General features: G+C 40.1%; 2 protein-coding genes and 1 pseudogene across 13 annotated transcripts; 1 reads left to right on the top strand and 2 right to left on the bottom strand.

The window, feature by feature from the left end:
• Nucleotides 1–105,491: 105,491 nt before the first annotated feature.
• Nucleotides 105,492–380,348, top strand: PRUNE2 (prune homolog 2 with BCH domain). 5 transcript variants are annotated; one of them, XM_057549083.1, is made up of 20 exons: nt 105,492–105,742; nt 167,191–167,295; nt 171,515–171,717; nt 173,843–174,006; nt 187,456–187,608; nt 190,118–190,212; nt 283,717–283,875; nt 286,606–293,176; nt 293,509–294,274; nt 332,388–332,467; nt 334,427–334,627; nt 342,769–342,942; nt 355,255–355,357; nt 356,008–356,139; nt 357,282–357,368; nt 361,606–361,704; nt 365,472–365,507; nt 366,056–366,094; nt 370,256–370,303; nt 376,475–380,348. In XM_057549083.1, the coding sequence occupies exons 1-20, from the start codon at nt 105,707–105,709 to the stop codon at nt 376,503–376,505; spliced, it is 9,282 nt and encodes a 3,093-aa protein (XP_057405066.1). In that variant the 5' UTR covers nt 105,492–105,706; the 3' UTR covers nt 376,506–380,348. The 5 variants fall into 5 exon arrangements, with proteins under 5 accessions (XP_057405066.1, XP_057405067.1, XP_057405068.1 ...); XM_057549084.1 differs by lacking the exon at nt 366,056–366,094; XM_057549085.1 differs by lacking the exon at nt 370,256–370,303.
• Nucleotides 118,231–119,014, bottom strand: LOC103002846 (40S ribosomal protein S4, X isoform-like; annotated as a pseudogene).
• GCNT1 (glucosaminyl (N-acetyl) transferase 1) lies at nt 330,088–558,548 on the bottom strand. 8 transcript variants are annotated; one of them, XR_009008731.1, is made up of 7 exons: nt 558,399–558,548; nt 557,454–557,573; nt 500,719–500,812; nt 477,564–477,645; nt 362,107–362,223; nt 344,449–344,518; nt 330,088–331,077 (listed from the first exon to the last, which is right to left on the bottom strand). XR_009008731.1 is itself a non-coding variant. In XM_007182288.3 (6 exons), exons 5-6 carry the CDS (start codon nt 491,174–491,176, stop codon nt 488,642–488,644), a joined length of 1,458 nt encoding a protein of 485 aa, XP_007182350.2. In that variant the 5' UTR covers nt 491,177–491,285; nt 500,719–500,812; nt 557,454–557,573; nt 557,729–557,766; nt 558,399–558,548; the 3' UTR covers nt 483,898–488,641. The 8 variants fall into 8 exon arrangements, 5 of the variants coding, with proteins under 5 accessions (XP_007182350.2, XP_007182351.2, XP_057405071.1 ...); XR_009008729.1 differs by lacking the exons at nt 330,088–331,077; nt 344,449–344,518 and adding an exon at nt 357,382–360,545; XM_007182288.3 differs by lacking the exons at nt 330,088–331,077; nt 344,449–344,518; nt 362,107–362,223; nt 477,564–477,645 and adding exons at nt 483,898–490,071; nt 491,149–491,285; nt 557,729–557,766.
• Nucleotides 558,549–559,498: the final 950 nt, after the last annotated feature.

The following is a 559,498-nucleotide window of genomic DNA, read 5'->3' as shown; positions in this document are numbered from 1 at the left end:
TGCTGAAACGGACTTTGGCATCAGACTGATGTGGTTCAATATCAAGCTCATATTGTTTAGTTGGTGACCCTGGGTGTGGTACTTAACCTTTATAGCCTCAAATTTCTTGTATGTAAAATGGGGATCATAGTAGAACCTAACATTTAAGAGTCATTTTGAGGGTTACATGAGATACTGACCCTAAATTGAATGCTTAATAAATGTTAGCCATCTGTCACTCACTTAGGTGTTTTATGGGGCAGGTCGCTGTTGTGTTTTGACTTATTGATCACTACTTTGGAAACGTGAAAAGTGCACTTGTGAAAATCTTGATCTGCATGTTTTTAAGATGACTTGGATCTATCGCGTCATACCTGACGAGTTTAGGGTGTTCTTCCTGGATTGAATCTCCTGTCTTTCTCTCATTGAACTCATCTTCCAGAGCATAACTCTGAGAAGACCACTTTTCTGCTCAGAAATTTTCAGTGGCAGCTTGGAGCTGATCTCAATCAAGTGCAAACTCCTTAGCTTTGCATTCAAAGGCCGTCCCCAATTTAGCCCTGGATTTACCTTTCCAGGTTTATCATGTTCCCTCTGCTCTCACCAAAGGAGGAGAGTTGCATGCTTTTCCCAATATATAGCTGCTTCCCTTGTCCCCCAACCAGCCTTTACTCACATCGTTCACTCTGTCTGAAATGTATCAATACATCACCCTCAACTTCTGTCTCCCCAAAGTCTACCATTTAAGGAAGCCCTCACTCAATGTTCATTCCCTCCACGAAGTCTTGTCTTTACTGCTTTGAATCATCTTACTCCTCTAAGCATCTAGAACCTGATGTTTATGCTTCAGTTATGCCACAGTCACAACCTACTTTTCTTATTAAGATGCAAGCTTTATGAAAGCAGGGATAATTTCTTACCCATATTTTTGTTTGCCCCAGTACTTAACCTAGTCAAATCAGTGCTTACCAAACTATCCGTGAAAAAGAACCAGCGTTAAAAAAAATTGCAATCTGTGGCAGAGTAGGATGTTTGTAAGATACAATAAAGATGAATTATTAGAGAAATGAAATAAAAAAGACTTACAAAATACAAGCCTAAATATATCATTATTAGTCAATAAACGTACAGTTATCCTCCTGTAGTGCTATAAATGTATCTAAATACTCAATTTCTGTTCTTTTCTCATCTGCTACTAGTAAGAATTCATGGACTCCGTGACATAATAGAAAAAAATATATTGGTTTCTTCCCCCAGTTTCTGGCACAGAGCTCCTAAAACCCTTGTAATTTTCTAAGTGATGAACACTAGGAACATCTCTTATTCTAATATTTGGTCTTTGACCCTGGTTCCTGATACAGGGCTCCTAAAACCCTTATAATTTCCTGGGTGATAGGAGTGTCTTGTTCTAATGAGATGACTCTGGGTGGACTCCTGAATAGTTCCTGGATGGGGGCTGGTTACTGGAAAGACCAAACCTTGATTAGAAGCTTGGAATCTTCGGTCCCTCCCCACTCGTCCCCTAATTCTCCAGAGAGGGGAGAAGGGCAGGAGATGGAGTTAATGACTGATCAGTCATACCTACATGATGAAGACTCCATAAAACCTCAAAAGTATGGGGATTGGGGAGCTTCCAGGCTGGTGAACACATTCACATACTGGGAGGGTGACACACCCCCAACTCAACCAGGACCTGTACTCAGGACCCTCCCTGACCTTATTCTATGTATCTCTTCATCTGGCTGTTCATCTGTATCCTTTAACATACTTTTTTAAAAAAAATTTATTTATTTATATTTATTTTTGGCTGTGTTGGGTCTTCGTTTCTGTGCGAGGGCTTTCTCCAGTTGCGGCGAGTGGGGGCCACTCTTCATCACGGTGCGCGGGCCTCTCACTGTCGCGACCTCTCTTGTTGCGGAGCACAGGCTCCAGATGCGCAGGCTCAGTAGTTGTGGCTCACGGGCTTAGTTGCTCCGCAGCATGTGGGATCTTCCCAGACCAGGGCTTGAACCCGTGTCCCCTGCATTGGCAGGCAGATTCTTAACCACTGCGCCACCAGGGAAGCCCCTTTAACATACTTTTAATAAACTGATAAATGTGTTTCCCTGAGTTCTGTGAGCTGCTCTAGCAAATTAATCAAACCAGAGGAGGGGGTTGTGAGAACCTCAGATTGATAGCTTATTGGTCATAAGCACAGGTGGTAATCTGGACTTGTAATTGGTATCTGAAGTGAGAGCAGTCTTGTAGGACTGAGCCCTTAACCTGTGGGATCTGATGCTGTCTCCAGGTAGACAGTGTCAGAACTGAGTTAAATTGTAGGACACCAGCTGGTGTTGCAGAGAATTCCTGGGTGGGGGAAAGCACCCACACATCTGGTCTCAGAAGTGTTGGGAGTGTGGTAGATGTGTGAAAGTAAAGGAGAAACACAGGAGAAAAGCTGAGTTTTTCCAACTCAGACTGGCACAGGTCCACAGACCACACATTGAGAAGCATGACTCTACAGAACTGGTCTATAAACATGGCCACTGACTAAGTAAATCCATGGAACAGAGAATGTTTTATAATGAATTTTCTCCTCTGATTTTCAATTATTGTCTCAGGTCCATTCTTTAAGAATATAGGATAATTAATTATTAATAAACTGTGATGGCATTTGCTCACTTTGGCTTAATGGTTTCTGAACAGTATATTGATACATTTAAAGAAACAAACAAACAAACCCAAATATGAGTTTCATTTTGAAAGAAAAAAATGGAGTGGGAAAATTGCTACACGCCAGAAGTTCAGGGATATTCCTCATTGAAGAAAAAATGAAAACTCACTTTGAGGCTTAGTGTTCTGCTTTAAATCATTTGACTTCAAGAAATACCTTTTAAATTGAAGAAACATACATCACACAATTTCCATGGTTAGTCAGGAATTACACTGAAAGTTCATTAAATCATGTCTAGGGAATTTAGGTGAACTCAAGGAAGTAAATTAAGTGCTGAGTTAATTAAGTTGTTAATTAGTTAATTAACTGTTATAGTTTTAAGTGATGCCATTAATAAACTGACATAAATTTCAGTTTTACTTTCCTATATTTAGAAGTTCTTCATGGAACTGTAAAAGCTAATTCTTTCCACAGAGTTTTGAACCAAATACTAACATATTTATAATAAGATTTTTATTAGTTAAGGTTGAGGGCATTTTAAAACAATTTGTCTAATTGGCTTTTTTCTTTTGCTTTTGTAAATCAGAGGATACTCTCTTCATTTCCTTTTTTCTTATATAAAATAAAATATCTAAGGGAAATAAACATGGAAGTACTCACAGTGCATAATCAGTTTGATGTATGCCACCACGTTTCTTTTTGGTATTGTTTTTAGGCATGAAGGTTTTTGAAAAGTAGTTTTCAGTTCTTTGCTGTAAAACAAACCATCCTCAAACTTGACGGCTTAAAATAATAGTAATCATTCATTTAGTCTACAGTTCTGCAAATTGGGGAGGGCTGCATGGGGACAACTCATCTGTCCTGATTTGGATGGGATGACCCATTTCTAAGATGGCTCATTCACCTGGCTGGCAAGTTGGTGCTGGCTTTTGGCTGGGAGTTCAGCCACAGATGACTCCTGGAGCCTTGGGCCCTCGTCTCAGTGTTCTTTCCACGGGGTTGCGTGGGCATAATCACAGCATGGCAGCAGGCTTCCAAGAGTGAGTTCTAAGAGGCATACATAGAAGCTGAAAGGCTTCTTAGGACCTAGCCTCAGAAATCACAGTGTCACCTCCACAGTATTATATTGGTCAAGCACGTCACCAAAGTCAGTCCAGATTCAAGGGGAAGGGAATGACTCCTTCTCTCAGTGGGAAAAGTACTGAAGATATAAAAGAATAATTCAGTTCAATAAATAATTCAGTCCTTCAGTTAAGAAGGACTTGCAAATTCACATAGTAGGCTCTGATACCGAAAAAATAGTGATTTAAAATGTTTCCTCTGTTAGGGCTACCTCACAGTGAGCCAAACATTATGAGCAATACCATGAGTAAATAATGTAGTAGAAGACACACTGGATTTAGATAGAAGATCTGGATTTCAGTTAAGGTTGTGTTGTACTATCTAAGAGATTTTAGGGAAGTTATTTAATCTTTCTAAGACTCTGTTTTCTGATATTTAAGAGTAGGATAGTAATATCTGCCCTACAAGTGTACATCCCAGAGCAACTGAGAAGTTCAAATAGGTTACTGTATAGGAAAGTGTATTTTAGATGGGAAAACAAATTATATCTGTGTGGCTGGACATTCTTACTGCCAGAATACACCCATTGAACTTTCTTTCTCGTACACATCTGTTGTTAATTAGTTTATACGGCATTTTATTTATTTGTGTACATCAGTAAACCATAAATCTTGACCTACTGTCTTCGTTGGGAATCATGACTGCATGGCCTCAGGCAATCTGCTTATACATTAGGGGATAGAATTCCTACAACCAGGAATGTAGGAGAAAGTGTATTTCCCCACTGTTGGAAGCTTGGACCTTGGGATGGGCAGAGTTGGGGAGGTATAGGCACCTTACCTAATATTGAAATTGTACCTGTGAAAGAGTAGTGCTAGGTTGATTGGGGGTCGACTGAGTTTCTGCATCCATCAGGCTATAAATCTGGGAGCATGAGCCATAGTGCAAGAGGGTGTCAGTGGTTGCTAAGTGGTTGGAATTGTTGGCGGTAACCACGGCTACAGCACAACAGGGGAAGCCAAAATGATCTCAACTGGTCCTAGTGGAGTCTTGTCATCAGTGAGCCAAGCAGTTGGGATCTGAGAGAAGCAAGCATTAGAGATGAGAGTAGAGGAAGGAATTGACTAAATCTAGCCTAAGGAATTGTGGTTGGAGATGCTTTATGAACAGGACTTTCATCAAGAGCGAAACAATCCAGTGTCTTTCTCCTGAAGTTAAAACTAAGTAGAGGGTCTGGACCAGCTACTGGGAAGGAATGGGCCTTGTGGGTTGGGGCTTGTTCAAGTGTTAACTTAGCAGAAGTAAGAAAGCCATAGACCTCCCTCTAAAATCTCTTCAGGCCTTTCTTTTACACCTTAATCAGTCTTGTACATCCCATTTCCCTTACTATGTGTGAAATCCTTTAGGGCAGGCCCACCCCTTAACAAAGCAGGGCTTATTTGATGTTTGGTGAATTGTATTTCTAGATGAGGCTAAGATACGCTGTAGCAAGTGTTTTCTTGGATACTGAAGAAGAGAGACCCTGTTGCACCCTTGTAATAAATATTGGCTTCCTTGAATAGTGGGAAAAAGAAAGTGGAGGCAAGCCATTTGGGGTAGTGAGTGAGCTACTTTTGCTGCTTGCCAAGTGGAACCAGGGCTCTCAGGTGCAACTGAGTGGCAAAAATTGGTAAGATGGGCTTGACTGAGACTTTTAAAGACACACAGGTACAGAGTTGAGTGTGCACAATATGTACTTTGTAGAAGTGGAATTCTGCTCTTGGGGGAAGCATCTATGTAAGCTTGAGGTGGCACCAGAGACTGATGTCCTAGGTAGTGTATGGGTAGAAATGAACATAGAGAGTGAATAAAACAAATATTCCACATGGTGCTTAAGATGTAGTTGTAGCAACTGAAGAGCATTTTTCTAAGGCAAAAAGATCAATAGATGCAAAACATTATACAGTAAGTTTTATTTTATTTGGTCAGTCAGGAGATAAGTTGTTTATCAAATATTCAGGTTGTTAGAATGTTCTGCTAGGATTATATTTTATGGGAAACATTGTTGATTGTCTACTCAATATCCATTCTTTCTTTCTTCTTCAATAACAGAATTCAAAATTGTTGTATCTGGCCATGTGCCTAGCTATGAAATGGCATTTTAAGGATTTGTTGCAGATAACAAGTATGCAAAGGTCACTACGTGGGGGCTTTCCGAGAGTTTTTCTGAAAGGGCAGAGTTGGCTGTGAAGCACAGCCTGTGTGCCATTCCCTCATTTCGTTTCATCCTGCCTAGAATTCTAACATGATGGTTGGAGTTGCAGCAGCCATCTTGGGACCATGAGGCAAACCTGAGGCTGGAAGTTACAAAGTATGTTATTGGAGTACAGAGAAAGAGTTCGTGTTCTGGATGACCATGGAACTACCATTCTAGTCCCAGACTATCCGCCTCTGTGAAAAAAGTCTCTCTTGTCTCAACCACTAGTATTTTTGGTTTCTGTTTGTTACAGTAGCCAAGAGAAATTCTTCCTTTAGGGTATTAAATACAATAAAATTTTCTCAACAGTATAGAGATAATTAACTTAATTTTGTATATATTTTTAGCCTCTCCTTATTCCTGAAACGATTAAAGCTAGATTATAAGGATCTTAAAATACAGGATTGCATAAACTAAAAATGTCAAAAGACACACCCCCCCCAAAAGTGGAGATATCAAAAAAGATTCTCTTTTGTCCCACTTCATTTTATAATTCACATCAGGATCTTTGGATGCCTTACAGCTATCATTATGGAAATCATATGTTGGAAATTCTGGTTAATAAGAGTCTTGTTTAGTTGAAATCCACTATGGAGACCTCAAGGTAGTATAATGGAAACTCTTCTAACTGGCCATCAGTTGTGCAACTCATCAGAGTAACTAATGCTCTCCAGTTCTCAGTAAAACATACTGACTCATGCCCCTCTGTAGCTTGCTGAGTAGCACCCTGTCCTATAATCAGTTGTGTTTCTTCTGAAATTCCTCTGTACCAATTGTACTTGTTATAGTAATTACATAATTTAATTAAATATTATATGGTTTGGTAACTGATAAAAGGGAAAGAAAATAGTTGTTTCTATGAAAACTAAGTCAAATGTTTGGAAAGACTATAAAGATGAATTTTCCATGATTTCTTTGCTTTTGGATTAGGTATGAAGAAGCCAATTGTAATTGGAGGGAAAAAAATCAGTAAAAAATTTTTAGATTGCTTTGAAAGAATCTTTAAAAAGTAGTGCATTTGAGTGTGGTGTGAAAGAAATGCCTGGGGAGCTCCAAAAACATGGACTCAGAAGAAAAAAGATAGCCCTACATCCAAAATTGGTTAATACGTATGTATTTAAGTGTTTTAATTGAAAATGAGATGTTTTAAAGGTATATATGTTTTTTAATAATTTGCCATTCTGTCAGACATTTTAAGTTCATTATTCCATTAGGATGGGTAAGAAGGCTTCTGCCACTGTGTACAGAAGTCACACTTAGTGCAGGCATCTTAAATAAAGGAATGAAAATCCAAGCAGTAATTAAATGTACCAGGTGGTAAATAAGTGGTGCTGGTATTCCTCCTACTGTGTTACCCTTTGCTGCTGGGGGCAGACATTACTAATCAATCACAGTCCTCAACTGGCTCCTTTTCAATGTTGAACACCAAGTAGCTACTACCGATCAATCAGCTGGCCCATGAAATGAAATCTTTTTGTCAACCATGGTTTAGAGTGGGATAGTGTGGTAGGTGAAAGTCATGGATTGGCATGTCACTTGAGTCTGTGTAGGTTGTAAGTGTGTCAGGAAGATGCGTGTGGGGGGGATCTGATTGGAACATCCACCATCACATGGATTACTAGGATCCCTCTGACCGATCTCCCCCTCTAAGCAGTGTCCCCTTCCTCTTCACTCCATCAGTGTTTCTTCCAGAACTGTACTTTAGATGGAGAACATGATCTTGTCAGAGAGAGGTGAAGTTCTACTGGGATGTCCCTCAGAATCACTGTGGCTCAGCCATGCCTAGGTGCTTGGTGTGATAGCTAGGCTCTGGCAGCAAAATGTCCAGATTTGATCCTGATGTCATCACTTCCTATGACTAAAGCAAGTTACTTAACTTCAATTTTCCATTTTATCAATAGTGAGTTTATAAGGATTAAAAGCAATAATGCATGGAAGGTATAAAGGACTGGTTCCTACCACATTCACACTCTCTACAGCAGGGTTTTGTAAACATGAATTCATGAACTCTTTGAAATCTTATACACATTTTTACGCTCAGGGTCCATGACTTTCATCAGATTCTCAAAGGAGTCTGGGACTAAAACAAAAATGAAACAAAACAAGAAAAACTTAAGGCTTTCTTGTTTAGAGCAATACTTACCAAACTTTAATAAGTCACCTGAAGATCTTGTTAAAATGCCAGTTCTAATTCAGTAGGTCTGGGGTGGGGCCTGAGCCTCTACATTCCTAACAAGCTCCTAGTTGTTGCTGATGCTGCTCATCCATGGATTGTACTTTGAGTAGCGAGGGTCTGAAGTGTCTACCCCTTTCTTTTCTTTTATAGTGCTGAGGGGCACTGTAACGTGGTTTATAAAGCATGATCTATGGGGTCCAGATAGCTTGGGTTTGCTTTCTGGCTTTGACCCTTACTAATTCTATCATCTCGATCAAGCTGCTGAAATTTTCTCTGCCTCGGTTTCCTCATCTGTAAAATGGGGGAAATAATACTACATCCATGGTAGAATTGATATGAGGATTAAATGAGATAAAGAGTTTATAACAAAAACAGAGCATAGTAAATGTTATTCTAAGTTTATTTATCAACTTGTGAGTACACTTTCTGTTGCTTCTGCCACATTCTTAGCTCTGTCTCAGATGACCTAGTATTGTCTGGATTTCCTCTTGCCCAAAGTAATGTCTCCCAGTTGGCTTCTTCAGAACACTAATGATATAGGGGTTAAATAAATTTGTGAAACATAATATATCCCTCTCTTGGGGAGATAGTATAGCAGAAAACACTTGTTTAGTCTAATTTTTTTTTTAATTTTATGTATTTATTTATTTATCTATGGCTGTGTTGGGTCTTCATTTCTGTGTGAGGGCTTTCTCTAGTTGCGGCAAGTGGGGGCCACTCTTCATCGCGGTGCGCGGGCCTCTCACTATCGTGAGCTCTCCCGTTGTGGAGCACAGGCTTCAGATGCACAGGCTCAGCAATTGTGGCTCACGGGCTTAGTCGCTCCACGGCATGTGGGATCTTCCCAGACCAGGGCTCGAATCCGTGTCCTCTGCATTGGCAGGCAGATTCTCAACCACTGCGCCACCCGGGAAGCCCTAGTCTAATTTTTTACAAACGACTTTGATCACAGACTTGAGAACTGTTTTTTCCATCTAACTCCTAATTCACACACGTAAGACCTGGTATCATAAGTAATAATCGTAGTGGCATGCTTATGAAGAGTGGCAGACAAAATCAGGGTCATTCTGCAGTGTATTGCACCAGAGAGGGTGGCTAATTCAGGTCCTCTGGGGTGAGGAAGAAGCTCTGAATCAGTACTATCCACCAGCTGAGTACACCCCCTAGAGCAGATGCCTCTGTGAGGGGCTGGGCACTAATGAATGCATCTATTTACTCCTGCTTTTGCCTCTGCCACATGCAGCTAGGCCCTCAGAGCACACATGAACAAGCACTGCCCAGACATGTGAAATTGGGATGAGGTAGACTTTCCCATCCAGCGTTATGTTACACTTATGCCATAATATTATTTCTCCTGTCAGCGTATTGTCTCTATTACCTAATTCTCTTCTGAGAGAACATGTGGAAACAATGATTCCTCTCTCTAACCCTGGCTTTTGGATCTAGTTTTTTGTTCTTTTAAGTAAATCAAAGCTGTGGCTAAATAATGAAGCAAGAGGATTATCTGTTGATTCATATATATATATATATTTCAATTTAAAGGTGAGTCTGAGGGAGTTCCCAAGATGGTGGAGTAGAAAGACTCTGAGCTCACCTTCTCCCATGGGCAGAGCAAAATTTCAGCTATTTACAAAACAACTACTTATGAAAAAACTGTGGGACTTCCCTGGTGGCCCAGTGGCTAAGACTCCTCACTCCCAATGCAGGGGGCCCGGGTTCGACCCCTGGTCAGGGAACTAGATCCCACATGCCTCGACTAAGAGTTTGTGTGCCACAACTAAAGACCCCGCATGCCGCAACTAAAGATCCCGCATGCTGCAGCGAAGATCCCGCATAATGCAACTAAGACCCGGTGCAGCCAAATAAATAAATAAATAAATAAATAGATGACTATTAAAGAAAAAAAGAAAAAGAAAAAACTGGAAACCACCAGAAAAGATCTTCTACAACTAAAGGTATAAAGAAGGAACTACAATGAGTTGAGTAGGAGTGGTGGAGTTGTGGTATAGTCAAGACCGACAAACAGGAGAATAATTACAGGTGCAGAGGTTCTCCCCAAGGAGTGAGGGGTCTGAGCCTTCACACTGGGCTCCCCAGCCTGGCGGTCCTGTGCCAGGAAGATGTGTCCCCCAGGACATTCGGCTTTGAAGGCCAGCAGGGCTTACATTCAGGACCCAGAAGACTGTGGGACATAGAGACTCCACTCTTAAAAGGGCTCACACAAAATCTCACACGCTTCAGGACCCAGGGCAGAAGCAGTCATTTGAAAGAAGCCTGGGTTAGACCTAACAGCTGATTTTGGAGTCTTCTGGAGATGCAGGAAGCAATGGGAGCTCACCCCTGGGGACATAGACATGGGTAGCAGTCATTTTGGGAAGCTCATTCTACCATGTGGACACCAGTGCTGGCAAGTGCCATTTTGAAATCCGCCCTCTAGCTTTTTAGCCTCAGGATCCAGCCCTGTCCATGCCCAGCCTATAGGCACCAGTACTGGGATGCCTGAGGCCAAGCAACTAACTGGGTGGGGACACAGTGCCACCCACCAGAAGACAGTCTGCCTTAAAACCCCCTGAGACCCCGGCCGACTCTGCACATGGCCCTGCCTACCAAAGGCCCAGGAACTGGCCCCAACACCAGTGTGCAGGCACTAGACCTGGGACCACCCCACCAGGGCCCTGCAGCCAGTGACCCCCAGACCCAGCTCCACTCATCAGTGGGCAGATATCAGCCCCAGAATCCCCTGGGCCTTAGCCCCTCCCACCAGAGAGCCTGCTCTAGCCTTGGGAACAGCCTCACCCACCAGCAGTTTGAGACCAGCTCTGGGATCTCTGGGCCTGCAGCTAGACCCCAGGACACAGCTCTGCCTGCCAGTGGGCCAGCATTAGCCCTGGGATTCCCTGGGGTTCCGCAGTTAGTTGCCTTGTGACACGGCCCTGCCAAACAGCGGCTGGCGGCCTCCACAAGGAAGGGCCTGGCAGCCAACTGAACTGGGGGCCAGCCACACCTACCAGACTGCCCACAGTAGTCAGCCTGCCACAACAGAAGGGCCCATGCAGCCCACATAGGGGGCACCCCAAGAGCATATAGTTCTGGTGACTAGAAGGAGTACATTGCTGGGATGCATAGGAAGTCTCCTACAGAAGACCACTTTTCCAAGGTCAGAAAATGTAACCAAGCTACCAGATACATAGAAATAAAAACAGCAAGTTAGGCAAAGTGAGGTAACAGAGGAACATGTTCCAAACAAAGGAGAAAGATGAAACCCCAGAAGAACTAAGTGAAGTGGAGATAGGCAATTTACCTGAGAAAAAGTTAATGATCATAAAGATGATCAAATAACTTGGGAGAAGAATGGATGAATAGAGCAGGGAGTTATTATAGGAGTTTTAATCAAAAAGTTAGAAAATATAAAGAATAACCAAACAGAGATGAAGAATACAGTAGCTGAAATGAAAAATATACTAGAAGAAATCAAGAGTAGACTAAACGATACAGAGGAATGGATCAGCGATCTGGAAGGCAGAGTAGCGGAAATCATTGAAGCTGAACAGAAAAAGGAAAAAAGAGAAAAAATGAGGACAATTTAACAGACTTCTAGGGCAACATCAAACATACTGATGTTCACATTATGGAGGTTCCAGAAGGAGAAGAGAGAGAAAGGGGCAGAGACTAAATTTAAAGACATAATAGCTGAAAACTTCCCTAACCTGGGATAGGAAACAGACATCCAAGTCCAGGAAGCACAGAGAGTCCTAAATAGGATCAACCCAAAGAGGAACACATTAAGACATATTGTAATTAAAATGGCAAAAATTAAATATAAGGAAAGAATATTAAAAAATAAAAAGGGAAAGCAACAGCAACAAGTTACGTACAAGGGAACTCCCATAAGACTATCAGACTATTCAACAGAAACTCTGCAGGCCAGAAGGGCATGGCACAATATATTTAAAGTGATGAACGGGAAAAACCTACAAGCAAGAGAACATTCTACGTGACAAGGCTCTCATTCAGATCTGATGGAGAGATAAAAAGTTTTACAGACAAGCAAAAACTAAAAGAGTTGAGTACACCCAAACCAACTTTACAGGAAACGTTAAAAGGACTGGTCTAAGAAAAAAAGAAAAGGCCACAATTAGAAACATGGAAATTATGAAAGGAAAAAGTTCATTGGTTAAGCAAATACAGTAAGTCCCCTACATATGAACCTTCAAGTTGTGAACTTTCAAAGATGTGAACGTGCATTCGCATGTCCAGTCACGTAAGTTAGTTCGTGTGTCTGGCGTACATTGTCACATGTGTGCATCCTCTACAAGTGGTTGTTCTTTTGTGTACTGTATAGAGTACAATAGCACAGTATCTTTATTTCAAGCCCAGGATGTCTGGAAGCAAGCATAAAAGCAGCAATTATGTAGCTGGTACTGTGCTACCCAGAAATCACTGGATTGTTTTTTTCAAAAAGGTTTATATGTGTGTGTGTGTGTGTGTGTGTGTGTATATATATATATATATATATATACACACACACACACACACACACACACACACACCTCATGGTAAACATATATCTATATATATATATATATATATATCTATATATCTATATATATATATATATATATATATACACGCACACACACACAGCTCATGGTAACCACAAGCCAAAAATCTGTAATAGATACACAAGAGAGAAAGGAATCCAAACATAACACTAAAGATAGTCATCAAATCACAATGGAAGAGAACAAAAGAACAAGAAAGGAGCAAAAAGAACTACAAAAACAAATCCAAAACAGTGAACAGAAAAGCAATATGTACTTACATATCAATAATTGCTCTAAATGTAAATGGACTAAGTGCTCCAATCGAAAGACATAGAGTGGCTGAATGGATATAAAAATAAAATCCATATATATGCTACCTACAGGAGACTCACTTCCAATCTACAGACATACAGACTACTCTGGAAAAAGAAAGCCAGAGTAGCAATACTTGTATCAGACAAAATAGACTTTAAAATAAAGACTGTTACAAGAGACAAAGAAGGACACCACATAATGATCAAGGGCTCAATCCAAGAAGAAGATATAACAATTGTTATACGCACCCAACATAGAACCACCTAAATACATAAAACAAATGTTAATACACGTAAACGGAGAAATTACAGTAACACAATAATAGTAGGGGACTTTAACACCCCGCTTACATTAATGGGCATATCATCCAGACAGAAAATCAGTAAGGAAACACTGGCCTTAAATGACACGTTAGACCAGATTGACTTAGTATATATAGAACATTCCATCCAAAAGCAGCAGAATACACATTCTTTCCAAGTGCACATGGAACATTCTCCAGGATAGATCATATGCTAGGCCACAAAACAAGCCTTGGTAAATTTAAGAAAACTGAGATCATATCAAGCATCATTTCTGACCCCAACACTATGAGACTAGAAACTAACTGCAAGAAAAAACCCTGCAAGACCCACAAACACGTGGAGGGTAAACAACATGCTCCTGAACAACTAAAGGATCACTGAAGAAATCAAAGAGAGAATCAAAATATAACTGGAGATCTGTGAAAACAAAAACACAATGATCCAAAATCTATGGAATGCAGCAAAAGCAGTTCTAAGAGGGAAGTTTATAGTGATACAAGCTTACCACAGGAAACAAGAAAAATCTCAAATAAACAACCTAACCTTACACCTAAAGAGACCAGAATAAGAACAAACAAAACCCAAAGTTAATAGAAGGAAAGGAATCATAAAGGTCAGAGCAGAAACAAAGGAAATAGAGACTAAAAAACAATAGAAATGATCAATGAAACTAGGAGCTGGTTTTTTGAAAAGACAAACAAATTTGATAAATCTTTAGCCAGACTTGTGAAGAAAAAAAGAGAGAGGACCTAAATCAATAAAATCAGAAATGAAAAAGAAGTTACAACCAACATCACAGAAATACAGAAGGTTATAAGAGATTACTATGAACAATTGTATGCCAATAAAATGGACAACCCAGAAGAAATGAACAAATCCCTAGAAGTGTACAATTGCCCCAAGACTGAACCAGTAAGAAATAGAAAATATGAACAGACAACTTACCAGTAAAGAAATTAAATTAGTAATAAAAAAAACAGCCCAACAAACAAAGTCAAGCAACAGATGGCTTCACAGTGAATTCTACCAAACGTTTATTTATTTTATTTTATTTATTTTATTTTTGGCTGTGTTGGGTCTTTGTTGCTGCAGGCGGGCTTTCTCTAGTTTTGGCGAGCAGGGGCTACTCTTCATTGCGGTGTGCGGGCTTATCATTGCGATGACTTCTCTTGTTGGGAGCATGGGCTCTAGGCATGCCGGCTTCAGTAGTTGTGGCTCGTGGGCTCTAGAGCGCAGGCTCAGTAGTTGTGGCACATGGGCTTAGTTGCTCGGCGGCATGTGGGATCTTCCCAGACCAGGGCTCGAACCTGTGTCTCCTGCATTGGCAGGCGGATTCTTAACCACTGCGCCACCAGGGAAGCCTCTACCAAAGATTTAGAGAAGAGTTAACACATATCGTTCTCAAACTATTCCAAGAAATTGCAGAGGAAGGAATTCTTTCGAACTCATTCTGTGAGGCCACTGTCACCCTGATACCAAAACCGGACAAAGATATCACAGAAAAGGAAATTACAGGCCAATATCACTGATGAATATAGATGCAAAAATTCTCAACAAAATATTAGCAATCAAATCCAGCAATACATTAAAAGGATCATACACCATGATCAAGTGGGATTTATCCGAGGAATGCAAGGATGGTTCAGTATCCACAAATCAATCACTGTGATACACCACATTAACAAACTGAAGAATAAAAAACCATATGATCATCTCAATAGATGCAGAAAATCTTTTGATAAAATTCAACATCCATTTATGATTAAAAATACTCTCCAGAAAGTGGCATAGAGGGAACATACCTCAACATAATAAAGGCCATATATGATAAAGCCATAGCCAACATCATGCTCAAGAGTAAAAGCTGAAAGCATTTCCTCTAAGATCAGGAATGAGACAAGGATGCCCACTCTCGCCACTTTTATTCAATATAGTGTTGGCGGTCCTAGCCACAGCAATCAGACAAGAAAAAGAAATAAAAGGAATCCAAATTGGAAAGGAAGAAGTAAAACTGTCATTGTTTGCAGATGACATGATACCACACATAGAAAATCCTAAAGATGCCACCAAAAACCTACTAAAGCTCATCAGTGAATTTGGTAAAGTTGCAGGATACAAAATTGGTATACAGAAATCTGCTGCATTTCTATACAGTAACAGCAAACTATCAGAAAGAGAAATTAAGGAAAATAATCTCATTTACAATCACATCAATAATAATAAAATATTTAGAATAAACTTAACCAAGGAAGTGAAAGAACTATACTCTGAAAACTATAAAACATTGGTGAATGAATTAAAAAATGATGCAAAGAAATGGAAAGATAGGGCTTCCCTGGTGGCGCAGTGGTTGAGAGTCTGCCTACCAATGCAGGGGACCCGGGTTCGAGCCCTGGTCTGGGAAGATCCCGCATGCCGTGGAGCGGCTGGGCCCGTGAGCCACAATTACTGAGCCTGCGCGTCTGGAGCCTGTGCTCCGCAACAAGAGAGGCCGCGATAGTGAGAGGCCTGCGCACTGTGATGAAGAGTGGCCCCCGCTTGCCGCAACTGGAGAAAGCCCTCTCACAGAAACGAAGACCCAACACAGCCATAAATAAATAAATAAACAAATACTTAAAAAAAAAAAAAAAGAAATGGAAAGATATCCCGTGTTCTTGGATGAGAAGAATTAATATTGTTAAAAATTGTCCATACTAGCCAAAGCAACCTACAGATTTAATGGGACCCCTATCAAAATACTCTTGACATTCTTCACAGTACTAGAACAAATAATCCTAAAATTTATATCGAACCACAAAAGACCCTGAATTGCCAAAGCTATCGAGAAAAAAGAACAAAGCTAGAGGTATCATGCTTCCTGACTTCTGACTATACTACAAAGATACAGTAATCAAAACAGTATGGTACTGGCACAAAAACAGACACATTGATCAATGGAACAGAATAGAGAGCTCAGAAATAAACCCACACAATTATGGTTAATTAATCTAAGACAAAGGAGGCAAGAATATACGATCGAGAAGAGACCACCTCTTCAATAAGTGGTGCTTGGAAAACTGGACAGCTACACGGAAAAGAATGAGATTAGGACATTTCCTCACACCATATATAAAAATAAACTCAAAATGGAGTAAAGACCTAAACGGAAGACTGGAAACAGTAAAACTCCCAGAAGAAAACATAGGCAGAACACTCTTTGACATGAGTCGTAGCAACATTTTTTGGGATTTGTCTCCTAAGGCAGAGAAAACAAGAGCAAAACTAAACAAATGGGACCTAATTAAACTTAAAAACTTTTGCACAAACCATAAATAAAATGGAAAGACAACCTACTGAATGGGAGAAAATATTTGCAAATGATATGACTGGTAAGGGGTTAATATCCAAAACAAACAAACAGCTCATACAACTTAATATTAAGCAAACAAACAACCTGATTTTAAAATGGGCAGAAGACCTGAATAGACATTTTTCTGAAGAAGTTAAACAGATTGGCAATAGGCACTTGAAAAGATACTCAGCATTGCAAATCAAAACCATAGTGAGGGGACTTCTCTGGTGGTCCAGTGGTAAAGAATCCACCTTCCAATGCAGGGGACATGGGTTCGATCCCTGGTTGGGGAACTAAGACCCCACATGCCACAGGGCAACTAAGCCTACATGCCACAACTGCTGAGCCCATGCACTCTGGAGCCCATGTGCCACAACTGGAGAGAGAAAACCCACATGCCACAACTAGAGAGAAGCCCGTGTGCCACAACTAGAGAGAAGCCCTCGTGCCACAACAAAGAGCCCACACGCTGCAATGAAAGATCCCGCAGGCCGCAACGAAGACCCAACACAGTCAAAAATAAAAATAAATAAATAAAATAAATATTTTTTAAAAGTTAAAAAAAAACAAACCATAATGAGCTACCACCTCATACCTGTTCAGAATGGCTATCTTCAAAAAGACCACAAATAGCAAATACTGGCGAGGATGTGGAGAAAAGGGAACCCTTGTACACTGTGGGAATGTAAATTCATGCAGCCACTGTGGAAAACCAGTATGGAGGTTCCTCAATAAACTAAAAATAGAACTACCATATGATCCAGCAATTTCACTCCTGGGTATATATCTGAAGACAATGAAAACATTAATTTGGAAAGATACATGCACCCCAGTGTTCATAGCAGCATTATTTACTATAGCCAAGATGTGGAAGCAACCTAAGTGTCCAATAACAGATGAATGGATAAAGAACATGTGGTATATATATACAGTATATATACACAATGGAATACTACTTAGCCATAAAAAAGAATGAAATTTTGCCATTTGCAACAACATGGATGGACCTGGAGTGTATTATGCTTAGTGAAATAAGTCAGACAGAGAAAGATGAATACTGTATGTTATCACTTATATATGAAATCTAAAAAATAAAACAAACTAGTGACTATAATAGAAACAGATTCACAGATATAGAGAACAAACTAGTGGTTACCAGTGGGGAGAGAGAAGTGGGGAAGGGCAAGACAATGGTAGAGGATTAAGAGGTACAAACTACTATGTATAAAATAAATAAGCTACAAGGATATATTGTACAGCACAGGGAATATAGCCAATATTTTATAATAACTATAAATGGAGTAAAATCTATAAAAATTTTGAATCACTAAGTTATATGCCTGAAACTAGTATAATATTGTAAATCAACTATACCTCAAAAAAAAGTGACATGAAAAAAATGGGTCCAGGTATATTCAGATTGAAAAAACAGATTAAAGTTTAGGATTTGACTAGTACAGATTATTTTTTTTCAACATCAACTTTATTGAGGTACAGTTTATATAAAAAGCACACTAATTTTAAATGCATAGTTCAGTGAGTTTTGACAAAGTGTGCCTGTGTAACCAATGCGACAGTTGAGATGCAGAACATTTCCATCACCCCAAAAGGCTTGTTTGTGGCCATTTGAAGTTTCCCTTGCCCCAGGCAATCACTGATCTGATTTCTGTCATCATAGATGTGCCTGTTCTGGAGCTATCATGCAAGTGGAATCTTATGAATAAACTATTTTATGTCTGGCTTGTTTTGCTCAATTCTCATTTGAACATCATCATTTTTGTTATGTGTATCACTAGTATCAATAGCAGAACGTTTTTTTAAAAAAACCTTTCATTTAATTCTGTCAAAATGTCAACCATTATGCAAACATTATAAACCAATAATATGTGCACATTGAGACATGTTTTTATTTTATTTTTCAACATAGGCCAACTCCTAGGTTGAGAATACCGCTATGTGCTGACATATTTGAGCAGCTCTGAGTATATTGTAATTGTGAGAGCTGTGTGGGGTAGTGGGAAGACTGTGGTCACAATGCCGGCCCTGTCACAGGCTTTGAGTTTGAGCAGGTTCCACCACCCAGTAGGGTTCTATTTCTCCATTTGTACTAGCCTTTGCTGCTTCCTGAGGCCCATTCTGGGGCTGACACGTGTTGTTTTGGGGATGGTCAATGAGCTGTGGAACCAGCAGAGGGAGCAGGAGTCAACAAAAATGACAGAGTTAGGTCAGCATCTTGAACCGGCCCCTGTGATACATGCCGCCCTCAGCACAGTGAATGCACTGTTCCAGAGCTCAGCAAGTCCTCTGGTGGACCAGTTTTTAAAATGACTTACGATTCTGGATAGATTTTTCAAACAGATTTCTCTGATTAGGTGAGATGGTAGTTTTTATAAAATTTTTAAATTATAAGATATTTTATTGCAAATGAGAGGGAGGATAAAAAAATAAGAGATCCCTGTGTGGTCTTATAAGCAAACAAAATAGATTCATATTTAAAAACTTCTGTAAATTAACCTTTAAAATACTATAATTTAATAATTATTACCCTAGAGTAGAATCGTAAAAAACATGTTGAAAGGGGCCACTTCAGAGTTTACTTTTCAGAGAAAAAAGGAACATAAAGAAAATTAGATTGAGTCATTGGAAGTGTAGTTTATAGAATTGTCAAAAATAAAATATTTTCTAACATACCATTATCTGAAAATAGAATTGGGTTTTTAAAAGCAGTTAACTGATTTCACTCTGAAGCCAGATCTGTATAATTGCAGTTAAATGGATACTTCATGCCATGAAATTCCCCTCATCTACCATGTCTGCACCTTCAGCTCACAGAATTATTTTTGTTCTTTATTCACTTTGCTTCTATAAAGATAATTGATGTTGCATGAAATATTTATAGTCTTATATTTGCTCCCCAAATTCTTCTCATCATAATATTGAACAACCTCTAACCAGAGAGGGAAATTAGGTTGGACATGGGTTGCTGGAAAACATTCTGTAGGCTTCTGAACACAACGCCCACCTCTCCTGCTACAAAGTGTTGTTTTGAGATAACTACTTTGGTGAAGAGTTTTGTCATTTTCAAACGAACTCTGTAATATGACACATGTGAATAAGAAAGTTAAATAAGTGATAACTGGCATCTTTCAGGTAAAATTAGGAGAGTACTAAAAAGGCAAAGGGGTGAGATGAGTGAAAAGAGAATGAAATGAACTGTGGAAATTAAGGAAGACCTGTGTAGGTAGAGACAGCCTGTATCTGTCTTGTGTTGGAAAACTTCCTTTCACTTGTTGAAAAGCTACCTGGTGAACCTCTATAGAAAAGGTGAATCTGATGTCATTTAACTAGCCTGTACCATAGAGAAAGAAGGAAGCATCCCAGTTATTTTTATTAGGCCAGCATAACACTGATCCAAAAACCTGACCAAGATAGCTCAAGAAAGAAAACTACAGACTGACCTCACTTATAATTGTTGATGCAAAATCCTAAGCAAAATACCAGCAAATAGATTCCAGTAGTACATTTTGGAGAAAATAAACCATGACCAAAGAAAATTATTCTAAATGTTAAGGGATGGTTCAATATTAGGAAGTCTATAAAAAATGTAATCACATTAAAATACAGAGAAGCATGTGCTGTAAAACAGGCTGGGTGGCTTTAAGACAAAACTGCAGGAGAGAGATTGGTTCAAGATGTCAGAGTAGAAGGACATGCGCTCACTCCCTCTTGCGAGAACACTGGAATCACAACTAACTGCTGAACAGTCATCGACAGGAAGACACTGGAACTCAGGAAAAAAGACACCCCACATCCAAAGACAAAGGAGAAGCTGCAATGAGATGGGAGGAGGGGTGCAATCACAATAAAATCAAGTCCCATAACTGCTGGGTGGGTGACTCACAAACTGGAGAACATGTATACCACAGAGTCCACCCACTGGAGTGAAGGTTCTGAGCCCCACGTCAGGCTTCCAAACCTGGGGGTCTGGCAATGGGAGGAGGAATTCCTAGAGAAACAGACTTTGAAGGCTAGTGGGATTTGATTGCAGGACTTCGGCAGGACTGGGGGAAACAGAGACTCCACTCTTGGAGGGCACACACAAAGTAGTGTGCACATCGGGACCCAGGGGAAGAAGTAGTGACCCCATAGTAGACTGAACCAGACCTATCTGCTAGTGTTGGAGGGTCTCCTGCACAGGTGGGGGGTGGCTGTGGCTCACCACGGGGACAAGGACACTGGCCACAGAAGTTCTGGGAAGTACTTCTTGGCCTGAGCCCTCCCAGCGTCCACCATTAGCGCCACCAAAGAGCCGGGTAGGTTCCAGTGCTGGGTTGCCTCAGGCCAAACAACCAACAGGGAGGGAACACAACCCCCCCCCCCCATCAGCAGACAAGTGGATTAAAGTTTTACTGAGCTCTGCCCACCAGAGCAACACCCAGCTCTACCCACCACCAGTCCCTCCCATCAGGAAGCTTTCACAAGCCTCTTAGATAGCCTCATCCACCAGAGGGCAGACAGCAGAAGCAAGGAGAACTACAGTTCTGCAGCCTGTGGAACGAAAACCACATTCACAGAAAGAGAGACAAAGTAAAAAGGCAGAGGACTATGTGCTAGATGAAGGAACAAGATGAAACCCCAGAAGAACAACGAAATGAAGTGGAGATAAGCAACCTTCCAGAAAAAAGAATTAAGAATAATTATAACTAAGATGATCCAGGACCTCGGAAAAATAATGGAGGCAAAGATCGAGAAGATGCAAGAAATGTTTAACAAACACCTAGAAGAATTAAAGAACAAACACCTAGAAGAATTAAAGAACAGACAAACAGATGAACAATACAATAACTGAAATGAAAACTACACTGGAAGGAATCAATAGCAGAATAACAGAGGCAGAAGAACAGATAAATTCTGGAAGACAGAATGGTGGAATTCACTGCCATGGAACAAAATAAAGAAAAAAGAATGAAAAGAAATGAAGACAGCCTAAGAGACCTCTGGGACAACAGTAAACGCAACAACATTCGCATTATAGGGGTCCCAGAAGGAGAAGAGAGAGATATTAAAGTGATGAAAGTGAATCAACTACAACCAAGATTACTCTACTTGGCAAGGATCACATTCAGATTCAATGGAGAAATTAAAACCTTTACAGACAAGCAAAAGCTAACAGAATTCAGCACCACCAAACCAGCTCTACAACAAATGCTAAAGGAACTTCTTTAAGTGGGAAACACAAGAGAAGAAAAGGAGCTACAAAAACAAACCCACAACAATTAAGAAAATGGTAATAGGAACATACATATTGATAATTACCTTAAATGTAAATGGATTAAATGCTCCAACCAAAAGACACAGGCTCCCTGAATGGATACAAAAACAAGACCCATATATATGCTGTTTACAAGAGAACCACTTGAGACCTAGGGACACATACAGACTGAAAATGAGGGGATGGAAAAAGATATTTCGTGCAAATGGAAATCAAAAGAAAGCTGGAATAGCAATACTCATATCAGACAAAATAGACTTTAAAATAAAGAATGTTACAAGAGACAAGGAAAGACACTACATAACGATCAAGGGATCAATCCAAGAAGAAGATGTAACAATTATAAATATATATATGCACCCAACATAGGAGCACCTTAATACATAAGGCAACTGCTAACAGCTATAAAAGAGGAAATCGACAGTAGCACAGTAATAGTGGGGGACTTTAACACCTCACTTACAACAATGGACAGATCATCCAAACAGAAAATTAATAAGGAAACAGAAGCTTTTTTTTTTTTTTTTTTTTTATTTATTTTATTTTTGACTGTGTTGGGTCTTCGTTTCTGTGCGAGGGCTTTCTCTAGTTGCGGTGAGCGGGGTCCACTCTTCATCGCGGTGCGCGGGCCTCTCACTATCGCGGCCTCTCTTGTTGCGGAGCACAGGCTCCAGACGCGCAAACTCAGTAATTGTGGCTCACGGGCCCAGCCGCTCCGCGGCATGTGGGATCTTCCCAGACCAGGGCTCGAACCCGTGTCCCCTGCATTGGCAAGCGGACTCTCAACCACTGCACCACCAGGGAAGCCCGGAAACAGAAGCTTTAAATGACACAATAGACCAGATAGATTTAATTGATATTTATAGGACATTCCATCCAAAAACAGCAGATTACACTTTCTTCTCAAGTGCACATGGAACATTCTCCAGGATAGATCACATCTTGGGTCACAAATCAAGCCTCAGTAAATTTAAGAAAATTGAAATCATATCAAGCATTTTTTCTGACCACAACGCTATGAGATTAGAAATGAATTACAGGGAAAAAAACATAAAAAACACAAACACATGGAGGCTAAACAATACGGTACTAAATTACCAAGAGATCACTGAAGAAATCAAAGAGGAAATCAAAAAATGCCTAGAGGCAAATGACAATGAAAACATGACGATCCAAAACCTATGGGATGCAGCAAAAGCAGTTCTAAGAAGAAAGTTTATAGCTATACAAGCCTACCTCAAGAAACAAGAAAAATCTGAACTAAACAATCTAACCTTGCACCTAAAGGAACTAGAGAAAGAAGAACAAACAAAACCCAAAGTTAGCAGAAGGAAAGAAATCATAAAGATCAGAGCAGAAATAAATGAAATAGAAACAAAGAAAACAATAGCAAACATCAATAAAACTAGAAGCTGGTTCTTTGAGAAGATAAACAAAATTGATAAACCTTTAGCCAGACTCATCAAGAAAAAGAGGGAGAGGACTCAAATCAATAAAATTAGAAATGAAAAAGAAGTTACAATGGACACTGCAGAAATACAAAGCCTCATAAGAGATTACTACAAGCAACTCTATGCCAATAGAATGGACAACCTGGAAGAAATGGACAAATTCTTAGAAGGGTATAATCTTCCAACACTGAACCAGGAAGAAATAGCAAATATGAACAGACCAATCACAACTAATGAAATTGAAACTGTGATTAAAAATCTTCCAACAAACAAAAGTCCAGGACCTGATGGCTTCACAGGTGAATTCTATCAAACATTTAGAGAAGAGCTAACACCTGTCCTTCTCAAACTCTTCCAAAAATTTGCAGAGGAAGGAACACTCCCAAACTCATTCTATGAGGCCACCATCACCCTGATACCAAAACCAGACAAAGATACTACAAAAAAAGAAAATTACAGACCAGTATCACTGATGAATATAGATGCAAAAATCCTCAACAGAATACTAGCAAACAGAATCCAACAACACATTAAAAGGATCATACACCATGATCAAGTGGGATTTATCCCAGGAATGCAAGGATTCTTCAATATACGCAAATCAATCAATGTGATACACCATATTAACAAATTGAAGAGTGAAAACCATATTATCATCTTGATAGATGCAGAAAAAGCTTTTGACAAAATTCAGCACCCATTTATGATAAAAACTCTCCAGAAAGTGGGCATAGAGGGAAGCTACCTCAACATAGTAAAGGCCATATATGACAAACCCACAGCAAGCATCATTCTCAATGGTGAAAAACTGAAAGCATTTCCTCTAAGATCAGGAACACGACAAGGATGTCCACTCTCGCCACTATTATTCAACATAGTTTTGGAAGTCCTAGCCATGGCAATCAGAGAAGAAAAAGAAATAAAAGGAATACAAATAGGAAAAGAAGAAGTAAAACTGTCACTGTTTGCAGATGACATGATACTATACATAGAGAATCCTGAAGATGCCACCAGAAAACAACTAGAGCTAATCAATGAATTTGGTAAAGTTGCAGGATACAAAATTGATGCACAGAAATCTCTTGCATTCCTATATACTAACAATGAAAGATCAGAAAGAGAAATTAAGGAAAGAATCCCATTTACCATTGCAACAAAAAGAATAAAATACCTAGGAATAAACCTACCTAAGGAGGTAAAAGACCTGTACTCAGAAAACTATAAGACCCTGATGAAAGAAATCAAAGGTGACACAGACAGATGGAGAGATATACCATGTTCTTGGATTGGAAGAATCAATATTCTGAAAATGACTCTACTACCCAAAGCAATCTACAGATTCAATGCAATCCCTATCAAATTACCAGTGGTATTTTTTACAGAACTAGAACAAAAAATCTTAAAATTTGTATGGAGACACAAAAGACCCCGAATAGCCAAAGCAGTCTTGAGGGAAAAAAACGGAGCTGGAGGAATCAGACTCCCTGACTTCAGACTATACTTCAGACTGTACAACAGAGCTACAGTAATTAAGACAATATGGTACTGCACAAAAACAGAAATATAGATCAATGGAACAGGATAGAAAGCCCAGAGATAAAACCACACACCTATGGTCCACTAATCTATGACAAAGGAGGCAAGGATATACAATGGAGAAAAGACAGCGTCTTCAATAAGTGGTGCTGGGCAAACTGGACAGCTATATGTAAAAGAATGAAATTAGAACACTCTCTAACACCATACACAAAAATAAACTCAAAATGGATTAAAGACCTAAATATAAGACTGGGCACTATAAAACTCTTAGAGGAAAACGTAGGAATAACACTCTTTGACATAAATCACAGCAAGATCCTTTTTGACCCACCTCCTAGAGAAATGGAAATAAAACCAAAAATAAACAAATGGGACCTAAGGAAACTTAAAAGCTTTTGCACAGCAAAGGAAACTACAAACAAGATGGAAAGACAACCCTCAGAATGGGATAAAATATTTGCATATGAAGCAACTGAGAAAGGATTAATCTCCAAAATTTACAAGCAGCTCATGCAGCTCAATATCAAAAAACAAACAACCCAATCCAAAAATTGGCCCAAGACCTAAATAGACATTTCTCCAAAGAAGACCTACAGATGGCCAAGAAGCATATGAAAAGCTGCTCAACATCACTAATTATTAGAGAAATGCAAATCAAAACTACAATGTGGTATCACCTCACACCGGTTAGAATGGGCATCACCAGAAGATCTACAAACAACAAATGCTGGAGAGTGTGTGGAGAAAAGGGAACCCTCTTGCACTGTTGGTGGGAATGTAAATTGATACAGCCACTATGGAGAATAATATGGAGGTTCCTTAAAAACTAAAAATAGAACTACCATATGTCCCAGCAATCCCACACCTGGGCATATACCCAGAGAAAACCATAATTCAAAAAGACAAATGTGGGCTTCCCTGGTGGCGCAGTGGTTGAGAGTCTGCCTGCCAATGCAGGGGACACGGGTTCGAGCCCTGATCTGGGAAGATCCCACATGCCGCGGAGCAACTAGGCCTGTGAGCCACAACTACTGAGCCTGTGCATCTGGAGCCTGTGCTCCGCAACAAGAGAGGCCACGATAGTGAGAGGCCCACGCACTGCGATGAAGAGTGGCCCCCACTTGCCACAACTGGAGAAAGCCCTCGTACAGAAACGAATACCCAACACAGCCATAAATAAATAAATAAATAAATAAATAAATAAGTAAGTAAATAAGTAAGTAAGTAAATAAATAAATAAATACTTTAAAAAAAAAAAAGACACATTCACCCCAATGTTCATTGCAGCACTATTTACAATAGCCAGGTCATGGAAGCAACCTAAATGCCCATCGACAGATGAATGGATAAAGAAGATGTGGTACATATATACAATGGAATATTACTCAGCCATAAATAAGAATGAAATTGGGTCATTTGTAGAGATGTGGATGGACCTAGAGACTGTCATACAGAGTGAAGTAAGTCAGAAAAAGAAAAACAAATATTGTATATTAATGCATATATGTGGAATCTAGAAAAATGGTACAGATGAACTGGTTTGCAAGGCAGAAATAGACACAGATGTAGAGAACAAACGTATGGGCACCAAGGGGGAAAGTGGTGGGTGGGGGTGGTGGTGGGATGAATTGGGCGATTGGGATTGACATGTATACACTGATGTGTACAAAATAGACAACTAATAACCTTCTGTATAAAAAATAAGTAAATTAAATTAAATTAAAAAAACAAACAAAACAAAGAAAACTGCAAGGCTGGAAAGCAGGTCAGTGGTTGCCAGGGGATGAGGCTGGGGAATGCTTGATTACAAAGGAGCAACACAAGGGAATTTTGGGTGTGAGGGGTGGCGATAGAACTATTCTGTGTCTTGATTGTGGTCGTGGATACATGCCTCTTTGCATTTGTCAATAGAAACATACATCAAAAAAAAGAATTTTATTGTATGTAAAAGCAAATATTTTTAAATTATTTATTTATTTATTTATTTATTTATTTTTGGCTGTGTTGGGTCTTCGTTTCTGTGCGACAGCTTTCTCTAGTTGCGGCAAGCGGGGGCCACTCTTCATCGCGGTGCGCGGGCCTCTCACTATCGTGGCCTCTCTTATTGCGGAGCACAGGCTCCAGTCGCGCAGGCTCAGTTGTTGTGGCTCACGGGCCTAGTTGCTCCGCGGCATGTGGGATCCTCCCAGACCAGGGCTCGAACCCGTGTCCCCTGCATTGGCAGGCAGATTCTCAACCACTGTGCCACCAGGGAAGCCGCAAATATTTTAAAATAAGTTTAAAAACTCAAAACAACAACAACAACAAAAAATCCCACTGTAACATAGCCAATAAAGTCAATGATTGATTAGGTAAGAAGGTGAAGTGACTGAAATACATCCAGTTTTTTCAACTGTAAGGTGGAGCTAATAGTAATACCTATTTCCCAGGGTTGTTATGAGATTCTTCTTCATACAACATCTGGCACGGAGTAAATTCTCAATAAATTTTCAATAACCATTATTAGTAATAAAGTGTAGCCATTAAGCACACAAACAGTGGAGCAAAATGCCCGGGTTCAAGTTCTGGTTTGCCCACTTACTAGTTGTGTGGCCTTGGGTAAGTCATTTTGCTTCTGCTCCTCTGAGTTCTCTTATTTTAAAAATGTGGGTAATGACAGTGCGTACCTCAGAGGGTCTCTGCGAGGGTGAACTGAGTTAATCACGGTGCGGTACCTGGAACAGGGCCTGGCACTGCGCCATAAAGGGAGGGGGAGAGTTGTCAAAAACGAGCGGGGTGGGAGAAATGCCAAAAGCTCCTGTGAGTTCAGAAGGGAAATGAAGTGAGCTGGTTGCATGTGTGTGTGTGTGTGTGTGTGTGTGTGTGTGTGTGTTTGTGTGTGTAGGGATGGTTGGTGTTGGTCTTGGTTTTATCTAAATGAGTTGTACACCTAAAGTGAATGGAAAAAAAGGCAGGAAAAGACAAGTCTTAAACATTTATCAGGTATGCCTTTCAAGAACAACTTCCACCTGTGGCAGAGACACTGCGTATAGGGCCTGGATGGAAACAGACCTGGATTCTCCAAAGACCAAGGGAGCTAAAACAAAGAAGGTAACTTGCTACATTAGCATGGTGTCAAAGGCAGGGTGAATTTGCATTAAAGGAGTGTGAAAGTTTCAAGGCAAAGTAGGTCATGAGAAAAGAGAGTTAAATAGAGAGACCCAGAGACTCTGTTGAATGATTTAAACCTCTTATGCAGCTGATTGAATAAAGAGGGAGGTTTCTCTGTGTTTGTATGACCATAGTCATCGTGATGGTCACTCAGGTTGACTCCAGAGGATGCGTTGCCAGTGGCCACAACAGGAGAGGGGACTGGTCAACAGGTACCGGTGACTCTGAGGTGACACCCTTTCACTTGGCGGCTGGTAGTGGTCACATGGAGCTGGGGAGCCCTCATTGGATACTTATTGCTGGCCGCATCTCTAAGGATCACATAAGTCCCAATAATATGGGGAAAAGCATAATATTTAGTGAAATGAGAAAAATTTTTATTAGTATGTAAGTGAAAAATATAGAATATAAAACTGTATATGGACCTAATTTGGTTAAACGTATGCATAGAAAAATGACTGGAATGAGACACATTAAAATGGTAAAGAATAGTTGTCTCTGGGTGAGAATTACAGATGACATATACTCTTTTATTTATATCTTATATCTTTTATATTTTCTATAATAAAAATGCTTTACTTTTGCAATTAGAAAAGAAGGAATAAATACAATTAACTTAAAAGGAAAAGAAGTTTCCTTTCCAAGTTCATAGCCCTACGTGTTGTTCAGCAACATATGGTTGTTTGCAATTTGGATGAAAAGGGCAATAAACACTTTAACTGCTGGCTACATTCTCTAACCTCTAGATAAAGCTCAGAGCTTCTCTATCTTATTTCAGATCCAAGAAAGAGGGTCTTTTATGCAGGTCAAAGACATAATGGAGTCCTCAGAAAGCCAGCACGAGCCATAGTGGTTGAAGCTTGGGTGGGAGTGATGAAGACATTCAAAGCTCCTTCTTTCTGAGATATGCTGCTTCTTTTGGACCACTTCCTGTCACTTTTCTTGCTTTTGTCTCTCTCAGCTACTGTAAAAAGATGGGATTTATATTAGTTTGCTGATGCTGCCATAATGAAGTACCATAGACTGAGTGGCTTAAAATACAGAAATTCACTTTCTCACAATTCTGGAGGCCAGAAATCTGAGATCAAGGTGTCAGTGGGGTTCGTTTCTTCTGAGGTCTCTCTTTTTTGGATTGCAGATGGCCATCTTCTCTGTCTTCACATGGTCTTCCTTCTGTGTGTGTGTGTGTGTGTGTGTGTGTGTGTGTGTGTGTGTGTGTCCTAATCTGCTCTGCTTTTAAGAACACTAGTCATATTGGACTTGGGCCTACACGAATGACCTCATTTTATCTTAATTATCTCTTTAAAGGCCCTGTCTCCCAAAACCAGTCACATTCTGAGGTACTGGGGGTTAGGACTGCTCTTATGAATGTTGGGGGGACAAAATTCAGCCAATAAAAGGGTTCAAATGTTTTCTTTCTTAGGGGACCATATCTCTGCTCAAAGAGTCAGGGAAGAATGAGTGTAAGGCTTAAGAGAAAGAAAAAAAAAGAAGCTGCTTAAATTTCCTGGATTTACAGCCCACCAGGTTAAGAAACCAGAGAGGAATCTGAGTAATCGGAACCCAAACCTGCCTTTGTCTAGAGTGTCTATTCTGGACACATAACGCTCTTAAATCTGTGACTGCACTGAGGCTGCTTAAGGATTTGAAATATTGGTTATCTCTTCTTTGGGGATGTAACTAATATAGCATTAGGTTGATAACACCAAATTATTGGATGTTTCTACAAGGAAAAGCAAATTTGAGAACAGAGATATGTTAGAATCTTATTCAATAAATGCTGGGGAATCTTATTCAATAAATCTTATTCAATAAAAGAGACGTCTGCTCTGGTCATATTACCCTTGATGGGTTGGTCAACATTGCCATTCTCTGCTAAAAATGATGAGAAGCATTCTGAGGAACTCATATGGAATTTTAAGGTAATAAAATGCAAGAGGTTCTCTCCTCTGTCCAAAGGATAAACATCCATAGAATGTACTCTGACCTCTTCCCAATCACAAAGAACCCTGCAAGTTTTACAGTATGGAACTGATGTCCTTGACCTATGGAAGAGAAAAGCTCAGGTCTATGAATTTTGCCTTTGCCCAGCCAGGAGATGGTGTCATTTTTCTAGAGAATTGAGCCAGATTTAGCTTGAACTTTCCATTCGACCTTTAATAAGCTATGTGGGCACCATGCTCACAGCATGTTTCTATAGATACTCATATATAACCAGTTTCTAGAAGATTCCAGTTAACTGCAGTTAAACAAACTGGAATCTTTAAGCTTCTCAGTTTAAGTAAAAACTTTTATTTTTTAAACATGGGGTTAATTAGAAAAAAACTTAGTATCTTCTTATAAACATATATTTTAGGAGCTCATGCTTTCTTCTCTTTCTCCTTCTCCTCCTTCACCCCCCCCATCCCTTTTATCCCCTCTCGCACTCATCTTGCTCCGACATACTAGCTGACATCATCTTTTCTTACCTTGACTTTTGAAAGACCAGCTCACCATCTTTCACTGTTATGTGTGGTGGTTGGTTTACTGAATTCAACAGTAAAATTGTATCTTTTGGGGAATGAATATTTCTAAATATGTAACTGAGTATTTATCTTTTTAACTATAACACTTTTCTTCATAATTTTTAATGAAAAATTTCAAACATTCAGAATACTTGAAAGACCAATATAATAGGCATCATATACCATACCCACCACATAGATTCAACAATTATTAACATGTTTCCATTTTTCTTAAGGTACAAATATAAATATATAGATATATATGTATATATATTTATGTGCATGGAAGTTGGTTGTGGACATTATGAAACAGCCTTAAATAGTCAGCATGTAACTTCTAAGAATAAAGACATTCTTCTACCTAACTGCTAATCACACCTAAGAAATATAATCACACCTAAGAAAACTGACAATAACAATTTCTAAGTGTTACCTAATACCTAGTCCTATTCAAATTTTCCTAGTTATTCCCCCTATATCTTTTGTAGCAAGTTTTGTTCAGTTGGATCCAATCAAGGTTCATACATTGCATTTGGTCGTTTTGTTTGTTCCGTCTCTTCTAATATAAAACCCCTCCTCCCATCCTCTTACTTCAAAGAATGATTTTTTTGAACAGACCAGGCCTACTTTTATTTAGAATGTCCCACATTTTGGATTTGTCTGATTGTTTCCCCATAGAGTTGTCCTTAAACTGCATCCATCAGAAATCAGAGGCTGAGGGAAAGGCTTATCTGCTACAAGCTTATTAGGAAATGCAGCCTCAGGGAGCAGGAGTGGGTGCATATATGGGGCATAAGGCAGCGGAAGAGGGTGAATCAATATGAAGACATATTATCAAGCTGCCCACTATCCGGTGTTAAGCACAATGATTACTTTATCTTGTGGGATCGTTTGAGGGAGCATGAAAATGACTGTTCTGTAAGATAATCTGTCTGGAGGAGAAAGAAGGAAGAACTTATTCATTGGCTTTCATATTCCACTGATGCAGTAATCACGTTCACCCCATGGAGTGTTAATCCTTCCCTCCTTACAGTTGGTGCGTGAGCAAGCCCAGAGCTGGCTGGTGGAATTTCAAACTTCTGTCTACTGGGAAGCCCTGGGATGAGAAGCTGCACTTTAAGGTGGTGCCCACCTGAAGTCTACTGGAGCCCAGCCACAGGTGGTCTCTGCAAGGATGGCTGAGGCAGAACAGAATGGCTCTGGAAACAGCTGAGGCTGAGAAGATCTGAAGTGGTGCAAGAGTAGTATCTGATGTAGTATCTTTTAACTAGTTCCTCTATCCCTGGTAATTTCTATAAACTGGAGGTCAGATCTAAAATTTTGATGAGATTCAGGTAAAACATTTTGGCCAGATAACTTCATAAGTGGGGCTTCCCTGGTGGCGCAGTGGTTGAGAATCCGCCTGCCAATACAGGGGACACGGGTTCGAGCCCTGGTCCGGGAAGATCCCACATGCTGCCAAGCAACTAAGCCCGTGTGCCACAACTACTGAGCCTGTGCTCTAGAGCCTGCAGGCCACAACTACTGAGCCTGTGTGCCACAACAACTGAAGCCCGCACGCCTAGAGCCCATGCTCCACAACAAGAGAATCCACCACAATGAGAAGCCTGTGCACTGCAACAACGAGTAGCCCCTGCTCGCTGCAACTAGAGAAAGCCCGCGAACATCAACAAAGACCCAATGCAGCCAAAAATAAATAAATTTATTAAAAAAAAAACCTTCAGAAGTGATGTTGTGTGCTTCATGTTACATCACATCAGAAGGCACAAAATGGCAGATTGTCCCACTATTAGTGATGCTAAGTCCCTTGGTTTGGTTATGACCACTAGATCTATTCAGTGTAAAGCTCTGTCTTCCCCTCTGCAATCAGTGTATATCTCTGGGGTGATATGACACTGTCCTTTCCCTAGCAATCTTTTATGGTTTTTTTTTTGATACTGAGTTGTACGAGCTGTTTATAAATTTTGGACATTAACTGCTTATCAGTCTTATCATTTACAAATGTTTTCTCACATTGGGTAGGTTGTCTTTTCATTTTGTCAATGGTTTCCTTTGCTATACAAAAGCTTTTAAGTTTATTTAGGTCCCATTTGTTTATTTTTGCTTTTATTTCTTTTGCCTTAGGAGACATATCCAAAAAAGTATTGCTATGATTTATGTCAAAGAGTGTTCTGCCTATGTTCTCTTCTAGGAGTTTTATGGTTTCAGGTCTTATATTTAGGTCTTTAACCCACTTTGAGTTTATTTTTGTATATGGTGTGAGGAAATGTTATAATCTCATTTTTCTCCACATATTATAGCTGTCCAGTTTTCCTAACACCACTTGTTGAAGAGACAGTCTTTTCTCTATTGTATATTCTTGCCTGCTTTGTCATTGATTAATTGTCCATAAATGCATGGTTTATTTCTGGGCTCTCTGTTCTGTTCCGTTGATCTATGTGTCTGTTTTTTGTGCCAGTACCATACCATTTTGATTACTGTAGCTTTGTAGCATAGTGGGCAGTCAGGGAGCATGATTCCTTCAGCTCTGTTCTTCTTTCTCAAGATTGTTTTGACTATTGATTCTTTCTTCTTCCATACAAATTTTAAAATGATTTGTTCTAGTTCTGTGAAAAATGCCATCGGTATTTTAATAGGGATTGCATTGAATCTGTCGATTGCTTTGGGTATAGTGGACATCTTAACAATATTAATTCTTCCAATCCAAGAACATGGGATATCTTTCCTTTCTTTGCATCATTTTTGAATTCATTCATCAATGTTTTATAGTTTTCAGAGTATACTTCTTTCACTTCCTTGGTTAAGTTTATTCCTAGTTATATTATTCTTTCTGATGTTATTGTGAATGGGATTGTTTCCTTAATTTCCCTTTCTGATATTTCATTGATGTGTATAGAAATGCAACAGATTTCTGTATATTAGTCTTGGATCTTGCAACTTTACTGAATTCATTTATTAGTTCTAACAGTTTTTTGGTGGAGACTTCAGGGTTTTCTATATACAGTATCATGTCATCTGCAAATAGTGACAGTTTTACTTCTTCCCTTACAATCTGGATGCCTTTTCTTTCTTTTTCTTCTCTGATTGCTGTAGCTAGGACTTCCAATCCTATGTTAAATAGAAGGGATGAAAGTGGACACCTTGCCTTGTTTCTGATTTTAGAGGAAAAGCTTTACGCTTTTCACCATTGAGTATGACGTTAGCTGTAGGTTTGTCATAAAAAGGCTTTATTATGTTGAGATATGTACCCTCTATACCGAATTTGATGAGAGTTTTCCCTAGTAATCTTTTTTTTTTTTTAATGGTATTACCCCTATTGGGACATTTATTCTTTTTTTTTTTTAACATCTTTATTGGAGTATAATTGCTTCACAATGCTGTGTTAGTTTCTGCTGCATAACAAAGTGAATCAGCCACATGCATACATATATCCCCATATCCCCCCCCACTCTTGTGCCTCCCTCCCACCCTCCCTATCCCATGCCTCTAGGTCTTTGAAAAGCACTGAGCTGATCTCTTGGTGCTATGCTGCTGCTTCCCACTAGCCATCTATTTTACATTTGGTAGTGTATATATGTCAATGCTACTCTCACTTCGCCCCAGCTTCCCCTTTCCCCACGCTGTGTCCTCAAGTCCATTCTCTATGTTTGCGTCTTTACTTTTGCCCTGCCACTAGGTTCATCAGTACCATTTTTTTTAGATTCCATATATATGCGTTAGCATACTGTATTTGTTTTTCTCTTTCGGACTTACTTCACTCTGTATGACAGACTCTAGGTCCATCCACCTCACTACAAGTAACTCAATTTCGTTTCTTTTTATGGCTGAGTAATATTCCATTGTATACATATGCTACTTCTTCCTTATCCTTTCATCTGTCAATGGACACTTAGGTTGCTTCCATGTCCTGCTATTGTAAATAGTGCCACAGTGAACATTGTGGTACATGTCGCTTTTTGAATTATGGTTTTCTCAGGGTATATGCCCAGTAATGGGATTGCTCGGTTGTATGGTCGTTCTATTTTTAGTTTTTTTAGGAATCTCCATACTGTTCTCCATAGTGACTGTATCAATTTACATTCCCACCAACAGTGCAGGAGGGTTCCCTTTTCACCACACCCTCTCCAGCATTTATTGTTTCTAGATTTTTTGATAATGGCCACTCTGACTGGTGTAAGGTGATACCTCATTGTAGCTTTGATTTGCATTTCTCTAATAATTAGTGATGTTGAGCATCTTTTCATGTGCCTCTTGGCCATCTGTATGTCTTCTTTGGAGAAATGTCTATTTAGGTCTTTCACCCATTTTTAAATTGGGTTGTTTGTTTTTTTGATATTCAGCTCCATGAGCTGTTTGTATACTTTGGAGATTAATCTTTTGTCCATTGTTTCATTTGCAAATAATTTCTCACATTCTGAGGGTTGTCTTTTCGTCTTGTTTATGGTTTCCTTTGCTATGCAAAAGCTTTTAAGTTTCATTAGGTCCCATTTGTTTATTTTTGATTTTATTTCCATTACTCTAGGAGGTGGATCAAAAAAGATCTTGCTGTGGTTTATGTCAAAGAGTGTTTTTCCTATGTTTTCCTCTAAGAGTTTTGTAGTGTCCAGTCTTACATTTAGGTCTTTAATCCATTTTGAGTTTATTTTTGTGTATGGTGTTAGGTAGTGTTCTAATTTCATTCTTTTACATGTAGCTGTCCATTTTCCCCAGCACCACTTATTGAAGAGGCTGTCTTTTCTCCATTGTATGTTCTTGCCTCCTTTGTTGTATATTAGGTGACCATATGTGCGTGGGTTTATCTCTGGGCTTTCTATCCTGTACCATTGATCTGTATTTCTGTTTTTGTGTCAGTACCATACTGTCTTGATTACTGTAGCTTTGTAGTATAGTTTGAAGTCAAGGAACCTGATTCCTCCAGCTCCATATTTCTTTCTCAAGACTGCTTTGGCTATTCGGGGTCTTTTGTGTTTCCATACAAATTGCAAATTTTTTTGTTCTAATTCTGTGAAAAATGTCATTGGTAGTTTGATAAGGATTGCATTGAATCTGTAGATTGCTTTGGTAGTATAATCAATTTTCACAATGTTGATTCTTCCAATCCAAGAGCATGGTATATCTCTCCATCTGTTTGTATCGTCTTTAATTTCTTTCATCAGTGTCTTATAGTTTTCTGAGTACAGGTCTTTTGTCTCCTTGGTAGGTTTATTCCTAGGTATCTTATTCTTTTTGTTGCAATAGTAAATGGGAGTGTTTCTTTAACTTCTCTTTCAGATATTTTGTCATTAGTATATAGGAATGCAAGAGATTTCTGTGCATTAATTTTGGATCCTGCTAGTTTACCAAATTCATTGATTAGCTCTAGTAGTTTTCTGGTGGCATCTTTAGGATTCTCTATGTATAGTATCATGTCATCTGCAAACAGTGACAGTTTTACTTCTTTTCTTATTTGTATTCATTTTATTTCTTTTTTTTCTCTGATTGCTGTGGCTAGGACTTCCAAAACTATGCTGAATAAGAGTGGTGAGAGGGCTTCCCTGGTGGCGCAGTGGTTGAGAATCTGCCTGCTAATGCAGGGGACACGGGTTCGAGCCCTGGTCTGGGAGGATCCCACATGCTGCGGAGCAGCTAGGCCCGTGAGCCACAATTACTGAGCCTGCGCGTCTGGAGCCTGTACTCTGCAACAAGAGAGGCCGCGATAAGGAGAGGCCCATGCACTGTGATGAAGAGTGGCCCCCACTTGCCACAACTAGAAAAAGCCCTCGCACAGAAACGAAGACCCAACACAGCCATAAATAAATAAATAAATAAATAAATAAATAAATAAGTAAATAAATAAAAGCAACTGTCTTTGTCTTGCAAATCTCTACAAATCAGAAATGTAAAAAAAAAAAAGAGTGGTGAGAGTGGACATCCTTGTCTTCTTCCTCATCTTAGTGGAAGTGCTTTCAGTTTTTCACCATTGAGTATGATGTTTGCTGTGGGTTTGTCATATATGGCCTTTATTATGCTGAGGTAGGTTCCCTCTATGCCCATTTTCTGGAGAGTATTTTTAATCATAAATGGGTGTTGAATTTTGTCAGAAGCTTTTTCTGCATCTACTGAGATGATCATATTGTTTTTATTCCTTAATTTGTTAATATGGTGTATCACATTGGTTGATTTGCATATATTGAAGAATCCTGCATTCCTGGGATAAATCCCACTTGATCATGGTGTATGATCCTTTTAATATGTTGTTGGATTCTGTTTGCTAGTATTTTGTTGAGGATTTTTGCATCTATGTTCATCAGTGATATTGGTCTATAAGTTTTCTTTTCTTTTTTTTAAATAAATTTGTTTATTTATTTATTTATTTTTGGCTGCATTGGGTCTTCATTGCTGTGTGTGGGCTTTCTCTAGTTGCGGCAAATGGGGGCTACTCTTCATTGCAGTGCATGATGTTCTCATTGTGGTGGCTTCTCTTGTTGCGGAGCATGGGCTCTAGGCGCGTGGGCTTCAGTAGTTGTGCCACACGGGCTCAGTAGTCATTGCTCATGGGCTCTAGAGCACAGACTCGGTAGTTGTGGTATACAGGCTTAGTTGCTTCGCAGCATGTGGGATCTTCCTGGACCAGGGCTCAAACCCCTGTCCCCTGCATTGGCAGGCAGATTCTTATCCACTGCGCTACCAGGGAAGTCCTATAATTTTCTTTTTTTGTGATATCTTTTTCTGGGTTTGGTATCAGGGTGATGGTAGCTTTGTAGAATGAATTTGGGAGTGTTCCTCCCTCTGTGGTTTTAATATCCATTGATTATACTTTTCTGAATCATTTATTTCATTGAGGGTTGCAAAATGATGATTTTAAAAATTTCATCTTTTGTTTTATATTTACTTGACATCATTCCGTAGAGAAGTTTTCCTTTATCACCTGGGACTTAATTATCATTGCTTTTATGGGGGCAGTTAAATACATAGTTTTTCCTTTTAATTTCCAATTTTCAGAGTAAGTAGTTGAAGTTGTAGTCATTTCCAATGGTGCCAAAATAGTTTTTCTTTTGCTTTTTTAAGAATATACATATACATATACCTATATATATGTATTGGCTTTCCATACATTGAATATTTAACAATTCATTATAGTTATTCTTTTTGATGCTAAAGTTTTTTCCAAATTTGACCAGTGGAAGCCCTAAAAGTTGGTTACTGTGTTTTATTGATAAGACCTCATAATACTTTTAGTGAGTGCTTCCTTACTTTCTGGCAAGACATCCCATTGTGTACTTTCCCTGCCCCAGACTTGTAATCAGACCTTTCTCAGAAAAACTCTGGTTCCTTTTATTGGGGAGTGGTATTTAGAAGCCAAAATCCAGATGCTAGGTGTGCTATTGCTACTGCAGTTTCCTTGCTTCCAGACTCTTTCAGTGGATAGAATTAGGAAATATATGTTTTAAAAATCATGAGTTTATAATAATATTTCTAATTCAAATTGAACGCTATAGATTATTTTTTACCTTCTTTGATTTTATATATGTATCTCTTCCTTTTTACACTAACAATTTTCTTTCCTAATAACACTAACAAATTTACTTATTTGCTTTACCCTACAGTACTTTAAACAATAGCACCAATATTACTACTACAAAAAATAAAGAAAAGATAAAGATTTCTTTATAGTTCTTTTGGTCTTTATAACATATCTCACTAAGATGGACAGCAGTGTACTAAGCTTAAAAATCACCTGAGAAATTTTGTCCTCTGTGTGGTTATGTTAAAAATTTGATGTATGTATTTCAGTTTGCTTCATTTTGTTTTAAATCCAACATTTAGTTTCTTTCCCTATTCAGTTAATTTTATTTTTGAATTACAGAGAATACTTACATGAGTCAAAGAAAACTGGTAAATATGTAAATTCAGAGAAGTCTTACTTCCATCTTTATCCCTTCTACCTGATTCCTCCTCTGTCCCCCATTTTTAAAAATTAGTTTCTGGTTTATTATTCCATTTTTTTTTGCAATGATAGGCAAGTATGTATTATCCTCTTGTTTTTCTTTCACAAAAAGTAGAATACTATAAACTCTGTTCCACAATTCGCTCTTTTTCATTTAATACCATCCTGAAGATAACTCCGTATTGGTATATAGAGGTCTTTCTCATTCTGTTTTCATGGTTGCATTGTTCTCCATTGTGTGGATGTTTCATAGTTGATTCATCCATTTCCTTATTGGTGGACACGTGGGTTGTTTGGAGATATTTTTAAATTTTTGATATTTTTGGATGGAAATTTTAAAACATGTGTCTCTTACTCTCCTATCTTTTTTAGAGTGATTTTTTTCTTGATGCCTCGGGTTCTGATTTGTTTTTGTTCGAAGTGCAAAGCTTCAGAGAGTAAATCTCCTATCTCTTTGGGGGATAGTTAAATGTTATTGCCCGGCTGCTCAAAGAGAAAGAGGGACCTGCGCTCTAATTGTTTCCCGTACAAATTTTTCACCACTTGCTTCTCCCCCAGTATAGCTGAGACTGCTGATTTCTGAGCCTTTCAGTGGTTTTGGATGGGGGTGGATCAGCATTTTCTCATTGGTTTCTGCTCCTTAGGCACTTGGGTTTCAGCTTTCTTCAGCTCTGCCAAGTCAATTTTGACTTCTTTATCTGCTTTCCACTTCCTGAAATGTTATTGAATTATCATTCTCTTTTCTGGTCCTTTGTCCTTTGTCTTCAACCCTTTATAGTCATTTTAGAGGACTTTTAGAAGCAAGCAAAAGTAATGCAGTTATCCAAACCTTCATATTTAACCGAAAACCTCCTCAAGCAGTTTAAATCTTCACTATTTGGTAAAAACTCTTTTGTTTTTGAAATATTTGAAGATCCCCTAAAGCTCCACCATGAATGCTAGTATATATTGTACTATAATTGCCTAATCATTACCCTGATGTTAGACACTTAGATGGATTCCAGTTTGTTATTATGGTAATGACACAATATGAGCATGTTTGTACATCAATTATCATCCACAATTATGGCTATGTTTCTATTTAAGTTGTTTAAATTTGCATTTCTTTAAGTATATATTTTCTCCCATATATGTATGAGATCTGCATTTCTTCTTTTGTGAGTTATCTATTATATACCATAATATTTACATTATTATAATTTTTATATATGTTAAATCATTGTACTTATTGCAATATTTTTCTGGTTTATTGTTTGCCTCAATTTTTTTACATTTACAGGTGCAGACACTTCTAATTTGCACAAACACCAGAATTTTTCCTTATTTCTTCTATCACTTTTAAACTTAAAAATATATTTGCCTGTAGATACTTAATAAATATTTCTGATTTTCGCAGATAAAGATGTGAGAATCATTAGTATAGAGGTCAGAGCTGGAGTTCTGAGACTGCAGCAGATCAATATGGGGAAACATGGCAAGAGAAGATTTGGGGTCAGTGAGAACTGAGGTTTGGGAAATGCCCACAGTAAGAGAGAGGAGAAAGTGGACTTGGTGAAGAACTAGGCAGAGAGGTGCCTGAGAGACCTGCGATGTGATTTAAGTACTCTGAAGAGTGTAAAGCCTTATGAAAGCCTAGGATGATCTGACCTCAGTGTTACTCTTTCTTGCCAATATGCTGAAGCCCCAGGGCCATTCCTGCAGGTGCTGTTAGGTGCATCTGAAGACAAGCATGTTGAAATGGAGAGAAAAAAGTGTTAAGTTTTCTGTGTGATGTCAGAGCATGGTACCAGGCCCTTTTGTATAATTTACCAGACTCATCTTAGCACTTACAATCACTGTCTTCTCAAGCAAAGCTAGTGCTGCAGATGAAAAATGTCAGGGAACTCCAATCCTCAACTATTCCTTTTCTCTCCGTGTTCAAGAAGAGTTATTAAGTAGCTGAATTCCAAGACTATTGTTTCTCTTTTTTTTTTTTTTTTCAATTGAAGTATAGTTAAAGATTATTTTTTCTCAAATAGAAAGTTTAGCTCCCCAGAGCAGTGGCATGTACCTTCCATTAGGAAATGTGAATAAGAGCTACAGAACTTGCCACAGTTGGTGGAGAACTATGACTTTCCAAATGGGATATTCCAACCTGGCTTCTTCCAATTCTTGGGCCCATTCTTGGTATTTTCCTCTACCTCCCACCCTTTACCACCACGACTCTAATGAGAAGAACTCTAAACCATTGTTTTGCAGTGGTAGCTCCTGGAAAAATCTTGCTGTGTTTTTAGGGGATCACTGGAATGGAAAAGTAATGCTGGATTTATGAGGTTGTAGAATTTCCCAAAAGGGCAGGGCAGATGAGGAAGGGCCCACAGGAAGCAAAAGCTGTGAATCTATCTTTGTTGAAGATGATAATCGCCCCGCCATTTATCAAGTACACTTAGTTACTTTGCAAATACTTCAGTGTAAACTGTATTCATGTAAGAGATCAGAGATCATTCAGTGTATTTAGACTTTTGGCCTAATTTTTAATAGCATCACTGCCTAGTTCTGTTAGATTCCATCGATTTCATTTATCAATAGATCAGTGAGATATTAATGGTATAGCCGATCATCTTTCAGGGGCCAAATGCAGGGTATTCCCAACAGATTACCCCTGTGATGATTCTTTGGGTGTTCTAAAGATTGCTTTTTAGTAGTAACTTGAACATTTGGGTTTTCATGGTCTTAAAAACCAATGCTGGTTAAAGTGACCCAAGCCTAAATCTTGGCTCTTGGTTTTCCATTCTAATGAGAATTACTGTGATGAAGGAGCAGTGATTTGAATAAACAAACATTTACTGAATACCAACTGTGTGCAAGAGCTAGTGATGCCATTCTTGTTGTGCTGTTTGTTTGAGTAGAACGCTATGTGTGCGCTGATGCAGGGAACAGAGGCAGGCAGGGTAGAGGAAAGCTTGGAAAGTTTTCAAGATTAATTAGCACGAAGGTGGGGCATTTGGGATATCTGGCACCAGATAGTAATCAACAGTACTAATTATACTCTCATATTAAATCAGTTATGGTGGATGAATTGGAGTCGATCAGCCAGTATGGTTAAGGATGCTGCAGCTGTTGTGAATTTCTCTTTAAAAGATGTTTACATGTTTCTATAGCTTATATATTAGTGGATTGCATTTTATTTTACAGAATTTTTCTTAGAGAAAGTGATCCCCATTTTTTCAGTTACAGTAGAAAATTGAAATATGAGCGTAAGGTGGGCTAACATAAAAATCACCTGGAATGACACATTCCCAGTCAAGTTACTACTACATAGTCAACAGTTTTTATTTCAATTTTTTGAGGGTGCTCACAGTGCTGCAAGGGACATGTGGTGATCTTGAGGCATAAGTTCTAAACTGCATCGCTTCATTATTAGGTGGGAGGAGACTCTGTAATGTGTTCTGTTCATTAGTATTTCTGTTGGGAATTTAGATGGCATTTGAGGCTGTGTAGAGCTGGCTGGTGGGATCAAGAATGGATATTTTGTTCTTTGAGCACAGGCATTCTTCAGTAACATCTTTCTGGCACGTTCAGGTGAGTGACATGTGAAGCCTGGTGTGACCTTTCTTTGATTGGGGTTTTTTTTTTTTTAATAGATTCATCAGATTATAATTGTGTTTAGCCTTTGGGCACTGAAGAGATATCTGTGCCATTTTTCAGGAAATTTAATTCAATTCAACTAAATGTGTTAAATGCACATGATAGGCATTTAATGCATTTAGTATTCAGTATTCTCACATAGCACATAAAAATGAAAGAAGTACCCCCTCTCTATTGTTTTTTTTTTTTTAAGAAAACCCCCCCCTGCGATTAAGAATGTTTGTAGTCAGTGGCTATATATAATGACATATGATGCCGCTTAAGAGGGAGAATATTCTGTCCTCTGTATTTTCTGTAAATTGGTAGTTAGATCTAGAGTCTGTCAATTCTAGAGGGTTGATCAAATTTGCGTTGAATGATTTTTGGCAAGAATACTTCCATAGGTGGTAGTACTTCCAGCATTTCCATTTGTTTCTTTTTATAGATTCCTTTTCTCTGCTGAAATCCTCCATGTGCTCCTGTGTGTTGTGCACACTGTTCACTAGATGCTTTAACATATTTATCATATTTAAAGTCCCTGCCTAGTAATTCCTCCATCTGGGTCGGTTTCCAATGATGGTTTTCTCTCTTGACCTCTCATGGGTCACATTTTCTTTCTACTTCATGTTGCTTGTAATTTTTGATTGTATACCAGCCATTTTCTTTAAAATAATAGTAGAGATTGAGATCAAGAACATTTACTCCCATAAAACAATATACCCATTCTTCTTTCAGGCAGCTAAGTAGAGAGCACTAGTTTGTAAATCAATGGGGTCTGGGCTTTGCTGCAGCTTTAGCTTGATTCAGTTCTCCACTGGCTCAGATATTTTGAAGGTAGAACTAGGACTTTTTCTTCAGTGAGGATTAGGACTGAACACTGGTGAGATTCCAGGAATCTCTTTTTACTTTATAGGTGAACTATCTGATTTTTGAGTTGTGGGAGAATTTTCTGTGCTTTATAGGTTGGCTGTCAGCTTTTTGAGTCTTTGAGGAGTTCTCTTTGTTTTTCTAGTTCTGTTCTTGCCTGGAGACATCTGCTCTGCTCCCTTGCTCACAGCCTTGGGAAGGCTGCTTCAGTATACTCAAAAAGGCTGGAGTGCCTCAGAGGCAGCTCTTTCAGTTCTTCTGCCCCACCTCCAGCCTTTGGAAAACTCTTTAGCACAACTAATCTGCTAGAACAATTAAGAAAATAAGTTTGCTTAAATAAGAGTAGTACAGAAAAAGTGTTTTGACCATTTAAATACAGAATCCCTTCAGGATTCTGAAGGTTACACACCAAGCTAGATGGGATGAAAACTCTAGTAGACATTTGTTTATGAGAAGGCTGCTCCCTTCCTTAAGAGCATCTGTTTCCCACTGGGGAATTTCTCCTCCGCTGTGAACGGGCGAATAAGTCTGACAGCTAGGGGTGCGGTGCTGGTGGAGCTCCTGCTACCTGGAAGGAAGCATCAGGAGAGAAAAACATTACTCTAATGCTGCTTTCTCCCCATTGCTTTCACTGCTCCAATTCCTCTAACTTGCCAAGCTCATTCCAGCTTCTGAGCCTTTGCCATTGCTGTTCTCCTTGCCTGGAGTGATGTTTCTCCAAATGGTCTAGAATGTAAGCACCATGAGAGCAGAGACTTCGTCTACTTTGTTCACAGCTGTCTCCCCCGTGCCCAGAATAGTGCCTAGCCTATAGTACAAACTCAAAAAATGATAGTAACTAAATGAATGAGCCTTTTTCTCCCCTCCCACAATACAAGCAACGGCAGGCAATTCACCTGGGTAACTGGCAATGGATGACTTAAGCTTGACCTATCAGGCCCTTTCTCCTGGGATTTTGACTCTTGAGCAAAGGTGTCAGAGTGATGAGTGGAAGTGAGGGACATTGGAGGTCATTCACTGTTGCACCTAGAAGGTGCCAGGAGAACGTATTGAGACTGGTCCTTATGTGTGGCTTATGGAATGAGCCTCATTACTTTACAGACTACACTTAATATTTTACCTGTACAAATACCACCTGAATATAGCTGGACTATTTAATTGCAGGAACCTTTCATCATTCTGTTTGCTTTTGGTTTTGTTTTTCTTCTTCCTGGCTTGTTACATATAGATGCCCAATCCCTACTCTTTGACATTTTGGCCAGTGTTTGTTTTTGCCAGTCACCTTTTATTCCCTCCCTTAGAAAAACTCTGTTTAACGTACATGCATTTTTTAAACAATTGGATTTTGTATTTATGACAAAATACAAAATTTTATATTGCTAGGTTGCTAGTGGCAACCCTCAATGTCTTGCAGAAATAAAAGTTGAGAATGGCTGGTGTAGAAGTCAAGATTTGGGGGTTTTCCAGTACTTGTGTTCATTGGAATAGATGGCAGTCGACCATCCTTCCAACCTAAATATTGTCTGTAGGCTGAAGAAAAAAAACATTATTCCAGAAAAACCATAAGCTAAAAACCCCGAATTGACTTTTTAGGAATATATACCACGAATATTAAACAGTTTTCTTAGTAATGCTCCCCCAGCCCAACAGACTTTTCCCCACACTTGAGGATATGGGGAAGGGGAAGGGTAAGCTGTGACAAAGTGAGAGAGTGGCATGGACATATATACACTACCAAATGTAAAATAGATAGCTAGTGGGAAGCAGCCGCATAGCACAGGGAGATCAGCTTGGGGGTTTGTGACCACCTAGAGGGGTGGGATAGGGAGGGTGGGAGGGAGGGAGACGCAAGAGGGAAGAGATATGGGGACATATGTATATGTATAACTGATTCACTTTGTTGTAAAGCAGAAACTAACACACTATTGTAAAGCAATTATACTCCAATAAAGATGTTAAAAAAAAAATCAATATGATTCACCATATTAAGAGAATAAAGGAGAAAAGCCATATGATTATTTCAAATCTGTGTGTAGCGTAATTGAGAAAATTCAATACCCCTTTCAAAAAAGTCTTTCAGCAAAACAGAAATTGGAGGAATTTCCTTTATGTGATGCAGCAAATATACAAAAAAACCTCCAGCTAATAGCATACTGAACACTTTTCCTCTAAGATCAGAACCTGGAAAGCATGCCCATTGTCTCCACCAGTATTCAATATTTTACTGGATGTCAGGTAAAATGTAAAGGTAATAAAAAGAAATAAAAGGCGTACAGTTAAAAAAAAAAGAAAATGTGCAGTACTGGTAAACACTAAACGTTTTGTTTAAATATTAAACTTTAAAGTGTCACATCAATTTTTAATGTGCAAGCTATCCTTGAAAGGCTCTGCTAGGTTGCTGTTCCCTATCAGAGAAACACATGAGGGTCATTAGCCAAGCTCTCGGGTTACAAGGAAAAGGCCTACTCCTCTGCAAACCCTCCGCAGAGCGGCTCCAAAAAGCCAATATGTGAGCAGAGGGCAGGCTGGCTCACAATCACTTAAAGCCTCCATTTCCAAAACTGCTCTAACTAGGAAGCTGCAACTCCAGGAAGTTCTTCAGTCAACAGAACTTTAGGGCTTACTTCTTGCAAAGAATTGCTGACTGGAGGAGAATCGTCTAGAACATGCCTGCACAGCAGTTTTTATTGGTGGAATTAGGGCCCCTGGGGAAGAATGTCTCTGGACTGAGAGTCACACCCTTGTCTCCCCCAAACCGTGTCATCTGATGAGTTTTTGCAATATTTGTTTTTTTTTTTTAATGTGATGATCCATTTAATTAATTAATTAATTAATTAATTAATTAATTTATGGCTGCGTTGGGTCTTCGTTTCTGTGCGAGGGCTTTCTCTAGTTGCGGCGAGCGGGGGCCACTCTTCATCACGGTGCGCGGGCCTCTCACTATCGTGGCCTCTCCTGTTGGGAGAACAAGCTCTAGACGCGCAGGCTCAGTAATTGTGGCTCACGGGCCTAGTTGCTCCGTGGCATGTGGGATCTTCCCAGACCAGGGCTCGAACCCGTGTCCCCTGCATTAGCAGGCAGACTCTCAACCACTGCGCCACCAGGGAGGCCCTGCAATATTTGAATGAGGACTTGTGTCTTGACTAACTGGGCTGTATGGTCAGTGTGGCCATAGGTGAACACTCCCTATTCTTTATCCTTCCGTGGACCATGGATTTGTAAAGAACGGGTAGCAGACAAAGGTCAGGACCACGATGCCTGACTTGGAACTGGTGGTAATGGTAGGGAGGAGGACCCATCATGAACTTTGTTTACTTCATCCATTTGTCTGTTCATCTGTTCCTTCACTTATTGAAGTGATGTATTCAGTGCCTCGAGGCCAGAAAGCCCTTCTGCTGTTCTTCAGGAATGTCAGCCAGCTAGTGTGTTTGAAACTTAGTGAGATATGGGGAGAGCGGTATGAGTTGAAGTTGGGTAGTCAGTCCATGTTGGAGTATGGAGGTATTTCTGTTGTTGGCTTGTGCGCCTATTAGAACAGCCTCAGCGCTTCAGTCGTGTCCTGAGAGTAGGTAGCTCATTTGAGCCTCAGAAAGTTCTGAAAAGCACACATGTGGTATAGTTTCAGGCCTTCGAAGGCTGTGCTTTTAATAAGACTTCGATGCCAAATCATTTGGAATATGAATGTGACAAAGGATTTGAAAGTCGGAAGTAACAGAAAATGGAATTGCTTGAAAGCTTCCTATTGGGACTTTGAGAACCAAGGATTTCCTAATGATTTGCAGCTTTGGTACAAACTGAATTATGAGTAACACAGGAAGGGAAGAAAATTTTATGCTTTGGATATTCGGCCTGGATCTTCACTAACCACGTACAAGGAAGGGATTGTGGTTGAAGATTTATGGCTCCTTTATTATGTGCATCTGTTAGTTTCATCGTCCAATAGGGTAGCCACTACCCACACGTGTCTATTTAAATTAAAATTAAATAGAAGTAAAAATCACTTCTTCAGTCACAGTAGCCACATTTCAAGTGCTCAGTAGCCACATGTGGCCGGTGGCTATTGTATTGAACAGCATGGTTAAGACCCTTTCTATTACTGCAGAGAGTTCAACTAGACAGCACTGCGGACAATAATGAGAGGTTAAGAAATGGGAGTGATATAATATTTCTATGAAATGCCCTCTCCCATTTCCCTCAGGGGTTATTCCAAATCTTCAGCTCACTCAAGCTTTGTACCTCTCCTCCTCCTCATCACTTTCAGCAGGTGGTTGTGACGCCTACTCTGTATGGAAAATAGACAACATTTAGTGGGCACTTTTTATCTTTTGGCTCTCTATCCCCACCACCTGCTTCTTTGCAGCTGCGCTTATATCCTCATCCTTTCTTAGGGAGGAAGCAAATCCCTCCGTCTGTGCACGAGAATCAATTCTTTTGTCATATATATATATATATATATATATATATATATATATATATATATATATACCTTTTTATTTTGAAATAATTACAGATTCACAGGAAGTTTGAAAAAATGTAATGTAAAGTGGGGTCCGTGTACCCTTCATCTAGTTTTCTCCCATGGTAACATCTTATATAATGGTAATAAAATAATAAAATAAAAACAAAATAAAGTAAAAACTTATCGACATTGGTACAATCCATAGAACTCATTCAAATCTCACCACTTTCACATGCACTCATTTGTATGTGTATGTGTGTGTGTATGTGCATATATATATATATATAAAACATTCAAGAAAGGTAATAATATGTTAATAATATAGTGTGTAGCCTTTTGAAACTGGCTTTTTTTCACTGAACATAATTTCTATGAAATCCATCCCAGTTTCTTGTGTCAATAGTTGTTTTGTTTGCTGAATAATATTCCATGGTGTGGAAATGCCATTTTGTTTAACCGTTTACCCATTGAAGGACATCTGTTTTTTAGTTTTTCCAGTTTTCTAGGCTATTACAAATAAAGCTGCTATAAACATTCATGGTTTTGTAATGTGGTTTTGTAACTTATGTGTAAACATAACTTTTTATTTCTCTGGGATAAATGCCCAAGTATTCAATTGCTGGGTTGAATGGTAAGTCTAAGGTAGTTTTGTTAAGAAACTGCCAAACTATTTCCCGGAGTGGCTGTACCACTTCACATTCCCACAGCAATGGATGAGTGATCCAGTTTCTCTGCATCCTGGCCAGCATTTGGTGTTACTACTATTTTTTTTTTTTTTTTGGCTTGTTTTATTTTTTTTAAAAGACACATTTTTATTTTTAAAAAAATTTTATTTATTTTTGGCTGTGTTGGGTCTTAGTTGATGCTCGCGGGCTTTCTCTAGTTGTGGCGAGCGGGGGCTACTTTTCTTTGCCATGTGCAGGCTTCTCATTGCGGTGGCTTCTCTTGTTGTGGAGCACAGGCTCTAGGCACACGGCTTCAGTAGTTGTGGCACATGGGCTCAGTAGTTGTGGCTCGCGGGCTCTAGAGCGCAGGCTCAGTAGCTGTGGCGCACAGGCTTAGTTGCTCCACGGCATGTGGGATCTTCCTGGACCAGGGCACAAACCCATGTCCCCTGCATTGGCAGGCAGATTCTTAACCACTGCGCCACCAGGGAAGTCCCACTACTATTTTTAATTTTAGCCATTTTATTAGGTGTGTGGTGATATCTTACTGTGGTCTTAATTTTCATTTCTCTTTAATTTTTGTTAACATGGTTAATGATGTTGAACAACTTTTCATGTGCTTATTTGCCATATATCCTCTTTGGTGAAGTATCTTGTCCTGTCTTTGATGAAGTATCTTGCCCAGTCTCTGTTTGGACTGTTTGTTTGTTGACTACTAAATTATGAGAGTTCTTTGTATATTCTAGATACAAGGCCTGTCTTTTCATACTCTTCACAGAGTCTTTGGTGGAGCAGAAGTTTTTAATTTTGATAAGGTCTCTCTCCTATGTATTTAACTTGTATGTTTAACCTAGCCTGCTCTATCGCACTTTTTCCCTTGGGGCAAAAACTGCATCACGGTGCATCTAACTCGAGAACCACATCTACCTTGAAGCGTGTTTCTTTTCCTGTTGTTATATCAGCTAACGATGCCACAATGTAGCACAAAACAGACACCTGAAAGTCATCCTTGACTCCTCTAATCCTTTCATTTCTACTCTAATCACCCACCCAAATCCTGTCTATTCTTACTAAACATTTCTCAAGTTCACTCTATATCATATTTTTATCCTCAGCGCTGTTGTCTTGCTTCAGATCCTTATTATTTCTTGTCAGGATCATTGCACTGAGCTGCTCATTATACTCGTGGCTTCCAGTTTTGCCTGACACAAAGCAAGAGAATTCTTGCTTCCATATTGCTACAGAATGATCTATCCAAAATGCAGCCCAATCATGTTATTCCCCTGCTCAAAAATATCCTTAAACATCCTTAAATAGCTTACCATCATCTCCAGAGTAAGTTTAAGTTTTTTAACATGATGTACATGCCTCATCTCTCACTGCTCCCTCACACCCAGGCATTAGCCCCTACCATTCTAATTTATCGCAGTTTCTTAAATGCATTGTGATTTCTTGATTCTGATGCTTTGCTCAGAGTGTTTTCCCATGCTTCTTTGCTTGAGGCTTCTGGTCTGTATTCAAGATTCAACAGAAGGGCAGCTCCTCCAAGGAGACTTCTCTGATTACCCTAACAGGTTTACCTCCTCTTTGCTCCTATAATGACTCAATCAAGACAGGGACTATATCTGTATATCTGTATTTATTCCTAGGGCTTAAAAATGTACTTGGCACATAGCTTACAAAATTATGGAAGAAGCGAATGAATCTTAGTGATTAGATCTCCTCAGTTTTGAAAGTACCTGTTTTGCCATCTTCACTAGATTGTAATCTCTTGAAGGCTAGAACTGTCTCTAGTCTCTATTCAGAGCACCTGCAGAATGCCCAGCTCATAGGAAATTCTCAATAAATATTTGTTGGATAAATCAATGAAGGGCAATGTGGTGGACTTTAAGTTAATCTTTTTCCCTTTGCTTATCCCCAGAGGCAGGCACTGAGCCTAACAGTAAAAAAGTGTGGAAAAGAATAGAGATTATTGATGGCCTAATACACTCATATGACTGAGTGAGCACTTCTGATTTAGGTATGGTTGTATCTGCCCTGAACAGCCAGAGGAAGGCAGAAGGCTACTTTTGTTCTTCATAATTTAACAAGTACGTACTGACCTTTCTGCTATTGGACAGCCACTGAGTAACAAAAAGAATCTATCCTCATCTAGCTTGAAGTCAGATCCTGTTTTGAGCTATTGTTGGTACAAAAAGAGATGTTAACCTTTTGGGTAATCCTTTCTGAAATAGAGGAGGTTCTTTGTGGTCTTATTAAAAGAACTGATTGTGATAAAATCAAATTTATCTGACTAATTTTATATTATAATCTCTTTGATGCATGACAGATTCAATGTGCAATATGTAAAAATTAGCCAGGGCTGACTTTAAGAGAACGTTTAAAAAGCAGCCCTCATTTTCCTCATTCATCCATTTCTTTTTTAAACTCTCTCACCCCTGCCCCAGAAGGGCCTCACGCCACCTTCTCACTCCCCAGGTTCCCACTGGCACACCTCAGTACGCCCCCTAAACCTAGCATCCTGGATTAAATGAGACTTGTCATGCATTCATATACCATAGGGGTGTCATCTCATGTCCTAATAAATAAGTACCCATTCGCTTTTAGTAAAGGGATTGTGGAGCATCACAGGGTGTAAGAACCAAGAAGAGGTTTCATGGTTCTTGCTATGCCCAGCCTGGGTCACAGCTGCTTTTTCTCCCATCAAAGATAATTAATTAAGAAGGACAGGCTGTCAGGGGGAACCCTGGGTCTCTTGTGATCATCGACCTTAATGATTAGTAACTTCATTCCAATCCAGCCACTTAGTCCCACTGTTACACCTTGGACCTAGTCATTGCCAGAAACGACTCCATCTGAAGTCTCAGCTTCAGATACCCTGCTCTCTGACTACCGCCTCCTGTCCTTCCAGTTTGCTTGCTCAGGTACCCAAGAGCATAATCCTTTGACAAACAGTCATTGATACCATCACTTTTCCCTCATTTTATTTCCTTCTTCTCCAGGTAGATTCCATGCTTCCAGGAATAATTGGTCCTTTGTGAATACTGTCAGATTTCCTCCCCCTTCTCTGTCTGTCATACTCACCTGACAAATCTCCAACCTTGGAAGAACCCTACCCTCTGTCTTCTCTGGGCCTCCATTTGAGCGGTTCAATGCTGTTGGACAAAGTCACATGAGCATGTGGACTGGGTTCACTGGAAATACATGATCTTAAGCTTCAAATTGGCATTAACCGAACTGTGTTTCCTTCTTCCTCATATTATTTCTTCTTTTTTTTTTTTAACATCTTTATTGGAGTATAATTGCTTTACAATGGTCAATGGTGTGTTAGTTTCTGCTTTATATCTTTTTTTCTCTTGAAACGTCCTATGACCCTTTTCCATCATCACTCTCAGCTGGTACCTCACCCTCAGACTCAAAGCCTCTTGTCCTCCCCATTCTCAAAACCCACAAACTGACCTACACTTGAACCCACCTTCATTTCGTGTCCTCACAGCAAAAGCCAATCCCTCCACTTGTCTCTGGATCTCATCCACATCATCTTCAGTTTCCCCTGTTGCCTTCTGTATTCCAGGAAGAATTGTGTTAGCAGCATTAAAACAAACAAACAAACAAACATAAACATTCCATTTCGATACAATTTTAGTTGTTAATTTTGATCTAACAGGAGAATTTTTTTGTATTGATTTTTTTCCCAGGCAACTCATTTTGACTTCTTCCCCCAAATTAATATGCCCCTTAAACAATGCCTTATTTTCTATCTTAGCAAACTTTCACTTCTCTGCCTGACTTTTAAGCATCTCCATAGTCTGGGCCTGCCTCATCCAGTCTTATTTCCAACCAGGCAACACACCAGCTCCCCTGGGTAGGCTTGTGTCCTCACCTGTCTCCTGACATACCTTTATTGGTATACCTTCCTTTCACTCAAAACACTCTCCATTTTCTGTTCAGCTATTAGGTGAGAGGAACTCCATTCAAGGTCTATCTGATCCCCCAATCCATGCTTTTTATAAAATTATTGAAATTTAAATAATACCTATTTTATATTATTAAGAATAAACAGATTATAAAATGTCTTAAAATGTCTTGCCTTTGAATTTAATTAAAATATTTTAGCTTTAAGTTACAGATATTTTCAAATGTAAAAGCTGAGGCTACTGAACACCTATGTAAACATTACCCAGCTTCAAAAATTAACATTTTTTCCATCTTATTTAATTTACTCTACCTCTATTTTTTTAAAATAAATTTATTTATTTATTTAGTTTTGGCTGCGTTGGGTCTTTGTTGCTGTGCGCGGGCTTTCTCTAGTTGCAGCGAGTGGGAGCTACTCTTCATTGTGGTGCGCGGGCTTCTCTTTGCAGTGGCTTCTCTTGTGGAGCACGGGCTCTAGGCTCATGGGCTTCAGTAGCTGTGGCACGCGGGCTCAGTAGTTGTGGTTTGTGGGCTCAGTAGTTGTGGCTCGCGGGCTCTAGAGCGCAGGCTCGGTAGTTGTGCTCACAGGCTTAGTTGCTCCATGGCATGTGGGATCTTCCCAGACCAGGGGTTGAACCCGTGTCCTGCATTGGCAGGCAGATTCTTAACCACTGCGCCACCAGGGAAGTCCTTACACTACCTCTATTTTAAAAAAAATAATTCTAGACCAAATCTCAAAATCTTATGTTTTTTTCACTCTTTCGCCTGCTTAAATATGCAGCTCTAACCAATAAGGACTTGAAAACAAAAAACAAAAACCTGATCACTGTGCTGTTATCATACCTTATAAAATTAATAGTTCTTTATTATCATCTAATACAGGGTTTCTCAACTTTGGCACTATTGAAATTTGGGGCACGATAATTCTCTGTTTTGAGGGAGGCTGTTCTGTGCATTTCAGGATGTTTAGGAGCATTTCTGGTCTCTACCAGTAGATGTTAGTAGCATTCCACCCACTGTGACAATTAAAAATGTCTGCAGACTGGGATGAAAAGTCACCCCCAGCTGAGGAACCACTGATCTAATACCAGTTTATATTTCAGTTTCCACAGTTTCTCAATGTGTCTTTATTTGAATGAGAATGCAGAGAACAGTGATCATTCCATTTGTCACTAAACTCTAGGCAAGAGTAAGGCAGATGGGAAATAGGCCCAGGAGGAGAGGACTGTAAGAGGAGAGAACAGAAATGGAGATACTAAAGTCCTGAAGGTAGAAGAGAAGATATCCCTGGTGTAATTGTAGAGTGACTGGTTGGGGAACAATGTTCTGGTGGTAAAGAGGGTTGACATTTACCAAGACAGCTGTGCTAAGTGCTCAGCAGCAGAGGGACTTGTCTACAGGCTGTACCCACGACTGTGGGTATTTGGTCAAGAGAATCAGCATTGTGCTCTGGAAGACTGGCAGCACCTGGCAGGAATGGAAGCCCTTATTCCAAACAGTAAACTGTTCTTAGATCCTAACTAGTAGTTTGTCCTGCTTGTCTCTATAGTCATCAGAAGCAGACTGAGGAAGTCAGAAAATATCCACATGTGGGAGAGAATCTCAAATTCAAAGCTGAGCCCACAGCGCAGGATCATCAAATATTTAGAGAAAACAAATGCTGTGAAAGAGGTATGATGACTCAAATGAACAGAAGAACTTACACCTGTGGAAATAAAAATCAAAAGGAAACTTTGAAAGGTACATAATTAAAATACTTACAAAGAATCAGGAGTAAATCCAAATATATCAGTAATCACTAAAACTGACTCTTGGACAGGATAAAAAGTAAAATAAAATGAAATATAGTTGTATGCTGTTAACAAAAGGCATGCCTGAAGTAAAATAACATATAAAATAACATATAAAGGGAAAATATACTAGAAAAGTACAAGCTAAAAAAAACAAATGTTGTAATAGTAATAGCAATTAAAATAGAATCCAAGACCAGAAAACAACAGATGAATCAAATAAAGATATTTAATATTGATAACATGTACAACTCACTAACACTTGATACTCTTGAAAACTTTGTTACCAAAAGTAATGATTCACACTATAGGAGCAAAAACTTTAAAATACTAGGATAAATAAATTCTAACCATTATGGGAGACTTCAGAAATTAACAGATTGTATAAACAAATAATTAAGATTTGAGGGCTTTTAGTAACATAGCTAACAAGCTATGTATATATGTATTTATATATGTATATTTCTATGTTTATAAGGTTTTGTATCCACAACACTGAAAAAAACATTTAAAAAAACTCAGATGGGGCAATCACAAATATTCACCATCCATTAGAAAAAAACAAAACAAAGCATATCTCAACATATATTCTAATCTAATAATGATTCATCAACTATGCTGGAAGTACTGGCAAGCACAGTGAGAGAAAAGATAAAATAGGCAAAAATAGACATAAAAATCAAATTGAAGGAGATTAAATTATTACTATATGGAACTGGTATGACTACTCTCCTAGAAAATCCATGAGAAAAAACTGAAATGTTTTCACAAACAATAACAGAATTCATCTAGTTGTCTGGCACAAAATTAATAAACAGATACATCTATATGTATATGGCTTGCTAGATGCCCTAATATAAGAAAACGTGGCACTTAACTATAGCAAGAAACACGAGTGATCAATATAAAACTTGAATAGGCTTATGAAGGATGTAAAAAGAAGATATGAATAAATGGAAAGGCACGCCATGCTTTTGGACAAGAGATTCAACATCATGAACATGAACATGTTATTTCTCCCTAAATTAATCTGTAAATTTAACATGATCCCCCTCCAAAAATTACTAGTAGGACTTTTATTGGAACTTGACAGTCTGACTCTAAAGACTATATGGAAAAATAAACAAGCAAGAATAGTTCTGAAAAATTCCAGAAAAGAGTAATGGAAGGTATTTGTCTTTTTTCCCCAACTTTACTAAGAAAAATTGACAAATATAATTGTATATATTTAAAGTGCACAATGAGATGATTATATATACATGTACACTGTGGAATGATTACCAAGATCAAGATAACTGACACATCCATCACCTCACATAGTTAACTCTTTGTGTGTGTGTGTGTGTGTGTGTGTGGTGAGAATGCTTAAGATCCACTCTCACTGACTTTCAAGCAGACAATACTTTATTATTAACTAAAAATGCACCATGCTGTGCATTAGAGCCTCAGAAGTTACTCTTCTTATAAATGTAAGTTTGTCCCCTTTGACTTATAAAGTTTGTCCCCATTTCCCACTTCCCAGCCCCTGGCAAGGGAGGTATTTTTCTTATCAGGCATTAAAACATACAAAAACACCAATAGGATGAGATATGGCTCTTGAATATATACAGTCTTTTAGTATATGGTAAAGATGACATTTAAAATCATTGGGAAGTTATAGAATTGCTCTTTTGATTGGCAAAGATTAAAGGTGACTGATATGCAGTGGTGGAGAAGTTGTGGAGAAATGTGTAGGTATGTAAACAAGCATGACTTTTATGGAGAGCATTTTCTTAGTATCCCTTTTAGAAATAACCACATGCCTTAACCTGATAATTCCACTTTTAGAGACAAATCCTAAATAAACACTTGCATTTGTGCACAAAAATAAATGAGGTAAAAATGAGAAAGCTCACATAAAGTGATATGTGGCATTTCAGAGACTAATTTTAATGTTAAAAAGAGAATTGTAGAATGATGTACATATTGTGATTCCACTGATACCAAAACAGTCTAACCTATATATACATGTGAGTTGGGTAGTATTGTTGTCTCAAGTTTATCAATTTACCAATAAGGAAGATGAGGCACAGAAAGGAAAATATTGGAGAAAGGGAGCTTGGAAGACCATCTGTGGAAAGAGCAATTAAGGCAGAGAAAATAATCAGTGCTAAGGCCCTTGGGTAGAAGCATGCTGTGTTGAGTTGAGGAAAAGTAAGGATATTGGTGTGGCTGGAGTGAGGTTGAGTGAAGGAGGTTAGTAAGAGATCAGAATAAAGAAGTGGCCAGATTATGTAGTGGGCAGGCCTTGGCTCTTTCTTTTAAAAGAAGTGGGGGCCAGTGGAGAGTTTTGAGCACAAAGGTGATAAGATTTGGATTATCTTTTAAAGTAATTTGCTGCCATGTTGAAAATTAATGGAAGAGGGGCAAAGATGAGAGTGGAACAACCAGTTAGGAGACTACTGCAATAATCCTGATGAGAGATGATGGTGGTTTGGACCAGCAGCAGTAGAAGTATTGAGAAGAGATCAAATTGGCAAATTGAATCGGAGAGTAGGAGAAAGAGAGAGGACCTATAATGTTTGGCCTGAGCAGCTAGAAGGATGGAATCACCATTATCTGAGATGGGGAAGGTCATTTGGTTCTTTGAGATGTTCAGTTTCAGCTTTCTTTTAGACATTGAAGTGGATATGTGGGGCCGGTGAGTGGATATGAGTCTGGAGTTCAAGGGAGAGGTTCAGGATGCAGATGCAAATCTGAGAATTGTCTGGTTATAGATGTTACTTAAAGCTGTGAGACTGGGTGAGATCACCAAGAGAGTGAGCATTGATGGAGAAGAGAACAGGCCCAAGCCGGGTCCTGTGGTGCTCCACAGGGGAAAGAAGAGGACACATCAGTGGAGACTGAGGAGCAACCAGGGAGTTAGGACAGAAACCAGGAGTGTGTGGGAGCCTGGAATTCAAGGGGAAAAACGTATGTCAGGGAGGAGGGAGCATTCAATGGGGTCGAATGGTGCCGATGGGTCAAATAGGATGAGGATTAAGAATTAACCTTAGATTTAGGAATGCTGTAGTCATTGTTGACCTTGACAAGAGCAGTTTTGGTGGTGATGTGGGGAAAGTCTCACTGGAGAGAGGATGGAAGGAGAGGAATTCGAGACAACGAATACAGGCAGTACTTCTGAGGCCATACGTTGCTGTGAAGGGAAGCAGAGATATGGGGCAGTTTCTGGGGTGGGAAGAGTAAAAGTTTTGTTATTGTTGTCATGGATGGGGTTGGGGTTGTATTTTGGTTGCTTTTAAAGATTGGCAAAACAATAGCATGCCTGTGTGCTGAAGAGAATGATCCAGGGGTGATGGGGAAGCTGATGATGTAGGAGAGAACAAAGATATTACAGCCTTGATAAGGTGAGAATGGGGGCTGGTGGAGGGTGCGTGCTTGGCTTTTGCTATGAGCATGGGCAGTCCATACGGTAACAGGAAGGCCGAGCGTATGTGCATGATGCTGGTAGGTGTATCAATTTGTGGTGATAGGAATATGTGGAAGTTCTCTGCTGATTGCTTCCATTTTCTCAGGAGAGTAGCAACGTCTTCAGCTGTGAGGGAAGATTGGGAGGAGGTATTGGAGGTTTGAGGATAAAGGAAAATGAGTGAATTCGAGTGAGCGAGTGAATGGACTAGGGAACTATAATAGGGCTTTCTAGTGATACAGTCAGAATAAACATCTATTTTATTTTATTTAAAAATTTTTTTTATATTGGAGCATAGTTGATTAATGATGTGTTAGTTTCACGTGTACAGCAAAGTGATTTAGTTATACATATATATGTATCTATTCTTTTTTTTTTTTTTTTTTGGCTGTGTTGGGTCTTCATTTCTGTGCGATGGCTTTCTCTAGTTGCGGCGAGCAGGGGCCACTCTTCATCGCAGTGCGCGTGCCTCTCACTGTCGCGGCCTCTCTTGTTGCGGAGCACAGGCTCCAGACGCGCAGGCTCAGTAGTTGTGGCTCACGGGCCCAGTCGCTCCGCGGCATGTGGGATCTTCCCAGACCAGGGCTCGAACCCGTGTCCCCTGCATTGGCAGGCAGACTCTCAACCACTGCGCCACCAGGGAAGCCCCATGCATCTATTCTTTTTCAAATTATTTTCCCATTTAGGTTATTACAGAGTATTAAGCACAGTTCCTATACAGAGAGGTCCTTGTTGGTTATCTATTTTAAATATAGCAGAGTGTACATAAACATCTACTTTAGAGAGTCAGCCTGAACCAAAATAGGTTGTCCTTTTCCTGTAGAGAAATGAAACCTATGGATTCCCTGAGTCCCTTTCTTTTGTTTTTATAAAAACAACTACCAAAGAGTAAACTGCAGTTCAGAGTTGAAAGGCATGACTATCTGGTTAAGAAGAGGATCCAAAGCACTTTAGATTTTCAGTTCTAGAGCTTAGGAAGCACAAAGTGTTCCACATGACATGACTCTTCAGACAGATTGTCCAGAGTTCTTGGAAGAAAGTTTATGAGGTGTTGACCAATCTCAAGCCACACTGCTGTGATCACAGAGTCACTGCTGCAAATGGGTAATGACAGAACAGCCCATAATTCAAACTAAAGCTGCAGTGAGGAGTCACTGGCAGGGCAAGATGAGATTAAGTGCTGTTGTGACACACTCTGTTCCTGCCTGAAGTAAACTGATGGACTGAATTACTTTAAGTAATTAAATAAAGTAAGATGTTTCTAGAGCTATCCAGATACAGCCTGTCCCTCAAGGTCCTTGGTAGCTGAATGTCCTTCTTCACGGTCTCTGTGACCTGATTTTTTTCAACAACTTTATTAGCATGTCCTTGATAATGGATAATCACTAAGACCATCAGTTGGTTTTGTCTTGTTTAAGATTGGGGTAGAGTTGTGATGAGAAGCTAAAACTGGATGTATTTTGAGACTGAGTAGCAGTTTTCAATAAACTAATGTTTCAAAGAAACAGTGGTTTCAAAGAAAGCTCAATTCCCTTGGCTCTCACAGTCAAAACCACTTTAAGTGATTAGACAGGTAAGTTTGTCATATATGTAGCTAACGTTTGAGTTTTCTGTAATTTTCTAACTATTCTTGTTAACTGACAGCTGTTTTTTTTCTGCTACATAACTTGTTGACTTGATCTCCTTTCCTTTTTCTAAGGAGTTATGTTAGTTTGGGTCTTCTGAGAAGCAGATACCATGATGGTGTTACACATGCCAAAGGTTTGTTGGGGAAAACATCTATGAGGGAAAATGAGGAAGGAGCTGGAGGAGGTTGGGAATGCTATCAGACTGCAGTGCAGGTGTGATTGCTGTGGAGAAGAGAGGGGAGGAAAAGTCTGAGACTGTGGTGCATTCTAAGAAATTTGGGTAAGCCTGATGGGGAGTCTAGAGCCAAAGTGCCCCACCAAAGGAGTTCTACCTCTCCCAGGAACAGGCCTGCCTTTGTATTCCTGTCACGTTCAATGATTGGTGCAGAGTGGCTGGTGGGAAGAGTGACCTCAGCTCCAACATGGTGATTGATGGATCTCAGGATGCAGTAGCTGGGGCTGTTGTAATTACACTACTGCATGAGTCTGCTCAGGCTGCCATACCAAGATACCACAGACTGAGTGTCTTAAACAACAGAAATTTATTTCTCATGGTTCTGGGGGCTGGGAAATCCAAGATCAAGGTACTGGCAATGTGGGTTTCATTTTGAGGACTCTTCTCTTGGCTTGCAGACCACTTTCTTCTTACTGTGTGCTCACGTGATCTTGTCTTTGTGTAGAGAGAGAGAGAGAGCTTTCTGGTGTCTCTTCTTATAAAGACACTAATCCTATTAGACCAGGACCCTACCCTTAAGGCCTCATTTAACCTTAATTACTTCCTTATAGGCCCCATCTCCAAATACATCCACACTGGGGTTAGGAGTTCAACATATGAATTTTGAGGGAACACAAGAATTCAGTCCACAATAGCTACTCGTAGTTGGAGATTCATGAGGAGCATCCTTTTTTCTTTAATTTTTATTTTATATTGGACTATAGTTGATTTACAATGTTGTGTTAGTTTCAGGTGTACAGCAAAGTGGTTCAGTTATACATATACATATATCTATTCTTTTTCAAATTATTTTCCCATTTAGGTTATTACAGAATATTGAGCAGAGTTCTCTGTGCTATACGGTAGGACCTTGTTGGTTATCTATTTTAAATATAGTAGTGTGAGCATCTTTTTAAAAAATGTTTTATTGCATCATATAACACAGAAAATTGCACAAATTTTATCATTTGCACTCTTTAATTTTTTAATGCTAAGAGAACTTTACTGAAGTGTAATCTATATACAGTAGAATGCACAAATTTTTAAGTGTCCAGCTCAAGGTTTTTGACAAGTGTATATACACTCATGTAGCCATTACCTGTGTCAAGACAGAATATGCCCATCATCCCAGAAAGTTTTTGTGTTGACCATGGTGCCCTAATAAAGACTCTGGACACCAAAGCTCAGGTGAGCTTCCCTGGTTGTAGGAAAATACTAGAGGGAAAAGTAGAGGTGGAAGGGACAGGGAGTTCCAGTAGTGGTGATGAGGGGGGTGAGGGTGACAGTTTTAATGAGGGTACTCAGGAGATGCCTCTCTGATAAGGTGGTCTCACCACTTGAAGGGGGTCTTGTAACAATTACTGTTACATATAGTTGGTGTACCGTTTAAAGCTGATTTTCAGTCATAATGAGTTTGGGAGCCTGCACCTCTTAAACATCTCACATTTTTGACGCTGATGGGTATGTGGAATTCTCAGGCACCTTACATTTAACAGTGTTGTTTTTTTACATTGCAATAAGACAACTAAAACTTCTCCCAAAGAACAGATGACAGTTCTTACGGGAAACTTTGCTGTCTTCTCTATGAATATTTAATGGATGGAAAATACATTTGTAGGCTCTATTGAGATTCTCAGAAACAGAGATTCATTTATTCATTCAATATTTTATCTGATTTATTTATTCAATAAACATTCACTGAGCACCTACTATGTTTTGTGGTTTGAACTAGCCACTGAGAAAGACATGAATAAGAAATTCCAGAATCTCACAGTCAAGAGTGGAGGAGGCAAAACTGCAAATGAATTGTTTCTACTGTGACTGGAGCAACTCATAAATGGTGGTGGGCTAGAGGAGACAGGAAGAAGGAGTCAGCACAGGGGGCATAGGGATTGTTAAATGGCTGTAAATGGCTGTACAATGTGAGAAGGGCTGTCATGGCACAGCGTATAAAGTCTTACTGGGGTTCAATGAAGGAAGAAATAATTCTCTGAGGGAGCTGGGCTAGGTTTCACACAGAGCACACATTTTCCCCTCTTATTAATTCTTTCCTTTAAAAATGCTTTAAAAGCATTTTAAAAATATTTATTTATTTATTTTTGGCTGCATTGGGTCTTTGTTGCTGCGTGCTGGTTTTCTCTAGTTGCAGCGAGCAGGGGCTATTCTTTGATGTGGTGCGTGGGCTTCTCATTGTGGTGGCTTCTCTTGTTGCAGAGCATGGGCTCTAGGTGCGTGGGCTTCAGTAGCTGTGGCACGTGGGCTCAGTAGTTGTGGCTCACGGGCTCTAGAGGGCAGGCTCAGTAGTTGTGGGGCACGGGCTTAGTTGCTCTGTGGCATGTGGGATCTTCCCAGACCAGGGATTGAACCCATGTCCCCTGCACTGGCAGGTGGATTCTTAACCACTGACTACCAGGCAAGTCCCTTTAAAAGTATTTTTAATAAAAGTTGAAAAAAATCAAATACTACCAAAGGTATTATAAATGCATATGGTAATCTCTTTCACCAGTCACACTCTAGAGGCAAACATTTTAACCATCTTAGTTACTTCGTTTTGTACTGATTTATGTAATTCTTAAGATTATGCTTATAATGATGTTTCTTGATTTATTTTCATTTTGGCATTATCTATTGATTTCCTGTTAGGATAGATGAGAATTTCACCCTCTTAAATGTCACTCCCTTTCTGTTCTCCATTCTTCAAAAGAATTTCTGGATTAAATCAACATTCAGTGCTTATATTATTATGATTATGTAAATATTATTCATGGCAGAGCCAAGTATTTTAAAATTATTATTTCTCCCTTTTTGTGTAACACTTTATTTTTCCTAGAGTTAATTGCCACTTCTAAAAACTTGCATATTTTTGTGTGCTTATCCTTACATTTCCCCTATATTTTATGTCTCTCAAAAGATTTTTTTCCCACATGCTTAAGTATATCAAGTGGTCCATGAGTTTCCCTTACTTCTTCTCAGACCTCTCCATCCTCTAAACTAGATTCGTTGCTTTTTAGTTCTCCCACCCAGCTGTCATCCTGGACACATGCTTTAGTTGTCATCCTGGGACTTTGTATTACCAGGAATCCCTGATTTCCTAGATCTTTTGTCTTCCTTGTTTTTGGTTCATTGATTCTTTTTTGGAACACATCTTTCATAAAGCCTTTAGAAAGTGTAGTGGGTTGAATTGTGTTCCCCCAAAAGATATGCTTAGTTTCTAAGTGATACCTATGAATGTGGCCTGATTTGAAAATAGGGTCTGTGCAGATGTAGCCAAGTTAAGATGAAGTCATTAAGGTGACCCCTAATCCAAAATGACTGGTGTCCTTGTAAGAAGAGAGGAGACACAGACAGATACACAAGAAGGATGCCATATGACAGTGAAGGCAGAGATTGAGATTATGCTGCCACAAACTGAGAACGCCAAGAATTATTAGCAAAAGCCTCAGTCTAGAAGTGAGGCATTGAATAGATTTTCCTTCTGAGCCCTCAAAAAGAAACCAATCTTGTTGACACCTTGATTTTTGGACTTCTAGCCTCCAGAACTGCAAGAGAATAATTTTCTGTTGTAGTGAGTCACCTAGTTTTTGGTAATTTATTATTGCAGCCCTAGAAAGAGTGTATTGAAGGTAAGTCAAATCTGGCTAGGTCTGAAAATGTCTTTATTTTACTCTCACTCTTGATGCTTTGATGTTGGCCCTGTATTAATTTTATCAGAATGTATCAAAAGAACACAACCAGGTCTTGCTGCCACCTGGCTGACAGTGATTGCAAGGTACATTCCAATTTTAAAGATTTTTGTATGTGAAAAAACTAGGTCTTATAATAACTGAAATAGGATATATTGGTTGGGTATAAAATTTTAGATTGAAACTATTTCTGTATCACAATTTTGAAGGCATTTCTCCATTAAATTCTAGTGCTGCTTCTGAGAAGGCTGATGGTCATGTAACCTGTTTTCCCCTGTTAGAAATTTGTAGAATAGGCTCCACTTTTTCAGTCTAGAGACATGTGTCTTTCAGTTGGGGGACTTTCTTTTGCTATTTCTTTAATAACTTCTTTTTTCATTTCAATTCTCTCTCCCTGTTATTCTTTTTTAAACAGTTTTTATATTTATTTGTTATCAGTAACATTGGCTTATAACATTATGTAAGTTTTATGCGTACAACATTATATTTTGACTTCTGTATACACTACAATGTGCTCATCGGCAAAAGTTTAGTTTCCATCTGTCATGATACAGTTGACTCTCTTTACCCATTTTGCCCTCCCCCCACCCCCTTCCCCTCTGGTAACCACTAATCTATTCTCAGTATCTAAGTGTTTTGTTTGTTTGGTTGGTTTATTTATTTATTTATGTTCCACATATGGATGAAATTGTATGGTATTTGCCTTTCTCCATCTGACTTATTTCACTTGGCCTAATACCCTCAAGGTCCATCCATATTGTTGCAAATGGCAAGATTTCATCTTCGTTTATGACTGAGTAGTATTTCATTCATATATGCACCACATCTTCTTTATCCATTCATTCATTGCTGTGCACTTAGGTCATTTACATATCTTGGTTATTGTAAATAGTCCTGCGATGAACATAGGGGAGCACGAGGGTTCCTTTTTTTCCCGCATCCTTGCTAACGTTTGTTATTTCTGGTCTTTTTCGTAGTAGCCATTCTAATAGGTGTGAGGTGAGATCACATTGTGGTTTTGATTTGCATTTCCCTGATGATTCGGGATGTTGAGCACCTTTTCATGTACCTGTTGGTGAACTGTATGTGTTCTTTAGAAAATATGTATTTGGACCCTTTGCCCATTTTTAAATCAGATTGGGTTTGTTTTTTTCTTTTTGCTATTGAGTTGTATGAGATATATATATATATTTCTTTCTTTTTTTTTTTTTGCCCGTGCCATGGGGCATGGGGGAATCTTAGTTCCCTGACCAGGGATCGATCCCATGCCCCTTGCAATGGAAGTGCAGAGTCTTAACCACCAGGGAAGTCCCAGTTATATATTTTGAATATTAATTACTTATCAAATATATGATTTGCAAATATTTTCTCCCATTCAGAGGTTGACTTTTCATTTGTTGATGGTTTCCTTTGCTGTGCAGAAACTTTTTAGTTTGATGTAGTTCCACTTGTTTATTTTTGCTTTTGTGCTTTTGCTTTTGGTGTCAGATTTTAAAAAATCATTGCCAAGACTGATGTCAAAGAGCTTACCTATGTTTTCTTCTAGGAGTTTCATGATTTCAGGTCTTACACTCAAGTCTTTAATCCATTTTGAGTTAGCTTTTTGTTATGGTGTAAAATAATGGTCCAGTTTCATTCTTTAGCATGTGCCTTTCTAGCTTTCTCAACACCATTTATGGAAGAGACTGTCCTTTCCCCATTGTGTATTCTTGGCTCCTTTGTCATAAATTAATTGACCATAAGTGCATGAATTTATTTCTGGGCTCTCTATTCTGTTCCATATCTATATCTATATCTATCTATATCCATCTATCTATCTATCTATCTCTATATTATCTTTTTTTATGCCAATACCATACTGTTTGGATTACTATAACTTTACAATATAGTTTAAAATCAGCTAGTGTGATGCCTCCAGCTTTGTTCTTCTTTCTCAAGATTGTTTTTGCAATTTAGGGTCTTTTGTGGTTCCATACAAATTTTAGGATTGTTTGTTCTATTTTTGTGAAAAATGCAATTTAAATTTTAATAGGGATTGCACTGACTCTGTAGATTGCCTTGGGTAGTGTGGACAGTTTAATAGTATGAGTTCTTCTAATCCATGAACATGGAATACCTTTCCATTGCTTTGTGTCTTCTTCAATTTCTTTCATCACTGTCTTATAGATTTCAGTGTACAGGTCTTTCACCTCCTTGGTTAAATTTATTCCTAGGTATTTTATTCTTTTTGATGCAATTGTAAATGGGATTGTTTTCTTAATTTCTCTTTCTGATAGTTCATTATTAGTGTTGTATAGAAATGCAACAGATTTTTGTATTTTCATGGTCTTTGAGCTATTTTACAGCTCTGTAAGTTGTGTCAAACTGATACTAACACAAATGATTCTTGTCCATAGGTATTAAAGCACTTGTGTCCAGTGGAATGCAATTGGTTATTGCCCTATGAACAGACCCGTTTTTCATCCATATCTAAATTCATTTCATCATTCCTTGTCTGCCTAGGTACATGTATTTCTTTGGAATTCTCCTTTGAACCAGTCAGAATACTTTCTTGTTCCCTCATTAATTAATTAGTTAAACATTTCACAAGTGTTCATTTTATACCTGCTTGAGAATCATGATTACACCTTTCAAAAATAATCTTTTAACAGCTTTGGAGCTCACTGAGGTGTGCACTGGAGTCACCTGATGCAGCCAACAAGGCTACATTTCCTGGAACATGCACCTCATGGGAAGCTTCAGCCCAGTATGTCTTTTCTTACCTTACAAAGGTGAATCTCAAGCAACAATACAAATTTACTTTTGTTCAATCTCCATTTCTCTAGATTTTTTCTCCCTCTCTATTAATTTTAGTTAAAAATTTTTTTTGGTTTGCAGGTGAAAAGGTATTTCCCATTAGTGACAACGATGATTGGGAATTTAGTTTTATGGTCTATTTAATGATTTCTGTAAATGGATTAATGTTTTTTTTTTATATTATTTTTTTAAAATTTTTTATTTTATTTGTTTATTTATTTATGGCTGTGTTGGGTCTTCGTTTCTGTGCGAGGGCTTTCTCTAATTGCAGCAAGTGGGGGCCACTCTTCATCGCGGTGCGCAGGCCTCTCGCTATCGCGGCCTCTCTTGTTGCGGAGCACAGGCTCCAGACGCGCAGGCTCAGTAATTGTGGCTCACGGGCCTATTTGCTCCGCAGCATGTGGGATCTTCCCAGACCAAGGCTCGAACCCGTGTCCCCTGCATTGGCAGGCAGATTCTCAACCACTGCGCCACCAGGGAAGCCCTGGATTAATGTTCTATAGAAATTTATTTTCCACTAAGTGAGAGATAGCAGAGAAACTGATTGTGAGTGATTTGTTTATATGTTTTTATGTCTGTTTTGAACTCAAATCAATTAAGAATTTTGTGGCAACCAAGAAAGAGTACAGCTCCTTGCAATATAGTGGAAACCAATCAAACAAACAAAAATCATTTCTAGGGAAACTACCTTGATTCTTCAGTCCCAGTCCATGGGTAACATCTTCACCCTAGTCCAAGGATGAATATGTGACTTGGCCCAGTCAAAACAAGCATTCCACACCCAGTGTTTGATTCAGTGATGGGCATGTGACCCAGCAAGGAAAAATAAGACTTTTGCAGGGACTCTTGTGAAACAGGCAACACATTTTCAGCTGCACTTGCACCTAAGAGAATCTCACTTTGAACTTGCTGGTAGAAAAGCACATAAGAATAGAGCCAAGAGAGAGGGAAACTGAATCCTGAGGATATCAGTTGAGCTCCTGGAACAACCCTGAGGTCTGAATACAGCCCTAGTTCCAGATTTGTCAATCACAGAGTTAATACATTCACTTTTTTTGTTTAGAACAGTTGAATTTTCTTTTCTATCATTTGCATTTAATGACTCCTCACAGTAAAAAGGAGGTTCTTCATCCCTGGCTCCTTCTATTCTAGCCCACTAAATATATATTTACTTCTCTGTGCCTCCATTTACTCTTCTGTTTAGAAGTTAAGCAGTACTTATTACTTCGAAGAGTTGTAAATATTAAATGATGTAATAAATAGAAGAGCATAAATTCGTTCAACAATGCTGAGATGAGAGAAGCATCACATAGCTTAACTTTTCAAAACTGAATTACATTAGGCTCTAAAACCCAATTTACTAGAGTGAGAAGACACCCCATATCAGGCAGTATTATGGGCAATGTTTTTTCTTTAGCAAGGTATACATTTCCATAAAATACTTAGGAAAGATCTTCTAATCTTTGGCCCATAATTGTTGCTACTGGAAGCTCTTTGTGTAAACCCATATGGTTCATTACAAGGTGAGTGGTTCTACAGCCTCTATGCCAAGGGTGTAGCCCCCAAAACTGTGATGATTGTTGTTTAGTCCCTCCAGCAAACACACCAGCTCACCCCATCAGAAATCCTGCTGCATCCTTGGGCACATCCATGAAGGACACATGCTTGTTGAGCACATCTCCATATGCCTTTCCTCGAGCTCCTGGAGCCCCTGATAACCTTGGAAAGCTCTTCCTCTTTCAACTAAGCACTATTCTCAGCCTCATCACCTTTCTCTCAGAAATGCTCAGCTAAAGACTCCTCCCAATGAGAGCCTGGATGGTGATGGATAACAGGTGTCTAGCCATTCATGAGTTTTCATAGCCCTGACATTAGGTGTAGGTGTAAGGCTTAGTATAACTCCAGAAAGCTCCATTCCTGTTGAGTTTAATGTCAGCAGAACCTCCTGAAGCACAACTCTGTACAAGGTGCATGATGGCCCCTTGGTTCATAGCATGTTGTGAGCTTTGATTGTGAACACAGGGCATTTATTTTGTGCCATTCTTTAGTGCAGGGGTTCCCAACCCTCGGGCCGCACAGCAGGAGGTGAGCATCGGGCGAGTGAGCGAAGCTTCATCTGCCACTCCCCATCGCTGGCATTACCGCCTGAACCCCCGCTCACGCTGCCTCCATGGAAATATTGTCTTGCATGAAACCGGTCCCTGGTGCCAAAAATGTTGGGGACCGTGGCTTAGCCAATTAGCTTTCCTGTTTACTTGGTCCCTCTGCTTTCCCCATGTGAAGAAGGAGAGGGGAAACACAGTGCTGGAAGCAGAGTAAGACTGGGGCATCTCTCTTGGACATTCCCCTCTCTCCACTTGGGACAGATCTGGTACTAGCTACCAGGAGCATGGAAATCCAGTTTGATTGCTTCACTCCCTATCTGTATGTGGAGATACACAAAGATATGAGAGCCAAGAATTCTTTCTATGTGACCCAAGGCCAGTCTCTAAGCTCTTTCAGGCTACAAACTCCTTTGGTAAGAAGTCCTTGAGGCTTAGATACATGAAAAAGATCACTGGCATGGGAGTCTCATCCCCTGAGTCTCTAGTCTCTAGTGCTTCCCTAGCTAATGGATGACTGAGTATCTCTGAACTTCAAGTCAGTTAAAATCAAATGCAATGATGGAAATGCAGTATTAATAAATAGATTATGAAAAGCAGAAATTAAGCTTCCAAGTCTCTAGTCTTGCTTCAGCCCCTTCAGAATCTATGCAGATGGGCACCTTACTCAGTCCTTCAACAGTTTTGTTCCAGATGACATAGATGTGGGTGAGAATGAGGAACCATTGGGCGACTTTGGTCACTCTAATCTCAGTGAGCTGAGTAAGGTTCCTAGGCAAGTCCCAGGACCCCTGTATCCTCAGCAGAAGGGTCAGGACCGAGCTGTGGTTCAATGCTGCAGGTGTCCCTGGACGAAATCTGTCATGGCTCCTTCAAGTGCATTAAGGTGACAAGGTGGTGACCCAACCCCGATGGGCAAATAGTCAGGATTAATGACACACTGTCATTCATCATGGCTTCCCAAATCAGGGCAATGCTGTATCTGCCAATATCCATGCAGTTGTTGTTTTTGTGCACAAAGATAAACCCATTTACACTTCTCCCGGGATGCTTTATTCTTTCTCCTTTTTATTCCTTTCCATCCTTTCTCACCCAAATATCCATCATGCTTCCTCTCACTTTTTGTCTCATTTATCCTCGGGCACTCTGAGGCTATACCATGAACACCCCCACTATTGGTGGACAGGTGATACTTTTGTCTTGCATGAAATCACTAAGAAGTTACCATGGAGTAACTCTCTGGGGAGGGCCTCCCCTCTGGGAAGATGCCCACCCAGCAGGGAGACCTCATAGACCAGTTTGCAGTTTGTTCCCAGACATATTAATGCCACAAATACAACATACCCTCTTATGCCTTGCACCGGCCCTCCTAGGGACCAGCAGAGCAATACCCCCAACTCGAGACATATACTCTCAGCTCTTTGTTCACTGGATACTGGCTCCCTAGAATTCCTAGAGTTCACAAAATAAACTGTTTTCAGGAAAATGTTCCTGTGCCTGAGCCGCATTGGAACTGTTGTTATGAGTGGGTGGGTGGGTGGGTAGGTGAGCTTGCCCAGGCTAGGATGCAATTTCCATGTCCATGCTTTGAGTCCAGTTTTCACCACACAGCTGGAGTGTGACTTGAGTGCCACTTGGAGAGAGGCAAAGATTTCTTGCTGAAGCTTGAAAATGGAATATCCTCCTTCCTCCCCTGCCTCTGACAAGACCTTTCATCTGCCCTCCTTACCCTCTGGCATCCTCCTGTTGGGGAAAGAAAAGGGAGAGAGAGGAGATGCTTTACCTCCTCACCTCGTTTAGGTCTGCAGTGCCCAACAGGAGATGGCCAAGGTTACTGCACACACATTCACCCACCATATTGCTCAGATGCTTGAGGCTCACTGGGGTTGAGATAGAGGGGAAGCAGGTCACCAAAGAGCACCTTTATTTGGGGCAGGAGGTGAACAAGGCCCAGAGTTGCCTCCCTGACAGCTTCCCACCTGCACACTCACAGGGCTGGAGGAGGGGGAGGGGAGGGGTGGACTGCTGCCCTTTGTGATTAATCCTGAGCTAAGAGTCATGAAGCAGTCTTCATCAATGAAGCATCAGGGTCTTGGAAACTAGTACCTGCTATTCCCCACTAAGGGATCCAGGGTCAGAGATTGCTCCCCGACTTCTGAACTCCAAACTTCTGGTTTCTATGTTGACAATTTTTTAAAAAATTGAAGTATAGTTTATTTACAATGTTGTGTTAGTTTCTGGTGTACAGCAAAGTGATTCAGTTTTATATATATTCTTTTCCATTATAGTTTATTACAAGGTACTGAATATAGTTCTCTGGGCTATACAGTAGGACCTTGTTTATCTATTTTATATATAGCAGTTTGTATCTGCTAATCCCAAACTCCTAATTTATCCCTCCCCTGACCCCTTTCCCCTTTGGTAATCATAAGTTTGTTTTTTATGTCTGTGAGTCTGTTTCTGTTTTGTAAATAAGTTCATTTGTATCATATTTTGGATTCCATATATAAGCATATATAAGTGATAACATATGATATTTGTCTTTCTCTGACTTACTTCACTTAGTATGACAATCTCTAGGTCCATCCATGTTGCTGAAAATGGCATGATTTCATTCTTTTTTATGGCTGAGTAGTATTCCATTGTGTGTGTGTGTGTGTGTGTGTGTGTGTGTATACACACCACATCTTCTTTATCCATTCATCTGTCCATGGACATTTAGGTTGCTTCCATGTCTTGGCTCTTGTAAATAGTGCTGCTATGAACGTAGAGGTGCATATATCTTTTCAAATTAGAGTTTTCTCCAGATATATGTCCAATAATGGGATTGCTAGATCACATGGTAGCTCTATCTTAAGTTTTTTAAGGAACCTCCATACTGTTTTCCACATATGTTGGCAATTTATGAAGCTACTTGTCTCTTGAACTTTCTGGAAGCTTAGTGGAGAACTCTGGCCCTGTTAGGCCTCTGTAAGCCCTCTCTCCACAGCTGTATAAAGATTAAGACAGTGAGAGAACTGAGGGAAAGACTGGCTGAGCCAGTTCCTGGGGTTGAGTCTTTACTTGATTTTTCTCACTTTGAAAAGTCCCTGCATGTTTGTATGCTAGTTTTACTCATTTTCCCCCCAATGACAGTTTTACAAAGTAATTATATATTTCAAAAATTAGGTCATCTTAGCAGATTGAAATAAAGGAACCCTGGATGGTGGTGGGTATGCAAAGCCCATCTCAACATCCATCTGTTGAGATGCCAAATCTGTGTGCCAAAGCAGCCACTCTGTCAAGCTGCCGTCTTCTTTCTTAAGACCCAAGCTCCTGGAATATCCCAAATCTCAACCTAAATAAGGCACAGAATGAGGACATCACTTGGCTATTACAAGGAGCAAATGTATGTATGAAGGTTAACTATCACTGATTATAAAAAGCATAGCTCATTCTCTTCAGAGGATGTGCTCCTGTGAGAATTAATGGAATTGCCTAAACTGTATGGAAATATTTCTTTGAGCAAAATTGTCTTCTCTAGAGGAACTGGAGGAGGGGTTTCTGGTTGACAATGAAGCACAGGTCCCCAAAGATGGAGATGGTGCCCTGAGGATCCTGGCATCCTTGGTGCATCCTGGCAGGTCCTGGATGGGAACATAGGCTCCCTGGGGGCATGGAAGGAGGATGACATGGCTTCAGTTGTTAATTCTGGGATTTAAAGATTTCCTGGAGAGCCTCCCATCAAGCCTCTTAGATAGCCTCAACCACCAGAGGGCAGACAGCAGAAGCAAGAAAAACTACAATCCTGCAGCCTGTGGACCAAAAACCACAGTTACAGAAAGATAGGCAAGATGAAAAGGCAGAGGGCTATGTACCAGATGAAGGAACAAGAGAAAACCCCAGAAAAACAACTAAATGAAGTGGAGATAGGCAACCTTCCAGAAAAAGAATTCAGAATAATGATAGTGAAGATGATCCAGGACCTCGGAATAAGAATGGAGGCAAAGATTGAGAAGATGCAAGAAATGATTAACAAAGACCTAGAAGAATTAAAGAACAAACAAACAGAGATGACCAATACAATAACTGAAATGAAAACTACACTAGAAGGAATCAATAGCAGAATAACTGAGGCAGAAGAACGGATAAGTGACCTGGAAGGCAGAATGGTGGAATTCACTGCTGCGGAACAGAATAAAGAAAAAAGAATGAAAAGAAATGAAGACAGCCTGAGAGACCTCTGGGACAACATTAAACGCAACAACATTCGCATTATAGGGGTCCCAGAAGGAGAAGAGAGAGAGAAAGGACCAGAGAAAATATCTGAAGAGATTATAGTCGAAAACTTCCCTAACATGGGAAAGGAAATAGCCACCCAAGTCCAGGAAGCGCAGAGAGTCCCATACAGGATCAACCCAAGGAGAAACACACCGAGACACATAGTAATCAAAGTGGCAAAAATTAAAGACAGAGAAAAATTATTGAAAGCAGCAAGGGAAAAACGACAAGTAACATACAAGGGAACTCCCATAAGGTTAACAGCTGATTTCTCAGCAGAAACTCTGCAAGCCAGAAGGGAGTGGCATGATATACTTCAAGTGATGAAAGGGAAGAACCTACAACCAAGATTACTCTACCCGGCAAGGATCTCATTTAGATTTGATGGAGAAATCAAAAGCTTTACAGACAAGCAAAAGCTACGAGAATTCAGCACCACCAAACCAGCTCTACAACAAATGCTAAAGGAACTTCTCTAAGTGGGAAACACAAGAGAAGAAAAGGACCTACAAAAACAAACCCAAAACAATTAAGAAAATGGTCACAGGAACATACCTATCGATAATTACCTTAAACGTGAATGGATTAAATGCCCCAACCAAAAGACATAGACTGGCTGAATGGATACAACAACAAGACCCATATATATGCTGTCTACAAGAGACCCACTTTAGACCTAGGGACACATACAGACTGAAAGTGAGGGGATGGAAAAAGATATTCCATGCAAATGGAAATCAAAAGAAAGCTGGAGTAGCTATACTCGTATCAGATAAAATAGTCTTGAAAATAAAGAATGTTACAAGAGACAAGGAAGGACACTACATAATGATCAAGGGATCAATCCAAGAAGAAGATATAACGATTATAAATATATATGCACCCAACATAGGAGCACCTCAATACATAAGGCAACTGCTAACAGCTATAAAAGAGGAAATCGACAGTAACACAATAATAGTGGGGGACTTTAACACCTCACTTACACCAATGGACAGATCATCGAAAATGAAAATGAATAAGGAAACAGAAGCTTTAAATGACACAATAGACCAGTTAGATTTAAATGATATATGTACGACATTCCATCCAAAAACAGCAGATTACACGTTCTTCTCAAGTGCGCACGGAACATTCTCCAGGATAGATCACATCTTGGGTCACAAATCAAGCCTCAGTAAATTTAAGAAAACGGAAATCATATCAAGCATCTTTTCGGACCACAACGCTATGAGATTAGAAATGAATTACAGGGAAAAAAACGTAAAACAGACAAACACATGGAGGCTAAACAATACGTTACTAAATAACCAAGAGATCACTGAAGAAATCAGAGAGGCAATCAAAAAATACCTAGAGACAAATGACAATGAAAACACGACGACCCAAAACCTATGGGATGCAGCAAGAGCAGTTCTAAGAGGGAAGTTTATCGCTATACAAGCCTATCTCAAGAAACAAGAAAAATCTCAAGTAAACAATCTAACCTTACACCTAAAGAAACTAGAGAAAGAAGAACAAACAAAACCCAAAGTTAGCAGAAGGAAAGAAATCATAAAGATCAGAGCAGAAATAAATGAAATAGAGACAAAGAAAACAATAGCAAAGATCAATAAAACGAAAAGTTGCTTCTTTGAGGAGAGAAACAAAATTGATAAGCCATTAGCCAGACTCATCAAGAAAAAGAGGGAGAGGACTCAAATCAATAAAATCCGAAATGAAAAAGGAGAAGTTACAACAGACACCGCAGAAATACAAAGCATCCTAAGAGACTACTACAAGCAACTTTATGCCAATAAAATGGACAACCTGGAAGAAATGGACACATTTTTAGAAAGGCATAACCTTCCAAGACTGAACCAGGAAGAAACAGAAAATATGAACAGACCAATCACAAGTAATGAAATTGAAAGTGTGATTAAAAATCTTCCAACAAACAAAAGTCCAGGACCAGATGGCTTCACAGGTGAATTCTATCAAACATTTAGAGAAGAGCTAACACCTACCCTTCTCAAACTCTTCCAAAAAATTGCAGACGAAGGAACACTCCCAAACTCATTCTATGAGGCCACCATCACCCTGATACCAAAACCAGACAAAGACACTACAAAAAAAAGAAAATTACAGACCAATATCACTGATGAATACAGATGCAAAAATCCTCAACAAAATACTAGCAAACAGAATCCAACAACACATTAAAAGGATCATACACCACGATCAAGTGGCATTTATCCCAGGGACGCAAGGATTCTTCAATATACGCAAATCAATCAATGTGATACACCATATTAACAAATTGAAGAATAAAAACCATATGATAAAAAAAAAAAAAAAAAAAAAAAAAGATTTCCTGGAATGTCTGTCTGTCTCTCTGATCTAGAAAATTCTGATCTGTCTCTGTCTAGAAAATTCACTATTTGACTTTAAAAAAAGGACATACATTACTCTGATTAAAAAGATAAAAATTAATGTAAAGTTATAACCAAGAAAAGAAGCATGTTTATCACAGGCTTCACTGTAAAAGCTGAAAGTAATCCAGATACAGAATCCAGTTTTAAAAGCAGATTTTATTAGATTTCTATTTCTGTGAGTTTCACAAGACTAGCTACTTTGAAATGCCCTCTTACCACAAAATACCCAAACGATGGATAAATTAGAGCAAGTATGCTTTAAAATCATTGCTAAACTCAATGATAATATGTCCTAAATTTAAAAAAAGACAAAAACAAATAAAACAGAGCTGAAACTAGAGTGGTGAGCAACACAGTTACTTTTTCCAGAGTTGACCTGGTGGTGGGGCTATGGCAGCAATCCATGTTATTCTACCATCTTTCAGGGACAGAAGCTTCTCTTAGTTCCTTTGTGTCTCATCCATTCAACCTGCTGCATATATATGAAAGTGCAATCAATGCATTGATAAGATTTTACTATTATTATCAACAAAGTCTTTTATAAATGTATTTCTCTTTAAGGACATCATTCCAATGTACAGGGACTTCATGTTTCTCACATGCCTAGTGTAGAAGTTCTAGCAGCTGCCTGGCATTATTTTTTTCTTGTGGATAAATAAGGCCATCTGAGTAAATATTGTAATTAGGACTATAATGGCACATTTTGATTGCTTATAATAAATAACTCCAACCAGAATTGTTTCTTAGATGTGACACTGATGATCATTAAGCCAAACTGTTAGATTTACATTAGAATTTCTTGGCTGAAAATCTTTATGAGTGCAAACTACAATGCTATCAAAGGAGAAAATATATGCAAAATTTTCTGCAAATGTTTCATTATCTTATAATAATCTTCAGGATAATAATCTTCAGGAACTCATAACAGAAAATGCAAGAAACTAGAAGCTGGTATAGCTCAGCAGGTGTTTTGTGCAGAAAATATAGGTAAAGTTGAGATAAAGAGAGCAGGATTGGACCATTGTAAGCAAGTCTAGGATCTGTTCAGTCTTCATTTTTAGAAAAGGTTGGTAAAATTTGGTTAAAAATAAAAAGCTGATATTTGTATGGTGTTAGAATCTGAAACGCTCTAGCCCACTTAAAACCTAAAGATTATAGAATTTTACTTTCTAATTATCCAAGTGGTCAGATAAAGATGGCTCATGGTGACATAAAAGGCCTGTGACTCTTTTTTGCAATTACATCAAGTTGCTATTTTATCTTTATGAAATTTTAAAAGATGACAACACCTTCATTTATCTGAAATTTGCCCTTCCACTCTCCATCCTAAAAATTAATCTTTCTGTTTCTTTCACCTTCTTGAGAGTCATTGAGTATGAACAAATTCTTTAGAGACTCAAAGTTTATTTTAGCTTTCTTAAAAAAAAGGAAAAAAAGGGAAGTGGGATGTCTATTAAAAATGGTAAAGGCCAGCTCTGTAAGAGTTCCATGAAATCCCAGTGGTGACCCTGATAAGCACGTACCAGGGCAAGGGTGAGTCTGAGCTGCGGAGAGCGGCCAGCAGCAGCACACGCCCTGGAGTGTCAGCATCTGGCATCCATTCTTCCTGTTGAGCCAAACTACTCATTTCTTTGGACAAAGTAGGCTTTGGAAATATTGAGAAGCAAGCTATTTGTCATCAGTACCCCCTTCTCGTGCCCCCATTTCTGTCATCATCACTTTGCAGACGGAGCACCTTATCCTATGCCATGACTCTCTGAAGCCCCCTTTCCACCAGTCAGCATACCCCACCTGCGTCTGTGCATTCATTCACCCAACTCTATGTGTGTTGACCATGTGACAGTCATTGTCCTCACCTCACTTTTCTGGGGAAAGTAAAAGTGACATTGAACAGGGTCTTGAGGAACAACAACAAAAAATCTATGAGATAGAGATGTGGACCAGGTCGTTCTAGTTGGAGGGTAGAGCGTGAACAAAGTCATGGAGGTTTACAGCTACCTGACTTACTGGGAAAGGCAGGTAGTCAGGTGTGACTAGAGGCAGATTATGCGGCATGTGGAAGCTGGTTTGGGGGGTAGAAGGAGGAAGAGATGGACCTGGAATGATAGGTGGCAGCTAAACTATGAAGGATTGAGAACTAGATAGAGAAGACAAAAGTAAAATCATTCCTCCTCTCCCAGGAAACGATGGATTTTTGGAGGCAACATCTCCATCAAGGCTGTGTCACCAAGACTTTAGCCTGGCGAGAATTTTAGGGTAAGTTGTAGTGGGCATGGCCAGGTTTCCAGGAGAGGTTGGCAAACCACATCCTGTGGGCCAAATCTGACCTGCTGCCTGCTTTTGTACAGCCCGAGAGCCTTTAAGAATGGTGTTACATTTTAAAATAAAAAGCCAGACATGGGAATCTTATAAAAATTCAAATTTAAGTGTCCACAAAAAGTTTTATTGGAACACAGCCATGCTCATTTGTTATGCATTGAGTGCTTTTGTGCTACAAGGGTGGGATTGAATAGTTGGGACAGAAACCATATGAGCCACAAAGCCCGAAACATTTGCTAGTTGGCTCTGTTTAGAAAAATTTCATTGAGTCCTGTTCTAAGCCTTTCAAAAACAAAGGAGTAGAACACTAGTGAGGACACCAGACCAGTATGGAGCCCTAGAAAGATAGCGGAAGTTTTATGGAACTTAGTTTAACTAATTTGTTAATTCCAGTGACTGTGATTTCCCCAGCACTTATTCTCCTGTAGCATAGCTGGAAGTTATAGCACGCCATGTTTTCTTTAGTATGAGATATATATGTTAAATTTTTTGGGGGGGGGTGTTAAATTTTTTTAAAAATTCAAAATGATTTCTGGGAAATCTGGAATCCTATGTTGACAGTTGTGGGTGACACACATTTTCAGAAGCATTCACATGGTTGAAGAGTCATATAAAAAAGGAGTATCTTTCAAAATCAAGCATCTAAATCAATATAAGTAAATTGCTGAAAGCTTTTCTAACTTAAAAAAAAATCCATCTCTCTTATGAGAGCAGTAATACCAATCACATATTTCGCCTTCAGTGTGGGTAATTTTAAAATTCTTTTCATAAGGCTGAGAGACATTACCTTATACAATGTCTTTAAATTTTTTAAAGCAATCCTTACTTCCCAGACCCTCCAAAATTATGAAATTATTGATCCAATTTAAGAGGAAAAATCATAATTGAGAAGGTCTGGTTAAAGAAAGGGGAGTTAAGGACGTAACACAGCCATAGGAGGGAAAAGTTGGTTGGTTCTGAGACCAAGGTAGAGCTGCCTGCTGGCTGTTGTACATGATCTCAGAACATCCGGCCTTCCCAGGTGAGAAATTCTGCCTCTCCTGGGATGGTGAGAATAGATGTTGTATCAACCAGAGTTCAATTGTAGCAAAGGAGAAACATTTCTAGTTCTTTTAAGCAGAATGAACTTTAATAGAGAGCATTAGCTGCTTAGGAAATCAATGGAAAGGCTGTGGAGTGGGGTCTAGATGGGCCTTTGGGAATGACTGTCAGGACATAGCAGAACTTAGCAGCCAGGGGAGCAACTACTTCTTCCATGAAGGTGGGGAATCAGTAGGCTGAAGCTGGATGAGAAATCTGCCGTTGCCTCCTCTGGTGTTGATTCCCAGGAAGCTGGGAGTTGAGAGCTCCCAGCCGAGTGCTGCTGTAGATGTACATCTCCACAACCTTGTCTTCCACTGAAATTCAGCCCAAAGCAGCCGAAAGCCTCACTTTCGTGTTCCAAAACGTGCACAAGTGCTTCTCGTTGGGTTAAGTATGCAATCAGAACCCCAGCTGCAAGAAATTCTGGGAAATGTAAGATTTAGGTTTCTAGCCTCTGTGTAGGGAGACATACTAGAAGCAAGTGAAAGAGAATGTTGAGGCTCATCACCTGTGTTCATTTCCTATTGCTGCTGTAACAAATTACAGCCAAACAACACATATTTATTATCTTACAATTCTGGAGGTCAGAAGTCTGATATGGGTTTTAGAGGGCTAAGATCAGACATCAGTAGAGCTGTGTTCCTTCTGGAGGCTTTAGGGAGAATCCATACATTCCTTGCCTTTCCCAGCTTCTGGCTGCCCACACTTCTTGGCTCATGCCTTATCACCCTATCTGCTTTCCTCATCACCGTCTTGGTCTCTAACCTGCATGTATCCTTCTCCTAAGGACTCTTGTGATTACATTGGGCCCACCAGATAATCCAGGATAATCTATCTCAAGAGTCTTAATCACATCTGCAAAATCCCTTTTTCTATATAAGGTAACTTATTCACAGGCACTAGGATGTCAACATCTTTTGGGGAGACATTATTCAGCCTGCCACATTGTCCTTATCCAAAGTAGTGAGGGAAGAAAATGATGTTTATTGAATATCTGCTATCTGCCAGGAACTTTATATACATCATCTCATAGAACATTCACAACAACCCTTCAAGGTGGGCACTATTATTCCTATTACATATGAGAAAATGATATTCAAAGAATTTCAGGAACTAGCCCACCATTCAGTTATAAAAAGAAATGAGCTATCAAACCATGAAAAGACATGGAGGAATCTTAAGTGCATATTACTAAGTGAAAGGAACCAGTCTGAAAAAGCTATATACTATATGATTCCATCTATATGACATTCTGGGAAAGACAAAATTATGGAGACAGTGAAAAGATCAGTAGTAGCCTGGGGTTAGAGGAAGGAATGGATGAATAGGCAGAGCACAGAGAATTTTTAGGGCAGTGAAACTATTCTGTATGATACTATAATGGTCGATACATGTCATGAAGCACGTGAAAAAACTCATAGAATTGTACAACACTAAGAGTGAACTCTATGTAAATTATAAATTCATTAATGATAATTTATCAGTATTGGTTCATCAACTGTAACAAATATACCAGACTAATGCAAAATGTTAATAATAGGGGACACTCTGGGACTGGGAAGGGAGTATATGAGAACTCTTTGTGTTTTCTGTTCAATTTTTCTGTAAACCTAAATTGCTCTAAGAAATCAAATCTATTAATTAAAAAAATTAACAACGACAAAAAACTAGCCCAGCTGGTATGTGGCAGAGCTAGTAGTTAATCTCAGAAATGTTTGGCTCTAAGAATGCATGTGATTCAAGTGATACTGTGAATTCTGGAGGCTCTGGCGCCCTCAGAATTTCATAACTGGAGAATCTAGAGGCTGATAGTGATGATCTCATCCCAGTAGTCACAGGTTTGCTTCTTTCTTTGTCACTAGAGGTTCTCCTTAAGTACTCATTGTCGATAGTGTTGAATGGGGTTAACAGGTTTACTGCATGGTCTTGGTTTACTGATAGGGGACTGTTAATTCCATCATCTTTAAGTAGTCAGTTACAAGTTCTCATGTACAACATCTACCCAGGAAATCTGCTTCTTCCAGAAGTGAATAAAGTGCTTTCCACATACACTGGTCCTACTTGCGTGATGACATCTTAACAACAAAAAGTCATTGTTTTAAGTTTACAATGACTTTGAGGAAAAACATTCATTGGTAAGAATAAAAATATGGCCAACGTTTAAACTGAGAACTACGCTTTTTACTATTCACCCTTCGCCGCCTTCTTTGAGAGGAGGGAATGATTTTGATTCAGTAAAGCACTTGAAACGCTAATTTTTCTGCCATTTGTATAATGCCCTTTGTATTTATGTCTTCAATGAGATTCTGTTATCAAAATTCTTAACTGCAAATACTCTCCCTTCCTGTATCTTGTACCAACTACACTAGTGATATATATATTTTGTAAAAGGATATAGATTAGAAAATATAGGTGAATAAAAAGACAATAAATAGGAGATTGGTTCAAGATGGCAGAATAGAAGGACATGCTCTCACTCCCTCTTTCGAGAACATCGGAATCACAACTAACTGCTGAACAATCATTGACAGGAAGACACTGGAACTCACCAAAAAAGATACCCCACATGCAAAGACAAAGGAGAAGGCGCAATGAGATGGTAAGAGGGATGCTATCATAACAAAATCAAATCCCATAACTGCTGGGTGGGTGACTCACAAACTGGAGAACACTTATACCACAGAAGTCCACCCACTGGAGTGAAGGTTCTGAGCCCCACATCAGGCTTCCCAACCTGGAGGCCTGGCAACAGGAGGAGGAATTCCTAGAGAATCAGACTTTGAGGGCTAGCAGCATTTGATTGCAGGACTTCAGCAGGACTGGGGGAAACAGAGACTCCACTCTAAGAGGGCACACACAAAGTAGTGTGCGCATCAGGACCCAGGGGAAGGAGCAGTGACCCCATAGGAGACTGAACCAGACCTACCTGCTAGTGTTGGAGGGTCTCCTGCAGAGGCAGGGGGCAGCTGTGGCTCACCAAGGGACAAGGACACTGGCAGCAGAAGTTCTGGGAAATACTCCTTGGTGTGAGCCCTCCCAGAGTCCACCATTAGCCCCATCAAAGAGCCCAGGTAGGCTCCAGTGTTGGTTTGCCTCACGCCAAACAACCAACAGGGAGGGAACCCAGCTCCACCCATCAGCAGACAAGCAGATTAAAGTTTTACTGAGCTCTGCCCACCAGAGCAACAGCCAGCTCTACCCTCCACCAGTCCCTCCCATCAGGGAACTTCCACACGCCTCCTAGATAGCCTCATCCACCAGAGGGCAGACAGCAGAAGCAAGAAGAACTATAATCCTGCAGCCTGTGGAACAAAAACCACATTCACATAAAGATAGACAAGATGAAAACGCAGAGAGCTATGTACCAGATGAAGGAACAAGATAAAACCCCAGAAAAACAACTAAATGAAATGGAGATAGGCAATCTTCCAGAAAAAGAATTTAGAATAATGATAATGAAGGTGATCCAGGACCTCGGAAAAACAATGGAGGCAAAGATCGAGAAGATGCAAGAAATGTTTAGCAAAGATCTAGAAGAATTAGAGAACAAACAAACAGAGATGAACATACAATAACTGAAATGAAAAATACACTAGAAGGAATCAATAGCAGAATAACTGAGGCAGAAGAACGGATAAGTGACCTGGAAGACAGAATGGTAGAATTCACTGCTGCAGAACAAAATAAAGAAAAAAGAATGAAAAGAAATGAAGACAGCCTAAGAGACCTCTGGAACAACATTAAATGCAACAACATTTGCATTATAGGGTCCCAGAAGGAGAAGAGAGAAAGGACCTGAGAAAATATCTGAAGAGATTATACTCGAAAACTTCCCTAACATGGGAAAGGAAAAGCCACCCAAGTCCAGGAAGCACAGAGTCCCAGGCAGGATAAACCCAAGGAGAAACACACCAAGACACAGTAATCAAACTAGAAAAAATTAAAGACAAAGAAAAATTATTGAAAACAGCAAGGGAAAAACGACAAATAACATAAAAGGGAACTCCCATAAGGTAAACAGCTGATTTCTCAGCAGAAACTCTACAAGCCAGAAGGGAGTGGCAGGATATACTTAAAGTGATGAAAGGGAAGAACCTACAACCAAGATTACTCTACCCGGCAAGGATCTCATTTAGATTTGATGGGGAAATCAAAAGCTTTACAGACAAGCAAAAGCTAAGAGAATTCAGCACCACCAAACCAGCTCTACAACAAATGCTAAAGGAACTTCTCTAAGTGGGAAACACAAGAGAAGAAAAGGACCTACAAAAATAAACCCAAAACAATTAAGAAAATGGTCATAGGAACATACATATCGATAATTACCTTAAACGTGAATGGATTAAATGCTCCAACCCAAAGACACAGGCTTGCTGAATGGATACAAAAACAAGACCCATATATATGCTGTCTACAAGAGACCCACTTTAGACCTAGGGACACATACAGACTGAAAGTGAGGGGATGGAAAAAGATATTCCATGCAAATGGAAATCAAAAGAAAGCTGGAGTAGCTATACTCATATCAGATAAAATAGACTTTAAAATAAAGAATGTTACAAGAGACAAGGAAGGACACTACGTAATGATCCAGGGATCAATCCAAGAAGAAGATATAACAATTATAAATATATATGCACCCAACATAGGAGCACCTCAATACATAAGGCAACTGCTAACAGCTCTAAAAGATGAAATCAACAGTAACAGAATAATACTGGGGGAATTTAACACCTCACTTACACCAATGGACAGATCATCCAAACAGAAAATTAATAAGGAAACACAAGCTTTAAATGACACAATAGACAGATAGATTTAATTGATATTTATAGGACATTCCATCCAAAAACAGCAGATTACACTTTCTTCTCAAGTGCGCACGGAGAATCCTAAAGATGCCACCAGAAAACTACTAGAGCTAATCAATGAATTTGGTAAAGTTGCAGGATACAAAATTAATGCACAGAAATCTCTTTCATTCATATACACTAATGATGAAAAACCTGAAAGAGAAATTAAGGAAACACTCCCATTTACCTTTGCAACAAAAAGAGTAAAATACCTAGGAATAAAGCTACCTAGGGAGACAAAAGACCTGTGTGCAGAAAACTATAAGACACTGATGAAAGAAATTAAAGATGATAGTAACAGATGGAGAGATATACCATGTTCTTAGATTGGAAGAATCAATATTGTGAAAATGAGTATACTACCCAAAGCAGTCTACAGATTCAATGCAATCCCTATCAAATTACCAATGGCATTTTTTACAGAACTAGAACAAAAAATCTTAAAATTTGTATGGAGACACAAAAGAGCCTTAATAACCAAAGCAGTCTTGAGGGAAAAAAACGGAGCTGGAGGAATCAGACTCCCTGACTTCAGACTATACTACAAAGCTACAGTAATCAAGACAATATGGTACTGGCACAAAAACAGAAATATAGATCAATGGAACAGGATAGAAAGCCCAGAGATAAACCCACATACCTATGGTCCACTAATCTATGACAAAGGAGGCAAGGATATACAATGGAGAAAAGACAGTCTCTTCAATAAGTCGTGCTGAGAAAACTGGACAGCTACATGTAAAAGAATGAAATTAGAACACTCCCTAACACCATACACAAAAATAAACTCAAAATGGATTAGAGACCTAAATGTAAGACCAGGCACTATAAAACTCTTAGAGGAAAACTTAGGAAGAACACTCTTTGACATAAATCACAGCAAGATCTTTTTTGATCCACCTCCTAGAGTAATGGAAATAAAAACAAAAATAAACGATTGGGACCTAATGAAACTTAAAAGCTTTTGCACAGCAGAGGAAACCATAAACAAGACGAAAAGACAACACTCAGAATGGGAGAAAATATTTGCAAATGGATCCTTGGACGAAGAATTAATCTGCAAAATATATAAACAGCTCATGCAGCTCAATTTTAAAAAACAAACAACCCAATCCAAAAATGGGCAGAATACCTAAATAGACATTTCTCCTTAGAAGACCTACAGATGGCCAAGAAGCACATGAAAAGCTGCTCAACATCACTAATTATTAGAGAAATGCAAATCAAAACTACAATGAGGTATCACTTCACACCAGTTAGAATGGACATCATCAGAAAGTCTATGAACAACAAATGCTGGAGAGGGTGTGGAGGAAAGGGAACCGTCTTACACTGTTGGTGGGAATGTAAATTGATACAGCCACTATGGAGAACAGTATGGAGGTTCCTTAAAGAACCAAAAATAGAATTACCATATGATTTAGCAATCCCACTACTGGGCATATACCCAGAGAAAACCATAAGTGAAAAAGACACATGCACCCCAATGTTCATTGCAGCACTATTTACAATAGCCAGGTCATGGAAGCAACCTAAATGCCCATCGACAGACAAATGGATAAAGAAGATATGGCATATATATACAATGGAATATTACCCAGCCATAAAAAGGAACGAAATTGGGTCTTTTGTAGAGACGTGGGTGGATCTAGAGACTGTTATACCGAGTGAAGTAAGTCAGAAAGAGAAAAACAAATATCGTATATTAATGCATATATGAGGAACCTAGAAAATGGTACAGATGAACTGGTTTGCAGAGCAGAAATTGAGGCACAGATGTAGAGAACAAATGTATGGACACCAAGGGGGGGAGGGGTGGTGGTGGTGTGATGAATTGGGAGATTGGGATTGACATGTATACACTGATGTGTATAAAATGGATGACTAATAAGAAAATAAATAAATAAATATTTAAAAATAAATAAATAAATAAAATACTGTACTTCATGGTTTTAGGAAAATCGCCTAGAGAAAGCAAAGTCTTTATAGACCAATATGTTAAACCCTATATTAAATATTTAATAAAAAAAGACAATAAATAAAATCACAAAGCTACTGTCAACTCAGTTGTACATCGTTCTAGATTTATTCAGTGCAAAAATATGCATATATATCACATATTATTAGGTTTGACTCATAAACTAACTCTAAGCTGTCCAGGGACCCAGGATTCCTTGATTTTGTTGTTTCCTTATTCTGTATGCAGGTTTCCACCTGACAGTCTATAAAGGCTACCTGATCTCCAACCATCATATCTATTCCAGCCTGCAGCAATGGGGAAGGAGTGAAGAAAGCGCACCCACTCCCTTTAAGGGCACTTTACATATCCTATTGGCCAGAGCTTAGTCACATTAACTACAAGGGAGGTAGGAAAATGGTTTCTTTATTCCAAGTGGCCCTTTGCCCAATTAGCCATCAGAGATAGTATTAACTAAGAAGGAAAGAGAAAATGGATACGAGTAGATGACAGTTTTTGCCAACCACTCTTTAAAAAAAAAACAAAAATAGGATCATTATTTTTACTATATTCCTTACGTAATTTTTTCCTTGTCACAATATAATGTTCATGTCTTCCAAAGTCATATGTATGTATATATGCTTATATATCTGTCAATGTTATTTTGATGACATTATTTTACTTTATAGGTGTGTAATCAATGATCTATCTATGAGCAATGAGTTCCTTCAAATTTTTGATATTATAAACAACCTTGTGCAAATATTCCTGCATATACATCTCTTCACATTTCTTTTACTATTTTTGAGAATACATTCCTAAGAGTAGACTTTCTGAGTCAGATGGTAGGCACATTGTAAACACTTTTCATGTACATTTTTAGAAAAGGATAGTGGCTGGAGCAGCTTGTAGCAGCTCGTGAGTGCTGGTTGTCTGCATTTCTTCCCAACTTCCGGTTTGTTGATGTCAGGTTGATATCTTGAAATCAGCCACAGTGGGAGCATTTATATCATGGAAAACAGCAAATACTACAAATTAGAGCTTTTTTTCTTTTCTTCAGGAGAGCCAATTTTTAAACATTTACTAGCATACTGCCAGAAAGTATGTCCACACAAACGTCCAATTCTGAAAGTTTATGAGGACCCATTAATTTCACCTCAAGATCCGTATCAGTGCTTAAAACAGTAATTATTCCAATTGGAATGTGTATATTCTAATATTCATAACTCATGATACCTGTTGTTATCTCTGGCTTTTTTGTTTTCCTTAACATCTTTATTGGAATATAATTGCTTTACAATGGTCTGTTGGTTTCTGCTGTATAACAAAGTGAATCAGCTATACATATACATATATCCCCATATCTCCTCGCTCTTGCCTCTCCCTCCCACCCTCCCTATTCCACCCCTCTAGGTGGTCACAAAGCACTGAGCTGATCTCCCTGTGCCATGTGGCTGCTTCCCACTAGCTATCTATTTTACACTGGTAGTGTATATATGTCCAGCCACTCTCTCACTTTGTCCCAGCTTACCCTTCCCCCTCCCCGTGTCCTCAAGTCCATTCTCTACATCTGCGTCTTTATTCTTGTCCTGCCCCTAGGTTCTTCAGAACCTTTTTTTTTTTTTGATTCCATATATATGTGTAAGCATACAGTATTTGTTTTTCTCTTTCTGACTTACTTCACTCTGTATGACAGTCTCTAGGTCCATCCACCTCACTATAAATAACTCAATTTCGTTTCTTTTTATGGCTGAGTAATGTTCCATGGTATATATGTGCCACATCTTCTTTATCCATTCATCTGTCGATGGACACTTAGGTTGCTTCCATGTCCTGGCTATTGTAAATAGTGCTGCAATGAACATTGTGGTACATGACTCTTTTAAAATTATGGTTTTCTTAGGGTATATGCCCAGTAGTGGGATTGCTGGGTCGTATGGTAGTTCTATTTTTAGTTTTTTAAGGAACCTCCATACTGTTCTCCATAGTGGCTGTATCAATTTACATTCCCACCAACACTGCAAGAGGGTTCCCTTTTCTCTACACCCTTTCCAGCATTTATTGTTTGTAGATTTTTTGATGATGGCCATTCTGACCTGTGTGAGGTGATACCTCATTGCATTTCTCAAATGATTAGTGATGTTGAGCATCTTTTCATGTGTTTGTTGGCAATCTGTATATCTTCTTCGGAGAAATCTCTATTTAGGTCTTCTGCCCAATTTTGGTTTGGGTTGTTTGTTTTTTTGATATTGAGCTGCATGAGCTGCTTGTAAATTTTGGAGATTAATCCTTTCTCAGTTGCTTCATTTTCAAATATTTTCTCCCATTCTGAGGGTTGTCTCTTTGTCTTGTTTATGTTTCCCTTTGCTGTGAAAAAGCTTTTAAGTTTCATTAGGTCCCATTCGTTTATTTTTGTTTTTATTTCCATTTCTCTAGGAGGTGGGTCAAAAAGGATCTTGCTGTGATTTATGTCATAGAGTGTTCTGCCTATGTTTTCCTCTAAGAGTTTGATAGTGTCTGGCCTTACATTTAGGTCTTTAATCCATTTTGAGTTTGTTTTTGTGTATGGTGTTAGGGAGTGTTCTAACTTCATTCTTTTACATGTAGCTGTCCAGTTTTCCCAGCACCACTTATTGAAGAGGCTGTCTTTTCTCCATTGTTTATTCTTGCCTCCTTTATCAAAGGTAAGTTGACCATATGTGAGTGGGTTTATCTCTGGGCTTTCTATCCTGTTCCGTTGATCTATATTTCTGTTTTTGTGTCAGTACCATACTGTCTTGATGACTGTAGCTTTGTAGTATAGTCTGAAGTCAGGGAGCCTGATTCCTCCAGCTCTGTTTTCCTTTCTCAAGATTGCTGTGTCTATTCAGGGTCTTTTGTGTTTCCATACAAATTGTGAAATTTTTTGTTCTAGTTCTGTGAAAAATGCCATTGGTAGTTTGATAGGGATTGCATTGAATCTGTAGATTGCTTTGGGTAGTATAGTCAATTTTCATAATGTTGATTCTTCCAATCCAAGAACATGGTATATCTCTCCATCTGTTTGTGTCATCTTTGATTTCTTTCATCAGTGTCTTATAGTTTTCTGCATAGAGGTCTTTTGTTTCCTTAGGTAGGTTTATTCCTAGGTATTTTTTCTTTTTGTTCAATGGTAAATGAGAGTGTTTCCTTAATTTCTCTTTCACATTTTTCATCATTAGTGTATAGGAATGCAAGAGATTTCTGTGCATTAATTTTGTATCCTGCTATTTTACCAAATTCATTGATTAGCTCTAGTAGTTTTCTGGTGGCATCTTTAGGATTCTCAATGTATAGTATCATGTCATCTGCAATCAGTGACAGCTTTACTTCTTTTCTTATTTGGATTCCTTTTATTTCTTTTTCTTTTCTGATTGCTGTGGCCAAAACTTCCAAAACTATGTTGAATAATAGTGGTGAGAGTGGGCAACCTTGTCTTGTTCCTGATCTTTGTGGAAATGGTTTCAACTTTTCACCATTGAGAACAATGTTCGCTGTGGGTTTGACATATATGGCCTTTATTATGTTGAGGTAAGTTCCCTGTATGCCTACTTTCTGGAGGGTTTTTATCATAAATGGGTGTTGAAGTTTTTCAAAAGCTTTTTCTGCATCTGTTGAGATGATCATATGGTTTTTCTCCCTCAATTTGTTAACATGGTTTATCACATTGATTGATTTGTGTATATTGAAGAATCCTTGCATTCATGGGATAAACCCCACTTGATCATGGTGTATGATCCTTTTAATGTGCTGTTGGATTCTGTTTGCTAGTATTTTGTTGAGGAGTTTTGCATCTATGTTCATCAGTGATATTGGCCTGTAGTTTTCTTTCTTTGTGACATCTTTGTCTGGTTTTGGTATCAGGGTGATGGTGGCCTCATAGAATGAGTTTTGGAGTGTTCCTCCCTCTGCTATATTTTGGAAGAGTTTCAGAATGATAGGTGTTTGCTCCTCTGTAAATGTTTGATAGAATTTGCCTGTGGAGCCATCTGGTCGTGGGCTTTTGTTTGTTGCAAGTTTTTTAATCACAGTCTCAATTTCAGTGCTTGTGATTGGTTTGTTTATATTTTCTATTTCTTCCTGGTTCAGTCTCAGAAGGTTGTGCTTTTCTAAGAATTTGTCCATTTCTTCCGGGTTGTCCTTTTTGTTGGCATATAGTTGCTTGTAGTAATCTCTCATGATCCTTTGTATTTCTGCAGTGTCAGTTGTTACTTCTCCTTTTTCATTTCTAATTTTGTTGATTTGAGTCTTTTCCCTTTTTTCCTTGATGAGTCTGGCTAATGGTTTATCAATTTTGTTTATCTTCTCAAAGAACCAGCTTTTAGTTTTATTGATCTTTGGTATCGTTTCCTTCATTTCTTTTTCATTTATTTCTGATCTGATCTTTATGATTTCTTTCCTTCTGCTAACTTTGGGGTTTGTTTGTTCTTCTTTCTTTAATTGCTTTACATGAAAGGTTAGGTTGTTTATTTGAGATGTTTCATGTTTCTTGAGGTAGGATTGTATTGCTATAACCTTCCCTCTTAGAACTGCTTTTGCTGCATCCCATAGGTTTTGGATCGTCAGGTTTTCATTGTCATGTGTTTCTAGGTATTTTTGGATTTCCTCTTTGATTTCTTCAGTGTTGTCTTGGTTATTTACTAGTGTATTGTTTAGCCTCCATGTGTTTGTATTTTTTACAGTTTTTTTCTTGTAATTGATATCTAGTCTCATAGTGTTGTGGTCGGAAAAGATACTTGATACAATTTCAATTTTCTCAAATTTACCAAGGCTTGATTTGTGACCCAAGGTATGATCTATCCTGGAGAATGTTCCATGAACACTTGAGAAGAAAGTGTATTCTGTTGTTTTTGGATGGAATGTCCTATAAATATCAGTTAAGTCCATCTTGTTTAATGTGTCATTTAAAGCTTGTGTTTCCTTATTTATTTTCATTTTGCACGATCTGTCCATTGGTGAAAGTGAGGTGTTAAAGTCCCCTACTATCATTGTGTTACTGTCGATTTCCCCTTTTATGGCTGTTAGCATTTGCCTTATGTGTTCAGGTGCTCCTATGTTGGATGCATAAATATTTACAATTGTTATGTCTTCTTCTTAGATTGATCCCTTCACCATTATGTAGTGTCCTTCTTTGTCTCTTGCAATAGTCTTTATTTTAACGTCTATTCTGTCTGGTGTGAGAATTGCTACTCTAGCTTTCTTTTGATTTCCATTTGCATGGACTACCTTTTTCCATCCCCTCACTTTCAGTCTGTATGTGTCCCTAGGTCTGAAGTGGGTCTCTTGTAGACAGCATCTATATGGGTCTTGTTTTTGTATCCATTCAGCCAGTCTATGTCTTTTGGTTGGAGCATTTAATCCATTTACATCTAAGGCAATTATCAATATGTGTGTTCCTATTACTGTTTTCTTAATTGTTTTGGGTTTGTTTTTGTAGGTCTTTTCCTTTTCTTGTGTTTCCTGCCCAGAGAAGTTCCTTTAGCATTTATTGTAAAGCTGGTTTTGTGGTGTTGAATTCTGTTGGGTTTTGCTTTTCTGTAAAGGTTTGAATTTCTCCATCGAATCTGAATGAGATCCTTGCTGGGTAGAGTAATCTTGGTTGTAGGTTTTTCCCTTTCATCACTTTAAATATGTCCTGCCACTCCTTTCTGGCTTGCAGAGTTTCTGCTGAAAGATCAGCTGTTAACCTTATGGGTATTCCCTTGTATGTTATTTGTTGCTTTTACCTTGCTGCTTTTAATATTTTTTCTTTGTATTTAATTTTTGATAGTTTGATTAATATGTGTCTTGGCATGTTTCTCCTTGGATTTATCCTGTATGGGACTCTCTGCTCTTCCTGGACTTTACTGAGTGTTTCCTTTCCCATGTTAGGGAAGTTTTCAACTATAATCTCTTCAAATATTTTCTCAGACTCTTTCCTTTTCTCTTCTTCTTCTGGGACCACTATAATTCGAATGTTGGTATGTTTAATGTTGTCCCAGAGGTCTCTGAGACTGTCCTCAATTCCTTTCATTCTTTTTTCTTCATTCTGCTCTGTGGTAGTTATTTTCACTCTTTTATCTTCCAGGTCACTTATCCGTTCTTCTCCCTCAGTTATTATGCTATTGATTCCTTCTAGAGAATTTTAAATTTCATTTATTGTGTTGTTCATCATTGTTTGTTTGCTCTTTAGTTCTCCTAGGTCCTTGTTAAACATTTCTTGTATTTTCTCCATTCTATTTCCAAGATTTCGGATCATCTTTACCATCATTACTCTGAATTCTTTTTCAGGTAGACTGCCTATTTCCTCTTCATTTGTGTGATCTGCTGGGTTTTTACCTTGCTCCTTCATCTGCTGTTTATTTCTCTGTCTTCTCATTTTGCTTAACTTACTGTGTTTGGGGTCTCCTTTCTGCAGGCTGCAGGTTCGTAGTTCCCATTCTTTTTGGTGTCTGCCCCCAGTGGGTACAGTTGGTTCAGTGGGTTTTGTAGGCTTCCTGGTAGAAGGGACTGGTGCCTGTGTTCTGGTGGATGAGGCTGGATCTTGTCTTTCTGGTGGCCAGGGCCGTTTCCAGTGGTGTGTTTTGGTGTGTCTGTGAACTTAGTATGATTTTAGGCAGCGTCTGTGCTAATGGGTGGGGTTGTGTTCCTGTCTTGCTAGTTTTTTGGCATGGGTTGTCCCGCATTGTAGCTTCCTGGTTGTTGAATGGAGCTGGGTCTTAGCGTTGAGATGGAGATCTCTGGGAGAGCTCTCACTGATTGATATTACGTTGGGCCGGGAGGTCGCTGGTGGTCCAATATCCTGAACTCAACTCTCCCACCTCAGAGGCTCAGGCCTGATACCTGGCTGGAGCACCAAGACCCTGTCAGCCACATGGCTCTGAAGAAAAGGTAGAAACAAAAGAAATAATATAAAATAAATTTATTAAAATTAAAAAAAATTATTAAAATAAATTTAAAAAGTAATGAAAAAAAAGAAGAGAGCGGGCTTCCCTGGTGGTGCAGTGGTTGGGAATCTGCCTGCTAATGCAGGGGACACGGGTTCGAGCCCTGGTCTGGGAGGATCCCGCATGCCGCAGAGCGGCTAGGCTCGTGAGCCACAATTACTGAGCCTGCGCGTCTGGAGCCTGTGCCCCGCAACAGGAGAGGCCGCGATAGTGAGAGGCCCGCGCACCGCAATGAGGAGTGGCCCCCGCTTGCCGCAACTGGAGAGGGCCCTCGCGCAGAAACGAAGACCCAATACAGCCATAAAGAAACAAACAAATAAATAAATAAATAGATTGACCTTTCTTTAAAAAAAAAAAAAAAAAAAGAAGAGAGCAACCAAACCAATAAACAAATTGACGAATGATAACAGCACTAAAAACTATACTAAGATAAACATAAGAGTCAGAAACTTGTCAGTAGCATACAGCAAACCCCAAGTCTACAGTTGCTCCCAAAGTCCACTGCCTCAATTTTGGGATGATTCATTGTCTATTCAGGTATTCCACAGATGCAGGGTACATCAAGTTGATTGTGGAGATTTAATCCGCTGCTCCTGAGGCTGCTGGGAGAGATTTCCCTTTCTCTTCTTTGTTTGCACAGCTCCTGGGGTTCAGCTTTGGGTTTGGCCCTGCCTCTGCATGTAGGTCGCCTGAGGGTGTCTGTTCTTCGCTCAGACAGGATGGGGTTAAAGGAGCAGCTGATTCGGGGGCTCTGGCTCACTCAGGCCGGGGGGAGGGAAGGGTACGGATGCGGGGTGAGCCTGCGGCGGCAGAGGCCGGCATGACATTGCACCAGCCTGAGGCGCGCCGTGCGTTCTCCCGGGGAAGTTGTCGCTGGATCACGGGACCCTGGCAGTGGCGGGCTGCACAGGCTCCCGGGAGGGGCGGTGTGGATAGTGACCTGTGCTCGCACACAGGCTTCTTGGTGGCGGCAGCAGCAGCCTTAGCGTCTCATGCCCATCTCCGCGCTGATAGCCGCGGCTCGCGCCCATCTTTGGAGCTTGTTTAGGCGGTGCTCTGAATCCCCTCTCCTCACGCACCCAGAAAAATGGTCTCTTGCCTCTTAGGCAGGTCCAGACTTTTTCCCGGACTCCCTCCCGGCTAGCCATGGTGCACTAGTCCCTTCAGGCTGTGTTCACGCAGCCAACCCCAGTCCTCTCCCTGGGATCTGACCTCCGAAGCCCGAGCCTCAGCTCCCAGCCCCCGCCCGCCCCGGCGGCTGAGCAGACAAGCCTCTCGGGCTGGTGAGTGCTGCTCGGCGCCGATCCTCCGTGCGGGAATCTCTCCGCTTTGCCCTCCACACCCCTGTGGCTGCGCTCTCCTCCGTGGCTCCGAAGCTTCCCCCCTCTGCCACCCGCAGTCTCCGCCCGCGAAGGGGCTTCCTAGTGCGTGGAAACCTTTCCTCCTTCACAGCTCCCTCCCACTGGTGCAGGTCCCGTCCCTATTCTTTTGTCTCTGTTGTTTCTTTTTTCCTTTGCCCTACCCAGGTACGTGGGGAGTTTCTTGCCTTTTGGGAAGTCTGAGGTTTTCTGCCAGCGTTCAGTAGGTGTTCTGTAGGAGTTGTTCCACATGTAGATGTATTTCTGATGTATCTGTGGCGAGGAAGGTGATCTCCACGTCTTACTCCTCTGCCATCTTGAAGGTCCTCTCCTCTTCATTTGTCTTTTTAGTTGTTCATCATTCATCCGTTTAGCAAACATTTATTGAGCACTTACTACGTTCCAGGAGCATGGTAGGCTACCTCCTTCCCAAGTGCATTGTTGGCATCTTCTGTGCCTATCTGTCGCCTGCACTGGGTTCCATGTTCAGTGGAGTTGCATGTGTCAAGTCAGTCACTAAGATTACAGTCAAGTACAGTTAAAATTACCCTAAAAAACTCCTTAAGACATCTATGAAGTACACTCACATGGTTCTCTTTATGTCTGAATAAATGGTTCAGACATAGCAAGCAATCACAGGAGGAAGAATGGAGCACATCCTAGGATGATTAGCTTTCTTCCTCTAACATTATTTCAATTATTTTAGACGGGTCTAGGTTTGGGTCCAAGTTTGATTACAGGTCTGGGTTTGGGTCCAAGTTTGATTACTCCTTTCTGTGTGAAACAGAAAATTCCACAAGAAAGTTATGAAAGCTTCAAAAGGCTGAGTTGCCTCATGTTTATTTTAATGGTGCCTCATAAAGGAAACACCAGTCAGGTATCCCCCAAAGCATAGAAAACAGTGTAAATCTTTGCTGAAATAGCATGAAGATGTACCACAGACAAAGTCTGTACATCCCTTTTCCAATATTTCATGCATCACATATGGCAGTTAACTAAAGTTCCCACTTTTCATCCCTTAAAATTCTGCAAATTCTCCCAAAATTGTCTGCACTCTGGCTCTTCTCTCCCATTCCTCTGGCCTTCCTGATCTCAACTTTCTGTCCTTGTAAATGTCCATCAGTGAGACAGTTTTAGCTTTTTTCAGTTCTCTTGACCACTTTTTCCCCCCAGTCAGATCCACAAAGCACAAAGCAAACCTACACAGAAAATTCTGGGATTAAGTGCGATTTGAACTCAGTAGTCTGATTTTGTTACTTCCTAGCTATGTGATCTTGGACAAGTCACCCTTAACTCTCTGATCCTTTTTTTTTCCCTCTCTCTCTCACTTAATTTGTAAAGTAAAGCCAATAATACCAACCTGGTAAAGATGATTTGAAAATTAAGTAAAATAAAATAATATATTTTCAAATTCCTGTCACAGTGCTGGCCTGTCTTAGGCAATCAAGAATATGCTAGTCCTCTTGCTCGTTTCTCTATGGATAGACCTCTGTGAAAAGACAAATAAAAATCAAAGGCTGCTTGGTCAATGTGGAATCAGATCTCATGAATAAAAGCTCTGAAGGCACCATGCTAATAGTTGACAAATCCATGCTACCACTAGACGGGCATTTTTTGCGATGGCAACTACAGGCCAGGGGTCCACTTCCCACCAAGAATTGGTTTTTGAATGAATTCTCAAAATAAAGGAAGAATGTTCAAGTAGTAGACCACCAAGAAATTTCCAATATCTGCTACACTGGATCATTTTGATTTGGTCTTTTTTTTTTTAATTAATTAATTAATTAATTAATTATGGCTGTGTAGGGTCTTCATTTCTGTACGAGGGCTTTCTCTAGTTGTGGCAAGTGGGGGCCACTCTTCATCGCGGTGCGCGGGCCTCTCACTATCGCGGCCTCTCTTGTTGCGGAGCACAGGCTCCAGACGCACAGGCTCAGTAGTTGTGGCTCATGGGCCCAGTTGCTCCGCGGCATGTGGGATCCTCCCAGACCAGGGCTCGAACCCATGTCCCCTGCACTGGCAGGCAGATTCTCAACCACTGCGCCACCAAGGAAGCCCCTGATTTGGTCTTTTGGGTGTCCTTCTGTACTTTCTATTCTGTGAAATTAGGAGTTATTACTCTGACTGTTAGTAAATTTCACATGGCTGGAATATGCCCCATTAGTACAATGTATTTGAGCATTACTAATGCCATAGTATAGCATTAGAAATATTTAGTCAGTTAATGCATTTGGATTTATTTTACTTCCATGTTGGCTTTACCTTCAAAATATATTATTACTATTATTATTGTTGTTGTTGTTATTTTATCTTCCTTTTCTCCTTCCCCATTGCTACATCTCTTGATCTAAACCGTCACCATCTTTTGTGTAGATGACAGGCTAGATCACTAAGAGGTGTGTAACTCTTTCTCCCTACACAGCAGGATTGCCCTCCACTTAGCAGTTGGAGTGGTCTTTATAAAAACACACATGAGGCCATGTTACTCCTTTGATGGTTATCCACCATGATTTTATCTGGAATAAAACTCTAACATCCTATCATGACCTCCAGGGCCCTAATGAAATGGTCTTGCCCCTCTATCCAAGCACATCTCTTGTTTCTCCCTTGATGCTGGGTGTTGCAGCCAGGCTGGCCTGACATCTGCTAGCACATTTGCCCTCACGTTCCCTCTGCCAAGAGTGCCTTCTTTCCCTCTTGACATGGAGGCTTCTTGTCATTCGGGTCTCAGTAGAAACTCCTTGGCCACTTAATCTTGTGTAGGCCTGGGCCTCCCCCAATCATTGTCATGTCATTCTGCTTTTCCTTCATACTATACACTACCCTCTGATATCTTGAATTGATTGTTTGTTTATGTAATTGTCTATTGTCTGTCTTCCTGCAACTGAAGTCGCCACAAGACCACATGCCTGCATGTATCTCCAATGCCTAGAATAGTGCCCGGAACATAATTGGAGCTCAATAAACATTATCCCTATATACAGGGATTTACCATGGACATGTGTGTGAAAACCAAACAAATCCTTGATTCCTTTCCCTTCCTTCTAGGTGTCGTTTCCTCATTTGGAATTGTCCCTTTCCAGAACTGCCTGGATCTCTGTGTCATTACTAGGCTTCCTTATCACAAAGGGAAAGAATCCAGGTTTCCTGCATTCTCCTCCTCCTCCAGTCAGTTTTCTCTCTCCAGGCTGCTTCTATGTGTGCAAAGTTCAACTATCTGCCTCAATATTAATTATTCAGTGTTGAATGGGCATATTTGCATACACAAATATTTGAGGAATTGCAATGGCAATTAACAGATACATATTTGAGATTATTTAAAAGTATCTTTGTGTCTTCTGTTTTCTTTACTTCAATGGCCCTGTAGTAATTCTGTTTTTAGTGATTCTGTGTTTCTCCATCCATCACATGTTGAGATCTATGCTAACCTGAGTCAGAGTTCTGGAAGATATTGTCTTAGAATACAATTGAAAACCACCGTTTCAATCCCTTTACAGAACCTAATAAAAAATTTCAAAAGTACCTGCATTTCTTCCTATTTCTACCTGGTTAATGAGCCTCTGTTCTTTAAGGCTTCAGCTGGAGAGAAACTGATCAACAATTATTATTATTATTATGTGAGGACCTACTATAGAAAGGGCACTGTGCTGGATGCAGAGGGGGAATACAGAGAGGAGTAAGACCAAAGCCCTGTCCTCTGGAGGCTTACAGTCCCACAGTAGGCAGGAGATATGGAGACTAACACCTTTAAGTTGGCATTTGGAGGATGACATAGCATTTAACATAAAACATTTGCCATCCCCCAAAGCTGCCAATTGCGATTAGTTTTGGTGATTTCCATGACATTTTCCAAAAAACAATGACTACCCTCTTGTGGTTTGCACATAAATAAATTTTTTTCAACTGACAACACTACTGGGGGAAAATGGAACTATATCAATTTATTGTTAAATGAGCAAATGACCAAATTAAGTTCTTATGGCAGTTTCGGAGTGATAATAGAGCAGGCTTGCCCCAGCTGCTGACTCCACATTCTAAAATTGTTTTTAGAAAAATTTCCCCCTTCATTCACAGAAAGTAAAGTGTTGGGGGGAAGGGAATGGGACAAGGAATCCAGAATCCAGAAAAGGTAGTATATGTTCCTAACTGCAATTTATGAGCTAAGTGTAGTGGAATATTCCCATGAATCCTTGAGAGGAGACAGAGCACTTAGATGGCAGCATTTCCCAACGGTGCTTAATTGCCAGTGGTGTAACCTAGGGAGTGGGTGAAGGAGACCTTGACAGAGTGTCTGTTGGGAAACAAGTCCTTTGCTGTGGTGCCCAGGCTGAAGAAAATACAACCAAGAAGTCAAATGCTGCAGCTGGGCACTAAGGCTCCATGTTAATGGGATTGAATTTTATTCTTCCTTTACTTTTGGAACTCCAGTGGTCTTATGATGCAGAGATTTAGAGTAGGGAAATGCAGAGTGAATAACTTTTTTTTTTTTTTTTTGGCTGCATGCGGATTTTCTCTAGTTGCGGCGAGTGGGGGCTACTCTTCGTTGCGGTGCTCAGGCTTCTCATTGTGGTGGCTGCTCTTGTTGCGGAGCACGGGCTCTAGGCGCCCCGGCTTCGGTAGTTGCAGCACGTGGCTTCAGTAGTTGTGGCTCGCGGGCTCTAGAGCACAGGCTCAGTAGTTGTGGTGCACGGGCTCAGTTGCTCCATGGAATGTGGGATCTTCCCGGACCAGGGGTCGAACCCGTGTCCCCTGCATTGGCAGGTGGATTCTTAACCACTGCACCACCAGGTAAGTCCCACTAACTCATTCTTAGTGAGTGGAAGAGCAATTGAAAGAGTAGCAGATGAGTACTTATTTCTTGTCCAGGCTCCATGTTAGTTTTCTCAGGTGTGCAGCAATGGACTGCCAGTGATATGCAGTAGCTCAATACCTGGGCTCTGGATGTTGTCATTTGAGTTGGAATCCTGGTTTGGCCACTTACAACTTGGATGATTTTAAACAAATTACATCTTTGTACAACAGTTTGCACATCTTTAAAATGAGTATAATAATAGTTCCTACATTATACATTTGTTTTTTTAATTTTTATTTTATATTGGAGTATAATTGTGTAACAATGTTGTGTTAGTTTCAGGTGTATAGCAAAGTGATTCAGTTATACATATACATGTATCTATTCTTTTCCAAAATCTTTTCCCATTTAGGTTATTACATAATATTGAGCAGCATTCCCTGTGCTATACAGTAGGTCCTCGTTAGTTATCTATTTTAAATATAGCAGTGTGTATATGTCAATCCTAAACTCGCAATCTATCCCTCCCCCCACCCTTTCCCCCCACCCCGTAACCATGAGTTCATTGTTTAAGTCTGTGAGTCTGTTTCTGTTTTGTAAATAAGTTCATTTGTATCATTTTTTTTAGATTCCTCATATAAGTGATATCATAATGATATTTGTGTTTCGTCTTTCTCTGTCTGACTTACTTCACTTAGTATGATAATCTCCAGGTACATCCATGTTGCTGCAAATGGCATTATTTCATTCTTTTTAATAGCTGAGTAGTATTCCATTGTATGTATGTGCTACATCTTCTTTATCTGTTCCTCTGTCGATGGACATTTAGGTTGCTTCCATGTCTTGGCTATTGTAAACTGTGCTGCAATGAACATTGGGATACATTTGTTAATGAAGAGTAAATGCTATTAGTATAAGATTAAAGTGATACTTCATGCTCGTAAACATTGGCCTTTTTAATGAAAAAGGGTTTGGAATTTTAAAAATCTGTTATTTTTTTTATTCCCTATGTTATACAGTAAGGTTTGGAAATTTTAATTCAGTGTCTGGATTTCTTTGGATGTGTCGATAAACAATGTGGGCCTCAGTTTTGCTATCTCTAAAATGGAGTCAGCTGTAGTCTCTGTTGTTCTGGACCTTGTAGGTTGTTGCAAGGATGAGAGATCGTGTGGGTAGACGCTCAAGACCTGGAAATGATTAATATTCACTCCGCTTGCCAAATACCTTCCCAGTGGAAATGCATGATCCATCATGCCCAAGTTAAAATTATATTGTAACTCTGAAACATAAAGTATTGTTCTGAAGCGAACTGAGATATCTTCCTGCAGGAGGAGAGTGTGTAAAGCTTGAACCACCTGCCCTGAATAGTGTGGTTTGAGAAGAAGCAGTGACATGAAGACCATCACCCCTCATCTTTCAGGAGGCTACAGATCCAAAAGCTCGGCCACTGCCTCATTATCCTGATGACTCATAGAGCCAGAGTACTTTCCCTCTCCTCTGCTGTCCTTTTAAATTAAATTCATTGTTCTACAAGATGTCTGCGGTTCCCAGAAATGACGCAGGCGGTATGTGCCCTATTCAAAGCCCAGACATTTGACTCTCAGGACGTTCTCCCAAGAGATCTGGATGCTGCCACTTGCTACTATGCCTCTGACAATTCCAGTAACCCCTCTTCTTCCTTAACAGAAGCTCAGAGAGGACTAAGCATATATGGACTTCTTTTTTAAAAAAAGTCTTGAGAAGCCTACCTTAAAAATTTGGAAATCCTTGCCAAAATACATAAGAAAAAAAGTCAATTCCTTTGATATTATTTGACCGAATGAGTAGTATTTGACCACTTAGAGAGTGAAAAACAGGTATTTTACAGTAGCTTAAAAGCTAAATGAGAGGCGCTAGTTAACACATATTAATTAACCAGTTAACATACATCAATCCTTCTTCAGTCTCTCTCCTTGAAACAGGCTCGAAAAGCTTTTAAATATTGTCACAATGGGAGGCACAGTTTCTTGAACATCTTTTGTCACATGAAATAATTTCAAAGCAGCCAACATAATACATCTGCGCAGAGAACACACCTGTTGGAAGTATAGTTGGTCGGAAGGGAAGCTATCCTGGAAACGCGCCCAAATGGTGAGTCAGCAGTTGTCAGTTCAGTCACATCCCATTTTTAAAAGGGTGACGTTTGTCAGGTAATTTTTGTTTTTAACCAAACAAAAAGATTGCCTCATTATTCTCCTTTCCATTGTTAACATTTTCCAATATATGTACGGATGTTACTATCTGACTTTTTCTGTCAATCCTGTAGAGTAACTAGGGCAGGTATTATTTTCCCCATTTCACAGATGAGGAGATTGATGATCAGAGGGGTCAGTGAACTTGACCAAAAGCACACAGCCAGCACGCGGAGCTGGCTCTGACAAGGAAGACTTCAGATGCCCTCACTGTGGCACTGACTGCAATCAGAGACCCTTGAGGTGGATGCAGAGCTGCAGTGAGAGCCTGTCAAGGGAAGACCCAGTTCTCTGCGGGGCAGGGAGTGGTGACTCAGCAATATTAAAACACGTAAACTCTGCTGTAAGGACCTCACATTTCATCAGTGAGTAGTGCAGGCAGATGCCTTGTTGCAGAGAAATATCACTATACCTGGAGCATCTGCAGTGCCTTTCTCCGAAACAGACATCTCACTGTACGAAGCTCAGGTTTCCAAAGGAATGTAACCTTTAGAAGGTGTTTCTTGATGTAGGATAGATACAAATTATAATATAATCTATTATATTTATATAATATATAATAAATATACATAGTAAAATATAAAATACATTATATTTATATAATATAATATATTAATTTCACATTTTTAGTGACTGCTGATCCATCCACAATTGATCCCTGTTGTTGGGTTCTCTTCATAGAGACCCTTGTCTCCACTTCAAGCTAGTGCATTAAGTTTCTTCTTTTTTTTTTTTTTTAAATCTTTATAGGAATATAATTGCTTTACAATGGTATGTTAGTTTCTGCTTTGTAACAAAGTGAATCAGCTATACATATACATATATCCCCATATCTCCTCCCTCTTGCATCTCCCTCCCACCCTCCCTATCTTGCCCCTCTAGGTGGTCACAAAGCACTGAGCTGATCTCCCTGTGCTATGCGGCTGCTTCCCACTAGCTATCTATTTTACATTTAGTAGTATATTTTGATAGACCCTTTGCAAAGACCAGTGGAAGCTACAGGCCAGGAATTGGGCACTTTGTGTGTATTATCGCATTTAACTTTCACAGCAATCCTATTTTATATCTATTTTGTAGATGAAGACACTGAAGCTTAGAAAGGATAACTTGCCCAAAGTTACGTATGCTGTAAATGGCCAGGTGTTCTGGTTATCTATTGCTGCATAACACATTACCCAGAAATTTGATGACTTATAATAACAATTGTTTTATTATATCCCATAATTTTGTGGGTCAGGAACTTGGACAGGGCTTAACAGAGAGAGCTTAACTCTGTTCCATGTGGTGTTGGCTGGTCGGCTTGACTGGGGCTAGAGAAGCTGTTTCCAAGATGGCCGACCACATGACTGGCAACTGGGCTGTTAGCCAGGGTCATTAGTTCTTCTCCATGTGGGCTTCTCCACATGGCTGCTGTGTGGCTAGGTTCCGAGAGTGTATATTCCATAAGACAGGAAATGGAAGCTGTCAATCTCTTAAAGCCTGGTCCTAGAAACTGTCCTGGTGACACTTGCGCTGTATTTTATTGCTCAGAAAGTCATGGAGCTCTCCAAGATTCAAGGAGAGGGAACATAGACCCAACTTCTTACTGGGAGGAGTGTCAAAGAGTTTGCAGCCATGTTTAATCTACCACAGCAAGGACGAGAATCCAGACTGTAGTCACTAACCCACATTCTATCTCAACGAGCACAATACCATATGTGTTTCTCAATCACTGCATTTATCTCTTTGTATTATAGTGACTAGACCATGAGCTCCTTGAGGGCAGGGATCTTGCCTGTATATCTTGGGTTGGGCATAATGTCTACCTGAGCATAGGTCATGATCCATAAATGCTGAAGGAATGAAAGATGGAGAGCTGAGTTTCAGTCCTGGCTCTGCTTCTTAGCAGCTCTGTTAGCCCAAGAGGATATTGAACTACTCTGGGCCTTGGCTACCTGCTCAGTAAAATAAGGGGATGGGATTAGATGATCCTTAAAGTCTTCCTTTTCCCAGCACTACCACTGTATTAGTCTGCTTGTGCTGCTATAACAAAATACCATAAACTGGGCAGCTTAAACAACAGATGGTTATCTTTTACAGTTCTGGAGGCTGGGAACCCCAATATCAAGATGCTGTTCCATCTGGTTCCTGGTGAGAGCCCTCTTCTAGGCTTGTGGGTGGTCACTTCTTGCTGTATCCTCACATAGTGGAGAGAGAGAGAGAGAGAGCGAGCACTCTGGTCTCTTTCTCTTCTTATAAGGACACTAATCCCATCAAGGAGGCACTATTCTCATGATCTCATCTGAACCTAATTGCCTCCCAAAGGCCCCACCTCTTAATACCATCACATTGGGGGTTAAAGCTTCAATATGTGAAAAGCATGCAGTCCATAACAACCATTCTACTAATCTACTCAAATAATTAATTTCAAAATGAATAGTACTCAGATACAGGTCTCAAATGAGAGGAGTCTAGAAGTCAAGAAACCTGAGAGTAAAAAGAAAAGAGTAGAGGAAATGGGATTGTTCTACAGACAAGTGCAAAGGCCTCTAGAGAGAGGGGGAGTGGGCTTTAGGCTCAGATCTGATACTTGAGTTACAATGATGGCACTTGGAATAGAAAGGAAGGAAGTTGGAGGAGGCCTTTTCAAAGGTTGAAGACACTGGACTTGGGAACTATTTGGCCACAAGGGGTAGGAGAAAGTTATAAGTCAAAGTGGACTCCAGATTTTGTACCTGGGTGACTGGGGGAATGCAAATTTATCTAACCGGCAGTAGTTCCCAACTTTGACTATACAGAGAATTACCTGATGAGCTTTTTAAAAATATTAATGCCTGGGTCCCTCTCAAAACCACTCAGATGAGAATTTCTGGAGATGGGCTGGAGCATGAATATTTTTTCAAAGCCCCTCAGATGGTTCCATTGTGCAGCCAGGGTTGATGACTTCTAATTTAGAGTTAAAGGCACTATATTTCTGGATGCTGTGGAATGATAAGAAACTGAGGATCAAAGGCTGATAACCACCAAATAATTGGGGGAATGGGTTGTATGGTATGTAGAATAATGGCTTCCCAAAGATGTCTACATCCTAATCCTCAGAACCTGTGAATATGTTAATGGCAAAGGGGAATTAAGGGTGCTAATCAACTGACCTTAACATGGGGAGGTTATCCTGGATTATCCAGGTAGGTCCCATATAATCATAAGAGTTCTTAAAAAGTGGAAGAGAATGGTAGAAGAGAGTCAGAGGCGGATGTGGCTATGAAAGGATCACCAGAGAGATGCAACATTGTTGGCTTTGAAGACAGAGGAAGGCAACCATGAATCAATGAATGTGAGCTGCTGCTAGAAGCTGGAGAAGGAAACAAAATAGAGGATATTCCCCTAGAGACTCCAGAAAGGAATGCAGTGCTACTGACACCTTGAATTCTTGACTTTGGCCTGATGAGACCTGTGTCGAACTTCTGACCTACAGAACTGTAAGACAATAAATTCGTGTTGCTTTGAGTTTGTGGTAATTTGTTACAGCAGCCTCGAGAAATGAATACAAGTGGTCAGTTCAGGAAGGCTTCCTGAAAGAGGTAAATCTTGATAAACTTTTGCAGAAACGTTGTTGGTGGAGCAAAACTCAGGGAGATAGATGCTGGAGTTTGAGTCCATCAGAAGAAAAATTTAAGAAAACTCAAGGCTGTATAATACCTACCCCAAATGTTTAAAATAAAATTTCAGAGGAATTTAGTGATTGTCACTAAATTCCCCAATGGAGTCAGAGGCAAAGAATTCTTGGGAATTTTTCTTGGTAATGTTACTTGAATCGTAATCAACTTCGCAGATTTAAAGGCTGACAAAACATTTGTTTTACCTGGATGGTTTTAAATTACTTAGGTCATCAAAGAAAGCAGATAGAATCTGCAGCTTCCATACAGCCTGAATGTAAATCAGAGCTTAACATTCCATTCATTCCCTCTTAATCAGATCTGTAGACTGCACTGATTTCTTTTTATTGGGTCCTCCTGAATAAAAAACAGTTGGATAATCACACACACACAGAATGAGAGAGAGGGAGAGTAAGAGTGAGAGAGAGAGAGAGAGAGAGAGAGAGAGGAACCTTTCATATGTACATTTATTAAGATATATTTATTGCAATTTATGTATGACATGAGCCTTGTTAGGGATACATCAGTGAATGAGATAGGCAAGGTCCTTGTTCTCGTGGAGCACACAGCCTGGTGGAAAACACAGACAAATAAGCAATTTATAGTAGAGTAGACAATAATAGGTTGCTATGAGAGAACATGGAAGGGGCAACCGACTCAGTCTGGGAGTGGAAAGGGAGGAGTAGGTCAGGGGAGGCTTCCTGGAGGAAGATAACTTCTAAGCAGCATCAGCAAACCCTGGAAAACAGTTAAGAGTGGAAATTCTCAGGCCCATTAAACAGACCTATTAAGCCTGAAATTCTCTGAGTGAGGCACAAAAAATCTGTGTTTCAGTACATCTCTGGGTGGTTCATATACACGCTAAAATTTGAGAACCAGAGGATCATACCTGAGCTGCACGTTGGAATCACTTGGAACACTTTTACACCAGACTGATGCTGTGGTCCCACTCTTAGAACTACTGATTCAGTTGGTCTGGAATAGAGCCTGGGAAGCAGTATTTTTTAAAGCCCTACATGATTATAATGTGATTTTAAAGTGCGGTTGGGGTTGAGATCACTTTTCTAAGCCGATCGCTGAAGCATGAGTTAGCCAGGCAGTGTGGCTGGTGAGAGGGCAGGAAGGGTATTACAGGCAGCTGTGCCAAGGCCCGGATGTATCTGGGGCCCTGGTAAGCCTAGAGAGGACACACAACAAAATTCTGTGGCTTAAAATAAGGTTCATAGCTGTAAGTTTAAGTATTTATTGCAGTACTTCTTAAACATTAATGTACACAGAAATGATCTGAGGATCCTGTGAAAACACAGACCCTTATGCTGTAGGAAGGTTCTATAGCCCTCGCCGTTCCTGAGCATACATGTCAGAGTGGTTGGGGACTGCAGAAGGGTGTGTGTATCCATAGCTCTAGGGCCAACATAAGGGGACCCAGCTGGGGTGAACTGCAGAGGTCTGTTACTGGGCAGGTGTGTTTTGAGGGCAAGGAGGAAAGATGCAGCCTACCACAACCTCCTAGCCTGCTCTTATTCTCCATCAAGGTCGTACTGCTTTTAGCTCAGCAGTAACCCCCTCCACCTCTCAAACTAGCTGAGCGCATCCCCTGGCCAGGCTAGCAGAGCCAGCTCATTAAGTGACCGCTGGAGCTCTTTGTAACCTGCCAGCCAGCCAGCCAGGGAGGCGCTGGCCGAGGAGGGAGGCTCTCGCGGGGGGCCTCTCTCCCCCTCTTTCCACTTCCCCTGGCTGACAGCGGCGGTGCCTGCGGCAGAGCCTCCCTCTGCAGTAGCCCCTTGCACTTGGCTCGCACTTCTGGGCGCTGTCCATGGTTGCAGCATCTTTCGGCGCGCCACGTCAGGAGGCCGCAGCGGGGCCCTGCGATTGGCGGAGGAGCCGCTCGCCATCCGCCAACACCCCCGCCTCCGAGACCCGGCCCAGAGCTCCGGCCCCGCAGGCGCGTGCCAGCCAGCGTGCGGGGCGCGCCCTGGGGCTCCCGGGCGTCACACCCACTTTCCTTATTAGGGCAGAGTCAGGCGCCCCGAGCCGGCAGCCGGGCGCGGGGTGGGGCGGGAGCCCTGCGAGGCGACGGACGAGGGCGCAGCCACAACCTCAGCCGCCTCCGAGCGGTAGGAGGGAGCAGCCGGTCTCTGCGTCCGGACCGGCCCCTTTCCGGGGACCCGGCACGTCTAGCCCCGGAGGAGATAGTCCTCCGCGCTCTCCGGGTACCTCTGGTCCAAACCACTCGGAACGACATGGAAGAATTTTTGCAACGCGCCAAGTCTAAACTGGTAAGTTGAGGGAGCAAGGCTGTGTGTGTTGGTGCGCGCGCGCGTGCGCGCGCGCGCTGCTGAAAAAGAAAGGGCATTGCAGCAGAGGAGGAAGAAACAACTTTGCCACTTAGTTGTCAGGGTGTGCGGACTGTCCCCTGGAAAGAATCTCGGGAACTCTGGGGTTTACAGCGGGCAGTCTGTCTCCATAATCCTCCCTCATAGCCAAAGCGCCAGGGTGGGGGTGGTCGTGACCCGGCTGAAGTTGCGTGCTGTGTGTCCAGCTTTGGTCCCTTTGGCTTGAGGTTGGAGAGAGGCAGATCCAGCCAAATCTACAATTTGCTCCTGGAGGCTAGAGGATAAATGGGTGTGGTCCTTGAGAAAAAGAGCCCAGACTTCTGCAGATGCGGTACGTGTTAAGTGTAAAAGGAGAAGAAACCGTACTTTAGCTGGAGGGCGTGGCAAAACGTAAGTGAGGAGGTAATAACGCCGACTAGGAGTAACGTGTGAGAATGCGCAGTTTACCCGAGCATCCCTCACGCGTAGCTTGCTCCAGTGCGGGAGTTAGGGATATTCCAGTGCGAATCGAGTCTCTCTGGTCCCTGTTCAGATCTGCAACTTGAGGCAGAGGCAGAACGGGAGAACCCCAACTGTCGCTGGTGGTGTGAGGCTTGCCAGACCATTGTTCTCTTGGGAAGAGACCAGCATGTTGGCTGGCTCTGTACTGTTCAAAGAGTGAAGGGTAATTTCACTCTGTATATCAACAGTTGCTATACATTCTGGAACAACAGATTCTAGCAGTTTCCTAACTCCGAACTGTTTTGGTTCTCCAGCATTGCAGTAATGAACGTAATGGAAATGTTTCTCTTTCCGCCCTTAAAACAAAGATTTTGCCCATTTGGAAGCAATATCTTTAATGAACAGGGAAAGCACCTTGTACAGGCCTGGCATAGGAGGAGATGCATAATTTATGTTGTCTTTAACCTTTAAACCTTCATAAAAGCCAAAATATAAAGTCTGCATTAAGATGACGTCTTAATCACAAGGCAGAATATTTGCAGGGTTATTACTGTCATTCATTTACCCTCGCACTGCAAAGGGAGTGAAGACAGATGTGTGATTCTTAAAAAGATGTAACTGTAAGTATCTTTAAAAAGACCATTAAAGTTGATTAATGCTAATATAAGTACTTTGTTTTCTACCTTAAGCCTCCCAGAGAGTTGATAGTCTGTGGGGATTTCAGAATTGAGGTTTGTGATCGTTTCTGTGTTTATTGCGGACCCTCTTACAGGTTTACTTGAGCACAGGAAGGAGAAAACTGATTGCAGAAATCACTTGCATTTCTGATAGTATAAGTATGCTCTTTGTTCTTTACCTAACACTGAGCGAGAAATAATCAGAAAAGGTCAATTTTGGCAATTCATTTTTTTGTGGATGAAAATAAATAGCAATCTACGATCACGCAGTTGTAGACTGCACCTGTGCTCCACTCCCATAACATTTATTTTAATAATAAACATTTAGATTGTGGGGTTTGATGTGAGCAAGAGGTTTGTCTCATTTCTGAAGAGCAACTGCTGGGATGGAGAAATTCCCTATTTCAGAGTAATCAGTTGAAAGTAATGTGTAAGTTTATTTACCGAGTTCCTTCATTAGACGAGCAATTGCTCTACATTATTAAAAGAGTGACAGGAAAAAGAAGTGGTTGAAATACTATTCCCAGCTTCCTGCTTTAGCCAGAAGAACAATTACTGCTAATTTTAATTTTTTTCTTAGAATAGGTTTCTTGTTAGAGATCACAGTTATCCTTTCATATTCAGCCATAGTAAAGGTGTTTTGGTCACTTTTAGTGTCACATTTCCCCTGACAAATTATATTTTCTAGGTAAATAAACATTTTACTTAATATGCAACATTCAACTATAGTAGTAGGAAAACCTTTTACTTTAGAGGATATATACCCTTTGTTTAGGAGAAAAATATTAAGTCAATAATTATGGCATTCATTTGTGAGACGTTTATCCATAATAAAATGGTAGGATTTTTTAAGATTAGGTTAATCCTTTGGAAAACATTTTAGGGAGAAGAAAATTATCATGCTGGTTTTCACTTATGCTTTATTAGACCAGAATAAGATAGAATTTAGGTGTTATGTTTAAGCTGTTTTCCATCAGAAGTTGACATAGATTTATCTATATGGTACCTAAAAAAAGTCTAATGGGCAGGTTTTTGTCTACCTACTTGAATTCCTGCTTTGATATTCTGTAGATATGATACATGTCTTTTAATGGTTTGAAATAGCCAATGTCCCTTCCAGAGTCTTAATGGTACCAAACCAAACTTGGGTCCTCTTGCCTGCATGCAGTAAAGCCAATCTACTGACACTGGGTTGCAGTGGAGGAAAATGCAGCATTTATTGCAGGTGCCAAGCAAGAAGTCCAAGTAGTTAGTGCTCAGAAGGCCTGAACTCCCCAGTGGCTTTTAGGGAAAGGTTTTAAAAGACGGCGTGAGGGAGGGGGGTTGTGGGGTATGTGATCAACTCATGAACATTCTTCCGATTGGTTGGTGGTGAGGTAATTGGGAGTCAGCATCATCAACCTTCTGGTTCCAACTGGTCTGGGGTCTGTGTGCTTGTGGGCAGCATACAGTTAACTTCTTCCACCTGCGGGCAGTTTCATTATCTGTAAAGAGCTCAAAGGATATGGCTCAGAATATTATCTATAGCCCTTGAAGAGGAACTAAAAGTCCTTGACTTTGTTTAATGACTAAACTATGATTATTTTGTCTTGCTTGACTGTTTTCCTTTTTTTCTGCATTTTCTCACTTCTCTGATTAAATTTACTCTTTGGAGCTCAGGGAAGGCCTAGGAGGCTAAAGTTGTTTTACAGACAGGAGACAGGTGGAGGACAAGGTGGGGGAGGGGTTTGTTCCAGGAAGGCCTCCTAGGGTCCAGCTCCGTTACATTAACATAACCTTGTCATCACTGGAGTTAGCTAATTTCAATAGACCAAAGGAATTTTAAATTGTAAAATGAAACTGCTATTAGCCAATAATAGCATCTCCAATAATCACAACTTTGGAGAAATTGTTTGTATGCCCTTTCTTCCGACTAGGAGCATTTATTATTCATCTGTCATTGTGAGGAGAGAAACTCTGCTATTCTAGGCCAGGCCCTTGGGTTGAGCAGACATCTTTGAAGGAGAAGGGATGTTTTTCATTTTTTTTTTTTTTTTTTTTTTTTTTTTTTTTTTTTTTTTTTTTTTTTTTTTTTTTTTAGTTATTTCTGAGATATACATTTTAAAGTAATAACTAGGATTATTACTTATAACATTATACCAGAACATATAAGATTTTTAGACGTTTCCTGTAATGTCTGAAACATTTATATTAACATATTTTCATACATATTTCCATACAAATACAAATATAAGATTTTTAGAAATTTCATGTAATGTCTGAAACATTTATATTAACATATTTCCATACATATTTCCATACAAATACAAATATAAGATTTTTAGAAATTTCATGTAATGTCTGAAACATTTATATTAACATATTTCCATACGTGTTTCCATACAAATACAAATATAAGATTTTTAGAAATTTCATGTAATGTCTGAAACAATTATATTAACATATTTCCATACATATTTCCATACAAATACAAATATAAGATTTTTAGAAATTTCATGTACTGTCTGAAACATTTATATTAACATATTTCCATACATATTTCCATACAAATACAAATATAAGATTTTTAGAAATTTCATGTAATGTCTGAAACATTTATATTAACATATTTCCATACAAATAACCCAATGAAAGTTTAGTATTAGTTGTTTTGTTTGTTTTTTTATACTGCAGGTTCTTATTAGGCATCAGTTTTATACACATCAGTGTATACATGTCAATCCCAATCGCCCAATTCAGCACATCACCATCCCCACCTCATCACAGTTTTCCCCCCTTGGTGTCCATATGTCCATTCTCTACATCTGTGTCTCAACTTCTGCCCTGCAAACTGGCTCATCTGTACCATTTTTCTACGTTCCACATACATGCATTAACATACGATATTTGTTTTTCTCTTTCTGACTTACTTCACTCTGTATGACAGTCTCTAGATCCATCCACTTCTCAACAAATGACTCAATTTCGTTCCTTTTTATGGCTGAATAATATTCCATCGTATATATGTACCACAACTTCTTTATCCATTCGTCTGTTGATGGGCATTTAGGTTGCTTCCATGACCTGGCTATTGTAAATAGTGCTGCAATGAACATTCGGGTGCACGTGTCTTTTTGAATTACGGTTTTCTCTGGGTATATGCCCAGTAGTGGGATTGCTGGGTCATATGGTAATTCTATTTTTAGTTTTTTAAGGAACCTCCATATTGTTCTCCATAGTGGCTGTATCAATTTACATTCCCACCAACAGTGCAAGAGGGTTCCCTTTTCTCCACACCCTCTCCAGCATTTGTTGTTTGTAGATTTTCTGATGATGCCCATTCTAACAGGAGTGAGGTGATACCTCATTGTAGTTTTGATTTGCATTTCTCTAATAATTAGTGATGTTGAGCATCTTTTCATGTGCTTCGTGGCCGTCTGTATGTCTTCTTTGGAGAAATGTCTATTTAGGTCTTCTGCCCATTTTTGGATTGGGGTGTTTGTTTCTTTGATATTGAGCTGAATGAGCTGTTTATATATTTTGGAGATTAATCCTTTGTCCGTTGATTCATTTGCAAATATTTTCTCCCATTCTGAGGGTTGTCTTTTCGTCTTGTTTATGGTTTCCTTTGCTGTGCAAAAGCTTTGAAGTTTCATTAGGTCCCACTTGTTTATTTTTGTTTTTATTTCCATTACTCTAGGAGGTGGATCGAAAAAGATCTTGCTGTGATTTATGTCAAAGAGTGTTCTTCCTATGTTTTCCTCTAAGAGTTTTATAGTGTCCAGTCTTATATTTAGGTCTCTAATCCATTTTGAGTTTATTTTTGTGTATGGTGTTAGGGAGTATTCTAATTTCATTCTTTTACATGTGGCTGTCCAGTTTTCCCAGCACCACTTATTGAAGAGACTGTCTTTTCTCCATTGTATATCTTTGCCTCCTTTGTCATAGATTAGTTGACCATAGGTGCGTGGGTTAATCTCTGGGCTTTCTATCTTGTTCCATTGATCTATGTTTCTGTTTTTGTGCCAGTACCATATTGTCTTGATTACTGTAGCTTTGTAGTATAGTCTGAAGTCAGGGAGTCTGATTCCTCCAGCTCCATTTTTTTGCCTCAAGACTGCTTTGGCTATTCGGGGTCTTTTGTGTCTCCATACAAATTTTAAGATGATTTGTTCTAGCTCCGTAAAAAATGCCATTGGTAATTTGATAGGGATTGCATTGAATCTGTAGATTGCTTTGGGTAGTATACTCATTTTCACAATGTTGATTCTTCCAATCCAAGAACATGGTATATCTCTCCATCTGTTGGTATCATCTTTAATTTCTTTCATCAATGTCTTATAGTTTTCTGCATACAGGTCTTTTGTCTCCCTAGGTAAGTTTATTCCTAGGTATTTTATTCTTTTTGTTGCAATGGTAAATGGGAGTGTTTCCATAATTTCTCTTTCAGATTTTTCATCATTAGTGTATAGGAATGCAAGAGATTTCTGTGCATTAATTTTGTAACCTGCAACTTTACCATATTCATTAATTAGCTCTAGCAGTTTTCTGGTGGCAGTTTTAGGATTCTCTATGTATAGTATCATGTCATCCGCAAACAGTGACAGTTTTACTTCTTCTTTTCCAATTTGTATTCCTTTTATTTCTTTTTCTTCTCTGATTGCCGTGGCTAGGACTTCCAGAACTATGTTGAATAATAGTGGTGAGAGTGGACATCCTTGTCTCGTTCCTGATCTTAGAGGAAATGCTTTCAGTTTTTCACCATTGAGAATGATGTTTGCTGTGGGTTTGTCATATATGGCCTTTATTATGTTGAGGTAGGTTCCCTCTATGCCCACTTTCTGGAGAGTTTTTATCAGAAATGGGTGTTGAATTTTGTCAAAAGCTTTTTCTGCATCTATTGAGATGATCATATGGTTTTTATTCTTCAATTTGTTAATATGGTGTATCACATTGATTGATTTGCGTATATTGAAGAATCCTTGCATCCCTGGGATAAATCCCACTTGATCGTGGTGTATGATCCTTTTAATGTGTTGTTGGATTCTGTTTGCTAGTATTTTGTTGAGGATTTTTGCATCTATATTCATCAGTGATATTGGTCTGTAATTTTCTTTTTTTGTAGTGTCTTTGTCTGGTTTTGGTATCAGGGTGATGGTGGCCTCATAGAATGAGTTTGGGAGAGTTCCTTCCTCTGCAATTTTTTGGAAGAGTTTGAGAAGGATGGGTGTTAGGTCTTCTCTAAATGTTTGATAGAATTCACCTGTGAAGCCATCTGGTCCTGGACTTTTGTTTGTTGGAAGATTTTTAATCACAGTTTCAATTTCATTAGTTGTGATTGGTCTGTTGATATTTTCTGTTTCTTCCTGGTTCAGTCTTGGAAGGTTATACCTTTCTAAGAATTTGTCCATTTCTTCCAGGTTGTCCATTTTATTGGCATAAAGTTGCTTGTAGTAGTCTCTTAGGATGTTTTGTATTTCTGCGGTGTCTGTTGTAACTTCTCCTTTTTCATTTCTGATTTTATTGATTTGAGTCCTCTCCCTCTTTTTCTTGATGAGTCTGGCTAATGGCTTATCAATTTTGTTTATCTTCTCAAAGAACCAACTTTTAGTTTTATTGATCTTTGCTATTGTTTTCTTTGTTTCTATTTCATTTATTTCTGCTCTGATCTTTATGATTTCTTTCCTTCTGCTAACTTTGGGTTTTGTTTGTTCTTCTTTCTCTAGTTTCTTTAGGTGTAAAGTTAGATTGTTTACTTGAGATTTTTCTTGTTTCTTTAGGTAGGCTTGTATAGCTATAAACTTCCCTCTTAGAACCGCTTTTGCTGCATCCCATAGGTTTTGGGTCGTCGTGTTTTCATTGTCATTTGTCTCTAGGTAGTTTTTTATTTCCTGTTTGATTTCTTCAGTGATCTCTTGGTTATTTAGTAACGTATTGTTTAGCCTCCATGTGTTTGTCTTTTTTACGTTTTTTTCCCTGTAATTCATTTCTAATCTCATAGCGTTGTGGTCAGAAAAGATGCTTGATATGATTTCAATTTTCTTAAATTTACTGAGGCTTGATTTGTGACCCAAGATGTGATCTATCCTGGAGAATGTTCCGTGTGCACTTGAGAAGAACGTGTAATCTGCCGTTTTTGGATGGAATGTCCTATATATATCAATTAAATCTATCTGGTCTATTGTGTCATTTAAAGCTTCTGTTTCCTTATTTATTTTCATTTTGGATGATCTGTCCATTGGTGTAAGTGAGGTGTTAAAGTCCCCCACTATTATTGTGTTACTGTTGATTTCCTCTTTTATAGCTGTTAGCAGTTGCCTTATGTATTGAGGTGCTCCTATGTTGGGTGCATATATATTTATAATTGTTATATCTTCTTCTTGGATTGATCCCTGGATCATTATGTAGTGTCCTTCCTTGTCTCTTGTAACATTCTTTATTTTAAAGTCTATTTTATCTGATATGAGTATAGCTACTCCAGCTTTCTTTTGATTTCCATTTGCATGGAATATCTTTTTCCATCCCCTCACTTTCAGTCTGTATGTGTCCCTAGGTCTGAAGTGGGTCTCTTGTAGACAGCATATATATGGGTCTTGTTTTTGTATCCATTCAGCCAGTCTATGTCTTTTGGTTGGGGCATTTAATCCATTCACGTTTAAGGTAATTATCGATATGTATGTTCCTATGACCATTTTCTTAATTGTTTTGGGTTTGTTTTTGTAGGTCCTTTTCTTCTCTTGTGTTTCCCACTTAGAGAAGTTCCTTTAGCATTTGTTGTAGAGCTGGTTTGGTGGTGCTGAATTCTCTTAGCTTTTGCTTGTCTGTAAAGCTTTTGATTTCTCCATCAAATCTAAATGAGATCCTTGCTGGGTAGAGTAATCTTGGTTGTAGGTTCTTCCCTTTCATCACTTTAAGTATTTCATGCCACTCCCTTCTGGCTTGCAGAGTTTCTGCTGAGAAATCAGCTGTTAACCTTATGGGGGTTCCCTTGTATGTTATTTGTCGTTTTTCCCTTGCTGCTTTCAATAATTTTTCTTTGTCTTTAATTTTTGCCACTTTGATTACTATGTGTCTCGGCGTGTTTCTCCTTGGGTTTATTCTGTATGGGACTCTCTGCGCTTCCTGGACTTGGGTGGCTATTTCCTTTCCCATGTTAGGGAAGTTTTCGATTATAATCTCTTCAAATATTTTCTCTGGTCCTTTCTCTCTCTCTTCTCCTTCTGGGACCCCTATAATGCGAATGTTGTTGCGTTTAATGTTGTCCCAGAGGTCTCTTAGGCTGTCTTCATTTCTTTTTATTCTTTTTTCTTTAGTCTGTTCCGCAGCAGTGAATTCCACCATTCTGTCTTCCAGGTCACTTATCCGTTCTTCTGCCTCAGTTATTCTGCTATTGATTCCTTCTAGTGTAGTTTTCATTTCAGTTATTGTATTGGTCATCTCTGTTTGTTTGTTCTTTAATTCTTCTAGGTCTTTGTTAATCATTTCTTGCATCTTCTCAATCTTTGCCTCCATTCTTATTCCGAGGTCCTGGATCATCTTCACTATCATTATTCTGAATTCTTTTTCTGGAAGGTTGCCTATCTCCACTTCATTTAGTTGTTTTTCTGGGGTTTTTTCTTGTTCCTTCATCTGGTACATAGCCCTCTGCCTTTTCATCTTCTCTGTCTTTCTGTAACTCTGTTTTTCATTTTTAATCAGGTAGTTTGGAGCTTATTTCTATTGAAATTGAGAGAGTGGTCTCTTAATTCTCTTTTCCACCCCAGTTCTGCTGGTCCTTAAACTGATGCAGATTCACTTACTTAATCTCATCTGGCTTTTCCTTAAATCTCCCCTTCCGATACCCACCCTTCATTCCTGAGAGTATGTGGCATTTATCAGAAATGGCAAAAGTAAACCTCAAGTGTGGCCTTGGATCACCACCTCCTGGAGCTCAAATGCTTCTCAAGGGGGCCTGCCTTCTGTGTGGTTAGAACAGGCTTGGGTGCCTGGAGCTTCTCTGTAAAACACCTTACCTGGAGGTGGAGGACAGCAAGGGAAATAGTCACTCCTCCCAAGCACAGTCTCCAGAAATGGTGCCTTCTTGACAAATAGGGAACTGATCCAATTATTGTTAAAACAACCAAGACAGTAGAATAAGCACCAGGAGAGTAAGACGCCCCCCGAGGCTGTAGAGATGGTAATCAAAGGATGATGCTTGTTACCTGGGTTCCCTTCCCCATTCGAGAACCCAGCTATGTTTCTGATCCGGACACTCACTGCTAGAACTAGAAATGAGTGGAAACACGTTTTCTTTCTCTCCTGCCAGTGCCCACCCAGCTTCCTTTTCCACCTGCCCATTTCTAGCTGGAATAGGGACAGAGATCAAATCCTATAGTTCCAGGTCCATCCTTAAATTTTAGCCATGCTTTCCATTTTTAGTTACGCCATTTCCACAGTGATGTCTTAGTCATTCTTAGTTATACTCTTTCTATGGTAAGAGAAATCGAAGACGGGTAGGGAATGAGGGCTCCCAGCCCTAGACTGTGATTTGGGAAATGTCCTCCAGTTTCATAGTGGTCAGCTCAAAAAAGTATTCAGGCCAAGACAGCCTCATGATGTCAGTAAATGGTCCAAGTTCCCATGAACTTTGGAGAAAAAAAAAAAAGTAAATAAGGAATCAGACCCCTGGAACTCTGGCTGGCAGGAAGCCAGGGTCCCCATACTGGGTAGACTGCCTGCCAAGCCTCTCCCATTGCCAGATCCCACCAGCTGATGCAATTCAAGCAGCTGCTCAGGGGTGGGGCATCACTGCAGCCCACGTGCCCTCAGAGGTTGGTCATGAGCCAGCATTGGGCATTTGTGTGGTGGGAGTGTCAGCTGCCAGCAGAAGGATACAGGGCATATCAATATCCCAGGAATGCTGTGGGGAGAGGGTCACCGTCACCGCTAGAGTCTGGGGAGTGCATCTGCCACTTGAGCAGTGACAGCTGCAGACGAAGGGTTCATTTCTGCAGTGGGAATTGGTCCATATGTGGACTTCCGTAGAAGAAAAATTCTGAGTGACCCTAAATGTCAACTTATACTCTGTGGTATGTAGCATAGGGAAAGGAAGCACATTCAAAACTCTAAATGAACAACCACATTAGAGTTGATAGAGGAGATGGGTTTTCAAAAAGAGAAAGAAAAACACTGCAGCATGTCTGCAGAGGAATCATTTGATTGGAAGTTGAGAAATATATCCTTCCCGATTTCCTTTATAGGAACAAGGTCATGTGTATCAATAAAAAGCGTCTTTAAAATGAATGTTTCGTACCTTTTAAAGGGCCACGGTGGTAAGGACTAGTAATGATGGAGATGCTGGCCGAGGAGTTTCATTTGGAAAGCTGAGCTCGTTCTGATCACAGACCGCAGGATCAGCTCCCTCCCCATCATAACCGAGGGCTGGTGCACTTGAGACTGTGCCTCTTGCCAGAGTATTCCCAAGCAAGAAACTCAGGAATCCAAAGTACTTCTGTGAATGCGGTTCCACCGTCTTAGGGGCTGATGAGAAAAGGGCCCTTGATTGCTTTAGTCTTAGAGTCAGCTCCATTTCTCACTGCCTGAGCTTTCAGACCGAGAGCTGTGGTTTGTCCCAGCCCCCCCGGCCTGCGGAGAAGAACCAGGCTTTTTCAGTGTAAATCTCAGAGGGGATTGATCTTCCTCAAAGATAAAGAATTGGTCACTGCTGTTCAGACAGCACCTTGGGTCTGGGAAGATGCGATCAGGTGAGCAAGGACGCCCTTTAATCAGAAATTTGAGGAATATTTTATGTTAACTACGTAAAAAGGTGACAGCTTTGGTATAACTTGTTTATTTCTATGTAGCATTTATTTGGGCAGATATTAACAATGTTTTAGGTTTGGTGTATCAGTCTGGGGAGCTCTTGTAATCAGTAGTGGTTTAGTGATGGACGTCTCACTCTACCTTTACATCTACTCCTCCCTGGGGTACTAGGTAAGCAGACAAGGGTGAGGGATGAATACCTGGGTCTGAATGAAGGATACAAAAGAGGAAAGAACATCTGGGACCAGAGAGGTAAAGTGCACGGTGTTACCTTGGTCATTGATTCTTTTTGAACCCTGAGGTTTATTGGAGAGTCATGGAGTTTGGAGTCTTCTTTGAAAAGAAACTGGGGAGGGACAGGGCTGATATATTCAGGAGGCAGCATTCACATGGACTTTGATATGACTGGCACCCTCTGGGTTTGTGCAGTATGCAACCTGCACAATCATACGTGGCTGCCTGCCATGGGTCCCAGAGTAGCCTACTCAGAATCTCTGGCAGCGTTCCAAATCCATTCCTATCTGAGCTCTGTGACTTTGGGCTTTGGTTTCCAGGGAAAGGTAATCTTTCTTCTTAAGAGCTCTTGGGAGGCTAATTGGGCACTAGATTGCCCTGCAAAATCAGAGCCACAAAGGTTGGGTTAGAAAAACTAAGCTGATAATACAGCCTTGGGTTTTTATCTGAAAAATGAGATAATGATACCTACTTTGCAGGTTTGTCATAAAGCCAAAATAATGTACCTACAGCCCTCAGCACAGAACCTGGAACAATGCTGCTTCTCTCCATTTGCCCCCATGCTGGTCCTTTCCTGCAGTTCCTTATCTCACTGAACGGCATTATTATTCATTCAGTTTCTCCAACTGGGAACTTTCTTTTCCAACATCCCTTCCCCAACCACCATATCCCAGCCATCACTAAGTCATCCAGATGACTGCAATGGCCAGCTAACAAGTTGGTCTCCTGCAAACCACTTTCCCACTGCTACCAGGGAGATCATTGTGAAAGCATCTTTCACATCTGTCCCATCATTCCCTTAAATCCTTATTATCACTTTTCATTGCTCTTTGGAGAACCAACAACACTCTTAACCTGACTCTGGAATCTGACCCATCTGCTGTCCAGCTTCTGCTGGATTCTCCTCCTACCTCCCTAAGCTTGAATAGCTCCTACCTCTTCTGGTCAGGTTAAGGAGAAGGGAAGCCTTTTGCTGAATGACCCCTCCCACCCAGCCTCCCCAATTCATGAGTCTAAGTCAGGTTTTGGGGCGATGTTTTTAGGTCAATTACCTCAGCTTGTTATTATATCTCTATTGGGCATGTTTGTTTGATTAATGAGAGTAGGGACCAGGGTCTCTGTATGGGTTTGCTCACCACTGTATCTCCAGAACCTGGTGCAGTGCCTGAAGCTCAGTAAGTAGTTTTTGTTTGTTTGCTTGTTTGTTTGTTTGTGAGGGTTTTTTTTTGCCATTAATCATAACACATTATCTTTAATTAAGTACAAAGACCCTTCCAATCATGTCACCTAGCGGTCATTTCACTGACTGCCCTGTTTGGCTGCCAGTCTCTTGTCTCTCTCTTTAGCAATGGTAAGGCAGATATCTTTTTCTCAGAGAAAAGAAATCCATGGTTTGTTGCCTTTGCAATAACAAAAATGCTGGAGAGTGGGGAGGCAAAGATGTTGCCGTTGGCATCTTTCATAGGAACCACATCAAGAGAACCTGGTTGTCTCTTTCTGCTGGCGATCACACCAATTCTTCCCGAGGTAACGCCTCTGATCACCATATACAGGTTACCAATGTCAAACTTGTTGAAATCAGTCGTCTTGCCAGATTCCAAATCAGTCCAAATGGTGTCGTTCACTTTGAAGGGGATAGGATGGTGGATGGTGCGAGCATCACGGATCACTAGATGACGGATTCCTTTTGTGCCCACAAAGATCTTTCTTACTTTGTGCAAGTTGTACTTGACTCCTCCGGTATAATGCGATGAACAACAAAGCAACCCTTGTATCACAGATCAGATAGAAATTCTCCCCAGTCCTGTCAATGCTGCTGACATCCTTGAAGCCAACAGATGAGGTCTATCAATTGGGACCTTGCCAACAATCTTAAGGAACTGCTGCATGCAGATCTTCTTTACTTCATTTCCTGTCAGGGGATACTTAAGTCTGTTCCTTAGAAAAAGATGAGGGGGAGACACTCTTTGAGCTTGTGGAGATCACCTGATGGATGAGGAGCAAGCATACTGGTCCGTTTACTCAGCATTCAATGCTTTGGAACTGCTGCATGTTTCAGGGGCTTCTTGGGACCATGAGCCATGACTGTGCTAAGCACAAAAAGAACGAAGTGTTTTTAGAATGAATGAAGCCATAAGGCAAGAGGCTTGCACAAAGCATGAGACATTGTAGTGGCTTAGTAAAATGAATAAGTGGATGAACAGGTGCAGACTCCTAGAGATCTGAATCTGAAGAGGGGCTGGCGACAGTATAAGGGAATTCTGGTTGGTTTACTAGAAGGAGGTGAGAAACAGTAAGGTCAAGGAGTGTCATACAGCCCTTTTGTATATGGTACACACTTCATACAAAATGTTACTGTAAAATAATGAGGCTAGTTTTTATGCATGATTGCTTGGAATCTGTAAATATTGGTGGAATTAAAGCATGAATGGATTGGGGAGAGGCAGGGGAGGGAATGGGGCGCTCTGCAAAACCACATTGGGCAGATCAGCAGACAGAGTGGAACTTTTAGAGCCTTAGATCCTCTGCTGTGTGGTCCAAAGGGGAAAAATTAGACTCCCCCAATCCCAGCCACTACACCAAGCTTGCCCAGCTTGTTCTGCTGCTTCTGGGCCAGTACTAATGTCATGAGAGAGATTGGCAGAGAAGATTTTCAGTCCTTGAGAGGAAAGTTGAAGGCTTTCCAGACTGGCCTCATCTGTCAAATGAGAACAATAATATATTAGGGCTGTTGCAGGTGTGTAGGTACTAAGATAAGAATGTGTCCTCCACCCACAGTAATAAAAACATGAATAGGACCACAGTGGATAAGAGAGCCAGGAAGCCCTATTTACATTTTATAGAAACAGGGATGATTTTTAGCCCCCTTTAGTTCGAATTTGTTGATTATCTGTCTTAGCTCTAAGAAATAGATTTTTCCACTTAATACCCAAAATAGTCTTGTGAGGTAGCTATTATTTCCCTTTGCAGTTGAGGAAACTGAGGTTCAGTGGGGCAAGAAGTCTGACCAAGGTTTCACAGCCACTAAAGAACAGAGCCAGACTTTGCTCCCAGATCACCTGACTCCCATTCCAGTACCCTCTGCCACATTCGTGTCTTCCCACCAGATATCCTGGAACATTTAATTCTCTTTAAATAAAACGTGAGCAACTCAGCAGGTTTATGGGAGGGCTGGGTAGTGAGTTCACTTTGACCCAAGAGAGGTTCATTTCTTTGTTTCTGACTGTTTTATGTTAAAAAAAAACCCTTGGATAACTGAGTAATCAATCACTATTACTGAGAACCTGCTGTGAGAAAAATATGGTGCTGGGCTGTCTACGATTTGGTTGAATAAATTGGGAGACTGTTTCACTGTCTACCTAGGTGAAAGAAAAATAAAACACTGATAAACTATTTGGAAGATAGGGTCTGTGACTAGTTTTAGAGTGACAAATATTGTGGGTATTTAGTGAATTTTTAATAATGAGAATGGCTTTTTAAAAAAAGTTAGAAGTTGTTCCTTATTTGCCAGCAAGGTTGTGAGTACAGCTTTTGGTTTTCCAGCTTCCTTCATTGTTTTTTCTTTGTTTTTGTTTTTGTTTTTAACAAATGACAGAGTTTTTAATGACCTACAGTAAGCTTTCTTCTGCTCTTGTTTAGATTTCTTATATTAAAAACTGATGCGTGAAAACATGTGCAAACATTATTTTGATTTAGAAACATACTTAGATTTAGTAGTATTATGTATAAAGAAGTAGTAATTAATACAGTGAAGTTCTCAAAATGCATTTTTTAGCTGAAACCTTTTCTCTAATTTTATCATTACCATTTTCTTTATGAATAATGTACAATTAAATGTGAGCTCCAGTTCAAATCCCAAATTCTGAATATAGTCTATAAAGTATTCTTTTTAACTCACTATTAACAACAATTTCCATATGGTTACCAAACACATTCATATACATTATCTTTTTTTTATTGAAGTATAGTTGATTTACAATGTTGCATTAGTTTCAGGTGTACAGCACAGTGATTCAGTTATATATAGCCTTCTTCAGATTCACTTCTCTTATAGGTTATTACAAAATACTAAGTATAGTTTCCTGTGCTATACAGTAGATCCTTATTGGTTATCTATTTTATATATAGTGGTGTGGATATATTAATCCCAAACTCCTAATTTTTCTCTCCCCTCCTTTTCCCTTTGGTAACCATAAGTTTGTTTCCTATGTCCGTGGATCTATTTCTGTTTTGTAAGTAAGTTTATTTGTATCTTTCTCCTTCATTGTTGTCACTCTCTTGCTGGAGACAGAAGAATTGTTTGAGTGAGTGAGTGAGTGAGTGTAGGTTGGGGGAGCTCAGCCCGGGTGACACAGCTGGCCAGAAGAGCTGGGATTAGGACTCAAGTTCTCCACTGTACAGAGCTTCGCTTTTGCTTTCGAGTCTGCCAGCTGAGTAGTGCCTCAGAAAACTGCTGGTTATACTCGGAGACACATATAGGGGTGAAGGAACAGAGGGAGAAAGGAAAGAAGGAAGGTGGAGGTGGAATTGGAAGGGAAATAGGAGAAAAGTGAAGAATAACAGGATTCAGGGGGGAGGCAAGTTTGAAAAGTGGTGAGACATAGAAGGAAATCCTTCCAAAAGCTCAGAATGGAATGATTTGCAAGAGCAAGAGCTCATGTGTCTGGAGTTCACTTTATTTGGCCACATCAGCCAACCCAAGGTCTCCAGAAAACTGAAAATTACACAAAAGCAGCTTTCCTTCAGACACCTGCAATTGAGTATTAAAAACATATCTTTATAATTGGTTATTTTCTCACAGGGAGATCCCCCAGACTCTCTTTCTGAGCCCATTGGTATGATGATACCTGTAAGTCATTTGAAGAATGCCGGGAAAGCAGCAAAGACTCACAAGTGTTAGCGTTCATCATCATCCTCATTACTTAATTTGCGCTTTGACAGAATACCCACGAGGTCGGTTTCTCAGAGCAGGGTGGTGGGAGAAGTGGTTGCCAGAGGCTGTAATTGCTTATAACTTACAATAGTGGAACTGCACGAACAAAACCAAAATCAAACAAACCTTTAAGAAATGGACTCAGGTTCTCAGCAAGTGTCATTCCATCTGATGTAGGGCAAATGGTCCTAAATACCTGCACAGCCTCTGGAGGCCGTAACGTCAGTGACAGAAAGTTCACAGTAATGACCCTGAATAATCAAGGAAGAAATGCTATTTAAGCTCGGTGTCTGTTTAAAGAGAAGGTGGGGTATGTGAGGAATTTCAGAAAAAAAAAAAATCCGACTCAGATAATTCACACAGAAAAAAATAGAACAGAAATTGTCACACGGAGGGTAAGCTTCAGTTGTCTGGAAAAGTCCCTTGCATAGGTGACCTCGTTCTTAAGCGAAGCCAGATATGCGAAATGTCATGGTTTATAGCAAGTGATCGTGAGTCAGGACGGAGAGTGATGGTGCTAAAAATGTGAGCCTGATGTGGGAAGGCATAAATAGGCCCGTGGCACATGCAAGATGGGAGAAGGCCCGCTCTCCACTCCCACCCTGAGCTGAGAACTTAATCTGGTTCTGGACTCAGTAGAGAAGTTGCAGCAATGACCATGGCCTGTAAAATAACGTCCCTAAGAACAGCCAGAGAGGGAGGGACAGCCTGCTGCTGGACTTTCAATTATTTGAAAGGTTTTAATGGAAGATTTCCCACTCGTAGGAACCATTTCTTTCTCTCAGTTGAAGAAAATAGGACTTTAATGGCTTTGTTTTACTGTATAGTACAGGGATCTATAAGGGAAAAGAATCTGAAAATATATATATATATATATATATATATGTATGTATAACTGAATCACTGCTGTACACCTGAAGCTACACAACATTGTAAATCAACTATACTTCAATAAAAATTTTTTTAAAAAGTAAGTGGCTTATTTTTAAAGAGGCCCAACAATTCAATTATGTCCTTTTTTTTTTTTGCTGTGAAAAATTATCTATTAATTAATTGAAGGGTGCAAGAGAGAGTTGTGCACGCTTACCTCTTGCTCTCCAGAATGGAAGAGAAGTAAGGGCTGGGGCAGAAGCTCATCCTGACGTAGGAGCGTTTTGCCAACCTTTGCGCTCTTCATACACGTTTTCTCTAGCAAGTGGCCTGTGTTGCTGGCCAGACTAGCACCTGGCCCTGGGAGGACAGAAGTGTCCTGACAGGTGGATAGATTAGCTGCTCCCCTGCCACTGGTATGTCTGCGAGGACACGTGCCTGTCTGCTTCCCTGGGAAGGCAGTGTCCCTGAGTCCCTCTGCAGGGAGGCGGCGGGCAAGTCACTCTCTGGCCTCCATCCTCTGCTTTGTTAACACTTTCCTCTTCCCCCTGCCCTTAGCAGCCTGATTTGGTTTGTATGCATCATCTCCTGGCTGAAACACCACGTAGAATTCTCTCACCCTTTGGCAGCTACCATATAAACAGACTCCCAAAGCCACTGACTTTTGGAGGCCTGGATTCTTTCAAAGAAAGGTGAGCAGCGTTTTTACCAATCCGTGTGGATTAATACAAACCTCAATTTCAATTCAGGGTTTGTTTTATGTTTTGTGTGTTTATCAAGATCATTGGGAGAACGGGTTTTTTTTTTTCTTTTTAGATTGTAGGCAAATTGAAAACATGGTCTTAGGACATGTATATAGGTCCTAGAGAAAGATAAACAAGAGGGAGAATTTTATTCTGTAGCTGAATATTCTGTTCTTTATTTGTGAATTTGCTTTGTTAAGACCCTGACATAAAGCCATGCACAAAGCAAAGCAACCTCATTGGTGTGGAACTGGTCATGAGCTTGCCACTTGGCTGATTTCCCCTGGACCGTGGCCTGAAGCGCCATCACTCTTGACTCCAGTCTCCAAAAAAACCCAGACATAAACTCACTGTGGTGGATGCAGATCAAAATACCATTCCAGAGCTGGCTTTTAAAACATTTTGAAAAATTCATGAGCTCTCCAAAGTGTGATGTCATTCTGAGCCCTCTGAGGGGGGAAAATGTATTTCTCACACCTATAGAATTATTTCATGCTAAAATAGCCTTCTGACCAAGTATGACATTGCTGTAAAAATCAATTCACACACACAGGGTTTCATAGGCTGGCATTTACATAGACTGTTCTGATGAATCTCATAAACACTGAGTCATGCTTCTTACTACTGGCCTCTTTCTCGGATTTTTGCTCTCAGCAAGATTTATATACAGCCACCCTGATTGCTGTGTTACACTGGACACACCCTGCCCCGTCACTTCTGGGAATGCTGTGGAAACAGGCATTGGGATTCCACATGTTTAAACACAGCGTTCTATAGCCGTAGTCTTTTGTTAGTGATTTCTTGCTTTGAAACTGTTAGTTATTTTAATCACAGATCTTTACATTTGAAACTATTATAGAAGGATAGATCTTTAACATTGAAACAGGTGACTTTAGACTATTTTAACCTCCTAGTATTATGTTTTAGGCTTCATTTATTTATACAATAAGAAACATTAAAGCAAATTTGGGAAATAGAGGAAAACTGAAAATGAAATGTAAACAATAGAAAAAAACCTAAAAATTAACCACTTTCATTGATGCATGACTGTTGGCAATATTATGGCAAAGTAGTTTTCTTAGTTTTTCCTGTGTGTAGGATTAGAATAGGATATTCATACATTTTGGTACCCTGATTTTTATTTTACTTAACATAATTTATTAAATATTTCCCTATGTTATTGCATAGCATTCTGAATCAACATGTTAAATAATAGCATGCATTTTTATAAAGAAGATGGACTGTGGTTAAACATTTTGATTGTCCCTCTTTTTTTGCTGTTGTTAGTTACACTATAACAAATATCTTTGTACCTAAAACATTTTGTCCTGTTTAGGATTAGGTCCTTAAAATAGCTTCTCAAATATGTAATTACTGGAGCAAAAGATACAAAGAGTCTCAAGTTTCTTGGTAAATCTTTCCAAATTGATTTCTGGATGAAATCCACCAAATTTCAAGATTCAGAGAGGCTCAGAAAGGTTAACTTGTCTCATAGAACGTTGTGACAGAGCCAAGCAAAAATTTCAGGTCTCTTGACACCTAGGTCTGTGCTCCTGACAAATTTGAGAGACTGTACAATACTATGCTAATTTAAAAAAATATGAATTTGATCAAATAATCTGAAGCTGCCTTGCTACTAAATTCAGACAATCATAATACAATCTATGCAACACCAGTTACAAATGTTATTTGGGACTAAGAAGCAGAATCTGCCACTTTCTCTTTTTCTTTTCACTTCCTCTCTCAATTATTTAAAAAAAATTGAGCCTTATGGAGTCAAGCTAGTTGCTGTTATACTTGGGGTGGTAACTCAAGCCAAGTAGTATTGCACTTCATAACTGCCTCCACCTATGTGATCTCATTTGATCAACCTTGGGGTAGGACACATGTTATTATATCTACATCACAGAGGAGAAGAAAAAGGCCAGAGAGGTGAAATCCAGCCTTGCCCAAGGACACACAGCTGGTAAGTGGCAGAGCTGGGCAGAGAGTCTGTGTCTTCTGAGTCCCATGCCTTTGCTTCCAATCTTATCTGTAGGAACAAAAATTGGTCTACCCTTTCAAAAGGTAGTTTGATGGTTTCAACTGGAGTTTGGTTGCTTGGCTTTATCTCCATATGAGAAAATGACTGAGTAAAAATATACAGCACTTGGCCAAGAGGAGACTATCCAATGGTGAAACACATTCCTGCTGAAGCTGTGTTGCAGGAAACACACAGGAAAGCAAGCCCACTGAGTTTGCAGTTTTGCGTGATGGCCTCTGACAAACAGTTTGCAAATGTGAGATGAACGGATGCATCACTGGTGGAAACATGTTGAGCTCCACAGGCTCTGGAGACCAAATGTCACCCGTGATGGGAAGGAGGCTCCTGAGAAGCAAGTCTCTGGAGGGCCTGTGGGCGTCATCCTTCATACCTGTGATGGGACTACAGGTGCCTGGATGTCACTTATGTCAGCTTCGGCTGAGAGGTCTGTGTAATGGGGGGAAGGGAATTCAATTGCCTGTAACAGGAGCTCCTTCCCTCCTACGAAGGAGGTGTAATTCTGTCAAATTCTCTCTCTCTCTGTCTCCACCCACCCTACCACTATTTTTCCATTTGGATCGTATTCATTAACTGGCCCAAAACCTAAATCCACCCCATATTGATGCAATAGGGAGTTGATTTTAGTTTAGTGCAATTTAATGTAGTTTAAGCTGAATTCTTCTCTTTCCAAAGTCTCGCACTAAGAAACACATGTATCTCCAGACCAACATTTCTTATGCCATGGCATGACAGAGGCCACGTGGTTGCTAAATTTAATACATACAAAGATGAAGATGCATCAGACACATTAGCCCCTGGATAGAGGTCCTGGTTTGCCTGTATCTTTCTTAAGAGTTTAATTAATTCACACTGGTGAAAAAAGTGAAACATCCACACAGAGTTGAAAGGAAATTTAGAGAGACAGAGCTCAAGGTTAGTCTGGGCTTGAAATTCTGTCATTAATGAAATTTTCAGGTTTATAGGACACCAGTTTTCCTAAAAACCTTATATGATTTTTTAAAAGAGGAATCTATTGTCTAACAGGATGGTTTGTATACAGTATGGTAATTCCTTTGCAGGTATTGTGTTGGGAAGCTTTAATATATGCCGAGGGAGCTATACTTGGGATGATATTTTCTTATAAGTGTTGGGACGCGAGTGGAAAATCACTGACTCTCAGAGACTTAGCTGTGTAGTTAGATCATGCACATCTGCTAAATAATTAGTATGCAGTGGGGCAGGAGATGCTGCAAGTAAACCCTTGTGTGCCACGGTTTCTAGCGTCCAGCTCGTTGCTGAATACACTTCTGCTGTTTCAAAGACAGAGGGCAGAGAACAAGGAGGGCCAGCTAGGAACGTTCAAGTTAAGCTAGTGTCTTGCCATGAACAGTATCCCTTGCTGGACCTTCTCTTTGCCCTCATTTCCTCAAAACGTCTTTCTCCTGCTTCTTACCCCTGCCACTCACTCCTCAGCAAAGCCTGCTCTTGGCCTTCAAGCAAGGGAATTGACACCTATCAGTATTTACTCTACAGCTAACATACGTTATTTCATTTGGCCTTCACAGCAATCCTCTGAGAAAGGTATCATTATGCTCGGTGTACAGAGGGGGGACCTGAAGCTCAGGAGAGGTCAGGTGACTTGCTTCAGGGCACACAACTAATGAATGTTAGAGCTAAATTTCTAGTATGCTATACCTGAGTCATAGCTTATATTTCCATTTTGACATTCATCTGGGGCGTAATGCACTTACTTCAGGACGAGTGGTCATAACGGCAGCACTTACTAAACTCTCCTGTGCATAGGAGTCAGCCAGGGATCCTGTTACAATGCAGATTCTGATTCAGTGCAGTTTGGGGTGGGACCTGGGATCCTGCCCTTCTCACAAGCTCTCAGGTGATGGTGATGCTGATGCCGCCAGCGGCTCCCCCCGCCCCCCCGCCCCCCCCCCCCCCCCCGCCTCCAGGGCATTGATTCACGGGGAGGCAGGAGGCACCGTTCATGGCCCCCTGAAAGGGTGTGCTAGAATCTGGTGGGGCTGTCCCCAGCTGAAATGGAATGTTTCCCCAGAGGAGAGGCTGCCTCACTGCACTTTCCTTCTAGCAGGGGACTTGCTGCAGCAAACATAATGTTGTGGTCCAACTTTTTTTTTCTCTTAAAACTATTCACAGTTCCTCCCACCATTTTGTCTCTCTCTTTTCTTGTCTTTCTTTGATAATGTCTTTCAGGCAGTCCTTCGGCATCTGGATGCTCTCCTACTTTCTGTTTCCTTGTCCCCTGTCCCCTTCTCTATTGTTAGTGGTGCACATTTGTATGTGATGCTTTGTTATGGATGGTATTTATGCCCTTTTGTTGATGGCTTTTGCTTTGTCACTCTGCTTCTCTGATGTGGTCTTTGTTCACACTCTATTTCCTGCAGCCCACTTTTCCATTTCCAGTTCCTTTTCTCTTAACACAGAATTCTGTTTCTCTTAACACAGTGGGGAGCCCAGAATGGCTTTCAGAAACTCGTGTAGTTTGGGGATGATCAGCAGACATCTTCGAATTTTTAGGAATCATTTTAGATACTGCTTTGTATCAGCTTTCACCAGGTTATGTTCTTTTTTTTTTTTAATTAATTAATTAATTTATTTATTTTTGGCTGTGTTGGGTCGTCATTTCTGTGCGAGGGCTTTCTCCAGTTGCGGCGAGCGGGGGCCGCTCTTCATCGCGGTGCGCGGGCCTCTCACTGTCGCGGCCTCTCCCGTTGCGGAGCACAGGCTCCAGACGCGCAGGCTCAGTAGTTGTGGCTCACGGGCCCAGTTGCTCCGCGGCATGTGGGATCTTCCCAGACCGGGGCATGAACCCATGTCCCCTGCATTGGCAGGTTGTGTTCTGATGGCAAAAGTCCTCAATGTTGGTGGCTTTCAACAGCTAAGGCATATTTCTCACTCAGTCTATAAGCTGCTGAGGGTCAGCTGTGACTCCAAGTGCCTTCTTCATTCTAAAGGAGCAACAATGTCCTGGGATAGGCTGCTCTTGGGGCAGAAGAAAAGTAAGGGAGCTGGTAGGGTTCAGCAATGGCCAAGCCCATTGGTAGTGGAACAGGAAGTACACTCTTCTGATAGGCGGGCACTGCAGTTGCATGACATTGCACAGGGACATATTATTATCCTTCTGTAAGAAGGAAAATTAATAAGTAGAAATAATACTGTAGTGTGCTCTGTGCTCTGAAGCTAGGATTCATCCTGTCAGGTGGACATGGCTAGAACCACACTTCCATTCCAGTAATGGTCATATCAGTGGGTAGATATTCACCAAATAAATACTTTGGTTAAGAAACCTCAGATCCTTTGGCTGTGTTTTTGTTGTTGTTGTTGTTTGTTTTTTGGCCACGCCACATGGCTTGAGGGATTTTAGTTCCCCGAACAAGGATCGAACCCATGCCCCCTGCAATGGAAGGGTGGAGTCCTAACCACTGGACCACCGGGGAATTCCCTGGCAGTGTTTATTATTATTTTTCAATGGAAACCTCCTCTCGCTATTTAGTCATCTCTTATGCCTTCAGATGAGGCTTGGGTGGGGGTTATTCCATGGCCACGTTTGGGATGCCTTTAGGCTGCATCTGTGTCCCAAGTTAAAGATTTGGGGAAGCTGGGTTGACAACTTTAGATCACACGGAAGCCTTTATGGAACAAGACTGCCTGGGAAAATCCTTTAAATTCTCTGTGCCTCAGCTTCTTCATATAAAAATTGGGAATAATAATAGATCCCCCTTGTAGGGGGGCTTACAGATTGTCTTAGATAGTAGATGTAAAACTCTTAGAATTGCGTTTGATACATAAAAATACTTGAGTGTTTGCTTTGATGATGATGACGATGATGATGATTTCTACCAGTTGGATATTTGACCCCCTGAAAAACATATTAGAGTTTCCAAAACCACCAATTTTAGAACTGATGGACAATCAGACTTATGTTTCCAAGTTTAAGATTTACTTATAAATAAACAAAATCAAAATTAACACAGAAAGTAAGGGCTTAAATTCTTGACCTCTTGATAAAATTAGCAGTAATTTCTCTTAGAGAAATTTATCTCTAGGTTGAGCGTTCATGCCCTTCAGTCATTGTAGGGAGTGAAAATTCTTTAAAATTTGTGCATAAAGTCCATGTTTCATTTGGCGACCATGTGCATTTGGGGCTTGTGTAAGTGGGGACAGCTGCGTGGTTTGTTGGGAAACTCCAGACAAGAGCAGGAGGAGAGACACAGGACTTCTACCTGGAAGTCAGTGGCTTGGACTGGTTTTGGGGGAAATGGGTGGAGATATGCAGGTTAGTGCTGTGCGGGGCGCTTACTAGGGAACGTAATGCAGCTTCTGGCCTGGATGGCTGTTTTGGTCTCATATCCCATCAACTCAGCCTGAGCAGCCCCAAGGTGAAATGAAAGGACCAAGGGTCATGGAATCAGAATGTCAAGTTCAGCGACTTCTCCGCTGTGTGAACTTGGGTACATTTCTTAACCTCTTTGGGCCTTGGTTTACTCATAATGTAATATTATTTAATATTTATCCAGCCAGGATCATGTACAAGAGCATTATATATATTCTTTAAATATTTACTAAATAATTTCACTTTTACAATAACCCTATTTTGTAGGTACAGTTTTACCCATTTTGTACTTGGGGAAACTGAGGTAGACAGAGGTGAATAACTTGATTGAATTCACGCAGGTAGGAAGGGGTAGAGCCAGGTTTTGAGCCCAAGCAGTCTAGCTTCCAAGGCTGCATTCACACCCCCATGCTTTGCTGCTTCTTGGTACAGGCAGCATTTTAACTGAGGTTGCCACTGTGAAGATTCAATCCATTCATGTCTTCCAAATCCTAGTCTACTGCCTGCCACGTAATAAGAGGTGCTCAATAAACATCGATGGTTATTTCCCTTCCCCTCCCCTCTTTCCCTTCCACTGTCCTGGGAGACCCCAAGGAACCAGGATTAGCAGTCCCTGGGAATAGGGTGGGAGATCTTCAGCCCTAATTTTCCCTGGGCAAGACCTCACATAAGTCTCAAATTTACCTTGTATTTTAAGGTCCTGCTTCTGTCCCATTTATCGCATGAAGCTTTCTCCCACTGTTGCAGCCTTTATAACACCAAACTGGAAGACATGATGCCATCTTGTAAAGCAAGCCCCAAATTAAAAAGAATGATGACACAGTTCTGAATTCTTCCGAGTACATCATTACATCCCTTTATGGAAATCCTTTACTCCAGTGACACACGAATCATCTTTCATGTATTTTTTAATCTGATTTGGTTGTCACCTATCTTTAAAAAGTTCTTAATTTTTTCGCCTTTACTCTACATGGTATCAGAACCTTCTCTTGCGGTAAATAATCACTTCGCCAAAAGGTGTGGCACATACAGAGCAGCTGCCATGAAGATTTTAAATACGTGATAAGCCTCTTCGATGAGTGTTGCCTTAATTCTATCACCTCCAACTGGTGACTTGGTTACAAATTGTTCCTGTGACTAGAGCATGTTTCAGAGAATTTTGTCATGGAAAATGAAATGGCTACAGGGAATAACAAGACGTAGATTTTAGTGATTTCCTTCTACATGGGAGCAGGGTGGCCTTGGCAAATCCCTGATCCTATTTCTGAGCTTCTGTTTCTTCAGTTGGAAATGAGGAGCTGGGGCTAGTTCAACAGTTCCAAACCCGGAGCTCTAGCACTTCGACATCTTCCAAGACAGAGGTTGATTTAAATATTATAGCATCCTGCAGAAAAATCCAAATGAACTTTTTGACCAACCCAATAATAATACTGTTACATGGTAAATTAGAACTCTCAAAACTCTCTCTTTCCACAAAGGAAAGAGAAAATTAAAGGGATCTTTAGTATTGAAAGATTGAGGAACAAGAATCGGTTCTTATTTAATTTTTTTCACAGCACCTTCCACATAATTGGGCAAATTATTCATATCTCCAAGCCTCAGTTTTCTCATCAGTAAAATGGGGACAACTTAGAGTCTGTCTCAGGGTGTTCAGAGAATTGCTATGAAGATTCAATGAGATCGTGCACATGAAGTGCTTAGCCAATGACATGCAACAAATTGTGTCTGTTTTCCTAGTTCTTCAGTGTGGGTTCAAAATTACCCAAGGAAGATATTTTCAATTAAACTAGCTCCAACTAGATTATGCCATAAATGTCCTTAACTCCAGGGTGGATCTGCGGTTGTGGTGAACCCAAGGGTGGATTGGTTAATTCCCACTTTCTTGGAAACTGTAACCCGTGTGTGCTTTGTGCAAACTCTTTAGCTGGTCATGCCACCCATCGATTGATAGCATCTGGGCCCAGCCAGAAGATGAGGGGGGAGAGGAGAGGAGAAGGGCGAGGGAAACATATGAAGATCAAAGTCCCTGGAACAGAGAGCAGCGTTCCTGGTACATGCTGTTTATACTATACATACTCTGAATGATAATCGCTACCACTTAACCAGGACTTATGTGCCCGACACTGTGCTAAGTAGATTGCATACACCATCTCTTCTAACTTTCATACTGACTCTATGAGCTCTTTTATCTGTTGGCTAAAGCAAGTCACAAGGCCAGTCCAGATTTAAGGGGTGGAGAGATAGACTCACCTCTCCTTTTGATGGAAGAGGCTGTATGTGCATGGATGAAGGGAGGGACCATTTTTGCAATCAGTTTGCAACAGCCTTTGTACTATAAATAGTACAGAAGATCATGTATTTCCCTGGAGTAACTTCTGTGCCCAAGAAAAGGGGAGTCAGGTGCCAAGTGCTTCCTAGCATCTTGAGTCCCTTTCATTATAGGTAGAGTCCAAGAGGCAATGAAACTGAAATGTGGTCCAATTGTTTGGTACACTCAAGAGCCATACTGTAACTATTTGGGGAATTTGGGGTTTTTCTGAATTCAATGGGTTCTCATGTTCAAAACAAGCCCCAAGCTAAGGATGTCACTTACATCCTGTTATCTCAAAGCTCTGCCAAGCACTGCTCGGTTACTGTGGTACCCAAAACCATAAATACTTCTATCAGCCTTTCCAAGGGAGAGAGAATAAGTAATGAATCTTAACTTCTAAAAGTAAGCAAGACCACAGCTTATCGATTCACAAAGAGGGTTGATCATGGCTGCATGAGCAGTATTATCCAAAAGGTGGGATGTTTTGTAGGAAAAAAGATGATATAATGGGGATCCTTGGATGACTGGAGGTGGTTCATTATATTTTTTTCTGTTTGCAAGTGACACTAGTTTACCATATTTATTAGTAATAATACGGTTTTCTTTTCAAATAAATTTGCTTTTATAAAGAAGTGAGTCATTTAAAATGTAAGCAAATAATAGAGGTGATCTACGGATGGGCAGAAATCTTGAAGATGGTACGTGAATGATTCCTGATAGATGGACACACGTGTGCAAAAGCTAGGAGAGACAACCTCCTCATTCAAAGCAGGAAAATTGAGGCCTGAAAGAGGAAGTAAGTTGCTGAAAGTATCATGTCTAATAAACAGGGAGCTGGGCTCCAACCCAGGCCTCCTGTCTCAAATTCATTTTTCTCCCCATTCTAGTAAACTGCTCATTCCCTCTAAGTCAGCAGCCCTAAACAACAACAACAAAAAATTAGCTGCATGTGCAAACACATTTTATGAGAAAATGTTATAAAATGAATAATATTTTCCCCCATTCACAATTAGGCACTTTATATGCTTGGCGATGAGAATGCTGATTATATTTATCATACATCGGTTGACGTTCACCTCGCTATTTGGAGTATTTGCCTCATGATTGATCTGTAGACACACACCATAAGCAGAAGTAACTGTGCACAGTTGAAGTCTGTAATGTGCTGTGACAAATATTGAGACAATACACATTCTTGTGTATTCATATTGAATTAGAGATGTTCTAATCAGAGATCATATATAGACCCTTAACAGAATATGTGAAGATGAATAATTAATTAAAAACAAATACATATGGAATGTAGCATCCACAATCCATGTTACAACATGGATGAACTTTGAAAACATTATGTGAAGTGAAAGAAGACAGTCACAAAAGGTCACGTATTGTTTGATTCCATTTATATGAAATGTCCAGAATAGGTAAATCCCTAGGTACAGATTGCAGATTGGTGGTTGCCAGGGGCTGGGGATACAGGTAGATAATGGGAAGAAACTGCTTAACGTGTACAAGGCTTCCTTTTGGGCTGATGAAAATGTTTTGGAACTAGATAGAGTGATGGTTGCCCAACATTCTGAATGTACTAAATGTCACTGAATTGTTCACTTTAAAATGGTTAATGTGTTATGTGAATTTCACCTCAATTAAAAAATCCCAGATATATACATAAGCATATGTATTTACTCATATATGTGCCCATGCATGGTATTTTTGCTCTTTTATTAGTATAGTGTTTCTCAAACTTTTTAGGCTCAAGACCCTTTATGCTCTTAAAAATGATTGAGGATGACAAAAGCTTCTATTTATGTGTGTTACATTTATCAATAAATACCATATCAGAAATTAAAATGGAAAAAAATTAATATTAATTTATTAATTCATTAAAAATAACATAAACCCATTACATGTTAACAAAATAACGTATTTTATTAAAAATAACTATATTTTCCCAAACAAAAATATTTAGTGAGAAGCAGCTAATCAGCTCACAACTTAAATAACTGCAAAACTCCTTTTCCTTCTGGACAACCACTGGTCTTCAGAATGCAACAGAAATACTTTATGCATATGCCCTATTTTACCACAGAGTATTAAAAGATGTGTTTACTCCAGGTTTGAGATTTAATTAACTAACTTTTTTTAACAGTTTCATCAAGGACACTTGTAAATAAAACCAGCAGTGTTTGTCCTGCAGGGTCATGGCTGTGAAGAATGCAGGGACTACTGGTCTACCTTAGTGCCATTGCTTTGATTCTTGCTAAGGCCCTGGCAGTTTTACCCACCATTGCTTTTGTTCCACTGTGCACATGTCTGATCAGTGAAAAGGGCCAGTAATGTCTTCTCATATTCATGAAAATAGATTTGACTTCACAGACCCTCCTGCAAGTGTCCCAGGAATCCCTAGGGAAAGTGTCTGAGAAACCACAAATGAAAGACTCTGATTCCTCACAGTAAAGTACAAGACTTGTGAATTATGTGTACTTAAAACATGCATGGCTTTAAAAAATGTTAGGCCTCTTTCTTAAAAGACTGAGTAATCGCTAGAGTAGAAATGAAAAACAGGGCCATGTTTTAATCAAATTTGAATCCATCTCTCTGATACAGTCCCACCTATGGGCCTTTCCTGTACCCTTTGCTCAGAATACTTCTTTTCCAGATATGTGATAATTCCCTCCTTCACTTCCTTTGGGGCCTTACTTAGCTATCACCTCACGGAGCCTTCTTTGGCTACCTTATGTAAACATTGTCCCTCCCCCAGCACACAGGCCCATACACACACACACACACACACACAGAGTTACCTTTCCTGTTACTTTTTTCCTTCTTAGTATTTATCCCTATTTCATATTTTATTTATTATTAATTTTTAAAATTTAATTTTTCCCCATTAAAATATAAGCTACATAAAAGCAGGAATTTTCTTCTGCTTTGTTAACAGCTCCTAGAATAGTGTCTGACATATTGAGGATGGGTAAACATTTATCAAATGTTGTTGAATATAGCATAGCTAAAATGCAACTGTAGATATTTATCATGTCTTAGCAAAATGGTGATTCAGGGGCAACCCCAACATGAATTCCATAAGATGTACATGGAAAAAGTGTTTTGTGGTAAATAAGTTTGTGAAATATTCTCTCTCTCTCTCTCTCTCTCTCTCTCTCTCACACACACACACACACACACACACACACACACACACACACACAAAGATTTGCAATGAACTAACATGAAGCATCTGAGAGGCCCTGTGATACAGACATGTGTTTAAACATTGTTAAACTCAGTGTTTTCCAAACTTTTTGCTAGTGTTCTCTGGAACTCTCATTCCCTGGGGAATACTTTCCAATACACAACCTCCCTGACTCACTTTTCAGAATGATTGTGAAGGTCAATTGGGATAAAAGCTAGGGATTTGCCTAGTATACCCTGGGGAGCTATTTCAATGTAAGATATTATCATTAGTTCATCCACATGGAAAATAAAAGTGTTTCATTTCATAATTCTTGATTTTATGTGCTGGTAAAACATTTTGGTGATACAGAAGCCTGAAAGAGAAGTCTCTGTGTATTCATATATTTTAAAATATATGCTTGAAAACGAGAGTAATGCCTTGTACTTCAGGTTGCTTTGGGGTGGGTGAGTAGGTGCGGGTTAATCAGAACAAGTAGTTGGACTTTTTATAATTTTAGAAGAGAGTTTGAGAGATGCTCTAATCCTCATGGTACCTGTCACAGAATCAATTAAGCCCAGAGGAATGAATACTTTGTCTGCTTCAGCTTTTACAGATCATAAAGGGAGAAAATCCCTGCAGCCTATTTAATGATCTTATTCCTCATAAGAAAGCCTTACTCTGCATCTTCTGACTTTTCTAAAGTGGGTGATCTGCCCTATATCTCAGAAACTGGTCAACAGAATGTTGCTCTAGGGATTCGATAACTCTAGATGCTGGGTCATTTCTGGTCCTCTGTAAGTAACTTTTTATTATGCAGCTAGAAGGCTGACTTGACTGTGGATGAGAAAAACCAAGCCAAGGGGGCAATTGCTTCTTCATAAGAACATTGTGATTTACTTTCTTGCTCAGGACCTTCTTGCTCCTTTCCTCAAATCTCTTACACACCCATGTGCTTTTAGAGTAAAGGCTGCTCCACTGCCCTTACCTTTCCCTTCTCCTCTTCGGTAGAATTTAAAGAGAAAATTTGGTTCTCTAACTGCACTGTCCTCGAGGTCAGTCTGCGTTCTTGCGCGGGGAGTCATCAATGCCTTGCATCTCCAGTGGCCTCAGGCATCATCTGATTGACCACAGTGCTGACCTTTCTTTTGTGGAGCACAGTTTCTGAGAAATCAGCAGGACCTGTGGCATCTTGCTGATGTGGCTATTGATCCCTAACTCTGCTTTGCTAAACGGCTTGATCAGCCCCAGAATCTGTCAATAACAACACCGCTGCTAAACTGCCACTTCCTGCTGGGTCCAGATCCCACTAAGGGTCACAGTATATCTTTACACTGTACCTAAGTGGGTTTTATTTTCTGTCTTGAGCAAGTGTACCTGCTAGGCAGATATTCTTTCCAAGTCCCAATGGTTAGAAGTGACATTATAAGAGGTAGCAGTTGCCTGTCCCTGTAAAAGGCTTTAATTGTGCATTATTTATAACCCAGAGAAAAATTTCTTTCCTCAAATAGTAGATTATTCATTTGACCATACTTGGTTACTGTACCCTACTGTCTCAATATTTTTAAAGCATTAATCTTACAAACTCAGGAGAAAGTCAACAGCCAAGGGAGATGTCTTTTGAGTGGATGATTGGAGGGATTCCTAAAAGGTCACCTTAAAGTCCTGAGCGCAGCCGTACCCAGAATCCCACCATTAGGAAGCCATCCCTTTGCTTTTTTTAAAAATGAAAAATATATAGGTTCTCTTTTAAAATGCAAGTCCCCCTGGGATCCCTCTTACACACCTATCTTCTTTTGTGGACGTGTTCTAGAGCATTAAAGCTGAAAGGAATCTTAATGATCATGTGGTGCAGCCTCCTTATTTTAGAGATGAAGAATCTGACGCTGAGAAGACAGGAGTGCTGGAACGAGGCCTCACAGCTAGTTAGTAGTAGAGTTAGGATCAGTACCCCGTGTCTCCTGCTTCTTTACCTGAAAGCATGTTGTATCCTATGGTGTCCTGAGGAGACAACTTTCTTTCAAACATGTCAACCTGTATTAAATTCATGCCTAACAGTATTTCATGTAATGTAGTTTGGCTAGCATTTCTCTGCAGTCACCACAATTCTGGAGATGGCAGCCATTGGGGTAATCATATATAAAACTTCCTCATGGGTTTAAGTCACTTCCAAGATCCAATGGTTATTTGTAAACTAGTGTGTAAAGTGGCATGTTCGGGTAGCAGCAGTATTAGAAACAGAAGCACTAGAATGATTGGCAGGCCCTGAGGATCTATTTGTCAATTTCACTAAAAACGGTGGGATGGTTTCTCGGCCTCACCACCACCCACCACTGCCAAGTGTAATAGGTATGTCTGTGCGTGAGGGGAGGAGCCCTGCGTAGCACAGAAAGGGGAGATAGAGCAAAGGAAGGAGAGTGGAACTTTAAAAGGCAGTTGTTAATCCCAAACTCCTAATTTATCCCTCCCTCCCACCTTTTCCCTTCGGTAACCATAAGTTTGTTTTCTAAGTTACACATGACTACATATAAAATAGATAATCAAGGACCTACTATATAGCACAGGGAACTCTACTCAGTATTCTGTAATAACCCACATGGGAAAAGAATCTGAAAAAGAATGGATATATGTATACGTATAACTGAACCACTTTGCTTACACCTGAAACTAACACAACATTGTAAATCAACTATATACCAGTGTAAAATAAAAATTAAATTTAAATGTTAAAGAAGGTAGTTGTTCATGTAGGTGTGTCTGTGGAATCAGCATCGCCCATTGCCTGCTGTGGAAATGTCCTGAAAAGTCCAAGGGAAACTGGCCCCAGGGACGGGCAGTGATGTATCCAGGAGGAACCCTGTCCCCAGTCTCTCTGGCAGTGTGGGTCAGGGACGTGGGGTGCTCATGTTCCTCAGCAGAACAAGCTATTCCTTGCATTTATAGAAGTATCTTGGACAGTTCTCTGTAATTCACCCCCGTCAAATGCAAAGAGGTTTTGAGTTCTGAGTATTAACTGTATATTTTTATTTCCATTTAACCCTTTAAATAGTTTTTTTTTCTAAAACCCAAGACTACCCCTCTGTGTCTAAGTGAATCATTTCTCTTGAAACAGGTTTTGCAAGCAGACTTACGGAAGTGATTCCTTCTACCTCATGGAAAATAGGAATTTCTAGAATTAATATGTCATAGAGCCATGGTTCTTAAATTTCGATGTGCATCACTTTCACTTGGGGAGCTTGCTGAGAACACAGGCACCTGGGCCCCACTTCAGATCTACCTGATGGGAATATAGCAGATGGGCCAAGGCTGTGCTTTTTTTTGTTTGTTTGTCTTTTTTAATAGCTTTTTAAAAAAAAAATTTATTTATTTATTTTTATATTTATGGCTGTGTTGGGTCTTCGTTTCTGTGCGAGGGCTTTCTCCAGTTGCGGAGAGTGGGGGCCACTCTTCATCACGGTGCGCGGGCCTCTCACTATCGCGGCCTCTCTTGTTGCGGAGCACAAGCTCCAGACGCGCAGGCTCAGTAGTTGTGGCTCACGGGCCCAGCCGCTCTGCGGCATGTGGGATCTTCCCAGACCAGGGCTCGAACCTGTGTCCCCTGCATTGGCAGGCAGATTCTCAACCACTGCGCCACCAGGGAAGCCCCAGGCTGTGCGTTTTTAAACGTTCTTCTTCATGCCTCTTGTGCCACCCTGTGATTTTGATGTTCTCCTGTTTGAGATATTTGTCAGAGGGATGTAGGTAAGAAAGAAGGATGGTTAGCAGTGAGACGGCTTAAGTGTTGGGGGAGCCCCTATGCCCAAGTTCCTCATTCATTTATTTATAAACATTTATTGAGCACCTCTTCACTATGTGCACAGCATGTTGCTAGGTTTGGGACTTACCCAGATGATGAAAATAGATTGTATGCATGTAGAATTAGTGTTTCGAAATTGGTTACTGACATTTTGGTGTTAATTTATTATTAATTAATGCAGTCCCCCCAGGCACTACAGTACTCCCCCCAACCCCTCTTCCTGATCTCGTCTTGTGATAGTTAATACGCTCCTTCAGCTATAAGCTCTTTTTACTCTTTTCCTTAATCTCTCCTTTTATATTTCTCGCATACACTGTATCTGAGGTATTGCTTGAGTCTGCAGTTCTAGCATTATTCCTATGATGTTTGAACCATCTTACTAGAATTTATATGTCTGGTACCTTTAAACATTAATTCTAAATTAAGCAGTAATGCCAAATGAAGCTCCAGCGACAGGATGGAAAATGTCGACTGTCTTTTACCTATTCGACTGACCTAGGAATGTAACTCACATTTTAAAAATCGATTTCATTTCAATCCTTTTTAATGTCAGGAAAATTTAATAAAGCTCTGTAGATTTTTAACATAATGGCTATCACTGTCCATCTTGATAATTGCTTATTTTGTGTCATATGCATGTCTTCTCTCCATCAGTAACAGTAAAAAAATATTCGACACTGGTTCAAAGCGTTATACTTCCCAGTGTTCTTTCACCGCCACTTTTTAAATGGTTTTCCTTGGAATCCTGTGAATTTTGAAGAACGTTATTATTGTTATTTTCCCAGTGTAACAGGTGAGACAACTGAGACCCAGCCTGACTAACAATTGGCTGCAGTGATTATATTTTTGATGTTTAATGCAGTTGGTACTTCATGTGACTCTGGAGGCAGCGGGCTCTCCTTCCAGTTAAAACTCTAAATGATGCCACAACCAAATCAGAAGCTTTACGTGCTGGTGTTGCCTTTTGGTAGTCATAATTAAGATAGCATTTATTGGTACTAACAATTCAGGATTACATCTCCTTAATAGATGTCCTGAGCAAGCACCATGGTGACAAGATAAGTTGCCCTGTTTTGTTCCATATGTCTGTGTTCTAAGTATTCTAAGTTTTAATTGGTTCCCTGCAGAATAACATTTACAAGCATATGGTATGGAAAATGCTGACTGCTTTTGTTATCATGTATTTTAGTACTAGTAGTGGCCCTGGTTCACTTGGCCTTTAAATGTGATTAAGAGGTTATTTAATGCACTTCCTGGTGTACTTTTTCTTAACCTGCCCACCGATTGTTAAATGCCGTCAATATAGTGTATCCGGTAGCCTGTGCACAATTGGCAGAAAACTAATTCACAAAAGCTTTCACCGTGGATCTGTGCTGCAAGATGCCTTCCCCTGCCTTGCCTCATGTGCGGTTTCAAAGGCACTGCAAGACGGCCTGCAGCTATGCTTCAGAGGAGGGTCCACTGTTTGGAGCCCAAAAGAGCCAAGAGGCAAGGCAGAGCCCTCTGGCGCCTTGTGTGGGAGATTTACCAGGGATTCCTTAAAAAGGGGTTACAGATGTGAAATTAGACTCATGGATTGAAGAGGGGACCAGCTGTATTTTTGGATATCTGAGCTACTTTGGCACTTGCGTGGTTTCCTCAGGGAGTGCTGTAGCAGAGTACAGCTGAATTATTAGTATGTTTGAGACTACGTACAAGCCTTCTTTTTTTCAACCTTTGTATTATGGAAAATTTCAAACATATACAAAAATGGAAAGTATTGCATAATGAACCCTCCGTGGACCTAGGACTTAGTGTGCTAGTTTCCCAGGCTGCCAAAACAAAGTACCAAAAACCGAGTGGCTGAAAACAACAGAAATTTAGTGCCTGACAGTTCTGGAGGCTAAGAAGTCTTGAGATCAAGGTGTCCCAGGGCCATGCTCCCTCTGAAGGCGCGAGGGAAGGAAGGATCTGTTCCTGGGCTGTCTCCTAACTTCTCGCGGTCTCATTTGTTCTTTGGCTCGTAGACGGCCTTCTCCCTGTGTCTTCATATCATCTTCCCTCTATCGTGTCTCTGTGTCCAGATTTCCCCTTTTTACAAGGACACGGTCATATTGGATTAGGGCCCACCCTAATGACCTCATCCAGCTTAACTAATTACATCTGCAACAACCCCATTTCCAAGTAAGTTCTGAGGCACTGGAGTTTTAGAACCCCAACGTAGGAAATTTGAGGGGATGAAACTCAACCCATAACAGTTATCTTCAATAATTACCAATGCTTTGCCATTCTGTTTCATCTGTTTCCGCGCCGTACATGTACAGTTTTGTTTCCTGGGGTATTTGAAAGCAAATCACAGACGTCATGCCATTTCACCTGTAAACTCTCATTTCACCTGAATCTGCGTCCAAGAAGGAGCTTGTAGGTGCGTGTGTGCGTGTGTGTGTGTGTGTGTGCGCTTCCCATAAACATTGTGTCCAGTGGTTTTTGACTTAATGAGAAGCATGGAAAGAATGGTAGAGGCTCCTGCTACTTCTCAGCCTGGGAATCTCTCACCTCTCTTTTCTGGACGAAAGACCTTCTGGAGAAGTTTCTCGACACTTTGGGGCAGTTAATGCTCCTGTCCTCTGTGCCCACACTCTGTTTTTCAGTGACCTGTAATGTAGGAAGAACCCCACTGTTTTGTAGCAGGGTGCAGGAGAATTGAAAACATTTCTAGTCTCTCTAGAAGGAGGGACTTTCCTAAGAGCTCATGGAGGGGCAAGGAGCTGGGGAGAAACTCAGGAAGGGTGGGCTGAGAGAAGGGTCTGGAATATGCCCCTGAAGACGCCTCAGTGGCGGGGCTGGCTGATGCTGTGCTCTCAGTGGAGACGGCTGCAAGTACGGGTCAGTTCTCTGAAGGACCACCTTCCAGTTGGCAAGGACTGTGGTGGACGTGACCTAGTGTCCATTGTTGCCAGGTAGGGCCAAACAATGGAAGCTTTCTAAATATGCCATTGTCTGTGCTAATCTGTATAAAGGTTTATTGTTTTCATTTCTTACAATGGCATTACCTATATCATAATTACCAAACACCATATTACCATAGTAATTCATGTTGGTTCCATTTGCCCCAGGATGATAAAAAGTTGACCACGATAATTTTAAAAACATGTATGAAACAGCCTGTAGGAGATAGAGGAAGGCAGGACTGTGCAGAGCCTTGGAGGCACCGGATTACTAGAAACAGTCCGCACTGCTGACAGCCCACAGGCAGGGAAGCGGTCAGATGCACAGCTTTGGCAATCCCCGTCCTGGGGCAGTTACCTCCGGCAGTCTCTGTGCGCCAGACTTAACCTGGGGATGCTAAAGGATCTCTCACCCAGGATTCTGAGAATTTTGTGAAATGATGCCAGGAGCAGAGAAATCACGGCAGTGGCTCAACAGTTGCTCTGGAGGCACTATTCACTTGGAATGCATGTGAATGGCACCCCTGGGCACAGCTCCATGGGATGTGAATGGCGCCCCCCTGGGGTTGTGAGACAGTGAGGTGCTGTCTGCTGTCACTGTTGTTACTAACTGGTTGTTGCCACTTGAGTTTCTCTCTCCAGTGAGCTGGGGTTTGCTCACCAAGAGAGTGGAAAGAGAGGACCACCTCCCCCATCCAATGGTCCCACATTCTCTCCATCTTTTCTTGCCCCCATCCCACATTTTACTACCAGCACTCTCCTACCACAACATCCAGAAGCTTAACTATCAAGGATTTTTTAAAAGCATCTTCTCCCCTTTTTTTCCACCCTGAGATTCTAAAGATCTCAAGACATGAGTGAATTCAGAAGTCACACACACACACACACGCCCATGTGCACACACGTGTTGGGGAGTCTTGCTCTCTGTTTTTCCTTTGATGAAAATTTGTATGTTATATGATCTAAGGGCTCTTAGTTGCTATAGCCTTCTGAAATAGAGTCAAACAAACCACCAACAACAAAACTTGGGAGGGCAGCATAGGGCAGGACTTCGATTGATTTGTGAAGATAAACAATACTTTCTTTTTTTTTTTTAACATCTTTATTGGAGTATAATTGCTTTACAATGCTGTGTTAGTTTCTGCTTTATAACAAAGTGAATCAGTTATACATATACACATATTCCCATATCTCTTCCCTCTTGCGTCTCCCTCCCTCCCACCCTCCCTATCCCACCCCCCTAGGTGGTCACAAAGCACTGAGCTGATCTCCCTGTGCTATGCGGCTGCTTCCCACTAGCTATCTATTTTACATTTGGTAGTGTATATATGTCCATGCCACTCTCTCACCCTGTCACATCTTACCCTTCCCCCTCCCCATATCCTCAAGTCCATTCTCTAGTAGGTCTGTGTCTTTATTCCCATCTTGCCACTAGGTTCTTCATGGCCTTTTTTTTTTCCCCTTAGATTCCATATATATGTGTTAGCATACTGTATTTGTTTTTCTCTTTCTGACTTACTTCACTCTGTATGACAGACTCTAACTCCATCCACCTCACTACAAATACCTCCATTTCGTTTCTTTTTATGGCTGAGTAATATTCCATTGTATATATGTGCCACATCTTCTTTATTCATTCATCCGATGATGGACACTTAGGTTGCTTCCATGTCCTGGCTATTGTAAATAGAGCTGCAATGAACATTTTGGTACATGACTCTTTTTGAATTATGGTTTTCTCAGGGTATATGCCCAGTAGTGGGATTGCTGGGTCATATGGTAGTTCTATTTGTAGTTTTTTAAGGAACCTCCCTACTGTTCTCCATAGTGGCTGTATCAATTTACATTCCCACCAACAGTGCAAGTGTGTTCCCTTTTCTCCACACCCTCTCTAGCATTTATTGTTTGTAGATTTTTTGATGATGGCCATTCTGACCGGTGTGAGATGATATCTCATTGTAGTTCTGATTTGCATTTCTCTAATGATTAATGATGTTGAGCATTCTTTCATGTGTCTGTTGGCAATCTGTATATCTTCTTTGGAGAAATGTCTATTTAGGTCTTCTGCCCATTTTTGGATTGGATTGTTTGTTTTTTTGTTATTGAGCTGCATGAACTCCTTATAAATCTTGGAGATTAATCCTTTGTCAGTTGCTTCATCTGCAAATATTTTCTCCCATTCTGAGGGTTGTCTTTTGGTCTTGTTTATGGTTTCCTTTGCTGTGCAAAAGCTTTTAAGTTTCATTAGGTCCCATTTGTTTATTTGTGTTTTTATTTCCATTTCTCTAGGAGGTGGGTCAAAAAGGATCTTGCTGTGATTTATGTCATAGAGTGTTCTGCCTATGTTTTCCTCTAAGAGTTTGATAGTGTCTGGCCTTACATTTAGGTCTTTAATCCCTTTTGAGTTTATTTTTGTGTATGGTGTTAGGGAGTGTTCTAATTTCATACTTTTACATGTACCTGTCCAGTTTTCCCAGCACCACTTATTGAAGAGGCTGTCTTTTCTCCACTGTATATGCCTGCCTCCTTTATCAAAGATAAGGTGACTATATGTGCGTGGGTTTATCTCTGGGCTTTCTATCCTGTTCCATTGATCTATGTTTCTGTTTTTTAAACAATACTTTCTTAATCAGTTCAAAGTCACTGCTAGAATGCGATTACTCCTTTGGGTCTTCAAACCATAGATTCACTTCTCCGATTGTTGTCTGTTGAGTAACTGACAAGCATTTCTAATAAGACTATTTGCTTCTACATCAGTACCTCCAAAAGCTTTGCATCTATACATAGGACAGTGGGTTTACAGTTGTCATAAGTGTTAGGTTACTAATAGTTTCAAATATTTGGAATTTTCAGAGCAGACACCACAGTATTAAGAAATTAGGATGTAATATTCTAGTTGTTATTGAATTTTTAAACTTCTGCTAAAGAAATTACTCAGAAAGAGTACTCTCTTAAGGAAAATAAAATGGTAAGAAAATTTAAGTCTTTAATTAAAAGCTGTACATAATTCATCATTGAATATAGCCACAAGCCCAAAATGCACAAAGATTTATTTTACAAGATGAGTGAAAAATTTTAAAAGCTGATATCATCCATGTTACAGCTATTTATTATGGTGAAAGATTTGGCAGTCTGATGCATTTTTATTATGTATTGTTAAGGTTGCCATAATATTTTTAAACCTTCCTCATTTGTCATTCTTTGGACATATATTTTTTATTGAAAGTTCAATGTGACACCTATTTAAAAATTAAAATAACAAAATCTTCCTCTAATATAACACCTTTCTTTTTTTACATGATTATTTAAAATATCAAGGCAGAAAACTGTTCAAATATTTTGTATTAAAGGTAACTTTTTCATAATCTATTCAGTTGATGATGTACCTTTAAATGGCAAAGGTAAAATTCAAATGGATATGTTGAAATTTTTCTATATTGAGGGGCTATGTTTGGAGACTCTGGGCAGTTCTCTCAACAGAAGAGAGCAAAGGGAAAATGTCTGGGCAACTGAAACATAGGTTATTTAGTACTTAGAATCATAAAATAATATTATCCCAGGGTTGGAAGGATCTGACGCTTAGAAAACTGGAAACTTTTCACTCGAAAAGCTTGTTCTCAGAGGGTGGTCCTTAGTTAATGTTAACATGTTTATGCTTTTAAAACATATGAAATAATACATATGCACATATTTTTATATCTATCTTCATCCACATCTATATCCTACAGCACTGTGTGCTGTGTCACCAGACACATATTTTAATAAATCTTTATTGAATAGCCAACTACTCTGTGCCAGGTACTGTTTAGTTTTGAAAAGGGTTTTCTATTTTGCAAAATATTGAGAGACAGCGAGAGAGAATGAGAGGTCACTTGGAAGGTGAGAGTTCTTCTGTCACTGAAAAACACACAGTGTACTGAATAATGGCATCATTAAAAACTGTCATCTTTGCAAAGTACAGTCATTGCTCTGCATATCTCTAGTACATGTCCCTGTGAACCTGCATAACTGCATCTTGCTGGAAACGCATCTTCTCCTCCTGCCGGCTTCTAGCCACTTATCTGTTCATTACTGTCATGTCTGAGAAGGTTTCAGACATGCCAGCTGTGTGGTGTCACCTGCCTGACGTCCATTCCAAGTACAGACGTTTACTCGCGTGAGTATTAAAGCAATAGATCTTCCTTATGACAACAAAAAGCTGACTGTAGAAAAGCAAAGCTTCTGGGAAAAGTCTTCCGAGTGCATCTTGGCTTGATCATGGAGAGAAAAAACCTGACTAATTAGCTTCAGCCCTCCCAGTCTGAGGAAGAAGAAATAATTAAAGGATCTGGACAGCCTGCGCCATACAGCGGCTGGCTTTGAAAGAGGCAACACAGTTAAGAGGACCTGATCTGAGAGAAGGCTCACAAAAGAAAGTTCTGGGGACTTAGTGTAGAGCTGAGAAGGCTTTTTTTTCTTTTCCATAAGGATCCATTAAAGAAAAATTAAAATACTTATGAATCACCATGTTTCCAGTAAAAAAGGAAATACTTTTAATCAAGGACGAAAGTAAATTCCTACAACTTATAACAACTTTAAAGGTGAGAAAGATGGCAACAAAAATTAGGGCTATTACTAAATATTAATCTTGAGGGCAAATTTGAGAAGTAGTAACGTAAGCATAGCTTTCTAATCTTTTTTTTTTTTCTGATTGATATTGTATTTCGAAGCTCAGTGGGTTGGGTGTTGCCCATCCCTGGACAAAGAGCTTTATCCTAGAGATGCTTCTGTGAGTTGTTCCAGCAGGGATTGTGTCAATGACCCACATGGGGGGACTTCCATTTTATAGAATTCCCTTAGTACATGTCTATCCTCTAGTGCAGCTATTGGGGAAGGGGGTGGCTATTTAGCTTCTCAGTTTCTACATAGGTGTTAACAGTGATGTCACTTCCTCCTTATTCCCATATGCACCTCATTCAAGGGGTTATTGGTATTGATGGACTTGATCAAATGGAGCAGGCCTGAGAGTGTGTGTGGACATGTGCTACAGAACCCAGCAACACCTATCTACACACAGACGTACATCCTATTTTTCAGAAGGTTCTATATTCTTAGCAGAGAGCCTTGAGACTGTGTTTGGATGGATAGAAAATGACAGGTAAAGTGAAGTAGTTCAAAGGTCATCATACCTTTTGTTATTTTGGATCTTTTCCCTCTGCGCTTGATATAAGTTATTTACTACAGAAGTTTTACAGAAACACTTAGTGCAGGTCATATATTTACTAAGTGTCATCCTAAGTTTTCCCGTGATATATTGATTAAAAAGTTATTAAAGAACCCCCCTTCCCATTTACGTCCACCTTGTGTTCAAAGTGCATTTCTTTTTTCCATGGATGAGGAAAGTAAAAAACAGGGAAGCAGGTCCGAGTGCTCTAGTGAATCATGATTGAAATCACAATTGGGGGCTATTTCTCCACCTTTTAAAAATTGTTTTTGACTTATTGCAGCCAGAGTGAACATTCAGATAACGTGCACGTAGGAACGTAGGAATAACATAAAGCTGCCAAGATGAAGGGGGAAAAAAAGCAAGCCCACAAAAAGAAAAGCAAAGGGAAGGCTCTCAGTTCTTTATTTCCCTCCAGTAATTTTCCTGGTACTAAGTTAACCTGACAGCCCTGGGATGTTTTGCTGATTTAGCCCTAAATCCTAGTTCCACTGAGAACATTTTCTTTGTTCAATTACATCACAGAAGATTCTGTTGGAATCGTGTCAGGGTGCTGCGGATTGGCTTTTCCGGGTCCAAGAGGGTTTGATTTTCCTTTGTTGTGCCTGGATGGTATCATAAACGCTGCTGTTCTTCTCCAGCCCCTCCCCATAAGACAAAGATAAAAAAAGAATGTCCCAAAGGGCGTGGGATGTGTGTGAGTGTTCGTGGGAGGGTACAGGGTAGTAGATGAGGGAGGTGAAGGGCACAGGGGGAGGAAGACAAACCATCTTCCTGGTTGTGCTGTTCTGGTCTCAATCCAGGCTTTAGCTGCCCGCGAACTCAGAACTTGGGCTTCTTATTTATTGCTTTAGTCCATCCTTTCAATCAATATTTAGTTGAGTATTTTTACCAAGTACAATTCTAAGTGCTGATTCACCTCTAAGGATGGAAACCAAGACATGCTCTGACTAGCTATCCAGGGTGTGCACTCAAGGGCCCAGGCTTTTCCTAAGACCTGGTGAAAAGTGCTTTCCCTCCCTTCATCCCTCCTTCCTCCCTCCCTTCCTCCCTCCCTCCGTCCCTCTCTTTCTTTTTTTCTTTCCTTTCTCTCCTTCTTTCTTGTAAACCTCTTTGCTTTCTTGTCTTAGTCTCTCAGAGTTACTTTTAATTATTTATGTTTTTAAGCACACACCACAGAGGGGCCCGAGAAAACTCCACATATTCATCTCCCGGCTTGAGAAATTATCAGCGTTTTATGAAAAGGACATTCTAGATTTGAACACTTAACGACCTTTGGGGAAAGCAGTTGTATGTCTTATTGTTATCCTATTTATGAATAGACAATAGGAAGTAATTTGAACTTTATGACACATTTTCCACATTTTGTCAACTGAAAGAGATGTGATATAACTGCAAAATAGGTAAAAGAGCACTCTATGAAGTTTTAGAATTCCTTAGAAAAGCAGTGCTTTGGGGCAGCAACCTCACTAGCTCTGATTGCTAATACAATAAATACCCTTTTTGTCTTGAAATCATGTAAACTGGAATTTTAAAATTACTGTACACTGGACATCCTTTAACCACTTAAGTGCTGGGACCACAGCTGAGTAACACCTGGTAGCTAATTACAGTTAAACCCTTCTATGGGGGTTAATGGATCAGGGCCCAGGATTGGGCCCGTTTGACGCACACCACTAATAGCAAGTCATGTTTTGACAGAGTTCCACAGTGGACTACTTTCCACTGCTTGAGACATCAAAGAGAAAATTATTACAACAGTTATGTCTTCAGAATAATGAATAATTTAGAATGTGGAATAGATTCAGAAGTCAAGAGGAAAGGGGAAAATATGTGATAAGTAATATGTGATGAATAATAGTCATAAAATCTGTCACTATATAAAATCATTTGAAAGCTTTGTTTTGAACTTTATACCATGAGGTAGGCAGAATGCACGTGTCATCATACTCTGGGGTGTGTGTGTGTGTGTGTGTGTGTGTGTGTGTGTGTGTGTGTGTGTAGAGAGATTCAGAGAGAGACCCCACCACGAAATGAGAATCTGTTAAGCTTGAGAGAGGGATGATTACTTGCAGCCCGTAATACAATTTTTAACTTTTGGGCTATTAACAAAGTGTTAGTCCATAGTACTGTTATTTCATAAGAGCATGACAAAGGATCTAAAAATTGAAAACCCTCTTCTGCCCAACTGTTACATCCAATCATTGTTTTCACTAGCAAATGTTGATTTGAGCATCAGCTGTGTGCAGAACACTCACTGCCTTAGGAACTCTGGGAGATACCAAGTTCAAGATGTGGCCAGGGCTTGCAAGGAACCATTGATCTAGTAGAACTGGATCTCTGATATTGAATAGCTGACCCCCAAATGCATGGGTGACTGGGAACTAAAGATTGCACATGCCAGTAAATGAAGAGAGTTACTGTTTATTTTCATTTGTGTGGTTGACTTTTGTTTCGCCGTACTACACAGCAGAAGTAGAATATTGGGCCATGGTGGACTTTAGATGGGGGATACAGTTATTACTTCCCTCTGCTCTTTATCTCTCAGTTCGTAGTTTCTCATCTATAAAAAATGGTCTCTAACATTTTTTGGTTGTACAACAGCATTAGTAAAGGTCTTTGAGTTCATTCTCTGAAGACATATATTTATTTCTGAATTCTGTTCATGTATTAATTGACTAGCATATAAGGCACATTGTATATTTTTAGAAAAACAGAAAACTTAAAAGGATGAGTTAAACAGGAGTTTACATGGTTTCTTCTCTTACTTGGAGGTCCACAACCTCACTTTGGAAACCACTGATGGGTTTCAACTGGGTAAACCCAAGCCCTTTTCTAACTCTAGACGTGAGTAAATCTAAGTAATATAACATCAGTAATTCCCTCTGAAATTGTACTTAATCTAGAGCAACTCCAGCAGTCCCTTTCAAAACCCAAATGCAGATACATTCTGCAGTTGACAGAAGCCAGATGGTCCTTGGGCGCTAACCTTGGGTTCTCTTTAAGGCCGTGCTTCCCAAACAAGTCACAGTATTCTTAGACTTTACTACAGACTTACTAATTCTGACTATCAGGATGGGCTCAGAAATCTGCATTACACTATGTCCTAGTAGGTGATCCTAGTGCAGTCAGCAAGACAGTACTGTCACCCAAGTGGAAGCCACAGCATGCTTTTCTTTTGAGAGGCAGGACCCAGGAAGGAAGAAGTAGCCATGTGATGTAGTGGGAAAAATATTGGAATACATCTTTCCAGGTCATTAGATGGTGATCTAACTCATTTGTTTGGTAATAGTTGCTTTGATTCTACTTTATGGATAGTCCATAATTTGTCCAACGATTCCTTGGTTGTTATATATTGACATTGTTTCTTATTTGTTTTTTGTTTTTTGTTTTTGCTTCCATTACAAATACTGCTTCAATAAACGTTCTTTTGGATTTTATTGAATATCCATATTTAACAATGGATTTTGAATTATAATAAGGAATTTTAAAGTATCCATATTTATTGGTGATTTTATTTCTATAGAATAGATGCCTATAAGTGAAATAAATTAGTTGGATCAAAAAGTGTGAACATTCTGCATTTTAAAGGATACTGTCAAATTATTCCCACATTGGTTGTAGTATTCCTTTCTGCTGCCTACAGTCTAACCAGCAGTGGATGTTAGCACTCTCAATTTTTTGCCAATGTGATGGGCCAAAAAAAAAAAACCCGTTTTATTGTTGGTCTAATTTGCATTTCCATGACTACTAATGAGGCTGAATTTCTTTTCATTTATTCATTTTTTCTTCTGTTAATTGCCTGTTCATACTTCTACTGATTATTCCATTGGTTGTTTGTCTTTTTCTAAATCAATGTGTATAAACTTTTTGTATGTTAGGAATATTGCCCTTTTAATAGCAAGATGGTGCAAATATTATCTCCTGCTCTGTTGTTTATCTTTTATCATTTTTTCCCACAGAATTGAAGTAGCTAAATCACATGTTATATGTATATATTTACTGGGATATAGTTTACATGTAACATTATATTAGTCTCAGGTGTACAGCATAATGATTTGATATTTGTATATAATATATAGTGAAATGATCACCACAATCCATCTATTTTTATTTAAACATCCATCACCATACATAGTTTCAATTTTTTTTCTTTGTGATGTGGACTTTTAAGATCTATTCTCTTAGTTCTGTCATTCTTTTTGGTGCTGTTGTCTATCAAAATTTTCACTACTTTTAAAGACACTTAATAATGATAAATTCAGTACCTTAGATTTAAATTTAAATTGCATTATCATTTTTACATGAGGCTAAGTATAAGAGAAGTAAATGCATTCCGATCAAGAGCTAGAGACCAAGGCAGAGTCTGACCTGTATTATTGCAACATTTTCAGAAAGCACAGTAGGTAGACTGAGGAAAAGATGGTAAAGAGTGTACCATTACTCTTTAGTGCTTGAAAGGATAATGTCATATTAAATAATTCATGCTTATTGCACACTTAATGCAACTTATTGAACAAGCTGTTCCATAGATGCCCAAAGCCAGAGAACAAAGTAATATCTTATTAATGTTTCCAGAGTTGAATTTGTTAATAATATAGTATTTTAATTCATCAGTGAGAATAGGATAAACATGCTAAAAGGATATACAGTGAAAAATTCACAGAAAATATGTCTGTATGAAGACAGGAATGTTTAGTATCCGTATGAAAAAATGACCTAAAGCCCTTATAATTATAATAAATACAACATTAAGATACTATTTTACCTATCAACAAGATAATGCTTAAACACAGAGTTGAAGATTTGAAAATCAGGTATTTCTGTAGGTGAAAATGTAAATTTCTACAACTTTTCTGGTGAGCGTTAAAATACTTACATTCTTTGACCCAGAAATGTAAAATTTGGGAGTTTATCCTGAAGAAATAACTAGAGATAGGCACAAAAATACTATGTTCCAAATATTCCCTGCAGTCTTATTTACATTATCAAAAAATTAACTTAAATCTGCAACAGTAGGGAACTGACTAAATAATTTATAATGATCCTTATTAATGAATACTGTATCCATTAAATGTCATAGTTATTCATTTACTTATTCATTTTTTCAATGGTTATTGAGCACCTACTGTGTGCAAAGCAATAGACTGGGCAGCTGGGGTTACAAAAGCAAACGCGTATTACTCCTGGTCATCACAACATTTATATTTTAGAATTTTAAAAGAATACTCAGAATGTTGTTAAAAAAGAGAAACTACAAAATGTTAGGTATAATATGATCACAGTATTACAAAAGAGAACACTCATAAATGTATAGAACAAAGTTGGAAAGAATACGTTGTGTTCATAGTGATTATTTTGGGTCTTGAGGGTTTTTTTCTTTGTGTTTCTACATTTTCCAAATATTTTACAATGAACATACATTATTTTATAAAGTAACTTACATTACTATGATGGTATAAATTAACTCTATGTTTGATAGTAAATTAACCTTAGGTGACATGGGTGTAGTTTTCTATGTGTGTGTAGCAGGGGTGTTCTTTTTCATTTGGTTTTTTAAAACCCTTGTATTGCCTTTGACATCAATCATTTGGTAAAATAAGCTCTTCCAAGCTTTCTCTAAAGATCAGTTATTTGCTAGGTAGATTTAAATTTTGGAATGAGTCCAATTTGGAGGTCTGTATTAGTAAGTTTGGGCTGCCATAACAAAATACCATGGACTGGATGGGGTAAACACCAGAAATTTATTTCTCACAGTTCTGAAGCCTGGAAGTCCAAGATCAGGGTGTCAGCATGGTTGGGTTCTGGTGAGAACCATCATCTGGGCTTATCAAAAGCCTCCTTCTCCCTGTGATCTCACATGGTGGAGAGAGATAGAAAGAAATAGAGAGATAGAGAGCACAAGCACTCTGGTGTCTTATAAGAGCACTAATTCCATCTTGAGGGCCCCACCCTCATGACTAAATGTATACCCAGTTATTTTTCAAAAACCCCATTTCCAAATACCATCACATTGGGGGTTAGGCCTTTGACATATGCATTATGGGGGTACACAATTCAGTTCATAGCAAGGTCTAAGCATAGCAAAAGGTCACAGACAGCGGAAGATCAGAGATGAGGCTAGATGGAAAAGACTACAGCTCTTAAGTCTGAAAAGAGGAAGGTTGAGAGATTATAAAAATCTATGAAACCATGGTGGACAGATTTGTTTTTAAGCTGAAAGGAAGCAGTACCAAAAGGGAAGTAAAGAGCTACCCCATCCAGTTGGTAATAAATGTATGGACACAGTTCCCCCAAAAGTGGAATGGCTGAAAAATGATAATATCTTAGGAAGCTATGTAGGACAATTCCTAAAGGGGCTTTTCAGGAAAGGTAAGGATTTGGGAGGACCATCCTTGACCTTTCCTGGTTGAAGTTGTGGAGGAAAAATAATGGTGCTGTCCCCCAATACTGTCCTTTGAGGACATTGTCAGTAAAGGAATATTGAACAAAAAAATATAAAAAAATTAAATGCTGTAAGTAAAATAACAATTCCAGCCCAAATCATTATTATGATACAGAGGAAGTATGTAAACCATATATGAAGTCATTCCTCTTGAGAACATTGTGTTTTCAAGATCGGTAGCGAACAGGCTGAGGAAGTTGGATTCAGCTGAGAAAGACAAAGAATGGTTGAGCCAGTACCCGATGCCCCAACTAAAAGGATCCTGACCCCAAGGAAACTGGGGACCCAGATGCCCACCCAAGAAAAAGGGCCTTGGGCAATAGGTGGGTTTAGCTTTTGCCCCCTCACTGCCTACCCACAATGGCCTCTGCATTTGACAGTCTAGAAGGGATACAGGTGCACAGGGTCTGAGCCATTTAGAGCTGAATTTGCTCAGACCGACTCTCATCCCTCATTTTTCCCAAATGAGAGATATTAAAAGAGGGCCTTCTTCAGCATGGCAAAGAGAGGCTGAAGGAAAATATTACTGGGGTTGGTTAGGAGGGCTGTGAGTGGGGAGGCTCTAGACATTATATACTTCTCTGAATTGATTAGGTTTTAGTTTTATCAGTAAGTGAGACAATTAAATTATCTCAAAATCATTTGAGTTTCGTCATTGAAAACTTTTTGCCTTTTCCTAATTCATTGGTTTATATTCATCTAGTACGTCACCAATTAAATTTGGACATTTATGAGAAAATTAAATATAAAAAGTCTGTGTCCTGAATTTGTAGATTCTGGTAAATGTTTTTGCTTTTACACATGACCTGAAGTACAGTTCTCAGAAGAGATCAGTTACAGCCTCCAGTCACTTCTTATTGTTTATTAATTAACCATTAGAGTGAAACTGGACTAAACTAGGTGGCCAGTGGGCCAGAGTATCCTATTTGGCAATATCATGCAGATTTAAAAAAGAAGCACGTACTCTAATTCCAGGAATTCTATATATACATACCAGCCCCGCCCCCCTCCATACATACAGATGTGTCCACACAATTGCTACCATTAAGCCAGTAAGAATGAAGAATAACTGTAGTTTTGGTCATGGAAAAAGGTCCATAGTATACTGTTAAGTGAAAAAAGGAAGTCTCTAAAGAGTGGGAATAGAAGTACCCCATTTTTGTAAAGTATATGGGTAAATATACGTGTGTAAATTTAAAACGTGGAATATTCAACAATATGTTAACAGTTGTTATCTTTGTTTTATTAATTTTTGTTGTGTCTGACTTTTTATAATGACATGTATTTTTTTTCTTACCAGAAAAATAAACAAAAATAGGGAATAAAATACAAAGGTTTCAGTTGATGAGGAAAGTCCCTGTGTTCTGGGGACTTTGCACAGAGTGATAAGCTTTTTCTCCTTTGCTTTTTTAAACTTTCGATTGTTGCCATCCCTCCAGCATTTGCTCCCTCTGGGTCCCAACCTTTTTCCAGGTAATGATAAGATTATGAGAAGTTCAGGAGGTCAGGAGTTCCAGACATCATCTCAGACCCAAGGCCGATATCAAGAGGCATCTCATTCATTTACCAAATGAACAAAGGATGTGACTTTATCCATATCCGACAGAGCTGATCAGAGACTTATAGTTCTCGCCTTTGGAAGACCAGGTTGCTCTGGGCAGCTCCACAGCTCCCTTTGTCCCTGCTGCTCATTTGGCTGTGGTTCCTTATGCATCCCCCCCACCCCCCTCCTGGTTTTCCTGGTGGCTGTGACTGGCGTGGAGATAGGGATTGATAGGGATTAGCAGCATGTAAGGTTTCCTCTTGCCCATCCTGTGAGTCTTCTGATTTAGAATCACGGCAGCCATAGATTCACGGGGTTCTTCTGGGGAGGAACCAGGCCCTTTTCTGTGCCACCCAGAGCCAGCCTTCAGGAAGGAAGACCCCCTCATTGACTTGGAGTTAGAAGTAGTCAAGTCAATTGCCAACTGTTTTCTGTGCCTGGGTTTCTTTGGAGATACCATTCGATAAATTCAAGCAGCTTCTTCTTCTCTCGCGTCTTCACTTTTTGGTTAAGGATGAGGGACTAAGGAATGTGCCCTGCTTTAATGTGAGAGGAAGGGGACTCTCCAACTTTCGTAGGCTTTGCCTATAACGTTTTTGAAACAAAGTTCATTTCAAATCATTATTTTTGAAAACATTTGCCTGGGGTTTTTAAGAAAAGAGAGTTGGGTAGGATGGGTGTGGAGAAATCATAGTATAACTGTACTGCAAGGGTTTGTTGACTAAAGGTTAGCTGTGGGGCTCCGGATGTGAAAGTTCCAGGCAGGAGCAGCTTTGTTCCTCAGAGGGTGGAGTTATGAAAAAATTGATGGAGGAGGCTGAGCTTAGGCAAGGCTCTTTCTGATCAGGTCTGTTTTCTGTGGGTGTGTTTGAAAGTGCTTTTGCCTGACAAGTACAGTTTGCTTTCACGGGCGGTTGAATCTGAATGCTTAGGTATTTCTCTGCTTTTAAAAAGAGGTAAGAAGTAAACTTCATTAAGGAGTCTCATTTTAGTGAGGTATAGATTTACACTTCGAAAGCATATTAAAATTGTGATCTGGAATACTGGCATATTCAATATGTTTTCTTTTGTACACTGATTATGGAAAGATTCTGTCCATCTATTCAGAAGTGTAAGGTATAGTATAAATTGAGTATAGTATCTATTTCAACCCATTATCAAGATTCCATTTTGTGTTGGGCTTGCTCAGCACTGGGTGTAGGTAGTAACGATGAATCTTCTATCTCCTGAGATTCCTTAAGGCTTTGTGTGCTTGTATCAATACCAGGAGATGGCTATTTCCTTGCCAGATCTATTCACTCCTGGCTAGGAGTTTGCAAAGTCCCATTTAGAAAATGTATACAGTAGGTAATAATTATTTGTTGAACATCCTGGGCATGCTTTCACCTTTGCACCTGCTATTTCCTTGGCCTGAGATAACTGGAAGTCCCACTTCTTCACTTCGGGTCTTTATTCAAATGTCACCTTCTCAGTGAGCCTCATCCCGGGGCACCCTCCTCTTCCATTCATCATAATCTAATTACTGGTTCTTTATATCTCCTTGCACTAAAATAAAAGTGCCATGGGGACTGGGATTTTTGTCTGTTTGGTTCAGTGCTGTATCCCCAGGACTTAGTGCAATGCCTGGCACAAACAGGGCTTTATTAGTTGAATGACAATGATTTATTGAATTGATAAAATTGTACATATGCCACTTTTATTTGAGCATAATTTGTCTCTTTGTGAATACTCTAAACTCCAATTTGAACTGTATCAAGGGACATAGATATTAAGATTGATATAACGAATTTCATGTTTTATTCCTCCAAGCAGGCAGGAGACTGTCTAAGCCTGGTTACTATGATATCTGACTTTTGCTGCACTCTAATTATATCTTAGTGGGTTTGGTAGGAATCAGGCACTTTGGAACATCTAAGATTTTTTTGAGGTTGAGCCTACTATTTTTAAGGCTGATTGGTAGTCACCAAAGGTACCTTCTTGTTGTGAGGTCCCTTTTTTTTTTTTTTTTTTTTTTTTTCCACACACACACACTGTATTTTATTTTTACAAGAGATAAATAGACTGACACCAAGCATTGTACATGGATGACCACAACAAAAGCAACAATGATTGCAATTACCAAACATGAAACACACTCATACTATGTCATAATATTGACATTCAGTCCAGTAATCCTCCACTGTAACAGCTCCTTTACTTTGCAGTGAAAATTGATTTGTATATTCTTTGCCTCTGAGTCCTTGTGGGATTTTTTTTTTTTTAATTCAGACAGAAAGTCACAAAAATTATACTCATCCTCATCAGTTCACTCAGTCCCATGTAATTAATTTTTTTTTTTTCATCTTGATCTTTTGTTAGCACTTTTATGAGTTCATCAGTTTTTCATTAGAGTTCTGAAAATGCTTATTCATTCAGTTCAGCAGTACAGTCAGTTACCAGAAACCTGTACTTGTCAGAGTCTTTTCCATGAATTTCTTGAAGATGAAACCCTTTTATAGGAACATACTTGCAAAATCATCAGAGTACACCCAGAACTGTCTGTAAATGACAGAAGACTTAAAAATGACCATGGTTAAAGATTTGATGAAAGTTCATAATAATGCAGTTGACAAGAAAATTAGTTATTTCTGAGATATACATTTTAAAGTAATAACTAGGATTATTACTTATAACCTTATACCAGAACATATAAGATTTTTAGAAGTTTCCTGTAATGTCTGAAACATTTATATTAACATATTTCCATACATATTTCCATACAAATACAAATATAAGATTTTTAGAAATTTCATGTAATGTCTGAAACATTTATATTAACATATTTCCATACATATTTCCATACAAATACAAATATAACATTTTTAGAAATTTCATGTAATGTCTGAAACATTTATATTAACATATTTCCATACAAATAACCCAATGAAAGTTTAGTATTAGTTGTTTTGTTTGTTTTTTTATACTGCAGGTTCTTATTAGGCATCAGTTTTATACACATCAGTGTATACATGTCAATCCCAATCGCCCAATTCAGCACACCACCATCCCCACCTCACCGCAGTTTTCCCCCCTTGGTGTCCATATGTCCATTCTCTACATCTGTGTCTCAACTTCTGCCCTGCAAACTGGCTCATCTGTACCATTTTTCTACGTTCCACATACATGCATTAATATACGATATTTGTTTTTCTCTTTCTGACTTACTTCACTCTGTATGACAGTCTCTAGATCCATCCACGTCTCAACAAATGACTCAATTTCGTTCCTTTTTATGGCTGAGTAATATTCCATTGTATATATGTACCACAACTTCTTTATCCATTCGTCTGTTGATGGGCATTTAGGTTGCTTCCATGACCTGGCTATTGTAAATAGTGCTGCAATGAACATTCGGGTGCATGTGTCCTTTTGAATTATGGTTTTCTCTGGGTATATGCCCAGTAGTGGGATTGCTGGGTCATATGGTAATTCTATTTTTAGTTTTTTAAGGAACCTCCATATTGTTCTCCATAGTGGCTGTATCAATTTACATTCCCACCAACAGTGCAAGAGGGTTCCCTTTTCTCCACACCCTCTCCAGCATTTGTTGTTTGTAGATTTTCTGATGATGCCCATTCTAACAGGAGTGAGGTGATACCTCATTGTAGTTTTGATTTGCATTTCTCTAATAATTAGTGATGTTGAGCATCTTTTCATGTGCTTCGTGGCCGTCTGTATGTCTTCTTTGGAGAAATGTCTATTTAGGTCTTCTGCCCATTTTTGGATTGGGGTGTTTGTTTCTTTGATATTGAGCTGAATGAGCTGTTTATATATTTTGGAGATTAATCCTTTGTCAGTTGATTCATTTGCAAATATTTTCTCCCATTCTGAGGGTTGTCTTTTTGTCTTGTTTATGGTTTCCTTTGCTGTGCAAAAGCTTTGTAGTTTCATTAGGTCCCACTTGTTTATTTTTGTTTTTATTTCCATTACTCTAGGAGGTGGATCAAAAAAGATCTTGCTGTGATTTATGTCAAAGAGTGTTCTTCCTATGTTTTCCTCTAAGAGTTTTATAGTGTCCAGTCTTATATTTAGGTCTCTAATCCATTTTGAGTTTATTTTTGTGTATGGTGTTAGGGAGTATTCTAATTTCATTCTTTTACATGTAGCTGTCCAGTTTTCCCAGCACCACTTATTGAAGAGACTGTCTTTTCTCCATTGTATATCTTTGCCTCCTTTGTCATAGATTAGTTGACCATAGGTGCGTGGGTTAATCTCTGGGCTTTCTATCTTGTTCCATTGATCTATGTTTCTGTTTTTGTGCCAGTACCATATTGTCTTGATTACTGTAGCTTTGTAGTATAGTCTGAAGTCAGGGAGTCTGATTCCTCCAGCTCCATTTTTTTGCCTCAAGACTGCTTTGGCTATTCGGGGTCTTTTGTGTCTCCATACAAATTTTAAGATGATTTGTTCTAGCTCCGTAAAAAATGCCATTGGTAATTTGATAGGGATTGCATTGAATCTGTAGATTGCTTTGGGTAGTATACTCATTTTCACAATGTTGATTCTTCCAATCCAAGAACATGGTATATCTCTCCATCTATTTGTATCATCTTTAATTTCTTTCATCAGTGTCTTATAGTTTTCTGCATACAGGTCTTTTGTCTCCCTAGGTAGGTTTATTCCTAGGTATTTTATTTTTTTTGTTGCAATGGTAAATGGGAGTGTTTCCATAATTTCTCTTTCAGATTTTTCATCATTAGTGTATAGGAATGCAAGAGATTTCTGTGCATTAATTTTGTAACCTGCAACTTTACCATATTCATTAATTAGCTCTAGCAGTTTTCTGGTGGCAGTTTTAGGATTCTCTATGTATAGTATCATGTCATCCGCAAACAGTGACAGTTTTACTTCTTCTTTTCCAATTTGTATTCCTTTTATTTCTTTTTCTTCTCTGATTGCCGTGGCTAGGACTTCCAGAACTATGTTGAATAATAGTGGTGAGAGTGGACATCCTTGTCTCGTTCCTGATCTTAGAGGAAATGCTTTCAGTTTTTCACCATTGAGAATGATGTTTGCTGTGGGTTTGTCATATATGGCCTTTATTATGTTGAGGTAGGTTCCCTCTATGCCCACTTTCTGGAGAGTTTTTATCATAAATGGGTGTTGAATTTTGTCAAAAGCTTTTTCTGCATCTATCGAGATGATCATATGGTTTTTATTCTTCAATTTGTTAATATGGTGTATCACATTGATTGATTTGCGTATATTGAAGAATCCTTGCATCCCTGGGATAAATCCCACTTGATCGTGGTGTATGATCCTTTTAATGTGTTGTTGGATTCTGTTTGCTAGTATTTTGTTGAGGATTTTTGCATCTATATTCATCAGTGATATTGGTCTGTAATTTTCTTTTTTTGTAGTGTCTTTGTCTGGTTTTGGTATCAGGGTGATGGTGGCCTCATAGAATGAGTTTGGGAGTGTTCCTTCTTCTGCAATTTTTTGGAAGAGTTTGAGAAGGATGGGTGTTAGCTCTTCTCTAAATGTTTGATAGAATTCACCTGTGAAGCCATCTGGTCCTGGACTTTTGTTTGTTGGAAGATTTTTAATCACAGTTTCAATTTCATTACTTGTGATTGGTCTGTTGATATTTTCTGTTTCTTCCTTATTCAGTCTTGGAAGTTTATACCTTTCTAAGAATTTGTCCATTTCTTCCAGGTTGTCCATTTTATTGGCATAAAGTTGCTTGTAGTAGTCTCTTAGGATGTTTTGTATTTCTGCGGTGTCTGTTGTAACTTCTCCTTTTTCGTTTCTGATTTTATTGATTTGAGTCCTCTCCCTCTTTTTCTTGATGAGTCTGGCTAATGGCTTATCAATTTTGTTTATCTTCTCAAAGAACCAACTTTTAGTTTTATTGATCTTTGCTATTGTTTTCTTTGTTTCTATTTCATTTATTTCTGCTCTGATCTTTATGATTTCTTTCCTTCTGCTAACTTTGGGTTTTGTTTGTTCTTCTTTCTCTAGTTTCTTTAGGTGTAAGGTTAGATTGTTTACTTGAGATTTTTCTTGTTTCTTTAGGTAGGCTTGTATAGCTATAAACTTCCCTCTTAGAACCGCTTTTGCTGCATCCCATAGGTTTTGGGTCGTCGTGTTTTTATTGTCATTTGTCTCTAGGTATTTTTTTATTTCCTGTTTGATTTCTTCAGTGATCTCTTGGTTATTTAGTAACGTATTGTTTAGCCTCCATGTGTTTGTCTTTTTTACGTTTTTTTCCCTGTAATTCATTTCTAATCTCATAGCGTTGTGGTCCGAAAAGATGCTTGATATGATTTCAATTTTCTTAAATTTACTGAGGCTTGATTTGTGACCCAAGATGTGATCTATCCTGGAGAATGTTCCGTGCGCACTTGAGAAGAACGTGTAATCTGCCGTTTTTGGATGGAATGTCCTATATATATCAATTAAATCTATCTGGTCTATTGTGTCATTTAAAGCTTGTGTTTCCTTATTTATTTTCATTTTGGATGATCTGTCCATTGGTGTAAGTGAGGTGTTAAAGTCCCCCACTATTATTGTGTTACTGTCGATTTCCTCTTTTATAGCTGTTAGCAGTTGCCTTATGTATTGAGGTGCTCCTATGTTGGGTGCATATATATTTATAATTGTTATATCTTCTTCTTGGATTGATCCCTGGATCATTATGTAGTGTCCTTCCTTGTCTCTTGTAACATTCTTTATTTTAAAGTCTATTTTATCTGATATGAGTATAGCTACTCCAGCTTTCTTTTGATTTCCATTTGCATGGAATATCTTTTTCCATCCCCTCACTTTCAGTCTGTATGTGTCCCTAGGTCTGAAGTGGGTCTCTTGTAGACAGCATATATATGGGTCTTGTTTTTGTATCCATTCAGCCAGTCTATGTCTTTTGGTTGGGGCATTTAATCCATTCACATTTAAGGTAATTATCGATATGTATGTTCCTATGACCATTTTCTTAATTGTTTTGGGTTTGTTTTTGTAGGTCCTTTTCTTCTCTTGTGTTTCCCACTTAGAGAAGTTCCTTTAGCATTTGTTGTAGAGCTGGTTTGGTGGTGCTGAATTCTCTTAGCTTTTGCTTGTCTGTAAAGCTTTTGATTTCTCCATCGAATCTGAATGAGATCCTTGCCGGGTAGAGTAATCTTGGTTGTAGGTTCTTCCCTTTCATCACTTGAAGTATATCATGCCACTCCCTTCTGGCTTGCAGAGTTTCTGCTGAGAAATCAGCTGTTAACCTTATGGGAGTTCCCTTGTATGTTATTTGTCGTTTTTCCCTTGCTGCTTTCAGTAATTTTTCTTTGTCTTTAATTTTTGCCACTTTGATTACTATGTGTCTCGGCGTGTTTCTCCTTGGGTTTATTCTGTATGGGACTCTCTGCGCTTCCTGGACTTGGGTGGCTATTTCCTTTCCCATGTTAGGGAAGTTTTCGACTATAATCTCTTCAAATATTTTCTCTGGTCCTTTCTCTCTCTCTTCTCCTTCTGGGACCCCTATAATGCGAATGTTGTTGCGTTTAATGTTGTCCCAGAGGTCTCTTAGGCTGTCTTCATTTCTTTTCATTCTTTTTTCTTTAGTCTGTTCTGCAGCAGTGAATTCCACCATTCTGTCTTCCAGGTCACTTATCCGTTCTTCTGCCTCAGTTATTCTGCTATTGATTCCTTCTAGTGTAGTTTTCATTTCAGTTATTGTATTGGTCATCTCTGTTTGTTTGTTCTTTAATTCTTCTAGGTCTTTGTTAATCATTTCTTGCATCTTCTCAATCTTTGCCTCCATTCTTATTCCGAGGTCCTGGATCATCTTCACTATCATTATTCTGAATTCTTTTTCTGGAAGGTTGCCTATCTCCACTTCATTTAGTTGTTTTTCTGGGGTTTTTTCTTGTTCCTTCATCTGGTACATAGCCCTCTGCCTTTTCATCTTCTCTGTCTTTCTGTAACTGTGGTTTTTGGACCACAGGCTGCAGGATTGTAGTTTTTCTTGCTTCTGTTGTCTGCCCTCTGGTGGTTGAGGCTATCTAAGAGGCTTGATGGGAGGCTCTGGTGGTGGGTAGAGCTGACTGTTGCTGTGGCGGTCAGAGCTCAGTAAAACCTTAATCCTCTTGACTGTTGATGGGTGGGGCTGGGTTCCCTCCCTGTTGCTGTGGCGGTCAGAGCTCAGTAAAACCTTAATCCACTTGACTGTTGATGGGTGGGGCTGGGTTCCCTCCCTGTTGGTTGTTTTGCCTGAGGCAACCCAACACTGGAGCCTACCCGTGCTCTTTGGTGGGGTTAATGGCAGACTCTGGGAGGGCTCACGCCAAGGAGAACTTCCCAGGACCTCTGCTGCCAGTGTCCTTATCCCCACGGTGAAACAGAGCCACCACTTGCCTCGGCAGGAGACCCCCCAACACCAGCAGGTACGTCTGGTTCAGTCTCCCCCAGGGTCACTGCTCCTTCCCCTGGGTCCCGATGCACACATTACTTTGTGTGTGCCCTCCAAGAGTGGGGTCTCTGTTTCCCCCAGTCCTGTCACAGTCCTGCAATCAATTCCCACTAGACTTCAAAGTCTGATTCTCTAGGAATTCCTCCTCCCGTTGCCGGACCCCCAGGTTGGGAAGCCTGACGTGGGGCTCAGAACCTTCACTCCAGTGGGTGGACTTCTGTGGTATAAGTGTTCGCCAGTCTGTGAGTCACCCACCCAGCAGTTATGGGATTTGATTTTACTCTGATTGCGCCCCTCCTACCGTCTCACTGTGGCTTCTCCTCTGTCCTTGGACATGGGGTATCCTCCTTGGTGAAGTCCAGGGTCTTCCTGTCAATGATTGTCCAGCAGCCAGTTGTGATTCTGGAGCTCTCGCAAGAGGGAGTGAGTGCACGTCCTTCTACTCCGCCATCTTGGTTAATCTCCGAGGTCCCTTTTTTCTTGTCCAGCATTTTCAGCCAGCTTGAAATTTCTGGTCATCTTTTTGGATTGTGGCATAATCTCTGGAAGGTCTCTTTAAAATGAAAGTACGTTACCTTGGTGGGTAACGCATTAACCCAAGAGTACTCATTGGCATGGACTCTCTATTGGAATTAATAGTGAAGGAGCAGATAGATCCCTGATAGTATGGGCACCAGAATGGTACATTTTGATGGAGGTGGGTGCTGGGGAGAAGATAGTGTTGGAGCCTGGGGGCTGGGGCATTGACTGGAGATGGCAGACACAGTAAATGGTGCCAGAAGAAGTCATGACTCTTAGAGAACTGGATGTGTGGGAAGAAGGGGGAATCAGAAGACACAAACAAGAAAGCATGAAGAGAGGCATGTGGCACTAAAAGTAACCCTCAAAGATTTGTACTGGGATCTTCTACAGCCTGATCTGTAAGATGATACGTGCTTTTTTCTCTTTAAATGGAGAAGGATGAATAAATCATAATTTTAGAAGATTCCCAAATTGTGAAAATTGGTCCAACATGTTTGGGTTCACAATCCTATTTAGTTCCTTTCTTTTTCTAATTAATGATTGGCTTGGGCTTTGAAATGAATTGACACACAAGTCTTCTTATTCCCCCCATGTCTTCTTGCGTGCAAGTTGAGTGTTGAATGCAGAGCCGTGCCTAGGAATTACTGAACCTAGACAAGAAAGCAGATAGGTCAGCTTTGGGGTCATTTTAATGCTATAATTTTCTGAAGCCTTGCTGTATTTAGAAGGCATATTTACCATTCTCTTTCTCCCTCAATCTCCATGCTTGCTCATTTTGTGGATACTGAAGTCATTATGGCATTATGGAGTGGTTGGTGAAGGGCAGAAGAGACAGGGCTCTTTGTACTGGATCATGGGTTCTCGGAACAATCCTGGTCCTATCACAGACTCTATTGACCTATAAAACGTGTTATTAATCTTCTTACTGTCTGTTTTACAAGAGATATGGGAGGAGAAATGAGGTAATGTCTACTTAGACCTTTGAGCTTCTCGGAAGAACAACAGTCTACAGTAATATGATTTCCTAATGCATTTGTTTGTGTTGTAATGGAGTGTAATTCCATTTAGCCAAATTTCTTTAGATACCTCTAAAATATCTAACAGTCTTGCACAGGGGAAGCAGTCTGCCTTTGAGAGTAAGAACTGGGCCTTGACGAATCCTCAAAAAGTACAAGTGAGCTAGCTATAAATTTATGAGCTCGAGGGAAGGAAGCTGGGAGAGGAAGGAATGGGCGCTACAGATGGTGATGGGAGGGCAGTGGTTGTAATTATCTTCAGAGAGTTTATAGCATTTTAAAATCCTGTTGTTTTACTAAAGATCAAGATGTCAATATATTTTAAAATATATACATTTATTTTAATTTAACAATATTGCATACTGGACGACTCATCTGCAATATTGATCCTGCCATCATTCTCTACGTTGATAGGCTCTTGACTAAGCCTCCTCCGAGATTTACTTTATTATGTTCCTTGGGCCACAACTTGGTTGTTGAATAACTAGTTTCTGAGTCTGATATGGCAGTTCCCTATACTTACCAACACATTGTAAGAGGCCTAGTAAGTTACTAAATAATCCTTTACCTTTGTTCTGCAGAAAAAGGAATAACAAGTCTTTTTTATTGAAGTGGTCACGAACAGTGGATTTTTAATGTAGGTTTTTTGAGCAGTACTATAATTGAGTTGGCTTTCTAGTCAGTCCTAAAAAAAGAAATTAAAACAAAGGATGAAAAGTGAGGGAAGTATACATATGTATCATCTCTGACATACTATAAAGATGTCAATTTAGGTTACACATCATTATTGGACAGTTTTGTTGTGAAATTTTCTGGAAGTGATTAGTTCTTTAGCAATTCCAACTCAGTATTTTATAAGGAGGTCAGCCTTCTATAAAGGAATTTTAAGGAAGTATTGAGTTAGCCAGGAAAGAAAATAGTATGTATTCTTTTACAGAGAGGTGACAATATACACTCTTTAATAGCAACTGATTTGTATTTTTAGAGAAATAATACTAATCAGAGTCCTCTCTCTGGAGGGAAGAAAAGTGTTACAACAACTTTTATTTGCTAACTGATAGAATGTAATGCAGAGAGAGCATATCCTGTCACCCAAAATGTGGCAGGAAAAAATAAATTCCTACCAAATTGTGTTGCACGCCAGGGACATATGAAAAAAGTCACTTTGTCTCTCAAAGTGAGAAGAACATCTTATATAAGGAAGTGATATGGAATACTATGGAACTGCTCTTTAGACCAAAATAATCTTTTACTAAAAAATTACGACTCAGAGATACAGTTCATATTAAGTTAGATTGTGGATGATCTTAATAAAACCACATTTTTGTTGGAGGAGGTCATTGAGAGGACATGACTGCCAGTTGACCTGAGAGCTAGACCCTGGCAATTGAAGGCTCCTTACCCCCTCCCCTGACCTTGGAAGGTACAATCTGCCCACTGATCACACAGTGGGAACCATTTTCAAGGACACAGCCTCGAGAGAGCAATGTGTTGTTGAGACCATACGTCACTGAAGCCAGTTAAGGCCTCTATATAAACTTTTGATTCTGGTGGGCAGGTATGGAGATATACTTGTCTTGTGGCCGCCCAAGACAAGCCTTGTAAGTAAGTTCCCTTGCTTATTGAACCTGCCACCTATCTGGAGTGGCCTGCCTCTTTCTTCAATCTCCCCTTGCCTTCTGTGTATGGGGGCCAGTTTCAGATTTCACCCAAGGAAGCTCCCAGGGTTTCGAACCAACAATTTTCTGTTCCTGACAATTAACTAAAATTTGAATGAGCATTTCTGAATGTTAAACATGTTGTGCAGTTTTTATATAAATAAAACTTCATTATACACTTATGAATTTCTGCAATTGTCTGAATATAGCTAAGGCATACTTTAAAAAAGATTGAAAAATATCCACTTTATATTAATCTGTTGTAAAATTGTGATGTTTTATTTGGATTTGTTTCAGAATCGAAGCAAACGCTTGGAGAAGGTCCATGTGGTTATTGGACATAAATCGTGTGACCTGGATTCTCTCATTTCTGCCTTCACATATGCTTACTTTCTAGACAAGGTGAGGGAAAAGAAGATTATGCTTTTTATTAGAATTATGATATAACTTAAAAAAAAACATTTTCAGGAAAAACAAGGAAACTTAAATTTTCATGTTCTGGTTTATTGTTGCAGAGAATAATGTATTATAATCCATTAATCAACAAATATTTATTGGCCACTTACTACATGTTAAGCATTGTTCTAGTCATTTTTTACTGACTCTGCATAAAACATTATTTCAATAAGATCAATTTTTTTCAAATAAAGATTTTAAAATTTTATAATAGTTGATTACTTTTATGGAAATGCAGAAAATTGACAAAAGTAAGGTTCAGAATTTTTTGTTTTCCTTTACCATCCTTGTTGGATAATCTTGCCTTTGGCAGTAGAAAAATATGTGCAGAATAACCTGTGTGAACATTACATGAAGTACAGAGCATACTGGCCGGAATTTTCAGTAATAGAGGTATTACATGTCACATCTACATTCTGTGTTTGCCTTTTAGCCTGACTTTGCACAGCAAGGTCATTCTCAGTTGCAATAATCTCCCTTGGGCCAGAGGTGGAAAAGACCTTTCTTGCAATAAACTGTTTTAAAATTTCCATTCCATAAATTCATCAGCCCATGTTAATGGCTCACCTTAAAGCCTAAAAAGGTACATTATGAGTGTCTCAGTGCTATTTCCAATTTCACACAGTTTTTAATTTTCTGGAGTCAAATTTGTTTTATTCCAATTTTGTTTGGATCCTTAACTCTGAGAGTATGCATAGCTGATCTAGAACGATTTAAATTCACATGAAACCCATTTTTCCAGAATGAGCTATAGGTGGCAAGAATGGCTTTAGGGCAGCAGCTGACAAAAATGCCAGATAAAATCTTCTTATATCTACATACGGCTTTCTATCAAATTTATCTTAAAATGTGCCAAACTTTACAAGGGAGATTAATTGGTATGAGAAGAGAAATGTGTCTGTGTTAAGACATGCATATTGAATACTAATCTTATTAACTGGATTTTTTCTTATTTATTTTTTTATTGAAGTATAGTTAATTTACAATATTGTGTTAGTTTCGAGTGTACAGCAAAGCGATTCAGTTACTTTGCTGTACTCTTGATTTTCAGATTCTTTTCCATTGTAGGATATTACAAGATACTGAGTATAATTCCCTGTGCTATACAGTAGCTCCTTGTTGTTTACCTATTTTATATATAGTAATGTGTATCTGTTAATCGCAAACTCCTAATTTATCTCCCCCCACTGCCCGCCTTAACTGGGTTTTTTTTTAAATGTCTTTATTGGAGTATAATTGCTCCACAATGGGGCGTTAGCCTCTGCTCTACAACAAAGTGAATGTCACACAAATACATACGTCCCCATATCTCCCCCCTCCTGCGTCTCCCTCCCTCCCACCCTCCCCATCCCACCCCTCTAGGTGGTCGCAAAGCACCGAGCTGATCTCCCTGCGCCACTCGGCCGCCTCCCACCAGCTATCCACTTCACACCCCGTAGTGTATACATGTCCATGCCACCCTCCCACCTCGTCCCAGCCCACCCCCCACCCCTTGTATCCCCAAGTCCACCCTCTAGTAGGTCTGTGTTTTTATTCCTGTCTTGCCCCTAGGTTCTTCATAACCATTATTATTATTATTTATTTATTTATTTTTAGATTCCATATATATGTGTTAGCATACGGTATCTGTTTTTCTCTTTCTGACTTACTTCACTCTGTATGACAGTCTCTAGGTCCATCCACCTCACTACAAATAATTCAATTTTGTTTCTTTTTATGGCTGAGTAATATTCCATTGTATATATGTGCCACATCTTCTTTATCCATTCATCTGTCGATGGACACTTAGGTTGTTTCTATGTCCTGGCTATTGTAAATAGAGCTGCAGGGAACATTTTGGTACATGACTCTTTTTGAATTATGGTTTTCTCAGGGTATATGCCCAGTAATGGGATTGCTGGGTCGTATGGTAGTTCTATTTTTAGTTTTTTAAGGAACCTCCATACTGTTCTCCATAGTGGCTGTATCAATTTACATTCCCACCAACAGTGCAAGAGGGTTCCCTTTTCTCCACACCCTCTCCAGCATTTATTGTTTGTAGACTTTCTGATGATGGCCATTCTGACCGGTGTGAGATGAAATCTCATTGTAGTTTTGATTTGCATTTCTCTAATGATTAATGATTTAACTGGGTTTTTTGACTTCTAGAAAAAAGTCATGGCTTGTCTTGAGAATGTAGAGTTGACTGAACCAGACTGGTTTTTAGACTGACCATGGCATGGACTCTTAAGGAAATTATATAATAATAATGACACCACCAACAACAACTATGGTGTCCTGAATGAATATAATAACATCCAACAAAAGGAATGAGAAAACTAGTTGTAATAGTAAAATAGATAAAGAGATGTGTGGCCTCTTTTCTCCCTCTTCTAAGGCTCGCTACTAAGCATGGGGACCAATATGGAATTAGTGATGGGTCATCTACTGGGAATTTGTTAAATATCTGTGTCTTCCTCTTAATTTACTGGACCCTGCCCCCTATCACAGGTCTGCATCTCCATTTTGATTTTTCCTGAGAACCTGGCTACTCCCTCTCAGAGTATTAACACACAGGAGAAGGGCAGAGTTTGCAGCTTCACATGTTTGACTGTTTAAATACTTTTCACTCTGGTAGGTAAGCCCCATTCTATGGATGGGGAAAACTGAGGTTCAGAAGGAAAAATAGCTTTCTCAAAGTCACACAACAGAGGCTGGGGCTAGAACCTAGTTTTTCTGACTCCAACTCCAGAATAGGTCCTGCCAGGATAGGCTCAGGCCATATGGCTCTTGACTCAAGTTTCAGTATCGGGAGTTAGATATAACTCTATCAATTAATAAGAAAAACAACTTGCTATGCATAAATTGCTAATAATTATTACACGATTGTGTTTCTGTATTAGCCTGACAGGTGGAATAAAAACCACCTTGTTGGAATGGCTTTGTGCTTTGTACACCATAGCAGTAGGTGATTCATTTATTCCACTCAACAAATATGTGTTAGTCTACTTTGTGCCAGACCATTTTATGCACTGAGAAACATAACTGAACAAAAAAGACAAAAATCCCTGCTAGGAAGGGGAGATGGATGATAAAGATGTTAAAACTGTGTCATAAATACTAGGCTTGTGACAGAGCTGGTGATGACGAGAGAACAAAGGCCATATACTTTATGCAAAAATTCAGTGTTCCCAAACCCCACATTCTCTCAGCGGTATTTAGGGTTTTTTGCTATAGACTCATAGTCATTTTTAAAAGCACCTTCATTTTAAAAATTCCTATGGAAAAATAAGTTTATTATTGTGAAGCTGAAATTCTCGAACGTCTACCCATCTCCTGTTTCCCCCATCACTACAGTTTTTTTTAAGAGGTTTGTTAACATAAGATTTTTTAAAATAATATAAGAAATTAATCGAAATCACAATCTGCTAGTCTGTGGGCCAGATTTTCGCTCATATGAGTTTTCACTAACCTACACAGTGTTTTTTTTTTTTTGGCCTTGCCATGCAGCACGTGGGATCTTAGTTCCCCGACCAGGATCAAACCCGTGCCCGCTACATTGGAAGTGTGGAATCTTAACCACTGGACCACCAGGGAATTCCCCTCCTACACAGTATTTTTAATTAAAAAGTTAATTGTAACAATTAAACATCACAGATAATATCCCCAAATCAAGATTTCTAGCTTTTCTTGAGTAATTGAAAGATATACCTATCCTGGACCTGAATTTTTTGCATGGAAGCAATTGGCTGGAGCCAAGTGGCAGGCATCCAATATAGATGGGTCATATAGGCCTTCTGTGTCACCACAGTCTTGACCTATCCTGCTGTAATCATTCTAATTTTCTGCTGATTCCATAAAGACATGTGAATTTGTTTCCTATGTAGAAGAGAATGTATATGTATATTTTTCAATCGTGAAAGGGGTACAATGAGACAAAATATTTCAAGAGAGGCACGAGAAGTTTCATGTGGAATAACAAGAGGTTAAAAAAATTAGGGGCCACTTACCCACGGAAAATACTCTGCTAATTGGGTTCAGGAAAAGCTGGTTATGAATGTCAAGTGGTTTAGCGAGGCCAAAGGACTTTTGTTCCCCTTCCAGTTACCCTCAGGTTTGAGAAAATGTAGTTGTATTCTTTCCTGCTGCTGCTGTCAGTGATTCAGTCAACTTTTTTTCCTGGTAGATCAGCCCACCTGAGGTTCTCTGTTTGCCCGTGCTGAACATATCAAGAACTGAATTCAGCTACTTCACCGAGACAAGGTTTATTTTAGAAGAGCTAAATATCTCTGAATCATTCCACATATTCCGAGATGAAATTAATCTGCATCAGCTAAATGATGAAGGGAAGTTATCTCTAACACTTGTTGGCAGCAACATGCTGGCAAGGTAAGGCTTCATGTGAGGTTCTGGAGGGAGGTTTGATCTTTTAACAAAGGTTCATTTGCGCAAAGTGTTATCTTGTTCAGGATTTTTGTAGTTTAGGGAGATGTATTAAAGGCCGAGGACATTCACAGGAAAGGGAATGTGTTTTTTCTTTTACGTCAAAATTCAGGCTATGCCAATTCTCTGTTTTTACTTTGGCATTTCAAATATGACATCTTTGAGTAGAAAGTTCTTGTAAAATTATAATTTTAAATCATTTCAAACACTTTCTTATAGCAACGCGACAGTCCTATGTATTGTTGCTGAAAATGTATAATGAAGGTTGAAATTAAACACTAAGTAAAACTGAAAGATTCTTATCTCAGTAGTGAAATGGAAAATTATGTACATGGGCTATGAAAGCCCTTTGATCACTGGCTCATTTATTCATAGCATTATACTATAAAAGCAGGATGGATTTTTGATAGTTCATGTAATTTGAACTCCTTATTTTATGGACAAGAAACCTGAAACCCAGTGTTGCAAATGACTTGCCCAAAGTACCACATGCAGTTAGTAGAAGAGTTTGGACGAGAACATGGGACTTCTGCTTCCTTCAATAAGTCCTTAGGGGTTGCTAACTGGTACATGAATCTACAGGTACATAAAGAGGAATGAGACAAATTCCCTGCTTTCAAGGACCTTACAGCCCGTCGCAAAGAGTCCTATTTTGATAAGCTCTCTGTTGCTAATGAGTGAAGAGTCCCCGGTTAAACATCCCAGTAGTTTGAGATGATAGTTTTTTTGCACACTTTGCCAATTTGCTAATCATAGATGACATTCACCAGTGGACACTGATCTTAGTATACATGAAATAAAAACGTGTACAAGTATCTAATTTTTAATCTAACCTTCTTAGGGAAACATCTTTAGGTATGAATACGCTGTAGTGTCAGTCATGCAGTTCATTCAGTTATAAAGAGTTTGGAAAATAATCTGCCTGTGTGAGGCTGTTTTTATCCCCATGTTATTTGAAACACACAAAATTCTTTTGAATAACATTTATCGATCAGTTGTTGACAACTGGGTGAGAGTTATTCATAGGTTATTTGACTGACTTCAGCTATTAGTGTTCAGGATGATCACATGCTTGACTAAATTTACGTGTTAACTCTTTCAAACCAGCTATAACACAAGTAGATGTGGACAAAAACAATGCAGGAAGCCAAAGGAGTGAACTATGAAACGTGTTCCGGTCAACATCTTAGGGAGAGTTTTGTTATCAATTAAAATGGAAACCATGCTGGTTTTGAGACTGAAGTTGTGAAGTCTGGCTTTTGGATTGTTTATGAAATAGAATGTTTTTCAAAAACAAATTGAGATCATTTTCTTCATTGCCATTCTTTGGTTTTTGGCAGACAGAAAGAATACAGTCAGTTTTATCCACATCTTTCTTCCTGCCTTCGATAAAAGTCAGCTCTATCTCATGTAAAAAGAATGATGTGGAAATAAATAAGCCAGTAGTATTTTTTTCTCCAGCACCGTAACTGGATGTGTGAACTTTGGAACTAGATAGAGTTTAAATACAAGTAGTCTACTTACTAGCTATGTGGCCTTGGTCACTTTTATTTTATCTTATTTTATTTTTTTATACATTTTTAAAGGTTACACTCCATTTACAGTTTTTACAAAATATTGGTTATATTCCCCATGTTGTTTTAGTCACGTTTCTTAACCTTTTCATGCCTTTTTCCCCCACTGTAAAATGGGGATTTTAATAGAACCCATTGAATAGGGTCATTTTATGGTATAAAATGTGATAATACTCTGAAAGTATTTATTATAGTGTCTGACCTGTAGTGGAAGCTCAGTAAATATTAGCTATAACAATGATTATTATTGTTGCTATTATTATGTCCAACAGCAAAACAAGAGGTGTGAAGAGGTACTAAGGTGTGAAGGTCTTCTAAGACTCTTGGGGAGGTGATTAGTTGAAATGTGACAACACGTAGAATAAGTCATGTGAACTTACTTATGTATTTGGCTATTGAGAGGAGGTCATTGGTGTGGAAGCAGAGGTTAAATAATTCCACAAAGTAAGAAAACATGCCATATCTCTTCCTCTTCCTCTCCTCCATTTGCTTTATAGTGAGGACAAAACTTTAGAATCAGCAGTCGTCAAGGTCATTAATCCAGCTGAGCAGGGGGATGCCGGGTCTGAGTACCGAGAGTCTTCCTCCTCTCTGGTGGTGAGAGAGATTCTCCAGGAGGCTCCCGACCTCATCACCGAGCAGCTGGCTCATCTGCTCAGAGGTGAGAGATGACTCTTTCTATTAAATACTGGAAGGCTTAATGGAGTGTCTCTTGACTCGCTCATGCAGAAAGAGTGCGATCCATTCTTGGGTTAACAATCCCTTTCAAGACCACGGGAAGCTTCATCAGAGAGGCAGGGAGTAAAGAGTTTGTTAAAGAGTAGCATTATATTGAATATTAAAAATGTGCATTTAGAAATAGGCATGAAGGATCTTTGCTCTTGCACCAGATCAGCATATTAAATGGACCCGCTGCACTTCTGCTGGGGAGCGGGAATAGCTCCTGTGGCCATCTAACAGCTTTCAGAGGTGATTCTTGCTCCAGAAGAGCATGGATATGGGCCAGAATTCCACACACCTACATGGAAATATCTGCTGGTACTTATACGTGCTTCGTTTATATAGTACTGCTTGGATGGCAAAGTTACACACCTTCATTTTGGTGATATTGTGCAGGGCTTTTATGGTCAAATTGCCACCTCCTTCTCCCCCCATCATGTAGTGTTTTCCACCTTCACCAGCCTGCTTTAAGCACACCATCGTCAATTATCCCCCTCATCTCTCTTTCATCTTCCTCAGTGGAGCCCATCGCTTCTAAAAAGTGGTTTCCAAGCTGGAAATTGTCAGTTGACTTTGGTGCCACAAAATTAACCACAAAAATTCCATATTGTCTTGTGTAGGGCAGTTTGGGGTTTTGTATAAAGCTTTTTTTTCTCCTTCCAACAATCCGTCTTGAACATGGTAGACAAAGACTTTTCTCAGAAGTATTTGACATAGGAAACTGAAAAGCAGTGATTAACAGGCTGAAAGAATTAAAAAAGGAAAGAGAAGCCCAAGAATACGTGACAACTCTTTTAAGGCCTTTTTCCTTTGTTTCCTCTACTTCTACCCGAATTTGGAGAGAAAAAGGTCCTAGACTTTTATAGTTCCGATAAATGTCTTAGAACCAACGGCCCCAGTCAACTTGTTTTAAATACTTTTCTGGCTATGGACATCTGTAAAACTGCTCTCTGGGAAACTGTGCCTTCAAGTAAACTAAGTAAGGGCAATCATTTATTTATGACAGAGCAGAAGGGAAATAAAGGCGATCGGGAATCTCGGCCAAGAAGGAAGTTGTTTGGCAGTGCAAATATGTGGTGCAGGCAAACACTAGAGAATATGCTGTTTAAACATTTTGCAAACTAAGAAGTTTGGTTTATTGTTCAAAAAAATACACGTGTTGTTTAGTAGGAAAGAAATGTAGTCAAGGAATCGTTCATCATGATTTTCTATAAGTAATAAAATAATATCGAATTTTAGTACATTGGAACAAAGATATGTTTTTGTTGTTGATGATGATGATGATGATATTCAGATTTAGGGAATTAGGGATGCGGACCCTCTTGTCAGTTACCTTAGTTTTAGTTTTCAAAGCTACCAAGAGTTAGAACTATGGTCAAGGACCTTGGTTTTTCTTTTTTTTTTTTTTTTTAAAGGATTTTCTTATTTATTTATTTATTTATTTATCTACTTTTGGCTGTGTTGGGTCTTCGGTTCGTGCGAGGGCTGTCTCCAGTTGCGGCAAGCGGGGGCCACTCTTCATCGCGGTGCGGGGACCGCCCTTCATCGCGGTGCGCGGGCCTTTCTCTATCGCGGCCCCTCCCGTCGCGGGGCACAGGCTCCAGACGCGCAGGCTCAGCAATTGTGGCTCACGGGCCCAGCTGCTCCGTGGCATGTGGGATCTTCCCAGACCAGGGCTCGAACCCGTGTCCCCTGCATTAGCAGGCAGATTCTCAACCACTGCGCCACCAGGGAAGCCCTAGGACCTTGGTTTTTCTTATCATCAGATATTTTTCATAACTTTGGGCTTGAGGTGACACTGGGAAGCTGGCAGGATAGGGACATCACTTCCTTGTTGCTTGGAAATTGGAATTTGAACGGATACAGTGCCTCTACCTGCGAAGACTGCCGATACAGACACTGTCACGAGGAAGCCAGAGTCACTGAAGCCTGGGAGGTAGTAGACATGGGTGTCTTATTATAGTGGAAAGAGGGCTCTGGGGACCTTTGACCAAAGTGTGTGCATGTGCATATGCATGTATACATTACGTGGAAGGGAGGTGAAACATCACTGAACAGTTTGGCCAAAAGGGAACGGAAGGATTATGATCCGAAGAGTTGGACTTTAAAAAGGTAACTGAAATGTTCAGAGTGAGAAGGGCAATGGGCCAATTTTTAAAGCCTCTTGAATCTTTAATAAATATAAGAAAGGAATCAAGTCGAATTTTGCTATGTTCACTAAACTCAAACTTAGATTTTATAGTTTTCCAATCATGTATTAACACCAAACCTACAGGGAAGTTTTAAAGGGAACTTTTTTTATGTGCCTGTAAATAATTTTAGGATTTATTATTTTCATAACATAATTCTTTCTAAAGGGTTTTCTCTGGAAATAGCTACGTTATTTTGTATTTTGGGTTGCTCAAAATGATCATTAATTTGACACACATGTCTAGAACATGTATTATGCATTCTTCTAGGTCTTGAAGGGATGCAAATTTCTACACACACCTTTGCCATAAAGAATTTTGAAAAATGTCTGTTTCCAGATGTCATGAGGGTTAAATATTTACAGTCAAGACTTGAAAGAATCTTTAAAAACAGCACAATTGGACCTCTATGTAAGATATATTATTATAAACTTTGTGCCAAAAAAATCTGAATATACTCCAAACTAAGTACTTAATCAATTTGATTGTTCTTTGCCTTTCATTCCCATGATCATATCCTAAAATCCATCATGCTGAGGCACACTGGTGTGCTGTAAGTGGTTTTCAAGTGGGCCAAGATATTGATCCCCTCAGTCCTTGGAGAGGACCCTAAGTATGCCTCTTAGTCTGGTAGGCTGAAAAAAAAAACTAATTTTCTGTGTGTTCCTTAATGAGCAAAAGATGGAGCCTACTGTTCCACTGTTCTTATCTTTGGTGCCTGGAACAGTGCCTGTCATATAATAGACCCTCAATAAATCCTGTCATAAAATGAATTTTGCAAGATTGTTTATATAGTTTCTGTTTTTATGACTATATTGATTTAATTGGTACTATGATATTGTAATTTCCATTTCATTCCAGCCCACCCCTACAATATTCTTAATGTCCGGAATTTGAACATTGTTTCTTCCAATAATAACCCCCCACTTCTTTAGCTTTTAGAAATCCTTGTTTTCGTATTTTGCAAACATTTGTTTTTATTTTCATCTTTTGGTTGTCCATTTTATACGTATAAGTTTAACCCTTTCATGGAGTATAATACATGCACGGAAAAGAATACAAAACATAAATATAAAAATATAAATATACAGCTCAGTGAAATATCACAAAAGGGACACCCTTTTAACAATTAACCAGGTAGAGAAGTAGAACAAGATGACCGCTTTGTGTCCCTCCCCGTTACCACTCACTCCCTCTCTAACTAAGTAAGGGTAACCAATATTCTGATTTTTACGGCACACACTTTCCTGCTTTTCTTTAAATTTTACCACCCCTATGTGTCCCCCATAACACTAGAGATTGGTTTTTGTCTGTTTTGTATATTATATAGATGGAATCATAGAGTATACACTCTCGTTGTTATCAGATCTCTATATTTATATTAAATGTAGTATCTATTTGCATAGGTCAGTTATCTATCATCTATCCATCTATTATTTATTTATTTTATTTTTTGTGTCCTTTCTTCTTCCACGGAATATTTGAAGTGGCTTACAAAAATGCATGTAAATATAACAAAGCAGAAAAAAGGGTCAGAGTCAGGAAACATACAAATAAATAAATTTGGAGGAGTAAAAGTGGTGTTCTGTTTGAAAGTTCGAATATGAGCTTCCTGGAGTCGATGAAAAAATAGAAATATAATTAATTGTAAAATTCATATTATTACTAAAACAAACACATATACCAGTTCCTTATTAAAAGAATATCGAAGTCTAACATTTTTTCCTTATGTCAGTCTTCTTGAAAAGACACCTAATAGTCATAGGCATCCTCCAACTTTTACATATGTAACAGCATTTTATACAGGAGCTGGGCAGAGTGTATCACACACTTTCTGCTCCTCAGTCAGCGTATGGGGATGGTTTTAATCAGCTTCATCTTGCCTAGTAACCTTATTTCCTGTTCCAAATCTCTTTTCTATACATGCTGATATTTTTCTCTAAATACAGGATATTAATACTTAAAATCAGTCATATTGGAATCTTTTGTAGTCTTACACTCACTGCTGTAGCTGTATATCAAAATGTTTGCATTATGGGATAATATTATATTCAAATATGGAGATAGAACCTGATTATTATGGACACTGTTAAAAGATCGTTTGTATACTTATCAGAAGTAGGTATCAAGTTGCCAGTGTAGAAATAACCTGCTGTGTTTATCTAATAATCTCCCCTGTCATAATATCATATGGACCTTGGCAGGAGAGTTATGGATAAATGTCAACAGGTGACCCAGCCATGGCTAATGTGTGTTCAGGCTCCGTAGGGGATTTAACAAAGTTGACATAATTTGTGTTTTCTTGAATTAATACTTCTTACAATAGCTAGGTCTTGCTGTTGTCTTTTAGTAGGACATACCTCAAACTTAGAAATTTCAGGATACAGATCATTAACATCACTTTCATCTGAAAAGGCATAGATTTACTTACGGAGATTACTTTCTAATTATTTGTGTAAGAAATTATTTGTCTAAGAAAAGAATGTGCTCATTCAGATGAGATCATAAGTAACCCTGATTTTTGGAAATGTGTCTTTTCATCCCCTTCCCATCTCTGTTTTTGCTGTTGTGGTTCTTGTTTCTTTGGTTTTTTTCTTTTCTTCTGACTTTTCTTTTCATCTCCTCTTCCTCTTCCTACTTTCTCCCTCCTAGTACCTGCTTCTAAGATTTTATCGTTATCATTTTCAAACAAGCTGCAACCTGTTCTATCTAAAAGTCACATTATACAGTCATGGTGGCCTAAAGTTGGTGTTTGGTTATGCCCTGGGTTTGTACCAAAAGCAAAAAATTATAGACCTGCCAGACTCCTCAACCTGTATTCTTTTATTTCCTGCAGAAATGTTTACTAGAGGGTAATTGCCAAATTTAAGGTCCATTAAATTGCTGAATCATCGCATTGGGGGTTCGTGTGCCCACATATGTGTGTGTGTGCTTCCCAGAACCAGCTGGCAATGATGAGATTGCAGCCACTGATTACCAGGCAGGTTTCCATCAAAACCACACTTCACCCGGCCTTTCATGTTTATGTGTATAAGGCCTTGACAGAGCCACAACTTGAATACTGAAACAGATAACAGCAATTGTTCTTAGCTTAGGAGGTGGAAAAACTATGCCCTAGGTTTTAAAGAAACAACTCTCTCCTGTTGGTCATTCCATTTGAACTTTAATAAAGAATTGTTGCGTGCTATTTTCGTAGCCTAGATTAACAGCTTCAAAAAGATCCTTTTAAGGAGGTAAAATAGGAAAGGAACAGAGCCAGATTTTTTTCTTTCTTTTTTTTTTTTTCTCTCTTGCCCAAAGAGTGAATCATCCATCTCCCAAAATGGTTACAAAGTCCGAAAGGAATTAAGCGGCTGTTTTGCTTAGGAAGAGGGATGGACTGTGTTGGGGGAAGGGGAAAGAAATTATTTTTTCTGCAAGATATAAAACCAGAATATTTCCTCAACCTTAGAGTGTTAATTATTTCTTTTGCCATATAAAGATAAATTTTATTCTTAAATTCAGACATTTTAAATTTATAAGATTACTAAGCACTTGAATAATATGCTCCCTTTTTATCACTGTTCAGGCAAAAATATAAGCTAAGTTGTATTTTCTATTTTTTTCTCCTTCCTTCTCCCTTCGCGCCCCTCTCTATTATTCATCCTTTAATTTTTTTTGTTTCAGTATGAAAAAGAAAATGATCCCAGGTGAAACAGGAAAGAGGTTTAAAATCCCTTCTTTTCTGCTAAGAATTTATCATGCAGAATATGCCTTGACTGTGGTGAATGATTTCCCCAAACAACTTCTGACTTCATTAGATCATGTTTAATATTAATGCACTGCAGTTGCTTTTGGCAAGAGGTCCTTCACTTCTCTATTCTTTTGAACAAAGAATATGTGGTTGGTTTTTTTTTCTAATGGAACGAAATGTTTGTTACTATTTTATTATAATTGCTTTCTCTGTTGCTTGTCGTTAATCCCCAGTGGCCTGTGAATAGCTGGGATGCATTTGGGTACATGTATATGGATTTAAGTATTTTTTAGTTCTGCTGAATTTGCTGGAAGTTAAGTCAACTCTTATGCCAAAAATAGGTTTGATTTTGTGAAGAGGTGCCTTTGGCTGCTCCACATCCTGATACTGATATTTAACTAAGTATGTCACTAAATGGGTCTCTAAAGTGAAGTAGAAAAATTTGCTATAGGTGAGTCTCTTGGATAAAGTTGGGCCATAGCCTTTCGTCTGCAGTAAAAACAACTCAGTATGGTGACCATTTTTGGAGTTATTTTTTTCCTACTTACATCAGAACATCTTCTCCTTTTTAATTGTCAAGGTAAACCTAATTATAATGTCAGAAGTTTCTTTTCATTGAATTGTTGTGTAGGATTCTGTTTAGTGCAATATCTGTTAGATTAATTTCTGAATACTGCCTTTTTATGTATTTTAAAATTAAGATCCCCAAATTGAAGAAATTGGATTCTTGATTTGACTGTAAGCCAGGCACATTTTTGTGAAGTTTATTCCTAAATATTTATATTTTGATGCTATTACAGTTTTTTAATTTAAATTTGATTTTCTAATTGTTCATGATTGTTTATAGAAATACAAGGGTTGTATTATTGACCTTATATCCATCAACCTTGCAAAATTTATTTACTATTTTAAGTTTATTTGTATTACTATTACTATTTGTATTACTAATTAATTCATTCATTTGTATTAATGAATAATTCATTTGTACTTTCATTTGTAAGTTCATACACATACCATCTATGAAGAAGTCAGTTTTTATTTCTTCCTTTTCTTTCTTTATACTTTTGCTTCTTTTACCCGTGTTATTTCTCTGGGCTAGGATTCACATTGAAGTGTTAAATAGAAATAGAAATAGCAGGCATCTTTGTCTCATTCCTGATTCGAGGTGGAAGTCTTTCAATATTTCACAGTTAAATATAATGTTTGCTTTCCTTATTTGGTTTTTACAAATGCCCTTCATCAAATTAAGGAAATTGTCTTCTATTTCCACTTGGCTGAGATTTTATATGATTAAATCTTGGATTTTATCAAGTAGTTTCATTACTTGACATCTACTGAAGTGGTCATTTGATTTTTCTCTTCTATTAGTATGGTGAATTATATTAATTAACTTTTGAATGTTAACTTGTCCTTTAATTCCTAGGAAATCCCTATTTGGTGACAATACAATATCCTATTATATATTGCTAATTTGATTTGGGACTAGCTTTAAAAAACTTTTTTGCAACTACGTTTATGAGAGAGACCTGCCTCTACTTCTTTCTTGTAATGTTTCTGTTGAGTGTTGGTATGAAGATTATGCTGGATTCAGAAAATAAGTTGGGAAGTGTTTTCTCTTTCTAATCTTTGGAAGAATTTGTGTAAAATTAGTATTTTTTAAATGTGTGGAACTATGGCTATTAAACTATGGATTCATTTTAAAATAAATACAAAACCATCCAGATTTTAAATTTCTTTTCCTGCCAGCTTTGGCAAGTTGAGTTTTTCCAGAAATGTCCATTTCCTCTAAAATTTAAAATCTATTAACGTTGTACTTATCTTTTAATGTCATTAGAATCTGTAGTATGTCACACTTCATTCCTAATACTGGAAAATTATACCTTCTACTATTCTTCTCTCTCTTTTTTTCTTGAACAGTTTTTAAAAAACTGTTAGTCTTTTCAAAGCATCAATTTGTTGTTTTATTTTCTGTATACGTTTCTTTCCTGTGTCTTTAAGTTTTGCTCTTACCTTTATTATATCCTTCCTTATACATTTTTTTAGTTGAATTTGTCAGTTTTTTTTAACATCTTATGCTTTTGAGGATATAAAACTTCCTCAGAGCATAACTTTAGTTGCATCTTACAAATCTAAATGTCATATTTTCATTATCATTCAATTAAAATATATTGTAATTTATGCTGTAATTTCATCTTTTACCATGAGTTATTTAGAAGTGCATTGTTTATTTTTCAAACATTTGGAAATTTTCTAGTTTTGTTTTATTACTGATTTTTAGACTATTTTCCTGATGGCCATAGAATATAACTATGTGATTGTAATCCTTTGAAATTTGTTAAGGCTTGATTTTTTTGTCTCAACAGGTAGTTAATTTTGGTTAATGTCTCATTTGTATTAGAAAAGAAAGTATAGTCTGCCATTGTTGATAACAATGTTCAATTTATGTTAATTAGGTCAACTTTGTTACTCATGTTGCTCAAATATTCTACATATTTACAGATTTTTTTTCCTGCTGGTTCTTAGAGTTGCTGAGAGATGTGTGTGCAAAATTTCCCACTGAGACTGTGTTTTTATCTCATTCTTCATCCAGTTTTGCCAATTTTTGTTTTACATATTTAGAAGCTATTAGGTAATGTTATTAGCTCATATAAATTTAGGATTGATGTATCTACCTGACGGTTGAATCTTTAATAATAAATACATATTTGTCTTAATTTCAAGTAATTCTTGTCAGAGTCTACTTTATCTAATAATAGTATATTATATCAATGTTACATCTTTTTCTATTTTACTTTGTTTTTCAATATCATTATATCTAAGGTGTGCTCTTGTAAACAGTATATTGCTATTGTAGTTTTTAAAATTCAGGTTCATAATTTTTGTCTTTTAATGGAAGTACTTTGTCTGTTTACTTGTTTGTTGTTGGTAAAAAGCACATAACATTAGATTTACCATCTTAAACATTTTTAAGTGTACGGTTCAGTAGCGTTAAGCATATTCACATTATTGTGCAACAGATCTCTAGAACTTTTTTGTCTTGCAACACTGAAACTCTATACCCACTGAACACTAATTGTCTCTTTACATTAATATAATTACTCTAACATTTGGGTTTAATTTGTCATTTTGCTATTTGTTTTCTATTTATCTCACATTTTCCCCTTTTCCTCTCATTTCTTTACTGCTATTACACTAAATAAGGATTTTTACTATTACATTTCCTTCCATTAGCTTATTAGTTATGAATTCTTTTTTAGAAAATTATTTTAGCGTTATAATAAAGATTACAAAATACCATTAAAATCTCTTATAAATCGATATTTTTGCCACTTGTCTGATCATCCAAGAGCCTTAGAGCAATTTATCTCTACTTAGTTCATTCTGCAATTTGTTATTATTGAAATGTAGTTTATTTTATTTTTTTACTAAGATTTTCTTTATTTTTTTTGAAATGTATTTTAATTACACATATATTTTAAACTCCATATTATAAATGTTTTATACAGTGAATATTGATTTATTCTTACCCACATATTTATATTCTCCAGTGTTCTTTCCTTCCTGCATTTCTTTGCTTCCATCTATAATAATTTCCCTCTGCCTTTACTGTTTTGTTAGTGTGGGTTCTTCTTGTGACAAATTCTTCCAGTTTATATTTCTGAAAATGTCTTTATTTTGCCTTCATTGTTTTCTTATATTTCAGTATAGAATTCAACATCAGCAATTATTTTGTATCAGCACTTTGAAGCTGTAATTCCAATGTCTTCTGATTTTCATCATTTTAGATGAAATTAGCTCTCAGTTTTATTGTAGTTCCTTTGACAGTAATATATTTCTTTTTCTCTGATTTAAAACTTTTTCCCTCTGTAATTTTTAGCTGTTTCACTGTCATGTGCCTAGAGGTGTTTTTCTTTGTATTTATTCTGATTTGGGTTCATAATTTATCTCAAGTATTAGAGTAATATCTTTCATTAATTTTGAAAAATGATTGACCACTGTTTTTCAAATATTGTTTCAGCCCATTTTTCTCTCTCCTTTCCAAGGGGAATTCCTATTACATATATCTTAGACCTTTTTTCTATGTCACCTATGTTTCTTATGCTCGTCTCTATATTTTTATCCATTTTTCTCTCCATGCGTCAGTGTGGATATTTTCTTCTAAGATATTTTTCAATTCGTTAACTTTTTCCTTGCTATAATCTGTTGTTTACAGATATTTTTGTTCAGTTATTAAATTTATAGCTTTAAAATTTCTTTTGCACATTTTATTTATAGATTCTAATTCTCTTCTATAATTCTCCAGCTAATTTTTTATTCCCCCGATTCTGTTTCCATTCTTTTTCTCAAGAGTTTTTTCCTCTGGAGTTTCCATTCATTTGTTTATATTTCCTTTATGCTTGGTAATTTTTTACTGAATGCTGAATATGTATATGCAAAATGTAGAGATGATGCTATAGATGATGAAATTCCTTTGCTATGGAGAGGATTTACTTTTGCACCTCAAAGGCAGTTAGAAGAGTGTCAGATAAACTTAATCTATTCTGTGTTTGAGCTGATTCAAATCAGGATTTCAGGCTTCACGAAGACTGGTCTATTTTTGCTTCACCCTTTTCTTACAGGCAGGACTCAGCAAACTTTTTCTGTGTCGGATTAGATAGTAAATATTTTAGACTTTGAAGGTCTGTGGTCTCTGTTGCAACTATGCAACCCTGTCATTAAAGCACAAAAACATCCATGAAAAATATGTAAATTAGTGGGTGTGGTTGTGTTCCAATAAAACTTTATTTATAAAAACAGGCAGTAAGTCATATTTGCCCTGCAGACCGTATTTTTCCAATCTTTATGCCAGGATGTGGGGACATTCTCTCCAGGAATCTCATCTCAAAACCTGGGATATTTAAGATTCCTCTGTGGAGAGCTCTAAGCTCCAATTTTTGTCTCCCTACTCCTGTGAAACTGCTGTTAGATCTGCTAATCTTCTCAGCTGATTGGCTACAATATGAATTAGCAAACACTTAGAGGGGAAAAGCAACATCAAATGTTGGGTTTACCTCTTTGCACTTACTTTCTCTCCAGTATTGTAGCTTCTAAGATAGTCACCTGCGTAACTCTCTGATGCCTTCACAGATTTTTCCCAAAAAATTTATCTAGATTTTCTCCTTGTTCTTGGAACAAGTAATCTGGCAAACGTATGAAGATCTTTTTTGAAATTTAGATTCACCATTGCCTTAACAAAGAGTGTAAAAATCATCCTTATATTTCAGGTTTTATGTCAGAATTGTCAGACCAAAGGGTATATTCAGAATCCAGTTGGCTACTCCCCGCCCCATCTTTAAATGATAATTTGCCTTGAATCTGTTCAATTCCCTTCATACTGACTGCTCCTTCTTTAGTTCTCATCTAAAACAGCCTTCTGATTCTCCCAGTATGCCTTGTCTAATTCATTTCCTCATGGTAGCCAGAGTGAGTCTTATAAAATATAAATTTGAGCATGTTGCCTCTCCCTGCTTAAAATTCTAGTGACTCTCCATTTCCCTTAGAATATGAAAGACAAATTTTAAGATAGCTTGAAAGGCCCTTCAGGACCTGAGCCCTGTTTACCTCTCCAACCTGATTTTTCAAAAATTTTTCTTTAAGACTGTACTCTCTAGTTCTAATTAATTTCTTTCCATTTCTTGAACTGGCCAAATCCTCTCCCACCTCAGTGCCTTTGCATATGATCTACCTGGGTCATGATGTCCCTTTTACCTTGCCTTCGCCTTAAGTTCCTAGTTATCATTCAAATCTCAGCTTAGCTTATTAACTCATTCTCTAGGAAACCTATTCTGACTCCTAAATTCTTGCCTAGATTCAGAGTACTGTGTATTTCCTCAGCAATATCTCTTATCCCCCTTATATTGAAAATTTATGTGTTTACTTCTTTGTATCTCCTAAACTACTATAAGCTTCAAGGGGCAAGGCTAGCTCTAGTCCAGTCATGAATCATTAGCATCTAGCACGGTGCCTGGCTTATAATAGGTGTTCAGTAGTTCTTTGCTAAAGGAATGAATGAATGAATGAGATGTTTTAAATATGTTTGGCAGTATTTATTTTTCATTATGATGTTTACATTTATTGATTTTTAGTATATAACCTTTTAAGCTGGGAAAGCAGTATTATTTCTATTTTTAAAATAGGCAAATAGGAACAGAGAGGCCAGATGACTTGCTTGGGATTTTTCAGGATTTTTAATGGTGAACGTGTATCTATTCTCTAGGTTCTATAGATCTCCAGGTAGATGGCAAGATTATGTACCATAGTTTTCCCTCACTCATTACTTCCTTTCTCCTTTTACATTCTTACCACTTTCTTTATTTTCCTTCCCCCTATATTATCATTTAGGCCACACTGAAAGCTAGAGAGATGGTGACAGCCTGATTAATCAATAAGTTTGAGGATTTTTAGAGAGTTTAATCATTCATCATTAAGCAAAACTTCCATTTCCCCCATGACTCTGTGTTAGTCTGGCCTCAGGATGCAGGGGAAGGAGATGTGACAGGTGGTAGCTCCTCCCTTTCAAGGTGAGATTATGCATAGAAATTCCAGGAGTTTGTGAGAGGTCAGTCATTTGTATTATCAAATCACTTTGTAATCGAAACCCGTGATTTAGAGCCGGTTTATGAATCCTTATAATTAGATATTAGTAAATAACTTCAAAACTGTGTGGTACCTGGAAGATTGGGAGTGGATGTGAGGTTCACTACCTTATCAGATTCCTTTGGTGCTGACATTGAGGCTATGAAATCATTTAATTTTTTTTAACATCTTTATTGGAGTATAATTGCTTTACAATGGTGTGTCAGTTTCTGCTGTATAACAAAGTGAATCAGCTATACATATACATATATCCCCATATCTCCTCCCTCTTGCGTCTCCCTCCCACCCTCCCTATCGCACCCCTCTAGGTGTTCACAAAGCACAAGCTGATCTCCCTTCATTTAGTTTTTAAAAGGAGGAAGTTCTTATGTGAAATCAGCAATATGATGAGTGGAAACAATCTTCTCTGTGATCTCTTAAAGAAATTATTAAAGGGAAATATTAAATCATATTTAATATCCTTAAATAGTTTATCATTAACTCCCATTCTAAAATCATTTAAAACCAATGTTTATCACTTTTGTGTATCTGTGTGGGGTGGGGGAAAGAGACAGATTTTGTTCCTTTATGTATAACTCTGCCATAAAGTGTGCTATAGTCAGTTCAGTTGTTGGGATTAATACTCAGAGAACAGTGAGGCAGGACAGACAGTATCTGAAGGGTTTTCTAAAAACTGTCTCTTGAATGTTACACAGTGAGACCCAAGCAAGAATCTGGAATCTGGAATCTGGAAGTAGAAGCAGAGATTGAGAGACCAGAAGACATTTATTTTTCTGGGCCCCATCCTGGCTTGACTGGAAAGTTTAAAGGCGATTTTATTCATGCCTTTCAGGTAGCATCCTTTTCAAGTGGATGACCATGGAACCCAAGAAGATCTCAGAGAAGCAGGAGGAAATTCTTTCTATCCTGGAAGAAAAATTTCCTCGCTTACCTCCAAGAGATGACATTATCAACGTCCTGCAGGAGACCCAGTTCAGTGCTCAGGGTGAGTGACTCTGTCCCCCAGCTCTGTCTCAGCTGCTGAGGAGGGATGGTTTGTGATGTGGAGTGTTACTGGGCCCCGAGAGGTGAATTTGAGTGTGCCTTCATGTTCTTCCCTGTTGTTGGAGCTTGTGGAAGATTTTCAGGCATACCGTGTTGACTCATCTGGAAGCAGACAGTCTGTACTGCAGGCTTTCCTCTGAGACCTTCGTGTCTGGATGTGTGGTTAATCCATGCATCTAATGGGCACCCCAGATGCATCATTACATGAAATCCCTGTGCTGAGAGGGTTCTATTTTGAGAATGTGGCAGGAGCAATGTCAAGCACAATGGGATTTCATCAATCAATTAATTTTAGAAAAAAATAAGAGAAAAGACTCTTAAGCAGATAAAAGTGTTCTGTAAGTCTAGGCTTTGTCAAGAGAGTGGATTTCCTGGATCAATTGTTTAATAATAATAATAATAATAGCTATAGTTCATTAAGTGCCTAATATGTACAAGGTTCTGATGGTATAACTTTGCATGAATTAGAGTCCTTGCGACAACCCTGTCAGGTGGAATTATTTATTATCCATGATTTCCAGATGAGAACACTGAAGCACAGAAAGGCATCTTTGCTTTCCCATCATCACACACACAGCTAGGAAGTGGCCAGGCCAGGATTTAAACCCAGACAGTCTATCTTTAAGGTGCATAGCTTTCTCCCTTAGTTTGGGATCCCTCAGGGCAGAGCCTGAGGCAAAGCAATTTACTTGGGAGGTGATCCCGGAAAACACTGATAGGGCACGGAGCGCTTTAACAAGCAAGTTAGCTTTGTGGGAAACCAGGCCTTCATCCCGCTAGGGAACTCTGGAAAAGAGTGTAAAATTGCACCGCAGAGTTTTCCTACCCGAGGTGTGCAGTGGCATGTTGTAACTTGTTTATCAGAGCTCCGAGAGCTGATTGTTAAATTTTCAGGAATTTTGTGAGTGGGTTGATGTTGGGTTGGCAGGTTGAGATCAGCCATGGTAGAAGTATTGACAACACAGAAATGAACGCTACAACTCAGGTTTTGTTACGAGCATACCACTGGAATGTTGAGGTCTACTTAGTCCCAGGGACTGTTAACTCCCCCAGGGTGGGCTCTGGCAGCCAGACAAAGCCCTCAGGAAAAGAGATGCAGGTGCTAGTGGTTGAGGGCGCTGCACTGGGAAAGTCTGAGGAAATGTGGACGGGGCACTGACGTACCTGCCACACCTTCTGTTACATATGCTCTTGTGCATGTGCACGTGATGTATGTGGATGTATAGCTGCATGATGGTATGCATTTTGTCATTCATTTTCAAAATTAGACCAAACTTTTAATGTCACTATATATTCTATAAATCATTTTACGCTGTAGTATGATAGATTGAAGCCTTCCAATCTTGAAGTCGAAGAAAAATATTTAGTACATATCTGTTTCCCCATACTGCTGTGATTGATAGTGTTCTAAGTTGGAAGGGCAAGTAGTTGACTCTGCTGTCTTAATATGCATCTGGGTAGGAGATACGTGCTTTACTGGCCTTTATTTTAAGTCTTCTTCTCAAGAGTTTAGGCCTAATCTGATATAATAACCTAGGGTGAGAATTCATTGTTAAGCCAGAGCCTTTCCTGTTTTTCCGTGATAAATTTTATTGAAGCACATTGGTCAGCTAAAACTATGCAGTTCTGGATAATTTATCCCTTCTGGATTATTCCTCCCATCATTTAAGAAATCCTGTATCTCCTATTGCCAGAGTCTATTACAAGGGTGACCAACTTAATTATGATAGTTTTATGGGTCATATTTATAAAGTGCATTTTGAGTAAAATTACAGTTGAAAACATGGAGGCTCACCTTAATGCATCCTGAAAGCAAATTGTGGCCTTCTTAGGTATTATTTGGTTATTTGCTTGGTTATGCTAGTTTTTTTTTACCTCCTCCCCTTCCCTTCTCTGCTTTTGTCTGCTATGGGCTTCCAGAGTCTGACCTCTGAGTATTTGATCTTCTGGGCTCCCCTGAAGATTACTGGTTTCTGGTTGGATTTGGTCCATGGGAAGAGTTAGAAACATATGGGGCGTGGGAGTCAAAGGAAGGAGAAGAGGCTGTAATATTTCTTCCCTGCTCCCTTCCTGTTTGGTGCTAAGTTTCTGGCAGCCCCTCTTCTACTGTTCCAGATCCCTGTTTCCCTCCTTTGAACCTCTGCTAGTCTCCGGATGCCTCACTATCTTTTATTAGTTTTCTCAGTCCCACCCACATCTCTGTAAGAGTCCTGCCATTAAAGAATCTTCTTTTGCATCCTGAGGGGTGAATGCTATTTCCTGCTGGGATCCTAACTGATGCAAACATTGTCAGTAATGTGATTTTTGCCTTATATGTGTGTTTATTATGGTTAAAAGAAATATGAGAGGGGAAATACTGAAATTAAAAGGGTGACTTCTTTAGATAATCTCTTGATATTACCAAAAATGTTCCCCAAGTATAACATATTGTTTTTTTCTCTTATCCACAGGTTTAAGTATTGAACAGACAATGCTGAAGAATCTGAAGGAACTTTCAGATGGAGAAATAAAAGTGGCCATTAGTAGCGTGAACATGACCCTGGAGGTAAGGGTGGGAAAGCTTTTTCGGCAATGACAGATTTCACACAATTGCATTCTGAGAAAATGGAATACGATTCTCTCTATTGCATAAGTTAGTGTTAGTCTTTTGCTGTGATATATTTGCTTCTTTGTGATATATTTGACTAGGAATACGGGTTATTATTTTGGGTGAAAACACTATGCTAAACCAATGAAAAATGCCAAACCTGGATTCCCAAGATGAGTGCCATTTCATTCATCTCAGTAAAACAAAACCTAAAACGTAATCACATATGTATACATGTATGTGTATGTATATGTATATCCTGTTTAATAACAATGATTTTACGTGTGATTAGATTCACTTCCTTTTTCTGTGCACTACCCTGCATTGTCCATAGATCTGTCTAAGAAACCAAGTTGTCCTTTGGCTTTTGTAAGCTATTTGGATCCATGTCATTTTGATAATCAATGGTGACGACTCAAGTATTAATAAGACCCTCCTTCCAATCTGTTAAATGAATGATTCAAAGTGAATGCAGCTCTTGACTTTGTATGTTTCCTTGGTAAATTGTCTTTTGTCTACTTTGGGGCTTTTCAGTGACTTAAATGTTAATCTTAATTAACCTAACTAATGGGAATTATATTTTACAGAGGCACATTTATGCCGTGCAGGAATCTGAGTATTTTTTACTGTTATGTTACCTTGATCAAGCGATCCACCTTTGATTGAGGCACTGAACTCTCAAGTCAAGTTTATGGAGATAAAAATTGCTTTATAGGCCTTTTGTCTTTTAGATTTTGGAACTGTATGTTGCTATTCTTTTTATTTTTCTTGTGGTAATGGTGACTGTATCACTGTGTATATTTCTAGGGCATAGCAGGCACGCATAGGGGTATCCATGCCTCGGAAAACCCAAGAGCAAACCAGGTGCCTTTTTCTGTGATTTCTTTGTAAAGTTGTTCCTAGGTGTTTTGATATCGTAGTTCGGCTTATACATCTATCTGAGTACCAAGAGGCAGAGTGTTGTCACTAAAGATACTCACACTTGGTGGTGATATAGTGCCTCATAGTTTACAGACCACGTTCTCATTGCATATAGAAACTCAACTGTTTCTGTGGACTTTTGAATTGATAAATGTTCCATGTAATTAGGCGATGATGTGACTCAATACAAGAAATACATGCAATTTGGGATGTAGTAAGTAGATAATCACCTTCAATTAGAAATCTGCTTTGTTTCTAGAAATCCAAGGAAGACATGGATCTTGCAAGGGTCAGTAGCTTTGAGAATCATTTGTACCAGTTCAGGCCTTAGGGTTTTCTTTCTCTTTTCCCCCTCCCGTCTCCCTTCATTTAATGGCATCTTATTAGGTTTTAAATGCCTTGTTTGGAAGTCCTTTCTAAATTAACATAGAGCATCTTGTAATTGCTTAGGGAACTGTCTGTAGTTAGCAAATTATTTTAAGGCTATTATTATTATTATAGACTTACTGTAGCTTTAATGTACCTTCATTTATATTATAGGGGTATACAAATGGCTCTGTCAGATATGTTAAACTGTAAATGTTTATCAAGCTGAATAAGTGATAAAAAATCATCTTAATTTTGACAGTAATTTACATAGAGGGCCAGTAATTAATCAGGCGGCTAAGTACATCTCTGGAAGAGCTATATGATCTTCTGGGAGGAGGGAGAAGGGCATTTATACATATAAAGAAAGGTACACAGATTAAACTCTAATCAGCTGAATGAGAGCTTTTCACTTGTGCATAACAGGGATATTAAAGATAACTGAGAAATGGAGAAGGAACTCCTTAATAACATTGTATATTTTCTTTGAGAGAGAAAAAGTACACTATTTATTTAATCTTTTAGTTGGAAAAATCCCCAAGTTAAGGGCAGAGTTTGGTTTTCTCCATAGATCATCCTATGATACAGTGACGTTTTTACAATCTCTATCTATATTTGATTATATTTCAATATTCCTTTCCCATTCCCATTTAAAAATAATGACGGAATTCCCCCTGTCTTATTTTGTGTGTTTTGGAACAGCTGTCTAATAGCCCTTTAAATCTAGATATATTTCAAGAAAGAAATTTTCTTAGTTCCTATGACTTTCTAAATCTCACTTGTCCTTTAAAGCATGGTCAAGACCTAGCTACTTCATGATGACTTGTAGAAATTCTCCATTTTCTATTACCACTTGCAAAATTGACCAACTTAGGCTTAAATATATACTGTATCTTCCATTAATTTTGAGCTTGTTTCAAATATTTAATCATGGTTAGACAATATTTTAAGTTAATTGGGGATAAAGGTGGTATTGTTGACTTCTATCTCCCTTTGATTTCCTGGCACAGTGCTGGGGACATAGTAGGTACTTGGTTAATACAAATACACGTTGGTGTCTGCCATTTGTTCCTTTGATATCTGATTTTCATTTTCTGTTATATTTAAGTAAGTCAGCTAGGAAAGCAAAGCCATCTAGCTATGCATCCAAGTCAACTTACTTTGTTTCCTTCCAATCGGTTTCAACTGTAGCTGAAGGCTGAGATCAGATAGATAAAATATGGCCCACATATTTATCAGTACAACTGCTTATCCAGCAGTCCAAAATTTGAATGGGTTACTTGTCACTGGAAGGAATCAACTGGAAGTTCTGCGTGATGTCAGGGCAATGGGAAAGAGGATTCCTTACATTTTCAATGGCCCTTTGCAACTCCACAGTTGTGTATGTGATGGCTTTTATTTACCTAATGACCCAGTTAATTTTCTTGGGTGGAAATATTGAGAAAATAAGAAGAATTTGTCTCCTTGCAACATATATAGAATGTCCTTCGGAGGGAAGCACTGGTTTGGGTGGTAGAAACCACTGCCTTTGACAGATGGGTTCACTCCGGCCCTCTACGTTATAAAGAGAAAGCAACTAAACCTTTTGTCTCTTCTTTTTATTGTAGTATATCTCACAAATGATAGTTGTTCTAATTAAGGTTATATGGGTTATTGAAAATCTACCATCGAAAGTAAATAATTACAGTAGTACTGAGTTTCAGTGCTTTGTTCAATATGTGAGGTCAGAATGAGTGTGACCTTGAAAAGCAGTAGATAAAAAAATGGCCATATCAGAAGCATGGCCAGAGGGCTAGTTCTTGCAGAGAGGACTTGGAAGCTAGGACCATGGAAAAGATAACTGCAGTCCCATTTCACAGGGCCTCCGGTTCATTCTGAGTCTGGATATAGCACACATCCTGTGGGGCATACACACCACATATAGGAATCCACTTCTTTCATTATGGTTGTACCTGATCCTTTGTGCCCTTTTCATTGTTTGCCAATTTGATTATCAGGAAAGAGACACAGGTGGTTTTGATTTTGTTCTAATTCTGCATTTTAGTGGAGGAACCAGTAGAGAGAAACGAAGGTTGCCAAAAACCAAATCTATGTTAAAAACTTTAAATAGTAAAGCCTTAGGGAAAAAAAAGAAGAGAATTTATGGATATTAAAGTACATGCTTAACTGGAATAAATTTTGCCTTTATGCTCCATTCGCTCCAGCAGAATGGAGCGATTATACATCCTGGGCCTACTTTACTCCTAGTAAAGCAATAGGTCTAGATGTTAAGGGAAAGGGACAAATCTTTCCATTCCAATAAGGTGCCAGTGAAGCAAATGAGATTGCTCATGGCAATACCACATGAATAGTTCCCTTGCCAACACCAAGTTTATTACGTATCCTTTAAGCATTTCCCCAAAGGCTATAAGTCATTAGCATCTTTCTTCAGGAAGAATAATAACCAGGTACTGACTTGATCACTTTTGTTATGACCAATCATGTTATGATTTATTCCCACATATATACTGTGTCAGTTTGCTGCCATAACGAAGCACCACACACTGTGTGGCTTAAACAACATACCTTTATTGTGTCACAGTCTGGAGGCTGGAAGTCCAAGATCTGGTATTGGCAGGACAGGTTCCTTCTGAAAGCTGAGAGAGAATCTGTTCCATGCCTCTCTCCTAGCTTCTGGTGGTTTGCAGGCAATCTTTGGCATTCCTTGGCTTATAGAAGTACCACCTTGGTCTCTGCCTTTGTTTTCACATTATCTTCCCCCTATGCATGTCTCCAAATTTTTCCTTTTCATACGGTCATTAGTCATATTGGATTAAGGCCCACCCTGATGACCTTATCTTAACTATTATATCTGCAGTGACTCTATTTCCAAATAAAGTCACATTCTGAGGTGCTGGAGGTTAGGACTTCAACATATAATAAGACTGTATGAATGAACCTATTGCCTGCTAAGTACATTTCATCTGTCGCTCCCACATGTTTTTATTTTAAATCAATTTCCTTCAAATGAGGAAAAGTGGGGATTTCCAACTCTTGAAATTTTGTCTCCTTTATTCAGAGCTGGAGTCTGAGGAAATAGCTCCAGCCTGTTTTCTCTCTGGAGCCCCCTCCTGACCAGACACTATGCTATTTGAAACCTGGAATAGAACACATGGGATGCCCTGCACAGCGATTACCAGCCAAGCTGCACCTTAGAACACTGAGGAGGGAAAAACTCCTTTTCCCTCCTACCAACCTTCTCCCTTAGCATTCAGAGCACGGACCAGAATGGATTCCCAAGATCACTGTTAAACTCCTCCCTAACGAAAGTGAACATTTTTACTCAGGCGGCAGTGAAGCATCTTTGAACCATTGTAACAGGTGATTTAAGACTCAGCGAACCAGTATGAAACCTGGTTTACCAAATTTAAGCGTGAAACATGATTTTTCATTGTCTGAGCTTGGAGTCTTTTGGAGTTCAGGATGAAAATACCTCTAGTGTATTTACCTACCTTATTTTGTCATAAAATGCATAGTCATATTTGAGGAAGTATATATTATTTTTGATTAGCATATTCTTCAAAATGCCTAACGCTTATGCTGGAGGTGATTTTTCAAAGCTGTTTGGCTAACCCAATGGAAATATGTGTAACCACTGCCTCTGTTTCCTTTTGGGTCCAGGGCTGCCAACTCCTACTTGCTAAGGTGGAGTTAACATTTGATGACAAGCGCTCACTGTGTATCAGGCAGTAGAGTAAGAACTTGCAAGCATTGTCTTCTTTAATCTTCCCAGCAACCCCCTGAGGTAGAGATGCTCTGAGTACCCCTGTATTAGTTAAGGTAACTCTAACAGCAGTAACAGGTGAACCCCAAATCTCAAAGACTCAACACATAACTTATGCATTTTTTGCTCATGCAGCAAAATCCAATTTAGTGTTCCTGGTTGTGTGGCCAGGGGTGATTCAGAGACCATCTTTAACGTGTGGCTCCCAAGATTGCCTGAGACATCTCCATCCATCCTGTCTCTCAAGATGGAGAAGAGCTTGGAGGGCCAAAGGTGGGAGGCTTCACGGATCTTTTCATAACGTAGCATCTGTCACTTCTGCTCACATTTCATTGGCCCAGTCACATGGTTGCATCTGACTGCAGGGAGGCTGAGAAATGCAGTCTAATTGTATGTCCAAGAAGAAGAACCAGATTGAAGAATGATTAGCCAGTCTCTGCCACAATCTCCATCTTGGAGGTGAGGAAATTGGAATCTAAAAAGGTTAAATCTTTTGTCTAATACAGAGCTGGGACCAAAATCTGGGTCTGTTCTGCCCAAGCACTGTGTTTACTACTTGGGATATGATGCCCGCTCGGGGGTTTGCTAGTAAGTCATCAGTTGTCAATCACTGCCGTGAACTCCAGGTGTTGGACAACCTCGACAGACATCCTTAAGCAATCCTTGGTTGGAACTCTTGTTTTCCCTACTCTTGGTACCAAGCCACTTCTTGTTTATGTTCATATCTTTGCTTCTTTTAAAAATCATTTTAATTTTTGATCTGTAAACATCATCTAAGTATTCATAGTAAATGTAATTATCAGCCCCTCATATAGAGGAGATTTGGAAAAATAAGTCAAGTAGATAAAAATAATAAGAAAAAAGATTATGAGGTGAGGGATAGGACATACCATGTAGGAAGGAAGGAATTCTGATTTTTTTTCTCTGCCTGCCTCTAGAATTCAAGGACATGGGTATTCTGGTTTACCTTGTTGTAATGTAATTTTTCAAATCTGTGTTCAAAATAGCAGCCCAAATCAGTGAAAAATTTTAATGGTAGAGATTTTTTATGGAAAGAAAACAGTATTACTTTGAGCACTATGGTAATTCCTAATAACGAAATTCTGAGTAGTTGAGGTGTTAGGAGTTCTCAATTCATACCTGGCTGAAGAGTCCAAAGGGGTTTAAAGCAAATGACAAACACGGTTAGGTGACTTTCATTGTGTGAATTTAACAGTCAGTGTGTGTGAGTCATCTGAAGTATGAATTATAATTTGAAATTGATTTAGAGCTAATAATTCATAGCTTCTTGAGGACAATGGCAGGATAAAAAAGTGAAACTTGAAATTAGAAAAGTAGACTTGCATTCCTACTCTGAGCTATGAGCAGTTCTTGGTAATGAGACGTAATTGAAATGAGGGACTTGAAATTCCCTCCTTAACGAATGGTTTATCATATCAGCTGCAATAGCACTTTGTCTTTGGGAAAAAATGTACTAGGCAGCTGAAGCATATAATATTTAGAATCCTTACAATTTGTAGGTAGGTAGCTCCTTCTGCAGATGACCAAAAATATTTTAAGATGCCAGATAATCTGCAAAACTGGCCTATCTAGAAATACCTTATAATGGAATTCCTGTTTTGTATTTACAGCTAAACTGAGGTAGGAGGCAACTTGATGTTTTTGCTTTTTTTAACCTATTGACCAGTTTCAAATGGATTTAAATGATTCACAGAACTTGGCCTATCTAGCCATACGTCTCTATATTTATTTCCCTCAATGGTACAAAATACCTCAATACTCAATATTTAGAGATCATAAAGTTACTCATTATGCACTGTGCTTTCTTTGCTAAGGGGTGGTGCCCTGGACACTTCTCCTTCTCCCCTGAAATGCTACAGAAGTGTATTCACATGGAGGAAGTGGAAAGGGAGGAACCTAGAAAACACAGAGCCTGCCCCAGGCATAAACTCTCCTCAGGGCCCAGAAATCCCCACTGACTTCCCTGGGCAACTGTGAAGTGGGAATGCGATAATGAGATCAGATGCTATGAGGACATGGCCTCATCAAGAGGCTGTGGGGAAGTTAGCCTCAAAAATGGCTACTGGGTGTGGGGCAGAAAGGAAGAAAGCTGTGGAGGGAGCTGCATGCCACCTCAGGAAGCCCAGATGGGGTTGATTGCTAGTGAGTGGACAGGGTAGAGTCCGTGTCCCATTTGACGGTATTTTACTTGCTGCATCTCTGGTGGACAATATGATTCAGATTTACATGCAAATGTGGGTGTGTATCATCCATAACCACTCTCTCTTTTCGTTACATCCCCACCCCGCAATGTGCCCATGCATCCGCTTAGCACCAAGGACATGGAACAAAACAGAACTGCGATACCCCAACCTAGGATTCCTGAGGTCATGAGGTGTTGGGTCCAACTGGCTCCCCGCTCACTGCCTTCTCCTCAGAATAAAATGGTGTTCCAGTTATCTACTGCTGTGTCACAAGCCACCCCCAGAACCTCAAGACTTAAACTAAGATGTTATTATCTCTCATAGTTCTTTGGCTTTTTTTGGGTTCAGATGGGCAGTTTTTGCTCAGAGTTTCTCATGCAGTTGCAGTCAGATGGTAGTCACCTGTGAGCTCAGTTGGGACTCACGGGGTGTGGGCCGCTCACAGCCTGACAGATTCGGAGAGAGAGCCACAAGAGCGAGCTTTGGAAGAGACTCAGATGGAATCTGAACCTAACTTCAAATATCTCAGAATATCACTTCCATCATATTTTATTGTTCATGCAATTCCCTAAGGCCAGCCCAGATCGATGATAAAATAGAATTAGCAGTGGTGTGCTGGTAAATGTTTAACAATGGGCTCTCTAAAAAAAAAAAAAAAATCCACACATATTACTGATATGCAGGATATATAGCACACAATTTACAAATTACATACTCTTTATTGTAAATTCTGTACGATCGATTCTTACAGAATGAGTTACTTAATTTTAATGCAACTCTTGCGCTGCAATTGATGAACCAGTATAGTTCCAACAAGAATGTGGTTGTTTTTTTTTTTTTTAACAAGAAAGTGAAACAACAAAGATTTTTTGTCTGAACTTTACCTGTTTGTCAACAGCATGAATGACTTCTCTGCTGACTTAAAGAATAGTTTTCAAATACTGGAAGAACATGTCCTCAGAGTTTTGTTTTTATTTTTGTGCTGTTCACAATGTGATGGCTAGAAACACAATCCACTTTTAAGTTTAGCCTACATAATTAACTTTCTCCATTAGTTTAAGTCGAGACAGACAAATTTTTTTCTGCAAAGAGCTAAATAATAAATATTTTAGGCTTTATGGTCCAAGAGGCAAAAGTGAGGATTTTATGTGGGACTTAATAACGATTAGAAAGTGTTTAGCTCACCGGCTGTACAGAAACAGGCAGTGGGCTGAATTTGGCCTGTGGGCCATAATTTGCCAACACCTGCTCTAGAAAACCAATAAATCAATTAAACAAGCTTTGCTTTGTAGTGTTTGCCAATTTTCATAGTGTAAATACTCTTACCATGGCTAGTTTCAAGGTACCAATGTGATATCATCAAAACACAGTAAGGAATAGTTCTAACACTGTATTGTATAATTGAAATTTGCTACGAGAGTAGATCTTAAGCATTATCACAAAAAAAAAGAAAAGAAAAAAGCTCATCATCATGTTGTATACTTTAAATATATTACAATTTTATTTGTAAAAAAAAAAAAAAGATTTGGAAGAGATGCACAGAAGCATACCATAATATAGCTTTTCCAACAGACAGATGCAATAGAACATAGATAATGTAGTAGAATAATTAGGAAGTGATGAGTTTTGAGAATTTATGACTTTTGTTTTTAATGTAATTTATTTAATGTGGAATATTTAATCTAGTTTTTTAAATGGCTGTGTTTAATTTGTTAATGGTGGGTTTTTCTGAAAATTTTCCTGAAAATTTTACAGTCATTGCTTACCAACCTGTACAAGTCAGCACAAACACACCACTGGGAATTAGACCCCAATTCTTTTTTGTGTGTGTATTTTAAAATTTATTTTACTGAAATATGGTTGATTTACAATGTTGTGTTAATTTCTACTGTGCAACAAAGTGATTCAGTTTTACATATATACATTCTTTTTCATATTCTTTTCCATTATGGTTTATCATAGGATATTGAATATAGTTCCCTGTGCTATACAGTAGGACCTCGTTGTTTATCCATTCTATATACACCAGTTTGCATCTGCTAACCCCAGACTCCCAATCCATCCCTCCCCTGTGCCCCCTACTCCTTGGCAACCACAAGTCTGTTCTCTATGTCTGTGAGTCTGTTTCTCTTTCATAGATAAGTTCATTTGTGTCATATTTTAGATTCCATATATAAGTGATACCCTATGGTATTTGTCTTTCTCTTTCTGACTTACCTCACATAGTATGATAATCTCTAGGTCCATCCATGTTGCTGCAAATGGCATCATGTCATTCTTTTTTATGGCTGAGTAGTATTCTATTGCATATATGTACCACATCTTCTTTATCCATTCATCTGTTAATGGACATTTAGGTTGTTTCCATGTCTTGGCTATTGTAAATAGTGCTGCAGTGAACATTGGGTGCATGTTATCTTTTCGAATTATAGTTTTCTCTGAATATATGCCCAGGCGTGGGATTGCAGGATTATATGGCAACTCTATTTTTAGTTTTCTGAGGAACCTCCATACTGTTTTGCATAGTGGCTGCACCAACTTACATTCCTACCAACACTGTAGGAGGGTTCCCTTTTCTCCATACCCTCTCCAGCATTTGTCATTTGTAGACAGAATGATGGACATTCTGACCGGTGTAAGGTGGTACCTCATTGTAGGTTTGATTTGCATTTCTCTAATAATTAGTGATGTTGAGCATCTTTTCATGTGCTTTTTGGCCATCTGTATGTCTTCTTTGGAGAAATGTCTGTTTAGATCATCTTCCCATATTTTTATTGTGTCATTTGTTTTTATGATATTGAGCTGCGTGAGCTGTTTGTATATTTTAGAAATCAGTCCATGTCGGTTGCTTCACTTGCAAGTATTTTCTCCCATTCTGAGGGTTGTCTTTTTGTTTTGTTTATGGTTTCCTTTGCTGTGAAAAGCTTTTAAGTTTAATTAGATCCCATTTGTTTATTTTTGCTTTTATTTCTTCTGCCTTGGGAGACTGACCTAAGAAAACATTGGTATGATTTAGGTCTGAGAATGTTTTGTCTATGTTCTCTTCTAAGAGTTTTATGGTATCAAGTCTTATATTTAAGTCTTTAAGCCATTTTGAGTTTATTTTTGTGTATGGTGGCAGGGTGTGTTCTAACTTCATTGATATACATGCCACTGTCCAACTTTCCTGACACCACTTGCTGAGGAGACTGTCTATTCTCTGTTGTATATTCTTGCCTTCTTTGTCAAAGATTAATTAACTGTAGGTGTGTGGGTTTTTTTCTGGGCTCTCCGTTCTATTCCATTGATCCATATATCTGTTTTTGTGCCAATACCATGCTGTTTTGATTACCATAGCTTTGTAGTATAGTCTGAAGTCAGGGAGCCTGATTCCTCCAGCTCCGTTTTTCTGTCTCAAGATTGCTTTGGCTATTCGGGGTCTTTTCTGTTTCCATACAAATTGCAAAATTTTTTGTTCTAGTTCTGTGAAAAATGCCATTGGTAGTTTGATAGGGATTGCATTGAATCTGTAGATTGCTTTGGGTAGTATAGTCATCTTCACAATGCTGATTCTTCCAATCCAAGAACATGGTATATCTCTCCATCTCTTTGTATCATCTTTGATTTCTTTCATCATTGTCTTATAGTTTTCTGCATACAGGTCTTTTGTCTCTCTAGGTAGGTTTATTCCTAGGTATTTTATTCTTTTTGTTGCAATGGTAAATGGGAGTGTTTCCTTAATTTCTCTTTCAGATTTTTCATCATTAGTGTATAGGAATGCAAGAGATTTCTGTGCATTAATTTTGTATCCTGCTACTTTACCAAATTCACTGATTAGCTCTAGTAGTTTTCTGGTAGCATCTTTAGAATTCTGTATGTATAGTATCATGTCAGCTGCAAACAGTGACAGTTTTACTTCTTCTTTTCCAATTTGGATTCATTTTATTTCTTTTTCTTCTCTGATTGCTGTGGCTAAAACTTCCAAAACTATGTTGAATAATAGTGGTGAGAGTGGGCAACCTTTAGACCCCAGTTCTTGATGTGAGGAGGAGCATGTGCCTATAGGGAGGGAAGGAATTGAAGATGACCATCTTTGGAGACTTTACCAAAGAAGGGGATTGCTTCTCATATCCAACTGTGTCATTAAGTCCTAGACTTTCTTCTATGAATCAAGGAAAAGTAGAATCTTAATTTATGATAATTTACTTATCTGGTTTCATGCACTTTGGTCAATGGCATATTTGCGACAGTTAATAATCTTGGCTTAGATTAAGGGTGGGTAGGGCCACACTGCAGCTAGAGATAATGGTTCATGTGTACAGTACTGAAGAGCATCGGATAATTAGTCTTTAGGGTCTTTCCTACTTGGACACAGACATCACAGTCACCGCTGCCTCTATTCATCAGTCACCACGCATGCTGGGGGCTCAGGCTCTTGCCCTGGAAGCCTTGTCTTCCCCACTCTCTGGTCTTTTCTATTCTGCTAGAGACACAGAGCTTATTCTCTTCAGCAATGCATCCTGGGTTGTCACCAGTTTCCTCCTGAGCTTCACTGTCATGGGCTGTACTAGTGAGATCTGGTAACAGTCTTTGGACCACAGTTTCTGCATATGTTTGTTTTTTTTTTATCACTTCCTGTCTTTCCTTTCCTTTGCAGGTTTCACGCAGCTTTTCCCTTTTTCGTATGTCCACCTGCTCTTTTGCAGAAACCCTATTCCATTCTTCACTGCCACTTCTCCTGCCTTGGTATTACCATGCTTTCTTCCAGTAACTTCTTAATTATTTGTAAGTAAAAAGCCAATAAAAAGTCTTTCTATATGTCACCAAAATGTCTAAGGCTCTCCATTTAGATGTGGTATTTCTGGTACCTCTGTCACCTTATTTGGGGACCTATCTCTTAAGTTCACAGTCACTGTGGGGAAATAGGCATATTATCAGAAGGCATTTTAAATAAATTCATGGATCACTGCAACTTATATAAATAAAAATGGTACATTTCTAGACTTCAAAAGTAATAAGCAGGCACTTCTGTTTTACTGAAATCCTTTAGTAGGAGCAGTAAGTTGACTCTTTCCTTGTGGAGGAAATGGAATATCCATGCTTGCCTTCCTGAGAAAATGAGCTCCGTGATATGGTAGAATTCAGTACCTCTCTTATCATGGCCCTTTAATAAATGTTGGTATTTGGAAAGCTAATAGGTAGGCTTTGGTTCTAGTCATTTTAACCACCCAATAAAATGACAAAGAAGCCAGAAAACAGCCTATTAAGTTAATTCATTCTCAACTTCAGCACTGCTGAGGGAATTAAGAAGTAGCATTTCACAAAATATATCAGTGATAATTTGAACTTTTTTATAGCATAATATCTAATTCTCTTCTGCATCTTTCTTTATGAGAAGGGAAACCCTCAGGACATAGTGATATGCTAGGATGAGTGCTCTTTCGCTCTGTAAATACATTTTTAAAGTGTACTATAATGTCATTTTGATGGTTTAATTTCTGGAAGGATTTGGCTAATTACATTTTTAGGAATGTACTCAGACCAGTTTTAGCTGCCCAGTGTTACTTTTAATAGCAGCTGTTGCTTACCTCTTCTCTTGTTTATTTTCTCTCTCACTCACTTTCAGAGTTATTTTGCTGATTTGGAGACCTGACCTTGGTTTAAATTAGTTTGTCTGTAACACTCCTGTGAATCATACGCAATATTTTAATGGTTAATTACTACATTGTATCAACTTGTCATAGAAAAGCAGGCTGTGAAACTAAAGGAAAATTTTTTCCTTTTTCTTGTGACAGAAGAAACGTGTACAGAAGAGAAACTGTGAAGTGGGGTGGTATTAGAGTGCTCCCTTCCCATCCGTGTAGGTAAATACTGAATTGGTTCCCTAAGTAACAAAAACTCTTTTTTATTACACACTGAGGAAATAATAAATTTGTACCAAATAGCCAGTGGCAATTTAGATAAGTAAGAAGACTCAAACAAAAGAATAATTTAGGATTCTTTCCAGAATAGACATCTTGTACCTTAATCAACAGTGATTGTGAAGATTGGCTGTGTGGAATCTGTGGGAGAAGAGTGGGTTATGGTAGGTTGGTGGTGTCACCTAGTGGTAGAAAGGGGAAAACAGAACAAGGTGCTAGAACTAGGATTTGGTAATTTATTATCGTCTTCTTTTATTCCTTCAAAAGAATAATTTAATGCTCTCTGTATTCATAGCATGGCGCTAGTCAATACCTCGAATAATTCAAACTTTAAAAATAAATATGATAGTATCCAACATTTGTTGAGTGTTTACTATGCACCATGCATTTTATTTTTATTTTCTCATTGAACCTCCATGAATACCCTCTGAAATAAGTCCATTATTATTTCCAACTTGTAAATTAACTGTAGTAGACTCTTCTAGAAATGGTATTTCATGGCATGAAGTATTTGCGGCTATGTTTTGCCTTCCAGAATTTTAGGCTAGCATTCTTTTCATGATGCCGTTATGAAATCTAATTTTCAGTGTCTTTGGAATGCCCATGCCAAGCACACCTGTTGTTGACTCTTCATTGTTTTGGTCTTTAAGAGTGCTTTCTTTTTAACCCAAATCAAACAGTCATCTTGTACCTACCTGACCGTGGAGCCCGAACAATGAGGCTCCCAACCTGTATTACAGTCGTTGACATCACCAGGTCAGCCTATAGCACGTCAGACTGGCTAATCTGTCCTTAGGACACCAGGGTTGAAGAGGAGGGTCTGAAAGCATGCACTCATCTCATCCATCCACTTAATCACCCATTAATAGTCATTTGTCATCAAACATTTTTATTGAGTAGCTACTATATGCTGAAATATAGGCTAGATACTATAGTACAAGCTCATGAATGATTGGTAATTTTAGTTGGCTTTAATGGGGCAATACAGGACACCAGAGTTTCTGAGTCAATAGCTCTGGGTGGGGTCTGAGAATTTGTATGTCTAATAAGTTCCTTGGGATGCTGATGTTGCTGGTCCAGACACATTTTGAGTGTCATTGACTTAGAGCCATTTGATTCAGTTTCCAACTTTTGGACACATATACACGGATACTGAGGAAGGAAATTGGCATTCACCAAGTTTCTAGCACTATGTTAGGTGCTTTATATTAGTTATCTTTTAAAATCCTGACGCCTTCCTTATGATGTACATAGGCAGCTATTATATCTCTTTTACAGGTGATTAAACTGAGACTCAGAAACGGGAAATAAACTACAGAGTAAGCATTCCAACCCAGGGACAGCGGATTTCAAAGTCCTCATTCTTTCCTAATTGTTCTATGTTGGGTCACAGAAGAATAAGCTAACTGTTACCATCAATGGTTACCTAGTCTATATTTTTCTGGAATTCTCTTACTGAGTTAACTGGCTGTGGACATAATTCTGGTATGACAGATAAGAAAGTCCATGTTTCCCCAAAACTAAGTGGCTTCAAAGAACAACAATTTAGTAATTCATATGATTCTCCTGGTCTTGTCTGAGCTTACTCCTGTGACTACAGTCAGCTGATGGCTCTGCTAGACTGGTTGATCTAGGGTTGCTTCACTCAGCTGGGAGGGTTGGAATGAATAGCTAGGTGGCTGAGCCTCTCTCTATATATGGCCTTTCATCCCAGGCTTCTTCACTCTAGAGCAGAAGCCTTCCAAGATGGTGGAAGCAAGAACTTTGGGTGCTTCCAAGTCCCACAAAGTCATGCCACATGTTATTGGTCAAAACAAGTCATGTCATGGGGCCAGCCCAGACAGAGTGAGGAAAGAGACTCCACCTCCAAATGGGAGGAGCTGGAGATAATCTGTGATCACTTAAAATCCACCAGAACCTCCAAGCAGGAATCTTTGTTATCTAGTTTCTCAAGTATTTGTAACTTTTTTGTGGTTTCAGTTGTCTTAGGTTTTATTCAGATGAAGGCCATCCTATCAGATGTTCTTAAGCCCATTGGAAGAGTCAGGTTACCAATGAATCATTGGGAGAGGACAATCATGAAATGAAGTTCTTGCTTTTTGACTGATTCAGCTGATAAATCTGCCTCCTAGGATGGGACTAGGGCTCCAGGGCTTCTGTATTCTTCTAGCAGGCTTAAAGGTCTCCAGTAGTAGAGAAGGATTTTATGAACTATTTTTTTTAAGTTTATAAAGATTAGCTTTGAATTTTCAAGAATTCATAGAAATAGGAAATTATAAAGAGTAAAAAGACAGGATTATCAGGTTAGAAATGTTTATTCAAAACTCTTAAGCAATAGGAAACTGGGCACGTTCATATTTGCACATGGTATAATTTAGTTTGAAAAATATGTTTGTGCATCTTAAGCTACATATTTGTAACAAGATAGTATCAATCCCAGCGGGAACAGGTGGCCCATTCAGTTGAGATAATTTGAGGTAGGTCTAATAAAGTGAGACATTTTATTAGGTGAAGGCAGAATGAGGGATACTGCAAGGAAGAGTGTAGTGTCCCAGGGGTTATTACCCTCAGCATGAAAGGAAAAGGAAAGGAGAAGTTTCCAGAACCTGGAAGGAGAATGTTGAAAAGAGAGGGCCACTTCAGGAAGAGCCTTTGGTCAAGGAGTGCCCAAGTCCAAAGTGACCCCAAACGAAAGGAAATGTAGGAGTAGACACTCTGCCATCACTCTCCTTCCTCCTTCCCAGCACCTGTTAGGGTTTCCCATTGGCTGAAACCAACAGGAAATGCGAGTCTAGAAGAGACTCTTGATGTGGTCCAGAGGGCCTCTGTGCTGCAGCAGAGAGCAGGGTGGAGGAGGATGGAGACCAGCTCTGCAGGGACCAAAGGAACACAGCTTGCAGAGACGTTCAATTAAAAGGTTCAGTAAAAGGATGGAGACACATAGCACAGGGAGATCAGCTTGGTGCTTTGTGACCACCTAGAGGGCTGGGATGGGGGGGGGGGAGGGAGACGCAAGAGGGAGGAGATATGGAGATGTATGTATATGTATAGCTGATTCGCTTTGTTATACAGCAGAAACTAACACACCATTGTAAAGCAATTATACTCCAGTAAAGATGTTAAAAAAAAAAAAAAAGGGATGGAGACAGTAGATAACCCTTCCCAAAGCCATCTGTGAGACCATGATACAGAATTTTCAAAAGAAGTAGGCAAAATCTGCTTGTAGTGCTTTTGAGGCTTTTACCATCTTAGAAGGAATAAAAGGATTGAAAATTGGAAATAGAAAAGGGGAGACATTTTGAGATGTGTGTGTCCCATGTGATTAAGGGAGAGGGGGCATCAGTCCCTCCCCTGGAGCCTGGGCAGTGGGTTCTGAAAGGCCACCCAGAGAGACTCATATGTGACCCTTTCAGTTTGGGAGACACAGTGGGCAGGTGTTTCATTCTTACCCAGAAAATCTGAAGGGCGAGAGATGTGCTGACTGGCTGTGTTGACAGTGGGACATAGAACAGGTGGCTGCATGCAGTAGCCTTCACCCTGAGAAAATTGTTAAGAGTAGTGGATGCAGGAATATTTATGCCAGGCCAGATCTGGGCTATGTGTGCGAGAGAGCCAGCGTGCGTTTTTCGTGGATCCTGCCCAAGTGGGTTGACTTGAAGTGAAAACAAAGCATATCTCAGCTGAGAGAAGCCGGAGTCAGAGCCAGCTTCCTAAGAGCTGGGGAAGTGAGAAGTGGATTCCACCCATCCAGGCAGGGGAGGGCAGGGGAGATAGGAGATGAGAGCAACTACAGATCCACAGGGAGCCCATGAAGGTAACCCACCTGTGAAGCACAGAGAACTATAAAATTTAGGTACGCTGGAAAGTAACAGTCAAGTAATAACTTTCCTACTTGCCTGACTTCATCTTACTTCCTCATGCTCCAACCCAAAAGCAGTCAGAAACTACAGCTAGCAGAATGAATGCGGAGTAGAAGGGAAGGTGGGGAAAGAATGAAGAGATCACATTCCCTCCCACCAGTAACCAGCGTTGCTGGGGGAGGGTAGAAGCTTAACTCTATTAAAGACTGCAATTTTGGCTACTCAGCTGAGACTTGCAAATTGAAGTGCCTGAGAAGCTTTGTTACCTAAGACTGTGCAGAAAAATCATGGGGTTTGCCTGATGTTTTACATAGGATCAAGGCAAGCACCAACCCCACAGCGTGATCCTAAAATTGCATGTTTTGAGTCCTGCTTGTTCTGCATTATGTATATATGTATAGAGAAAGCTGAGTTACCTTTTCCTCTAAGATGAGGTGGTCTTGTCCCATCCCCCATTCCATACATTCCTCCCTGCCGGGTATTCATTCCTTTGTGAATTCTTTCTTCTAAAAAACGTTCTCAATTTTAACTATATGAGAATCTGTTGGAAGTTAGATGGAGAAAGCAGTGAAGGAGGGAGCAAACAATGTGTTTTTGCTAATCTCCTAAGGATATCCCTGGGCCTGCAACATTTTATTTGTGTGAACCCGACATGAAGTGATTTGATAGGAAAGTGTGTTGATGTCAGGATGAATATTAAAAGCTAATATGTCCAGGACCAAGTTTTGGGGCATATTTTATGCACGTTACATAAAGAGAAAAAAAAAACCCTTTCTTTGAAAGAGCACGAATCCACTATTAGAACTTTCTAATTATTAGTGTATATATTTGCAGACAAATTTAAAGTACATGATGCTTTCTCTTTTGTATTTAATTAAGGTTTATTTACAAGTTTGAACTTTTGCTATTCTTCCATTGTTTGATTTTAGTTTTTGTTATCTGCCAACTCTCTTCCATTTTATATTCATGTGTGTGTCAGGCACCAAGATGGTGCATGAATTTGTTTTTGTTGCTAAAGAAGCAAGTAAACATGTTAACATTTTAATCTTCCAGTAATGGAATTGGAAACAAAAATCTCAGCAACTTACAATGCTGTTCAGAGATATTTTTCCGCTGCCTGTTGTGAGAAGTTAGGGTATGTAAAATAAATGATGTATGGAGCTGTAGGAATGCGACTTTTCCAGACTACCTTATGTCTAAGGAACATTAAACATAGGGTTCTCGTTTAGCAAATAAATAACCATTCATTTCAATGGCTGCATAGTCTGGACTTTCGTGCATATTTTTGCAAAGATAAGGAGAGGCCATTAGGAATTTAATATAAAATAAATCGCCAAGGGGTCTTCTTGTAGTCCTAGTGTCTCTGCCACATGGTGTGTTACTAATGTGCATAAATGGGCTTAAATGAATTTGTTATCTGTACTACATTTGCAGTATGTATATATTTATATATTATTTTTTAATTGTGTTTAAAAATAAAACATTAAATACATCATTTCGGAAAGTTGAAAACGTAGAATACGTAAATCAATCAGCTTCAATTAGTATTAAAAATGTCAGTCTATTAGATTTGCCTGTGGGTGTGTTTACACCACCGAGTTTAATATATCTTAGTTTTGTCATCTGTGAGGTATCCATATGGTTAATTTGTCACCTTATAAGAATAGACTGTTACAATCCAAGCTCGATTAATGACATAATGCTTATACACCATTGAAAGAGTCCGTGTCTTGGTTGTTTTATTGATGCCCTAGGTCAGATTCTGAACATCAACTCTATCCAGTACTGATGGCTTCGACTAACTGACTAACGAGAAGCTTTGCTGGTTTAATCTCGTTTCCAGTGACTCTTACAGAAAAAATAGTGGCAGGAAATGTTTTATATCATATTAAATGATTTGATAACATTTCTTATTGGATCCACATAGTACTTGGAGAGAGTTTACCTTTAGACTTCCTCTTTTTTTACATTGATAAGTGGAAACTGTATTTTATAGTGATAAATGGAAATCATTTCCATTATGATTCATAAATTATAATCTGATAAAATTAGAAAGGTAGGTATGGTTTTCTTTAGATTAGATTCTGGAATGCTTCCAAATCGTTTAAAATCGTACATATTTTAAAATGTACTTACTCATCTTATAAAGAAAGCTTTGATGTCTGCCCAGTAGAAATAGCTGTGATTAAAGAAATCATCATTTTAAGAAATTAGTTACTTAGTGATGCCAATTAACTTCTATTACTTTTCATTAATAACCTGCTAAGTGATGTTGAATTGTATCCATGCTAAATTTTCTATATCTATTTCATATTCCAAACATAGACTATAGTATAAGTATATTCTAATATTCTTTTCTGCTAATCAATTTTATTTGAGGCTACTCTTTTCAAAGACAGCAAGAACTTTCTGAATTGTATGCAGCTAATATTTCCTTTTTAAGCAGTCCTAATGCAATACTATATGTAGAAATATCATTCAATTAAAATATTTATTAGATAACTATTAGACCTTGGTTAATAGCTTTTACTCATGTTTGTTTCTGAACACAAATGAAATCACTGTTTTATAATCTACCACTAGGAGAAAGGCAGTTGGTGAGCATGTGTGTGTAACCTTTGCATTTGACTGGTAAGGAAAATACTGCTTATTTTGACTTCTCTAAATTTGACCAATTTATCATTTGAGGGTTGTTATCCTTGCTTTTTTCACTGCTTTACTGATGATGTTTATGGGGCATGGGCTTTAACAGCAGGAGGTGTTTTTTGAAAAATGTTAAGTGTAAAATATATCTTGTAATTTATTCATATGTTATTCAGCGTTAGTTTCCACTCTTTGACAGTGTATGCACACAGTCTAACATTATGAGTAATCTTAAAAATAGATGGAAATTGCTCTTGATTCTCTATCAATCCAGGTGAACAAACAGAGGGTCTGAGGCTAACTGCAGACATGAATTCTGTGTCCAGACTAGGGTTCAACGTCTTCTTTCCCGAAGCACTAACTGATACAAAAGTTATTTAACCTCACAGAGGTTAGCAATCCATTGCCAAAAACAGACAACAGCACTGTGGGCTAACAATTAAATGAAAAAAGAAGAATTGGAAACTTAATTTGGATATTTTAAATTTAAAATAATAACACCCTGAAGACATATAGATGGCCAACAAACACACGAAAAGATGCTCAACATCACTAATTATTAGAGAAATGAAATGCAAATCAAAACTACAATGAGGTGTCACCTCACACCAGTCAGAATGGCCATCATCAAAAAGTCTACAAACAATAAATGCTGGAGAGGGTGTGGAGAAAAGGGAACCCTCTTACACTGTTGGTGGGAATGTAAATTGATATAGCCACTATGGAAACCAGTATGGAGGTTCCTTAAAAAACTAAAAGTAGAACTACCATATGACCCAGCAATCCCACTCCTGGGCATATACCTAGACAAAACCATAATTCCAAAAGACACATGCACCCCAATGTTCATTGCAGCACTATTTAGAATAGCCAGGACATGGAAGCAACCTAAATGTCCATCAACAAAAGAATGGATAAAGAAGATGTGGTACATATATACAATGGAATATTACTCAGCCATAAAAAGGAACGAAATTGTGCAATTTGCAGAGATGTGGATGGACCTAGAGACTGTCATACAGAGTGAAGTAAGTCAGGAAGAGAAAAACAAATATAGTATAATATCGCTTATATGTGGAACCTAGAAAAATGATACAGATGAACTTGCAAAGCAGAAATAGAGACACAGATGTAGAGAGTGGAGGTATGGATATCTGGGGGGAGGGGAGGGTGGGATGAATTGGGAGATTGAGATTGACATATATACACTATTAATACCGTGTATAAAATAGATAACTAATGAGAACGTACTGTATAGCACAGGGAACACTACTCAATGCTCTGTGGTGACCTGAATGGGAAGGAAATCTAAAAAAGAGGGGATATATGTATACATGTAGCTGATTCACTTTGCTGTACAGCAGACACTAACACAACATTGTAAAGCAACTATACTCCAATAAAAATTAATAAAAAAAATAACACCCATACATGACAGTAAAAAACAAAAACTTCATATGCGTTTTGCTCTGCTATTTCCCAAAAAAATGATCAATCACATCTCTGACAGAAAGAGACTGGGATTCTAATCTAATTGATCTCTCAGCGACTGCTGCTGTACATTCCAGGGAATATTTGCCACATAGGGGACATTTCAAGAAAATTAGCACTAGGGCAGTGGTTCTCACCTCTTTTGTGGTCATTGAACTCTTTCTAATACAGTTTTTTGGTAGGTGTCACATTTGAGTATCAATAAATTATAAACTACTCAAAGTAAGTCAGTATTGATTTCAACACAATTGCTATTGCACAAAACGGGACTTACGGTATCTATGAAGGGGTCGACAGTGATCACACAATTTTCTTGTTGACCCTTCTAATTGGAGTAGAACTTTCACTGTCCTGACCACCCCGGCTGAATGTGCTCATGGGTCAAAGTTCTTTAACGTTCTAATATTCTGATACACATGTGCGCTTCCTCTAGGGCCAGCATGGTGTAAGATGGCTCCTTCTATGTTTAACTTAGGAAAAGTTATACTTCCTCCCACCCCCACTCTGAATCTCATAGCCTCCCTATTCAATATTCCATTAAGGCTCTGTAGTAACAACCTGTGTGCTCAATTGAGGCAAAACTAGATTTTACACATGGATCAAAATTTGGCAACACACCTCTGGCTTGCTCCTGGCACACTCATTGGAAAGCACTGATCTTAAGTTTTGATATCACTGTCCTATACATGAAGTCTTCTACCCTGGTGACCTGGACTGGATTGTGTATGACTCCCTAAGGAGTGCTTTTGTCAAAGTTAGCGACAGACAGGACAACGGATTGGGGAAGTACCTTTTCCTCAGTGCCTCTCCTGATCTTGGCCTGAATCTTACCATTTTCAGTTTGCCAGAGTCAGGGAAAGTTGAATCCAAGGAAAGAGAGATTTTTGAACCAACCCATTTATTACAAAAACCTTCTACTCCTAGATCTATAGCATGGTTGTGTGCTTAAGGACTCTCTAATGATGGTAGAGATAAAGGGGGAGCCTTGAACTTTCTGTGACTGTTTGAGGTACCCGGTGTAGGTCCCTGAGAGCATTCAGATGCTTAATCTTTAGCCTTTTTCTTCCTGGTAAGCACTTCATACTTAAAAATATACTACTGTTTACCCATGTTCATAGTAGCACTATCCACAATAGCCAAGAGGTGGAAGCAATTCATGTCCAGATTCCTGCCTTCTTACGATGCCTGTTTCTTTGCACATCCTTCAGGAGGGTCCCTGTTCTCTGCGGCCACTTTTCACTGCTCTGGACTCTGACACTTTCCAGTTGCACCCTTCACTGCGCCTTATCTCTGACCTCTCCTCACCTTCTACCAAGCACTCTACTGAGCATCTGTCAAATCCTGTCGCCTCCACTGCCCAGCGACTCACGAAGCCCTCACCTCCTTCCAGCCCCAGCACTTCCACCTTAGTTCAAGTTCATGTTCTTCATCCTTTGGACAGTACTGCAGACCTTCCTTTCTGGCATCCCTCTCTTTAGATGTGCCCCTCTCTAATTCATCCTCTTCACTTTCTAGATTATGACTTGGGTCATATTGTTCCTGTGCTCAAAACCCTTCCATGCCTCTTTGTCACTTGCTAAATCAAGTCCTACTTCTAGTTTACTTCGGCCGCATCTTTACCCTCCTTCGTGAGAACGCTCTGCTTCATTCCTACCGTGAGAGTGACCCACAGGTGATGTTGAATGTTCTGTGTCCTCCTGTTGCCTGTGCTTGTACAGGGACACACCTCTCACCTCCACTGCTTTTCCTCCTCCCGCCTGCCTGCTGACTCCTAAGCCCTTGAGATTCAGAACCTGCATCTTCTCCCCAGATGCTTGAGCAAGAATTGGGAACTCTGCCTCTTTGCTCTTCTAGTTCCATTTACATTATTCTATCACAGTGTTTATTGCTTTATTGTGAAACTTCTGGTTTGCTTAACTGTCTCCCTCCTCTAGACTGTGACTCTGAGTATGGAAATTTTGTCTTCTTGCTCTTCCCATGAATTCCCAGCCCTTAGCACAGTGTCTGCACTAAGTAGGCTCCCTGTGAATTCAGGCTGAGTGAATCCATCAGTCTCTGAATCCTGTGCTAGCTCCAGTTCTCTCTTCTAATTTTCATTGTTTTCCTCATTCAGATCCTTTTTTCCCCATTTCTTTCCTATCATTTTTGCCATCCCTTTCCTGCTTCTCCTGTGTGTAAGGGGAATCATCACAGTGAGGTTTTATTTTAACAGCCCTTGTCATTCAATGATATTGTTTCTTATTTTTGGTCTTTGAGCCAATCAGTTCCATAACACCTTCTGCAGACCCTCTTCTTGGCTATTTAAAAAAATTTTTTGGACTTGGCAGGATTTGTAGCTTGGGTCGCTGTTAGAAGAGTATTATGCTTTCTTCATCAATGTATGTGGCATTGATTTTATTAATGACCCCATATCTTTTGTAAAGAAAAGAATTTTTACCCAAATTATATACTATTTAGAGTCTGGATTAAACAAAATGAGGCATCTGTGAAGTCAAGGGTTGGAACAGTCAATAAGTTCCCTTTGATTTATAAGATTCTGCAGTTGTTTTACAGTAGTCTTTTCATCTCAATATCAATTTGAGTCTTATTCTCAGAAATTCTCTCAATATGAAAAGTCAGAGTCCAGGCAGAAGCGAGTAATTCAATACCAAATTATTTCTGGACATTTGATTACAAAGTTATATGTGATTTTTATGTCTACCTGAGATTTTGAATTAATGGGATATACTCATTATCAGTTATAAAAAAATGGGATACATGATTCATTGTAAGTCACATATTTGGATGCTGTTAGTGAAAGTCTGATTTTTAACATGAACAAAATATTTACACTTCTTTCTCTTTCCTTCACCTGCCCCTTTCAGCCCTTCCTCATGCTGTCTCTCTTTCTCAAACTTGTTTACAAGAAATCATAAGGTAGAGATAACATGGTCACATCACTTCAGGAGAACTTACACTGGCTCTCTCAGGGGCCATCAGCAACTCAAAATTAGATTGGATTACAAACTAAGACAAGTTGAGTCATGAACTCTCTGTGGACTGAGGCTGATCTTCAGGCTGTTTCAAGATCCAGTGGTGTCGGCTAAGATGCAATTTACAGAATGACCCTGGAGGGATCTTTTCCAAAGGCAGGAGTTTGTGTCTGGTGCTTGATTCCTCTCAACGTTTGTCTGGGTCTTACCGGTTTGGTGACTGTAAAGTTAGGGTGCTTTGACAGTGTGCAGATGTCCTTGAAGACCAGCGCCACTGATGGTGGCACTATTCAGAAGAAGGTAGACTTGATTTTAAGACACCTATGTGCCTATAGCCGAGTCCTAGTTTGAATAATAGTTTCTGTGAATTCATTCTGGAGGTTGGCCAGAGCTGCTTCTCGGCCAACAGCTAGAGTCTAGGCATCTGGGCTATCCGGGCATCTAGGCATCTGGCAATTAAGCCCCCATTCCTAGGTAAGGGCTGTCTATTGTCTCAGCCCTGACCATATGTTAGAGCAGCAGGGGTCCATAACCTTCTCCTGCCTCTCTTCATGGCAGGCAGAAGAGCACTGGAGAGATTTTTCCTTCTAACAGGTCTAGATCAAGATACTGATCGTTTGGGGAATAGTAATAATAATTGGTATCATGTATCAAATGCTGAGTATTTTCCAGACACTGCATTTAAAACTTAATGTGATTTGTTCCATTTAATTCTTGTGACCACTCTGTGAGGTAGTTAACTGTTAATAATCCCATTTTATGGAGCAGATGTCTGAGGCTTACAGAGGTTATGTAACTTACTAAAGGTTACTCAGATACAAAGTGGTGGAGGAGCTAAAATTTATGCCCCGGCATTCCATGTCCAGAGGCTGAGCACTTCATCACCACCGTGTTGCCTCTGGGCACCTCCCGAGTGATAAGGCATATGGCCCGAGTCTGAATTCCTGCCTCTGCCTTTTGCTTTATGAGCATATTTATTTATTTTCTCAAAACCACAGTAGCTCACATCTGTGGAAAAGAAATTTAAAAATCTACTTCATAGAATTGTTTTGAGGATTTAGTATGTGTAAAATGCTTGGTAGCTTTGTATGCATATTAAGTGCTCAATAAATAGTAGCTAGTCTGATTTTTAAAAAAAACACAAAACTTGCCTAGCTCTAGACAAAACAATGCATTGTTAAGAAGCCAAGGGATACCTGTGGTTGTGGTTTACTGGGTAGGTTCATAATATCTTTATAGGTCCATTCACTTTTGAAAGTCAGACTGGAAGGAATATCAGATTTGAAAAATTCTATATATGGAACAAAGAACCATGAAGTAGAAACTAAAAGACTGGAATTCTAGACCTAGATTTGCGATGAGCCGACTAAGTGAACTTAAGCTAACCATGTAAACCCTTCTGAGCTTTTTTTTGTTTGTATGTTTCAAGATCAAGGGTTCCATGTGGGAATGGGGGCTAGTAAATTAGATGTGCTCTATAGACTTTATGAGTAAAAAATTCTGTAATTCCGAATCTAAGCTAATTCAAACTGGTATTATAGTGGTTGAGTAAGTAATACCCAGAGTTCCTGCTCTCTTCTCGTTTTTCTCTTGTCTGAAGGGAACCCCATCAGAAGCAAGGGATTCACCATTCTGAGCCATTTCCAGGAAGTTCCAAGACAACGTGTGTTGCCATTAGCGGCTCTAATGAGATGGTCCCTTAATTGGCAAGACAGACCTTACCTTAGCTGGTGTAATTTCATTCTTCTTATTAGTCATTGAGGACCCTGAGCAAACATTTGTTAACCCTCTGCCCTCCTTACAGGACACATTTACAACTTTTGCTTGTATTCTTGCTCTTGGATTAATAACTCATTTATTGCTAGCTGTGTGTGGTATTATTTACATTATTTACTTTACTCTTTGTGTACCTATCACCTTGTGTTTCAAAGAGTGTCCTTTTATGCCACTAATTTTCAACCCCTTCTGGCCTAAGAAGCAATGGTCTGAAAGCTCCCTCTGCACTCTCCCTTATCCGCATGTTATCAGTGCTGCTGTACCAAACCCTGCCTGGTGTAATCGACTTGGATTTGAGCAATTCCTTTTACTAGCACTTTATCTTTGGACAAATTACTTAACCATAGGCGTCAGTGTTGATGTCTGTAAAATGAAGAAGATCCACCTTTTGGGGACATCATGGGGATTAAAGAAAATGTCATTGAAATGAAGTACAAGCCAGCACATAATGAGTGCTAGCATTCCCTATGTAGCTAACCTAATAATGCCCAAATCTAGAAAGGGGAAAAAACACTTTACATTAAAAGACCAAAATAAAACAAAGTTGAGGAAATATTTACTATTTATTCACAAATGATAATATTATTAATGTATGAAGAATTGTTACAAATTATTAAGAAAATAGCTAAATTCCTAATTTAAAAAATGGACAAAGGACCTAAACAAATAAAAATATTTAAACTTACAAATGTGCATTTAAACCCTAATATATACTTTTTCTGATAGGATTATTCTTTTTTTTTTGGAATAATGATGGTGAGGGTGTTAGATCCCAAGCATCAGGTCTGTTTCTCTCTACACAAACCATGGCACTTGGGGGCACATGGAGAAGAATTCGGTAGCCCCTCGTTCATCTCGTCCTGCTCTCTGTGAGACAGTCCTGATCTCCTCTGCACCCCACGTCTGCACTGCCTCTGCCCTTGCTCCATGCAGAGAATGGACATCCTGATGTTGGCTACTTTCTCAGACCCTCTTTGGGAAAGTGGGCACAGGTCAGTGCTGCTCCTGGGTGCTCGAACCTGTCTGAGGTGCTCAGCCATGCTCCCTTCCTCTCTCCTTCCCAGCTGCAGCCTAGCTCTTTCTCCGGGTCCTGTGCACATCTTCCTCAAGGTCCCCCAGCATCTAAGCTTTCTTCCTTCCCTTTCTGATTCTTTTCCCCTCCCTCAGTTAGATGCTTCCGAGTCTCTGCTAGAGGCAGAGTGGTCTGGTTCTTTGTCTTTTCTTCCAAATCTGTCCTTTACTTCTGAGTCCTTTCTCTGTTATTCAGTAGCATCACCTCAGCCATGCCCCATGGTTGCCCCATGATCTACTTCTATGAGACAGAAGCCAGAAAGTTAAATGAAATTCTGGGAATGAAAATCACACTGTTCACTATGTTAAAATTCTGTTATATTCTGTATCTCCTACTTCTTGTGTATGTACTGGAGGATGAAGATCATATGGGGCAGGGCTTGCCTTCATTTGGCTCTAGCTAAAAGGCCATAGACTAACACATATTCAGAGGTCATTAAGGAGACCTGGGTTTCCGCTGGTCAGGTTGAGCAAACTGGCCAACCTGGGGTAATGGATTTTAGAACCCACAAAATGAAGGGAAGAAACAATGGCTATCAAGGACATTTTGACTCCAAAGATCAGGTATAAATATCCATTAATTGAAGGAGAGAGTGAGGAGAAGGCAGAAGTGAAGAGAGAAAAGATTTAACTAAGCACCTGCCTCTGGCCAGCACTGTGATTCAGCTTTCACATGTGATGAATCCTCTCAAGGATGCTGTGTAGTAGATCCATTTTTTTGTTCCCATGTTGCAGATAAAGAAATAGAGGCTTGCAAAGATTCAGTGATTTCTTACACACTGAGGAAGGTGTCTGAGCCAGGATCCAAACACGGCTTGTGGAAAGCAGAAAACCGGTATTGAAAGGAAACATATCCAACATCGTAATTCTGTGGTCTTGGTTGTGAGGTCTTTAGACTCCAAACTTTCCACATAAGCAAGGAGCAGTCTCCTTACAAAGGTAAAAGGGCAGCAGCACTTTCGGTTTCTCTCCTGAGTTGTTCATTTAGAAAAACAAATAAAGCAAAACAAACAAAAACAAAACCGAAAACAAACAAACAAAAAGTATTTTGTGTCAGAAAGAAGAATCTCCAGATCTAAGACAGATGAATTCATGGTTCTCTAAATATTTGTTCTAATAGATTTTGACAATCTCCTTCAGACCTCTGCTTTCTATTCTACTTCACAATAATAATAATAGAAAAGTGAAAGAATCATTCTTAAACTTGAACTCCAAATAATAAAAAAAATACTGTTCTTGACTTCAGAAAGTTTGGTCATTAACTATCTTTCATTGTACTTGGAAGCCTCACTGGATTTCTAACCATGTTGTTTCTTGAATGCTTGCTGAATATGATGACACTCTAAAAAAGCTGAACAGAATTAATTCAAGAATACGAAGATAATTTCTACTTGTGTGTCTCAATCTGATATTTGCCATACGGGAAGCTCAGCATCGTTCTCGCAGCAGGCCTAATTTATGGCAAACACAAATCCGCATTCAGGGGACATGGGAAAACACAGCCTTTCTCCTCTTTATTTTTATAAGATCGACTGTAGACTTTTTACTTCGCTTTGCCTGCACTGATTCTAATTTAATTAAATGCAGATTTCCTGGCAGTAGGGGTGGGAAGTAGGTTGCCACTGATGGGTACAGGAAGAATATCAACAGCATCACTGTCTTAATGAATTCAGGCTGCTATAATAGAATGCCATAGACTGGATGGCTTATAATCAACAGAAATTTATTTTTTCATAGTTTTAAAGGCTAGGATATCCAAGTTCAAGGCACTGGCAGATTTGGTGTCTGGTGAGGGCCTGCTTCTCAGTTCACAGATGGCTGTCTTCTGGCTTTGTCCTCACGTAGCAGAAGGGGCAAGGGAGCTCTCTGGGGTCTCTTTTATAAGGGCACTAATCCCATTCATGAGGGCTCTGTACTCATAACCTAATCACCTCCCGAAAGCCCTGGCTCCAAATACCATCACACTGGGGATTAGGTTTCAACATATGAGTTTGGTGATGGAGTTGGGTGGGGGGAAACAGACATTCAGTCTGTAGCAGCCACCAAAATGGAAGGGATTATTTGGCAGGTGAAGTTTTCTGATTTTTATATTAGCTCAAGATGGCAATGTACTTATAAGGGGCTTGTCTTGAAGCTGTGCATTCAAAACATTTCCCACAGAAGTGTAAAAATATTTACTGTCTGTCTGAAAATATGAAGATGGAGGCTGAAGGAAATATGAGGAAGGCTTAAGCTCCTACTCTGCCCTTCCTTGGGTCTTCCCTGGGAGAGAATGACTTTCAGGAGTTTGTACTTACTCTTCCCAATCAGTCAGGAGAGCTGTTTTAACTCCATCTTAAAGCTTATGTACACATCTTTTCCTGAGATTCAAAACAACAAAACAGAGACTTAGATTTCTTAGATTTGGAACCTGATTCATTGAACAAGATGAACCAAGACCTGTTTGAGCGCCAACTGCATGCCAAGAACTTATTAGCTCCTCTGTACTTGCAAATCTAAGTGTTGCTCTTTTCTTATTATAAGATTTGTGATCCCTGCAATCTCCAGTCACCAGATGTAGCCCCATGCGGGTTGTCATCGTCTTCAAATTGAGCACAGTCATAATAACCAGCACATCAAAGTGCTTCAAATGTGTGGAGCACTGTTCTAAGCGCTTTCTGTGCATTTGTTTAATACTCACAATAGACTGCCAGATATTTCTTCAGCAAAGATGGGTTTATTGGGGATCAGCAGAGAATTGCAGTTAGGGGTCTGTAACCATGGTGAACCACGTGCAAGTCCCTGGGTGGAAGGGAAGGAGAGTGCTTTTATAGAGAGGAAAAGGAAGTTGGGAGGGCTAAGATAAACAAAGAGTCCATGGCTTTTTATTGGCTGGGTCCTTGCCAGGAAAGAAGAAGAGTCTTTCTGTTTCCTATTGGGCTCTGCTATCATCACAGGGTGTGAGAACTCCCCCTTGGTCTCCCAACTCTATTTAATTGAGGTTTCTGTTGATTAATTTGTTTATGATAGGAGGAGTGGAAAACTGCAGTAGAAGTGAATAGATAAGGAGAAGCTGGACTGTGAAGGGCCTTGCGTACCGTGTTACTAGATTTGGCTTTCTCTTCTGGGCAGTTGGAGACTGGACTACAGGAGAGTCTAGTGACCAAGGGCGCATTGCAGAGGTTGTTGGCAAACAGGTCAGGCTGGAGCTGCTGAAGGTCTGAACCAAAGAAACGCCTTTGGCTATAGAGAGAAAGGGATGAAAGTATGAAATATGTGGAATTTTCTGTGTCAAAAAAGAAATGAACAGAAATTAGGAAGAATGAAATCTATACAACAAAGATAATAAACACGGCAAATGATTAAATGTTTTAAAGTCAGCAATAAGGGTAAATGTATACTAAGTTTAATAAACTGATACTTAAAAGAATAAAATAGTAATATAATGATGTAATCTAATAATAAAACAAAGAGAATAAAAAAGCACTTCAGTGATAAGAGAGTAAGAAAAACTATAACAAAGAATGGAAGTGATACAGTATGCCAAAACACTGTAAGAAAGAGTCATTTGGGATTAGGATTTCGGAAAAACAAACTTTCAGCAAGTTTAAAAAATTAGTATGATAAAAAGTATGAGTTCCCAATTGGAATTCTCAGATGTAGCAAATTCCGAGACTCCTTGGTAAGGAGGGGAGGTAGGGAGGACTCTAAGGGGCAGGTAGCATCGGAGGTCTTGCCCCTGATGGTTGTGAAGGTCCAGGAGTGACCTCCTACATCTAAATGGTGTAATCAGTCATCCTCTGCCTCTGTGACTCTCTCCCCTCAGACCTTACATGCATGTACTGCAAGGAGCCACTGGGTTTTCTAACTTGCATGACTCCATTGAGGATCATGCTTTTAAGTGCAATCAGTAAAAAAGGGAGAGGAGAACATCTAGGAGGCAAAAGAAAGAGAGGAAGATAGTTTGATTTGGAATGTTTTGAGTTTGAGATACCTGAAGTTCATCTAAGGCACTATAGCCAGTAAGAATCTGGGTGTTCAGGTTAGTGGTAGGAATGGAAATCAAGACTTGAGAGTTATTGTTGTTCCTGCGGAGAAGGACCAAGCAACAGAGTGAAGAGAGGACTGGTCACTAATGTGCTGGGAGTAAAGATAAAGCCAGGGAAGCAAAGCCTAGAAGCTAATGTATGTCAAGAAAAGAAGCCAGAGATGGTCGGCAGCTAGTATTAGTATTAGGAGAATTAAACTCATGACATTGGGCCGACGGACAGAGATCCCTGCGTTGGGCCCTGCTGTTGACTGGGGCTTATAGAGACAGGGACAGTGATTTCTCCAAGTCCTTTGTACTCTTGTTTCTGTTGACCAATGTGAGCTTAAATCTAATATTTTTTTGATCCCTGCTGTTGGTATCACTGAGAGTTCTTTTTTTATTCCCCATGAGCGTCAGTTCAAAGATAACCTTTATTCACTGGACCATGAATGAACAAAGAGGGATGGAAGTTCAGAGATATCTGTGGGAGCACCTGTGCTGCCTGAGTTCTCTCCAAACTTAGTAAATGAGTCCTAAAAGATGAGAGGATTCAAATTCTGGCCTCCGCTGAGAATTGAATATTCCTCCGAACTGCCTGATGCACAGCCCCAGCTGAGACCTAATGCAAGTATTTTGCTTAAGAGAACTTGCAAATGCGAGGTGCTTCTAACAATATGTGTCAAGCAGTGTGTAGCCGATGGTAGGAGTTAGATTTATGCATATTATGGTTGTCCATTTCCAGCTGCTTTTGTGAAGTCAAACTTTTTTTATGTTAACAGATCACATTACTAACACATTTAGTGGAGAATAATGAGATATGGTGGTGATACATCATTGGCAGCTCGTAGCGCCATTTGAAAACATGCTTGTTTTTAAGTCTGCAATAATGGGTCAAAGAGCGAGAGGCACACTGACATGCACACAGTCACAACACGGCTCTGAACAGCTAGTCCTGAGTAGCTCTTTGTAAGCGTTTTATTGCCAGGAGGGAACCTCAACTGTGGCTCACAAGAGCGCCCTATTTCTCCCGATTAACTAAGGGGATAAAGACATCTCAAAGTTGAGATAAGTGACCTGTGGGATTTGCTAAAATTCTGGAGAGCAATCTGTATACGATGAAATGGATAGAGGTTACCTCTGGGGATTAGCACTGTATCGATTCTGTAAAAAGCTTGTTTGATCTTGTAAAAACAAATATTCAGCTCACCCAGAGGCTAAGGGCATCACAAGAGGACATTGCAGTTGCCATCCTGGATTGTCAGAGCATTCTCTACAGCCAGTAGTCTGGTCTCTTTCTCTCTGTGCATCTCCTTTTTCTTTCTTTCTCCACCTCTGTTTTACCGTTGGAGGAGTCTGGATGGGGAGGGGAATGAAGTGCATTATACAGGATAACATAAGGTTCTCTGTCTTGGTTCCACACCCCAGGCTTAGGAGCATTCCCTCTGTGACTCTGGCATCCCATAAATTTACCTAAACCTTTTGTAATCAAGCATTGACTTTCAGCATTTACTATTTCATGTGGTAATGAATCCCGTAAGTGTCCCTATTTTGCGTGAGATAAGATATTCTATTTATTAAAAGCTTTACATCATTCAAGATTTGGGAGGTGAGGAAAAGCCTCTTAGGCAGAGAGCATAATGTATGACTGATACGTCTGGAGAATTAAAAATTAGATTCTGTTCGAGCACATGAGAAGGGGTGATGGTGATGACCAGTGAGGCTAAGGAGATGGAGAGAGGCGAGGTCGTGGAGGGCCTTAGTGCAAGGCTAAGCATTTGAACTTTATGCTAGAAGGAAACGGAGGGGAGGGATAAAGGGCTCATCTTTGGGTTGTAAAATACCAATAGTATCCCTCAGGAGTTTTCCAGTTCCAGCAGTGATTATTTAAAACTAAAAACATTTGCGTCAGGATGTGGAAGAGAGAATATGTAATTAAATTCCCATAGCTGCATGTAGCATTGAATTCTTCCAGGTAAAAAAGGTTGATCTGGTGGGCTTAAATGGAATGACATTTTGAGCTCTTGAAAATGGGCACAAAGGTGAACAATGAATTTCACTGTGGACAAAGGCACTTAGGATGCCAGTGGTCAGATGACTCACTCCATAATCATCATTATTCTGTGCGCTATTGAATATAGCCCTGGGAAGGGCCTGAGACTCATGACAGACTGTTTATCAATGCCCTGGGCCAGTACTGTACTTCAGGAAAAACAGTCAACAAAATAATGGTCAACAACATGAACATATTTGGTCTTTGGACCAAATAGAAAATTTTATCCTACTAATGTACAAATGCCACAGTATAGACCTGGGAACTAAACATTGAAAATTAACATGACTAGATTTATAGAGAATGTTGGGACCAGAAGGAGCCTTAGAGATCAAATATTATGGTGCTTTTATTTTGCAGGTTAGGAAATGGAGGCTAGGAAATAGGAAATGGCTTGGTCATGGACACAGGGGTCAGGCAGCAGGGCCAGAATCCTGACCTTCTGATCTGTGATTATCTCCTCCCCTGCTTTTCCACCTCCCTGTCAACACAGTCTTTGGTTTGGTCTGTTAGATGTCTTGAAGATTTTCTGGCCTATTTCTCTCTTGGGTAATGCTCACTTAGTGGCTGCTTTTCAAATCCTGAATCGTTTTCAAAGAAACATCCATAATGGGATCTATTTTCTTGTTTACCCTTTAAAGAGCACATCAATTTATGTTCTAATGTTTTTCCCCCCACAAGCAAGGACTAGGCATAGGGCAAAGCTTTTCGATGTCCCAAGATGGGGGCAGGGCACCTCCCTGAGATGTGAGAGAGCAAAGAACGAATACCCAAGGACAGGCACCGAGCCAAGGTAAGGAACCCAGATTCTGTGAGGATAAATCCAAGAGGCCCAGACAGACCATAGGAATCCAGGCACAGAGAATAGGCAGTACATTCTGGGAGGCCAATGACTTGGAAGGATAGAAATGAGCAGAGGATTTCAAGGCCATTAAGAATTTCCGAGGAGGAAGCTGGGTGCTCAGTGTCGCTTTATAAAGTAGCTATTTCTGTGCTTCCTTTTGTGTTTGTGTGTGGGGTATTTAAAGAGGCCAAAAATGTGTGAAATCAAATCCTCTTCACATATTATATTTTCACATTGATGTTTCCAGGGACATCAGTTATTTCAGCTGCACCAGATGTGTGGCCTCCGTTGGTAGAGTCACCAGGCCCTCTTGTTTTCCTCCTGGAAACGTAGGCCACCTTTGAAGGTGACAAATGACAGACGTCAGCACACTCTGATCTTTCATTGGGAACTATACATGGTGTTGTAGGCCTCTGGGCCTCACAAGCACTCTCTCTGTTGCTTCATGGAGCACATAGAATGCTATTACTTATCTCACCGGGCTGTTGGGACGAACACATGAAGTAAACTTTGTAAAGCTACTCTCGCAGTGCCTGGCACATTCCCGGCCCTCCACACATGCCGTTCCCTTGAGCTCCCCTCCACCGATCTCACAGGTCACAGGACTTCCAGTTAGGAAATATGTAATCAGATACAGTTGATGTTTGTTAGGTGTCTCCTTTGTTTTTAGATCGGTGCCTTTCTGTTTAATCACCACAGTACCTTCTATATGCACTGTTTGGGCATTTTAAAAGAAACTAAAGAAATAGAAGACATAATTTGAGAGGCTAAGAGAGATATTGAGATGGTCTAATTCAACGTCCTTCTTTCATAGACAACAATCTAAGACCTAGAACATCTGCCAAGGTCACACAACTAGGTGATAGCAGGACTGTGGATAAAAGCCATGACTTCTGGCTTCTGGTCTGGTCCTCATTCTATCGTGTAACTCATCCCAACCATCAGGACACCCACTAGTCTTTGGTGCATTGACTACTCAGAGAAATAGTGTAATCAGTGATAATCTAGAAATACGTCATCGCTGAGACTCAGAGTGGACTAGCTCTTTGGTTATTGACCTTGGTGTTTACCGAGACACTAAATATATGTGTTATAATTCATTAAGATATAAAGCAGTAGAACCCAAGGAAATATCTCCCAACCAAGCTATACTGCTTGTAACTCAAAAATTTTATTTTTTTTTAACATACTTACATAGAACTTAACATGTGGCAGGTGCTCTTCAGTGGGTTTTACAAAAATTAACTCAATTACTCCTCATGATGACTCTGGGAAGAAGTACTATTGTTATGTCCATTTTTCAAATAAAGCGGATGAAGCACAGAGAGTATAAGAACTTTCACAAGGTCACCCAAATATGAGGAGGCAGCATCTGGCTCCAGAGTTCATGGTCTTAACCACTCCACTGTACTGCCTCTCTAAAATTATCAAAAATGCTGAATGTTCCTCCTGATGAAGGGCATTCTTTCACTCATTCTCTCCCTTTCTGAAAGTTCTTCTGTGTTACTTCTCCTCTAAGGGGCCGAAGTGCATTTGAGCTTTCCCCACATTTTCTGTGTTTCTGTGTCTCTGGTTATCTTACCTACATACTTACTTACTTACTTACTTAGCTTATCTACCTACCCACACCCTGACTCCAACTTCCCCATCTTCTTTGCAGTGCACTTTGGTTTTAGGGAATTAGAGTCTGGTAGAGTAGAAGGTGAAACACCAAGCAAGATATTTTAACTAACTCCTTCACCCATTCAACATGCTATGTGCTAGGTACAGCGAATAGAAGGAGATAAAGTACATGCAGTTTTTTATCCTCAGGGAGCTTTCGGTCTAGTGGGAGAGCTAGACATTAAACAGATAATCACACAAATAAATGTATATTTCAAACTAATTTAGTGCTATAAAGAAAAGCATAGGGTGCTGCTATGAGAAAATGTGATACCAATATAACCTAATTTACATTAGATGGGGAGGTTTTGAAAAGCTTCCTTGAAAAGGTAGTTTTTAGGCTTATAAATTAAGGGTATGCCAGAGTCGCAGAGGTTTATGGGTAAGAGCATTGCAGGCAAAGGGAATAGCAGTGTGAAGCCTCTGAAGCAGGAAATAGATTGACATATTCAGGAAATGGACAGAACATCCTTTAGGAACTGAATGGATCCTAGTGAATGTGGGGAGGAGAGTGGCGTGGCATGGCTGGAGAGGTGGTCGAGTCAGATCTCCCAAGGCCTCACAGGCCAGAGTAAGCAATGGATTTGTGAGGTTTTTATTCTGAGTACAATGGAAGCTACTGGAGGACTCTAAGAAGGGTAGGGACGTGGCAAAGAACTGATGGGAAGGAGGTAAGGACAGAAATAAAGAGATAGAATAGAGGCTTCTATAACAGACCAGGGGAGAGGTGACAATGACTTGAAGTAGGATGGGGGGGTGGGCAGCGGAGCTGTAATAGACAAATTGAAGGTATACTTTTGAGTTATAACTAACAGGGTGTGTTGATGGATGTACTGGATCATGTGCTGAGGTAGGAAACCCTGGAGGTCAAGGTGGCAAGCACAGCCCAGCTTTGCAGTGCAGTCTGTGTGCCCCTGGGCAAATCCACAAACAGACATCGCCTGATGCTCAAGCCTAAAAAGCCCATCTTTAAATGAATCTTGAATACAGGTGGCCAAATGGGTCTCACAACTTTTCTTCCAGTTTAGGATTTTTGATACTTGATATTTTTCACTCCTTTCTGTGAAAATTTGTTCAAGTCTGAATTAGTGGTCATGGTAGGGATTACTTCATTATTGGTTTACTGGCTGATAAAGACAGAAAATATAACTGGATCATGTAGTTATTACTATTTAGTTTAAAAAGATTTTGGAGGGATATTACATAAGCCTGAAGATTTAATTGCACCACTTTGGGAATCTCTTTTTATGCAATTGTTGAATTAAAAGCTAACAAAGGTAATGTCTTAAGAAAATACCATTATTTTTCCTAACTATGAAATCAAAAGTCCTTGTCCAAAAATGAATTTTACTAGTTATGAGAATCTACCTATTCTTCTGGGTTAGTCCTTGTCCTTTCCTGTAATAAACTTGAATTTTTATCAGCAGTCCTCACATGATTTCTTTGTGAAAAATATTTCTCTGCATAGAAGAAAGTTTATCATTTGGAATGTTAAATGCAATTATATTGACATATGGTGATAATGGGATAAAGCATACGGGTTAAAGGTTGCGGGAACCATGGCTTGGCAATTAGCGATGTAAATGAAACATTCATTATCCATCATGCTGAGAAGTTGATGAACTGTACAGTAAATCTGAGCCCACAGTCAGGACTGAGATAAGTCATTTCAGACAATACAGTGAGTATTTATGAGCACCAGGGACAATGTTTCAGATTCCTGTCATAGAGGTTTCTTTACCTATTGGTTTACGTTGAATAAAGACCTTACAAAGTCCAAACCACAGCCCTTTCCTTCCACAAGAATATATATGAAAATCCAAAACCTTCTCTTAAGATGAAGCATTTTGAGAGCTAAAGTGACTAGATGTTGACAATATTTTCCATAAAAGTCCATTCCAGAAAAAAGATGTACAGTAGATTATTTGTCTCGAAGAAGGGCCTTGGCATATTTCACAATAGAACCTTGATTTTGGAAGGAAACTATACATTTAGAGATCTCAGTCTTTCCCCAAAGAACATTAATCCTGCAGGTTGGATTATGCAGAAGTAACTGCTATTTTTTAATTCTCTACCAAATAACTAAGGGAACAGTAAGATACTTCAAAAAAAAATAATGTCTAAGCTTTTTACTTTACCTATTGACCATTTAATTATCTTGTACATACATTCTAAAGTATTTCCTGTGAACATGAGTATTGTCCAGAAAATTTTAATCTAACATTGATTTTATATTTTATTGAAACCTATACTTCTCAAGCTCTTCAAAATTTTAGCCATATAGAATAGTGCCTTCAAAAGTGAGAAGGAATCATTGAGGAAATGTTAAGATTTCTTTTATTTAAGATAACTTGTGATTTAGCTAGAAAGCTCAAGACGTCAACCAGTAAGGAGATGGTGACGGCCGTGGTGCTCAGTCTTTGCAGAATGAGAAATGCCTTTGTTAAAGGATTAATTTGTGTTGAGGCTCAAGTAAGGTCAAATCAGGGCATGTCAAAACGGTGAAAGCTAATAATAATAGTAGTAACATCTGACATTTCTTTAAGTTGACTTTATGCCATTTCTCAGTTCACCACTACATATGCTAAACCAGGCATTGTTCTAAGCATATAAAATAAACAACTCAATCCATCTTTCTAATAATCCAAAGAAGCAAATCATATTATCATCCCACTTTACAGATGAGGACCCTGAGGCTCAGAGGTGAGAAATGATCATCCAATGGTCCAAGTTCACACAGCTAGTAAACAACTGGGCTGAGCCTCAGACCCCGCCCTCTGCCACCCCAAAGTCCTCATCAAACCACTTTACTACTGAGTGTAGTGAATTAAAAACCTTCTTAGGGTGTCTCTAAGAAGTTGGGAGTTGGGAAGTTGGGAACTTCCCAACTTCCCAACTGGGAACCCCTGGATACAAGTACATGTTCTGGTTCCCTCTAACCTCATCTACTAGGACTTCCTCCCAACCCCTCTCTACCTCCCGTTATAGACGTGCTGATTTCTTTGCTGTTCCTGGAACATGACAAGCATGTGTTTTTGCCTCATGGGCTTTGCATCTGCTGTTCCCCTTTGACTGAAACACTGTTCCCCCAGATATCTGCATAGCTAGCTCAGTGAACTTACTCTAGTTCTCTGCTCAAATGTCATCTAAACAGTGAGTGCTTCCCTGACCACCTTTTATAAGATAATAACTCCTCCTCCTGATCATCTCTATTTATAGATTTTGATAATCTATAATGTATCAATCTATAGATTATAATCTGTCAACTACTTTGATAATTCTTTGTCTGCAATGCCCCGTCACAGCTGGCATAGGACATACTAACTGCTATTGTGTCTCCCTAACGTTGAAATATAAGCTTCACGAGGGCAGGGAGTTTTGTCTGTTTGGCTCACTGCTGTATCATCTGTGCCTAAAAGAATGCCTTGCACAGAGAAGGGGCTTAACAAATATTTATTGAACTGAATCAATGAGTAAGTTTGGGAAGGAGCGAAGGAGTCCCTGAACCTGAAATTGATTTCTTTAGTCAGCAAACTGTATTGAGTGCCTTCCGTGGGCCAGGCTCAGAGCTCTGCACTGTGGACACCATTGCACGGTGTCTGGTGTGCAAGGCTCAGGGGCAGGGGCTGGGGGATGCTCTTGCCTGCTTCAGCAGCCCTCTACATTTTTCTGCCTTCCTGTTATTTCTGTGCTCATCACACTATCCCTCAGTAGACACGTCCTTTCCGCACTGTTGGAGCAAGGTGGTGTGAAAAGGCCTCTCTACTAAAAATGAGGTTGCCACCCTCTCCCACTTCACTGCGGGAATCCCTGAATACATTCCCTAGCCCTTTGTCCGTAGCAGTTCCAGATGCTCTGGTCATTGCATTTTTCCCCATTTGTTCTCTGCCCACCTCCCACTTGTTTCCTCCCCCCACCCTCATCTCTCAGCAATATTCAACTTCAGGGGCCATGGGCCATGGGAGAAAGGGAAGGGCCCTACAGGAAGTTAGCTGGATGGCAGTGTAGTGGCAGATGTGGGAACCTGACCCAAGAGGAAGAGTCTAGAAGTCACAAGAATCTCAGCAGAGTGGAAGAAAGATTCAGTCCCTTTTTCCATGTGTGTGTTATGACAATGACAAAGGGAATTCAAGGGAAGGCTTGATAATTCTTGAAACGTACAAAAAACTGCTCCATAGAAATGGAAAGGTTTGCTCCAGGAGAGAAAACTAGACGCAGCACAAAGACTTTGTGTACAGATTCCCAGAATCACAGGTTTTGACTCAGATTTTGGAAGTCCTTTTACACTGCTAGAACCACCTAACAATATAATGAATTGTGCTGGTCTCTGTTACTGGGGACATTCAAAGAAGGGATAGATGGCCCTCATGTAGATGTGCTGTGTAATATATTCCAGTGTTAGCTGAGAGATAATCCAGTGTGTCACGGAAGTCTTTCCATCATTTGAATGTTGTTAATCATTGATTAACAGGAGAATGAGAAATATGAGAATTTTATATGAGAAAAAAATCTACGAACCATATGGAACTTATAGATGCTTGTTGAGAATAGAGGAAAAATAAAAATTTGACTTACTGGCTAAAATTAGTATCATTTTTTAAAACTGTTTAACATTTCTTGTTAACTCCTGGGTGCTAGCCTTATAATTTTATATTTCAATAACTGTAAGTCGTATTTGATTACATCAGGGAGTTACATTAGTCATGATGGTGTGTTGCTTATTGAGGGGGTCCTCAGTCTATCACTTAAAAAAAATCAGAACAATGACCAGGAAAATGAAAATCCTAGTAATTTTGGCCAGTAACCAGGACTAAACTTCTGCTAGTCTGGAAAGGAGTGCTTATGAGTCCATTCTGATTACTTATACCACTGTGTTCCTTGTAAAACAACCCTAGATATTTGATTGAATCCAAATTTCACTTGTATTTACTGAATTATTAATTTTTTCTCATGAGTTGATTACTCTGGAAAACTGGAAATTGGTTTTCATAGTTATGAAGAATAGATATTTAAAAGTAAAGTCGGTATTCTTAAACTTGTCTCTTCTAAAATCTGGTACCTGGAAAACGGATTTGAATTCATTGAAAGGAAATAAGAGACTGTATAACTAGGCGTCTTCCTCAGGAATGGAGATCATAGGATTGGGAGAGTGATGACAGTTACAATAGAAAGGGTAGGACCTGGTGTGGGGCTGAGCCAAGAGCGAGAGAATTTGGGTCAGAAATGTAGTTGTGTCACTGGCCCGAAGACCAGGTGAGCAGTCCCTGTGCATTTTCCAGAAGATGTTAAGACCTAGGAGGATTTGACTGAAATGAGATGATGTAAAACCAAGTTTACACTCAAGAAAACTTCAGGAGTTCTAGGACAAATGTAAAGAGATAACAGTCCTTGCATACCTGAAATATGGGTAGAGGAAGAAAATGCTTTTTAAAATGACAAAGTATAACGATCATGTTGTTCCTCTTTGTCATTTCTAAGAGATGCACGCTGGCTGTTTTCATCCATAGCCCCAACATCATAAGATTTTTCTTTTTTGTCTTTCAGTCTTTCACATAGGTGTTTAGTGAACAAGGGTGTTTTTTTCCCATGTGTACTTGATTTTCTGTCTAATCGTACTCAGCTCAGTTTGGCAAGTGACAGGGAGACTTTTTTTCCTCTTTGGGACTGAAGTATTGTTTTATAATTCACTTAGTGATCACAGCGTGCTAAGAACTTGACGTAAATTGTCTCTGTTTTTTTACAACCTCTCTGTGGAGTCAACATTAGCGTTCCCATTTTACAGATGAGGAAATTGAAGCTCAAGGACAAAAAGTTATTCACAGCTGGTAATAGAATTTGAACTAATGTTTTTCTGTCCCTAAAATCTGCAACCTCTTCACTACCCAATGGCTCTAGATCCCACCTGGTCCCTCCATTTTTAACTGAAAAAAAAAAATCTTAATTTCTCTCTGATTTAGAGAAGTGAGCCTATTCCTTTTCCTCTACTCTGCCCAAGTTTTCAAATAGATAATCTAGTTGTTATTTGAAACCATCCAGTTAAGTTTAAAAATACCTGTCCTTCCCTAGCCCTGCAGACTTAAAATAGGTCTGTTGTCTCCTACACAGTCATTTCGTTTCATTTTCACTTGCTCCTTCTCTTTTTAATTCCCATTTCTCTACTTGCTTTATTCCATCAGTTACTTTCCACCTTCTTTTTGCGGGGTTATTTCTACCAAAATTAATTAACACATGAGGTCTCCTAAGTAAGTTTCTTTGTTGTTAAATTCCCTTTACCAACAGCTGTAACATAGGAACAGGCAAGAAAAGATTCCGACATGATTATTGCACACATTTATTTAAGATATATTAGTTTGTATGTGATGTGACTGCAGGGTCAACGTATGACAATTAGAAAGCCAGAGAACATGAACAGAGAATAGATCGTCCAACATAGATCAACTTTTCTTTCAGTTTGTTCATTCCGGTATCCTCCCAGCGTTTAAAAAGCTTGCTATTTCTTCAATAAAAAGGTTTGGGGGCACCGTGGCTTGTCTATTTCATTCCTGCTCAACCAGTGCGTATACTGATTCCAAGTTTTTCCTTGAGCTGGATGAATTCCAGTGGTGACAGCAAAGTCCACTTTGGTAAAGTAAAACTAACTTGGGGAAGATAAGTGCGTATAAAGTAATAGAAAGTAGGAGAAGTGGTGGAATCTTACGTAACAAATTCCAGTGTAAGAAACCATATAGTTTATTTGCTTTGATTTGGTTTTTATTTCTTAATATAAATTGTTCCTTTTCCCAGATGGGAAAGTTTTGGAGCAAATATGAACTTTTCCAGTTCACAGAAAAGAGCGAAAAGTGACCTGGTTGGGCTTCTCACCTTTTGTTTGACCACTTAGTTTTTGTTTGTTTGTTTTTGTTTTATAATTGGAGTATAATTGATTTACAATGTTGTGTTAGTTTCAGGTGTACAGCAAAGTTATTCAGTTAGACATATATGTATATATGTGTGTGTATATATATAAGAACATATATATATATATTTTCAGATTCTTTTCCATTACAGGTTATAACAAGATATTGAATATAGTTCTCTGTGCTGTACAGTAGGCCCTTGTTGTTTATCTATTTTATGTATGTATCTGTTAATCCCAAACTTCTAATTTATCCCTTCCCCCTCTTTCTCTTTTGGTCACCATAATTTTGTTTTCTATGTCTGTGAGTCTCTTTCTGTTTTGTAAATAAGTTCATTTGTATCTTTTTTTTAGATTCCACATATAAGTGATATCATATCATGTTTTTCTTTCTCTGACTTACTTCACTTAGTATGATAATCTCTAGGTCCATCCATGTTGCTGCAAATGGCATTATTTCATCCTTTTTTATGGCTGAGTAATATTCCATTGTGTGTGTGTGTGTGTGTGTGTGTGTGTGTGTGTGTGTATCTCACATCTTTATCCATTCATCTGTCAAAGGCCACTTAGTTTTTGAAATACATGTGTATGGCTGCCTATCAATAATTTACATTGTCAAAAGTTGCAATTAGCCTTCCCCAGGGAAGAAGACTTTTGCAAACTCACAGAGGCTGTCTTTGGTTTTGCTAAAGCTTGGAGACAAATAGTTCCCAGAGTTTCAAGACATATGTATGAACTATAACAAGTGATTGGTTAGGCTTAAATTATGTCTTGCTGTGGTTGAAGTGGCCCAAAATGACTATAGTAAGTATTTTAAACAACTAAATAAATATTTTTGACAAAATGATTGTGAATATTGAACTGAAGAATCCATCTCTCAGAGAGCCTCTCCATATCAATACTGAAAAGCCATGGCAACTTTGTAACTTGTGTCTGTAGTGGGCACTGGTGTCTGCAAGGGAGAAGCACTGCATTTTGACCCTAGAATAGGTTAAAAACAAACAACAAACAAAAACCTCTTTTCCTTTAGCAGCCAGGGAGCAGAAGCTGTTTTGGTTTTCCTTTGTCTTTGGAGGCCTTTCCCAGTTGACTCCCTGGTCTAAAGCCCAGAGTGAAGTTCAAGTATTTGTGGGTTAAAAGGCAGTTTGTGTGGGACCAAGTATTCTGTTCTCTGACTTCTTGTCTGGCCAATTTGCTGCAATGTGGCTTTGTATCTGGCATCAATATAGTGGAAGCATCTTAATGAACCCACTGAGTGGCATGCTGTTCATGTTGTCCTTATCACAAAGTGAGCATTCACGCTGCCATTTAATGGAGTAAGCTGGAGTGGCTTTTCCTTCCTCACTCAGCATACCATCTGCAAACTGCACCTGAGTGGTCTGTGGTCTTTGTGGGCAGTACAAGGAGTATGGTGGCTTCTTCCTGGGGAAATGCTTGGAAATAAAGGCAGAATGCGTTAGCAGATTCTCTGGTCTACCCTTCAGCCAGAATGACATTTAGGTTCGGTTTTCCCCTTTTCTGGTTCTCGCTGAATTTTCTAAAAATCAATGTGCTGAATGAACATTTAGCAAATTTTTTTAAATGTGATTTACCAAAAACTGTTTTTCATGTATACATTTTACAGCCATTTGGGACTCTGTTCAATGTTAGCTGAACACCGTCCTTGAACACTCTGTTTAAAATAGCCATTCCCACTCTGCCACCCAGAAATCCCTCACCCCTGACTCCATCTTACTTTTCTTCATTGCACTTATCCTCATGTGACCTTGTTCTGGTTTGTGTATCTCTCTTGCTAGCACACGAGCTCCTGTGAGCTGGAACTTGGTTCACTTCTATAGTTTCACTCCTAAAGAATGCCCAGCGCATAATAGGACTCCAAGCAATCTTTATGGAATGCTTGGATAAGTAATGCATATTTAATAGCTTTGGAGGATTTGACTTGTTAAAACAAGCATGTATTATTTCTATAATCAAAATTGTTGATAAAGTAAAATGCTTTTGGTAGTAGGACTTATTCAAAGTAAAGATTTACATGTTCTTTTTTAAAAAGATGTAGCATAAAATTCATACAGAGTCTCACACCACATAAATGTCCAATGATTTATGATTAAATCATAAGGAAATTCAAATTACTTAGGTGATAAGATATTCAAAGGAAGTGGTCAGAGTAGGGTGAGGTGAGTTAAAGTTTCTTTTTCTGAAAATGAAATGACTTCAACTTCAACTTTCTTTATAAGGCAAAGATAAGAGACCTGAGAGAAAATGAGAAATGCTGGCTGGAGATAGAGACCCTATCTGGAGATAGAGATGCCAGTTCTAGTCTAGAGGGTGAACAGCTTTCTGGGGAAGAAAACCATACCTGAGTGATCCTCGTTTTCAGGCAGCAGTGCTGGGCTGGCCAAAGTGGGGCTAGAGGGGCTGGAAGGAGATGGGACAACTTCTGACCCACTGTGGTGCATGTAGCTGGAGAGCAATTTCCAAATCATGGAAGAAAGAATGCAGAAGGTCGGAAAAATGTGACTGTACAACTCACCACCACCTCCAGCCCCTCTTGTCCTTTTGGGAGCCTGAGTGAGGATCCAAGAGGGCTGGAAAGCCAGGGAAGATAAGAATAGCAAACAGTAGACCTGCGAGGTAAATGGGACAGTGGACTGAATGAATACAGGAGCCAATGTCTATTTCCATTAGCTGAGCTTTTAAACCACTGGTAGAATTGTGCTGGGAAGGCTGGATTCATTTAAAGACTCATGAGAGAGGGTATAATACATATAGAGAGAGCTGATGAGTCTTTTCCACGTTAGGAGAGGAGAAAGAAGAGAAGTCAGCAAAGGAAGCAAGGGAAGAATAACAAGAGGGTTGTTGTCATGCTGTCATAGAAGCCAAGGTTCTGGAAAATCGTTTTTTTAAAAAAGAGGAGATCAATAGGGTCAAGGGCAACTAAACAATGGAAAACAAGAAGAAAAGCCATTCTGTCTGAGTGGGCCACCAGTGACTATAGTCAATAGTTTCAGTAGAGGGGAGAGCTTATGTATTTGTTCAACAAATATTTATCCATCACTAAGTATATGTGAGACACCGTCCTAGATACTGGGGAATATAACCATGAACAAGATAGGTGAGACTCTGGTTTCATGGAGCTTACCTTCTCCTTGCAGGGGTGAGGCAGGTGTGGTGGTGGTGGAGGTAGACGGTAATAAATAAGGAAAATAAGATAATTTTGAATAGTGTGTGTGTGTGTGTGTGTGTGTGTGTGTGTGAACTGACAGTGACAGTGTTAGGGTGGGGGTGGAGGATAAAACTCTAGATTGGATTAGGTAGTACTTTAGAGAGGAAGACCTCACAGAGGAGGTGATAAGAAGAGCCCAACACAAGAAAAGCTTGGAACAGATCATCTTAGGCTGAAAAATGGCAAATCCAAAGATGCAAAAGCAGGAACAAGGTTGGCATATTCAAGAACAAGAAGGCCAACGTGATTGGCCCTCAGAGAGTGGGGGGAAGTAGTACAGGATGAAATGAGAGAGGTGCACAGGGCCGAAGCCACGTGAATGAAAGCAAGATTCCCCAAAGAAATGGTGGGAAGGTGCATTGTCTGTGAACGTGACCCAGTTGTCCAAGAAGCTTCATTTGGCAGAATAGAATGTTAATTGGTTCAGATGCAGAATCTAATAACACATGTTTTATTTTAAATAAAGGAAAATTGAGCATGCTTTAAGACAAAAAGGGAAGAATCCACAAGGAAAGAGGGAGTTGACTCCTTTTCCCTCAGTGACCATTAGTAATATATTCACCCCACAAAGCACACAGCCACCCACTCAATGCTGGCATTCATCTCATACAGATAGGCTTTGCCTGAAGAGTGAACATATGGTATCCACTGAAACTTTCAACTCTGCTTAGAGCTAATTTGTAAAATCTAAGAATGACACTGTACTTACATTGGTATATTTATTCTGACATTTAAAACTTCTAAAGAATAGGCCCTGGGTCAAGGATTCTAAAGCTGGATCTTAGAGACCATCTAGTCTAACCTCTTCATTTTATAGACAAGGAGACTGAGACACAGAAAGATATTGGTTTGACCAAGTTCAGAAATCTAGACAGTGACGATGGAGACCTGATTCTGTCTCCTAATTCCTGATACAAATGTCTTCTCACTAGATAAGTCTGTGCCTTCAACATGTGAAGTCTGAAACCCCAGGGATGGATAGATGGATTGATGCATGCATAGGTTATTCATTCATTTATTTATGCAGGAAAGATTGAGCAACCACCCAGTCAAACAATGTGCTAATTGCTAGAAATGCAAATATGAGAGCTGTTTATAGTGCCTTTCTCCACTTCATGCCCTTCGTTTACTCAGTCTACTCCAGGCAGGTTTATAATCCCGCCATTCTATTAAGACCTCTCTGGTCAAGGTTATCTAAAACCTGGGCAGGACAGGAATAAAGACGCAGACATAGAGAATGGACTTGAGGACACGGGGAGGGGGAAGGGTAAGCTGGGACAAAGTGAGAGAGTGGCATTGACATATATACACTACCAAATGTAAAATAGATAGCTAGTGGGAAGCAGCTACATAGCACAGGGAGACCAGCTCGGTGCTTTGTGACCACCTAGAAGGGTGGGGTAGGGAGGGTGGGAGGGAGACACAAGAGGGAGGAGATGTGGAGATATATGTATACGTATAGCTGATAAACTTTGTTATACAGCAGAAACTAACACAACAACGTAAAGCAATTATACTCCAATAAAGATGTTAAAAAAGAAAAAAAATTTAGATGGAGGAGACTTTCAAGATGGCAGAGGAGTAAGACGTGGAGATCACCTTCCTCCCCACAAATACATCAGAAATATATCTACATGTGGAACAACTCCTACAGAGCACCTACTGAACGCTGGCAGAAGACCTCAACTTCCCAAAAAGCAAGAAACTCCCCACGTACCTGGCCATGTGGCTGACAAGGTCTTGGTGCTCCGGCCGGGTGTCAGGCCTGTGCCTCTGAGGTGTGAGAGCTGAGTTCAGGACATTGGTCCACCAGAGACCTCCCAGCTCCACGTAATATCAAACGGCAAAAGCTCTCCCAGAGATATCCATCTCAATGCTAAGACCCAGCTCCACTCAACGACCAGCAACCTACAGTGCTGGACACCCTGTGCCAAACAACTAGCAAGACAGGAACACAACCCCACCCATTAGCAGAGAGGCTGCCTAAAATCATAATAAGGTCACAGACACCCCAAAACACACCACCGGACGTGGTCCTGCCCACCAGAAAGACAAGATCCAGCCTCATCCACCAGAACACAGGCACCAGTCCCCTCCACCAGGAAGCCTACACAACCCACTGTACCAACCTTAGCCACTGGGGGCAGACACCAAAAACAACGGGAGCTACGAACCTGCAGCCTGCGAAAAGGAGACCCCAGACACGATAAGTTAAGCAAAATGAGAAGACAAAGAAACACACAGCAGATGAAGGAGCAAGGTAAAAACCCACCAGACCAAACAAATGAAGAGGAAATAGGCAGTCTACCTGAAAAAGAATTCAGAGTAATGATAGTAAAGATGATCCAAAATCTTGGAAATAGAATGGAGAAAATACAGGAAACGTTTAATAAGGACCTAGAAGAACTAAAGAGCAAACAAACAGTGATGAACAACACAATAAATGAAATTAAAAATTCTCTAGAAGGAATCAATAGCAGAAAAACTGAGGCAGAAGAATGGACAAGTGACCTGGAAGATAAAATAGTGGAAATAACTACTGTAGAGCAGAATAAAGAAAAAAGAATGAAAAGAATTGAGGACAGTCTTAGAGACTTCTGGGACAACATTAAATGCACCAACATTCGAATTATAGGTGTCCCAGAAGAAGAAGAGAAAAAGAAGGGGACTGAGAAAATATTTGAAGAGATTATAGTTGAAAACTTCCCTAATATGGGAAAGGAAATGGTCAATCAAGTCCAGGAAGCGCATAGGGTCCCATATAATATAAATCCAAGGAGAAACACGCCAAGACACATATTAATCAGACTATCAAAAATTAAATACAAAGAAAAAATATTAAAAGCAGCAAGGGAAAACCAACAAATAACATACAACAGAATCCGCATAAGGTTAACAGCTGATCTTTCAGCAGAAACTCTGCAAGCCAGAAGGGAGTGGCAGGACATATTTAAAGTGATGAAAAGGGAAAACCTACAACCAAGATTACTCTACCCAGCAAGGATCTCATTCAGATTCGATGGAAAAATTAAAACCTTTACAGACAAACAAAAGCTAAGAGAATTCAGTGCTACCAAACCAGATTTACAACAAATGCTAAAGGAACTTCTCTAGGCAGGAAACACAGGAGAAGGAAAAGACTTACAATAACAAACCCAAGACAATTAAGAAAATGGTAATAGGAACATACATATCAATAATTACCTTAAATGTAAATGGATTAAATGCTCCAACCAAAAGACATAGACTGGCTGAATGGATACAAAAACAAGACCCATATATATGCTGTCTGCAAGAGACCCACTTCAGACCTAGGGACACATACAGACTGAAAGTGATGGGATGGAAAAAGATAGTCCATGCAAATGGAAATCAAAAGAAAGCTGGAGTAGCAATTCTCATATCAGACAAAACAGACTTTAAAATAAAGAGACAAAGAAGGACACTACATGGGCTTCCCTGGTGGCGCAGTGGTTGAGAATCTGCCTGCTAATGCAGGGGACACGGGTTCGAGCCCTGGTCTGGGAAGATCCCACATGCCACGGAGCAGCTGGGCCCGTGAGCCACAATTGCTGAGCCTGCGCGTCTGGAGCCTGTGCCCCGCAACGGGAGGGGCCGCGATGGAGAAAGGCCCGCGCACCGCGATGAAGAGCGGTCCCCGCACCGCGATGAAGAGTGGCCCCCGCTTGCCGCAACTGGAGAAAGCCCTCGCACGAACCGAAGACCCAATACAGACAAAAATAAATAAATTAATTAATTAAAAAAAAAAAAAAAAAAAAAAGAAGGACACTACATAATGATCAAGGGATGAATCCAAGAAGAAGATATAACAATTGTGAATATTTATATACCCAACATAGGAGCACCTCAGTACATAAGACAAATACTAACAGCCATAAGATGGGAAATTGACCGTAACACAATCATAGTAGGGGACTTTAACACCCCACTTTCACCAATGGACAGATCATCCAAAATGAAAATAAATAAGGAAACACAAGCTTTAAATGATACATTAAACAAGATGGACTTAATTGATATTTATAGGACATTCCATCCAAAAACAACAGAATACACTTTCTTCTCAAGTGCTCATGGAACACTCTCCAGGATAGATCATACCTTGAGTCACAAATCAAGCCTTGGTAAATTTAAGAAAATTGAAATCATATCAAGTATCTTTTCCGACAACAACGCTATGAGACTAGATACCAACTACAGGAAAAAATCTGTAAAAAATACAAACCATGGAGGCTAAACAATACACTACTTGATAACCAAGAGATCACTGAAGAATGCAAACAGGAAATCAAAAAATACCTAGAAACACATGACAATGAAAACACAATGACCCAAAACCTATGGGAGGCAGCAAAAGCAGTTCTAAGAGGGAAGTTTATAGCAATACAATCCTACCTCAAGAAACAAAAACCATCTCAAATAAGCAACCTAACCTTACACCTAAAGCAATTAGAGAAAGAAGAACCAAAAAAAGCCAAAGTTAGCAGAAGGAAAGAAATCATAAAGATCAGATGAGAAATAAATGAAAAAGAAATGAAGGAAATGATCACAAATATCAATAAAACTAAAAGCTGGTTCTTTGAGAAGATAAACAAAATTGATAAACCATTAGCCAGACTCATCAAGGAAAAAAGGGAGAAGACTCAAATCAATATAATTAGAAATGAAAAAGGAGAAGTAACAACTGACACTGCAGAAATACAAAGAATCATGAGAGATTACTACAAGCAACTCTATGCCAATAAAATGGACAACCTAGAAGAAATGGGCAAATTCTTAGAAAAGCACAACCTTCCAAGACTGAACCAGGAAGAAATAGAAAATAAAAACAGACCAATCACAAGCACTGAAATTGAGACTGTGATTAAAAATCTTCCAACAAACAAAAGCCGAGGACCAGATGGCTTCACAGGCGAATTCTATCAAACATTTAGAGAAGAGCAAACACCTATCCTTCTCAAACTCTTCCAAAATATAGCAGAGGGAGGAACACTCCCATGCTCATTCTATGAGGCCACCATCCCCCTGATACCAAAACCAGACAAAGATGTCACAAAGAAAGAAAACTACAGGCCAATATCACTGATGAACATAGATGCAAAACTCCTCAACAAAATACTAGCAAACAGAATCCAACAGCACATTAAAAGGATCATACACCATGATCAAGTGGGGTTTATCCCAGGAATGCAAGGATTCTTCAATATATGCAAATCAATCAATGTGTTAAGCCATATTAACAAATTGAAGGAGAAAAACCATATGATCATCTCAGTAGATGCAGAAAAAGCTTTTGACAAAATTCAACACCCATTTATGATAAAAACCCTCCAGAAAGTAGGCATAGAGGGAACTTATCTCAACATAATAAAGGCCATATATGACAAACCCACAGCCAACATCGTTCTGAATGGTGAAAAACTGAAACCATTTCCTCTAAGATCAGGAACAAGACAAGGTTGTCCACTCTCACCACTATTATTCAACATAGTTTTGGAAGTTTTTGCCACAGCAATCAGAGAAGAAAAAGAAATAAAAGGAATCCAAATCAGAAAAGAAGAAGTAAAGCTGTCACTGTTTGCAGATGACATGATACTATACATAGAGAATCCTAAAGATGCCACCAGAAAACTACTAGAGCTAATCAATGAATTTGGTAAAGTAGCAGGATACAAAATTAATGCACAAAAATCTCTTGCATTCCTATACACTAATGCTGAAAAATATGAAAGAGAAATTAAGGAAACACTCCCATTTACCACTGCAACAAAAAGAATAAAATACCTAGGAATAAACCTACCTAAGGAGACAAAAGACCTGTGTGCAGAAAACTATAAGACAGTGATGAAAGAAATTAAAGGTGATACAAACAGATGGAGAGATATACCATGTTCTTGGATTGGAAGAATCAACATTGTGGAAATGACTCTACTACCCAAAGCAATCTACAGATTCAATGCAATCCCTATCAAACTACCACTGGCATTTTTCACAGAACTAGAACAAAAAATTTCACAATTTGTATGGAAACACAAAAGACCCCGAATAGCCAAAGCAATCTTGAGAAAGAAAAACGGAGCTGGAGGAACCAGGCTCCCGGACTTCAGACTATACCACAAAGCTACAGTAATCTAGACAGTATGGTAATGGCACAAAAACAGAAATATAGATCAATGGAACAGGATAGAAAGCCCAGAGATAAACCCACGCACCTATGGTCACCTTATCTTTGATAATGGAGGCAAGAATATACAATGGAGAAAAGGCAGCCTCTTCAATAAGTGGTGCTGGGAAAACTGGACAGCTACATGTAAAAGAATGAAGTTAGAACACTCCCTAACACCATACACAAAAATAAACTCAAATTGGATTAAAGACCTAAATGTAAAGCCAGACACTATAAAACTCTTAGAGGAAAACATAGGCAGAACACTCTGTGACATAAATCACAGCAAGATCATTTTTGACCTACCTCCTAGAGAAATGGAAATAAAAACAAGAATAAACAAATGGGACCTAATGAAACTTAAAAGCTTTTGCACAGCAAAGGAAATCCTAAACAAGACGAAAAGACAACCCTCAGAATGGGAGAAAATATTTGCAAATTAAGCAACTGACAAAGGATTAATATCCAAAATTTACAATCAGCTCATGCAGCTCAATATCAAAAAACAAATAACCCAATCCAAAAATGGGCAGAAGACGTAAATAGACATTTCTCCAAAGAAGATATACAGATTGCCAACAAACACATGAAAGGATGCTCAACATCAGTAATCATTAGAGAAATACAAATCAAAACTACAATGAGGTATCACCTCACACCAGTCAGAATGGCCATCATCAAAAAATCTACAAACAATAAATGTTGGAGAGGATGTGGAGAAAAGGGAACCCTCTTGCACTGTTGGTGGGAATGTAAATTGATACAGTCACTGTGGAGAACCATATGGAGGTTCCTTAAAAAACTAAAAATAGAACTACCATACGACCCAGCAATCCCACTACTGGGCAGGCGTATACCCTGAGAAAACCATAATTCAAAAAGAGTCATGTACCACAATGTTCACTGCAGGTCTATTTACAATAGCCCGGACATGGAAGCAAACTAAGTGTCCATCTACAGATGAATGGATAAAGAAGATGTGGAACATATATACAATGGAATATTACTCAGCCATAAAAAGAAACGAAATTGAACTATTTGTAGTGAGGTCGATGGACCTAGAGACTGTCATACAGTGTGAAGTAAGTCAGAAAGAGAAAAATACCATATGCTAACACATATATATGGAATCTAAAAAAAAAAAAAATTGTTCTGAAGAACCTAGGGGCAGGACAGGAGTAAAGATGCAGACGTAGAGAATGTACTTGAGGACATGTGGAGGAGGAAGGGTAAGCTGGGGCGAAGTGAGAGAGTGGCATGGACTTATATACACTACCAAATGTAAAATAGATAGCTAGTGGGAAGTAGCCGCATAGAACAGGGAGATCAGCTCGGTGCTTTGTGACCACCTAGAGGGGTGAGATAAGGAGGGTGGGAGGGAGATGCAAGAGGGTGGAGATATGGGGATATATGTATATGTATAGGTGATTTACTTCGTTATAAAGCGGAAACTAACACACCATCGTAAAGCAATTATATTCCAATAAAGATGTTATAAATAAATAAATAAATAAAGCTAGATATGAAATGTTAAAAAAAAAATTTAAGAGCAATTTATCTGTTCATATCTTTCTTGGCCTCTCACCACATTCAAACCAGTTGACCTGCTTCATGACAACCATTTTATCTTGGCTTATAAGACATAATTTTGTGCCGCATTCCTCCCTCCTTTTAAAAGCTCCTTTTCTATCTCTTTTGCTACCATCTCCTCTTCAGTTTAACTTTTAAGTGTTGGAGCTCCCTGCTCGTTTCCAGCTCATCGACTTTTCTGTAACTCCATGCCCCCCCTAGGTGATCATTATGTCAATGATCCCCAAATGTACATCTGCTCCTCAACTCAAAACTTATGTCTCTAACTTGCCAATTTGACATCTCCATCTAAATGTCTAATAAGTATCTCACATTTAACATGTCCTAAACAGAACTTCTGAATTTTTCTTTAACTCTGCCCTGCACCATTCTTGTCCCTCTTGGTGAATTCATTTAACAACATTTAGCAAGTGTCTTCTATATACCAAATTCTATTCTAGATACTGGGGATATAGTAGTGAATGAAACAGACAAAAATCCCTGAGGGCAAGTAGTTTACATGCCAGTGGAGGGAGAAGGATCTCAAGGAAGCCAAGCAAATGACTTGTTCAGTCCAAAAAAAGTCCCAGTCACCACCTTTTACCTTGACCACTGCAATAATCTAGCTGGTCTCTCTATTCCTACCCTTTTGCTGTCCAATCTCTATATAATGACCAGAGTAATTTGTATAAAACTCAAATGTAAACAAAGATTTTAATTTGGACTCCTCCCGTCAACTTTAAACCTCTAGCAGCTTCCCATTGCCCTTTGAATAAAATCCAAACTCACTCCCATGACCCACAAAGCTCTGCATCGTCTAGTCCTTCCTGACACTCTGATGCACCCCCTTTGGCACTTGGCTGCAGTCACGCCAACCTCCCCTCTGTTTTCTAATCCACTGAGTTGATCCCAGCCCTTTGCACGTGCTATTTCTTCTATCTGGAATACTCTGACCTCAGAATTTGAAGGAGCTGGCCATTTCTTATCATTCAAGAATGTCAACTCAAATATAACCTTATCACTTCCCAGATTTCTCAGTTTAGACCTCCCTTTTCCCTTTATCATGCTCTCTCTCATCACACTATGTTGTATTCTACTTGGCACTTAATCACTATTAGAATTTGTTTATTTATTTACTTATTATTTGACTTCGTGTACTAAAACGCAACTCCATGAGAGCAGTGGTATGGTCTGTCTTGTTGGCTACCTTATCACCAGTGCCTAGAACAGTGCCTGACCCACAGAAATTGTTCATAAATATTTTTTCTATAATATATAATATACATAATATTCTGAGTAAATGAATACATTAATGAATGAGGACATTGCCCCTACGCTTGCGTAACATGTAATCTTATAAATCTAACAAAGTTGAGATCCACAGGTCAGCTCTAGAGGTGTCCTCCTAGTGAAGCCTCGTTTGAACAGGAATTCCCATCTTTGCTAGTATCTCACAAATGGTGTAGTGTGCGCTAAGTGCATAGCCCATGGCAATTAATTGGCGTTTCCTTTGCTCTATTCCGTGACTCATGGACACCTCTCATTACCTAAGCACAGAAGAAGTCTTCCTCTTCCCCGCACTGTCCCATCCCCTGGTCTTGCCCCATTTCCCAGTTACCACTCTCTTTTTTCCATTCCAGGCCTCCCAGTTCATCCCATCCTCTCCATCCACTCTTCTCTGGTGTTCACCCATGTGGCTTTCAATCCCTCACTCTTCAGAGAGAGCCGGGGAGTAGGGAAGCTAATAGACAATACCCAAATGCTCAACTGGGGATGAGGGGTGGGGAATATGAAACCTCCCCCGTTCATTATTTTTGTCTCAGCACAGTCCATTGGAGGAACTGGGCAAGTAAACTGTCAACTTCCGGTTGATGTGCTAAGAGTTATGATGGTGTTTCCTCTGAGAGAGTAGCAAGGAGCCTCATCTAATTCAGACTTGGGGCGAGCACTTCCAAAAGAACAGCTAACCCGTAAGTTACAGCTCACTTAGCATACTACACTTCCTACATAACTTACCAATACCCACACAGCCTACAGTACAACAGGCACTACACTAAGTCCTTTTCAGGTAACTTGTCTGAAACCTCACTCTATGAGGTAACTCTATGAGGCTGGTACTCATCATCCCATTTAATAGATGAGGAAACTGAAATTAAGTAACTTGCTCAAGATCTCATAACCAATAAGTGACTTAACTGGATTTCAAACCCAGGTAGCCTTAACTCCAGTGTCTGGGCTCTTTATCATCAAACTATAATACTGCCCCTGACAGAAGACTTCAGTCTTCTCGTCACTTGAGATAAACCTTGAAAGAAGAGTAGTTTGTCAGGTGGAGAAGGAAGGGGTCATGGTGTACTGGGTGGAGGGACCACAGGTATGCGACAGCAGAAGGTGTTTCAGAAATGACAAGCATTCACTGGGGCTGGAGCAGAGATGTAGTGGTGAGTGATAGAAGCTGTTTTACCAGTTTAAAAAAATTGTAAATCAGAAAGTGAATGCCCAATGTCTGCTGCTCTCACTTGAAGATTACCCTGTCTGAGATTTACCTTGAATGCAACTAAAAGCACCTTATGTAGTTTGGAGCAAGATTGACAAGTTTCTGGAAAACAAGTGTATCCATTTAGACTCTTCACATGTCAATAACCAAGCTCATGGAGAAGGGCCTTGCTTTGCAGCTCAGTCTGATACTGTCTTCAGTTGCTATGTACCTATACCTACATACAAGAATCAGGAGTAAAGGATGCACAACCAGTCATTCTTCATGGCCTGCATTTCGAACACGTAAAAGAAATGGGGAAAACTTGGAGAGTTTGGAAAGGGATGGGCAGAGGATGGGAGTAAGATTATAACAAATATCTCACAAGCTCTCTCTGAGTTTGTTAAGAGATGAAATGAACATTTGTGGAATCTGTGGACTGATGCAGGACAACTGGGCAAACTGGCATTAGAAAGTGAATTTTAAAGGTGGGTCTCCTCCAGAAAGCTCAAGCCAAGCAGACAACATCTAGATTGTTCCCAGTCAGAGTCACTCTCTCTCCCTATGTTTCTCCACCCACCACTCTCACCTCCTCTATTAATAGGTTATCCAGAGATGGCTTTGGATGGCTTCTTCCTATATTGACATACTTTGCAATGAGACAATAGAGAGTACTGTCATTAAAGATCTGGAAACACATTAAATCCTTACAGGACTCAGATGCAGCACTTTTTATGGGTCAAGTGGAACATAGTACGGTAAATTACAACGCCAGTATGGCGACTTCCAAATTGGCCAAAAGATCGTTGTTCCAATAATTCTTTTTGTTTAAAGTTACCAACCTTAAAAATGATTAAGGAATTTGTTCTAGACCTTCCAGAGGCTGTTAATGTATGGTTAGGAAAGATTTCAAAGCAATTCAACTTACATGACAATATTTTGAAGTCTTTTTAAAAATACGATAGGCCCAGTTGTTTGACCACACAGATGGTCCTCAACTTAACCATGGTTCTACTTACAACTTTTCCACTTTATGGGTGTGAAAGCAATATGCATTCAGTAGACATCATATTTCGAATTTTGAATTTTGATATTTTCCCAACCTAATGATATGTGGTGTGATACTCTCTAGTGATGCTGGGCAGTGGCAGTGAGCCATAGCTCCCAGACAGCCATGAGATCATGAGAGTAAAAACCGATACATTTACAACCATTCTGCACCTAAAAAACCATTCTGTTTTTCATTAACTGTAGAGTAGTCAATAAATTACATGAGATAGTCAACACTTAATTATAAAATAGGCTTTGTATTAGATGATTTTGCCCAACCGTAGGCTAATGTAAGTGTTCTGAGCACATTTAAGGTAGGCTAGGCTAAGCTATGGTGTTCAGTAGGTTAGGTGTATTGAATGCCTTTTCGCCTTATGATGTTTTCAGTGCACGACTGGATTATAAGGGTGTTGAGGGAGATCTGTAACATTATTTGGATCATAGTTTATGAGTCATTTAAAAATTGCCCCTATAACCAATGCAATAGCCATAAATTTCATATAAAGCTATAAATAATATATTCTGAAAGCAATAGATAGGGGAGATGAACTAATATATTGCTATTTGGAGTTTATGGGGTTTTAAAATTTTTGATCAATGTTCTCAAGTCAAAAAATTTTTAAAGAAGTATTTTAAAATTATTCAGTGAAAATTGCATATTTTCATGAGTTTTCTAATGACTTATTTTCCAGTGGAAATTCAGAGCCACCTAGTGACCAAAAATAAAATGTCTAAAATAAACATAACCAAAAACAAACAAAACAAAACAAAATAAAACAAAAACCCTCCCAGGAAAGAGAAAATCAATTATTTAACCCTGGTCTTTGATGCCCAAGGATAAAATTATATTCAGCTCAAGTCTACAAAATGAGAGTTCCCAAATTCAATAGAGTAAGTCTTTGGTTCATGTGGGGGCTATAAAGACTCCAAACATAGACTTGGAATATGTCTGATTAATTTTTGCAGTGTTCAAATACAAATACCACCTTATCGAATGAGATATATGTGACCTACACAAGTATCAGTTACTCTTCCTCCCAAACTCATGCCCTCTTTCTTGATGATGGCTCTACTCTGGAGCGGTTTATGTATTTTCTCTCTGTAGCAAAGAGAAGGTGTGGGGATCTCACAGGAGATAACACTGATGTTGGAAAGAGTGAGGACGGTATGGGGCAGTGCTCAGTTGCCCAACTGAGGCTTCTGATTCATAGTCATTTTTGAGCCGAAGGATTCGGGCAATTCTATTCTATTTGCTTTGATTACACTCAGTGAACCTCTATTGAGTCTTGTTAACTTTCTTGCTAGGCACAGATATGGTAAATCTAAGATGTGTTCAGGGAACCAGGGTGCTCAGCTTGGTTGACGTAGAGCAAGTCTGAAAAGACATAATAGGCGATGAGGCTGGAAAGGTAAGACACAGCCATGATGTGGAACACTGGGACACTTAAGTATTACTTTTTGAGGACTTTGACTAACATCATGGTAAGATTTAAGGAAATTAATGTGGATATAGCATGCTGGGTAAAGAGATGGCAGGAAGAGCAATTAGGTTATTCCAATGGTTCTGGACAGAAGTCATAAGCATACAACCTAGAATTATTAGAGTCAGAAGAGAAACAGTGGTCAGAGAAAAGATGACTCTTTGGTACTGATATGGGGGGAGGAATGGAGGGTGTTATAAAGGGTCATTCCAAAATTCCTGTCCTAGATCGTAAGGAAAGAAAAATGATGCCAGTAATAGAAATAAAGACCCCCAGGGATGTAGCTGGTGTGTCATGGGGAGAGCATGAGTTTGGTCCATTCATTCATTCAGAAAAATGTATGGCGTGCCTGCTATATGGGGGTGCTGAGGCTGCAGTGACAACAGGCTGCAACAGCCAGTGACCCAGGGAAGGGCAAGTCAGCTCCACTTCTACGCCAAGGGGTCAGATTAGATGCAAGTGACTAGCTCTTTGCCAAGTACATCATCGTATTTTAATTAATTTATTTAAAATCCAGAACAACTCTGAGGGGAAGCTATTATCGTATGTACCAAGGAGGCAAGTGAAGGTCAAAGAGATGTAACAGTGAGTTCACAGTCACACAGGAACTCTGTGACAGAGGCAGGCTTTGGGTGCACTGTTTCCAGGACACCTCCTTAGGTTGTCTCCAGGAAGACACAGACAAAGAGGCGAGCAGGCAGGGCCTCTAGGGTTGAGAATGCTACCTGCACCGCTATCAGTGGCCGCTAGCTAAAGGTCTTGTTTCTTCCAATCTGGAGTCTGCATCTCCAGCCTTGTCTTGCACTGCAGCATAGCAGGCCTCACAGTTCTTGTCCCATATTGTCACCTTCTCATCTGCCCCTTCCTGAACCTTCTGAGCCCTCACAGGCTTCACTGCCTGAACTGGACCCCTGTTCATGGATGGCCATGACATAGAGAAGGGTCAGAGACTAGGCTTTGAGTTCTCAGTCACTTGCTATCAGAGATTTTTTTTTTTTTTCTGGACCAATCACAGAAACTCCTTAGGGCCTCAGCCTTCTCATCTGTAAAGTGGGAGAAATGCTACCTGCCTATCAGGATGGTGAGGGTTAAATGAAATAACGTAGATGTAAACGCTTTTGTGGATTGTAAAGTTCTACGGAGTGTAAGATGCCTGCATCCTTTCTGATACCCTGACTCAACAGAGCAATCATTTCCTCTTTTTGTTATTCCCACTTGATTCTTCTCGGCAACTCTGCAGCGCTAACCCAGGAGACCCACCAGCACCTACCTGACTGAGATTTATACATGCAGATGCCTCTAAATCCAAGCCACTAGCGGCTACTAGACAGGACTGAGGGTTCAGTCCTACTTCTTAGTTTCAACAAGCCTGCATTTAAGTAAGTTCTGTATAGTTGGCCCAAAAGCCTTAGTGCAGTTTTACCCATTAATAGTGTCTGATGTATAAAAACTATAAACTTGCAAAGAACTTCTTTTGGGAGTGTAATTATTTTCCTTTTTTTTACACATATTTAGTTTTGTAAGTTTTGAACAATTTTGAAACTTTATGTTTTCTTTTAATCTCCTGATTGAAGATAGCAAACATTCACTGGAAAGAAAAAATTATAACTGAAAATTACTTTTTCCAAATTTACAAAACTAAATGAGTGGAAAAAGAATAAAAATAAACTTTTAAAGGATGTTTTATGTACTTTTAAAACCATGTGTACTTCTGGAGTCATTCAAACCTAAAACTGCACTAAGGCTTTTGGGATATATTTATAAACTAATGCCATTTTTCTCGGATTTTCTCAAAGTGTGGTCCATGGATGATGGGCACCAGAATCCTGCGGAGTGCTTGTTAAAATGTGAATTCCTGGGCCCTGCTTCAGATCTCTGGGGTAGGGGCCAGGAATCCACATTTTAAACACATTCCTTAGGTGATTCCTCGTGAACCCATGAACTAATATTTATTTTCAATGCTATAATCTCTTGACCATTCCACAAGAAACAAAGCTTTGGGTTTCATTAATACATTCTCCCTCACCTTGATTATTATCACAGTTATTAATACCAATCAGACCCTTCGCTTTGGCAGTGATTTATTGGCATTCTCTAATATTAGTCATCTCCAACAGAAAAACTCGAATAGTTTATGGATCCTTTTGTTTCCAAAATTTGTCTTAATCCTAGTTTAGAGCCATTACTCCTCTATATAAGAGTAAAAGGCAGTTTTCAACAACTCACATCACTCAGAATGTAGCCAAGCAATCAATAAAAGCTTGTCTTTGATTTGGCCAGTTGACAGTATTTGTTCTGGCAGTAGTTAGTACATCTAAATATTAACTAATTAATCTAGCTTGTAATATTCGCTGTTGGTTTCGTTGAATGAGGTGGGAGTGGGTCAAAGCTGCAGACCATTCACGGTCTCCAAATGCAAATAAGGCAGCATTTGTTTGTAGGTGGAACCAAATGATTATAAGTGAACAGGCGGGCCATCTCCTGGGATTGGACAAAAAGGTCCTGTAAACGGAGAATTGTATCAACAAACAGCTGTTGGGAAAATACTATTATGCTGTAATAGCTGCTATTAAAATCCATTAGCAATCTTGATGGCCTGTTTGAATTTGATGCATCATTTGCTCTGAATAGCATTTTTTCCTAAAGTTTTGTGGTAGAATTTATGCAGATTGATAGGCAACAGCAGTGACATTCTGGGAGATTAATACCGATTACACACTTTTGCCCGCACTGGCTAATCCAGCCTTGAGAATGCTGCAAACACTACAGTTTAATTATCACTGGGGAAAAAATACACAGCATTCAAATGCCCCCAGGGTCTTCTCACACTTAGTGTGAAGCATCCGTTTTGTTTCTATGACAAACGTTTGGTATAAGCGGGTCCCCTGTTTCCCACTTTTTAACAACCCGTCTTTTCCTCATTCCAGACCCTAGGGAGTCCTCCAGGGAGGACACAATGCTCTCGGGACGTAAGCTTGGCCGAAAACATGTATCTAATGAGATTTTGAAAAAACGTATGTGTTGGCAAACAGAATGCAGTTGTTGGAAGGTGGAGGAAGCGTCCAAAGATTAGGATGAAACGCAAGGCATCCGAGCCACCGGGAAGAATGGGGAAGTAGCGCCACCTGGCGGCGAGCGAGGCAAAAAGCTTTCAGGGGTTTTATTAATCCAAAGAGGAGAGCGATCAAGGCCCAGTTTATGTCAAATTCGCAGTTCCTGCGTGTCCCTTGGGATCAAGGATATATTTCACGCAGATTAGAAGAGACACCAGGGTAAACATCCTATCCATGTTGGGTGAAGTAAATCAAAATGTAATTTTGTATCTCGAAAAAGCAGTTCTTTTTGACAAACATATAAACTTACGAGACCTCTCATCTACTGGGGGATTTTCAGATTTTCGCCAAAAAGGGTCTGTGAAGACCTGCATTTTAACAAGGCTCCAGGTGTTTGAATGCATTTTCAAGTTGAAAAAGCAAGGTCAGAGAGGATGGTGCAGTTATCTGGGTTACCTTTTCTTCAGTGAAGGTGCAAAACCTTAGGTAGGTCCCCTATAACCTTTTTCCTTAAGCAAACTCTCATATAACTCACTTAAATTATATTTATCAATGTTGTAGATGAAGATAGGAAAACATTGATGTAAAATGCATATTTACTTAAAATTCTGCATGATCAATGTTTTAAGTAATTTTAACTAGATCTTATGTGCACCTTGAGTCAGTTGCCTCCCAAATTTTGGACTCTGGGACTTCAAGTTTTAGAATCAAGCTTTTAATTGGTTGAGAGTTTTAGGTTTTTTTAATGAATGCAATAAAGAAAATGACAATTTTAGAAGTCCTTTCTATCTCTTCTTAAAAATTGAGTTCTCTTTTTAAAAATCCCTTTCACCCTACAGTCCCATAATATCTGCTCAAGTTATAAGTGAAATAGCAAGCTGGCAGTTGTGGGGGAATGGGACTTGGGAGAGTGGGATTTCACTGTTTTTAAATTAAATTGCACTATGTATAAAATAGATAACCAGTGAGAACATACTGTATAGCACAGGGAACTCTACTTAGTGCACTGTGGTGACCTGAATGGGAAGGAAGTCCAAAAGGGAGGGGATATATGTATATGTATGGCTGATTCATTTTGCTGTACAGTAGAAACTAACACAACATTGTAAAGCAACTATACTCCAATAAAAATTAATTTTAAAAAATCACCAAGTCATGACCTGAAAAAAACTTTAGTTAATTAAATTGCATTTTATATTTAGCCTATTATTCAAAGATACTTTGTTGATTATTTTGGGTTAAGGAACATTGAGTGATAAGAAAAGGACCCAGAAACTCAAAGCATCAGCTAGTTCTGGAACTTATGTTAGGTTGAAAGGCTGCAGAGGGGCAGGGGGGCAGGGAATCTCCCTAAGTTGTTAACTTTGTGCTGTCAGCTGGTCAATACTTAATATTATTGTGCTTTAAATATTTTTGTAACAGCTGGTCTTTATTGAACACTTACAGTCAGTTCTGCTGTAATGCTGGTTTTGAAAATGTGCATTTATTCCAGTACAACTGATATATTAGGGAACAGTTTCAGCATAATGCAAATTTCATGTTTAATTGTGCATGATTTTGTCCTTGAGAAATACCAGGTGAACACAGAAAACAGCACCTAACTGAATGGAGCCTAGGAGGAATATACAAAACGCATGTGAATGTGCACACACACACACATCCCCCTCAAATGTGTACCAGCTACATGTTCACAGCATGTGTTACGAGCCACACCCATCCATGTCTGGTGTTAGAACTTTCCATCTGATTTCAGATAACCCTCCTTCCACCACTATCACAGTAACTGCCAAGTTATAACCCTTTCCATGCCCATTTCCAAAAGCAAACTGTAGGTCTTCTTCAAAGTGCTGTATTTATTATAGTATTTATTAGCCACTTACCATGTGTAAAACTGCTACCTTTTTTATTGGGCTCAATGTGTCATCGAAGTTTTTGTGGGTTGTGCCCCATCTTTATTTTTCCAATAACCTCTGTGTTTTTCACTGTGAGATTTTGCATAGGAATTTTTTAGCCAGCATGTGCCACATTCTACAGAACTGACTGTAGTGTACAGCTAGTGCTTCATATATATTAATTTATTTATTCCTAACAGTGACTCAGTGAAGTAATTACTTTTTTAAATCCTCATTTTACCTATGAGGAAACTGAGGATGGAGAAGTTAAGTAAACTGTCCAAGGTCTGTTACTGACATTTAAAATCTGGTTTCAGCCACAGTGGGTGTTTCCTACTGTCTTGGCCTATACTGGTCACAAAACAGATGAAGTCCCTGTTGAGCATCAGTCTATTGATGAACTCTGTTCAGAATGTTATTCTGAAATCTCCACTTCTGTCTATTCCTCATTGCTCAGAGGCCTGCCTTTTGCCATCTGTTCCTCCCATTGTAAATGTCAGGCCCTGCTTGGCCACTGGGCAAATTCCCCTCCTCCTTTACATCTCAACTCAAATGCCAGCTTCATGAGGGAGCCTTCCCTGACTTCTCCAGGCAAGCTTGTAGATTCCTTCCCCTCTGCTTCCAATTAATGCCCTTTGTTTATACGTCCGTGGGACAACCTAGAATCTTATATGCTTAGCTGCATTAGGATTGCAAACTCCTTTAGGGTAAGAAGCCTAACACATTTTTTATATCCCCAGAGTCTGATACTTGGTATTCACTTCTCCATCTATCCATTCACTCATCCACTTTTTTATTCATTCATCCATTCATTCACTCACGTACCCATTTATTTATTTATTCAATAAATATTTATTGAACATCTACCATGGGCCAGCCAGTGATTTAGGTATCAGCAGCACAGTACGAACGTGACAAAGTCCCTGCTGTCATGGACCTAACATTCTGTTGGGGTCAAGGGAGATGGACAATAAACTAAGCAAGTAAATATACAGTATGATTTCAGGTTCTTCAAAATGCCTTGAAGAAAAAGAAATCAGGGTCAGGGACTACAGAAGGCCTTCAATAAATATCTGTTTAATAAATAGTTGAATGAATAAGAAAGATAAATAAGTAACAAGGTGGAAAAGAGTGAAAAGGAAAGCTATAAATCTCTATCAAAGCTTTAAGAACCAAAGTGATGGATTTATGAAATGTCCTATATAATTGATCAAATGGAAAGCAAGTGCATGAATTGCCAGGATACCTCTGCAAGCATCTAAAGGAATCAAAAAATAGGAGTTTGGCCTGTAAAATCCAGCAAAAAGTTGAGTTAATGTTAGAACTACTTGAGGATACTTTTTAAAAAATGCTCATCCTTGCCCATATGAAAAAGTCCATCAGTAAGAGATTCATTAGGATATGATAGAATGTTTTCTGTGGAACTGGTGAGGTTGGGATGTCCTGGAACATTTTTATTCCTGAGTAAGAGAGTAAAAGCAGAAAGGGGCAGTGCTAAGTTTTCAGAGACAAGCCTGTGACTCTGCTTTTTCTTTGTCAGATCAGCAGATCCTGTGTACTCCCAACCTGAGTTAGTCCTAAAGCCAGCTTTTCTATATGTGCACTCACACATGCATCCTTCCCACTGCAAGGGGCTGGCCTTTTTTTAAAGGGACTAGGTATAGAGAAGAGAGGCCGGCAAAAATGCATGTTGGAAATAATTCCAGACTGTTGAGTCATGAGACCTGAGTTCTGGTCCTTTGCCTCATAGCAGCCATGCGACCTTTTACAAGTTTACAATCTGAAACATGACAGATTTTGACTAGATCCGTGGTTATCAACCCTGAGGACACATTGGAATCATTTAGGCAACTTTAAAATTATAGTACTTGGACTCTGGAATCAGTATGCCTGACTCCTAATCCTGGATCCATCCCTTTTAGAGCATGTGGTCTTGGGAAAGTTATTTAATTCTTCTGTGCCTCAGTCTTCCACCTCTGTAGATTGGGAATGATATTAACATCAGTAGTAACCTATCTAAAAGGATTCTTTTGAATAATAAATAAATGAATCTATGTCATATGCTCAGAGCAGGGCCTACCATGTTGTGAGCACTCAAATATTCATTGTTATTATCAACATTCTATTCGAGAGAGTCAAAATCAATAGGAAAAAGCTTAAGGAGACAATTTTGCCTCCACATAAGGAAAAAACGTTCTAATGGACCTATCCAAAGATGGAATGAGCCATCTCAGCTGGCCACGACTTTTCTATCTGTGGAAATGTTCAACCTCAGGTTATGTAACCATTTTGCAGAATGAGGTATAAGAAATTTAATATTTAATAATTGGGTGGGTGATTGAACTAAATGGCCTTTACAGCCCATCTCAAACCAGCATTCAATCTTGCTCTCACTTTAATTCTAAAATTATACGATTTTATGAAGAACGTAAATAAGCTATCTCTCTTGAGGAGAAGAAATTTCAAAGGATAACCCCAAATGGTGTCCTGGGTTTTCTTGAGATCCAGATTTGATAGTTCTCTACATTTAAATTGAGTTGGAGAAAAGTCCACTGCTTTGAAAGTCATCACCAGTTTTGTAAAGAATGTGATCTGAATATTCCCTGTTTCCTTTCTGTCACAATAACTAATCAAATCTATTGAGTTATTCATTTTGGCTTGAAGTTGGAGGGATTAGTGAGACTTTCTAGTAATATTTTCTATGAGAAATTCTTTCCATATATGGTGATTTCAACAAACCAAACATTCTGCCACATTCCATTATGGATTTGTCTGGTATGCTTCCCAAGAAGATACCCTTTTAGAGTTTTTCTGCTCCCTCTGACAAGGGCAGAGGGGGATCTGAGATATAGAGAACAGTCATCTACTGATCTGATTGTGGCAAAGGATCTCTTACTCATTAAAAAAGTGAAATATAAAATGGAAAGTGTTTTTGTTCACAGAAACTATCCAAAGTAAAATCTGCTGGCATGGAGCCTGGAAGAAATAGTAACTTAAGTGTATTTTTAATTCTAGGCCTTTCTTTAAATCTCTAAATTTCAGTAACTTCATTGATGAGTATCAATGTTATCGACCTTACTGAGGTTCGTGTGTGTGTGTGTGTGTGTGTGTGTGTGTGTGTGTGTGTGTGTGTGTACCCCAGGGAATTGCTGCCATCTGTCAGTGAAGAATATCTAGCATTCTTGCAATGAACAGCTGTTTATATCCATCCAGGCTGCTTAGCAGAGTGTACGAGAAGAGGCGATTTGTGAGGCCAAAGGCAAGTTCCACTTCTTTTGTATTATGTGTATGTTAACGGTTCAGATTTAGGTGGGCTCAAGTGCGGAGCCGAAGAGCTTGGCAAAGTGATACAGCAGGGACCTTCTGTTGAACATTAATCATTTCTTTTCTTAAACTTTATACTTGTCTCCTAGTACAGCTCAGTAAATAACAGTGCATTTCTATGCCCTTTGCATTCTGCAGCAGAGACTCAATCGTGCTCCACATTCCCACCAACTATCCTTTGGGAATGCGTTAGCCACTTCCAAATGCTGTTTTTAGATCTGACCATCAATTAATTTCTAGACATATAAAGAGCTCTCTCTAGAGATATCATATAGCTCTCTTGGTTTTCACACAAGCACCTCAAACTCACAAGACAAATGTGAACTTGTTCCCTTCTCTCTAATCCCATTGCTACTGCCTTCGTTCAAAACCTCATCTTGTTTTACCCAGGATATAGCAACCAAGACAGCAACTAGCCCATGGGCACCTTTTTGCAAATTACGGCAAGACCCGCTTCCTTCTGTTGATAGCGCCCCACCCGCAGAAGTGGCTTTGTGAGTGGATCATGGCCTGGATCACGGACAGGATTTCAGCCCCGCTCTCCCTTCTTGTTGGATACCTGAGCTCTGAGCACAGCCTGCAAGTAGCAGTGCTGCTAGGGAGACTCTTAGGGGGCTAGCTGTTTGTAACCGGCTTTCTGATCTTGAATACAAATCATCTCCAGTCTGCCCTTCACAATAAAATGTAAATCAAATCACATCCTGCTCCCTTTTCTTAAAATCTTCATGGCTCTCCAGACCTTCTGGTTCAAGTGGAACTGCCCTGCACGGCAGACAAAGGCATTGAACTTCTGATCCTTGTACCAACCTGCCCTCCCTCAGTTAATATCAGGATTCCTTTGCATTATCTTAGGGGAAGAAGGCCTTCTGAGTGATGGGAAATGTCTGAACTTTGGCCAGAACTCCTAGTAGAACAGAAGTGGAGAGAACACAGGGAGAAGGGTGGATATTAAGGAAGATAAAAGAGCTGTTTTCAAAAAGAAGAAATGCCCCAAAGGGATTTGTCACCATCCTGAAGCAGTATTGCTTGAGGAATTCCTTCAAGGGTTTATTTCTTAAGGGGGCCAGTCGATTTTCTTCCCTTCGAGTTGTCTTCCCACATCCAGGAAGCAACTGTACAGAAGCGCAGGTAGTGAAGCAGAGGGCAGAACTCGGGGGTTTGAACTGAGGCTCCTCCTGTGACTACCTGTGTGACCTTCGGCAAGTTGCTACCCCCTCGGCGCCGCAGTCTCCTCGCCACCAAACTGGGGAAGGTAATAGGACTGTTGTGGAAGATACATGAAAATGAAATAATGTGTTTAAAGACCCTAGTACAATCCCTGGCACGTCAAAGGATCAATAAATGTTAACTTTTGCATTAGTTAGGACTCTGGTTTTAGATAGAAAACCAACTTGGCTCTAGTTAACCTCCCCTGGCCAAAGGGAAAAAAAAAAAGAAGGCAAGGGTTTCACTGGCTCGTATTACTAAGCCAAGGACTCTCCACCTCTTAGCTCTGCTTCCCTCTGGATCTCCCTCATTCTGCCCTTCAAGGCACGGGGGGTGTCAGCTGCTCTAGACACACTTAGGAAAGTTTCACTGTCAGAGACAAAAAACTTCTCTCTCTAAGCTCGGGAGGACGCTGATTGAGGCTTGTAGGGACACATGCCCCTTCCCTTTACCTGTCCCCAAGGGTAGTGAGAGTAAGGTACTATGATTAGCCCAGCCTGAATCAGCTGCCCAGCCCTCTGGCTAACGAGAAGGGTCTGTTAACAGGAGAGTAAAGTGCTGGGCAGACTAAAGCAATAGGCACCTACTACTGTTTTCTTCCTTTTCCAGCAAAGGAAGGTAAACTATTAGCCCAAATCAGGACCCACCGAAGCAATAGCTGCATGGTCTTAGTAAGGCAATACATGATTAGCCACTCGAGATGGCTGTTCTCTCGCTCTCTGTACATCCCCTGCTTGACCAGTCCCTGCTTCACCTACACCCTACTCACCTGACTGACCTTCTCATAGAGCCTAATCAGTAAAATGCCTACATACTTGCTCCGGGCCCCAGCTGGTGATTGTTCCAATCTTTAGATCAGAACCTCTCCATTGTGATAGCTTATCAAAGGGGCGTGCTTCTCTGCTGGTTTCCTTGGTAACTCATGAGCCAACCTGACGTCAGTTGCCCCTATAACTGGTCACTTCCCTCCCTCTACCCAAGCAAAGACTGCTGCTGCCTTGTGCTGCCCGCCGTCTGCCGTCCACAATGGGGTGCCGCTCCAGGACCTTGCTTCAGAAATGTAAGCTCCCCCCATCCGTTAAACCGTTGATGTCTCTGTGGCTGACTCTGGGCCCTTTCTTCCGTCTTGAGCCTGGGCGAGCACAGGGCTTGCAGGACTCTGGGGTGCAGCCCAACGGGCAGCTTGGTGGGGGAGAGTCTGGGGTTGACCTGAGACATTCTCCTAGAGAACAGCCACTCCTGGGTAAAGCCAACCCAGCTGTGAGGAGCCAGCTAAAGACACTCATCAAGGCATAGAATGGTGGGCAGTATCCTTTGATCTGGTCTCCGAAACAAGGTTCAGGGTAGAGCCGTATGGAGCCCTGGCAGCTGGGTGAGGAACAGCCATGGTGAATGGAGGTGAGAGCGACGAATTATACTGGCTGGGACTCAGGAGTTAGGGCTTTTTTCCAAGGAGGATTAAACAGGGGGGTTCATGGTAGGGGTAGGAGTTGGGTAGGGAAAGGAAGAGAGAGATTGTCCACCGTGTGAGGAACATTGCAGGAGCTTGGAAGGCAAGGCTAGGGTATGCCTTTGTAAACCAGACTAGCGAGTTCAGCGAGTTCACGTCAAATCAACGGCCGGTTGTTTTCAGTGGGATGGGTATGCAGGCTGCCTAAGTTTAATGCTGAGTCTGCAGGAGGGCTTGAGGAGGGGCATCTGTGGAGAAGCGCGGACGTGAGGCAGGAGCAGACAGCCCCACCCTTGGGGTAGACGAAGCCCTGATCTGTGTAGTCCTCCCTGGACCCTTTGTCATCCAGCCCGTCACCAGAGACGTATCTCCCCACTAAAGGAAGTCTTCTGTGGTCCACCCTTTATTCTAGAAGGAATTTTCCCTAATCACTCGTCTAGTGCTTTAACTTCAACCCCCTTTATTGCTTTGACCTCGGAGTGTTTGGTTTGCCTAGTTTAAATCTTACAAGGATATTTGCCAACTGAATAGAGGATTATAATAACACAGACTGTGAACTTGGCAGGGAGACACATCTGCAGAGTTGTTTCTTGTTTGGGTGGATAATGACTTGCATTTCGTTCAGAAGGAACTGACTGTTTAACAAATGAGTTGCTGAAGGCACCTCAGTTAACTCTTATAACCACAAGTGCTTATAGTGCGCTTAGATGAGCTTGAGCATTTTACCCAGACTCTCTACAGCATAAACCGAAAACAAATTCATGGTTCTTTTTATTATTCTCTCATTTTCTTTTTGTTGCATTTTTAAACTTACAGATATATACATGCTTGTTTTATTAAGAAAATGGTATAAAACACATAAACAGTAGGTAAATTAGCCTGCACTCACACACCTTCAATTACCTTCCCCCAAGGTAACTAAACAAATTCTGTTTACACAATTGCATACAGACATATGTACATATACATGGAACATATATATGGAATTATGGAATATGTAATTATATTTTTGTTAACAATAGGATCATGCTATATACATTATTCTGGAATTTTCTTTTTTCTCTTCACAGTATGTCAAGTAAAGATCTATACCTAACTCAGTCTTTTAATGTCAAATGATCTTCCTTTCTGTGGTTGAATAGGACGTGACTGTCCTTTTATGGGGAGAGACTGTCCCCACAGAGGGACAGTCAAACTGTTTCCAACTTTTGCCACCACAAAACAATGTTGCATTAACTATCCTTATAAATATATGCTTACATCGTATTTCTTTTATTTCATAGAATGGTTTTGCAAAACTATTGTTGATTCATAAACTCTCTATTTTTAATATTAATAATGTCAGGTTATTTTCCACAATTTTGTTGTAATCTACACTCTTACAGCTGTATTTGAGAGAACTGCTTTCCTGTATCCTGAGCACCTCTAGACTTTTTTTCCCTTTAAAATGTTAGACAGCTTGATAGAAAAAATGGTATCACATGTGTATTTAATTTGCTTTTTCCTTGGTTAATTGTGAGATCGAACTTTTTGTCATATGTTCATTGACCATTTATTTTTCTCTCAATTGCAGATTTCTTTCTTTTTTTTTAATTGAGTTGTCTGCCTTTTTTCTTATTGGTTTTTTGGAAGGTTATATATGTTAGGGATTAATAGTTGTTTTGTCATAAGTGCTACAGATAATTTTCCCAGTCCATTATTTGTCTTTTGACTTTGTGATGTGTTAAAACACCACTTTAAAATTTTTTAATTTTATAAAGGAAAATATCTTCTTTCCTTCATGGTCATTGAATCATTGGGTGTTCTTAATAAGCTCTCCTGAGTACAGGATTATATAAATAGTCTCCTTGATTTTTTTCAAATAGTTTATTTTTTAACTTTTTTACATTTACATCTTTAATCCATCTGGAATTTAAGTTTAGCATTCTTTCTTCAGGTGTGTAACAATTATGTTGATATCATTTATAAGTCAAAATACTCATTTCCCACTGAGTTTGAAACACCAGCCTTGTTATATATTAAATTTCTATATATGCTTCCTGGACTCTGTATTCTGGCTCATGAATCTGTTGCTGGTGCTGTTTGCTGGCATCTATTCCATGATACTCTTTTTGTGATTATACCAAACATATCTTGATAACATCAGGAGAGATCACAACTTACTTTTGTAGTTTAGGAAGGAATCACAGAAAGAAAAACAGTCTTGTGATATTTGAGAACTAACACTGTTAGTGTATTTGATCTAAAAACTGACAGAGAAATGAGTACTACTTACAGCTACAATGCATCTATAGGCCATATTTTTATTGATCAGCAAATGTATTATACTTAATGGAAACTTTTGGTTCATATGCATAAATGTTACTTTAAAAATGTTTATGAGTATAACCTGAGCCGTAAAGGCTTGATTAGAAATCCTCTTTGAAATCTTAATTTGGCCCCAGCTCTGGGAAAGAGTTCACCTGGTATGGAGTTCAAACCTTACTAATTTAGATAAATGCAAGAAAAGCCAAAATGAATGTGATATGAGTTAGATTATTTTTTTAAATAAAAAAGTTTTCTTACTTCTGAAAACATATAAAAATTTGAATCAGACAACAGATAACCCGATAACTAGAGGAAATTCGGGTATCTACCTTGATCACTGAGAGATTTCTACTTAAATATAAAAATTTTAATTTTAATTATTAAAATGTTTAATTAAAGGTTTTAAAAGTTATCCTTAAGCAAGTAAAACATTTCTCTTGCAGCGTTTGGGAACCACTAAATATTTTCAGTGAGAAAACGAATGTAAATTTTGGATAGTCCACCATTTAAATTAATTAGAGTTTATATTAATGAGATTTTGCTTTAATACCTTCTGTCTCTCTCCTTTGAATTGACTCACGTTGGTGGTCAATCAGATGACCTCTCCATACCTAATTCTAAATTTATGTCAGCATATAATTGGAAGAGATTGCTGCTCTTTTTCACTGAGCAATGGATATTCAATATTTAACGTCGAATTGAGAATTAGTCCACGTCTATAATCCCTCATCTGCAATTCTGAAATCCAAAAAGCTCTGAAAAAAACTACGATTTAAAAAAATCTTTGGAAATGGTACAAATGAACCAGTGTGCAGGGCAGAAATTGAGACACAGATGTAGAGAATAAACGTATGGACACCAAGGGGGGAAAGCAGCGGGTGGTGTGGTGGTGGGGGGATGAATTGGGAGATTGGGATTGACACGTATACACTAATATGTATAAAATAGATAACTAATAACCTGCTGTATAAAAAAATAAATAAAATTCAAAAATTCAAAAAAAAATCTTTGGCAGCAAACTCTGACCTGATATTTACAGTCTTTATCCCACTATATACATTTTGTTGCATAAATATTTGTGTGTTTTCAGGGGGCTGCCCTAGCATAATTGTCATTATGTGCAGCATATTACCTTTCTCAAGTAAAAATAAATCCTGAATTACAAATACCTGTATTTTGGAAAGGCTCAGTGGAACTTTTTGTTACCGTTATTAATGAAGGCATTAACGAATATTAATAGCATCATTTATTGAGTACTTACTGAGTATAAAGGCACTGCTTTAAACTGTGAGCTTGAGGCTGTAACTCTTCACATTGAGACACTTAAAGACAGAGTTGTGTTGGATACAGCCGTTATCCCAAAAAGAAACTCTAGCGTTTATTCTCATATTTTCTGTATATTTGCCTATGAGACTTTTCTCTTACCCCTTGTGTCCCTGTTTCAGTTCTGGGATTGGTGTTCTGGGTGGAAAATAGGGTTGTATACAAAATCACATCTTACTTTTCTACCCACAAGTATCTTCTTAAAGGCAAAGAGATGGATAACTTTGCTCTTGGTTCCTCAAAGCACTTGAAGCACTTGTTTTTCCCCTGGATGAGAATAATGGACCATCCTAAGGAATCCACTCATAATGTAATTTGGGCAAGGTCCTTAAACCCTTAGCTCCTCTTTGTTTCAGTTTGCTCACTTATCAAATGAGCTCAAAAGCCAGCTTTACCCATTTCACAGGGTGATTGTGAGGCTCTGATGAGATAATATATACAAAGGGCTGTGAAAGGTAAAGTGGTCTGTGACACATGATGCCTTTCACTTCATCCCTGTAAAAATATCTTCCCAAAACAAAGTATCTTGAATTCTAAAATATGACAATCAACAATCTTTAATGTTCAGAGTTCTAAACAGAGGTTACCTAGAGTTGGATCCTCAAAAGAAGGAAAGCAATGAAAGCCAGGAAGACACTGGGCATGCACTGAAATGCATGTCCCTCAACAACCATAATTTTGAGGCCAAAATTGTCGCTTAGGAACCTGCCATCTTCAGAGTGTCAGTAAGCCTACAGACCCGCAGTGGTTAAATCAATAGTTAATGATGTTCGTCATGTAATTTGAGTCTCTAGTTGAGTCTCTAGTTTGTTTATGCTAGACCAACTTTATCCATACTCCAAACAAATTATCTCTTATAATTACCAGCCCGAAGATAAATCTCTAAATGTTTTTCTGATGATAGTGCTGTGGTTGGCAGGTGTTAAAAGTGCCTCCCAGGGACAAAGATGGAAGATGAGCTTGGTCCCGCAAATCCTTCAGGCGAGGATGTTGCGCTTTCTATCCTGCCATGTGCAAAGGAGCCTTGTATGGCGCCCCGTTAATGAAATCTAATAGGCAAAGGTCGTATATCTTTACAAAGAAAAATGCAAAGCTGGTATGTGATAAATGGGCTCTGTGGGGCTCAGTGGACGAGGATTGGTGAGAAAACCCATGTTTAAACAGTCAGCATGGTTTTCTCTCTAATGTTTATGCCTTAAATATCACCCCATAGTGTTTCTCCTCACCTGGTAGAATGATTAAAATAAATACAAAAATAAGAAATCTATGTGTCTTTAGTGCTTTGAACCAAAATGACTGTTCATCCAGTGTTAACATTAAATACTATCCACAAGAACAAACAGTTTGCCTTAGAGAAAAGCTTTAAAGAAATCCTTTTGTAAACCTAACTATTATCAATGTGTCCATGTCTCTTAAAGGCGGAAGTCTTAGCATTAACCCAAGCATATAGATTCTATAGGAATACTAAATAATGCATGCAGATGTGCAAGGTTGTATCCAAAATTTTGTGCTGTTTGGAAGTAGACTGCAAATCAAAATGCTTAGAGCTAAAATGCAAAAATAAGTTAAATCCAGAATTATGAAGAGTTAAATAAATCAGATATTGTTGAATTGAATCACTGCTGGTTTTAGGAGAAGTTACCAGTTCATTTGCTGTAGTTGTACTGCTGAGCTAAGAGACAGTTCAATAAATCAACTCAAGCTTGATGGATTCTTCAATTCATTGAAATGAGTGCGTGGAAGAGAAAAGAAATCTCTTAGTATTCCCTCTTTGACAAAAGGGTACGCAAAGAGCCTGAATGGATGAATGGTTGATTAATTTTGCCAGAAATTTTCTTGACAGCAGGAAATGTGTTTTTGCATTACTCTGTTTGCCTGGGATTTATTTGGTAGAATATGAATTATTGCATGTAAATTTGTACCTGAGGCTATGTTGCTAAAGTAGATAGCTCCTGGTGAGGTTTCTGACTATGGGATCTGTAATATTTCTGTATGGTCTTGCACTCTGCACCCTTACGGGTTGCCCTACAGCAGTTTATATAAGTGTCTGCTCTCACTGATGTTAGTAGTAAAGTCGAGCACTGCCAGTGATTCAATATTGAGCTTGTTTTGCGTGATCATCTGTGCCCCTCTCAAGGAAGGATGGGGCTGGAGGCAACCAACTGATGATGCTTGATAATTCCTAGACTCATCAACCTGGCAGTTTACTTAGAGACTCTTACCTTTTGCCTTCTCTTCCTTATCTAAAGCTATCTCCTTGTGCTTCTGTTTACAGTAAGCCTACAGATAAACAACGTTTCTTAGTTTTATCGCATCAAGAAGGGATACAGCCACACGTGAAAAGACCTAGGCTGCTGTCAATGACAGTTGAACTTTGTGAGACTAGAATTAGGGATAGCTTCCCTACTTACCACTTCATGCCTCTTCTATAAAGTACGATGCTGTGCTGCACGTGGGACGTTTTCTGGATCATTGTGGAGGGTAGGAAGGCTTGTGGTTCTCAGAGCCTCTACTGGGGCAGTAGGTGAGGCTGTACTTGCTTCCCTTTAGACCTCCTTGGCTGCCATGTTCAGATGCTAGAATACTGGAAAGCCCAAGGATGAAGCCACTCAAATTATTTAGCAACTTCCTGTTCATTTTGTTGTCCTTCTAGAGGTTAACACAGAAGTTCTTACTTTTATGTAGCAGACCAGAAATTATCTACAGCATGTGGCACCATTATATAACATTTTGCCTAATTTTGTAGTGTGTGTATGTTTTATTCACATACCAACACCAAGGTTCCTGAATGCCTACCACCATGGTGCTTATCTCTTTTTGAAAATAAATGTATAGAGAAATTCTTTTTTTTAAATTGAAGTATAGTTGATTTAGTGTTGTATTAGTTTCAGTTGTACAGCACAGTGATTCAGTTTATATATATATATATATATATATATATATATATGGCAATATATATGGCAGATTCTTTCCCCTATAGGTTATTACAAAATATATATTTTTCAGATTCTTTTCCCTTATAGGTAATTACAAAATATTGAGTATAATTCCCTGTGCTATACTGTAGGTCCTTGTTGGTTATCTATTTTATATATAGTAGTGTGTATACGTTAATCCCAAACTCCTAATTTATTCCCCCCCCGCCCCGCTTTCCCCTTTGGTAATCATGTTTGCTTACTATGTCTGTGGGTCTATTTCTGCTTTGTAAATAAGTTCATTTGTATCATTTTTTTTAGATTCCACATAATAAGTGACATCATATGATATTTGCCTTTCTCGTCTTACTTCAATTTAGTATGATAATCTCTAGGTCCATCCATGTTGCTGCAAATGGCATTAGCAAAATTCTCTTAAAATAAGTTTTCACACACTCACACCCAACTAGACCGTGAGGCTGCAAAGTAATTTCATCAGCTATCCAAATTTGGCTTCTGATATTTTCTTAGATTACAATAGGAGAATGAAAAGTGATTAAAAGAAAGACAATGTTAAGTTAAATAAGTTTCCTTCTATGTCCATATCAAATATATCACTCAACCTGAAATGAGGACAGATGGCATATTCAAATGTACTAGAATAAAACTCAGAAAACTTGGGTTCTAGTTGCAGCTCTACCATCAAATAACTGTGTGTGATACTGGGACTATTCCTCAAGTTTCTTGAGCCTCATTGCTCTCAACCGTTAAGTGAATATCACTAACTTTTTTCTTGCTACTAGCTAGAGAATTGAGAGACATCACCTAAGACTGATCATACATGGAAAAGCCAACATTGCTTTACAAACATAAAATTTTACTTTCTCTTTAAGTGTCATAACACTTTTAGGTTTTGATTCTTTACATTTTAACCTTTGTTCTTCCTGGGCTGGTGCAGCATAACAAGTGATTCTAAAGTCTCCCGTGCTCAGCCCTCCAGTTACTTCTGCTACTACCCTGCCCTTGGCTACCAGGAGTCCAGCTGGTGGGCTCCCCAAATTCTTTTGGTGTCTCGGTGACTTTATTTTCAGCCACCAAGGGGCTAGCCACTAGCTGTGACTAATGAGGAAACAAAACCCGTCTTCTTTCTCTGTTACTAAAATGTAGAAAGTAATGATTTAGGAGAAAAGATTGTCTCTTGAAGTGGCCTCTGCTCCTGAAAATGTCCACGTCTATTATTATAATCATTTAGCAGTTTTTCATAAACTGTAGATTTGTCTCTGTCTTCATAGTTCTTTGGTTGTAAGTGACAGAAACTCAACTCAGATTTGTTTAAGGAAAACAGGGAACTAATTGCTCTAGTAAGTGATAATCCCAGGTAGACCTAGCTTCTGATACTCTTGGACTCAAAGCCAAACTGTATCATCAGAGCTTGTCTCTTTTTCTCTACCTCTTGCCTCTGTGTTGGCTTCCTTCTCAGGTAGCCCTCTCCATGATTCCCCAGGATGGCCACGGGCAGCTTCAAACAAATATGATCCTTAGATCTCAGGATCTCAGAGGAAGGAAGAAGGAGCTTCACAGAATTCCTGTGAAGGCTCTGATTGGCCCAGATCAGGTCACATGTTATTCCTGAAACCATTATGTAGCCAAGGGGGTGGAGTACAGTTTCGCTGGGCCTGAGTGACCTGCCACACCTAGAGCTCAGTTTAGGAATAAGGACAGCCCCACACCAGCCACATGAAGTGAGGAGGGGTCCTCCCCAAAGGAAGGGATGATGGACAGAAAAAAATGCATATGTCTATGGCAAACTAAACTACTCTTAAAACCTAGTATTTATTATTTATAATATTCTAAGCACTGTGCTAGCATTTTATATTAACGATTTCATTTAATCCTCTCTATAAACTATGAAGTAGGTATTATTACTCCCATTTTTAGATGCAGAAATTAAGGCTTAGAGGTTAAGGGAATTACCCAAAGTTGTGTAACTATAAGTGTCATAGCTCAGAAGCAAATTAGAGTCTGCCTCATTTCACAGGCAGGGGTCTTTATTGCTTCACTATATTATTGTATTTTCTCTTGTAGGTTCAATAATTTTAAAATTTAAACCTTTTTTGTGCTTTTATCACCTTCTCCTCTGTCCCTGATAGACCCCTAGCTTCTGAACACCCTTTCATCTTAGATTGTTAACTCACTGAATATCAAAACTTGAAGAGAACTTACAAACACCTACCCCAACCCCCTCGTTTCAATTTAAGAAGGAGAGATCACCTGGAAGCAGAAAAACCAACTCGTTTTCTTGATGCCCGGAGTTGATTTGCCATTCCATTCCATAGTACTTAACCTGAATCTCCTATATAAAAGGACTTCAATAAATACTTTTCTTTGCTAATCAAACTAGCTTCTAGCTACAGGATTCTTTAAATAATTAATATTATCTGTACTTCAGAAAGAGAAAACCTAAAACTTTTTACAAGCAGATCACTTTTAAAAATGGATCACAAAATAGCAAAAACCCTAAAAGAACAAAATGATACTCGCTGTATTTTACAGTGTGTGATAGGAAGTCATGTGAAAATAAGGGCAAATCAGTGAATTCTCTGACCTCTGATGCTGTAAGGAGTTCATAGGATGTCCTGAAACCTTGTAGGTGAGGATTTTAATCACCGCAGACACCACCTTATCCACTTAGACTCTTAAAAATCTAAAGAAAGATCTGTGGTTTTAGGACGATTCCAGAGAAACTGTATAGTCAAGGAATGAAGTCAGAGGCTTCTAGTTTGGAACAAGCTTGTTGGTCAGGAATATCATTTATAAGGATTACTTAAGATGCTGCTGTGTGTCTTTCAGATGTTGGGGCAATGCTATTGTATGTATGTGTTGGGATGGTACTGGGGGAGGTTGAGCCCAATGAGACAAGAGGCGAGAAGCTTGCTTCTTTTCCCCTCCCAAGGACTCACACCCGTGGCAGACTCAGTCAGGTAGCAGAGTGGCCTTTCTCAGCAGGTAGAAAAATGACTACTATTATTTTTCCAGCTATCCAGCTGCCTAGCTACTTGCAGAATTAAGGTGCTACTGTATAGCACAGGGAACTATATTCAGTATCCTGTGATAAACCATAATGGAAAAGAATATTGAAAAGAATGTATGTATATATATATATATATATATATGTATAACTGAATCACTTTGCTGTACAGCAGAAATTAACACAACATAGTAAATCAACTATATTTCATTTTATAAATAACTAACTTAAAACAAAATTAATATAGATGGCAGAGATGGAGAAGAGAAGCGGATGAGCGGATCTGTCTTGAAATATTTTTATAGATCTCCTCTCCCCTCCTCACCAGGTGGACAGCCAGGCATAGTGCAGAAAGCTGCCCTGAAGCCTTGTCTTCCTTCTCAACTGGGAGGATCCCGTGGCTGGTAGTTCATATGCTGTGTCACACATCTGCCTTGACATTTTAAGCAGCCTATTTTACCCAGACTTTAAGAAATCCTGGTAGTTTTCTGTTGTTTTCTTTGGACAGTGTATTCTTTTTTTTTAATTTGCAATTTTATTACTAATATGTTTTTTTTTAAATTGAGGTATAGTTGTTTTACAATGTTGTGTTAGTTTCTACTGTACAGCGAAGTGGAGTTCCATGTGCTGTATAGCGAAGTGGAGTTCCCTGTGCTATACAGCAAGTTTTCATTTGTTATCTATTTTATACATATTAGTGTATATATGTCAATCCCAATCTCCCAATTCATCCTACCCCCCTTTCCCCCTTGGTGTCCATACACTTGTTCTCTACATCTGTGTCTCTATTTCTGTCTTGCACACCGGTTCATCTGTACCATTTTTCTAGATTCCATATATATGCGTTTAGTATACGATATTTGTTTTTCTCACTTCACTCTTTATGACAGTCTCTAGGTCCACCCACGTCTCTACAAATGACCCAATTTCATTCCTTTTAATGGCTGAGTAATATTCCACTGTATATATGTGCCACATCTTCTTTATCCATTCGTCTGGACAGTGTATTCTTTCGGTACTTTTAGCATCTCGATAAGAAGATTCTTTAGAGGCCACAGAAGCCATCCTAGCCGTGGTCTCTGCCTACCAACTGGTCTGAGACACAGGGATTATCACACACAACATGAGTTAGAAACCACTGTTTTAGGGCGTATCTGGAGACGGGGGCAATTGTGGAGCTTAGAGAAATTGGAGTTAAAGGACCTGCTCCCTGAGGAGGAGGAAGGCTGGCATGAGAGGAGCAGGATTTGGAGGGGGAGTGGGTGGAAGGGCAGTGCACTCCTAGCAAGGACAACCTCAGCCTGTTCCAGATTCTCCAAATTAGAGGCAGAAAATGCATCTCTGAATTGAAGAATGCTGTCCACCTGTTGAGTGCCCCAACTTGCAAATTCATGTGAGGCATTTCTCTAGGAAGTTTCTGTTCAGTAAGCAGTGCTGGGGAGGAGGTATCAGTGTGTGCAGTGGGGGTCTCTGAATAGGAGAAAATTGGTTTCTGTCCCAACTTCTAGGCCCTGGGTGGGCATATTGGCATTATTGGTGACCTTTTAGGCTGAGAGTGAAAACAGAGTTAAGAATAATAGGGAAAAATCAGGGAGATGAGTAAAGATAGATAGACATGAGCCATGGCCCAGGGACCGGTGGTCACCAGAGGTCCTCTTCTCCCTCATTCAGTCCATCTCAGTAAGAGCGTCCTGGGAGCAGGAGAGACGATGCTCTTTGAGCCTCACGAATGGACATCTCCAGCCCCAAGAGAAACCAGTCACAGACAAACTGTACATTCTTAAATTAGTTGGGCCTGCTAACCAGAGACTATGGAGAACTGGGTTGCTTGCCTTTGCAGCTGTATAAGAAATAAGGAGCTTTAACAGCAGCCTGATTCTACAGTTAGGGCAAATGAAGACAACAAAATAAGATAATTTAAAACTCAAATATCTGCCGTATTTGAGGGTTACCGTAATGGAGATCAAAGATAACTATGCGTAGTATTTTCAGGAATCCCAAATATAAAGTTTGGTTTTTAAAATGCCCTATTTACCCATAACTGACCTGAATTAATACAGTTTTTCTAGACTTAAAAAAACTCTGGAAAATACCTAGGAAAACTTCATTTTCCTGGCATAGGAAGTAGGTGTTTTAGTAAAATCCTGGCTCGCTCTTTTAAATCATCCTGCCTTTTCTTTTAAGAGAATCAAAATGCTGTTTATTTTATAAGCATACCAATATAAACTAAAAGACAATTGATGGAAATTTAAAATTTTTACCAGCCTAGAAAAGGGAAATATTTGGCCAGTTATTACAGAGTATTTGTGTAGAAGTTCCCCATCTCTGATTTTTTTTTTTTTAGGTTCCTCCTGCCTCTTAAACGAGACAGAATTAATGATGTGTCTTGCTTTATGCAGTAATATTTCTGAAAGAGTCGAATGTGATTTGAATTAAGTTTGCAAGATTCTCCTACTGTTATTCTCTACTTTTCTTAGTTAGGGCATTTTTGTCCTGCAGTTGACATTTGACTATGTCTGGAGACGTATTTGATTGTCACAGCTCGGAGAGAGAGTTAGCTATTGGCATCTAGTGGGTGGAGACCAGGGGTGCTGCTAAACATCCAACAATGCACAGGATGGTCCCCACAACAGAGAATGATCCAGCCCCCAAAGTCAGTAATGTCTAGTGAGAAACGCTATTCTAAAGTTATCATTTTTTACCTGTTACGAATTCAGATTTTTTTTTGCCAGTATTTGGCCTGCTTATAGCCCTTCTATAAATAACTCTTGTATAAACTGATAACACAGAAATACAATTCTTGTCCCACCAGATTTAGCCCAGATACTCTCTGCCTTGTGGGTAGGGCCTGTAGATAATTTCTAATTTGTATTGAAAGCATTTTGATGCCCTACATGTATGGTGCAAATAGCAATGGAAGTTTGACGGTTATAGGGGAGATTTGAGCAGGGGCCAAAAAGAGAATCCCTCACACCAACGTGAAAGAATAAAGATTAAGGAGGCTTGACCTCTTTTTCCTGGATTGATTAGATAGCATTATATTTTTGATTGATTAAGCATAATTTTCATTTTATAAGCTTAACATTTTATAGATTTTTTTTTTTTATCACTCCTCTTTATAATACCCTTCTTAGTTGGGGTGTAAACGTCCATAAAAATGAAAGTTAACTGAAGTTATCTTTCCAGGTATCATGTCTCCCTATGACTTGGGCTTGGTTGGCTGGAAATAAAACAGGGATTGGGGGAATTACCGATGTGTATGTGTGGGCGTTATAGTGTGTATGGATGTGTGTGTGTGTGTGAGAGAGAGAGAGAGAGAGAGAGACAGAGAGACAGAGGAGTCCTTTGTGCCTGATAGCTAGGGTGCCCACCTAAAGGTTTAGCTGCTCAACCCCCCTCTTCGAGGGAATGACTCATACCCATCACTCTTATAACAGGTACCACACCTGTATTTTGTGGTCTTCCAATCCACCTCAATTGCTTGGCACAAGGCTAGGCACCCAACCCAACTGGGAACAACCAGAATTCTTTCTCCAGAGTTTTCAAACTCAAGACCAAGAGGGAGTGAGCCCTGACTAAACCTGGAAGGTCTGCCCTGGAGCTGCAGGCACCCATGTTTCCCACCACAGGGAGCATGCTAGTTGGTCGCAGGAGAGGAGCATGAAGCCAGGAGAAGAGGATGGAGAAGCTGAGTGGCCCCCCACATCCCTGGCGACCCTTGCCCTCCACCCAGCTTGTCCTCCAGTTCTTCCTTTGCTTTTTTGAGAACCCTCCCCAGAGCTTTCTGAGTTTTTCTTAAGCCAGTTTGAGTTCAGTTTCTGTGTCTTGGGGCCAAGAGAGTCACAACAATACAGCGTCCTTACCTGGAAATGAATTCCTCAAGCTCCCCCCACACAGACATCTCCAATGAAAATGAAACCACAGACCCCGGAGTGTATGTGTTTGCAGGAGGGGGTTTCTAGTAAATAGCTTAGAATTGCAACAAATGGCACACACAGACTGTTGGCTCTGCGTGTGTGCTCTAAGATGGGTGTTTACCCTATTATATTCCAATTTAAGAATGTCATAAAGTTTATCACTGAGCAAATGGAAACCAGCAAGGACAGATGTGGATGATGAGAGGTGTGTACCTTGATATATAGATATTTTAGACTTCAAAAGAAATTACTTTCATTGGGTTGATAGCAAAGGGGACACAACCGTATTCCCCACTTAAACTTGGTGATGGTTGGGTATTTTTAGCAAATGAGTTGTCAGCAGAAAGGCTTCATTAGACCCATCAGGATATCTGCCCATGAAGAACGAATCCCAAACTGTACTGACAGTTTCCTTGAGCCAAAATGATGAAGCACCTCTGACAAGAGCCATATTGTGCTCCCCATGTGACGAGCAGGAGGAACAAAAGAGACAGTTTGATCTTCATTTGGTCAGGTTAATATTGACACAGCTTAGAAAAATCAAAAGTGTGTGCAGGGTACATGTGCAGCAAGGGCTCTGGAGACTTGACTGGTGGTTTCCATAAATCAGAAAGGGGTACCCAGAGAGGAAGGAAGGTTTCCTGCTTTACTGAAATATTGTTCAAACTAGATGATTTATTTTTACAAACGAAAATAAATAAAGCCATAATTGTTCAAGCTCATGGTTCAAAACAGGCTGATGGGGATTTTTTTTAAACATCTATACACAATTACGGAAATAATTTATTATTATTTGGTAGCTGCTGTGTTGCCCAGATTCTACCATTTCAAAAATAAAGCATGCCTAGTGAGTGGATTTTCCATTATGCATAGGTCCTGAGGTATTCATTCCCGTATAGAAATCCTTATAAACATACACAAACTTTAATAAAGGAGTCCTTAAGTGGACCAACAGTCTAGCCCTTTTCTCACTGAGTCCTTAAATTCATACTCTATTGAAAAGTTTTGATGATTATGGGTCTGTCCTTAAAGAAAATGTAAATTAGGCTGAGCTGGTAAATAAGGTGATGACGTGTTTGTCTTTAATTGGTTGTGAGCCTCCCCACATCCAAGTATTCTATCTACTATTAACTAATTGTGAGAGGCTACCTAGGGCTCCCTTTCATGAAGTACAGTATACAAGCATCTTTTTCTAGGGCAACTCTCTGTTGGTGTAACATTCATTGGTTCTCCTTATGATGGCGACAGTGAGGATGGGGCAGGATGCCAACTTGCTTAATTTCAGATTGATCTGAAAGCAACCCATTTAATTTCAAGAAGTCCTTAACTTACACCTGTGCTTTCAGATGAACCATCTCCCAGTCTCCCTCTCATCTTTACCCCTCCCCTCCCCTCCCCCTTGTCTCTCTCTCTTGCCCTTCATTAATGAAATGTTTATAATTATTTGTCCCATGACATGAAAACAGTAGTTTTCAGTGCTCATGTGCTGTCTCCCTCTATTCTTGAATTCTTCAACCCAAATGATGACCTTACAAGGATGATTGCTTACAAGATTGTTGGTTTCTTCTCTAATACTTAAGACATGCTTGACCTAAATTGAAGCATCTGCAGATGGATACATTAATTAGTCTTTAATGTGCCTTTACAAGAGGGCTTTGCTTGAAATAATGGTGATATTATAGGCTCTTTGTATTAAGATGCCCACTCCATTGGGGTAAAAAAAATTACCTCTTTTGTCTTTGTACCCCCTTCCTGTAATCCTAATTCCTGGTTTCCCTAGGCTTTTGAGCAGAAGGAAAGTAATGTTAGGAGCATCCTTAAATGATGAGATTTTTTTACATACTAAATGGTAAAGTGGGGATTCTTCCATTGTTTGTGTGTCGAAGGTATCAGAGCAAGAAAAACTACATGAGGGTAATTCCGGACAAACCGTGACCAGGCCAGTTCATCTGCTTTTTGTGTGTGTACACATGCATGCCCAACTTTTAAAAAGTACATACTGCTGCAAGAAATTTTATAGCAGTTTCTTTGGGCAAGTTTTCAATTAGGCTCATACATGAGTTAATGGTCAGCCTACACCAATATTTTACAGAGTAAATGAGAAACTGGAAATTGATCATAAAGCATGATAATATTGACTCATCAGAAAGCTTAAGCATCACATTGTTAGCATTGGTTAAAATCAGGGATGTGGCTTGCTTGTGTATAGTGACGAGGGAGAATTAATAACAAGTGGAAGTAAATGGAGTAGCCAAAAACTTTTATGAAATTAAAAATGGAGTTAGTAATATCTTTCAAGAATTATTTCATTTGAGAATAACATATAGGTTAGAACCTGGGCTCTGAAGTCAGACTCACCTGGGACCAAGTCCTGTTTTTACACATGTGAGCTGTGTAACATCAATTACTTAACCTTCTAAACCCTCCATTTTCTCAATGCAAAACAGAAATAACGTTACCAACATCATCTGGACATCTTAAAGTTTAAATGAGATGATGTAAAGCATTTAACAGAGTGCTTAATGCAGAAGCAGTGTATGATGAAATCATTTTAGGCAATATACTATTGGTTTAAATGAAAATTATATTAATATGTATATTTGTTATTCATTTATATATTGTAGTATTTTAATTTTCACAAAATCTTTTCATGAAAGGGCTCTCTTTTGAATGATAACATGTAATGCTTGGCTCTATTTTCAAAATATGATGCGTAATATAGTTTAAATAGACCCAGTGAAGTTTTTACTACTAAAATGCCTTGGCTAGCTTATAGAAATAAGAACCATAGAGTTTTTAAAAAATAACATGTGGTAAAAACATGGGGAATATCTTTGCTTACCAATTAAAGTGTACAAAAAACAGAATAAATAAAATCTCTTTAATTTATGCATTTTCTGTTCTCATAAATCATTTTCCTGTCAAAATTATCAGACTTTATTATTGCTGAATATTTTAAACATCATAATGGAATTTTGGTAGCATAAATCATGAAGCTTTCAGTAAGAACGTTTGTGTACATACCTCAGCATTTTTCATATATCTTGATAAAATAGTCCTCAGTCTGGAAGTAAATCCATGCAGAGTATAAATGTCAAACTATACTTGTAAATTTCAGTAACTCAGCAATCCATGCTGACCATTTTGCTTACAAGGTAGTTATGAATTGTCATACTATCTTTCTAAGACTCAGTGTTCTCAAAGATGAAGCTGTATGAGCTTGTGTTTTAATCTTGGTCATGATTTTTATACAAGCATCCTACCTACAAATTATATCTACTCACTTGATTTTTCTATTTCCTGGAAGAAGAAAAAAATTTCAGACATAATAAATCTGGGAATAGCTTGTCCATGACATCAGAAAATAATTTATTTTTCTTTTATTTAATAAAAGCATTACTCAATATATTTCATTTGTAATTTGTAAGACAGGCAACTGTTTTGGATTATGTGTGTAGTCCAGAGTACTGAACCTAAATGGAAAGTACTAGCACGAGGAATAAAATCCATTGAATGTGATACTGACCAGGGTTATTGGTCTTCCTTAATCAACAGAAATTGGTAAGAGGCCAGACAAGAAATTCAGGCAAGGGTTTAATGGGGCCCCTGCTGCAGGAGGGGGAGAGGGAAAACAAGTAACAGGTTCCCTTGCTCGCTTCCCGAAGCAGGGGCGGGGGGCGGAGACAAGCTGGTTCCTTACATGGGGTGAGGGTAGGGGTGTGTCCAGGGGGTCGGGCCAGAGGGGCGGCTTAGGTGGTCTGCCCACCCCTTTCGTGGTGTCGAGTGCAGGGGGCATGCGCAGTACCCTGCTTTTGCTCCCACCCCCGTTTTTTCTCCCTGCTGTTCAGAAGTGGCAGTTGGGTGTTCTTTTTGTTTTTGTTTTTTTAGTCTTTTTGTATCTTGTTGTCCATAATTGGGCCCCAACTGCCCATGTACACAATTATTTTTAGTCCCTTATAGTTTCTTTGAATTTGGTTGCTCAAGGAGACGTTTGTCCAGGTGCAAGCACTGCAGCAAAGGGTCCCAGGTCCCAGCCTGTCTCAAAGGTAGTATGGCACTTGGAATGATGCAAAAGGCTCTATCCATGGTGATTTGGCTGAAGGAAAAAAATCACTACACATTTTTCTGTTGCTTTATTTGTGTAGTGGCAAACAGAAGCTCATTCATTGAGTCTAACTTGGAATTAAGGATAAAGGATCCATTAATGAGATAAACACTGCCTGACCCAGAGTTTTTATATCTTATATTACTTTTTAAATGACTTTGCTTCATATGTAACTTCCTCTATCATCTCACATCTAGGAATTTTACATGTGAATCACTTTAATGACTTAAAGATGTGTGTGATTATCATTTGAAAGTTCACAGTATTATAAAGGATATAAGGTAAGAAATTGTAATATGAATATTCAGTTCCCATACCAAGAATTTGTGAAATACTTTCTACGAATCAAATTACTCCCATGAATCCTAAGAACGACCTTTTGATAGTTGAAGAATCAGGAAAGGAAAGGGATTTAACATTTATTGTCTACTATATGCCAAACACTGGGCCTGCTTTTTGATACACATATGTTCTTAGTACTCACAACAGTGTTATGAGGTGAGGGTTTACAGATGAGGAACTCTAAGGCTCAGAGAGATGAAAGAAACTCACTCAAGGCACCCAGCTAGTGAATGGCAAAGCCAGAGTTAACCTCCAAAGTCTTTACTAGGAACCTTGGAGAGAGTACCCTAAAATAGTGGAGAGACACAATCAGATTTTAGATTAGCAATTTGGCTAAATTATGACAACTTTAATATCAAGGTATCTTAATATCCATCATATGTTAATTTCAATATATATTAGTTGAATACCTATAGAAATGACATTCTAATTTTATATGATTATCGAAATTATTTTCTACTTTACACTATGATCTTTTCTTGTGTCATTAAGTATTCTTTGATAGCATGATTTTTAATAGCAACATAATATTCTTTTATGTTACTGTTCCATAATTTATTGAACCAGTTCTCTATTGTTGGACATTTAGACTGTTTCAAATTTTAGTTATTATAGTAATAATTCAGTGAATAGCTTTGTCCACAAACCTTTTGTGTGTATATATGATTATTTCTTTAGAATATATTTCTAACAGTGTATGAGAATGCCCATTCAGCCATATTCATCAATTATAGGAACAGAGAAGATGAAACATTTTCTTATCAGAGGATTTCTTTGATTGTTAATGATTTCAGGTATTTCAATTGTAAATTGTCTTTTATGTTCAGCAACCAATTTTTCTATTGCTATGCCTGCTTTTTCTCATTGATTTATAAGAACTCAGTCTCGAGGACATTAAACCTGTCTCTTCTCTATTTTAAAACAAATAAAGCAATGTAAATAATAATTATTCCATTGAGAAACTTTTGAGTGGGTTTTAAGCAGAAGAATATCATGGTTCTGGTTACATTTTTTCAAAGCTCTTTCTTGGTCCCGTGTGGAGAACTGATCGTAGGGAGAGGAGACAAGAGCGGCTACAGGGAGACCAGTTGAAGGGCTATCACCCAAGTTCAGGGAAGAGATAATGGTAACTGTGGCAACGACACTAACAGAGATGGAAAGAAGTGAGGGAAGTGTTTGGACTTGAGATATGTTTTAGAGGGAAAGTTAACAGGATTTGCTGATGGATTATGTGAAGAATGGGGGGGGGGAAGGAATCAAGAGTAATTCCTAGATGTTTGACTTGAGTAACTGGGTGGATGGTGGTGCCATTTGATGCTATGGAGGAAACTGGGGTGGAGGTAGGTTGTATTTTACTTGAGATGCTTATTAGACATTAATGTGATGATATCACATGGATAAACCAAGGTTAGTGTTCAGGTGGATGTGATTTGGTTGTCACTGGCAGATAGGCGGTTTGAAAGCCATGTGACTGGATGAAATCACTAAGGAGAATGCATAGACAAAGAGAAAGGGGTTAGGAACATATAGAGGTTGACTAAGGGAGAGGAATAGCAAAGGTGACTGAGGAGTAGCCAGTGAGTTGGGAGAAAAACAAGGAGAGGGCAATGACAGGAAAGTGAAGGAGTTAAATATTTCAAGAAGGAGGGAAGATCAACCTCGTGAGGTTCTTGGGAGAAGTTAATTAGAGTAAGAACAGGAATCCCACCAAATCTTGGGATTTGGTGACCTGTAAATGATTGATACTTTTGAGAAGAGCCGTTTCAATGGAATGATGGGGGCAGAAACCTGACAGGAGGGATTCAGAAGACAATAGAAATACAAATATATGAGCAATGTAAGGAGAGTGGGTTTTTCTCTTTCAAAGAATATGCACATTTAAGGACTCAGATGTTTATATAAGACATTATTTAGATCACTTTTATTTCATGTGATGCACTAAAGCTATCAGTGCATAGAATAAAAACTAAAATTTTCAGAGCAATGGAATAAGAAATATCAATAAAATAGAATTTTGTGAGAGGATGGAATTTTCCACTGCATTTGTCCAAGTACTTTCAACCACTAATGTAGTAAATCTGTTGGACACTATCACTATCTTGGTTGTCATATTAGTTAAAATAGAGCCCTATCATTTCTGTTTTCCTGACCTTTGTCCTTATGATCATCGACCTCTTCTTAGGGCCCTTGAGATCTACACCTTGCTTTTGGTCAGGAAATAACAAAGCCTTTTTCTCCCTACATTTTCAGGTCTTCCTACTCATTTCAAAACTAGGAATTACTGAAGCAAAAGAACTCGTGACCTCTAAAAATGTTTAATGATCTAATCTCTGCATCCATGAGTGACAAAAGACTGACAGGGAGCACCTTCCCATTCTTCCTAACTGGTGTGTCGGAATAGTCTGGGTTTTGGCCAGTCATTTCCCAGGTGTAATAATTAGTAAAGTAACTTCCTAAATTCCCTGCAGCAATCTCAGGCTGGGGTCATATTTCAAATGTGGAAGTTTGGATGGTGGGGTTAGGTGGTAAAGGAAGGTAGGATTCCTTTCTTTTCTAAACCTTTGGCAAATTGAGTGGAATATATATATATATATATATATATATATATATATATATATATAATTTTAATTTAAGGTAGGGAAAACATTTTGGAGACGTTTGAGCAGATTAACAAATAGTATTTGTATACTCGTAACTAAAACAGTAATTTATCAGGTAGAAGGCAGATGGGGGGAATAAAATGCCAACCTGTATCTACAGTTGGGTTGTGTTGATGATGAACTGGTATTTATTCAGGGCCAGCCTAGCTTGTCAGCAACATAAGAGCTGTTACAGCACATGACTCCCTGCGTAGCTAGAAGACAGTAATAAATTATGTCCTATGCAAACAGCACCGGCATAAAAGTAGAACAAACAGACCCTGCCTCCCGGATTCCTGAAGAATCTTACTCATTCCCTTGTTTGATTCTGTTTTAAACATGAAAATTTTAAACATTGACATTATCCTAAAGCCAGTGAGATCAAATCTGGTTTGGGCATTTTATTAGGGTGGATAGGACATAGTTGTTGACAGTCTGTTTTGGGGTGACTGTAAAATGTAAGTATTTTATTTCTCTAATATGCCTAAATGCTTCACATAGATCTTTGCTTTATCAATACCTCATGTGATCCTGTGGAATTCGGGGCCACCCAGAGGAAAACTGGGGAAGTATTGCTCAAAGCAGCTTGATTCTAAGAATCACTTGAGGTACATAATGAAATTACAGATTCTTGGACCCAATCCTGGGCTGCTAAATGAGAACCTCTAACAAAGTGGCCCAGAAAGACACACCCCAGGGTCATGTTTATGATGAGGGTGGTGTGAGGAGCTAAGGACCTGAGTCAGTAAAAGTCCCGTGACAGCATTGAGAGAGCCCAGGGGATTGGTTCATAGGAAAATAGATGAATTAAAAATGGCTCCCTAGAGCAGTGCTCTTCATATTTCCATGTGCATTTGAATTGCCTAGGATTTGTGGGAAATGCAGATTCTGCTTCAGTAGGTCTGGGTTGTGACCTGGGACTCCACATTTCTAACAAGATGCCTGAAAGTGCCAGTGCCGCTGGACTTGAGTTTAGCAAGATCCTAGAGCCATAATTTTAATTAATTAATTAATTAATTTTAAAATTTTTTGGCCGCGCGCTGTGTGTTTGTTACTGCATGCGGGATCTTCGTTGAGGTATGTGGGCTTCTTTCTAGTTGTGGCGTGCGGGCTTCTTTCTAGTTGTGGCATGAGGGCTCAGTAGTTGTGGCACGTGGGCTCAGTAGTTGTGGCACATGGGCTTAGTTGCCCCGCAGCATGTGGCATCTTAGTTCCCCAACCAGGGATCAAACCCGCGTCCCCTGCATTGGAAGGCGGATTCTTTACCACTAGACCACCACGGAAGTCCCTAACACAGACAAATCCGAACGGGTTGGAGCTCGGCCAACATTTCTGAATAGCAAATGTTCCACAAGTATGGCTTTTTTTTTTTTTTTAATAAATTTATTTATTTATTTATTTTTTTAAACATCTTTATTGAAGTATAATTGCCACAAGTATGGCTTTGAATAATGCTTATTCTACTGAATCTTAATCTTGTGCTGAGGTACCAGTAAAACCAGCCTTCTCTTGTTTGAGTGACCCAGCTTGGAGTGTCGTGATAATTGTTATTGTATGTGAAAATCTCTTAGAAATGGTGTGTCTTCTTTTAAGGGTTTATAAATATGTTGGGGGGAATGAGTTTATGTACATAATGAAAAAAATATTTTGAAAGGAAAATTGTAAGTCTTCTTGTGCCAAAGCCTTCAGTCACTGGAGATAAGATGTACGTGGAGTTGTCCATTATTGTTTTCCTTTGGGACCATATCTTCATTTACAATTCTTAATGGCAAAAAGCTCAGCATTGAGGTTCTTGATGGTTAATACCAATGATGATTTGAAATAATTTTATCTATTGAATGCACATTGTGTATAATAGGAGGTCCAATTTTTTTTTTTAAAAAAGCTCACTCTAAATATCTACTTCTTTTGTGAGTGAATTAATTTTTTTGAAGTACCTATTTAAAGATTATTATTATTATGACACTTGGACAATAAATTAAAAGCATGAAAGCTGACTGTGTGCATACTTCCAAAAGCTATTGTATTTGAGCATGATAAATTTCATTACCAAGTCAGTGCGATAAATCCTTTGTATTTATCAGCAATATATCCTGAGATCTTTGTGAATTCCCATGTGCACCTTGTAACTGAAGATGCCTAATGAGAGTAGTGGCCTCAGGAGTGGACAACAAGGCTCCTAGAGGCATGGAAGCTGGTGATCGGCTGGGCCCGCCCAACTGCCAGGTTTCTTGTGTGCCCTCTCGGGAACCTCATCGACCTTGAAATTTGGCTCAGCAGAATTACAGAGTACATGTATTATGGCAATTTTAAGTGGCTGGTAAATAGTCTAAGCCACAAATATCAAATCCACAAGTGTCAAAGAGCTACCATATACAAACATTAATCTGGACGTGAAAAAAATCTGCACCTATATGCACTGCACTGTTTAGTTCTTCATAATGGTTATCTGAGGAGGAGGTACATGGTACTTCCACTTCCTACGGGACATATTTCTGTACTGCTTTAACGTTTTACCAGTGGCATGCATAATTCTGATGACTTTGTAACCAGAAAAAAATTAGAATTCTTTATATCTCTTGAATGCACATCACGGTGATTTACACTGAGTAGAGCAGTGGACTGTCAGTTGATGATTATATGATTGTCATTTACATGTGCTATTATATATATATACACTATGATAAAGGATTATGTAGCACAGGTTGATTTTGTATATATGTCTCTCCAGTCATTCAACAAACTTTTCTTGAGCAACTAGTATATGCCATGCATTGTGCTAGGGGCTAAGATACGGTCTTCAGTGTTTTTTTTTTTTTTTTTTTTAAGAAAGAGAGACAACCATGCTGACAAAGTGGTTCTCATTGTAGTTAATAAAACTCGAAAAGGCCAGAACATTTCCACAGATGATGTGAGCCACAGGTCTGGGTACTCTGCGGTAATGGGTCCCTTTTCCACAGTTATTCATTCCTCCTTAGCTACCACTTAGAGCAAGCAGATCTGACATCACATCCCTAACACAAATCTCCTATACTTCTACACTGGAATAAAAGGCATTCAGTAGACTCAGCTAAATCCATCTTTAGGGATTCTGCTTGGAGTTCATGATAACCATTAGAAAACAATTATAGAAAAGAACAATAACTTTCTCCTATTTTTCTAGTGGGTTGTATCAATAATAATATTCAGCAGACATTCCTATGTCCTATGAACAATAAAAGGGAAAGTATGTTTTACAAAGTCAGTATTTGAATAAACATTTTAGGAAAAAGAGGTTAAGCTATTTGGTCCTCTCTAAACTATCCTTAATAATAATAGCAAAGATGCCTTCCTTTCCTGGTTTAGGAAAACAAAACAAAAAAAGCAAAAGTATATTTTAAGCCATAGCATGAAAATTTCCAAACTTTCTCAAAGCAAAGTGTTTATTTCATTTGCATCTAATAATAAGTATCAGTGGTAATACATCCTAAGAGTGGACAAATTTGTGGCACAACTCCCCAGAGCTGGGAAGTTTGACATTAATATCAAATTGACTGTTGTTTCAGGACTGTATGTTTCACAGCAGTATCACCAGTGATTTGAAAGCATTCTCAGACAAGTTCGGTTTTGATGTCCTCATTCTCTTGGCCAACTACCTGTCAGAGGAGCAGCAGCCCAGACGACAGATCGCTGTGTACTCTGAGAACCTAGAGCTGTGCAGTCAGGTAAGGACCTCCTTGACCCAGCACATTTCACTGCATCCCCTCCTGCTGGCTCTCAGAACATGCGGTGGAAGATGGCCATGGACTGGTGACTTAAAGAAATTGGTCCAAGAGATAAGGTCCTAGAGTTTGAGTTTTAAGAAATGTTGGGGGTATTTTGCACATTCTGTTAGTTAGTTAATTATTTATTTATTTATCAGTGCTTTAATTCAGATTTTTAGTTTCGATGCTATATTAATTAATTAGTTTTCAGTGCTTTCATTCAGATTTTTAGTTTTTAGTTTTGATGCTGTATTACCAAAAAATCATCTAAATAGAATTGTCAGTGAGATAAAAGTTGGCCTTTTTTTTTAATTGAGGTATAATTGACAGATAACATTATATTTCGAGCGTACAATATAATGAGTCAATGTTTGTATATGTTGTGAAATAATCACCACAATAAGTCCAGTTAACATCCATCACCATACATAATGACAGGTTTTTTCTTGCGATGAGGACGACTCTCTACTCTCTTAGCTGCTTTCAGATCCGCAGTACAGTATTATTAACTATCGTCTCCATGCGGTACATGACATCTCCATGACTTGTTTATTTCATAACTGGAAGTTTGTACCTTTTGACTCCCTTCACCCCACATAGGGGCATTTAAAAGAGCCCCATAACCATTTCTTTTCTAGGCTGAATTCATAAAGAGAAAGATCATATCTTTTTTACCCAATAAGGGCTAGTCCTCCTTTAGGTACCGTTCTCCTTGAGGACTACCTGGTGATAACAAAGTTTAGTCCCTGACTAAACATCTGTTTGGTGTCCAGTGTTTAGTAACTATGATCTGAAGCTTTAATCCAAGTTAGTTTTTTGACCACAACCACCCTGACACCTTGGATATGTCTTGAGAAAAAACATGCATATATGTTAAAAAAAAAAAAAAAAAAAAAGGTTTTTCTCCAGGTACTAAAATTCTGATTGGGTAATCAGTAAGATCTTCTTGGTTGAGAACAGAGTCTTTTAACCCAAGGCTTTGGAAATATAAGAAATAGACAAAATTAATGAAAATAGGGCAGTGGGTATGCCAAAGCAGGTGTATTTACTAACTAATATGAGAACATATGTAATTCATTATAATATGGATGACATGGACATAGAACGATTTCATCACTTATCTTTCCTCACTAATGGATTAGACAACTGGTCTACCCACAGGTGGCTAGAGGTGAAGTCTCAACTCCCTTCTTTGACATCCTCACTTTCTGTCCCCCAAGAGATCCATTTCTTGATATATGACTGAAGTCACTCTCCAGCCTCTCTGTGCCCTCTCAAGTCCAGATATGAATGAGCCCCCTTCTCCTGCTGCAGATGCTTTTGGTACCCTTCTGACCCACATACATCTGTGAATTGCATCACCAGCCTGTGGCTTTTTTAGTGCTTTGCTCTGCACTGAGTTTCAAAGCTGAATTTTGTCTTTGATCATTGGTTTCCTAGGGACAGGACTTAGGTCTCCTAAGCCTCCAATACAGTGGTTTTCAAATCATTTTTTGTAGCAAATCAATCTAGAAATTGGTTAATCTAAAAGAGACAGAAGTAGAAGAGTGGATGAAGAGGTTAGAAGCCCTTGAAGTTGACTCCACCATGTCTCTCCTCGGCCCCCACCCCAACCCTCCCCACCCATTTGCCCAAGAGACATCTCCTTAAAGTCTTGAGCAACACAAAGTCAAGACTGCTCTAGAGGAATCCTTCTTTGGCCACGTGGTCACGGTTGGTTAAGGGTCAGCCTTTGCAGCTTGACTGCCTGAGTTCAAAATGTGGCTCCATCACTTGTTAGCTGTGTGTTGTTGGTCAAGTTATTTAAGCTTCCTGTCTCTCTATTTCCTCACTGGAAAAATGGGGATAAAAAGTTCCTGCCTTGTAGAATTATTGTGAGGATTAAAGGAGATGATGCACATAAAACCCTTAGAACTGTGTCTGGCATATGAAAGCATTCAATAAATGTTAATTATTATTATTAATATCTGTGTGAGCGCTGTAGTTGTTACTATTATTGTTGTTGTTATTATTATTACCTCCACTAATCCTACGGGGCCATTTCAAATGCCCAGTGTGCAAAATATCTTCAACATTTCCTAAAAAAATCATAGAGCTACAGCCCAGTTTTGGCCTCACACTGACCATCACACATCTCCCTGCCTTCCAAGGCAGCTTTGTCTGTTCTGGGTCCCATGTAGATGCTTCCTGGGGCAGGAAGAGACAGTTGGGGCCTGAGTGCTGTTGAGAAAGCTGCCCCTGGTAGCTGCTTTCTCTTTCCTACTTTCTCCTTTGCCTTCTGAGGCTTTCAGAGGTTAAAGCAGGTCCTGGCTGCCTGCTACCAACAAGAGCCTTCCTTCTGCCCCATTTTCCCTTATTCCAATACTTTTCCCCTAGTTTTGTCAGCAACCAGCATTATCTCTGGCTTTTGCAAAGTTGAATTTTACTCCTGTTGGAAGATGGTATTAAGTTACACTGAGGAGAGGTTTTAAATGATTTTGGGTTCAACAAAAAGCCAATTTGGTAGGATTAAAGAAAGCATTGGTGGTATATTAAGTGGGACTTTCCATGTTTTATGTTATACAGTTCTCAGTCTTCTTTCTAGACAGATGAACACAGATTAATTTTACATTACAAAAAATTAAGAAAGACAAATTGCAAAGAGCTAAGAGAGCCTGAGTGCTCACACAAATCCCTGTGCCTCCCCGACAGATTTGCTGTGAACTGGAAGAGTGCCAGAACCCTCGCCTGGATCTGGAGCCCTTTGAATGTGGCTGTGACGAGATTCTGGTGTATCAGCAGGAGAACCCTTCAGTGACTTGTGATCACGTGGTTCTCCTGGTCAAGGAAGTCATCAATAGGAGGTGTCCAGAGATGGCCTCTAACAGCCGGACATCCTCCACAGAAGCCGTGGCAGGCAGCGCCCCGCTCTCCCAGGGGTCCTCCGGGATTATGGAGTTGTATGGTTCTGACATAGAGCCACAGCCCAGCTCCGTGAATTTCATGGAAAACCCTCCCGATCTCAGCGATTCTAACCAGGCCCAGGTGGATGTCAACGTGGACCTCGTTAGCCCGGATAGCGGGTTGGCCACCATTAGGAGCAGCCGCTCATCCAAGGAGAGCTCAGTTTTCCTCAGTGATGACAGTCCAGTGGGAGAAGGTGCTGGGCCTCACCACAGCCTCCTCCCAGGATTTGACTCCTACAGTCCCATCCCTGAAGGGGCAGTAGCGGAGGAGCATGCCCCATCTGGAGAACATGGTGAATCCTTTGACCTTTTCAACTTTGACCCAGCACCCATGGTTTCTGGGCAGTCCCAACCATCTTCCCATTCTGCAGACTACTCCCCAACAGATGACTTCTTCCCCAACAGCGATTCGTCAGAAGGACAGCTCGCCACGGGGCCTAAAAGACTTGATGGGATAGGGATGGATGTGTCGAATTATTCATCCAGTTCTCTTTTGTCAGGGACTGGCAAAGATAGCCTTGTGGAATTTGATGAGGAGTTTGTCCAGAGACAAGAAAGCCCCAGTGATAATTCTGAAAGAAATTTGAGCCTGACAGGGTTTGTGGAAGATGAATCTCTTTCACCAGAAAGTCTGAAAAATGCTGGAAGGAGGGTCCCACCAACACCTATGAATAGCTTTGTGGAAAGCTCACCATCCACTGAAGAACCAGCTCTACTCTCTTCAGAAGATATGACCCCCAAAACAGTCAACACGGGTCACACTGGGCCACCTCCAACCCAGGCACGGTGCAGCAGCTGGTGGGGTGGTTTGGAAATTGACTCTAGAAACACTGCAGATGCATGGAGTTCCAGTGAACAGGAATCTGTCTTCCAGAGCCCCGAGTCATGGAAAGATCATAAGCCAAGCCCAGTTGATAGGAGAGCCTCAGATTCTATATTTCAACCCAAGACTCTAAACTTCCCAAAGTCAAGTCCCTGGGAGTCAGAATTTGGTCATCCTGGGCTGGGCAGCAATAATATTCAAGACCAAAATGAGAAAAACTTGCAGTTTCAGGATATGTCCCCTGAAAACTCGCATTTGCCGAATGCTTTTCCTCAGGGAACAAACCACCTGATAGAAGACTTTGCTGCTTTGTGGCGTTCTGATCGCTCACCCACAGCCATGCCTGAGCCATGGGGAAATCCCACGGATGACGGGGAACCAGCTGCTGCAGCGTCATTCCCAGCCTGGAGAGCATTTGCTAAAGAAGATGACGCCGAAGCTTTGAAAAATACCTGGAATCTGCACCCGATGAGTGGTGAGACACCTTCTGTGAGGGACCCAAACGAGTGGGCCATGGCAAAAAGCGGGTTTTCTTTCCCTTCAGAAGACCTCATAGACATTTCGCACAGCGACGCAAATAGTGAAGCAGTTCCAGAAATCTGGGGCAAGAAGAACCATGACTCCGGGGATGATATTCTTGTATCTGGAAATCCCAGATCTGATCTGGATCATGCATGGAATAGTTCTAAGCCAGTCAAGGATGATCAGAATGGTTTCGTGGATCCAAAAATTAGGGGGAAGGTGTACGAAAATGTAGACTCCTGGAACCTTTTTGAGGAGGGTAACAAGAAAGGAGGGTCAGATGTCCTAGCACCTTGGGAAGATTCCTTCTTATCCTATAAATGTTCCGATTACAGTGCCTCCAACATAGGGGAAGATTCGGTGCCATCCCCCTTGGATACCAACTACTCCACTTCTGACTCTTACACTTCACCAACATTTGCCGGAGATGAAAAAGAAACCAAAGACAAGCCATTGGCTAAAGAGGCAGCTTTCGAGTCACAAGATGCTAACTGTACCTCAGGGGACGCTGACATGCCTCCTCAGTCCCCAGAGCAGCCACCTAGAGATAGTATTAGTTCGGGTCCTGGGAACCTGAAAATGTGGGCTTCACCTCACGCAGATGGTAGCTCTGAAATAAATGCCACTCACAGCCCAGATAAAGATTTACTCCAGGCAGAGCCCACAGATGATCAGAACACCTCCGTGGAGGATGACATTGGGGAAAGCAGCCAGTCCAGCTACGATGACCCCAGCATGATGCAGCTGTACAATGAGACAAACCGACAGCTCACGCTTCTGCACAGCAGCGCTAACTCCTGCCAGGCGGCCCCCGACAGTCTCGACTTGTGGAACCGAGTGATTCTGGAGGACACGCAGTCTACTGCGACCATCTCGGATATGGACAACGACTTGGACTGGGATGACTGCAGTGCGGCTATGGCCATCACCGGTGAAGGCCAGGCACAGGGGTACCCAGCGGAAGCTTCTGAACCCGAAACCCGATTCGCAGTGAGGCAGGTAGAACCCTGGACCGTGGAGTATCAGGAAGCAAATCAGACAGATTGGGAACTCCCTGCCTCTTCTGAGCACAGCTTGGACGCTGCTCCCAACGATTATCACATGCTGAATGAGAAAAGCGGGCAGCTGATCGCGGATAGTATTTGGGATTCCGTTATGAGAGAGAACGCCGTGTCATCATTAATGTTACCTGGCCCATCGTATGTTACAGATCCAGAACAAAGCAAATCACCCCCTGAAACTTCCAGCTCATTAGAAAAAATTCAGGACAGTCACATCCCAGACATGCTGGAAGCCTCTGGAGCCAGTGAGTCAGAAACACTTGATCCTGACAAGCAGGACACATGCAGGAGAACCCCACCCAGTGATGTGGCGTATTTGGTGACCACACTTGAGAATTCAGGGCATTTTGCATGCTCAGATCCCTGGAGGGGTCCCAGTTATGGACAAAAGGAAAGTGAGAAGGAATCCCATGGAGCCATCGATAGGGAGTGCCCCAGTGAGGAGGAGCCGATGGATGGAACCTCAGGGGCTTCTGGAAAAGGGCAAGGTGGCCAGGAGTGCCCTTCCCCAGCTGCATCTGATCATCCAGAAATCTCCAATGAATCAGGCAAAATCAGCTCTCTTTCGGTCACTTCCAGTCCTCAAACTGAGGAACCCCAGGAGGTATTAGAGCATGAGAAGGGGTCTTACACTCCAGACCCGTGTGATGTGCAAACAGAGGTGTCCATAGATCACCTGCAGGCAAAAGAGACCTGCGAAGAGCACCTCGTGAGTCACAGAAATTCAGGTGAAACTACTGAAATTTCAGGTAGGCTGAATTCCACAATATGTATATATCTACCTGAAATGAATGTGGAGGAAGCTGAAGAATGTAACATTCTGGAGCCGGAGAGAATGAACCAAGACCTACCTTATGGATGTCCCCAAGGACTTGACGTTTGGGATGGCCCTAAAGACAGTGATGTGCAGGTCAGCTGCACAAGTTCTGAGATAACTAAGAATCTCGAAGTTAAGAATACTGAAAACAGCCCTCCAGGAGCCAAGTTATCAGGAAATGATGACAGAGACAGTATTTCTAGTGAGTATACACATTCAAGTGCATCCAGTCCTGACCTAAATGACTCTTCGTCTGCATTGCCTTCCTGGGACCAAGGACCCAATACTGGGCATCAGAAGGAAAACCAAGATGATTGGAATACACAGAATTACCAAGAATCTGAACTAATTACTACTGATGGTCAAGTAGAAGTAAGTACCGAAATGAAGGGTTTGGAGAAAAACAGAATGGACAAGTTTGAAAAGAGCTTAGATCACAATGTTCCTAAATATTTAGAGATTTGGAATGACTCAGTAGATGGTGATTCCTTTTCCTCTTTGTCTAGCCCTGAAACAGGCAAATATTCTGAATATTTGGATGTATATCAGGAAAGAAATCTAGCAGTTAGCCATCAGGAAAAAAGTGAATGTGATATTCCTGAAACTGTGCAGCAAGAGGATGCCAAGTTCACTTCAACAAGCTCAGGTTCTGATGATGATAGTGTAGGCGATGAAGAGTCAGTGGAGAAAGAGATCCATTCAGCCACTTGCCAGGTTGCTCAGAGTGAACTCAGAGCTTGGGATTCATTGAATGAATCTAATAAGTCCTTGGCCACAGCTGATCCCAAGTCTGAGGAATGTTCTGCCTACATAGGCAGTCCAGAACCAGCAGAGAATGAGAATAAGTCAAACCCATTCATTGACAATCAACAAAGCAGCCCTGATCATTGGAATTTCTTGCCACTAAAGGAGACTGAAGTACAGGTTACAGCAGTGGAGAAGGAGACGAGGTCTTCTCCAGAAACAGGGAGGACGGGAGATGTCATATGGCAAATATCTCCCAAAGCTGAACTAAAGAATGAAAATTATTCTAATTTGGAAATGGCTGGCTTCTCAGCTGAGAGCACGGAGTGGTGGAACGCCTCCCTACAGGAAGGGCGACCAACTGAGAGAGCATATGAAGGGGAATTATCTAACTCAAGTGCTGTGCTAGAGATGAATTCCTCACCACGCCAAAACGCGGGTCCCTGGGGAGTACCCATTCCGGGTGATACTGAATCCCTGGAAACGCACTGTACCAATCCTTTCAGTGATAAACATGAGTCACGCTTTCTGGATAATAATGGGGAAAATGCCCACGAGCAACTTTGGAACATTCAACCAAGGCAGCCAGACCCAGAAGCTGGTCAGCTTAGCCAGCTTGTACTACTGGACCAAATTAAAGACAAGGATTCCAGAGAACAAACCATGTCTTCTGCCAGTGACAAACTCACCTCTGAAATATCTAGCCAAGAGCAGTGTCAGAATACAGTGCTGTCTGTCTGGAATCAGCCAGACCCAACATTTACTCACACAGATGAAGATAGATGCATTATATCTAATGTATCAACTCCTGAGTGTCAAGAAACAAATTGGTGGGAAGAAGAAAAATCACACCCCAGTGAAATGACAGATTCAAGCATTGCCTCTGAAGATTTCCCTGCTGTCAGTTCTTCCACCCAGTTGATAAAGAAGTCAGGCTCTGAATGGGACGACTCTACCCCTAGTGAGGGCCCCCAAGGTGCGTTTGTTCCAGACATTTTACACGGCAACTTCCAAGAGGGTGGGCAACTGGCCTCAGCTTCACCCGACTTGTGGATGGATGTGAAACAACCCTTCGGTGTGAAGACAGATGGTGAGAATCCTGATATACTGACTCACTGTGACCACGACAGCAATTCCCAGGCTTCCAACAGCCCTGATGTATGTCATGATTATGAAGCAAAGCCAGAGACTAAGCAGCACATCAGTGCTGGGATGGGACCTGAAGGGGAATCCGGTGAGTTATATCCCACCGAGCCAGAGAGAGATGAAGAACCCAGTCAGGAGCTGGCGCAGGAATTTGTCCCATGTACTTCAGAACTATCTTCTGAAAACGCAATTCCGCTGCCTCGAATCAGCGAGCAGGCAAACACAAATGACTCATCTCAACCTGCCTCTCACAAAGGTTCTCCTGAACCTTCCGAAATAAATGATGAAAACATTACAAGTTTAAAAGCATCAGAAAAGGAAGCCAACCCAGATACAGCACCAATTTTGGAACCCACTGACAGAACAATCCCAATGATTGAAAACGTGGGAACTAATATTTGTGTAACTCACCCAGAGCCAACTGTGGATAGCAACAGCTCTTGGATATCAGAAGACTTTTCTCCTGAGAGTCAGACCGATGCAGGGGGCCCGTCGGACCGTGAGCAAGCTTTTGCCACTGAGAATCCTGCCACAGTTCCTGATACTTTGCTAGCCTCGGACACTTGTCTGGATGTCGGCGAAGCTGCCTTTGACCACAGTTTCAGCGATGCCTCAGGTCTCAACACATCCACGGGAACAATAGATGACGTGAGTAAACTGACATTATCAGAAGGAAATCCTGAAATGCAATTTGATGGGGAGGCAGGGAAACAAGATATCTGTTCCTCTGAAGCCTCGTGGGGTGATTTTGAGTATGAAGTCATGGGCCAAAATATTGATGAAGATTTAATGAAAGAGCCTGAACACTTTGTCTATGGCGGTGACCCTCCCTTGGAAGAAGATGCCCTGAAGCAAGGGCTTGCACCTTACACACCTCCATTTGATTTGTCCTATCTCACGGAACTTACTCCTGGTGTCGAAACCACAGAGGAAGCTGGGACTCCAGAGAACACGCCTCTGGGGAGCGAAGCCGCAGAGATATTGCTTTCTGCCCTTCCTGATGAAAGAAACAAGGAAAACCACGCAGAGGCCACAAACAGACAGCCTGAATGCCAGCTGCTGCATGTTCCTGAAGACCCTGAGTCAGTTTCTTTGCCTGTCGGAGTCGACGCCAACATTGAGTTGTCTCCATCAAACGTTGACTGGGAAGTAGAAACAGATCATTCAGATTCACCAGCAGGTGGAGACATAGGACCACCAAATGGTAAGAAACCTTTCATTCCTCCACCCTCAAGAAATTGCTGCTTTCGTTCAATGAATGCATTTGTAAAACACACTTTTCCTACCAATGTGGCTATAGAGGAACTAACTACATTTGCAGTGCATGCTTAGCCAAGTTCTGCCTTACCACAGTAATTTCTACCGCTTGTCTAATAAGTGTCCTTGAGAGGGTCTGAGAAAATTAAACAGCTCTACAAAATAAAAATGTTTTTTAAACTATCTCTGTTTAGATAGATTGTTAGCGAAGATCACAAGTCACACCGTGTGTTAATTAAGCCTTGTTCTCTCCTTCTCACCTTCATCTTCCACTTCTAGGTGCCAGCAAGGGGTTATTAGAGTTGGAAGAAGAAAAAATAATTCCTACCAGAGAGCCTGAGCAGGTAAAATCAGAATACGGGGAAGAAAGGTACACTGAGAAGAATGAAGGTCATCCTGCACTACACATGGATTACATACTTGTAAAGCACGAAGAAAATTCACCCCCAGAGCCAGAGGCCTGTGAGGCAAGAGAAATCACGTCGGAATTAGAAGAGTTTCACATAGATTCCGAAGAAACGGGGCTGCCAGGAACTCAGTTAGCAAGCTTCCCAGACACACATCAACCTGCTTCCTTAAATGCAAGAAACCATCTTTCTGCAGAGAGAATGTCTTCCAAAGATGATAAGAGATCATCTTTTGAAAGCCCTAGGCAAGACCAGAGTTGGATGGTCTTGGGCCGTAGTGAGGTTGGTGACCCATCATCGGAGACTAGGGACTCAGGGCCTGGATGGTCTGGCAAGGCTGTGGAGCCAGCCTCTGATCACAGCTTGGGCAAGGGCCCCCAAATGCAGATTCTGGGAGACATGAAGCCTCTAGAATCTTCAGCACTAGAGGAAGCCTCTGGCCTGGGCAGCCAATCGTGGAAGAACCTGAGCCGAGGCAGCGCTGGCCCCGATACAGTTATGTTGCAGGCTGTCACCCATGGCAATGAATGGGAAATGCTCTCACCACAGTCTTCTCAGAAAAACATAATCCCTGAAATGGAAATGGAGGAGGAGACAGAGTTTCTTGAGCCCAGGACAAGGAAACCAAGAACAAAAGGGTAAGCAAAAAGCTCAGTTTATTTTTTTCCTGAAAACTATTTTATTGGAAACTGGGGAAATGGTGAGGGATTATGGAATGTGAAGAATACCTAGGTGATAGGAGCTTTGCTTATATTTATTTCAAAGCATATCATCCATAAAAGCAGCTGCTGGGTAACCATAATGATGATGATGATGATGATTTGTGTACCTTTTCAGCCAAAAAAAGTCCCTTCAGTTTCCATCCAAAGTCTTATACTTACTCTCCTGATACTTATACTTACTTCACCTACTCAATACCTATACTACCCTTAAATAGGCAGTTGGTGCTGGAGGGGAGAGGACACACACATTTATTCATAGTGCAAGGCAGTCTGCACACGTTATCTTATTTAATCTGTACAAAAACCCTCAAGTAGTAAGTATTATTATCTTTATTTTACACATACTGGTTGGGGGAGGGGAGTTGAGGCTCAGAAAGTTTCTATAACTTGCCTAGAATTAAGTAAACAGAGTGAACACTCTGGGATTCAAAATTTTCCACCACCAAAGCCTGTACTTTTCCATCAGACACACTGCCTATCGTACAGAAAAGGTGATGGTGGTTTCATGTAAGCATCTCACTTACTAATAAAGAAAGAAGAGAATCCACAGCAGGCTTAAAATCTTAATGTGAAACATTCATTCCTTAATTGACTGAAAAATTGGCAAATAACCATCAAACCAGAAATTCATTCATTCGTTCATTCACCACTTGGTTTTTGAGAATCTGCTCTGGCCAAGTTTCTGGGTAACCAGTGGACATTGTCCCTGCCCCCAAGTTTCCAGGCCCTGCTAAAACTGTTTACAGTGGTTTATTTCTCTTCAGTGGCTCTGATAAAGCCCTCCTGCTTCCAGGGACAAAAGGGCATGTTGTGAAAAGTAACCTAAGTAAAGGAGAAAATCATGTTTCCTCCTTAAAATGTAGTGGAGAAAAGATATCTTTTTCCTACTCATTTTTTAAAATTTAATTTTTATTTTACACTGGAGTATAGTTGATTTACAATGTTGTGTTAGTTTCAGGTGTACAGCAAAGTGATTCATTTATTCATATACATATATCCATTCTTTTTCAGATTCTTTTCCCATATTGGTCATTACAGAAAACTGAGTAGAGTTCCCTGTGCTATACAGTAGGACCTTGTTGATTATCTATCTCATATATAGTAGTGTGTATATGTTAATCCCAAACTCCTAATTTATCCCCTCCCCCCCTCGACATTTCCCCTTTGGTAACAGTAAGTTTGTTTTCAAAGTCTGTGAGTCTGTTTCTGTTTTGTAAATAAGTTCATTTGTATCATTTTTTTTAGATTTCACATACAAGTGATATCATATGATATTTGTCTCTCACTTAGTATGGTAATCCCTAGGTCCATCCATGTTGCTGCAAATGGCATTATTTCATTCTTTTTAATGGCTGAGTAGTATTCCATCGTTTATATGTACCACATCTTCTTTATCCATTCCTCTGTTGATGGACATTTAGGATATCTTTTTCCTCCTCATTTTAGGAGCGTAAAGGACTATACACACTGCATACCCACTGCAAGTCAAGGCAGCTGGATTCCAGCCTGGCTCTACCACTACCAGTTATGCATTTTAGGATTAACCCTAGGCTTAAGTTTCCTCATCCATAAAATCGGTGCATTGGGCTGGAGGATCTCAAGGCTTCCTTCATTATTGAATCCTGCGACCTTAATTTATGTATAAATAGAAAGTGTCCAGGAGAGCTTTGGCATTCACATTTCTCCGTGAAAGGGACAGAGAAATCAGAAAGAATAGCAGGGGCATATTGCAGGTTAGCAAAGCGCCATAAAGAGTTAAAATCTGTGCGATATTCAAGTGCAGCTTCATAAATCCAGACATTTTAAGTTGGCCTAATCTTTCTTTCTTCCTGTCAAGCTATTTCCTTCCAGAGGGACCTCAGATCTGTTGTCAAAAAGAGAGTAGCAGATGGATCTCAGCAGCCCTGCTGGCACTGTTATAGATTGAGCTCAGAACACAGGCAGCCTCGAGTTGGCTGAGCTATTATTTGGCTTCTTGTCTGCATTTTGCACATGCCCCTGAAACCCAACAGATGACAGTGTTCAATTGTGCCACTGGCCCCTTTTCTTTTAATGAGATTTCTTTGCTCATCTCTTTCTGCTCAGCCCCTGAAGTAATGGAAATCTTCTCACAGTTGGGGGAGGGGACAGATTTTCCCACTGGATTGTGTGTTACCTTTTGCCTAAATAATTTACTCTGACGTATTGGAAAGCTTTTCTCTGTGCTAGATTTGGGGAGGGTGCAGAATTATCTAAAACAGTAGTTTTCTAAATGGGACCCTAAAACCAGCAGGCCTCATCACCACCTGGATACTTGCTAGAAAGGCATATTACCTGCCTCACCCCATACCTCCCGAATCAAGAACTCCGGGTGGGACCCCGTCTGTGTTTCAACACTTCCCCCAGGGGATTCTGATGCACAGCAGTTTGAGAACCGCTGGTCTAAAACTTAGTCCCATCCCTCTAGGAGTTTACAGTTTAATAAAGGAGTTAAACATAAGTGAAAAGGTAGATAATAGTGTGATAGTTAAATCAAGATAGTTGATGACCAATGTCAGGTTAAATATAAATAGCTACCAGTTATGGGCATTTGCTCCGGACCAGGTACTAAGCATTGTATATACAGGCTCTCACGTTACCATGGCAACTGTATGAGGTAAGAATTACACAAGGGAGGAAACTGATGTCCAGAAAGTTTGACTCACTTGCTCTGGTTTATAGTTAGAAAGTGAAGAGGCTGGGATTTGAATTTGAGCCTCTCTATGTTAATAAGTTAAGAGAGAGGCATCTGTATAGGATACTTTTATGGATGAGGAACGAGGATGGCTTATCATCCAGCAGCATCAGGAGGCAGAGTGCCCAGGGCCCATGATATTTTAAAAGGCCCATGAGAAGCTTTGAATTTCTTTCAAAATTAAAAGAAAAAGTGATTATATTCCTATGTGGATTATATTCTGGTGTGGATTATATTTCTTTCTGCCAATGCAGATGTGAAGCAAATTTTTAGGGTTTTGTTTTGTTTTGTTTTGTTTTGTTTTGTTTTTAGTGAGAGAAGGAGCCCGTGAAGGCAAAAGTGCCTAAGGCCCACAAAAGTCATACTGCGGTCCTGAGAAGTGCGATTTGAGACAGGCATTAAAGGAAGCTCATAGTCTGGAAAGGTGGAGAAAGGAGGTGAGAGGCCAGCCAAGTTAACTGAGGAGAGTAGCATAAAGAAAATCCTGGAGACAGGAAGGTGATCACAGAAGCAATATGATAAGATAGCCATATTCTCCAGACCAAAAACCTGGAGACATCTTCTGATGCATAATCTGATCATAGGACCAAAATCAAGACTGTCCTGAAAAAAAAAAAAATTAAAACCTGGTCTTCAAAAATGAAAGTAGGCTGATAGTATATGCAAGATGACACACCATCTACAAATTGGCTTCTTGCCCTCACATCAGCCAGCCACACCTCTCAGCTCCCACACTGTTTTGGAGAGCAGTAGGCCATATTCTCAAAATCTGAGGGAGCATTAGAAAGACACCTTTTCTCATCGTACCTCACCTACTGTCTCTTGTTAACAAAACTTGTTATGAGTGCTGGGAGATAAACAATCTCTCTTGAGATCTTCAGCACTGTGTTCTAGTTCCCTAGGATCAATCTTCCCAGAGGCTTTTGCCAACAGCTTGGTCATCCTCCAGCTGTAGACCCGCCAGCTAAGGATTGTGCGCCAATACCCCGTACGATGATGCATATGCCTGATCTTTCCTGTGTGGTCACAGAGAACATCTACAGACTCATCTGCAGCACACAGACTTTTCTTAAAACAAAGAACCATGTATGTATTTACTTTAAGGAAGGCATGGTTGCAAGAATGTCATGTGAAGAAAGGGTAATTGTGTTTTAGTCAGTGTTCTCCAGAGAAACAGAACCAATAGGAGAAATATTATGTCTGAGAGAGAGAAAAGGGAGGGAGGGAGGGGAAATTATTTTAAGGAACTGGAATTGGCTCACACAGCTTTAGAGGCTGGCAAGTCTGAATTCTGTAGGACAGGCCAGCAGGCTAGAAACTCAGGCAAGAGTTGTTGCAGTTTTGAGTCAGAATTCTGCAGGGCAGCAGGCTGGAAACTTAGGCAGAGTCTCTGTGTTGCAGGTTTGAGGAGAGTTCCTTTCTTTTCAGGAAACTTCAGACTTTGCTCTTAAGGCCTTCAACTGATTGGACGAGGCCCACCCGCATTCCAGAGGGTAATCTGCTTTTCTCAAAGTCTGCTGATTTCAGTGTTAATCACATCTAAAAAATACTTTCACAGCAACATCTAGACTGGTGTTTAACCAAATAACTGGACATCGTAGCCTAGCCAAGTTGCCGCATAACATTATCAGAGGTTATATGCAGAAGCCTGAACTACATGCTAAGAGAGCATGGAACCATTAACGTTTGTAAACTCACCATCGGAATTATATAAATACATCGCTATACAAATATATTGGCTTTCTATAGGTGTGGGGCAAGGATATAGCTGTACGGGGTGATGGAAGGAAATAATTTCCAAGAGGACTAAGAAAATTGACAATACTTGTCCAACCTTTGTAGATACATGCAGCAGAGGGCAGTGGGGGAGGAAGGAGGGAGAGGGATGGAAAGGAGGGGGAACTCTTGTCACATGTACGTTTGAAACAGAGTATTTAGAAGTAACCTAATCCTTATATTTATGGAGCTATATCTTTTTAAAAAATTTTTATTGGAGTACAGTTGATTTACAATGTTGTGTCAGTTTCAGATGTACAGCAAAGTTAGTCAGTTATACATATACATAGATCCACTCTTTTTTAGATTCTTTTCCTATATAGGCCAATACAGGGTATCGAGTAGAGTTCCTTGTGCTAAATAATAGGTCCTTATTAGTTATCTATTTTATATACAGTAGTGTGTATATGTCAATCCCATTGTCTCCTACTTCTGCGAGGTGAGTTATTTGGTACTCCCTAAAATGACATTTAAACACAATAGATTTCATATTCCCCGTGACCTGCTTCTTATGGTGATCTCTGTGCATTCTTTTTTTCTTTTTAAATTAGTAAATTTTGGCTTTTTTTTCTGTCTGACAAGACTATGGAAAAGAATTTGTCTTTCTCCCTGTGAGTGACACCACTAGAAGATCCTTTTATGTTTTTCATGAGACCTTCTGAAATCAGCTTTTTCTGTCTATGACTTTTGGCTGAGGAGTTAGTACGTTGGGTCTTACACCCATGTGAATGCTGGAAATGAAAAACGGGTAAAGGGATAATCTTTTGACTCCTTCTCTCGAGGCCGGGTAATGATATATTTGGGCTGTCAGAAGAATCAGACTCTTTGAGCACACACCACCCGCCTCTCTCAGTCTTGCTGTTTGAATGGGCTCTATCCCAGTTCCAAACATTTGCCCTTTCTCCAAGGTAAATTGATACTCTGTAAACTACAGTGTTCCCTTGTTTATTCACTGTTTTCTGGCTTTGCCCTGAACCAAACCTGGAAGACCAAACTTGGCACTGACTCTGTGTTCATTTATTTTTGTAATTATATTTTATCATTTGGTGCGTTATATTTGGTGACTAGGTGCTGATAATTAAGTATCATCAAAAGTCCTTTAAATTGTTACTTTAATTCAGGACTTAAATCTGTTTGTTTTTTTTTTTTTTTTTCAAAAGAGCCTATTTTGGTGTCTCTCCTCACCTCCATCCCACTCCCACCCCAGCCGCCTCTGTGCCTCTGGCCAGCCCTTCCCAGAGCAGGCTTCCAATAAGTGCTGGCAGATAGACAAATATGTTATGTTCTTGGGTCCATCCAATTTCCATTTGAGATAGACATGGCAAGTTTTATCATCCCAATTTCATAGGTGAAAAAACTGACTCAATAAGTGAGCTGTTTAATATCATCCAGAAATGAGAAAGTGGTAAAGTTGGGACTTGAACTTAAGTCTTCTCCCTTCTAGCCCAGTGCTTGTCAATTAGACAGATAATTTTTTTGAACTTCTGTAGGTTGATGTGTTTATTCCTATTCTCCCATTGTCCCATGGAAAAATACATCAAGTTCAATAGCCAAAGTTTCCCAAAGAGAGATTTTGAGAATAACTGAGTCAGAACTCAGCTCTGACTTTTCACACTGTCATGTGACCTACTGAGTTCTTTTCACGCTTGAACACGTATTTCCCACCTCAGCAAATCCATGACGGCTACTGCTGTGTCAGTAAGCTGCTCCCCATCTGTGATGTGTGGGACCAGCTCCAGTGGCTGGAGGCCAGAGGGAGGCGAGGGAATCAGGCCTCTCAATGTACATTTAAGTTTTCTGCATATCTATAGATATGGTGTTTGTTTGCGGTGAGGAATTTTATAGTGAGAAAAAGCCACGAGCGCCAAGACGAGGTGGTACAACTCAGCTGTCCTGTGGGAGGAACACCCACAGAGGAGCCCTTTTGTACTGTGTTGGCTTCTAGCTTGAGGAAAAATCCAAGGTACTTCTCCAGCTGGAATAGCAAAATGTCAAAACTGATGTAAGAAAAAAAAGAACCTTTATGAAAACTGATGGCATTTGAGGAAGATAAGAAGTCATGGCTTTTGAAAGCAAGATGTACTAGCGTGTCAGGGACCCAGCAGGAAAGAGCTGACACATTCGAATAAGGGTAATTGGAGAAATATTTAATAGAGGGAGTATTTACAAAGATGGTGGCAACTTGTGAGGAACTCACAAGGAATAGTGTGATAACCCAGGAGTAGTAACAGAACAGCTGTTATTCCTAGGCCTCAGGGGGTGAGGGGAGGTGATGATTCCCAGAACCCAGAATGAGAATTTTGGGTAGAAAGGGCCATCCTACAAAGAGCGGTGATCTACTGTTGAGGGACAAAGCCAGCCTGAGGCCTTCCCACAGGAGGGAAGCCTCCTTCCTTCCTCCTCTGATCTCCCGCCAGGGGCCCTCATTGGTTAAAACGAAGGGGGATTTAGAGGGCGAGGTGAGGGAGCCTCCCAGGGAGGAGAGCAACGTGGAAAAAGTAGGAAAGTGGAGCTGAGGAAGCAAACAGAAGTTAGGCAGCACAGCTGGCTTAATTGGAGAGTGATGGAAGCTCAGGTTCTGAAAAGTGGACTGAGTTATATAAACATACAGGATTAGTTAAGTACTCCTCCAGTGCATCGGAGGATCTGTTTTCAAGATACATATGAGAGTTCCTTTAGAACAAAGGCTGTCAAAAACTCAGTCTGGGATTGGGTCACCCTTTGTAGAAATCCAAGCTATACCAATGGAGGAAATCAGAATGTCACCTTCCCTCCATTTTAACCGTTGGTTAAAGAATGTGGCTTTTTTAAATTGTCAACATAAGAGAGTTTGGTTCTAGGTAATGGCTGGGGAGTAAATTTGTTTTAATTTTTAAATTTATTTTATTGAAGTATAGTTGATTTACAATGTTAATTTCTGCTGAACAGCAAAGTGATTCAGTTATACATATATATATATATATACATGCTCTTTTTTAAAAATATTCTTTTCTATTATGGTTTATCACAGGATATTGAATATAGTTCCCTGTGCTATACAGTAGGGCCTTGCTCATTCATTCTCTATATAATAGTTTGTATCTGCTAATCACAAACGCCAAATCGATCCCTCCCACACCCTCTCTCCCCCTTGGCAACCGCAAGTCTGTTCTCTATATCTGTGAGTCCGTTTCTGTTTCATAGATAAGTTCATTTGTGTCATATTTTAGATTCCACATATAAGTGATATCACATGGTATTTGTCTTTCTCTTTCTGACTTACTTCACTTAGTACGATAATCTCTAGCTCCATCCATGTTGCTGTAAATGGCATTATTACATTGCTTTTTATGGCTGAGTAGTCTTCCATTGTATATATGTACCACATCTTCTTTATCCATTCATTTGTCGATGGACATTTAGGTTGTTTCCATGTCTTGGCTATTGTGAATAATGCTGCTATGAACATAGGGGTGCATGTATCTTTTTGAATTACAGTTTTGTCCAGATATATGCCCAGGAGTGGTACTGCTGGATCATACGGTAACTATTTTTAGTTTTCTGAGGAACCTCCATACTGTTTTCCACAGTGGCTGCACCAACTTACATTCCCACCAACAGTGTAGGAGGGTTCCCTTTTCTCCACACCCTCTACAGCATTTATTATTTGGAGACTTTTTAATGATGGCCATTCTGACTGGTGTGAGGTGGTACCTCATTGTAGTTTTGATTTGCATTTATCTAATAATTAGTGATGATGAGCATCTTTTCATGTGCCTATTGACCATCTGTATGTCTTTGGAGAAATGTCTATTTAGGCCTTCTGTCCATTTTCTGATTGGGTTGTTTGTTTTTTTGTTATTGAGTTGTATGAGTTGTTTGCATATTTTGGAAGTTAAGCCCTTGTCAGGCATATCATTTGCAAATATTTTCTCCCAGTCTGTAGGTTGTCTTTCAATTTTGTCTATGGTTTCCTTTGCTGTGCAAAAGCTTATAAGTTTGATTAGGTCCCATTTGTTTATTTTTGTTTTTATTTCTATTGCCTTGGGAGACTGACCTAAGAAAATACTAGTATGATTTATGTCAGAGAATGTTTTGCTATGTTCTCCTCTAGGAGTTTTATGGTGTCATGTCTTATGTTTAAGTTCTTAAGCCATTTTGAGTTTATTTTTGTGCATGGTGTGAGGGTGTGTTCTAACTCCACTGATTTACATGCGCTGTCCAACTTCCAGGGAGTAAAATTTTTAATTCACTCCCTTAAACTATCTGAAATGTTGATCAACTGAGAATCAGAATTTATGGTAGATTGAGTGAAAAATATGTAATGCAAATGGTCCTTTACATGTTCCAAAATGTGCCCTGGATTAAGCCCAGGCAACAGAGAACTATGTACCTGTACCATGTTGCAGAGGATCCCACACAGTTTCTTTATTCGGTTTTGTTTTTGTTGTAGGTCATTGGCTTATCTTGATGGAAAACGTTAGGTCAGCCCAGTGAAACTCATCTCTATGCCAAGGATATTATTGATACCATGATTTTCTAATCAGAATATCTGTGCTCTCATGAGCAAATCCAATCCAATCTCCATCTTGACTATTAGTTAAATAATGTGACTTTATTTAATAACATTTATGTAATTGATCATGTTTATCCCTTTGAGTTGACCCCTTGGAAGTTTATGTTTCACAGCCAAGTTTATCACTTACTAGTATCAAATGTATAGAATTCCGGAATATGTATTTTATTGTATTACTCTAAGTCTTAATTTCGTGTTGTGATCCTGTCACTCTTTTTTTTTTTTTCCCAGCTATTTTTAAGTCATATGGTGGTGGTGGGTTTTTATATATCTACCAGCTTTGTCTTAAAGTGGAAGTATAAATAAGCACATATATCCTCTTCATAGAAGTGTTCATGTTTCCCCTGAAGAGACTTATTTTTTCTTGCCTCTTTGCTCTTATCTTGGCACCTCTTTTAATTCCTTGCTCCTCCATCTTGTTTCCTGCATATTGAAATTCCACTCTTCATTTAAGACCCAGACCAAATGTCTCTTCCTTCCTAAAACATTCTCCAGTCTTATCAAACAGAAGGAATCCCTCCATCTCCTGAATCTCATTGTACTTTGAACCTTTTTGTGGCCATCCTCACATTCTGGCTCATGTTATATTTACTAGAGACTCTCTTAACCTATCTGGACGTAAGCCACTTGAGGCTTATACATCTTTATATCCCAGACTACCTTAAACAGCATTTATACTTAAGTTGTAACTTAAAGTCAAATATAAATTGAAAGGGGGATAGTGAAGTCATTTAGATGGGTGAATTTTAGAAACTTCAGTGCAGTATTTAGTTTCCCTCTACCATGGGAAATAATTTAGATTTTCCTAATTGACACTGGCCTATGATTTTCCTTCCTCATACAGCTCTTGTCTGGTTTAGGAATCAAAGTTGTACTGACACCATAAAACAAACTAGGGAGACTTCCTTTTCTTCTGTTCTTCAGAATAACTTGTATAAGCCAGGGGCTTTCTCTAATACGTGAGAATTAGGTAATATTTATAGAATTGTCTGTGCCTATTCCTTATTTGGGGGATAGATATTTTACTAGTAATGTGATTTCTTAATGATTACTGGTCTGTTCAGATTTCCTAATTCTTTCTGCATCAACTTTGCTATTTAATATTTTTCTAGAAAATTGTTCATCAAAGTTTTCAAAGGTTTTGTAATAAAATTGTTCATATTCTTACTAGTTTTCAATCTCTACTATATCTGTAGTTAGTTATATAATTCTTTTATTCCTAGTATTATCTATTTGTATCTTCTTTTTTCCTTGTTCAATCTTTCTAGAGATGGGTTCATATTATTAGTCTTTTCTAATAACTAGATTTGGTTTTGTTAATTTTTTCCTTTTGTTTTTGTTTGCTTGTTTTCTACTTTATTAAATTTTGCTTTCATCTCTTTTTTCTCCCTGATATTAATATTGCTATACTGGCTTTCTTCTTGTTCGTATGTTTCTATTTATCTCAGAGGTCCCTGCTTTTGCCACTGAGCACCAATCACCATTTACTTCTGCCAACATGTCCATAACTGAACTACAAGTTCATGGAGTGCCATGATACACTTCCCTACTGCTAACTTCCAATTCCAGTTCAAGAGGGAAATTGGAGACTGGAATTGTTTGTCAGACCTGGATCTTTCATCTAACCATATTGGAGGTGGCCTCCTTCTCAACTTTATTATAATGAACTAGCTGAGTATAACTACTTACCTGAGCCCCAGTTTCCTATCTATAAACCATCAACCCAGTACACACATAATCCACCCAACCTTGTGTGGCAGCCCTGCCCTGGGCAGCCCACGTGGATCCTTCAACCAGACTCCTGTCTCCATCCTGCCAACCTGGTCCTACAGTCCGTTCTCCATTCACTGGCTTGAGTGAGTCTTTCAAATGAGAATATAATTCTTTCGCTACCTATCTTTTTAAAACCCTCCAATGTCTTCTCATTTATTTTGGAATAAAATTCTGATTCTTAACTATAGTCTGTAAGGCCCTGTGTCCCCCAGTTGCTGCTTACGTCTGTGATCACTAAGACCACTCTCTCTACCAGCCCTCCATCTTGCCCACCAGACTCTTCCAATTTAGTGATTTAGTGCCAGCTGTAACTCTCTGTCTAGAACTCTCCTGACATGGCTGGCTTATTCTCATGGTTTGGGGTTCCCCAGAGAGACCTCCTATAATTGCTCCATCTACAGTAGCAATAACTGTACCACCAAGTTATTCTAGTTTTCAACTGAGGGCAATTTTGCCCCTCCCATCTAGGGGACGTCTAGCAATACCTGGAGACATTTTTGATTGCCACAACTCGGGTGACGCTACTGTCACCTATGGGTAGAGGTCGCAAATGCTGCTACACATCCAACAATCACAAGAGCGCCCTGCAGGACACAGGATTATCCAGCCCCAAGGGCCAACAGTGCCAAGGCTGAGAACTGTGCTCCATCCCACAGCCCTGCTTCATTTTCTTCCTACCACTTTTTTTTTTTCCTGTCTGAAAAGATTTTCTGTTTATCTGTTTAATTGATTTTGTCGTGTCTGTCTCCACACATGAGAACGGACCCTCCAGGAAAGCAGACATTTGGTGTGTCTTGTTTACTGCTGTACCCCTAGTGCTTAGAGCAACCCTTGCCACATGTTGAGGCACCTCATAAATACACTTGATTGAAGGAATGGAAAAGAAAGTCAAGTTCGTCCAACATAATTGGCTTTTATTTATTTATTTATTTATTTATTTTTGGCTGTGTTGGGTCTTCATTTCTGTGCGAGGGCCTTCTCTAGTTGCGGCGAGCGGGGGCCACTCTTCATCGCGGTGCACGGGCCTCTCACTATCGTGGCCTCTCTAGTTGCGGGGCACAGGCTCCAGACACGCAGGCTCAGCAGTTGTGGCTCACGGGCCTAGTTGCTCCGCGGCACGTGGGATCCTCCCAGACCAGGGCTCAAACCCGTGTCCCCTGCATTGGCAGGCAGACTCTCAACCACTGCGCCACCAGGGAAGCCCCAACATAATTGGCTTTTAATAAAAATGATAATTACTGGTGTTTACTGCTTCCTTTTCTGAGGGAGATGTGCTAGATTTATTTCTCGAAGTCCTGGAGGTTGGAAATTCAAAATCAGGGTGCCAGCATGGTTGGGTTCTGGTTAGAGCCCTCTTCCAGGTTTCAGACTTCCAACTTCTCACTGTATCCTCGAATAGTAGAAAGAGTGAGAGAGCTCTGTGGGATTTTTTATAAGGGCACTAATTCCACTCATGAGTGCCTCACCCTCCTCACCTCACCTAATCCTAATTACTTCCCAGAGGCCCCACCTCCTAAAACCATCACACAGGGAGAGGCTCAACTGGTGAATTGAGGGGAGGGCACAAACATTCAGTTCATAACAGGAATATGCATCTTTTCTAATGTTGCAAAATCCATCTTTCCCCTTGTTTTGAAATTTGAGACCACAGTTATCTATTTTAGTGTTCTTCTACATTTCTTCTTCATTATAGTGCTTCCAAGATTCTTATAGCCTTTCAGTTTGCTTAGAGTGCTGTTACCCACTTCACTCAGCCTCATGGAGAAAAACAGGTGTGCCTGTTAAGTTGTTTTGGTTCTTTTTTTGTTTTTTTGTTTTGCCTTTGTTATCCTTTGCCTATACCGGTTTGAATGTCCAGAGAGGAAAAATTATTCTGTTTACTTAATCATCTGTTACATCAACTCAAGTAGTACTTGACCATACATAATCTTCAAAGACTTCTTTTATTTTTGCTTTTTAAAACTTCAATTCATTAAATGATCATTTGAAAGTATTAGGCTCTCACAGAATAACTAAAAATCCCCTGAATTGACATCTACCATGTCCTTTACGTCCATGTAATAATCAGGATGCTACTTATTGCATTTAAGTAGGAATTCTTTTTTTTTTTTTTTTTAATAATTGTAACTGCTTCAGTGGGATGAATAAGATAGTATATTTCCTCAGGTGCCCAGCTGACACTGAGCTGGGCTATTTTGCCTTGACAAAATATGTCTGAGAGAACATCCTGTAAGACAAGAGGAAATATCATTGGTGATAACAGATGTCCCATATTTCCCCATTTAATGAAGTGCTACTTAAATGTTTTGAAGGTATTCTATGATTGGCCTGATGACAATAACTTAATCACTTTCTCTCTCAACTATTGACTTTTAAAACAGATATTAAGGGTAGGTTCAATTACAGTGTCTGTTCTATAGCACGTAAGTCCTTTTTCTGTAGCTCCAACTGCTACTTTTTTCCAGCTGAGGAGGGAAACTCCTAATGAGCCACACTTCACAAAGAAGAGACCCCATTTTTAGCCTTCACCCTGGACACCCAGGGTACAACCAGCTCTGAAGCCATCTATTTTCCCCTGCTGATTTCTGGTTCATCTTGGCTTTGGGAACTGTACTAGGTTTTTGCTGAACCCTGAAAAAGTCATGACTCCCTAATGGCCCCATCCCCAATTCCCCATTGCTGAACGATAGAAGGCACATGAGAAATTATTTTCATAACTGCTTATAATTTGGAAGAATTTTGTAGGCTTTTAGTTTAAGTAGAGTGAGAAAAATTCACTTTTTCCTCTTCTCCTTTCCCCACTGCCCCCTCACCAGCCCCAACAGCCATGGAGAAGACAAGGAGTGCCCTTCATTTTAAGAACAGGAGCTAACATAATTCTTAAGTATTTACCACGGCCAGGTCCTCTGCTGAGTAATTCACTTTCCTGTTTTCTTGGAGTTAGCTCAATCGGAGGTTACCGAAAACTGCCATCTCCCCCTGTTCTACCATAGCGCCCTCCCCAACCCACCTACCCATTACCCTGCCAAAAAGGGAAAAAGATCGTATAATATGGGATTTCTAACAACCTAGTTCTGAGGATGGCGCCTATAGTTACTTTTCACATTGACATTTTGCCTGATCTTGATCAGAAGTCTTTTGTTTGATTTGTCTGACATCTTCTTTTCCTCTGAAGATCAAATTAATCAATGGATACTCTTCTAGTCTGTAAGCTTTTCATTCACATTTCATGTGACTTAACTCCATCAAATATTTCCGTTGGCATTTTTAGAATTAATAGTAGTAGCTAACCTTTACTGTGAGTTATTTTAACCCAGTCTCTCTAAAATCTCTACCTAACTTATCTTGCTTTCAAGTAACATTGTTAGTGTTGTCCATTTGTGAGTCAGCAGTCTGAGGCGCCAGGCAGTTTAGTAACTGCTCCAAACTCGCTAATAACTAGTGGAAGTTAGATTCAGACTCAGGCCTTCTGACTCCAGAGTCTAAATGCTTACTGGTCACATGGCTTTATTTCTCAATAGTCAAAGCTGTGTGGATCTTGGGCAAACATCCTAACTTTCTCTAGAATCTCCAACTGGACTTCTTTATGTATCTTGCTATGCTTCCATAGTCCATTTTTATTATGGTCTGAACCACTGTCTATGAAATGAAAATAATTACCATCTCACTGGGTATGCCGTGAAGCTGCAGGATTTTTTTAAAAAAAGAGGTTTCAGGGGAACTAAATTCCTTCCAATCGGTGCTTTGAGCCCATTCGCATCCAGTCTTACTCAGGAACAGGAGGGACGGCAGTTTTTCTGAGCAGACACAAAAATCAAGGGGCATTTCTGACTCCACAACCTGCGTGAAAGAGCATTTTATATTTCCAAAAGAAACTCTTCACAGCCCCAGCTCCATCCCCCAGCCGGAGCAGAGCAGCAGGGGTGATGGGCTCACTGGGAGATCGGAGAGGCAGGTGATCGTCCTTATTTAGATGTGCCCGTGATCACGTGACCAGAAAATGGAGGCGACTCCGTATTTCCAGTTAACTGCTCCAGACAGGAGATGCTGAGGAGCGGTAACCCAGCATCCTTCTCACTCTCCGGCCTCCTCTGTCCTCAGAAGGTAGGTTGGTCCTGGTGCGGCTTTAGGAGGATGGGCTGTGGGAGGTCGGATTGCAGTGGAGAGTGTTGCTTTCACAGACTGGGCTTTTGCAGCTGGGAAGCTGGAGGGGGAGAGGGAAGGGGGTGACAGGAATGCAGAGCTCTGCCCAGCCCCTCGAAAGTGACAGCTGGCAGCTGCATTTCACTCTGTATCATCTCTTACTGGAAGGGCTTGTGGTCCTGTACATATCTCCTGCCCCTCCCTCGGTGAGCAGGTAATTAGGTAAACAGACTCTGCACGGCTATAAACATTTTTTATTCCTTTATGTCTATGATGAAAATGGAGATAGAAAAGCAAAAGAAATGACAGTTGGGAAACCGTTTAGGACTCTCGTCTGATGGGTATTGAAATGTCTATTTGGATTACTTGACAAGCAGAGTGGCCCTGGTACAGTGGCATTTTTATTTTTTATGTTATTGCTAATAGTCATTGAAGCTAGTAACATACACTTCTCTTTTTTTCTGATGAATCTTGTGACATTTAAACCTTACCTAAGTTCTAAGCTGCAGAAATAGGTCATCCTCAAAAATGGACTTATGTTGTTTTCTATTGCTTTTTCAAAATCAAGACAGAATACGCTACTTAGAGAATATCAGTATTTTACTGAGAAACTAAGTTATGTGAGAAACTAGAAAAAAATTATCACCTGGTTAATTTCAAACAGGAAATACATAGGTTATGGAATTCCTCTATGGAAACCAAAAAAAACAAGACTCCCATCTAGAAGGAGTGATTTAAAGTGTGATTCTGCCTGAGATCAGTGTCATGACAAATCACCTGTCATGGTGACTTAAGGGGGAGGGGGGACATAATCTCTATAAACTGCCCCCCTTCTTTCATAGGAACTGTTGATGTGCTGTGGATCTTATGTAAACTGCTATTCGAGCACAGCTTCTGGGCTCATTTCCCACCAGATGGTCCCCCGACCCCCTCCTAGAGAGAAAAATAGAAGCTGCCACTGAATGAGTCCACTTCAAAATGTTCATTTGATGAAAGTTTTCTTAAAATCATAATTGATAATAGTCACAGAATGTAAAAACTGGAATTATTAGATTAAACTTCCTGGTAATTAAAAAAAAAATGATCCATGACCTTTCTGTTAATTTAAAGAGACAGATTATCTGGGAGAAAGAAAGTGCCTTTCCGGAAGTGTCTCTATCAGTAAATTATACTTATGCAGGCTAGTGAAAGCTCTGTACTTTAAAATGGCTTGGACCTTGCTCTGCAACTCAAAGACAAATAAACAAGACGTGGCTGTTGTCATGCACAGTCAGCAGCACCTAAACATCCCCAGGAGATTTCGCTTTGTAATGCAAAGTTACCCTTTATATCCTAAATAAGATCTAAAGCTTCATAGGTGCTTAAGGGTAATGAGCCAGATTCTCCTTCCTATTAACAAGAAGTCAAATTAACTTTTTCCCAATGGTTAGGGCTCTCTTTGGTACTTTCCAGTGAATTTCCATTTGGTTTTTCAGTCTTGAATGTCTTTGTACTCAGGGAAGGATTTATCTCTTATTAAATAAAGGATCACGATACTTTTTTGATCTTTAGACTTCATACTTTCTAGCAAGCTAGAAGACAGTGCAGGGTTTGCACATAGGTTCAGGTACTCAATATAGGTTATGACAGGAAAGCTTGAGTTCACCTACAGCAAATAAAAGCTTATTTTTTTCTTCTATGCTAGCCTGGATTTGCTTTGATATGCCAAGATTTTGCAGACAGTGGCTTTACTCGAATCAACTTCCTGCTAGAGTAGTATTTGAATTTGGGATGGGTTCTCAATTCCTTATCCATTCTAGTCAGTAGGATAGTTGGGGGAGAGGGGAAGGGATGAGAAGGGGCATAGGGAAAAGTAGTGAAGGACAGATTCTGTCCCTGGTATCCTGTCTGTATCAGAGTTGACAAAGAACATTTGGGTACAGCTTTTTTCTGGATTAATAATGGCAGGAGTCCTGGGGTAGTGGTGGATAGGTGTGCAAAAGGGTTGCAGGAGAAGAGGCAGAAATGGATACCCTTGTCTGAACACCATGATCATTTGAAGGCTCTGTTAAGCCATTTGCCTGGGGTTTTGATAGTTGTGTGATTTTCCATATTATTCTTGCATCCTGAGTTTCAATTGCTAAGGTAAGATAAGGTGAAACAAATTGTAGAATTCATTTTGACTCACTTCCTCAGTTTATAAGCAAGCAGATGAGCTCTAGTTAGAGTGAGGGATTGACTCAAGGTCACAGTCAGTGGCTGGGCCACGATCAGAACCCAGGTGGCCAGCTCTTGATCTCATGCTATTTCCTTTCACCCCAGGCCTTTGAGAAGCCCTTAGCAAAACCTGGCCCATGCATTTACATTTCTCAGAGCTTAAAAAAAACACACAAAAAACGCTACTACTCTTCTATTTTAAGGGTAAGGTAGCATTTCCTAAGTCCTTTACAACCCTTAGAAATTTGTGAGAAATGAAACTGGACTCTATTCTCAGAGCTTGTGCATTTATTATGAACAAGATGCTATCTACCCCTAAAGACTGCATGTGATACTAAGGCAAAACAAATGGCTTGCAAAAGGCTGAGTAAAGTCAATTCCATAAGAGGTGGAACTGAGGGCCTCTGGGCCCTCCAAGTTGGGAGAGCCTTGCTCCTCCTTTATTGTAGAGGAGTAAATACAGGATTCATGGATGAGGTGGATTCAGTAGTTGGGGGAAGGAACATTTCAGCAGAAGGGAATATACACCAAGAGAGGGAAGAGAACTGTCAACAAGACTTGGGAAACTAGGAGCTCATGTTGTCTGAAAGGTAGAGCATTGGGGGATTGATCTAAATGGTGGAAAGCCCTGAGGGTCAAAGAAATTTGTATGAAATGTGTTGGCAGTGGGAAGCCGGTGTTTTATGAGTTGGGGGTTTGGATTGGCAATAGACTGGCGATGGTGTGGGAGAGATGGGAGGCAAGATGAGAGGTGGTAGTCCACCTGAAATAGAAGGGACTGGCCCTGCCTAGGATGGAAAGAAGAGAGGCGACTACAGAACTGCAGACGTGGAAGAAAGGCATAGTGCTTGAAAACTGAGGGAGATAAGAATCTTCTGAGGAGGTGCCTAGTGAAGAACTGGCACACCCTGTGATAGGGTATCGTTTCATTCCTCATGACTGAGAATCTGCAGCCTTGCTGCCCTCGATATAAGCTAATATAAGCAAGGTGACAAAAGCATGAAGCTCCCTCATCTGAACAAGATAGACTCAACTTTGGCAGGAGCGCTTTCAGAAAGCTAAACCCACATCTGATTAGTCAGCATCAGGTCACGGTCCCAACGCTGGGCCATGGTTTCTATGACGACACTTCCATTGTTAGCAAGAGCGCAGGGCTGCAAGCCTCTAGATCTACTGAGGTGGACCTAATGGAGTGGGAGGTAAAGAGGATGGTGACTTTTTCTTCCAGTCATCCCCCTCCTTCCTAGGCAGTGGCAGTTTGAGGACAGGGATCAGGCCGAAGGGTGCCCCTGACAAGTGCCAAGAAGATTCTGACTCATAGAGTAGAAATCAGAATGAGTCTTGATAGTGGGCATGGGGGCTGGGGACAAAGAAGGGAGAAGGGGAACAGGGGAGCTCAGACGTCATCTATCCCCACTCCTTCCCCAGCCTATCCACAAGATCCAGCCCCAAAACTGCTACCTGTTGTCTGGAGACTTCCAGGTTTATCCACTCTGCCCACATTTGGAGGAACTACTCCTATCTCTGAAACTCCATGATTATCACTCATGGATTTTACCCCACCGTTCTGTGTGAACTTGTATGTCTTTTCCTCTTTATTCTCCTAGATTTTAAATTCTCAGACACACGCAGACTGTGTGTCTGAACCATTCTCTTTGTAATATACCCTCCCCCAGACTAACACTTTCCACACAGTTCTAGGACTGAACCGTTTGTTAAATTCCTACCTGAAAGAATAATAACCTGGGAAACAAACAGTGAGTACCATAGAATCTACATCTATCAAGGCTTATGGGAAACTGGTTTGGAAACCCTAGGGGAGATAATCAGAATTGTTTAGGGGTAGTTTTGCCTGGAGACAGAGATCTTTCAAAGTCCCTCCAATCCAAAAATTCAGAAAGGAACATAGGCTTCCTATAGTGCCCTCAAAAACAGGATTTACTGTTGTTCAAATCCAATATGGAAACCCCATTCATAAAGCTACCATTGCCCATGAAGCAAGAGAAGAATAAAAATGTTGCCACTTAAGCAATTACGTTTTTCTATGTCCAACTCCCAGAAACACCCAGGAAAGGGTTGATGAAGTTGGATATTTTAGAAATAGCTCTTTCTAAAACAAAACAGGAGTAAAACCAACATAATGTGATCTCAGGAGAGCAGCTGTGCACAAGATCGGTTAGGAGGGCAGGTAAAATGGAGATGAGAGGATAGCTAGAGATTATTGATCTCTGGAAAGGTATTGATAACTGAAAGAAAGAAAGCTTGGGATGGAGTAAAGCCCCATTCCTGGGCTAGCTGTGGGGAAGTTTTCTTTGTTGATCAGACTAAATTCAGGGACGATCACAGGTCATGTTCTTGATATAACTGAATCATGTTCTTTGATATAACTAAGACTGAATTTCCGAGGAGAAGCTTCTAACCAAAATTTTCATGCACTTAACAGTTTATAGACCGGCTTGTTTCTAATTTGCTTGGTCGTAGGTGGCTGGTCTTAGGCTGTTAATTTTATTTCCCAATACTAACGTTTATTTACCAGCAGGGACCTGGTAACTAGAAAATGTGAGTCATATACCAGAGTCTTGGAATCCCATATAATGCCATAATTCTGTGAACAACGATTATTTAAAAGCATAAGCACATTTTTTCCCTAAATAGCTGTCTACATTTATACAATGAAGGCATACCAATGTAAAAGGAATAGCTAAAAGAATCAGCTCTCCTTGTGAAGTTGGCATAGCTGTATGGTTACGGACTGTATCCCTGAGGAGAGTACGAAATTAATTAAGTCTCATAAATTAGCTTCATAGAATGTGATTATACTGTACAGTGGGGCATGTGTAAATAAAGGTGATGTCTTCTTTCAGCCACGAGGGACCTGACTTGGGCTTCTCTCCTTCCCTCTAGATTTGTCAGGCAGCAGTAGAAGGGCTTTCTAGTAGGAAGGAAGAACGGAAGGCCTGATATACTCCTTCCAGAGCTGAGATTCTCCTCCTTGAAACTGTGCTGATGAAGGAGATCAGATACTCTATTCATTTGCTTGAGCTGTCATAACAAAGTACCACAGACTGGGTAGCTTAAATAACAGAAATTCATTTTTTTTCACAATTCTGGAGGATAAAATTCTGAGATCAAGGTGTCGGCAGGATTGGCTTCTTCTGAGGCCTCTTTCCTTGGCTCGTAGATGGCTGTCTTCACCCTGTGTCTTCACTTGGTCTTCCTTCCCTGCGTCCCTGTGTCCTAATCTCCTCCTATATAATAGGACACCTGTCATATCAGATTAGGGCCCACCCTAATGACCTCATTTTAACTTAATTACCTCTTTAAAGACCTTATCTCCAAGTACACTCACATTCTGAGGTACTGGAGGTTAGGATTTCAACACATGAATTTGGGAGGCGGGGGCAGGAATCCAGCCCGTAACAGAGAATGTGCTGGGAATTCCTGTGGGCCAGCCCCACACTTCATTTGTCATTCTTCAGTGTTGAGTCTACAGGCACACGCGTCAAGTGAAGTAGTTTTATGGGTATTGGGCTTTTTCTCCTCCAGTAGGGTGGGTGGAACAAGTTAATTTGGCTAATGTGCAATCTTTAAACTGCTCTGTAAAGTAAATGGCCACTCAGTGTGATTTGTATGTGTGAAAGGTCCCAACTCAAAATTGTATATCCATAATTAACCCTTTAGCCCTTCCTTGTCCTAAAGAAACCAAAGGGCACTGGTTAGTATGGTAAGGTGTGGGGGGTGGGGGGAGTATGTTAATTTTTGGAATTTGGAAAGCAGACAGCTTTACTTTATAAGGTTGAAACAGCAGCACCATCCATGAAATACAAACCAAAAATTTTACTGTTTCCGAATTTATTGCTGTTAATTTTGGTCTTAAGTTGATAGATTCCGTAGAAGGTGATAAGTATCTTTTACCTCTTCCTCCATTAGAAAATTAGGTTAATAATGGATTCCTTGATCGAGAGTATCACCACTTACTAAAACATACATGGAGAGAATAATCAATAAACAGGCTTTCTAGGAAAAAAAAAAATGTTGAGTCTAAGGGTCACTTCAGGGGTTCCATGACCACCTTGGAGATTCACGGTGAATATGGGAGGCCTAGTTGAGCCCCAAATCTTCTAATAATAGTAAGAGTAATATTAAATAGTAGAACTTTTGCCAAACACTTTACTCATTATCTTTGAAATCTCACGCTATTCCTCGTATAATACTCATTTTGCAGATGAAGAAACTAAGTCTTAGGGAGGTCAGCTAACTTTACCGCAGTTCCATGGTTAATAAGAGGCAGAGGGGGGTTGAGCCTATTGACCCCACCTTGCCTCCCTATTTGTGAGCGTTGGTTCTTCTTAGTTGTCTGTCTTCTTAGTTGTCTGTGGTCTGAAAGTCTAAGGAGAAACTCCTTGCGGGAGAATAAGGTTGGGGATAGAGGTATGAAGGAACTTCTTTTCAGCTTTGAATTGGGGATCTAAGGGAGTCCAGAGTCCCCAAAGAACACTGAAACCTGAAGTATGATTCAGAATTTTCCCATTGCCAGGACATCAGCTAACCTAGATCTGTTACACCCTAACCACCGGCAAGAGGGAGGAAATAAGAACAAGAGTCAGGAATGGGGATTAGGGACACTGGAGCTGCCCTGGAGTTGAGTATGCAGCCAACTCTGCCTCCAGTTTGATGTAGTCCTGTTTATCTAGTATTGCTTCTCTTGGCTGTGCTTTTGGTGTCACATCCAAGAAATCATTGCCAAATCCAGTGTCATGAAGCTTTCCCCACTATGTTTTCTCCTAGGAGTTTTATAATTTTAGGTCTTACTTTTAGGTCTTTAATCCATTTCGAGTTAATTTTTGTATATGGTGTAAGGTAAGGATCCACCTTCATTCTTTTACATGTGGATATCCTGTTTTCCCAGTGTCATTTGTTTCTTGTTTTTTTTTTTAATTTTATTTATTTATTTATTTATTTATTTATGGCTGTGTTGGGCCTTCGTTGCTGCACGTGGGCTTTTGCTAGTTGCCGCAAGCGGGGGCTACTCTTCGTTGCGGTGTGCGGGCTTCTCATTGCCGTGGCTTCTCTTGTTGCAGAGCACGGGCTTTAGGCACACAGGCTTCAGTAGTTGTGGCACACGAGCTCAGTAGTTATGGCTCAAGGGCTCTAGAGCACAGGCTCAGTAGCTGTGGTGCCCCGGCTTAGTTGCTCTGCAGCATGTGGGATCTTCCCAGACCAGGGCTCGAACCCGTGTCCCCTGCATTGGCAGGCGGATTCTTAACCACTGTGCCACCAGGGAAGTCCTTCCCAGTGTCATTTGTTGAAGAGACTCTCCTTGCCCCATTGAATGGTCTTGGTATCCTTGTCAGTCATTTGACCATATATGTGTAAGTTTATTTCTGGGTTCTCTATTCTATTCCATTGGTCTTTGTTTCTGTCTTGATGGTGGTACCACTCTGTTTTGATTACTATAGCTTTGTAATAAGTTTTGAAGTGAGGAAGTGTGATATATCCAAATTTGTTCTTCTTTTTCAAGATTGTTTTGACTATTTGGGACCCCTTGAAATTTCATATGATTTTTAGGATGGAGTTTTCTATTTCTGCAAAAAAATGCTCTTGTGACCTGAGGTACTGCCTTTGAAAACCACTTTTCTATTCTAATTTTTAGCAGAATTACTGAAACAATAACAGCAGCAATATCTAACCCTCCTGTAGCATCAGCTAAGATGTGCCAGGCAGTACTCTCTACCCTTACTGAAATCAACTCGTTTAATCCTTGCAACAGCCCCTGAAGTAGGTATTGATAGTTTCCCCATTTACAGATGAGGAAACTGAGACACAGAGGGGAATTCTGCATCTTACCTAAGGTCACACATTTAAAAAGGTCAGAGTAGGATTCAAGTGCAGGTGATCTGACTCCAGAGTCTGAGACTTTAGTTGCTATCCTGTACTCTTTCTGGAAGAGGAGAAAGCATACAGGAATTCAGGCTGCATCTGCTAGACTCTTGGTAGATGCAGACCAAGATGTGCAGATGTTCAGAGAGGCCCACACATCTCACCGGGTTATATCTCAGAGCTGTGCTTCCCAAATTTTGTTCTGTATTAACATGTTACGAGAGAAAGGAAGGAAGGAGGGAAGGAAGGGAAAAGAAGAAAAAAAGATTCCTTGGTCAAAAACGAGGTAAACAAAATCAAACATTTTTACCTTCTGTAGAACATCTCAGAGTCTATGATGAGTTCACATGCGTTATAAAGTCCCGAAAGGAGGGCAGACTATTCGGTGTTTCCCAAGCTCACTGGGTACAGAGCCCTCCTTCAGGGTCTGTAGACCCTCTCCTCTGGGCACAGGCTTTGGGAAGCACTGGCTTAAACAAATGACCGGAAGCACCCCTTCTGTGTGTCTTTTGCCAGCAGGACGGTTTGGCACCCTCAGGCACAAGTCCTCCTCATGTGTCCGTTTCTGTGTCTGTCCCTGTCAGTCACAGGCCTGAGCTCATGGGGAGCTGATAGCGGGAGTGGATTCCAGAAATCCGCCTGCTTCCTGGGGTCCCCGGGGTCCGAGAGGTGACTCCATTTTCAACCACAGCCAGGGACTGTGTGGGAATGAAAATATAAAGGAACTTTATGCTCGAGGAAAGCAAGGAACAATTGGGCCACCAGGAAGGAAACACAGAAAATAAAAATGGGGTGATGTTACCGAAGGCACAGAATTCTGGAGCTTCCAGCATGTATTTATTCAACAAAAGCTCACTGGGTGCCAGCTGCCAGGCAGTGCTCTCAGCCCCCCAGGGATTCTGTGGGGCACAGGATACCAGCTGACCCTCTAGGAGCCAACTGTTGGCCCATCCAGATGAAAATGTTTTTATTCTCTGCCCCAGTTTCTTCATCTGGCAAACAGAAAACAGAAAATGATGCCTTAAAAGGATGCTATCAAAAACACAATCTTGGGACTTCCCTGGTGGTGCAGTGGTTAAGAATCCTCCTGCCAATGCAGGGGACACGGGTTCGAGCCCTGGTCCGGGAAGATCCCACATGCTGCAGAGCAACTAAGCCTGTGTGCCACAATTACTGAGCCTGCGCTCTAGAGCCCACAAGCCACAACTACTGAGCCCATGCACTGCAACTACTGAAGCCCACGCACCTAGAGCCTGTGCTCCACAACAACAGAAGCCACCGCAATGAGAAGCCCGCTCACCACAACTAGAGAAAGCCCGCGCGCAGCAACAAACACCCAAAGAAGCCAAAAATAAAAAATCAATAAATTTATTTAAGAAACAAAACAAAACACACAATGTTATTTCAAACGTATAAAGTATAAAGACAGAGAGATACTACATAGAATCAAGGAGTTTTTTTCTCTTTAAGGAAAAAAGAACATAAATAAAATGGTAAAATTTTCAGAACCTAGAAAAATATTGTTTTAGGAAACAAAATTCAAAACTGAAAAACAGAAAGCAGCAAATCTAAGAAAATAAAGAGACAGTAAAAGGAACCAAAGTGAAAAGAACGGACGATTGGAAAAAGAGAAACTATTAAAAGATAGAGTGCAGATACAGACTGCAAAAGTGTAGAATTAGATAAATTTAAAACAACCTACTGCAAAAGATAAATGAATCAGTAATCGCCATGACGAGCAGGTAGTGGCTGTGGCTTATTTATTTTAATATCCCCACTGGCTTGCAGAGATCAGACCTTCAGAAGATACTGGTGAGGATGAAGGGATATGACAGACATGTGGCCTGAGGGGGTAGCCGCCCCTCTGCCAAGGCCCGCTTATCAAAGGCTAAACTCCTCCCTTTCTTCAGTGATGCTAATATTTCAGCTTTCTATGCCAGCTCCTCCCTACTTTAATTTGGAAAACATCAAAAGCCCTGATAATATGGCAGTGGGACGTGACAGCATACTATTGCTGCTGATAAACAACTGAAATTACTACTAACGAAGCACTTAATTCTTTCTAATGTCAGCTGGAAATTGTCCAAGTGAGGATTTCTAGAAACTCGTAGAGAATATTATTATATTTAAATTACCTCTTTATCTTAAACTGTTGCCCATGCTGGTATTTTAAAAATTGAAAAAACACGGAAGAGTAAATAAATAAAAAGTAAAAAATCCCTTTCTCCCTAAACTGCTCCCTATACATAGCCCCTATTAATTAAATTATTAATAGAAATTAATAATTTCTATCCTTCTAGATATTGTCTGTGCCTAAACATATGTATAGATGTGCATAACTTTATACAAATTACATCATTCTAAACATACCACCTTGTAATTTGATTTATTAAGTATATCTTAGATGCCATCCCATGCATGTCAATACATTTAGAAATTTTTTGCATTGATATACAGTGATGAATTTCATGTTATATTTAATCACTCCCCTGTTGAGCATTTAGATTATCCTTTATACTTTTTCAAAAAAATAATAAATTATTTGAGTGGAAAAATTCCTTTAGTGGAATATTAAATTAGACTGTATTTCCTTTAGTTTATTCAGTGAAATAGACAACTAGGGTTCAAAGCTGAGGGAAAAATGGTGCAAAGTACTCTTATCTCCCAAAGAGAGAAATGGCAAGAAGCTCTCAAAGATTGGGTTAGATACTTCCCCCAAGGTCTTTTTTTTTTTTTTTAATTGAAGTATAGTTGATTTACAATGTTGTGTTAGTTTCAGGTGTATAGCAAAGTGATTCAGATATACACACAAACACACAGACATACATATATATATATAGACATATATATACATATCTGAATATATATATGTATTCCTTTTCAGATTCTTTCCCATTATAGGTTATTACAAGATATTGAATATAGTTCCCTGAGCTATACAGTAGGACCTTGTTGTTTATCTATTTTACACATAGTAGTGTGTATCTGTTACTCCCTAATTCCTTATTTATCCCTCCCCCACTTCCTCTTTTGTAACCATAAGTTTGTTTTCTATGTCTGTGAGTCTATTTCTGTTTTGAAAATAAGTTCATTTGTATTATTTTTTTAGGTTCCACTCATATGACATTTGTTTTTCTCTGTGTGCTAATCTCTAGGTCCATCCATGTTGCTGCAAATGGCATTATTTCATTCTTTTTTATGGCTAAGATTCCATTGTATGTATGTATGTATGTATGTATATATATATATATATATATATATATATATATATATATATATATATATACCACATCTTCTTTATCCATTCATCTGTCATTGGATATTTAAGTTGTTTCCATGTCTTGGCTATTGTAAATAGTGCTGCTGTGAACACTGGGTTGCATGTATCTTTTCGAATTAGAGTTTTTGTCTCTTCTGGATATATGCGCAGGAGTGGGATTGCTGGATCATATGGTAATTCTATTTTTAGTTGTTTTTTTTTAATTGAAGTATAGTTGATTTACAATGTTGTGTTAATTACTACTGTACAGCAAAGTGATTCAGTTATACATACATACATATATAAACACACACACACTCATATACACATTCTTTTTTTATATATTCTTTTCCATTATGGTTTATCATAGGATATTGAATACAGTTCTGTGTGCTAGACAGTATGTAGGTCCTTGTTGTTTATCCATTCTATATATAAAAGCACTGCTAACCCCAACTTCCCACTCCATCCCTCCCCCAAACCCCTCCCCCTTGGCAACCACAAGTCTTTTCTCTATATCTGTGATTCTGTTTCTGTTTCATACATAGGTTCATTTGTGTCATATTTAGATTCCACATATAAAAAATATCACATGGTATTTGTCTTTCTCTTTCTGACTTACTTAGTATGATAATCTCTAGTTGTATCTATGTTGCTGCAAATGGCAATATGTCGTTCTTTTTTATGGCTGAGTAGTATTCCATAGTATATATGTACCACATCTTCTTTATCTATTCCTTGCCGATGGACATTTAGGTTGTTTCCATGTCTTGGCTATTGTGAATAGTGCTGCTATGAACTATAGGGATGCATGTATCTTTCTGAATTATAGTTTTGTCTGGATACATGCCCAGGAGTGGGATTGCTGGATCATATGGTAATTCTATTTTTAGTTTTCTGAGGAACCTCCATACCATTTTCTACAGTGGCTGCACCAACTTACATTCCCACCAACAGTGTAGGACGGTTCCCTTTTCTCCATACCTTCTCCAGCATTTGGTATTTGTAGACTTTTTAATGATGGCCATTCTGACTGGTGTGAGGTGGTACCTCATTGTAGTTTTGATTTGCATTACTCTAATAACTAGTGATGTTGAGCATCTTTTCATGTGCCTATTGGCCATCTGTATTTCTCTTTGGAGAAATGTTATTTTTAGTATTTTAAGGAACTTTAAGGAAGTTTAAGGAACTTCCGTACTGTTCTCCCTAGTGGCTGCATCAATTTACATTCCCACCAACAGTGTAAGAGTGTTCCTTTTTGAGAAATGAAATTGTATTCAAGTTGTTCTCATCTAGAACAGGGGTCAGCAAACTATGGCCTCCAGGTCAAATCTAGTTAGTTGGCCACCTGTTTTTCTACCCAGTTTTACTGGAACATAGCTACGCCCCTTCATTTACATATCTTATGGCTATTTTTGTGCTACAGCAAAGTTGAGTAGTTATGATAGAGACTGTGTGGCCTGCAAAACGTAACAAATTTGGTATCTGGCCCTTTACAGAAATGCTTTGCCGACCCCAGCTCTAGAGAAGTCAAAGACTTAACTCCCCTGACATGCCCTAGGGATCAACAAATATAACTGCTTGAGCAGCAGTTGGAAGAGTGTCTCTGTAGGCCCCTGTTGTTTGTATTTCTGGTGCCAGACTGTCCACACTCTTGAGTGACTGAGGGGAAGTAAAACGAAGGCAGTGCAACCATTGCATTGCACTGCTGGGGAGAGGAATCCTTGTGAGCATATCCCCTCGGGCAGGATGGTAGGGCAGGGAGGCATCTACAGACTCATCTGCACAAAAGAGAAATTCCAGGAGGTGCTGAGCTGCTGAAGTGGAGGGTGGGCAGGGTTGCAGGAGTCTGTGCTGAGACTCTGGTCACTTGGTCATCCTACAGGAGCTGCTGACTCTCGCCCTAAAGACTCTTCATTTCTGAAGACAAACGGTCGTCCATTTCTCTTCCTCCTCATTTCACAAGAACCTCATCCTTATTTAGCACGCCCATCCCCCCTCCCCCCACCCCCGAGGACCACCCCACCAGGTTGTTCCTAATAGCATCTGAGAGGCGCTTTTATCACTGTGGAAGAGGGCACTGTAAACTCTACACTGGGTGAACTTCACCTTATTATGTTTAGAGCAATTACTCCTTTGTGATATGACTTCTGTAAGAGTGACCTCACATTTCTAAATTATGTTTTGAAGAAAGCTTAACTTGTTATCAGAGGTAATTTGTTGGTAGACAATTTGAGTGGTCAAGTTCCAATATGTGGTGAGACCTTACGAGGAACACTCTGCTAGAAAAGCAGGGCATCCTTCCGTCTCTAAATAAGGGTGTTTATTCAATAGTTAAGTTATTCACCTCCACCACATGCTAGGCCCTCTGCTAAGCACACAGGCTAAGCATTGGGAGTGCCTGCCTTCAGGGACCTCTGTGTGCCTGTGTGGAAGGGGGGATGAGAGTGGGGAGGAATGGGGAGGGTGGTGGGGCCAGAGAAGTTAGGAATAGACGGTTGTAAATCATGAAAAGTACCCATTTGATGTGAGCTCAGGGTACTGTTGGACTTGACCCAACTGTGTGGGGTGGGGATGAGCTCAGTGGCTGAGATGTCTAAGCTGAGTTCTAGAAGACAAGCAAGAACCAAGTGGGGAGTGAGCGATGGGAGAGGAGGCTCGAGTTCAGCCTGGGAGGCCAGACCGTGAAGCCTGGTGAGCCATTACCCTTCCCTTGAGACAGTGGGGACATGAAAGGACTGAAACAAGAAGGTTAGATTGAGATGGTTAGATATTGAGTTAGCAATTTGAAGGGGGTGGGGAGTAAAATCAGAAGCAGGTTTCTGCAAGGAAAACATGAATTTGAACTAAGGTCTTAGCAGAGAAAATAAAGAGGAGAGGAGGTTGCAAATGTGTAAGACTGGACGGTCAGGATGGTCAACTGGATTGGGAAGGAATGTTAGAAAAAGAAGGAAATTAAGAATGATCGCCAATTTGGGGGTTTGGGAGCTCACAGGTGATTGGTAGGGACATTCACTGGCATGGGGAAGGTATTAGCTGACCATTGCTGCGTAATAAATTATCTCGAAATTTAGCAGCTTAAAACAACATTTTTTCTCTCACAGTTTCTGTGTCGGGAATTTAAGAGCAGATTAGCTAGGTGATTCTGACTCAGGGTGTCTCATGAAGTTGCTGTCGAGACATCAGTCATCTGAAGGCTCGATGGGGGCTGGAGGATCTGCTTCCAAGGTGACCCACCCACATGGCTATTGGCAGGAGGCGTCAGTTCCTTCCTGGATTTTTACAGGAAGCCTTGGTTCCTCACCACCTGGATCTCTCCATAGGGCTGCCTGAGCGTCCTTAGGATATGGCAGCAGCAGCCTTCTCCCAGAGTGAGTGATCCAAGAGAGAGCAAAGAGGAAGCCACGTGCTTTTTAGGACCTAGTCTGACAAGTCACACACTGTCACTTCTACCTTACTCTGTTCTTTAAAAGCAAGTCACCAAGTTCAGTCCACACTTAAGGAAAGGGGGGGGGGCGGTTAGGCTCCAACTTGTGAAAGGAATGTCAAAGAATTTGTGGACATTTTTTTAAAACTACCACGGAGAATGTAGGATGTAGCAGATCTGTGCAGAGGAAGATGCTGAATTCAGTTTTGTACATGTTGGATTTGAAATGCCTGTGAGTAATCCAAGTTATGAACTGTAGATTTGCTTCAGAAACAAGTGCATGCCCCTTCCCAGTGTGAGATTATGCCATTTAATTGAATCTTCTCAACAACAAATACTGATCTGTCTTAAGGTTTTAGAAAACATGTGAAAAAGAGAATAATATATACCATGCAGGCAAGAGGTAGAATTCTCCATGCAGCCCTGTTCATAGCCAAGGATTTAATTAATTATTATCTGAAAAGCAAATGTTTTAAATGATATTTAGGCTTTCCTTCTATTCCTGCTGTATTCCTCAAACTTTAGGGCTCATAAGGTATACTACAAAGGATTTTATACAAAACCACATATGCTATAATTCAAGGGTCATTTGGCCAGCAAGTGATTTTTGCTACCTGCAGATTTTGAGAATTCAGCCCTGCATAAGGAGACTGTATAATGTTTCTCTCCTCTGAGAACGTGAGAACAGATGGCTGTGGTTTGTGGGGTTCTGCAAAATCCCTAGAGAAGGTGGTAACTGGGTGAGTGCCCAGTGCTTGTGTTCCTTTAGTTTTTTGTCATCTGCTTTCCTTATTCTCACCCCCTTCCTTATCTGCCTCAGCTGGCTGACTTATAGGAGTCACCACACTTATCTTTTCTAGGGTGAGTGAGGCCCAGTGGGGTAGCTAATTGTTGACAAGCGCCTCATTTCATGGGCTCAAACCCAGCTTCCTGTTGTGGGACCTAAGCTCCCATCCTTTCCTGGGTATCAGCTTGATTAAGCTGAGTGTGAACCCCAGTGTCTCTGCCTTGCCTCCCAGTTGAGTAATGTGATAGGAGCCCTGGGGCACACAGGGTGGCATGTACCCTTATCTTAAATTGTGCAGCCTACTTTATCAGACAAGGATCCTGAAATGGCAACTCTCCAACCATTGGTCTTTAAAGGGCTAATTTATGTACTCAACAAAAGCAGGCAAGCACCTCATGAAAGGTTTCGTTTCTTCTTTTTTTTTTTTTCATTTTATCTCCACTCCTAGAGAAAGTGACTTATGAACTCTGTCACAAAGGAACTTTCTCTTTGTGTAATCATTTCCCAAAATTTATCAGCATAACCATATGGTATTTTTCTAAAGAACAATTAACAACCTTAACCTGCTACCCTATTTCTATGGAGCTGTATTTTTTAGTGGTCAGTCTTATAAGAATGATTATTCCCTAAAAGGGCTGTTGCCTGCTGCTGGGTGTGCATGCTTGCCAGGAAACATTAGAATCCAGAAGTGCTGTGTGTGTGCTAAGTCTCGGTTCACTGCTCATTCGCTATTAAAAAGAACCTGATCTCGGACAAGGATAATCCTACAAGAGTTAAATCCCTCCAGGTTCATAAATGCTGGAAGGATATACAATGTAGAGTGGGCTTACCTTTGTACCTGGTCTAAACTCAAGAGAGTGCATATAACCAGGTCCCAGAGTTTTCCTTTTTCGGTCAGTCTTTTACTCTGGTGTCAGGACCGCCGTGCTACTGTGTGCTAATTTCTTTATTAAGAAGCAGAAGTACCAGAAACACAAAATCTACTAATATACATGGGATCCATTCTCAAATTGGAAGATGCTATTTATGTCACTCTTCCCCACTTGGTGGTATTTGTGATTAGAGGGGTGCCCAGATTCAGTATAACTAGCACTGAATCACCTAAGAGCACAGTTCTTCTTCCGACTGCCTGGATTGAGTTGAACCCTTAGCTAATTCATTCATTTTCTTTTCTAATATCTGAGTTCAAGGCTATTTATTTTCCTCTAGGAATTTCTTTAGCTGCTTTCACAAGTTTTGACACGTAGGGCTTTATTGTTCAGTTACTTACAGATGTGTTTTTAAATTTCCAAACAGTCTTTTTATGATTGATTTCTTATATATGGCCCTGAAGTCAGAAAATAAGGTACATGCAATGTTGACTTTTGGTATTTTACAAGACATTCTATATAGTTTTCATGAGTTTGAAAAAATTGTGTATTTTTCTTGAGTGTGGATTGTCCATTAGACCAAGCTATGTTAGTACTTTGTTCAGATCTTCTGTATCTTTATGCATTTTTTCAGATTGATTTCTAAATTCTTGAGACATTCAAATTTCCCCCTATGAAGTTAATTTCTCCTTATAATTTATATTCGATTTTTTGGCCTATGTTGTTAAAAGCATATTGGCTCTGGATCAATATATCTTCTGAGAAATTCCTCCTTTTATCGTAAAGTAATAACTTTCTTAAGCCTTATTAATGCTTTTCTGCCTAAAGTCTATTTTGTTTGCTACTAATATTGTGACAATTGCTTTCCTGTGGCTATTGTTTTTCTGATATTTCTTTTTATATCACTTTATCGTCAACACTTCTGCATTATTATTTTTATTTTTATTTATTTTTATTTTTTATTTTTTATTTTTTAAAATTATTTATTTATTTATTTATTTTTGGCTGTGTTGGGTCTTCATTTCTGTGCGAGGGCTTCCTCTAGTTGTGGCAAGTGGGGGCCACTCTTCATCGCGGTGCGCAGGCCTCTCACTGTTGGGGCCTCTCTTGTTGCGGAGCACAAGCTCCAGATGCACAGGCTCAGTAGCTGTGGCTCACGGGCCCAGTTGCTCCACGGCATGTGGGATCTTCCCAGACCAGGGCTCGAGCCCGTGTCCCCTGCATTGGCAGGCAGATTCTCAACCACTGCACCACCAGGGAAGCCCCTATTATTTTTAGATGTTCCCTTTTTTAACCAGCATGGCTACTCAGGGTAAATGACACTGCCTGCTATGACAGACAACCCCAAATCTCAGTGCTTTAACACCACGAAGGTTTAAAAATTATTCTTTAATTATTATAATCTCTTTCATATTGGTTTTTTTTTTTTAAAGATTTATTGCTAGTTCTTCTGTTTACAGCATCTGCTGGCAATACCCCATAGTGTTTTTCCTTAGTTTAGTTTGTAGTTTGGTGGGTGTGGGTGAGGGTGTTGGTGTGGGTTCACCTTTCAGAGGGTTTTCTCTTTCTCCTAAGTGGATTTCCAGTGAATCCTAGATAGTAAAAGTAGCACTATCAAGTGGTTTTGTATTTGGTTCTTTTGGAACCCTAGGCCTCTAGGCCTTCAATGGTCCTAGGTGAATTTTAATTTTAATCTCTTGACTTGCGGTTCCTACATCATTCAGGTAATATAAGCCAAGTCAAGACATACTTGGCATACAAGCAGTGTCTCTAATTCTCATAGGTTGCTTTTTGTTTTCCACCCGAGATTCCAGGCAGACTGTGCTTTCCAAGGCCAGAGGATAGAGTTTGTTCTCATCCCTCTTTCATTAAGAGGGCCGCTTTTTAAGGGCCACGGCCTTATTTAGAAGTTCAGGTCTAGGCCTTTCTTCCAGCACCTGGAGGTCACTTCTCCTGTGGGGCCCAAAGGCCTATGTCCAGTCCAAAATCCTGCAGGCTACCTTTCATCAGCTTTCTAGAATAACTCTTCATTGCCAGCACCTGAGGATTTCCCTCGGTCTCTTTCAAGTTTGGAAATGTATTAATTACTTTTAGGGTGTTCTGTCTTATATAGCATTTCTTTGGATTTATAATGATAAATGACATTACACCTTGCCAGACACTTTCTGATCTCTTTTTTTTTTTTTTTTTTAGCAAATAAAGAAAAGTCTCAGAGGGAGAGCCCAGGGGTTTCTACCTTGAATTTAATAGCATTGTTTTATTTTGATTATATTTAATTTATGTGACTATTTATTTTAGGTGAGTGATTCTCAGTTTCCTTATATACAGTGATAACCTTCCTTTCAAAACAAACTTAGTTAAGTCAATTTAAAGAAAAATATTAAGTAAATTGACAAAGGCTAGGTGGCTATGAAAAACCCATAAAGGTGGTATATTAATATTCAAGTTTATAGAATGCTTGAAAAGCATTTGATGCTCTTCTGAGCTTTGTCCTCATTTTAAAAAATGTTCCTATATGCTAAAGCAAACCTAGACAAGAAGATGTTTACCATCAACCTGAGCCTGGGTTGAGAATGTGGGAAATGGGTTACCCAAATCAGGGCATAGTGCCAGTCAGATATTCCCTTCAAAACAAACAATAAAGATCAGCTGTACTACTCAGAATGGGCTGGATTAGCACGTGGTTAACAGAGAAACCCAATATCTCAGGGCAAAACAAGAAGATTTCTTTCTTGCTCATATATCCAACGATCTTTATTCAGTAGGGGCTCTGCTCCTCACAGCCCCTGGGCTGAGCTCCTCCATAGGCACCAAGGCAGGGAACAGCACGTGGCATCTACACTTGGTCCTAATTCTTCTGCCCGGAAGTGACACCTGCCACTTCCGCCCTCGTTTCATTGATCAAAGCAAGTCACATGGCCACCCTAATTTCAGAGGAGGACACGTGCGCAAAAGGCGGAGAGCTAGAACTATTTGGTGAAGAGCGATAATGTTTATAAAACCCGTCCAGCAAACAAACAGTTCTGGATCCGTCCTCTAGATGGCGACGTGGAGCCGAGCATCTGTTGGGGAGGTCAGCCATAGTGGAGTCAGACTCAGTGTTTACAACACCCCCAGCCTGTTTGGTAGCTCCCTTCCGTACAGAGAAAACCCCTAATTAGGTAGTGACTACAGTTGGGTAAGGTAAAATACTTAACCTTCACTATGGACTGATTTGTTACGTAACAGATCCCAAGAGGCTTCCATTCCCGTTGGTAAAACTCCATGCTGTTCCATCGCCAACGACTCTGGCCACTTCATTTCTACAAATATTTATAGACCTAATGTATGAATGTGGTTGAAGTATTTACAGTGGGCATAACTTGGGTTTCTCCCAGGTTTGCCTCTGGGCTGTTCTGGTGCAGCATTCCTTCTCTGTCCCTGGGGTTTCCTAAAAACTCCCCACGGCCTTCTGTAATATCTGTGGGTTTGTGAGTCCCTCTCTTCCCATCACTGCCTGTTCACAGCTTCAGCTTTTCTTTTCCCTCTGGTATGCCGCCTCCGGTTTTCTAGCACTTTCTTAACTGCGTCTCTGTGCTGTAAAGGGGCACTGAGAGACAAAGGCTCTATTTACTAACTTCAGTGAGTCCAGGGCACTTATAGGCTCTATGGAGATTTGTGCAGCACTGAAATTTTCCCTTACCTAGGCTGATACCCCAATTTTAATAACCTCAATATATGTTTTGTCCAACCATGACACAGACTTCAATTAAATCACTGATCCTGCTATTATGTTTAGAATGAGGGAAGACAATACCTTAAACTTAGTCAATGCTTTATAATTTCCAGAGTATTTTCTTACGTATTCTATTTATCCTGTTTATTCTCCACAGTCACTGTAATATTCGGTATTCATTATCTTCATTTAAAATCACAAAGACGGTCAGCTAATTTTCTCAGGGTTAATAAGCTTGTCAGTACTAACTGTAGAACTGTAACCCAGGACTATATCGTCATATCTAGGAGCCTTTCAATTACTCCATGATGTTGCCTGTAGCTCACAAACATCAACAAAACCTACAAAATTTTAAGACGGATACTATCTATTTTTAAACCCTTCATATTTATTTTGGAGCTAAGGCCAGCACCCTTATGTGCTCTCTGAAGCAAGTAGATATGATGTCATTTTTTTAAATTTTTTTTTTTTTAAGGTTGACTCGTAGGCAACTAGAGAAAATAATGTACATGCGCATTTAGGGGATTTCAAGTTCAGTAATTCAATCCAACACATATTTATCGGGTATTTATTTCTACCAGGTGCTGGAGATGCAATAGTAAAGAAGACAGACGTGGTTTCTGTCCTCATGCAGCTTCAAGGCTAATGGAGAAGGCAATTATAATAGCAAAAAGAACTACAATAAAGTAGATAACATTTTTTTCTTTCAGTGTTCTTTTCAGGCATTGCACAGTCTTTTTTTTTTAATTTATATATTTATTTTTTATATTTATTTTTGGCTGTGTTGGGTCTTCGTTTCTGTGTGAGGGCTTTCTCTAGTTGTGGCAAGTGGGGGCCACTCTTCATCGCGGTGTGCGGGCCTCTCACTATCACGGCCTCTCTTGTTGCGGAGCACAGGCTCCAGATGCGCAGGCTCAGTCTCTTTTTTATTGGCGAGGAAATGGAGGGCACAGAAAGATTAAGTAACTTGCCATATGACACACAGTAAGGGGAAGAGCTAAGATTTGAATCTAGCTGCTCTCAACAGCAGCATTTTGCTACTTTACAGGTACTACAGGGTTGATGTCAAAGGGAACGCACACAGATTACTTCAGATGACAAGGCGTCATCGTAAGGAAATTTGAAAAACTGCAACAGCATGGGAAACCTAGACAGCTAACCCTCTGGGTCCCAGGACTTTCAAACTGGGGCCTAGAGCAGGCCTTCTCTTTGCCTACCGCCCCACCTCCATTGCTGGACAGTCTGGTTTGCTGCATCCCATGCGGTGCGTCTCTGGCGAGGGTTATCTTGTTCCTGCCAATACGTTTATTGCCTTTGACTCACACGCTGACCCCCTGCTCACTGTTTTTCGACTAGGGTGCAGGACTCATTTCAGAGAACATATAGGGCAGAAGCCACAACAAGTGTATGGAGAAAGAAACTCCCTGGGGTTGTGTTTTTGAGGGGGTCTGTGGGGTTGACGGGTAAGGACACAGGCATTTACTTCTCTCAGGGGAGCAGCGCTGAACTGTTGATGACAGTCCTCATTATTTTAACTCCATCATCCCATCTTCACCACAAGCATGAGGCTGGTCTGTTTCATTCTTCTACATCCTTAGCACAGAGTAGACGCTCGATACATATTTGCTGAATAAATGAAGCAAGTACAGTTATCACTAGAGACACAGGATTTTGTTTACGTCATAGGCTTTGTTAACAATAAGAGGTTTAACTTGAATCCTGAAGAAACTGATCATCCTGGTAAGCAAACTCCAAATGTTTGGTAGACCCAGATTGAGGTGGAGAGGAGTCACAGTAGGAGAGGGAGGGAGGGATTAAATTTAGAACTTTAACACAAAGGTTTATCATGTTTAAATTTAGATTAGTGCCTATGTCAGAGGTATTCACCCTAGATGAGTGAAATTACATGGAAGCCACCACGAAGAAAAATATATTGTCGTAGGGAGGGTGGTAGGGAGACGCAAGAGGGAGGGGATATGGGGATATATGTATATGTATAGCTGATTCACTTTGTTATAAAGCAGAAACCATTGTAAAGCAATTATACTCCAATAAAGATGTTAAAATATATATATATATATTATCGTGATAAATGGGGATGTACTGAACGGGGGTCAGGAGATAAAAATAAGTCAAGGGGAATTTACTTTGAACAGTGATCAGCTTCCTACAAGAGCATATAGATTTGCCACAGTTTCCTCCAGTATTTGTCTGTTCCCTTCCACTAGTCTTACCAAGTGGGTAAGTCCTGGGTTCAATAGTCCCGGGTTCAACACTGATTACAGAGAAAAGATGGTAACTCATAACCAGAACCATCTTCACCAACTTATAATTCACAATGAATCTTTAAATATTCAAAGAAGGAAGGAAAATAACATCAGTTGGCACCTTCTCAGGAATGTTAGGCACTTTACATTCATTGCTTAATCTTTCAACAACTCAGTGAGGTAGGTGGCCTATCCCTGTTTTACAAATAGAGATCAGCAGAGTATGCTTTCCTCTGCCCACAGCAGTTTAGGTAACATGCTCAAATTTACACAGAGGAAGAGATATATACAAAGTCAGATCTGTACTTACACCAAAGCACATATATTGTATCCCTTGTTGAAAAAAAAATTAAATGTCTCCTTAAGTATACTTTATTAGTTATTTGCTTCTCCTGTTTCTGAATTTCTTACTTGAGGTGTGTTTACTTATGAGAACTGACAGAAGAAGTGACTCGCTCTGTGCACAGAGTAAAATCCAAGTCCGTGGTTCTCATTCACAGTAACTGCAGAAAGTCTGTATTCGAATTTGGGGCCACTTACAATGGATTCAGTACACATACTTGGTTTCTTGAAAATGCCATCCTGGAATCTCTGGGTTTCCTTTTCAAAGAAAATTAAATCCCACACAATTTTTTACACTCTTTGCTTTGTTTTTGTTTGTTTTTTCAGACTACTGTCAGAGGATGTGGGAATGGACATCCCCTTTGAGGAGGGAATGCTGAGTCCCAGTGCTGCAGACATGAGACCTGGTGAGAGAGCGTTCATTCATTTTCTTCAGCGGTGTTCTATATCCAAACGTGTTCCATTATTCAGTGAGAGAACCATTTCCTGTGCATCCAACTTGTGAGATCAGTGATAAAAGTGAAGAGAGGAAAAAAATATGTGTGAGGAAGGTGTTAGGCTTGATGTGGTTAATTTCAGAGTTGACTTGAATCATCAACTAGTGTGGGCCACCCTTTATCTCCTGGGCCATGCCTGGATCTGCCAATGTTTCCAGTTCCTGAGATAACTGGCTGCTGTTTATCATTATACCAAATTCTAACATCTAAGTTCACCAAATTTATACTTAAGTGTGAGAATATTTAAAATTAGTGATTTAATATTAAGGATGCTCAGTATCCTGATTATTAAAAAAGAAAAACAAACAAAAAACCCAAACTACACTTTACAACCCAAGGCATATACAAAAAGGAATTTAAAAATTTCAGTTGCAACCTATATGACTCTCACTCTGTACTAGGTTCACTCCTTTGCACTGTACCAGCTACAGGATCATACCAAGATCCTGACCCCTGACATTATCAGTCAAGCCTAGAATTGAGAAAGAAGGGAGTCAATTTTTTATTTCTGTCCAAGTATTTAAAGTGCATTCTTCAAAGTACTAATCATGTGACATAACTATTCTTAAGTGTTCTATGGCCAAATAAGCATGGTAGCCACTGTACATCTGCTCCACTTTTCAAGGTCCACAATTCACTTTTTATTAAAAAAGGTGAATTGTGGGAATTCCCTGGCAGTCCAGTGGTTAGAAATCTGCGCTTCCACTGCAGGGGGCCCAGGTTCGATCCCTGGTCAGGGAACTAAGATCCCACAAGCCGCATGGCATGGCCAAAAAAAAAAAAACCAGAAGTGTTATATACATAACATTTCTACCATCACAAAAAATTTCTTTTGGACAGCACAGCTCTGAGAATCCCTGTAATATGGAAACCCAATGTTTTACAAACTGACGGATCAATAGAAACTTTTTTTCAAGTAATACATAAAAACATTACATGGAACACGGTTCAGGTGTTGTCTATACAGAAAAAAAAAAAAATCTTAATGACAAAGAAACAGTGTCAGCTTTCTTAGGACAAGAGAGAAGACTAGAGTTAGAATTCCAGAATTGATGGGTATACCAGATGGCCTTCAAAACATTTTGTGATAGGGAATCCTGACATTTTTTTGTTAAGGTATCTCTCTAACATTGTTTAGTTGGGATCAACTTGGTTAAAAATGACTTCTCCAGCTCTGCTTCTGTTAAGTGAAAGGCTCTTGAACAGCAAGATGCATATTACAGTGAAAGAGTGGGAGCTAATTCCATGAGCCTTACACGAGGAGACTATCACTACGGTACAGGAACCAATGTCAAGCAATATTGGCATAAGAAGTAATGACTGCTTGATCAAGGAATGTAATCTGGGAGGGTACCTCAGTTTTATTGCAAAAAAAAAAAAAAAAAAAGCCAAAGAAAGTTCACAACAGAGTTGTCAGGAACTAAAGGGATGTATTTTGGGAGTGTCTGTAATATTACAGATAAAGTTTGTATCCTCCATTTGACAGGAAAAAAGTCTACATGAATCATTTTAAGTTATGTGTAAAGCTTAACTGTTTTTCTTAAGTAATATGCATCATAAAAAATTTGATTCAGTATTATATCAATGTCAAGTTCTCAAACCTTAACAGGGCAGTTCTAAAAACTATATCTCTGCCCATTTAGCAGTGGCTCCCACTTCCTATTTCTGCGTGGCCAGGGCTGATGTAGCTGGGGCGAGCCAGTACTGAGGCCTGCTGGTCAAGAGTGGGGTCTAAATCCCACATGAGGACTTTTAGCAGGTGTGCCTTTGCTGAAAGGGCCTCAAAATTGTTTTTCACTGGAGCCCACACCCACTGTTGGCAGCTGTATGTATGGTCTAATACTTAATGTTGCTCTTTATCTGCTTTAGAACCTCCTAATTCTCTGGATCTTAATGGCAGTCATCCTCAGAGAATCAAACTCACAGCCCCAAATATCAATCTGTCTCTGGATCAAAGTGAAGGGTCTGTTCTCTCTGATGATAACTTGGACAGTCCAGATGAAATTGATATCAATGTGGATGAACTCGATACCCCCGATGAAGCAGATTCTTTTGAGTACACTGGGCATGGTAAGTTGCCAAGTTGGCAAGGCCAAAGTTAAGTGAAAAGTGAAAGATTATCTAATCTTATCTAATGCCATCTAAGTGGCTTTAGGAACAAACCTCTCATTGTGTTGCTGGTGGCTCCTTTCTGTGATTTCTAGAAGCTTCTGTTTGTATCTCAGGTCATAGGTGGCCATGATTGACGGATTAGAGCTTGACAGAACAGGTACGGCTCACAGAGGTCATACATAGCCATCACTCCTTTGTTAAACCCCTACTTTATGCCAGGCCTTGTGCTTGGCTGGGGTTGTAGGGAAACTGTTACATGCTGTGTTATAAGAAAATTGGGACTGGGTTTGCAGAGAAAGAGAATTTAATCTGGAAGATAAAATTAGAAGTGGAAAAATTAGAGCTTACCAGTTTCTCTGTACAAGCTCCCACTGTCTGGAATGTTCTTTCCCACAGATCCTACATGCGTGGCTCCTTCTCTTTATTCAGATCTTAATCAGATGTCACCTTCTCAGAGGCCTTCCCTGACCTCTGTAATCAAAGGCATTCCCCACCCCACCACCTAGTCACTCTCTATCCCAGTATTCACTTTATTTTCCATGCGTCACACTAATTGAAATCATATCATTTAACTATTTGTTTGCATCTCTGTTTTCTTTCTCTTCCCACTAGAATGTCTGCTCCACAAGGTCAGGGACTTTCTTATGTTTAGTGCTATATCCCCAATAAAGCAGGAAGGAAGGAGGGATGGGACAGGGTGTGTGCTGGGGGAAGAATAAAAAGGAAGAAAGTTAAAAGCTGCTGGATCAAACACTGGCACTCCTGATATGATTACAAGTCTTATTTTAGTTCTTTCTCTTGCTCAATGAAATTGCGTTTGTTAAGAAATCTATACAAATACAAAGCACTTGCTTTAAAAAATGGCATCATGTAGTTCCAGTTTTACAGGGTGGCATTCTCTGACTTTATAGTATTTGAATTTGAAAGTAAGAGAATCCTGGCTACAGCTACTGCTTTGATACACTTTGAAAATGATTAAAAAAGAAATACCACAATTGAATGATGCCCTGACTCATTTAGAGCTATACTGATTCCAGCAGTTTCTTTCATAGAAGAACATAGTTATGAAATTAGGAGAGTCATCATCAAATTACTTTCATCATCAAATTACTTAAGTCAACCAATGGTCATTGAGCAACCAGGGCTACAACCACAACCAGCATAGATTCAGACCCTGCCTTCACAGAGTGTAAAGCTTTATTTCCTCAAGCTAAGAAAACAGGAAGTGGCTAAACTACTTGTATTACAGACTATCATGTTTAAGTAGAGGTTTTATATTGCACTTTTATCATGTTCTTGGATTTTTATAGTTATCAGGATATTTGACCCTGTAGGTTGAAATACACAAACAGGAGGTGAAAGGTCTTGAATTCATATTCTTTTCTGCCATCTCAGACACTCTTCCCCAGCTACTCCATCCTTTCCAGCTGAACCCAGCTCTCCCAGCCCTTCTTCTGCTAATAGATCTTCAAGTGTAAAAATCATGCCTTAACTTAAAATCCCAGAGAAGACAGCTGTGGCAGGACCCTGCTAGCCCCTCCCTCTCCTCCCCCTGTACTTCCCTGTTGCCCTGGAGAGCTGTGTCACACCACATCTGAACCTTTTCTTTTTATAAATAGTAAAACTGTCAAGCAAAGTGGCGGGGGCTGAGCAAACTGGTAATTAAAGCTGCCACTTGCTGACACAGTTCTTTTTATTTAGTCGACACAGTTATGTTGAAAGAACCAGATTAACGGCCACAACCCTGCTTTTAGGTCTTAAACTCAAAGGAGAGAATTTTAATGTAAGTTGAATTTTAAGTCCGCCTTGATTTTCATATGAAAGATGTATGTTCAGACACTGTTTTAAAAACAACATTAAACATTGAAAACACAAAGTGCATCTGAATAGCTATATTTTATAAACATGCAGATATAGATAACTGACTATAAAGAGAGAATACATTAGTGTCCCAAAGTATGAAATTAGTGCTTGGAAAGCTTCATGGTTTTCTTGTTGCTTGTTTGTTGTGTGAGCATTCTGAACTAGGCATATACATTCTAAACAAAACTGGAGTTTTTAAGGCACAGGCTTTCAAGAGTGTTTGGTCAGTCATTAATTTTATTTAATGAACACTTTTCATAGTGCTTACTGTGCGCCAGGATCTGTGCTGGGTGCATTATAAATATTAACTATATTAATGCTCACGTCAAGTCTATGAATAGGTATTATGTTACCCCCAGAGGTTAAGCAGTTCACCTGAGGTCACATAGCCAGTAAACATCAGAGCCAGCATTCAAAACCTGAGCTGTAGTCCTCGACTCCTGGGCCATGCTCCTTCTCCATAAATATACTGACAGTGAATAAAAGGATCTTTTACTAGGTTAGGCTAGCACACCTGAAGTCAAGCCTGGTGACCCACCCTCACATTTACATTCCCTTTTATCCAGCCATTTTCCGGTGACTTGAGGGCCCTTAATTTCCCAAGTGCTTGAAGGATGTTTACACCATTTGCCTGTTTTATTCAGTTGATGATCACCAAACATTGCTGCCAGGTTATTTGCCCACAATGTGATTTTGCTTATGGAAAATTTCTGAAGCTCACTATCAAAAGATGTTAAATTAGTCTTCCTTTCCAAGCTATTTTCTTTAATAGCTGTGTCTAAATATCATTCAAAGTACTGACATAATTAAGGCTTGACTTCCTTTGATATTTAGAAGTGCCAAAGATATCAGAAATATGTAGATAGTGAAGGATGTAACAGGCCAGTCTTTCATATTAAGGGAGATCTGAGCTTTTTTTTTCTTTTAATACTTTATTATAATAATCCTATAAACTTAAAAATATCCAAAGGTCAGAAAATTGATGATGACCTATTTCTGTTTTCCAAACCAACTGCAGTTACTTTTACCGTAATTCAGGTCTCAGCAAAGGCATTTCATAAGGGAAATGGAAAAATGATAGAGAATTTTAGCCTGAATATTTCTGATAAAAACATTATAAGAAACACTCATGTGCGCTTATATTTTTTCTTCCTAGGCTAAGCGATGTTTAGTGACCTCGTTTAAGCTATCTTTTCTAAAACTAACCCCTAATGACAGACAGTTTCCTATGTGAATAAGATGCCCTAACGTTTTTTCCACATAATCAGGTAGTCACTTCATTTAACTTCCTTATCTGCAGTCTTCCATTATTTTCACAGCCTACAGGCAACCAGCTTATAAAATCAATTCCCTGTTTTAACTCTAAATATTAACTAGTCAAGTGTTAGGCTTATTCTGTTTTACCCATGAGCAACCTTATGCCATAATGATGATGTGGTCTGAAAGGATGATTTTTCCTTGTATTTTTGTATGTTGAGTTTTCACATTCAAATTAACTACATACCTGTTGTCACCTGAAGAACTTTAAAGACTTTCTTAGCTGGGTACAGGATGTCTTTCCTCTAACAAGTGAAAGTTCAAACCTGGGGGGCGGAGTGTATGAAAAAATGGAAGTGGGAAGACCATTGAGCAAGTTACTCTTGTCGCCTGGGACTAAGATGTACCTAGGACTCTAGCAATAGCAAAGAAGATGGAGAAAGCCCGTGTTTGAACCCCAGCTATGCTCTTTCCGACTGTACTGAACTACACTTCAACAGGAAAAAAGTGAAGAATTTTCTCAGTTTGTGATACTGGCAAAAGATGAAGCTGAGCTTAAGCTTCATTCTGTCAGGAAGGGTCCCTAGAAATATGTTCACATCATTATATGCTTTTGTAAAAGTTGGGGGAAAAAAAAGAAAAAATTATTTTCCTTAAAAAGCTCCCTCCCCCCAAAACTATATATACTTCAGGCTCAAACAAACCTGAATCCACATTGGATACTAAGTAGCATAAAAGGGAGAGATGAAAGGTATGTTAGGAATGAAAATTAAAAGCTAGTTTATAAATCTCTGGGTGTTTAGCATAATACTAAACATGACTTGAATGATGAGTGTCATTTAGAAAGCACTCCTCCTACAAATTAAATTAGTAACATTCAACCTAATGTTCTCTAAATCAATAATCTAGATTAATACATAGCATGTTCAGGATTCAATTATGCCTATGTTAGTGATCAAATATGTCATGAATAATACCTAACCTCATTTTCTTCCTGGGAGTGATTTCTAACATTTAATACAAATAAAGAGGCTCTTTGGTTTAAAAAAAAAAAAATTAAAGGAAAAAGTTCAAACGTAATGAATGTCTTTTAAGGCATTTTCAGACTGTTCCCGTTATCAGTGCAAGATCACAACATAGGAAGCTAGTCCCCTTTACAGATGTATGTCCCTACTGGAGGCCACAGCTGGCCTCATCGCCTCATCTTTTGTTAGTCTGTATGATCACCAACAGTGGACTCCCCACTGTGATCTGTTAGCACAGGATATTCAGGAGTCTGTGTACTAAATCATCTCACCAAAGGCAAAAGAAAATGTTCAAGTTGACTTCTCCCCTGTGTACCAGGGCTTAATTGACTTCAACAGTCGCCAGGGAGAAAAGCCTGTTATTCAGAAAAGGAGACAAAGAAAATCAAGCATTTCTTAGTGAAGAGAGCGTAAGACCAAACATTAAATTTGGAGGGCCTGGGGATAGAGAGTTAAATGAGACCAGAAAATTTTGCAAATAGTGAGAAAATGATAGCAATGGGAGGACGGTAATTTATAGTTGTAGCAGAAGAATTATTTTTTTTAAAGTAGTTTTCTCATATTCTTAAAATTTAATTTAATTTAATTTTTTATTTTATTTCTGGCTGCGTTGGGTCTTCATTGCTGCGCGGGTCTTTCTCTAGTTGCGGCGAGCTGGGGCTGCTCTTCATTGTGGTGGGCGGGCTTCTCATTGCAGTGGCTTCTCTCGTTGTGGAGCTCGGGCTCTAGGCAAGTGGGCTCAGCCATTGTGGCACATGGGCTTAATAGATGCAGTGCATGGGCTTAGTAGTTGTGGCCCACAGGCTCTAGGGCGCATGGGCTTCAGTGGTTGTGGCGTGTGGGCTTCAGTTGTGGCTTGCGGGCTCTAGAGCGCAGGCTCAGTAGTTGTGGCGCACGGGCTTAGGTGCTCCACAGCATGTGGGATCTTCCCGGACCAAGGATTGAACCTGTGTTCCCTGCATTGGCAGGCAGATTCTCAACCACTGCGCAACCAGGGAAGTTCCGCCAGTGGTTTTAATAGCGTGAGGAAATAGGTACTCTCAGATATTTTGGTGTGATATATTCAAGGGCAAAAATGCTCATAAAGCCTTTCAGTGCTTAGACCCTCTGACCCAGCATTCCATTGCTAGAAAGGTAACCTATAGCAATATGTGCACAAAAGAGGTAAGACACCTTTCCAGAGACACTTATTGCAGCAAACTCTTCCTAAGGAACAACAACCTATAAAATAGAATAAAACTAAATTCCCATCGCTATGGGACTGGTAAACTAAAAGACATCAGTAAAATTGAATACTCTAGGGCTATTTTTAATAATGAGCAGGGTTTATATTCACTGAGATGAAAAGAAGCCCATGCTGTGGTATTAGGTGGAAGCACATTGTAGAACAGGACGTACAGAACATGCAGAAGATAGAGATTAATCATACTTTCTGGGAAAAAAAAGTATGTTTGTGCACATGAGTATAGAAAGAAAACTACAGATCAAACAAAAATGAGTGAGAGTGGCATTGGTGTTTTTTGCTGTTTCCCTGAACAGTTTCTGGAATCTTCTGATCCGTAGTCAGATGCGTTATCCATCGCACCACTAGCCCCCACCCAACAATTTCTGTATTGCTTGTACTTTTATTAATGTGTTTTATTTTTATAACAAGCAAAGAGAACAGTATACAAAAAAAAAATTTTTTTTAAACAAAGTAGCCTCAATAAAAGCATGCAGAAAACAAAACAACCCCACACAGATCACCAGGGTCAACGTAGAGCAGGCCAGAAAGTCCCAAACAGGGTGAAGAGGGGTTGGTGGATGGTGAGTACATTGCAGAGAAGAGCAGGTGTGTACACGAACCTCAGAAGACAAACCCGCATCAGAGCCCAGAGGTCTGAGGGAGCAGAGACCGGTGGGAAAACAGGGTCCTGGGAAGGGAGCTGAGAGGAGCATCCGAGGGTCCTAACCCAAGTGGGAAGGGAGAAGCAGGAAGGGATCCCAGAAAGGGAGTCCAGGGCAGATGGATGGATTTGCACAAGTGACACAGCGCTTGATCTGAAGCCAAGGTTGCTGCTTTCCCATCCTGAGTAAGCTGCGAGCGCCGGTGGGATTGCAGAGAACGCCAGAGTGACTCCAAGGCTCTGCAGGTGGTAGTAGCTGTTGGTGTTGGCCTAAAAAGCTAGGATTGCTTCCCAGCTGAACTCCATTTTGCTATTCTAGGTCACAGGTAATTACACACGTTTGAATTTGTCTTGCGGGATCTTCTGGAACATAATGGCTCCGTTGTGGCTCCCTTACAAATTACCTCTACTTCCAGGAACTTGTCCAAGTTTCATTTATCCACTCACCCTCCCAAGTTTTACTGAGTGCTCCGTGCAGGGTTTCAAGCTAAGGGTTGAATGGGTTGGTGGAGGCGGATATTAAAGATGATTCTGGCACAATTTCTTAGCCCAAGGAACTCACTGCCTTTATAGTAAAATAAATGAGAATGAGACAGTTACACATTCAAGGTACAATGCGATAGCTTAGAAGAGTAGAAAAGGTAAGGGTCTGATTGTATTTGCTTCCTAACTCTGTGACCTGAGGTAGTTACTTCAGAGTTCTTGCATTGGTATCATGTCTGCTGTAGTATCTACTGTTGTGCCTGATACACGGTAGATGCTTAATAAATATTGCTGTTATTATTATCAAAGTGCCATTAAAAGAATACAAGTGGAGTATAAATCAAAGGTAATTTCTCATGAAATGGAAAATTAAGAATAACATCTGACAGAATTATTGTGAAAGCTATAAATAATCCTTTTTTCCAAGTCACTTAAACATACGTAGAATAACCATTGTTAAATTCTACTAGTACTTGAAGTAAAAATGGAAACAATTGTTGCTTATTCTTTTTTTTTTTTTAATTTTTTTTTTTTGAAAGTCACGGTCTTTTATTTATTTATTTATTTATGACTGTGTTGGGTCTTCGTTTCTGTGCGAGGGCTTTCTCTAGTTGTGGCAAGTGGGGACCATCTTCATCGCGGTGCGCGGGCCTCTCACTATCGTGGCCTCTCCTGTTGCGGAGCACAGGCTCCAGACGCGCAGACCCAGTAATTGTGGCTCACGGGCCCAGCTGCTCCGTGGCATGTGGGATCTTCCCAGACCAGGGCTCGAACCCGTGTCCCCTGCATTGGCAGGCAGATTCTCAACCACTGCGCCACCAGGGAAGCCCCTATTCTTTTAAGAAAACTAAATATGGTTGCTTTTTTCTTGATGCACAAGAGTGGGTAGTAAATTTCTCCCCCAAGAATGCTCAGTGGGCTTTTTCATTGCCTTGGGCGCCCACAAGTAAGAGTCTTGTGAATTTTTGGCCTTGGAGCACTTCTGGTCTACGAGGTTGTTTCTCACTTACTGTAAAATCTTTGTGTAGCATATTTTGAAAAATGTATAGGAAGTAATATCAAATTAATGTCCAGATGCACTCCCAGTAGAGAAGAGGATTCAACCCCACTGTAAGAGTCTTAGAGTGGGGGTCCAGGCTGGCGGTATCATCAAGATACTGAGCTGAGGGCCCCCAAAACACTCTGAGCACTCAGGATACACCAAGAAATGTGGCCCAAGGAAAATAAGGCCTGATGAATAGCCTTTCACCCCATCAGAAAGACCTGCAGTCTACAACTTATATGATCAAGGATGAGTTAGCACCAGCCCATGCCCCCTTGGACCACTACAGACACAAGGCAGCTCTAGCTCTTTTCCTATCCCCACCCTCCGCCTGGCCTTCAGAATGGATTGGTTGTTCAGTCAGTCAATCAGTAAGACTTCACTGAGTGTCCTTTATGTGATCAGGATGGTGTCAAGCTCTATCAGAGTTGTACAAAACAGGGAGCTCCGTCAGGTTGACTCTGCCAGGAGGTCGCTAGTTGCTGAACTGCCTCACCTGTGGAGGTCTTTCTTCTTTATCCCTGCTCTATGCTTCATTTCCAGAGGATCACACAGCCAACAAAGATTCTGGCCAAGAGTCAGAGTCTATTCCGGAATATACGGCAGAAGAGGAGCGAGAGGACAACCGGCTGTGGAGGACCGTGGTGATTGGAGAACAGGAGCAGCGGATTGACATGAAGGTCATCGAGCCCTACAGGAGAGTCATTTCTCATGGAGGTAGCTGCGCTCTGCAAACCTGGGAAGCAGGGAGCGGGGCGGCCACATAGTTTTTATAAGAAAACAAAACTAGGGTTCTCTGCAGCATGACGTCCCAAGACCCTATTAGGCAGTCAACGTTCAGGGCACTGTAGAGCTGAGCGTATTATTGCATACTCAGTTCAGTGAACACTGGAAAGCTTACTATGCAAAAGTAACTTTCCAATGTGAAAAATGCCTTTTGCACTGCATACCTGATAGCTATCATCTTTGGTGCAAATTTCTTGAAAGCCATAGTTGTCCAATTTAATAGTGTCTGTTTGGAATTCATATGGGTCAGTTGCAGGGTTTAACTGAATTGTTTTCAAGTCTGTTTTCTACATGGCCTGCAGTAAGAGGCGCTTTTAATTCCAGACCAATCTTTGGAATCCTCTTCAGAAGCTTTAGGAAATCTTTTTAGACTTAGCCTGGTCCTTTTTTTCTCCCTAGTTGAAGTTTGCTTTTCTATAAACTCCATTACATCTATGCCTGACAACAGCCCACTCCAGCCAAGATCTCCACCCGCTTCGTAAGGGACAAGGGAGAGAAAAGGCTCTGTTTTGTATTTTCACTGCTTTCTTGGAGCTCCAGGAGCCTTGATTAATTTGGGACTCACAAAAAATCACATGAGCACAAGCGACACACGGAACATTGTCAACTTCAGAATCCATAAATGGCTTTTTGGCTTTTTCTGCTGCATGCACAACTTCCCTGCAGTCCTGACACCCCACCCTAACCACTCAGCTCTTCCAGGAAAAGTGTAAGCTGACAAGGCAATTGTTCTGTCTTCCTTATCGAGGACAGGGAAATAAGTGTCTTGGCGCTGCATTAAACCCGGAGCTTTGGTTTTCTAACAAGCAGAAGAATGTTTTGCCTTTTCCCTCCAACTTCCCTTCACCACAGATTTTCCACTTTCTGCCCCATGCATTGCTAACTCCATGGAAGTTATCAGGACCCCCCAGGGCCCCCACCCATGGTAGTGAAGGAAAATGCCCATAGGTGTCCCCAGCCCTGACCTTCCTTTTTCACAATTTGCCCTGAAATGGTAATATGGCCCAGTGATAGCTCCTCTAAGGGAGACTTTTCCCACAGCCCTTTGGAATGAGAGCAGGCCTAATCTTGCTGAAAATGACAGACAGCTGGCCATAGAGACAGTCCTGTTGTTCTTCTAATGAAAACCACCATCTAAACATCATCCAGATCTTCCCAGAAGGTCATATCTCCTTTGCACCACCCATCAGGTATTTTTGGTTTGTTTGCTTTTTAGAAAAAAAAAAAAAAAAAAAGACTATAAAATAGCCTATGCTCATTCTAAAAAGTACAAGATATATAGAAAAGTCTGTCAAAGTCTGTCATGCAGTGACTGTCCCTGTACATTTTTACCATTCAGGTCATAAATTAGAAGTCCCTTTGTTGTGAAGAAGGCAGGCTCACGGCTTCACTGTTATTATAAGGCCAAGTTATCCCTTATTACCCCAGCAGACTCACCTGCTTATTCTTTCATCCACAGTGAAGTTAGGTGGGTTGGATGGGTGGGTTGAGCCCATGGTTCTGTTGCCTGAATCAGGAGAGGGTGATTTTCATCAGCACACCTGGGTCAAAAAAAGCCACTGCTTCCGCCTGTCACATCCTTTGTGAAAACACCTGATATCTCAGGGATAACCTGGTTTGCTGTGCCCTCCATCCCTACCACCTCCTCCCCTTGGCATCTGCTCCTCTCCTTTCTGTGTTGTCAGCTCACTTTTTGTAACTGTCTGGTTTGTTGGAGAGAGAAGGCCACCTTTCCTCTCCCTGGCTCGGCCTCGGCCTTCTCCAGGTGCCGGCTTGCATGAATGTGCCTCTGGCTGCACCCACGGAACGTTAGGGAGATGCCACCTCTTCCTACGCCCTGACCAGCTTTTGTGCTCTGGAGGTAAAGACAGTTCACATGTTACTTCTGAATTTGCCAAAGCTTTGTCTGCTGTCTTAGAAGCTCATACCACTTTCTCAGACCTTAATGATCTGAGAAAGTCACACTCCCTAGTTACCGGCCCATTGAGTTTGTCATCCTGGCTTCTGATGAGCATTTGAAAAAGCAGCACTCCAGAGTGAACAGAGATGTTGTTTTGGTGTCTTGCATTTTGCTGTGAGGAAGTTATCCCACTCAGGCCAGTAGGGAAGTGCCAGCTGTTCAGTGCTCTGGGCAGCACAACTGCAAGACGGGGGTGGTTACAAGCGCCCCTTAAGTTTGCTGCAAGAGTGTCCACACCAGCTGGGAACATCTGTGTGTGACAGCAGTATTTGAACAAATATTTCAGCCTTCAGCTTTAGTGACCTCCACGTGAGCTATGGCCAGAGGCCCTGTACACAATGTAGAAGAATAGGGTTCAAGACCCATCTTGGCCACTGATTAGTCTGTGATCTTGGTACATCACTTAACTCCCCTGGGCCTCAGTTACTTCATCAGTCAAGAAAGGATGATCTCAAAGCCATGTCACCTCCTATGAGCCCATGAGTATTATCCCTGCTATCTGCTTAAAAAAGCAAAGAAAAAAAAGCAAAGTAGAAAAGCAAAGAAAAAGAAGTCTGGGTGGTTTGGATCAGCCAACAGTGAGGGGTCACTTTGAGGCCACAACTGGCATTTTTGAGCCTGAAGCAGAGAACACAATTAAATAACCAAGGGCAGTCACGCCAAAGCATTGTAACGAGGCATTTCCTGTCTTGTGTTTTTACTTCTCTTATTTCATTATAGGAGACTCAGGTAACCTTCTCTGCAGTGTTGCTGGACAAATGATCCTGGAAAGGATGAGAAGAGTTGCAGGCTGGTGTGTGTGTGTGTATGTTTTGGTTGCGACTGTGGTATCTTTCCTTCTCTCTCCATTCCATTTGCTGGCCAGCAAACTTGTGTTACGTCCCTTTCATGCCTCTCTGTTCTGCCTCAGGTAAGGTTTGCATCGTTGCTTCTGAGGGTCTCAGGAGACACCACGGTGGGATAGCTCATGCATCTCAGCGCACACACCCTGAATTCACCTCACCGTTACTGAGAAGAGAGTCTGATAAAATACATGTGTTAAAAAGCGAAACTTCACGTGAACTCTGCGTTTGCTGACAGGCAACTTCACTTGAGTCAGCTGCATATTTAGCGTAGAAATTGGGTTAGCTGACCCCCTTGGAGACATTGGCGAGGAACAAAATGCAAATGGTCCTGTTCATTCACGTTATTACACTTTGCCAGCAATTGCTATCTGGAATAGCTCCAAAGCCTGACAATAACAGCACCTGCTCTTGATTTAGAAGAAAACTTGCACGAGGAAATCATTTTCTCTTTCCTTCCTTACACACTACATCTCCTCCTCTCCTCCTCTTTCTTTTGCCTCTTCTTCCCTTCCTACAAATCCTCTGCCCCAAAATGCAAAATCCATCATCATTTGTCAATTGCAGGGATTTTTATAGAAAGAGACAATCCCAGCCTAGCTTAGTCATTGATCAGGAAGTGGTAAGTTGACCATTGAATATTCCTTTGGTTAAATATATGCAAGCCAACGTTGATACTACAACATGCCAGGGACAGACAGCAATAACACAAACAGCTGAATTGCCATTTAGGATGACTTCTGAAGTACTGTTTATAAACCTCAGTCTTTCCTTTAAAAAACGACAACAACGTATTCTTAGAAATTCTCCAGAAATAGAAAAAGAAATCAAAGTAACTGAGCCTCATGATCTTGCAATTATCCTGACACCCTGGAGTCAAACAGCTACATTTAGAAAGATGCTTTTGAAAGGATGCTTTTATAAAATTTTTTATTTTTTTAATCTAATTTTTATTAGATATTAGTGTATCACTGATTTGCAATGTTGTGTTAGTTTCAGGGGTGATGTGTTAGTTTCAGCATGATTCAATTGTACATATACATATATCCATTCTTTTTCAGATTCTTTTCCCATATAGGTTATTACAGAATATTGAGTAGAGTTCCCTGTGCTATACAGTAGGACCTTATTGATTATCTATTTTATGTATAGTACTGTGTATATGTTAATCCCAAACTCCTAATTTATCCCCCCACTGCCTTTCCCCTTTGGTAACCATAAGTTTGTTTTCTAAGTCTGTTTCTGTTTTGTAAATAAGTTGATTTGTATCACTTTTTTAGATTCCACATATAAGTGATACCATATGATATTTGTCTTTGGCTGACTTACTTCACTTAGTATGCTAATCTCTGGGTCCATCCATGTTGCTGCAAATGGCATTATTTCATTCTTTTTAATGGCTGAGTAATATTCCATTGTATATTTGTACCACATCTTCTTTTATATATGGTCCTATTTTATATATGGTAGTGTGTATGTGTTAACCCCAAACTCCTAATTTTATCGCCCCCCTCCCCATTTCCCCTCTGGAAACCATAAGTTTGTTTTCAAAGTTTGTGATTCTGTTTCTGTTATGTAAATAACTTCATTTGTATCATTTTTTTATATTCCATATATAAGTGATATAATACTTGTCTTTCTCTGTCTCTGTCTTTCTCTTCACTTAGTATGATAATCTCTAGGGCTATCCATGTTGCTGCAAATGGCATTACTTCATTCCTTTTTATGGCTGAGTAACATTCCATTGTATATATGTACCACATCTTCTTTATCCGTTCCTCTGTCGATGGACATTTAGATTGTTTTCATGTCTTGGCTATTGTAAATACTGCTGCAGTGAACATTGGGATGAATGCATCTTTTCAAATTATGGTTTTCTCTGGATATATGCCCAGGAATGAGATTGCTGGGTCATATGGTAGTTCAATTTTTAGTTTTGTTTTTTTTTTTAATTTTTTATTTATTATTTATTATTATTTTTTTATTTTTGGCTGTGTTGGGTCTTTGTTTCTGTGTGAGGGCTTTCTCCAGTTGTGGCGAGTGGGGGCCACTCTTCATCGTGGTGCGCGGGCCTCTCACTATCGCGGCCTCTCTTGTTGCGGAGCGCAGGCTCCAGACGCGCAGGCTCAGTAGCCGTGGCTCATGGGCCCAGTCGCTCCGCGGCATGTGGGATCCTCCCAGACCAGGGCTCGAACCCGTGTCCCCTGCATTGGCAGGCGGATTCTCAACCACTGTGCCACCAGGGAAGCCCCCCAATTTTTAGTTTTTTAAGGAACCTGCATACTGTTCTTCATAGTGGCTGTATCAAATTACATTTCCACCAACAGTGTAGAAGGGCTCCCTTTTCTCCGCATGCTCTCCAGCATTTATTGTAGACTTTTTGATGATACCCATTCTGACCAGTGTGAGGTGATACCTCATTGTAGTTTTGATTTGCATTTCTCTAATAATTAGCTTTGTTGAACATCTTTTCATGTGCTTTTTGGCCATCTGTATATCTTCTTTGGAGAAATGTCTATTTAGAGCTTCTGCCCATTTTTTGATTGGATTGTTTGTTTATTTGATATTGAGCTGCATGAGCTGTTTGTATAGTTTGGGGATTAATCCCTTGTCAGTCACTTCATATGCAAATATATTCTCCCATTCTGTGGGTTGTGTTTTCATTTTGTTTATGGTTTCCTTTGCTGTGCAAAAGCTTGTTAAGTTTGATTAGGTCCCATTTGCTTATTTTTGTTTTTATTTTCATTACTCTAGGAGGTGGATCCAAAAAGATACTGCTACGGTTTATGTCAAAGAGTGTTCTGCCTATGTTTTCCTCTAAGAGTGTTATAGTATCTGGTCTTACATTTAGGTCTTTAATCCATTTTGTGTATGGTGTTAGAGAATGTTCTAGTTTCATTCTTTTATATGTAGCTGTCTGGTTTTCCCAGCACCACTATTGAAAAGACTGTCTTTTCTCCATTGTATATTCTTGCCTCCTTTGTTGTAGATTAATTGATCATAGGTGTGTGGGTTTATTTCTGGGCTTTCTGTCCTGTTCCATTGATTTATATTTCTGTTTTCATGTCAGTACCATATTGCTTTGATTCTGTAGCTCTGTAGTATAGTCTGAAGCCAGGGAGCCTGATTCCTCCAGCTTCATTTTTCTTTCTCAGGATTGCTTTAGCTATTTGAGGTCTTTTGTGTTTCCATACAAATTAAAAAAGTTTTTTCTCTACTTCTGTGAAAAATGCCCTTGGTAATTTCATAGGGATAGCACTGAATCTGTAGATTGCCTTGGGTAACATAGTCATTTTGACAATATTGTTTCTTCCAATCCAAGAACATGGTATATCTTTACATCTGTTTGTGTCATCTTCAATGTCTTTCATCAGCGTCTTACAATTTTCAAAGTACAGGTCTTTTGCCTCCATAGGCAGGTTTATTCCTAGGTATTTTATTATTTTTGATGCGATTGTAAGTGGAATTATTTCTTGAATTTCTCTTTCTGATCTTTCATTGCTAGTGTATAGAAATATAACAGATTTCTGTGTATTAATTTTGTATCCTGCAACCTTACCAGATTCATTGATGAGCCCTAGTAGTTTTCTGGCAGCATATTTAGGATTTTCTATGTATAGTATCATGTCATCTGCAAACAGTGACCGTTTTACTTCTTCTTTTCCAATTTGGATTCCTCTTATTTCATTTTCTTCTCTGATTGCCATGGCTAGGACTTCCAAAACTATGTTGAGTAAGAGTGGCAAGAGTGGACATCCTTGTCTTGTTCCTGATCTTAGAGGAAATGCTTTCAGCTTTTCACCATTGAGTATGATGTTGACTGTGGTTTTTCATGTATAGCCTTTATTATGTTGAGGTGGGTTCCCTCTGTGCTCACTTTCTGGAGAGTTTTTATCATAAATGGGTGTTGAATTTTGTCAAAAGCTTTTTCTGCATCTATTGAGAAGATCATATGGTTTTTATTATTCAGTTTGTTAATGTGGTGTATCACACTGATTTACTTGTGTATATTGAAAACTCCTTGCATGCCTGGGATAAATCCCACTCGATCATGGTGTATGATCCTTAATGTATTGTTGGATTCAGTTTGCTAGTATTTTGTTGAGGATTTTTGCATCTATTTTCATCAGTGATATTGGCCGGTAATTTTCTTTTTTTCTGGTATCTTTGTCTGGTATGATGGTGGCCTCATAGAATAAGCTTGGGACTGTTCCTTCCTCTTTGACTTTTTTGGAAGAGTTTCAAAAGAATAGGTGTTAACTCTTCTGTAAATGTTTGATAGAATTCGCCTGTGAAGCCTTCTAGTCCTGGACTTTTGTTTGTTGGGCATTTTTAAATCACAGTTTCAATTTCAGTGCTTGTGACTGGTCTGTTCATATTTTCTACTTCTTCCTGATTCAGTCTTGGGAGATAGTACCTTTCTAAGAATTTGTCCATTTCTTCCAGGTTGTCCAATTTCTTGGCATACAGTTGCTTGTAGTAGCCTCTTATGTTCCTTTGTATTTCTGTGGTGTCAGCTGTAACTTCTTTTTCATTTCTAATTTTATTGATTTGAGTCCTCTCCCTTTTTTTCCTCATGAGTCTGGCTAAAGGCTTATCAATTTTGTTTGTCTTCTCAAAGAACCAGCTTTTAGTTTCATTCATCTTTGCTATTGTTTTCTTCTTCTCTATTTCATTTATTTCTGCACTGATCTTTACGATTTCTTTCCTTCTGCTAACTTTGGGGTTTTTTTGGTTCTTCTTTCTCTAGTTGCTTTAGGTATAAGGTTAGGTTGTTTGAGACTTTTCTTGTTTCCTGAGGTAAGACTATATTGCTATAAACTTCCCTCTTAGAACTACTTTTGCTGCATCCCATAGGTTTTGGATCATTGTGTTTTCATTTTCATTTGTCACTAGGTTTTTGATTTCCTCTGATTTCTTCAGTCATCCATTGGTCATTTAATAACATATGTTTAGCCACCACGTGTTTGGTTTTTTTTTTGTTTTTTTTTTTTTTACAGTTTTTTCCTTGTAGTTTATTTCTAATATCATAGCATTGTGGTCAGAGAAGATGCTTGATATGATTTCCATTCCCTCAAATTTACTGAGGCTTGATTTGTGACCCAAGATGTAATCTATCCTGGAGAATGTTCCATGTGCACATAAGAAGAATGTGTATCCTGCTGCTTTTGGATGGAATATTCTATAAATATCAATTAAGTCCATCTGATCTAATGTGTCATTTAAGGCCTGTGTTTCCTTATTGATTTTCTACCTGGATGATCTGTCCATTGATGTAAGAGGGGTGTTAAAGTCCCCCACTATTATTATTATTTTTCCATTATTATTATTATTTTTAACATCTTTATTGGAGTATAATTGCTTTACAGTGGTGTGTTAGTTTCTGCTTTATAAAAAAGTGAATCAGCTATACATATATCCCCATATCTCTTCCCTCTTGCATCTCCCTCCCTCCCACCAAGTCTCCCATTATTATTGTGCTACAGTCGATTTCTCCTTTAAGGAGAAATGGCTGTTAGCATTTGCCTTATATATTAAGGCACTCCTACATTGGATTTGTATATGTATTTACAATTTTTATATCTTCTTCTTGGACTGATCCCTTGATCATTATGTAGTGTCCTTCTTTCTCTCTTGTAACATTCTTTATTTTAAAGTCTATTTTGTCTGATATCAGTATTGCTGCTCCAGCTTTCTTTCGATTTCCATTTGCATGGAATACCTTTTTCCATCCCCTCACTTTCAGTCTGTATGTGTCCTTAGATCTGAAGTGGGTCTGTTGTAGACAGAATATATACGGGTCTTGTTTTTGTATCCATTCAGCCAGTCTATGTCTTTTGGTTGGAACATTTAATCCATTTACATTTAAGGTAATTATTGATATGTAAGTTCTTATTGCCATCTTGTTAAATTGTTTTGGATTTGCTTTTGTAGGTCTTTTGTCTTCCCTCCCTCTTTTGTTCTCTTCTATTTTGATTTGATGACTATCTTTAGTGTTGTGTTTGGATTGCTTTTTCTTTTTTGTGTGTTAACCTATTGTAGATTTTTGGTTTGCAGTTACCATAAGGTTTCGATATAGCAGTCTATATATATACAAGATTGTTTAAAGTTGCTAGTCTCTTAATTTCAAATGCATTTCCAATATCCTGCATTTGTACTCTCCTCTTCTCATGATTGCTGGTTTTTCATCGTGTGGATGATTTCCTACCTTTACTGTATGTTTGCTTTTTACCGGTGAGCTTTCCTGTTTGTAATTTTCTTGTTTCTAGTTGTGGCCTTTTCTTTTTTGCTGAGAGAAGTTCCTTTAGCATTTGTTGTAAAGCTGGTTTGGTGGTGCTGAATTCTCTTAGCTTTTGGTTGTCTGTAAAGCTTTTGATTTCTCTGTCAGATCTCAATGAGAGCCTTGCTGGGTAGAGTATTCTTGGTTGTAGGTTTTTCCCTTTCATCACTTTAAGTATATCATGCCACCCCCTTCTAGACTGCAGAGTTTCTGCTGAAAGTTCAGCTGATAACCTTACGGGGATTCCCTTGTATGTTATTTGTTGCTTTTCCCTTGTTGCTTTTAATATTTTTTCTTTGTCTTTAACTTTTGTCAGTTTGATTATTATGTGTCTTGGTGTGTTCCTTCTTAGATTTATCCTGTATGGGGCTCTGCACTTCCTGGACTTGAGTGTTTCCTCTTTCATGTTAGGGAAGTTTTTGGCTATTATCTCTTCAAATATTTTCTCAGGCCCTTTCTCTCACTCTTCTCCTTCTGGGATCCCTATAATGTGAATGTTGGTGCGTTTAATGTTGTCCCAGGGGTCTCTTAGACTGTCCTCATTTCCATGGCAGTGATTTTCCACCATTCTGTCTTCCAGCTCACTTATTTGTTCTTCTGCCTCATTTATTCTGCTACTGATTCCTTCTGGCATATTTTTCACTTCACTTATTGTATTGTCCATCTCTATTTGTTCTTTAAAGCTTCTAGCTCTTTATTAAACATTTCTTGTATCCTCTCAGTCTGTGCCTCCATTCTTTTTCTGAGATCTTGGATCATCTTTACTATCACTACTCTGAATTCTTTTTTGGGTAGATTGCCTATTTCCACTTCACTTAGTTGTTCTTCTGGGGTTTTATCTTGTTCCTTCATCTGGAACATATTTCTTTGCCATCTCATTTTGTCTAACTTTCTGTGTTTGTGGTCTCCATTCCTCCAGCTGCAGGACTGGTAATTCTTCTTGGTTCTGGTGTCTACCCCCGGTGGGTGAGGTTGGTCCAGGGGCTTGTGCACACTTTCTGATGGGAGGGACTGGTGCCTGCCCACTGGTGGGTGGAGCTGGGTCTTGTCCCTCTCATGGGCAGGGCCAGGTTAAGCGGTATATAAATATAGGCAGCTGTTGGCTCAGGATGACTTTAGGCAGCCTGTCTGCTGATGGGTGGGGCTCTGTTCCCACCCTGTTGGTTGTTTGGCCTGAGGTGTCCCAGCACTGGAGCCTGCAGGTTGTTGGGTGGGGCCAGGTCTCAGTGCCAAACTGGCGACCTCCAGGCGAGCTCACGCCAATGGGTATTCCCTGGGGTGTCCACCACCAGTGTCCTTGCCCCCACAGTGAGCCACCGCCAATCCCCTCTCCCCAGGAGACCCTCCAAGATGCGCAGGTAGGTCTAGCCCAGGCTCCTGTGGAGTCACCGCTCTGCCCTGGGCCCCACTGCACATTAAACCTTGTGTGTGCCCTCCAAGAGTGGAGTCTCTGTTTCCCCCAGTCCTGTGGAGCTGCTGTGCTAAAGCCCCACTGGCCTTCAAAGCGCCAAATGCCTGAGGGATCCTCCGCCCAACGCCAGGCCCCCAGGCTGGGGAGCCTGATGTGGGGCTCAGAACTCTCACTCCTGTGGGAGAAGCTCTGTGATATAATTATTTTCCAGTGAGGGATTTGATTATGTTGTGAAAGATCCCCTCCTACCATCTCATTGTGGCTTCCTCTTTGTCTTTGGGTGTATATCTTTTTTTGTTAGGGTCGAGTCTTTTTTGTCAACGGTTGTTCAGCAGTTAGTTGTGATTTTGGTGTTTTCGTGTGAGGAGGTGAGCTTAAGTCCTTCTACTCTGCCATCTTGTCTCTGCCTTTCCTGGTGTCTCTCAGAATACTTTTGTACTTGTTTTTAAGAGGGATTCATTACACCTACTTTTTTCTTTTAATGAACTCTGTCTTTTTCATTGTGCTGAGCCTGAACTGCATATTTTTGTGGTGTTAGGGTGGCTTAGTGACACTAATCCTACCCTTTGTGGATTTCTATTCAGTTATGGCTCTTCCTAAATGAAACTGTTTATGGAACAAACACTTCTTATATTAAAATATATCTCCTTCTGCCGTTTTCCTTCATACCACATTCTAAAAAAAAAGTTAGTAAATACCTACATTTCAGAAAAGATGGGACTAAAGCAAAAAATCCAGAGGGAAGCTACTGCAATCCTGTTTTGCAAATATGTGTTGCATCAGGTATATACTTATGTAGGTAGCATCTTCTAAGATATGTAGCATAAACATTGTCTACAGCAACCTCAAATTAGTAATATATGCAAACCCATAATTTGATGTATTTGTAGTTGGTATCACTTTCTTCCCCCACCTCTTTTGTGGTAGAGTCATACTCTATCCTTGTAGAGAACATCTTATTAAACTGCTTTTCAAGAGTTAAGCCCATCCAAATCTATATCCAGCCAGTATTTTACTGCCTTGTAATCACCAGAGGGGTATTTAGAGTTCTGAAAAAATGAAACACACTGAGTTCTGATCAGGCTTGAGGGTGTGTCCTGTCCTCCTACTCAAAGCTTTGAGGAAATCTCTTTAATGTTTCTGAAGTCCAGAACTATATGACACAAATCAGAAATGTTTAAAAATGGATATTAAAAAATAAAAATATAGTACATTGAGATTCCAGAGACAAACCTGTGGAGACCTGACCAACCCTTGCCACGAATTTCGAAGATGGGCTTTCAAGGAACACAGGCTTGCTACAACTAGGATGAACTAAAGAGGATCAAAGAGAACCTCTTTCTTAGCCATTAAAAGAAAGAGTGTTATATAAATTAGCTTTTTTATTATATAAATTAGAAGCCCTTAAGTCAAAAAGTGTTGCCCCACCATCCTTTGATAAGTTGAATACTTCTAACACACTTATGACTATGTACAACACATATAATCATCCATAATACATGGACACCCTATATATGCAAATATATTCACACTATTTAAGAATCTATATAACTTACATCTTAGCCACTGAAAGATAATTATATGTGTATATACTTATAGAAGTATAGTCTATATAATACTCATTTAAACATGTACCTAATACATCCACATACACACTCTTGCCAAGGCTTCCAGATTTATCCTTTAGGTTAAATATTATCTTGTTAAGAGCTTTCAGTTGGTTACAAATGTCTTTTTGTTTCTCCTCTAGGATACTACGGGGATGGCCTAAATGCCATCATTGTGTTTGCTGCCTGTTTTCTGCCAGACAGCAGTCGAGCGGATTACCACTATGTCATGGAAAATCTTTTCCTGTGAGTGATATTTACAACAAAATGTTTTCAGTTAATGTCTGTGGGCATGCGATGGCAGATAGAGCATCTTTAATAAAAGGAAATAGATGATGTAGACTATTCTAAGCCTTTGATTAAAAGTTGATGAAATCGGTGTCAAGGAAAACTGCTCAAGAGACCAAAAGCTTTAGAGGAGCTGTTTTGTCTGTAGAATGAATTGAAAACAAAATGAACACAGTCTGGTCTGCATTTTAGAATTCTGTAACATTTCCTTTGGGTGAAGTATTATTTTTGTTCTCTGATAACATGTTCTTAGCCAACTGATGATAACCTGACTTCATTTATATCTGCCTTTATTTAATCTGACTTGCCCTTAGTATATAATAACATTGCTGACATTTTTGAAAGTCAGGTTTCTAACCTACACATTTTTCAAGTGTACCTGCATTAAAAAAAAAAAAAAAGAAAAAAAGATAACTGCAAATAAATGAGTAATACTCTCAAAGAAGTGATCTTAGGTAACTGCATTCTTCTCAAGCTGAAGAGGGAATATGTGCAACCATTCTTAAATGTCATGCACCCTGTAATTTAAATGTTATATAATTATGGTGAAATAAGATGAACTCTTTCATGTGGGAACTGCAAACACTTATCTTTCTTCCTGTGATCAGATATGTAATAAGTACGTTAGAGTTGATGGTAGCTGAAGACTATATGATTGTGTACTTGAATGGTGCAACCCCGAGACGGAAGATGCCAGGGCTAGGCTGGATGAAGAAATGCTACCAGATGATTGACAGACGGTAAGTGGCTCCATTATCTAATCACTATTTTGACTTCCTCAGTGACTCCCATCTTCAGTGACCTTTTAATTTACCAAAGATGCAATCACAATTTAGGAACATTGAATTAATGCTGATTTGAGATAATAAATTATAAAAATATTAATGTGTCACTCGATGCCCCAAATTTGAAATAAAGCAGATCTTCCCCAGATTTTGTTAAATGTCGTAATCTCAAACTTGGCAACAAGTATTTTAAAGTACTCATATGCTGTTGCCATATGGAGGTGCAATTTGAGCTGATAAGCCAAAGTCCATGATTCTTTGCTAGTATCATGTAACCTTGCGGCCATTGTTGTGCACTAGGACTGTTGTGACTTAGGCTACCCTAGTGCTCTTATTTCAACATTCGCTGTTAATTCTGGCCCATATGGTGCCTTTGTGTGCCCCTTCCTCAAGACACGTCGCTTCTATCCATACTGGTTTTATTAGAACCAAACACGTTATTGCCATCTACAGGAAAATTGTCCTAATAAGCATACAAATTTATGATGTCTTCCATATGTGTGGCTTCCCCTCAGATGTGGCTCTCTGTAAAGCAACATGTGAGTGTCCTGTTATAGTAACTAAAATCCATTAATCATCTAAACATACATAAAGTAGCATTGCTAATGCTGAAAAATATGCCTGAATGTACAAAACGTTAAAATGATTATCTGAAGGCCAAACAACCACATGATATACTGTTACCATTTTCACTCTACAGAAGAAGAAACCCAGGCTCAGTAGAACAAATTGGCTAAGTTGCTAGTAAGAGTGTATTCATTTCAAAATAGTAAAAATAATGCTGACAAAAATGAAAAACATTGTTAAACAAAAACATGCCATATGGTTATAGATTTATGCACTCCAAGAATACAAAAATTCTATTTTACATTTATTCTTGTGGGAAAATGAGGTTTGAATTATGCATGTTTCAAATTATATCTCAAAAGGCATTCGTTTTATTGATCATGGCATTCTATACCTTCCTACCAGATAACAGTAACTTACATAGAATTCCCTAATATCATATATATATTCTTATTTGGGGATATACTTTCTATTTTAACTCCCACTCAAAATAGGTTATGAGTAATTTTTTTTTTTTTTTCCCACAATAGGTTGCGGAAGAACTTAAAATCATTCATCATTGTTCATCCATCTTGGTTCATCAGAACAATCCTTGCAATTACACGACCTTTTATAAGGTACGGTCATTATTGTAGTAAAAGTAGACATACTAGTTTTTAAAAATATGTATTCATTGTCTTCTGAACAAAAATTCATAAACCCAGAGAGTAGGAAAATATGTTTGCCTCTGCCTTTCCTGAAAATATACTTTGGACTACCCAGCAAGAGACTCTAATTAAGAGTGAGCATATTTTCACAGTGAATATTTTTCCCCCATAATTATAAAACATGACTTTTATACTGCTTGCTGTAAACATAGAATATAAAATAGTGAGGTTTCTATGCCATATTACAAAAGGGAACAAATAGTACTTTTAAAGTAATATATGGTATATTGTAGAGAATCAAAGAGGTAGAGTAACATAACAATGGAAAATAAAGACACACCAAGGACAGAAACAGAAGCCAGGTCTTGTCTTAATTGTTCTGTTTCTTCTGAACAAATCCCACGTAGGTTACCAAAGGTAGGTAAAGAGTCTGAGCAGCCATTTTGAGAGCTTTGTTTTGATTATCCATAAGGCTTCTTGGTTTAAATTCACTTCAAATCAGTAAATATTTGTTTATCATCTATTCTGTGTTAGATGCTGTATAACCTTACATTTCAGTGATGAAAAGTAAGATATGCCTCTTATATAGTAAGAATGAGACAGTTAAATGAAAGGGACAGTACAGGTTTTCTAGAGAGCTTTAAAAAATATAATAAAATAGGGAGGGGCAAGATAGGGGTATGGAATTAAGAGGTACAAACTACTAGGTATAAAATAAATAAGCTGCAAGCATATATTATACAGCACAGGGAATATAGCCAACATTTTATAATAACTTCAGTGGAATATAGTCTATAAAAATACTGAATCACTATGTTGTATGCCTGAAACTAATACAATATTGTGAATCAACTATACTTCAGCTAACTAGAACAATGTCTTCCCTAATGTCAGGATACCAATCAGATAAATTGAAATTTTTCCATCTCAAAGTTATTAATGAATCCCTAAGAAAAATTCTGATCACTTCACTTCTGGAGAAAACAATTAAAGGTTAAAATCCTTTATATTTTTTTTACGTAGATTTTACTGTGCCTTCCAGAGTCCACCTTTTTTGTTCTGTGTTCACTTATTTATTTAGCATTCCCATCCCCTACTTCCAAAAACTGAGCAGTAGCAGGATTCAACCTAGTTTTCTTCTGGCAAAGATTTCTTTACTATACCATGTTATATCACTTTAAAAAATAATGTGAGCTTTTAAGACGTACAAAAAGCCACTTATTTTAAGATTAGCAGAAAATGCTTTGACAGGGGAGTAGGAAGAGCTTATATAAACTTTAATGGGTAAAAAAGCAAACATTAGAATTGATATTGATTCACTGATGTTTATTTAATAGTTCAGCTCTTATTATAAAACAAATATATTTCTTCCTGATAAATACTTGTTATGGTAAGAGTATTGAAAACAGATTGTAAGTCAACATTTATTGAAGGGCATTTCAAGATAATAATAATAATTACAACAAAAATAATAAACTTATAGCAAGTAGTGTTGTGGTAAATCACATATAATAATGGCCTACCTTTACTGAGTGCTTATATGCATTATTTTATTTAACCCTAATGACAGCCCTCTGAAGGAGGTGCTGCTTACTATTTCTGTTATATAGGAAAAAACCCTGAGGTTCAGTGAGGTCAAATAAATTGTCTAAAGCAGGAGCCAGCAAACCCATTCTGTAAAGGATCAGATATTAAATATTTTAAGTGTTATGGGCCATACAGTCTCAATCACAACCACTCAGCTCTGCCATGGTAGGGTAAAAGCAGCCATAGACAATATGTAAATAAACAAGTATGGCTGTGTTCCAATAAAACTTGATTTATGAATACTGAAATTGAATTTTCTGAAATCTTTTACATGTCACACAATATTCTTCTTTTTATCATTTTTCAACCATTTAAAAAATGTAAAAACCAGTTGTAGCTCAAGGATGTAAAAAAAAAAATCATAAGCTGGCTTTGGCCCACGGGCCATGGTTTGCCAACCCCAGGTCTAAGGTAACACAGCCAAGAAATGAAAGAATCAGGCTTTGAACCCAATGTCTGCATAATTCTAAAGAATTATGTTCATTGTGTTCTACAATTTCATCATGTAAGACCCTCTTTAAATATCCCTCTGTAAATCAGTCTACATCAGTGTCATCAATTTTTTGAACTGAAAAAAAGAGGTCACTAAAATGTATTATAGGTCTTTTCACTGCTAAAGGGTAACACCTATGATAGAGGTATATGGCAAGTTCTTTTTTTCTTTTAATTCATGTATTTTTTAAATTGAAGTATAACTGATTTACAATGTTGTGTTAGTTTCTGGTGTTGGTGTACAGTGAAGTGATTCAGTTTTATATATATATATATAAAACTGAATATGAAAAAGAATATATATCATATTTCCATTATGGTTTATTGCAGGATATTGAATATAGTTCCCTGTGTTACACAGTAGGACCTTGTTGTTTATCTATTTTATATATATAGTAGTTTGTATCTGCTAATCCCATACTCCTAATTTTTCTCTCCCCCCTCAAATTCCTTTTTTTTAAAATGAATTGTTTGTCTGTGTCAAGCGTTGGGTTAGGTGCTGGAGGCTGAGAAATTAAATAGCTCAATTGCTGTCCTCAGGGAGTTCACAGCCTGGCAGCTGACACAGGCAGACTAGAAAACAGTTATAATACAGGGTACAAAGGAAGCACGATGGGGGCTGATAACTCACGGTGAGTGTGAGTTTTAAGGTAACAGGTGGAGTGTGAAGGCTGAGAGTCTGCATCGAGAGGCTTTCCAGAAGAATGTGCCCTCAAGTTGAGTTTGGAAGACTAATAGCATTGGCTAGCTAAAGCCAGGTAGAGGAAACAGCAGGTACCAACACACCAAGAAGGAGATGCCGTACACCAGGCATGTTTAGAGAACTGTACATTCCAGTGTGGAGGTGTCCCTCGTGCATAACTAACTTCTTCTGCCTTTTTATTCCACCCCCTCCATCTTTTATCATCAAAACCTGAATTTAGCTTGAAAACTCTGGAGGAAGGAAGTGGCCTAAGGTAGCATATTGTTGGTAGTGTGTGTTCACCCAAGGCTGATCAGGAGGACGAGAAGTGACTTTTTGGAGATGAAGGTTGTTCACAAGTCACAGCCAGTGGCCCAGGGTCAAAACTGCAAGTAAAATGTGAAAGATAGATGTATGGAGAACTGACCTCGAAAAGACTTCCTATTAGAATACGCAGTAGTTGAACAGAAGACAGTACAGTTGGCGGATGGCGCGGCATGCTCCCAGCAGACTGGGGAGGCCCTTTCATTAGAGAACATTCAAGAAAGTTTGATGCTTGATCAAATTCCCTTTCAAGTGGAATGATATATTTTTAGAATTAGCTTGCTATTACACCAACAATACAAAAATGCCTCCTTCTTATAAAACATCCAATCATTATAAAGACCAAGTTCTTCCTTCAGCAACTACCGACTCTTGTACCCAACCCCCTTCCCCAGAGGCAAATTCAGGGGTCTCCTTGCAAGTTGTTTTCTATGCATTTACACACATCTAAAATGACGACATTGAGATGAAAGCCGTCTGCCATTCAAATCCGATTATTGCAACATTGTTTTTTGAGCATTGGTTCATCTGGAATGACCTTTCAAGATTTAAAACTTAAAAAAGTATACATATATTTAAAATAAAAGTAAAACTAAAAAAATAAGAGGAAAACAACTTTATATATACTTTAAAAATATATCAACCGTGGTAGATTCTGAAAGAACTAATGACAAGATTTTTGTTTGCTAAAAACAAACAAGCAAACAAAGGGAAACAAACCATAAACCAGTGACAGTTCAGAGTGGCAGGAACCACCGGGAGACCATGCAATGTGTGGACCCTGCAGTCAGGCTGCCCGGGTTTAAATCTAGGCTTTGCCACTTACTGAAGGTGAAATCTGGGCAAACACTTAACTCCCTATGTTTTCAGTTTCCTTATCTATCTTTAAAAAGAGAACAATAATAGTCTCTACCTCATTAGGCTATCCATCATAGGAAATAAAAGAGTTAATATATATAAACCAGTTAAAACAGTGTCTGGCACATAGTAACTACTCAAATAATGTAGCCATTCTTCTTAGTAAGAGTGCTGGGGCAAGGTGATAAGAATTTTCAAGAAGAGGCAGCAGCCTGAGAAGGGATGGAGGAGCGACTGATATCTTTTTCCTTTTCTTTTTTCTAGTTCAAAGTTCAGCAGTAAAATTAAATACGTCAGTAGCTTATCAGAACTCAGTGGGCTGATCCCAATGGACTGTGTCCATATTCCAGAGAGCATCATCAAGTAAGTCCTGATGGTTTTGAAGATTTGTTAAGAAATATTGCATGTCTGGAGAAGGAGATTAGAAAATAACTCATTTATAAAATATGGGGAAATGGCATTACCTTATATTTAAAACGAATATTAAATATTCTCCAATAAATATTTTCCTTTCTTATAACCTAGCGATAACTGTTCTGTTCTTTCAGATCTTCTTTCACATAATCTTCTATTGGTGTTATTGAAATTTCCTCATCTTTATCTTGAACTTACTACCATTTTGGATTAACATTAATCAGCAGATTTGTTACTTGTGTCTTGCATGCCACACAGACCCAGTATGTTTTGTGCATAGCCTGGATTTCTTCACTGCCTTACATAAAGTAATTTATCTGCTTGACCCTAGGAAAAGAGAAAAAAAATTACCCTTTCTCTGTTTTCTTCTCAGTCCTTTTTCTTCATGGTTCCCTTCAGGTGAAAGATAAAGCAGAGTGGTGGGTGGTGCGGTTAGGAATGACCTCCTTACTCAGTACAGGGTAAAGCCTGTGGGAAGAAAGTATGGATACTGAAGGTTGTAGGATTATGCTGCAAAAATAATAAAAATAAAAAGTTAACCAAACAACTGCTTGGAGCTGGGACTTTAAAAACATGACGCTGGAGAAGGAACCCTCCTAACTGGTTCATTGTTGCAAAAGAGCTATTGTTTACTGTCGATCATGTTTTTCTTTCACTGTGTCTGATTCACTAGCTTTCTGTGTGATTAAAACTGGGAGGAATCTAACCATCAGCTCCAGAGGAAACAGTCAAGGATAACAAGGATAACAATAACAACCATCTTCCTCCATAAGATGGAGAGCAAAAGTGACCTCCCAATTTGGGCTTCCAAAAAAGAGTCCCCTCACTTTAAAAAAAAAAAAAAAGGCACAGAAACTGGAAGGAAGTGTCTCTGCTGTGCTAGGCATAGAAGTGCTCTATTTATATCTTGTATTTAATCCCCACAGTAAACCCCCGTTTACAGATAAGGAAGACAACTTAGGAAGGGGACGTTACTTATGCAAAGTATAAGTAGGAAGAAGGAAGAGATGGAACTAGAATTCAAATCCAGGTCAGCCCAGGCCCTTTTCTAGCAGATTTCCTTACCTCCCTTAAAAAACCATCTAAAGTCAAGGCTCAGAAGCAGCTGCATTTGGTTCTCCGGCATCCCAATATCAGGTAAGAACAGAGGGTACCGGCTGGGTTGAGAACTGCCAGTTAGCTCAGCTGAATCGAGCAGAGTGTTCATAAGCTCCAAATGGTGGCTTTAATTCTCACTAGCTTCACAGAGTCCCGAAACCAGCACACCTTCTAGCTCTGGCCTGCTGCCTCAAAAAAGGGACCCCGGGCTTCCCTGGTGGCGCAGTGGTTGAGAATCTGCCTGCTAATGCGGGGGACACGGGTTCGAGCCCTGGTCTGGGAAGATCCCACATGCCACGGAGCAGCTGGGCCCGTGAGCCACAATTGCTGAGCCTGCGCGTCTGGAGCCTGTGCCCCGTGACGGGAGGGGCCGCGATAGAGAAAGGCCCGCGCACCGCGATGAAGAGCGGTCCCCGCACCGCGATGAAGAGTGGCCCCCGCTTGCCGCAACTGGAGAAAGCCCTCGCGCGAACCGAAGACCCAACACAGCCAAAAATAAAAACAAACAAATAAATAAATAAATAAGAAAATCCTTAAAAAAAAAAAAAAAAGGGACCCCATCTCCAAAAGCCACTCCTAGTCTTTAAAAGTACTGGAGCACCCACCTCCTATAATGCTGTCTTCCTTTACAAAAGATGACAAGGACCTTCCCTCGTCAAGTGGAAATGAGCACTGGACATTTTCTCGGTAAATATGGCAGTGCTTCCCCAGTGTGGCAAGTGGAAAAAGAGAAGAGAGTGGGCTTTGGAGGCTTAGCATTAGGTGTGAACCTTCCCACCTGCCTCTCTCAGACTTAAGGAAACCTATTTAAAACCCTGAGTCTGGGCTTCCCTGGTGGCGCAGTGGTTGAGAATCTGCCTGCCACTGCAGGGGACACCGGTTCAATCCCTGGTCCGGGAAGATCCCACATGCGCGGAGCAACTAAGCTCGTGCGCCATAACTACTGAGCCTGCGCTCTAGAGCCCGTGAGCCACACCTACTGAAGCCCGCACACCTAGAGCCCGTGCTCCGCAACAAGAGAAGCCACCGCAATGAGAAGCCCACGCACCGCAACAAAGAAAGAGTAGCTCCCGCTCACTGCAACTAGGGAAAGCCTGTGCACAGCAACAAAGACCCAACGCAGCCAAAAATAAAATAATTTTTAAAAAAACCAAAAAAAACCCTCTGAGTCTCAGCTTCAGCATCTTTAAAATGAGAAAGTAAGGAGCAATGGAAGGGTCCTGAGGATTGAATGAGAACAGTGTACGTAAAGCATTGAGGAAGCCTGGCACAAAGCTGGCAGTCCAGAATGTTATTTATTGTAATTGTGTTGCTTTTAGAGACTTGATACTCATACAGGGAAGTTTAGTTGTTGAGAAGTTAAACATGCCTGAGGAGCTTTTCATTCATCTACACATGTCAGTTTTCAAGGGCTCCATTTGGGAAAAGTTTCTTTGGGAGGAAGGGCTTCATTTGGAAAGAGTTTCTTCTGGAGGAGGAAATTTACAACCACGCACGCCCTCCCCATGTGTCCATGATTGATTTCTCCTGTCTTTTGTAATCCATCTCCTCTGGATGTCCTTTCTCTCGTTTCTGTGACTGACCCTCATTGCCTCATTTTCATATTATGCCATTTTCAAATTGATAACAAGCCATAGCTCCTTCCCATTACACAATAGCATTCAGAGGGTCTGATCTCATCCAACCCCAAGACCAATATTCAGCTGGGATGGAGCCCGTCATCAAAGGGCTTAAATGAAAGAAAAACGAGCCCAATCTGGAATCAGATTTATAATCACTGATTACAGGCGATTCTTATTATTTGTGGCAGTGGTGTTCTTACAAGATTTGAATAAAGTACTGAACCGCTGTTTCTAGGGGGAATACAGGGCTGAGTTTCTCTGAGTACTCAGTCACAACATTTTCATTTACCGATTAATATATAACCTTGTTTTATTGCGTTTCTGTTTAAAGATACTTTATTTGATCTGTACTGTTGATTCACTAACACTGAACTCAGGGCCAACAGCACTGTAACTTGTGCCTGAATAAAGCGTATCTAACACACATATATCCCTCCCTAAGGCACACCATAGCCTCCCTGTGCTTAGGAATGCCAGATGGTACTTAAGCACAATGTTTGGGGAACATTTTTAATAAAGAAAGAGATCGCCAGCAAAAAGCACAAAAATGAGAAAAACATGGCACTTCAGAGACTGTAAAAAGCCTACTTGTTTGCAGCAAAAGAGCTGAGACGAGAAGGCAGAGCCTCGCCTAGTTCCACATCAGCTGGGAACCCACAGGTCAGGTGACTCAAATTTCTGGTCACTCTGTGAACGTCCACAAGTGACCACGAAAGTGCCGTAAGTACTGCTTTAGAGGTCGCAACTATGGTTTAGCAAGTAGGCGAATTTGCAAACACGGAATCTGCAAATCATGAGGATTGGCTGTATATAATCATAAATTCGAAATCATTGACTATATCTAATAAAAATAAGATTTCTCCCCAAAGGCAATTTGATTACTCTTTGGGTAGGCTTTTCCTCTCATGTTTTGACTGTTCTGTAAAACACTGACCTGTCATTTTTTTCCATCTGTCTGCTCGTTTTCCTCACTGCATTCATTTTTTATCCTGTAAGGTACGATGAAGAGAGATCTTATAAGAGAAGTGTGAGGTAAAAGTCTCCTGATCTACAATTCACGCTGGGCCCTCTGTGTGTGTACACCAGTGTCTTACTTGTGGGTGACCTCAACACGCTATCAGAGCAAGAGGTCCTCGTATCAGTCCCTTGTAGTATATCATTTCCCGTCTTTGTCTTGTGTGTAAAGAAAGCTGTTGAGGTCAACCTAATTTGCAACTGAAACCTACTAAACCAGATACGTCCCTGACTTGGCCCAGGCTGCAAGCTAACTTTAACTGTCCCCAACAACTGCTATGGCTGTTTCCAGCTTTATTCAGCCAGCATGTTGCCAATTTTCTTGCAACGTTTATATCTATCATCTTTATGAAGGACTTTGCAAAAGAAACGTACATAAACGTTGAATTGGAGTTCTTAAAACACCATATTTAATTGAAGGAATGTGTCTCAGTGCTCCAAAGGTTGGTTTTTAAAAGCACATACGCTCCACTTATGTTTGGCTCTGCTTTGCTGGGTGACTCTTCTCACGCTCTGCTTGCTTCTTTTTTGTTTCTTTTCTACACTGCTAATTTTTGCTCATGCAGACTGGATGAAGAACTGAGGGAAGCGTCAGAAGCAGCTAAGTAAGACTTGGTTTCCATTCAGCAGCTGGCAGTGATGTTGGCTTGCATTTCAGGAATGAATTGGGAGAACCTGCATGCCTGGTGTTTTATTCTTGCATCCTAACAGTAATGCTGCCCTTTAAAAGTTTCCTTTGTTCCATGATAGATGTAATTTCTGTTCTTTGTACTACACTCTATTTGCCAGCCCCCCCCCCGCCCCCGCCCCATGATCTTGGTTATCTTGGTCATCTTGTTACTGTTGTTTAATTTCTTTTAAAAATATACATGCAATTTTAGGCACTACAGCCAAAGAGACACATCACAGGCACCTGCCACATACAGTATAACATCCAGATGATCGCTTGGCTATATTGAGGCAATAAACCTCACCGATTCATACTAATGCAGAAAAATGATGGCAAGTTGAATTTTGCAATAGTTTTGTAGAACCAAATTCACGAATTTCCAAGATTTTTTAAAAACACCTTATTTAGTGACTGGCAAATACAGCTCAACTAACAGTTTCTGAGCTATTTGGATGAATAAAAAAATTATTGCTCACTATTATTAAAGTATAGTTTTCAAAACAGCACAATCATAACTTTAATGCAAATATAAAATGAATACATGCCAATGATTTTATTCAACTAATTATTTAATGAAGGAACCAGTAAGCTGTTAAAACTAGTTCAAAGAGCATTTGAAAAGCTAGACGTCTATAGGCAGTTTATAAAGGAACATTAGGATAAAAATATTGGTTTAGATACAAAACTGATTAATGTTCAACAGAGCAATAAACTGTAACCTTAGGGTTATCTTTTCCACTGGACAGAAATTATTTGCATCTCTGCTCAGTAAAAATCTACAAGTTAACATGTGCCTCTACAGAGTTGTAATAAGATCAATAGAAAGTCAACTCAGCACTGCTTTTAAAGAATATCCAGTAATTTCCTTTTCTTATTTCTCGGTCACAAATAATTTTTCTGCCACCTTATGTGAAATCTAGACAAGAATATTTGCTGTATTAAGCTTCTCCATTTCAAATGTTGCTTACACTGTTAATTTTTATAACCCGTTCCTGTTTTAATAGATATTGCAAAAGCAGAAAGCCCGGACAATGTCCAAACAGCTACAAATTCTGAATAAGAAAGATCTAAATTAGTGAAGCTTTACCTGCATAGGTGGTAAATGCCAATGCCTCATGAAAACAATCCATTTAGATATTTTGTGCCTACAGCACATTTTTACAGCAGGTAATCTGTAGAATTATTTGCCTATAGTAGGGATCTTTTGGGTTTAAAAACTCAAGGAAAGGTTTTTGCTTTAGAAAGTTTAGCATTAGAGTAGTTTACTGTTAAATATTCCTATCCTCTAGTTTTCTTTCAAGGTAACTGACACCCATTTAGACTAACAATACTCAAAATTACACACATTTTTACTCTAACAGAATCTTCTTAGTCTCTAACTCAACTGTTGAAAACAAGAAGTTGTGGAAAGAAGGAAGGTATTAGGAATCAAGGAACCGAAAGTTGGTGTGATGTACCCCTTCAGCAGTTATCTGTGCTCAAATTGCACTGTGTCATGAGTAGCGATTAGTTTCCCTTTCGTATTCATTTTTTTTAGGATAACGTATTTATGAAATTAAGGAGCTGTTTTCAAGACAGACAAAAGATGGGGAAGGAGCATCAATAATTTTCCAGCCAAACCCACTACAGAGTCCTAGTCCTGTCCTATCATTACCATAAAATCTTGCCTCCTTCAATAGATGTTTTCCCTCCATATTTCTACTCTTCCTGCTTAGCTACCACAGGAAAACATTTATCATTTTTGGTTTAGTTGTGTAGCTTTCTCTTTCTTTCTCTCAAATTCTTCATTTTGTTCACTTATCTACTGCCACAGACCCTCTCCCCCGATATCTAAATGGTCTTGGGTGGTCCTGAGATGTCTTGATCTCCTTCCTAAAGGAAGCACCAAGCTCATGCCTAGTACATACTAGATGCTCAGTAAATTTCTGCTGCATGAATTGGTGAATGTGCATTAAGACTAAGATCATTGCTGTGGGGCAGTGGTTCTCAATCTTAACTGTGCATCAGAATCACCTGGAGCACTTGTTAAAACACAAGTGTCCTGGGCCTCGCCCTCAAAGTGTCTGATTTGGCAGGCCTGAGAATCTGTATTTCTAACAAGTTCCCAGTAATGCTAATACTGCCAGTCTCAGTACCTTGCTTTGAGAATCACTGTCTTAAAGTAAATGGCTGAATAAAAATAATTAGATTTGTCCTAGGAGATCTACGCTCTTGCTTTGGATTCAGTGAGTAAGCCGCCTGTCTGAATTCTCCTCCAATTGATCCTACTTCTTCTGATGGTGACATTACAGGGATGAGGCAATGAGATATATCTGCGCATCTGAAAACGTGGAAGGATAAAGAATTTTACTCTGTTGACCCCACCGATGATTGAAATCCCTCAGAATCCTTCCGTTTTAGCACGCTAGCTACATCTTCTTGACTACCTTTCAGCCTCTGAAGTGGTCCCCCAACCCTTGGACAGACTGTAGAGGATGATTTGAGGATCAGAAAACATAATCACTGCAGATCTATGGTTAGATTCTAGAAGCCAGAAAAACCAGGTTCCTTTCACGAACAGATGCCCCCTGACTTTCCACACGACCTTAACTAGGATGCTTCAGGCTGGTCCTAACAAAAGCAAACACGTAACCCTGTCTGTCAGGGAACAAAGCCTATCTGTCTTTAGTCCCACTAGTGTTTTTAAACATTCACCCTCTCCCCACATACACATACACACACATACCACCTCCACCTCTAATGGACTTTCAGAAAGCAATTTCCTCAGCCTGCCTTATTTTTTCCTTAAACCTTTAGTTTTATATAGGAAAGAAAATACTTTCAAAGGATAAGTTGTATCTATAGAGCCGTTCTTATTTTGAAAACGGCGAAGAATCCGTCTGTCGCCTCTGGAGTGACAGTAGTACGTGAACTGCAAATTGCTGTTTGCTCTGGAAGGATTACGCAAAGTTAAAAAGCAGAAAAGCTAGGTTTGGAAGACTGCCCTGCCTGGATTCCATTCCAGCTTTACTAGGTTTTTCTAGAACACTGTCAACACTTGCCTGACTGTCCTTGTTCACTAGAGTTGCCAGGTATCCTCCATAAAAATAGCACCACCAGCGAGAAGGGTAGCTGGAGAGGGGCAAAAAGCCCTCTGCCCTTCTCAGGGAGCCAGACTTCTGCCATTTTCAACAAAATACCTAACATTAATAACTGAACCTCTGATGTGCAGACAGATACCCTGGCTTGTGAAATTATTCACATTACAAAAGGAACTCTCGCATGTAAAAAGGATCACAGCCTCTCTTTAAATAGTGTTTGTTTGCCAACAATAAAATATTTACCAGAGGGGAACAAGTAACAGTTGAAGTGTTAAGTATTAATTGGAAATTAATATAAAGCAAATTTGAAATTGGCTAACAGAGGAATCACATGGAATATCAAAAGCAGCTAATATTACACAAGAAAGCATAAACACATTCATACACCATAATAATAGTTTCCTTATTTTATATGGTTACATTTTTCTTTCTGAACACAATCAGTTTAGGTTAATGTTAGGACTCACTTGTTTGACCTGAATACAGATCAGCTGTAAGGTATTTTTCTGTAACAACACCAAAGAAAGCTGAAATTGGCATTCTTCCTTTTAGTGTCTTGGAAAATCTTTGTTGTTGTGAAAACTGAAAGTTAACTGTGTTCCTATGTAAATAATATCAGGCTGCTTGAGAGGGATTGTCCTTTGTGTCTAAAATATTATATTATTTGGGTTACAAATAAAAATTTGCAATATAATGTTCCCTGAATAAGATAGATTGAAAAGTCAGGAAAAAGAAAAAACAAACAGAAAAAACAAGGACAGAAGAGACTGCTGGAGGTGTTTGGAGTTCTCAATCTTCCTTTTATATTTCTAAATCAGGAGCAATTACTATATTTCAAAACTGATGGTAAAAGAATCAGAGCTTAATCTCATCATCTGTTCAGGTGTAGATGTGTTCAGTAGTAGCAATGGGACCACACTAAACAGTTTAAAAAGGCCAAATCTGTCGTGTTTACAAAGTGGTAACAGTGGAGAAAATGTTTACTGCTTCCTTTTTTTTCCCCCCCTTGCACTCAGAACTAGCTGCCTTTACAATGACCCAGAAATGTCTTCTATGGAGAAGGAGTAAGAATTCACCATCAATGACAACTGTGTGGTTACTTATTATGTTGTATGGCTGGGCTCTGAAAGACAAAAATACATTGAGGATTGGGTAAACACCGTTTAGATGTTCAGCTTTCATGTTCTCTATTCCTGAATTTAGAAACTTAAAGAGAAATGTGCCAGCTTAACACCATCTCATTCATGATCACCATTTGGTGACTTAAGGACAACCTAAGTCTTCACTTGGCATTCTATTTTTCCAGTCCAAAAGCGAGGAGAAAATGAGTATTTGAGCCAGATGTAAAAGCACTTGGGCAAGAGGAATGCAACTCTGCTTTCTGAATTACATCATTCATATTTTAATTAGTGAAAGTAGGGACTTCCATTTGAACTTATTTTGGTGGATGGGAGAGGAAACGTCCTTGTTTCGAAAATTCAAGAGGCAGCTGAGTCCGGATGGAACTTTAGAAATGATCTATTCCATCTAGTCTCATCCGGTGAGAAATAAAAATTGAGCATGTACTGGGTTCTTACCACGTGCCAGGTTCTATGTAAAAACCTGCACGCACACTCTGATTTTTATCCTCAGAATAAGCCAATGAGGTGCGTTTTGTAGATAAGGAAAGAGCAGCATAGAGAGATTAGCTGGCCAGTCCAATTTGTACAGCTGTAAGAATGGCCCAGAGCTGGGAGTGGAGCCTTTGCAGGGCAGTTTCAGAGCCAGTGGTTTTGAAATCAGAGAGAGGTGGTCTTAATGCTGGAATGGGTATTCAACCTCTGATCTAACAGAACACCGGGGAGGACAAAATTTGTCACCTAAGACAAATAGAGTTCATTACTGTCCCGGTCAGTTTCAGGGAATAAACTGTGGTCACCATCATGCTCTCAGGGAAACTGGCCATCCAATCGGGGGCTCCTAATTGGGTTTGAGTTGTGGAGAATTTAACATTGTCCTTCACAGGAATCCAGAAGGAGGAGCAAAGATCACATTTAAATGTATCTGCTATTGTCACATTTTGTTCTCTTGTGACCTCCTTTCCCTGGAGGAGGTCTGAAGGGAAACTGGAAAATCTCAGTGCACTTACTTACTCTGCAGTTGCCATGGTGACCTTACAGTTTAAGGAAGTTTATACACAAAAACTTGAAAGAGAAGGTCTTTACTGAAAAGTACACAAAGAACAAAAGCTGTAAAAGAGACCTTTGAAATTGAGCAGCTACTTTTCTGAAGGTTACACTGGTCCCACCTTTTTTGAGATGAAGACAGCAATTGCTTCAAGCAAACTGCCACGCGAAAATTCGGCAAAACAAAAAAACCATAGGCCCTTAGTCCATCTAATTCTCTGTGCAAATCATCCCTCCCTCGTCAAAACAGCGCCCCCTAGAGCAGAGTCCTGTGCCCACAGTTAACGAGCTGCGCGGACGGATGTCCCTCACTAGCCTACAGCTGCTACATCTGCGGGCTTACCCACTCCTTTGCCTGCCTTGTGTGTTTTGCTCCTCATCTGTATAATGGGCTGTTTGGGCTGGGGAGAGGGCAAAACACTGCTTCTGTTGGGGTTCATTCCAGGGCTGGGCATGGGGGCGGGGGGATGCTGCAAATTGTTAACGTTACTTCCCACTTCTTAGAAAATACTCTTCTCCGGGCTTCCGCTTTCTTCAGCCCTCTCTTTCCTAAGCTCTTCTTTACCAGGCACACGCTCACAGTGTGGAGGATGTGAAACGGCAGGAGGGCCAGAGTGGCCGAGATATTTTTCTGCTGACTTGCAGCCCTGGGTTTCTGGCTTTCTTTAGTATCAGAATACCAGGCTTCGTTTACCTTCTGGTTCCTGAGTGGAAGCATTTTACACCTTCTCTAGCTAGTATTAAATGGATAAACTGCAAAATGGGCAAAGGCTCTTCCAAGGAGCTCAATTAAGGCCGAGAATAAAATGCGATGTGTGCTGATACTGTAATGGCCTCTCATTTTCCTCAGAGAGAGAAGGGAAGGTTAAGCCCATCTCCCTGCTCTTCCTACAGAAAACATGAGAGTTTCCTTTTATCATTAAACAATATTGTCAGACGCTTTGTAAGAAACCTCGTTTAACACACATTAGGAGCCAAACTAGCCTATAGGAAATTAGCAGAAAGCTACTATGTCTCACTGGAAAATTAGTTCTAGAAAGTGAAGCCCATCTGCCCAATGAGGAATACTCCTTTCATATTTCAAGTCTGATTAAAAGTAAGTTTTTTCCGAAAAGCATACTATTTTTAAAAGTAGCCCCAGGTGCTTGTCTCCTTCACTCTCAGGTTTGGATTTTATTTATTCATTCATCTCCTAAAACCTGCAACATGACTTTTTATATTCTTACACACATAAAAAGTGTACATGATCCAGGAGAAGTGGTTCTATGTGGGGAGACTTAAATTAGTGGCATCATCCATAGCTTCATCAGCTTCACAACACAACTGCTGTCTCGGAAATTAATCTCCAGTGTGGTTTCCTGTATTAACTTAAAAATCATCCACTTTTGACTATCTCTTGCTCCTTCCATAAACCGGGTTATTAAATTTCAACTTTTCAGCTTCTTGTTTACCAAAAGCTGAAGGGTTAAATTAAACCCTAAAAGGTTTACAAAATAAGTCAGTATGAAAAATGAGATGTTTCAAAATGGTGTGTTTTTTTCAGATTTTTATCAGGTGCCTAGGTGATGAAACAAAGTGACCGTGCCCTTTAAACTTTTCAAGATGATTTCAAGTGTTCTGACCCACATTCACACTTTTCAGATGTTGTGCCCCAAATGTAATAAATATTTTCTTGGTCTGCAAAAGAAACTGAGCCACCACCATATGAATAAGAATAAAAATCCAATCATCAATCAAACAATACATTCTTTTGGGAATAACTGCAGCTGGAAGTCCGTTTTTGAAGCAAAAACAAGTCAAGAAGGATCTGTCTTTTGAAAATGCATATTAGAAAAAGATCTAATCTAAAAGATCGAAGGGGTCAGAGTGGATAAAAAGAAGACACCTCCATGGTAAAACCCTGCTGGTAAGAAAACAAGTCAGATCCTTGAGGGCATAAAATAGAGATTAATATCCATGACAACCTGGCCTCTCCTGACAGTCAGCATGGCTGGATTTGAAAACTCCCAAAGGAGACAAGATTATTGTAAGCAGAGAGATGATTTTCCCATTTCAGAAAGACACAGAGAGCTACTACTGCTACTCTACTACTAGTACTAATACTACTGCTACTAATAATAGACATTTACTGTGTGCTCATTATGTGCAACTGAAAACACTTTAGACTTAATCCTTAGCAAGCCGTGAGAGAGATACGATTGTTCTGCTTCACAGATACAGAAATGGACACTTAGAGAAGATAGGTAACTAGGCCAAGGCCCCAGAGCTAAGAAGTGGTAGAATTGCTGAGGGTATTTCAAAGGAAGGATACCTTAACTACTGTAAACTGGATGGGTTGGCTTTATTTGCAGAGCTGCGAGAATGAACAGGGCTCAGCTGCTGCAGATTCCACAAGCAAAGCACAGTAACCTTTGCAAGATACAGACTTAAGGCTCGGGAGGGAAGGCAGACCTAAGCAAACTCCGCACATACTTCCCAAACTGCCTGTTTCAAACAAAGCGTTTTTCTTTTCTCATGGTGGAAGTTCCTCTGAGTGTTCACTGGCTGTAGCCCTCTTCTTTGGTAGGTGCCAGGAAGTTGTGATATGTTCAAGGGAGGCACAAGTGGCCCGAAGCCATTTTAGGCTTCTTCCCTAGATATTTGGGAACTCAGTAGACATTCTTTTTTTTTTCCATCTTTTTTTTTAATTGAAGTGTAGTTGATTTACAATATTGTGTCACTTTCAGGTGTACAGCAGTGATTCAGTATACATATATACGTCATATATATATCATATATATATATATATGGTATATATATATTCTTTTTCAGATTCTTTTCCCTTGACCTGGAGATTATCATACTAAGTGAAGTAAGCCAGACAAAGGACAAATGTCATGTGATATCACTTATATGTGGAATCAAAAAAAAAAAAAAAACCCCGATACAAATGAACTTATATACAAAACAGAAATAGACCCACAGACATAGAAAACAAACTTATGGTTACCAAACTCAATAGACATTCTTTACAACAAGCTTCTCTTAGGATATAAGAATCCATCTCATTAAAGTAGTTGGCGCCCTTTTCAGGCAAATCCTTTGACTTTAGAAAATTTTGGAGGGTGAGAGTGAAAGCAGTGGAGTCACAGCCGGCGAGTCCCTCACGCAGCACCTGGAGGGGAAAGAGAGTGCCTCCCACCCATGGACACCTCACACACACGGTTCAGAAGCACACAGAACCAAGCACGTGCTGTCACGGAAACGACAGACGATTCAGGAGCGAGGTGGCCTCTACCTGCGGGGAGGGACGTGTGGGCCACAGTAATGCTAGCCCCCCTCGGTTTATCAGATTTTTCTAAATTATGGTAAAATACACCTAACACAAAATGTATTGAATAGTGTCTTAACCATTTTTAAGTGTACAGTTCAGTGATGTTAAGTACATTCACGTTGTTAGGCAACCGATCTCCAGAACTTTTTCGTCTTGCAAAACTAAAAATCCATCCCCATTAAACCACAGCTCCCAACCCCCCACCCCCCTTCTACTTTCTGTCTGAATGTGACTGCTCTAGGGCCCTCATATAAGTGGAATCACACGATATTTATCTTTCTGTGACTGGTTTATTTCACTTGGCTTAATGTCCTCAAGGTTCATCCATGTTGTAGCAACTGTCAGTTTCCTTCCTTCTTAATATTCATTGTATGTACAGACCACATTTTGTTATCCATTCATCCCTCGATGGACACTTGGGTGGCTTCCACCTTCTAGCTATCGTGAACGATGCTGCTGTGAACACGGGTGTAAAAATATCTGTTTGAGTCCCTGTTTTTAATTATTTTGGATATGTACCTAGAAGTGGAATTGTTGGGTCATATGGTAGTCCTGTTTTTAATTTTTTGAGGAACCTCCATACTGTCTCCCATAATGGCTGCAGTAATTTACATTCCCACCAGCAGTGCACAAGGGTTCCCTTTCCTCCAACACTTTTGTTTTCTGTTTCTTCGATAATAGCCATCCCGGTGGGTGTGAGGTGGTACCTCATTGTGGTTTTGACTTGTGCTTTTTAAATAACAGCTTTACTGAGATAGAATTCACCCATTTAAACTGCACAGTTCAGTGGCTCAGCATGGTCGCTGAGTTGTACAACCAATGCCACAGTCAATTTTAGAACATTTTCCTCACCTCAGAAAGTAACCCCATCACTCTCCATTTCCCCTGACCCCAAGTCCCTGGCAATCACCAACCTACTTCCTGACTATATCTGCCTCTTCTGGGCGCTTCCTGTCAATGCAGTCACGTGGCACATGGGCTTTGGGTCTGGCTTCTTTCATTTAGCCTCACGTTTCCAAGGTCATACATACGGTAGCAAGTGTATAACTTTTCACATGTTAGAAACATACTCTTGATGAATTTAACAAAAAATTTTTAAAACTCCAGGACAAAATATCTGGGGGGAGGAATCAAAGGTGCTATGCATGAAAAAAGGTCACCAGTGGTTTTCTTTGGATGGTGGCCCAAGAGGTGACTTTTAAATTTTATTTTTCTTCATAGTTTTCTGTATTTTTCAAAAACAAAAAAACAAACATGCGTTTCTTTTATAATGGGAAAATTTTTTTTTAAATATTGGAGGGTTTTTGCCATTGTTGTTTTATTGTTTACCTCTGTCTTAGTATTTAGCGCTTGTCAGATGTTCCTTATTTCAAGCAGACCATTTTTTTGCCCCACAAGGAAAGGCCATTTACTAAAAAATAGGTGGATTTCCAAAATGCAATAATGTTCCTTATCGTAATCCACTTAAAAAAGGGAGCCTGCACACAAGTCTTTTGCCCCCTAGATCGTTTGGAAAGGTGTAAAATGCTTCCAGAAAGTTTGATAAAAGTGAACAGATTCCATACGTTAAAGAGAGCCTTGGCAACTAGGGAAGATTGTTTTTTTACCAGATTTGTCTAGTATAAGAATTGTGCATGATTTATTTTCAGTAAGTCCTTTGAGGAAAAAAAGCAAGCACAGCCCTCCTCAAATCATTACTGTTTCTATTCAGTGTCTCATGTTTCTCATTTCTTTTCTTTTTTTCTTTTTTTCCAAAGTATTAATCTGAAGCTAAAAGAAAAGCCCTAGCTGACCATGGCTGGAAGAAGAGGATGCTTTTCTGCTTCGTGGTTCTGTTGAAACATCTACCTGGAAGAGACAGGGCTGATGGTACTTTTTTCCCACTTTGCACTACCTGGTACCATTCTAAATTTCTAAGGGGAAAAACAGTAAGGGAACTTGTTTGCTCTCAACATGTTTTATGAACTTGTGTGTATTTTCCTATTTTGCCAGTTACGTGCCTCCAAGATTTTAGTTGAACCTTAGCAAGAAAGTAGGACCTTCCATTTCAATATTTCATTAACCCTTGGTGCAGTGGTATTTCATCTCTTAGACTGGTGTTGACCACTAAGATAACTTCAGTCCACTATTCACTGTGAGTAGATTTGTTTCCATAGATTAGCTGGATTTCTCCTTGGTGATCATTTCAGGTTTAAAATACACAGGGCTCAACAGTCCCTAGGAAAGTGGTCCCCACATAACTCTACCTTTAAAATCCTAAGCTTGCTTAAGACAGCCATAAAGTAGACACAGGTGTGACACCACGTCAGCTAAGTGCCCACTTGCTTCTTGTCCCCGTGAATCATCTCTTCTAACGTCTCTAAAGGAAGCCAGGCTTTCTAATTCACATCAATTTTATTTTAGTTATCAAATTGGGCATCATGTTTTCTGTGAATTGGTCTTTTTACAAAATCATTTCTCTAGCCTCCACGTTGAGAAACTTAAGGATCAATGTCCCCATTTCTGATAGCTGTCTGTGCTTCAAGCCATAAACTTAGTTCTTAGTTTAACTTAAACTTAGTTACACTTTAAGTGCCAAGTGTTCTGTGTAAGGTGGCCCACTCAGAAATTCGTTATTTGGTAACATTCAGTTATCTGAATTTCTCTCTCACATGCATTATAAAAAGTAATCTGCTTTAACACACTCTAATCACAGGTTTCAAATTAAACATGAGTCTACTATCATTTGCAAAATAGTCCTTTATAAGTCTTCATATGCCCTTTAAAACACCAATGTGGTTTAGAACCCGTGGGCCTCTAGCAGAGTGAGGGGTTTGTGAATCCAGCGCCCCTACCTGTTGCCCTATGGCCTTCGAGTCAAGAATGGTTTTCACACTTTGGGCTGAGAAAAAAAATGTTCTTAATATTTCATGACACATAAAAACTATTCAAATTTCAGTCCCCATAGATAAAGTTTTACTGAAACACGGCCACACAAATTTGTTTACAGACTCTCTGCAGCTACTTTCGTACTACAGCAGCAGAGTAGAGTAATCGCCATAGACCATGGGCCCACGGAGCCTAAAACACTGACTCTCTTTATAGAAAGCGTTTGCTGAGCCCTGTGTCAGCACATCCATCCTTCCTCCTCCCCATTTGTATTCAGATATTGGTTTCTCTAACAGCATGCACCAACGCACAAACTAATTTACTCTTAAGAAAGAGAATTTTGGCATCCACAAGTCAGTGAAACGCATGGCCTGCTGAAAAAGGCAAGGAGTCCTAGCCACGAGCCCGTGGCTCAGGTTGTGTTTACACGACCCAAAGTGAAGCCTGCTTAGAAGGCTTTTGGGTGTACAGAGAGGCATTGCTGAGGTCCTACCCTTACCCTGGAGACGATTCTCAGTCTCCAGTATCAACTATTACTAATGAGCTAGCAAAAATTAAAATGTAGTGGAGAACGGGTTTCCACCGTAGTCTGAGGGTGGTAACTGCATCCTGGAGAGCTGTTGGGGGCACTTCGAGCCCTGCGTGTCATGAGCTTTGAAATGCTTTGAAGTAGCCGTCTTTGCACAGGTGACTGAATTGCCCCGCCCTCATCTGCTTCCCGTCCGCCTCCACCCACCTTCCAGACGCGCTCTCTTACACACAGGTCAGCTCTCTTTCCTCCATAAGCCCCAGCTATCTGTGTCCTCCCCTCGGTCCCTTTCCGCTTGGTATCCTGTTAAACCATTCTCTGGGGTCCTCCTCCCTCACAGCACCTGGCGTGTCTGAGAGGAAAATCCCTGGGGCGCAGCCCCTCCCACAGCTCACCTCCGCCTTTGGCAGCCCAAGTTATGCCTCTCCCAGAACAGAGCCATCACCCAATTTTCCGGTTTGCTCACTGCTGCCCTGGCCTTAATTAGTCACAATGCTCCCTTTCGCTCAGCCGTATCCCATTTTGGAAGATAAATTACATGGTCCCCCAGCCACCGGAAGTAATGAAGAATCCGCTGTTCACCTTAGCGGTGTGAACCCGAGGACAGAGCTGTCCATAAAGGGCTCTTGTGATAGAGTCAACCAGACAGGACGACAATCTCACCATTCACATTTTCTCTGAACTTGGCCAGCCCATTCACGGAAGGCTACTCAGGTGGTATTCTGTTTGGAGCTTCATCTTCCTACATGGAAATTATGAGCATCTTGCTCAATCAGTGATTTTGTTTGGGCTGTTCTACGGGCTGCGTAACCATTCTGACAGGCATCTGCTATTTTATTATCTTAAAAAGACAAATTAATTGCATGTGCTAGAGAAATGCCACCAGGTAAATTCAAACCAAGTACATAGAAGCCTAGAAGAATCCTGAAAAAAAATAATCCCTCAGCAGATATGTAGACAGATGTAAACATTCACATCATTAACTATCTAGCTCTTGCATTCTGAGCATTCTTGCTTTGGTTCTGACTTCTGGGAACTGTTTGCACTTTTCCTGTAGATTTGTAGTTAACGGAACCAAGGGGTCATTGGGGCAAAAGCATTGTTTTCCTAAAGTGGCAACTGCTATTCACTTAGCTCCTTGATTAAGAGAAAGAACAAAAATCTGCACAGAAGATATCATCAGGGAGTAAGAAAGTTTGAGGGCAATAGCTGGGGGCGGAAGAAAACCCGGAAGTTCCTGTTGAAGCCATACAATGTTTTATGGGGTTATCTTCTAAGACAGCGGTCCCCAACCGTTTTGGTACCAGGGTCCGGTTTTATGGGAGACGATTTTTTCAGGGACAGGGTGGGGGTGGGGTGGGGTGGTTTCGGAGGTAATGCGAGCGATGGGGAGCGAGCGATGGGGAGCGAGCGATGGGAAGCAAATGAAGCTTCGCCGGCTCGCCCGCCCCTCACCTCCTGCTGTGCGGCCTGGCTCCTAACAGGCCGTGGCTGGGGAGGGGGCGGTGGGGACCCCTGTTCTAAGACATAACTCCGACATGTGTGAGGAAGTCACTACTCCAAGCCTTTGTGTTGTTAAGGTCTTGTTTTAAGTATTCAGTTATGGTACTAAGTTTGCAACCCTCATCTAATTAATCACAATGCCTCTGTAGTTTGTTCCCTTAGAAACATTTAGATGTGCACAAACTAATCTTTTATATATTTAAAGGTTTTTTTCTACCACGTATTGGATCGCTCAGAATAAAGTATCTACTAGACCTTTGTTTTGGTAAATAAATAAATAAATTCTACCTAAATAGTGCAAATTAATAATATAAAGATATGTAACAACACTATATATATATATATATATATGTATGTGTGTATATATATATATATATATATATATATCCTCTCTGTATAATTCAGAAATAAACATTGATTCCACACACAAGTGATGGCTTTCTTTTTCTGAGTCAGCAAGAATCTATTTCTAGCTTCACTTTGCAGGAGTCTTATCTGGATATCAGTCTGGCTGGGCACTTGGTCCCTGAGGACTATAAATTCTGGCTTCCTTGTCACCCAAACTTTATTCCCTTTTCATTTTTGCTTTCCATGCCTCAATGAGCTAAGCTTTCAAAATGTGTTGTTTACCCTCTGGGTGAGCAATTTCTCACTTTGGAAGCATCTCCATGTTTCATGGTTACTTGATTTTGTCAACTTCTCCTTTCTCTGTCTCTTGCCTTTTCATAGCATATGTTTATTTTTTATTTAAAATTCATTAAATGCCATTTTATTTTTAGTTGTTGTTGTTATTGTTTTGGGTTTTTTTTTACTTTTACAGCCATCAAGTGGTGTTGGGAATTACCACTAAGCTTTTTTTTTTTTTAAACCTAATAAACAAATGTGTACCTCTGCTTCTCAGAAAGTTGCTGGAGGAACCAAATGGGAAGTTGCTCTGCAAAAAGTGAGACATTGCATGTCCTCATGGTCTAGGAATGAGTCCTGGTGAATACTGTCCTCTACCCAATGAAGGGAAGGAGGACAAGAGAAGACTGAGAAGCAATTACAGGCAAATGAAGGGCATGATACTACAACGTGTACTGTTAACCTTCATTCTGCTCCCTTCACCTAGCTGGTCGTGGGAATGGAAGGCAGGCTAGGGGAAAGGATGGGTAAAATGTCGGGGATACACAGTACGGTGTATTACACAGCTGTTAGAAGCAACAAATTACACATTGATGGAGCAACACAAATCACAGGGTAGAGTGGAAGAAGGAAGAACTCAGTATTTACAGCATAGTGCCATTTATGTAAATTCTAAGCCTACACACACAAAACAATGCTACATATCAAAGTCCATGCATATTGAATGACTTAGCACACTCATTAGAGGGAATACAGGGGTAGGGTGAGGACTGGGGACCCAGAATGAAGCTGGGAGTCTAATTAAAAATCAAAATAAACAATAAACCTTTCATAGGCTGAAGTTAAAAGTAAATAAAATGAAAATACCTTAAACTTTCAGCCACAGATCATGGAAAAGCCGTGTTAAGGTGCTCTGGGTCGTCAGGGGCTATTCCCTTCTACAGCTTTCTCCTGTAGTTGTACCATTTCCCTGCATTGGCAGTATCAGTGCTGCAGCAGCTGCCAGAAGCCTGCCCTGGGCTACAGCACCCTGAACAGTCACGGAGCTTTTAATGAAACTGGTGCCTTCTGACACATCAGTCCTCACACAGCGGTAACCTTTATAGAGCAAGGAGATTGCCCTGTGAAGCTCATTTTCCTAGACTTTCACTTACATCCATTCAAAACAACTCTCTTTAGCCAAACAAAATTATTTCTTTTTGATACGCAACCATTTTAGTGATACTCAGATGACAGACACTAATAATTGCCATCCACTACCTCTCTTGCCTTACTCCCAGTGAGAGACCTGCACCCTTGACGCTTAATCATGCCCTCCTTGTGAAACTCTTCTCCCATAGGTTGGTGAAGTGGATTGTCCTTTTACCCACCCACCCCCATTTTTGTTATCTATTGCTACATAACAAATTACAGTGAATTCTCATTATTTGAGGCAGTTACATCCTATAAAGGCAATGAGAACACTGAATTAGCATGTACTGAACCATTGCTCCTAGAGAAAATACAGGGTTAGGTTCCTGTGAGCCTCTGGTCACACTTCCATCAACTGATCAATACCTAATCTTGTTTTATATGTGTTTCTGTTTAAATACGCTTTCTTTAATATATATTGTTGACCCATTAACATTGAAGTCACAGCCAAACCCTGAATATAACTCATGCCTGAACAAAGCTTACCTAATGCAGGAGTTTCCTCCATAAGGCACATCACAGCACTAGGAACATTAGACAGCACTTCAACTCTATCCTTGGGGACCATTTTAAAGAGTAAAATTACAAACAAAAATCACAAAAATACCAAAAACATGGCACTAAACAGACCATGAAAAGGACGCTTGTTTACGGTATGAGGACTGAGACCAGAAGGCTGAGCCTTGCCTTGTTCAGCCTCATCTGGGAGCATGCGCATCAGACAACTCGAACTTTCACCAGTCTGTACGTGTCCATAAATGACCACGAAAACAAGATGAGTATGGATTTGGGGTTACAAATAAATTTTAGTGAGTAGGTGAATTTGCAATTATGGAATCCTTGAATAATGAAGATCAACTGTAACCCAAGACTTAGCAGCCTAAAACAGCACACATTTATGATCTCAGTTTCTGTGGATTGGAAATCCAGATACATCTTAGCTGGATCCTCCACTTCAAGGTCTCTCACAGGCTACAATCACAGTGTTGGCTCAGAGTCCCTCACAAGACTCCATCAAGAGGGGTGACATCACCAAGATGGCGTCATAAGTCATTCCTGACTTTGTTCCCTCTCACAAGAGGTTCAACTGGGACAGAATCTGCCTCCAAGTTCATTCACATGGTTGTTGGCAGGATTCAGTTTCTCGAAGGTTGTTGAACTGAGGGCCTCATTCCTTGCTGGTCATTAGCTGGAGGCTATCCTCAGTTCTCTGCCTCATGGTCCTCTCCAACCTGGCAGCTTGTTTCATTGAAATCAACAACAAAGAATTTGCTAGCAAGATGGAGGTTACCATTTTTGTAACCATATCACAGAAGCAACATCCTGCCAATTTTGCTGCATTCTACTGATTAGAAGCAAGTCACTAGATCCAGCCCCCACTCAAGGGGAGAGGATTACACAAGGATATGAATACTAGGAGGTGCGAATCATCGGGTGCCTTCTTAGAAGCTGGCCTACAATGCCCCCTTCGCCTTCTGCAAATCCTCTTTGAGCCCCTCTTGCCTCCTCTCACCTATAAGTGATGATGTTTCTCAATGTTTCTCTTTTCTTTGCTTTTCTACCATTTCCCCAATGACTTCAGCTAGCACATCTCTTCAAATTATTCAAGACCTGGCTTCAATCCCGACTTCCAAACCCCCACCATCTCACTCAGTCTCTGTGCTCCCTCTAATCTCTGGGGTGAAAAAATTAAATTCTTCCCCTTTCATGACCTGATGAGACCATTCCTCTACTATCCCATTCTCACTGAAACTACACATACTGGGAATTAAATCCTGGTTCTGCTTACCAGCTATATTACTTTGGACTACTCAACTTCTTTGAACCTTAGTTATCCACTTTTAAAATGTGGATAAAACTCCCATCTTACAAGTTTATGTAAGAGTTAAATGGGATTTAAATGTCCAGCCTAGTACTTAATACATAGAAGGCATTCAATAAACATGAGTTCTTTTCCTCATCTTCCCATTCACTCAGCCCTTTGTCTGTTAACTTGCCAACTTCTCCAAATCCATTGCCAACCCCACCTTTACTTTCTGTCAACCATATTAGCATCTCGTTTCCTCTCCTGCCCCCTCTTTTAAATTCTAATTAAAAGACTAATCACGAGACTAATTCTCGTGAATCCTCCTCCTCTTCTCTCAGATATAGCCATTTTATGCCATCCTCTGCCTTACTCCACCTCTAGCTCCTTCCAGGCTTTCCATCTCTTACCTTTGCTCAGTTTACCTCTGGTTTTTAATTTTTATTTGGAAACAATCTCAAACTTGCAAGAACAGAAGAAGAAATTACTTTTCCTGAAATGTCTGAGAGTAAGTTGTCTGCATAACGCCTCCTCACCCCTAGATGTTTAGTGTACTTCCGACAAACAAGGACATTCTCCTCATAACCTAATATAACTATCAAAACCAGGAAATTAACACTGAAACACTACTACCATCTAATCCACAGATGCCATTCAAGTTTCACCTGTGGAAATATATCCTTTAAAGCAAAAGGATCCAGTTCAGAACCACAAGTGGCATTTAGTTGTCACGTCTCTTTAGTTTCCTTCAATCTAGAACAATTCCTCAGTCTTTCCTTGACTTTCATAACCCTGACACTTAGGAAGATCTCTCACAGTATTCAGTAGAATGTCCCTTGATTTGGGTTTCAGGTTATTCATCTTTGGCATCTATAACTCAGAACTGATTTGTGCTTTTCTCACTGCATCCTTGTGATATTCATTTGAACACTTGAAGATGCTGTCTATAGGGCTTTTGATGGGGACATGTCAAAGAACACAGAGACAGATTGAAGGGGCTCCAACTGGCTAGATTTGGGACAATGTGAGGACCAAAATAAATAATCATGCTAACAGATTATAACCTATTGAATAAGATTCCATGAGTTCATATCATTCTGATATTAATTAGTTAATTAAAAATTTGATGAACAACAGGATAGTTACATACACTCAAAGCACCCACCCCCAAATACCTATTAATTGCAAAAGGAAAAAAAGTACTTTTATGGGCAAAGAGACTCATAAAAAGGTTTCCTATTTGAAAACTCAATAGAGGAGGAATTTCCAATGATTTCCAACATAAAAGGCATTTGCACGTTTTATGTTTAAAATTATTTCCTCACCAGAAAGACAATTTCCAAAAGTTCATACTAGTTATCCATCATTTTCTTATAAACAGAATGAACAAGTTTTGTATAGTTTCATATAGGTTATATGCCATCACTAGAAGTAATTCGTGATCATTTTGTAAAAATTGGAAAATACAGGAGAATAGGAAGACTAGGAAAGGAAAATAGTCTCTCCCTGCTATCACCACCTGAACACGAGCACAAGTAACATTTTGGTAGGAACTTGATGCTTATGTGACATACTCAAGATCACACAGCTGGTGAATCACAGCACTGGGACAAAAAAGCAGACCAATGGTCCTTGCATATCTGAATTTTTCTGATGCTGGTCACTGATATCTCTCGTTCTAATTGATTTTCTCAACATATAAAATAGCTTCATTTTCTTTTCTGCTTACAGGAAGGATACGTCCTTATTGAAAAATAAACAAAATAGAAAGTATAAAAAAAGAGGGTAAAATCACCCAGTCTTACCACTTAATCACACCACTATTTATTAACACATTATAATACATTTATCTGGAAAATCTTTCCAGATGTATCTTTATAAATTTTATATACATGTAGAGAGAGAGAAAGAGGCAGAGTTTGTGTTCTGATCATCTTTCCATGTCCAAAAATCTTTTTGATAATTTCCTGGAAGTAGTATACTTCAGTTGAAAAAAATTTAAATTGTTGATAAATACTGCTAAACCACCTAAGGAATGATTATACTCATTTAGACTATCACTGCATGAGACTCTGCATTTCTCCACATGCTGTCAAAGATAAATAGAGTCAGATATTAGTGAAAATGGTTAAGGACAGATTTTAACAAGTAATACGCTATTGCAATAGAGAAGGAGGTTCAGTGTAAACTGAAGTCAACGTTGATTTAGACAGAGGTGACTGGGTGTTTTAAAGGGAAAATGAAAGAGGAGAGGGGAGCGGAGCTGGGGCTCAGTAGAGTCAGGAAAGTGAAAAATCATGATTAGGACAGCTGTGTCTGCTAGCTGGCAATTACTGAAGCTACAGTTCTATCCTCCCACAGAGACTGGGAAACAGGCCCTACCCTTCCTGATGATTACATTTTAATGGAATGGCTTTCAGGTCCTTTAGAAAGACACTCCTGAGTTGTAGGTGACAGTATATATCTCAAAGGGACAGAGGAAGGATTCACAATTGTAAGCCCTTTTTATTAAATGCTCCAAGAAAGGGCGTTCAGGGGCCAATAGTCGGGTGTTAGCTGGAATGAACAGTAAATTCTTTTGGCATCCTTGAGCTTTCTCAGGCAGGCACCTGAAGAGGGGCTAGTGTCATCCTAGGGATGTGGTCTGGAGCTGTTAGAAATTATATCAGTGTTTGTTTAGGTCTTCTAATGTGGGGGCAGAGGGGTCGAGAAAATCATTTGTGTGGAGAATTTGTAATTTTTTATAGGCCAAAGTTGAGGATTAGTCAAGAAGAGGGCTCAGAGGAGCCTGCGTAGAGTTTGGTCAAGGGGAAAATCTTCATCAATGTTCGCCAATATTGGGCTTTGATATCTTTTTAATCTTGACCATTCTGATAGCAAGAAAAAGATACCATTGTTTTTATTTGCATTTTCTTCAAACTAGTAAAACAAACTTTTTTATATATATTTCTTGTCATCTGTATTTCTTCTTTTGTGAACTGACTGTTTATGTCCTTTATCCATTTTTTAAGTGGAGATAGTTATTTTTCACTTACTGATTTGCAAGAGATAATGTTTTAGTTTGAAAATCTGAGAATTTTTCTTAATACATTTGGCATTTAATAACCTGTCCTAGGCCACATTTCCCTGTAGACACTCAAATACTATTCCTGTGTCCCTAAGTATCAAGTCAAAAAATGTTTCTGCAATAAACTTCGTCAATTGCCCTACTCTCAACCCCAATGTTTTTGTCCCTGAGGTTCTCCGAGAAAAGCAGGCCACAACGGGGCCCCTGGCTCCTGAAGGCATGTACATGGATCTTCATAGTAGATCAGACTCATAAGTTCAACCAGCTGTGTTTCTTTGATCTCTGACCAAGCCTAAAAATTCTGACTGCAAGCCTCTTCCTCTCCCTGCACCCTCCCTCCCCCCAGGCTAGAGAGGGCAATGAACAATCGATTATGCTGTGATAGAATGCAAGTGCATCTCAAAAACCTGTCAACTTCTCACTGTTCTTCTAGCTGATACTGTAATGGACAGAATGACCTAGAGTCTGGTTTACAGATATGTTAGTTCAATGCACTCACAGTCATGGAGAATAAAGAAAGGATATAGTTGAAGGACTGATTTGGCTCACCTCTGTCTCATATCAAAGAGATGAGGAGGTGTCTTCAAGCTCATGAGGAAAGGTTGGCAACACCAAGGGCCAGCCTTCTGAGAATGCAGCTCCCGCTAAGGTCATGAGGAATGTTGATCCTCCCAAGTCACTCCTGAGGAACACTGGAATGACCAATGAGTTCAGAAGAAAAGCGAGCCTCACCCCCAGTTCCCACCTTCAATAAGTAGAGATGCCTCATAAATGAAAAATATCGCACAGGAAAAGACTTTCTCCAAACCAAGAATAGGAATCAGCAATTGACCCACTGACCTGAAGTTTAGAGAACATGGTGTGAGTAAAGGAGCACTGATCAAGCTGGAAAGAAAATGATCCATAAATTCAGCACTTGATAGTATTTACTTTCTTTATAATCCATGTATGGCTTCCATCTTTCCTTATCTTTTCTTTTCTCTCCGGTGTAAGAAGATCTAAGCAGTCAAGAGTTACTGTCATAGGGGCTTCCCTGGTGGCGCAGTGGTTGAGAATCTGCCTGCCAATGCAGGGGACACGGGTTCGAGCCCTGGTCTGGGAGGATCCCACATGCCGCGGAGCAACTAGGCCCGTGAGCCACAACTACTGAGCCTGCGCGTCTGGAGCCTGTGCTCCGCAACAAGAGAGGCCGCAATAATGAGAGGCCCGCGCACCGCGATGAAGAGTGGCCCCCACTTGCCGCAACTAGAGAAAGCCCTCGCACAGAAACGAAGACCCAACACAGCCATAAATAAATAAATAAATAAATAAAAATTGTATAACTTTAAAAAAAAAAAAAAAGAGTTACTGTCATAACAGTGTTCGATGAAGAAATGCCTTTTGACCCCTAGATGACTTGGAAATTAGAACTCACATAGGATATAAGTAAGGGAAACACAAATAGAAACTCTTGCTATGTTTCTAATTTTAATTTTTCCCCCCAAATTTAAAAATATTTAAATGTAACAGATATTTGTTGTAAAAATTTCAGGCAAAGATATATTTAAACGAAGGTCCCCCTGTATCATTTATTTCGATATCACAAATGACTTCAATACTGAGTGGCTTAAAACAATAATTTATTCATTTTGCTCATTAATTTACAATTTGGGCAGGACTTTGTAGGGATGGCTCATCTCTGTTCCACACAGCATCTGCCAGAGCAGCTTGGCTCAGGACTTCCCAGTCTGACTAACCTGGATGGCAAGTTGTTTAAAATGTTAGACAAATTTAAAGCTACAACTCTCCTGAGGATATATCTATCCAGGTGGTTTTAAAGGAACATGAGAACCATATATAAAAGGAAAAGAGTAGTCTCCTCCCACTTGCTAAAATACAATATTTTAAAAGTTAAAAACATGACTTTCATAAAAATATGAAGTGAACAGGTGTCAAAGATTTATTCAACTCACTAATTAATTATGTTAATTAAGATGTTAAGACCAGTTAAATGGATAAAAACCAGTGCTATATATAGTATATCAGGAATGATCAAATGAATTTGCTGACAGATGCATAATCAGTTACTATCCGATGAGGCAATAAAATGCAATGTTTGCAGTTATCATTTCTATTAGTGGGGATCAACTCTTATCTCTATTGAATGATATTCATTTCTGGGGAAATGACCTCCATTCTTCAGTCTCAGTTCATGTATGGAATTGTCCCTCCACAAACCCACTGTCCAAGATGGGCATGTGCCCCAGGCCTAGTCAAAAAGGAGCACTGCATTCCCTCAGTGAGAGATTCAGACACAGATGCATGACCCAACTGGAGGCCAAAAGACACAGTAGGACTTTGCGGGGACTTCTGTGAGAGCCTCTGCATTTTCAGAGGCACTTGAACCTGGAGCGTTTTGGTCTGAACTCGCTGCCAGGTGTCCTGGTATTACATAAAGCCTGAAAAGGCAGAAGTGTAGAAGGATGGCAACAAACAAGAGAGGACAATGGCATCCTGATGACTTGAATTGCGCCCCTGCATCTACTCGGCTTCCCAGACTTCTCAGTTATCGTCAGTGTATTTCCTTTTTTTTGGTTATATTAAGCCAAGTAAATTGATCCCTCACAATATAATAGGGTTCTCCAGCCCTGGCTTCTTCTATGCTAGCCCACTAAACATATATTCACTTTTCTGTGCTCCAATTTCCCTTCTATCAAAGGAACAAACAATACCTATAAAGAGTTGTAAAGATTAAATACATAATAAATCTAAATATAACATAATATACTTTTACAACGCTGAGGCAAAAGAAATATCACATAACTTAACTTTCCTAAATTAAATTCTATCTAATCCTTACCTCCCATTACTAGGATGAGAACCCTCCCAATATCAGTCATCACTGGGTGTTCTTTAACTCTTTAGTGCTACAACCTGTCAAAAAAAATTTACCGAGGAAAGACTGTTTGGTACATCATGGTTGCCACTGGGATGTTTATTGTCCAAGACCACATATTCTATCCAAAGGCAGGTGACTCCACAGCCTCTTTACCATCTGGGGGATCTGGCGACTTCCATGCAGCTCCTGAGACTAAGCTGTAGATCACAGAGCCCCAGCAAATACATCAGTTCACCCATCAGAAGTCCTACTGCCTGCTGGGACACCTGCACACAAGACATTGATGCTTGTAGATTCCTCTGCCGACTTTCTCTCAAGCCCCTGGAGCGAATCTTTCAACCCAGTGACTCCATCTCTCTCCAGATTATCTCCACCCCCTGAGGAACACCCAGCAAAATTCACTTCCCACACAAGAGCCTGGATAGCGTTCTACAACAGATGCCCTGTGACTTCTGATCTGGGAAACACACAGAGCAATTAACAGCCTGTAGTAGGCAACCTCCAAGAGGACTCTCCGTGGTCCCCACCTCCTGGTATTCAAGCCCTTGTGCAATCCTCTCCCCTTGAGTGTGGGCTGGACCTAGTGACTCATTCCTGACAATCAGAATACAGCAAAAGTGATAGAATGACACTTCCAAAATTAGCTTATAAAACAACAGTAACGTCTATCTTGTTTGCTCTCTCTCTCTTTCTCCCTCACCGCTCTGAGGGAAGCCAGAGGCCAGACTGTGAGCTGCCCCACAGAGAATCCCACGTGGCGAGGAACTAATATCTAGGACCACAGCCAGAAAGGACCCAAGGCTTGCCAAAAGCCACGTGAATGAGTCAGGAAGCAGATGGATCCTCCCCAAGATACGCCTTGAGATGACTATAACTGAGGCCAAAAGCTGGAGCTCAGCCTTGTGAGGGACCCTGAGCCAGCTACGCAGCTGACTCCTGACTGGCCAAAACTGTGAGATCATAAATGGTGCTGGCTTTAAGACACTAAGATTTGGAATAATTTGTTACTCAGCATCAAATAATTAATATGCCACCGTTAAGACCAGTAGCCCAGAATTTCCTGGAAAAGAAAGTAAAGTTACCTTTTCCTCCTTTTCAAAGTCTATTCTGGCAGGGACTAGGGAACAGCAATAAATAGCTTGGTAACTGACCCCAGGACAACCATTACCTGAAGCAATATAATAGGTCTAATGAGAATCTCCATAGAGGAAAATTACCACCTTATGGCACTGACAGTCCCTCCAATGGAAAGAAGGAACAGAGCCTGAGGTTCAGGGTAGGGGCGGGGAGGCAGTGGCCATAAGTCCCCCAACTGCCCACTGGGGTCCCTAAAGAAACCCAGACCTGTTCCTGTGGCTGTGAGAAAATAACAAGTTTCAACTTGGGTGCTCGGGGTTAATGGCATTTCTAGATGACAGTCTTCAAGGGATGGAACTCCCTTCCCTGTCCTGGAACCCTGCCCTAAACAGGGAGATTCTGGTGCAGTTCCAAAAATTAAAGCCTGCCATGAAGACTGCCTCTGGGAACAGGAGGCCCCTGCACAGCTCCGGACACAGAGAGAGTAGCCTGTGGTCCAAGAGGCGGGCTTCTGGGGACTCAGTGACCATCTCTACCGTCACGGTATCAGAACATTCGTGCACAGGGTGCCCCTGACCCTAGGTGTGGGCAAGGCCTGCTGTGTAGAATCCCGGGGAGCCCCATTGCCTTTGTGCTCAATGTCAGTGACACCTGCAGAAACCCAAGCCTATACAAAACGAATCACGGAACCTAGATTAGCACCACACCGTGAGCCCCGGATGTGGACAAAACACGTTTGAAAGTGTTTTCTGGTCAAGTATGTTCTTATCGTTCCACCGTTATTCAGCAAACAGCTTTCCATGTGGGCAAGAGTCGGGAAAGGGGAGGGAAACCCAGTGCTGGAAGCAGAGCGAGACTGAGGCATCTCTCCTGGATGCTTCTCCCTTGCCACCTGCGATGGGTCTTGTACTATCCCCCTGAGTATGGAAATCCTGTCTGACTGCGGAGAGAAGCACAGATTGGGATCTGGTAATGACTTCCTAGGGGACCCAGGGCCAGTGTCTGAGGTGTGTTAAGCCACCACCTCACCTTTGGTGAGCATCTGGTACATGAGAAAGATCACTGACATGAGAGTCACATCCCCTTTCTCTAGTCCTGGCTTTTCTACCTAATGGGTGGGTGACTAAACATCTCTGAACTTCAGTTTGGAAAAATCAAATTAAGTGAGGAGATTTCCAGTTTCTGGTCCCGTATGTAAGGAGCTTGGAAGTTGTGTCTCCTGTCCACACAAGAAAAAAGATGAACAAACTGCAAACTAATAACTCTTCTTATCTCCCCCAGAGAACTGAGGTCTCAGGCCAAACACCTGCCTCCAAAATTAAAGGGACCAACAGGTGTATACAGAGAATCGTAACTTACCAGAGCAGAAGCCCAGGAGCAGAAACCTCCAAGGGAACCAGCACCAGGGTAGGGAAATCTAAACTATAACCGACAAATTGCTGGAGGCTCAGTGTGGACAAGTTTGAGAGTTAGAAGTTCTGAGGGGTGAGCAGTCCTAGGGGGACTCTCCCCTTTTCTGAGTTTTACCTCTAGGAGCATCACTAACTTTTCACAGTGAAGACAGGAGAAAAATTCCCTAGTGCTTCCAGCAGGAGGAAGGGGAAAGGAGCTGTTTTTACTTATGCCCAGAACATTTCATTTTACAAAGGACTGCCTCCAAGGGTTTTACCAGAGCCTGGGAGATGGAAAATATTCAAATCCAGTCCCCTCTAAGCCTTCCTGTTTCACCTAAGAGGGGAAAAACAATGAAACTGAGAAGCACTGCTGAAGGTCAGCCAGGAGCACAGGCTCACTGAAGACTGAGACCTAATCATAGGACTACAGAGCACTTCCTTCCTCCCGGCGCCCCCTGCAGCCCCACCGCATCACAGGGCTCCTGTATAACAGGGGAAGGTGATGGAAAGAAATGAGCGTCTCAGGAAAGAGTTAAGAAGTCTCTAGGGAAACCCAGGGACAGTAAGGGAGACAAAAACAAGGACGCCAGAGGACAGGGAGCCTCTCACACCTATAGCTACAGCAAACAGTAAACACAGCCTAACCCCTGGCCAGATCAACATAAACCCTCACTCAGTTCCTTTTACCCAGTACATCATCCCCAGTTTTCAACCCAAAACTGCAAGGCATCCTCAAAGACAAATGAAACAAGGGGTGTGCAATATTATAGACTAGATTAATAAAGGCAGAAATGAATCCTTCTATACTTTAAGGCGGTTTGCTCTCTAAGACTGCCCCACCTGATAGGAGCTAAAGGTTGCTTTTCTAGGGCCATTATCCAGAAGCCAGAGCAGGTGCACAGCCTGTGGAAGGCAGGACGAGCTGCGCTGCCCTAACCTCTCCAGCCCTCTGAGCGTAAAGGACCGCGCTGGCAGACGGCCCCAGCGGTTTGTTCATGGTACATTCAGGCTGTGGACCTGAAGGTTGGCCTTTGGCTTAGCCTGGAGCTTGAGACCTAAGCCCACCTGCCCATGGCCTGGAATCAGGATCCCAGAGTCTAGCCAGCCTGGCTCCAAGAGGGCCTCAGTGGCCCTAGAGAGATGGGCCTGGGATGGGGGTTCATGAGTTGGTACCTAGGCCAGGGTCATCTGCTTCCCCCGGGGGTCAACAGCTGGACCCTGTTCTTCCTGTGCCAAGAGCCCCTACGTTTTGGGGACACAAGGCAATAGTGGGGGCTGCCCGAGCTGGGCCCTTCCCCTCGCCGCCCTGCTGTTTGCTGACTAATAAATAGAACTACGGCTCTTTAAACAAAAACCCTGGGTGGGAGATCCATAACCCGATACGGAGAAGGAAGATGAGGAGGTTAGGTCGGGCACCGAGTTTGGCTGGGTAACAGGATGGAGTGTGTGAGAGTCTGCTCTGCGGCTAGAAAGGAAAGGTCATGTCATTGGAGTAGGCAACAGACCATTAAGAAATCGAAACCCAGTGGCAGAGAGACCCCCTGCAGGGAGGGAGAAGAAAAGGACACTGATGGGGTGGGTGCAGCGTATGAGAGGGTGGAGGCCAGAGATGAGAAGGTCAAAGTTAGAGAGGACTCTGGCAGGGGAGCTGGGGTGTCCCAGGAGGAGCCATCAGGAGCGGCATCTTCCACCGGCTCCCATGACACAGGAAGTTCAGCTCCCCTGGTTGTTCTGCGGCACCTCTGGCTGCAGCGAGCTTGATGGAACATCTGCACAAAGCTGCCTTCAACAGTGAATTCCCCAGGTGGCCGCTGGAGACAGGAGGTACCACCCGTAGCCAGGAGCACTGCAGGGGACAGGACGGCAGCCGAGTGCATATGCTCCCATGTCCCCATGTCATTGTAGCCCTTCACACTCACCCCAAGGCCGTCTTTCACCCTCTCCCCCCGGGGGTCTCCCTCCTCTGTCCATCCAGGTGGTACTGGATTGTACAGGGGCCCTGGGTGGCACAATCCGTGCTGGGAAGAAGGATACAGGAAGGAAGGGAAAAGATTAACCACCATTTCCACAGAGACAGTGAGTCCTGGTTCAGGTCAGCCCCTTTCAGGCATGTTTCCAAGCTGGGAAATAGGAGCCCACGTGACATGGGGTGAAGGCAGAAGCAAAGGGATCCTACAGGAAGCTAAAGAGCCCTTTAGGAAAAGGTTCTCCAACTGTCATCTAAACCGCCCCCCTCGCTGTCTCGGCTGCAGCTCCAACAGCCTCCACTTTAACTCAGACTCAATGGGACTTGATTCCAATCCTCCCCAGACAGCCCCGGGTGGCCTCTTCTGTCCCGACAGTCTCAGGCACGATGCTCAGCCTTCCCTGGAGGCGGTGCCTCCTGTGGACGTGGTCCACCCCCTTCTCCCACTGCCTCTTCCTCTGACAGGAGCTTGTCTCTCTCCACTCACCAGAGGCCTCTCTCGGGGGGGGCCCTGCATGCAGCATGTGGAAGCTGCTAGATTCTTTCCTCCTCCTTGATGTCCAGGAGCACCTGGAGAGAATTTCTGAATGTGGGAGAATGAGACGAGGTCAGGCTGAGATCAGGCCACCAGGTGAGGTCTGGGAACACCTCAGAGACACCTGTTGACAAGCAGGACACCAGAGTCGTCCAGCAATGAAGGTAAATGAGCATCCCACCAGTGGGCGCCGGGTGCCTCAGGCAAGGAGCCAGCTCTTCCAGGGTGTCCTCGTCTGCACAGTGAGTCTGGGTGACAACTGTCCTTGTCTTTGGTGGCTCTTTCCCACTGGGGTCCCCTCTGTCTTACTCAGGGGGACATCTCATGGCCCTTCAGTCCTAACACAAGCTAAGGGATTTCCACTCCTTCCCTGCCCAGAGCCTGTCCAACCCCAAGGTCCCAGAAGTCACTGAAGGCAGAATTGGGAAGAGATGGAAGAGATACACAAGAGCAGTTCTCCTGAGCCAGGCCATAGATGGGTGACAGCTCTGTTACAGACACAGCTAACATGGAGGGAAAAAACTAGATGTGGGGAGACAGAGAAAGTACGTACCATCAAATATGTGACTTCGTTAGTTACATGTTAGAAGCATTGAGAGGTTAATACAACAGTATAAACAATAGGAATTTGTTGAGAAGCTGAAAAGTAGGAGGGAAGATTTAGGAAACCCTTTATTGAGGAAGTAACCACAGTTGTAAATAAAAACAAACAAAAGATATTTCTACATAGAAAACTGTAATTACTCTCTTAAGAGGATTGATTATGATAAAAGGAGGTCTCACCCACGTGCCATGTTAGGAGAGCATAGGTGTGCGGGTTGACAGGGATCTGAGAGAACTGAATTGTTCTGTATAAAAATGAGAGAGGAATGGTGGGGGGGGGCAGGTAAAGAGTTCACGGCACTTAGCCCAAGAGAGAATTTGTAATAAAACAATCAATGAGAGAGGTTTTTAAATTTTGGCTGTAGGGAGGGCTCACACCTCGCTCTGTCTTTGTTACCCTGACAGTTTCTTTAATACACAGCACTTTGCTCTTTGTAGAAGTGGATTCTTTGGGGCGAATTTGAAAAGGGCCCTGTGTCTAGCTTGATGTAAGGCCAAAAATGATTACATGGGGAAGTTGCCCTTGAGCACAGGGGAGGATATAAATGTAATTTCCTGGGAATTCGCAAAAATTCCTGAGTAAACTTCAAACTTGAAGGTTGTGGGATTAGTGGAGATCACCAATGGGTAAAGCTGGACCCTGATATAATCTGGGTTATGTGTGGAATAAATAGAACATTGCACTAAAATAAAATGGATATAACGGTGAAAAGCTGAAAGCCTACCCACTAAAATCTGGAACAAGACGAGGATGCCCACTCTCACCTCTTCTATTCAACACAGTATTGGAAGTCCTAGCCACAGCAGTCAGACAAAAAAAAAGAAATAAAAGGAATCCAAATTGGAAGGGAAGAGGTAAAACTGTCGTTATATGCAGATGACATGATACTATATATAGAAAACCCTAAAGACTCCACACAAAACCTTATAGAACTGATAAACGAATTCAGCAAGGTAGAAGGATACAAGATTAACATACAGAAATCGGTTGCATTTCTTTACACTAACAATGAAATATCAGAAAGGGAATGTGAAAAAATAATATCTTTTAAAATTGCACCCCCAAAAATAAAATACCTAGGAATAAACCTGACCAAGGAGGTGAAAGACTTATACTCTGAGAACTATAAAACATTAATAAAGGAAACTGAAGATGATTCAAAGAAATGGAAAGATATCCCATGCTCTTGGATTGGAAGAGTTAATATTGTTAAAATGGCCATACTACCCAAAGCAATCTACAGATGTAATATGATCCCTATCAAATTACCCATGACATTTTTCCCAGAACTAGAACAAATAATCCTAAAATTCACATGGAATCATAAAAGACCCAGAATTGCCAAAGCAATCCTGAAGAAAAAGAACAAAGCAGGAGGCATAACCTCCCAGACTTCAGAAAATACTACAAAGGGACAGTAATCAAAATAACATGGTACTGGCACAAAAACAGACATATGAATAAATAGAACAGAACAGAGAGCCCAGAAATAAACCCACATACCTATGGTCAATTAATCTTTGACAAAAGAGGCAAGAATATACAATGGGAAAAGTCTCTTTAGCAAGCAGTGTTGGGAAATTTGGAGAGCCACATGTAAACCAATGACGTTAGAACACACCCTCGCACCATACACAAAAATAAACTTAAAATGGCTTAAAGACTTAAATATAAAACATGACACCATAAAACTCCTAGAGGAGATCATAGGCAAAACATTCTCTGACATAAATCATACCAATGTTTTCTTAGGTCAGTCTCCCAATGCAATAGAAATAAAAACAAAAATAAACAAATGGGACCTAATCAAACTTACAAGCTTTTTGCACAGCAAAGGAAACCATAAACAAAATTAAAAGACAACCTACAGAATGGGAGAAAATATTTGCAAATGATATGCCTGACAAAGGCTTAATTTCTAAAATATATAAATAGCTCATACAACTCAACAACAAAAAAAACAACCCAATCGAAAAATGGGCAGAAGACCTAAATAAACACTGCTCCAAAAAGACATACAGATGGCTAATAGGCATATGAAAAGATGCTCAACACTGCTAATTATTAGAGAAATGCAAATCAAAACTACAATGAGGTACACATCATACCAGTCAGAATGGCCAGCATTTAAAACTCTACAAGTAACAACAATAAAAAAAAGTGATGAGAGGGTATGGAGAAAAGGGAACTCTCCTACACTGCTGGTGGGAACGTAAGTTGGTGCAGCCACTGTGGAAAACAGTATGGAGGTTCCTCAGAAAACTAAAAATAGAATTACCATATGATCCAGCAATCCCACTCCTGGGCATATATCTGGACAAAACTATAATTCAAAAAGATCATTCAAAAAAAATAGTTCAGGGCTTCCCTGGTGGTGCAGTGGTTGAAAGTCCGCCTGCCGGTGCAGGGGACACGGGTTCGAGCCCTGGTCTGGGAGGATCCCACATGCCGCGGAGCAACTGGGCCTGTGAGCCACAATTACTGAGCCTGCGCTCCGCAACAAGAGAGGCCGCAATGGTGAGGGGTCCGCGCACCGCAATGAAGAGTGGCCCCCGCTCGCCGCAACTAGGGAGGGCCCTGGCACGGAAACGAAGACCCAACACAGCCAAGGATAAATTAATTAATTAATTAATTAAAAAAAGAAAACAACATACCAATGACTGAGCTGCACCCCGCAGCAATTAAATCTGAATGTCTACAGATAGGACCCAGTCCAGACACTATACTTTAAAAAAAAAAAAAAAAAAAGTTCATAGCAGCACTATTCACAATAGCTAAGACATGGAAACAACCTAAATGTCCATCAACAGATGAATGGATAAAGATGTGGTACATATATACAATGGAATACTACTCAGCCATAAAAAAGAATGAAATAATGTGATTTGCAGCAACATGGATACAACTAGAGGCACAGATGAATGGGTAAAGAAGATGTGGTACACATATACAATGGAATACTACTCAGCCATAAAAAAGAATGAAATAATGCCATTTGCAGCAACATGGATACAACTAGAGATTCTCATACTAAGTGAAGTAAGTCAGAAAGAGAAGGATAAATACTATATGATATCACTTATATGTGGAATCTAAAATATGACACAAATGAACCTATCTGTAAAACAGAAACAGACTCATGAACATAGAAAACACACTTGTGGTTGCCAGGGGGGAGGGGGGTGGGGGAAGGATGGAGTGGGAGGTTGAGGTTAGCAAATGTAAGCTATTATAATATAGAATGGATAAACAAGGTCCTACTGTATAGCACAGGGAACTTTATTCAATATCCTATGATAAACCATAATGGAAAAGAATATATAAAAAAGAATGTGTGTACATATGTGTATATATATGTATAACTGAATCACTCTGCTATATAGCAGAAATTAACACAACATTGTAAATCAGCTATGCTTCAATTAAAAAAAATAAAATGGATATAATGAAACGATGGAGTTGCTTAATAAAGGGGCAAAAAGAAGTGTGGAGGGATCTCTGAGACCCAGGTTGGGTACAGGTATCTGCTAGGGTTGAGGGGCGGGGGTGGCGACAGAATGTCCACCTTCCCCATTTGCCCTCCTCCCACGCACAGGAATTCTGGTCCCGACTTTGCATTCCCAGTGCGAAGCAGCAGGCACCTCAGATGGTGGAGAAGAGTTTCTTCTTAAGGAACACTTTCTCAATTAAATTTCATTGTGATATGGGGTTCCTTCTGTTTCTCCACTTGCTGAAGAAGAATCTAACTTCACTAATACTTTGGAAACACAGAGACAACAATTTGGAGCCAGTTCAACCAAATTTCTCAGTTCACAGATAAAACAACTAGATAATATTTAAAAGTTCTATACATTTTGAAGATTACAAGTTCTTTTCTCTTTTAAATACAGGTGATTTCTGAAAGAGGAAACAAAGATAGATGGATGGTAGATAGATGGATAGATAGACAGATATAGGTATACATATAAGGGTTATAGTTGATATAAAGAGCTTCTGATATATAGAAATTATTCATAAGTCTGAGAATTTTAGGTTAAATTCTATATCATTCTTACTTAAAGGAAAGGCAAAATATCTCTCTGGTCTCATCACAGTAATAACTTATCAATAATAATTGTTTAATTTGTTATTTGACTTTTGCTTGGCACTTTGGTGATAAACACAGTTTTCATTTATTCTGCTAATACTATTGAGTCAACTTAATATGTTTATAGTCCTGAGCTAAGTTTTCATTATAATCCTAAACTAAGTGCTGCAGTGCAGACAGAATACATGGTCTTTAGTCCCTGGAAACTTGGTGTCTAGAAGGAAAGAAAATATCTAAACACAACATCTTTAAGTGGCACCACAAGGCAATAGAGTATATAATTAAGGGCTAACTGAGGTGGAAGCAGTGTGGTCCAGTCTCAGCTTTGCCACTAACTAGATATGAATCTTGAGCAAGCCCCTCCCTTATTCTCTGTGGGACCTCATTTCCTTACATTTAAAACAAGAGAGCTGAACTATTATCTCAAAGGGCTACAGAGTCCTAGAAGAGGCAATGTTTATTAACAGAGACCATGGATCTGCCAGAGCTGTGATAGGGAGTATGAAGAATATCCGGGTTGTCCTCCAATAGCTAATCTACCACCACCTGCTCCATGGTGTTTTGTTTGGTTGGGATTAACCCCACTACCAACGAGGAGGCATACTAAGGAAGATAAGTAGGACTTCCCTGGTCGCCCAGTGGTTAAGACTCTGAGCTCCCAATACAGGGGGCCCGGGTTTGATCCCTGGTCAGGGAACTAGATCCCACATGCATGCTGAAACTAAGGAGACCGTGAGCCATAACTAAGGAGCCTGCCTGCTGCAACTAAAGAGCCAGTGAGCCGCAACTAAGGAGCCCAAGAGCCACAACTAAGACCCGGTTCGACCAAATAAATAAACAAATTTTTAAAAAAAGAAAAAGAAAAAGAAGGAAGAGGTTGCAGAATACGCTAAACTTTTGGCCAAGAGAATAAAGGAGGCCAAAGAAAAATGCCAAGAACAGATTGCCAAGAGATGGAGGCTGTCCTCTCTGAGAGCTTCTACCTCTAAGGCTGAGTCCAGTCAAAAACAAGATGCTCTAAGAGTAACAAACAAATAATATCTGACATCAAAAAAAAAAAAAAAAGGATCAACAGAAAGGCTTCCCTCATCAAAGTGATTAGTTTAGGTCATCTCAGGTTTAAGCTAATCAACCTCTAACAAAACTTTACCACTAAAATTTGTTCAGAGGTCAGCCAATCAGAACAAAGCACAGGATCTTTCCTGGGAATTCTAGGATGCAGACGCTCTCCCTCCTTCCAGATGGTATGAAAGCCTGAGATGCTGCAGCCATGTACAAGAGGAGCTGAGTAGATGCTGGTGGAGGGCAGAACCAAGAGACTTTTGGAAAACGGAACCAGAGATATTATCAAACCCTCTAATAGCCCAAAGGATCACCCACACTCACGTGGCTGATCCTTGAAGGACAAGTGTGATTTTTTTTTAAATTTATTTATTTTATTTATTTTTATTTTTGGCTGCGTCGGGTCTTTGTTGCTGCATGCAGGCTTTCTCTAGTTTTGGCGAGCGGGGGCTACTCTTTGTTGCGGTGTGCGGGCTTCTCATTGCGGTGTCTTCTCTTGTTGCGGAGCATGGGCTCTAGGCACGCAGGCTTCAGTAGCTGTGGCTCGTGGGCTCAGTAGTTGTGGCTTGCGGGGTCTAGAGTGCAGGCTCAGTAGTTGTGGCGCAAGGGGTTAGTTGCTCGGCAGCATGTGGGATCTTCCCAGACCAGGGCTCGAACCTGTGTCCCCTGCATTGGCAGGAGGATTCCTAACCACTGCACCACCAGGGAAGCCCGACAAGTATGATTTGAATAGGAAAAAGGACAGGGGAGAATATTAATAGTGGGACAAATGGCAAAAATCTAGAGGGAATGTGCCGTATCTCGACCATGGCATTTGTAATTATTTTTAATCTGTTTCCCTTTGTTTTGTTGAAGCAGAGAATTTGTATTCATTCAATATTAAACATCTAGGCTATAATACTATTGATACTGTGGTAGAAGCTGGCTGTGCAGGATGCGTTCCAGATAGAGGCATGACATGACCCAGTTCTCAGAGAGCTTGCATTTAAGCAGAAGGAGCAAGAGGTCAACCTCTAACTAGAGTAGAGGATGGATGGACCCCTTGTTCAGCTCCAGGGTCTGCAGAGGGTGAGAAGGCTTAGAGGACAGGGTTGTCTTTTGAATTCCTACCTGGGAGGAATTACCCTCCACACTGTATAGATAAGGAAACTAAAGTATATGAGCAAAAGTATCACATACCAAGTTAGAAAATTATTATTATTATTAAGACATAAAGATAATGCTTCCCTTTCTCTTACATATTCCTTTAAGGAACACCTAAAATCACAGAAACAACCAGCACGTGGTAGTGTCTGCAATTGAACTCAGATCTGTCTGGCTTCAAAACGTGGCTCTCAAAATTGGTCTGTTGGCCAGAAACATCAGTATCGCCTAAGGGCAGGGCCAGCTCTATAATGTGTGTGGCCCAGAACAAAATAAAAACGTGAGTCCTTTGTTCAAAAAGCAGGAAGAAAGTTCCATGAAAAGTACTGAAGATAAAGTTCTTCCTGTCCTCCACAGCCCCTCAAACTGTTGTGGTGTTTTACATTTGCCATTTAATGTCATTCTAAGTAAAGACACAGTAAGATTTTAAATTACTAGCATGGATTTCTCATTCATCTTTTTATCATGTAAGGCCAGTTTTAAATGGAAATGTAAATTTAACTCATACGTGGAATCATTGAAATTACACAATTTGTATTTTGTAATTGTACACACAGATGTATTTTGTTCCTCACAGAACAGTGGAAACACTGAATAAAGCAACTCAGTGGTTCTCATTCTACCTCTTAATAAGCACACATTCTAAGAACAATCTGTACCTTCTGCTTCCTGATAAATAAGGAAAGAGTGAAAGGAAAGGAAACTTTCCCTTTCTTTCTATGGCATCATTTTTAGCATAAGTGGTTGGCTTAATATAGAGAAGCAACATAATAAAAGAATATAATAGGGTTCCTTGGTTATTCATGTGTCTTAGAACATCATTTCCTTCTTTCTGTTTCAGAGTGAGTAATGATTCCAAGGCCGTCAGTGCCCCCAACCTTCCTAAGTCTTGACATAACACATTACCCTGTACTCGCTTCGAGACCTACGGAACTCCCAGCAGAATTTTGTAGTCATGGGTCATCTCAAACACTGTATGTGATGGTATAGCAAGAGACAGGGGACACGCATATTCATACTGCACTGCATGCATCTCCACCACTCTCACGCAGGCTACACTGGCCCATCAGGCTTTACCTCCAAAACACAAGTTCAAATTGAAAATTACTAAGAATTTCAAGAGGGTGACAGTAGACCATTAAACCAAGCTCAGGGTCCCTTCTGAGCACAGGGCCTTGTGAGACTACACAGGTTTCAGCCCAGGACGCTGGCTTCGCCTTGGAGCTTGTTAGAAATGCAGGTTCTCAGGCTTCCCCCAAACCCGTTGACTCCATCTGCACCTTAGTAAGATCCCCAAGTGGTCTGTGGGTGTGCGAGAGTCTAGTCTAGACCACTGAACACTCTGTCTCCCTGGTTCCATGCTGACCGCACAGCCTGGCTAAGTAAGTGGAAGTGTTTCTCTGGTGTGCCCCATCCCTCTATCTTCCCTCCTTTGGGCCTACCTGCAGCTTCCCCAGGATGTTACCAACCCGACAGCCCGCTGGCTTTTCTGAAGACCTATTTATGAGGCTTGGCTGAAATCTCTGGTTTCATCTGCCTTCCATCCAAGACCTTTGTATATTCATGAATGCCTGTGGCAAGAAAGAAGCCACAAAGGGAGATTTTAGGGGCTGAGCCAGAGGTGGAGCCCCCAAAAGAGGAAAGTCTTATTAATTTACATCTCAATGTGCAACTGAGATGCCTTTATTATTGAGAATTCAAAAGCAAAAATCTTGCTTTCCTCCGTGGTTGCTATTTAATTCCATTTATTTCCGTAATTTGGCTAGCTTTAAATTTTCCCAGAGTGTATGAGGATTTACTGTACTTTTCTTTTTACTTTTGTCTGAGATTTCTTCATGATCAAAAGCTAGAGAGATAGTAATAACCTTCCAGAAAATCTTTAAAACGAAGAAGAGGGGAAGAGCTTCAAGATGGTGGAAGAGTAAGATGTGGAGATCACCCTCCTCCCCACAAATACATCAGAAATACATCTACATGTGGAACAGCTCCTACAGAACACCTCCTGAACGCTGGCAGAAGACCTCAGACCTCCCAAAAGGCAAGAAACTCCCCACGTACCTGGGTAGGGCAAAAGAAAAAAGAAACAACAGAGACAAAGTATAGGGACAGGACCTGTACCAGTGGGAGGGAGCTGTGAAGGAGGAAATGTTTCCACACACTAGGAAGCCCCTTCGCGGGCGGAGACTGCGGGTGGCGGAGGGGGGGAGAAGCTTCAGAGACACAGAGGAGAGCACAGCGACAGGGGTGCGGAGGGCAAAGCGGAGAGATTCCCACACAGAGGATCGGTGCCGACCAGCACTCACCAGCCCGAGAGGCTTGTCTGCTTACCCACCGGGGCGGGTGGGGGCTGGGAGCTGAGGCTCGGGCTTCGGAGGTCAGATCCCAGGGAGAGGACTGGGGTTGGCTGCGTGAACACAGCCTCAAGGGGCTAGTGCTCCACAGCTAGCCGGGAGGGAGTCCCGGAAAAAGTCTGCAGCTGCCGAAAAGGCAAGAGACTTTTTCTTGCCTCTTTGTTTCCTGGTGCGTGAGGAGAGGGGATTAAGAGCGCTGCCTAAACAAGCTCCAGAGACGGGCGCAAGCCGCGGCTATCAGCGCGGACCCCAGAGACGGGCATGAGATGCTAAAGCTGCTGCTGCCGCCACCAAGAAGCCTGTGTGCGAGCACAGGTCACTCCCCACACCGCCCCTCCCGGGAGGCTGTGCAGCCCGCCATTGCCAGGGTCCCGTGATCCAGGGACAACTTCCCTGGGAGAACACACGGCACACCTCAGGCTGCTGCAACATCACGCCGGCCTCTGCCGCCGCAGGCTCGCCCCACCTCCTCTGTACCCCTCCCTCCCCGCGGCCTGAGTGAGCCAGAGCCCCCGAAGCAGCTGCTCCTTTAACCCCGTCCTGTCTGAGTGAAGAACAGATGCCCTCAGGCGACCTACACGCAGAGGCGGGTCCAAATCCAAAGCTGAACCCCGGGAGCTGTGCGAACAAAGAAGAGAGAGGGAAATTTCTCCCAGCAGCCTCAGGAGCAGCGGATTAAATCCCCACAATCAACTTGATGTACCCTGCATCTGTGGAATACCTGAATAGACAACGAATCATCCCAAATTGAGGAGGTGGACTTTGGGAGCAATGATATATAATTTTGTTTCCTTTTTTCTCTTTTTGTGAGTGTGTATGTGTGTGATTCTGTCTGTATAGCTTGGCTTTTACCATTTGTCCTAGGGTTATGTCAGTCTTTTTTTTTTTTTTTTTAACTTTAAAAAAATTTTTTTTTAAAAATTACTTTTTATTTTAATAACGTTATTTTATTCTATTTTATTTTATCTTCTTTCTTTCTTTCTTTCTTTCTTTTCCTCCCTTTTATTCTGAGCCATGTGGATGACAGGCTCTTGGTGCTCCAGCCAGGTGTCAGGGCTGTGCCTCTGAGGTGGGAGAGCCAACTTCAGGACACTGGCCACAAGAGACCTCCCAGCTCCACATAATACCAAACGGTGAAAATCTCCCAGAGATCTCCATCTCAATGCCAAGACCCAGCTCCACTCAACGACCAGCAAGCTACAGTGCAGGACAACCTATGCCAAACAACTAGCAAGACAGGAATACAACCCTGTCCATTAGCAGAGAGGCTGCCTAAAATCATAATAAGGCCACAAACACCCCAAAACACACCACCAGACGTGGACGTGCCCACCAGAAAGACAAGATCCAGCCTCATCCACCAGAACACAGGCACTAGTTCCCTCCACCAGGAAGCCTACACAACCCACTGAACCAACCTTACCCACTGGGGACAGACACCAAAAACAACGAGAAATATGAACCTGCAGCCTGCAAAAAGGAGACCCCAAGCACAGTAAGGTAAGCAAAATGAGAAGACAGAGAAACACACAGCAGATGAAGGAGCAAGGCAAAAACCCACCAGACCTAACAAATGAAGAGGAAGTAGGCAGTCTACCTGAAAAAGAATTCAGAATAATGATAGTAAAGATGATCCAAAATCTTGGAAATAGAATGGAGAAAATACAAGAAACGTTTAACAAGGACCTAGAAGAACTGAAGAGCAAACAAACAGTGATGAACAACACAATAAATGAAATTAAAAATTCTCTAGAAGGGATCAATAGCAGAATAACTGAGGCAGAAAAACGGATGAGTGACCTGGAAGATAAAATAGTGGAAATAACTACTGCAGAGAAGAATAAAGAAAAAAGAATGAAAAGAATTGAGGACAGTCTCAGAGACCTCTGGGACAACATTAAACGCACCAACATTCGAATTATAGGGGTCCCAGAAGAAGAAGAGAAAAAGAAAGGGACTGAGAAGATATTTGAAGAGATTATAGTTGAAAACTTCCCTAATATGGGAAAGGAAATAGTTAATCAAGTCCAGGAAGCACAGAGAGTCCCATACAGGATAAATCCAAGGAGAAACACGCCAAGACACATATTAATCAAACTATCAAAAATTAAATACAAAGAAAAAATATTAAAAGCAGCAAGGGAAAAACAACAAATAACACACAAAGGAATGCCCATAAGGTTAACAGCTGATCGTTCAGCAGAAACTCTGCAAGCCAGAAGGGAGAGGCAGGACATATTTAAAGTGATGAAGGAGAAAAACCTACAACCATGATTACTCTACCCAGCAAGGATCTCATTCAGATTTGATGGAGAAATTCAAACCTTTACAGAAAAGCAAAAGCTAAGAGAATTCAGTGCCACCAAACCAGCTTTACAACAAATACTAAAGGAACTTCTCTAGGCAGGAAACACAAGAGAAGGAAAAGACCCACAAAAACAAACCCAAAATAATTAAGAAAATGGTAATAGGAAGATACATATCAATAATTACCTTAAATGTAAATGGATTAAATGCTCCAAAGAAAAGATATAGATTGGCTGAATGGATACAAAAGCAAGACCCGTGTATATGCTGTCTACAAGAGACCCACTTCAGACCTAGGGACACATACAGACTGAAAGTGAGGGGATGGAAAAAGATATTCCATGTAAATGGAAATCAAAAGAAAGCTGGAGTAGCAATACTCATATCAGATAAAATAGACTTTAAAATAAAGAATGTTACAAGAGACAAGGAAGGACACTGCATAATGACCAAGGGATCAATCCAAGAAGAAGATATAACAATTGTAAATATGTATGAACCCAACATAGGAGCACCTCAATACATAAGGAAAATACTAACAGCCATAAAAGGGGAAATTGACAGGAACACAATCATAATAGGGGACTTTAACACCCCACTTTCACCAATGGACAGATCACGCAAAATGAAAATAAATAAGGAAACACAAGCTTTAAATGATACATTAAACAAGATGGACTTAATGGATATTTATAGGACATTCCATCCAAAAACAACCGAATACACATTCTTCTCAAGTGCTCATGGAACATTCTCCAGGATAGATCCTATCTTGGGTCACAAATCAAGCCTTGGTAAATTTAAGAAAATTGAAATCGTATCAAGTATCTTTTCCGACCAAAACACTATGAGACTAGATATCAATTACAGGAAAAAATCTGTAAGAAATACAAACACATGGAGGCTAAACAACACACTACTTAATAACCAAGAGGTCACTGAAGAAATCAAAGAGGAAATCAAAAACTACCTAGAAACAAATGACAATGCAAACACGACTACCCAAAATCTATGAGATGCAGCAAAAGCAGTTCTAAGAGGGAAGTTTATAGCAATACAATCCTACCTTAAGAAACAGGAAACATCTCAAATAAACAACCTAACCTTACACCTAAAGCAATTAGAGAAAGAAGAACAAAAAAACCCCAAAGTTAGCAGAAGGAAAGAAATCATAAATATCAGATCAGAGATAAATGAAAAAGAAATGAAGGAAATGATCGCAAAGATCAATAAAACTAAAAACTGGTTCTTTGAGAAGACAAACAAAATTGATAAACCATTAGCCAGACTCATCAAGAAAAAAAGGGAGAAGACTCAAATCACTCAAATCAATAGAATTAGAAATGAAAAAGGAGAAGAAACAACTGACACTGCAGAAATACAAAGGATCATGAGAGATTACTACATGCAACTGTATGCTAATAAAATGGACAACCTGGAAGAAATGGACAAATTGTTAGAAATGCACAACCTTCCAAGACTGAACCAGGAAGAAATAGAAAATATGAACGGACCAATCACAAGCACTGAAATTGAAACTGTGATTTTAAATCTTCCAACAAACAAAAGCCCAGGACCAGATGGCTTCACAGGCGAATTCTATCAAACATTTAGAGAAGAGCTAACACTTATCCTTCTCAAACTCTTCCAAAATATATCAGAGGGAGGAACACTCCCAAACTCATTCTACGAGGCCACCATCACCCTGATACCAAAACCAGACAAAGATGTCACAAAGAAAGAAAACTACAGGCCAATATCACTGATGAACATAGATGCAAAAATCCTCAACAAAATACTAGCAAACAGAATCCAACAGCACGTTAAAAGGATCATACACCATGATCAAGTGGGGTTTATCCCAGGAATGCAAGGATTCTTCAAAATATGCAAATCAATCAATGTGATACACCATATTAACAAAGTGAAGGAGAAAAACCATATGATCATCTCAATAGATGCAGATAAAGCTTTCGACAAAATTCAACATCCATTTATGATAAAAACCCTCCAGAAAGTAGGCATAGAGGGAACTTACCTCAACATAATAAAGGCCATATATGACAAACCCACAGCCAACATCGTCCCCAATGGTGAAAAACTGAAACCATTTCGACTAAGATCAGGAATAAGACAAGGTTGCCCACTCTCACCACTATCATTCAACATAGGTTTGGAAGTTTTAGCCACAGCAATCAGAGAAGAAAAAGAAATAAAAGGAATACAAATTGGAAAAGAAGAAGTAAAACTGTCACTGTTTGCGGATGACATGATACTATACATAGAGAATCCTAAAACTGCCACCAGAAAACTGCTAGAGCTAATTAATGAATATGGTAAAGTTGCAGGTTACAAAATTAATGCACAGAAATCTCTTGCATTCCTATACACTAATGATGAAAAATCTGAAAGTGAAATTAAGAAAACACTCCCATTTACCACTGCAACAAAAAGAATAAAATATCTAGGAATAAACCTATCTAAGGAGATAAAAGACCTATATGCAGGGGGCTTCCCTGGTGGTGCAGTGGTTGAGAATCCACCTGCCAATGCAGGGGACACGGGTTTGAGCCCTGGTCTGGGAGGATCCCACATGCCACGGAGCAACTAAGCCCGTGAGCCACAGCTACTGAGCCTGCGCATCTGGAGCCCGTGCTCCGCAACGGGAGAGGCCGCAACAGTGAGAGGCCCGCGCATCACGATGAAGAGTGGCCCCCGCTCGCCACAACTAGAGAAAGCCCTCACCCAGAAACGAAGACCCAACACAGCCAAAAATTAATTAATTTTTTAAAAAAAGACCTATATGCAGAAAATTATAAGACACTGATGAAAGAAATTAATGATGATACAAACAGATGGAGAGATATACCATGTTCTTGGATTGGAAGAATCAACATTGTGAAAATGACTATACTACCCAAAGCAAGCTACAGATTCAATGCACTCCCTATCAAACTACCACTGGCCTTTTTCACAGAACTAGAACAAAAAATTTCACAATGTGTATGGAAACACAAAAGACCCCAAATAGCCAAAGCAATCTTGAGAAAGAAAAACGGAGCTGGAGGAATCAGGCTCCCTGACTTCAGACTACAGTACAAAGCTACAGTAATCAAGACAGTATGGTACTGGCACAAAAACAGAAATATAGATCAATGGAACAGGATAGAAAGCCCAGAGATAAACCCATGCACATATGGTCACCTTATCTTTGATAAAGGAGGCAAGAATATACAGTGGAGAAAAGACAGCCTCTTCAATAAGTGGTGCTGGGAAAACTGGACAGCTACATGTAAAAGAATGAAATTAGAACACTCCCTAACACCATACACAAAAGGAAACTCAAAATGGATTAAAGAACTAAATGTAAGGCCAGACACTATCAAACTCGTAGAGGAAAACATAGGCAGAACACTCTATGACATAAATCACAGCAAGAATCCTTTTTGACCCACCTCCTAGAGAAATGGAAATAAAAACAAAAGTAAACAAATGGGACCTAATGAAACTTAAAAGCTTTTGCACAGCAAAGGAAACCATAAACAAGATGAAAAGACAACCCTCAGAATGGGAGAAAATATTTGCAAATGAAGCAACTGACAAAGGATTAATCTCCCAAATTTACAAGCAGCTCATGCAGCTCAATATCAAAAAAACAAACAACCCAATCCAAAAATGGGCAGAAGACCTAAAGAGACATTTCTCCAAAGAAGATATACAGATTGCCAACAAACACATGAAAGAATGCTCAACATCATTAATCATTAGAGAAATGCAAATCAAAACTACAATGAGATATCACCTCACACCAGTCAGAATGGCCCTCATTAAGAAATCTACAAACAATAAATGCTGGAGAGGGTGTGGAGAAAAGGGAACCCTCTTGCACTGTTGGTGAGAATGTAAGTTGATACAGCCACTGTGGAGAACAGTATGCAGGTTCCTTAAAAAACTAAAAATAGGGGCTTCCCTGGCGGCACAGTGGTTGAGAATTTGCCTGCCAATGCAGGGGACACGGGTTCAAGCCCTGGTCTGGGAAGATCCCACCTGCCGCAGAGCAAGTAGGCCTGTGAGCCACAATTACTGAGCCTGCGCATCTGGAGCCTGTGCTCTGCAACAAGAGAGGCCGCAATAATGAGAGGCCTGCGCACCGCGATGAAGAGTGGCCCCCGCTTGCCGCAACTGGAGAAAGCCCTCACACAGAAACGAAGACCCAACACAGCCATAAATAAATAAATAAATAAATAAATAAATAAATAAATAAATGACTAACGTGGTAAATTATTTAAAAAAAAAAAACTAAACTAAAAATAGAACTACCATATGACCCAGCAATCTCACTACTGGGCATATACCCTGTGAAAACCATAATTCAAAAAGAGTCATGTACCAAAATGTTCATTGCAGCTCTATTTACAGTAGCCAGGACATGGAAGCAACCTAAGTGTCCATCCACAGATGAATGGATAAAGAAGATGTGGCACATATATACAATGGAATATTACTCAGCCATAAAAAGAAATGAAATTGAATTATTTGTAGTGAGGTGGATGGACCTAGAGTCTGTCATACAGAGTGAAGTAAGTCAGAAAGAGAAAAACAAATACCGTATGCTAACACATATATATGGAATCTAAAAAAAGAAAAAAAAAATGGTCATGAAGAACCTAGGGGCAAGACGGGAATAAAGACGCAGACCTACTAGAGAATGGACTTGAGGATACTGGAAAGGGGGAAGGGTAAGCTGGGACAAAGTGAGAGAGTGGTACGGACATATATACACTACCAAACGTAAAATAGCTAGCTAGTGGGAAGCAGCCGCATAGCACAGGGAGATCAGCTCGGTGCTTCGTGACCACCTTGAGGGGTGGGATAGGGAGGGTGGGAGGGAGGGAGACACAGGAGGGAAGAGATATGGGGACATATGTATATGTATAACTGATTCACTTTGTTATAAAGCAGAAACTAACACACCACTGTAAAGCAATTATACTCCAATAAAGATGTAAAAAAAAAAAAAAAAGAAGAGGGGCAGAGAAGAGGGTGGAAAATGTAATTCTCTTTGACACTGAAGATGTTCCTAAGAATAATAATTTTAAAAAAGAACTTAAGTCAGAATTAGGAAGCTTTATCTTCTTGTTTCACTTTCAACCTCAGAAATAAAATAGAATCACTCTTCAGCTAAAACAGAATCGCCCCTCAGCTTGGGAGCAAACCTTCACTGCACCTCTGTGCTGTTAACCAAAACGGTATTTCCTTACACAACGGTGGCTCCCCTTGTCCGTGTCGGAGAGCATTTTTTAAAAAAGAAAGAAGTTTTGAAAAGGCACCTGTTACTCCTCTGACGGGAATGGCCTCCGCTCCCTCCAAAACTTCAATCAAGCCCACCAGAAAATATCCTCCCAATGGCCAAGCTTGTCAGAAGCCAATATTGGCTCAGTAGCTGCTGATAATTTTATCGTATCTTTCTGACATCCAGACACCTCAATTTATAAACCAAGCGTGTGTGTTCCCTGACCAGGACTGGAAACAGCGTACAGAAAGGACAGCCTCCCTCAAGTGAGGAGTGAGGAAGCAGCACAGAGGCAGTGGGGAGCATGATTTGGACCCACAGAGAGAGTGGGGAGCAGGCCTTGAACCCCCTGTCTCGGGGTGTCTCGGGCTTTTCAACAGTGCCACTCCTCTCCCTCCCCCCACCAAGGCTGGAGCAACATAGAAACAGCTGAATAGTCAGCTCCTTGGGGTTGCGTTTTTACTACATATCTGTGTGCTACTTCCTTATAAACTGTCCTGCTTGCACAATGATCGCATTCTCTTTTGGATCACCAGCTCAGGACATTTGGTAGCATGAGTGACAGGCACATTTTAAATTCATGGGAAATACAAAACCCCCTTTGTGGGCATTGATTTCAGCTGCTGCCTCAGGTAACAAGAGTTGGGCTAAGTTTTCCTTCGCTTCCTTTCCTTATCCATTGATTCTCTGGCCAAGGTGCTATTGAGTAGCCCGCTGACCTATAGACCAAGGGAGGGAGGAGGACATGGAAAGCAAGCTAATTCACCAGATGGAGAGTGGGGTAGCTGCATCAGGAGACAGCTGCATTTCCAAAGCCAGATCAAAGTCAGGTTCAAAAAGTGAAGTCCTGCTTCAAAAGCTGAAGGCATAGAGATCCACGTGGGTGTGAGCTGGCCTCGGATGTGGGGAACTCTCACGCCCTCTCCTCCATTTTTCCAGGGCCTGGAGCTAGGAGGTTCTAGGCTGGAAAGCCGCCACTGTCTGTAGTCAAGGCCTTGCAGTGAGTCAGACCTTGGTTCAAATCCTGTTTCTGCCCTTGGGCAAGGTAACTTCTCTGAACTTCAATATCTTCATCCATAAGATGGGGACAATACTATCACCTATCTCACTGGCTTTCTGAGAGGAATCAATGAGAAAATATTCAATATATGCCATGGCCCAACAGAGAACATAGAGCTTAATAACAAATAGCAGCAATGGTAGTGGTAGTTGCTATTTTAAAGGGGAAGCTGTTGCCCAGAAGCACAGCCTCACATGTTTCCAAAGGACGTAATGGAATGGTCATCATGAGTCGGTGAGGCCCTGAGTGACTCATTCCCCACAGAACCTGAGGTCTGGTGGGCAAGCTACAGCCCCGGGTCATGAGTGGGCGGATGCACACCAATGCCTTTCCTGAGCAACAGCTTCTCTTCCTTCTTGCCTGGTTTCCCTCTCCCTCTTCCACCCATGTCTATCTCTTTTTCTCTCTTTTCTTCCCCAGAGGCCCCATTAGCCTTCTCTTTCCTGACAGAGCAACTTTGGGAAAGTCACCGAATGGTGCTGAGCCCATCTGCCTCCTCAGGGCAGTGGGCACGATGAAGCAGATGTTCTCAATCCCTTTGGAAGCCAACATTCCACAGTTATCCATTCCTCTTCTTCCCCCTCCCCCCTTCTTTGCCCTTTAGCCCTCAAGTTCCTGGGAGAAAAATTCTAACTGGTTGAGCTGGAGTCAGATGCCGCTACAAGGTACGGTGATGTGAGAGAAAGAATCCCCCAGGGACCTTGGGCTTCCTCAGTAGGAAAGCGGGACCAGGTTTCCCAGTCCTACCACAACTGCATGATTTGTGGAAGAGGGGGAGGTAACTCCTCGAACGAAATCAGAAAGGAAAAAATGGACATTGGCGCTGGGATGGTGCAAAAAGAAAGAACTACTATAGCCACTGTGCAGACAGAATAAAAGTGGATGCATCTTTCTCTCTTTTCCATTCATATATGTATTCATTCACTTATTCATATATTCACCTTGGAGTGTCTAGAACACTGGAGAGGCAAAGCCTTACCTGAATCTGGGGCTGTTTAGAAATTGTCATATTAAAAACGTTATTAAAATATTTTGTGGTAAGTGAAATAATATAGTATCCACTCAGGAAGTAGAGTGGATCCCAAGTACTAATTGAGTCTACCCTCAGGCTGACCAAGTCCTTGAGGGACTGGTTACATAAGCCCTAACCGGGCATAATATTCAGAGGACCCCCAGGATATGAAGCAGTCCTACAGTTCTCAACCTGGGGTGATTTTTGCCGCCCTCCCCAGGGATATGGGAGGGGGAGGGAGCACTGCTACTAGCATCTACTTGGTAGAGACTAGGATGGTGCTAAACATTCTACAAGACAGCTCCCCACAACAAAGAATTATTCTGCCCCAAATGTCAACAGTGCCAAGGTTGAGAAATCGTACCAGATGAACAAGGGGCCTTTCAGCCCAAGAATCCTTATGCCTTTTGTTGAGTCTGAGAAATTTCTCTTCATAAGAGCTTATTGTGGCCACAATCTAGTTTACTCAACCAGGTGCTGGCTCCCCCACTAAGGAAGTCAATGGGTCCCTGGAGGATCCTGGCCAAGATCCTTCCTGTTTCCTCTCTCATATAGTGAAAGAGCAGAGAGAGAACCAAGCTCATTCAATCCGAACTCTCCATGGGACTTTGAATGTTAAGATAAATACTTCAATATAAAAGAAACAAAGACTTCTGGCAAGTCTGATGTGAAATTCCTGCTTCTGAGGCTCCCCTTTAGCTGTCTAATCAGCTCTAAATCTAATTCCCCAGCTTCTCTTGGAGCTTCTGAGCTACACCATACTCTTCAAGTAAATTTTTTTTGCTTCAATTAGCCATCAATTTATTTTGCCTGCAACTAACTGAAAGGAAGACCTTCAAATCACTTTAGTGACTTCCAAACTTTACACAGCATCCCAAGTATATCCCATCCAAGAAATATGGGACCCCAAAAATATCCTGACTCACACCCTACCTCTCTGGGATCTGCCATCTGATCACTTAATCAACCAAGGGATCGATCAATGAGTATTTATTGATACCCACACATTTTTAACATTTTTATTTTATTTATTTATTTTTGGCTGCGTTGGGTCTTTGTTGCTGCACACAGGCTTTCTCTAGTTGCAGCGAGCAGGGGCTACTCTTCATTGGGGTGTGCGGGCTCTGGGCACGTAGGCTTCAGTAGTTGTGGCACGCGTGCTCTAGAGCGCAGGCTCAGTAGTTGTGGCACACGGGCTTAGCTGCTCCGCGGTCTGTGGGATCTTCCCAGACCAGGGCTCGAACCTGTGTCCCCTGCATTGGCAGGCAGATTCTTAACCACTGCGCCACCAGGGAAGTCCCAATACCCACACATTTTAAACAATGTCAGCTTAAGGAAAAGTCAAAGTAGAGAAGAGGGACTAATATTTGTTAGGTGCCTACATGTGCCAGGCATAGTGTTAAGGTCTTTACATTTAGAATCTTAGCCTTGTCACTATACTAGATGTGGGTATTACCATCCCATTTTACATTCAAGAGAAATGAGGATTGGAGAGGTCAACTAACCTTCATAAGACCACATACCTGGTAGATACTGGAGCTAGGATTTGAGTTCACATCTATGTGTGTCCAAAGCCCATAATTTTTTTTTTAAATGAATCAATTTGATTAGAGTTACTTTTTTTTTTTAATTTATTTTTATATTTATTTTTGGCTGTGTTGGGTCTTCGTTTCTGTGCGAGGACTTTCTCTAGTTGCAGCAAGCGGGGGCCACTCTTCATCGCGGTGCGCAGGCCTCTCACTATCGTGGCCTCTCTTGTTGCGGAGCACAGGCTCCAGATGCGCAGGCTCAGTAATTGTGGCTCATGGACCTAGTTGCTCCACGGCATGTGGGATCTTCCCAGACCAGGGCTCGAACCCGTGTCCCCTGCATTGGCAGGCAGATTCTCAACCACTGCGCCACTAGGGAAGCTGCAAAGCGCATAATTTTTACCTCTATACCAGAGTTGGCAAACTGTGGCCCATAGGCCATATTTAGCCCACAATCACCTATTTTTGTAGATTGTTTTATTCTAACAGCCACGCCTATTCTCTTGCTCTATATTGTCAGAAAGCCCTACTGTGCTGCCAGCAGATGGTTTTAAGGGCTGCCTGGCAGACAGTGCTCAGCTCCCTAAAACGTCTTCCTTCCTTTGCCTGTTTATGCCTCTCCAGATCCCCTGTGTCTGGGTGATGATTTGGGGGTGTTATGAGGACTTCTACCAGCAGATCTCTTCCCTGTCACCCTGTCAGGAGCCTGACATTCTCCCCTTATTATTCTTAGTGCTTTCTGGAAACTTTTCTCATGCAACTGGTTTAAGATGATCTCGTGTAACTTGGAAAGAATTTTACACTCGCCAGGATCAGAGCATCCAATCCACTGACTCCTCACTCGAAGTGAATGGGTCTCAGTAGGAGGAATGCCTGCCACTCAGCTCCTTGGTGAGAGACCCTGGGCCAAATGGGGATGCTGAGTGAGAGGAACAAAAACATGGATATCACTCATGGGGGGAGGGAACACTTAAAGCACAAAAAGCACACTTCACAGCACTGCCGGGCACCTGGCGCCATAGGCGTCAAGAGATACAGATCTCCAAAGAAGCTATACAGATGGCCAACAGGCACATGAAAAGATGCTCAGCATCATTAACTATTGGAGAAACGCACATCAAAACTACAATGAGGTACCACCTCACACCAGTCAGAATGGCCATCATTTAAAAAGTCTACAAATAACAAATGCTGGCGAGGGTGCAGAGGAAAGGGAACCCTCCTACACTGTTGGTGGGAATGTAAGTTGCTGCAGCCACTATGGAGAACAGTATGGAGGTCCCTTAAAAAGCTAAAAATAGAGTTACCCTATGATCCTGCAATCTCACTCCTGGGCATATATCCAGAGAAAACCATAATTCAAAATGATACATGTACCCAATGTTCACAGGAGCACTATTTACAACAGTCAAGACATGGAAGCAACCTAAATGTCCTTCAACAGATGAATGAATAAAGAAGATGTGATATATATATATATATGTATATATTTGTGTGTATATATATTATATATATATAATGGAATATTAGCCATAAAAAAAGAATGAAATAATGCCATTTGCAGCAGCATGGATGGACTTAGAGATTACCATATTAAGTGAAGTAAGTCAGACAGAAAAAGATAAATATCATATGATATCACTTATGTAGAATCTAAAATAATGATACAAATGATCTTATTTACAATACAGAAATAGACTCACAGACAGAGAAAACAATCTTATGGTTACCAAAGGGGATAGCGGGGGTGGGGGGGATAAATTAGGAGATTGCAATGAACAGATACACACTACTATATATAAAATAGGTAAACAGCAAAGACCTACTGTATAGCACAGGGAACCATAGTCAGTATCTTGTAATAACCTATAATGGAAAAGAATCTGAAAAAGTGTGTGTGTGTGTGTATATATACACACACACACACACATATATATATACACACACAAATACATATGTATATATATATGTAACTGAATCACTTTCCTGTAGACTTGAAACTAACATAACATTGTAAATTAACTATACTTCAAATTAAAAAAACGATACAGAGGTAGGTAGTGGTTGCTTGCATTTCCTCTACAGGGGCAGGGGGCATCTGGCCACTAGGGAAAGACTGTGGAGGCCACTGAAGACGTTCTCTCTTTAGGTGAAGCTGCCCGGAGACTTTCAGTGATGCCTGGGTTCCTGTAGAAAGTCATTCCACCTCCTTGGCATAATAAGCCAGGCCCGGGCTCCCCTCCAGCCCCATTCCTGGACCCTTTCCTGTTCACAACCTTCACTGCGGACATCTCAGGATATTTCAGTTTTCCGCATGTGGTCCCTTCCGTGGTCCTTGCTGGGAATGTCCTTCCTTCTGCTGCATCCTGGTGGCCCTCTGTACATGTTTCCTCGTGCCCTCCCCCAGCCTGTTTGATTTAGGGCCACTTGGGCGCCCTTACCCTACTGTGCAGAGTCTATCCCTCTCTTTCCTGTGGCACAATAAGCATCTCCCCTCCTGGCTGACTTCTGTCTTGGACTGTACCTCCTTGAACAGCAGGGACTGACTGTCATCTCTGCATTCCAGCACCTGACTCAGTGAGAGGCACCTGGCATAGGTAGGAGTCAGTCAGCCTAATAGTTCAGCTTTCTGTTTAGTGAAAGAGACACAGACATACACACATCCTTTTTATGCATCCAGTCTTATTCTTATGGTACAATATTACTTCCATGCACAAGCAGGGCACAAAAATAAGCCATAAAATAGATTATCATTTAAAAAACAATGTTGTTTTGCTCTCTGAATCATTAGAGGATTCCCCCCAATGTCTGGTAGTTTGGGTTCCCTGCTCATATTTAAAAGTAGGCTCTGGAAGGAGCTGAGAGCGTGGGTGAGGTGCATCTGCAGCCGCTCCCCTGCAGAGGGACACAGCTGGGCTGTTTTCCTGAAGAACCTCCACTCTCAAAATGTGTCTTGGTGAGATTGGTTCAAGACGGTGGAGTAGAAGGACATGCTCTCATTCCCTCTTTTGAGAACACCAGAATCACAACTAACTGTTAACAATCATCGACAGGAAGACACTGGAACTCACCAAAAAAGATACCCCACATGCAAAGACAAAGGAGAAGCCGAAATGAGACGGTAAGGCGGGGCACTATCACAATAAAATAAAATCCCATAACTGCTGGGTGGGTGACTCACAAACTGGAGAACACCTATACCACAGAAGTCCACCCACTGGAGTGAAGGTTCTGAGCCACACGTCAGGCTTCCCAACCTGGGGTTCTGGCAATGGGAGGAGGAATTCCTAGAGAATCAGACTTTGAAGGCTAGTGGGATTCGATTGCACGACTTAGGCAGGACTGGGGGAAACAGAGACTCCACTCTTAGAGGGCACACACGAAGTAGTGTGTGCATCGGGACCCAGGGGAAGGAGCAGTGACCCCAGGGGAGACTGAACCAGACCTACCTGCTAGTGTTGGAGGGTCTCCTGCAGAGGCAGGGGACAGCTGTGGCTCACCAAGGGACAAGGACACTGGCAGCAGAAGTTCTGGGAAGTACTCCTTGGCGTGAGCCCTCCCAGAGTCAGCCATTACCCCCACCAAAGACCCTGGGTAGGCTCCAGTGTTGGGTCGCCTCAGGCCAAACAACAAACAGGAAGGGAACCCAGCCCCACCCATCAGCAGACAAGCAGATTAAAGTTTTACTGAGCTCTGCCCACCAGAGCAACAGCCAGCTCTACCCTCCACCAGTCCCTCCCATCAGGGAACTTCCACAAGCCTCCTAGATAGCCTCATCCACCAGAGGGCAGACAGCAGAAGCAAGAAGAACTACAATCCTGCAACCTGTGGAACAAAAACCACATTCACATAAAGATAGACAAGATGAAAACGCAGAGAGCTATGTACCAGATGAAGGAACAAGATAAAACCCCAGAAAAACAACTAAATGAAGTGGAGATAGGCAATCTTCCAGAAAAAGAATTCAGAATAATGATAGTGAAGATGATCCAGGACCTCAGAAAAAGAACGGAGGCAAAGATCGAGAAGATGCAAGAAATGTTTAACAAAGACCTAGAAGAATTAAAGAACAAACAAACAGAGATGAACAATACAATAACTGAAACGAAAAATACACTAGAAGGAAACAATAGCAGAATAACTGAGGCAGAAGAACGGATAAGTGACCTGGAAGACAGAATGGTGGAATTCACTGCTGTGGAACAGAATAAAGAAAAAAGAATGAAAAGAAATGAAGACAGCCTAAGAGACCTCTGGGACAACATTAAACGCAACAACATTCGCATTGTAGGGGTCCCAGAAGGAGAAGAGAGAGAGAAAGGACCAGAGAAAATATTTGAAGAGATTATAGTCGAAAACTTCCCTAATATGGGAAAGGAAATAGTCACCCAAGTCCAGGAAGCGCAGAGAGTCCCATACAGGATAAATCTAAGGAGAAACACGCCGAGACACATAGTAATCAAATTGGCAAAAATTAAAGACAAAGAAAAATTATTGAAAGCAGCAAGGGAAAAACGACAAATAACATACAAGGGAACTCCCATAAGGTTAACAGCTGATTTCTCAGCAGAAACTCTACAAGCCAGAAGGGAGTGGCAAAATACACTTAAAGTTATGAAAGGGAAGAACCTACAACCAAGATTACTCTACCCGGCAAGGATCTCATTCAGATTCGATGGAGAAATCAAAAGCTCTACAGACAAGCAAAAGCTAAGAGAATTCAGCACCACCAAACCAGCTCTACAAGAAATGGTAAAGGAACTTCTCTAAATGGGAAACACAAGAGAGGAAAAGAACCTACAAAAACAAACCCAAAACAATTAAGAAAATGGTAATGGGAACATACATATCAATAATTACCTTAAATGTGAATGGATTAAATGCTCCAACCAAAAGACACAGGCTTGCTGAATGGATACAAAAACAAGATCCACACATATGCTGTCTACAAGAGACCCACTTCAGACCTAGGGACACATACAGACTGAAAGTGAGGGGATGGAAAAAGATATTCCATGCAAATGGAAATCAAAAGAAAGCTGGAGTAGCAATAGTCATATCAGATAAAATAGACTTTAAAATAAAGAATGTTACAAGAGACAATGAAGGACACTGCATAATGATCAAGGGATCAATCCAAGAAGATATAACAATTATAAATATATATGCACCCAACATAGGCGCACCTCAATACATAAGGCGACTGCTAACAGCTCTAAAAGAGGAAATCAACAGTAGCACAATAATAGTGGGGGACTTTAACACCTCACTTACACCAATGGACAGATCATCCAAAATGAAAATTAATAAGGAAACACAAACTTTAAATGACACAATAGACCAGATAGATTTAATTGATATTTAAAGGACATTCCATCCAAAAACAGATTACACTTTCTTCTCAAGTGCGCATGGAACATTCTCCAGGATAGATCACATCATGGGTCACAAATCAAGCCTCAGTAAATTGAGGAAAATTGAAATCATAACAAGCATCTTTTCTGACCACAACGCTAAGAGATTAGAAATCAATTACAGGGAAAAAAATGTAAAAAACACAAACACATGGAGGCTAAACAATACGTTACTAAATAACCAAGAGAACACTGAAGAAATCAAAGAGGAAATCAGAAAATACCTGGAGACAAATGACACTGAAAACACGACGATCCAAAACCTATGGGATGCAGCAAAAGCAGTTCTAAGAGGGAAGTTTATAGCTATACAAGCCTACCTCAAGAAACAAGAAAAATTTCAAATAAACAATTTAACCTTACACCTAAAGGAACTAGAGAAAGAAGAACAAACAAAACCCAAAGTTAGCAGAAGGAAAGAAATCATAAAGATCAGAGCAGAAATAAATGAAATAGAAACAAAGAAAACAATAGCAAAGATCAGTAAAACTAAAAGCTGGTTCATTGAGAAGATAAACAAAATTGATAAACCATTAGCCAGACTCATCAAGAAAAAGAGGGAGAGGATTCAAATCAATAAAATTAGAAATGAAAAAGGAGAAGTTACAACAGACACTGCAGAAATACAAAGCATCCTAAGAGACTACTACAAGCAACTCTATGCCAATAAAATGGACAACCTGGAAGAAATGGACAGATTCTTAGAAAGGTATAACCTTCCAAGACTGAACCAGGAAGAAATAGAAAATATGAACAGACCAATCACAAGTAATGAAATTGAAACTGTGATTAAAAATCTTCCAACAAACCAAAGCCCAGAACCAGATGGCATCACAGGTGAATTCTATCAAACATTTAGAGAAGAGCTAACACCCATCCTTCTCAAACTCTTCCAAAAAATTGCAGAGGAAGGAACACTCCCAAACTCATTCTATGAGGCCACCATCACCCTGATACCAAAACCAGACAAAGATACTGCAAAAAAAGAAAATTACAGACCAATATCACTGATGAATATAGATGCAAAAATCCTCAACAAAATACTAGCAAACAGAATTCAACAACACATTAAAAGGATCATACACCATGATCAAGTGGGATTTATCCCAGGGAGGCAAGGATTCTTCAATATACGCAAATCAATCAATGTGATACACTGTACTAACAAATTGAACAATAGAAACCATATGATCATCTCAATAGATGCAGAAAAAGCTTCTGACAAAATTCAACACCCATTTATGATAAAAACTCTCCAGAAAGTGGGCATAGAGGGAACCTACCTCAACATAATAAAGGCCATATATGACAAACTCACAGCAAACATCATTCTCAATGGTGAAAAACTGAAAGCATTTCCTCTAAGATCAGGAACAAGACAAGGATGTCCACTCTCACCACTATTATTCAACATAGTTTTGGAAGTCTTAGCCACAGCAATCAGAGAAGAAAAAGAAAAAAAAGGAATACAAATTGGAAAAGGAGAAGTAAAACTGTCACTGTTTGCAGATGTCATGATACTATACACAGAGAATTCTAAAGATGCCACCAGAAAACCACTAGAGCTAATCAATGAATTTGGTAAAGTCGCAGGATACAAAATTAATGCACAGAAATCTCTTGCATTCCTATACACTAATGATGAAAAATCTGAAAGTGAAATTAAGGAAACACTCCCATTTACCACTGCAACAAAAGGAATAAAATACCTAGGAATAAACCTACCTAGGGAGACAAAAGACCTGCATGCAGAAAACTATAAGACACTGATGAAAGAAATTAAAGATGATACCAACATATGGAGAGATACACCATGTTCTTGGATTGGAAGAATCAATATTGTGAAAATGACTATACTACCCAAAGCAATGTACAGATTCAACGCAATCCCTATCAAATTACCAATGGCATTTTTTACAGAACTAGAACAAAAAATCTTAAAATTTGTATGGAGACACAAAAGACCCCGAATAGCCAAAGCAGTCTTGAGGGAAAAAAACAGAGCTGGAGGAATCAGGCTCCCTAACCTCAGACTATACTACAAAGCGACACTAATCAAGACAATATGGTACTGGCACAAAAACAGAAATATAGATCAATTGAACAGGATAGAAATCCCAGAGATAAAGCCCACGCATCTATGGTCAACTAATTTATGACAAAGGAGGCAAGGATATACAGTGGAGAAAAGACAGCCTCTTCAATAAGTGGTGCTGGGAAAACTGGACAGCTACATGTAAAAGAATGAAATTAGAACACTCCCTGACACCATACACAAAAATAAACTCAAAATGGATTTGAGACCTAAATAAGACCGGGCACTATAAAACTCTTACAGGAAAACATAGGAAGAACACTCTTTGACATAAATCACACCAGGATATTTTTTGATCCACCTCCTAGAGAAATGGAAATAAAAACAAAAGTAAACAAATGGGACCTAATGAAACTTAAAAGCTTTTGCACAGCAGAGGAAACCATAAACAAGACGAAAAGACAACCCTCAGAATGGGAGAAAATACTTGCAAATGAATCATTGGACAAAGGATTAATCTCTAACATATATAAACAGCTCATGCAGCTCAGTATTAAAAAAAACAAACAACCCAATCCAAAAATGGGCAGAAGACCTAAATAGACATTTCTCCAAAGAAGATACACAGATTGCCAACAAACACATGAAAGGATGCTCAACATCACTAATTATTAGAGAAATGCAAATCAAAACTACAGTGAGGTATCACCTCATACCAGTTAGAATGGGCATCATCAGAAAATCTACAAACAACAAATGCTGGAGAGGGTGTGGAGAAAAGGGAACCCTCTTGCACTGTTGGTGGGAATGTAAATTGATACAGCCACTATGGAGAACAGTATGGAGGTTCCTTAAAGAACTAAAAATAGAATTACCATATGACCCAGCAATCCCACTACTGGGCATATACCCAGAGAAAACCATAATTAAAAAAAAGACATATGCACCCCATTGTTCATTGCAGCACTATTTACAACAGCCAGGTCTTGGAAGCAACCTAAATACCCATCAACAGACGAATGGATAAAGAAGATGTGGTACATATATACAATGGAATATTACTCAGCCATAAAAAGGAATGAAATTGGGTCATTTGTAGATACGTGGATGCATCTAGAGACTGTCATACAGAGTGAAATAAGTCAGAAAGAGAAAAACAAATATCGTATATGAACGCATATATGTGGAACCTTGAAAATGGTACAGATGAACAAAAGACGTGGAGAGACGTGGATGCATCTAGAGACTGTCATACAGAGTGAAATAAGTCAGAAAGAGAAAAACAAATATCGTATATGAACGCATATATGTGGAACCTTGAAAATGGTACAGATGAACAAAAGACGTGGAGAGACGTGGATGCATCTAGAGACTGTCATACAGAGTGAAATAAGTCAGAAAGAGAAAAACAAATATTGTATATGAACGCATATATGTGGAACCTTGAAAATGGTACAGATGAACCGGTTTGCAGAGGAGAAATTGAGACACAGATGTAGAGAACAAATGTATGGACAGCAAGGGGGGAAAGCGGCAGGGGGTAGGGGTGGTGGTGGTGGGATGAATTGGGAGATTGGTGTTGACATGTATACACTGATGTGTATAAAATGGATGACTAATAAGAAAATAAATAAATAAAAAAACATTAGGGGAAAAAAAAAAAAGAATGTGTCTTGGCTTAGGTTCTCCCAAAGCAGACACAGAGACTAGAAGCCGAGTGCAGGAAATTAATTTCACGGGTCATCTCAGGAAAGCCCGGTGGGGAGGCAGAGAAGTGAGGCAGGGGAGGAAGGAGGCTGTCCAGGGCAAGCAAACTCGGCACTTTGCAGAACTCAAGTCCCTGTGGGTCACACAGCTCAGGGTTGTCTACCCAGTGGAAGAACCAGGGAGCTGGGCTCTGTATCCACCAACTGCAGGGACGTTGGCTCTGGCATTTCTGGCTGGGATGTGCAGGCCAAGAAGCAACATTCTCCCCAAGAGAGTTGCAGGCGTTTTCAGGAACCCATCTTCATGCACAGAAGTGAATGCTGGGGAGATGGCAGGGGCTGCCGGGGTTTGCTGGGAGATCTGTGTAGGTCTTCTCCTAGGCTGTCCTGGGCTAAGTGTTCCCCTCTCCAACCTGAGGTTAGCAGACCAGCTGCCAGCAACCTGGGATCTGAGTAAGGGAAGAGGCTAGGGTCTGACTATTTCATGTCAGCCTTCGCTTGGCCCTCCTGTTTTCAGTATGGAAACCCCTCAGCCGTGCCCTTGCCCCCGCGTCACCCTTGGTTCACACTCTCTAGAGCAGCAGCAGTTTCTGTCCAACAGAAACATAATGGGAGCCATGGAAATAATTTTAAATTTTCTCTCAGTCATATTAAAAAAATAAAAAGAGAAGTGAATTTTAATCATGTTTCATGTAACCCGACATATCAAGAGCACTACTGTTTCAACTTGTAATCAATATTTTTTAAAACGTCAAGAGGTATTTCACATTCTTTTTCATTGTACTAAGTCTTCAAGTCCGGTGTGTATTTCACACATACAGCACATCTCGATTCAGAAGAGCCACATTTCAAGTGCTCAAAAACCACATGTGCTGAGTGGCCACTGTAAAGGGCAATGCGGCTCTACAGACAAGCCTTCGGTCCTGTGCAAAGGTGGGGAAGGGACCCTCGGCTGCAGGACTTTGAGAAGGGAATGGGGCTTCTAACTGCTTCCTAAAAGGATTTTCAACCTGTTTTCCCGCATCTTAGAGATAGGTGGTGTCACGGATTTCTGAGCATTTCTGGGGTCTGTGGTGTAAAGTGAGTGGGTGACTCCTTTTCCACCACAGGCAGCTTAGGGTTTCACTTCTTTGAGTTGGCTACGTCAGTTCCCACTCATCTGTTGGCTCTCCATCTTGCCTTCTTTCCCGCTGTTTCCTCTACTCTCTTTGTCCTTATGCGTTTGTGCTCTGATATAAAATTCATTGTCATTTTAATGGGGTCTTTCGAGAGAACCAAGATAAACACATGTGTACAAGCCATCAACTCTAACTAATAAGTTTTCCATATCACTGGAGTTTTAGGTGTTTTTTTTTTTTTTTAACTTGGTCTACACATTTTTATCGTATGTCTGGAATTTTTGGTTTAAACCACCTGACAACCCTATCTATGCAAGGATAGGGTTTCCTAAAGGAATGAATGGATGAATGAAGAGAGATACGTGAAAGTAACTTAATCCTCAGAGGCAGTCCTATCCAGTTGAAGCCAGTGCCACACAGCGACACCCTCCGGGTCACCCTGTAGAGAGCTCGTTCCTCCTCCCATTCATTGGCCCAGCTCAGTTACCTGCGTGGCATCTCCCAGTTACCACTGAGCTAAGAAATCCCTTGCAGTTACAACGTGCCTGCAGAAATAACTAAGAATGTGTATGAGGATATGGGGAGGGGGAAGGGTAAGCTGGGACAAAGTGAGAGAGTGGCACTGACATATATACACTACCAAACGTAAAATAGATAGCTAGTGGGAAGCAGCCGCATAGCACAGGGAGATCAGCAGCTTGGTGCTTTGTGACCACCTAGAGGGGTGGGATAGGGAGGGTGGGAGGGAGGGAGATGCAAGAGGGAAGAGATATGGGAACTTATGTATATGTATAACTGATTCACTTTGTTATAAAGCAGAAACCAACACACCATTGTAAAGCAATTATACTCCAATAAAGATGTTAAAAAAATAAAAATTGTGTTAAGGCACTTGGCAGCCTGCCAAATGGAAGAGGAGGCCATGAGTCAGTGGTTTTCATCTCCTTTCAACCTTGTGCTGCCCCACTGTCTGCTAGAACTGACCGCTTCCTTGCAATGTTCATGCTGTCTCTAGCTTTCTCAAATGTGGGGATTTCTCAACTCTGCCTTCCCTAAACTTCAACCTTATTTCTTCTTTTGAACAGTGCTGAACTTCTCTTGTGGTTTTTCTGGAATCTTTAAAAAATAAAGCCTGAGTCCCTCTAACATAGAGCAACATTAGAAGCCAGTCTTTACTTGTAATCCATACAGGGCTGGTGGCCTCAGGGCCCCTTTTTTGGCTTAACTGTGCTTATTAATTCATTATTCTAGCATTCAAGAATAAGTGAGAAGTAATTTAAATATGTATTAGAATCACTGATAAAAATGCCAGAGAGGAATTTTGTTCATAATATATGGGAAAACTGCTTAAATTCATTCCTTTTGCATAAATGGAAGCTTTGGGAATCAAGGAATTTTCAGATTTAGAGATCCCATTGAGTTGGCTTCTTTTGTTGAAATAGGAGATAGTTCAATTACATACCACACATATGTGGATGGTAAACAGTAATGAAAAAGGAAGTCCTAGAAGCAGCTACAACGGTGTCAGTGCACAGAGGAAATTTCCACAGAGGAGACAGAGGAGTAAACTTGGGTATCACTGAAGAAAAAAATCTTGCTCTTATAAAGTTTATAATAAATCAATTGATAAATATGCAAATTGTATTAAATTGGAAGTTCTTCAAAGCTCTTCCGTAAACTTACAGCGTTCTGGTTTCAGCAGGATCCAGCATGTGCTGCCCAACCCCCCACCCAGGCATCCTATATTTTATTTCCCCAGCACACATTTTCAGCTCTGTGTACTGGGATATGTTATAGTCTCATCAATTTTCTAAGTCATAAAGAAAATAGGATTGTCCTGCTAAAAGTTTGCATTACATTAATATTTCCTGATAAAATCTTTTTCTAATAAAAATGTCACATATGCATAGGTTTTTATAGTTTTCAAAACATTTCAGAATGCCTTACCTCGCTTCACCTTCACAACAACCATCTCTATTTTATATGTGCAGAAAAAGGACTCCTCCTGGGCGTCTTACCTATTGATCATTTTGTTTATTTATCACCCCATTTATACAAAGGGCTAGAGGTGGAACAGGCTTCATACCCCTGGCAAAGTGCAGGGTCAGGACTAGATGCCAGGCCTCCTAACCTCTAGCCTGGTGCCCAATCTGCTGAAGCTCTTAATCACCCAGATCTTCAACTTTGTGCCCCGAGATGGTCTCCAAAATAAACTTGATCAGAAGCACAGAACCTTAAGAGTCAACTCAGAGTTTGTCATAGTGATGATTTAGGGCTGTGAGGTTTCTGCACCTAATTCCAACGTTTGGAGGGATTTTCCCTACACCACCAAGCAATTCACAGACACCAGCTGCGTGTCCTACAATTCAATTCAATTCTGACACTATCTACCCAAAGACAGCATCAAATTCCACAGGATAAGGGCTCAGTCCCACAAGACTGCCCTCCATTCAGATGACAATCACAAGTCCAGGTTGTTACCTGCGCTTCCGAGCCAGTGGCTATAAATAGGAGGTTCCCACCATCCTCTCCTTGGGTTTAATTTGCTACAGAGGCTCACAGGACTCAGGAAACCAGTTTACTCACTAGATTGCTAGTTTATAATAAAAGATATTAAAAGATACAAATCAACAACCAGATGAAGAGATACAGAGGAGGAGACCCCAAACAAAGGAGCGTCTGTCCTTGTATAGTTTGGGGTCTGGCACAGTGGCACATGGAGGTTTCTGGTTCAGCAACCTGGAAGCTCTCTGAACCCTCTCCTTTTGGGTTTTTATGGAGGCTTCATTACATAGGCATGATTGATTAAACCACTGGTCATTGGTGACTGACTCAACCTCTCCCCTCCCCAGAAATCAGGGGGTGGGACTGAAAGATCCAACCCTCTATTTATGGTTGATTCCCCTGCTACCAGCTCCCCCAGCCTTAGGTGCTTTCCGAAAGTTACCTCATTAACAAATAAGCCCAGTTGTGGTGGAAAGGGGTTTGTTATGAATAACAAGACTTCAGGAATTGAGAACAAGAGACCAAATATTATAATAAAAGATGCTCCCATTACTCTAGTTCCTCAGGAAATTACAAGGATTGGGGGAGCTGTGAACCAGGAACCATGAATAAAGACCACATATATATGAGAAATATATTTTGGTCACCAGAATATGTATATATATATCTCACAATATCATAGGCTAAGAAAGACAGTTTCTCTTCTTATTTTTCCTCTTCATTTCCCCTTTCCCACTAGAACATTTCAGCCCTAAAGCCAATCGGTGGGGCAGAGAAAGTTGGGGACCAGTGCTGGAGGAGGTGGTAGTAGCCCAGGGAAGGGTGTCCAGCCTGAACAGGGTGAGGAATGTATCCCTTGGGACAACCAGGCACAGGCTGTATCAGAGCCTAGGTCGCCAAGGAGGTCCTCCTGTAAGAGGGATGCCCATGCCAGGTATGGGATCCTCAGCACAGTGAGGAGGGCACCATGCAAAGACAGCCTGGCATAGATACAGAGTCCGAGCAGGGTGAGAAGGGCTTGGGGGGTGAGGAGGCAGAATTTCCCTCTACCCTTCTAGGTTCTTGGCTGAGACACCTCCTGTGCTAAAAGACAGATTAACAAGAGAAAAACAACAGAAGTCTAATGACATGTATACCTCCTGTATACATGGGAGAGACCCAGGAAAACTGAGTCACTCCCAGAAATGGCCCAAGCCATCACCTTAAATACCATCTCCAGCTAAAGGCAAAAGAAAGATGCTGGGTGAGGGAGCCAGTTATAGGAGATGATCAGACAAAGCACAGTAAACAAGGGTAAGGTTGTTATGCAGATTTAAGTTAGTGCCTTTCCCACCAATAAGAGTTTCTAGAAATTTAGTCCTCCTCCTCTTCCCTCCTCTTCCAGGTACAGAGAGGAAGACACTCTTACCAGCGGAGATTTCCCTCATAAATGTAAATGTTTCTTTCAGAAGGGTAACTTCTGTTGAGTTTTCAGAGCTTCTCCCAGGTCTGCTGTTTCTTTAAAATAACAAGCCTAAATCCTTGTACCTGTTAAAGAGGAAAGCAGAAGCCCAAAATGGTATCACGTATGCTAAAGCCCATGATACCAAACCTAGATTTAATACCTAACTTAACTGCGGTTTCGACCTTCACCAGAAATGTAATCTTAATCAACCAGTTTAGAATTTTCTGGTCAGCACCAATAAGGTAATATGTCACGTGGGCAAAAGCTCACAGGCAAAAGAAGAGGCAGGGACTTCCCTGGTGGCGCAGTGGTTAAGAATCCGCCTGCCAATGCAGGAGGACACGGCTTCGATCCCTGGTCCGGGAAGATCCCACATGCCGCGGAGCAACTAAGCCCGTGCACCACAACTACTGAGCCTGCACGTCACAACTACTGAAACCCATGCACCTAGAGCCTGTGCTCTGCAAGAAGAGAAGCCATCACAACGCGAAGCCCGCGCACCACAACAGAGTCGCTTCCACTCGCCGCAACTAGAGAAAGCCCGCGCGCAGCAACGAAGACCCAACGCAGACAAAAATAAATAAATAAATGTATTTTTTAAAAAAAGAGGCAATCTGCATGATAAAACCCATGTCATTCCAGTCTTCCTCCAACCCCAAAAGAAGATGAACTGACCTAAAAATCTTTTCTTTTCTTTTGTTAATTGCCCCCTCCCCACCTTCTTCCTATAAAAACCTTTCATTTTGTACAACCCCAAGGAGAACGCTTCTATTTACTAGATGAGATGCTGCCCAATTCATGGATTATTTAATAAAGCCAATTATCTGCTCAAATTTACTCAGCTGAATTTTGTTTTAACATGCTCAGGTGATATATTTTAGGGCGGCAAACTGTGCTCCCCTTTAGGGCACACATAAAAAGGGGAACTTAGCATCCCCATGGCGAGTGGGCTGAGTGGGTTGAGGAAGGTGCCCTGCAGCTGCTCTGGGGACGTGGAGACCCAGCCGGGTGAGGACAGCATAACACAGCAGGGGGTGCCTCGTGTGGGGAGTCACAGCCCAAGAGGGCACGGAAGGCGAACGCACAGGGCGCTGGTCCTGCGTAGGGAATCCACACCTCAGTGGGATGAGGAGGGTGTCCGAGCAGGAGCTGGTGGCAGAGTCTGAGCAGGGTGGGGACGGCTTCCCTTCCACAAGGTGGGGTAGGCAGGTCAGCGTGAGGAGGGAATACACAGCAGCAAGGGGGCAGGGGCCATGACTGGAGATTCACTAAATACTAGGGGATTGAGCAAATAAGGAGATTTAAGGATATTGGGAGCCAAATTTCTTACTGCTGGAGTTGGGAGTTACCATATGGAAAAGAAGAAAACTAGAATACATTCCATGATGTTGGATAGGAATTGGATGCATCTGGGGTAACTCATGGTTCTCAACATACACAGATAGTGTTGGGGAGGAAGAAATTTTCCTCTACCTGTCTTGGTTCTTCTGCCTGGTCTGAGAATTAAATTGACAGGAGACAGATTAACAGGAGAAAATCACATAAAAGTTTAATAACATGTATGCATGGGAGAGAGCTAGAAGAACTGAGTAACTCACCAAAGTGGCTGAAACCCTCACCTTAAATATCATCTTCAGCTAAAAGCAAAAGAGGATGTTGGAAGTAGTGGTTTGGGACTCCAAAGGGGAGGAAGGCAATTCACATGAAGATGGAAAAGCAAATATTTGGTAAAGAAATGTTTTCTGGGTCATGTAGAGACCATGGGACCCAAAGAGGAATTTTAACAAACAGATTTTACTTGGTTCCTCCCTGTATAGCACACATAGTTCATACTCTAGTTATCTATGGTGATAGCTCCCTTCTTCTGTTCTGTGGTCCTGATAGGATGCAAAGAGAAGAATAAAGTAGCACTTGAGAAATTCCTGCCAAAGATACATAAACTAAATTTTATATCAGATGAAACCAGATTGAATGAAGTCTATAAAATAATGGGCCTAGATACATGCACCCCAATGTTCATAGCTGCACTACTTACAATAGCCAAGACATGGAAGGAACCTAAATGTCCATCGACGGATGAATGGATGAAGAAGATGTGGTATACATATACAATGGAATACTACTCAGCCATAAAAAAGAATAAGGCCATTTGCAGTAACATGGATGGACCTAGAGATTATCGTACTAAGTGAAGTAAGTCAGACAGAGAAAGACAAATGTCACATAATATCACTTATATGTGGAATCTAAAAAAATGATACAAATGAATTTATTTTCAAAACAGAAATAGACTCAAAGACATAGAAAACAAACTTATGGTTACCAAAAGGGAAAGGAGCGGGGAGGGACAAATTAGGAGTTTGGGATTAACAGATATATAAAATAAACAACAAGGACCTACTATATACAGCACAGGGAACTATATTCAATATCTTGTAATAACCTATAATGGAAAAGAATCTGGAAAAGAACATGTATACATATTCTATATATATAGAAGAACATACATACACACACACATATATATACACACACATACATACAAAAATAACTGAATCACTTTGCTGTATACCTGAAACTAACACAACATTTTAAATCAGCTATACTTCAATTTTTTAAAACATGGGCCTGGAGGAGACTAAAGTGACTGACAACTGAATGCAACAAGGCGTTCTGAGGTGGATCCTTTTGCTATAATGGACGCAGGACAATAGATAGCACTTGAATGGGGTCTGGAGTTGTAACAATGTTGATTTGCAGATCTTAATGAGTGTATTGTGCTTTTGTAAAAGGATGTCTTTGTTGTTAGGAAACACCCACTGACATAAGGGGAGAGGGGGAGGATAGTGTATCATGTAGTCGACTTACCATCAAATGGTTTGAGGGAAAAATAATTCTTTGTATTGTTCTTGCAGTTTCTGTGAGTTTAAGATTGTTCAAAATAAAATTCATTTTGAAACAAAATTAGCTGTCAGTTTTAAGGAGAACAACAGCAATAGAAAAGAGAAAGAAAAGATTACACCACATCAAGAGATGCAATGTGATGACGGCAGGAAAATGTTAAGCTGTAGGATTCCCACGTGGATCCCCTTTCCCAGCAAACAGAATGCCCTTTCCAGTAAGTTACCCACTCAGGTGGAGAACAAGGTAAGGCCACGCCCCTTCCAAACAAGACGACTAAGAAGCCTTTTCTTATTCCATAGCCACAGACAAGCCCCAGAGAGACTATACAAAAGCAAGTTCCAGGAAAAAGAAAAGGTCACATTCCCCATCCCATTATTATCAAGAAGGTGATTTGTCTTATTTGTTTTTATAAATGCCACATTTTAATTGGTAAAATTAGTCTCCTCCTTTCACTCAAAGAAAAATGCCATCCCACTGAAAAGGTCTGAAGCAGGAAAAGGTTTCTTCAAGCATAGTTTTAAAAAATAGAAGAAAATATAAGTTGCACCACTTGGACACAATGACTATTACGCACTTTGTGTGCTCCTTTGAGTCTTTTTATGTGCCTCCTTTTAAACAGCTGTAATCCTAGCATGCAGTTGTTTTCTGAGTATAGAATAGAGGTTATGTACAGGCTTTGAAGCTGACTGGCCAAGTTCTACATCTGGCCTCTGCTACTCAATCTGACATAAGCCTCAGTTTCCTTCTGTATCAAACAGGGTTAATATTCCCCCTTGTCTTAGGATTTATGAGAGGATTAAAGATAATAGATGTAAAGCATTTAGTATGGTATATTGCACATTTCATACATTTGGTAAATACCTATTATTGAATTATAAGCACTTTTCCATTTTTTAAATCATCGTCATCATTACCATTATTACTGGCTGATCTTAAAGAGATGCTCAGGGAAAGCTTTGGTAGGTATCTTTTTCACCGGTTGGTGTGGCAGAATCTACTAGCTGTCCAACAGAATAAGTTTTCTTTTCTTCCTGAGCGCACAGCTGGATGATATCTCCCAGACACCCCTGCAGTTAGATGTGTCATGTAACTGAGTTCTAGCAGGAAGCTGTGAGTAGAAGCGGTGTGCGCCACTGGCACTCCCTGAGGCAGCAACACCCCATCTCACCAGTGTGGCTTGAGACATAATATTTTGAAAACTGGGCTCCCCTGGTGGCGCAGTGGTTAAGAATCCGCCTGCCAATGCAGGGGACACGGGTTCGAGCGCTGTTGCGGGAAGATCCCACATGCCAGTGGAGCAACTAAGCCCGTGCGCCACAACTACTGAGCCTGCGCTCTAGAGCCCATGAGCCACAATTACTGAAGCCCGCGCACCTAGAGCCCATGCTCCACAACAAGACTGCAATGAGAAGCACACACACGCAACAAAGAGTAGCCCCCGCTCGCCGCAACTAAAGAAAGCCCGCGCGCCGCAACGAAGACCCAATGCAGCCATAAATAAATAAATAAATAAATTTTTTTAAAGGGAAGGAAAAAAAAAAAAAAAAAGAAAATGGCAGAGCCACCATTTGATGAATTCCTACAAGTCTGTGTAGAGCAGAACCTTCCCCTGATGACCAGAATCCCCGTCCTGGACTGTTAATGAATGAGAAGTGAACTTTTATTGTGTTTGAGTTATTAGCCATTCTTGTTTATCTTTGTTATAGGAGCCAGTGTTACTCTAATATGTATTGTTTGGGCATGGTTCCAAAAGAAGACACTGAAGAACTCAAAAACATTTTGAATGTCTCCTCTAAATTCTGGGAAAAGAAGCAACAAAGACAGTTCTCCTGTGGCAGTCTAGAAACTATACACTCTTTCTGGAGCAGGTTTCTGAAGTGGTTTACTTACAATGTTAAGCTATACTGAAGTGATTTTTAAAGTTCTTCATGTAATTTTCAATAGGTTGGTGGAGAAGTGGTGAAGTGGTGAAGTGGTGGTGAAACTGTGCAACTCAGATTGGGACTTGAACCCACGGTCTTTCAACTGAGATCACACACCTGGTCTCAGGACTTAATGAAGCTCAGGTTCTTGAAGTCTCATCACAGAAAGAATTCAGTGAGAGACAAAGTGATAGGTAAGAAGTGGATTTATTTAGAGAGAAACACAGTCCACAGACAGAGTGTGGGCCATCTCAGAAGGCGAGAGACCCCAAAACATGGTGTGTTAGTTTTTATGGGCTGGGTAATTTCATAGGCTAATGAGTGGGAGGATTATTCCAATTGTTTCAGGGAAGGGGCAGGAATTTCCAGGAATTGGGCCACCGCCACTTTTTGATCTTTTATAGTTGGCCTCAGAACTGTCATGGCACTGGTGGATGTCCCATTTAGCTAATGTATTACAATGAGCGTATAATGAGGCTCAAGGTCTACTGGAAGCTGAATCTTCCGCCATCTTGGACCTAGTTGGTTCCAACCAGTTTCTGTCATGTCCTATGGCTATGTCATTCATTTAAAGGTTGTGCCCTGCCCCCTTCCCTCCCGTTTCAGTGGTATCATAGAACAAGGCCAGATCCTAACTCTGCCATTATTTGGAGTTTCATATTCCTAGTGCTGTCTACCTCATAGGACTGTGGTCAAGTAACAGTGAGGTCATGTACATACAACATAAAACAAAGAGCCTGGTCTGCAGTATGGTGTAATACATATGTGCTCACCTAGCTTCACCCCAAATGCAACATTTTCCAAAGTTCGTTCCAGGAACAACTGTTCCATGATGTGTTCTGTTAAATATATCTCAAGAAAAGCTTTCATGGTTCAAATAATACTGAGACTGCTGAGAAGTGTGACAAGCTGTTGAGTGTTCCCATTAATACTGGAAATTAGAGGAGAGGTCCTGCAGTAACTTCTTTCACTTTTCTTTGAACCAGCTAACCATAAAGTCAGCCTTCCCATGACACACCTGTTAATATCCTGCATAGCTAATGTTCTGCAGGACATACTTCGAGAAACGGGCACAGTGCTTGCCACATGGGGAATAATCAACAAATGTCTACCAAACGTGAAAAGCAAGTAGACCGCCGAAGTGCCTTACAAACGGAATCGGGGAGCTCCCTCTGCCCTATGCTCCCTGCCTCCGGACCCTCCTAAGTGAAATGGCTGCAGGAGCCTATAGGGTACTGGGTGCAAGCAAGGCCCTGGCAACTTTTAAGGTTGGAAGAAGGAAAGTATGCAGGTCTTTCATCACCATAAGTAGGACAACTGCCTGGACCACAGTGCAAGAGCACCAGGTGAGGACCAGAAGAGGGGATCCTGCCGAGAGAGTGGCCGGGGATTTAAACTTGCCCACATAAATGTGCCCATTCTTCCTGAGGCACAAGATGTTGAAAAGTCCGGCAATGGATGGGTTGGGTTTTCTCTGCTCCCAAGTCTGAGCAAATGTAAGAAGATGAAAGGGGGAGAAAAGAACTTTCCTCTGCATTCCTCAGCAGGAACTGGCACCTGCCTGCCTTGAAACAACAGGTGAACAGAGGTCAAGTTTTCGGCATGCTATCCAAGCTTTCTAGTACCCAAGCTACTAGATCTCATCCCCAAGAGGCAATAAAGAAAAATACAACTCATCTCAAGGGACCAACGCTAAGAGAGAGGAAGATGGACGTGAACAAACAGAAGACATACCCAGAGAAACAGCACTGCTATAGGAGGAAGATACTATCTTAAATATGAAAATAGTTAAGAGTGCTTAGATTCAAGTGTAGCACACAAAGCACTCTGTTCTCTAAATGAAATAATTTCAGATGAAACAAAATCAGTAAATGAGCGGAAGGTCACTGTTCAGCCCAAACTAGACAAAGAGCAAGAACACACCCCAACCCCGACCTGCACAACCTCCCTGCCTCGCTACACTTTCATGCTTCCTTTCTTCTGGCTTCTCTGGCTGAAACATGGGTTCCTTATCTTAGGTCAACCCTGCCACTTGTGGCTAGATTCCCACTAGCTACCTTCTCATCTACACAAAGGTGCTGCTCCAGCAATCGGCTCCATCTTGCTGCTGTAGCATCAATTTTTCTCTCTCCACCGCCTATGCGGTAATATTCCCCACATCTGTAAAAGAGTCTCCATTTACTCCCTCCTGTCACTGCCCCATTTCTCTGCTGCCCTTCACACTAAAACTGCTCACTTTCCTATACAAATATTCCAAAAGAAATCCCAAAGGATCACAGTATGTCTTGTACTTGGTTCTGTGAAGTGTGTTTGTGGGTGTCTTCAATAGCTGGTTTAGTTAAGTATTTTTTAAAAATAATGGGTGTTAAATTTAAATTAGCAGAGATTACCTACCAGAGTATGACTAGGTTTCGGTATTAAGAAATATAACATTTTTATTTGAAGTGCCAATAATAATAATAGAAAAAAATTTTAATCCCTTATTCACTTCTCTCTTGAACCTACTCCAATCAAACTTACATCACCACCCCTGCAGCCGAACAGTTTTCATCAACTCCACCAATGACTTCCATATCGTCAAATCCAAAGGTCCCTTCTCCAGCTCAACTTACTCCACCTCTCAGCTGCCTCTGACCAAACGGATCATTCCATCCTTCTTGAGGCACTATCTTCACTGGGCTTTAGGTCATCCGTCTCTCTTGGTTTTTCTTGTATCTCACAGACGGCCTTCTCTTAGCCTCCTCTGCTTTTTCATCGTCATTTTCCAACCTCAAATCTCTTCTCTTCTATACAACACTCATTCCTTAGGTAACCTCATTCAGGATCATGACTTTCTTTTTTTTTTTTTAAGTTTTATTGAGGTATAATTGACAAAAGTGTAAGATATTTAAAGTGTACATCATGGTGATTTGATTGATATACACATACATTGTGAAAAGATTCCCTCCATTGAGTTAATTAATACACCCATGATCTCATATATTTACTTTTGTGTGAGAACATTCAACTTCTACTCTCTTAGCAAATCTCAATTACACAATATGGTGTTATCAACTATAATCACCATATCACATAGTTCCTCAGAACTTATTCATCTTATAGTTTAAAGTTTCTACCCTTCTACCAACCTCTTTCTATTTCCTCTACCCCCAAGCCCCTGAAAAATACTTTTCTACTTTCCATTTCTATGAGTTCAACCTTTTTTTTTTTTTTTTTTTTTAGATTCCATGTATAAGTGATACCATATAGCATTTGTCTTTCATTGTCTAGTTTATTTCATTTAGAATAATCCCCTCCAGGTTCATCTCTGTTGTCACAAATGACAAAATTTCCATCTTTTTTAAGGCTGAATAATATTCCATTGTGTGTGTGTGTGTGTGTGTGTGTGTGTGTGTGTGTGTACACCATATCATGATTTTAAATGCCATCTAACTGTTAATAATTCCCCAATTTTTCTCTTCAGCCAATACTTCTCCTTTGAATTCCAGCAGAGAGATCCAACTGCTTACTCAATATTCCCATTAGGACAGCTAATAGAAATTTCACATTTATCATGTTAAAAACAGAACCCTTAATTTTACTCCTCAAACTGTTTCTCCTACAGTCATCTTAAACCCAGTGAATGATTCCATTCTTCCAGTTTCTCAGGACAATAACCTTAGAGTTTTCCTTGACTCCTCTCTTTCTCTCTTCACCACTGTCAATCTAGTGGCAAATCCTCTTCATTCTACCTGATCACTTATAATCTTCCATTATCCCCACAGCCCAAACACATTCACCATTCACCTAGGTTACTGTAATAGATTCTTAATTGAACAACTCACTTCAAGTCTCACTTCCTTAGAGTCTATGCTATGAAAACCTGGATCCTTTCAAAATGTAAATTCAGAGCTCTGAGAACTTTTTCTTTCTCTCACTGAGCCCCAAATAACTGATTGCCATTCTACATTAAGGTCATAAAGTACCTTTTCCAACTTCTGACGAAACATAAAGAATGTATTCCTTTGGTGAACATCATTAACTATGACCAATGTGGACCTCATTGTTTGCTGATGTGATGTGATCATTGCTGGGCTGATGTGATCACTGATGAAAAAAGAAATCCAGAAAACACTGGGAAGCCATGGGTTCAAATAACTAACACAAACATATAACACACAACTAATAGCCACAATAAAAAGGCAAATAACCCAATTAAAAAATAAACATACCACTTGAATAAACATTTCTGCAAGGACAGACAAATAGCCAATACACATATGAAGAGATGCTCAACATTGTTAGTCATTAGAGAAATGCAGTACTGGGAGAAAAGACACATATTTAGCCATATTTCAATAAAAGTCTTGAATTCTAAGGATAAGGAGAAGATTTTGTAAACTTCCAGATGGAAGAAACAAGTTATCTACACTGGGAAAATAATCAGACAGGTATCACATCAGGCCACAATACTGGAAGCCAGAAAACAGTGAAATATCATTACACAGTACTGAGAGAAATTCCATACCCTGGCATTATTTCATTAGTCTGTGAGAGTGAAAGAAAATATATATGAGGAGGGACATGCAAGCTTTCAGAGAGCGTGTCAGTCTATCTGTGATGTACTCTATCTGAGGAAAATACTCAGAAAGACAAACCAAACATCAAATAAATCAGAATATAAATCTCAATATGGGAGAAGATAAAAAAAGAAGAGTGACTAGTAAGCAATGAATCTTTATACATGTATATATATTAAATAGAAAGATTCTGACTAGAGATAGGTAAGTCTAAATGAGGGCTCTTGAAATGAAAGATTTATAAGAATAATTCAAATGACAATATAGAAATAAAATACTAAATTATATCAGAAAAATCTAAGTGTTTAAAGTTGGGTGGGAAAGATGAGGGAAATACAAATGTTTGAAAACTCACCGGGCATGAATTTCTAGCTGAATTTTATCTAACCTTTAAAGGTCTGACAATATTACTTTTATTTAAATTACTCTCAGCCACAGAAAAGGATAAAAAGACTCCGATTCATTTTATAAAGTCAAAATAAACTTAAAGCTGGACTTCCCTGGTGGTCCAGTGGTTAAGACTCCACGCTCCCAATGCAGGGGGCACGGATTCAATCCCTGGTCAGGGAACTAAGATCCCACATGCCGCTGGGTGCGGATAAAACAAACAAACAAACAAAAAAACCTTAAAGCTGATAAATTTAAAATTGAAAATTATAGAAAATTTCAAGTATAGATTCAAGAACATTAACCAGTAGAATCCAGTCATGTATCAAAAAACAAACAAACAAACAAAAACCAGATCATGACTTCTTCCACGAAGTCAAGGGTGGTTCAGTACCAGGAAGTTTAAACACAATCTACTGCATCAGTCCTTTAAGGGAAGAAAACCATGTGATCATATCTTTAGATGTTTAAAATGTATTTAGTAAAGTAGCAGCCATTCCCAATGAGTAAAATAAGAATTAAAGAATTAATATAATAAAGGCTATTTACCAAACTGATGACAGATAATATCCTAACATGCAAAATGCTACAACCATTTTAATTAAACAGAAACTACCCAAGGGATGCTCACCATCACCATTATGACTAAAAATTGACTTGGAAGAGATCCCAAACTTATTAACACAACAAAATTAAATAACTGACCTAACATTTGAAAGTAAGAATAAAGCTCTTTTTGTTTTTGCTGATGATGTGATTGCTTTCCTAAAAATAAAAAAAATTTTTAAAGCAAATTATGACAACAAAACCCAAGAGAATCAAGTACAGGTAATGATAAGAGAATTTGGTAACATGGTTGGACAAGCAATAAATATTTAAAAATCAGTAGCTTTTCTCAAATCCTAACAATAATTACATAAAAGTATTGTAGAAACATAGAAAAATGTCTCGTTCACAATAATGGCAAGATATAAAATGTTTCAGAATAAGTCTAGTAAAAAAAAGAAACAAAAGGCCATTTTTCACAAAATCAATATATAAATTTAATGTGATTTCTATTGTAACACTGTATTAGTTTTCTACTGAAATTACCACAAATTCAGTGGCTTAAAACAACACAAAATTATTGTCTTACAGTTCTGGAAGTCAGAAGTGCAAAATCAGTTTCACATCAAGGTGTTGGCAGGGCTGGTTCTATCTGGAGGCTTTGAGAAAAGAATCTACTTCCTTGCTTTTTTCAGCTTCTTGCGGCCACCTATATGCCTTGGTGGCCACCTGTATTCATTCCTTGGTTTGTGGCCCTTTCCTCCATCTTCAAAGCACACCACTCCTATCTGTGCTTCTATCGTCACACTGCCTTCTCTTCCGACTCTGATTCCTACTGTGTCCCTCATAAGAATTTTTGTGATGACATTGGGCCCAGGGGATAATTCAGGATCATTCCCCATGTCAAAATCATTAACTTAATTACATCCAAAAAGTCCCTCTTACTAAGTAAAGTAACATTCACAGGTTCTAGGAATTAGGAGGTGGACATATTTGTCAGGGGAGGGGGCATTATTCAGTCTACCACAAACATGAATACGATTCTCAAAATTGTTATGGAAGAATAAATGCCCTAGAATTGCCAAGAATGTATGAAAAAGAAGAATAGTAAAAAGGTATTATAATAAAATCAATGGAGTACTGTGGAGAAATCATTAGTGGAACAGAACAGAGAAGCCAGAAAGACATCTAATTATATATGGAAATTTAACACTTGACAAAAGTGCTATTACAACTCAAGGAGGTAAGAATGGGTTATTTAATAAATGATGCTAGCACAACTATTAAGTCCCAAAAAGGAAGTAAAAGTGGACTTGTATCTCACAGAATACAAAATGGTATCAACTATATAAAGAAGGAAGGCTTAAATGCAAACTAAAAAAAAAAAGAAAAAAACAGTGTGAGAAAACGTAGGACATGTATCATGTAGACATGAGAAATAACCTTCTTAGCTGGGACTGGAATCCCAAAAGCTATTTTTAAAGAGACAGACATACTTAAACATAAATAAGTGAAAACCCTTATCTGGAAAATGTTCCAGGTAAAAACCAACTGACAAAAAAATATGGTTTAAAAAAATGTGTAATGCCAAAGCCAAGTATTAGTGTCTCTAACATACAAAGAGCTCCTGTGAATGGACGGGAATGAGACAACAACCCATTAAAACCACTGTGCACCGCCTGCCTGTCAGTCGCTCCATTTTTCCATCTTCCTATCTCTAAGGGTGGTTGGCTCATCCTTGGGCAGAATTTTCAGAGCTCTAAAATACTCTTATTTTTATAATTCTGTAGCTGTCAGAACCAAGTGAATGATGACTCTGCTGGTGACTAATATGAAAATGGTTATCTGTTCTTGCAAGTAAGGGAATCAAATATTTTTTCACTTCTGTCTGACGCTGTTTAAACTGAAAGAAGAATGTCCTTATTCATTTGGTTCCTTTCTTTCTCTTTCTCTTTCTCTCTGTTAGAGATCACTTAAAAGTTTCCATGATGAGCTAAGTTTGGGAGTTGTTTTTAAGGGACCCAATGTTATTTTTGCTTTGCAGAGTGATTCTCCAATCTGAATTTCAGATTTTAAGGTGGGGTATTTTGTTTGTTGCAGTATGTCAACTTTTCCCCTCTTCTTTTATTCGGTAAGCTTATGCTAAACTTGAAAAGGAAAAAAATAACGACCCAAAGTTGGCTAAATGGCAGGAAAACAGAACCTCATCTTGTGCCTAAGACTGTATGCTCACTTACTTGTTACACCCGTAAGAGAACTTTCTATTTCGATTCAAACTCTTTCTCCCTCTTCTAAAACATAAATCCAGACCGAAGACATTGTGTGTTGCAGACAAATCTCCATTGAAATCCAAACCTAGAGTCTAGAGAAATTCTACATGACATCTGTGGTGATAAGGGTCAGGAAGAGACAAAAATATTCTTCAGGGAAACAGTATGATGGAAGGAAATACAGGATGGAGTTCAGAATATCAGCCCTAGAGCCACACAGGCCTCAGTCTGAGGTCTTACTAAGAATTTTATCCTAAGCCTCCATTTCCTCATCTGTAAAATGGGAAGGAAAAGAGTATCTACTTCTCAAGGTTGTTCTGGAGATTAAATTAGACAATGCATATAATTTAGCCCAAAGCCTGGCATATAGTAAGATCTCAAATGTTCATCAGGATTATTTTGTTTTTATGTACAGCCATGAGCCCTAGATTAGGAGAGTGGCTATATTTCCATCTCTCTTCTGGGAGAGCACTGGCCTCTGCTAGACAAAGTGGAGGCTAAGTAGCAGAGGTTTTCCAACTCTGCTCCTCAGAGCTTTGAAATTCCACAGAGGGCCCTTGTGGGTTGCGGAGGCATCCGCGAGAGGCTGTGATGGTGAGTGAAACTCCCGTTCCAGCTTTGTTTCTTTCTGTTTTATATAAAAGGAACCTGCCTAAGATTTCACTTCAAAAACCACTGGTCCTCATAATCTGCAAGGCTATTACAATTCTGTTATTCAGTGGGCATTCCTCCTTTTTAAAATGACTTTTCCAGACTTTTTAGTAATCCTTGTCTTCATTATCCATCCGTAGCCACCTGATCCCTCCTGAGAGAAAGAAAACATTCGAGAAGCCCCGTGTGTTTTAGTCTGGATTGCTCTGGTGTATTATGCCTTCCAGGAGGTGCTTGCATTTTAAAAGAGCCCAGGGACTTCCCTGGAGGTCCAGTGGTTACGACTCCACACTTCCAGTGCAGGGGGCACAGGTTTGATCCCCCCGTCGGGGAACTAAGATCCCCCATGCTGTGTGGCGCAGCCAAAAAAATTACCAAAAAAATAAAAAATAAAAAAAAGAGTCCAAACAAGAAGAGAACAAAGATTGCTATTCTATTCGTGGCCCTTCAGGGAAGACAGTTGCCGGTAGGGGCCGGGGGCGGGGGGGGGGGGGGGGGGGTGGGATGGAGGGGAGGCAGATTTTGTAGAACTGCTGAAAGGACAGCTCCAACCACTGCCTTAATGAAATAATAATGACGGGCATTTGCGAATAGAGTCAGATTTACACAACAATCCTGTCTCTATTTTCTCAGCTGATAAACACCAGCTTCCAGCGGGTGAGATGCTACTCTTTTTTCCCATCTGCCTTTCCAAGATGAGGACGTGAGGCTCCGGGTGGCTCAGTGACTTGCCTCAGTTGGCAGAGTTAGGCCCTGGCTCTGTGCCTTGGGCTGCTCCCCAGGCTGCTCTGTGGCCTCTGCCCATCAGGACAGCCAGGCCCGCCAGTTACCCACAAGGCCCAGACTCTCCAACACTGCGTTTGCAGAAATGGCACAAGCAGGTTGGCTGGTTTTTCTGACGCTTCCTCCATGGGACTAAAGGAATGGCTGTAGCAGGCCTGTCAGCTCTCAATGAGCTCTTTGTGCAAATAAATTCCAGAGTTTTCATGAACGATGATGGCAATGAGGGTTGCTTTTCCCCCAAGTAGTCAGAAAGTTGATGTTTCAGCCATGCTTGGCATTCCTCCAGAAAACTCTTGGATCAGTGAACGTAGGAGACTGGAGAAAAGGAGATATAAAAAGCTTAGGGCAAACCAAGAAGTCCTCATTTTTAATGAGTAAAAAACTGTCCTTCCCTGTCAAAATCCCTGGTGACACAATTTTTTAAATTTCAAAAACGTAAACATGAAAGGCATTAAATCACTAGGGGAAAAGATTCCCTTTTTCTATCATATTTAAACAAAGCACAGTTGTCTGATTTGTACTTATACACTCATATCAGGACTGGCTAATATGAAGGCAGATGTGTAGTAAGATCTTGATACATATTTGTTGAATGAGTGAGTGAATGAATGAATATCTCCTTTAATTTGGGGCCGAGAAATTATGATAGCAGAAACAACATAATAACCTCTTCTGGGATTATCTTTCACTATGACTGACTCCCTGGATACACCAGCAAATAACTCTGAAGTTTTTGCTTACTGTATTCAGGGAGATCGTCACGTTGATAGAGTCTTACCGGCATCTCTGGGTCGGGAGAGCCAAGTTAAGATATTTATGAGGTTTTTGAGGTCTGGTTGAAGGCAGGTCTTTTCAATGCAAGATTGTGTCATAATAGTTTAGGATTGGGAGACAGAGCAAGGTGAGGGTTCTGCAGTAAGTTTTGAAGAGTCTTAGAGAGAAAACTGGCATTTGATGCTATCCAACAAAAAGTTGAACAGTCGGATGTTCATTCAGTTGAGTTTTTCCAAAGCTATTTGCAACTTTTATTATCTTGAGCAAGAATTTCCTGGAATAGAAAAGTCGTGGTGATGAAGACAGTGGAATAGCAAGGCCACATTAATGCAGATAGCAGAATGGTACAGTCATGGTCATCTAGACCAAATTTGGCCTGTGGCCTGCTATTGTAAATAACGTTTTATTGGAATACAGCCACGTTCATCCCTTTAAGTATTGTCTGTGGCTGTTTCCATACTACAAATGCAGTTCAAATACTGTGATGCAGACTGTATGGCCACAAAGTCTAAAATAGCTACTGTCTGGCTCTTTACAGAAAAAGTTTGCGACCCCTGATACAGACAGTAAGCTGTGTGGAAGTAGATGGCTTCATTTCTCGTCACATCTATTCATTCAGCAAGTATTTATTAAGCACCTACTGTGTGCACGGCACCTTCATAATGCTGGAAATACGGCACGCAACAAGACAAATCCTGCTTTCGTGGAAATAAATCGACAAATAATATAAATCAGATGGTGACAGCGCTCTAAAGAGGTATAGGGTTGGTGGGGGGGGGTTGAAAGGGACTCTTTGCCACGTGGTAGTCAAGGAAGGCTTCTCTTAAGAGGTAACATTTGAGCAAGACTCTAAATGAGGTGGACTAATTATGTGAAGACATGGGATAGGGCTTTGGGGAGAGATGTGCACACAGAGGGTACAGAAATGCGAATATCCAGAGCTGGAACAAGCTTGGTGTGTTCATAAGAGCAAGCAGGCCAGTGCAGCAAGAGCAGGTAAGCAAAAGGCAGGGTAGAGAGAGCTGAGATTGGAGAGGTAGCAAGGGCCACGGGAAGTAGTAGAGATTCATGGGAGGTGGCAGGGTTTGAATTTTATTCCAGATATGATAAGCTAATTGGGGGCTTTTCAGCAAGGGAGTGACTGAACATGATTTCTATCATGAAGACTTCCTCTGGCTGCTATGCAGAGGACTGACTGCCGAGGGACAGAACGGAGGCGGGGATGACACCACAGGAGAGAAATCACACTTACATTACAGGGCAGGGACTGGAGATGGACACACATCAGTGTAATTCGGGATGAATTTTCAAAGCATAGCTAATAAGCCCTGCTGATGAGCTGAACGTGGGGTATAAGAGAAAGAAAGAGGCAAGAATGCTTCTGAGGGTTTAGAATGGAGTGACTGGGTGAACGACGATGCCATGCACTGAGATGGTGGAGGACGTCGAGGTAAGCGGGCATGAAATCAAGAGTTCTGTTTTATTCTTGTTAAACTTCACACGCCTGTGCTACATCCAAATGAACGTGTCAAGCTGGCTGCTGGATATGAATATGTGCAAATGGGACAGCCTGGCCATAAGATCTAATTTGGGATTCATCAGCATGTGGGTAGTATTTAAAGACACGGAATTTGGGGAGATCACCTAGGAGATAACTACAAAAAAAAACGGTCTGATTAAATTCTAGAGCCAGTGGTGTGCTGGAACAGGCTCTAGCCTGCTGGTGAGAGCTGATTGAGCACATCTCTTCCTAAATCCCCATTCAGTAACATGATGCTAATAGCTAGAAACCAGCCAGAGTGTAAATATTTGCACCATGAAGACTGGAAAACGCCACACGTCAGGGCTTTTTATCCCCATAGAGTCAGATGTTAAACATTTACCAGCACATCACTGCCTGGGACCCTCACATTTAGAGGTCAAGAAAAGCAGAAAGAGACAATATAAGAGATTGAGAAGGACTGGAACATGAATGAGGTAGGAAGAAGACCAAAAGAGTGTTTTATCCTTGTCCAAAGTTATCACGTAGTTCCATGCCTTGTCCAAAAGTCAAGCGACTATTATATGGTCTTTTTCTTCTCTCCCTTTATAGAAGCTTTCAGCACTTGGTTGCTAGAACATATCAATACAGAATCCAGATCTTTTTGTATTCTTTGCCGAATGAGTTTTAACTCATCCTGTAAACCCTGATGCTCTGAGAAGCTACTAAATGAAAAAATAGTTCCATGAACTTTAATGGGAAAAAGTATGATGTGTTCTAGCTCAACCCAAGCAAGATACCCAAGTGATTTCTACAAATAGAAAAAGACATCATTGGAGGTAAGTTTAAACAACAGAGGATAAGTTGAAAGTAAACAGAGACTATCCATAAAATGTAAATTAGTGAAAGTTTACTATAGTCATTGACGGAGGAAAAACAGTCTTGAGAATGGATGGTGGGTGGTAGAAGAGGTAAATGAGAATTATCCTTTGGGATGTGTATCCTTTTTTTTTTTTTTTTTTTTAGTTAATTTATTTATCTGCTTTTGGCTGTGTTGGGTCTTCATTTCGTGCGAGGGCTTTCTCTAGTTGTGGCAAGCGGGGGCCACTCTTCATCGCGGTGCGCGGGCCTCTCACTGTCGCGGCCTCTCTTGTTGCGGAGCACAGGCTCCAGACGCGCAGGTTCAGTAGTTGTGGCTCACGGGCCTAGTTGCTCCGCGGCATGTGGGATCTTCCCGGACCAGGGCTCAAACCCGTGTCCTCTGCATTGGCAGGCAGATTCTCAACCACTGCGCCACCAGGGAAGCCCTCCTTTTTTTTTTTTGAATCATTTTTTCCACACTGTTTTCAACTTCTGTGGCTCATAGTTATCTTACACTCAAAATGCACTTAAGATTATAGCACGGAAAAACACATTTAGACGTAAAGAAAAGCTAAACACAAGACTGCTTTGAAACATACGGTAACAATATACATGCATAACAGGCATGAAGAGTCCTAGAAGGTACTCCCCGGTCATCCTTCTTGCTTGGCTCACACATGCAAAGCTGAACATCCGGGTATGTTCAAACATGGCGCACAGTGCTGTTCTCTGACTAGAAATTGCTGTGTCAAGTGAATTGGTGAGTATGCCTTTGCCCAAAACCATAATGTCAAAATAGCAGTTCTTACAGACTATATAGTTACTGTGTTTGGAAGTGAAAACTTGTTATATGAAAAAAAGCGAATTGTCCAGAAAGCAGTAAAACTTTTCAACACCACTGTACTGAAAAAGTCACTAACAGGACAGTGGTTATGGAAAGCAACCCTGTTTTCGATTGTGCTGTCTAAGAAGAAAGCTCCCTTGGTTATACAGAAAGCAGCAGCACTTGTCCACTCTGTAAGTAGGTTAGTAAGTTCTGCTTTTGAAAGACTTCAGTCTCACAGAACCCCTATTAGAATTATCATCATTATTAGAGCTGTCTATTTAGAACCTAATACATACCAAGCAAGGTAAAGGTTATATCCTCCATGATACAGAAGAAGCTGAGTATCAGAGGAAAATAAATTATGTAAGAGGGGTGACTAAAGCAGTCAGTGTCTTCTGAGCAACCAAACTTAGAAGGAGAAATATTTTAAATAATAATCGCGCCACCAAAAAACTTGCTCGTATGCTTCTTGTCGTCATCCACGTTGCTTCAGCAGCGGGGAAACAACAGAGCAGAGCATATATTTAGTAAGAGTAACTCTTGAAAATAGGAAGCACCATGAAGGTGCATTATTAGTAAAATCCACCAACGAGCCACATACAAACGACAACGGCAATTTGCGGGCACTGTTTATACTGTTTTTCTGGAGCACCAAATTGGCAGTTACGGGTTGTGCTCAGGGATGAAGGGACTTACTCTAAAACACAAAACCGGTGCTTGATAAAGTAGGAATTCAAACACAGCTCTCTGGGGCACCAAAGCTTATTGACATTCCACCCCAACAGGCAGCCGCTTGCTTTTTTTACACAACCCACACCCAGATCTTTGATTCTCCCTTTATAGCAGTGATGGCATTGCCCAAGCCAGAATCCCAAGCTCCCTTGGGCTCTGGCACTCTCTCCTTCTCTGCCACACTTTCTCTTCCTCTTCACCTTCGTGTTTTACCTTAAGAAAAAAAGCTCAGCCAATTCCCAGAAATGTGCACATTCCACTCCATGGAATTCTAAACAGAGGACTTGGGACTTCCCTGGTGGTCCAGTGGTTAAGACTCCGTGCTTCCACTGCAGGGGGTGCGGGTTCCATCCCCGGTCGGTAGGGGAACTAAGATCCCACATGCTGTACGGTGCAGCCAAAACAAAAAAACAAAAACAGAAAACAAAACAAAACAAAACGAAAACCCCCAGAGGACTAGAAAGTTACCTGATTGGGTTCAGAAGTCTTGAACAGGAAGTAGACACCATGTCTCTTGGCCTTCCCCAACCCTATCATCAGCAACACAAATAATATTGTCTCTTCCAACTACAAGGATTACTGTTGTTATTGTTGGTATATCTGCCGACTTGGGGCTCCATCTTCTGCTTTGACAAAAGAATAATTCAGCCCACCTGAATGTCAATGTCTTCATTTGCACTGCGTGATGCGCCCTTGTCCTCCCACCCCCTAGTTCTCAGCAAGTGGAGAGGACTGCTGACAAACAGCAGTTGCACAAGAAAAAGGAAACCCGCATGTTCATGCTATTTCAAACGTTTGTGTCAACTGTGGGCTCCCTCGGTTGAGGGCTGAGTCTTCATTTTCTTCTATCCACTCTCACCACCAACTTGTTTCCCTCTGCTGCAATGCCCAATTTACTGTTTTCTCTGCACTAGAAGACTCAAAGGTGGCAATACAAGGCTTTCCAGGAGGGAATACCCAGGAGATGCCCTAGACAAAATCAAAGCCAGAGTCAGCAGGCGCAAGCTGCTGTCCACTGGCCTCAACAGCCTCACGCGCTGGAAGAGGAGCCCACAGGTGGGAGCCTTCAGCACAAAAACCATCACGCTGGAAGGACAGCCATTCCTACCCTGTGAGGACGCTATGGCATGTGGTGGAAATAGAGTAAGAGGACAGACGGCAAGGTCTGAAAGACCCACTTTTTAATCTTACCTTTTTCACTTTGATTAATACCTTCTTTCATTTATTCATGCACTCAATAAATATTTATTGAGGACCTACTACACGCCAAGCATTGTTCTAAATTTCAAACATACAATGAACAACAAAACGTCCCTGCCCTCAAGAAGACTAAGATGAAGAAAATATACTTGATGTGTGATGTTGGTCAATCTACTTAGATTTTTTGAAGGATAAATAATACTTACCTCACAGGTGAAGATTAAAATGAAATAATGTGTATACAATGTTGTACGATGCCGGAGACATGGGAAGCAGGGAACGAACTGTAGCCATTATTACTATGTATGTACCCCGCCCCCCCATTCCCATAGTCCCCAAGTTCCTCCTTCAGTTAAGCCAATACTCCTAAAAATGCGTTTAACTCTTTGTGATCTGGTGATTTTAAAGGGATAGGCCTTACTCCTCAATCTTAAAGGCAACAAGGTGGGGGGGGGGGGACAAGAAAGGGAATAAAGTTTTAGATAGAGAGATTAATCAGAAACTCAGCAGGGGAACTTGGTTTCCAGGGAACTCAGTTTCAATATCATGAAATTTAACCAGGGTAACACAAAGTTATTCAAATTTCTCAAACATATAGGACAATCTAGAAGAGAGATGCTATATATTTTTACAATATTCTCACGCTGTGTTTTAAGTCATTTGAAGTGACAAGCCTCTTAGACTTAGTATAAAATCCAGCAAATGCTTAGTTAGCAGCTGTGTCCATCAAAGGTGAAATTTCCCAGTTTCTACTAAATTGTAGCATGACCTTAAGTAACTGTTTAAGTTTCCAAAAATTAGCTGGCATTGAAATTAATATGGAAGGAGAAAAGGGGGATTTTTATTCTAAGCTAGCTAAAAAATAGATCGTGGAGTTGGTTGTTTTTCAGGGGTTTTACCCCTGCCCCATCACTACTTCACAAAACATTCTTGGTTGTAGTTGTGAAACAAACATGCCTCTACATCTACCAGTTGAGTAATCTGGTCCTCAGCCAAAAAATGTAACTGGCTCCTAATAAGCAGGTATGATGTAAAGGATGTACCTGAAAGGTTATTCTACATATATGTAAGTCAATGGGGTGGTTGTGTGAGTCCCATGAATTTCCCAGTAAAGAAAACAACCAAGGAAAAAAGAAGCTTTTGTTGCAGAAACCTCTGACCAAGTTAGAAACAGACCAATTTAATAGTGCATTCATCTGGGGAATGGTCTAGTCAAATCCAGTCTATTCTTATTCCGTGAGGACGTGCGAGGTATATCACTCAGGACATTCCTGCACTAAAGGCAACACGAGGCAGAAGGCAAGACCCTCTTCATGTGTCAAGAGATCACACAACCCCACAGGCCAGGCTCTGTGAATTGACATTTACCTCTATGTTTAGTTGTAAACTTTTCAAAATGCAATTTCTCTAAGGTGTGTGAAATGTCTTCATTTCCTGACATTTAGAAGTGATTCCTGTACCAAAATTATGAATTGTGAGTTGACAGGAACTAAGTCTGTAAATTGTTTTGGAGGTTTAAGAATCTGGTGTAACAGGGCAACTGCCAAGAAACAGCATTTGGCAACAAAATTCCTTTCCTTATCTTCAAAAATTTTGACTCCGAGAATCCATCAAACTACATTCAGAGACCTTTGGCTTATGGCTCACATAATGAATTAGCTGGAACCTCGTATAGTATGTTTAAAATTTTATATAGTGTCAGTGTGGTGATATTGCATTGACGAGTATAAACACTCTTTGTTTTGTCAGATTAATTACCTATTAATGTCCATCTGAAATACTGAACTGATTTCTTTCTCCAAGGTCAAGTAATTATTGTCAGGGATCGCTGTTCCTATTACCACTATCTCCAAAAGAGAACCAATAGTTTTTCTTTTTTCTTTTAGTTCCTCCTAATTGGACAACAATAGAAGATTTATGTTTGCATGAACATCTGTGTTCCTTCAACTTGGGCAAAACAGCATGTTTTCATTAACTGGAATCTGAAAGTATGGAAAGACAGAGAATTCACTATGAAGGAACAAAATGTTAGGAGATGTATAGCAAGCTCTGCTGCTTGCTGTTTAATAATATTTAGTCTTCCTCTCTTCCTAGCTAAGACACCCATATTTTGTTCAGGTCTCTAACCATCAGAGAGGGTGGCTCTATCCCCAGCTCAAAATTAAATCTGACACTATAAACTTTTTAGACTGTAACTCAGAGTAAAAAACAAATTTCACATGGCAACCCAGTACACATATGCATTCTATGTAATTTTTACAGAAAATTGAAAAGAAAGCTTAAAAAAACAACATCCATTTTTTATAATGTGCATTATGCTTTGATATGCTTCTTCTATTATATTTCTTTTTTGAATGATAACTCTGACCCAATGAATTTGACTTCCCAACCCACTAATAAGTCATGAGGCAAATTTCAAAACACTGTTCTAAGCCCGTCATGTCAATCCTATTCCTCTTGACAATGACTGGCTTTGGGCTTAGCAACCCATGCAAGTTCACGAGACATGAGGGAAGTCTTCCAGGGACTTTTCTTGAAAAATTTCCTCACTCTTAGAACTGAAAGGGTGTATTATACTGAGTTCATGGGTTGGAAGAACTCAATATTGTTAAAATGTCAGTTCTCTCCAAATTGATCTACAGTGTATAGATTCAACACGGCCTTAATCAAATCCCAGAAAGAAAGATTTCTTTTTTTTTTTTGTAAAGGCCGAGAAGCTGACTCTAAAAGATGACAGACTCATACTACCTGACTTCAAGATTTACTATGATGAAGCTACAGTAATCAAGACAATTTGATATTGGTGAGAGAATAGACACTCAGGGGAACAGAACAGAGAGTCCAGAAACTAATCCACACAAATGAAGTCTACCAATTTTGACCAAGGGATAAAGGCAATTCAAAATAGAAAGGATAGTGTTTTCAACAAATGGTTCTGAAAAACTGGACATCCATTTGCAAAAAAAATGAACCTCAATCTGTGCCTCACACTTTGTACAAAAACTGACTTAAAATGGATCCCAAATCTAAATGGGAAACTACAGAACTTTTAGAAGAAAACATAGGAGAAAATCTTTGTAAACTTGGGTTATGCAACAACTTCTTAGATACGACACCAGAAGTATAATCATTAAAAGAGAAAAATGATAAGTTGGACTCCATCACAATTAAAATCTTCTGCTTCACAAAAGATAGCAATAGGAGAACGGAAAGACAATCCACAGGCTTTGGAGGATATACTGGCAAAACACATACACAACAAAGAACTTGTATGCAGAATATGTAAAGAGCTCTCAAAACGCAATAGTAAGAGGGACTCCCCTGGTGGTCCAGTGGTTAAGAATCCGCCTTGCAATGCAGGGGACGTTGGTTCGATCCTTGGTCAGGGAACTAAGAACCCACATGCCGCAGGGCAACTAAGCCCGTGTGCCACAACTAGAGAGCCTGAGTGCTCCAACTACAGAGCCCACACACTCTGGACCCTGCGTGCCACAACTACAGAGCCCATGCGCCACAACTAGAGAGAAGCCCGTGCACCACAACGAAGAGTCCGCGTGCCGCAACGAAATATCCTGTGCGCCGCAACTAAGACCCAACGCAGCCAAAAAAATAAACAAATAAATATTTTTTTAAAAAACTCAGTAGTAAGGATAAAAACACAATAAAAACATGGGCAAAAGATTTGAACAGAATCTTCACTGTAGAGGATATATAGATGGCAAATAAGCACATGAAAAGATTCTAAAATCATTATGCTTTACGGAAATGCAAATTAAAGCCACAATGATACATCACCACACACGTATTAGAATGGCCAGGACAGAAGAAATCAGTGGTTGCCAGATTTAGGGATGGGGAAAGGGTTGCCTACAAAGGGGCAGCACAAAAAAAGAAAACCCATTGGGGGTTAATGGAAGTCTTCTGTATATTCATTGTGGGAGTGGTTACATGACTATGTATTTGTCAAAACTCAAAGAACTGCACAACAAAAAATGAATTTTATGTAAATTTAAATTTTTTGAAAGAAACACAAAGGAAGAGACAGTTTCTTTTTTGCTCAGTGATGGGCTAGATGTGACTTGTACAAGTAGGGCAGTCATTTCATCACCATGGTTGAGCTAGAATGAAGACAAAACTAATATAAGCAGGTGGAAGAATGGAAAAGATGAAAGAACTTGGGTATTAAAAATGTTGTTGAGCCAACTGTCTATCCAAACCTGAAACCAACCCACCAACCCACCTTGAATCTTATTACATAAAATAATGATAATTTTCTTTCTGCTTAAGCCATTTTGAATTGGGTTCTCTGTTATTTGCAGCCAAATTTATCCTGCACAGACAGTCTCAATGACTTTGTTCCAAAACTTGCATCATCCCCATCATTAAAAAGTAGAGTTTTGGAGTCTTTTGAATGTTTTGAGTAATTTGAAACTATGTTCTGGACCAACTTGTATATTACCATTTCTACAAGGGAAAAAATACATGAGCTTTCACAGATATATCCTCTCAACTTATATAAAGAATTTTAAAATCATGTTATTTATTTAGCTTCATATAAAAGACTATCCTGTGACTTCTGAAATGCAATCTGAGTGAAATATGTGTTGGAATTGGCATGTGCCACAAATTTGAAGGAGGTAGTCAAACCCGACCCACGGTTATCTATTTCTCTTCACAAGTACTTCATGCACCTTCTTAACTCTTTTTCACCAAAGTGCATTCATCATAATAAAAAAGAATGATGTCATATATGAACTTAAGGGTGAATAATTTTGGAACCAAAGAGAAAATGAATTTCAAAATATTTCCTTGGCATACACTTAATGTCAGACTCTATGAGTTGCAGTAATCAACACCAGCAGTGTCCTTACTGAGCTAGGTAGGATAATTCCAAATGTGACAAAGTGTTATAAACAAAAGAAAGGACAGGATGTTGTGAGAACATATAACAAAAGAGTATGGAAATCACCTTGAACATCCCAAGGATGCCCCAGGAAGGCACATTCAGGCTGATTTAAGGCCAGGAGTCATCAAGGCCAGGGGTAGGAGTTCATGAGTTCATTAACTTAATTTTAAAATGTAAATACAGTGGGAGGGGGAAAAAAGAGGAAAGGCTATTTTGGTCCAAGTGACCCATAATCCCTGACTAGGCTGAAGCAAGACATCTTGACATGGCTCTTTTCATTAAGGAAATATTTTGAAACTGGAGTTTTGGACAAAGGTATCTTGATTTTAATATTACTCTTTTTATTACCAGATATGTGTGCAGTAGAGCTTCCTTACCCTAACTCTGTGGTTCTCAGTGAGGGAGTTTTGTCCCCCAAGGGACAAGTGGCAAAGTCTGGAGGCATTCAGGCTGTCACAACTGAAAGGGGGGTGTTACTGGCATCTGATGGGTAGAGGCCAGGGAGGCCGCTCAACATCCCACAATGCAGAGGGCAGACCCCATCACAAAGAATTATCCAGCGCCAAAGGTCATTAGTGCTGAGGTTGAGAAACCCATCTCTAAGTGCCTTCCCTTGTATAATTTTCTACTTAGGAACTGAAGTGACTATTTTCCACCTTATTATGTTCTGTGTTGTTTGAGTTATTTACAAATGAATATATAGTACTTTAAAAGCACAGTTTGAATTTTTGAAAAATCTATTAGACTCTAAAATCAGCTTCTTCTGAAAGTAGCTTATTTGTCCCCCAGAACAACCCTTTACAAAAGCTTATAAACAATTTTAATGTATAGACATTACTTAGCTAAGAGAAAAATCATTAGAAATTTAGTTGAACATTCTTTTTTTCTTATCAGAATAAGTTATCATTTTTAGCCAAAACTCTCTTCTCTCCTTTTGACCCTGAAACATTCCTCTCCAGAGCTGAATATATATCTGACATGCATCATAAGGAAGGCTGCAATAAAAAGTATGCATTTTTAAGCTTTACTAATGGAAAGTGAATTGCCATTATTAAGGACACAAATATAATTACAGCATTTAAGTGATGTGCAGTTGATGAAGCTAAAGTGAATTCTCAGAGTCATCACTGGGCTTGACAGCACTTTCTGAGCGAGAAAGTGGGGTGACACTCTTCTCCTCTACTTGTGATCTCTCTGTGGGTGTTTAGTGCCCTCCCATCCTTCACCCCAGTCCAGTCACTTCATGTGGGGTGGGGTCAGTGATGGAGAAAGTCTCAGTGAAAGAAGAAGACTGACTCACCTCCTACATGAAAATTAATGGTTGTTTTACTTATTCATTAGACTGTATCCGTTCATAACAAAGTCATAACAACCTCATCAACATCATTTTGGACCAGAGAGTAAGTGCTCAAAATGGGACACAGGAGTGAGTGTGAACGGGCCAAATCTAGGATAATTTGAGCATAAAAATAAGAGTAATAGAACCCATGAGTTCATAATGATACTTCATTTAAAAATTTAAATGGAGTGGGAGAGGGGAAAGTGAAAGCTATTCTTTACAGAAAAATGCCAGCTAATAAATGTAGATGATATTATTGAATTAGAAAATAACCATATTGCAATAACTGATATAGCCAATAATTATCACTAAGTGTTAAGACTTTTGAGTGAAAAGATTTGCGGAAATTGGATATTCAGAATATCACACAAAATATTACTTGTTAGTTACAAAGGTTAAAATACCTTTACAATGGATAAACGTGGGAAATATGACCAAATGTGATATCAGCGATGATGGGACAAACTGATATTATGTGCCTCGTGATGTAATAAACTGAGAAGGACCTAAAATGACCTACACAGCTGTTATATAATGAAGAATTTGTCTGGTCTTTGTCCCTGGTTCCTGGCACAGAATTTCTAAAATTTCTTGAAATTTCCTGAGTGACAGAAGTACCTTTGTTACTTATGAGCCCCTTGGATCACACTTGAGTTTATGTTAAGAAAGTGACTCATGGTGGGCGCCTAGCTTCAGGATGGGGGCTGGTTACCAGCAGGACCAATCACATGATTAGAGGGTCGGGTCTTTGAGCCAGCCCAGCTTCTGGGGAAGGGGTGGGGCTGCAGACTGAGTTCAATCACATGGCCAATGGCTCAACCAACATACCGACATCATAAAACTCCAATAAAACTCTGGACATGGAAACTCAGTGGAACTTCCTGGTTGGTGAATACATCGATGTCCCAGGAAGGTGATGCGTTCTGATTCCACAAGAACAGGGCACAGAAACTCTGCTTTCCCAGACCTCACCCTATATGTCTCTTCTTTAGCTGTTCCTGGGTTGTATCCTTCACAATAAAATAATAAGTATAGTGAAGGGGAGCAGAACTTGCCACCCCAAAATATGCCACTGTGGCATAAGGATTATCTTGACATGGTCCTTTAAAAAAAAAAAAAAAAGCAGACATGAGAGAAGCTCTGAAAACCAAGTAGAGGTCACCTTTTTGTAAGAGACATTTACATTTATGAGGGAAACCTCCCTTGTAAAGGTGTCTCCCTCTCTGTACCAGGAAGAGGATGACTAAAACTCTAGAAACTCTTATCAATGGAGGAGGCGTGGACTTAAATCGCCATAACAGCCTTACCCTCGTTTACTGTGCTTTGTCCGGTAACCTCCCGTAACTGGCTCCCTCATGCCCCAAATATCTTCTTTTTTCTTTAGTGGGAGATGGTATTTAAGGTGGTGGCTTGGGCCATTTGGGGGAGTTACTCAGTTTTCCTGGGTATCTCTCATGTATACAGGAGGTACACATGTTATTAAACTTTTGTTTGTTTTTCTCTTGTTAATCTGTCTTTTAGCCAAGAATCTAGAAGGGTAGAGGGGAAATTATTTTTCCTCCTCTACAATAGCATTTTTATGAATTCTGTGAGTCATTCTAGTGAATTATTGAACTCAAGGGAGTCCTAAGAACCTCTGAATTTGTAGCTAGTTGGTCAGAGTATGAGTGGCCTGGGGATCCCCTGAACTTACAGCTGACATCTGAAGTGAAGGCTGTCTTGTTGGGAACCGTGCCCCCTACTTGTGGGATCCGTGCTAACTCCAGGTGTCAGTGCCAGAACTGAGTTGCAATACCCTTGTTAGTGTTGAAATAATAATCTTTCTACCAATAACGCTTAACTTGAATCCAAACACAAGGAAACAAACAGCCAAATCCAAATCAAGGAACGTTCGGCAAAATAACTGTACTGGGCTCTTCGAACGTCAATGTCAAGAAACACACACACCCACACACCCACACAAAGACTAGGTATGTGTTCTAGATTCAAGAAAAAAAATGTCCTTGTGTTTATGAGGTACCTGGAGAAGCATTTAACAGTGACTTGTCATCATGATGTCTGTAGCTTAATCTCAAATGCTTCAGCAAAAAAACAAACTAGTACACACTGAGAGAGGGAGAGGGAGAAATGAAAGAAAATGTTAACAAATGGAGAATCCAGGTGAATGGCGATTCATGTTCTGTTCTTTTGAAATTTTTAAAAATAAAAAAGTTGGGGAAAAATTACAGCATCAAGTGGGCTGTCTCCAAATGTCCCCTGCACCAAAAGGCTGTGTCAAGCACAATACTGTGAATATACTTAATGCCATTGAATTGTACATAGACTTTAAAATGGTTAAAATGGTAAATTTTACATTACATATATTTTAATCACAATTTTTTAAAAATCGAAATATCTGCCTCAGGTCTTGTCCTCTCCACTCAGAAGAGCAGCGAGGGTGGGCAAAGTCGTCCTGTCTGCCTGACACGGGGGGGGGGCGGCCGGGAAAGGAGGCCTGAGAGGGAGGCAAGAGACAGGTCAGGCGGGGCCTCTTCAGGGCAGTGTGAAGCTCTTAGAAGTTTCAGGCAGCTGACTATGGGGACAGGGAACCAGCTTTCCTAGATGACTCTGTCTGGCCCAGCTGCAGCGCAAGCTGCTTCAGCTCTGGCATTCCTCCCCTCAGTGGCCTAGTGTGTGGACCCTGCCCCCCTCCTCCCTCCCCTTCACTGGTAAGAGGGGGAGCAACTGGCCAGGAGAGGTTTGCTGGGCCAGTTCTAACGCAGGGAACCCAGGTGTCTGGGATGTTTTCATTTTGTCTCGATTTTTAATGGAAGAGTGAGTGAAATAACAACGTGGGCACAGCTCCAGACAATGCCATGCTGGGAGCTTGGCAGCTTCTGGGAGCAGCCTGCTGAGGTTCAAATCCAGAGATGCTTTTCGTGAAGGTGGGCTCCGCAGTCCCGCTGGGGCTGCCCTTAGCCGGAGCGCGTGGCCAACTTGGAAGCAGGAATGTGACCAAAAATACTGTCACCAAACACTGTTCTTTTCACTGTTTAGGGGGGCTTTTTAAAGCTGTCCAAGTAGCATGCTTTTTCTTTTTAGCACATGTCACATCAAAAATTGAACAAATTCAGGAAAAGGAGAACAATTTTTACACATTTGTTTTTAGTCCTATATTCATCAGTGTAAGATGTCCTTCCCTCTCCTTCCTGCCCCCCCTTCCTCTTTCTCTCTTTCTTTCTTTCTTTCCCTTTCTTTCTTTCTCTTTTCTTTTCTTTCTTCCTTTCTTTCATGTTAAAATATACATAACATAAAATTTACCTTTCTAACTATTTTTAAGTATACAGTTCAGTGGCATTAAGTACCCTTTCCTTTTTAACTTAAACTAGTTTTTAGAATTATTATTACAAAAGTAATTCATGCATATGATAAAAAAAAAATGTGAACACTATGGAAGGGGACAAAATGAAAAAAAGAAAGTCTCTACCCCTATCCTCCCACAAAATGCTGTTAACAGTTTTTGTGAAACCCGCCTGAATCATTTTAATGGAGCATCGCTTTTCAGTAACAGATGTATTCATTTGCTCCTCTGGGATAAGGGGCTCAGGTCTTGGAAGCATGACGGCTGCTCTTTCTTCCTGGAAATGTGGGTGAGTTTTCCTTACATACCTATGTGGATACGTGCCCACAAGCAGACACACATACACACACACACACACACATTTTTATAACTGACTACACATATATACATATACATATTTTATATTTATATAATAAAAGAGTGATATATTCCTACTGCTCCATGCCTTGATTTTTTTCACTTAATAATATATCTGCCCCACAACCACCTAAACTCACAGATGCATTTTGTTCATTCTCTCCTCTAAAGCTTTAGTTAAACACTTTTCACTGCCTGCAAATGCCTCATCATTTCTCTCCACTCCAGTAATTCTACAAAGCCATCAAGATCTATCTCATATTCTGTATTCTCCAAGCATTTATTGTTTCTATATCATAATTTAGTAGATAAGTATAACGATCATAATTCATTGGAAAGGAGGGTAAGCTCTTGAGTCGGTCATTCACAGGTTTTGGCCTCCACTCCACCACTAACTAACTGTGGAAGGGGTCTATGGAAGTTCCCTTGGATACCTTCCTAAATTTTTCTGGACCTATTTTCTCATATGGAAGCTTTAACTTTTTTATAAAAAGAAATAATGATATTATTATTTTTATAGATCTCATACACGTGCATTGGGAGCTTGTATTAGTTAGGATTCTCTAGAGAAACAGACCAATAGGATGTTATATAGATAGAGCTGGAGAGAAAGAGAGAGAGAGAAAGGTATTTTAAGGTAATTGGCTCACACAACTGGGGAGCCTGGCAAGTCCAAAATTTACAGGGTATGGCAGCAGGCTGGCGACCCAGGGAAGAGTTGATGTTCAAGTCCAAAGTCAGTCTGCTGGCATAATTCCCTCTTTTTCTGGGGAGGTCAGTCTTTTTATATTCAGGCCTTCAACTGATTGGATGAAGCCCACCCACATTAGGGAGGGTAATCTGCTTTACTCAATGTCTACTGATTTAAATGTTAATCTCATCTAAAGAAATACTTTCACAGAGGTATCTAGAATAATGGTTGACCAAATATCTGAGTACTGTAGCCCAGCCAAGCTGACACATAAAATTAACCATCACAGTGTTTTTTAAATTTAAAAATACTGAAAAAGCAGAAAGAAGAATTTTTATCTCCCTCCATCCCAAATCCAAACACCTTGCAACAAGAAATCTCAATATTTAGTGACCACTATGCTCAAAACTTCTACATGGCTAGCTAGGCAAATACAGAGAGAAATATAGACAAAAGATAAAAAGCATATACAGACATGCCTCTGAGATATTGTGGGTTTGGCTCCAGACCACCACAATAAAGCAAATATTACAATAAAGTGAGTCACATGAATTTTTTGGTTCTCAGTGCATATGGAAGTCATGTTTACACTATACTGTAGTCCATTAAGTGTGTAATACATTATGTCTAAAAAAAACAATGTATATACCTTAATTTTAAAATACTGTTTTGCTAAAAAATACAAACCATCATCTGAGCCTTCAGCGAGTCATAATCTTTTGGCTGATGGAGGGTCAATGTTGATGGCTGCTGACTGAGTAGGCTGGTAAGTGATGAAGGCTGGGGCCGCTGTGGCAATTTCCTAAAATAAGACAACAATGAAGTTTGCCACATCACTGACTCTTCCTTTCATGAACAATGTCTCTGTAGCAGGCAATGCTGTTTGACAGCATTTTATCCATGGTAGAACTTCTTTCCTCTCAAACCTTCGGGTTGCTTTATCAACCTGTCCTTTGAAGCTTTGAAGCCAGGCACTGACTTCTCTTCTCTAGCTATGAAAGTCCTAGATGGCATCTTCTTCCAATAGGAGGCTGTTTCAGCTACATTGACAATCTGTTGTTTTGTGTAGCCACCTTCATTAATATCTTAGGTTTGATCTTCTGGATAACTTGCTGCAGCTTCTACATCAACACCTGCTGCTTCACCTTGCACTTTTATGTTATGGAGGTGGCTTCTTTTTTTAACCTCATGAACCAACCTCTGCTAGGTTCAAGCTTTTCTTCTGCAGTTTCCTCACCTCTCTCAACCCTCATAGAATTGAAGAGAGTTAGGGTCTTCCTCTGGATTAGGCTTTGGCTGAAGGGAATGTTGTGGCTGGTTTGACCTTCTATCCAGACCACCAAAACTTTCTCCATATCAGCAATAAAGCTGTTTCACTTCTTTACTATTCATGTGTTCACTGGAGTAGCACTTTTAATTTCCTGCAAGAATGTTTCCTTTGCCTTCACAATGGGGCTAAATGTTTGGGGCAAGAGGCCTAGCTTTCAGCCTGTCTCAGCTTTTGACCTGCCTTCCTCATCAAGCTTAATCATTTCTAGCTTTTGCTTTAAAGTGAGAGACATGCAACTCTTCCTCTTACTTGAACATTTAGAGGCCACTGTATAGTTACTAATTGGCCTAATTTCAGTGTTGTTGTGTCTCAGGGAACAGGAAGCCCAAGGAGAGGGAGGGAGATGGGGGAAAGGCCAGTCAATAAAGCAGTCAGAACACACACAACGTTTATTAAGTTCACCACCTTATATGCATACAGTTCACTCACCCCAAAACAGTTATAACAGTATCAAAAATTATTGATCACAGATCCCCATAACAAATATAATAATAAAGAAAAAGTTTGAAATATTGCGAGAATTACCAAAATGCGACACAGAGTCACAAAGCGAGCAGATGCTGTTGGAAAAATGGTACCAATAGACTTGCTCGATGCCAGGTTGCCAGAAACGTTCAATTTATTTTAAAAAACGCAATATCTGTGAAGCACAATAAAGCGCAATAAAATGAGGTATGCCTGTATTATAAATGCTATTTTTAAGATAAAAGTTTAAAATTTAATATTTCTTTAAAAGGAGAAAAAGGAATTAAAAGTGTAACTGCAAATAAATGTTTCCTTACAATAAGGTATGTTCGTTCCCAAAAGATCCTTTCAAGGCTCAGTAAAAACATGATGTAAAGCCATTAAGAAGGTGGCGGTCACCATGGGTTTTTTTCTTTTCTTTTTTTTTTCTCTACTCGTTTCAATTTCAAACAGAATCAACTTCCTATTATGAAAGATAAATTAGCACAGTACAGGACCGCCTGACTCTCTCTCTCTCTCTACTTTTCAATATTTGTTATTTGCATGGTTATAGTACTTTGTTAGGGTTTATAAAACTTGCAGGAGGTGCTGGCTTACAGCTTCCACAGCAGTTTCATTTTAATTTCACACATAAATATAGTCGACACTTATTACCATTTCTTTCACAAAGCCTTTTATATTTCTGACCTCTTAATTTTGACTCTTCTCTCCGTTGGCTAGATTTTGCCAAGAAATCTTCTTTTTTTTTAAATCCTCAAATCATTTTTTTTTTCATGAAAAGTTCATGACTGCTGTGTACACAGTAACTAAACATCCTCATTTATCTGGGACTATCAGGTTTTAGCACTGAAAGTCCTGTGTCCCAGGTAACCCCTCTGTTCCAGGTAAACAGGGAGAGTTGCACACGTACAGCAGCTTGGATTCACGCTTCCCTGAGAACACGTAAACACTGTGTCGCTAGTTTCTGGCACTGAGCGTTGCTGGGCAGACGCATGCAGCAGGCGGAAGGTGTCTTCTGTACACTTGTTTTGTCTGCTTTGATGCCCATCAGATTCTTTCGTTAGTCTTGACTTTTAGTAACTTTTCTTCTCTCGGTTTTTTCTGAAGACAAGATGGACTTTCTCATTAGGTAGGCTAAACTTTCTCATTTCAAGCAAGTATTCATTCTTGTTTTACATCTTCAAATATTTTTTTCCATTTTGTCCTTTTCTTATCTCCAAGACCTCCAGCTATGTGTATGTTTCCTCTCCTTATCTCTCTGTGCTTCCTTCTGCGTGAATTCCTGAGTCAGATTATGGGCCTCGTGAGAGTCACGATATTAGTAACCATAGTCACCTTCTTCTCCATCACCCGCATTATGAAAACTTACCAAGCACTTGCTATGGGGCCAGGCACCACGCTGGTTACTCTATAAGCTGCTCTATCTTATTTCATCTTCATAAAAACCCCATGAGATAAGTTCCAGTATGACCCTCATTTTAAAGATAAGGAAACCAAAAAGCGGAGACAGTTACCTACTCAAAGATACGTGGCTAATAAGTGACACAGCTGGCATGCAAACCTCGTTTCTCTAACCCCAGAGTCTGAGATTTAACCCCTACAGCCCAACGCTCTCATATGCGTTATTTCACTATATTTGATTTGCATCCCTTGAAGCTTTGAACAATAAGGAAAGGTTGAAGTGACTTCATTCAGTTTCTGTTAGTTAAATCATTCATTTGGCCCCTTTATTGAACGCTTACTACATGTTGACTATTATGCCATATGTTAGAAATACAAAAGACATATAAAATAGGGTCACTGCCCTCAAGGCAATTTTAGTTTGGTGCGGTGGGGAAAAAAAGACAGACTTATAAACAGATAAATTGCCATCTTCCTTGGTAGGCGGCGCAATAGAAGAGTGAACTAATTGCCGTGGGAGCCCAGAGGCTGGAGAGGCATGCGAGCTGTCTGGAAGGATGAGAAGGAGGTACTCAGATGAGGGAGCAAGTGTCAGGGGAGAGGGCACACGCTAGGCAGAAGCAGGGACACGTGCTGCTGAGTTGAAAGGGAGTATATTCTTATACTCAGGGAATAATGAATATTTTGAGGCGGATGGAGCATAAGGTACAGGGAATAACGTGTAAGACATGAAACTAGAGAGGCAAGTGAGAGCCAAACAACCGCCATTCTGTTCTTAATGATCACTTTAACCCTACAAAAGGGATGATGATGAGTTTCAAAGCTCTTGGAAGATTCATACATACTCAGATCAAACTTTCTACATATCACTCTATATTTTATGTCAGTAATTGGTTTTTTTCTGGTCATCCTTAATATTTCCAGCGGATTATAAGAACATTCTTCTACTTTTGGTTTTCTACATTCAACCTGCCTCAGAACTGGGGGTGGGCTAATGTTACCCCTCTCCTAAAGAAATCAATCTTATCCATTTAACCTCTTGCCAGTATAACGTAAGCAACGCAGAGAGAACAAATACAGAAATCTAAGGAAATAGTTCTTTTCTGAAAGCATCATGGGTTTTTATTTTGTTTCGTTTTTCATCTGAGAGCCAACTTTTTGACAGCACCTTCCCATCAAGGAGTAACTAGAACAAGGGGTGGCTCAAGGGCAGGTTGGCGGGAAGGTTAAGTACGTTGACTCGGTTGACTGTGGTGTTTCCTGGATGTCAGAGCCCACAGAACTGCACTCCCTGGTTCCTGAACCTACGCAAACAACCTGGGTTTGGAATTTAGGGAAAAAAAAAAACTAAAAGTTTTTAGGGCTGATGCACAGGTACCCCATAGAAAACTACAGCTCTCTGCTTTTAAGAAAAACCATTTGGAGTGCATAGCTGGTATATTTTTTCCAAAATAGCAAATCCATTTTAGAAAACAACAAGTTGATAACTTAATGAGTGCGTGTTTTTTTTAAACTGAAATAGCTGGCAAATGATTAAACATAGCCAGCTTACAGGCAACTTTCCAGTGTCAGTGAAAAGGCCGATTTGGATAGAGATCAATGAAGTAGTCAGAAGGGGCCGTAAGAGAGAGAAGAGGAGAAAGCTGCTGGGAAAAAAAAAAAAAACCAGAGGAAAGCGGTTACCAGGGACATCGTATCCATTAGTCACAGTCGGCAAAGCGCCTGGGGCACAGGATGATTTGAGAGACCCACAAAAATGATTTAATTTTTATTTCTTTCAAAATCAAAAGAAAAAAAAGTGAACATATTATAATGAACCCGGTCTGGATTATATTCATCTTTATACTCATGCAGTTGTAAAATGTAATTGTTAATATTTTTTTATGGAGGAAGGAACCCACGAAGGCATAAGTGCTGAGGGGCCATGAAAGTCTTAATGCAGCACTGGCGGTTACTAATATGTTGGCTCAAAGGCCTAAGAAAACATAACCCTAATGTCTTCCATTGCATTAACATTGATCATGCTCACATTTCGCTGGCTGGGTGGGCCCCATCCACAGAGTCATGGGATCGCAGCACACATACCAAAGTTTCCCCAGCTATTTCTGGAGACCCCTTCCACTTGCTCAGGAACAAGGCTAGACCCCTTTGTGCTGCCCCTTTGTTTTTAAATTTTTATTGGAGTATAGTTTCAGGTGTACAGCAAAGTGAAGCAGTTATACATATATATATATATCCATTCTTTTTTAGATTCTTTTCCCACATAGGCCTTTACAGTGTACTGAGTAGAGTTGCCTGTGCTATACAGTAGGTCCTTATTAGTTACCTATTTTATACATAGTATATATAGTAGTGTGTATATGTCAATCCCAATCTCCCAATTTATCTCTCATAACCATAAGTTTGTTTTCTACATAAGTTTGTTTCCACATATAAGTGATATCATATGGTATTAGTCTTTCTCTGTCTGACTTATTTCACTCAGTATGACAATCTCTAGGTCCATCTACATCTCTGCAAATGGCACTATTTTGTTCCTTTTTATGGCTGAGTAATATTCCATTGTATATATGCACCACATCTTTATCCATTCCTCTGTCCATGGACATTTAGGTTGCTACCATGTCCTGGCTACTGTAAATAGTGCTTGTGCTGCCCCTTTATTAACTTCCACTGACAGGAAGCCACCCAGGAGATGCCCCACCAATGTTCCTTTAATGGCATCTACTTCAGCTTTTCTGTCTAGGTGCTGTTCCCAAAATCTCAACCCCTCCTGGTGCCCAACAGCACTGTAGTGCCTTCCACCCTAATCCTGCGTTAAAGCTGTGCTGTGTCCACCCAGGATGGGGAGAATCATGAGTCCATAAATCTTTTAGGTTGTTTCTGCTGGAAAATACTAGCCATTAAAGAAGTCTGAGGAAGTGAGATTTACGTACACCCTCATCATCTATCAGGGTACAGGGAAAGCAACCGCAGGCCAAATTCTGCCACCTATACAGATGTTTGTTACACACATATTCATCAGTGGTCATCGAAGAGTTGGCACTCTCCTGTTAGCTCGATGAGATTTTTAGCTCTTCTGAACCCTTCAGGTGACCCAACCACACTGCGGGAAATGTTCACAGGTGGCAAACTCTTCAGAAGCAGGAGTCTATGCTTCCTAATTGGCATCATTCAGAAATCTTCCTACACCAATAGCTGGGCAAAGGACCACTCAGGGATCAAGCCAGATTTTAGGTTTCCCTGAAGGCTCACCCACTGTTCACACAAGAGTAAGGAGTCTCTTTAAGGTATTTTTAGCCAGTCCTCATATTTTGAATACCTTTAGCATCACCAATGAGACCTCACTTCTATGAATCATCATGCTAAGTAATTAAGTTTCCTAATAAACTAAGTTACTAGTTTCTCCAATAAAATCCCCTTTCTGACATTCACTGTGCTGATTAACCAACAATTGCTTTGACAAAGCCACCTCTGGATGGTAACCTTCTCTGATTTAATCCTAGCTAATCACTCTTTGACTATGCATTCTGGATTACTTCATAGGTTTTGGCTTAACCTAATAAGCAGATACAAAATATCACAAAATTTATGCTGAGTATTTTTAAATAAATTATAGTCACCGTGAGGCAGTGGCATCTGCGTGGGTCCCAACGCTATAATCCACACATGCAGATCTGCCATGACTTACAACACCCTGGGTATCGCACAAATGCCAAGGAAACACTGGGAGCCAAAGGCCAACAGAGGAGCGAGAGAGAAAGACCCAGAAGCAAGGTGATTCCTTCCTCACTCTCAATTACTGGCAATGGCATAAGAATCCAGGAATTTAGAACCAACTGAGAGGGAAGGAGATGAGGAAGAAAAACCCTGGAAAAAGGCATCCCCCTAATGGGATAGCTGTTTTTTAACTCTGAAGAATCCAAAATATCAAGAGCTTGGGCTCTTCTTCAAGAACAAAGAAATTTATTCACAGAAATAACAAAATTAAATGTTTCTCTGATAGAAATGGGAGCCACGATCTTGTACATAAAACTGACTTATTTCAAATTAAAATTATATTTTTGTACTCCTGAATTTTGTGGAATGATGTGACTAGGAAGTTATATCTGTTACAAAGCGATTGCATATTCATGCATATAGAGCCCATGCAAGGTCAAACCCCCAAAATAAAAGTCAGAGTCGTGCATGAAGCATGGGCTCATCAATCATGCCTAACATGAGTCCTGCCAATCACTTAGGAGGAAATGCAGCCTTCAGATGTGAAGCTGGGACTGTAGCTTCAGAAGAACTCTGGATGAGGAAGTGTTTACGGAGATATCCTGCTCTGACAGCCACAATATAGAAAATTCTCGTGCCAAATATGAAGTGGAAAACGGAGCAGGTAGCTGTGCTAGGATCTGAAATTTATGTTTCTCATATTTCCTGGCTTATTCATCTTCAGTTATCTTTTAGTATGTTTGGCAAGATGTTTTTTTAAATTCCAGCCATACTAAGGAAGTCAAAGCAATTTTGTTTGTCTGCTTGAGAGATTTAGAAGGAAATGCTGCTCTCCACGTACCAGTCTGTTGATGGCAGCAGAAATAAAGACATTCCCCAAGTGGAAAGTAAAACTCAGGGGCACAGATGGGTCCCTCTCGGGGACCCAAAGGGTCCCAAACCTTTCCAAATGGAGAGTATTTATTTTGCTCTATCTTAATATTACATAAGTAATTTGTATTCACCGTAAAAATGCTTGAAAGTACAAATAAAATGTTTTAAGAAATGAAATCACTTGTAACCTCCCCACCCAGTGATTACCATTGTCAACATTTTAATGTACACCTTTTCATATCTGTTTCTATACATTTCATATATACGTATGAATATTTCAAAACTAGGATCATGCTGTATATACTCCTTTTGTAATCTGCTTTTATTTAACTCATTCTATTGTGGCCCTCTTTTCATGTCAGTAAATTTCTGTCTACTACGGTGGTTCTCACACTGGATCATGCATGTGAAGAGCTCAATACAACACAAGGTGTTTGGTCTTCACCCACTCAGTTGCCCAGTCTCCACTTCCGTAGGTGGTGGGAGGGGCAAGAATTTGCACTTCTAACAAGTTGATGCTGATGCAACTGCTCTGGGGAGCACAATTTGAAGACTGTGGTCTACACCATCACATGAATGACTGCTGAACATTTCATGATACAGGTGAATGAATTTATTTAACTGTTCCCCTTCATTTGAATACTTGGATTATTTCAAACCCAAATGATGCCGGGAGAAACATCCTTACAGCTAAACCTGCACTTGTTTTTATGAAAGACCAGTTTCCTTGCACTGAGGTCCAAGAAAGGTAAAACACTGGAAAGAATTCTCACTACCAGGAAATGAGAGAGGAAGAATGATTAAAATCCTCCTGGTTTAGGGTTATTTAGAGCCCACAATGGAAGGTCAATTTTATGGGGGTTGCAGGATTAATGGAACTGCAGATAGAGACACTTGCCCAAAGAACACTTTGGCTAACTTCATTCCATTTCTGATAGTCCCGTTACAAGTAGAACATTGCTACATGAGAGGAAATGCTTTATGTATTACTTAATGTTAAATGTGGCATCAATGAGTTGATGAATACAAAATTTTAAAAGCCAGAAAAGAGAAGAAAGAAAAGATGAAAAGTGATTTTGACAGTGATTATAGAAAAATGAGTGTCAAAAAATTTAGATGACCTTCATGTGACCAAGAGATTTCTATTACATTAAATTTTTTTTAAAAAAACAGGAAAAGTGGCTCAAAGCGCATTGTTTTGAGACTTTTCAGATTTTGAACAAGTTTCAATTCTATACCAAATTTAATGAATAGAAATTTAAGTACATCTCAAAGCTAGATCTCATAAATAAAAAACTGAGTCTGAAGCAACCTAATTTTAAAAGGGTGAGAATTTATAACAGTAGAGTTTACAGAAGTAATATAAAGTGAAAGAAACCTAAGTCACACTCATAAAGAAATACAAATCAGGGACTTCCCTGGTGGTGCAGTGGGTAAGACTCCGTGCTCCCAATGCAGGGGGCCCGGGTTTGATACCTGGTCAGGGAACTAGATTCGACATGCTGCAACTAAGATCCCGCATGCCCAACTAAAGATCCAGCATGCTGCAACGAAGATCAAAGATCCCACATGCTGCAACTAAGACCCAGTGCAGCCAAATAAGTATTAAGAAAAAAAAAAAAATAGAAATCAACACGAGGTTAGCTTCTGATGTACAACATAGTGATTTGATATTTCCATATATTACAAAATGCTCACCATGATAAGTTTAGTTACCATCTGTCACCATACAAAGGTATTACACTATTATTGACTATATTCCCCATGCTGTATATTTCATCCCCATGACTCATTTATTTTGTAACTGAAAGTGTGTACCTCTTAATCTCTCTCACTTATGTGGCTCATTCCCCCACCTCCTCCCCTCTGGCAACCTCCTGTTTGTTCTCTGTATCTATGATTCTGTTTCTGTTTTGTTATCTTTATTTGTTTTGTTTTTTAGATTTCACATATAAATGAAATCATTTAGTATTTGTTTTTCTCTGACTTACTTCACTTAGCATAACACCCTCTAGGTTCATCCATCCGGTTGCAAATCGTAAAATTTCTTTTTTATGGCTGAGTAATATTCCATTGTATGTGTATGAGTGTGTGTGTATCATATTTTTCTTTTAGTTTGTACCTATATAAGATGATGGATGTTCACTAAACTTATTATGGTAATCGTGCCATGAGGTATGTAAGTCAAAATCACTATGCTGTACACCTTACACTTGTACAGTGCTGTATGTCACTCAATAAAACTGGAAGAAAAAGAATTTTAACTATTATCCTCCCAAAAAATGCAAATTAAGGCATCATTATTTTTTCCTCTAGCAGACAGCAAATATTTTAAAGTTTGATGATGCTCAGGGTTGGCTAGAATACGAGAAATAGGTACTTTCATATTCTTTTGTTAAGAGGTCAAAACAGTACAAATCTTTGGAAAATAATTTGGCAATTTTATCAACATTTAAAAAGTAAATATTATTAAACCTATAATACTATTGCTAGGAATCCTATGGATACATTTTAAACTGTTTCCCAAAATATACAAAGATATTCACTGAAAAATTATCTATTACAGAAAAAGACTGGAAACAACCTAAATGTCCTTTAACTGGAGAGTCTCCTTAAATAACCTATAATTCATCCATGCTATATAGCCCTTAAAAACAACAATGCTTTATACTGATACCCAAATACATACAAATTTATCAAAAAGTGAAAGGAGCAAGGTACAGAAAACTTTGTAGAGTCTAATTCCTTTGTATAAACAAACATAAGCATATATATGTTTACAGAGAAGTATATGCAAAAGTTTTTTCTCAAAGGGAACCCCCAAAATTGTTCATTGTCATTTTCTTTTCTTTTCCAGGTGAGGAGATGGAGGAATACCATACACGGACATGGGAGAGTAGAGGCCCAAATCACTGATACTCACTGGGGTGGAAGAAGACGTCTTGGTTCAGGGGGGCATATTTGATCCCAATCTTAACAGATGAACCAAATTTCAAAGTCTTCCACAGTGCCTGAGGACATGGTTTCTTTTTTTAACCATCTATTAAAATCTTTTAATATTCACAAATATGTTCATAACAGGTTTATTCATAATGGCGCCCAAATGGAAACAAGCCAAATGTCCATCAAAGGGAGAATGGATAAAAGGCTGGGTATTCATTCAATGGATACAAAAATACTATGGTATTCATAGTAATTAAAAAAAAAAAAAGAAGAAGAAGAAACTACTGCTGCCTGCATCGACATGCATATATTCCAGAGACATTGTATTGAGCAAAAGGAAGCAAATACAGAAGAGTTCATACATTTGTATGTTGAAGAACAGGTGAAAACAAAGCTGTAGTGGCTGCCGTTGGAACAGAAGCTACTAAAGTGGGAGGTTACCGACTGGCAAGGGCGTGAGGGAGACTTCAGAGGTGCTAGACTTGTTTGGTATACCGATGTGGGTATGGTTTTACAAATACACACACAGATGCAAAAATTAACCCAGCTGTACTGAAGGTAGGTATACTTTATTATACACTGTACTTCAAAAAAATTTTTAGCTCTTTAGTGTGGTTTTTTTTCAGGCAACAAAATTTTAACAGAAAAACTGTGGAGCTCCACGAGGAGCACCTGATGGGTTATATGTTTTCAGTAATTTTTCACTAATCTAAAATAAATATCCCTTGATTCATCAATTCTCCCTTGATTTATATTGTTAATTTAGTAAAAGGGTGTACTAGGATGAATCAAGAATAACAACCCTCAAAGATATCCTCATCCTAATCCCCAGAACCTGCGAATATGTTATCTTCATGGCAAATGACATTGCAGATGTGATTAAATTAAAGGCCTTGGCGTGGGGGATTGTCTCAGATTACCCTGGGTGGGCTTGATGTGCTCATAGGGCCCTTAAGGAGGGACACAGGGGAAATCAGTCAGAGAGAAGCAGATTTGAGGATGTTACTCTGCTGGTTTTGAAGATGGCCGGGAGCCAAAGAATGCAGGGAATACAGCCCAGGCAGAAAAGGGAAGGAAACAAATTCTCCTTTAGAGACACTGAAGGAAACAGCCCTGTGGACACCTTGACCTTAGCTAAGTGAAACTGATTTCAGAGTTCTAGCTTCCAGAACCATAAGGGAATACACTTGTGTTATTTTAAGCCACTAAGTTTGTGGTAATTTGTTACAACAGTAATACAATACAAAGGGGAAGCTAATATAGAGGGGAAAAAAGATGAGGTGCAAATATTCTTACTCTTTTGAATTCTTTGGTTTGCTCTTCATTGAGAAACACAGAAAAGCCTTTTGCTGGAGTCACTTTTTATGTCAAAGATGATCTCCATATCAACAGAGGTATTATTCCCTCCTACTAAAAATTTCAGTGAAGGAAAAGCCAATACTAACATACCTTACTTTAAATTAATACTAAGCATTTTTTCCAACTATAAAATGTATACATGATCCTTGCATAAAGTAGGTAAAGAAACCAAAACTCTCCTTTAACAACTCAAGATCGAAATTGTCTCTGGCTGTCCTGAGCAATGATTGGCCGAGAATTCTCACATCATTATCTTGGCTGATAGACCCACGTGGAAACTGGACTAAGCACTTTGTTTCCAGCATGTCACTATTCACCGTATTATTTACTAGTCTGTGAACAAGGAAAGGAAAGTAGGATGGCTTCCTCTCTTCCTTGGCTCTCTTGCATTTGGCACGAGGCCAGGTGAGCTGGGAGATCAGTGTTCCCTGGGATTTTATCATGTTCAGCCTGTGTCCCCAGGGCATCCAAGTTCCTCAGTGATCACTGCCCCCTCTCTCTTTCCCATGCTGGAGACTGAACAGGCTTGAATGGGCTGTGAGGAAAGGCTGGGGGCTAAATGGTTCAAAAGTGAGAACCCTCAATCCCAAAGCAGACAGGCAAAGGCATGTTACTGGCGCCGAGGTTGTGTGCTGTCCAGCAGGTTGACATGCGGGAGTTGGTACTGTGGAATTTTCTCCCTGCTACATTCCTTCTGGGGACCGGGGATGGGGGGTGAGGGGGGTGCGTGGAGGGTAAAGTCCGTGCTATCTGGCAATCATCAAGATCACCATCAAGGGTTGGGAGTAAAAAGTTCCCAACTCTAAAATGTGGGTACAGAAGCTCTTCCCACAGTGTCTGCATGGAGTTCTGAAACTGGGAAAGAGCTTGTAAGGGTGCACTCTGTGTGTGTGTTTGTGTATGTGTGTGTGTGTGTGTTCATTTGTCACCAGAGACAAGTTTGTGTTCACAAGCTCCCTAGGTACTTATAGTGACTACTATTTACCCAGTGCTAACCTAGGAGCCTGGAAAGAAGCCCTGGGAGGATGGGGTAGCTCTTATCCTTTCTGTCCAGAATTCTTTCCTTTAAGATATCCACCCCTCTGAACACAGGAGTGGACACAGAGCCCAGGGTGAGCCAATGTGACTGGCCCTAGCCACAGTGACTGGCCCAGGAAGGGCCATGGGACATAAGCCCAACCAATCGGGAGGCTTCTCCAGGATGTTTCTGTAGAAGTTGAAGAAGAGTCTTGCCTTTCTCATGTGTCAGGAGCTGTTTGACTGTGATGTGGAAATGGCCTTACTTGGTTCTCCACCAAGTAAGGAAACCTGAAGGCATAAAGTTCCAGGGAAAACCTTGTGAGCTGCCGAACCCTGATTTGTGTACAAGTCACAAGCCATTCCTGGGTTCATTCATGCATGAGGCCAGCTCCACCCTTCTTGAGGTCTGGAGCTAAAATCTCATCCTTCACTGTTTGAGTTAATTCACTTTGTGTTTCCATCCGTTAGAATGAAAAAAAGAAACTGACAAATAGAGATTTATGGAAAAACAAGGCATGTGTGCTGCCCTCAGAGAATTTAGGATTCATATGGAAAGACAGGGACAATTACAGAAGAAAATACAAGTTAAAATATACTTAAGCATTACGTTGTACTATACCTGTACGGTGAATAATTCTATTGTCAAGCGTATGAAGAATGTGCTAGAGTGCACAGCTGAATGGTTTAGAACAATGCCCATTATTCAGTTCCCCTTGGGACTCAGAAGTTTCTGGTCCTTGTTTTGAACGATTTCACTTTCTGAAAGATAGTGGACACATAGACTACAGAGCCAGATGTAGGAAAAAATTTGGGCTTGCCACTCCCAGGTACCTGATTATGTCACTTTGGATGTCTTCATCTGGAAATACCACCCTGACTCAAAATGCCTGAAACAATATAGAAATTTATTTTCTAATCTGACAAGTCCAGGGGTGGGGTAACTTTGAGGTTAGTTAACTCAGAGGCTTACTCATGTCATCACAGACCCTGGTTCTTCAGCTTCTCCACTTTGCTATTTCGGGTCACAAGATGACTGTATTTATTCCAGGCATCATATCCAGGAAACACCAAATCCAGAGATTCTGCCTTTTTCAATGTCCCCTTAGGAATTCGAAATCTTTTTCAGGATATCCAACCCCAAGCATTAGTTAGAACTGAGTCACATGCCAACCCCCAAATTAATCACTTACAAAGGGAAAAACTTTACCCAGATTGTCTTAAATTCATCAGGACTTACACTTGGAATGTGGGCTAAGAATGCCTTCCTTTAAAGCATGTAAGGGTTAGGGGTAAGGGGATGTGCTATATACTCAGCACAATTGAGGGTCTACCAGCAAGGAAGAAGGGGAGATGGAAGGTAAGCTGGCAACTAGTAATGTCTGATGGAGTGACACAGGTTTCCTACAAAGTGTCTCTGAGCCTTGGTTTTTCTCACCAAAGAACAGGATTCAAAATATCTATCACATAGGTTGTGAGGAATAAATGGAATAGTAACTTGCTTAGCATACAGTAAGTGTTCAACAAGTATTTATTCACTTTCCCCTTTCCCTTCTCGTTCAAAAACATGTGTTCAACCACATTTTTTTTGAACATTTACTATGCACCTGGCCCTGTACCAGGTATCAGGGACATGGTGGTGAATTAGAAAAACACAATCCCTAATGTGTTTACATTCTGCAGGAGAGACAAATAATACACGATAATTGGCATCGAAAGTAATTGTGATCACAGTAGTGCTGAAAGGAAGTAAAGGGAGATGTCATATTCAAGGAATCTTTTGATCCTCTGTTTTCAATTTAGGGAGAAAAAAAAATGAGGATAGTATCTCATTTCTCCTGATCATCAACTATAAAGAGAAATATTGACCATACACTGATCTTTGCTCCTTTAGTGTCGGTTGATTTTCCAAAAGTGAATTATTCCAGTTGTGCTTCCTTTCCTATCTTAATTCTCCAGCGGTAACCTAATTTTTGTACACTTCCATCACAAAGAAGATTCTTTTTAATCTCTCTGTTTATCTAAGGTCAAAAGAATAAAAATTATTTCCTCCACAGAAGCTCAACCAATGGTAATAGCCACAGTTGCAGCACAAGGCATAGGCATAGCTTTAAACTTTTCTTTTCTAATTGGGGCAGGACAGTAAACCTAAATGTCTTTAGAAAATTTTATAATTTTTGCACTGTCACAAAGAGAAGCACTACCTCCCATTCACAAATTATGTAATTCCGAGTTTCCTCAACTTAGCTGTGTGTCACAATACCATAGGGAACTTGTTAAAAATATAGATACCATCAATCCTCATTATTCGTGGATTCTGTATTTGCAAATTCACATACTCACTAAAATGTATTCGTGACCCCAAAAGCATTACTTGTGGCACTTTTACGATCACTCACCAACATGTACAGAGAGGTGAAAAAGCTCAGTCATCCAATATGCACATTCCTAGCTGAGGTGGAAAAACGCGAGGCTCTGTTTTCTCCTTTCGGCTTTAACACTGTAAACAAGCGTCCTTTTTGCGATCTAATAGTGCCATGCTTTTTGCAGTTTTGTGCCTTTCTGTTCACCACCACTTCCCCACCTCCCCAGCCCATGCCATCCCCCCAGCAGTGCTGAAGTGCTAGCTAGTGTTCCTGAGGCGCAAGAAGGCTGGGATGTGCCTTACAGAGAAAACAAGCTAGAGAAGCTTGGTTCGGGCGCAAGTTAACAGTGCTGTTGGCCGCGAGTCCCGCGTTAATGAATCAACATCCAGGAAAGGAAGAGAAAATTTGCTGATCTCTGGGTGAGGCCACTTGGGAAAGTGCTAAAGTAACACCTGTAGTGCATGATGAAGCTACGGAAAAGAGGGGAAATGCGGCTAAATTTGTGGATTCATGAGACGATGACAGATTTTTTTTTTTTTAAAAAGCAGAGTGGGTAGCATTATTGTGAGGGTGAAAGCCAAAGAAATTTGTGGTCACGTTATCCAGAGTCAAGCAATGCTAAGCCCTATATAAAATAAATCAGCTACAAGGATATATTGTATAACACAGGAAATGTAGCCAATATTTTATAATTACTATAAATAGAGTATAACCTTTAAGTACTGTGAATCACTAAGCTGTATACCTGAAGCTTATGTAATAGACTCTACCTCAATTTTTTATAAAAGATAACTTTTTTTTTCCCAGGTCATTAGGCTCTGATTGTCGACTACTTGATCTACCTTCACACAAGGGTTGCTTTTACCTCCCATGATTGGCTAGAAAGGTAGTAGCTCGGATGACTTTTTTTTTAAACACTGGCTGATTACTAAGAGAAATCACATCTACCTATTGAGACACCCTACATCCACCTACCCATCTTCTCATCCATCAGATTTAAGCATCATATGGGCAGAAACCATGAATATTTGGTCCACCAGGGTGAATCTAATACCTTAGTCAGTGATTTTTCACATAGAAGACACTGTTCCCAGGCACTGTGATGGGAACTGAATTCTTCCTATAAATCAGTGGTTCTCAAGCAACAGCGATTCTGCCTCCCGGGGGACATTTGGCAATACCTAGAGCCATCTTTGGTTGTCACAACCAGGGAGGGCGACTGCTACTGGCATCTAGTGCATAGGGGCCAGGGGTGCTGCTAAACATCCTACAATGCACAGAATAGACTTCACCCCCATAAAAAAGAATTACCTGGCCCAAAATGTCAATCATGCCCAGGCTGAGGCAAACCTGCTTACATGGATGGATGTAACAATCACAGTAGGCAATTTCTCACTCTCAGACGCTGCACTCCTGCCATATTCCACTGTTGGAATGACACAGCAGTACCGAATCATGTCACCCCCCACAGCCCGCCTACCATGCAGGAGGTGTATGGAAAGATCCCTGGGGAAGGCTTTTCTCTCTCCTGTCCCACTGGTTTGTTGTTACTCATCCTAAGCCAAGAAAGCACGTATTTTTTTCTCCCCAAGTTTTTAGACACCTATCTTTCCTATTTGCATTACCCATCCCTGTTTCCTTCTTTGCAACTCATACAAAGTACAGTCCAGCTTCATAGGAAACAGGTGTACCCTGACCCCCTTTGTGAATTTCTATAAAGGGCTTGGGAAAAAATGCATCCCGGGGCCCATGAACATGCACTGCGCCCTCTGCCTCCCTTCTTTTCCTCTGGGGAACGCAGCGAACCTTGACCTGCCCAAGACCCGAACTCTGTGACAGCACACACAGGATTGGTTGGACCTGCTCTCCAGTTACCTCAGTCACGTGCTCAGCCAGTGAGCAAAGAATACCAGATTCCTAAAAATCGTATTTCCTGAACAAATATTTGTGGGCAGGGACAAAATGACAGAATACTTGAATTCAGGTGCAGCATTTCATTTGCAGTAAGGTTTCATTTCACAGTGAATATAAAGACAAGCCAAATTAAACCAAAAGTTAGATGCTGTGAGCAAATCTATTTTTTTCCCCTTCTACTGTTATGGTTTCTATTTGAGAGGAAAAAAATATATCTAAAAGATTTTTTTCCCTTAAGAGAGGTTATTCAAGATTAAGCAAATTATAGAGACTTCCCTGGTGGTCCAGTGGTTAAGACCCCACACTCCCAATGCAGGGAGAATGGTTTCAATCCCTGGTTGGGGAACTAAGATCTCACAAGCTGCATGGTACGGCCAAAAAAAAAAAAAAAAAAAAAAATTAAGCAAATTAACTGTCTTTGTTCATTTACCACATATTTAGTGAGAACCAACTGTATGTCACACTCTGCACTAGGCCTGGAAATACAAAAATGAAGGTACACTGTCCCTGCCCTGAGAAGCAATATCAGCTATTAATGTAACATTTTAACATGCACTTTTATGTTAAAAAATGCAGTCACAGACCGAGAGAAAATATTTGCAATAGACACAACTGATAAAGGATTGTCATCCCAAATATACCAAGAACTCTTAAAAGTCAACAATAAGAAAATCAACAATCCGATTTTTTAAATGTGCAAAAGACCTGAACAGACAACTCACCAAAGAAGATATACAGATGGCAAATGAGCATATGAAAAGGTGCTCCACATCATGTATCATTACAGAATTGCAGATTTAAAACAATGAAAAACTACTACATACCTGTAAGAACGGCCAAAATCCGGACCACTGACAACACCAATTGCTGGTGAGGATGTGGAGCAACAGGAACTCTCAGCCATTGCTGGTGGGAGTGCAAAAATGGTACAGCCACTTCAGAAAACAGTTTGGAGGTTTCTTGCAAAACTAAACATAGTCTTACCATACAATCCAGCAATCATGCTCCTTGCTGTTTACCCAAAGGAACTGAAAACTTATGTCCACAGAAAACCTGAACACTGACGTTTATAGCAGTTTTATTCAGAATTAACCAAAACTTGGAAGCAACCAAGACGTCCTTCAGTAGGCGAATGGATAAATCAACTGTGGTACACCAGACAATGGAATATGATTCAATGCTAAAAAGAAAAGCTTATCAAGCTATAAGAAGACATGGAGGAAACTTAAAAGCATATGACTAAATGAAAGAAACCAATCTGAAAAGGCTATACCCTGTATGATTCTAACTATATGATGTTCTGGAAAAGGCAAAACTATGGAGACAGTAAAAAGATTAGTGGTTGCTAGGGATGGAGGGGAGGAATGAATAGGCAGAGCACAGAGGATTTTTAGAGCAGTGAAACCATTCTGCATGATACTGAAATGGTGGATACATGTCATTATACACTTGTCAAAACCCAAAGAATGTACAACACTGAGAGGGAACCCAAATACAAACTATGGATTTGGGGTGATGGTGATATGTCAGTGCAGGTTCATCTGTTATAACAAATGAACCACTCTGGTTCAGGAAGTTGATAGTGGGGAAGGATGGGGGCAGGGAGCGGGGGCGGGGGATAAAGGGAAACTCTGTCCTTTCCACTCAGTTTTGCTGTGAACCTAAAATTGCTCTAAAAAATAGTCTATTTTTTAAAATATACCAAACTACACATACAGGTATATGAGTGAGTTCAATAGTTTATTTTAGATGGTGGCGATAAACTCTGTACAGAGTACTATGGAAGCCAGAGATCACAGTGATCATTTAGATAAGCCAGAAGGAAAACAGTGATGGTCAGGAAGGACCTCATCACAGGGGAGATGATGCCCGAGTTGTGTTAAGAGGTGAGGACGCTCTGGTCTGAAAGCCTGGAGAAATGTGTTCCAGGAGAGTGTACAGTGTGAAAGAGGACCTTTTCTGATGCAACTGCTTTCAAAAACCCAGCTCGACCTCTCTCAAGCAGTAAAAGTCAGAATCTACTCCAGGCTGCTCCAGGGCTCAAAGGGCAGCCCTACGACAAAATCTGCAACTCTCCCTTTCTCCACTTGCTTTCTCAACATTGGTGAACCCTCCTGCTTCCTGTAGGTTGGAGGTAGAAACCCCAGCACCCTCTTACTCTCAGTCCATTGTAAGTGTGGACAAAGCACACAGGCTGAAAGTGAGAGAAGAGATGGTTCCTTCAGACTACTGTTTAGCAGATGCTTACTGAGATGACACCAGGGGCAAAAACCCCAGATGAGTCCTATTCAAGGAGACATGAAATTGCATCATGTGTTCAGAAAACCAAATGTGGTCCAAATGGATAGAGCATCATGTGCAAAACAGAAGGTATGGAGAGGTGGGCAGAGGCCAGACCAGGGAGGGCCTTAGGTGCCATTTGAAGAAATCAGGATTTTATCTTTTAGGCAATAAGGAGTCATTGAAAGGGCTAAGCAAGGGTGTGAAATTACCAAATTTTCCTTTTTTTAAAAAATTAATTAATTTATTTATTATTATTATTTTTTGGCTGTGTTGGGTCTTCGTTTCTGTGCGAGGGCTTTCTCTAGCTGCGGCAAGCGGGGGCCACTCTTCATCGCGGTGCGCGGGCCTCTCACTATCGCAGCCTCTCTTGTTGTGGAGCACAGGCTCCAGACGCGCAGGCTCAGTAGTTGTGGCTCACGGGCCTAGTTGCTCCACGGCATGTGGGATCCTCCCAGACCAGGGCTCAAACCTGTGTCCCCTGCACTGGCAAGCAGACTCTCAACCACTGCACCACCAGGGAAGCCCCAAATTTTCATTTCTGATAAATCACTCTGACAGTGCCTCCACTGTCAGAGTATGTGACTTAGCCAAGTAACTTGACCTCTCTGAACTGCTTTATTCCTACATTAGTAGAATGTGAACAATAGTTGTACACGCCATAAGATTACGGTGAGGATTAAATGTGCTAATATTTGTAAAATGCTTAGGACAGCGCTTGGCACATAGAGTTAAGTATTTCCTGCTACTGTTATTGTTGTTGCTGTTGTCGTTGCTGTTATCAGAAGAGTGAGAGACCTGAGGGAAGGAGGTGAGAAGCAGATTCATCTGAACCCACATGGTCTTCATCAACACCACTTTACTATTTCAGAAAACTCTTGCCCTGGAAGGTAAAGGTTGCAAATAACTTCACTTTTCACTCCAGGAACATCCTCTAAGGCCCAAGAATTTTGCAATAAATAAAAAGCATCAAATGTCAGTTTATACCCCAGGACTGTTTGAACCCTTTGCCTCAAAATCCTCACCTTTGCTGTTTCCTCCAGTCCTACACTATTTTATACTGTCATTATCCAAGATCCCACACTATCAGACCCAACTTAAGCAGAATTCAAAACCTCAGAAATAGCCCGACTTGGCCCTCCTCCCTCTGAGATGTTACCAGGAGCCTGGAGATGGAGCTCTCCATCACTGCCGTCAGCAGTAGACTTGGCTCTGTCTTACAACCAGATTGTTTTGGTGACATTTTCAGGAAGCCAGCCTTCAAGAACAGGTGGCTTGGCAAGTGGCAATGCTCCAGGTGAGAAAGGAGGGACTAAACAGGGCTTGATGACAAGAGAGGAGGGTGTGAGTAGAAGCACCGTTAAGAAGAGAGACCGTAGGGACTGGCTGTGGGGAGAGAGGACACTCCAGAATGAACACTAGAGTAACCGGGTAGAACATGGAAGGGTTTTCCAAAATAGAACCTGAAAAGGTAGGTGGGTGTGATTTGGTACATGAGCTGACATATCATAACTGGAACCAGCTTTGTCTGTCTTATTCTGATTTCTATCCATCCACAAGCCCTGCCTACAAAGAGCCCCTCAGAAGTGGGAAGGCCTGGACGCAAACAGTCTGGGTGAGGCTTTTCAGGTTCCGTAAGTGGATACCTTCTCCAAGCCTTGCTTGATTATAATTCTCTCCTTCATGAGGAACTCCGCCTGTATGTGGCTGGGCCCACTTGTGGGCCCCCTGTTCTTTCTCGTGCTTGCCTACAGGTCAATTTCTGAATTGCTAGTGCCCAGGAAGCATAAAATCCACTGTCAAAAGCATTGATGTAGATTTTCCTGAAGATGTGGGGGGAAAGACAAAGGAAGGGAGACCATCTCCTCCTGGTGTTGGCACTCGGGTCCAGCGTCCCAGGACCCTCCTCCTTAGGGCTGGGCAGATCAGGATGGTGGGTCACCTGACATCAAGGAGAAGGTTAAGACTCCCTTTGCAATCTCCCCTTGCCCTCAAATTCTCCTCCGTAGACTGCAGGCCCACCCACCGCCCTGCCCCAAACAGTCCTTTCTGGTCTTTTCAGCTGGTATCTCCTCCCCTCACAGTCCTTAGCAAAATCCATCAATTTGCATCATTCCCTCAGCAACACAAAAAGCAAGCAAATAGGGCTCAGCCAAAGAAAAATTACCTCACATTTCCAGGGCCGCCCTTCTTTGTATGTGTGAAAGTATATTTATTACATTAGTTAGAGAAACAATGCTCGACTACAGCAAAGTAGTACTCAAAGGGAGACTTGTCCCTGGAAATTGGAGGTTGGCACTTGTCATATATTTTATGCCCAAACATTTCCCTGTCAAACCTCCCATGCTTTCAAGTATTTTAAGACTGATGGCACTTGTTGAAACTATTCCCGTTTGTGGCTTCCAGACTCCTCTCTCCTGCATTTCCTTCTACCTTTAAGACTGTTATGGCTCAGGATTTCTGGCCCATCTCTCCTTTTCAGTGGCCCTCATCAAATTGGTGTTCACCACACTTCCAGGTTTTTATCTCCTCTCCCTCCACACACTCTTTTGGGGAAGATTTCAGCAAGACGCAAGGGTTCGTTCTTTTTGTTTCCACCCTTTTTATTTCTCAATACATTTGCTTATTTAAAAAACAGTGCTACACTCAGAGCAGAGCAGGGTCTGGGGAAGGAGATGGGATGGTTGAAATGGTAGAAAGGAGGTGAACAGATCAGAAGAAAACTTGTCTTTTATTTAAGAGGCGCCATTTGTTACAGATTCACGTACTTCTTTGCCCTCTTTGTAAACTGGGCCAATAGTAGCCTCTGCTCCTAAGGTGGTCGTGAAGTGAGAGGTGATAAGCGCAAAGTGCTTAGAACATGCAGAAAGGAAACGCTCAACAAATATTAGCTGTTGTCATCATTCCCTCAATGAGCTTTAAGGAACATATTTGAAGGGGCATTTTTCTTTGGAAAAGAGAGGTAGGGAAAGCTTCCCAGAGAGAAAACATGTCTCCTTTGAATTAGGTTAAACGAAGGAACTCTGATTGGGCCAGGAACAGTTTACTAGTTAAGTCTGACCAAGAAAGTAAATTATAAATATCCTGTAAGTAATGTTTAAGCTAACGATTAGCTCTGTAGAAGTAAATCCTTTCCAAAAAAATTTATTTATTTATTTATTTATTATTTTTTTTTTAAAAAGAAACCATTAGTTTCACAACTTCCCTGGTGGCGCAGTGGTTAAGACTCCGCAGTCCAATGCAGGGGGGTGCCTGGGTTCAAACTCTGGTCAGGGAACTAGATCCCACATGCGTGCCGCAACTGAGAGGTCACATGCCTCAACTAAGACCCGGCGCAACCAAATAAATAAATAGATAAATATTTTAAAAAAAGAAAGCATTGGTTTCTGTTTCTTAGCTAATCTTAAAGGTAGTGAAGCCTTCACGTGGAATGCAGAAAACTCTGGAGTTAAATAAGATCCGCCTCCTGCACCAAGATTGCTCATCCAAGTGACTCCACACTACCCATCTGAATATTTTCCTGTCCTCTTGCTGAAGAAGAACATCTGCTTTGTATTGGCATGCAGCTGAAAGAACCAGACCATCCTCACCTAGTTAGCAATTAACACTTATCTGGGATCAGAAAATGAAGTTCCATCTGTAGATTCTAAGGAGCTAGAAGCCAAATAGCTGCCAATCTGAGCACCCTAGGATCTTGAAGCCAGGTTGACAGTGCCCTTTAGGATTGGTTCACTGATTCTTCTGGCTAGTGCTGCAAAAAGTTCTCTCCACCCATGGTATACACCTAGAGTATCTTAGAGGGTTACCCACAGTATAAGGCCTCGGGACACACTGCAAAGCACCAAAGCTTAAATCTAAAAACATTTCTGTGGGTAAAAGAAGAGTGCTCCAGGAAAGCAGGGCTCCTTTCCCCTACAACCCACCAAGTGAAGACTAGGGATAAGGAGTCTCAGTAATACTCCCTAAGGCAAACCATATGTGGAAAATGCTCCAAATAAATATTTGGCAAGCATCAATTTTATAGAGCTGGAAGGAACAGTTCTCAAAATATCAAGATGTGATATTTCAGGGAAATTCTGAATGCTCCTTTCTGTTCAGTATCATTTTCTTTTTAACATAATTGAGAGCACATTATATATTCTGTTCCAGTCTGTTTACTTCATTTAACCTACAGTGATTTTCCATGGCATTAGGCATACTACAGGAATATTCTATAATACCCCATCATATATTTTTTAAAGTACATAATTATTCCTCTATTACTGGAGATTTATGTATTTTTACATTTCACCACAAATAAGAAGCTGACAAACACTGGGTTTAAATGTGGATCCAAATCTCTGGTTATTACCCTAGGATATTTTCCAAGAAGTGAATTATTGATCAAAGAATCTGAGTGTTTTTAAAGACTCTACATGATAGGTTTTAACACTCCTCCCTGCAGTATGAGCATGCATTCCTCAACAGTCAAGTTTAAAAAAAAAACCAAAAAAACCCCAAAACCCAAAAAAAAAACCCTAATTTGGTGTGTAAAAATTGTTTTAATTTGGATTCTTTTTATTGAATTTCAATTTTTCATATTAGCCATTTGTATTCTCCTTATTTCACTTTCTGTGAATTATTACATCTTTTGTTCATTTTACTCTTGGCATCTTAATGCTTTTAAAAAATATATTAATATAAGGGGGTTGAGAGGTAATAGGGAGTAACTACTAAAGAGTACAGAGTTTCTTTTGGGAGTGATGGAAATCTTCTAAAACTGACTGTGATGTTATACTAAAAACCACTGAATTGTACATTTTAAATGGGTGAATTGTATGGTATATGAATTATATCTCAAAAAGCTGTTTTTAAAAAAATATTAGTATAAATAACTTCCATTTTTCCCTCTTTCAAAATCTGTTGGCAAATTTTCCAATTCTGATTGCCTTTTGCTTTCTCATATTCAGGAAATACACACTTTTAGTTAAATCTATTATCTGTTCCTTAATGAATCCTCCCATTGCTTTTATTTGGAAAATTCCATCACATGCAAAGATAGTCACTGACATGTTCTTTCAGTTTATTTTCATTCTTACTCCATTTGGATTTTGCCGCACATTACAAAGTGATAATTTAATGTTCTCCAAACGGGTACTTATTGGAACTTTTACCACCCCCCTTCCTCACTATGTTCTGATAGTTGCTTTGCAATGTTTTATATATACTAGCATCTATTTCTGGGCTATTACTGTTATCAGTCTGAGAGTTCAAATATAAACTTACAGTACTCTTAACATTTTTTACCTTTAAAGTATGGCTTCATATCTATTATTATATGACTTCATTAATCTCTTTCAAAGCATTCTTCGCTATTCTTGCACATTTTTTCTTTCGGATGAAATTTAGAATAATTTTATCAACCCTTTGAAATTATGACTGGGCTTATATTTGACTGATGGATTGATCTGGGAAGAAGGGAGATATTTAAAATATTTATCAGCTAGGAGCACAAGGTTTTGTTTTGTTTTGAATCTACAAAAGTATTTTATTCATACAGGTCCCACACATACCTTAAGTTTGTCTACACACTTTACAGAGCTTATTGCCATGATGAAAGGTAACCTATCCCCATTATACCTTAAAATAATTATTTTGTTTGAATATGGAAAACTAATCTTTGGATGAGTGGCAGTTTTTGCTAAAGTCTTACTAATTTCAAGACAAGATTCCTGGGCTTTCAACTTGGGACAATCCCATCATCTGCACTAATGAAAACAGTCTTTTCTTTCCCAATAGTTACAACTCAGTTCTAGTTCGGGTTTTATTACACTGAGTAACAGTAAATCAATATTCTGATGACAAGCCCTGAAAACTTTAAGCACATATTAAAAATTAAATCCTTGACAAGCAGGCTTATAAAGGATACATAAAGCTCTCAAGTTTTTGAGAAAGACCTGAGGTTAATCAATTTTGCCACTTTATAGAGTCTGTTTCATTGAAAATGCGGCTAAAGAACACCCAGAAGGGTTTACCAGACCAGCTGAGGAGACAGCTGGAGCAGACACTCAATGTTCCCGGGAGGGAGCTTCCCTTTTCCCTCAGGTGTGCCCTCCACATTCATACCACAACAAGTCATGGGTCCTATTAGTATTTGTGGCCATTGCTCTTCTGCAGACATAAGCTGAAGCTAGTAATGCCCAGAAAGCAATACTAGCTATTAAACTGCATTCTTCTAAAGTCCCCGCTCTAGCTCTTTTTGCATAACCTGGGTTACACTTTCTGCCATTGCCAAACCCTCTCTCTCAGACATTTCTGCCTAAAGAATTAACCTTTATGTTTTGAATCACTACTCACACAAAACACCTGTTGGTTACAAACTATCAAATCCAAATACTAAATTTTATATTGGGGTGCTGGTAGCTAACAAAATAAGAATAACTTGTGGAGACAAGGCATTGGTTTCTGAATAGCTGATTTTAATGGTGATATGACTAGTTCCAAACGCATCCAGTCATGCCCGTATTCAAAAGAGTAAACCTTATGGTAACCACACTTGCCATGAAAGTGTTGCATTTACTTATTTATGTTTACCATAATGAGAAATGATTTTTATTTTCCTAAGCCAACTGAAAAAGTCCAGGTCAACTGACTCTACAGATGAAATGAAGTAAAACATGGCTTCCTCCTCCCCCAAATGACTACAAAAGAAAATCCACTTCTGTTCTTTAAGTGAATTGTGCTTGACGAATGACATAAATACATGTTTAGAGACAATAGTGTTTCACATTTTCAAGGCTGAATGGCTGTTTACCATGGTCTGGGAAGAGCCTAGGTAACTGCCTATAAAGAAAGAACCATTTTTGTTAACTCTTGTCCTTAATAAGTAATATGTGAATCTTGATCAGTACTTCATTAACTAGAACGCTTCCATTAAAAAATTGCAGTTTATGTATATTTAAGGATTTATTTGGGAATACGATTTCTAATAATTCCCTATAAAAAAGACCTTAAATGACAGCAAAAAGAAATTAGTACTTAATAACTGACATACAGGAAGCAATTTAAATAATTTATCTTTCCCAAAGAACTTACAACATTTTTGCTCCTCCTGAATGTAGTAAGGGTTTCCTTTTGAAACCATCTTCTTGATTCTTCCAATTGCTTGTTCCACTACTATGAATTTTATTTGTTTTAAGTTAGGTTGGATAGTATAAAATTGAGTCCTAATGGCTATATAATCCCTGTAAAGCTATTAGCAATAGGGTAATATTCAGACACATTTCAGCAAGTGCCATTCTAGAGAGATGACGTACCACAGCTACATAAAAGATGGTGGGTGCACAGTTGTAGTGTGGGGCTTGTGGAAACGGATCCTAAAATCATATTTTTACATCTATGGTGGAGGAAAAAAAAACCCTCAAAGCTGCCAATTTAAATGTCAATCAGATTCAGTCATGCTACAGTAGGAGCACTGCGAAGATATTTGTAAAATTTTTTTTAACTTTCAATTTTCAATTTTGCTAAATTCCAAAATCCATAAAACTGAGCAAATGAGCACAATGCTAACCACCAGTGACTCCAGGTGAAAGTCCTATGATGTTCACTGTACTATTACTTTTAACTTTCCCGTAAATTTGCAAATATTCAAAATAAAAAAATGACAAATGTCTACAGTATTCAAGATACAATGAATGAAGTTAAAGAAACACAAGACATAGACACAAAGTATGTCACTGAAAATCACTGGTTTTAGAGTAAAAAAAAAAAAAAAAAGGCCCAACTTACAGGTAAAATCTTTCTTCTAAAAGAGAGCATGGGAGAGACATGTGACGTGCATTCAAAGAAAAAATTGGTTTAGAAGCCAATGGAGACAGAATACCATGCATATAATGTCCTCACTGACATCACCTCATGAATTTTCAAAGTGGGTATGTTTTTCTTGGTCTAACATTGGCTGCCCTGTTAAATCATGCAAACCATAGCAATCCACTGACTTGCACATTTACAAATGATTAAGTTTCCAAAACTGTGAAACTTTCATTCAAGAGGGTCAGTATAACAAACCTCTCCATAAAATAAAAATGTTTCCTAACTCTGAGGAATAAAATGTTTTATCAGTTGAATGCCTGAAAACTGTCTGATATTATATATTTCCCATATACTATTTAAGTTGTCTAAGTTTTAAAAATAAAGTACATGGATTTGATTCTTGTTTGAAGTCTCAGCTAAATGATAAAGCTTCTCATTTCCTATTAGATCGATGGCTGAATGGTATCAGCTTAGCAAAAGAGCAAGTTGGTTTTTTTTTTTTAAATCTTCATTTACTTTGAGATTTGAGACAGCACAATAGCAACCGCAAATCTGTCTTTTAGTGAAAAACAGAGTAAAAACCATATGCTGAGAATAATATCAATACTGAGACAATCCGCCCCAAATCTAATGTTCCCTTTAGGATACCCAGGCCTTCAAGCATGGCAGGTGGTACAACAGCACACCTTTCCCCTCCTCATAGGTTCCGAGAGAGAAGGGAACTGAAAATGCAAGAGCTAACGAATAACCAATGGGCAGGTAACATGAAGAAGAAGACGGGAAGCCAGTTCCTTTCAAAAGGCGACAGAGGTGACAGTCAGATGCAAGAGGCTGGGGGATGGGCACAAGCAGACCCAAAGAGCAACAGGCTTAATTTCTGGGGATAGTACCGATTGCTGCATCATAGGCCTCAGAGATTGTCTACATATGACTCCTCCCCTCTGCCATACTTACACTTCACCCTTTCTGTCTTAGTTCTCCACACCAATTACTGCCAATCGGATCACATAGGAGAACTGAGGCTGTAATATGGGACACTAGGAATATGGAGCACTATGAAAACAAGTTTATATACAGCTTGATAGCAGGGTCTAGGGAGACTGGAGGAGGAGAAGAGAGACATATTTGAAAAAATTGAGTATTACTCTGTAGACATTATAATAATCAAAGATACCTTAACTTTGTAGATAACCTAAGATGATTCATAGAATCAACTAAACTATAAAGTCTTTTTTTTTGGCGGCGGGGGGGGGGCGCTTTTAAAAACATATGTACATTGTTAAAAGCGTAAATGGGAAATATTCACATTCAGTCAAGCCCGTTTTTGCAAGTTCCCTGAGATGGCATATAGAGACACACAACACAATGCAATGTTACAGCAGAAAGTCAATCATTTACAAAGATCATTTAGAATAAAGTCAAATTTCTCTTTCAACAAACGTGGTCTACAAAATAAATTACATCCTGACTGTTGGCTGTTGCTATAAATCTATTCAAATCAGGAAAAACCATCATATTTAAAGCTCTCCAAGCAATTTTGGCACAGGTCAAACCTTCAGGTTTTGTTCAGTCCCTGAGCTCTTTAAACAGGATAACTTGCATTCAACCTCTTCCCCAGCCGCCCCGGACCACTCCCCCGCACAACGCCCTGCAACCTGCCCTACCCTCTCACTGACTCTAAGTCAAGCCTGAAGGCTACAACCTTTCTAACCAACCTGCTAAGCAGAAACCATAGAGCTTCTCTGGCTTGAAGAGTTAGATTCTGTAGGCGGAAGAATCAAATGGGGTACATCTCATGCCTCCTAATTATTTCTAAAACTGCCTCCAAGGGTCAGTGTTTTAATGTCTCCAGGGCCTTATGCCTCAGATGCTCATCCAAACACTGGATGGCAAAGAGGTCGATGTCCGTGTCGAACTTGTTGGCGAACAAGTGGTGCACGCGCAACATCCAGTTCAAGTCACCCGCTCCGAAAACGCACACAGAGCGCACGTGGACGCCGCTACACGGCGGGTAGGGGGCGCCCTTGGAAATGTCACCTTCAAAGTACTGCCACTTGACAAACCTGGCAATCGCGTGCATGTCGGACATGTCGTACTTATGGCTTAAGGACAGTGACCCTGGGACTTCGGGGATCCTCTGAATAGTGGCCCAGAGATACTCGTCCGGGCTGTATGTGTCTTTTGCCCACTCCATAAACTTTTGTATTTTTTCATTCTCGAGCACATACTCCACATACCTCCTACTGACCACAAAATAGGCACTGCCTGAAAACAGAGGTGTTTCAAGAGGAGGATGTATTTTGTCGGTCCCCATGTTTGTCAGCTTTCCATTCACGACTGCATAATGCTTTTTCCACCTTTCTTTTTTATTGGATGGCATTCTCTCTGTTTCTAGGTTGTTCTCGCCCATTAACAACTTGAGCTTCCTGACAATTTCCAGGTTGGTTTTAATAGGAAAATCCATACCGCAGAGATTTATCAAGTACTTCCAGTCTGCGTTCATTCGGTAGAGGTCCTGCATGCAGTTGAGGTCAGCCTGAACCCGGCTCCAAGATGCATACACAACACTCTCCAGCTGACTGGCCACGAAGACATTACTGAAACAGGATGCAATGCCAATCACTGCGGCCAAAAAGGATTCCTCTGATTTTGTATCCACGTGAATGCAATAGAAATTCTGAGGCATATAAATAGCCCTCAGGAGCCTGTCAAGCATTTCAATTTTGTGATGAACCACTACAGAATATGCTATTGGAAACTCTGCCTCTTCTTTACTAAGGGGTTCTACAATATATTTGCGCTTCTTGATGAAAGAAGCACAATCACTGGTCATGTTTATGTAGTCATAGTTTGTCCATCGAGGGCGCTTTCTTAATTTCACTGTTAGAATCTCAAGCTTTACCTTTTGGATTTCATCTACATCACCCTGTAGAACTTTGGTACAATTAATATTACGACTAGGATTCTCTTCAAGCAGCTCCAAATGTCCAACATTTACAAATTCAGGCTTTTGATGAATTCTTAAAACAGAGAAGGTGACCAGGGAAAAAACAAGAAGGAAGAAGTAGTATTTAGTGGGATAAGAAAAAAGTTTCCTCCTCCGCAACTTCCTCAGCATTTCAACAACAATTGGGGACTTGGCTTTATTAAGGGCAGTCTTCCAGGCTTCAAGCAGTAATGATTTCCCCTCTGTCGTGGCCTGGAGATTTGTCAGTTTGCATTTATCAGAAGTGCAAAGGCATCTTGAAATGGAGGGCAGCACTAAAAGAAAAATAGAAAGGATACATACATATATATATACATATATATATATAAAAATACAGTGTTTCATGACATCTTCTCAGGTTCAAAAACTGTCCTCTTTGCTATGAGGTCAGATGTCTAAGACAAAAACAAAGTGGGTCAATCAGAGGAAAGGAAGTAGTGTTATAGGATACCCATCATCTCTGGTATCAATGCCAGATTGTCTTTTTAAAAAAGCTGAGTACAAGGATATGCTAGAATATCCTACAATCAACATTTTACTTCTCAGGTATATTGAAGTGCAAAACACAGTTGAAGACCTAGGCTATAGTTATTGAATTCTCCACAGTTGGTGAGTTTTTGATCCTGTGCCAGTGCTAATTAGCACCCCTTGCCTAGAAATCATTACTAATCTGGGTTCCTCCTGACACATCCATTAATGTCCATCAGTTGGTGTCAGCAGCCCCAAGTATTTGAAGAGATCAGATCCACTCTGCTCTTTACCAACTTAGGAGTGGGAGTACACTTAAGGAGACATTCAGAAATGGCTGTGGCTTCTAAGAATCTTTGAAGGAAAAGCAGGTCAACTGGATTTTCAAACTGGAACAGAAAGGCTCAGGTGAAACCAGGTCAGATTTGGAACTGTTTTGGGTTGACTTCACTTTGTTCAGTTCCATACCAGGCACCACAGGAAGAGAAGACATACATAATCCAAAACAGAGAAACAGCCTAGCTGAAAAACAACACTTGTATGCAAATTGTAACTTATGAAAGACCCTTTGTCTATATTCAAATTCCAGGAACCTAACCCACTTTTATTATGTAAAATGTTTACAAATATACAGATATTGTTTTGTTTTCAAAAGTCAATTTTATTACTCGGCAATTGGTTCTAACAAAGAAAGTCAAATACTATCAATTGTCTCAAAACCAGATTTATAGAGATTTGAAAAGTTTTTAACACCAGAATTAGCACTAGAACTTTTAAATATTTAATTAGGAAACAAATTGTGAGTATTAATAATACAAATAAAAATAAATAACTGACCATCATTTGTACAGAGTAATGTTACAAAAAGTAGTTAGACATTTTACCATTTAAATCAAGAAAAGTCGGGATCATTTAGTGCTCTGATTCCAGGTAACATCTTCTGCCCATGTAGAGTGCTTCTTATGCAGTCAGGTTTCTTAAATGTGCCAGGCATCCAGCAATGCTGTTATGTCCCATGAGTCTTTTTTAAAAAAACACGTGAAACAAAAAGAAAAATTTGTGAAGGGATATATATGCCCACATAAGTATACACACACACTCAGAAAGCATACTGGTAAACTAATTCGACATATTCACTTTTTTCTTCAAAATGATGGCTGGTCATATCCATTTTTTTCTTCAAAATGATGGCTCGTTGATTTCTCTTTTAAAACCTTCTCTCCAGTCTTTTTTTTTTTTGGTCTAAGTTTGTGGACTGCTAAAGGTTTGAAGACATCCTACAATTTAGGTTGAACTTTTTCAGGGAAAACTCTAGGAGCATTTCCCAAAATGTGTGCCAAGGAACAGTTTAATGGTCCTATATGATTGGAAAATCCAACATATCCTATCCGGCTGTGAGGATTCCCAATGCTCACTGGCCCATTAAAGACAATCCTGCAATTGAATTAGCTGCTTATCTCATCTTCCTCCAACTATGTTGTCTACTACCCCATTCCAAACCTCTACTGGAAAGCAAACATTGGAAGATTCTGCTAAAATACTTAAGCATCTGAACTATTAAGACATCAGATCCCTAAACAAAGTTATATACCCTTAAGCAATTTCTGCTTAAGGCATTTAAGAAAATCTCTGACTAATCATTAGTCAGCTTCTAAGCTAACTGAACAGAGACTTAAGTTGCCTCACGCAATAAAGAACACAGATTTACAAAATTAACCCAAGAAGGTCCATAACAACAATAAACCCTGGGCTGGGCAGGGGCAGAGGTATGATTTCTGAAGTTGATGCATTATAAAATGTCCACTTTCAACAACAACAAAAAATTACAGGGCACGTAGAGAAACACAAGTCTGGCCTATACACAGAAAAAGGGGCTTCAATAAAAACTGTCCCGGAGGAAGCCCAAGCACTGGACTTAACCACACAAAGACTTTCAGTCAGTTATTATAAGTATGTTCAAAGAACTAAAGAACTAAATCAAACCATGAGAAAGATATTTAACCAAATTGAGAATTTCAATAAAGAAATAGAAATTATAAAAAAGAACCAATAAAATTGATTGTATTGAAAGTACAATAACTGAATTGAAAAACTGACTAGAGGGGCTCAACAGCAGGTATGCACTGACAGTAGAAGGAATCAAAGGAACTGAGGAAAGGTCAAGTGAGAGTATCCAGCCTGAGGTACAAAAGGGAAAAAGAATTAAGAAAGATGACAGAGGCCCAGAGACCTGTGAGAAACCATTAAGCACATCAACAAATGCATAACAGGAGTGTCAGAAAGAAAGTGGAGGAAAGGGTGGGAGAGAAGGGTGAAAGAGGGGGCTGCAGTCACGAGCATGGGGGAGGGGGTGAAGAAAAAAATTGAATAATGACTGAAAACTTCCCAAATTTGACTTTATTTTGTTTACTGAAGTACAGTTGACTTACAATATTAGTTTCAGGTGTACAACACAGTGATTCAATACTTTATATATTATACTCCATTTAAAGTAATTGCCAAATAATGACTTTATTTCCCTGTGCTGTACAATATATCTTTGTTGCTTATTTTATATATAATAGTTTGTGTCTCTTAATCCCATACACCTATTCTGCTCCTCCTCCCCTGCCCTCTCCCAACTGGTAATCACTAGTTTGTTCTCTGTATCTGTGAGGCTTGTTATATATATTCGTTTTATTTTTTAGATTACACATATAACTAATAACAGAGTATTGTCTTTCTCTGTATGACTTATTTCATTAAGCATAATACTCTCTAGGTCCATCCACACTGTTGCAAATGGCAGAATTTCATTTTTTACGGAGGAGTAATATTCCAGTGACAGGCAATTTAGTTTGTGTCCATATCTTGGCTATTGTAAATAACATTACTATGAACACTGGGGTACATGTATCTTTTCAAATTAGCGTTTTCATTTTCTTCTGATATATATCCAGCAGTAGAACTGCTGAATCATATGGTAGTTCTATTTTTAGTTTTTTGAGGAACCTCCATACTGTTTTCCATAGTGGCTGCACCAATTTACATTTCCACCAATAGTGTACTAGGGTTCCCTTTTCTCCACATCCTCATCAACATTTGTTATTTGTAGACTTTTGATGACAGCCATTCTGACAGGTGTAAGGTGATATCTCATTGTGGTTTTGATTTGCATTTCCCTGCTGATTAGAGACGAGCATTTTTTTCATATGTCTGTTGGCCATCTGTATATCTACTTTGGAAGAATGTCTAATCATGTCTTGTGTCCATTTTTTGATTGGGTTGTTTGTTTTTATATTGAGTTGTATGAGCTGTTTACATATTTTAGATAATAACCCCTTATCGATCATATCATTTGCAAATATTTTCTCCCATTCAGTAGGTTGTCTTTTTGTCTTGTCCAGTGGTTTCCTTTGCTGTGCAAAGAGCTTTTAAGTTTAAAATTAGGTCCCATTGTTTATTTTTGCTTTTATTTCTTTTGCCTTAGGAGACAGTTCCCAAAGAATGTTGCTATAATTTACGTCAAAGAGCATTCTGCCCATGTTCTCTTCTAGGAGTTTTATGGTTTCAGGACTTATATTTAGGTCTTTAATCTATTTTGAGTTTGTTTTTGTATATGGTGTGAAGAAATGTTCTTCTCATCTTGTTCTTCTACATAAAGCTATCCAGTTTTCCCAACAACACTTATTGAAGAGACTGTCTTTTCTCCACTGTAAATTCTTGCCTCCTTTGTCACAGACTAATTAACCATAAGTGTGTAGGTTTATTTCCAGGCTCTCTATTCTGTTCCATTGATCTGTGTATCTGTTTTTGTGCCTGTACCACACTGTTTTGATTGCTGTAGCTTTATAGTATGTTCTGAAGTCAGGGAGTGTGATATCTCCAGAAAAAATTTGAATAATGGCTGAAACTTCCCAAATTTGACTTTTTTTTTTTTTTTAAAGTTTTACTTGATTTTATTTATTTATTTATTTATTTATTTATTTTTGGCTGTGTTGGGTCTTCGGTTCGTGCGAGGGCTTTCTCCAGTTGCGGCAAGTGGGGGCCACTCTTCATCGCGGTGCGGGGACCGCTCTTCATCGCGGTGCGCGGGCCTTTCTCTATCGCGGCCCCTCCCGTCGCGGGGCACAGGCTCCAGACGCGCAGGCTCAGCAATTGTGGCTCACGGGCCCAGCTGCTCCGTGGCATGTGGGATCTTCCCAGACCAGGGCTCGAACCCGTGTCCCCTGCATTAGCAGGCAGATTCTCAACCACTGCGCCACCAGGGAAGCCCCCCAAATTTGACTTTAAAAAATTAATCTGAATATCCAAGAGACTCAATGAGCTCCAAGTATGCAAAATGGGACAATCACTTTGGCAGACACTTTGGCAGTTTCTTACAAAGCTAAATATAGGCTAATCATTCAACCCAGCAATCACACTCCTAGCTATTTACCCAAACTGAACATGTATGTACACACAAAAACAGGCATATGAATGTTTATAGCAGCTTTATTCATAATTGCCAAAAACTGGAAGCAATCAAGATGTCCATCAATAGGTGAATGAATAAACAATTTGTGGTACATCTATAAAGGGGAATATTATTCAGTGATTTTTTAAAAAATCAGCTACCAAGCTATTAAAAGACATGGAGGAAGCTTAAACACATACTGCAAAGTGACAGAAGCCAATGTGAAAAGGCTACACACTGTATGAGTCCAAAGATATGATAGTCTGGAAAAGGCAAAACTATAAGGACAATAAAAGTTCAGCATTTACTAGGGATTTGAAGGAAAGAAGGAACAGATGAATAGGTACAGAACAGGGCATTTTTAGGGTGATGAAACTATTCTATAGGATACTGTTACAGTGGTTAAAGGATACTATGCATTTGTCCAAACCCAAAGAATTGTACAACACAAAGACTGACCCCTCTTAGGGGCTTCCCTGGTGGCGCAGTGGTTGAGAATCCGCCTGCCAAGGCAGGGGACACGGGTTTGATCCCTGGTCCGGGAAAATCCCACATGCTGCGGAGCACCTAAGCCAGTGCACCACAACTACTGAGCCTGTGCTCTAGAGCCTGTGCTCCACAACGAGAGAAGCCACCGCAATGAGAAGCCTGCACACTGCAATGAAGAGTAGCCCCCGCTCACCGCAACTAGAGAAAGCCCGCGTGCAGCAACGAAGACCCAACACAGCCAAAAATAAATAAACAAAATAAATAAATTTATAAAAAAGACTGACCCCTCTTAATTATAATAAATAATGTATCAATATTGTTTCATCACTTGTAACAAATGTACCACACTTGTGCAAGACACTAATAATAGGGAAAACAATGTGAGCAGGTTTATGAGAGCTCTGGACTCTCTGTGTAATTTTTCTGTAAACTTAAAACTGCTCTAAAAAATAATCTATTAAAATTGAAAAAAAAATTAATCTGTACATTCAAGAAGCTCAGTGACTTCCAAGGATGATAAACTCAAATAAATTCACATCTAGATACTTCTTAAACTGTTGAAAGACAACTTGAAAATAACAAGAGAAAAGTGATTATACAAGGGGTCCTCAAAATTAACAGCTTCAAATCAGAAACAATGGAGACCAGAAGGTAATGAATAACATATTCAATGGACAGAAATAAAAAAGATTCAACCAAGAATTCTATGATCAGCAAAATAGTCATTCAAAAACAATGAGAAATTAAGACATTTCTGGATAAATGAAAACTAAGAGAATTCATCACTAGCAGACCTGCCCAAAAGAAATACTAAATGGAGTCCTTCAGGATGAAAAGAAAGGATACTAGACAGTAACTCAAATCCACATGAAGAAATAAAAAGCATCTATAAAAGTATATACACAGGAAATGTAATTTTCTATGAACAGTTTTCCCACCTGATTTAAAAGATAACTACATAAAGTAGTAATTGTAACACTGTATTGACAGGATTATAATGTATAAAGATGTGATTTATATAGTAATAGGTATAGTAATAAAGGAGGGAAGGGGAACAGAGCTTTATCAGAGCAAAGTTTTTGAATACTATTGAAATTAAGTTGGTATTAATCTAAAGTAGAATATTTTAAGTTAAGAAGGTTCTTTTTTTTGTAATTCCAAGGGCAATCACTTTAAAAAAGCTCGAAAACATACAGTAAAGGAAACATCAAGGGAATTAAAATAGTACACTGGAAAATATCTAACACATAAGAATATAGCAATTGAGGAAGAGAGGAACAAAAAAGACATAAGACACAAAAAACAAATAACAAAATAGCAAATGTAAATCCTACCTTATCTGTAATTATAATAAATATAAATGGACTAAGACCTCCAATCAAAAGGCAGAGATTTGCAAAATAGATTTTTCTTAAAATGATCTAACTATATGATGTCTACAAGAGACATGGTTTAGATTGAGAGACACAACTAGGTTTAAGTAAAAGAATGTAAACAGATATATTTCACGAATAAATACAAAAAAAAAGAGCTAGAGTAATCATACTAATCTGATGAAACAGACTTTAAGACAAAAATTATTAGACAAAGAAGCACATTTTATAATTATAAAACGAATAAAAAGGAGAAGGTCAACAAGGAAACAGAAGACTTGACCAACACTATAGACCAACTAGACGTAACAGACATCTATAGAACATCTTCACCGAACAGCAAAACACACATCCTCCTCAAGGACACATGGAACATTCTCCAAGATGGGTCATATGCTAGACTATCAAACAAACCTTATTAAATTTAAAAAGACTGAAATGATGGAACATATGTCCTTCACTACAAAAGAATGAAATTAGAAGTCAACAACAGAAGAAAATTTGAGAAATTCACAAATTTGTGAAAATTAAACTATACACTCCTAAATAACCAATGGGTCAAAGAAGAAATCACTAGGCAAATCAGAAAGTACTCTGATATAAATGACATGAAAACAAAAACAAAAAAACTTATAGGATGCAGCAAAAGCAGTGTTCAAGAGGAATGTATATCTATAAACACCTATATTTTTAAAATATCAACCTAACATACCAACCTTACATAAATAGAAAGGATTATAAGGGAATACTATGAAAAGTCATCATCCAATAAAATTAGATAATCTAGATAAATGGACAAATTCTTAGACAGAGAAACACAAACTACAGAAAGTGATTCAAGAGGAAATAGAAAATCTGAACAGAGCTGTAACAATTACCAAAAACCCTCCCACAAAAAAAAGCCCAGGCCCAGATGACTTCACTGGTGAATTTTACAACGTTTAAAGAATAATTAAACAAAAATCCTTCCAAAACTTTTATTAAAAAAATGGAATAGGAGTGACCATTTCCCAACTCACTCTATGACGCCAGTAATCGATTACCCTGATAACAAAAGCAGATGATGACATCACAAGAAAACTATAGATCAATATCACTTATAGACACAAAAATTCTCAACACAATACCAGCAAACCAAATCCAGCAACATACAAAGGATTATATGCCAGGACCACATGGGTTTTAATCCAGGAATGTAAAATTGGTTTAACATGCAAAAGTCAATGTAACACACCCTATTAATAGAATAAGTGACAATTACTCCATAATCCAAATAGACACAGAAAAAAGCATTTGACAGAATCAACACCACTTCATGATAGAAACAGTAGAATAAACTAGCAATAAAAAGGAATTTCCTCAACCTGATAAAGTCATCTATGAAAAATGCACAGCTAACAGCACATCTTAATGGTAAAAGACTAGATTCTCCCCCGCTAAGATCAGGAACAAGAAAAGGATGTCCACTCTTGTTACTTTTATTACATTTTACTGGAGGATCTAGGAAAAGCAATTAGGGAAGAAAAAGAAATAAAAGCCATCAAGTTTAATATGAAAGAAGTAACACTATCTCTATTTGTAGGTGACATAATCTTGTTTATAGAAAACCCTAAGAAAAACACACACAAAATTAGAATGAATTTAACAAGTTTGCAAGATTCAAGATCATTATACAAAAATGCAATTGTATTTCCATATATTAACAATAAACAATCCAAAAATAAAATGAAGAAAGTAATTCAATTTATAATAGCATCCAAAAGAATAAAATAGCTGAAAGAAACAATTCAACAGAAGAAGTATAAGACTTGACTGTTGAAAACATTTCGTTGAAAAAATTTAAGACAATAAATGGAAAGACATTCTACGTTCATAACTTAAGACTCAATATTGTAAAGATGGCAATACACCCAATAATTAACCAATAATTTTCCTATCAAATTTCAGTTGCCTTTTTTAGCAAAAATGGACAAGCTGATCCTAAAATTCATGTGGAAATTCAGGGGACCCAGGATAGACAAAACAGTCTTGAAAAAGACCATAGTTGGAAGACTCACATTTCCCAATTCCAAAATTTACTATAAATGCTATGGTAAGAGAAATGGTATGGTACTGGTACAAGAAGACATACAGAACAATGGAATAGAATCCAAGAAATAAACTCTTACACTTACAGTCAACTGATTTTTGATATGGGTACCAAGAGAATTCAATGAGGAAAGAACAGTGTTTTAAGGAAATGGTGTTGGTACAACTGGATATCCACATCCAAAAGAATGAGGTTGTGTCCCTATCTCACAGCATATACAAAATAGCATATGCCCAAAAAATGGATAAAATATCTAAATACAAGAGCTAAAACTATAAAACTAAAAAGGAAACAGGGGTAAATCTGCATGACCTGGAATTTGGCAATGGATTCTTATATGACACCAAAAGCCCAAGCAATAAAAGAAAAAAAAAATTGATTAACTAAACCATCAAAATTTAAAACTTTTGTGGTTCAAAGAACACCATCAAAAAAGTAAAAACACAACCCACAGGATAAAAGAAAATGTTTTCAAATCATTTATTTGATAAATATCCAGAATATATAAAGAACTCTTACAACTCAACCAAAAAACAAAAGACTAGCACCTGTGGAGTTTTTCTTTGTTTAATTTATTTTATTTATTTTTATTTTTGGCCATGTTGGGTCTTTGTTGCTGCACATGGGCTTTTCTCTAGTTGTGGCGAGCGGGGGCTATTCTTCATTGTGGTGCACTGGCTTCTCATTGCAGTGGCTTCTCTTGTTGCAGAGCATGGGCTCTAGGCACGTGGGCTTCAGTAGTTGTGGCCTGAGGGCTCAGTAGTTGTGGAGCACAGGCTTAGTTGCTCCACAGCATGTGGGATCTTCCTGAACCAGGGCTCGAGCCCGTGTGCCCTGCTTTGGCAGGCGGATTCTTAACCACTGCACCACCAGGGAAGCCCATGTGGAGTTTTTTAAACAAGAAGTAGAAGAACTATCCTAAACAGATTTTTTTAAAGAATGTGAGTTCATAGTCACCCCAAAATTCATACAGAAAATACAAGTTCCCAACCAAACACTTGGATCCCACCTCAAGAAACCGACCAGAAACTTAGATCTCACCTCAAAAAAGGCTTGTCTTTACCATTCTCATCCACATCCTAAATATCCATCATGCTTTGAAAAATGCTTTTTAAAATGTAAAATCACTAGTCTCAGGTTTTAACACAATGGATAAGTTTCTGTAAAGTAGGTAAGCGTGTGAGAAAACAAGTCTATTTCATTAATAATGTTTTTGTTTTTGTGTATTTATCACCATGGAGAATAGAGAAGATACATTTCTTCCAATGATGTATCATTCAAAGTATTTAACTAGCCTAACTTAAAGATATAGAACATTCCCTTAAGCAAAACTTGGCTAAGAGTTAGGAGAAGGTGAAGGGAAAATAAGATTTCATTAAGAAAGGGATTTCTATGTGGAAAAGTTTAAAGGGAGGCATAAATGTCCACATACTATATTATTTCAATGGAACTTCAGTCATCAAACATTACTTAGTTTAAGCACACACAAAGAATATTGAAAATATTAAAAAACAAATAACAGGGACTTCCCTGGTGGTGCAGTGGTTAAAAATCCTCCTGCCAATTCAGGGGATATAGGTTCAAGCCCTGGTGCGGAAAGATCCCACATACGGCAGAGCAACTAAGCCCATGCACCACAACTACTGAGCCTGTGTGCCACAATTACTGAAGCCCGCGCGCCTAGAGCCTGTGCTCCACAACAAGAGAAGCCACAGCAATGAGAAGCCAGCACCCCGCAACAAAGAGTAGCCCCTGCTCGCCGCAACTAGAGAAAGCCCGTGCCCAGCAATGAAGACCCAATGCAGCCAAAAATAAATAAATAAATTTATAAAATAAAATAATAATAAATAATACAATTAAAAAATAAATAACAAAAATAAGGCAGAGGTTCATACTGCTGGGTCCAGTGTTCCTTCACCTTCAGATTTCACAAATCACATAGATTTCTTGAAGGATGTGGAGTGGGAACAGTCAATGAGGCCAATGACTGAACAGTAAGAACCACTCTAAATAACCAAAGCTCATGAATTCTGAGATAGCAAGAAAAATAAAAGTCCCAAATACATACCAAGGCTTCCTCACCCAGGACCTACTACAGGACTTGGCAACTGTCATCGTGAGTGTCCTGGAAAAGGTCCTGCACTGGAACACTGATGCCTTTCCTGAAAGAGAAGACAGTCAGACTAAGTGAACCCAAGGACAATAAATATCGAGATCTCATCTCCTTCTCTATTTCCAGCTATCAGCTCCCAGAACTTTGGCAGCCAAGCCAATGCAGGAGTTTACTGTCTAGGGAATCCAATCAGGACAAGCGAAAAAGACTTAATCATGCTGCTTACATTGGGAATGCCCCCCAAATGTTCAAGGAGACAGACTATGCACAGGGAAAAGAAAACTACTAATAATATCCTCAGAGAGGTAAAAAAAGATATTGTATACAATTAATCAATATACAAGACAGACTGTATTATCTAAAAACAGGCAAAAAAAATACTACCAGACCATATGCTCTTCTGATATGTGATCTTCCCACCCTTCAATCAAGAAGTGGTCAAAACTCCCTTCCCCTTGAATTTGGACAACCTTACGTTTACACTGACCAGTGGAGTTTGGCAGAAGTGATACTACGTGACCACCAAGATTAGGTCATATAAAACCACGTAGCTTCTACCTGGTTGTCTTGGAAAATGTGCTCTCCAGAAGCTCCCCGTCAGAGGGAAAGTTCACTTCTCATGTTGCAAGAAGCCGCACAGAGAGGCCACACATTGGTACCCAAGTCAACAGTCCCAGCTGAACCCAGTCTTCAATTCATCCCAGCCCAGGTGCCAGCCATGTGAGTGAAGAAGCCAAGATGACTCCAGCCCCTAGTCACTCAAGTCTTAACTGAATTCCTGACCCACAGAATGTGTGAGCAAAAAATAAAACAGCAATGTTTTATGTTACTATGTTTGGGGTGGTTTGCCTCACAGCAATGATTAGAACAAACAAAAAACCACATAAACAGAACACCTGGCAAATAAACAGCTCTTAAAACTTAACATGACAGCAAAAACTGAAAAACTCAATAGAAGCATTGGAAAATAAAGTTGAGAAAAACTCTCGGGAGGTTAAGCAAATAGGCAAACTAACTGATGGAAAATTAGAGAAAAAAATATAGTACTTTAGAGAACCAAACCAGGAGATCCACCATCCAAATTGTACCTCCAAAAAGAGAAAACAGAAAAAATGGAAGTAAATAATTAAATAAATTAAATAATTCAAGACTGTACCTCAAAACAAAGGGATGGTTTCCAGATTGAAAAGTCCTTTGGAATACCAACATGATGGGTGAAAACAGACCCACACCAAGACATACATACTAATCATGAAATGTCAGAACACTGGTAAAAAGAGTATCATGTAGGTTTCGGGGGGTGGGGGGTGGATGGTGTAATAATCCACGTGAAAAAGATTCAGAAGCAAAATGTCTTCATACCTCATAAAAACTAACCAAAGAAGCCAGATGATAATGGAGCTATGCCTCCAAAGTACTAAAAGAAACTGAATTCCAGAGGAGAATCCTTAGAATCAGATGAACTACTAAGTAAATTAAGGGTAAAATAAAAACATTTTACATATTAAGAAAGGCAAGGCTTCAAAATATTTACCATTATGCATCCTTTTTCAGGAAGCTACTGGAGGATGAGCTCCATCAAAACTAAAGTATAAACCAAGAAAGAGGAAAACATTAGAATCAGAAACTGTATCACAATACCAGAAGGAAGGAAAGGAAATACCAGCAGGACAGTAAAGGAACACCCCAGGCTGTGTGTGTAATAGGCCACAGACAAATATAGAAGATGGAAGTGGGTCAGAAGGCCCTGGAAGAGATGTCTTCAAGAAGATGAAATGGATGGAATAACTGATGGGAATAAGCATATTGAAAGCCAATGTAAGCAACTGGCAGAGTTTGGGGTGAATCTGTAATAACTACATTGAAGAAAAGCAAATGAAGGGGGTTGAGGAAATAATTATTATTGACTCGAAAGAAATCAGAATCATGAGATGATGACAAAATCAATCATAGTGTAATCCGTGGCTTAGCTTGGAAGAGCATCAGTATTAATAACTTAAACACTGTTTTCCACGAGATTCAATAACACTATAGTAGGAGCACAGAGCAATGGGAGAGATGGGTGTTGAAACACAGGGGTTGTGTACTTTGACCAGCAGCACATAACTGGCCATAGGGGGTGTTTAGAATTACATTGCTGTTCCAAGCAAAAGGCCTCTTTCTCATTTTATTCTTCCACCAAGTGCTCTTTGTATTCAACAGCTCAAATGGTAAGGATCTGATCAAAAACATACAGTAGAGGTAAAGAGTACAACTCATGCAGGCTTGTTTGCAGTGATAAATAGATGAGGAGATGCACGTAAGAGAAGTCCAAAAACCACTGATCATCAAATAAGTAAGAAACATCAGAAGACCTTACAACGTAAAAAAATAAGTGCTATAGCAGCATTTCAAAATTAAAATCTACTAGGTATGACTAGCACGTGCCTCTGTATTTTATTTATTTATTTATTTTTACATCTTTATTGGAGTGTAATTGCTTTACAATGTTGTGTTACTTTCTGCTGTATAACAAAGTGAATGAGCTATATGTATACATATATCCCCATATCCCCTCCCTCTTGCACCTCCCTCCTACCCTCCCTATCCCACTCCTCTAGGTGGTCACAAAGCACCGAGCTGATCTCCCTGTGCTATGAGGCTGCTTCCAACGAGCTATCTATTTTACATTTGGGAGTGTATATACGTCCATGCCACTCTCTCACTTCGTTCCAGCTTAGCCTTCCCCCCCGCCGACCCCGTGTCTTCAAGTCCATTCTCTACGTCTGTGTCTTTATTCCTGTCCTGCCCCTAGGTTCATCAGAACCATTTTTTTTTAGATTCCATATATATGCATTAGCATACGGTATTTGTTTTTCTCATTCTGACTTACTTCACTCTGTATGACAGACTCTTGGTCCATCCACCTCACTACAACTAACTTGATTTCGTTTCTTTTTGCCTCTGTATTTTAAAATGAACCAATTCCAAAATGATGATATTCATCTCAATCACATACTTACTCTTTAATTTAGAAAACTATCACCATATAAAGAAGAAAATGAAAAAAAATGTTTAAAGAAATGAGCTACATGTGGCTCAGGCTATCTTCTCCTTAATTTCTTTTTTAATAATAGAAAAGCAAAGCAGGAAGAGGGAGGGAGGGAGGGGGAATAATATATATTTTATTATAAATTAATATGACATAACATATTCAGAATTTGGAAGGAAAAGGATTTACCATATTTACATGACTATTCACATACATACGTACACACCTCTAAGAACAATCAGGATTTTCTTGTTCAGCCTCTAATTACACCTGAGACTTCTAGACAAAGAGATAGTGTCCATCAACAGAAGAATGGATGAAGATGGGGGGGGGGGTGTACTACTCAGCCATAAAAAAGAATGAAATCCTGCCATCAGCAACAACATGGATGGACTTGGAGGGCATTATGCTAAGTGAAATAAGTCAGACAAAGAAAGACAAATACTGTATGATATCACTTACATGTGGAATCTAAAAAATACAACAGGGGGTGGGAGGAATTGGGAGATTGGAATTGACATATATACACTATTGATACTATGTATATAAATAACTAATGAGAACCTACTAATTAGCACAGGGAACTCTACTCGATGCTGTATGGTGACCTAAATGGGAAGGAAATCCAACAATGAGGGGATATATGTATACGTATAGCTGATTCACTTTGCTATACAGTAGAAACTAACACAACACTGTAAAGCAACTATACTCCAATAAAAATTAATTTAAAAAATAAATAAAAAATACAACAAACTAGTGAATATAACAAAAAAGAAACAAACTCACAGATAGAGACAACAAACTAGTGGTTACCAGTGGGGAGAGGGATGAGTGGAGAGGCATTATAGGGGTAGGGATTAAGAGGTACAAACTATTATATAAAAAGTAAGCTACAAGGATACATTGTACAACACAGGGAATATAGTCAATATTTTATAATAACTATAAACGGAGCATAACCTTTAAAAATTGTGAATCACTATATTGTATACCTGTGACTTATATAACATCGCACCACATCAACTATACTTGAATTAAAAATTAAATTTAAAAAAGTAAAAAAGGGACTTCCCTGTTGGTGCAGTGGTTAAGAATCTGCCTGCCAATGCAAGGGACACAGGTTCAATCCCTGGTCCGGGAAGATCACACATGCCACAGAGCAACTAAGCCCATGAGCCACAACTACTGAGCCTGAGCTCTACAGCCCGCGAGCCACAACTACTGAAGCCCCCGTGCCCAGAGCCTGTGCTTCGCAACAAGAGAAGCCACCGCAATGAGAAGCCCACACACCGCAATGAAGAGTAGCCCCCGCTCACTGCAACTAGAGAAAGCCCACACACAGCAACGAAAACCCAACGCAGCCAAAAAAATAAATTAAAAAAAAAAAAAAAGAGAGATAGGAAGGGCTCTGCACTGCTTAGCTTTGTTAACCTTTGTTAAGGTTAAAGCTGACAGATATAACTGTCAACTATAATAAAACAAAGGAGAAGTTAAAAAGGTAAATTCTTTTCTTCAACAATTTCCACCAAAGTAATTCTGGTTTAAGTCCAAATAAAAGTACTATAGATAAGAATAATTCTCTCTACCAATTGCCTATTGTACCATTTTTTAAGTAGTGGAAATATTCTTTCTTAAAAAAGTACACACCGGCCTTCCCTGGTGGTGCAGCGGTTAAGAATCCGCCTGCCAATGCAGAGGACACAGGTTCGAGCCCTGGGCCGGGAAGATCCCACATGCCGTGGAGCAACTAAGCCCATGCGCCACAACTACTGAGCCTGAGCTCTAGAGCCCACATGCCACAACTACTGAAGCCTGCACGCCTAGAGCCTGTTCTCTACAACGAGAGAAGCCACTGCAGTGGGAAGCCCATGCACCGCAACGAGGAGCAGCCCCCACTCGCCGCAACTAGAGAAAGCCCGCGCGCAAAAACGAAGATCCAATGCAGCCAAAAATAATAAATAAATAAATAAATAAAATAAAAATTATTTTTAAAAAAAGTACACACACACACACGTGTAGACACCATGTATGCGCACACATCTGTGTGCCTGCATAAAAAAATAGCTGGATGGATAAATCAGGGTCCACAACCTATTGCCCTTGTGCAGCAGGAAGCATGGTCTAAGGTCAGTCACTCTCTAGTTTCACTGAATACTCCTCCGGGGCTCAATTTCAGACTCTACAAGGACTACTGTTCTGTGGCCCAGAGGCTGTGACGGGAGGAAAATACTCACTATTATGATTGATGCCAAGGCCATGCAAGTATCTCAGAGGATCGTGACTCCAGCCAGGGTGCCCAAATGCCACCCTGAAGCACGCCAACGGAAGGAGTGGGAAGCAGGTAAGATGACAAGGAAGAGGCCTTGCCAACCAGGGTGGGGTTCTTTCTGCCACCTGCACCTCCATGGCCTCACATCATCCAAGGGTACCCGGTCTCTGCCTCCTGACAGCTGTGTCCGGCCTGAAGGGTGGTCTCTGCTGCCTGGCTGCTGTCTGTGACTCGCTGCGGTGAACTCCCTAGCTTCTCTGAGGTCTCGTGTTAAAACGAACTCCTGAGACCCCACAATGCCTGGCCTCTCCAGACTGGCCAGCAACAGCTCTTGGGGTCCCCATACCTCAGCACCAAACTCCACAGTTTAGGCCGTTGTCTCCCAGAATCCATCCCAGAGTTTCCTTGGGCTCCAGCCAAGGAAACATAGGCAACAGGGGACTTTCTATAACCAAACTGGACCACGTTTCCTATGCTCCCTTGGGAAAGGGCACTTTCTACACCAACTAAAGCCAGATGGTGTGAAGGAGGGAGAAGAGGGCCCATGTCTCCCTTCTTCAGACCCCCATGTCCTAGAGCCAGACACAGAATGCAGCACAGAGAATCGCTTGGTTATGTTTGTTGAAAGAAAGAAAGTCTCTCTCAAGTGAAGCCCATGTTCCTCTGCTAAAAATTGAACATCGAAGGCTTCCCTGGTGGCGCAGGGGTTGAGAATCTGCCTGCTAATGCAGGGGACACGGGTTCGAGCCCTGGTCTGGGAAGATCCCACATGCCATGGAGCAACTAGGCCCGTGAGCCACAACTGCTGAGCCTGCGCGTCTGGAGCCTGTGCTCCACAACAAGAGAGGCCATGATAGTGAGAGGCCCGCGCACCGCGATGAAGAGTGGCCCCCACTTGCCGCAACTAGAGAAAGCCCTCGCACAGAAACGAAGACCCAACACAGCCATAAATAAATAAATAAAATTTAAAAAAAAAAATTGGGGCTTCCCTGGTGGCGCAGTGGTTGAGAATCTGCCTGCTAATGCAGGAGACACGGGTTCGAGCCCTGGTCTGGGAAGATCCCACATGCCACGGAGCGGCTGGGCCCGTGAGCCACAGCTGCTGAGCCTGCGCGTCTGGAGTCTGTGCCCCGCAGCGGGAGGGGCCGCGATGGTGAAAGGCCCACGCACCGCGATGAAGAGTGGCCCCCACTTGCCGCAACTAGAGAAAGCCCTCGCACGAACCGAAGACCCAGCACAGCCAAAAATAAATAAATAAATAAATAAATAAAATAAATTAAAAAAAAAAATTGAACATCTATCCTCTCTCCCTTTTGAATGTCAGAGAAGGGTTCTGTCACCAGTTCTCTATACTTGCAGCAAGGCCTATCCTATTTTAGAGAGTCTATCGAAAAGAACATGCTGTTTAAAGATGAAATGATAGTAAATGATTAAACCCCTCAAAGAATTGAGGAAATGGCACCAAACTTTTGAAAGCTAGAGGGGCTGAGCGGTAACTGACTTGGAGATCTCAGAAAGCTGACCCTGAAGCAGGCAGAGGAGAAAGCTGAGAGGCAACTCAACTTACAGCACAACTCCCCCTACCCCGCACCTCCCACCATCAGCCATCCGCCCCTCCTCAGAAGGCTCCAGAACTGGCAACACAACTCCTCTGGAAGTGGCGTGAAGTGGAGTTAAACACGACTGAGTGAAAACCTACTTAAAAGGCTGTTAAGACTCCCAGACCCCTATTCTTCATAACCCAGTAAATACCCTCCTGGCCTCAGTGAAAAACTCTGGAAAATGTGAAACAAAGGGTATCTGACCTGGAGGGTACAAGGCACAGCTGAGGACAGGAGTACCAACCTGAAAACAAGGGAATTAAGTCACAGGTCCTCATTTCCAGAACATTGGCAGACAGGCATATATCTCTCCCAGGCTTCGTCCTCAGATAAGAGAGAACTACCCGATATCCAAGAAAAGCTCATGACACAAAAGAGATCAGAACAAACAGAAAAAACAGAGGAGAGTATCAGTTAACTATTGCTATATAATCAACCACAATTCCTAATGACTGAAAACAACAACAATTTATTATTTCTCACTACTTTTAGAATTGGTTGGGCAGTCCTTCTGGCTTTACCTGGGCTCACCTAGGCAGCTGCATGCAGATGGAGGACTGTCTGGGTTGGAGGGTTCCATACAGCTCGTTCACATCTGCACATGGTACTGGATGCTAGCTGGGGTGCCTCTCATCATCTACTAGTCTGGACAAGATTCCTTACTTGGCAGATGCATGGCAGCATACCAAGAGAACACAGCAGCTCCAAAGCCTCATAAGGCCTAAGCTCCAGAATATACACAACATCACTTCTGTCACGTTCTATTAGTCAGAGAAAGTCACCAGGCCAGCCATGATTCCAGAGGAAGTAAGGTTCTACTTCTGAATGGGAAGAGAAGCAAAATCAATTGCAAGGGGGCATGGATACTGCAATGGGAGGAATCTGTATCCATTAAACATTCTGTCACATGGAGAAATTAAGACCAAGAGATGAAAACTGCAACAACAAAATACTAGTGCTATTATTGGCAAAGACATAAGAGAAACTATTGCAGCCATGAAACAAGAACAAGAAGCTATGAAAAAGGAACAGAGAATAAAAATGAGCTCTTACGGAGAGGGGCAGAGTCAAGAGGGCAGAGTAGGAGGATGTGGAGTTCACGTCTCCTCATAGGTATGACAGGGGTGCGTCGGAGCACCTGCTGGACACTGGAGGAGGACCTCAGACACTTAGGGGTACAGGAGGGGTCTCGGCACAGCTGGGTGGGACAAGGGAGGGAAGAGGGGGGAGGATGGGTGGAGACGGAATGGGGCTGGTGACCTGGGGTTGGGTTGGGGGAGGAGAGGTTCCCACACTCAGGGGAACCCACTCATGGTGGGGGGATTGGCTGGGATAGGAGGGGACCTTTGGGGGACCACTGCCCCTGACAGAGCCTCCTCCGGCTGTGTCGCACCCCCAAAGCCTCTTCTGGTTGAGCGGGTCCCGGCGGATCCGAGCACCACACCCCCGCTCCCCGCCACAAAGCCTCCTCCAGCTACGTCGGCCCCTGTGGACATGCCCATGGAAGCCTGCACCCCAGCTGGCCTACACGGGCTCATGTACTCCAGGCCAGCTTTAGGAGCAGATGCTGGTGAAAGGAAAACATGCAGAGGTGGGGCTGATACAGTGGGTCCAGAGACCTACCTAGAGGTCTTGGAGGCCCTCCTGGGGAGGTGGGGGTTCGATGTAGCTCACGTGGGGGCAAGAACACTGATAGCAGAGGCACCAGTGAGTTTTTTTTTTTAAATTCTCTCTTTTCTTTTTGCTCTTGCGCTTTGTTTTGTTGTTGTTGTTTAATTTTTATTTTTTCTAATAATTTTTATTTTTCTAATTTTATTTTATTTTTTAATCTTTGTTATTCTTCTGATCTTTTTCATTTGTTGTCTGTTTTCTTGGGGGGGTTGTCTTTTTTTTTCTCCTTTTCTTCTTTTTTGCCACGCTGCGCGGCTTGTGGGGTCTTGGTTCCCAGGCCATGGGTCGGGCCTGAGTCCCTGTGGTGGGAATGCCAAGTCCAAGCCACTGGACTAACAGCGAATTTCAAGCCCTAGGGAATATTAATCACTGTCGGCCCTTCCAGAGGTTCCCATCTCGGCACCAAGACATGGCTCCACCCAACTGACTGCAAACTCCAGTGCTGGACGCCTCAGGCCAAACAACCAGCAAGAGAGGAACACAGCCCCACCGATCAACAAAATGAGACAGCAAAGAAATACGTTACAGATGAAGGAGCAAGGTAAAAACCTACAGGAACAAATAAATGAAGAGGACATAGGCAATCTACCTGAAAAAGAATTCAGAGTAATGACAGTAAAGATGATCCAAAATCTCGGAAATAGAATGGAGGCACAGATCAAGAAAATACAAGAAATTAGGACCTAGAAGAACTAAATTTTAAAAAGTGATGAATAACACAGTAAATGAAATGAAAAATACACTAGAAGGAATCAACAGCAAAAAAATTAAGGAAGAAGAATGAATAATTGAACTGAAAGATAGAATGGTGGAAATACCTGCCAAGGAGCAGAATACAGAAAAAAGAATGAAAAGAACTGAGGAAAATCTCAGAGACTTCTGGGACAACATTAAACACCCAACATTCAAATTATAGGGGTCCCAGAAAAAGAAGAGAAAGAGAAAGGGTCTGAGAAAATATTTGAAGAGATTACAGTTGAAAACTTCCTTAACATGGGAAAGGAAATAGTCACCCAAGTCCAGGAAGCACAGAGAGTCCCACACAGAATAAACCCAAGGAGAAACATGCTGAGACATATTAATCAAACTAACAAAAATTAAACTCAAAGGAAAAGTATTAAAAGCAGCAAGGGAAAAGCAACAAATAACATACAAGGGAAACCCCATAAGGTTATCAGCTGAGTTTTCAGTAGAAACTCTGCAGGCCAGAAGAGAGTGGCAGGATATATTTAAAGTGATGAAAGGGAAAAATCGACAACAAAGATTACTCTACCCAGCAAGGAGCTCATTCAGATTTGACAGAGAAATTAAAACCTTCACAGACAAGCAAAAGCTAAGGGAATTCAGCACCACCAGCAAATGCTAAAGAAACTTCTCTAGGAGGGAAACATAAGAGAAGACCTACAAAAACAAACCCAAAACAATTAAGAAAATGGTAATAGGAACATACATATCAATAATTACCTTAAATGTAAATGGATTAAATGCTCCAACCAAAAGACACAGACTGGCTGAATGGATACAACAAGACCCGTACATATGCTGTCTACAAGAGACCCACTTCAGACCTAAGGATACATACAGACTGAAAGTGAGGAGGTGGAAAAAGATATTCCATGCACTACATAATGATCAAGGGATCAATTCAAGAAGAAGATATAACGATTATAAATATTTATGCACCCAATGTAGGAGCACCTCAATACATAAGGCAAATGCTAACAGCCACAAAAGGGGAAATCAACAGTAACACAATAATAGTGGGGGACTTTAACACCCCACTTACAGCAATGGACAGATCATCCAGACAGAAAATTAATAAGGAAACACAAGCTTTAAATGACACATTAGACCAGATAGACTTACATATTTATTATAAATCACAATATCAGTCACATACCTAGTAAGTGGGAGAGCTAAGATTAAAACCTACACAATCTGGCCCCCAAGTTTATACTATACAGTTCGCCCTCCATATCTGTGGGCTCTGTATCTGTGGGTTCTATATCCTTGAATTCAACTAATCTCAAATCAAAAATATTTGGGGGAATTCCCTGGCAATCCAGTGGTTAGGACTCTGCGCTTCCACTGCAGGGGGCACGGGTTTGATCCCTGGTCAGGGAACTAATAAGATCCCACATGCCACACGGCATGGCCAATAAGTAAATAAATAATGGTCTTAAAAAAAAAAAAAAAACTAGCACTACTGCAAAAAGAAATGTAGACTGAGTTGTCCACTGTATCATTAAAAAAAAAAAAATGGGGAAAAACATTCTAGAAAGTTGCAAAAGTAAAACTTGAATCTGCCATTCTCCAGCAACTATTTACATTGTACTTACAACTATTTACATAGTGTTTACATTGTAACAGGTAATAGTCTAGAGATGACTGAAGGTATACAGGAGTATATGTGTAGGTTACCTGCCAATACTATATCATTTTATATAAGAGACTGGACACTGGCAGGTTTTGGTATCCTCGGGGGTTCTGGAACCAGTCCCCACCACACCCACCCACCACCTGCTGATACCGAGGGACAACTGTACTGCATATCAAGAAAAAGACAAGGGACCTAATAATCAGGGATCCAATATAAAAGAGAGGTAACAGAAATTCCCAGGATTCTGAGGAAAAGCGATCCTAGGATATGCAGGGGTCCTAGGAAAAAACCAGTCTTAACTGAACCAAGTCAAATGGCTACAGAAGATATTTAAGACAAAAGGGAGAAAACACCTGCTGTAAATGAATGTATTTTGAAGAGATTTTGACAACTAAGATAGAGTTCAGAGTTGAATAAGTAAAGTGTACATAGTAAAAATACATATATATATGAAAAGAAAGCATTATCTCTAAGGAAAACAAAAAAGTGCAATTAAAAAAAATCCATGGTATGCTGCTTAGCTCAGCTTATGCTACTATAGCTCAGCTATTACATGGTCATAATAATATAAACACTGAGTCATGGTCTGACAAAATTATGATAATATACAGACAATCTTGAAACTATTTTCATAGTAATACTAGGATATCATTCACCCATTTTACTCCCATTTTCTTACTACAAGTATACAGTGCAGTTTTCCAGAGGCTATATATTATGTGATTTGTCTTCAGAATGAGTTCAGAGGCAAGTGTTTCCTCGTTTCTATTAGGCTGTTTTCTATTAAGGCAAACATTAAAGAGATTTGCAAAAATATAAAATGTCATTACTCTCCTCATGAATTTTTATGAAAGGGTTTCCATTAAAAAATATTACTTATGACAATATGCAAAGGACTTATCATTGGTTTTTTTTTACATAAATAATATTTAATTTTTTCTCAGTCTTAATTTCTAACAGGCTAAATGCCAATAAACATATCACACATAAACAAAAGCTCTTTGTGATCTTCAATAATTTTTAAGAGTGTAAAACAAGTTTTCAGAATCACTGATTGGGAGGATGGGAAACAGGGCTGTGAAGTGAACACATAGCAGGAGGGTTTGGAGATAAAAGAGAATTAAATCTTCTTTAACAGTAGAAAGTCAATAGGAAGACTTTACAACTGAAAAATAAAGAAACAGCATAAGCAAGTTATTTAAAGATATGGAAATAAAGACTCAAAGAAATCTGTAAAAAGTTAAAAATGGTTACCTCTAAGGCTATGTTGTCCAATATGGAAGCCACTAGTCACATGTGGCTATTGGGCAACTGAAATGTAGCTAGCCTAACTAAGGAAAAAAATTTATTTTATTTTAATTAATTAAAATTAAATTTTAAAACTTGAAGGAGTGTAAAATGTCTTTACATTAAACATTGTTTCTGGTAGGACTCCATTTAGCTGTGATGGCTGCATTGTGTAAGATATTCCTGTTTTATTGTAGCACATGTATTGGACAAAGGCATCGTTTTAATACCTCATTAGGCATCACACTTCCTGATTTCAAAATATATTACAAAGCAAACAGTTATATGCCAACAAATTGGACAACCTAGGAGAAACAGACAAATTTCTAGAAACATACAACCTGCTGAGACTGAATCAGGAAGAGACGATCTGAACAGACCAATCATTAGTAATAAAGTTAAATGTGTGATAAAAATTCTCTCAGCAAACAGAAGTCTGGGATCAATGGCCTCACAGAGGAATGTCAATAGAGTCAATAGTTATATACTATCTTTGTATTCTGACAGATGGTAACTAGACTTATCATGGTGATCATTTTGAAATATACAGAAATATCACTTTGCTGTATTTTAAGAACTAACATAGTGTGGTATGTCAGTTCAAAAGCAAAGAAGCAAAAAATCTCATAGAAAAAGAGATCATTTTTGTGGTTACAAACAGAAACATCAGAGAAAAAGAGGTCACATTTATGGTTATCGGAGGTGGGGGAATTGGATGAAGGCGGTCAAAAGGAACAAACTTCCAGTTACAAGACAAATAAGTCCTGCGGAAGCAATGCACAACATGATACATATAATGAACACTGCTGCACATTATAGATGAACGCTGTTAAGGAAGGAAATCCTAAGAGTTCTCATCACAAGGAAAATATATTTTTTAATTTCTTTAATTTTGTATCCATATGAGATGATGGATGTTCACTAAACCTATGTATTAATCATGTTGTGATGTATGTAAAGGAAAATCATCAGGCCGTGTACCTTTTTTTAAAAATTTATTTTATTTATTTATTTATTTTTGGCTGTGTTGGGTCGACATTGCTGTGCGTGGGCTTTCTCTAGTTGCAGTGAGCAGGGGCTCACTACTCTTTGTTGCAGTGCGCAGGCTTCTTATTGTGGTGGCTTCTCTTGTTGCAGAGCACGGGCTCTAGGCGCACAGGCTTCTGTAGTTGTGGCACGCAGGCTCAGTAGCTGTGGTGCACAGGCTTAGATGCCCTGTGGCATGCGTGATCTTCCCGGACCAGGGCTCGAACCCGTATCCCCTGCATTGGCAGGCGGATTCTTAACCACTGCGCCACCAGGGAAGTCCCCAGGCTGTGTATCTTATACAGTGAGGTATGTCAACTACATTTCAATAAAACTCAAAGAAAAAAGCTTTTTAAAATACCTCATTAAAACTTTTTTATACTGCTTAACTATTAAAATGATTAAATTTTGGATATACTGGGTCACATATAATATTAAAATTAATTTTATAAGTTTCTTTTTGCTTTTTTTTTAATGCAGCTACTAGAAAATTACATGTGGTTCACATCATATTTCTATTGTACAATGGGGTTCTAGGGAGCAGGCAGTCCTGGGGGGCACTGGTAGAGGACTGCTACCTTTCATAACTACAATTCTTTGTTGGGAGACAATTCTCCATGGGTCCCTCGAATTTCTGCACATCTTGCAAGTAAGGCACTAACTGCCCTTTTGTTCTGGGCTATTTTTTAAGGCTATTCGTATAGCAAACAGCCTTGAAAGATAAGATAGTGCTTTGCTCCCTGCCAAAGGGCAAGTGTGCTTACTGTTGAGATAATAAAGATAATATCTCTGGGAACAAAGGGAAGGTAGGCTCACTGCCCACCATAAAACGTTCAGGTTCCCTAAGTTCAGGGTTCCTTTACTGTAATGCAACCCACTGCCTGTGCGGGTACCATCTGGCTCTGTTCATATTGCCCTGGGGGAAATGGGGCTCAGGAACCTACATGAAAAATGCCAATATTCTGCTCTGTTATTGCTATAGGTAGTAAACTGTCCTTTGTCTTTGGCCCAGGAGTCTTATGCCTTCTGCCAGCACCGATGAAAACTATGACTGATTTTAAATCTAAGACCTTTGATAGTTCTAAGAGCTTTTTGATAGTTCCACTCTTGTGGAAATATCTGCTTTTTCAAAAAATGTGCATTTATAATAATTAAAATAAAGGCTATATTTTTCTAGTCTTAAAGGTAGTGATAAAATTAAGAGCTATAAAGATAGTTAATCAGTTTTTAAACATAACTAGCATAAATCAATATTCTCAACCCTCGGTAAGCAGAATGGTTCTTAAAATATCTTCCATTTTTACCTTCTTTTTACATTTTCATTAACTGTTTAATCTCACATTAAAGCATATTTAATAATTACATAAAAATTTTTAAAACATAGTAAATATGATTAACGAAAGTCTCAATGACCTGCCCCTAATTTTAGATTAGATGAAACTAAACAAAACTACATTTCATCTGTGTGGTCACCTACAGAAGAAAAATAAATAAATAAAGGTTCTCCATGCCTGAATTAATGGCATGAAAAGTTCTACAGAACTCTCTTTCACTTACTCATTACACTACTGTGGGAGAAAATGTCATTTAAATAACTAACTTTTGGGACTTCCCTGATGGCGCAGTAGTTAAGAATCTGCCTGCCAATGCAGGGGACACGGGTTCGAGCCCTGGTACGGGAGGATCCCACATGCCACGGAGCAACTAAGCCTGTGTGCCACAACTACTGAGCCCACAGGTCACAACTACTGAAGCCCACACACCTAGAGCCCTTGCTCTGCAACAAGAGACGCCACTGCAATGAGAAGCCCTCACACCTCAACAAAGAGTAGCCCCCGCTCGATACAACTAGAGAAAGCCTGTGCGCAGCAACAAAGACCCAACGTCACCAAAATTAAGTAAATAAAAATTTTAAAAATAAAATAAAATAAATAACTCTTGCATTTCATTCATGACTGGAAATAGTATTCATTCAATTGCCATCACTTTCTCCCCTGAGGCACAGCCAGGGACACAGGCAGCTGATGGCCTGAAAGAGGAGCTAAAACCTACCATTTCTGCGCACAGGCTTGGCAGGACCCATGAAATACACCCCAGTCTGCACTACAGAGGGGAAAGCTATAACTCCATCTAGAGGAAAAGAAAGGATCCAAGAAAGCTTCCTCAGTTACAACCAACCTGAATCCTGAAAAATGGGTAGGATTTAGATATTAGGAAATAGGAGAGAAAAGCATCCCTACTTTCTATGCATGCTGACCGAGTGAAAGCCTGAAACAAAGGAAGCTGGAAAGGAAGTTGCGATGGTGATGTCTAACAGAAGCAGTTTTAAAAAGAAAAGGAGACCACCAAAAGGCAGACAGCAGAAGCAAGAAGAACTACAATCCTGTAGCCTGTGGAACAAGAACCACATTCACAGAAAGACAGATGAAGGAACAAGATAAAACCCCAGAAAAATAACTAAATGAAGTGGAGATAGGCAACCTTCCAGAAAAAGAGTTCAGAATAATAATAGTGAAGATGATCCAGGACCTCAGAAAAAGAATGGAGGCAAAGATCAAGAAGATGCAAGAAATGTTTAACAAAGACCTAGAAGAAATAAAGAACAACCAGAGATAAACAATACAATAACTAAAATGAAAAATACACTAGAAGGAATCAATAGCACAATAACTGAGGCAGAATAGCACTTATAACGGATAAGTGACCTGGAACACAGAATGGTGGAATTCACTGCTGCAGAACAGAATAAACAACAAAGAATGAAAAGAAATTAAGACAGCATAAGAGACCTCTGGGACAATATTAAATGCAACAACATTCGCATTACAGGGGTCCCAGAAGGAGAAGAGAGAGAGAAAAGGCCCGAGAAAATATGTGAAGAGATTACAGTTGAAAACTTCCCTAACATGGGAGAGGAAATAGCCACCCAAGTCCAGGAAGCACAGAAAGTCCCATACAGGATGAACCCAAGGAGAAGCACACCGACACATAGTAATGAAACTGGAAAAAACTAAAGACAAAGAAAAATTATTGAAAGCAGCAAGAGAAAAACAACAAATAACATACAAGGAAACTCCCATAAGGCTAACAACTGATTTCTCAGCAGAAACTCTACAAGCCAGAAGGGAGTGGCATGATATACTTAAAGTGATGAAAGGGAAGAACCTACAACCAAGATTACTCCACCCAGCAAGGATCTCATTCAGATTCGATGGAGAAATCAAAAGCTTTACAGACAAGCAAAAGCTAAGAAAATTCAGCACCACAAAACCAGCTCTACAACAAATGCTAAAGGAACTTCTCTAAGTGGGAAATACAAAAGACCTACAAAAACAAACCCCAAACAGTTAAGAAAATGGTAAAAGGAACATACATACCGATAATCACCTTAAACGTGAAAGGATTAAATGCTCCAACCAAAAGACATAGACTGGCTGAATGGATACAAAAACAAGACCCATATATTTGCTGTCTACAAGAGACCCACTTCAGACCTAGGGACACATACAGACTGAAAGTGAGGGGATGGAAAAAGGTATTCCACGCAAATGGAAATCAAAAGAAAGCTGGAGTAGCAATACTCATATCAGATAAAATAGACTTTAAAATAAAGAATGTTACAAGAGACAAGGAAGGTCACTGCATAATGATCAAGGGATCAACCCAAGAAAAAGATATAACAACTATAAATATATATGCACGCAACATAGGAGCACCTCAATACATAAGGCGACTGCTAACAGCTCTAAAAGAGGAAATTGACAGTAACACAATAATAGTGGGGGACTTTAACACCTCACTTATACCAATGGACAGATCATCCAAACAGAAAATTAATAAGGAAAGACAAGCTTTAAATGACACAATAGACCAGATAGATTTAATTGATATTTATAGGACATTCCATCCAAAAACAGCAGATTACACTTTCTTCTCGAGTGCGCACAGAACATTCTCCAGGATAGATCACATCTTGGATCACAAATCAAGCCGCAGTAAATTTAAGAAAATTGAAATCATATCAAGCATCTTTTCTGACCACAACACTATGAGATTACAAATCAATTACAGGGGAAAAAAACGTGAAAAACACAAACATATGGAGGCTAAACAATACGTTACTAAATAACCAAGAGATCACTGAAGAAATCAAAGAGGAAATCAAAAAATACCTAGAGACAAATGACACTGAAAACACGACGATCCAAAACCTATGGGATGCAGCAAAAGCAGTTCTAAGAGGGAAGTTTATAGCTATACAAGCCTACCTCAAGAAACAAGAAAAATCTCAAATAAACAATCTAACCTTACACCTAAGGGAGCCAGAGAAAGAACAAACAAAACCCAAAGTTAGCAGAAGGAAAGAAATCATAAAGATCAGAGCAGAAATAAATGAAAGAGAAACAAAGAAAACAATAGCAAAGATCAATAAAACTAAAAGCTGGTTCTTTGAGAAGATAAACAAAATTGATAAACCATTAGCCAGACTCATCAAGAAAAAGAGGGAGAGGACTCAAATCAATAAAATCAGAAATGAAAAAGAAGTTACAACAGACACCGCAGAAATACAAAGCATCCTAAGAGACTACTACAAGCAACTGTATGCCAATAAAATGGACAACCTGGAAGAAATGGACAAATTCTTAGAAACGTATAACCTTCCAAGACTGAACCAGGAAGAAACAGAAACTATGAACAGACCAATCACAAGTAATGAAATTGAAACTGTGATTTAAAATCTTCCAACAAACAGAAGTCCAGGACCAGATGGCTTCACAGGTGAATTCTATCAAACATTTAGAGAAGAGCTAATAACACCCATCCTTCTCAAACTCTTCCAAAAAATTGCAGAGGAAGGAACACTCCCAAACTCATTCTATGAGGCCACCATCACCCTGATACCAAAACCAGACAAAGATACTACTAAAAAAGAAAATTACAGACCAATATCACTGATGAATATAGATGCAAAAATCCTCAACAAAATACTAGCAAACAGAATCCAACAACACATTAAAAGGATCATACACCATGATCAAGTGGGATTTATCCCAGGGATGCAAGGATTCTTCAATACATGCAAATCAATCAATGTGATACACCATATTAACAAATTGAAGAATAAAAAACATATGATCATCTCAACAGATGCAGAAAAAGCCTTTGACAAAATTCAACACTCATTTACAAGAAATACTCCCCAGAAAGTGGGCGTAGAGGGAAACTACCTCAACATAATGAAGGCCATATATGACAAACCCACAGCAAACATCATTCTCAATGGTGAAAAACTGAAAGCATTTCCTCTAAGATCAGGAACAAGACAAGGATGTCCACTCTCACCACTATTATTCAACATAGTTTTGGAAGTCCTAGCCACGGCAATCAGAGAAGAAAAAGACATAAAAGAAATACAAATTGGAAAAGAAGAAGCAAAACTGTCACTGTTTGCAGATGACATGATACTATACATAGAGAATCCTAAAGATGCTACCAGAAAACTACTAGAGCTAATCAATCAATCTGTTGAAGTTGCAGGATACAAAATTAATGCACAGAAGTCTCTTGCATTCCTATACACTAATGAAAAATCTGAAAGAGAAATTAAGGAAACACTCCCATTTACCATTGCAACAAAAAGAATAAAATACCTAGGAATAAACCTACCTAGGGAGACAAAAGACCTGTATGCAGAAAACTATAAAACATTGATGAAAGAAATTAAAGATGATGCCAGCAGATGGAGAAATATACCATGTTCCTGGATTGGAAGAATCAATATTGTGAAAATGACTATACTACCCAAAGCAATCTACAGATTCAATGCAATCCCTATCAAATTATCAATGGCATTTTTTACGGAACTAGAATAAAAAAATCTTAAAATTTGTATGGAGACACAAAAGACTTCGAATAGCCAAAGCAGTCTTGAGGGAAAAAAATGGAGCTGGAGGAATCAGACTCCCTGACTTCAGACTATACTACAAAGCTACAGTAATCAAGACAATATGGTACTGGCACAAAAACAGAAATATAGATCAATGGAACAAGATAGAAAGCCCAGAGATAAACCCACGCACCTATGGTCAACTAATCTATGACAAAGGAGGCAAGGATATACAATGGAGAAAAGACAGCCTCTTCAACAACTAGTGCTGGGAAAACTGGACAACTACATGTAAAAGAATGAAATTAGAACACTCCCTAACACTATACACAAAAATAAACTCAAAATGGATTAGAGACCTAAATGTAAGACCGGACACTATAAAGCTCTTAGAGGAAAACATAGGAAGAATATTCTTTGACACAAATCACAGCAAGATCCTTTTTGATCCACCTCCTAGAGTAATGGAAATAAAACAAAAATAAACAAATGGGACTAATGAAACTTCAAAGCTTTTGCACAGCAAAGGAAACCATAAACAAGATGAAAAGACAACCCTCAGAATGGGAGAAAATATTTGCAAATGAATCGACGGACAAAGGATTAATCTCCAAAATATATAAACAGCTCATGCAGCTCACTAATTTAAAAAAAACCCAATCCAAAAATGGGCAGAAGATCTAAATACACATTTCTGCAAAGAAGACATACAGATGGCCAAGAAGCACATGAAAAACTGCTCAACATCACTAATTATTAGAGAAATGCAAATCAAAACTACAATGAGGTATCACCTCACACCAGTTAGAATGGGTATCATCAGAAAATCTACAAACAACAAATGCTGGAGAGGGTGTGGAGAAAAGGGAACCCTCTTGCACTGTTGGTGGGAATGTAAATTGATACAGCCACTATGGAGAACAGTATGGAGGTTCCTTAAAAAACTAAAAATAGAATTACCATATGACCCAGCAATCCTACTACTTGGCATATACTCAGAGAAAACCATACTTAAAAAAAAGACATATGAACCCCAATGTTCATTGCAGCACTATTTACAACAGCCAGGTCATGGAAGCAACCTAAATGCCCATCAACAGACGAATGGATAAAGAAGATGTGGCACACATATACAATGGAATATTACTCAGCCATAAAAAGGAACGAAATTGGGTCATTTGTAGAGATGTGGATGGATCTAGAGACTGTCATACACAGTGAAGTAAGTCAGAAAGAGAAAAACAAATATCGTATATTAACGCATATATGTGGAACCTAGAAAAATGGTACAGATGAACCGGTTTGCAGGGTAGAAACTGAGACACAGATGTAGAGAACAAACGTATGGATACCAAGGGGGGAAAGTGGCGGGGGGTGGGGTGGGGGGTGTGTGTGATGAATTGGGAGATTGGGATTGATATGTATACACTGATGTGTATAAAAGTGATGACTAATAAGAACCTGCAGTATAAAAAAATAAATTAAAAAGAGAAAAAAGAAAAGGAAGGTGAACAAGAGATAACAGCTGTTTACCACTCAGGTTCCATAACCCTAGAGACCTTTCATATTCTATTATGACACAAGGTCTGTTTTCTCAGTTACAGTGAACCACAACAATGAATAGATTTTAAAGTACATCTGTGGAAACTAAGTCAAGATTTCAGTAAAGCAATCAAAAGTGTGATGATAAACAGGGGACACATACATGCCCCAAATGACTACAATTCTCACTCATAATAAAAAGCCCTTCTGAGAAGCAGCTCAGAAGGCTGTAGAAAAGTCCTGCACAGAAGCAGTGGTGGTGGCGGCCTCTCTCCAGGGCCAGCTCTGTCCTCCCCTAGGATGGCTCCTCATCTATCAAATGAGCTTTGCTCAGTAATACTGAAAATGCTCAAACCATCCCCTGAAAGGAAGGTAACTTGAGAAGAACCAAAACACTGTTCTGGAAATTTCCTTTGCAAATGTAAGGCAAACAATAAGTACACAGAGACCAGAGAGTAGACTGGTTTGTTCTCTGAATGCCTTCTTTTCCTTATACACCCCTTACATGCGCACACACACACACACATACACACTCTCACTCCGAATGTCTGAGAATAAAGACCAAAGCTCTTCATCTGGATCTCTCTTTAAATACTCAATGATAGCTTGAAAGGGTGAAAGAAGACTTAATAACTGGCCTAAGTCCTTTTTCCAAGAACCTAGACATATATATTCATGGAGTCAAAAAAGAAAAGTCGGGGCAGAGCCTCCCATCAAGCCTCTTAGATAGCCTCAACCACCAGAGGGCAGACAACAGAAGCAAGAAAAACTACAATCCTGCAGCCTGTGGACCAAAAACCACAGTTACAGAAAGACAGAGAAGATGAAAAGGCAGAGGGCTATGTACCAGATGAAGGAACAAGAAAAAACCCCAGAAAAACAACTAAATGAAGTGGAGATAGGCAACCTTCCAGAAAAAGAATTCAGAATAATGATAGTGAAGATGATCCAGGACCTCGGAATAAGAATGGAGGCAAAGATTGAGAAGATGCAAGAAATGATTAACAAAGACCTAGAAGAATTAAAGAACAAACAAACAGAGATGACCAATTCAATAACTGAAATGAAAACTACACTAGAAGGAATCAATAGCAGAATAACTGAGGCAGAAGAACGGATAAGTGACCTGGAAGACAGAATGGTGGAATTCACTGCTGCGGAACATAGTAAAGAAAAAAGAATGAAAAGAAATGAAGACAGCCTAAGAGACCTCTGGGACAACATTAAACGCAACAACATTCGCATTATAGGGGTCCCAGAAGGAGAAGAGAGAGAGAAAGGACCAGAGAAAATATTTGAAGAGATTATAGTCGAAAACTTCCCTAACATGGGAAAGGAAATAGCCACCCAAGTCCAGGAAGCGCAGAGAGTCCCATACAGAATAAACCCAAGGAGAAACACACCGAGACACATAGTAATCAAAGTGGCAAAAATTAAAGACAAAGAAAAATTATTGAAAGCAGCAAGGGAAAAACGACAAATAACATACAAGGGAACTCCCATAAGGTTAACAGCTGATTTCTCAGCAGAAACTCTGCAAGCCAGAAGGGAGTGGCATGATATACTTAAAGTGATGAAAGGGAAGAACCTACAACCAAGATTACTCTACCCAGCAAGGATCTCATTTAGATTTGATGGAGAAATCAAAAGCTTTACAGACAAGCAAAAGCTAAGAGAATTCAGCACCACCAAACCAGCTCTACAACAAATGCTAAAGGAACTTCTCTAAGTGGGAAACACAAGAGAAGAAAAGGACCTACAAAAACAAACCCAAAACAATTAAGAAAATGGTCATAGGAACATACATATCGATAATTACCTTAAACGTGAATGGATTAAATGCCCCAACCAAAAGACATAGACTGGCTGAATGGATACAAAAACAAGACCCATATATTTGCTGTCTACAAGAGACCCACTTCAGACCTACGGACACATACAGACTGAAAGTGAGGGGATGGAAAAAGATATTCCATGCAAATGGAAATCAAAAGAAAGCTGGAGTAGCTATACTCATATCAGATAAAATAGACTTTAAAATAAAGAATGTTACAAGAGACAAGGAAGGACACTACATAATGATCCAGGGATCAATCCAAGAAGAAGATATAACAATTATAAATATATATGCACCCAACATAGGAGCACCTCAATACATAAGGCAACTGCTAACAGCTATAAAAGAGGAAATCGACAGTAACACAATAATAGTGGGGGACTTTAACACCTCACTTACACCAATGGACAGATCATCCAAAATGAAAATAAATAAGGAAACAGAAGCATTAAATGACACAATAGACCAGATAGATTTAATTGATGTATATAGGACATTCCATCCAAAAACAGCAGATTACACGTTCTTCTCAAGTGCGCACGGAACATTCTCCAGGATAGATCACATCTTGGGTCACAAATCAAGCCTCAGTAAATTTAAGAAAATTGAAATCATATCAAGCATCTTTTCTGACCACAACGCTATGAGATTAGAAATGAATTACAGGGAAAAAAATGTAAAAAAGACAAACACATGGAGGCTAAACAATACGTTACTAAATAACCAAGAGATCACTGAAGAAATCAAACAGGAAATAAAAAAATACCTAGAGACAAATGACAATGAAAACACGACGACCCAAAACCTGTGGGATGCAGGGAAAGCAGTTCTAAGAGGGAAGTTTATAGCTATACAAGCCTACCTAAAGAAACAAGAAAAATCTCAAGTAAACAATCTAACCTTACACCTAAAGAAACTAGAGAAAGAAGAACAAACAAAACCCAAAGTCAGCAGAAGGAAAGAAATCATAAAGATCAGAGCAGAAATAAATGAAATAGAAACAAAGAAAACAATAGCAAAGATCAATAAAACTAAAAGTTGGTTCTTTGAGAAGATAAACAAAATTGATAAGCCATTAGCCAGACTCATCAAGAAAAAGAGGGAGAGGACTCAAATCAATAAAATCAGAAATGAAAAAGGAGAAGTTACAACAGACACCACAGAAATACAAAACATCCTAAGAGACTACTACAAGCAACTTTATGCCAATAAAATGGACAACCTGGAAGAAATGGACAAATTCTTAGAAAGGTATAACCTTCCAAGACTGAATCAGGAAGAAACAGAAAATATCAACAGACCAATCACAAGTAATGAAATTGAAACTGTGATTAAAAATCTTCCAACAAACAAAAGTCCAGGACCAGATGGCTTCACAGGTGAATTCTATCAAACATTTAGAGAAGAGCTAACACCCATCCTTCTCAAACTCTTCCAAAAAATTGCAGACGAAGGAACACTCCCAAACTCATTCTATGATGCCACCATCACCCTGATACCAAAACCAGACAAAGACACTACAAAAAAAGAAAATTACAGACCAATATCACTGATGAATATAGATGCAAAAATCCTCAACAAAATACTAGCAAACAGAATCCAACAACACATTAAAAGGATCATACACCACGATCAAGTGGGATTTATCCCAGGGATGCAAGGATTCTTCAATGTACGCAAATCAATCAATGTGATACACCATATTAACAAATTGAAGAATAAAAACCATATGATCATCTCAATAGATGCAGAAAAAGCTTTTGACAAAATTCAACACCCATTTCTGATAAAAACTCTCCAGAAAGTGGGCATACAGGGAACCTACCTCAACATAATAAAGGCCATATATGACAAACCCACAGCAAACATCATTCTCAATGGTGAAAAACTGAAAGCATTTCCTCTAAGATCAGGAACGAGACAAGGATGTCCACTCTCACCACTATTATTCAACATAGTTCTGGAAGTCCTAGCCACGGCAATCAGAGAAGAAAAAGAAATAAAAGGAATACAAATTGGAAAAGAAGAAGTAAAACTGTCACTGTTTGCGGATGACATGATACTATACATAGAGAATCCTAAAACTGCCACCAGAAAACTGCTAGAGCTAATTAATGAATATGGTAAAGTTGCAGGTTACAAAATTAATGCACAGAAATCTCTTGCATTCCTATACACTAATGATGAAAAATCTGAAAGAGAAATTATGGAAACACTCCCATTTACCATTGCAACAAAAAGAATAAAATACCTAGGAATAAACCTACCTAAGGAGACAAAAGACCTGTATGCAGAAAACTATAAGACACTGATGAAAGAAATTAAAGATGATACCAACAGATGGAGAGATATACCATGTTCTTGGATTGGAAGAATCAACATTGTGAAAATGAGTATACTACCCAAAGCAATCTACAGATTCAATGCAATCCCTATCAAATTACCAATGGCATTTTTTATGGAGCTAGAACAAATCATCTTAAAATTTGTATGGAGACACAAAAGACCCCGAATAGCCAAAGCAGTCTTGAGGCAAAAAAATGGAGCTGGAGGAATCAGACTCCCTGACTTCAGACTATACTACAAAGCTACAGTAATCAAGACAATATGGTACTGGCACAAAAACAGAAATATAGATCAATGGAACAAGATAGAAAGCCCAGAGATAAACCCACGCACCTATGGTCAACTAATCTATGACAAAGGAGGCAAGGATATACAATGGAGAAAAGACAGCCTCTTCAACAACTAGTGCTGGGAAAACTGGACAACTACATGTAAAAGAATGAAATTAGAACACTCCCTAACACTATACACAAAAATAAACTCAAAATGGATTAGAGACCTAAATGTAAGACCGGACACTATAAAGCTCTTAGAGGAAAACATAGGAAGAATATTCTTTGACACAAATCACAGCAAGATCCTTTTTGATCCACCTCCTAGAGTAATGGAAATAAAACAAAAATAAACAAATGGGACTAATGAAACTTCAAAGCTTTTGCACAGCAAAGGAAACCATAAACAAGATGAAAAGACAACCCTCAGAATGGGAGAAAATATTTGCAAATGAATCGACGGACAAAGGATTAATCTCCAAAATATATAAACAGCTCATGCAGCTCACTAATTTAAAAAAAACCCAATCCAAAAATGGGCAGAAGATCTAAATACACATTTCTGCAAAGAAGACATACAGATGGCCAAGAAGCACATGAAAAACTGCTCAACATCACTAATTATTAGAGAAATGCAAATCAAAACTACAATGAGGTATCACCTCACACCAGTTAGAATGGGTATCATCAGAAAATCTACAAACAACAAATGCTGGAGAGGGTGTGGAGAAAAGGGAACCCTCTTGCACTGTTGGTGGGAATGTAAATTGATACAGCCACTATGGAGAACAGTATGGAGGTTCCTTAAAAAACTAAAAATAGAATTACCATATGACCCAGCAATCCTACTACTTGGCATATACTCAGAGAAAACCATACTTAAAAAAAAGACATATGAACCCCAATGTTCATTGCAGCACTATTTACAACAGCCAGGTCATGGAAGCAACCTAAATGCCCATCAACAGACGAATGGATAAAGAAGATGTGGCACACATATACAATGGAATATTACTCAGCCATAAAAAGGAACGAAATTGGGTCATTTGTAGAGATGTGGATGGATCTAGAGACTGTCATACACAGTGAAGTAAGTCAGAAAGAGAAAAACAAATATCGTATATTAACGCATATATGTGGAACCTAGAAAAATGGTACAGATGAACCGGTTTGCAGGGTAGAAACTGAGACACAGATGTAGAGAACAAACGTATGGATACCAAGGGGGGAAAGTGGCGGGGGGTGGGGTGGGGGGTGTGTGTGATGAATTGGGAGATTGGGATTGATATGTATACACTGATGTGTATAAAAGTGATGACTAATAAGAACCTGCAGTATAAAAAAATAAATTAAAAAGAGAAAAAAGAAAAGGAAGGTGAACAAGAGATAACAGCTGTTTACCACTCAGGTTCCATAACCCTAGAGACCTTTCATATTCTATTATGACACAAGGTCTGTTTTCTCAGTTACAGTGAACCACAACAATGAATAGATTTTAAAGTACATCTGTGGAAACTAAGTCAAGATTTCAGTAAAGCAATCAAAAGTGTGATGATAAACAGGGGACACATACATGCCCCAAATGACTACAATTCTCACTCATAATAAAAAGCCCTTCTGAGAAGCAGCTCAGAAGGCTGTAGAAAAGTCCTGCACAGAAGCAGTGGTGGTGGCGGCCTCTCTCCAGGGCCAGCTCTGTCCTCCCCTAGGATGGCTCCTCATCTATCAAATGAGCTTTGCTCAGTAATACTGAAAATGCTCAAACCATCCCCTGAAAGGAAGGTAACTTGAGAAGAACCAAAACACTGTTCTGGAAATTTCCTTTGCAAATGTAAGGCAAACAATAAGTACACAGAGACCAGAGAGTAGACTGGTTTGTTCTCTGAATGCCTTCTTTTCCTTATACACCCCTTACATGCGCACACACACACACACATACACACTCTCACTCCGAATGTCTGAGAATAAAGACCAAAGCTCTTCATCTGGATCTCTCTTTAAATACTCAATGATAGCTTGAAAGGGTGAAAGAAGACTTAATAACTGGCCTAAGTCCTTTTTCCAAGAACCTAGACATATATATTCATGGAGTCAAAAAAGAAAAGTCGGGGCAGAGCCTCCCATCAAGCCTCTTAGATAGCCTCAACCACCAGAGGGCAGACAACAGAAGCAAGAAAAACTACAATCCTGCAGCCTGTGGACCAAAAACCACAGTTACAGAAAGACAGAGAAGATGAAAAGGCAGAGGGCTATGTACCAGATGAAGGAACAAGAAAAAACCCCAGAAAAACAACTAAATGAAGTGGAGATAGGCAACCTTCCAGAAAAAGAATTCAGAATAATGATAGTGAAGATGATCCAGGACCTCGGAATAAGAATGGAGGCAAAGATTGAGAAGATGCAAGAAATGATTAACAAAGACCTAGAAGAATTAAAGAACAAACAAACAGAGATGACCAATTCAATAACTGAAATGAAAACTACACTAGAAGGAATCAATAGCAGAATAACTGAGGCAGAAGAACGGATAAGTGACCTGGAAGACAGAATGGTGGAATTCACTGCTGCGGAACATAGTAAAGAAAAAAGAATGAAAAGAAATGAAGACAGCCTAAGAGACCTCTGGGACAACATTAAACGCAACAACATTCGCATTATAGGGGTCCCAGAAGGAGAAGAGAGAGAGAAAGGACCAGAGAAAATATTTGAAGAGATTATAGTCGAAAACTTCCCTAACATGGGAAAGGAAATAGCCACCCAAGTCCAGGAAGCGCAGAGAGTCCCATACAGAATAAACCCAAGGAGAAACACACCGAGACACATAGTAATCAAAGTGGCAAAAATTAAAGACAAAGAAAAATTATTGAAAGCAGCAAGGGAAAAACGACAAATAACATACAAGGGAACTCCCATAAGGTTAACAGCTGATTTCTCAGCAGAAACTCTGCAAGCCAGAAGGGAGTGGCATGATATACTTAAAGTGATGAAAGGGAAGAACCTACAACCAAGATTACTCTACCCAGCAAGGATCTCATTTAGATTTGATGGAGAAATCAAAAGCTTTACAGACAAGCAAAAGCTAAGAGAATTCAGCACCACCAAACCAGCTCTACAACAAATGCTAAAGGAACTTCTCTAAGTGGGAAACACAAGAGAAGAAAAGGACCTACAAAAACAAACCCAAAACAATTAAGAAAATGGTCATAGGAACATACATATCGATAATTACCTTAAACGTGAATGGATTAAATGCCCCAACCAAAAGACATAGACTGGCTGAATGGATACAAAAACAAGACCCATATATTTGCTGTCTACAAGAGACCCACTTCAGACCTACGGACACATACAGACTGAAAGTGAGGGGATGGAAAAAGATATTCCATGCAAATGGAAATCAAAAGAAAGCTGGAGTAGCTATACTCATATCAGATAAAATAGACTTTAAAATAAAGAATGTTACAAGAGACAAGGAAGGACACTACATAATGATCCAGGGATCAATCCAAGAAGAAGATATAACAATTATAAATATATATGCACCCAACATAGGAGCACCTCAATACATAAGGCAACTGCTAACAGCTATAAAAGAGGAAATCGACAGTAACACAATAATAGTGGGGGACTTTAACACCTCACTTACACCAATGGACAGATCATCCAAAATGAAAATAAATAAGGAAACAGAAGCATTAAATGACACAATAGACCAGATAGATTTAATTGATGTATATAGGACATTCCATCCAAAAACAGCAGATTACACGTTCTTCTCAAGTGCGCACGGAACATTCTCCAGGATAGATCACATCTTGGGTCACAAATCAAGCCTCAGTAAATTTAAGAAAATTGAAATCATATCAAGCATCTTTTCTGACCACAACGCTATGAGATTAGAAATGAATTACAGGGAAAAAAATGTAAAAAAGACAAACACATGGAGGCTAAACAATACGTTACTAAATAACCAAGAGATCACTGAAGAAATCAAACAGGAAATAAAAAAATACCTAGAGACAAATGACAATGAAAACACGACGACCCAAAACCTGTGGGATGCAGGGAAAGCAGTTCTAAGAGGGAAGTTTATAGCTATACAAGCCTACCTAAAGAAACAAGAAAAATCTCAAGTAAACAATCTAACCTTACACCTAAAGAAACTAGAGAAAGAAGAACAAACAAAACCCAAAGTCAGCAGAAGGAAAGAAATCATAAAGATCAGAGCAGAAATAAATGAAATAGAAACAAAGAAAACAATAGCAAAGATCAATAAAACTAAAAGTTGGTTCTTTGAGAAGATAAACAAAATTGATAAGCCATTAGCCAGACTCATCAAGAAAAAGAGGGAGAGGACTCAAATCAATAAAATCAGAAATGAAAAAGGAGAAGTTACAACAGACACCACAGAAATACAAAACATCCTAAGAGACTACTACAAGCAACTTTATGCCAATAAAATGGACAACCTGGAAGAAATGGACAAATTCTTAGAAAGGTATAACCTTCCAAGACTGAATCAGGAAGAAACAGAAAATATCAACAGACCAATCACAAGTAATGAAATTGAAACTGTGATTAAAAATCTTCCAACAAACAAAAGTCCAGGACCAGATGGCTTCACAGGTGAATTCTATCAAACATTTAGAGAAGAGCTAACACCCATCCTTCTCAAACTCTTCCAAAAAATTGCAGACGAAGGAACACTCCCAAACTCATTCTATGATGCCACCATCACCCTGATACCAAAACCAGACAAAGACACTACAAAAAAAGAAAATTACAGACCAATATCACTGATGAATATAGATGCAAAAATCCTCAACAAAATACTAGCAAACAGAATCCAACAACACATTAAAAGGATCATACACCACGATCAAGTGGGATTTATCCCAGGGATGCAAGGATTCTTCAATGTACGCAAATCAATCAATGTGATACACCATATTAACAAATTGAAGAATAAAAACCATATGATCATCTCAATAGATGCAGAAAAAGCTTTTGACAAAATTCAACACCCATTTCTGATAAAAACTCTCCAGAAAGTGGGCATACAGGGAACCTACCTCAACATAATAAAGGCCATATATGACAAACCCACAGCAAACATCATTCTCAATGGTGAAAAACTGAAAGCATTTCCTCTAAGATCAGGAACGAGACAAGGATGTCCACTCTCACCACTATTATTCAACATAGTTCTGGAAGTCCTAGCCACGGCAATCAGAGAAGAAAAAGAAATAAAAGGAATACAAATTGGAAAAGAAGAAGTAAAACTGTCACTGTTTGCGGATGACATGATACTATACATAGAGAATCCTAAAACTGCCACCAGAAAACTGCTAGAGCTAATTAATGAATATGGTAAAGTTGCAGGTTACAAAATTAATGCACAGAAATCTCTTGCATTCCTATACACTAATGATGAAAAATCTGAAAGAGAAATTATGGAAACACTCCCATTTACCATTGCAACAAAAAGAATAAAATACCTAGGAATAAACCTACCTAAGGAGACAAAAGACCTGTATGCAGAAAACTATAAGACACTGATGAAAGAAATTAAAGATGATACCAACAGATGGAGAGATATACCATGTTCTTGGATTGGAAGAATCAACATTGTGAAAATGAGTATACTACCCAAAGCAATCTACAGATTCAATGCAATCCCTATCAAATTACCAATGGCATTTTTTATGGAGCTAGAACAAATCATCTTAAAATTTGTATGGAGACACAAAAGACCCCGAATAGCCAAAGCAGTCTTGAGGCAAAAAAATGGAGCTGGAGGAATCAGACTCCCTGACTTCAGACTATACTACAAAGCTACAGTAATCAAGACAATATGGTACTGGCACAAAAACAGAAACATAGATCAATGGAACAAGATAGAAAGCCCAGAGATTAACCCATGCACCTATGGTCAACTAATCTATGACAAAGGAGGCAAAGATATACAATGGAGAAAAGACAGTCTCTTCAATAAGTGGTGCTGGGAAAACTGGACAGCCACATGTAAAAGAATGAAATTAGAATACTCCCTAACACCATACACAAAAATAAACTCAAAATGGATTAGAGGGCTTCCCTGGTGGCGCAGTGGTTGAGAATCTGCCTGCTAATGCAGGGGACACGGGTTCGAGCCCTGGTCTGGGAAGATCCCACATGCCACGGAGCAACTGGGCCCGTGAGCCACAATTGCTGAGCCTGCGCGTCTGGAGCCTGTGCCCCGCAACGGGAGGGGCCGCGATAGAGAAAGGCCCGCGCACCGCGATGAAGAGCGGTCCCCGCACCGCGATGAAGAGTGGCCCCCGCTTGCCGCAACTGGAGAAAGCCCTCGCACGAACCGAAGACCCAATACAGACAAAAATAATAAAAAAACAAATAAATAAATAAATAAATAAAAAAAGAAAATCCTTTAAAAAAAAAAAAAAAAATGGATTAGAGACCTAAATATAAGACTGGCCACTATAAAACTCTTAGAGGAAAACATAGGAAGAACACTCTTTGACATAAATCACAGCAAGATCTTTTTCGATCCACCTCCTAGAGTAATGGAAATAAAAACAAAAATAAACAAGTGGGACCTAATGAAACTTCAAAGCTTTTGCACAGCAAAGGAAACCATAAACAAGACGAAAAGACAACCCTCAGAATGGGAGAAAATATTTGCAAATGAATCAACGGACAAAGGATTAATCTCCAAAATATATAAACAGCTCATTCAGCTCAATATCAAAGAAACAAACACCCCAATCCAAAAATGGGCAGAAGACCTAAATAGACATTTCTCCAAAGAAGACATACAGATGGCCACGAAGCACATGAAAAGATGCTCAACATCACTAATTATTAGAGAAATGCAAATCAAAACTACAATGAGGTATCACCTCACTCCTGTTAGAATGGGCATCATCAGAAAATCTACAAACAACAAATGCTGGAGAGGGTGTGGAGAAAAGGGAACCCTCTTGCACTGTTGGTGGGAATGTAAATTGATACAGCCACTATGGAGAACAATATGGAGGTTCCTTAAAAAACTAAAAATAGAATTACCATATGACCCAGCAATCCCACTACTGGGCATATACCCAGAGAAAACCGTAATTCAAAAAGACACGTGCACCCGAATGTTCATTGCAGCACTATTTACAATAGCCAGGTCATGGAAGCAACCTAAATGCCCATCAACAGACGAATGGATAAAGAAGTTGTGGTACATATATACAATGGAATATTACTCAGCCATAAAAAGGAACGAAATTGAGTCATTTGTTGAGAAGTGGATGGATCTAGAGACTGTCATACAGAGTGAAGTAAGTCAGAAAGAGAAAAACAAATATCGTATATTAATGCATGTATGTGGAACCTAGAAAAATGGTACAGATGAGCCAGTTTGCAGGGCAGAAGTTGAGACACAGATGTAGAGAATGGACATATGGACACCAAGGGGGGAAAACTGCGGTGAGGTGGGGATCGGGGTGTGCTGAATTGGGCGATTGGGATTGACATGTATACACTGATGTGTATAAAACTGATGCCTAATAAGAACCTGCAGTATAAAAAAACAAACAAAACAACTAATACTAAACTTTCATTGGGTTATTTGTATGGAAATATGTTAATATAAATGATTCAGACATTACATGAAATTTCTAAAAATCTTATATTTGTATTTGTATGGAAATATGTTAATATAAATGTTTCAGACATTACATGAAGTTTCTAAAAATCTTATATTTGTATTTGTATGGAAATATGTTAATATAAATGTTTCAGACATTACATGAAGTTTCTAAAAATCTTATATTTGTATTTGTATGGAAATATGTATGGAAATATGTAAAAAAATATATATATATAAAAAAAAAAAAAAAAAGAAAAGTCGGGGAGGGGATGAGGGTACCAGCAGGACCAGACACAGTGCATCAGAATAAATGAGCTGAGGGCCTCTCCTTCCCACTAGGTTTAGCTGTCTGTGTCCTCTGGCCACCAGAGAGGGGCCCGTGGCTGAAGAAGCAGCAGGGCTTGAAAACACTGGCTCCAGCTCACGAGGAAATAAATGCAGGTGGATAAGGCTGGTCAATTCCAACAGGATTCTACAATTATGTGTCCCTTGAAACTCACTATTTGGGTTTACCCATGGAAGTTGTACCCGTTCCCTTAAAAGCCAAAAGAATGCCCATGACTGTACTAAAATATCAGAATTAATGCATTATATTAGTAATTAGGAAAAGCAAATGATAAAATGGGGTGTGTGTTTGTGTGTGTGTGTGTGTGTGTGTGTGTGTGTGTGTGTATGGAATATTCTTCAGCCTTCAAAAGGAATGAAATTCTGACACATGCTATGTTCATCTACATTAAATGAGTAAGCCAGTCACAAAAACACAAATATCGTATTATTCCACTTACAGGAGGGAGGTACCTAGAGTAATTAAATTCACAGAGATGTAAAATAGAGGTCACCAGGGGCAGTGCAAGGGGGAAAGGAGAAGCTATTGCTTAATGAGTACAGAGTTTCTGTTTGGGATGATGAAGAGGTCTGGAAATGGACAGTGCAGACGGGTGCACAATACTGTGAATACACTTAGTGTCACTGAATTTTTCCTGACTCCATCAGTGATACAGTTTTAAACTTGAGAGTTATTTTTTTTAAGCCGTTATGATTTTTAAAAAGATGCTGCTGGCTTACACCTTGACACCTTTAGAGTAGGTGAGTACATTCAGGCAAAAATGTTACTTAGAAGAGGCTTTTTAACTTAAGAGAAATTTATCAGGAGTACAGGCAGTGATGCAGGCTGCCTGAACACACAAAGACAGACCTTTTCAAGTTTCATGCCATGAAAATTTGGAGATAAAGAACAAAGATCATCTGTCTGTCTCCCTCTCAAAAACCAGTGTGTTTCTTACAGCTGTAGTGTTATCCCAATTTCCTTAAAGTATGAGTATCGGCTAAACTAACTTTGAAATGGGAAAAGCCTGCCCTCTAAGGCAGTAAGTTCATTCGCAGAGGCTGACCTTGATAGATCTGAACAGAAATACATCTATTTATGCATGCGCGCACACACACATACACACACACACGCAGAGTTTGTTTTTTGAAGAAATCTTCAACCTCATTACTACTACACACCAAAATAAGTATAAAAGATCTCATTGTTCACTTTCAAAATTGCAGACTGAAGAGTAATAAACTTTTTTCTTTCTTTCCTTATTTTTAAAAATTGAATACTAGGTAGTTTATAATACTGAATAGAGCACCACAGTTTTTTGGAAACAAATTTTAGATTTCAAAGGTACTTTAAGGTTCATTTTGCTCACTCTTAATGTTAAAGATGAGAAAACTAGCACTCAGAGTGTACACGGTTGGCAAGGCCAGCCAGCAAGAAGAATTCTTAAGCAGAGACATCTTAATAGCGGCCCAAGTTTCTGTCCCACCCACTCCTCATGAAGCCCATAGGTCCCAGATTTTTTTGAACAATCCCAATTTTAAATACTCTAGGGTTTAAATGTTTCCTAGGTTCCAAAAATTCTAGTTATAAAATACTAGATTCCCTCTTGCTTTTAGAAGAATTCCCAAAATTCCAGGTCATACCACCTGTCTGGATTTTTGGCTTGCTAAATGTAATTGTCAGAGCAAATAGTCTCAATCCATACAGAAGAATATACAGCTAACTATTAACAAGAATGAGAAGTGCTCTCTTTGCCCAATTTCTTCAACAGGTTAAAACCAGCTCAACCTCTTGCACTTGGTCCCTTTTCTGAACCACAGTGACTGCCCCCTTATCTGAAATCCAACATCATTCACTATCAGAAGCCACAGAGCAAAACAGCAATGTGAAGTCAAACACAAGCAAGTATAAATCCTAACCATGCGACGTCCTGATGACTGGCTTCAGCAAGCTACCTAACCTCTCTGAGCCTTAGTTTCCTCATCTGAAAAATGAAGCTCGGGCTTCCCTGGTGGCGCAGTGGTTAGGAATCCACCTGCCAATGCAGGGGACACGGGTTCGAGCCCTGGTCCAGGAAAATCCCACATGCTGCGGAGCAACTAAGCCCATGCGCCACAACTACTGAGCCTGTGCTCTATAGCCCATGAACCACAACTACTGAGCCCGTGTGACGCAACTACTGAAGCCCGAATGCCTACAGCCCGTGCTCTGCAACAAAAGAAGCCACCGCAATGAGAAGCCTGCGCACCGCAACTAGAAGAAAGCCCGCGCGCAGCAAAGCAGACCCAACACAGCCAAAAATAAAAATAAATAAAATAAATAAATTTTTTAAAATGAAGCTCATAATACCCTCTTTATTTGGTTGGTGATGATTTTTTTAAAAACCTATAAAGCAACTAACAGTGATTAGTATGCATCAGTTCCTCAATAAACAAGGGTTACCACCATCACCGCTCACTTAATTCCACATAACCCCATCTCTGAACTAATCCAGGCACACGCTTGTTCAGCTCCTAGTAATCAGGGTCCAGCCTCAGCCTTCTTTCCTACCCCCTCTACTCACACTGCTCCCTAGGGCTTGCATAGGCTTATTCAACCAGTAAGGACCCAAAGAATGAAAAAAACAAGCCTAAATATTGCAAAATCCACTCCCTTCCACCCAAAAAAGGTAGGGCGGTATCTTGGATGCTTTTTGTTAAATGTGCCTTCTAACTCAGTCTTTTCCAGATAAAGAAACTAAAGTACAGTACTTAAATGCTCCAAATTATAGTCTGTCGATGAGTGTAACATGAATTCAAAACACTCTGTGTTGGGTCTCAGAGAATGAATATCTATAAAGAAACCCCAAACGACTGGCCTCATGCTGGGTGGCTCTCATCCCGTCTTCAGGACTGACCTACCTTTCTTAACCTTTCTGCACTTCAGTCTCCTCACCTATGCACAAGAGCAGACGAGTTCGGTTAGGGGACCCCTACTTTTGAGTGATAAAGCACTTTGCTGCTCCTCAGCAGATGTATGATGGACAGGAAGGCTGAGCACTGACTGAGCTGAGAGTCGAGAGAGCAGAGGATGACAGGGAAGTCCCAACGCAAGACAAAATCTTAATCGGACTGTATTTCCACAAGTCTGAGAACTTATTTTTTTCTCACATTGATAGTTTTGAAATTGATAGGCATTTGATGCACTTATATACACTATGTGTTCATTACTATGGTGGTTTTTTATAATTTCCTTGAAAATTGATATTAAATTGATGGTGCTCTTACAATTGAAGTTACTGCAGAATTAAGGAAAGTTTTAATGTTAAGAGTTAGCAAGTTCTTTTTACATACATTTTCTAACAGTTAAAGAAACTGAGACTTTAGCTGCTCTGATGAGCATCTGCTGTTTATCTACTCTAGCTTACCAGCAGGAAAGAGGTGAGGTGAGACTCAACCCACAACTGACTCTGGGGAGAGAGAAGAGGGAGCAGAACAGTCTCACTTTCCAGCCAAGAACAACACTGGATCTAGTTATTAAAAGCTTCGAATTATACCTCACCCTACCTCCTCACCTTACAAGGAGTCCCAGAACCTTCCAATTCTTCCCTCGGGTATAACTATGACAAACGCTCCTCCTGAAGGCTTCAGACCAAAGATACATCAGAACAACGTCTTCAACCCTCAGATACCCATTTGTGAGCGGAGCTCTGAACACTCCCTTTACGTAGCTTCGTAAACTTGAGGGGCAACCTTTATCCATCATTTTATATAAATTACACTTAAGCGCAGTTGTTGAATTTGAAATTATTGCCCAAGTCAAGAATGAAGGAATTCTCTACGTAATAACACAGAAAACGGTTTTTGACATGAACTGGCATTCAGAGATGAGTTGCACTTTAGTCTGTACAAAATAAACCCATTAAAAAAAGAAGCCTCCAAACATATCGTAAATGTGCACTGGAAAAATCTGAGAGGCACGTACCCAAAACCATTTAGTGATCATCTTTTAGTCTGGGGAGGCAGGGGAGAGAGGTACTTATTCACTTTTGTAATATGTGAATTTTTAATTTTCACTTCAGGAATTGTTTTTAATTGTAAATTGAGATAAAATGGCCCCAGTGCTCCAACATAAGCTCCGGTTAAATACTGACAGGTTTGCAAAGCATGACGGTAACAATAATCTCTGAACAAACTAAAAGCTGTTTAGAGTCTCAGTCCAGCTACATGTCATTTACGTGTTCCTTTCTGATGCCTATCCAGGGGCACGACTGTTTTACATTTGTGCTCAGATGTGACAGCAGCTGGGATTCGGTTTTCTGTTCTGCTTTTTTCATTCAATGGATATCAAAATGTCTTCATTGTTTCTGCCCCAATTAGTGTGTGCCTTGTGGCTGGATACTAAAGGGTATTTCCAAATTATACTGATATAAACATGAGCTATGGACATGTTTGAATATACTCGTATCTTTGCTTTTCCTTGGAATTCCAGGAGGAGTCTTGGATCAAAATCTATAAATTTCTATGGCTCTTGATTGCCTTTCAAATGGACTATAGTATTTACTTATACTGAGTAAATATCTGAGTACCCTAATATCTGAGTATCATTTTCTCTATATTTACTCTAGAATTATCTTTACTATGTGTTACCTATTCATATACTGTATAATTTTTTTTTAATATTTTAGGTTACAAATACAAATTGACTCTTTATTTATTTATTTATTTATTTATGGCTGCGTTGGGTCTTCGTTTCTGTGTGAGGGCTTTCTCTAGTTGCGGCAAGTGGGGGGCCACTCTTCATCGCGGTGCGCGGGCCTCTCACTATCGCGGCCTCTCTTGTTGCGGAGCACAGGCTCCAGACACGCAGGCTCAGCAATTGTGGCTCATGGGCCCAGTTGCTCCGCGGCATGTGGGATCCTCCCAGACCAGGGCTCGAACCCATGTCCCCTGCACCGGCAGGCAGATTCTCAACCACTGCGCCACCAAGGAAGCCCCTGTATAATTATTTTTGACCTACTGTAACTGTAAAATGATACATCAGAGAGGTTTCCTTTTCTATTTCTTTGATTACTAGTGGCTCAATATTTTCTCCAGTATGTTTACATGTGAGAGGAAGGAGAGTCTGGTAGCAATGATTTCAACTCTAAAGCCAGACTACCCAGTTCAAACACTGGACACCATCATCCACCAACTCACGCTTTCATAAGGCCTTAAGCTCTCCAAGTTTCAGCTTCTTTGCTGGTTAAAATAATAATAATTTGGAGACCTTCAAGATGGTGGAGGAGTAAGATGTGGAGATCACCTTCCTCCCCACAAATACATCAGAAATACATCTACATATAGAACAACTCCTACAGAACACCTACTGAACGCTGGCATAAGATCTCAGACTTCCCAAAAGGCAAGAAACTCCCCACATACCTGGGTAGGGCAAAAGAAAAAAGAACAAACACAGACAAAAGAATAGGGATGGGACCTGCACCAGTGGGAGGGAGCTGTGAAGGAGGAAAAGTTTCCACACACTAGGAAGACCCTTCACTGGCAGAGACGGGGTGGGGGGAGGGAAGCTTCGGAGCCACGGAAGAGAGCGCAGAAACGGGTGCAGAGGGCAAAGCGGAGAGATTCCTGCACAGAGGATCAGGGCCGACCAGCACTCACCAGCCCGAGAGGCTTGTCTGCTCACCCGCCTGGGTGGGCGGGGGCTGGGAGCTGAGACTCGGGCTTCGGAGGTCGGATCGCAGGGAGAGGACTGGGGTTGGCGGCGTGAACACAGCCTGAAGGGGGCTAGTGCGCCACAGCTAGCCAGGAGGGAGTCCGGGAAAAGGTTTGGAGCTCCCTAAGGGGCAAGAGACCATTGTTTCGGAGTGCGCAAGGAGAGGGAATTCAGAGCATCGCCTAAACAAGCTCCAGAGATGGGCGCAAGCCCTGGCTATCAGCGCGGACCCCAGAGACGGGCATGAGGTGCTAAGGCTGCTGCTGCCGCCACCAAGAAGCCTGTGTGCGAGCACAGGTCACTATCCACACCTCCCCTCCCGGGAGCCTGTGCAGCCCACCACTGTCAGGGTCCCGTGATCCGGGGACAACTTCCTCGGGAGAACACACGGTGCACGTCAGGCTGTTGCAACGTCACACCGGCCTCTGCCGCCGCAGGCTCGCCCCGCATCTGTACCCCTCCCTCCCCCCGGGCTCAGTGAGCCAGAGCCCCCGAAGCAGCTGCTCCTTTAACCCCGTCCTGTCTGAGTGAAGAACAGATGCCCTCAGGCGACCTACACGCAGAGGCGGGGACAAATCCAAAGCTGAACCCCAGGAGCTGTGTGAACAAAGAAGAGAAAGGGAAATTTCTCCCAGCAGCCTCAGGAACAGCGGATTAAATCTCCGCAATCAACCTGATGTACCCTGCATCTGTGGAATACCTGAATAGACAAGGAATCATCCCAAATTGAGGAGGTGGACTTTGGGAGCAACGATATATATATTTTTTTCCCTTTTTCCCTTTTTGTGAGTGTGTATGTGTATGCTTCTGTGTGTGATTCTGCCTGTACAGCTTTGCTTTTACCATTTGTCCTAGGGTTCTGTCTGTCCATTTTTTCTTTTTTTAGTATAGTTTTTAGTGCTTGTTATCATTGGAGGATTTGTTTTTTGGTTTGGTTGCTATCTTCTTTCTCTCTTTTCTTTCTTTTTTTTTTTTATTACATTTTAACTTTTTTATTTTTAATAATTATTTTTTACATTAATTATTTTATTTCACTTTATTTTTCTTTCTTTCTTTTTTTCTCCCTTTTCTCCTCAGCCGTGTGGCTGACAGGGTCTTGGTGCTCCGAACGGATGTCAGGCCTGAGTCGCTGAGGTGGGAGAACCAAGTTCAGGTCACTGGTCCACCAGAGACCTCCCAGCTCCATGTAATATCAAATGGCGAAAGCTCTCCCAGAGCTCTCCATCTCAACGCTAAGACCCAGCTCCACTCAACGACCAGCAAGCTATACAGTGCTGGACACCCTATGCCAAACAACTAGCAAGACAGGAACACAACCCCACCCATTAGCAGAGACTGCCTAAAATCATAATAAAGTCACAGACACCCCAAAACACACCACCAGACACGGTCCTGCCCACCAGAAAGACAAGATCCAGCCTCATCCACCAGAACACAGGCACCAGTCCCCTCCACCAGGAAGCCTACACAAGCCACTGAACCAACCTTACCCACTGGGGACAGACACCAAAAACAACGGGAACTATGAACCTGCAGCCTGCGAAAAGGAGACCCCAAACACAGTAAGTAAAGCAAAACATAGCAGATGAAGGAGCTAGGTAAAAACCCAAAAGACCAAACAAATGAAGAGGAAATAGGCAGTCTACCTGAAAAAGAATTCAGAGTAATGCTAGTAAAGATGATCCAAAATCTTGGAAACAGAATGGAGAAAATACAAGAAACGTTTAACAAGGACCTAGAAGTACTAAAGAGTATACAAACAATGATGAACAACACAATAAATGAAATTTAAAATTCTCTAGAAGGAATCAATAGCAGAATAACTGAGGCAGAAGAACAGATAAGTGACCTGGAAGATAAAATAGTGGAAATAACTACTGCAGAGCAGAATAAAGAAAAAAGAATGAAAAGAATCGAGAACAGTCTCAGAGACCTCTGGGACAACATTAAACACACCAACATTCGAATTATAGGGGTCCCAGAAGAAGAAGGGAAAAAGAAAGGGATTGAGAAAATATTTGAGGAGATTATAGTTGAAAAATTCCCCAATATGGGAAAGGAAGTAATCAAGTCCAGGAAGCGCAGAGAGTCCCATACAGGATAAATCCAAGGAGAAACACACCAAGACACATATTAATCAAACTATCAAAAATTAAATACAAAGAAAAAATATTAAAAGCAGCAAGGGAAAAACAACAAATAGCATATAAGGAAATCCCCATAAGGTTAACAGCTGATCTTTCAGCAGAAACTCTGCAAGCCAGAAGGGAGTGGCAGGACATACTTAAAGTGATGAAAGGGAAAAACCTACAACCAAGATTACTCTATCCAGCAAGGATCTCATTGAGATTCAACAGAGAAATTAAAACCTTTACAAACAAGCAAACGCTAAGTCAGCACCACCAAACCAGCTTTACAACAAATGCTTAAAGAACTTCTCTAGACAGGAAACACAAGAGAAGGAAAAGACCCACAATAACAAACCCAAAACAATTAAGAAAATGGTAATAGGAACATACATATCGATAAGTACCTTAAATGTAAATGGATTAAATGCTCCAACCAAAAGACACAGACTGGCTGAATGGATACAAAAACAAGACCAGTATATATGCTGTCTACAAGAGACTCACTTCAGACCTAGGGACACATACAGACCAAAAATGAGAGGATGGGAAAAGACATTCCATGCAAAAGGAAATCAAAAACAAGCTGGAATAGCAATTCTCATATCAGACAAAAGAGACTTTTAAACAAAGAATATTATAAGAGACAAAGAAGGACACTACATAATGATCAAGGGATCAATCCAAGAAGAAGATATAACAATTGTAAATATTTATGCACCCAACATAGGAGCACCTCAATACATAAGGCAAATACTAACAGCCATAAAAGGGGAAATCGACAGCAACACAATCATAGTAGGGGACTTTTAACACCCCACTTTCACCAATGGACAGATCATCCAAAATGAAAATAAATAAGGAAACACAAGCTTTAAATGATACATTAAACAGGGTGGACTTAATTGATATTTATAGGACATTCCAGCCAAAAACAACTGAATTCACGTTCTTCTCAAGTGCTCATGGAACATTCTCCAGGATACATCATATCTTGGGTCACAAATCAAGCCTTGGTAAATTTAAGAAAACTGAAATCATATCAAGTATCTTTTCCAACCACAATGCTATAAGACTAGATATCAATTACAGGAAAAAATCTGTAAAAAATACAAACACATGGAGGCTAAACAATACACTACTTAAAAACCAAGAGATCACTGAAGAAATCAAAGAGGAAATCAAAAAATACCTAGAAACAAATGACAATGAAAACACGATGACCCAAAACCTATGGGATGCAGCAAAAGCAGTTCTAAGAGGGAACTTTATAGCAATACAATCCTACCTTAAAAAACAAAATATCTCAAATGAACAACCTAACCTTACACTTAAAGCAATTAAAGAAAGAACAAAAAAACCCCAAAGTTAGCAGGAGGAAAGAAATCATAAAGATCAGATCAGAAATAAATGAAAAATAAATGAAGGAAACAGTAGCAAAGATCAATAAAACTAAAAGCTGGTTCTTTGAAAAGATAAACAAAATTGATACACCATTAGCCAGACTCATCAAGAAATAAAAAGGAGAAGACTCAAATCAATAGAATTAGAAATGAAAAAGGAGAAGTAACAACTGACACTGCAGAAATACAAAGGATAATGAGAGATTACTACATGCAACTATATGCCAATAAAATGGACAACCTGGAAGAAATGGACAAATTCTTAGAAAAGCACAACCTTCCGAGACTGAACCAGGAAGAAAGAGAAAATATAAACAGACCAATCACAAGCACTGAAATTGAAACAGAGATTTAAAATCTTCCAACAAACAGAAGCCCAGGACCAGATGGCTTCACAGGCAAATTCTATCAAACATTTAGAGAAGAGCTAACACCTATCCTTCTCAAATTCTTACAAAATATAGCAGAGGAAGGAACACTCCCAAACTCATTCTATGAGGCCACCATCACCATGATACCAAAACCAGACAACGATGTCCCAAAGAAAGAAAACTACAGGCCAATATCACTGATGAACATAGATGCAAAAATCGTCAACAAAATACTAGCAAACAGAATCCAACAACACATTAAAAGGATCATACACCATGATCAAGTGGGGTTTATCCTAGGAATGCAAGGATTCTTCAATATACGCAAATCAATCAATATGATACACCATATTAACAAATTGAAGAATAAAAACCACATGATCATCTCAATAGATGCAGAAAAAGCTTTCGACAAAATTCAACATCCATTTATGATAAAAACCCTCCAGAAAGTAGGCATAGAGGGAACTTACCTCAACATAATAAAGTCCATATATGACAAACCCACAGCCAATGGGTATTCTCAATGGTGAAAAACTGAAACCATTTCCTCTAAGATCAGGAACAAGACAAGGTTGCCCACTCTAACCACTATTATTCAACATAGTTTTGGAAGTTTTAGCCACAGCAATCGGAGAAGAAAAAGAAATAAAAGGAATCCAAATCGGAAAAAGAAGAAGTAAAGCTGTCACTGTCTGTGGATGACATGATACTATACATAGAGAATCCTAAAGATGTTACCAGAAAACTACTAGAGCTAATCAATGAATTTGGTAAAGTAGCAGGATACAAAATTAATGCACAGAAATCTCTTGCATTCCTATACACTAATGATGAAGAATCTGAAAGAGAAATTAAGGAAACACTCCCATTTACCACTGCAACAAAAAGAATAAAATACCAAAGAATAAACCTACCTAAGGAGACAAAAGACCTGTATGCAGAAAATTATAAGACACTGATGAAAGAAATTAAAGATGATACCAACAGATGGGAGATATATCATGTTCTTGGATTGGAAAAATCAGCATTGTGAAAATGACTATACTACCCAAAGCAACCTACAGATTCAATGCAATCCCTATTAAACTACCAATGGCATTTTTCACAGAACTAGAACAAAAAATTTCACAATTTGTATGGAGACACAAAAGACTCCGAATAGCCAAAGCAATCCTGAGAAAGAAAAATGGAGCTGGAGGAATCAGGCTCCCGGACTTCAGACTATACTACAAAGCTACAGTAATCAAGACAGTATGGTATGGTACTGGCACAAAAACAGAAATATAGATCAATGGAACAGGATAGAAAGCCCAGTGATAAACCCACGCACATATGGTCACCTTATTTTTGATAAAGGAGGCAAGCATATACAATGGAGAAAAGACAGCCTCTTCAATAAGTGGTGCTGGGAAAACTGGACAGCTAAATGTAAAAGAATGAAATTAGAACACTCCCTAACACCATACACAAAAATAAACTCAAAATGAATTAAAGATCTAAATGTAAGGCCAGACACTATAAAACTCTTATTAGAGGAAAACATAGGCAGAACACTCTGTGACATAAATCACAGCAAGATCCTTTTTGACCCACCTCCTAGAGAAATAGAAATAAAAACAAAAATAAACAAATGGGATCTAATGAAACTTAAAAGCTTTTGCACAGCAAAGGAAACCCTAAACAAGACGAAAAGACAACCCTCAGAATGGGAGAAAATATCTGTAAATGAATCAACTGACAAAGGATTAATCTCCAAAATTTACAAGCAGCTCATGAGCTCAATATCAAAAAAACAAACAACCCAGTCCAAAAATGGACAGAAGACCTAAATAGACATTTCTCTAAAGAAGATATACAGACTGCCAACAAACACATGAAAGACTGGTCAACATCACTAGTCATTAGAGAAATGCAAATCAAAACTACAGTGAGGTATCACCTCACACCAGTCAGAATGGCCATCATCAAAAATTCTACAAATAATAAATGCTGCAGAGGGTGTGGAGAAAAGGGAACCCTCTTGCAGTGTTGGTGGGAATGTAAATTGATACAGCCACTATGGAGAACAGTATGGAGGTTTCTTATAAAACTAAAAATAGAACTACCATACAACCCAGCAATCCCACTAGTGGGCATATACCCAGAGAAAACCATAATTCATAAAGAGTCATGTACCAAAATGTTCATTGCAGCTCTATTTACAATAGCCAGGACATGGAAGCAACTAAGTGTCCATCGACAGATGAATGGATAAAGAAGATGTGACACATATATAAAATGGAATATTACTCAGCCATAAAAAGAAACGAAATTGAGTTATTTGTAGTGAGGTGGATGGACCTAGAGTCTGTCATACCGAGTGAAGTAAGAATGAGAAAAACAAATACCGTATGCTAACACATATATATGGAATCTAAAAAAAAAAAAAAAGAAAGAAAATGGTTCTGAAGAACCTAGGGGCAGGACAGGAATAAAGACGCAGACGTAGAGAATGGACTTGAGGACCTGGGGAGGGGGAAGGGTAAGCTGGGACGAAGTGAGAGAGTGGCATGGACTTATATATACTACCAAATGTAAAATAGATAGCTAGTGGGAGGCGGCTGTGTGGCGTGGGGAGATAAGCTTGGTGCTTTGTGACCACCTAGAGGGGTGGGATAGGGAGGGTGGGAAGGAGACACAAGAGGGAGGAGATATGAGGATATATGTATATGTATAGCTGATTCACTTTGTTATAAAGCAGAAACTAACACACCATTGTAAAGCAATTCTACTCCAATAAAGATGTTAAAAAATAATAATTTTAAGCAATTTATTTGGGTTAAGGATCATACATTAGTTTTTATAGAGAATAAGTGAGCCAACCTGTAATGTACTTACACTATACTTGATACATAATGAGCCTTCAATGAACATTAGCAATTTATTCATTATTATTGTTTATATTTCCTCATCTGGACATTGTTCAAATCTTTAACTCATATCTAACTTTTTTCAGACACCCCGCCCCTCAAATAAGAAACTGTATCTCAAGTTTATTGACAAATACCTGAATACACTTAATTCCACACAAGCAGCTATTATACAAAACACTGTGTTATACAAAACCTATCATATAGGTTCTAGGGGAAAAATACAATCACAAATAATGCATCTCCCTGATCTCAAAGAGTTCACACAAAGGTTACTTGCTGAGCCTTCTGCGGGAAATTATAGTCTTGGTCAATACAGTAAAAAACTATTTTGGAAACAATGCATCCATTGTAGAGCTGAAAGAAACTTGAGAATGCATCTAGTCCTGCTAGAAACACCAGCTCTGGTGGGCAGTTACTAGGTTGTGGGGGTCAGGTGGATCCTGCGGTCCAATAAATTATGAGAAATGTGGTCAGAAAGAAAGTTGGACAAGATGCTGTACTCCCAGGCTTCTTCCTTCTAATAGCTCTCAAGATGGTAATGCTCACCATGAATATTTAAAGACAGGTACAAGGGACAGGGTATTCAGAATTTCTCAAATTTGACCAAGAACACATTTTAGAGCAGCAGATTACAACCATAAGGAAAAAATCCAGCTAGTCCCAAGCCCCACTCTCCTCTTTAACTCACGAAGAAGCTGGGGCCCAGGGGCACAAGTGACTTTTCTAAGGGTCAACTGTGAGTGGAAAGGCTGAGCGTTCACCCTGAACTTCACCCTGTCAGAATGTGCGTTTTTACACTCTACTGCTTTGCCTCAACTCAATTTGGTGGGGGAGGGGAACGGGGGCGGGGGAGATAGGAAGGGCCGGCCACAGAAACCCAAACGGGAAATCTGATTCCTGTGTGGTTAATGGCCATCAAACATCGCTTCTTTTCTTTTCTTCCATCCCCTTTCAATACAGGTCAAATTTCATAACCAAAAAAAGAAAGAAAAAAAATCTCTATATGAGTCAAACAAGAAATCTAGTGTATTATTTTCTTACATTTACACTTTATTTTTAACCTCCCTACCCCACCTCCCCAAAATGGTACTACTAAGCATGATCAATCTACCTTGTAAGGCTGACTTTCACCATGTTCCAAAATCACATCTACCATCAAACACTGGTCTCTTTCCTAATGGGTCCAATTTAGCACAGAGGCTAATCCTCAAAATAACCAGAAACGTCTAAGGATGTTACAGAACCAAACTTGGGTCCACGCATCTGTGCACAGTAAAGCCAATCTACTGACACTGGGTTATGGTGAAGGAAAATTCAGCCTTTATTGTAAGGCGCCAGACAAGGAGTCCAGGGCTGCCAATGCTCAGAAAACCCCGAACTCCTCAACGGTTTTGGGGAAACAGTTTTTTTTAGGCAAACTTTGGGGGTCAGGTCTGCAGGGTGTGTGCCCTTCCTCTGATTGGTTGGTGGTGAGGCAACAGGGTGGTGTTCCAACAATCTCAACCATCAGCCTTCTGGTTCCAACCAGTCTGGGGCCCACGGGCCTGAAGTTACCACCCTCCACCTGGGTGGGGGGCCTTAGTTCCCGTAAAAGAGATCAGAGATCCCTTCAGGAGAAACCAGGGCCCCCTGACTGATGGCTGCACTATTTGTTCCTTGACTGCCTTTCCTTTGTTTCTGCATTCCCTCCCTCCTCTAAGTAGTAACTATTTGAATCTGACCTTTGGAACTCAGGGAAAGTCTAGGAGGCTAAAATTTTTTCCCTACAACAAGAAGTGGTGGGACATGGAAAGGCTTTGTACTTGGGAGGGCTCCACAGGGTCCTGCTTTCATGGATACCAAAGAAGGTGTTCAAAGGCACTCATTTTGATTTGTGCATGTGTTTGAAAATCTTGATCTTTTTTTTTTTTTTTTTTTCCTTTTTTGGCCGGGCTGTGCAGCATGCAGGATCTTAGTTCCCAGACCAGGGTTCCCCTGCATTGGGAACGTGGAGTCTTAACCACTGGACCGCCAGGGAAGTCCTGAAAATCTTGTATTTTTATAGCCATGCCTATTTTCAGGGAACTTGCAAGTTCTCTGATAAAAGGCAATCAACACAATATTGTTAGGTTGACTACAGTGTACTTTTAAAATACTTCAGCAGAGCCAGTAAGATGTAAATGTGCTGGTTTTCATCTATACCTGGGAGCTACAGAGGTCAAGAGCCCTAAACAGGAACACATTCCTGGGACAGCCGCACTCTAGTGGCAGCTACTACGAGTGCTTCAGGTATTTTCACTGCAAACCAGAGGTTTTGTTAATTAGCAGGAGTGTTAGAACTGGATCTTCCTGGGTGAAGCTAATGACTTTGATTAACAGGGCATTTGAGAAAAGAGTGGACAAAGATGAGATCAGGGTGCTCCGTCTATGTGGATGGATTAGGGATATTCTAGAGGCACGTCCGACGCTTACATCCAAAGGACACATAAGCCTGGCAAGTCGAATAGCCTGGGATGGTGCCCTGGGAGCATTCCTGGGTCCAGCTGCTGATTCCAGAAAATTCGTGATTACTTGACTGCAACATGACGATGGTCAGCTGAATCCTGCTGGAATGTCTGACACCCTGTGCCTCAAGTCAACCTTTTGCGGGAGAGGCAATCAGAGCCCCCAGACAGGACACAGCTGACCTGGACTGGCGTTTTAACCTTCACCTGCCCAGAGAACTGCAGCCCTCCACCAATCTCTGCTTGCCAAAAATACCCAAACTGGCTTGTACGGGTGCACGGACAACAGCAATGACGTGGCTAGTGAAAGGGAAGCCACATGACTTAAAGCATTTACCTGTCCCAGAGCAAAGGACTGACGACAAGATTTCTTGGAAGTTCCATGGCTTTTTGTGCTTGTTTTTTAAAGTGTTCAAAGTGGCTTGTTTAAAGGAAGTTTAATGTACACATTTCAAGGGAAACAAGACACAGCATTCAATTCCTTCCAGAGTTTGAGCACTTATTTTTACTCTAATAGCAGTTTTATTTTCCACTGAGTGAGCTACAGGAGCGTATCATGGGAAAGAGGCAGTTTTAGATTAAAGTTTACAAGGAAAGCAAGTTTTCAGACTGTCCTATGTGTGTGGCGGGGTGGAGGAGAGACACAGCAGTTTGACTCAAAGTTTTTAATGATAAGCTTGCAAAATTTTTACTACAAATACTAAGAGTAAAAGCTTTAAGTACCTTCAATATATGTATATTTCTTTAATAATTACATGTACTACTGTACATATGTACCTTAAATGATGTGCATTACAAAACAAAAAGGTGGCGCAAGAGGAAATAAAACCTATTAGCTTAGTCACTTAGGGCACAAGAGTTCTTGCTCACTACAAATTTTTATTAATATTTGTAATGAAAGCAATATATTAAATATGCTTCACTATTTTTGAAAACCCCCAATTACTTTGCGATCCAGCGCTTGAATGACTGCTTCCAAGCTCAGTGTACTGTAACATTTTGCTTTAATGGCTGTCTGGGGTGACAGGGATACACTGGAAAAACAGCAGAACACACTTAGCTCTGCTTCCCAAATCTTGATACTTTTCTGTCTATTGACCAATTATAAAAAGCTCCTTGATGAGAGTCAACTGGTAAAGTTTCAATCAGTCATTCTTGCAATTAGTCTCAGGTGTCACATTTTTATAAATTCAACAAATAGATTCAAAACTTACTGATATTCTTCACCTAAAACATTTTAACAGGTAGACAATTCTGTTTCCAAGTTTTTAAAAGTTTTTTCTGGGACTTCCCTGGCGGTCCAGTGGTTGAGACTCCACGCTTCCACTGCAGGGGGCGCGGGTAAGAATCCGCCTGCCAATGCAGGGGACACGGGTTCGACCCCTGGTCCGGGAAGATCCCACAAGCGGCGGAGCAACTAAGCCCCTGCAAGCCACAGCGACTGAGCCCACGGGCCTAGAGCCCGTGCTCCGCAACAAGAGAAGCCACCGCAATGAGAAGCCCGCACACCACAACGAAGAGTAGCCCCGCTCGCCGCAACTAGAGAAAGCCCGTGCGCAGCAACAAAGACCCAACTCAGCCAAAAATAAAAATTAATTAATTAATTAATTTTAAATAAATAAATAAATAAAATAAAAATAACAAGTTTTTTCTTTTGGGAAGGGGAGAGTTTTGATAACTCACAAATCTACCATATTTCTTGGCAACATGTTCACATCCTAATGCAAACGTTTTCCAAATGGTTATTTCCAAATGCCTCTGTAGCATAAATTTCTTCTGAAAAGCAGTCACTCCCCCTCTTCTTGTGAGAATTTCACACTTATCTTGGATTGTTCCTGCTCTCCAAAGTAGCTGCAACTACTGACAGGCACAGCAAAACTGGGAAAGGGCAGCAAATCTGGAAACCTTGTCTTTTGTTAAAAAAAGATGCAGACACCTGTAAACTCAACCGCTCTTAGGTGGGTGCCGGGAAGAGAACCAGGGATGCCAAGTGGTGCGAAGATGGTCACGCTCCCTCCCCAGAGCATTATAAAGGATGGTAAAGCATCTACCACCTGAAGCTGCAATTCTCTCTCATGCCCTGACACACATCCAACGAGGCGAATGCTCAACTTCAGCTCCCGTGGCTGAGAATCAAATCTCAGGACACCTGTAACCCACTCACAGCTAAGTCTCAGTTCACTGTTTGAGAGATGCCATGATTTAAAGCCTTTGTGTTGATAAAACAACTACATAACTCAATGATACCCTGTCACTGGCAAATTCCAACACTTCACAATATGCTTAAGGGCGAGGTGAGGAGGGCCCCACCTGGGCGAGGAATCCCAGCCTCCTCCTCCTCCTTAGGAAATCACACTCCTCGCACAGTATAGCAGATCCAGAAGGCACCACTGGCAACACAGGCTTTAACTAGTAAGACAGCTTGGTTTCCTTCTTAAATATTTACAAAATTATAAATAGAAGGTCTTATACTTTCCTTCAACACCCCCACAGAATCGTCATTTGCCTCCTGCTTTGGATGCCAATCTATTTCGTTCATAATGGTCTCAACCTAATTGTTCTTACACAATAGGCAAATACAGTAAATTCCAGGTAATAGGCTGGAGCTCAATGGGGCAGAATGGCTTTAAATGGTCTGGTAGCCGAGGGAGTGGCTCTCAACCTTGGCTGTACACATGTTGGAACTACCGGGGAGCTTTCCAAGAATACCGATCCCCCTCCCTGAGATTCGATGGAATTGGTCTGCAGTTTGACCTGAGTGGCAGGAATTTTTAAAGCTCCCAAGTGTTCCTAATGTATAGTCAACATTGAGAACTTGGACATGTACCTGCACATTGAGGAGGGAGCCTGGGAAGACCCTTCCCCTCCAGAAGCCTCCCCCCCACCCCAGGGGCCTTGATGTCCATCAAAATAAGCTCTCAGGTGAGCATTAATGCCTTTAGTCATCAAGTATAAGGTGAGGACTTCCCTGGTGGCGCAGTGGTTGAGAATCTGCCTGCCAATGCAGGGGACACGGGTTCGAGCCCTGGTCCGGGAAGATCCCACATGCCGCGGAGCAACTGGGCCCGTGCGCCACAACTACTGAGCCTGCGTGTCTGGAGCCTGTGCTCCGCAACAAGAGAGGCCGCGATAGTGAGAGGCCCGCGCACCGCGATGAAGCGTGGCCCCCGCTTGCCGCGACTAGAGAAAGCCCTCGCACGGAAACGAAGACCCAACACAGCCAAAAATAAATAAATAAATAAAAATAAATTTTAAAAAGTAGCTATAAAGTCATATTTCAATTGATTCTCAAACACTGCGAATCCTGCTGTTAATCATCTTAAAAAAAAAAGAAAAAAAAAGTATAAGGTGAAAGGTGGGAAGTGATTTGAAGAAAAGGTAGTAAGAGGCTATTTCAGGTACGTGGGGCTGAGGTGCTTTTTACAACACTTCTGACACCAAACGCGGGGTTTTTCTTCCTGACGCCCACCAATTCTGACACCAACTGGGTACTCAACCATTCAGTTCAATTCTGTCACGAACTAGCTGCAGTCAGCCCAGACCCCACAGATTAACGGCTGAGTCCCACAAGACTGCCCGCACTTCAGTCATCAGCTGCAAGTGGGGTGCCCAGGCAAATTATAAATTTGGGGGTTCCGTGAATTCAGCGTTTCTCATGACACCCCAACCCCAGGTTCAAAAATTTGCTAGCACAGCTAGGATTCCAGAAAACACTTTACTTACTACTACAGTTTATTAGAAAGCATACAACTCAGCAACAGCCCAAAGGAAGAGATACATAGGGCAAGGTATAGGGGAACGGGTGCCGAGCTTCCTGGCTTCTCCTCCCGGCAGACTGCCCCCGCTCAGCACCTTGATGTGTGCAGCAACCCAGAAGCTCTCCAAACGGTGTTGTTCCAGTGTTTTTATAACCCAATCCCTAGCACCTCCTCCCCTTCCCAGAGGTCACCGTGTGGGGCTGAAAAGTTCCAACCCTCTTAATTACTTGGTCTTTCTAGTGACCAGTCTCATCCTGAGGCTACCTAGGGTCCCTTCTCACTCCCACATCCTCAGCCTCTCCCATCTCTGCTAGAAACTTCCCAACAGCATCAGAATACGTTCAAGTTTCTTCAATCTCAATTTGAAAAAACAAGCCAAAAAGAAACAAGCAAAGAGTGGGCCACAGACCCCATATTTCCTCCCTACCCCGCAGGTGTACCTGGCTTCTCAGTCTTAACCAATTTCTCCTCTTCATCTGAGCACAATGATCAAACTCTCCAGGACCAGCCCCCTCCGCTTCTCATTCTACACCCCTCTTTGGATGATCTTTTTTAAGCATCTCATGCTCTGACAGACTGAGCTAGCGGAGCACTGGAGGATCTTTTTCATATGCAATGATTATTTGCAATACCTCCCAAACATGTCATTTCCACCCCAGATCTCTTTCAGGAGTTCCCGTTGCCTACTCCCTGACTCCACCTGGACGTCTCACAAGCAAACAGATATGAATGGAATTTCCTTCCCTCTCCCACCCTGTACCAACCCACTCCTCCTCTAGTGCCTTCAACCATAAATGGTTTCACCATCCTATCCCACTCAGGTATTTATGCCAAACTTTTAAATCATCCTTGATACCTCCCTCTCTATCAACTATATCCAAATAGTCACTACCTTCTTACTGATTTTTAACTACAAACTCAATGTCTCTCTCCCTCTCTCCCTCCCTCCCAAGCCCCCCCTCTATCCCTGGGTGCCTGAAAAGCCTTTGCACTATTGCACCCAATTCTCCCCCTCCCCAGGGTAGCCACACATGACTGCACAGGCTGTGCCCACACAAAGTGACTGGCTCAGGGGGCTGCCTTTAGGCCTGATCTGGTGGGACAAACAGTACACCTTTTCTAATTGGTCCACCCAGAAGGGAAGCCTTTTTCTGGTTTGCACAAAGGCACTGTATATGCCAACAGGGCTTACCCCTCCAAACACAGCAGTGACAATATCATTTTTTAAACCCAAATCTAATCATCTCATCTCCCATTTGAAAGCTTTCAATGAGATCTCCCTACCTTTTCATTAAAGTCCGAAGTCCAAAAAATGACCCAAGAGGCCTCATCCCAAGCCACGTTCCTTCCTTGGTCTCAACCATTTCAGCCTGGAACTTTAAACCCTAACTCACCTGACTACTTCCTTCTAATTTTTAAGGCCTCATTTTAAATGTCTCTTTTTAGGTGGACCTACCCTGAGTAATTCCCTCCCCTAAACTAGGTTAGGGCCCCAGGTTAAATGTTCTCTGGACATCTGTGCTTTTCTGAAGTACCACTTATGACTGTGATTGCCTGTGTGACTATATGCCAGTCAGCCCCCTGCCCCCCACCAACCAGCCACTAGACTAAATGGTTCATAAAGGCAGGGACCCTCTATCCCATTCACAGCTGCAGCCCCAGAGCTGACAATGCCTGGCATCCAACAGGTGCTCAATAAATAGCTGTTCAATGAGTAAACAGGTGCAGGTGCCCAGGTCCCTCGCAAACTATCTGGCTCCCTCTTTAGCAAAAGAAAAATTAATCATGGGAGGAAGTTCGTAGTAAATTTAGTGCACTGATTATCAAATACACATAGACTCCTGATTGGAAATATTTGGACAATCAAAGAATCAGAAATTCTGGGTGCTTCATGGCAGCAGGAACACTTCTCTGGATTTGCATTTGTAACCACAATCCTCTTTTGAGCTATGGACAGAGTTTTACCAGGGCCAGTTTCCTGTGTGCTGTTGCACAGGACCCTGAGCTTTGCTTAGCGCTCAGCTGTCTGTCACCACCCTGAAATTCTTCATAATATTTAAACAAGGGGCCCCACAAATTATGTAGCCAGTCCTGAGTCTTACAAATTAGTCTGATTTCTCTAAGGATGCATCGTTTATAACCAGGGCAATGTTTTCAACCTCCCATGGTCTAAAAAAAGAGGATTATACTTGCAGGACATTTTTCCTTCTGATAAGCAATATCATATATTACTTAGCATTCTCTTTTATAAAATTAGGACATCTCAGACTACAGAAACACATGGTTGTCCTAGTTATTGCTGTTAGGCAAAAAGTTTTAAATTTCTTTTAAAACTAAATTCCACTCTGAACATGACTTAGATTGAGTCTCTCTTTTAAAATTTTTGCTTAAAATTTTTTGTTTGTTGTTCTAATATTAGGGATTGTGTCAATTTTTTCAAATCAATAACCATGGTCCACTGATACTCCATCACCTTAAAAAAAAACTGAAAGACAATGAGCACACTAAAGAGAAAAATGAAAACTGCTGTATAACCCCGTTTTAGCTTCCACATTTTAAACTTTAGAAATTTAACAGCTGCATCAAACACTTGAGATTTCTTTGGCGATAAAACCTGGCAGAATACACGTGGCCATTCACGAAGAACACTGGTTTAGTCATCTTTATTATAAAAATATTTTAAATGTCAGATGTTTAAACTTTACCAATAGCTTCTCTACTCATTAGAAGTTTAAAGTTAACTGTGTTTAGTATACAGTTTAGTTAATAAACATCTAGAGCATTTTAACTATTGGTGCATGTTTTTCTCAACTGGGTGACTCTGTTCCCCAGGGGACATTTGGCAATGTCTGGAGACATTTTTGGTTGTTATAACTAGATGGAGGGGGGACTTCCCTGGTGATCCAGTGGTTAAGACTCCGCCTTCCAATGCACAGGACCCAGGTTTGATCCCTGGTTGGGGAACTAAGATCCCACGTGCCACGGGGGCGACTAAGCCCACACGCCGCAACTACTGAGCCCCTGTGCTCTAGAGCCAGAGTGCCACAACTAGAGAGAAGCCCGCGCACCACAACAAAGAGCTCGCGTGCCGCAGCTAAGATCTGTCGCAGCCAAATTAATTAATTAATTAATTAAAAAAAAAAAAAAAAAAACCTAGACGGAGGGGACTGGTGGCATCCAGTGAGTCAAGCCAGGGACACTGCTACACATCTTACAATGCACAAGACAATCCCAACAGGAAATTATCTGGCCAAAAATGTCAAAAGTCCCGAAGTTGAGAAACTCTGGTCTCAGCGTACATGCGTTTGCTACAGATAGGCAAAAGGACATATGACAACCTGAAGCCATGCCTCCTGTGTCAAAGCCATTGTGGTTAAAAGTACAGACGGGCCCCAGGAGAAAGACCAGATTTATAAGAATAGTCATTTGGGAACTCCCTTTTTAAGGCAGGGAGTAAGGCATCTGACATCCTGAGCTTAGAACCATGAATAAACAGTAACAAAATTCCTTGGTCGGCCCAAAAAAGACTACTTTCCTCAATGCAGCTACACTAATGTACACTTCATAGAAAAGAGAAATTGAGATTCAGAAGAGATCATTTTCAATAGTATTAATTTGTTTCCTACCACCTCATTTCATGAAAAATGTACAATATATACATCATAGGTCAGAATTTTTCATTCACTTGAGAATGTGATCACCAGGTATAGCAGTTTCTAAGAGATTTGAAAACAGATGATGCAGCATGAACCAAATTTGATTTGATTTCTTGTGTTTTAAAAAAGAAAAAAAAAGAGCCAATATTTAAAGTCCCTTTTTACATATTTTTTAATAAAGATTTTTCAGTTATTGGGTGGGGGAGCTCTGGTCACATTGGGCCAGAATTCCTGCACAGTTATAGGGAGGAAATGGCCGATACCCACCCAGGTGTTGGCAGGTCCTCTGCAGGTCATCTGGGACCAATCAAGGTCCATTTAGCTCTCCCCACACATTACTTGCTCCCTGCCTGTAAATCTGTTGATTTCATTTTGTAAATAGTTGATAGTTCTCAAGAAAAACATTTTCCTTAGTGTTAAGCGACTAAATTGCAAATGGAAAAGAAGTAACTAGTGACTTGAAGCAGTCCTATAATTAATCAAGGATGAACTATAATTAATGAAGCATGGAAGGGCCAAGGCTGAGAAGGCTCTTTCCAAGGTCAGGCTGAAGCAAAGGCAGAGGAGCTGACAGGAACCTTTAAACCCTCACCATAAAACAGGGAAATCAAACAAACAAACAAAACTTCTTTCATCTATCAATAAAACTGAGTAAAAGTAAATTCACCGTATATTACATTGTTTTTAAACATAGAGGAGTTAGCCACTTCTGAGAACTCAAAATCTTCCCAGAACTACCATCCTGAAGGCCTGCAAAAAATCCATTAAGCAACAGCAGAGAGCCACAGAGCCCACATTTTCCTTCTTGCCCTAACTGAAATCTGTTACCAAATCCTCTGGCAGGGGGGCTTGATTGGAACTGCCTGGGTTCCTAGCAGGTAATTTACACTGATCTTTAACAACCATTCAGCCCTCCTCCTCCCCTTTATAAAACAAATCTGCCTTTCAGAACAGCTCTAAAAGGGGGGCAGAATGCCCCAGAGGAGCATGCAAGTCCCTGACCAGATGCCTCACCTACCCCTCACCAAATGCAGACCATGCTTTCTCTGAACACTGTATATCTTCCCAATTTGCCTCTTGTCCTACTAATTCTAAAATGAAGATTCTCTTCTCTCTAAAAAGAAATCACAAAGCCAAGGGTGTGCAGGACGCCAGGTGATACAAGACTCACCTCCAACCGGGCAGCCCTAAGGCCGAGGCTGGACCTACAAGCGACCTCATCCAACGGGAAAGATGAGAAGTGTGTAGCAGGCAGGGGTGCCTGTGTTTTGCTCGGCGTCCAGAGAAAGGGCTGCAAGGGCGGAAAAGAGCTGTGAGCGAGAGCTTCTTCCACCTTAAAAGCTAATAAACAAAAATTGGAAACATTTAAATCAGAAATTGGGTGCTAACAACACAAAACCAAAAAGACACCGAGGAAGGGAGTAGAATGAGTTTAAGAAGAATCACCTGTTTCATCATAGACTCAGCTGCACGCGTTTCCTAGACTTGGCGTGAAAGATAGAGAGGGAACAGGAAGATGGGGAGACGCCTGAGGGCTTCAGAGCCCTTGAGTAGCGTCTCTTTTCCAGTGGTTTGCCCCAGGGTGAGTCATTTATTATCCTGGAGTAGGCTTCTTTTTCAGTAGAATGGGGGTAATAAATGCCTCTCCGCAGGGCTACAGTTAGGATTAAATGAAGTTAAAAAGCCTCTGGCCCGAAGGGACAACAATGATTAACTGTTCGCTCCCTGACTATCCACGCCCGCAGCCGCCAACTCCGATTCCTAAGCTCCTACTCGCTACGTGGACCAGGGGGAAAGAGACCAGAAAAAGTGGCTTCCAGGTGACACTGGGAACCAGAGTCCTAGCCCCAGGCTCCCCTGACCGGACGGAAGAGTAGGGTCGAGGCAGGGTCGCCCTGCACCATCCCCGACCCCGGGCGCACAAGCTCGAAACCGATTCCCACCGCGCGTCCTCTTTCTCCTGCCCCGGCTACGCTTCCTCTTCCCCGGCGGAGCTGACCCGGCTCGGAGTAGCGGGGTCCTGGCTAAGACCCGGCTCCCTCCCTCCAGCCTATCCTTCCCCTTTCCTCCCCTGCAGCCAGGCAGCCGAGCAGGGACCTGGTAGGGAGTTAGTTACCAGCAGCGAGCGCCTGGTCCCGAAGACGCTGGAACGTGCTGGGCCGCGCCGGTACGCTCCTCGCCTGGCGTTACGCTGCACTGCGCTGCGCCGGTGGCGCTGGAGGACCTCGCCGCCTGGCCTCGGGCCGCCCACCCGCGCGCCCGCGCGCCACGCCCCTCGGGCCGCCCCTCTAGGCCCCGCCCAGCGCATCCCCGCCTAGCCGGACTCATGGGCCTCGCCCGCCTCTCCCACCTCTGCTCTTGCAGGCGCCTCGGGCCACCCGGCAGAGGTCAGCACATCCTCAGGGCGTTTCCGTGGTCTGGGCGGAGGGCTGGACTCCGCGTGCTTCCTCTCTCTGCTTCCTCAGGTTGGCCCGGGTTCTTAGTTGGGAGAACCGCGTGAGGACTGGGCACGTGAGTGGGGTTTTTTATACCCCGTTCCTCGGAGGCAGGAAACGCGGGAAGCGCTGTCTTCTCTGATTTTAAAAATAAAAATAGGTTTTATAACGAAAAAGAAAAAAAATTAATGCTAAGGCTCTTTACATCATGTTAAAGTTTAGAGGTGACCGTGTAATTTTTTATTTCCCTGATGAGCTTTGCTTACTAAATTTAGCATTTTAAAAAACTCATTACATTCGTGTGCATTTTCACATGAAAACTAAAATTAAATTAAATTGTGGAACAATCCTCAATGCTATGCAAAGTAGAAAGCACCTCTCTCCTGCCCTCATTGCCCATAGCATTGTGTCAATTATAAAAGTCCGCACAATCTCCCTTGCAGCAAGAGGAATATTGTGTACGTGTTTTCTTCCGTTGAATTTTTAACTCCTGGAGCGCAGAACAGGTTCTTACTTATCTTCATATCACTTATTCATTCAACACATAGGTACTGAAAAAAATGAAGGAACTAACTGGATACACAGTCACTTCCCTGCCCACAGGGTCCTGCTGGAGCTGTAGGGTAAAGCTGAGACCTTAGTGGGTGGGCTTCCCTGTAACAGGAGGCTTGCCTGGTGTCCACCATTCGGAGGAAAGGAGGTCATTGTTCACGGGAGACGCGTGAACACAGAGAGCAGGGCCGGGAAGCACTGAGTATCTGAAGCTCATCTTCTTGGGCTT

Source organism: Balaenoptera acutorostrata, chromosome 6, assembly GCF_949987535.1.
Source record: "Balaenoptera acutorostrata chromosome 6, mBalAcu1.1, whole genome shotgun sequence".
Lineage (NCBI taxonomy): Eukaryota > Metazoa > Chordata > Mammalia > Artiodactyla > Balaenopteridae > Balaenoptera > Balaenoptera acutorostrata.
This window is presented reverse-complemented; position numbering and strand designations above follow the sequence as displayed.

What these genes read in the sequence shown, in the direction of transcription:
- PRUNE2 (XM_057549083.1), top strand. Translation starts at nt 105,707, where the DNA reads ATGGAAGAATTTTTGCAACGCGCCAAGTCTAAACTG. An exon ending in GGCAGCAACATGCTGGCAAG is followed by an intron (nt 171,718 to 173,842) that starts GTAAGGCTTCAT and finishes TTTGCTTTATAG; the next exon opens with TGAGGACAAAACTTTAGAAT. An exon ending in ATTACACGACCTTTTATAAG is followed by an intron (nt 357,369 to 361,605) that starts GTACGGTCATTA and finishes TCTTTTTTCTAG; the next exon opens with TTCAAAGTTCAGCAGTAAAA.
- GCNT1 (XM_007182288.3), bottom strand. Translation starts at nt 491,176, where the DNA reads ATGATCCCGACTTTTCTTGATTTAAATG. An exon ending in GACTTTTCTTGATTTAAATG is followed by an intron (nt 490,072 to 491,148) that starts GTAAAATGTCTA and finishes TTTTTCTTTTAG; the next exon opens with TGCTGCCCTCCATTTCAAGA.